The sequence below is a fragment of the Homo sapiens genome, chromosome 6 (genome assembly GCF_000001405.40).
Source record: "Homo sapiens chromosome 6, GRCh38.p14 Primary Assembly".
In the NCBI taxonomy this organism is placed as follows: Eukaryota; Metazoa; Chordata; class Mammalia; order Primates; family Hominidae; genus Homo; species Homo sapiens.
Genome location: NC_000006.12, coordinates 140,461,001 through 141,037,716, shown reverse-complemented (window position 1 = coordinate 141,037,716; position 576,716 = coordinate 140,461,001). Strand labels below are relative to the sequence as shown.

The 576,716-nt window shown below is 34.7% G+C and overlaps 5 long non-coding RNA genes, 1 other non-coding gene and 2 pseudogenes across 11 annotated transcripts, besides 2 other annotated features; 4 read left to right on the top strand and 4 right to left on the bottom strand.

Moving 5' to 3' along the window:
* Nucleotides 57,671-57,965: a silencer, noted in NCBI's record as "tiled region #6593; HepG2 Repressive non-DNase unmatched - State 24:Quies, and K562 Repressive non-DNase unmatched - State 24:Quies". NCBI's record gives its function as "represses a minimal TATA promoter and a strong SV40 promoter by Sharpr-MPRA in HepG2 and K562 cells {active_cell/tissue: HepG2 | K562}" and the evidence as "EXISTENCE:reporter gene assay evidence [ECO:0000049][PMID:27701403]".
* Nucleotides 114,763-115,300, top strand: RPS18P10 (ribosomal protein S18 pseudogene 10; annotated as a pseudogene).
* Nucleotides 139,293-243,935, top strand: LOC102723724 (uncharacterized). The gene is made up of 7 exons (XR_428030.5): nt 139,293-139,529; nt 184,793-184,898; nt 191,413-221,585; nt 229,896-229,998; nt 231,831-231,899; nt 233,305-233,482; nt 243,899-243,935. It is a non-coding gene; the product is annotated as an uncharacterized LOC102723724 (long non-coding RNA).
* On the bottom strand, nt 139,538-171,251 carry LOC124901413 (uncharacterized). The gene is made up of 3 exons (XR_007059792.1): nt 171,183-171,251; nt 169,738-169,989; nt 139,538-158,160 (listed from the first exon to the last, which is right to left on the bottom strand). It is a non-coding gene; the product is annotated as an uncharacterized LOC124901413 (long non-coding RNA).
* Nucleotides 243,936-252,281: 8,346 nt separating the features above from the next.
* On the bottom strand, nt 252,282-499,227 carry LOC105378027 (uncharacterized). 5 transcript variants are annotated; one of them, XR_001744385.2, is made up of 9 exons: nt 498,415-499,227; nt 472,056-472,153; nt 427,362-427,620; nt 366,601-366,736; nt 279,683-279,822; nt 269,804-269,936; nt 254,364-254,513; nt 252,926-253,083; nt 252,316-252,497 (listed from the first exon to the last, which is right to left on the bottom strand). It is a non-coding gene; the product is annotated as an uncharacterized LOC105378027 (long non-coding RNA). The 5 variants fall into 5 exon arrangements; XR_001744387.3 differs by lacking the exon at nt 254,364-254,513 and having other exon boundaries at nt 252,282-252,497; XR_001744388.2 differs by lacking the exon at nt 472,056-472,153.
* On the bottom strand, nt 275,455-276,177 carry RPS3AP24 (RPS3A pseudogene 24; annotated as a pseudogene).
* On the bottom strand, nt 353,834-353,903 carry MIR4465 (microRNA 4465). Its single transcript, NR_039675.1, has one exon. It is a non-coding gene; the product is annotated as a microRNA 4465 (primary transcript).
* Nucleotides 373,759-429,448, top strand: LOC105378026 (uncharacterized). 2 transcript variants are annotated; one of them, XR_001744389.2, is made up of 4 exons: nt 373,759-373,888; nt 378,631-378,738; nt 386,156-386,239; nt 427,038-429,448. It is a non-coding gene; the product is annotated as an uncharacterized LOC105378026 (long non-coding RNA). The 2 variants fall into 2 exon arrangements; XR_943070.3 differs by lacking the exon at nt 378,631-378,738.
* Nucleotides 381,638-381,838: a silencer, noted in NCBI's record as "peak6159 fragment used in MPRA reporter construct". NCBI's record gives its function as "represses an SCP1 promoter by STARR-seq MPRAs in K562 erythroleukemia cells {active_cell/tissue: K562}" and the evidence as "EXISTENCE:reporter gene assay evidence [ECO:0000049][PMID:32103011]".
* LOC124901414 (uncharacterized) lies at nt 435,324-435,582 on the top strand. The gene is made up of 2 exons (XR_007059793.1): nt 435,324-435,388; nt 435,481-435,582. It is a non-coding gene; the product is annotated as an uncharacterized LOC124901414 (long non-coding RNA).
* Nucleotides 499,228-576,716: the final 77,489 nt, after the last annotated feature.

Sequence of the window (576,716 nt, the reverse complement as noted above, 5' to 3'; positions counted from 1 at the left end):
AGAATGACTTTTATCAAAAAGACAGGCAATAACAGGTGCTGGTAATGATATGGAAATATGGGAAACTTCATACACTGTTGGTGGGAATGAAAATTAGTACAGCCTTTATGGAGAACAGTATGGCGGTTCCTCAAAAAGCTGAAATTGAGCTGCCATATGATCCAACAATTTCGCTGTTGGGTATACATCCAAAAAAAGAAAGAAATCAGTATATCAAAGAGATATCTGCACCCCGGCATTTACTGCAACATTATTCACAACAGCTCAGATATGGAATCTACCTGTGTCCATCAATAGACGAATGGATAAAGAAAATGTACATATACAGAATGAAATATTACTCAGACATTAAAAAGAATAAAAGATGTCATTTGTAACAACATGGATGGAACTGGAGTCACTGTGTTAAAATAAACCAGGCACAGAAAGACAAACATCACACATTTTCACCTATATGTAAGGGCTAAAAAAAAAATGAACTAATGGAGATAGAGGGTAGAATGATGGTTACCAGAGCCTGGGAAGGTTAGTGGGAAGGCAGGGTTAAAAAAGGCTAGAAAATGGGTACAAGATACAGTCACACAGGAGGAATAAGATCTAGTGTTCAGTAGCACAATATAGCAACTATAGTTGACAATTGTTTATTGTATATTTCAAAATAAATGAAAGAGTGGGACTGGAATGTTCCTAACACAAATAAACGGTCAATGCTTGAGGTGATGGATATCCCAGTCACCTTGATTTGATCATTACACATTACTTGTATCAAAGTATCACAGGTACCCATATATGTACAACTATTATATATTCATAATAGTAAAAAGAAAAAAACTTAATTAAAAATACCTGTGATCAAAGTCCTATTGTATCTCAAATAATTTATTTGGTAAGAACACAAATTCAAGAGGAAGGAAAGGGCACATAAATTCACATAGAAGAGAAGACGGAGGAAAGAGTACCCAGATTCAATGGAGTTGCTTTAAAAATTTTTATAGATTACTAGAAGATTATGTATATTTCAGAAGCAGTGCTTTCCATTCTCCAAAGTCTCAATTGAAAATGAATAATGGGAAACACAGTTTCTGGAAGCATCACATTTTTTAAGCAGGTACTAGGCAGAGTGCCAGATCTAAGAGATCCATTGCATGTGTACTTCCTCTAGATCAGGGTTTGGAAAACTACGGTTTCTTGGCCAAATTTTGCCCATAGTCTATTTTTGTATGACTCCAAACTAAGAATATTTTTACATTGTTAAAAGTTTATGTAAAACAACAAAATAAGAATACTGTATGACAGAATCAGAGGTAGCCTGCAAAGCCTAAAATCCTTACTATCAAGTTCTTTATAGAGAAATGTTTGCTGACCCCTGATTGAGGTAGTCATTATATAGCAGAGAAATATGCAGTGGCACCTGCCGACAAACAATGTGTATGGTGACATGGTTTTGGGCTTTAGTGTTGGGCCAATTTAACTTCAAACTCCAGCTGAATCACCTTATGGCTATATAAATCTGGGAATGATATTTCACATCCTTTGTAAAATGTAGCTCAGTACATCTTCTTCAAAGGGCCCTGGTGGTTAAATTCAAAGCTAGATATAAAAGACTTAGCTCATTATCACCATTATCACGTACTGTTGGTGCTTTTCTTATCCATAGAGACTGAGCAATTCTGAAACTCGTTGGCATAGGAAGTTATAAGCAGTGGCAGCCAAAGAAGAGAAATTAGTTGAGCAGTGAGATGTGGCAGGATATATATTCTCAACTGTCCAAAACTTGGCTGAACACAATTCAACATACAGTCCTAAAGAAGCTTGTTCAGGCCTATCTGCTGCCGATGCTCTGACTGCATTTGGAAGTCAATGCTCAAAGTTACTCACCTTCATTCTGAGCAGAGGGAGACAGTGAGAAGTTACCATGGCAAAAAGAAATAAAAGTCTGTGCTGTGGCAATGGGTCTTTGCCAGAAGCAATATATAATGTAGTAAATAGTTACGTTGTTTCAAGATTTCAGTATATCAATACAGGGAGTTACGAAAATCAGATTAGAAAATATGAAAAATAGAACTACTGAATAATATACAATAGTAGATTTAACCACAATTATTTCTTGGCAATAGTATTTCCCTTTTTAACTGAACTTTGATTTATTTTTCCAGAAAGGTCATTATTGTGTGGTTATGGAGAAATCAAATTTGTTTTGCTACCAAGAACAAGGTTCTTTCCTCCAAAAAGAAAGCAGAGTATCCTTTAAATGCTGTGACAGCTTTGTTTTGCTTTTGTTTTGATCTTTAGTATTTTTGTGAATATCTGTGACAAAGATATTCACAAAAATACTACATAGTAATATATAGATATAGCAATACAAAGATATTTGTCACAGATATTCACAAAAATACTAGTGAATATATATATTGGTTAATATCATTGTTAATATCTATGTTTCTTTGTTTTATGTTTGGTTTGGTTTTCTTTGCTTTTTTTCTTTTATCATTTTGGACAACAATTGTAGATACCACTAAGAATGAAATATAATGTCCTGAAATTTTTCAAATGATTTTTATAATTTTATCTTTAGTTCCCTTAGTAGATATTTCAAGAAAGAAAGAAGCAAACAAAAACCCCTGTAACACAGTTAATCGAACAGTTTTTCTTCTCACACTGGTTTAGGGAAGGCTAAAATAGATCATGTTCGCTCCTATTTACACATTTGAAGCACATATTTTCCTGGGCCTCACTGACTGACTATACGACTATTCATCCAATTCCTTTAGCTGATAAGGCTTTGCTTTGGGATCTTTTTTGCCACCCCTTATATTTTTTTCTTATATTTATAGCAACATATTGAAATCTATTCCATTTAGATGAATGGTTCCTATTTCATCATGAAATAAATGTATGTTTGTACCATAAAAGGGACAAAAACAGAGAAATAAGGCCCTGAAATAAATGATGCATAACTATGGGAAATTCATCTTTTAAAAAAGATACATTTGCTTTCAATTACATAAACTCTTTTATAAGTAACACAAGTAGATGCAGCTTGAATTTTTCTTAATATTTTAAAATCTAATTTTTATATCACATCATGACTAATACATATTTAATAAGAAAATTGTAAGCATAATTGAACAAGTTTAAAATTATCAAATTGAGTTAGATAAGCTGCCTGACCACATGTATCTATTATTAACTCTTTTAAAAAACAAACAAGAATACATTTAAAAGAGGCATTGTAGTAATATATTTTAAAATATTAGCCATTGTACCAAGCCTTTCAAGAGCTAATATCTTTTTAAAATAAGGGTATTTAAATAATGCTTCCATATTCCTAAATAACATTTAAAATATAAATTATAAAATAATAGTTCAACATTCTAGAAAAATAATGTATTTATGCTATTAATATTTATGCTAGTATTTAAAGCATAACACTATCACAATTTATTCAGGGGTTTATCATAACCTTGCTACAATGTTTTACATAACAAATAAATGCATTCTAATTCATAAACATGGACTAGATTTTTCACACACATTTTGAAAATAAATTGTCAAACCAGTAACATTTAAGTACCATATTCTTTTTTATCTATGTTACAGATTTATTCATTAATCACAATGACTTCATGCTATATCTTAATTGCATTTTGTAAAATATAAATCTAACAGATTCTAATACAACAAGAAATATTGACTTGAAATTTATATCATTGACTAATTATAGCCATAGAGTAGATAATTTTTAGGTTGGCAATGTTCAAACCAGCACAAAAATAAATCTATATCCTTTTATAACTTCAAGACTCAGCCAAAAAGAAATAGATATAAATCCCATAACTTCATTTCAAAGGTCTTGTAATGGTGAATGTTAGAGTAAGCACCTACTAAAATTTATTAAAATTGTCATTATAATCCTCAGAAGTTATTAAAAATTATGTATAAAAATAACAAGAATTATTCTTTTCATATTAAAAGAAAAGGAAGCAAACAAGAAGCATAAGCGAGTAGGTTCTTTGTCAAACACTCATCTTTATGACTGTATGAAAACTTGTCTTTTATTCTCCCAATGACGACAGGTGGTGAACGATAATCATTATGGTAGCCAAGGGCTTTGAAGAATGGGAATGATTTTATCATCATTACAATGATGTATTTTCAACTCATAGAAAGTCTTTCCTTCCTCCTCTCCAACTTATTTTTTCTTTACAGAGTTTCAAAACTTCTATAAGAATACCTTTTATACTCACAAATTTTAGTACTGTGTATTACAACAATTTTTTGGAATCCCTCAAGTGTTACATGGGAAGTCCACAGAATGCCCAAGACAATAAATATATTACTTGCTTTGTTCTGTAGGTAAGGCCCTTCTGTTGGGTGGAAAGGCTGATTTTTAATTACACTTAAGCTGTGGTAATAATTGTGATTCATAAGGATATTACTCAACCTGCTATGGCATTCCATTATCATCATGTCTTTGGTCTACTTGTAGAGATATGTTTTTAAAAATCTTTATATTAATTGTAATAATTTGAGAATTCATGAGTTCACATTTGTAAAGCTATTCTCAGAGACAATATTTTTTGCTCTCCCTAAACTCTGTCACAGTAGAAATCAGCTGGTGCCTGTCCCCCCCATTCCTGACTTTCACTTTCAGAGAAGGGAATGAGGACATAGTGTATTGGCACCCTGAGTTCTTGGCATGTTCTTAATCTGAAAATTTCCAAAAATATATCATTGGCACGTAACATACACTTTAGATGTAATCAATATGAGCTCAGCTAATTGCATTGATTTTTATATTTCAAACAATAATTAGAATTTGCAGTGACCTACTTAGCATGAAATCATATGTTCTGGCTCCACCTTGGGCAAGAGGCAAGATGCTGAACATTTCTGCAATTATTCCTTCATTTATAAAATAAGCATAATAACAACATCTAACTTACGGAAGGGCTGAGAAGATTAAGTGGGGTGATAAATGTCATATGAATATAACACTGCCCAGCACTAAGTACTCAATCAACATTAGCCATTATAATAGACCTAGAAAGAAAGAAAGAAGCTGAAAACAGAAGTTTTGAAAGTCTTTTGACTCCATGATCTCCTACACTTAGTTATTTCTATTCTCTTCCATTTGTGTATTTTACTAAAAATAGCTTTCACTCTATTCTCTAAAGAAGAGAGGATTCAAACCATTCTTAAATAAGTCCGATGCTATGCATCAAACACTCAAATATAGAAATGAGGCATTCTAGCAACAGGAAAGATTCCAAAAAAAAAACTAAAAGTTTTGAACTAGGCACAAAAGGTTGATGTTGCATTTTATAAAAATTATTTTGCTTACTGGATTTATTTATTTATTTAACCAAACATCTGAAGTACTTAAAGCAAAAAATAACAGGCCAGTCATTCTGTATTCGTCCTCTTTAAAATTCCATGTCTTAAATTTTCTTCTGATTTTTCTTTTGTTTTTTCTTCTTCTCCCTTCCTGAATATTTATTGCTGCTGAATATTTATTGTTTTTATTATTTATTTATTTGTTATTTTATTATTTTATAGAGACAGGGTCTTGCTAGTTGCCCTAGCTGGTATCGAGCCCCTGGGCTCAAGCAATCTTTCTGCCTCGGCCTCCCAGAGTGTTAGGATTACAGGCGTGAGCCACCATGCCTGGCCAGGAAGTGTTTCTTGATTTTAAATCTTTCAATCTAACTTCTTTCCACTGGTTTACAAACTATTTAGTAGAAAAATCTCATCTTTTCTGAGCTTCCTTGCGGAAACTAAATACGGATGAATTAGTGAAACAAGTATGTATATACAAGGAATAGAGAAATAGTAGCTAAGAGAAGTATAAAGTAGTACAAGGTAATCTCGTCTCAATTTAGATAGGAATATAAAATACGTTTATGTGTGATATGGTTTGGCTGTGTACCACCCAAATATCATCTTGAATTGTGGTTCCCATAATCCCCATGTGTCATGGGAGGGACCTGGTGGGCGGTAATTGAATCATGGGAGTGGTTACCCCTATGCTTTTCTTTTTCTTTCTTTCTTTCTTTTCTTTTTTTTTTTTTTTTTTGAGACGGAGTCTTGCACTGTTGCCTGCCCAGGCTGGAGTGCACTGGCACGATCTCGGTTCACTGCAACCTCTGCCTCCAGGGTTCAAATGATTCTCCTGCCTCAGCCTCCCAAGTAGCTGGGATTACAGGCACCCGCCACCACCTCCAGCATTGTGTGTGTGTTTTTTTAGTAGAGACAGGGTTTCACTATGTTTGCCAGACTGGTCTCAAACTCCTGACCTCGTGATCCGCCTGCCTTGGCCTCCCAAAGTGCTGGGATTACAGGCATGAGCCACCGCGCCTGGCCTATACTGTTCTTTTGAGGGTGAGTGGCTTCTCGTGAGATACTATGATTTTATAACGGGTTCTTCCCCTTTTGCTCAGCACTTCTCCTTTCAGCTGCCCTGTGAAGAAGACGCCTTTCTTCCCTTTCACCTTCCACCATGATTGTAAGTTTCCTGGGGCCCTCCCAGCCATGCAAAACTGTGAGTCAATTAAACCTCTTTTCTCTATAAATTACCAAGTCTCAGGTATTTCTTCATAGCAGTGTGAAAACGGACTAATACAATGTGCAAAGGTAACAAACAAACCACAGTAGGACAAATGATAACTGGATGCTATGAAAATTAGTATAGGTTGTGGCCTGGAGAGAAGGGATAATTATTTTCAGCTTTGGTGAATATTTTGTAAATATTTGATATTTCTTGTAACTGTTTCATATAAGTTGATTGTTTTTGCTGCAAAATATCAGAACTGCCAACTACCAAATATTGTAGGTAGCTTTAAAAACTACGGATGAGATTTTTACCACCTAATAAAACCTATCTCTGCTTGTAAAACTGTGCCATGTGATTTTGGGTGTGATATAATATATGAAACATGGATCTGTTTTGCTATTTTAGGTACTATTTCTTTAGATTTGACAGTATTCTGCTGTAAGAGAAGAGAAAAAGAGCAGAGAAGCTAGAAAATTATCCAATAGTAAAAATCATGTACTTCCCAAAGATTTTCATAGGATATTTCTTCCTTTAATTTTGGTTTAATTTCTATTTAAATTTTATACAATCTCCTGATTAATATTCTTCATATTATAATATTACTGATGAGGTTAATGCTATTAGAATTTATAATTTATATAATATTATTTCATGAAATACCAGCCCTAGTGAAATACATCTAATTTCTTTTTGTTCTTACCTATTATTTATGCTCCTTCCAAATATTTTTATTCTGAACAAAACTGATGTTAAACACGCTTACTTGATTTTACTTTCTAAATAAGATTCCATTACACTATGTTGAGGAAATTTCTAATTTACAAGAGTATAAATTCTTCTTCCAAGTATTTCAGGAAATAAATTGACTATAATTGATTTTTATAAACAGATAGTCATTTAAAAAAGCACATTATCTTTTAAAAAGTTTATCTCAAAAATTATGAGATGATAACTACTAAAAGGTAATTATTTAGAGCTTACTCTTTTTTTTTGAAATGGAATCTTGCTCTGTCTCCCAGGCTTGAGTGCAGTGGCGCAATCTCAGCTCACAGCAACCTGTAATCCCAGCTACTTTGGAGGCTGAGAAGGAGAATGGCTCAAGTCCAGGAGTCTGAGTCCAGTCTGAGCAACATAGTGAGGGTCCATCTCTAAAATAGTAATAATAATTATTATTAATAATAATAAATAACCTAAAGATCCTGCTGAATGGCCTGTTTCTTATTTCTCTTTTTATTTATTTAATTAAATTTTTTCTTTTTTTTTTTTTTTTTAAGACAGAGTCTTGCCCTGTCGCCCAGGCTGAAGTGCAGTGGCACCATCTCAGTTCACTGCACCCTCTGTCTCCTGGGTTCAAGCAATTCTCCTGCCTCAGCCTCCCAAGTAGGAGGTGGGATTACAGGTGCCCACCAGCACGCCCAGCTAATTTTTTGTATTTTTAGTAGAGATGAGGTTTCACTATGTTTGCCAGGCTGGTCTCAAACTCCTAACCTCGTGATCCACCTGCCTTGGCCTCGCAAAGTGCTGGGATTACAGGTGTGAGCCACTGTGCCTGGCCTCAGTTCTTTCTATAAATGATTCAGTTCTTTATAAATTCTACAAACAAAGCTAATAAGCATTTCTTGTCTGGAGTCTCTATCTTAAATTTTATAAATCTACATTGTTGTACTAATCATAATATATTCATATTATGACACTAATATTATAATGTATTAGTTTTATAATGCTAATATTATAATGGTCAATATATATACTTTATCATAAAATGTATAAAATAAAAATTTATCTCTCTCACTTCTCCCAAATCATTTTTTATAAAAGCCTTTCTTTGCCCCTAAGCTCACAGTTTTTTTTTTTTTTAAAGAAACTGGTCTTTGAAATTGAAGGAATAATTCAGTTTAAACCCTTGAGTAATCTAGACATGAAAATGCAATAATGAGAAACAGAAACATAGAGTCTTGTTAAAACCAAAGCAGGATCCCAAAACCATTGAGTAGTTTTCAAGAATGGGTACTGTAAATAAGAATAGCTTGTAGCAGCCTGCAAAGAAAAAGAACAGCTTATTACAGTTGGCTAGAATATTTAAAGCAATTGCTGGGGGGAAAAAAAAGCAAATTGGGCTGGACAGAAAGCAAGTAGACTCAGACTTGCCAGTAGACATTTTATAGGGCTAGTTTTGACAGGAGACTTGGACTAAATATAATAGTAAGATAATTACATTGACAGAAACAATGGAAAAAAACAGGAGTCATGAAATTGTCAAGAGTGTCAATCTAAAATTCAAAGCGTTCCCTACAATTCATTGAGTGCTTTGAATTTCCTTTCCAACCGAAACACTCATATTTTTGGCATCAGTATTTTTAAATGGTACCCAAGAGATATTCAACACGTAAAATTTTGATTTGTTAGAAATGTTGATACTGAATAACTCAAAGTACAAATGCCTTATTTTGGTATATTAAAATTTCTCCAAATATTTGAAAATTTTAAAATATTCTTGTTTTATTTAATGTAAGAATAGTATAAAATGCTTTATTATATTTACTATAAATTGAACATATTTTTGTTGTCCATTTGCTATTTACCTTTTTTTTTTCCAACTCGGTTGAGTGGTCATGGAGAATCCTGACATTCTACCAAAAATTAATATCCTTTTAAATTAAATAGAAAAATAACTGAATTTGATGAAAACGTTGTTTTTCTTATTTCACTTTTATATCATTTTTCACTTTTATATCATTTGTTCATACATAGCTACTTTTTATGTGACAGATAAAATGAAGGGATCTTTTATGCAAATGTTTTGTTTCCGCAGATTTGCTTTATTTGTGTTTTATCTTCTCTGGCACATTTTCCTCTCACTTTCCAAACGTAGTCTATGCAAAGCACCACAAATGAAGTAGTTGATATTTTCACTGGCATAAAAAGGTATTGCCTTCATGTGGGTAACCAGGGATTGAACATAAAACTACAAAAACGAGCCTCAGAATGTGCAAGAAAAATGCTCTCAGTAGATATCAATAAGAATGGAGAGAGAAAAAAAAGTTACAAAAGAATGTTTACTTTTATGTTTGCAGCACGACAAATCAACATTGCCTGGAAGTTTTCATAAGTGAACTGAATTGGAATCTTTTTTATTTCTCTTGAGCTAAGCTCTACTTTATGGTAGGAACAGATGGAAGACAGCTTTTAAAAGACTGTCTTCTCCTTTGGTGATATCATAAATTTGTTGTTGGTTGTGGCTGTAATTACTGTTGCTGTTTTTATCAGACTTTGTCTATGTTCCGTGTTTGTTGACTCTGTCCCTCCATTACTTTTTTTCCTTCCAGTAATTATTCTTTTTAATAATGTTACTGTTTTAAGAATCTAACCTTAACTCATTTTGGACTAAGAGAGATATTCTACAGTTTTTCCTCTTTCACTTTTACAATAATTGTAATTATTTGTGTGATTATTGTTTAGTTTATTTATATTACACTAGACTCTAGGCTAAGCAAAGGAAAAGATGTTGTCTGTCATCTTCCCTGCAGAGTTCACTTTTTTTCTGGCACAGAGTGGGCATCTGTAAATACCTGTTCAAACAACACAAATATTCACCGAATCTGGGATGTTAATTTGATTTTAGATTTTTTTTGTAAATTTAAAAAAAAGGAACTGGACAAAAAAAAAACAGAACATTTTTTAAATGACAGTCACAGGTTGGGCCTTCCAGGAAGCAGACCCTGAAACAAAATGCAATGTTTAGAATGAATATTAAGGAATAGCCATGACATCAAAACCTATGGAAAGAAAGGGAGGAAGCATGATTGGAAAGAGAGATAAGGTTGCACTACAGAACAGGCCTAAGGGCTTCAGCCAAATTCATGGAGAGCTCTGGAAGTAAGGGATCCCACAGAATGTTCTTACACCGAGAGCAAATAACTAGATCTTTGAATAACCCTTACCTGAAACAGGCATTAGATATAGGCTTCCCCTAGAAGGGCATGACCTTAGGCAACACAGATCTCTGCAGCTGTGGAAATCCCTGAGGAACTCAGAGATGAAGGCTGTCTATTGAGAGCCCTCCCAACAGATGGCACCATAAGTGCTTACCTGGGGATGTGTATGGGGGATGCGTTTGGATCTACCATAGTTCATCCCTTGTATCGCAATCAGATTCATTTTTTCACAGATGTTTGGTGGACAGCTTTTCCTGTAGTTCATGTGGGCCTTTCAGTCTGGGGAAAATCTAGAATGGAAAGATAAATGGAACAAATTATAGCCTCACTTCCTACAGCTGATTTTGGTACAACTAATACTTATTATCTCTCTTCTCCATTATTCATTCTAGAGTCCTTTCATCCTCAGGTAATAGTTCTGTTGGTTTTAGTGGCGTGGATGATCTGTGTGCCAAACATATTCCTGCCTGCCCCATTGTGTAACAGTGCTACAACATTCTTATGATGATCAAAGTCAATTACCACTGCCAAGATGGTTATTCATTAACTTACATTTAATCCCTCAGCAGGAGAAACCCAAAGCTCCCAGGCAATAGCCAAGGTATAAAATTCAATGGGACTTTTTTGTGTTCCCTGGTAGAAGTGTTCCCCCACAGGGAACTAGGAACTTTAATCATGTAGAACATAGAATTATGGAGACAGGGAGAAAATGGTCTACAGGTAAGGCACTGGAATGATGGCAGTAGGCTACTCCTATTTCCAACCCTTAATTCCCAAACCTGTATATTTTACTTATGAGAAAATAACCAAATCAATATCTTTGATTTAGGTATATATTATGTCTTAGAAGACAGTGTCTTATTATTGTAAGGTATGTCCAACAAACTGGTACTCCATCCATGCCTTTGTAGTTTTCATAAGACTATAGCTTCTTGATGTGATAGTGGATATAATATTGTTTTTAATTTACTAACTTGGTTATGTGTGTATGTGTCAGGGGTAATTTCAGAAACTTCAACTTGTTTTTACTCACAAGTCATAAATTAATATGGGGCTTATACTAACTACCAGGTATGCATATTTTGATTATAAATTCTGGAGCTACAGTGACAACTACTGACTGGCTCTGTGGGCACAGCAAACTCACTGTGATCTGGACCTTAGCCAGGACTGCATTTATTGCTTGGCCTCCTAAATTAACGGAGGGAACACAATGAAGCCCTTCATTTCCATGTACCTTTGTCAACTGTGTAACATAGTCAACTGTGTACCATCCTCAGCTCTGTGTTCAACAGTCCTTTAACTGTTTGGATATTTCCCTTTCCCCAGTGTTCAGTCATCTAAGTAAATGGCCATGTTTTGGCAAAGGACTGCAGGTATTATGACCATGTACAAATGGCAGGGTGTTATAGGGTCCTCCCTTTTGGGGACCTGGCCTCTGATGAAATCAATATGTTCCAAGTTCAAAAATTGGCTAATACCCAGACATAAGGCAAGAGATCCTGACTATTTTATTGAGGCAACAGCCATTGGCCTCCTGATCATCCAATCATGATCTATTTATTAGTATATGTTGAGTAGGGTGCTTATTGGCTGTCGATCTAATTTACCCACAGGGATCCCGTATTCTATCAACCATCCTTATAAATGTATCTTCGTAAATACCTGTAGGTCAGTCTCCCCTGGCTGCCACACTAACTTTGCTTCTGTCTATCTTCTAGCTTCTGACAGTTAAGTGTTACCACCTTGCCTTTCTTATTTTATGAGCCTATTATCCCCATTGTAAACTACAAGGCTAGGTCTGTAAGAGTCTCTCTTACCATCAGCATCAACCTACTGAAGGAATTCACCTTAGGCATGATGAAATTCTAGGGGTAGTGCTTCTTCTCACCAGTGTATTTTATGTGATCTCATTATATGATGTACCACTAGGCCTTCACATAGAACATCTGATGGTTCCAGCCTTACAGTATATACCTCTTGCATAATAACTCCTCTGAGTCTTTTAATCCTTTCTTTCATCAATTAACATGACATTGGAAGCAATATGCCTTCATTGAGCATAAATCATCATTTTTACCTATTTATCAGACCTACTAATAATGAGTTTACTTTTTTTCTGGGGTTGAGTTGTTTTTAGGTGATGAATCCTGAATCTCAAAAGAATGAATCTGAATCAGTAAACATGCCCTTTCCAAATTCATGTTTTCTCTCTTTTTCAAATCCTTTTAGAAGGCAGTCCCATATATTCTCCCTCAACTACTGCTGGGGTATACATTTATGTCAAGCAGCTCCTTAGTGGTATGTTCCCTTTCCTTTCTTCTCAGGCCCTGAATATCTCCAGCTGAGTTTTGCTACAATTTAACCCTAAGTATAGATTTAGCAACCAAGAGAGAAAGTGGAGACAGATTCAGAGAGATTCATATACAGATGCATACATAGAGGTCCCCAGTTGTTTTCAAGCAAGGGAAATATATTACATCCTGACTGTCAACTGCCTCTGACTCATCTCGGAATTTCATTATTTTTTCTAGATCTCCAGTTTAGTTTAGCAATATTGGCAACGGCCAACAAGTTCCATTGTTCTTATAATTTCTATTTTCTCCATGTTTTTCAAATATGTGAATTATCTAGTGAGATAGCTATTTTTCCACCATTATATAATCCTAATTAACCATTAAAATTTGAACAAGTGTAGAAATACCTTATGCCAAGGTTAACTGTGTTTGACCCACCACCATAATGAGTTCCTCATTGCCAGCCAAGGGCCTGCTGATCCAGCTCCAAGACAACAACTTTTCACCTGCTTTCTGGGGATACTCCAAACAGAAACTTTCACTGTTTGGAAAACCCAGGAAACAGTCTGGAAGCCAAATTTAGTGTTCAGGATATTTTTGAGGGAGGCCATTATGATCAACATCTTTGCTATGAAAGAAGAAGAAGCAGGATTGAGAAGAGAGAGAAGTTAGTTTGTAATGTGATCTGAAAGCCTCTGTCAACTCCATGAGAAGAACAGAACCTAAAGTGGCCTTCAGGGTGGTCCCGGGTCAAACCCAAGTAACTGGGCCTCCAAACCCACACCTGAATTTGTCACCAGAAGTGAGCTTCCCCAGAAGGCCATGGATGTGGGCAAGGAAGCTTTATGAAGCTGAGACAATTCTTCAAGGTGCTAATAGCCAAAGCCTGACAGCACTCCCAGCAGCTGGGGCAGTAGGCCCTTCTTTACAGATTATCTGGTTAGCAGATCCCTGCATCCACCACAATGACTGAAATTTTATCCTCAGGTATAGAAGTATAATATCCACCAGTTTCTGTGTTACTACATTCCATGTTTTCTTAAATTTTAAAATATTCTGTTTAATAACATGGTTTTACTTTCATTTTAACAAAATTAACAAACTAAGCAAAAATATATAAAGTGAATTCAGCCTCTAAAGACAAATGTCCATTATTACAGTTATGAAAATATAGCTTTGAGAACAAAGTTAATATTCAAAGAGGTTTTGAGTTCTGACAGCAACTTTTACAGTTGTATCTTGTCGGTTTCTTAAGTTTGGTGAAACTCATTTACTTAGATATAAAATGGAAGTAATTTTACTTAAAGCATAGGATTTTAAACACTGTATAAGAAACTTGCTTTCAACCTAGAGCTGAGCACATGCTTTATTCTTTTCATACACACCCCAATGACATACAAGAATATCAAATGTAATGACTACTAAATCATCATTTCTGCCAGGTCTTCTAAGGATCTCTACTCATTTTGCTCTGATCACTACCTAGAACTTCTAGATATGTCACCTGAAAGGAGATGCTCCCTTTCCACAGATGCCATCAGAAGAAGATATGGGTCAGGTTACTCATCTCAATTATTTAAATTTAATAAAGACCAGAACACAAGACAATACTAGCATATATGATATTCTTTACTGTATACTGTGGGACTAAAACAGGGTGTTATGGTCTGAAAGTTTGTCCTTCAAAATTCATATGTTGAAATCCTAACACTCAGTGTTACAGTAGGAGGGCATGAGGCCTTTGGGAGGTAATTAGATCATGAGGGTGGAGCCTTCATGAATGAGATTAGTGCCCTTCTCAAAGAGACCTCAATGAGCCTTCTTACCCTTTTTCTGTCTTGTGAAGATATAACAAGATAGCAGTCTGCAATCTGGAGGACAGCCTTTAGCAGAACTTAACCATACTGACACCCTGATTTCTGACATCTAGCCTTCAGAACTGTGAGAAATAAATTTTTGTTTTTTATAAGCCATCCAGTCTATGGTATTTTGTTATAGCAGCCTAAACTGACTAAAACACATGGAGAGAAACTTAAATACACATGAAAAATGTCACATTTTCTAGATCAAAAGGAGATATCTTTATAAAGTCTAACTTTTTACAATGGGTTTAATTTGTGTAAATATTCTCAATCTGAATCTGGTTCCTCCACTCTGAATTCCTTCTCCACCAACGTACCTCAAATGACTAATTTAACTCCTCTCATCTTCCAGTCTCCACCATCTATTAGAAACCCAACTCTATGCATAGGGTTTGAACTAGCCCTATCTGCTTCCCCTGCATTATGTTTTCCCAAACCTAAGTAATTTAGTCTAGAGCTACAATGCCCTAGATGACATTGATCTTGATTAGCTATGGTGATTGTATTATTAAACCTCACTAAATTTCAAAAGCATGGAAGGATAAGATTTTGGTACCAAAGTCATGTAATGTCATATTAGGTTTTCTTCACTTTCCCCACACTAATCTGAATCTCAATCAAGCCTGTACATTTTCCCATTGTGAATACTCCCTCTATTAGTAATAGTTGTCCAAGATGATTGTTGTTCAAAATATGACTTTATTTTCAGAGACGTGCCAAAATTGAAGGACAAAATATTTTAAAATTTCCTTCTAATTTGGCAAAATCCTTTATCCAATAACAAAGTTAATATTGCTTATAATGATACAGAGCAGAGTTTGTAACTTTTCTTTACACTTATTCCAACTTGAATTTCTTGTGTTTTTTCTTTTTTTTTTTTTAGATAAAGAAAATGCCCAATACTGTCGAGCAGGCATTAAAATGTTTTAAATTTGAGAATTTTATTATTTTGTTTATTTATTTTTGCCAAGGACCTAATTCTTCTAAGGAGAAGAGATGCTGTTTTGCAATTTACAGTTTCTTGCTCGCTTGTGAAAAGAATCCTACAATAGATAAAGAGGGCATATTTTGAGGGGAGAAAGGGTATGACTTTTGTAAGTACAGTAGTTACAGTTCTTACAAATAAAGTGTTGAAGAGAAAAAAGCCGGCTAAGCTGTAATAGCCAAATTATACCAACATACTCAGAGGGGTCTGTTGGTTGAAATATTACTATAAATTGTATGAACATTGCCTATGAAATTATTCCTTTCTGGGATATGCATTATAAAGGTCATTCATAGTTGGATGTCCTAGAAAGCAACTTTTAGTAAGAAATATGATAGATATAATGTAGAATCTAAGTAAGGCTTGAATCTCCTACTATTCAGTTCTGCAATGGATGTGGGCATTTCAAATGGTACATCTCGATGTGCTAAAGCCAGACTTTGACCACAGACCATGGATAAATCAACACCTCCATGAACCAAATCATATGAACCAAAATCGTATCTTCAGTCGCGTTTCTGACTATAAACCACAACCCTCCAATATTTATAAAATACATATATACTTATAAAAATAATCTGTTGTTATAATGATTATTTTTACTATTCTCTGTATATTATTAACTTAGGGAAAGCAGTTTGAATTAGATTAGTTACCATCTAAATAATTATTTAGCTAAAAATAAGAATTTTTGATACGAGATTGAAAATTTTGTAGTTTGGAATAAACTTTATTAAACTACTTCTCAAGTAGTACAACTAGAAGAGAAAACTTTCTAGAAGAACCTGGCTAACCCACATTCTATTGTGTTTCTTTATTAACTCTCAAATTGAATTTATGTGAAATCACTCAGGAGATGGAGAGGAATGTCTGATATTCCTCAGGAAGAAAGTTCCAGCCAGTAAATTATCTGTACTACTCCTTTATTTTTTTTTCCTACTCAAGAACCACTTCCAAAGGAGATGGAGAAATTGAAACAGCATCTTCCCTATTACTTCATCCACATGGTTGGAAAAATATAATTGTTAGAAAACAGAGCTTCTCTATTGCCTGTCCAGTAAAAGTCTTTTTGATCTTAGAACAGATGAATAGTTTTGTTGGGTTTTTAAAAATTATACGATTTTGGCCATTTCTTTTTTTTTTTTTAGGTGGTGGGAGAAAATTTGTGCTGACCCACATGTACACTATTAAATACAGTTTAAAAATATTGTTCAATATAGAAATAAAATTGTTAAAATCCCACAGTATTTTAATGAAAAATATTTTTTATTCTGTTATTTTTAACAAAGTAATATATTTTCTTTTCTGGAGTCCTTTCAAAACTAAAGGAATCCTTACCTGTCTACACTGTTTTGGTCTTTAAACAGAAAGATAAAACGAATAATGCCTTTTTTCCATCTTGATCTTTGACTCTGTAAAAACAAAATTATTTGTGTTGATTCATTCTTTTATGTATTAAACATACAAATTATTTGGAGGTAGGAGAGATTTCACGGAATGAATGTGTAAACAGATTGTTTCTTATGGAAAATAGTCATTGCTGAGGAAGAAGATATGTTTAAAAAGAAGCAATCATATTTAAAAAACTAGTTGCTTAAATACAGTCATGCATCACTTAGTGACAGGGGTACATACTAATAAATGCATCCTTAGGTGATTTATTCAATGTATAAGCATCAATGAGTATAATGACAAAACCTAGATGGTATAGCCTACCATCTAGCCTACTACATACCTAGGCTATTTGGTAGCCTAGGCTATTGCTCCCTGGCTGTAAGCCTGCATAGCATTTTATTGTGCTGAAGACTGTAGGCAACTGTAACACAATGTTAAGTATGCATGTATCTAAACATATAATCTTATTGGACCATGGTCATATATGAAGTTAATCATTGACCAAAACTTTATTATGAGTCACATGACTATATGATTTTTAAACAGAAAACAAAGAAAAGGAAAATAAAATCTTTTTAGCTTCAAGGATACCTCTTAGTATTTTACATAATATTTGAAAATCATCAGAGGGTTAGAGATGGTACCTTAATTTCAAATTATGATGGAAAATATCAAGCTGTCCGCCTCTGGACATATGAAGGAGGTTATGTAGTCTTCATGGAAGTTATGAATAAACTCAGAGAAAAATTGATAAATTCTGTAAAGCAGGAAGCAGTATGCTTCACTCTAGGAAGTATCAGCTGCCATTGGTATCCAGTTTCTGGAATGAGCCTTACCCTCTAAGAATTTAATATATGTTAAACTCAGATCTCAGTAATTTACAAGGAACCATGAGTGAATGGACAAAATTACTCTTTCAGCACAAAATAACAACTTCTTCCCAAATGTATCTATGGATTCAATATAATCTCTGTCTTACTTTAGCAGGCTTAGAGTAGCTAAAACAATCTTGAAAATGAAGAACAAAGTTCTCTGGCTGACTTCTACATCTTAATTTCAAAACTTACTATAAATCTATAGCAATCAAGATAGCTTGATACACATGACAAGTGAGATATAGATCAATGAAACAAGATTGAGAATCCTGATATAAACCTTTACATTTATAGTCCATTCATTTTCAACAGAGATGTCAAGACAACTTATTGGGGAAAAAATAGTATGTTCATAAAATGGTATCAAAGCAACTGGAAAATCATTGCAAAAGGGAGAATTTTAACCCCTAACTTACACCATATAGAAAAGTTAATTCAAAATGGATTATAGACCTACACATAAAACTATGAAAGTTTTAGATAAAACCAGAGAAAATCTTTGTGACTTCCAGTTAGAAAAATATTTCTTAGTGCAGTATCAAAAGCCTAATCCATAAGAGGAAAAGCTGATAAATTGGACTTCACCAAAATTAAAAATACTTGCACATCAAAGGACATCAATAAGAAAATGAAATTATAGGCCATAGAATGATAGCAAATATTGACAAAACATATTATAAAGGACTTGTCCCCAGAATACATAAAATATTCTTCCTAATCAATAATCTGAAGGCAAATAACCCAATTAAAAATAGAAAAAGATTTCAATAGTTATTTCATGAAAGATATATAAAGGGCTAATACATTAAAAGATGCTCAAGTCATAGTAATTAAGGTAATGCAAATTTAAACCACAGTAAGGGCTGGGTGTGGTTGCTAATGCCTGTAATCTCAGCACTTTGGGAGGCTGAGGAGGGCGGATCACTTGAGCCCCAGAGTTTAAGACCAGCCTAGACAACATGGTGTGTCTCTACAAAGAAAAAAAAAACAACTTCAAAAATTAGCCGGGTTGGTGGTGCATGCTTGTAGTCCCAGCTACTCCAGAGGATTACTTGAGCCAGGGAGATCAAGGCTGCGGTAAGCTGAACTGCACTTCAGCCTGGGCGACAGAGCAAGACCTTGTCTCTAAAAAACCAAAAAAGAACAAAAAAGAAACAAACAAAAACCACAGTAAGATTCTACTTCATATCTAGTAGAAAGGCTATAATAAGAAAGACGATTTCAGTGTTAGAGAGGATGTGGAGAAACTAGAACTCAAAGAATACTAGTAGTAATGTAACATGTTACAGATAATTTGGTATACAATTTGGCAATTTCTTAAGCATAAATTTAACGTACAACCTGTAATTCCACTCTGATGTTACAGAAGAAAAATGAAAACATATCCACACAAAGACTTCTACACAAATGTCTATGGTAGCATTATGCATAATAGTTAAAGGTAGAAACATTTTAAATAGCCATCAATTGATGAATGGATAAGCAAATGGATAAACAATAAAATACAATTCTGAAGTGTACTACTGATACGTGCTACGGCATAGAAAAATCTCAAAAACTTGTTAAGTAAAATACGTTAGATAAAAAAGACATGTTGTATGATTCCACTTATGTAAAACTTTCAGAAAAGGCAAAGTTACAGACACAGGAAGTAGATTAATGATTTATTGGGCTGGGGTTGCGAACAGGGAGTAACTACAAATAACAATAGTGATCTTTTGGGGTACCCTTAATTTTCTTCTACAAGGTTACCTCACACACATCTTTACATCATTTTTTTGGATTGCTGAGCCTAAAATTTTAGTCCCTTTGCTTCTCTCCTCTGTGCCCCGTTTATGATGAGTAAACAACTTTGGTTCTACCTTCAGCATAGAATCTACTTAAGTTTAATTGGTGTGAGCCACCACCTTCTCTTGTGAATTTCTACAACACCCCTTAACTAGCCTTGCTAATTTGACCCTTGCACCTCTTGCTAGTTATTTCAATACAGCAGCCAGAGAAATGCTTTGAAAATATAAGACAGATGATCTTGGAATAAAAGCTATACCCTTTCATGATCTGCCCCCACCCTGCCACTCTGACTGATCTCTCACTGCTCTCTCTAAATGACTCTACTCCAGCCACTTGACCTCCTTGTTGTGTCTCAAATATTATGAAGCCACTCTCTGTACCTAAGAATCTTACACTGCCAACTTCCTCTGCTGGAAGAAAGCCCTTTTCCCACATAAATATCTGTATCACATCTGGGTAAGGTGGCACATGCCTGTAATCCCAGCACTTTGGGAGGCCGAGGTGGGCAGTTCACCTGAGGTCAGGAGTTGGAGACCTTCCTGGCCAACATGGTGAAACCTCATCTCTACTAAAAATACAAAAATTAGCCTGGAGTGGTAGTACATGCCTGTAGTCCCAGCTACTGGGGAGGCTGAGGCAGGAGAATTGCTTGAACTTGGAAAGCAGAGGTTGCAGTGAGCTGAGATTGCATCACCGCATGCCAGCCTGGGTGACAGAGCAAGACTCTATCTCAAAAAACAAATAAACAAACAAAAAATCTGTATTGCTAACATCTGTATCACTTTACTTCCCTCACCTTTCTCTTCAAATAGCTATATTTTATTCTGTCAATTATAGGTAAACTAGAAAGTGATTTGAAGGTGAAGTTATGGATAAAAATAACAGGAAAAATATAATATTTTAAAAAGGAGTCTAGCACTGTAGCTCATGCCTGCAATCCCAATGCTTTGGGAGGCCAAGGCAGGGAGATGACTTGAGCCCAGGAGTTCAAGACCAGCCTGGGCAACATACAGAGACCCTGTCTTTCCAAAAAAAATACTAAAATTATCCAGGCGTGGTGATACACACCTGTAGTCCCAGCTACTCAGGAGGCTGAGGTGGGAGGATCACTTGAGCCTGGAACATCAAGGCTGCAGTGAGCTGTGATCATGCCACTGGAATCCAGCTTAGGTGACCAAGGGGAACCCTGTCTCAAAAAAAAGAGAAAAATATAGATAGGCATGCACATACATATATGGCGCAAAGGACATGCAGTTCTATAATCACCTTTTAGATATAATTCAAAAGTAATTAAATGGTGATATTTTTCTTTTAACGCAATCAACGCATTAATGTGATGATCTTAAATTGATAACATTAACCAGTTCATTTCTGGTAAGATTTGGAGTATTTTTAAGCCAAAAAATTACAACTGCAAGTCAATATAAAATTAAATGCTTAAAATTAAAAGTTATTTAAAACAATGTTTGATTGTTTCTACATTTTTGGTAGATTATGAGCAGTATTTTCTGATTGGCAATTCATTTTGCTGACTTACTTTGAATATGTCTATATAAACAAAAATTTCAAAGATAAGTAAAGATAGGTAGTTCATTTTTCCTAACTTACTTTGAATGTGTCTATATAAACAAAGGTTTCAAAGATAGCTCCTTAACTATAAGTATACTTTGTAACAGGAAACAGTGACAAAGGGAATGAGATAACAATGCAGACATTCACCCTAATCATGAATGGGTTTAAAAAATTTACTCTTAGCTGCTGCCTTCCAGTCAAAGAATTTTAAGGGTGTCAAGCTCTCATTAAAAGTTATGTTTCTTTCAAAGCCAGGTACAAATTCCTTTTCTATACTGTGATTGTAAAAAGCAAATAAATGCACACATAAACTACAAACCAAAGTAAATATACAGTTTATTCACACTCATACACACACACAAATACACACACACAATTGTGTTTCTTTTAAAATCCAAAACTTCCTATTCGATATAAGGATAACATCTTTCATCAACCAAATATAATTTTCCTGTTCATGAGGATATCTGTAGTAGGAGAAAAGACTGGGGAAGATAAGTTTTCAAAGCAGCAGGTCCTTTGTAGCTGGAAGGCAGATTGAGCAAAATTGATCTGAGCATAAAACTATGCTGAGAGCTATCTTAAGGTCCCAGGATTTGTTTCATTGTTGGGTAAGAGTCTTACAAGAAAGAAGAGAGAAAAGAAGATATTTATTTTCTTGCTTACTGTGCTGATTTTAAGTCATGAGTTTTCCAAGCCAATTTTTAAAATCAGTTTTGCTTAGGTATAATTGACATACAATAAATCATACATTTTTAAAGTCTACTGTTTGGTTTTGACTTATGTATATACATCTGTGAAATCACTTCCATAATGAAGATGATGAACATTTCTAGCTCCTCTCAAAGTTTCCTTGTGCTGCATTGTAATCCATCCTTCCTATTCCTCTCCATGCCCAAGGCATATGCCAGTCTGTATGCTATCACTGATCTTTATATTACCACCAAATATATACCAGTTAGGGTTTTACTTAATGAACATATAAATGGAATAATACACTATATTCTGGCTTATTTGAATCAACATAATTAGGCTGAAATTAATCCATGTTAATGTAGATATTCATTTTTCATTACATTTTATTAGTGAATAGTATTCCATTTCATGAAAAGTCACAATTTGTTCATCCACCTACTTGCCAAGGAAAATTATTTGGTTTTATGTTGACCATTTTTTCATGTGCTTTTTGTATCTGTTTATCTTTTTTGGTCAAGCGTATGTTTAAATCTTTTGTCCATGTTTTACTGTGTTGTTAGTAATTGTTGAATTTACAGCGTTCTTTATATCTTTTGGATACATGTCTTTTGTCAGATATATGTCTTGCAAATATTTCATTTGTCTGTAGTTCATCTTTTTATTCTCTCAACAATGACTTTCAAAAAGCTGAATTCCATTCCTGATAAAGTGTATCCATACTTAAAATGTATTCTGGTGGTGTTGGTGGAGTGTTCGGAAAATTTTAACAAATCAAGTTGTTGATAGTGAGAGGTGAAGCCGGCTGGGGTCCGGGGTTGGGTGGGGACTTGGATAACTTTTCTGTCTAGCTAAAGGTTTGTAAATGCACCAATCAGTGCTCTGTGTCTAGCTAAAGGTTTGTAAACGCACCAATCAGAAATCTGTAAAAACGCATCAATCAGTGCTCTGTGTCTAGCTAAAGGTTTGTAAACGCACCAATCAGAAATCTGTAAAAACGCATCAATCAGCGCTCTGTGTCTAGCTAAAGGTTTGTAAATGCATGATGGGCCAATCAACAGGACGTGGGTGGGGCCAAATAAGGGAGTAAAAGCTGGCCAGCTGAGCCAGGAGCAGCAACCCACTCGGGTCCCCTTCCACGCTGGAAGCTTTGTTCTTTCGCTCTTCACAATAAATCTTGCTGCTGCTCATCTTTGGGTCTGCGCTACCTTTATGAACTGTAACACTCACTGTGAAGGTCTGCGGCTTCACTCCTGAAGTCAGCGAGACCACGAACCCACCAGGAGGAACAAACAACTCTGGACATGCCACTTTTAAGAGCTGTAACACTCACTGAGGAGGTCTGCGGCTTCACTCCTGAAGTCAGCAAGACCACGAACCAACTGGAGGAAGAAACTCCAGACACACCTGAATATCTGAAGGAACAAACTCCGGACACACCATCTTTAAGAACGAACTGTAACACTCACTGCAAGGGTCTGCGGCTTCATTCTTGAAGTCAGCGAGACCAAGAACCCACCGGAAGGAACCAATTTTGGACACATTTTGGCGACCCAGATGGGACACAATAGCATTGTTCAAATCATCTATATGCTTACTTACTTTCTGTCTACTTGTTCTTTCAGTTATTGAGACCAGGATGATGGCATCTCCAACCAATATTATGGATTTGTCTGTTTCTTATTGCAGTTCTACGATTTTTAGTTTTAAGTATATTGGACTTCTCTCATGTGTGTTAAAAATTTAAATTATGCCGTCTAGGCGAATTGACCGCTTTTATTATTATAAAATGACCTTTCTTATCTCTGATAATTTCTTCATTTTGAAACCTAATTTGTCTAATTTTAATATAGCCACTCTAGCTTCCTTTTGATTACTGCTAACATAAAATATCTTTTCCCATTCTTCCACTTATAAGCTATTTGTCTTTATATTTTAAGTGGATATTTCTAGAAGGGAGCATATAGTTAGGATTTTCTTTGTTACACATTCTGACACTCTTTGCCTTTTAATTTGTGTGCATATGCCACCTATATTTAATGTTATTTTATATAATTGAATTTTAAGTCTGTCATTTTGCTGTTTGTTTTCAATTTGTTCAATCTGTATTTGTTCTTTTTTCCTTTTTTCTACTTCTTTTCTGATCTTACTATGATTCCATTTTTCTTCTGTTTCCGATCTATTAGTTGTAACACTTCATTGTTTTATATTAATGGTTATATTGATACAAACTTTAGTTTGTATATTATTGATCTTTAATTTATCACAGTCTATGTTCCGTGGCAGGCATAATATATCTCACAACAGTATAATTCAATTTCCTCTTCTTGGCCTTTGTGCTGTTGTTTTGCATCTTGCTTCAGAATATGTGATAAGCCCTATATAATGTTGTTTTTATTTCTGTCTAAACAGCCAATTATCTTTTAAATATCTCAAATATTAGGGAAAAAGCTTATATATTTATTCATGTAGTTACCAATTCTAGTGGTCTTTTCTGTGTATAGATTCAGATTTTTTCTGGTACCGTTTTTCTTATGCTTGAAGGTCTTCGTTTAATATTTCTTGTAGTACAGATCTGATAGCTATCAATTCTTTAGATTTTCTGTCTGATTAGTGTTTCTTTTACCTTCATTTTGAAAGCTATTATTATTAGGTGATATTAGGTGAATAATTCTTGTTTTGTTTAATCATGTTTGTTTTTTTCTTTTAGCACCTTGCAGATATTGCATCACTGAAATCTGACTTTTATTCTCTCTGATGACAAATCAGCTGTCATCTTTATCTTTGCTTCTCTGTGTATATAAAGTGTCTTTGCTGTTCTTAAGATTTTTTTCAAGATGACTAGTTTATAATTTGAATGTTATGACTATGATATGACTTTGCGTATTTTTCATGTTTCTTGTGATTAAAATTTATTGAATTTCTTACATGTGTGAGATTGTAGTTTTCATGAAATTTGGAACATTTTTGTCCATTAATTTTTCAAACATTTATTTCTTTCTTCTCTTTCATGGATTCCAAATATGAGTGTACTTGGAGTATACTCCAATTATTACTTGAAGTTGTCCCACAGTTCACTGTTGCTCTGTCAATATTTTAGTCATTTTTTCTTAATGTGTTTCATTTTGAGCAGATTTTATTCCCGTCTCTGTAAGTTGACTACTCTCTATTCAGCAATAATTAATGTTTTGGTAATTCTATAAGTGATTTTTTCAGTCGCAGAAAATGTAATTTTTATCTCTACCTATTTGTGTGAGTTCTGGGGATTTTTCCCCTTTAATTACTTTGAGTGGTTCTCTTTCCCAACTCAGGTAGTTTCTTCATATGCATGAGCTGGCTCATCAGTACTCAGTGGAATACGAAACTAGGACTCATGATCTCTGAAATGCTCTCCCTATGTAGCACTCTATTTTCTGGTTCTCGGGGAACTCTAGCCACCTTAATCTCTGCTTTATCTCAGCTCTGTCTACTTGTCCCAGGGGACTTCAGAGCACTGTCTGTCATCCCCCTCGTTGCTCTAGGGTCTGAAAATTTTATCCAGGCAGTAAGCTGGGACAGTCATAGAGCCTATATATTTTGTTTTATATCTCCCATAGATCATTGTTCTTAGTTGTTTCATAGCCAATGTATTGACAATGGTTGTTTCATGTAATTTCTCTGTTTTCTTAATTCTTTCATGTTGGAAGGTAATTCCAGTCCCTGTTATTTCACGTTGATCTGAAGAGCAGAATTTCTGAATAGATCCCTAGTTTCATTCTTTTCCTATTCAAAATGGAATATTCTCAGAAGAAGTAGGGATATACTACAGAGAATAAAACAGCATTTCTAAACTTATACTATACTATGTACCATTTATTCTTAATTAATAGGCAGCATTAAGATTACCTTGGACCTATTCAATGTCTCAGAAGGCATACATTGAAGTTTTATTTTATATTAACACTAATCTCTGTTTATGTGTGATTAGTCAATAGAGATTGTTGCTTCATAGTATGATTATTTGTTCTCAATTTAAAACATGCTGGCAGGAACTATCATAGCAGTTGATGTCGTTAAACTGACTTGACAAGTTGATTTAAGTCAATGTGTTCCTAATGAGCATGAATTATTTTCCAATTTGTGAGCTATGTTCTAGAGCAACCAAATCAAACTTTCTAGAAACATGATGTAGACATTCAAATTAGAAACAGAGAACAAAAGAAAGGTAATATTATCTTTCTAGAATAGTGAGTATCAGTCAGGTTTGAAAAGCACTAACGAATACATGTGATCATAGGTATTTCAAACATAAGAAAGAAGATCTATAGGATGCTGTATCTTTTGACAATACTCAAATATGGCTACAGAGGCTCCTATTCTCCAAGTTAATTGTGCTTTAGTCAGTTATGTCTTCTTTTAAAATGTGTAGAATACAATATATAAATATAGAAATGGGAGTATGGTAAACAGCTTATATACAGATAGCTTTCATTGCTGTTCTGGAAAAATAAAAACTACAAAGCAACTATTACAACATTACCTTCAAAATTACAATATCAAAAATAATTGGTTTTCCTCTCTGGTCAATAAATTTTATAAAACCACAAGACATTTAAATTTTCTTCAGTCTATTGCACATACAATACCATGTTTATATAACCATGGTATTTTGAGGATAAAAAACAGCCTAAAGATCAAAAAAGAAAAGAAAAGTCTGACTTTTATAATTTCAAATACTCTATTCTATGGCCTGAATATGTCTCCACAAATTCCTATGGTGAAATTTAAACTTCAATATGATGTATTAAGAGGGGAAACTTTTAGGAGATGATAAAGTTATGAGGCTCCACTCTCATGAATGGGATTAGTGACCTTATAAGAGGTTGAAGGAAGCATCCTTTGCCTTTCCACTCTCCGCCCTGTGAAGACACAGCATCAAGGTACCATCTTGAAAGTACAGTGAGCCTTCATCAGACGCCAAATCTTGGATTTGATCTTGAACTTCCCAGCCTCTAGAACTATGAGAAATAATTCCTCTTATATATAAATCACTCAGTCTGTGGTATTTTGTTTTAGCAGTGGGAATGGACTTAGACACCCAGATTCAAATTACTTAATTTTACAGGTCTAAATTTAGTTTCTAGTATAAAACTGGGGCAATGAACAACCTACCTATGGGTTATTGTGAGAAAGCATGTGTAAAAGTACCTAGAACAGCACCTATTAAAAGGTATGTGCTCAATAAAAGTTTATTTTCATTTTTGGCGAGGCACGGTGGTTCAAGCCTGTAATCCCAACACTTTGGGAGGCTGAGGCAGGCAGATCACTTCAGGTCAGGAGTTCAAGACCAGACCAATATGGTGAAAACCCATCTCTACTAAAAATACAAAAATTAGCTGGGCATGGTGGTGGGCACCTGGAATCCCAGCTACTCGGGAGGCTGAGGCAGAATAGCTTGAACCTGAGAGGCAGAGGTTGCAGCAAGCCGAGATCGCACCACTGCTCTCCAGCCTGGATGACAGAGTGAGACTCCACCACAAAAAAAAAAGGTTTATTTTCATTTTCTCTATTTCAAGATCCCACATTATTTAAAGATAATTAAAAGTATGTGTACTTCCAAGGTAAGTTTAAGATATTAGCTATAATACCAATTAAGAATATGTCAAAAGGAGGATAATTTTATCAATAAGGCCATTCTGAAAGTACATTTCTCATTTTAAAAAGTATTAATACAAATAAGATTGAAAATAATACCTTCTAACTTTTCACAACTTACTATATGCTACTCACTTTAAAGATGTTGTATCTAGAATAATTAAAATGCCTAATAGTGTATATTCATATTATCTTATGGATGATAATGTTATTAGAAATCATCTAATCTAAAGTCCTGTTTTCTTTATGGAAGATGATGTCATGATGTTAACTTGATATGGGTTTTCTACTATGATTCATAGAAAATAATTATAATTAATAGAAAATGTTTAAATGTTAAATAATTAATAGAAAATAATTTATAAATTATTTTTGAGTCTCAACAGATTGAAACCTTTTTGAAAGTAATTTCAAATCTACCATGACATCTGGTAAGGTATTCACAAAACTACTGATGAAAAGAAATAAAATTTCAAGCCATTTACTAACTATATTTTCTGTTTCCTTCAAACTTTATTGTACTAATTAAAAATATTAAAAGTAGTTTGAAGTCCATTTAAGTTTGGATTATGCCAAAATGTAAGCTCCATTTAACAAGAACTTTTTAATTGTTTTAATCACTTCTATAATCAAAGCACATAAGAGAGTGCTTGACTCATAATAAATGGTTAGTAAATATTTGTAAATAACAGCAAATGAGTTATTAAATGATACTAGTTTAAAAATTTCAGACACTGTACAATTACAGCAGAGTTATAGTTGAACCTCATGTTACTTTAGCTATATTCTATTTTAAAGGTATCATTTGTTTTCAATAATGGTTAAGAAACTTCAGAATTGACTTTGTACAATTTGACTCCACCTTATCTCTTCCATCAAATCAATTAAAAACAAAAATGATACAAAAGATGAAATGTTCTGGTATGTGTGGGTGTTGAGGAATGAGTAGTGATAATGGTGGGCTTAAGGATTTTGAAAAACACTTAAAAATATACTCTAGGAAAGCTTTTGGTAACTTGGGATATTTATCAGCAATATTTTCAGTTTGTTGTGTTTTCAATGCTAATTTAGTTTCAAGTGATGGAAGCATAACTTCACCAAGCTTAAGAGAAAAAAAATGAAAAAATACAATATAGATATAAGTCAGAAGTATGATATTTAAATAAACTATACAAACTTTAAGAAACTTGGAATCAAATATTTTAGGACTTGCTTTTCCTCGCCTCTTCCTATCAGCAATATTTGCAATTTGTTATATTAATAAGTACTCTTAGTTGCAGGTGACACTATCAGCTGCATCGGTTTTTTCTTTCTAGTTCACTTGGCAAGAATTCTAGATAACTCCAGAACTTTACATTCACAATTTAACTTAATGCAGAGTAGCTCACTGTTTTGAATTTTAAATCTGATAATCCCAAGGAGGGGCTTTCTTTATACCAGGTTGAATTACATATGTGCCTCTCAATTGTAAACCATGACAAGGGTCTAGGATCTGCATAAATGACAGGACATAGACCACCTTTGGTGATGGACCCACTACTCTATCATTCATCAAAGTGAACATGGGATTGGGTGGCATTGAAGAAGCCGATAAGAAATTGGGTTTATGATTATGATACAGATTGAAGTGGGCCAGCTCACAAATAAAAGAATACATTGGAAAACACCACCATGGAAATCTACTACTTTTTGTGTCTAAATTTATTTTTTGTTGTTGTCTACCTGAGGGTACATTGAGTGTTCTGAGCCAATAAATACCAATAAATACCTCTAAGAATTGAGTGTTTGATGGCTTTGTAAAGAAGCTAGAAATTTGAGGGTTTTTTAAACCAATGTTTTTCTTATCATCAAGGCATTTTACTTTTCTATGTGTAAATAATTTGTATTTTCTTAAACTGTGCAACATGATTATTTTCTCACATCATAATCAGAACTCCACCCTTACCCAACAAGAAATTTTTTACTGAAAGTTTGTTAAATTTGGTGTGGAGACAGTTAAAAAAAGAGTCCTGATCTATTTGGCAAGCAAAGGCACAAAGGTACAAAAGCACTTTTTGGCACTTATTCTGTATGTCTAGAATAAAAAGGAAAGTCCTTATTCACTCATTGGCATCACAAGTGGCATCTGTTGAAAGCATATTAATTATCTTTGTTAGCAGTGCCAATGAAAATGCTTATGAATACTAATCAATTCTACCAGCGGAGATACATTAATTCTTAGAAAAATATCATTTTATTATAAATTTGGCATAAAAATATGTCAAGTGTTTGCAGCTTCAGTTGAACCATCTCATCAGTCAAAGACACCAGGAAGCAGGTTAGGAATATTTTAGAAATGACGTGTTTCATATTTTATAAATTTGCTATGCCTCTATGGACAGAAGCATGGAAGAGAAATTATATTTTCTAAGCTTCCAAAACCCCATGTAACTTTCCTAAGAAAACTGGAAACATTATAGACAAAGTGGTACAAGGAACACACTGATGTCTAATATATCATGTGTAACGCAGAAGACGAGGATAGTAAAACTCTAGGGATATGCTTCTATAAACCTTCAGACTCTGTAAGTGAAGCAAATAAACTTTAAGCCCCTAGAGGGTCAGCTGTGGCTTGGCCAGATTAATAAGGGAAGCTCTTGTTTCTCAGAAATATTCAGACCTGCCTCTTCCCTGAGTTATGCCCATGACTTTATAGAGACCCCAGTAGGAAGGCAGAATCCCATGCCATGCCCTGCAGCTGACCCACAGCTCAGCACTTTCCTAAGAGTTTACCCAACTACACAACTAGGCATTTCTCACCTGCACAATATCTCCTTTTTCTACCTTCAGACCCTACTCATGGGCTATTTAGACGGTTTCCTATATGCGGTGGCTTCTTTATGATAATGAAAACTAGTTTAATCCTGCCTATGTTGGGTTCCTTTTAACTAGTGTAGGATGGTGGGGAAAATAATAAGTTTAGACATTAATAGAGAAATGTGTTTTGTATTTAAAGAATATGGATTTTCAAGTCAGTGTGACATTTATTAAAGAGACTTTAATTTCACTTAAATAGTGAGATGTAAATTAAGATAGACATAAATTCTGTGAAAAAAGACAATGAATTGCTGAAATGAACAATAATTACACCAAATCACATTACAAGATCCCAAATGAATGTAATGCTACCTAATATAGGTCAAATACTGTTCAATAATTTAATCAACTGATTGGGAAGTAGAGAGAAACATATGCTGATTACCTTAGCAGGTGAGGAAATGTGGAGGAAACTGTAAATTCTTGGGTAGGTCAGATTATGATACCATCATCCTCTCTTGAAATTAAGGATATGCTTTCATGCATAAAATTAGATTTCTCTAAAGGAAAGAAAAATTTTTGAAAGAAATGACAAGCAAATCTATGGTTGAAGAATAACTGTTGTTTTCTTTTCTCCCATGCCCATGTCTATTGTCTAATGTGTGTCTATGTTCTCTCTGACTGTTCCATATGGAAAAAAAGTATTACATTTTATTTCATAAATTCTACTTGGAAAAAAACCTAAAATAATTAAATATTTAGGAAAACACTGACATGAAAATTGTAAAAGAAGGTACAGTATCTAATGAAAATAAAACCTATGGAATGTAATGTTTGCACTGGGTTATTGTTAGACACATCAAGCTTAAGCCTTTCTTCTTGCTTATTAGGAAATTGGGATCGAATGTTTCTAAAAGGCTCGTCAAGATTACAGTGAGGAAGAGAAAGGACCATGGGTGAAAATAAGCCCATTATACCGATTTTACCTCAGTCTGCCTTTTTTTTTTTTCTCAAAATAGATACTGGGGAGAGGTACTAATCACTAGAAAGCCCTCTGAGAATATGAGCTCTTTGTTTCATAAATAAGACCAGTATGCATTTTCACAGGATTTATAATGCTTTGGTAATTAGACCTACACAATCAGTCTGTTGAAATTGTCTTGTTTTTTTTTTCTATTGCTACTGCACAAATTAATGTTTAAATTGTCTTAAAAGACGAAAACACATGGTCACACATTTTATGGCAGATTAGAAACAGGTTGTAAAATATACTAAAATGCAGTGTATGGCACCTTCTTTTTTTCCTGGGATTCTAGTTGATGACGCAGGTGTTTTACTGGTGGGAAAGTATGGTAACATATTCATTAGTGATATTCTGGTATGTTTAAGAGAATAGGATATTATTTAGATATCAGAAAGAACTTGATTCCTTTCAGTTAATTCTCCTACATTGTGTTGTCTGTCAAGGAGACATAAACACAATTCTCAATAGAGGTAAAAAGACTGGAGAATAGAAGGGACAAGTTGATTATTATAACCACATCCAGCATAAACATTCAATATCTTTTACCACCTAAAATCTTGTCTCCTTCCCAAGGCAAATATGTTTTTCTCTTATTTATGTATAATTCCCACTAGAATGTTGAATATATATTCATGTACACATTTGTATTATTTAATATGTTGACCATAATAAGGATATAAAAAGGAAGAATAAATTCAGGTTCACAAACTGTACCACCTTTTATCAAATAAATAGTTGGCACAATGGCTACACAGGTTGGGAGATTAATCTTAGCAAAATAGAATAATATACCCAAAACAACACTAAATTAATGGGTATCAGTCTTCTTACAGCTAAATCATCTATGGGCTTTCCTTTATCATTTGCTATATATGAAAAGAAGTGCTTAGTGTTTGATTTCTGTTATGACAAAAAGCTGTTAAGCTCCTTTTCCTGAGGAGTAAAGATAAAGTCAAAATTGTAGAAAAGACTATCATCACAGGTTATTCACCATGGATTTTTCCTCCCTTTGTTCAACAGAACTGAAATTGCTTTACTTAACTTTTATGCAAATGTAACTATATGCAATAAAAGAAATTTAAACTCCCGAACATATTAAATCGCTCTAGAATTTTGGATTTTTATAACTCTTAATGAAATCCATAATGATATACAAAAGTATATCCCAAGGGATTTTAAAATTTCTAAATGTTATTGTCACTTAGAAAATCCTACTTTTTAAAAAGACCATGCCTTAATTTTCTGATAGGATACTCTTTTTGAGAAATGTCTACACAATAATAGCATGTACACTAAGGTATGCAAAAGTAAACAAATAAGGGATTATTATATATGTTTCAATAGGAACAACAAATATATTTTTCAAAGGCCAAAATTTCTATTTATAGGCAATTAAAAAGTGGATTTTGCCGGGCGCGGTGGCTCACGCCTGTAATCCCAGCACTTTGGGAGGCCGAGGCGGGTGGATCATGAGGTCAGGAGATCGAGACCATCCTGGCTAACAAGGTGAAACCCCGTCTCTACTAAAAAAATACAAAAAATTAGCCGGGCGCGGTGGCGGGCGCCTGTAGTCCCAGCTACTGGGGAGGCTGAGGCAGGAGAATGGCGTGAACCCGGGAAGCGGAGCTTGCAGTGAGCCGAGATTGCGCCACTGCAGTCCGCAGTCCGGCCTGGGCGACAGAGCGAGACTCCGTCTCAAAAAAAAAAAAAAAAAAAAAAAAAAAAGTGGATTTTAAGTTTGCCCACTAGTTAGTTCCCCTGGTCTTCAAGAGTAAGACTACCTCAATAGAGAGCTCCACTGGGAAGCCACATGCTCTCATCACTAAAATTGTCCAAATAATGAACTGATATATTAATATAATATGCTGAAACAACAAACATTCGAGAAAACAAGAGAAATACTGCTGATTTGAGACAACAAAATTAGAACTTGGATCTTTTCATTAAATAAAACATTTTTTAGATGATGTTTTCAACAAGATTTGTGTAAGAGAGGGCAGTAAGATTGGGTACAAAATCATAGGCTAAATATCTCTTTTGATTCCTTGAGAGAGAGAAGACAGGTGTGATGTGGATTTCATGGATTTTAGATCATTTTCTTTCTTCGACATTGACTCCAATAATTAGTATGTTGTAATGTCCAATGTCTCAAAGATCCCTTTATTTGGAAATAACATGGTTGTTACCTATGAGGACAATCCTAAAGAACCAACTAAAATTTATTAGAAGTAAATTTGGCAAGGTCACTGTTCTCAGGATGTAGGTTTGTTATATAAAAATAAATTGTATTTTTATATACTTGTAACATACTTCCTGATAATAAGGTTTAAAAACAATTTCATTCACAATACATCAAAATAAATGCTTAGAAAAACTTCATTAAAATATATAAATATCTATACAATGAAAATTACCAAATATCACTGAGAGAAAATAAGGTCTAAAAAAATTGATACACCAAAAAATAGATATACCACCGAAAACTAATACAGCTAAAATGTTCTCCCCAAGTTAGTGTACAAATTTAATATCATCCTAATAAAAATCCCACTAAGCTTTTTAAGAATTACAAATAATTTAGAAATTTATGTAGAAATCATAACGTATTTTAACAAGAAAACAAAATCAGATAACATGTACTATCTGTTTTGTTTTTTGTTTTGTTTTTTCAACTTTTAGATTCAGGGAGTACATGTGAAGGTTTGTTGCTGAGGTTTTGGTGTACTACGTGATTATAAGACATTATAAATCCTCACTAATTAAGTCAGCATGGTACTGCCATAAATATAGGCATAGATCAATGAAAAATTTGAAAGAAATGAAATACACCCACACGTATAAGGTAAATTCAGATTTGCCAAAATTGTCAAGGAAATTCAAAGGAAAAAGGATATTTTTCAGTCAATGGTACTAAAAAACTACATGGAAAAAGAAGAAACTTATTCATCTCCATACAGCATATGCAAACATTATTCAAAAATTAAGCACATCTCAGAGACACAGGACACTGAAAAACTAAGATTTAATTGGAAAATTATTGAATGCTCCATACTTGACTAGCATACAATCAAAACTTCAGCATAATTATAGCTAACAGAGTTACAAGACTCAAATTCTCTGAGAGGAGGAATACATAGGGATGACAAGAATTAAGCATGGAGACAAAAATAAGGACACTAGAGGAATTTGAAACCCCTGGTACCTGTGGATACAACAAACATTAAATAGAGCCTAGCTCCTATGCACGTTAATGTAAATCTTCACAATAAAGGCTTAGGCACATCAATTTCTAATACAGATACCGCATTAGTCTTTAAACAAAAAGTTAGAAGACACCAAAATACAAGAAAAAGCAGTTTGGAGAGACAATGAAAAGATTAGAATCTGATTCAGGTATGACACAGATGTTGTAATTACTGAAATTTAAAACAGCTATGATTAACATGTTAAGTGCTCTAAGGGAAAAAAAGTAGGCAACATGAAATACATATGGTTAATGCAAGAATAGAGAAGGGAACTCTAAGAAAAAATCAAAAGAAATACAAGAACTTGAAAAACTATTTAACATAAGTGAAGTGTGCCTTTTACGGGCTCATTAGTAGAGTTGATGTGGCCAAGAAAAGAATCAGTGAACCTGAACATAGGTCAAAAGGAATTTCTCAAACTGAAATGCAAAGAGGAAAAAGAAGGCAAAAGCAGGACAGAACATCTAAGAGCTGTGCGGCAATCTCAAAAGATGTAATATACACATTACATTAGATTACCAGAAAAGTGAGATAGAAGAGAGCAGAAGAAATAATTTAGAGTAACAATGACTGAGAATTTTTCAACATTAATGAAAGATACAAAAATCAGAGAACAGCAAACACTGTAACTACCTCCCCCTAAAGAAAACAAAACAAAACAGAATAAAGAAAAGCAAAATGAATAAACTATAACTAGGTATATCATACTCAAACTGTAGAAAACAAAAACCAAAGGAAGAAGTCATAAAGTGGGAAGGGGCACAATGTTAGTTCCTATAGAAAAACCCAGATAGGAATTTCAGTGAACTCATCAGATACTATGAAAGGCAGTAGTAAATGGAGTGAGAAATATTTAGGTGATTGAAATAAGAAAAAAGCCACCAATTTAGAATTTTATATTCAGCAAAATTATCTGTCAAAAGTGGAGAATAAATACTTTCTCAGACAAACAAAACCAGAGGAATTTCATTAGGAGGAACTGTCCTGCAAGAATCTAAAACAAGTTCTTCAGGTAGAAGGAAAATGATATAGGTAAGATATTTGAATATTATTTATTCTCTCTAAAGGGAGAATTTTATAGAAGAAATAAATGCAGACAAAATGAAGTGTTTTCTTTTTCTCATTTGTAATTGATTTAAAAGACATCTTTTTGTTGAAAGCTATGTTACTAATAATATATTGGATGAATATAACGTATGAGTAAGTGAAATGAATGAGAACAATGCCGCTTTACCCAACAAGGTACATAATATTATTTGAAGGTATACTTAGGTTAGTAGGAAATGTATATTGTAAATTCCATAACAATTATTGAAAACTGTTTAAAAGGTGAAGCATACAAAGAAAGCACATAAAATAGAATCTTATAAAAGCTTAAATTAAGTCAGAAAGGGTAGAAAATAAGGATAAAGGGAGAAGAAACAGAAAATAAATTCAATAAATAGAAAACATGGATCTGATAGATATTATTCAATCTATATTAGTAATCACATTAAATATGAATGGCCTAAAGACATCAATTAAAAGACAGATTGTCAGAATTGATTTCAAAACCCAAACTATATGTTGGCTACAAGAAATGTATTTTAAATATAAAGACAGTTTAAAAAAAGAGATGGCGAAATATATGCTATATTAATGCTACCTAAAGAAAAGCTGAAGTAACTGTATTAATTTCAGACAAGGCAGACTTTGAAACAAAGAAAATTATCAGGGATAAACAGGAATGTAACACAATAATAAAAGTTGCAGTTTTTTAAAAATACATAACAGCTCTAAATATATATGAATTTAACAGTAGTGTCTCAAAATACATGGGCAAAAAAAACTAACAGAATTTCAAGGAAAAATGGACAAATTCTTTGTTATAATTGGAAACTTCAACATCTCTCTGCCAGTAATTTATTCACCAAGCAGACAGAATGTCAGCAAAGATAAAGTTGACGTGAATAACACCATCAATATACTTGACTTAACTGACATTTATAGAATACACCATCCAGCGATAGCAGAATACACATTCTTTAGCTCAAATGGAACATTTACCAAGACAGATCACATTTTTAGCCAGGAAACATACTTTAACAAATTAAAAATAAAAACAAATCATATAAAGTATATTCTCAGACAAAAACAAAATTAAACTAGAAATAAAAAACAGATAGCTGGAAGAAATCTACAATTATGTGTAGATTAATAAACAAGCTGCTACAAAAATTGGCAAAACAAATCTCAAGAGAAGGTTTTAATTAATTGAAAATGAAAATATACTGAAAGCATTGCTAACTAGGAAATTTATAGGATTAAATATACATTAAAAATCTAAAAAATAATTTAATCTTAGAAAAACTAGAGAAAGAAAGATAAAGAAGATAAAACAAAACATGAATCAACAGAAAAAGAAATAAAAAGAAAATAAAGTTGGAGTGGAAATCAAAAGAGAAGTAAGGAGGGGAGAGAGGGAGAGAGACAGAGAGAGAGAGACAGAGAGAGAGAGACAGGAGGTACACATTACCAGTGTTCAATGTCAATTAAAAAAATTAAAAGGCTCATCTGTGCTAATCCTATGAAAAATATAGAGCTACAATGAATAGAGCTATATCCACAAGTTTAATAGCTTATATTAAATGGAACATTTGCCTGAAAGACACAAACTACCAGATGTACACCAGAACCAGAGAGTGAGTCTATCAAATATTTAAGGAAGAAATGCTTTCAATTCTTTACAACCTTCTCCAGAAAATATAGAAATGGTAAACACTTTCAGACACATTCTATGAGGATGGTGTTACCGTAAGAAATGACCAAGTAAAGATATTACAATAAAAGAAAACTGTAAACCAATATCTTTCATCAACTTAGACATAAAAATCATCAACAAAATATTAGCAAATGAAATCTAACAACAGAAAAAAAATTATGCACCAGGATTAAGTGGGACTTTTCCAGATATGTAAGGCGGTTAAACACTCAAAAATAAATTGGTGTATGTACAAGATCTATGTAAAGGAAACTATAAAACTTCAATGAAAGTAGTCAAAGAAGAACTAAAGGGAGAGATATTCCAGGATTATGGATAGAGAGACTCAATATTGTTAAGATGTCAGTTCTTCCCAACTTGACCTATAGATTCAACATGATCCCAATCAGAATCCCAGTAAGTTGTTTTGTGGTTATTGAAAAACTGATTCTACAGCTTGTATGGAGAGGGAAAATACACAGAATAATTAACACAATATTGAAGGAGAAGAACAAAGTCAGAGGAGTGACACTGTCCTACTTATCACTGTCCTAGTGATAAAGACAGTGTGTTATTGGTAAAAACAAACAAACAATAGACAACTTGATGAATAAAACACAACAGGGAGCCCAGAAATGGATCCACACAAATATAATCAACTGAATGATTATATTTACAAAGGAATAAGGACACTACAATGAAAAAAAAATAGTCTTTTCAGCAAACAATGCTTTGAACAACTAGACATCCACCTGAAGAAAATTAAAGTATCTAGACACAGAATTTATACCCTTCTTAGTACCTATCTCAAATGGTAGTTGACTTTAGCAGTACCATCACAGACCTAAATGTAAAATGCAAAACTGTGAAATTCCTAGAAGATAATATACGAGAAAATCAAGATGACTTTGGGGATGTCTATGATTTCTTAAATACAACACCAAAGGCATGATTTATGAAAAAATAAAGGAGCTGAACATCATTAAAATTAAAAACTTCTAAACTTCTGTTCTGCAAAATGCATTGTCAGGAAATGAGAAGATACGACACAGACTAGGATGACATATTTACAACAAACATAACTGATAAAGAACTGTTATCCAAAATATACCAAGAACCATGAAAATTCAACAATAATAATAATTTTAAAAAATTATTTCAAAATGAGCCAACGACCTTAACAGATACCTCACCAAAGAAGATATACAGATGGCAAATAAGCATGTGAAAAGATATTCCAGATCACATATCATCCGGGAAATCCAAGTTAGAGCAATGAGATACCACTACACATCTATTACAATGACCAAAATCTGCAACACTGACAACACCAAATGCTGACAAGGATGTGTAGCAATAGAAACTCTCATTCATTGCTGGTGGGAATACAAAATAGTACAGTCACCTTACCAGACAGTTTGGCAGTTTCTTACAAATCTAAATATACTCTAACCATATGATTCAACAATTGAGCTCATTGCTACTTATCCAAAGTGTTTGAAAAATTATGTTTATACAAAAACCTACACACGGATGTTTATGGCACCTTTTTCACTATTCCAAATTCTCAGAGGCAAACCAGAAATCCTTCAGCATGTGAATAAATAACTAAACTGTGTTACATCCTGACTATGGAATATTATTCAGTGCTAAAAACAAATGAGCTATCAAGTCATGAAAAGACATAGAACAACCTTAAATGAGTATTACTAAGCGAAAGAAACCAATCTGAAAAGGCTACATACTGTAGAATCTTAACTATGTGACATTCTGGAAAAGGCAAAACTATGGAGATGGTAAAAAGATCCATGGTTGTCAGGAGTTAGTGGGGAGGGAAATATAGGTAAAGCACAGTGAATTGTAGGGTGGTGAAACTATTTTGTGGGATACTGTAGTAGTAGATACATGTCGTTATAAATTTGTCCAAACCCATAGAATTTATAACACCAAGAGTAAACACCACTAATGTAAACTGTGGACTTGGGCAGATAATTTGTCAATGTAGATTAATTGATTGTAATAAACCTACCACTCTGTTGAGGGATGTTGACAGTGGACGTGGATGGGGGTGGAGGGTCAGGCCATATGTGTTACTCTTTACTTCTGCTCTTTTTTGCCGTGAATCTAAAACTTCTTTAAAAAAGGTCTATTGAAAATGTAGACATGCACACATATGTTCATATATGTCTGTTTATATGTATATGTAGACATACACATATTTTTTCACAATAGTCATGCTGAGATTTTTATGGGGATAGTCTGGGTGGTGTGGGGAATGGGATAGGATGCATATTGGTTTATTCTTTCTGTAGGCTTGTTTTATTTCTGAATGTTGCCAAGTGGGAACATCTATACTAATCCTCAAATGCTTCTAGCTTAGTTTATTCAGATTGTTATAATAAAAATACCATAAATTGCATCAACAATAAACACTTATTTCTCATAGTTCTGGAGGCTGGGAATTCCAAGATCAGTTTATCAGCAAATGGGTGTCTGGTGAGGACCTGTTCCTTATAGATGGCAACTTTGTGCTGCTTTATCCTCACATCATAGAAGGAGCTAGCTAAATGTGGTCTCCTTTACAAAGCCAATAATGCCATTTGTGAAGGGTTCTACTCTCATGGTCTAATTACCTCTCTCCTCCTAATTCTATTACATTGGAGGATAGGATTTCAACATATGAATTTCCATATGACATGGCAGCTTCTTAGCAAAAATAATATATTTTAATCTAAGATGCAAGACTAGGTTTTAATAGAGAACTTGAAAATTTGGACTAAATAAAAGTGGCTGTTTGAGAAAGAAGCCCACATACTCCATTTTAATGTTTTCAAAATACACTCTCCCAATATTAAAAAGTGCTTATTTAAAAGTAAAATAGATATTGGTACATGTAATATGACTAATTTGTCATTTGCTTTTCAAATCTTAGAACTGAGTGACCTCAGAGCAATGTAATCAAACAGCAATGAACAAATCACTATATTTTAGCTCTACATTTAGTATAATAGTCCCCAACTAGAAATTAATGAAAATCCCATCAACAGTAAAATGAAGAGCTAAAATATTTTGTATTATACATTAATGAGAATGAGCAGTCTAAAACTACACATAACATACAGGCAATTCTTACAATGATAAAGAAAGAGATAAGTCAAATTTAAAGATTATATCTTGTATAATTCCATTTCCAAAAAGTACACAATAAACCTCATTAGATGTTAAGATATTGATTTTCCTTGGGGATTGAGTCTTGACTGGATAGAGTTATGAGGATATTTCTGAGGGTACTGGTAATGTTTTGTTTCTTAACCTAGAAACACTTTACCTGAGTAAGTTCAATTTGTGAGAAATTATCAGCCTATATGGTGCCAATTTCTGCATTTATATTACTGCAGCATACTTATGATATGCCTGGGAATGAACTGAAACTGGCAGAGGGGACAAAAGAAGTGTAGTACAGGGTATGCTTTTGAGCCTTACAGCCTGGATAAGAAAAGGAGTTTAACATATGTGGAAGCATTAACATTTGCAACTGAGAACTATATGATTAAAGGTCAAGTAAGTTTTATAAATGCATTGTCTGTATAGATTAAAGGAATACACCAGTTGAATCTAACATAGGGAGATAAAGAATGTTGGAGAAAATTGGACTTGACATAGACATGAAAGTACTCCTTAGAACAATTCTAATCTCAGCTTAAGGACGTGGCAATTTAAAGGTCTTCATTATAGTTCCTTTGGGTATTAAAAACTATAGAATTAACAATTCGCCTGTAAAACAATTCTTACTTGTAAGATATAATACTTATTACATTTTCAATTGTTATGTAGTGTCTTTTCCATTCTGTAACCTACTGGTTTGCGTAGAACTAATGAAGCCAAGGTTTATTAGTAGTAGAACTATTGACTTTATTTTTACCTCAAAGACTTATTCTGTGTTACCTAGTAACTAAGTTGATTCACCATCCCAATGGCCAACAACAAAAAAATGACTTGAGATAGAATTATGATGTGCTATATATATTTCCTCTAAAATTAATTTGGGCTGAAAGGGAGTAATGTCATTTTCATATATAAACCAAAGTATTTTAAAGCATGTTTCCATATCTTTGTTCTACCTTCCATCTTATATTCTAGTCTATTTAAAACTAAGATTTCTTCTTGCAGGTTTACAATATTATCTGTTCAATTAAATCATTCCTAACAAATATATATGAAAGAATTGGCAATGGTGATATTGTCCACCTTCATTGAATGAGCAAGTCCCAAACTACAGATCAGATCTGTTTTTATGCTTCTGGCTTACCCAAACCAGAGATTATCTGGGCAACTTAATTGTTAATCTTCAGTGACTTCTGTTGGGCTATTGTATCCACCAGAGTTTTTAGTTCTCCATAGCTTTCATTAGTCACCTTGATCATCACTCATCTGTTACTTTGCTCCCCCACTCCAAACTTGGTGTTATACTCAGATTAACATCCTACCCAATTCATCTCCTGATTTACACAGATGCTTATAAAAATAGTCAAAGTCAAAATTAACAAAGCTGCTTCATATCTACACACAAACAAATATATTCTATGTAAGTAGAGAAAATCAGATTTGTATGTAGTGAAATTTCTTGGCTGAATAAACAAATTTAACTAAGCATCAAAGTATGTAGTTAAGAGTAAGCAATAATAATTATAATAAACTACTATTGATGCGTTAATGTTTTATCTTAAAGCTATATGCCAAAAATATGAATTAGAAAAATTGATAACAACATCTGGAGTTCTCCCAGTAACTCCAATATTCATAATTATATGAACCATGTCCTTGATTAACAAAACTTTTTAGTAAGTAAATTGAAACTTTTGAAATTGATACTATTGGAAAATCATGCTAAATGACATCAGAGTTGGTTACTTTTCACAGGCATAATAATGGCAGTGATGGAGGAAAAAAAGAATAAATTTCATCCTTTAAGAAAGATCTACAATTCAAGATGAACAATGTTTTTATAGGAGAAAATTATTATTCAAGATATATTCTGAGCTACACATTTATTCTCATTTTCAAATAAATTAACTTTGAAAAAGCATTAAGGGTTTACCAAGTTTCGTGTACATGACCTAGACCTAAGCCTTGGCAACCTGCTGGGAGACCACTTATATCAGTGCAGGTTATGCACTGCACAACTTCATGCATCCCTATTAGTCTGCTAGGTCTGCTATAACAAAATGCCACAAATTCAGTGTCTTAAACATAGAAATTTATTGTCTCACAATTTTGGAGGCTAGAAGTCCAAAACCAAGGTGTCAGCCGGGTTGGTGTCTTCTAAAGTTTGTGAGGGAGAATCTGTTCCATGCTTCTCTCCTAGATTCTGGAGGTCACTGGCAATCTTTGGCATGCCCTGGCCTCTGCATTACTTTAATCTTTGCCTTCATCTTCACTTGGTGTTCTCCCTGTGTGCAGGTCTGTCTCCAAATGTTTCATTTTTTTAAGGATACCAGTTCTATGAAATTATGGACCTACCTTACGTGAATATGACCTCATCTTAACTAATTACATCAGCGATGACTTATTTTCAAATAAGTCCACATTGTGAGGCACTAGAGGTTAGGATTCTAACATTTAAATTTGGTGGGGGACACAATTTAACCCATAAAGGTCCCCATTCACATAAATCCTATCATATCTATGTGGTATGTACCTCTTTTATTATTATAGCACAATATTAATTGTAATGAGAATCATGAGAAAAATGATATTTTCAATTCACTTTTTTCCTCTCAACTGGAAGAGCCCATGTTCACCATGTTCAGTGGACACCTTCGTATTTGATAGTAGTACTAACTTTCAGAAATATATATCATAGTTTACTCAGAGGCAGCATATCTGGGTTTAAGAACTGCTTCTACCATTTACAAAATATGTGACCTTGGCTAACATCATTTTATATTAGATAAGTTTTATTATGATATAATATAAATGCCATAAAATCCACCCAAATTTTAAGTGTAAAATTTGATGAGATATAGTTGTACATATTCATGTGACCACCATCAAATTATGGCATAAGACACCTCCAACATTCTAAGAAGTAACCTCATGCCCTTTCACAGTCAATTCTCTTTCCTAATGTCCCAGACTCTGACAGCAAATGATCTGCTAGTTTTGCATTTCCTAGACATTTATGTAAATGTAAACATAAAATATCTCATGTTTTCTATATCATTTATTTGTTTTAGTATATTGCTCCTGTTATTAATCCATGTCACTGCATGTATCAGTAGGTAATTATTTTTAATGCTGGGTATTGTTGCTTAACGCAGATATAGCACAATTTAAATATACCACAATTTTCACAAATTGGCGACTATTAAGTTTCTTTCCAGTGTGAAGCTACTATGCATTAAGCAGCCTTAAATATTTGGGGACTTTTTTTTTTGTTTTTATTCCTCTTTAATAAATACCCGACAGTGAAACTACTGGTTATATGACAAATATATTGTAACTGTATAAGAAATTTCCAAAATGTTTTACCAAGTGTTTGTAATATTTTACATTCTCACTGACAGTGCATGAGTTAAAATTACTCTACTTTTTCACCAACACTTGGTATAGTCAGTCTTTCTAATTTTACCCTTTCTAAGAGTATGTGTAACAGTATATCATTATAGTGTCAATTTGTGTTTTCCAGTGATTAATGATATTATATGTCTTTTTATGTGCTCATTGGTTATCAGCATATCTTCTTTAGTAAATTCTCTGTTCAAATTGTTTGTTTATTTTTCAATGAGGTTGTTTGGTTTCCTGTAAATTTACAAGATTTATTTATAGATTCTGTATACATAACTTTTGTCTTACAAGTTTTGCGATAATCTTCTAGACTATGAGTTTGCAGTTTATTTTTAAACAAATATTTTGAAGAAAAAAGTTTTTAATTTTTATGAAGTTGAATTTGTCCATTTTTTCTCTTATGACATGTGTTGGGTCCAATTTAAATCATATTTGCCTACCCACAGTTACTAGATTTCCCACTGTATTTTCTTCTAGAGCTTAATAATTTTATAGCTTTTTATTTTATATTTGGAGTCATGATCTATTTCTAGTTAACTTATGTATGTGTTGTTAGGTATATATTCTAGATAAAGGTTCAATATATATATGTACTTGGATTCCTTTGACTTGATAGTTGACATCTCAGATATACTGAGTCTTCTGATCCATGAACATTGTGTATCAGTCATTTAATTTAAATCTTCATTGATTTCTCTATGTAACATTTTGCAGGTTTCAGTATAGATGTTTATACGTATTTCATTAAATTTATGACTTAGTATTTTACATTTTTGATGCAATTTTGATGCTGTTGTGAATGTTAGTATGCTCTGTCTCTATTTGAAATTGTGTGTTGCTGTTACATAGATTTATTTTTGGGTATGCACCTTCTATTGTGCAATCTTGTTAAATTCACCTATTTTTATTGACATTTTTATAATCTTCCTTGTAATTTTACAGAGTCTGTCATGCCATTTGCAAACAAATAATGATTTATTTTTTCCAATCTATATCTTTTGTATTTCTTTTTCTTGCATTATGGTATTTGTTTGGGTTTCCAGTGTAGTTTGGAATGGAAGTGATGTGAGTTGACCTCCCTACATCCTTCCCAGATTTAGGGGTAAATGATTGAATCTTTCACCATACATATGATGTTAGCACAAGATTTTTTTACAACTTTACTTCATCAGGTTGAGAAAAGTTTCTCCTATTTCGTTTTTATCAAGAATAAGTGCTAAATTTTGTTGAATGCCTTTATTGAGATGATAGTATGGCTTTTCTTTTTTTAATCTACCCTCTGAATATGGTTATTTGATTAATTGTTTTTAGGTAGTAAACTAAACTTGCATTCCTGAAGTAAATTCCACTTCATCATGATGTATCATTCTTTTTATGTATTGCCAGATTCAATTTGTTAATATTGTGTTAGGGGATTTTGCATTTATGTTGAGAAATGGGGTTGGTGTATATTTTTTTCCTGTTAAGTTTTGTCTAGTTGTTGCATCAATGCAATGCTGGCTTCATAAAATGAGTGGTAAGATTCTTTTTTCTTATATTTGCTAGGAAAAGTTCTATAGAATTGATATTATTTCCTTCTTAGACATTAGATAAATTTCTAAAAGAAAGCTACCTGGACTTTGAGTTTTTCCTGTGGAAAGGTTTTTATCTACACATTCCATTTTCTGAATAGACACTGGGCTATTAATTTATCTAGTTGGTCTTCAGGGAGCTTTGATATTTTGTATCTTTCAAATAATCTGACAATTTCATCTATATTACCTAATTTATTAATATAAAATATATATCATTCCTTTATTTTATTATCTGAACTGATATTCCTTATTTCTAGTATTGATAAATTCTGTCTTTTGCCTTATTATCATCAGTTAGACTAAAGTTTTAGAATTTTAATAATATTTTCAAAGAACTAGCTTTGTGTTAATTCATAATCTATATTTTTATAGTTGTTGTTTGTATTGTTAATTTCATGACTTCTTTGCTTATCTTTACTGTATTTCTCCTTTTATTTGTATTTAACATCTTTCTAGTATTTTTTTGGAAGTGAAATGGATTACTTTTTAACTTTTCTAGAATGTTTCCTTGTTCTTAATAAAACACCTTGTGTGATATATTTGCCTTGTTTTTTGTGAAAAGTATGAGAAAAAGAAATAATTAGAATTACATGAACTGTTACATGAAAAAAATTGTATTTCTGACCAAGGAATTTTCACCACTTTTATATGGTGAAAAAAGTGATGCAGCTTCCAAATTTGCCAGATGCCTACATAATTTTTAAGGTGAGAAATATACTATAGTGTACTAGGAAGACAACAGAAATTGGAGTCAGAATGAACTAAGATTAAGTAAGCATGAACTCTAGTGCTTTTTAGCTGTTGGACCTTGAACAAGTAACCTTATCTTTTTGCACTTCAGTTTCTTCATCTGAAAAACAGAAAAAATATTCTGACCTGGTAGGGTGTTTGCGACTATTACGTGAAATAAATTGGGTAAATAAATTGGCATAGAATCTCATCTAAGTACATAATAAACCCAAAATTAATTAGTCCTCCTCTTGTCCCTTAAGATACTGAATTTTCATGCAAAAATATGTTTGTTTCCCTTAAGATTTTCATGTTGCTTTCTTCCATAAGAATCAATACTCCTTAAAGTTTGTCAAAATTAACTGATTTTTATTGTTCCAATGATTTAGAAAGATCTTTAAGGAATATGGGTATAAATGTATTTCATTATTTAAACTTCAAAAATTCATTAACAACCTTGATTATTCTGAAAAGATAGGTATTGTAAAACAGCACAAATACTCAATCTAACTTTATAATTATGTTTATATCTTCCTGAAATTATGGAAGCCATTATAACATATATTAAAATACATATATAAATACTCTACTTAATAATCTTTTTATTTTGTTAATGTAGACTAATGGAATTAACTCAAAACTGCAGTATTCTCTCTTTCTAAAACAGGAACTAATATTATTCTTTAGCATATTAGAAATATAATCAATTCAAGATGAATTAAAGACTTAAATGTTAGACTTAAAGCCACAAAAACTCTAGAAGAAAACCTAGGCAATAGCATTCAGGACATAGGCATGGGCAAGGACTTCATGTCTAAAACACCAAAAGTAATGGCAACAAAAGCCAAAATTGACAAATGGGATCTAATTAAACTAAAGAGTTTCTGCACAGCAAAAGAAACTATCATCAGAGTGAACAGGCAACCTACAGAATGGGAGAACATTTTTGAAATCTACTCATCTGACAAAGGGCTAATATCCAGAGTCAACAAAGAACTCAAACAAATCTACAAGAAAAAAACAAACAACCCCATCAAAAAGTGGGCAAAGATATGAACAGACACTTCTCAAAAGAAGACATTTATGCAACCAACAGACACATGAAAAAATGCTCATCATCACTGGCCATCAGAGAAATGCAAATCAAAACCACAATGAGATACCATCTCACACCAGAATGGAGATAATTAAAAAGTCAGGAAACAACAGGTGCTGGAGAGGATGTGGAGAATTAGAAACACTTTTACACTGTTGGTGGGAATGTAAACTATTTCAACCATTGTGGAAAACAGTGTGGTGATTCCTCAAGGATCTAGAACTAGAAATACCATTTGACCCAGCCATCCCATTACTGGATATATACCCAAAGGAATATAAATCATGCTGCTATAAAGACACATGCACACATATGTTTATTGCGGCACTATTCACAATAGCACAGACTTGGAACCATCCCAAGTGTCCATCAATGATAGACTGGATTAAGAAAATGTGGTACATACACACCGTGGAATACTATGCAGCCATAAAAAAGGATGAGTTCATGTCCTTTGTAGGGACATGGATGAAGCTGGAAACCATCATTCTCAGCGAACTATCACAAGGACAAAAAACCAAACACCGCATATTCTCACTCATAGGTGGGAACTGAACAATGAGAACACTTGGACACAGGAAGAGGAACATCACACACCACGGCTTGTCATGGGGTTGGGGGACCAGGGAGGGATAGCATTAGGAGATATACCTAATGTAAATGACGAGTTAATGGGTGCAGCACACCAACATGGCACATGTATACATATGTAACAAACCTGCACGTTGTGCACATGTACCCTAGAACTTAAAGTATAAAAAGAAAGAAAGAAAGAAAGAAATATAATCATGATAGTGGTTATTTTAGAACTGGGCCGGAGGACATTTAATAAGATTCATGAAAATAAATGTGCTTTTAACAAGGAAAGTCATTGGTCTGTTTCCAAAAATAGGGCAGGATATTTTACTTTCTCATTTTTTTAATTCTAAAAACATTTACTATGTTATTTGTCAGATAGGATACAGCAGAATAAAATGACACAATGTTTTTATTAATATTATTTGCTTTTTAAATTAGTTTCGGGAAACATGCTGCCATAAAAATACTTTTAGCATTCCCAATTATTGACTGTTTTTTTACAGCTTATTTTTCTCATAAAGGAGCTCTGATTGCCTGAAAAAAAGTTGTTTTCCTTATACTATTTAGATAAATACGTTTCATAGGCATTAAAAAATGACAACTATGCTAGTTTGATTGGCATTTTCAAAATCAGCAGTTTCATGCATGTGCTCATATTCCTTGAAATATTTTATTGTGAAATTAAATGCCATTCAAGGCCAGAGACAGCTGCTGAAGGTAGTTTCAATATAGTGTAATCTAAACCTATTGTTTTTCCACAGCTCATTAAAATCTTATAAAGTTGGAAAGCAAATACAATAAAATATTTGTGTGGCTGTTGCCATGGTCAGTAATCTCCTTCCTCTGAGAGCCTTGTCTTTTTGATCTTCTGATTTTGGAAACAATTCCTTCTTTATTTGACAGATTTGCCTTTGATTGACTGCTACTGTTACCATTTGTCAATCTTTCCACATGTTAAGCTTGCTGAGTGTAACTGAGCTGTTTGTATGGAGAACAACAGCTAAGTGATTATTGACTTGAAAACAACTCAAACAGAAGCTTAATTTGCTCAATATATTTTAAGTACTAACATGGCAGCCCTTAGCTGATTATAACTGTTTCACTGTAGATTTTCTCTACTATCTCTAAAGTTAACTGACATTCTCATATACCCCTTCCTCCCTTAGCTGTCTCTTTATCTCTCTGAATTTGATAAAATCCATTCTGGATTCTTACTATAAATTCGTTCTGAATGGTATAGTGATGTTGAAGGGATATCAGACTCAACATGCTACTCACTTGCTTAGTGTTCATAATTAGGGCATTGATCTAATTAAGTCAAATTTCCCAGCTATACATTGATAACAATCATAGCAATAAAATAATATGTATAAAATCACAGTCTATGTGTTGGGTAATGCAAGGTATTGCAAATTAGTTTGCATGTTCAATGTTCATTTCATTGGGATCTTTAACACATATTTTGATTGAAACAGTGGTTTCTGAAGTGTCAGTAAAATTTTACAAACTCATAATTTCACATATAATCATAATTCCCATATTTATAGAATAATAGGACTCAAATCTCCACAGTCACAATTTATAAGGAGGGAAGTTAGATGAAAAAAAAATGTTAAGCTGCTTGTCTTCACATTTTAAAAGGCTTTTCTTTCTTTATAAACAAAATCCAAAAGCGTTCACCCAACTGGAATCTTATCTTTTGATATTTAATTCCAGAGGTCTGGCCTGTTGAAATTAAAGCTGATTTCATTTCCTGTTTTATCTTTTTTCCATATGCCCTACCACTCATCACAAACTACCATCAATATTTATAATAGAATATGAGAGAACCTCTCCTGTCCCCTTATTTCCTTGTTTATGCAACATCTCATTATAAAAGGCTGTAGAGGCTCTGAATAGTTTTGTTATGTTTTTGCCCCATTGCATTGCTTTCTTCCAATGTCACTGCCACAGCAGGCAGTGTCCCTGCCACAGCACTTGTCCTACATAAACAGTAGGACTCACAGCTCTTTTTATTATAACAAATCATAAGCTATGTTTTATCATTCCATTTTGCTACAAATACAATGGTTATATAAAACTATGTAAGCATTCATAGCAGGAAGAAAGGTCAACCAAATTTTCAGAATAGAAATAATGATTTAAAAATAGCTGTTCTTTCCTCCCTTTCTTGCCAGTAGATCTTTCCATTGGCATCTATCTAAGGGTGATTATAACATTTACAAATAGTGCACCACAAGCACATAAGGTGCCTTGAAATGGTAAAGAGGGCAAATCCTTGGTAAGGGATTTCAAGATTTCTTCAACGTCTCTCTTCCACCTCCCTCCTTCAAATTCAAATAGTAATATATTTCTTCCCTTATATACAATCTATCTGACTTGACAAACTTGCTTGTTTTGTTGTCCTGGTTCCTCTTTCTTTAATCTCTGTACCTTTGTCCATGCTATTCCACCTCTCCCTCCAAATTACTTGCATTTATCCTAGGCAATTATCGAACTTTCCTGAGTAAGTAGAGCCTTTCCTGATTAAGAACAGATTTTACTCACATAGTGACTCTGATACATCCTAAAGAATGGCCATTAATATGTATTTAGGTCTTAAGAGATTTCCACAACTATAATAAGGGTTCTGGAAGAGTCCAAGGAGCTGAATCTGAGAAAAGTCTAATGGTAACAAAAACAGCCCATTGGCCTTTGATGTAGGGTTATTAAAATTATGTCAGTGGATTCATACCCTGGAGATAGTTGTTAAAATGTAACTGCTATCTACCCAGTAAATTTAAACTTTGCAAGTCTTTATCTTTCTTTAAACATTTTGCATAATTTAGGCTGAAACTGTTGAACACAGCATAATTGTTTCTCTTTGTGAGCAGGAGAGAAATAGAAATAGCTATATCTTGGGAATAGCTGTATGTGTATGTACATACATATATGTATATCTGTATATATACATATCTATTTGTATATACACACAGGTATATTTACATGTAAATACATATGTGTATTTACATATACCTGTGTGTATATACAAATATATGTGTGTGCATGTGTGTGTATACATATATACACATATATGTACATACATACACACACAGCCATACCCAAGATATACCTATATCTGTCCTTCTGTTTCTAATTATGTTCATATGATTAATCACCTTACCCAGGTGTGCAAGATAGTGGCATAAGTCTGGAAAGTGAAGTACTCATCAGGAAGACACAGGGTATTAAGGTGATGGAAAAGGTGAAGGGGTTCATAAGTAGCGATAATAAAATTGTCATCACTCATTTTATCCAGGTCTGGAACAATTGTGTGTGCAAATTATTTTACATATGAATTTACTACTGAAGACATAATTCTGGCATAATCTGGAATAAAGGTATCACAGATGAACAGTGTATTAAAAGAATCTTAACATAGTTGAGAGAAAAGCCTCCATTTCACATTGTAAATTTATTTGCTGTATAGAGAATTAATGCCTTCATTAACATTAGCAAGACTAAGTTTCTGAAAGAAGATGGTCATTTATCCTTATGTTTGTTTCTTTTTTTAGGAAAGGATAAGCTCTAAGTTTGAATATTGATTTCCAAAAAGCTCAGCTTCTTCAATGTATAACCAGAGAGCACAACAGTCCTATTTCTAAACATAGTATCCAAATACTCCAGCACCAAAGATAATCTTTTTAAAAATAGCACGCATGATTCATGTTTTATACCAGTATTTAACTTAAAATTTTCCATTGTTAATACTGAGCTGGAAACTGGATATATTAAGCTTTTTGAAGAAATGTGGAGTTGGTGGTGGTGGTAAATTTGTTTATTGGCCAATGTTCAAGTCCCGACTTGTATTTACTTTATATGGACAACAATCTTTATGTTAGTTAGATAAGCAAATGTTAAATCTTATCAAGAAGAGAGCTCATTATTTAGAGTATGTTAGAAGAACTCATCCCCACAAAGTAATGCTAGCAATGCTGTAAATTAAATTTGCTATACAAAGTACTATATAAGCCAAATTTAAAAGAGGAAGGAGCAGCTGCTCTTTCCCCAGAGAGGCAACACAATTTGTCTTGTAAACTAGAGCTGGTATTTCTTCATCACATGTATTAAGTGATTCTCTCTTTCATTTTGCTTCCATCATTGACTCTTCTTCCCTCAAGGAACCCTCATCCACTCTGCTCATAACCTTCTGAGTTCACAAATATATCCATGCATCCCTTAACTTAAAATACAGTCACATGCCACTTAACAGCAAGGATACATATAAGAAATGTGTCATTAGGCAACTTCATCACTTTGCAAACATCATACAGTATACTTACACAAACCTACTAGGAGGTACATACAGCTTACTACATACCAAGAATAGATGGTATTGCTTATTTTTATAACATGCGACAAACCTGTACAGCATGTTGCTGTACTGAACACCGCAGGCAATGGAACACAATAGTACATATTTGTGTATCATTTAGATATAATTAATATCTAAACATAGGAAAGATAAAGTAAAAATACAGTATTGTAATCTTCTGGGACCACTGTGGTATATGTGGTTAGTCTTTGACTGCAATGTCCTTCTGCAGTGCATGACTGTATGCCAATTTTCAGAGGTAAAATCTGTCGTCTCCTCCTCTCATCTTCTCAATATTTTATGTCCTAACTCCTCACCTCAAATGTCTTTTAAAAATGACATTTTTTTGCCTAACTTAACTCTTATTTACCAATTTGTATCACTATATCAATTATTGATGTCCATCCCCTATAATACTGAATATGTTTATTTATTTTTTTGTTATTATTCTATTCTTTTGTCACCTTAGTTTTTTCCTATTTAGTTATTTTTCTTGACATTGATTGACAAAAAGTACTAAAGTGAAAACCTGGAAAAAAATAGGAAAACCTGGAAGACTAGTCACTAAAAAGCTAAAAACAAATAAAATTCTAGTAAAAATTACTGATATTTAATGAATTTTATTCCTGATCAATGGAGAGACAAGTGAAATTTACAGCAGAAATCTCTTTCTCTGGCCCTAACAGGCAATTTAGATTATTTCATACAAGGTGAGAGAATCCTACTTGTCTCTATTTCTCAGCCCAATGTTCCCATTGCTAAGCATTATTTTTTTGAATGCTTTAATGGCCTTCAATACCACCACTGTGCTAAGATCTAAATATATATAGTTTTAAAGACTTTTGACTGTTGAATGCAGCAATAGGGGAAACATAAAATACATGTTGGTTACTATGATATGAAAAAACAATAAAAGTTGAAATAAAATGCCTGAGCTATGAGTGAAGCTTCTGTCTCATTTAGGCATATACCAAGCAACTGCAGAATTGGATAGGGTCTATTTTCATAAACGGAAAGACAGTTCCATTTTCTATAAGCAAATGTAACCCAGAAACAAAAATCAAATGCAACCCAGAAACAAAAATCAAATGCTTTCACAGGCTCAGAGAAATAATAAGAAAACGAATCAATGCTGGGGTTGAAGCCCTTTAGTTTCTAATTATTAGATACCCACCGATTTCTGTTTAGCCAAAGGTGCACAGGATTCAATGTTGGGGCTTAACTATCTGTGAAATTAGACAGTAATCTATGGGGAGCTGTAATGCTGAAGGCAAAAGGTCTAAATTATCTGAAAATTATTTAAGTGTGTGTATGTGGATTGGTGATGATGCCATACAAATACATGATTTAAAAGAGACAATCTGGTTGAACTGTATTTAGTTTCCTACAATATTTCTGCCCAATGAAAATATCTAATACGTCTATAAAAATAACTAATTAGGAATTATTCATAAATGTGTTCTAAGATAGTCTAAAGGCAGAACAGAGTAACTAAATAATTATGTGGAGAGAATATCTAATATAGTTCCATGGCATGATTTATCAAACTACTTCTTGCGAAAAGCAGGGGAATCCACAGAGTAGAAGAGAATGAGGAAGAGGTTGCAGGTTCACATTCTGTTGCCTTTAAATAAAACAAATACTCAAATAAGGTATAAAAGGGATCTCTTCCTATATCAGTAATAAAATAAGAAAATTGGCAAAAATATTACGGAGTTTAAAGCTTGTATTAGAATTGTATTAAAAATAATGAGCTTTAAGGAGGTTAGTGGACAATTTAAAACAAATATTTGTAGTGAAATCTCAAGGTATGTTCCCAGGTATGTGGAGAATAGAAAAACTTATCAGGTTATTTGTGGACATGATGACCTATAAGGAATAGCGAGCCTAGCAAGAAACAAAGCTGGGTCTGCTGATGGAGAAGCTGCCTATTCATTACTAAGGTTTCCTCCTTTTTTTTTCAGAGAAAATTTATTTCATAATTAAAAACAGATGTAAACTAATTTCAAAAGTACAACAAGGCAATCTATTGATTTAGGCAGCAGCTTATAATATAAAAGACAACAGAGCAATCTATTGATTTAGGCAACAACTTATAGCAGAAAGAGAAATACCCTTAAATCAGGAAGCTTTCATTTTGTTAATTCCAAGCTAATTGATGAACTTTTAGTTGAAAATCCATTTTTAGCTTCAAGATCTTCTTCAAAAAATTGAGGTAATAACACAAACTGTTCAATAAAATTATAAGAAGTCATTGTTGTGAACTGAGCTACTATGCTAGGCATCAGTAGACCAAATCAAAATCAAGTTTCTTAAGCTAAGTGCCATGCAATCAAACTATAACTTTACCATGGCACATGTATACCTACGTAACAAACATGCATGTTCTGCACATGTATCCCAGGACTTAAAGTATTAAAAAAAGAAAGAAAGAAAGAAAGCAGGAAAATCCCCAAAAAGACCTTTTTTTTTTTTTTTTTCCTAAAATCAGGTGATTCCCAACAACCAATCAGAAAGGGCCTACTCAACCTGAACCAACATGAAAAGGAAGTCCCCTCTGCTTTATCCCTTGCGAGGAAAGTCACTGAAGCAAGCTAATGTTAACTAATCCATTTTTTTGGTATTATTCTGTTTCCTTGTTCCTCCTCAACCTACCTTCAAAAACCAACTTTTCTGACATGCCCAACAGACCACATTTTATTTAGGTGGGAAGATGCCTAATTCATGAATTATTAATAATGACAATCAGATGTTTATACTACATTTGTTGACATTTTTTGTTTTTAACTCTACTCAAAGTGTAATTGTAAAAATTACTTGCAAAGGCATCAGGCACAGTTAAGTGGCAGATTAACTTACCTATTTGTTCTTAAAATAAACATTTATTAAGTGTCTCCCTGAGGGAGAAATTATGCCAAGTCCAAGAAAAGCAAAGCCTAATAAAACATAGATGCTCCCTTCAAAGAGTTCATAGAAGAGGAAAGACATATGGGAAAAAAGGGTATGGAATGTCACAGAGACCATGATGAGAGTTATGGCACCCCAAGGGAAGAGTCAATTCTTACATGTAGGGATGAGGACATTACCTGGTATCCAATAATTCTGAGTAATTTATTTATTAGTTCTAGTAGTTTTATGAAGATTCCTTATGAGTTTCTAGGTATCACATATGATATATCAGCTGTGAAAAAGACAGTTTGTTTTTGTCTTTTCAGTCTCTTAATTTCTTCCCCTTGCCCTATAGCGTGGGCTAGAACTTCCAGTACCCTGTTGAATAAAAGTTGAGTGACTATACTTGCCTTCCTCCCAATCTTTGAAGGAAACCATACCATACTTTACCATTAAGTAAGATGTTAGCATTAGTTTTTTGTTTTGTTTTGTTTTGTTTTGTTTTTTATAGATGCCCTTTATCGAATTCAGGGAGTACTCTTTTATTTGTACTTTTCATTAGGAAATGTTGAACTTTGCCAAGTGAATTTTCTGCACCTATTAAAAAGATTGTATGTTTTTGTTCTCCGTCATTCCAGTCATGCAATGAATTATACTACCTGATCCTCTTACTTTATTTTATCTTCTTTTTATATATTGATGAATTCAATTTGCTGATATGTTATGAAAAGTTTCTGCATTTGTATCCATAATAATTATTGTTCTGTACCTTTATTGTAATGCTTCTTTTTTGTTTTGTATCAGAATGATGCAGACCACATAAAATAAATTTTGAAGTTTATTCTATCATCTGCTTTCTGGAAGTGTTTGTGTATGATTGATATTAGTTTTCCTAATGTTTGATAGAATTTACCAGGAAAACCACCAGGGCTTAGAATTTTTTGTGGGACATTTTATAATGACTTATAGTAAAGTCATTTCTTTAACAGATATACAGTTATATAGTTTTCTTCAAAAATTTCTTCTTGTGTCAGTTCCAGTAAGTTGTGTTTTTTGGGGAGTTCATACAACATCATAATTGTTGATTTTGTTGACATGATTTGTTGACATGTTAAAAAAAATCTTGTGTTTATTAATACCTATAATATGTTTTGTAGTAAATCTTTTATTTATGATATTGTTAATTTGTATTCTGTCTCTCTTTTTTCCAAATCAGTGTATCAAGGCACTTTTCTATTTTATTAATCTTTTCATTAAAATAACTTTTAGCTTTGTTCACTTAGACTATTGTTTTTCTGACCTATGTCATTGATTTCTGCTCTTAGATTCATTATTTGTACTTTTATGCTTATGTGAGTTTAATTTGCTTTTTTTCCTCTAGCTTCTTAAGGTGAAAACTTGATAGCTGATAGTAAACATTTCTTTCTCTCTACTAAAAGTCTTTAAGATTATAAATTTTTCTCTAAATATTTCATCAGTATTGCCCCAGTTTTTAAATGTTGCAATTTTATTATCATTCAGTTTAAAATATGCTTTACTTATGCTTGTGATCTCTTTGAGATATATTCATTATTTAAAATTTAGTTTTTAATACATTTTAAAGGCCAAGTTTTATGCTGCAAGAATTATATCTTAATAGATGTTATAAAATGAGGTGTTAAATTTCCAAACAGTGTGGCTTTTTTATTTATCTTACTTTTATCAATTAAATTTAATTGCATCATTGTCGAAGAAGGGATTTCGTGACATTTCACTGCTAAAAGCAGTTACAAAGATGAGAGGACAGAGGGAGCTGCAGTAGGAGCTCAAGAGATCTATGGATGCTCATGCTTCAATCCTCCCATGAGCAGAAACAGGCTAAGTTTTAATAGGTCTTCCATTTATTTAGCCTTGGCTGGTGTTTATGCGTCAAAAGATAAGTCTAAAAAATATTAAATAGCTTGTGTGCTTCCTTTTTAAGTTACAATTATTTAAATTTTAGTTTAACTTAGTTTTGTTTTTAATGATTTGTTTGTTTTGGGATTCAGAGAAGATGACAGGAATAGGAAGGAATGTAGTGCAGACAAGTAGTTTGGAGTTTAATAAAACTAAATTGCACCTATATATTTGACTTCACCTTTAATTTGCTGTGTGATCTTGAGTACAAGGGCCTGTTACAATAAGGTAGGAACTGACTGATGCAGAGATGTCAACTCGCAGGGTGAAATAATTTGTTTAAATTTTATTTAGTGACAGAAGATATAGAAACCTCCGTCAACCGAGACAGCTACAAGAAGAAACATTGTGGCATACTCCCAATCATGGGAGCCTACCAAATTCCCAAAGCCCTCAAGGAGGTACACAGCTCCAGATAATGCCTTCTTAGAATAAGTTTCCACCAGATCTGAGAAATAATATTTACCAAGCTTAGAGAGTTTTCATACTCTCCTGGTTCTTTTTCATTATGCTGGATTTTTCTGCAACTGGCTATGTGCCTGCCTGCTCACCAAGTGAAATCACTGGTACAAAACAATCTCAACACATTCCTGAGTGTTTATTGCTCAAGTGGGGGAATTCAAGGTCAGCCTCCCATGAGTTCTGGTTTCCTGTTCCTTGGCAGAACCAGGTCTCAAGGCTCGCCGTGTCTATTCCTTGACAACCTATTGGAATCTGTCTGAAACCAGTCAAACAAAAGACAGAGCTAGTCACGGTAGTGTGCCAGCATCTATTTTAGACATCAATTCAGAATGCTACACTATCAGTTTGCTTGGACAATGAATCAAGATCCGTTGAGGTTAATGCAAGTCAAAGATACTTCTCCATTATGACAAGCTTGGTGCATATCTGTGCAAGCTCTAGACAGGGCATGAGCTCATGATAACTTGTAGCATGCTCAGTGAATGAAGAATGTGTGACTTTTAGGCATCGAAGAATTCCTAATTTATAAACTCTAGAAAAATCATATTTTTTTTCTGATTAGATTTTCTAAGGGACTCATTGCTTATTTCTTTTTATTTCTCCTTTCCCACAAGTCTTGTCACTAACTCTACATAGTCACAAATTTAGCACTACAAGTACAGATTCTGTATAATTCTGGACCAGAACTTTCCCTTTATGCCAAGCCAAGGTACTATGTTTGGCTTTAATTCATCACTCTGACCTACTTTGTTCTCAGCTTTAAAGAAAGAAAAATTAAATTAGCCCTTGCCATTAGGATAAAAAAGTTGTTTCAGCTTCCCTCCACTAAGGTACTATTTAACCACTGAACTTGTAATACATTAAATGGAACCAGAGTGGCTCTAAGGAATTAAGGCTGTTTCCTAACTTACTTCAAGGCTCATTAAGAGAAGAGTTTCCAAAAAGTGTGTTTCCAGTTTATTTCTAGTTTAAACTTCTCTTATACTACTTGTTTGAATTAATAGGGCTTCACAAATATCTTTTCGGGCATTGGTGAGATACTTAAGAACAATAGCATTTTATATAAATATACTAAACTGAGGTGGTAGTTTGGTCATCACATGGTTTAGCTGCTTCCCTACCCAAGTCTCATCTTGAATTGTAGCTCCCATAATCCCCATGTGTCATGGGAGGGACCCAGTGGGAGGTAATTTAATCATGGAGGCGGTTACCCTCATGCTGTTGTCATGACAATGAGTGAGTTCTCATGAGATCTGATGGTTTTATAAAGGGCTTTCCCCTCTTTTGCTTGGCACGTCTTGCAGCTGCCATGTGAGGAAGGACCTGTTTTCTTCCCCTTCTGTCATGACTCTAAGTTTCCTGAGGCCTCCCCACCATGCTGAATTGTGAGTCAATGAAACCTCTTTCCTTTATAAATTATCCAGTCTTGGGTATGTCTTTAGTAGCAGCATGAGAATGGACTAATGCAGGCCACTTGTGAAAATATTGAATTTAGAGGACAAAAATAAGAAAAAGAGAATGTAGAGATGCAAAGGAAGAAGGAAAAGTTGGTAATAAGATTAATTATAAATTTCTGGGTATGTTTATATTTATTGAATTTCTTTTACATGTTAGGCTTCATTCTGGGTGTTTGAAGATACATCACTAAATAAAACCAATTAAAATCTTGGCATTCATGTAATTGAGAGTATAATTCAGGATATAGAATATAAAAAATAAATAAATAAATGATTTTATACTTTAGGAAGAAAATTTGGAGGGGATAGGAGCGTAGCAATATGTGTGTAGATGTTGTGATTACATATAAAGTGGTCAAGGGAAATGACACTGAAAAGATATCATTCGAGTGAAGATGATGAAAATCTGGGAGTGAGCTATATAATAAGGAGAAAACAAGAAATACTTCACTTTAATAGCAGGCAAAATAGGTGATGACCATTTATATAATATCAGTATTGTGTTTTCAATTAAAAAGCAGCTTATTAAATGAGGAGTATATCTCTAGCTTTCAGCTATGTACTTTTTCAAGTCCTGCAAAAAAAAGAGGCTTAAGATTCTCTCGCTGCTCAAAGGACAAATACTCTTCCATCCACAAATTGAAAACAAGACAATTAGGAAGGGTGACTACATGTAACACATTTCTAATCACTTACTACAATAGAGTTGAATTTATTTAGAAATACTGCAGAACTTGCTGGCAAAAGAAGAGAGGGATTTCAAGAAAGAGTGAAGGAAGAATATGAGAAGCAAAGATAAAGATATAAGGATGAAGAATAAAAAATAATAATGTAGGGATGCAGAAGGAAATAGTTGAAATAAATAAATTGGCTTGATTACAAAAGAAAGTTATTCACTGGAAGTTAGGTGGCTAAAGCAATGCAGGATTAGGAGGGCCCTGATTTCTGAAACAAAATTTCAGTGTCTGAAATTGTTGGAATAAATAATAATTGACATTGCAAGTAGGGTTTGCTTGCCAAGACACTTCCTCTTTTGCCAATTATGATGTCTGGATGTTCTACTATTCGTCATTGTTTGGGTTTAGACATTGTTCCAGAAGTTTCCTATAAACATGCACATATGCAATATGTTAGCAAATGCTAGTTTACTTGATTTAAGAAAATGCTCCACCCTCTCATGTCTTTGCTTAATGTCCTCTCAAATGGAATTGCGGATTCTCTTGTAATTCTTATAATATTACTAGTAGCAGCAGCAGTTGTAATATTCAAACACTCACCTTTCCGGCAAATTTTCTTCCATCCAGAAACATGTTCAAGTATGGCTAATATCAACAATTTCTCTCTCTTGATTTTTTATTCCCCTATAGCACTCTCCCAATTTCTTTACTCTATCAAATCTAAGCCTCTTGAAAGATCTCTGCCTCTACTTTTTTTACTTCCTAATCCCAGTAATCTGGCTTATGCTCCCTCTGCTCCACTAAAAATCATCCTGATGATCACATAAATAACCTCAGAATTGTCAGGTTCAATAAACGTACTTTAGCCCTTTACTTCTTCACCTCACTGATCCATTGGGTTCTGTTTTCCTGTCATCTCTCAGAAAATTCTCTTGTATCTGACTATCATGATTCTCTTTCTATTTCAGAGATCACTGCCTCAGGCTTCACTGTTCTTTCTACGCTAACCTCAGTCTGGACAATGTCTTCCATGACCAGAGCTTCACCTATTATAAATGTGGAATAAATGCCAAAATTTTATCTCTCACACATCTGCATTTTTGTTCGTAATATCCTCATCTCATGAAATATTATTCCTCTATTTTTCTGGCATTGTCTGTAAATACCTTACTAAATTTTATGCTGAAAGACACAGTAGAGTGTTCCTTCTTTGTTGCACATGCATTTCTTGCTAAAACCCCTAAAATAACACTCATCACATGTTTTCACTTTCTTTTGGAGAACAATCCTGGAGCATATTTTCAATTTTTGTATCACAAGCACCTACCATTATTTGGAACACCAGAATGAGGGATAGTGCTCAAGAATATTCATTGCATAGATGAAATTGTGTCATAAGGAACAAACAAAATATTTATATAAATATTGTAAATGACTGTCTATATCTTGGGGAACTTTCCAACAAATACAAAATAAAATCAGATAGAGATAAATCAAGGAGGAATCATCTTGTAAAGTCAGAGCTAGTGATAAGATATCAGAGAAGGGATGTCATGAGGAAATTATGAATACAAAACTAGCAAAACAGTTTAACAGATAGTGGGAGAAATAGAACAAGTATGCTAATTAAATCTCAAGCAAGACAAATAAAACAGAAAAAAATATTAACCCTATGTATAGGAACACAGAGATTAGAAATCATAAGGATAAAGCCCCGCAATCATTTCTAGAACCAATGACTTTAATGGAAATAGAAATTTTTTGTTTTAGATAGGGACTATCATAAACTGACTTACAAAAATTCAAGAGGAAAGTTAAAGAAAACCTTTACTTTAAAAAGAGTTTATTATTTTAGCATGGGCAATGCCGTGTCCACACTTGAGATACAGGAATGATGAAATATAGGAGATACGAGTAAAAAAGATTTCAACATGGTCTAATTTTCAAAAGTCAAAACTTTCAGCCAGGTGCTGTGGCTTATGCCTGTAGTCCTAGCACTTTAGGAGGCTGAGGAGGGTGGATCACGAGGTCAGGAGTTCGAGACCAGCCTGTCCAAAATGGTGAAACCCCATCTCTACCAAAAATACAAAAATTAGCCAGGTGTGGTGGCAGGCACCTGTAATCCCAGCTACTCAGGAGGCTGAGGCAGGAGAATCACGTGAACCTGGGAGGCAGAGGTTGCAGTGAGCTGAGATCTCACCACTGCACTCCAGCCTGGGCAACAGAGCGAGACTCTATCTCAAAAACAAAAAGTCAAACTTTCAAATAAAACCAGGTGGGGAGGCTGGGTGCAACGAGTCACGCCTGTAATCCCAGCACTTTGGGAGGCCAAGGCAGGCAGATCACCTGAGGTTAGGAGTATGAGACCAGCCTGGCCAACATGGTGAAACTCTGTCTCTGCTAAAAATAGAAAAATTAGCCGGGTGTGGTGGTGCACACCTGTAATCTCAGCTACTCAGGTGGCTGAGGCAAGAGAATCTCTTGAACCCGGAAGGCAGAGGGTGTAGTGAGCTGAGATTGTGCCACTGCCCTCCGGCCTGGGCAACAGAGCAAGACTCCATCCCCCACCAAAAAAAAAAAAAAAAAAACAGGTGAAGAGAAAAAAAAATACGAAGTGTAAGGTTTGTAAAAGAGGGCTCATAAACCATGAATGAGATCAGATAGATTTTATTGCAGTTTTCACCTTTTCCACTGGTTATATAGCTAGACAGACTAGTGACTTGGGCAGATTTCAAATCCAGCAATTGAAGACAAGATTTTCAGATCAATATTATTAAATCATTGAACTAAGTTGAGGTAAACTTTACATATATATACTTTAAGTTCTGGGATACATGTGCAGAATGTGCAGGTTTGTTACATAGGTATACCCGTGCCTTGGTGGTTTGCTGCACCCATCAACCTGTCATCTACATTAGGTATTTCTCCTAATGTTATCCCTCCTCCAGCCCCCACCCCACCGACAGGCCCCAGTGTGTGATGTTCCCCTCCCTGTGACCCTGTGTTCTCATTGTTCAACTCCCACTTATGAGTGAGAACATGTAGTGCTCAGTTTTCTGTTCCTGTGTTAGTTGGCTGAGAATGATGTTTCCAGCTTCATCCATGTGTCTGCAAAGGACATGAACTCATCCTTTTTAATGGCTGCATAGTGTTCCATGGTGTATATGTACCATATTTTCTTTATCTAGTCTATCATTGATGGGCATTTGGGTTGGTTCCAAGTCTTTGCTATTGTGAATAGTGCTGCAATAAACATACCTGTGCATATGTCTTTATAGTAGAATGATTTATAATCCTTTAGGTATATACCCAGTAATGGGATTGCTGGGTCATATGGTTTTTCTGGTTCTGGATCCTTGAGGAATCGCCACACTGTCTTCCACAATGGTTGAACTAATTTACACTCCCACCAACAGTGTTAAAGTGTTCCCATTTCTCCACATCCTCTCCAGCATCTGTTGTTTCCTGACTTTTTAATGATCGCCATTCTACTTGGTGTGAGATGGTATCTCATTGTGGTTTTTATTTGCATTTCTGTAATGATCAGTGATGATGAGCTGTTTTTCATATGTTTGTTGGCTGCATAAATGTCTTCTTTTGAGAAATGACTGTTCATATACTTCGCCCACTTTTTGATGGGGTTGTTCATTTTTTTCTTGTAAATTTGTTTAAGTTCCTTGTAGATTCTGGATATTAGCCATTTGTCAGATGGATAGATTGCAGAAATTTTCTCTCATTCTGTAGGTTGCCTGTTCACTCTGATGATAGTTTCTTTTGCTGTGCAGAAACTCTTTAGTTTAATTAGATCTCATTTGTCAATTTTGCCTTTAGTTGCCATTGCTTTTAGTGTTTTAGTCATGAAGTCTTCGCCCATGCCTATGTCCTGAATGGTATTGCCTAGGTTTTCTTCTGGGGTTTTTATGGTTTTAGGTCTTATGTTTAAGTCTTTAATCCGTCTTGAGTTAATTTTTGTATAAGGTGTAAGGAAGGGATCCAGTTTCAGTTTTCAGCATACGGCTAGCCAGTTTTCCCAACACCATTTATTAAATGGGGAATCCTTTCCCCATTGCTTGTTTTTTGTCAGGTTTGTCAAAGATCAGATGGTTCTAGATGTGTGGCGTTATTTCTGAGCCCTCCATTCTGTTCCATTGGCCTATATATCTGTTTTGGTGACTTTAGCCTTGTACTATAGTTTGAAGTCAGGTAGCATGATGCCTCCAGCTTTCTCCTTTTTGCTTAGGATTATCTTGGCTCTATGGGCTTTGTTTTGATTCTATATGAAATTTAAAGTAGTTTTTTCTACTTCTGTGAAAAAAGTCAGTGGTAGCTTGATGGGGACATCATTGAATCTATAAGTTACATTGGGCAGGATTGCCATTTTCACAATATTGATTCTTCCTATCCACGAGGATGGAATGTTTTCCCATTTGTTTGTGTCTTCTCTTATTTCCTTGAGCAGTGATCTGTAGTTCTCCTTGAAGAGGTCCTTCACATCCTTTGTAAGTTGTATTCCTAGGTATTTTATTCTCTTTGCAGCAATTGTGAATGGCAGCTCACTCATGATTTGGCTCTCCGTTTGTCTATTATTGGTGTACAGGAATGTTTGTGATTTTTGCACAGTGATTTTGTATCCTGAGACTTTGTTGAAGTTGCCTGTCAGCTTAAGGATATTTTGGGCTGAGACAATGGGGTTTTCTAAATATACAATTATGTCATCTGCAAACAGAGGCAATTTGATTTTCTCTCTTCCTATTTGAATACCTTTTATTTCTTTCTCTTGCTGTTTGCCCTGGCCAGAACTTCTAATACCATGTTGAATAGGAGTGATGAGAGAGGGCATCCTTGTCTTGTGCCAGTTTTCAAACGGAATGCTTCCAGTTTCACAAGTATCAATAGCTGAATCGATCAAGCAGAAGAAAGGATATCAGAGATTGAAGATTAACTTAATGAAATAAAGTGTGAAGACAAGATTAGAGAAAAAAGAATGAAAATGAATGAACAAAGCCTCCAAGAAATATGGGACTATGTGAAAAGACCAAACCTATGTCTGATTGGTGTACCTGAAACTGAAAGGGAGAACAGAACCAAGTTGGAAAACACTCTTCAGGATGTTATCCAGAATAACTTCCCCAACCTAGCAATACAGGCCAACATTCAAATTTAGGGAATACAGAGAACACCACAAAGAGACTCTTCAAGAAGAGCAACCCCAAAATACATAATTGTCAGATTTTCCAAGGTTGAAATGAAGGAAAAAATATTAAGGGCAGCCAGAGAGAAAAGTTGGGTTACCCACAAAGGCAAGCCCATCAGACTAACAGCGGATCTCTCTGCAGAAACCCTACAAGCCAGAAGACAGTGGGGGCCAATATTCAACATTCTTAAAGAAAAGAATTTTCAACCCAGAATTTCATATCCAGCCAAACTAAGTTTCATAAACGAAGGAGAAATAAAATTCTTTACAGACAAGCAAATTCTGAGAGATTTTGTCACCACCAGGCCTTCCTTAAAAGAGCTCCTGAAGGAAGCAATAAATATGGAAAGGAAAAACTGGTACCAGCCACTGCAAAAACAGCAAATTGTAAAGACCATTGACACTATGAAGAAACTTCATCAACTAACGAGCAAAATAACCAGCTAGCAGCATAATGACAGGTTCAGATTCACACATAACAATATTAATCTTAAATGTAAATGGCCTAAAAGCCCCAATTAAAATACACAGACTGGCAAATCGGATAAAGAGTCAAGACCCATTGGTGTGCTGTCTTCAGGAGACCCATCTCTCATGCAAAGACACATGTAGGTTCAAAATAAAGGGGTGGAGGAATATTTACCAAGCAAATGGAAAGCAAAAAAAAAAAAAAAAAAGGCAGGAGTTGCAATCCTAGTCTCTCATTAAACAGACTTTAAACCAACAAAGATTTAAAAAAAAAAAAACACAAAAGAAGAGCATTACATAGTGGTAAAGGGATCAATGCAACAAGAAGAGCTAACTATCCTAAATATGTATGCGCCCAATACAGGAGCACCCAGATTCATAGAGCAAGTTCTTACAGACCTTCAAAGACACTTAAACTCCCATACAATAATAGTGGGAGACTTTGACACTCCACTGTCAATATTAGACAGATCAACAAGACAGAAAATTAACAAGGATATTAAGGACTTGCACTCAGCTCTGGACCAAGCAGACCTAATAGACATCTATGGAACTCTCCACCCCAAACCAGCAGAATATATTTTCTTCTCAGCACCACATCACACTTATTCTAAAATTGACCACATAATTGGAAGTAAAACACTCCTCAGCAAATGCAAAAGAATGGAAATCGTATCAAACAGTCTCTCAGACAACAGTGCAATCAAAGTATAACTCAGGATTAAGAAACTCTCAAAATCACACAACTGCATAGAAACTGAACAATCTGCTCCTGAATGACTACTGAGTAAGTAACAAAATTAGGGCAGAAATAAATAAGTTCTTTGAAAGCAATGAGAACGAAGACACAATGTACCAGAATCTCTGGGACACAGCTAAAGCAGTGTTTAAAGGGAAATTTATAGCACTAAATACCCACAGAAGAAAGTGGGAAAGATCTAAAATTGACACCCTAACATCACAATTAAAAGAACTAGAGAAGTAAGAGCAAACAAATTCAAAAACTAGCAGAAGACAAGAAATAACTAAAATCAGAGCAGAACTGAAGGAGATAGAGACACGAAAAACCCTTCAAAAAGTCAATGAATCCAGGAGCTGGTTTTTTGAAAAGATTAACAAAATAGACCGCTAGCTGGACTAATAAAGAAGAAAAAAGAAAAGAATCAAATAGTCACAACAAAAAATGATAAAAGGGATATTACCACTGATCCCATAGAAATACAAACTACCATCAGAGAGTACTATGAACACCTCTAAGCAAATAAACTAGAAAATCTAGAAGAAATGAATAAATTCCTTACACATACACCCTCCCAAGACTAAACCAGGAAGAAGTCGAATCCCTGAGTAGACCAATATCAAGTACTGAAATGGATGCAGTAATTAATAGCCTACCTACAAAACAAGCCCAAAACCAGACGGATTCACAGCCGAATTCTACCAGAGGTACAAAGAGGAGCTGGTACCATTCCTTCTGAAACTATTCCAAACAATAGAAAAAGAGAGGTAAACTTTTTCTAAGTATACTTTATGTTTTGTGTTAAATTAACAGAGACATATCTCCTGATGCCAAGAGAAGTTTGTAAGGAGGAAGCACACATGTTCCAACTGCCTCAGGGCTCTTAGAAGGGTGATTTCACAGAAGGAGAGGAGAAACAGAGCATTTTATAAAAAAGAATTGATTGAATGCAGATGTGCTGCCATCCACAGTGCTTGCTTCTTGCCCTAGTCTCCTGGCTCTTGAAGATCAGCATACAGTCTTTGGGCACTTTCCCTAGAATCTTTCTAACCACTCCATACCTTTCCTATTTCTTCTTTCCCTTTCAAGTGATGAAGTTACAAAAGCATTCCTTTCATCTTTGCTTAAACTTTCCCATTTTTCAGCTAATGTTCCCTATGTTTCCTTTGAATGTTAGGCATCTATTTATCCATTTTATTGATTCCATATAAAAGCAACACAGAAATAGCATACAAATACACACACATACATGCATATGTATGCTTCTAAACAACCACACAAAGTTTTTAAACATCCATAAACAAATTACATCCAGACTAAACACCTCCAAAACATACATAATAAACAATACAATACACAGATTTCATGCTTATCTTTCAGAACTTCTTTTTTAGCTGTTTTATGGTATTTTCAATATATATTGTGGTTTTATGTTCATGTGTTAACCTCCGAAAAAAATTCGTCTGTCTACTTTAATCTATCTTTCTCAGAACTCCATTACTTAACTTTTCCTGTTAAAAGTATTGTCCAAATATCGATTGGTATTTAGATTTTATTCTAATCATAACACTAAGGAATGCCAATTTTTAATTTGGATTACACTAATGGTGGGTCCTGATTCAACCAAGCCATCTTATGGCTCTTAGGTGGTATTACTTAATTTGTCTTAGTTCTCATTAGTTTTTTTTTTCCTGTTTTTAAAATTAATGCAGCATGCACTATCTTGAAAAGGAATTCATTTCTCAACAAGATGTACTTTGGTTCCTATTTGGACCATATTGAAGATATATATTACATATAATAAATATTTTGTTCTTTGCTTCATGATAGATATCAAAATAAATAAATTTCATTTTATTTTGCAAGCATTTATACAGTATGCATTATGTGCCAGCCTCTGTCTGAGAGTGACATATATGTACCTATTCAATTAATCTTCCTAATGGCCCCCATGTAAAACACTTCTATTTTAAACATAAAGAACCTGAGACAAAACCTTTGAAGTAACTTGCCCAAGATATTACAACAAATAAATGCTAGAGCTGGTATTGTATCTCTAGGTCAATTTGGCTCCAGAGTACTTACTTGCTCATAAGCTTTCAGCCATGTTGTCTATCCTTAACGTTGTCTGTCAAGAGTTAAATATTTATATTTTATAACTTTCATATTTTCATTTTTTATAAATTTTTAATTTTAAATGATTTTACAGAAACCTTGCAAAAGTAACACATAAATCTCTTGTATACCTTTAACCCATATTCTCCAATTATTAACATACACCATATTTTCTCTTAGAATTTTCTTTTTATGCCTTTTTGGCTCTCTTTCTCTGTCTCTCTTTCCCTCTCCCTCCATCCTTCCCTCCCTCTCCCTCCCTCTCCCCCTCCCCCTTTCTCTCTCTGTCTCTGTGTCTCTCCATCTGTCTCTCTGTCTCTCTCTTTCTCTGTCTCTCTCGCAAGGAGCTGCTCTCCTCTCTCCTTTCTTCTGTTTGGACGTGTGTATGTGTGTCTGTCTTTCTGTCTCTCATTGTCCCTCTGTCTCTCTCTCTCTCTCTGTCTCTCTCTGTGTCTCTCGATCTGTCTCTCTCTCCCTCTATCTCTGTCCATCTATCTCTCTCTCTGTCTCTCTCTCTCTCTCGCAGGGATCTGCTCTCCTCTCCCCTTTCTTCTGTTCTGACGTGTGTGTGTGTCTGTCTGTCTGTCTGTCTCTCTGTCCCTCTGTCTCTCTCTCTCTATCTCTCTCTATGTCTCTCCGTCTGTCTCTCCCTCTCTGTCCATCTCTCTCTCTCTCTCTCTCTCTGTCTCTCTCTCTCTCTCACAAGGAGCTGCTCTCCTCTCTCCTTTCTTCTGAAAAAAAAATTTTCTTTTTGTACAGGGACATTTTATATTTTTCTAAACCATTTGAGAGTAAGCTGCAGATATGATGCCTGTGTATATTTTCTAACAGGATAAATACATACTTATTTAGCTATTATATTTGTATAATAGCTTAATTATAAGTACTCCAATTGTATAATTGATGCAATTTCATGATGTAATTTACAGACCTCAATGCTAATTGTCTCAATAATGTCTTTCACCGGAAAAGTCCATAATATAATCCCAAATCACATGTTGCCTTCAGTTTTAATCTATTTAGTATTTTTAAAATCTGTAACTGTTCTTTAGTCATTTTTCATCCATCTATGATCTTGAAAATTTTAAAGACTACAGGACAGTTATTTTGTAGAATTTCCCCCTATTTATATCTATCTGATGATTCCTTTATATTAAGTTGAGGTTATGCAAGTGATTTTGCTTTGTTCGATTACTAGAAATAACTCTTATTACTTGATTAAGTGAAGTCAGCAGATTTCTGCAGGGTAAGGTTCCCTTGTATTAATGAATATTTGAGGAGACATATTTTGAAATAACATAAATACCCTCTCCCTTATTAAATTCTTACCCACGAATTTACTCCCATTTATTATCCGTATCAGAATCAATTATTCTGACAATATTTTTCAAATGGTGATTTTTTAATTCCATCATTCCTTTTGCATTTAGTAATTGGCATTATACTGTATATAAAGAACTTTCCCTTCTGCCCTAAGCCCTTGTATACTTAGTAACTGACATCACTAAAGACACATAGATTTCGTTTTCATTCAATGGGTTATAATTCATTGTCTTGATCCTTTCGGGCTTCTCTAGACTGAGTAACTGATAAACAACAGAAATTTATTTCCTACAGTTCTGGAGGCTGGAAAGTCCAAGATCAAGGTGCCAGCAAATTTGAGGTCTAGAGGGCACTCACTTTCTAGTTCATAGATGACACCTTCTTCCTGTGTCGTCACATGTTGCAAGAGGTGAGGAGTCTCTCTAGATCCTCTATTATAAGCACGTTAATGCCATTCATGACCTAATCATTTTCCAAAGGCCCACCACTTAATACCATCCCCTTGGGGCTAGTATTTCAAGGTAAATTTGGGTGGTACACAAACACTCAAACCATAGCATCCATTAATTTCATTATCTATTTTAAGGCTTACATTGTCTAAGATCAACCCAATGGAAGCACCTTCAGCCTGGTTCCTTTGTCTTTTCCTCCTGCCCCATCTTCCTTGAACATTTATTTTCTGATAAAAGAAGGTATTTACTTATTTGAAATACATATGTATTTTTTTATTTGAAATACAATTTGCTTAACTTGTTTATGTTATATTTTAGGCCCTTTTGCCCCCAATTTTTAATTTTTATTTATTTTTGTCTATGTCAAATATTAAAGTGGCTCCAAAAGTAAAACTGTACAAAAAAGGTATACTCAGAAAATCATATTGCCCCCTAATTCTTTCCAGTGTATTCCTATTCCAAATCTCATGAGTTTATAACTTCTCTTTCCTATGCTTTTTCTTTCAAAAGTAGGTTGATTCTTTTATATATTTTCTCTTTTTTCTTATATAGAAATAACAGTTTGTCAATATTATTTACACTTAGCTTTTTTTCACTAAAAAATTCTGAGAAATCATTTTATATTTAGTCAAAGAGCTCTTTTATAAAACCTATCCAGTACTTCATTGTGTATGTACCACAATTAACCAGTATCCTATATATTTGCATTTATATTGTTTGCAATATTTTGCAATTACAAAACAGTGCAATGAATAATCTTGTGCAGAAGTATTTTCATACTTCATATTTTCATACTTTACTCATCAGAGTAAATTTCTAGTAGTGGAATTGTTGAGTCAAAGATAAAACATAAACACAACTTTGCTAGATATTTCTGATTTCTACTTCACAAGACCTGTTTGTATTCCCATTTGCATTCCCATTTGTAAAATATGCCTGATTCTCCACAGCTTCACCAACAGAAGATTTTGTCAAGCTTTTTAACTTTTGCCAACTTGATGACATCTAGTTGTGTGTGTGTGTGTGGTGTTTTGTTTGTTTGCTTGTTTGTTTTTTAGATAGGGTCTCTCTCTGTCACTCAGGTTGGAGTGCAGTGGCACAATTATAGCTCCCTGTAGCCTGGACCTCTGGGGGTCCTGCCTCAGGATCCCTGTCTACAGTAATCACATTTGTCTACACTAATTTGTATGGTGTTACCTAACTAAAGTGTTTTATTCTTTGAGTTAGTTTTACCATTGATTTTTTATTCTCCAGTAGCTGGGACTACAGTGAGGTGCCATGCACCCAGATGATTCTTTAATTTTTAAAATTTTTTTATACAGACCTGGTCTCGCTATGTTGCCAAACCTGGTCTCAAATTCCTGAGCTCAAGTGATTCTCCCACCTCAACCTCCCAAAGTGTTGGGATTGCAGGAGTGAGCCACTGCCCTCCAGCACAGAGTAATTTTAATTTGTATTTCTCTCATATGAGTAGAGCTAATATATCTTCTGGCGTTGGAGGATCACTTTTATACTGATTTTCTTACAAATTGTCTATTCATTTTTTCTGTCAGATGTTTAGCCTTTTTACCCTAAAATTTTCCAATTTTCAGAATTTTTTCTCTGCAATATTTTCTCCTTGTCATTTGATTTTTATTGTCTATTTGCTAATTTTTTTGGCCATGGAAAAGTTTTTATTTGAATTTATCAATATTTTCTTTCATTACATCTAGAGTTTGTGTCTAATTTGAATGGAAGTTATCCTCTTAATAGTTCCTAAGTGTACTTTAGAATTTGGGGTACTATTTGGAGACTTTTAGGTAATATTTGACTTCAATATCCAAGAGATGCCTAAATCTGTGCCATATTACAAGTCACAGGCAAATGCCTCCCAATGTGTCTGAAAGATGGCTGAAATATACATATATATATATACCGAAAGAGAGAAATATTAAGATTTTTCTTAGCAAGGTTTGAACCTAAGTTCCAAAGCTGAGGACTCTAGAAAATTGGATTAAACAAGAAAAAGCAGGGCCGGGCGCGGTGGCTCACGCCTGTAATCCCAGCACTTTGGGAGGCCAGGGCGGGTGGATCACGAGGTCAGGAGATCAAGACCATCCTAGCTAACATGGTGATACCCCGTCCCTACTAAAAATACAAAGAAAATAGCCGGGCATGGTGCCCGGTGTCTGTAGTCCTAGCTACTTGGGAGGCTGAGGCAGGAGAATGGCGTGAACCCGGGAGGCAGAGCTTGCAGTGAGCCGAGATTGCGCCACTGCACTCCAGCCTGTTGACAGAGCGAGACTCTGTCTCAAAAAAAAAAAAAAAAGAAAGAAAGAAAAGAAAAAGAAAAAGCACCATCTATTTATCTCAAGCTAGTTATCTCAAAAGAGGTTCCACCAGAATCTATTTGCCATTCTATTCTTCCCCACCTCCATACCACCTCCATTCCTCACACACTTGCATACATACATACATACACAAAAAGTCTACTTCATATCTAGAATCTCACCAATTTGAATCTAAATAAACAAATAAATTAATCTAAGACACCAGGCAATACAAAATTCAATTCAGGAATGAGAGTGAGAGAGAGCATTTCCAGTAATCTTACCATTGTGGTCCTGTGTAGAGCAATGACCACCTGCGTTACTTTGGGCAAATTACTTCAGTCTCCCATACTTCAGTTCCTCCATTTGAGAAGTCCATTACATCCCTTGCATTCACATTAGGTATAATATTTATGCCTATCTCATAGTAAATTATGAGAATTGAATGAATATTTTATAACATTGAAAGTTGCATTTGTCAAAAAGAAGTATTATATCTGTGAGATAAAAATTTTTTTAATCAATTTACATATTATGATGCTATTCCAGAGTTCGAATTTTGGATTTACTTTTAATGAGGCTTATATTTAAAAAGAAAGGAAAGAGAGCTATATGTAATGTTATCACGAAGACTATGTAAATGATTTTTTCAGAAACAAAGTTTGACAATTTTCACATCCCATTTGACATTTTTCTGTTATGATTTAAAAGCTTAAAAATGCATTAAGTCTCAAGCATGACTTCCAATTCTTATTTTAAAATATAGACTGTCAATTGAAAAGTTTATAAATTTTGTGTGTCTCCTATATTCTTTTTTCATTTTTAATAGAAATTTGAACAACTGTCTTAAAAATACAGAATGTCTTTTACCTCTATCAGTGAAAAAATCCTCAATGACAACGCTCACACAGAGAAAATATCTTGCGGAAAATTACAACATTAGAATTTTTCTGACTCTAAAGCAAATAGGTCTAGATGCTGTTGAGGATCTTCTTTATTCTTTAAAAACGATGACTTCTTATTTTTAAACTTTTCATTCTGAAGAGGAGAGAATAATATTAGCATAGGTTTGTTTTAGCATAGAATTATACTGAACAGGGGAAAGTTTAAAGCATTCCCCTTGAGAAGTGGAACAAGACAAGGATCTCCACTTTTACCACTTCTATTCAACATAGTACTGGAAGTCCTAACCAGAGCAATCAGACAAGAAAGCATCCAAAACAGTGAAGAGGAAGTCAAACTGTCTCTGTTTGCTGATGTTATAATCCAATTTTCTAGAGTCCTCAGGTTTGGAACTTAGGCTCAAACCTTGCTAACCCTAGAAAACCCTAAAGACTAATCCAAAAAGCTCCTAGAACAGGTAAATGAATTCAGCAAAGTTTTAGGACACAAAATTAATGCGCACAAGTCAGTAGCTCTGCTATACACCAATAGCAGCCAAGCTGAGAATCAAAACAAGAACTCAATCCCTTTCACAATAGCTGCAAAAATGAAAAATAAAATAAAATACTTAGGAATATATCTAACCAAGGACGTGAAAGACCTCTGCAAGGAAAACTAAAAAACATTGCTGAAAAAAAATCATAGATGACACAAAAAATAGAAACACATCCCATGCTCATGGATGGGTAGAATCAATATTGTGAAAACGACCATACTGCCAAAAGCAACCTACAAATTCAGTGCAATTCCCATCAAAAGACCACCACCATTCTTCAAAAAACTAGAAAACAATCCTAAAATTCATATGGAACCAAAAAGAGCCCACATAGCCAAAGCAATACTCAGCAAAAGAAACAAATCTGGAGCCATCAAGTTACTCGACTGCAAACTATACTATAAGGCCATATTTACCAAAACAACATGATACTGGTATAAAAATAGGTACATAGACCAATGGAACAGAATAGAGAACCTAGAAATAAAGCCAAATACAGCCAACTGATCATCGACAAAGCCAACAAAAACATAAAGTGGGGAAGGGACACGCTATTCAACAAATAGTTCTGGGACAATTGGCAAGCCACATGTAGAAGAATGATTTTGGATTCTCATCTCTCACATTATACAAAAATCAACTCAAGGTGGATTAAAGACCTAAATCTAAGACCGGAAACCATAAAGATTCCAGAAGATAGTATCGGAAAAATCCTTCTAGACATTGTCTTAGGCAAAGACTTCATGACCAAGAACCCAAAAGCAAATGCAACAAAACAGAAATAAGTAGATGGGACTTAACAAAACTAAAAAGCTTCTGTGCAGCAAAAGAAATAATCAGCAGAGTTAACAGGTAACCCAGAGAGTGGGAGAAAATCTTCACAATCTGTATATCCGACAAAGGACTAATATCCGGAATTTACAAAGAACTGAAACAAATCAGCAAGAAAAAACATTCAATCCCATCGAAAAGTGGGCTGAGTGGGTGTGGTGGCATGCACCTGTAGTCCCAGCTACTAAGGGGACTAAGGCAGGAGAATGGCTTGAACCCTGGAGCAGAGGTTGCAGTGAGCCCAGATTGCGCCACTGCACTCCAGCCTGGGCGACACAGCAAGGCTCTGTTTAAAAAAAAAGAAAGAAAGAAAGAAAATGCTAAGGACATACATAGACAATTCTCAAAAAAAGATAAACAAATGGCCAATGAGCACAGGGAAAAATGCTCAATATTACTAATTATCAGGGAAATGCAAATCAAAACCACAATGTGATGCTACCTCACTCCTGCAAGAATGGCCATCATCAAAAAATCAAAAAATAATAGATGTTGACGTGGATGTGGTGAAAAGGGAATGCTTTTGCACTATTGACGGGAATGCAAACTAGCACAGATGCTATGGAAAACACTGTAAAGAGTCCTTAAAGAACTAAAAGTATATCTACAGTTTGATCCAGCAATCCTGCTACTAGGTATCTACCCAGAGGAAAAGAAGTCATTATACAAAAAAGATACTTGCACACACATGTTTATAGCAACACAATTTGCAATGCCAAAGATATGGAACCAGCCCAAATGTCCATCAATCAATGAGCGGATAAGAAAATGTGTGCATATATATATATGTATTCCATGGATATATATATACCATGGAATACTACTCAGCCATAAGAAGGAAAAAAATAATGACATTCGCAGCAACCTGCATGGAATTGGAGACTATTAGTCTAAGTGAAGTAACTCAGGAACAGAAAATCAAACATCGTATATTCTCGCTCATATGTGGGAGCTAAGCTATGAGGTTGCAAAGGCATAAAAATGATACATTGGACTTTGGGGACTCGAGGGAGAGGGTGGGGGTGGCAAGAGATAAAAGGCTGCACATTGGGTACAGTGTACACTGCTCAGGTGATGGGTGCACCAAAATCTCAGAAATCACCACCAAAGAACTTATGCATGTAACTAAACACCACCTGTTCCCCAAAAACCTAATGAAATAAAAGAATTAAAAATTTAAAAAGCATAGAAAAAATTCTAATGTTTTAGTTTTAGAAAATCCTTGGGTCAAAAAATAATAATAAAATTCTCACTGAAGCTTCACGTCTTGTCTAAGTGTTTTTAACTAAAAGGAATATTTTTGAAAGAAGCAAGTGCATTATGTTTTTCATGCTTTTCCCAGTAGCAGGTACACCTATGACTTTCAGAAATGAGGAAATAATTTACCATAATCTGAAATGACAGAGAAAGAGAGAAAACAGCTCATTTAAATCTGTGTCCATTGAGCCACTTGATAAATGCAACACAGTGCTAAAAGTGGAAGATCAGGCAAAGGTGTCAGAAGGGCAAGAAATAAGTGGTCACTTCATTTATAGGCCAACCCAACTACATGTGATTATATATTTTGTGCATATGAGTATGCACATGCATGCATGTAACATCCTTTATATCATCTCCTCAACTTTATTATCTGTTTATTATAAATAAGGTCTTATTTTTGGCAAGGTCAACAACGGCCTCTAGTTTCTAAATCACATTAAATATTTATTAGCTTTTATCATATTTGATTTGATCACTGTATGGTCCTTAAAACTCCCTCCTACTGCAGCTTTCATGACTTAGTCTCTATTTGTTTTTCCTCTAACCAGCTGGCTTGTCTTTTTCAATCTGTTTTATGGACTCTGTCTGTCCTTTAGATAATTAGTTTCCATCATATCCCTCTATTCATTTTTCTTGACTTTTCTACTCTAAAAATGTTTCCTGGAATAGTTCATCTATTGTCATGGCTTCTACCATCTGTATTTAGGTAAATTTCAAATCTATATTTCTAATGCTGACTTTTACAAAGAGCCTTAGACACTATAAATTTAATTGTCTACCAAACAAATCAACTTACAGTTTTCTTAGCACCCTAATTTTAAACTAATAAAAACTAAACTTATCATCTTTACACCACAATATATTCCTTCTGTATTCTATATTTTCACAAATGGAAACTCTTTTTACTTAACCAAATAAGTATGGAAAAGCTTTTCGTCAAGTCTTTTAATCTTTATACTCTGTTGCTCCTGAAATACAATTGTTCCTGTCTCACTGAAATACGTATTCTTCTCTCCATAGTTATTACCACTGCCTAAAATAGTGTCAATCTCATATGTGATCCACAGCAATATTTATATTACTGGTATCCTAGTAGATAAGGCTGACTCACTCTCACACAACAATACTCATTTTCCTTAAAGGCCCACTTGATCATGTACTTCTCTGGTTGAATTGTTTCAGTGCTTGCAGTGCCTTCTCCTTAACATATATAAAGCCCTCTGTGATCTAGGGCTTTGATTTCAGCTTCAGCTTCATTGATCACCACTGACCTCTCCACAGTGTATATGCCCGTATCTAATTACTATTATCTTTAAGAAACCTACTTGTGACTTTGCCTTTGCTCATGCTGTTCTCTCTTAGTGAATCTCCTGCCCAAGCCCACTGTTACTCTCCACAACTTATCTTAGATAGTCCCACCTTCTGATAGTATTTCTTTCAACATTCCATCTTTCAGAATGAGTAAGGTGTCTTCCAATGTCATCACATGACTTCTAGCCCTAATTGTCCATAATTTAATTGTCAGCTTCTCTGTCAGTCTCTTCCACTGAGATTCTTTAGGGCACAAATTCTATGTATTATCTATGTCTCTTTATAAGCAAGTCCATTGTCTGAAAAAATCCTTGGTGTTTAGTAACTATAAATGAAATGAATAACTGGTATTTTGACTGAATCTGTGAATAAATGCCTGTGATATGTAGAATAATGGCCCTCCAAGATTACTATACCCTGATTTCCAAAGCCAGTTAATATGTTACCTTCTACAGCAAAAGAGACTTTGAAGATGTGATTAAGAGTTTTGAAATGGGAAAATTATCCTGGATTAGCCAGGTAGGCCTAATGTAATCACGGGGTCCCTGTATGACAAAGGCAGGGGAATCAAGAGTCAGAGAGAGATTTGAAAATGCCACCCAGCCAGATTTGATGATGAAGGGAGCAGTCATGAGTCAAGGGATGCAGGTAGCAACTAAAAGCGAGAAAAGGCAAGGGAATAGATTTTTCCCTAGAACCTCCAGAAGGAACTAAGCTCTTCAAAAGCCTTGATTTTAGCCCAGTGAAAGCCATTTCAAAATTCTGACTTCTGGAAGTATAAGATAATAAATGTGTGTTGTCTCAAGTCACTAAATTTGTGGTACAATTGTCCCTTGATATCCATGGGGGATTGATTCCAGGATCCCTGTGGATGCCAAAATCAATAAATGCTTATGTCTTTATGTAAAATGCTTAGCAGTTGCATATAACCTGCTCACATTCTCTGGTATACTTTAAATCTTCTCTAGATTACTGGTAATATCTAATGCCATTTCAATGCTATTTAAATAGTCATTATACTGTATTACTTTTTACATTGTTTTTAAAAACAATTTAAACAATAAAACTTTGGTTTTATTGTTGAATTGTTGTTTTTTTGGTGTTTTTTTTTTTCAAATATTTTTGATCCATAGTTGGTTGAATCTGTGGATGGGAAACCTTCAGATACACAGGGCCCACTGTACTTTGTTATTACAGAAATGGAAAAAGAACACAATGGCTTATATTATCAGTTCCATAGCATATAACAGGAAAAAAATGTACAATAATTTTTTTATTGTCTGATTTAAACAATTTGAGATGAGGCAACCAGCTTATGTTTTGCTGCCATCTTTAAGGCCAAATGGGACAAAATATCTTTTGGGTGGATTTACTATAATTAAAAAATACTATTTTAAAATCAATAAAATCTTAAAATGTTTTAAATGAACCTATTTTATTTTATTTTATTTTATTAACAAGAAAGATGGTTCTCAGAGAAGTTCATTGATTTGTCTAAGGATGCACAATAAATGAGTATGATGGCATCAGAACTCATGATTCACCCCCCAATATTCATTCTTCTGTATCTTCAGCAAACTAGGCTTCATTTTTGACATTGTCCCCACAAAGAAATTTTCTTGTTCGTTTTATTTTTATCTTCTCCAATTGAGGAATTGCTAATAATCAGCTCAAATTAAGAAAATATGGTGAGTTAAGTAGAGTAATCTAGAAACGTATAAAATCCCAAAATAAATGACTGATGCTAAACAATTAAGGAATAATGATATTTATCTTTAATTCTAGGTGATGCTAACACTAAAAATTAGATAACCAACCTGAAAAAGGAAACATACTCTTTTTATTCTGGGTAAGGTTCCCAGATAAAGTACGGGCCACTAAATTAAATATGAATTTCAGATACAAAGTTGGTATATGTATGTCCAAAATTTTGCATGAAACACACTTATACTAAAAATTATTTGTATCTGAAATTCAAATGTAACTGAGTGTTCTGTATTTATATTTGATAAATGTCAATCCTAAATCTGAGGAACATAAGATGTAGCATGTCATTAATATTCAAGACCACAAAATTTCATCCCAGGGCTTCAAATACTCAAAGCTTTAGATCTGAGCTTGAATTTAACACAGGCAAACCAAGCCATTTCCTAAATTGATGTATTATCTAGAGTGTCTAAAATAGGCCCATAAATCTGATTTGCTTAGGTATATGAGGAATGTTCATTAGTAGATACATGTTTATAGAACCCTCTATCCTTTGGATATTTAGGATAAGGATGTGACCCAGGTTTCATAACACCCCTCTTTGAATACTACGGAAATGACCCAATTCTCTTGGCCTACTGACAGGGTAATTATGATATCTTGTCAGGAAAAGATTTTAGACCTGTTTTAAAAAATTGTAAGTGCATTATGAATAATTTCTAATGATAACAGTACTTGATTATAACTATGGCTGAATTAAAGGATCAGTTAGCTTCTAACATATGCACTGAAGCATGCACGAAATGTCCCCACCTTGAGCACAATGCTTTTAGTTATATTTTTCCCCTTCCTTCTCTTGTAAAACATAGAGAATGAAAGGATCTTTCTGACATTTGTCCCTTAACAAATGACATGTTTACTAAGATCTCTCCTCACTTATAGGAGATGAATTTAGAATCCAGTGCGACAATTCCGCCCATACTAGATGTCTTATTCTGCAGCATTCAGAAGCATTTGTTGCTTCCCAACCAGAACAGAGGCAGTTAATGATGTCCATAATGCTCCATCAACATGACTTAAATTCAAAGATGTTTGCATGTGTAATATTCACACTGGAAAAAAAAAGTGATAATTAAGAGTCTGAAGTACAAAAGGGTAATGCACTGTCCTCTTCCTCAGTAGGGAAGTTCATTAGCAGTGGAATCATGTCATTTGCCCATCTGTTCGTAATTGCATTCACCCCAGGAACTAAGTGAAGGAAGTGACATCACATGGTCCTTATATACACAAGTTCGTAAATCACATGTATGTTCTTATCTGCATGGATGACTGGAGGAAAAAAAAAAAAGCAAAACAGTGACAACAAAACCCCACCAGCAACAATAACAACTAATTGAGCCTTTTTCAAGCTTAGCATAGGCAGATGACCTCATTAGTTTTGTACTCTTGACAAGATATTCTATCTCTAGGAAATGTTGCAGAAAAATAAGATGGCACTGCTGCTTGTGTGTGCCGTCAAGGCCATATTGTGGGGGTAATTATCTTTCAACTAGTTGGAGACACACCTCTTGTTTGTATGTCCTAAACATCGGGTGCTTAGCAGCTGCTGTAATATCAATGGGGGAATGAAACAGGCCCTCATTAGATTAGCACTGAGCTTATTGCTGGTGCCAGTCTCATTATTATTGGTGACTAAACTGGCAGATTGTCAGGATGCCTCATGGCGAGATGAGCTTTTGCAGCTCTTTGTTTGTAGTTATTGTAAACAATGAAGTGAAAGCAATCCCTTGGGCATAGTCATGTCTCAGAGGTTTTTCTGTGAGCAGCAATCAGCTTGCAGAGGCAGCATTGGTAAACAACCCCTTATTTTAAGGAATGATATTAATTAAAGCATGGTGTGTGGTTAGGAAAGAGAACTTGTTAATTATTTAATGTCACCTGCTCTGATCAGGCCCACCAGTTGAAAGTCATATATATATATACTTTTGCCTCAAATGTGCTTTGCCTGTCATGAATACCACTGAAAATATAAGCTTCCAAGTGGTGAAAACCTGTTTTTCATTTTAAATAATCTGCAAATGTGAGACATTACATCATAGTCTTAAATGCAAAGCAGATTTTCTTACTTCCCTTGAAAAATGGTATTGAATCCAAAGCCTGTACTCTACTACACTGCAAAATAGTTAGAATTGATTAGGTCACCAGAATAAAATTATCATGTATCTAGAACGTGATTCAAAACCATTTGGCACATAGTGCCATTGTATATTTAAAACATAAAGACTGGAATTGAGATTGTAATGTTCACTTGAGTAAATGAGAAAATTTGTCTAATTAAATGAACTGAAGCTCAAAACAATATCTATAACCTTTTTAAATGATTATATAAGGAATGCTTCACCTTACTTTACCAGTATTAATGTATGCACAAAGGTAGAAGACAAATCCTAAGGAATAAACTTATATCTTGCACATTTAAGTGTTCTTATGCCTTCTGGATAACAGTGACCATGGTATATGAATATTTACCCCAAATTTTAATATCTGCATAGCAAAAGTGGTTTCTGAAGCCTCAACCACCCAATTGGTTTATTGTTGTTACCATTTTCTAAATGTAAGTTAACTCAATAAGGCGGAATATTTTCTCCAGCAAAATAACTATAATTTTCCCAGGGCCAAATCCGATCTTCTTATGTGTGTGAGGACATTATGTGAATTACTGTCTTCTAGTAAGACATAACTTTTCCAGGAGAATATCTCTGTGACAAAAGGAAGCCATTCAAAAGAGGAGGCTGGGATTTCAACCATTTCCCTAGAGAACAGTAATGAATATGGATTATAATTTGCACAATTTGGCTTTGCCCTTAAATAAAAGAGATAATTGGCAGTTCAAATCATGAATCCATAGAGCTTTGATGATGTTGGAACCTTCCTTGATTTTCTCTATATTCTCACTGCAGTCAGCGAATACCATATCTAAACTCATTACTATTCATGATAGAATTATCTTCACAAACTCCCAGAAGCTCATCTACCGCAAGCCAATTCTTCAAGACTAGCTATTTCTTCTTAAGTAATGAAACTCTATGTCTCTCAGGAACATTCGTAGTGCATGGGGGATTTGTTTGAGAGACAAAGCAAAATCTTTTTTTCTTTTGTGTGGGGTGACACAAAATTTACTTTACTTGGGATGTCAACATAAGAACTCAATCTCCACTTAATTTTTTACTAAAATTATTTTAAATTATCAAAATATCTTCAACAATTTTAATTTAAGTTCATTTTTATTTCATTTTGAATTTTAAGTTCCTTTTGTCTCAGTAAAAATAATCATTTTAAAAAATGCATTTTAGGCCCTATGTTAGTATCAAATTTTTACAATTACAGAGATACTTCAGTATATTTTTAAGAGTCAATGTTGTTTGGGGAGGTTGAAAAAAATACGTTAAAAATTCCATGCCTCAGTTCCATGACAGACAATAAATATTTGTTTTAAAGGACTGAGAGAGACCAAGAATAATTTTTTAAATCTATAAAAATGTCACTTGGAAAATTATAAAAGCTTGTAGACCTATGTTAACAAGCAAGAAATGTTCTTTTCATCTAGGAAATTTTTGGTGTCTTTTGAACATACTAATTTTTGGTTACATTTTGGTTGAGTTTTTAGATAGATAAACATATATATTCATGTATAATATTTATGATTTTCTTAAGCAATCTTTCACTAATTAGCAAAAACTACCATTGGGAATATTTGAACACAAATGACTTTTTCTAAATACCACTAATGATGGAGATATATAGATATTCAAACATTAGTATGATTCTATTTTTTCCCCCAATGTTGGAAAATTTGTATTCTTCAAACCTAATGGAGGAAATCATTTGTATAGAATATTCACATGTGTTCTTTCTAAGGATGTATTAATTATTAGGAATAATTTTTTCAGGTTTAGAGTATTTTCCATGAAAATGTAGTAAATACGGTAATGTCAATTTACTAATCACATAAATTCAACATAATTTATATTCATGAGCTAATGTTATTCTCACTTGAACTCACTATTAGAATATGTATTAGTTTGTCACTTCTTTGTGCATGTGTATGCATGTGTGTATATGTGTGTCTGTGTGTGTGTTTTAGAGGGAGAGTTTCCCGAATACTTTAAAATTGCATATTTTGTTAAACGTGCAAGTTATAATTGGTGTATTTACCTCTCTACCTTAATTCCTCCAAACTAGAAGTAAAAAGGATTTTAGCCTCTTGACTATACCCCTTTCAATTCCTAAACAAATGAAAACTAAGTCTACAAATACAGTTTGGCCCCAATCTCTGACCAGAGATGATCTAGAATAAGAGTCAACAATTTTTTTCTGGAAAAGGCCACATAGCAAATATTTGCAGTTTTGAGGGCCATCAGATTTCTCAAAACTACTCAACACAGTGATTGTAGCAGGAAAACAGCCATAAGCAGTGGATAAACAAATTAAGTGTGGTTGTGTTCCAACAAAATTTCATTTGTGGACACTGAAATTTGAATGTAATATAATTTTCATGTCATAAAATAGTATTATTTTTTATTATAAAAAACCATTTAAAATATTTGCCAGTTGCCATGGTCCATGCCTGTAATTCCAGCACCTTAGGAGGCCGAGGACGGAGTATCACTTGAGTCCAGGAGTTCGAGACCAGCCAAGGCAATATCATGATCATGAAACCCTGTTTTTACAAAAAATTAAAAAAATTAACCAGGCATGCTTGTATATGCCTATAGTTTCAGCTACTCTGGAAGCTGAGGTGGGAGGATTGCTTGAGCCAGGGTGGTTGAGACTGCAGTAAGCCATGATCATGCCACTGCACTGTAGTCTGGTTGACAGAGTGTATTAGTTTATTTTCAAACTGCTATAAAGAACTACCTGGGATTGGGTAATTTATGAAGAAAAAAGATTTAATTGACTCACAGATCTGCACGGCTGGGGAAGCCTCAAGAAACTCACAATCATGGCGGAAGATGAAGGGGAAGCAAGACCTTCTTCACATGGCAGCAGGAGAGACAGAGAGAGAGCACAAGGGGGGAGGTGCCACACTTTAAAACCATCAGCTCTTGTGAGAACTCACTATCACAAGAACAGCAAGGGAGAAATCCACTCCCATGAGCCAGTCATTTCCCACCAGGAACCCCCTCCAATAAGTGGGGATTACAATTTGAGATGAGGTTTGGGTGGGGACACACAGCCAAACCATATCACAGAGTCTCAGAAAAAAAAAAATACGAAAAAAAATTTAAAAATAGTCTTAACTCATGAGCCATCCAAAAACAGGTGTTCAGTGAGATTTGGTCCATGGATCAGAGTTTATTACGTAGAGTACCGAAAGGACCTGTATGTAGGGTTGAGGGTAGAGGGTGATTTTGAGCCAAGGGGCCCTACAAGTCTGCAACCTGCAAGTCCCTAAGTCTCATTCAGGTATTTCCAAAATGAGAACTTACTCTGCATGACTTCCAGGCTAGCACTTGTCAGCCTACAGAGCTTGGCAAGATGTTTGGGGGCCAGTAGATCCCAATCGATCTGCTGAGTTTCTACCTTACTCAGACAGGTTCGCCTTATTGGAACTAAGACATGGGCCTAGAAAATAATTACCAGCTCAGCTAGTATCCATTGCTGTTTTACCTGATGTACATACTCTGCACTTTGCAAGAGCCTGGATTTACTCCTACACAGCGTTGATCTCAACACAGATTAGAAAAGCTACTTATAGTTGCTTGCCTACCAGCAAGTTGATGACAGACATAGATGTTAATTTCTCATTGTAATATGTATTTGTCCTAATTTAAATCTACAAATACACGCTTCATTGGCCTGCTGATACAGAAGCATAAAATTTTTAGAATTTTTAGGAAGGATATTAGTGATTTTAGGAAATCTTCACCCATAAGTGTCTCATGTTATATTGATCTTTTATTGAATTGATCTATAATTCATATTATATTTTATATATATGAATGTATAATTCATATTATATTGATCTCCTAATGGTCTTATATGAGAATGGGTCCTAGACTTATGCACTTTTGGATCAAACATTACTAAATATTACTTCTCCTACTTGTTGGCTATATGACCATGGATATAATATTTTATTTAAAAATTATTTTTCCTCCACAGTAAAGTATAGATATTAAATGTCTCTACATTATAGGAGTATTGTATTCAATGTGATAACATATGTGGTTAGCTATACGTGTTTCTATTCATTTTCTATGTTTGCATTTTTAAGCATATTTAGTGGCTTAACACAATGCACATTTATCATGTCACAGTTTTTACCATTCAAAAGTCAGGCATGGCTTATCTGGGCTTAACTATCCTCTATTTTAGAATGTCACTAGGTGCAATCTAGGTGTCAGCAGAAGCCTCATTAGATGTTGATGGAGTAAAGGTCCACTTCCAAGCCCCATCAGTTTGTTGGCAAAATCCATTTACTTGTGGCTGCAGAACTGAAGGTTTTAGTTTCTTAAGTAGAGGCTACTCAGCTCTGAGAACTTGCTTACAGTCCCTTGCCATGTGGCTTCTCCAACATGACCACTTACATAACAGCTTACTTCTTCAGAGAAGTTTCTGACTTCAGGAAGGGTCAGTACCTTAAGGGGCTTTTACCAGATTATTTGCTCTAAGCTTTTGGGTACAGAATAATTCCTCCATGTCATTTTAAAACTGCAGACTTGTGTTCTGCTCCGACTTATTCTAATTCAGTCAGTCTAGGATAGGAGCGAGACGTGTCCATTTTTAACAAGCCCTTTAGGTTTTCTGATGAAAGTTGTCCAAAAATCATATTTTGAAAAACCAGGAATCTGTCAAGTAAAATAAGACTGCTTGAATTATATCCAGGGGTTTGGTCATTTTTGTTATCAAGAAGAATGTGTAACATGAAGTTTGTGTCCATAAATATGCATAGCATAATGAATTCATGATTATCAGAAGATATAGAAATGTATAACTAATGTTAATATTTCTTAATCATAAGCAATATATGACAATTTATACAAAAATCTATTATACTATCTGTCTAAAATGATTAAGAGAAATGACACAAATGGGAAACGGGGTAAAGAATATTGAAAAAGGGAAACTGGGATGCATCCAATAGAATATAATTAAAAATGTATTTCTTGTGCTGTGTAAACTGTTAATAAATTGCCTATGGTCTTACTATAAAGGAGCTTAATATTTAATCAGAGGAAATTAGAGTGTATTTAAAATCACTACTAAGAAACCAAGCAAATAACTGTGTAGTAAGGAAACTATTAGCACTAAATTAAAGATGCATAAACATATTACTAAATATGGAAGTACATTCTGCATCTGATTATTCAGAGACATATTCATAGTTATTATTATATGCTCTGTGACCTGAGTTACATAAATGGCTATGATCCAGTTAGAGTCGATTTTATAATTAAGCAAGCAGTCTGATATATTTTAAAGCAGTCAAACTTTAGAAAGATATAAATGCATTTTAAAATTGAACTGTATATTTTTGTCACCCATGTGATGAAATACTTAATATCTTCTTCAGGACACTCATATGTAATATGGTGGTAATATGCACTGTGGCTTTTGTGAGAAACAGTTGAGATAATTGTGTATTTATGGCTCATAAAAAGCATATAATAAATATTGGCCTCTTTACCCATTTTTCTCTTCCTTGAGCATTGCTTAGGAAGAAAAAGTAATCCTGCCATACTCTCACATGTGATTTCCTTACCCAGAATAGAAATATTCTAGCTTTGCTTCTATTTCTTTTTATTATTTAGTTATTTTATAAAATGCAGAGGTTTTTCATGGATATTTCCATTCATGAGAACAATGTGATTCTTGCATATGTGACATTCCAATAATTTCAAATATGGCACTTAGAATTTCAGTTAATAGAGCATATTTTATACAAGATCAGAACCCTAGATCTGTATAGAGTTTCATTAATTCAAACTGAATCTGGGAATAATTGAGCATGGGGATACCAGAGATACCTTTTATCTTGGTTAGGACTATGCACATAATGGACAGATTAAACTCTTGTCTCTGCAGTATTTGTGCTTCAAGATTGTCACAATTAATTTTTTCTTAAAAATTTAGAAATTATTGGACCTGACTCCTAAGGATTGTCTCTCTTTTTAGCCAGATGATATATGATTTGGGGTCACTTAATCAACAGGGTATCAGTTGACTGCTAGCCCCACTTAGATCTTGAGTCCCCAAGTCTTGTGTCCTTGCCTTATTCCAAAATATTCTTGAAACTGAGTTTCTACCACATACCTTCGATTCATTGAAATGAGATCCACATATCCTGTGGCACTTCTCCAGTTTCTGGACCTTTTGTTGTGCATCCTCTTCTTCTCAGTGCCAGAGTTTCTGACTTCACTCCCATTCTCCAAATGGCCTCTCGTTACTTCAGTCCAGTATCTAAGCCCTATTGTCAGATTTCACTAATGTTCATCTTTCTTCTACTTTGATTTCCAAGGATTGCTAATCCCTCACATTCTTAGATAGAAAGTCTGATCCTTGGTTTGAAACACTTGCTTATGATACTTGATTCTAACAAGGCTTAATCTTAAGGAAAGAATTCTGTTTTGTACCTTTCTTTATATCCTTTTATCCATATCACATCCTTAGTTGTGACGAAAAGGTCTCTAGGGTTCTCTTCTTGGCTTTTCTAAACAGGCTTGATCAAATTTACTTTAATGTGACCAAACCTATCATTCTAAAAGGCAAATACACTATCCCAGATAGACAGCCATAACTCCATTTTGTGTACTTCCTAGGGAATAAAGTATCTGCGAACAACATATAACAAAAAGTATAAGAATAAACTGTAAAACAAAACAAGACTCAATGCATACATTCACACTTTTGTTATTCTTCCAATAATTGCATAATATTTCACACTCCTAAATAGGAAATTTATCTGAAATGTAACATATTGCTGGGAGAAATATATACGAGAAACACATCTATTATGGTCACATTAATATCTGCAGCCTGAAATCATTGGAAATGTTTATATAGAAACATGCAAAATCTTAGTTTCTTCTAAGACTGCCTTTTGCCTTTATTCATCTACTCTCACACAGCGACAATGTAAACTTCTTTTTGTCATTTTTGTTTTATTCACCCCAAATATGCCATTAATGTTGCGCCTAAATGATGGTACTTCATGATATATTTATTTGGTACAGTTTCTTGCACTTTAAAATTTAATTTAAGCCATAATGCTGACATATTTGGCATTCTATATTTAATAACTGGAATCTTGGGAGCTGTGAAAAATTAATCTGTCTCAGAAGTTAAGAATAACCATGATTGAAACTATGTCCTTCTGTTCCCAGCAGTATCATGACCTGACAAAACATTTCACATTATAAGGTACATTTGATAATTTCTTTTCACTGGTTCAATGAAGATGAATAGTAAAGGATGTTTATTGAAGTTAGACATGATTTTGAATCACTATTCCTTCTTTATTAATTGAATAGTTTTAGTTAACTGATAGATGAAGAATTAACCTGTTACATATGTAAGACTCAATTCCTCATCTATAAATTACAGGTATAAAAATAAAAAAAAATAGGCCGGGTGCAGTGGCTCACGCCTGCAGTCCCAACACTTTGGGAGGCCGAGGTGGGTGGATCACCTGAAGTCAGGAGCTCGAGACCAGCCTGGTCAACAGGGTGAAACCCCGTCTCTCCTAAAAATACAAAAATCAGCTGGGCGTGGCAGCGGGTGCCTGTAATCTCAGCTACTCAGGAGGCTGAGGCAGGAAAATTGCTAGAACCCGGGAGGCAGAGGTTGCAGTGAGCCAAGATCACGCCATTGCACTCCAGCCCGGGCTACAACAGCGAGACTCCATCTCAAAAAATAATAATAATAAATAAATAAATAAACAAAAACCCTTATAGGGTAATTGGGTAAAACACTTATCCATAGAAACTTTATTCATAAAAGCTCCAAACTGGAGACAACTCAAAATGACTATCTGTGAATTTAAGACAAAACCAAACCGAATTGTAGTATATCCTCACATTTAGGACACTACTCAGAAATAGAATCAAATAACTGTTGATACAGGCTACAACATGGATGAATATCAGAATAATGATCTAGAATTGAAGTTAGACCCCCAAAAGAGTACTTACTGCATAATTCTATTTACTTAAAATTCCATGAAATACAAACAAATCTGTATTGACAGAAAACAGATCAATACTTGCAGAAAGAATCTAGGAAAGAGATGCAAGAAAGAATTACACAATGACAGCAGAAACTTGTGGTGAGATGAATTTGCTCAATATCTTGATTATAGTAACTGTTTCAGGGTATAAACAAATGTCACAATTTATTAAATTGTATGATTTAAATCGGTGTGGCTTATTGCATGTCACTTCAATAAGATTGTTAAAAATGATAAGAGGGAATTTCTCTCTTTTTCTGTTCTCTGAAGCATTTTGTGTACAATTCAGAAGAAATATCTTAAAGGTCTAGTAATGCTAACCTGAAACACATCTATCTTGTTCAGAAATCTTAGAGGTAAGGAGAAGAAGGAAGTGGGCATTTGGATTAGCAATTCATTTATTTTCAGGGATGTTGATTTATTATTCTATTTCAGCATTGGTTCAATTTTGTGTGCAATATTTTTATAGATAAATACTAATTTCCTATGTGTTAAAATTATTGCCTTATATTTTTCAAACAGATGGACTAATATTTTAAGTAATATATTTTTGAAAAAATTACTTATGTAATATTACTTAGAAGACAGCTTTAACTCTGAGTCATTCTTTTATGGAAAGCATGGGACATCTTTCTTCCTTTCTTTTGGAGTTATGCGTCAAAAGGAAATAAAATATACAGAATTCAGTTGAGTGCTCTGTAAATGTAAAGAAAAAAATGTTTTTCCTTGGTTTGAAGGAGAATTAAGCCTACAGTATTTCAGATCTTAGTCTTAATAAGGACTGTCGTGGGTGGAAGAACTATTATAAGAAAGCTGTAGCGGAACAGCTCAAGTTAATATATATACTCTAAGGAGAAGAAATCTCTAGGGTTATGATTTTTGTGTTGTACAAGTATTCTAGAAAATTTCAAGAGCTGAATTGAGTTATAATTGATTTTACTCTGTTTACTACATTCTTTCTTTCTCCTGGTAAAAGCTTAATGAATACAATCCATGATACAAAAAAAGAGAGAAAAAAAATCTTGTGATCAAAAGGTCATCCCAGCTAATCAAAAGATAAAACACTCTACTTTAAATAGATGTACTTCTGAACTTGGAAATAAGATAAATCTGGCATATAACATGTTAGGACATACCAAGTAATAAGAATTGACATATACACTACAAAAATATAGAGTACATTTCTCTTCAGTGAACATTTGAGCAAATGTAAATTTCGATTAACATGCTTCAAATAAATTTATTTACTTTATCTACTGGTACTTAGAGAAACATTACACAATGAATCACCTTGACATTAAAGCTGATCTACAGTATGATCCTACCCTACAATTTTAACTTTATTCCTTACTCCTTTCCAACCAATGCTCCAGCCAAACTGTAAATATTTCACAAATGTATTGTGCTTTCCTACTTCTGAACTTTTTCTTATCATATTCTTTACTTTGTTGTCTTTTCTCACATTAACACTCTGAAATCTTTCTTTCAACATTCAGATAACATACCATCTCCTTTATTTTATCACTTTAGACTAAAAACTTTTATCATGTTTTTCATAGCATTTATCATATTCTTCCTAGTATTACGATCACTATGGACTAAGTTTGTCTCTCAATTAGAAAGTAAGCTGGTTGGGATAATGGCTTTCAATGCTATTTCTGTTCCCTATTTGCTGTCACAATACCTTCTCTTGATCAAAATACAGATTAAATATGTATGGAACTGGAATTAATACCTATGAACTTGTGTAAGATAATGTATGCAAGCTGTAAAATGCCTCTTAAGATTTAGTTGATATAATCAGCAATGTAATTGTATGTTGTATAATAGGATTACAATTATATACTTATATATATATGTGTGTATATGTATTTATATCAAATATATACCTTAATCCCTCAGTTTTTGTGGGAGATTGATTTTAGGACTCCTTGTAGGTACCCAGATTCTCAGATGCTGAAGTCCCTGATATGAAAATGGTATGATATTTGCATATAACCTGTGGACAATCTCATGTATACTTTAAGTCTTCTATAGATTACATGTAACTAATACAATGCTAATGCTATGTTTAGTTGTTGAATCCACAGATGCAGAACTCATGAATACAGAAGATCAACTATATATATGTGTGTGTTTGTGTGTGTGTGTGTGTGTCTATACATATATATATGAGATACGTAATTATCTAAGAAAGCATGTTAAAATATGGTAGGAGGCAGTGTAAACATTGTAGGCGAGACTTGAAGTCCTGTAGTAATGCCATCAAAGTTTGAATCTTCTGTAAATATAGCATATATCACACAGAATCCTACATTTTTGATGTGATCTACTGATCCCCAGGTTGTCTCATTTCTTAGAGATTTTTCTTCCTTTCTTTTTCTTTTGCTGTAGCTCACTATCAACTGGTGCCACAACACTCCTCCTTTAGATTTTTATTAGTTACAACATAATAGTAAATGATACTCCTAATAATTCAGTTTATCATTTTCTGGAATTCCTCTTTTCTAGTGAGCTCTTCCCACACCCTACCTCAAACACTCATGCTATAATCATATCTGAGACAGGTACTCAAAGCTAGAATCCAACTAACCTCCTAGAAGACTTCTGGAATTTCTAGATTTTCAGATTACATTTTCTGGTACCCTGACCTGAACAATAATTTAATTCCACTGGGAAGGCAACTTCAAAGTTACACAAGCACAGTAGTGTATCAGTCCATTCTCATGCTGATATAAAGACAACTGAGACTGGGTAATTTATAAAGAAAAGTAGTTTAATTGATTCACAATTCTGCATGTCTGGGGAGGCCTCAGGAGACTTATAATCTTGGCAGAAGGTGAAGAGACATGGCTTACGTGATAGCAGGTAAGAGGGAGTGAGCAAGAGCCCTATAAAACCATCAAATCTTGTGAGACTTATTGTTATGAGAACAGCAAGGGGGAAAATGCCCCAATGATCCAATCACTTCCCACCTGCTCCCTCCCTTGAAAAGTGGGGATTATGAAAATTACATTGTAGATGAGATTTGGATGGAGACACAAACTATAAAATTATGCACCTGGCCCCTGCCAAATCTCATGTCCTCACATTTTGAAACAAAATCATGCATTCCCAACACTCCCCTAAAGTCTTAACTCATTTCAGCATTAACTCAAAAGTCTGACATCCAAAGTCTCATCTGAGACAAGACAAGTCCCTTCTGGCTATGAGCCTGTAAAATCAAAAGCAAGTTAGTTACTTCCAAGATATAACAGAGGTATAGGTATCAGTTAAATACACCCATTCCAAATAAGAGAGATTGACCAAAACAAAGAGGATTCAGGCCCCATGCAAGTCCAAAATCCAGTGGGGCAGTCAAATCTTAAAGCTCCAAAATGATCTCCTTTGACTCTATGTCTCACATCCACATCACAATGATGTAAGAAGTGGTTTCTTATGGTCTTGGGCAGCTCCACCCCTGTGACTTTACAGGATACAGCCTTCCTCCTGCTGCTTTCACAGGCTAATGTTGAGTGTCTGTAGCTTTTCTAGGGACACAGTTCGAGCTGTTGGTGGATCTACAATTCTGCAGTCTGGAAGACGGTGGACCTCTTCTTACAGCTCCATTAAGCAGTGCCCCACTGGGAACTCTTGGTGGGAGCTCTGACCCCACATATCCCTTCTGCACTGCCCTAGCAGATGTATTCAATGAGGGCTCCGCCCCAGCAGCAGAATTTTGCCTGGACATCCAGGCATTTCCATTCAACCTCTGAAATCTAGGCTGAGCTTTCCAAACCTCAATTCTTGACTTCTGGGCACCCACAGGCCCAACACTATGTGTAAGCCACCAAGGCTTGGGGCCTGCACCCCCTGAAGCAATGTTTAGATAAAAAATAAAATAAAAATACTTTTTATTATAAATAGTTTTTCTAAAATTATTTATCTTTATTTGAGCAAAGTCAGTTATGATGTTGATTCAATCAAGACTTTTTACGTAGTTTTTCTCCTGACAGTGGTGTAAAAAACGAAAATGTAAAATGCACTTGCACTTAAAGTACATAAAATTGGAGGGCTGGACACAGTGTTTCATGTCTGTAATCCTGGTATTTTGGGAGTCCAAGAGAGAGGGATCACTTTAGCCCAGGATTTCAAGACCAGCCAGAGCAACACAGTGAGATCCCATATCTACAAAAAATTAAAAAATAGCTGAGCCTGGTGGTGCACAACTATAGTCCCAAATACTTGGGAGGGTGAGGTAGTAGGATCACTTGAGCCCAGAAGGTCAAGGCTGCAATGAGCCATGATTGTTCTGCTCGCACCCTAGCCTGAGCAACATAGAGACCCTGCCTCAAAGTATAAAATAAAATAAAGTACATAAAATTGGAAATATTTTACTAAAAATATAAACAATATAAAAATTAAAAATCAACATAGCTTTTAACGTAGTATTTTTCTAATACATTTTAAATTATTAATTTATTTAGTAAAACAAAGTTCCTTCATCCTGCCTTTTCCATACACTGACCAATTATTCTGCAGTATCTTACAAGAAAAATTCCAAGGTCTTGCCTGTACTTAACTATATCCTATTCATCTTCCTTTGCCCATTCTCTCGTAACTTTTCTCTATTATGGTTTTCAAATCTACCCTACAACTGAAACTGTCAGAGTCACCAATGAGCTCCATGTAGCGCAATACAATGGCTCTTCCTTGGTCTTTATATTATTCACTATGTTGATGACATTTGAAATATTGACCACATCTCACTCTTTGATCTATTTTTCTCTTGACTTCCAGGACGCCCTACTATCTTGTTTTGCTGTAAGCTTTTTGCTGGTCCCTTTTGTTGGAAAAACAAATTTTAAGTTACACTGCTAACTCTAGATGTGGAAATATTTTATATATTAATATAATTCATTTCTTAATTATATTTTATTTCTAGCATATCAACAACTGGTTCATAAGGTTTTACACACACATAAGAAATCTACACAGATTTTTTAAAAGGTTCATTAAGTTCATTAAGAATAAGTGTTTACCCTTTTATCTTAATACATATAAAAGTAATAAACTGAATTGATGAGAATATTTGTTATGTACACTCATTAATGTTTATTGAGAACTTGTAATGTCTTAATTGAAATTATACAAAATGGATTTATATCACTGGGATTTAAAATGCCTTAAACACACTAATGAGATTATTTTATTTTTCAGGATTTTAGGAAATGCATCATAATTTGTTTACCATAAATGACACCAGGTAATATTTTCTCTATACTTTGCTAATCAGTTGATTAGAATTGATTGCATAAAACAGCTTGCTTTACTATAAAAACTTTAGCATTTTATTGGAAAAGGATAATTTAATTTGCTTATTTAAGACTCTCCTATGAGACTTATACCTACTCATAGATGAAAAGGCATATATTCTGAAATAAGATGATTCTGGATTCAAATATGAGTTCCACCGCTGATTAATTAAGGGTCTTTGACAAATTTCTAAATTTTACAAAACTTTTATCTGAAGCAAAGAGGGCTGTAACACCTATTATACAATACTGTTATGAGCATAAAACCTAGCAGAATGAAAAGAGCACAGTCCTTGACTTGTGGTGATCAACTACATGAGAAAAGAACATGGAAACACTCACACAATACACACAGTGCAATCCCCTACTTTAATATACATGGATAGGACTGAAGGATCTAAAATATTCAATAGATGATATAACTTACCCAGTATTTTCTTTAAACCTCTTCTAGAATAGAATGAGAAAGGAAATGAAAAGAAAAATTGTCTTAATTCATGATCTATGATATTTTTTCTGCAGGAAATAAACTGATTTATCAATTTCAGTTTAAATGCCTATTTTTTCCATGTATGTGTAAAGTTTTTTTTGACACAATTCTGAAGCAAAATAAAATACAAATGGAGTGGATTGTGTGTTGCATGTGTTTGTGAGGAGCAGAAAGAGACAGATAAATAAACACCTATCTTTGGAAATTCAGGACATATATACATTTTAGCCACATGTATTCTAAAATAGAATGATTTTGTCAATAGATTTCTTTTAATATTTAGTTCTTCTGGATTCCCATTTCCCATTATTTTCAAATATCTTTTAACTAAACTATTTTCTTCTATCTGATATCATTTGATTATAATGTCTGTAACTACTACTGATAGTATTGATATGGAGTTATATCATTATAAGGCCTCTAGACATTAACCTCATAGCATGCTGAGTAAAATTAACTTATGATTGTCTTTCTTTCCTTTTTATCTGTCAATTGAGTTTCTTTATGAGATTTTTTTATGGTGAATATTTCTGTTCTCATTTGTAGAAACAGAATCAATACAGAGTCACGGTGAAAAACTATATACCTTGGGTACCACAGTCTGAAGAACAAGTAATTTTTCTGGCATTATTGAGTATTCCAGACAGTTCAAATAACCACATCATTGAAATGTGACTGTCTTTTAAAAAAATGTAAATGTGTAATGGCTTATATTTGTTCTGCTGCTATGACAGATTACCACACATTTAGTGACTTAAGACAATCGACATTCATTTTTCTCATAGCTCTGTAGGTCAGAAGTTGAGATGCGTTCAGCTAGTTTCTCTGTTTTGGGTCTCACAAGGCCAAAATCAGTGTCAGCTGGGCGGGGCTCTTACCTAAAGGCTCTGGGAGAGTCTGCTTCCAAGCTCCTTAGGTTGTTGGCAGTATTCATTTTCTTGGAGTTGCAGGGCTGAGGTCCTGCTGTCCACCAGGAGCCTTTGTCAGCAAATTAATGCCACTTGTGTTCTTCATCATGCTGTCCCTGCATCTTCAAACCAGCAAGTCTTTCTCGTGGTTTGAATCTCTCTGAATTCTAATGCCGTTCCTCTCTTATAACAGCCAGGGAATGTTCTCTCCTTTTTAGGGCTTATGTGGTTATATGGTGCCCACAGAGCAATCCAGGATAATCTCCCTATTTAAGGTTCATAAACTTAATTATATTTGCACATCCCTTTTGTCATATAACCTAATATATTCACAGATTCAAGGGATCATGGTGAGGACAGTTGGGGGAAGGCATTCAGTTTACCACATGACTTGTTAAACATCCTTCAAAATTGACAGAAGTGTCCATATATTCCTGATATTTTAAATAATGTTCCATAAAAGACATATATATTTAATGACAAAATGTATTTTAATGAAAGTGAATAAATGGTGTAGTGAATGAGCCTAGACCATTCTCCAGCATCATTCTTTTTGTCAAGTTTTGTTATTTCTTCTTGATCTTTAAATGCCAAAACAAAAGTAAAAAGCATTGAACACGAAACATATAGGAACCTTTCTTAGTTCCTATCATGAGAGACATAAGAACTGAATGCAAGTCAAAAACAACATCCCCATATATTTAGATTCTCATAGCACATTTGACTCAAAAAATATATGGTTCTCAAGAATTAGAGGAGTATGTAAGCTATTTAATTCAAATTTGGAGATTTATGTGTCATTTTCCTGGAAATGTCAAATTTTTCTAAAATTTTCTACATGATGAGTTAGAGTTATTAAGGTAATTTATTTCTGATTGATTACAAGGTAAGATGTTAATGTATGCTACTGCAGAGTGTGAAATTATTTCCTTAAACTTTAAATTACAAATGTTGCTGTGCATTTGTAATTCTGTATCAGTGCTTTTTCTTTGTTCTCATCCTTCATGTCTGTTTTTCAGTTATGACTCTTCATTGCTGGCTATTGTTAGAATGCATGCTTCTAGCAAAAAGCCAGCTACCTCTACTTTTCTAAGTTGTTTCATCTGCTGTAATTATAAACTCAATCCTGAAAAAGAAAAGGAAGTATGAGGTCGATGTTTTAAATGTAAGTCAGTAAAATTCATAAACTAAGGACTCTTCTAAAAGTCAAGGTCTTTGTGCCAGACATTTCAGTTCTGAGTTCATTGGTGTGTTAAAAGCTGAGGCTTCTGGAGTATTTATAATATGGAGAATTCTTTCAGTATAATTTTCACTAAAACTTCAGCAGAGAAAGCTTATGATAACTCATTTTCATTTCATATTTCTGTTATTTCAAAAACTGAATACCAACATTACTACATGATGAAAAATATTGTCTATTTCCCATAATTTTTAGCATTATTCAAAAATACCGATAGGTTCTATGCGCCAAATATTCTGTTTTCTGTTAATATTTTGGCAGCAGTACCAAGTTTGACACTAGAACATTTTAACTTGGAATCATAATTGTGTTTATGTATTCATGGGCTTAAAATTATGCAGAATACTTTAGATAAACCATATCTTAGCACAATTTCATTAAATTTTGTTCTAAAAGCATAATTCACATGATTTTCTCTAAATTACTAGCAGGAACCACTTTCCTTGTCTACTCTTTGTTATATATATAAACTTCTTCATGAACCTGTACTCAATTACTTTTTAAATCTTTGCTGAATGTAAATTATATAAAATGCATGAAAACATGTGTCTTTTTTTCCAAAAAGCTGCAGGCAGTGTCTGAAACAGACTGAATTCACTGAGTTTAATAAAAGACATGAAAAAAATAGTGCAACAATTCTATCCATGATGCCAATTTACTGTTTCTAACAAGCTTTTTTTTTTGTAATGTTATATGAATATCAAGTGAGTCTTGCTTTATTTAAATAAAATTAGGAGAAGACAAATGAATATATAACATCTTTGAAAAAAAATGAAATACTTATTAGAAGACCAAATAGAAGACCGTGATTCAGCAAAATAAACATAATTCTAAGTATACACACATAATTCTAGGTGCACATACTCACGTGTGCAAGAAGTGTTAAATTTTCTTTCTTTCTCTCTCTCTCTTATTTCTTTCGAGACAGGGTCTCACTCTATCCCCAGGTATGAGCAGCTCACTTCAACCTCAAGCTCCGGGGTTCAAGGGATCCTCCTGTCTCAGCCTTCCAAGTAGCTGGGACTATAACTTGTGTTAGCATGCTTGGCTTATTTTTAATTTTTTTGTAGAGACAGGGTCTCTCTTTGTTGTCCAGGCTAGTTTGAACCCCTGGCCTCAAGTAATCTTCCCTACTCTACCTCCCAAAGTGTTGAGATTACAGGAGTAAGCCACTGTGCCTGGCCCGTTATATTTCAAAAATAGTATTCAACTTGAATTAAAGACTCTATTTTCCCATTAGTTTGGCAGGAATGTCCCACACTACCCAAGAGTTTGATGTACTGAGTGGGCAAGTCTCCAAATCAAAGGAGGGCATTCCAGGAGGCTTTGTCTTTGGCCCAGGTGGGTAACTGCAAATAGGCATGTTAACCTAACTCAGATTGGCCCAGGAAGGCAGGAAAGGCTTAGCCTTTGTAATCTTTTCCCTGATTGGAAGTCTTGGTGCCCAAGAGCCTGTCTTCCTATTTGATAGTGTTATCTAATCATTCTCGTCCGAAATCTTGTCTCCAATTCCAGTGATCAGGAAGGGAATGGAGCATGGATCACAGTCTTTATTTAATTTGAAACCAAAACTTCCTTGCTGGTTTTGTGGAAATCTCAATTACTGCTTTAAAACCCCAACACCAAAGTCACTAATCTACCTGTATGTCTTTTCCTTAGCCAACTCTGCCCCATAAATCTCACGTATCTAAAACAAAAGCCAGAAGGGGGGGTTGTCCTCTGGAAACTTCTACTTTCAACTAACTTAATGGGGAGGGGGGTGGTTAAATATCAAGAAAAAAACACAAATTAATTGCTTGGAATATTATCGTGACACAATTTTTTGATTTGGCTCTTTACATGTAGCCTGTATAAGTTTAGTTTCTATGATTTATGTATTTATATTTCGTTCTCTCTGAAAGGAATTATGAAAGCATACATTGTTTCTAAAAGATATTCTTACAGTAAAACATAGTCTGGAAAGCTTTCACATTTTCAAATGTGCAAACTAATAAAGAAGCACACAGGAGAATTTAAATTATGAGAGTAAAATTGAATCTAAAATTTGAACACCAATCATAATTTTTGTTACATTACCTTTTTCTTTTACTAAAATAGAAACAATAATTCAAATAAAAGTTTTACCAAATGAAATAGAAATGTAATACAGGGGATAAAGAGATAAAGACTACTATGAGGGAACAAAAAGCATTGTGTTTCTGTCTGGCTCTTACATAACACAGAACCAAAAGAAAAGTTCACAAACCAGAAGCTTATGAATAAACATTTTTCATAATCTAATTCTAATTATATTACTCACTCTTTGGATATCTCTGATTAGAGATAAGATTTCTCAGTGTCAAACTCAGCTTTCCTCAGTGTCAAATTATAACCTCATCCTGGAAAATGAGCATTCCCGTCTCACACTCCTAGAACTTGAGATAACTAGTTGTCCCTTTCTCTGTGGTAGTAATAAATGAGCATACTAAACATGTTTATTCTGTTAGAAATGATAGCAAAAATGATGTGCAGCTTTCATTCAAAATATTATTTCTTCTGTAGTATATAGAAAAAAGTGTAAAATCACAAATGTTATTATGGGGTCCAAATTGTACCTTCAATTTTACTCCCCAAAATCCCCAGTTACTTCCTTATAAGCTTTTTATGCTTTGTAACAAAGCAACTTGCTTCATTCTTAAAAACAAAGTTTTGTTCTAAAATATTTAATACCATACATAATACTCATGTATTCTTCTAATAATCATAATCATTTTCATCGTCATCATACACCAGTGGACCTACCAGCAAGCTCGTGAAATGTAATTTCAAAGACTTGTGTGTCCCTTTCTTCAGTGGTAGCCATCTGCCTTGCTGTGATGAGTAACAACTATCTCAGTTGTCGTGTTTGTTATCCCTTTGCATTCTCTTTCTTGTATTAATTGTGAAGAATAAAACATACATATAACAATATAAAGCATAAATGCAAATTTTATCAATGTTGGAAAGGAAGCATTCATGTACCCCAATTAGAGTCCAGTGTGCTCTTGCCTGATAGCATTCTCCTCCCCAGCTCCCAGAGACAACCATTATAAAGGCAATTTGGGGGCTACACCAGGTAAGGGTGTGCAGTAGGAGCAAACCTCCAACGAACATATGGTTCAGATTTTGAGACTGACGATCCCATATGGCAAAAAGAGGAGTTTATTACTCATAGTGAGGCTTTCCTGGGAGAGCAGAGGAGGCTCTCAAACAGGTCTGCAAAGTTAGAGAGAGAAAGGACAAGTGACTGCTTTGTCTTTTACTGTAGTTAGGTGATGGGGCTAGGATGAGGGTCCTCACACTGTACAGAGCTTCAGCCTTGTGTGGTTGGAACTTCCCTGGCACTAAGGGAGTGAGCACGTGAACTTTATTATAGGCTTGCTCAGATACAGGGCAAGATGGAAAGACAGAGAGGCGGGAGTTTCAATGCTGTCAGCAATCAAACCTGAAAAATGGAATCGGGCTTTATTACAAAGGTTTGTGTTATCATTATTTTCTTGTATCTCTTTATAGTTTTATTAAATGATTATCCTCTGTTAAAAATTAAGTGTGCACATTTATGTAGATTGGCTTCTTTTGCTCAATGTTATCATTGAAAAATATATTAGACATCTTGCCTGTTTTTCATTTTAGTGACTGTATGTTAATGTATATTTGAATATGCCATGCTTTTTCACTTTTTTCAGTTTTGACTCTTTCAAACAATGCAGCCATTTAAAAATATTGTAAATTTTATCCTCTACACAAATACATGATTTTTTTTCTGTGTGTATATATATACATACAGGGTGGACATACATATATATGTAGAGACTACATATATAGCTTTCTTTTTGTGTGTTGTTTAATAAATCCTTACTATGTGTTCATTAACATTTGGTCTTATTTTAATGTGTATATTATATTAGGGTTCTTTAGAGGGGCAAAACTAATAGGACAGATGTATATATGAAAGGGAATTTATTAAGGAGTATTCATTCACATGATCACAAAGTGAAGTCCCACAATAAGCTGTCTGCAAGTTGTGAAGCAAGAAAGCCAGCTCGAGTCCCAAAACCTCAAAAGTAGGGAAGGAAGCTGACAGCGCAGCCTTCAGTCTGTGGTTGAAGGCCTGAGAGCCCCTGGCAAATCACTGGTGTATGTCCAAGGGTCCAGAAGCTGAAGAACTTGGAGTTCCATATTCAGGGTCAGGAAGCATCCAGCACAAGAGAAAGATGATGATCGGAAGACTCGGCAAGTCGGCTTTAACCTAGCCGCACTGGCGGTTGATTCGAGGGTGCCCACCCACACTGAGGGTGGGTCTGCCTCTCCCAGTCCACTGACTCCAATATTTATCTCCTTTGGCAACACCCTCACAGACACACCCAGCAACAATACTTTGCATCCTTCAATCCAATCAGGTCGACACTTAATATTAACCATCACATATACCACTGATTGCTTTGTCTTTTACATTTGAATCTGTACTTCATCTGTGATTTTGTGTGTGATGTATAGTAAAGGACTTGGTCTTTTTTTTTTCCAATATGTAGCCATTTTTTTTCCACATTAGTAGCCATTTTCTTCCCAGCAACATTTATTGAAAGCAGTGTCTTTCTCCCCATTCATATTCAGTCTCATTTTGTGTTCTTATATCTTTTTATATTCTATTCCATTCATGTATTTGTCTATTCCTGTACCTGTATAAACCATCTTAATTATTATAGATATTTAGTAAATATTGGCACCCACTAGAGTAAACTTTTTCCATTTTCTTCTCCTTTGAGTCTGTCAGCAGTTCTTGGAGGTTTACATTTCTTAACTTTTAAAGCAGCTTTATAAGAATGACCATCACATATACCTATTTGTTAGAATTTTAACTGGATTTATATTGACTCTACAAAGGCCTTGGAGAGAATTCACGTACATAAACACACACACACACACAAAACTGTTTCTTCAATACACACACACACACACACACACACACACATATATATATATATGCATTATGGTCTAAATGTTTTTGTTACCTCAAAATTCATATGTTGAAATTCTAATCCCCAAGGTGATGGTAGTAGAATGTAGGGCTTTGGGGCAGTGATTAGACTATGAGGCCAGAATACTCCTGAGTGAGATTAACGTTTTTAATGAAAGAAGACCCAGAGAGGCCCTCATCCCTACCACCATAAGAGGACATGTGAGCAAAGTCACCATGTATGAGAAACTAGGCCCTCAGCAGACACTGAATCCACTGGTGCCTTGAGCTTGGACTTCTTAGCCTCCAGATCTGTTAAGAAGTAAATTTCTGCCAGGTGCAGTGGCTCTCGCCTGTAATCCCAGCACTTTGGGAGGTTGAGGTGGGGGGATCACCTGAGGTCAGGAATTTGAGACCAGCCTGGCCAACATGGTGAAACCCCATCTCTACTAAAAATACACACACACACACACACACACACACAAATTAGCCAGGCATGGTGGTGCACATCTGTAATCCAAGCTACTCAGGAGGCTGAGGGAGGAGAATTGCTTGGACCCAGGAGGTGGAGGTTGCACTGAGCCGAGATGGCACCCACTGCACTCCAGCCTGGGTGACAGAGCCAGACCCCATCTCGTGAAAAACAAACAAACAAAAAAGAAGTACATTTCTGTTGTTTACAAGCCAGCTAGTTTATGGTGTTTTGTTAGACAAACTACCTTTATTTTCATCTTTTATTCCCTATATGTATTGTTGTTGATTTATTAGAATGTCTAATATTCTCGGTATAATACTGAACAAGCATAGTTTGTCTGTCTTCTGCTCAGCTCAGCTCATGATATCTGTCCATATCATTGTGTATATCACTAAGTAATAGGCATCTTTGTTTTGTTTCTGTTTTAAGAATTTATCAATTGGGATAAATTAGTAACACTACTAATTGTTGCTTCTAACATTCTATAACCTTTCTGATTTTTTATGTTTTTCAGTTCCCACGGTATTTTTCTTAATTTTTCCATTATTGTAGCAAACTTGTTCTCTTTTTAGGTCCTTCAGCTTGTGCTTTATCTAGTTTGAGGTTATGTTATTAAGAGTATATGAGCCAGGAACAGTGGCTAATGGCTGTAATCCCAGCACTTTGGGAGGCCAAGCTGGGAGGATCACTTGACCCCAGGAGTTCATGACCAAGTCTGGCAAAATAGCAAGACTCCATCTCTACAAAAAGTCAAAAAATTAGCCAGGCGCGATTGCACACGCCTGTAGTTCCAGCTACTTGGGAGGATAAGGTGGGAGGATCACTTGAGGCTGGGAGGTCAAAACTGCAGTCAACCGTGGTCATGCCACTGACTTCAATCTGGGCAACAGAGCAAGAGCCCATCTGAAAACAAAAAAGGAGTTTATAAGTCTATATTTCTCCCTGATAGACTGCAAAAAATCTTATTACAAAGGGTTTTTTTAATCAATAATGATTTGTGATTTTAAGTATAATTACAATCGGTTTATTTAGATTAGTATTTACTTACATATCTTCCTCCATCATCTACTTTAATGTTATTGCTAATCTTATATTTTATAGTGTCTCTTGCTGAAATAATATCATTGGCATTTGTTCTGCTTTCTTTTGCCTTTTAATTGGATTAGTTAATAACTTCATATTTGTTGAACTTATTGATAATCTTTGAATTTAAGTTTCAAAAATTAGTCTGCTTTTTCTATTTGCTTCTGTACTCTTTTTTCCTTTTACTCTTTTTTGTTGTAATATTTTGAATTAAGTGTATACTATTTAATCATTCCTCTTCTTTTCTATCAGTTATATACTCTATTTTAGTTATTTTATTGGTTAGCCTAGAACTTATAACTTCTGACATCAAGTGATAAAAAAGCTATTGCTCAGTCACCGTACCAAAGAAGGCATATGGGGTAAATAAGCACGTGAAGATACTCAACATCATTGTCATTAGAAAATTTAAAATTAAAACAATGAGATATCACTACCTACCTATTAGAATGGCCAAAATTCAAAACACTCAAAAGACCAAATGCTGCTGAAGATGTGAAGCAACAGGATATCTCCTTCATTGCTAGTGGGATTGAAAAATGGCACAGCTACTTTGGAAAACAGTTTGCAGTTTCTTACAAAACTAAACATACTTTTATTATATAATCAAGCAATCGTTCTCCTCAGTATTAACCCAAATGAATTGCATATTATGTCTTCACAAAAATTCGCACATAACAGGGAATAGCAGTTTCATTCATAATTGTCAAAATTTGAAGCCATCAGGATATCTTTCAACAGGTGAGTGAATAAAAAAAAGTGGCACACCAATGCAATGGAATATAGTTTAGCACTAAAAAGAAATCAGTTAATAAGCTATAAAGTCAAGAAGATACATGGAGAAACTTCTAATGCATATTTTTAAATAGAAGAAGCCAATCTGAAAAGTACCTGCTGTATAACTCCAACTTTGTGACATTCTGGAGAAGGCAAAATTTTAGAGACCTGTGGTTGCCAGGGATTTGCAGGAAGGGACAGAGGAAAACATTAGCAGAGTACAGGTAAATTTTAGGGTAGTGAAACTATCCCCTATACTACTGTAACCATAGACACATGACATTGTATGTTTATCAAAACCCCTCGAACTGTACAACACAAAGAGTGAAACTCTCATGCAAACTATGACCTTTAGTTAATATAATGGATCAACATTTGTTCATTGATTATACAAATGCCTGCTAATTAGAGATATTAATAATTAGGAAAATTGTGGAGAAGGTGTAAGGAGAACTCCGTACTTTCTATTCAATTTTTCTGTAAATTTAAAACTGCTCTAAAAATAAAATCTATTAATCAAAACCAAATAAAAGCTACTGTGAAGCAATAACTTTCTTCCAGAATAGTAAGGACCTTAGCACACGTCTACCCTATGACAACCCTTACAGAATTTTAAAGTCAACTATATTGAGGTAGAATTTACATGCAATACATGTTTCCATTTTACATGTACACTTCAATGAATTTTGCCCCATGTATATGTCCATGTAACCACCAAAAGAGTAAAGATATCAAAAACTTCCTTCACCCTATATGTTTTCTTGTTCCTCTTCCCAGTAAATCCTCACCTTCCACTCCTAATTCCAGGTAATTGCTGATCTGTTTCTCAGATTAGATTTCTGCAGATTAGATTTAAAAAAAAAAAAAAAGCTTTACATAAAAGTAGTTACCCAGAACATACTCTATAGGATCTGTCTTCTGCTCAGCTCAATGTTCATGATATCTATCCATACCATTGTGTATATCACTGATTTATTCCTTTTTATTTCTGGGTATTCCATCATACAGATATACCATAATTTGCTTATACATTCACCTGTGTTGTCATTTGGTTTGTTAGAAGTTTTGGGCCATTTTGAACATAGCTGCTGTGAACATTTATTCAGAAGTCCTTGTAGAACACAAGTTTTCATTTATTTTGGAAAAGCAGCTATGAATAGAATTCTTGAGTTATATGATTATTGGGTTTTTAATACTCATCTTTATTAATTTCATCCTCAATGGGCACACAAAGTGTTCTGAATCAGAAAAACATCTCTTATTAATTTCTTCACAGTGATTAATAAGTATATTGTCCTTCCTTGCCTTTCTATAGGCTTATCCCTGAGGCAACACAATAAGAGCCCATGGAAATTTTTCCTACACAAATGGCTAGATGCTTCATAGGTATGGAATAAGAATAAAATGACTTTTCTCTGTTTACACGGGAGAAGTTATCCCTCTGGTCTCTGCAAAAGTCTTCTCATTACTGCAATGCTTTAGTATGTAAATGCAATCTCTCTTAGGGCCAGATAGACCAAAACATCTTAACTTTTAAGAACTAGAAATGTGTTCAATGTCTGAAGCCAAATTCCTTCTTGAAATACAAATATCTAGGAAGATTACTTACCAGTCTCTGTGGTGTGCTAACAGTTAAGCTAGGGGCCTATCCCTGGATGTAAACATTTGACTTTAAGGAAGATATGTCTTTATCTTTTTGAATCAGACAAATTATCTCTGTCATAAGGGGAACAAATAAATCTAATCCTTACAGTATGTAAAAAATGTTTCTAGGGGAAGTCAAAGCAAACTATCTTAACTTTCTACCATGTAAGTTTCTGTTTCTATGTTTCGGGAGGCTAGGTTTCTTTTCAGAAACACCAAGAAATCCAAGTAAGTTTTATGTACGAGAAATTATATGTAAGTTTAACTTTACAAGAAACGGTTAAACTGTTTTCAAAGTACCATTTTATATTCCCATGAACTGTGTATGAGAGTTCTAGTTGCTTTATATCCTCACTGATATTTGGTTCCTTCCGTCTTTTAAAATTTAGTTATGTAATGGATAGGTAGTGATATCTCATTATGTTTGTGATGATTTTCTGCCCAGTTGAAAACATTATTTCCCGGTCTTTGGCTTCCATTGTAGCTGTCAAGAAGTTAACTATTGGACTAACTGCTCTTTACAAAATATGTTTTTCTTTCACTATAGCTACATTAAGATTTTTTCTGTGTGTCTGCTATGCAGTGTAGTAGTGTACAATAATTTTTGTCCTATTTCGGATTTGACGGCTTCCTTGAATCTGATGTCCTATTGGTTTTAGAAAATTCTTAGCTACTATTCCTAATATAGTGTCTTTGGTTTCCTCTCTCCTTTCACTCTTACTGTGATTTGTATTAAATTGTATGCCAGTCTTTCTCCCTGTATCTTAAAGATATTATATACTTTCTTCTGTATTTTCATCTATTTTTTCATTTAATATTTCATTTTAGATAATTCTTTCTGTCTGACCTTCCAGGTACCAATTACTTATTTAATTTTGTTTAATCTACTCTTAAATATGTTCATTGTGTTCTAAATTATTTTTCAGTTCTAACATGTCTTAGTTTTTCCAAATCTATTGTCTCCCTTTTCATTATAAAATGTTTACATTGGGCTTTTGTGTGTTTAAAAATAGTAAGCATAGTTGTTCTCAGGCCTCTCTGTAGATATGCTTCTGCAGTCTTTTTATTTTTCAAATTAGTTCTCATTTATCTCCTACCACACCTTGTCTTTGTATTTACAAAGTTATTTGTTGCAGTAATGTCAGATATAGAATTATGTTTTCTTCTACCAGAGAGAATGTTGTGTGTCTCTACTTGGTTCCTGGGTTATAGTGGTTTGAGACACTTCCATGCTAGTGCTACTGTGGCATCCAGAGGATGCAACCCAGATGGTAGTGCTTGCAGGGACATTTTATCTTGCTTACCTTACGTGAGGGCACCCTTTGGGAGTCTCAACCCAAGGCAGAGGATGATTTCCAAAATCTCCATCCCCAGTGGATCCCTAGCCCTAGGAAGCTGTTGAAAGCACTCATTATTTTGCCCCCAAAATAGCAACTTCTTCAGTAAAAAGATGCCCCCCAAATAATAGCCTATCTCTCTGGAATTTCTCTTTGTCCTATATTTCAAACCAAAGAAAATTCACTATTTTGGTATGTCTTAGATGCTAAGGCAATAGCTGTTTAAAACAATAATATCTAGCTTTATAATTATGTGTATCAAGAAGTCTTGTACCAGGTATTGGGTAAGCAATTAACAAATATGAAATTCACCTCAATTCTAGTAAAAATAACATATATATTTTCTTTACATACTACATATTTTTACAAAGATTAAAAATAGCAAGAAAACATACATATTACCTGTCCATCTATATTATCTCTAAATAATATATGAATAACCTTTTTTAAATTATATATATGAAATCATAGCATGAGTACTTCTCTAGACATGTTTTTTCACCCATTCTTTTTTTGAAGTGTATCTATGGTGATATATGTAACCAAAGTTCATTTATTTTCATATATAATATACCATTGTATATATATCAACATATGTTTGTCTATTTCACTATGGATATTCAGATTGTCTTAAGTACACAGTTAAAAATAAAATTATTTTGCCTTACTATATACATGTATTCAACTTTATTATATATTGTCAAATGGTTTTACAGAGTATTTATAATAATTTTTAAAACCACCAGCAATTTATTAAAGTTCCTGCTATTTTGTATCCATGACAACATTTGTATTATTAGTTTATTTTAATTTTTGCCAACCCAGTCCTTTACAATGACATCTCATTATAGGTTTAATTTATATTTTCTTATGAAGAAATAAGATAAAATATATATCTATGTTTCCTCTTTCCCTTTACATATTTGCCAATTGTTTTTTTCTATGTGGTTTCTATATAGTTTTTCTCACTGGCATGAAGGAATTATTTATGTAGTTTGAATAATAATTATTTTCCTGTGCTATATGTTGCAAACATCTTCTGCTAGGGTGTAGCTTGTCTTTTACTTCATAGTTATTTTGATGACTATGTCTTATTTTTGTTATAGTTGAAAAATTCATTAAACTTCTCCTTTGAAGACATGATTTTTGTGCTTTGAGAAATTAATTCCTATCTTAGAGAATAAGAATTTTGTTCTAAAATTCTTCTGGGTTTGATTTTAGGCATAGGTATAATATTTCATTTTTTTCATGTGGATAACTAATATTCAGAGCTTATTTTTTGAGATGTTCCAAATATTTTGACTAATAAACATTATCACATCAGTAATCTATCAGAACTCTGTATGAGGGTGAATAGACAACCTATAGAATGGGAGAAAATATTTGCAAACTATGCATCTGACAAAGATCTAATATCCAGCAATTATGAAGAACTTAAACACATTTATGAGAAAAAAAATTAAACAACCCCCTGAAAAAGTGATCAAAGGACAAGAACAGACATTTTCCTAAAGAAGACATGTATGCAATCAAAAAGCTCAATATCACTGATAATTAGAGTAATGCAAATCAAAATCACAATGACATACCATCTCACACCAGTCAGAATAACTATTAATAAGAAGTCAAAAAATAACAGATCCTGGCGATGTTGGGGAGAAAAGGAAACACTTACGCACTGTTGGTGGGAGTGTAAATTAGTTCAACCATTGTGGAAAGCAGAGTGACAATTCCTCAAAGAGCTAAAAACAGAAATACCATTTAACCCAGCAATACCATTACTGGGTATATACCCAAAGGAATATAAATCATTCTACCATGAAGACACACGCACAAGCATGTTTATTGCAGCACCATTCTCAGTAACAAAGACATGGAATCAGCCTAAATGTCCATCAATGGCAGCTTGAATAATGCAAATGTGGTACGTATACACCATGGAATACTATGCAGCCATTACAAAGAATAAGATCATGTCCTTTACAGAAACATGGATGGAGCTGGACTTCATTTTCCTTAACAAACTAATGCAGGAACAGAAAACCACATGTTCTCACCTCTAAGTGGGAACTAAGTGATGAGAGAATACGGACACATAGAGGGGAACAACACACACTGGGGCCAATCAGAGGTTGGAGGGTGGGAGGAAAGAAAGAATCAGAAAAAAAAGAACTATTAGGTGCTACACTTAGTAACTACTTGATGAAATAATCGGTACAACAAACCCCTGTAACACAAGTTTACCTGTATGACAAAACCGCATATGTACCCCTGAATCTAAAAGTTTTGGTTTTTAATCTCTGTATGGTTAGGTCTGTTTCTCCTCTCTCCATCCTTTTCATTGCTGTATTTGTTTATTGCTGAGACAAAACAGATACTCTTAACTATTAAGATTTTGTAATATATCTTTCCACATAGAAAATGCTCCCCTCCCCAGCCAATCTTATTCTTTTTCAATATGCCTTAACTATTCTTGTAGCTTCTCTCCTCCATTTTGTAATGTGTGTCCTTGTTTGTATAAGTTTTTTGCTTTTTTTATTGGAATCCTGTTGACTCTGTAAAGTAGTTTAGGACAATATATATCTTTATGGGAGAAGACTATCTATGAGCATAGCATTTTCTTTCACATATTTGGAACTTTCTAAATATCTTTCAACATTTTTAAATACTTTTTCATAAAACTTATATTTCATAAAACTTATAAATATTTTTCATAAAACTTTTTCATAAAACTCATAACTATCCCATAATATTATTTCTATCATAAATGAAACTTCCAAAAATAGATGTTCTTGTTGAACAGAAATCCTGGCGACTATTTGTATTGAACTTAGTAATCATATTACATATTATTTGTGAATAATAATAGCGGTTTTGCTTCCTTTCTAACCCTTGAACCTCTTTTTTCTTGTTCTTTATTCCCTTCTTCTTTTTGTACAGATGGGGTCCCACTATGTGCCCAGGCTGGTCTTGAACTCTAGGCCTCAAGTGATCCTCCCACCTCACCCTCCCAAACTGCTAGGATTATAGGCATGAGCCATTATGCCCTGCCTACGCCCCTCTTTTTTCTTTGTGAAAATATAAATGCTAAGACCTCTCATAATACGTAGAATGAATGTTATAAAACTGAACATTAGGGCCGGGCGCATTGGCTCACGCCTGTAATCCCAGCACTTTGGGAGATAGAGACCACCCTGGCTAACATGGTGAAACCCCATCTCTACTAGAAATACAAAAAATTAGCCGGGTGTGGTGGCAGGAGCCTGTAGTCCCAGCTACTCGGGAGGCTGAGGCAGGAGAATGGCATGAACCCGGGAGGTGGAGCTTGCAATGAGCCGAGATTCGGCCACTGCACTCCAGCCTGGGTGACAGAGCAAGACTCCATCTCAAAAAAAAAAAAACAAAAAAACGGAACAATAATGTATTGTTTCTGATTTAACATCAAATAAGTTATTTACTGAGAGATTTTTGTAGCTACTTTTATCTGACGATTGAAGAAGTTCCTTTTGATTCAAAGTTTGTTATGGCTTTCTATCACTAATTGTTTTAATTTTTTCTCATCAATATATTTTGTTCTTTCTAATCTCCTAGTATTATATGTTAAATTTTTTTATTCAGTGACACAGTGGTAAGCCTTTCCACTTCATTAACATTTCACCTAAAATATATTTAAATGGTAATATAACATGATCATAACAGAAATATGTATGCGCGAGTAACAATTATTTCACTAAAATTTGAGTGCAGATATAGATCTTTTTGATGAACCAAAGACAGAAGATGATAACTAAAAAGCAATCAAAATCCAATTAGCCAGAGGCAGAAGTTTGATATATTTTGTTCAATAACATTTAACTAAATTAAAATTCTATCTCTTGAAATAAATATTTTATGAATTACGTTTTCCTTGAAAGTCAAATTTGAATCCTAATGTGGCAAAAGTTTAGGCTTCAATATTATTTGATTTGTTACTGTATGTTACATTCTTTCTTACAATAAATACGCATTAATCTAAATATGATTAATATTCAGTAATCATCCAGAGCTCTTTCATAGCATCTGTAAACATTTTGTGTAATTCAAACCACAGCAGAAGTAGTAAAGACCATCATTAATATACTACCTCTCCTTTCTTGTAAAGGGATTTAAAAAAGAAAGATGAAGAAATTCTAAACTGTGCCCTTAATGAATGCTGAAGAACAACAAATTCACCTTCTTCTTTCAACTAAGAAAAATTAATCATCTCTTGAGAATTATGATACTTATGAGGCACATAAAGAGATCTATATAATGCTCTAAAAAGACACTCAGAAATATCTTTATTCCTCTTGAATTTGAAATTATTGTGACCACCTATCCTTATCTTGTCTTACTTTTCTAGTCCAACCAAAAGAACTTTCTGTGATGATGGAAAGTTTCTGTAATCCATACTGTGCAATATAGCAGACTTCTGGGCTCTTGAAAGTTGGCTAGTGTGCCTGGGGAACTGAAGTTTTTAAATTGAATTTACAACTAAATTTTATTTAAATTTAAATAGCTATATGTGTCCAGTGGCTACCAGAAAGGACCAAATGGCCAGACATATCACTTACATATTTGTTGTTTTTTTATATGTACATTTTCTCTTTCTCACCACTAAAAGTAAAATTTGATGACAGCAGGATCTTTGCCCTTTTTTGCTCACTATTATAACTCAAGTGGTTAGAAAAGTAGTTGGGACGTGGTAATTTTTTGTGTATTTTAATACTCTGAAAACAACAGAAATATGAAAACCTTTTTTTTTCAAATTCAAATATGCTATGTAGTGTACTCTTTAAAGCAAGGGTTAAATAAATGCTAAAAGTTCTAAGATTTTTTTTTAATGGCCCCTTAGGTCAGGTTGCCATAATAAAAATCAAAATTTTCTATCCCAAATGTATCAGTGGTTGTCTCTACTTAACTCGCAGTTAGACTTCTGGGATCAAGAGGTCAGTTTACATGTACAAGAGCCAGCCTTTGGCACATACAGAAAGTGTAAAACAAAACACAAATTTTAAGTCTGGGTTTAACCTGGAATGAATAATTAAGCAGATACTCTAAGCAAAGTATCCATTGAAAGAGATCAGCCAGGCATTACAAACCATATGTGAGCCAACTGAAGGAACTCCAAAATTTGAAGGGTGGATAGAAAACAGTTAATAGGGAGATTTCCCGCAAGTTGTTTAAGAATGAAGGCGTACACTTTGAGTATGCAGTTATTAACGACTGCTGTAAAATATAACACACTGAAATCTAAATTTTGCATAGAACAGCAATCATTTTCTTATTTTTTCAATTTTGGGCTCAGAAATTTGAGTGGGGCTCAGCAAAGATAGTTCATCTCTGATCCACAAAAACATCCCAACTGGGATACTGCAATGACTTGCGTGTCTGGAGTAAACAGAAAGAGCTGAGAGCGAGCAAGGTATCTCTCTCTGTCTCTCTCTCTCCTCCCCCACCCCCCTCCCTCTCTCTGTCTCTCTCCCTCTCTCTTCCCCTTGTTCTATATGACCTTAACATTAGCTAGGGCTTCCTCACAGCACGGAGAACTCAGGTCAGTCAGACCTTGACATGGTTGGTCAATGCACCAAGAGGAATGAGCTGCTCATCCTCTTAAAATCTACAGTCAAAACCGCTATAGCATCATTTTCACTATACTACATTATTTAAAACAGTCAGAGCCTAGCCCCAACTCAAGGGAGGATTCACAGACCTCACCTCTCATTAGAAGAAGCATCAAAATATTTGTGGCTATTTTTATGCCATCACAGATTAAAGCAGCCTTCAGCTATGGATGAATAAATATCTAACCATGAAGGGTACTGAATTATTTTTATCTAAAATGTACATGGAAATAATTGAGTTACACTTATTAGAAATGTCCTTGGCAATGTGCTAGAAATCAACTATTAGTTTTAAAAGTCATATGTTTAGAAGGATTCCATTTTACCGTATTACTTGTTTGTCCACTACCACTGTCTACACTGCCACATCTACAGGCAACTCTTCCTCTGTTTAGTCACTCCGAAGAAATTCACCAAGCTGTCTTTAAGAAATGACTCTATAAAGTTGTCTAATTTATTAGGACATCACAGAATTAGTAAGGCAGAAAACCAATAACGTAATGTTGAGACCTTGAAACTCTCAAGAAACTCTGTTTGGAAATTTTACGATTTTGCCACATAAACTCACCTGCTTTTGCTTGGTCCATATTGCAATGTTAGGAGAGGGGAGTGTAGCTAATAAACACAGTCATAAATTTATGCTATTTGCCTTCTCACAGCATTTTATCACCAAAAGTTATCATACATTATTATAATTTATCTTTTTATATCTGAACAGCAGATGAATGATAAAAATGCACGGAGGGGCAATGAGTTACATTTAAATGCATTATCAGAGTTAAGTCTTATACCCAAAACCCACAAGCTTCATGGCTCAAAACTGATTTTTTTTAACTTTTAATTGCTCTTTGTTACTACAGTGTATGGTGATCAGAATAATGATACTCCAAAGATTTCCACACCCTAATACCTCAAACCTGTAAATATCTTACCTTGCATGAGTGCCACAGCCAATAGAAGGGAGAAAAGGCAAGCGAATGGGTTCTCCACAGAGTCTGCTGATGTCCTGCATATATCAGGATTTCAGCCTGTTAAACCTGACTTTTACCTTCTGATCTCCAAACTGTACAATAAAAAAAAAACTGTGTTCTGTCATTGTATTTGTGACAATTTGTTACAGCAGCAGTAGGAAATAAATCCATGATGAAATGTAGTATATAACCTACAGCATTTTTAAGTTAAGAGCAGAGGCTATTAAAAATGACAATGGGACAACCGCTAGAATTTGAAAATGTCCCTGTCAAATTGGGTTGAATGTGCATCCTATCAGTAAAGCCACTTTATCTTTGTAGGGTATTGGGTTAACTTTCTTGGTGATTGTCCTTCCATATACATAATATTAAATAGCCTCCTAGGAACAAGGAACAAATACAATATTTATGTGGGTCCAGAAACTTCCTGAAAATGTACATGTTCTAAAGCACCCTTGAGCACTTAGAAACTCTGAACTTCCTGATCACCTTTTGCTAAGCGTATTCTACTTGAAGACCATCTCTTGGGAAACTTGGCCATGAGCCAGGAACTCTGACATGATTACTATGCTGAGGCCAAATAAAACTCTATAGTACTGCCCAGAACATATAGTGCATTCTAACCACAAAAGAGAGTTCAGACAAATCTCTACTAAGGGATATTCTACCAAATATCCAAGTATCTGAGCAGTAACCCTGAAAACTGTCAGTCATCAAAAACAAGGAACATCTGAGAAACTATCACAAACAAGACACAGGACACAGGACAACTAATTGTAATGTGGTATGCTGGTTGGGATTTTAGGACAGAAAAAGGACGTTAAGGAAAATTGAGCTGTTCCACAGGTGGCCTCCACACCTCCACTTGTGTTGCTGCCATATCCATAGTGATCCCTGAGAAGTTCCAGCATATTTTGCGAATACTCAACACCAACATCAATGGGCGGTGGAAAACAGCCTTTGCCATCACTGCCATTAAGGGTGTGGGTTGAAGATATGTTCACATGGTGTTGAGGAAAGCAGACATTGACATCACCAAGAGGGCAGGAGAACTCACTGAGGATGAGGTGGAACCTGTGATCACCATTATACAAAATCTACCCCAGTACAAGATCCCAGACTGGTCCTTAAACAGACAGAAGTATATAAAGGATGGAAAATATAGCCAGGTCCTGACCAATGGTCTGGAAAACAAGGTCTGTGAAGATCTGGAGTGACTGAAGAAGATTCAGGCCAATAGAGGGCTGTGCCACTTCTGGGGCCTTCATGTCTGAGGCAAGGACGCCAAGACCACTGGCTGCAGTGGCCCTGCTGTGGGTGTGTCCAAGAAGAAATTGGCATGTGGGCCTTGTCTGTTAATAAATAATTTATATGAAAAAAAACAGGAAAACCAAGGGAATCTAAAAAAGTAATCTAAAATGAACTTTAGTTAATAATGTTGTATCAATATTGGTTCAATAACTATGACAAATGTACTATTTTAATTTCAGTTGTTAATAGGGGAAACTGAGCATAGGATATACTGGAACTCTCTATACTGTCTTTGTAAGAATTCTTTAAATCTAAATTTATTTATTAAATATCTCTGTCATAAGTTCTAGTTAAGAAACTTCAATTTAAAATTTTTGACCACTGAAAATGGAAAGGTGGAACATTGTGCTTGGGGGATATATGTCCAAGATTTCAAAAATTCTGATAGCCAACAGATTTCAAATGATTGTTATTATTTTTCTTACTTATAAAGTGGCACAGTTGATCAAGATGACTTTTATTTACTGTGACTTTCTTACAGACCCCAAATGTTTGAAGACACAACTTCTGAAGACAAAATTTTTACACACACATAGAAAAAAAATTTGGTTTCCTATATATACATCTATACTAACAGAGCATATGCACGCTTGACATTGTATTTAGTTTCTTAAAACAATTATAACTTCACATACTGGGAGATGCATTCCCTAACCTCTAGGAGGAGCTCCTTGCCAGCAATCTCCCTATAAAACACACACACAAACACTCACTCACTCACTTACTTACTCATTCTCTCCAGCCTTCACTCAAAGGTAGATGGTCACAGAGTTAACATGAGTCAAAGCTAAGGAAACAAATCACCTTTTTTACTATGGGAAGAAGCTTCCAGTGAGGGAGTAGATAGGTTCATAGTTGTTAGGTACTCTTCAAAAAGAAGTGGCAAGTTTTGTAAGTTGAACACATGTAAGGGAGCCAGAACCATCTAATTTATGAACGTATGTCTGAGGAGAGGCCACAAAGAGTTTGCAACACAGGTCCTGTTGTAATGCATAGCGTGTATGTGCTTGTGATAGGACAACTTTATATTTCTCTCAGAACGTTTTGATGACAACAGGTAGTTCATCAAATATTTGGAGTCTTAGTCATCTCTATTTTCTTTCCATAACAGTCAAGGCTAATTATTTTCTATCCAGGAACAATTGTAATACAGAATACACCTTTACATTTTAAAAAAAAAGTTAATGTAGGTGTATGAACAGAAAAGGAGTTGTTATTCATCTGTCATTTTTATAAAACTTTCCATAGCCACATTCAACACCTAAGTATAGCATATAGTCTTATTATGCATTAATTTACTTAATATTTTTCAAAATGTAGTATGTTTACATGTAACACATTTATTATTTCTGTTTTAAATGTGAACAAATATTTTCAAAGTTTCTTAGTTTTCATATCTAATACGATCAATGTTCAGAGATATTGCCCACAAAAATAAAAGTATTTTGGTCCTGAATAACAAGAATATAAAGGGATTTGAACCAAATGTTTGAGAAACGCTGTTTGAGAAATACAAGATCTTGGTAACCTGGAGGCTTTAGGGGACAATCTGGAAAGCCTTGGAGCAGAGTCTGAATTGAGTCTGCTGATTGTTTACTCTTCAGAGATCCGAGGGTTAATGGACACCTTGGAGAAAGATTTATATTGGCCCCATAAATGTGTTCCATCTTGGTATGGCCCCAAGGATCTGAGGAGAAGCTGTATATTTGAACTGGGTCTTTTCAATCATCATTCGAAGCCTTACTGTTGATTTTTTTAAAGGTAATATGCAGAAAAGAGTGTTTGGAGTTATCAATTGCTCTATTTTATACACTCATGCAGGTGTGTGAGTGAAAGAGGGAAAAAATGTATGGAAGATTATGTGAAAAAAGAAAAGATTTATATACCTGAGGGTTTTGTTTTGCTTTTTTTTTTTTTTTTGGCACAGACTGCCTGAGAGAAGAGAGGGAAGGAAACGGGTGTGCCCATGAAAAAAACCTAATTTAAATAAAATTGTATTTGTCTACATGTATCTGTATTTATAGACAATTGTATTGGAAAACTGTTAAATCTTACTCTTCCAACTGATGGGGAGTCACTCTTTCAGGGGAAAAGAAAGTTGCAAAGGTGTGTGTATATCATATGATTCTACTTTAATAACAAAGAAAACAGTGGATATAATATATGTAAATATATATGCCTGTATATATATATATATTCATGAACAACAAAAAAGGATTGAAAGTGAGCATTTTAGGCTATTAGCATTGGTTATCTCAATGAGATGAGAAAGAGAAGTAGAGAAAGATAACTATCATGGCTTTTATGCATTTTGCAATACAGATGGTCCCTGACTTACTATGGTTCGACATACAATTGTTTAACTTTATGATGATGTGAAAGCAATACATATTTACTAGAAACCATACTTTGAATGTTGCTCTCTTCTCTGGCTAGCTGCAGGATACAGTCCCAGGATGCCGGGCAGCAGCAGTGAGCTACAGCTCCCAGTCAGCTGCGCAATCACAAGGGTAAACAACTGAAACGACCATTCTGTTTATCACTTCCAGTGCAGTATTCAATAAATTACAAGAGATATTATAAAAGGGATTTTGTGTTAGATGACTTTGCCCACCTGTAGGCTAATGGAAGTGTTCTGGGCACATTTAAGGTAAGCTAGGCTCACCTATGATGTTTTAAAGGTTAAGTGCATTAAATGCATTTTTGACTTAATATTTTCAACATACAACCGGTTTATCTAGATATAACCTCATTGTAAATCAAGGAATATTTGTATGTCATTTCAATTGTTAAGAGAAGTATGTGTTATCATTGTAATGTAGAAAAGATGAAAGTTTTATTAATGATGCTCAATATAGAACAATGTTATGATATAATACATGTTAAAAATAGTTACAAAGAATTTGTATAGTAAGTCCCATTTTTATAAAAAATTAAGGCTATGTTTGTGTATGTATAGCTTTGCAAAACTTTTCCTATTGTTTCAGAATTGTGCCTGAAGCACACAGCTAAGTTCAAAAATTGCTAAGTACCATGTATTCTAAATCCACATAGCCAACAATGAACTGACAATTGGGACCTGACACCTTTATCACTCAATGGTGACAAACCCTGAGGAACAAATAGAAAAGGAAAAATGAAGAAGATTTTCAGTACCAGACTGACCTTTCTCTACACTAAGGGACTGGAGTCATTGATCTGCCTCTGTTGAAAGACAAATACCAAAGCTTTGGATCAATATTGAATTCAAATAATAATTTCTCAGTTATAACAGTCTAGTAACGAAAGGCACCTGAAAAGTATAAAATCAGTCCAAAATGCTAATGATGGAAGTGCTATTCAGCAAGAAAGAAGTATGTGAGTTGTATGTAAGTAGGGATGAGAGTTGGGTTTGTTTAAATTATCTACTTATTGCATTATTGGGGAAAAATATAAAATGTTATGGATCCCAATAATTTGAGATTCCAGCGACATATGTTCAGAAAAAAGACTGGAAGGATACATGCTACTGTGATAATAAGGGTTATATCTGGTTGGTAGAATCATGGAAGGTTCTTATAATTCTTATTTTTGTATGACTATGTTAAATTAGCTACTAGAATAAAAATTTTAATGTAAAAACATTTTTAAACATTTCTGCACACAACGTAAACATCACTTCTAAAAACATACAGTATCTGTTATCAATTTGCTACCTAATGTTATCTAATTCTGAGCTTAATCTTTCCACAGCATTTCTGGAAGTTTGAAAGCAATATAAACATTGACTTCACATGCTAATTATTGGCTTAGCAGAGAGAGGTGTTACTTTTTTATTTTCTAAAAATGTGGTACATAGCTTCTTCATTCTGTGTTCATCTAAGAGACTCACTGGGGACTACTTTGTGCTAAGTCATTAAAAAAGGTTTCTCCCTGCAGTACATAACTGCCATCTATTATCTCCACCTTCTTGGGCTCATCTTGTTAGGACAGAAAAGTATTCAATATTGGAAACACTTTCCTCATGACACCTTGTATTGTCTTCCAGGAAGGATATAATAAATAAGTCAATAGCTTTCTAGCACAAACCACACTATCCACTCTGGTAATCGGTAGTCCGTCACAATGAAGAATTTGTGTCTTTGCTTTAGAGGGCTTGCCAATCCTTTCCCAAGCTGTTTATTGACACAGGCATTTAATTTCTCCTAACGGTAGCATGAATTGAACTTATCTCTTTCACCTCAAAACTTTAAGTTTCTTCATAACCCAGATATACTTTATTGTCTATGAAGTAATATATACAAGCTATAATTACTCTATGTGTTTAAAGTCCAGCTTCTTCTATAACCCACATAAATGATACAACATATTTTTCCATTACAAAAAAGGTGAACTGATAAACATTAACAAAGTAGAGATTAGAACTATTGATTCCTTACTGTATTCTTTTATGACATTTAAAGGAAATGGGAGTGAAAAATAAAAACTCAGGGCCCCGATTCCTTATGCCAAAAGAAAATAATTAAGCTGGAAGCTGAGTCATGCAAGAAACTGCCTTTTCTTTTGTTCCTAGGCAGATAGGTACAAATAAAATGTTAAACATCTCCAAAGGTAGCTACTCTATGTTCACCTAATCTTATCTAAAATGCGTGAGATGAATACATAACTGACTATTCCCCTACCTACTCCTTTTCCCTTGAAATGTGTGGATTACCATATCCTCCCTCTGTAAACTCCCAACTGGTTTTTCTTGCCGGCTCCCTAGACAGAGCAGATTTATCAAGACAGGGGGATTGCAATAGAGAAAGAGTTTAATTCATGCAGAGCTGGCTGTACAGGAGACTAGAATTTTATTATTACTCAAATCAGTTGCCCCGAAAACTCAGGGATGCAGATTTTTAAGGATAATTTGGTGGGGAGGGGGTTGGAAAGTGGTGAGTGCTGATAGGTTGGGTCCAAGATGAACTTCCAGGATGTCAAAGATGTCTTGCACTGAGTCAGTTCCCGGGGTGGAGAAGGGGGTACAACACCAGCTGACCCAGTTTATCCATCTGGGTGGTGCCAGCTGATTCATCAAGTACAGTGTCTACAAAACATCTCAAGCTCTGATCTCAAGTTTTACAATAATGAGTTTATCCCCAGGAACAATTTGGGGACGTTCAGAATCTTGTAGCCTCCAGTTGCATGACTTCTAAACCATAATTTCTCATCTTGTGGCTAATTTGTTACTCCTGAAAAAGGCAGTCTAGTCCCCAGGCAGGAAGGGGGTTCATTTTGGGAAAGGGTTGTTATTGTCTTTGTTTCAAAGTTAAACTATAAACTGTTAGGTTGGTGCAAAGGTAATTGCAGTTTTTGCCAACACTTTCAATGGCAAAATAAGTTCCTCCCACAGTTAGTTTGGCCTACGCCCAGGAATGAACAAGGACAGCTTGGAAGTTAGAATCAACAGGAAGTCAGGTAGGTCAGGTCTCTTTTCCTGTCATAATTTTCTCTTAAAATTTTTGCAAAGATAGTTTCACCTCTTTCCCTCCAGTCCACTTTTCATCTTTAAATATTAAAACCCTGAAGTTCTTCTTTGGAGAAAAGCACAGACCACAGACTGTTTCTGTGATTCTGTGTTCTTTTCTTCCAGGCATATCCTAAACCTTGGCAAGATAAACTTCTAAATTGATAGAGACCTATCTTAGATACTTTCTGGTTTACAATAACTAAGTAATGAACATATGTAGAAAGGAAAATACTGTTTCGTGTACATCAACATGGTTTTGTTTATGTATATTTGTGCATAAAATATATACAATATGTGGGGGCCATGGGCTCTTGGCCCCTTAAAGGTTTTCTGAAAATCACTGACACGAGGCAGATTGATTAATAGGAAAAAAAGGCATACAAATTTATTTAACAAGCACACACAGGAGCCGTCAGAATGAAAACCCAACTTCCCAATGAATTACAGGAACTTATGTATCATCCTGAGGCCAAAGTAAAAAATGCAGACTCAGAGTATGGCCAGAAAAAGGTAAATCAGGTTTAGTGGCAAGACAGGTTGAGAGAGAAAGAGAGAAGCTTGGCTAGCAAAGGTGGCTTTGTTACTCGGATGAAACCTCCCTCAGAGAGACTAGATGGTAAATGTTTCTTTTCAGACTTTAAAAAGTGTGATACTCTCAATCTCTCCTGGGTCTGAGGAAAGGGATAGAAAGGGGAGGGGGTATGGATGGATTAATGGAGATTCTTTATAGATGCACGATTTTCCCACTTAAGACACCTTTGCAAAGCTACTTCTGTCAGGATGACCAAGAGGGAGCCATTTTAAAATATTTCAAAAAAATATATTTTGGTGTAAAATATTTTTATTTCCTTCAAAGATAATGAAAAATATGCTGAATATTCTATGTCAGATAATTTAAAATATCTATTGAAGAATGGTAAATATTATGGTATCACCTGCTCTTGTGTAGACTCTCATCTCTAAAGTAAACTACTGGATAGCCCAATTGGTTCTGTGATTTTTTTTACATCATTTCCTACTCTATCTTCATTAGAAAACAAATATGAAATATGTCTTTTTCATTTTAAAATTGAATGTCGGCCAAAAGCCCTTTTTATTGACTATTCAATAGGTTTCTGTTTGGGAGCAAAAATGTTCTGAGCCATTGTAGCTGTAATGAAAATGTTTGTTATGGTATTGCTTAGTAAAGCATATAACCAAATCATCAGCTAAATATAGCCTCATAAGCTCAGAAATTATCTTAAGTATAACACAAGTGTTTGTCTTTCTGTCGGGGAAGAAGTAGAGTAGCAGTAGGACCACACAAACTAATTATGTTTCCCTTAGTGTTGATTGTAAAGAAGGCAAAGCGTTACTCCTATTTAAATTATTGAAATCTTTGTTTATATTTTACTGTTTCTTCTTCAAATGCCATTAATAATTTGATTGTATTGCCTTTAGTTGTTAATTCTCTAAAATATATGATATGGTTTCACTAAATACAATGTGATAAATTCATCTAAATTTTGTTTTTCATAATGGTTCTGCCCTTTCCTCAGCTCAGAGGGCATGTTTTCTGCAAGATAGGGAATGATGTCATTTTATACAGAGAATAATCTACCACCTGCTGGAAGGAGGAGGCATATTGTGGCAGCTGCATCACTGATTTGAAAAGGCAGCAAAATATAAATGTATAGATGAGTATGTCAGTGTAAAGGGTGGGGACGTATAACATGCTTTCCTCAACAACAGCTGGAAAATTATACTAAGCCTAAAATAGCATCTTTTGGCTTCAAACCAAATGTTTCTATCACTAGTACTACACAGAACAAAAACACTACTCACAAATGAATTCCACATTCTGTTTACAGAAGTAGCATCTTCACTGCTAGGCATATTAGATATTGAGGGAGAAATGCTAAAAAGTGAGGACAAAGATATGGTTTATGACTCCATTTATTTTCAAAAAAGACCTGGAGTCTTTAGACAAACAAGAGAGAAATAATGACTCTTGAACCCTTACTGTTTTCCTCTAAAGACTGACCTGGCATAAAGAAGTATAGATTTTTTTTAAAAGAAATGTGAAAGCTCATATAGAGCTTTACGAAATGCCAGTAATAACTTCAGAAATAATCTGTCTCTAAATAACGAATTTGATCAATTATGAATGAAAAGAAAGCTCTGTGTGTTCATAGAGCATTTAATAAATAGATGAACTTGTATGGCAAATACAATGAAATTACATGAATCTGTAAGTAATTTTTTTCTTTTATAGTTTGTAAACAATGACTAATAGAAATTGTCACCTAGAATCAATTCCAAGGTGTTTTTCTTTTTTTATTTTTTCAGAATAGAGGAAATAACAGCACTAAAGAGCATGCTGTCCTCTTTTGCAATGCATCTGGTAGTAGGGAGGTATCCCTCGGCATTTCCTTTGGGATAGCAGATATTTTATGTCAGCCTCTATTATTTAACTAATAACATTCTAAATGTCACATTTAAAAAGTAACACATATTGAATTTTTATTTAATATGTAGTATTTCTTCCATTGTTTTTCATTGCCTTTGGATATAAAAACTTTCCGTAATGACTACTATAATTGAAGATATTTTCATATGGATAATTGATTTTTACACACTGACTAATTAGATTTATTTTCCTATTGGGGTACGTTGACCATTTAAGCAAAAATTAACAATCATTTAAAGCTGAGTCTACATAGCAGGTAATTACATGATTAATTTTCTATAAATGTTTAAACTTCATATTTTAGGTAGGAAAACATGAAACTTTAGTATACACATTTTTTCTGGTGTTCTCTGAATCAAATAAAAATTTCTCTTGATTTCATACCTACTTTATAGTGTGGCAAAAAGTATAATTAAAAGCAAATGTGGTCTTTGGCTATTAGACATTTTCATATTAATAGTGGAATATTCACTCGCTTAACACCTCTATATTTAATTTTAAGAATTAAGTCTGTAGACATTTCATTTAGAATAATCGTTATTGCCAAATAAGGTATTAGTCATGTTGAAAGTTTTAAAACTTGTCTAAAAATCAAATATCTACACATCTCCTACCATTAAGAAGTGGGTTTTTTGGTTTGTTTGTTTTCCTCCTTGAATCTGATGGACTTGTGACTGCTTTGACCCATAAATGATGATGGAAGTGACACTATGTGACTTCTGAAAGTAAGTTATAAAGAGTGATGCAGCATTCTCCTGGTTCTCTGGGACACCTATTTTTGGTGAAGCCCCCACCATGTAACAATTCTTACTGTTCTGGTACTACCACCCTGAAGAAGTCACATGTAGAAACATCTGCCAACACACCTAGCCAATAACCAGCATCAACTGCCAGCCCTGAGAATAGGCCCAATTGGATGCATAACCAAATCACCCTTTAGATAATTTGATAATAATCAACATCAGACTGAAACTCCATGAAAGAATTCAAGTGAGAACTATTTAGCTGAACTGTTTCAAAATCCCTGACCCAGAAAATTGTGAGCAAAATAAAATTGTTGTCTTAAATTGCTAATATTTGGGTTAAGTTGTTATGTGGCTGTAATAATTGGCACAGTTATTACTTCTTTACTCATTACCTCTGTAGGAAAAAAGGTCTTATTTCTTTAATAAATATTCAGTGAATACTACACTTTACTTTGCGTGGTGCCTTACGATGTAGATACTCTTACTGAAAATTCTTATTTCCTTTATCCTTTAATGATGCTGGAGCCACCAATTGAAAAGTGAAAAAAAGTACTTTTGCCTGACACCAGTGAAGATCTAAGAACAAGAGCCTCTCCGCACATATGCTGCAGGACTGCTGCACCTCTGGCTTGCACTAAATCAAGAGGGAGTTATTTCATTGATTGCCATGAAAGTTGAAAGCACAGCAAAATTGTAGGGCAAATTAATAATAGATTAAAAAGTTCGTTGAATTTAGTGTTCTCCTTTTTTTCTCTTTGCTATTGCTTATAAAGAAGAGTGAATATGCCTCAGTAAGCACTGATTCTTTCTTCTTCCTTGTGTAAATCTACCTTTTGTGACTGCAGGATAGACATTGCATCATTGATGTAGCCTTGGCCTTTGCTTTTCCTCACTTGTCACATGTGAGTCTACTGAGGGTTTTGCACTATGAGGAATACTCTGATTCCCAGATCAATTCAGAGAAGGACACATTTTCACTCTTTGAAATTTGATACCTGTTGACTCCTGTTCTCTAGCAAGTCTTCACAAGTGATTTTGCAGCTAATGAGACCCAGGATTCAGAGCCTCTCGAGAACAGAAGGGTCTAGACTACCGAGATTACCATGTGGCTGTGATCCACAGAACCCACTTTCTTATGTGGGAACCAGTGTGCAAGGTTTATCCTATGCCTAGATTCTCTAACATGATTTTTGATCATTTCTTGTATTTCCTTCACCCAGGACAGAGATTTTGCCCTAAACAAGCCCATTTACGAGGGACTGGTATTCTGCTTATAATTTGTCATCGTCCAAAAATGGAGTCTGACTCTCATCGCTCTCTTCCATGAGTTAAGCCCTCTTTTACCTATTTCTCATGTATTCAGTGTTATGTTTTGTAGTTTTTCGATAGGGTTTTTAGTAGTAGTTTGATTATTAATTTCTGAGTTCCCATATGTGGTTAGAAAGCATGAAATTGATTCTTTGGAACTTATTGAAGATTCTCTTGGAAGCTAGAATATGATGTATTTTAGGGGGTAAATATTATACATATGCTTAAAATAATGTGGATTCTATGATGTATAAAGTTGCATATATCAAGATTGTTAATTACTTTATTCACATCTCATTTTGTTTTCTGTAAATTTAATCTATCAATTTTTAATGACATATTAAAATTTATAGCTTCAATTGTTGATTTATCTATTTCTTCTTTTTTTACTTCTTGTTCTTGCCTATTTCAAGGCTGTATTAAGTTTTTCTTATAATGTCATTGTTATAAGAATCAATCTACTGTTACATTTGCAGTGTGCAAATATAATTTGTATTGATAGTTTTTACTTTAAATTGATTTTACCTCATGTTATTTTGCTATTCTAGTACTTGCCAGTTAATACATACATGGTATAACTTTTCCCATTATTTTATTTTCCATATTCCTGCCTCATTATTTTTAAGTATGCCATACAGAAAATGTATTACTGAGTTTTTTCAGGGAGGGGCTGCCAATTTGCACATATCTGTCTTTTGACTAGCAAGGCTAACCCATTTAACTGCAATCAGCTTGATATTAAGACATAGTTCTCCTAACTTAAAACTATTAGGTCTTTCATTTTTTTCTTGAATTTATCCTTTCCTAATTTCCAGTGGCAGATCAAATTTTTTTCCTGTTGATTTAAAAGGTATTCTGTACTTTAAAAAAAAATTGTGATCTCTACTTATCCTTAATATTCTTATTGTTTTCTAAAACTGAACAATAGCTTATTTTATGACCAGACCAGTGTGTACCTTCACAAAATTTCAAATAACAGTTTATTTTTCTTCATCCTCTTTCATTCTAATCTATATTGATGTAATCTAGGATTTCATTGCCAAATTGGGTGTCTGTGGATTGGGGATGATAATAATGCTGATCTCATAGGGTTGTGGTGAGGTTTAAATATACAACATATATGATAGTGTTCCACCCATCCTTTGCACATAATAAATAATAAATGTTAGTAAAATATCATTATGGATATGTTTATGTATTATTTATTGCATAATTATATGAGAAATCTCACTGTTTAATGCTCTATTTAATAGTCAAACATTCAGATCTTTTCATAAAATTTTCCATGTGTGGTATCATAACTAAAAATATTTTTATTTTACACTTAAATGCTATTCTTTCTGGATACAAAATTTATAATTTACTCCATGCAATATAAAATTGGTAAGTCTATGCTTTCTTGCAGTTATTGTTGCAATTGAGAATTCTGATTTTTAAATCACATTTCCCATTGAAGGTATTCTGTTTTGATCTCTCTAGAAATTTAGAAATTTCTCTTTGTCTTTGATGTTCTTACATTTCACTATGCTGTCTATATGTGTCAACCCTTGCACAATCTTTTCTATTTAGTATGTTATGGGTCTTTACAATTTGAAGATTAATAGGTTTCTTTAATGTTTGGAAATTCTCCATCATTATTTCTTTGAGTATTCTCTACCTTCCATTTCTCCTCTTCTCTTCTTCTTGAACTTTACGTATATATATATATATATATATATATATATATACATATATATAAATACTTAATATTATGTGTGTGTGTGTTTGTGTGTGTATGCAGTAATCATAGCAACTGTATTAACAGAGCAACAAAAGATTTTCAGGGAGTAATGTTTAATCTCTGACAATATTTAGAATTGTCAGTGTATGAGGTTAGTATAATGCAGACCAATTTTAGTCAGTTTTATTGCTGTTTTAAATTTTGTTCCTAAAACACACTCCCTTATTTCCCACAAGCAGAGTAAAACTGTTCTCTTGGTCCTGCCCCTCCACCCTTGGTTTGACACTGCTTAGGACAATATGTTTCTGAAAATCTGTGGTGTAATGTTTAGTTAATTTATCAAGCCTCTTCATTATATGTACAATAGAATTTCATAAATAATATTCACAATAACGTTTGAATTTAAAGTAAAATAGAACCTAGGATTGTTTAAGAATAGTGAATGTAACTTGCAAATAAGTGTTATAATTTCTTGAAATTTTAAAGATAACAGCATCCCTTGTTAAAAAGGAGCTTGTTGATATTGTAAATGCATTTTATTTTTAATAAGCAACAGCTCATTGAAATGAATGAGACCTTTGCACCATTTTACCCAAAGCAATTTTGTGTAATAAGACTAATTCCTTTGAGGTCATCTGTTATGGAATTTAACTTCAGCTCAGTAAATTGTTTCCCCATTTCTTTGAAATGAGAATTTAAAGAAAGTGAACAAATGAAGGGATAATAAGTAAAAAATGTGAGCCTATTGTTAATGATCAGTCATTTTTAAAAAGCAAGAAAAATGTAGTTATATGTTCACATTGAGTCATTTGCAAAAATATACCAAACTCTCTGACTCAATTATTTTAAAGCTATGGCTAATGTTTATTTTTCAACAATACCAATTATAAGAATTACAAGAGAAAACATATTTTTGTAGGAGGTCACAATCTGTGTTTGCAACGTCATCTCTCATTGATGCTGTTACTGCTCCCTGCCTCTAAACTTTCATTCTGTCTACTCCAGATTCCTTGGTACTTCTGAAAGGTGCCATCTGTATCATATCTCTTGGTGTTGATTCATCATTTTCCCTATGATATATTCTTCTCACTCACTATATAGGCCATTCAATTTCTAACCTTTTTTCAAGGCCTAGATGGAATTTTTGAAGCATGTCTCTTAGACATGTTTCAAAAGAGTTCATTATTCTCTCCTCTGTGATGGAAAGAACATTTTTCCTTGCTTTTACAGCACAGCATTGCATAATTAATATATGTAAATTGTATGGCCTAAAAATAAAGGTAAGCTTAACTTTTAATTTTTCTATTGCTCCAAGTTATGGAGTAATCTTCCAGGTATGTGTGGTTTTCCAATGGGTCCACAATAAGACCAAGAAATGAATGTGAAACATAAGAGGTCATCCATGAATAGCTCTGCTGTGCATGATGATGTAATGCTCTCTCCTCCCTGGCCAGGGCAACAGTGCTGATTTTGAGATTTTGATTAAATTAGACCAAATTTCTCTTCTATATGACAGATTTAGATTTCATTAGTTTAGGGTTTTGTTTTGTTTTGTTTTGTCAATGTTCTCAGAGGGTCTGTGTGTCTAAGTGAATGTGTGTGCATATTTGTGTCTGCTTGTATATGGATGGTTGTTATTGTTATTGTCACTGTTGTGTTAGATGCAAATGTTGCTTCTCAGCCAACCAACAGTAATACATAAATTTATCTTCTCACTCCTTACAGAAAATATTGGAAGGAACCAGGACTTAGAGCAGCAACGCACATTTTGGATTAGGCCATACTATTACTGTAGACTAAATAACACAGAGATAGCCTCTCACAAAAAAGGTCTGTTGTCCAAAAGAATGCAAAAGTGATGATATATCCCCCCCTTGAACAAAGCTGAGAGATAATATGAAGAATAACTGTGATATTGATGGCAGCAGTGGCCCACCTGGAGCAGCTGCTGCAAAGACACTGGTTGCAGCAGGGAAGGGGTGGCCAGGGCTCTAGGGAGTCCAGGGGATCTGGGAACAGGCAGGAACCCCACCCCATTTCAAGTTGGCAGGGCAGGAGCCTCACACTCCCAGGCACAGCTGTACCCACTCAGCCATGGCTATGGACCAGGGCAACCCACACTCTTGGGGGCCCAGGAGGGCCCCCCACCCTTTCAGCCTCAGAAGTGCTTGCTCCTGCTGCTTGGCCTCTCCCTGCTCTGATTTTGGAGCAAAGTTGATGCTAAACCCATGCCTGTCATTACCTGGCTGGGTATGTGAGCACTGACAAGCCAGCCCCCTGCCACTTCTCCCCCCTCTAGACTTTGGGCACTGAGCACAGCAGGGAGGCTGAGTGGGGGCTGATGGCAGCTCAGCATGGGCCTGCAGGAGTCCCTCAAAATGAATAGCCTGGGCACCATGGACTACCTGTTGATGGGCATGAGGCAGACAGACTCCTGGGCAGGAAGGGGCAGGTGCCTGATGAAGCCTCACCTTCAAGCCAGGGATGGCCTGAAGCCTGGGGCTTGGGCCATCAGTTTCCAGTGGAGTCCACAGCAGGAGTGAGAACTTATGATGCTTTTTCTGGTCCCGCTCATGGCCACCCATGGACCAACGAGCATGGAGTTCCTCCCCTCTGAGCCCATAAAAACCCCAGACCTAGCCAGACTAACACAGATATAGGGATGACCTGCCTGGAGAAAGGAGTTACCCACTGTGGGTCTCCTTTCCACTGAGAGCTGGCCACTCCTTGGAATGACCTGCCTGCAGAACGGAGCTACCCATTGCGGGTCTCTTCTCCACTGAGAACTGGACAGACGTCAGAATGACCTGCCTGTGGTAGGAAGTTAGTTACTGTGAGTTTCCTCTCTGCTGAGGGCTGAACACTTGTCAGGATGACCTGCCTGAGGAAAGGAGCTACCCACTTTGGGTCTCCTGAGAGCTGTTCTGTCACTCGATGAAGTTCCTCTCCACCTCACTCACCCTCCAGTTGTCTGCATACCTCATTGTTCTTGGATATGGGACAAGAACTTGGGACCTGTGAAATGGCAGGACTGAAAGAGCTGTAACACAAACAGGGGTGAAATATGTCCTTCTTCTACTCAGTTGTTATGGGTGATAAGAAGGAGAAAAGAGCTGCGACCCTTCAGGGATCCCAGACCTAGGGGATCCTCGAGCCAGGGCTGTGACACCCTCTTTGGGACTCTATGGTTACTGTCATCTCCAGGCTTCCCAGTGCCACCGTGGTCCTTGGTGCCTGCACTGGAAGCCACTTGTGGTATGCCTGGCCCAGCCACAGCCTCACATGGAGCCGGCTCCTGTGCTGGTGCCTGGAACTGTCTGCCCTGCGGCAGCTCACACACCTGGCTGAGCACTGGGGTCGGGCCCCGTGGTCACTCACACAGCCCTCACTGCTCTGTGCCTGGCTCGCCCTTGGCAGGCATGGGATTTGGGCTGGTAGTGCTCCTGACCACAATGCCAAGCCAAGTGGGCAGAACAAGCCCAGCAGGCCCGAGCAAAACTCGGGTAAATGTGCCATCAGCCACAGAGGTTTCCAGCTGGAAAAGTGACACCCTACGGATCCTGTGACAATATGGATGACTGAAGAGCACACATACAATAACCTCTTCTTTCCAAAGTACATTAAAGGAAATTGACTCTTAGATTTCAAAGTATTTAAAAGCTCAGGCTTAGAATAAATGAAGAAGAATGGCCATAGAAAATTATCTATATTTTTCTGCTCTTCAGGAGTTCCAAACCAGCCTAGGAAATATAGGGAGACCCCATCTCTACAATAGGTTTTTTTTTTAATCAGCCAGGCATAGTGATACATGTCTGTAGTCCCAGCTGAGTGGAAGGGTCACTAGAGCCTGGAAGGTCTAGGCTGTGGTAGTCGTGATTGTGCCATTGCCCTCCAGCCTGGCAGACAGAGTGAAACTGTTGAGAAAAAAAGAATGGTATTGATACAGCTTATTTTCTGCACTCTAAAGGACAAGTAGGCTTGTCTTTTTGTTTCTTTTGCATGGAAATGATGTTTCACTACTTTAGATTTCCCAAGTATCTTTGTTTACAACAGTTACAAGTGATTGTTAATATTTCTCCTTGTTAACTAATTTCCTATTTGCAGCATTGTCAATCCTATTAAAGATGGCTAATATTTTCCCCTGCTATTTTAAGCAGATGCAACTATTATATATTGCAGTGAAAACAATAATAAACATTAATAACAACGCTGCATTTCTTCAACTCCCACTGTTTAGTTGTCAGGGTAGTTGGCTACAGACCAACAGAACTGACTCAATCTATATCTTAATTGCTGATCGATGAGTTGGATGATGTGTTGGAAGTTCAGGGGAAAAAAACTGTGACCCAAATCTGAAGGTATATCTGCTCAGCACTCCCTGGAGGCTTTCTCATCAGCACTACATATTTTAGGAAATCATAACATTTGAGAAAGGGCCATAGTGGTTGCTTGTCACAGACATGCATGCTAAAGAGACAGCCATACATTGCTTACATGCATTTGTTTCAATGTTTACTATTGAAAAATCTATTCAAATAATTTGTAAAAATTTATATTTATTTGTACCAAAATAAATGCTTTGCATGTAGAATTATATTGAGATTTTTTAAAGTACCAAGATTTTCCTTGTATTCCATTGGCATAATTGAGACAAATCCTCTCTTTCTCTCTTTCAGACTTAGCTGTCTGTATTTTCTTTTTATCCAGAGATAGATTTTCAATAATTCTCTGTGATTTCTCAATTACCCAAACTCCAGCCATGATATTGCCACCCACATATTTTACTCATCTGAAAACTCTACTATCATTTCTATGGAAAATGCCACTGAAATTATATCCCCTCCCTATATGTAGGCTAGAAATAGCAGTTAATATTTTTCCTGTCACTTAGTGAATTATACCCTGCAGATGCATGTTCACTCTCCATGAAGTAAGAAACCTGACTGGATTCAGGAGAAGAAAAAGATTCTTTGTGCCTCTTTCTCAATTTTATTCAACATTCATTTACCTTTATCTCCATTTAGGAGTTTCAAGAAAAAATCAGCACTGTGTTGGCAAGAAAAATAATTAATATTGAATTTTTTAACTGAAAAATACAATGAGTGCCTGAAGCACCAAGGTATCACCATTAACAAATCCAGAAATGTTGGTATCTAGCAGTAATGGAGGAGGAATATTCAGGGACATGGTAACATACATGGATTATTTTGTAAATTGAAACTGTGTCTTCACTTCAGACAAAGATGCCATATGCAGGAATTTTTACATTCCTCCTTAAAAGTTATTGTTTTGTACTTTTTGTGTTTTCTTTTTTAAAGCAAGAGTGTAGGTTAAAAAATAAGTTTAATTTCCTTGGAGACAAAATGTTATATACATAAATTTATTACAACTATAATAATATTAATGTACTTGGATTTCTGTTTATGATTGAAAAATACCAATAGTTAAGATAAAGGCTGAATGTATTCTCGAAGTAGAGGAAAAGATGAATAAATTTAATGTTAAATATTATTTATTTATTTATTTATTTATTTATTTATTTATTTATTTATTTTTTGAGACAGAGTCTCTCTCTGTCACCCAGGCTGGAGTGCAGTGGCACAGTCATAACTCACTGAAGCCTCAAACTCCTGGGTTCAACTGATCCCCCTAACTCAGCCTCCTAAGTATTAACAGATGGGAATGTAAGGGGCTCTATATGTTGCCCAGGCTGGCCTGAATTCCTGGGCTCAAGAGATCCTCCTGCCTTGGCCTACTAAAGTGCTGGATACAGGTGTTAGCTACCACACCCAGCTCTAATTTACTTTTATAATATAGAAAAATCTTGTTCCCCTTTCCTTATTTTTTTATCTAATAACAGTTACACTTTCTTTACTTTTACTTTTTTCTTTTTTTTTTTTTTTGAGACAGAGTCTTGCTCTGTCACCAGGCTAGAGTACAGAGGCGCGATCTCGGCTTACTGCACCCTCTGCCTCCCAGGTTCAAGCGATTCTCCTGCCTCAGCCTCCCAAGTAGCTGGAACTGCAGGTGCGTGCCTCCATGCCCAGGTAATTTTTGTATTTTTAGTAAAGAAGGGGTTTCACCATGTTGGCCAGGATGGTCTCCATGTCGTGACCTCGTGATCTGCCCGCCTTGGCCTCCCAAAGTGTTGGGATCACAGGCATGAGCCACAGCGCCCAACCAGTTATACTTTCAATGGACCGTAAATGGTCATTAATATCCAGAGCACTCATGCAACTAACTGATCTGATGAGATTTCCCTAGAGAATTCTCAATCTCTGATGAGAAATAAGGTCAGAAATAGATTACTTACGATATTGAAAATTGTCATGTTGTCATTTTTTTACATACTATGCCTGCTAATCTTGTATAATACAGTGTGGTAATTTAATGTGATTTTCTCATAATTAGAAATGACATATTATTAAAATAAATATTTTTCCAATTGCCTGCAAGTTAATGTTCTACATCTACATATTTTTGTCAAATGCTAAGCAAAATATGCTCTTTAAAGAATTAATTGTAATAACTTTATTCCCTTCTGAAAAATTCTCTAATAATTAAAAATAAAAGCTTAAACTTTAAAAAAAAACATTGAAATTTAACCTTTCCACAGATTTTACTGTTGTGATTTTCATACAAAACATTTCACCTCAAAAAGATAGTATATTCTCATCTCATTTTTGGGTATATACTATGTAATTCAGATGTTAATTTAAGTTAGTTGACATCGCATAAAAACAATTACCAACTGCGAATCTGGATTTAAAATGCTCTGCCATTAAACAAAAACAACTGAGTACAATTAACATTTTTGTTTATATAAGCTATATCTCTTGACATTATTTTTATGGGATCATATTAAAACAAAAATGCCATTTTTCCTACTTTGTGACTTCTTTATATGTTTTGTCAGTGTATAAATACTAAAAATGTACATAAAAAGAATATTTTATCCTGAGATTTTAAAACTTTCTCTTATTTCTGATAAATATTATATAGTGTGTGTGTGTTTTCACTGTAAGACTAATGTCTACCTTAGAATGACTTAAAAGTTATTGTGATAGAGAACAATGTGAAAAATTTAGAAAATTGTTGTAATTGGAAAGTTTTATCAGTTATTTTTTAAAACCCTTTGATAAATGTTTCACTTATTTGGGATATACTCTTTGAGATATTTTGGTACCTCTATAATGAATGATGTGATTGAAATCCAGTTTGTTTTATGTATGAGAGATGATTTTCTGGAATTTAAATTGCTGTAGCTTTTAACCTATATCTGTTATATTATTATTTTTCATGTGTTTTATTCTTAAACATTTTATTTGAAAGCTCATACATCAAAGAATATTTACTCTATATACATTTCAGAGAATTGTAATGAAATGAAGACACACTTGGTCACCACTTAACTTGAGAACTAGAACATTACCAACCCTCTGTGCTCGCCTTCAATTACGTTCCTTTCCCTCTCACCAGAGATATCAATATTCTGAATTTTATCTTACTCTATCCATTGCTTTTTCTGATGGTTTTATCTCCTAGGTGTCTATTCCTAAACAATATATTACTTAGTGTTACCTGCTTTAACATTTATATAAATGGCCTTATACTACAGGCATTCTTTTGGAAAAAAGATTGTTCAAAACTGTTTCTTTATTCATATATGTTGATATCTGTACATATGATTTATTTATTTCCATTGTGTTTCAGTTTTGTGTTATCACACAATTCATTTATCCAATACAATTCATTTATCCATTTTATAATTGATATACATTTGAGTCACTTTCCATTCCCTCTTTCGTTTTTTGGCTCTGGTTTGTTTGTTCATTTTTTGTTTGTTTTTGTTTTTTGAGACTGAGTCTCGCTCTGTTGCCCAGGCTGGAGTGTAGTGGCGCAATCTCAGCTCACTACAAACTCTGCCTCCCGGGTTCATGCCATTCTCCTGCCTCAGCCTCCTGAATAGCTGGGACTACAGGTGCCTGCCACCATGCCTGGCTAATTTTTTGTGTTTTTAGTGGAGACAGGGTTTCACCATGTTAGCCAGGATGGTCTCAATCTCCTGACCTCGTGATCTGCCCACTTCGGCCTCCCAAAGTGCTGGGATTACAGGTGTCAGCCACCATGCCCAGCCTGTTTTGGTTTCTATTTTCACTTTTTGCCATGAACATTCTTCTAATTTCTCTAAAGAAATAACACAATATGAGACTGACAAGTCATCGGAAGGTATACATTCATTTAACATTAATAAACAATGACATCTATTTTCCAATATGGGTTAACTAATTCATAGTGATATGCAGTAGTTTATAGAAAGTTCTTTCCTTCCCAGTACTTAGTATTGTCAGACTTTTTATTTGTGTAAATCACATAATTTAAATGCCTTTGGTTACTCATGAGAACCATTGACTTTTTGTTAACCCAATATTGTTTTCTCTTTTTTACATAGTATTATTTTCCTTTTATTTTTGCACCAACATTTTATATTCATGCACTCTTCACATTAATTTTTTATTTGCTTTACAAGGGAAAAAATCTTCTTCATGACAGTAATTTCTCTTTTCACTTTCCCACAACATAATTTGATAGAGTTATTCTTAATTTTAACTTAGTGACATTTAACCATATTTACTACATGCAATGGCTTTTGAATTTGCTTTAGAGGAGTTTAATCTATAGGTTTGGCTGAGGTCTCTATCTGAATGATTTATAATATACCTGTATTAATATCTGTTCACATATATAAGAAGTCATGTATGTTAAAAGTATGTCTTAAAAATGGCAAAATTAGTGGGACATTATGGATTGAGAAATAAACTGTATTACTTAATGTCAAATTTGGTGAAGTGAATTAATGTGGTTGATAGGGGCAGGAGGCAGACAAATGCCTAGGTAGATAAGGGTGAAACTCTCGAGTGAAACTCCACCTCCAAGCCAAGGACAGTTTAAAGCCCAAAAGCCAAGCTATAAGTCAAATCCATGGACCTGATTGAGAAAACTTCTTCCCATTTAGCTTGCTTTCCTCTGGTTAATTCTCACCCTTCACCTATTTTACATATAACTACCCTTCCCTAATTGGTTTTCTACACTGTCGTGCCCACCTTTGAGTGGTGCCTTTGTTTTAACCTCTTTTGCATACTCACAAACCAGTCAGCACACACTCCTTCTGAGCCCATAAAAGCCCTGGACTCAGCCACACTGGGAGAGAAACCACCTGACTCTGGGTGGTTGATCACCCTCACGTCCCTTCTCTGCTGAGATGTGTTTTGTTACTTAATAAACTTCTTCTCTGTCCTCCTAACCCTTCAATTGGCAATGTATCCTCATTCTTCTTAGATGTGGGACAAGAACTTGGGAACTGCCGAATATGGGTATGACCTATAACATGGGCAGGCTGGGGTACACCTGGCAAGCCACGGGCTGAGCCAGTGTGCAAGCCAGGCACAGCCAAAGTGGACTGAGTGGATGGGCTATCTCTTGAGGCAGGTAGCGTGGCTGAGTGAGGCCTGGTCAGGGACATCACTGGCCAGAGGTCCCCAACTTGTAAATTGACTGAGAAAAATCCTGTGTCAAAGTTATCCATTTTTTTCCTATTCTGAGTGGTAAAACATAAAACTTTTTTTTAATCAGTAGATATATAATGACATGTGGATTTTAGGATTGAAATTTTTTTTAATAAGGATTATAATTGTTTAGAATTGATAAGAGAAAATATGTTTAGAAATGAAGGAAACCAAAATATTTTACCCAATTGTGTCTCTTTAATGTAAATCTTTTTAGCTAAAGGCAATTAAGAAGCAATAAAGAAAGAAAACACAACCTCTCTCTATCCTATCCCCTTTCTGCTCTAAAGGCAAGATGTAAATTTTACTTTTACTGAAGAGGGTGTAGGGATTTTATTAGCTCAGAAATGGCACCAACCAAGCCAGAGTAATAATGAAGCAAACTTTAGTACCCTCTCATAATTTTCCTTTCTTTGGGAGCTTGAAGCTGTTCTCATCTTTCTCTTTTCTCTGCTATAAAATGTACTGCTGTTTTTTAAAATATTTAAACATAGCTCCTAAACCACTGCTTTGAGAGAGTTACTTTTAGATACACTTTTCTCCAGTGTGATGGGAAGCATGCATATTAATATCCTTCTGCTTGCTTTTCTCTTATTGATCTTTCTTTTGTTTCAGGGAGAGTGTTACAACTATGAACTTGTGTTAATGAAAAATTATATTTCTCTCTTCTAAATGTGGAAAATATTGCTGGAAGAAACAGGCAATGAGTAGCATAAAGTCTGGAAACCCATGAGTTAATAATTACTGTTTTTTTTCCAGCTAGGTCTTCTAATTTCTTCAAGTAATTTTGTATGTGTCATAACTGAAATAGCACCACATCTGCATAGTAACCAGATTGACCCATAGAAGGCTCAGGTAGAAACCTAGAAGACCGTTCACTAACCACAATGACAAGAAGGCAAGATATCTCAAAGCTCGAAAAAGTCTAGAGAATTTTGTTAAAGGTAACATAGAAAAATAATGATAGAAGAAACCAAGGTTCTTTAACTTTTATTTTTATGCCATTTTATTGTGACACTACATATACTGAATTCTTGTCAACCACTAACATTTATAATACAGATCTTACATCTCACAAGAAAACAGAGAGTGAGCAACCTCCTAGAATGAAAAGAGCTTCATGTGCAAGGCTCTTGAACTCCTATAGAAAGAACTGATATAGTTATTACCATAATTAATATATACATTATATCCAGGAAAGCCTTATGAGTAGTCAGGTATTGGGATTAATAAATAAGGCAAGATTGTGTCCTTAGGTGTCATCAAGAACTGCAGGATACTTCTTCAATTCTTAAAATCTGGAAATTACAGTGAATCAGTTATCTGAAGCTCAAGAAGAAGTTAATTCTGCTTTATCTTAGTGGTTACTACTTTTAGTCAGAATTTTAGACGAGAAAACTGTAATTACAAAGAGGGAAGATGTCACAAGATGAAGTCCAAACCTCAAAAGTGCTGTTAATAATGGTTATTCTTTCACTTATAGTATAATCACTCTCAGCAGATATAATCTTGAAAGTAAAATATTAATGTAAAATAATGGTATTAAAATCTTGTCTGAAATTAGTAGAATTATCTCAGTGGCAATGCCAAAGTTCACCTATTTCATGTATATATTATAACTGTATCAACATAATCAATAAAAGTAAGTGGTCACTAACTAGAGTTCTGAAGGAGTTTCAGGACAGAGGATCAGAACTCACTGAAAGAAAATGGGTCTTTGTAAATACTTGAGCACTTTCAATTGTATCAACACAAACTAATAAGGTTAAATTTTTTCTTTACACTCTGATTCTTTGAATAAACTAAATGAATAGCCAAGAAAATTGGGTTAAAATGAAATTTAAAAGACTATTCTAGGTACTTTTCTATTCTATTTTCATTTATACTGAAATATTTCACGTCAGTTAAGAAACTCTGTTCCTACTTACTAATCATTTTCCACAGAAATTATGTGTTCAAAATTAGAGTTTATAATATTTGTAGAATTGCGTGTTTAATATATTTATTTCAATATCCCCAAACTTAAATTTCTTGGTAACTCAGAAGAAAAAAATCCTTAGAAATGGATGATGACTGAAGACAATACTAGAGAAGGATCTACAACTATTCATGAGTAAGCCTCCAAGATCTCTCTGCAAACAGTTAACTAGTTTTTACATTGTATAGAGGGTGTTTGTGTGTGAATGGAAACCGTCTATGAAGTTTCAAGTACTAGATATACTTAGGAGTGAAGGAGTGGAAATAAAGTAAAGCTTGGGTCAGTAAAAACAACAACAAAAACAACCATAGAGATCAGTCAAATTGAATCATGTAAAGTGACTCACTGTATGGAATAACTATGCCAGGGAAGACTAAGGTGAAAATAATGTTGATTTCATGGTGGAAGTCAGAATAAACATTTTAAGCCTAAATTCCTGATAGAGCTGGAATACCTAGAACTATTGAAGGTAACCAAATAATGTGTAAGAAAAATTTTCTGTGACAAATTATTAGATATTTCTAAGAGATTTAAACATAAAACTAAATTAATCTTAAACTGTCAAGTTTAACACCTGAAATCTTCACTTTGCTAACTTTATTAACATTTAGAGATTAGGGAATTCTTTTATAATTTTCCCTTCCTATTTTTTTCTGCCCATACCACTCCTCCTCCTGACTCTGAGACAGCCAAGTGGGAGGGGGGACCTCACAGAAACTCCAGCCAGCCTGCCCACTGGGGTGGAGCCTGGGGAAGTTCAAGCCCTTTGCAGGGAGGAGGAGCCTGGCCCCTCCTCTTCCTGTGTGGAAGCTGGGATTCCAATGGCAGGCAGGAAATCTTGTAGTAGGTGATCGTGGCCTTCCTTGGGATCCCTGTTTCCCCCTTTTATTCCCTTTTCACCCAGTAAAACCCTGCTTTGCTCACTCTTTAAAGCATCTGTGAGCGTAAATTTTTGTGGCCATGGGATGGACAAGAACCACATGTTTACCTGAAGTCCTGTGACATTTTGGTGTGCAGCATGGGAGCTCCAAAAGTGGTGAGTAAAATGAGGGCTCAAAATCTGTCACTGTTGTTTCTAAGTCTTTACATCCTCGGACTTCTGAGGGTGGGGGAACCATGCCCCCACCCCCGTGGCTCCCGGGCCTTTTCATGGCCTTTTCCTTCCTTTTTTGGGACCCATTGCTAAGCAGCAGTTCCTTGCCCTGCTGGGGCTGGGACGCATGGCCCAAGGGTCCCACACAGCTGGCTGGCTGGTTCCCAACCACAAGCCACCGCAGCCTTCCCCTTTCCTGGCCAAAGGGTTTAGCTTTATCGGACAGTAATTAAGCTTTACCTCTGGTGGAGGAACCAGTTGCATAAGAATAAGAGGTTCTTCCCCAGGCATTTTTAAACTTTTTTTTTCTTCCCCTTTTCCCTTTTCTACCCAACAGCAGTTAACCTTTAAAGGTATTTTTTCCCCTTTTAGAAGATGTTTTTACTAAACCAGGCTCCCCCCACAACTATCCAACTATCACTGTTTGTACACTTTGTAAAGTTTTGGTTGTGAAAAAGGATTTGTGGGGCTAGTCTTGGGCTGTGGCCAATCTGGTGTGCTTTGCGTGTCTGTATGGTTTGGTTGCAGCCTCCATCTTGCTTTGCATCCTGGGGGCATGGCCAGTAACTGCTTGGCAATCCCTCTTGTTTGGTAATCCCTCTTGAGGGAATGAGCCTTCTCAGATTAGATATCTGCATGTTTTCCTAGCCCTGTCTCTTATAGGGCCCCACCCAGCGACTGGGTTTTCTTCTGGCTGGCTGTGTAAGTACTATGCGTGATGTTTGTAAAAAGAGCTCTAATAATTTGGCCTAAAGAAAGAAGTGTTTGGATCAAGTATTTTTTTAAGGGAAGTTAAAAGCTGTGGTACCTTTCGGTTCACATGACTTTAATCTTTCAGAAATAAAAACAGCCCTAAAGACTACTGGGAAAATGCAGGTCAGATGGAAGTTTGCTAAGCGTTTTGAGGTTACAAACTGCTTCATGGGTTTTGAGAACTCTGTCTTGCCTGCTTCACAATTGGTAAGGCCTGCAGAAGTATGAAACTAAATGCACCCTTAACTAAGAAGGCAAACGTTGACTCCAGTTAGCACAATTAAAGCAACTTACCAGGATTTACCTTAAAGTTAACAATTGTTAAGGGTTACCATTATAACATGTGATTGAAACTACTGAAAATAGATTTACATGCAAGGTGTGTAAGAACAGTAAAATGTGTTTTTTAGTAAAAGGTTATAAGAAGGGATGGAAATAAAAATCTTTGCCTAGGGTCAAAGGATTGTTTTGAGTTAATTTAGGAAAAAGCTGAAAGTTCAAAGAAGTGGTAGAAGAATTGTGGAAAATAATCTTGCAGAAGAGACTCTCTGTGTGAACATATTGACTAAATTTTAAAAAGGGTATTATATGGTTTTTCTGTAAATTGAGCATTGAAATAAAAGCATAACAAGGTTTTCCTACGGTTCTAATCTGCTCTTTGGCAAAATTTGTAAAGGGTTATAAAAGGTCTTTGTTTCTTTAAAATTTCTGAGTCATGATTTTGGCAAAATAACTTACGATAATCTGGAATTCTATTTTATAATATCAAGTGTTTTAAACCTTAAGTATTTAACAGCCTTCCCAAAATAAAACTTCAGTTTCAAAATTGTCTTCTCTGGCACCTGGCTTTTTGAATGCTTCAGAGGACCCATGAAGTGTTCAGAAAAGGGAGGTTAAATAGGATTATTTAACATGTTTAAGTACATGGAATTGCCAAAATGATGCTCAGTCTTCTTTAGGTTATATCTTGGTGAATAATGCTAATATACATGACAAAATTGTATGGGATTTCTAAAATTCTAATGTCTGAGTATGTGCTATGAATTATAATTAAGGTTTTTATGTTTAAGTTATTGTAAACCACTGAGATAACCAAACTTCTTTGTCAATCATGTTTCTAACTGTAACTACTGTGGATATTTTGCTATTCACAGACAATTGTTGTCATGTCGTAATCCTTTTCAAAAGATGGTTTATAATGAGCTATAGGACACTGAGAGGTGCTCTCAAACATAATTTCTGATTGCACTTGAGACAATCAGGTTTCCGATAACTTTAGAAATTTTAACATTGACATAAAGGAAAATGTATAGGATTCATGAAGAGCTGCAATGTTCATGAATATCCAGTAAAACAAGAGTTAACTAAATGAACTGAACTTAGAAAGCTGAAGCAACCTTTTGAACCATTGCTTGGAATATTTCTGATCCTCGTTTTGTTTTTTCAGAGTCAAGTGAACTTATTTTGAATGGTTTATGGCCTTTAATAATTACATAAGTTATATACTCCTGTGATCAAAATTTGGAGCATGTTTGTTTCTCTCTGCCTGGTTCCTCCAGAATTTAGAACCTATCTGTGAGTACTCTTAACTTATGGCAATATAGCTGTTTGCATCAGTGCAATAAGAATTTATTTTTCTTTTGCAACAGGACACAATTGGAAAAAATGGTTACCAAGGCTTTGACTGGAAGGGTATGCTTCCCTTTAAGGAGTCAAACTCTACCTACAGAGCCAATAAAAGCCCCATGGGAGACTGGCCTCATACCTTCATCTGCACAATCCCTGTACAGAGTTCCTGACCTGTGGTCAGTAAAGAATGTCACTTTCTAACAGGTCTAGAAGCTCCAAGTTTATCTTGTGACCTTAAGAGGAGAGGATCACTCAACGCACAAGTATTTAAGGATACAAACCCATGCTTGGCTTTAAAAGGTTTTATCTGAGATTCCTTGTGGAAAAGAATTCCATGAAAGCCAATATAAAAGGCCTATGTAGAAATGATTATTCTTGCTGCACTTTATGCAGATAAAAAGGCCAAGTATAAAACTAAATGCAAACCACTCAGTCCTATGATGATGTCTTTTATTAACAAACATGAGGACTAGAAAGAGAGAAATCATGTATCAAAATTGATCATACATTATCATTCAATTCTAAACTCACCAGTTGTTTTTCAGTTTTTACCTACATTTTTAGACTAACCCTGCTTGTTCCTGTGAACCAACCAGCAATCTCTGGCTGCAGCTCAGAATGAACAAGAGGATAGGAAATGTGAAAATGAGGATCAATATTCTAGTTCTGAGCAATTATCCTGCAAATCCTTCCAGGTGATGGAATAAATAGGGTGCCGATCACCCAGAGGTTTCCTTTTTGGGAAAGTAAGACCAAGGGAACTAACCAAAGCAAAGCACCATGCCCCCAAATCCTAGCAAGCATAACTATAGCTACCAGTTATCTGGGTTATGTCACAAGGTATCCCTTTGTCTCCCTTGTTGGAGGAGGACTCAGTTCCACAGTTTCAGCTTAGCATTCGGCTTATGATAAGGGGTCCATGCAACTGCCCCAAGACACATTTTTGTCCCAAACTCAATTCTGAGCTTCAGGGCAAAGCCCTAGGAAAGAAAACTGGATCTAAAAGATCCAGAGGCAGATGACAACAGAGGTTACAAGGCACCGTGCAGGTGAGCATGGCTGATTCCTGCCAATTAAGCCAACCCCAAGCTTCCTGTTTCATGGATAAAGGCCACGTTAATATCTATGGCATAAATGAAGTCTAGGGAACTCCAAGGCTACTGACAGTAGGTGGGAAAGAGACATAGATGAGAGCAGATACTTCCTATTCTCTAGGACCTCCCTGCTTCATGAGTGCAAGCCACTTTGGCCCTCATGATGAGACCTGCCAAGGTCACTGGAACTCGGGGATGCAAGGATGGAAGATGGAAAGAGGACACTCTTCTCTCTCTCCCTCACGTACCCTGTGTATCTGCTAGGAAGAGAGGGGAACCAGGGATGCTGCTCCCCTCTTTCTAGATGGGTAGCCATTCATCTTCAGTCTGTACCCCTTTCAAATGCATCCTGAACCGCTAGGACTCCTTTGAATAAAACGCCTTCTTTTTCCTTTCTCCTCCTCAGTTCTCCTTTCACTAATAGGTAATTATGTTTCCATGTTTCCGTACTATGAGACACTCCCCTCAGATGCATTTGCCAAACTGGAAAGAGTTAATTGCCCAAAACTTAACACTGGTTGGCGTAGGATTGAGGTCAGGGGACGGAAACCCAAAAGCCCAAGGCAACAGCAAAAGAGTAAAGTTTTTGTTTGTTTGTTTGTTTGTTTTGTTTTGTTTTACCAGTTGTGCTTTTGGCCTCTCTCTCCCTGTGTAAACTGGTAAAATACCTCAGAATTTTAGAGCTGTCGTTAGCCCTCCCCTTGTTTCGTTTTGATACGTTTTCTAATAACCCAGTTTGTCTGTTCTTGCCTTCAGGCCATCAGACTCCAAGCAGTCATGCAACCAGAGGCTCTGACAATGACCTCTCCTGCTGGGAGCCCTTAAATAGGCCTCTAGGAAAACTCTGACCCATTTCCCCAAAACAGTGCCCCCTGTCAGCAGGAAGCAGTTAAGATCAGTCTTCATCCTTATCCTTAATCTAATGGCAGTTAGATGTACTTCTTTAGAGGGGGAAGTGAGACAGCCAGGTGGGAGGGGGTCCTCAGAGAAACTCCAGGTCCTCGGAGAAACTCTAGCCATCCTACCCACTGAGGTGGAGCCTCGGGAAGTTCACGCCCTTTGCAGCATGGCCTGCCTGGCCCCTCCTCTTCCTTCCCTGGAAACCAGGGATTCCAACAGCAAGTGGGAAATTCTCTAGCAGGGGACTCTGGCCTTGCTGAGGATCCCTGTTTCCCCCACTCTTTTTTCCCCTTTTCGCCCAATAAAACCCTGCTTTGCTCACCCTTTAAACCGTCTGCGAGCCTAAATTTTCATGGCTGTGGAATGGAGAAGAAACCTGTCTTTAGCCGAACTAAGGAAAGTCCTGCAACAGTTTCATGAGTGTTTTCTTCTTGTCATTTAGATCAAACTCATCAATTCCTAGAAGAATCTTGTTCATTCCCTAGTTCAAGCTGCTTCTCATTCGTTGAGTCTCTCTCTAACACATTATCCTATTTGTGCCTGTCATGGTACACTGTACCTAAAATGATTGAATAGTTTCTTTGATAATTTAGTTTCCTGCCATTAGAATATAAGCTTATTAAAGACAAGTTTACTGTTTGTCTTGTTCATTCCTATATCCCCATCACCCACAACACAACCCATTCCCCGTCTTGCATACCACTGCCATTTAGTTTATTTGGTTGACAGTTGCCGTGATCTCTGTATTCAGTTCAGGATATGCATCCTTTGGATTTATAGTGGCATTCTGATCAGGAATATCAGCATCATTCTTTTCTGTGGATTATTCATCTGTGAGGCTCTAAATGGTTTTGTTTATGTGTTTGTTTTTGTTCAAAGGTCAGCTCAATCTTATATTTAATTCTGAAAAATATGACATGACAAATGTTAATTATAATTATTATTCACTTGTGCTTGACAAATACTGCTTTCTAAAGAAAAATTATCATTGTGATACTATTTCTTTAAAACCCCAAAATGTAACCAGTGGACTTCTCTCTAGTATACTATACTAAGACTTCAATACTTCTAAGCTATTGTTTTCGTTTTTTATTACTCAAACTGTTTATATATGGAGACTGCTTATCAGATAAATTCATTCTGGGCTTTTTGCAATTATACTTCAACTAGCATTCTTACCTTAAAAAGCTAATAGTATTGTGTTTTAATAAAATTGAATAAAACTCAAATATACCCAGTTTTCACAATCTTTTTAAAAGAGTCTATTGACAGCAATTTTTAGTTGGAATTTTTATCAGAAATATCCTCCAAACCAAAAGCTTTGGACAAAATATTTAGTTTGATTTATTTGGTCATTATTGTGGCTGTAAATGTTTGTGTTTATGTAAACTGTTTTTGTCTACATGGTATTGAAACATGAATTTTTTTTGTCTCAACTAAAAACAATTGTATTCCAAGATATCTTGAAGTGTCTTCACGTGTGTAAAATAGTACTTCAGCATTACTGTATTTACAATGATATTAATTATAGGTAGATCCATCCTATGTGGTAAAATGAAAAGGACTCTAATATTTCTGGTCTTAAACTGTTATGCAGTTTCAACAATGAAAGTTTATTATTTGGGGCTAATTGTTTTTTAATTCCAGGGCTTAAAATATATGTGATTATTATTAATTACGATTATAAAGACAATTTTATTATTTAACTGTATCTAGGAAAATGAAGGAATTGAAAACAAACTTCAACTTGGCCAAAATTTAGCCTAGAGCTATTGCCTGAAAAATAAGTAGAACCCATAGCAAACAAGCATTGTGTGAATCATGTAGTGTTTTGTTTTGCATTGCCATACCTGTCAATCAGCCTAAACTGTTGATTGTCCATGTAAACACATAACATAATAATGTTAAACATTTTTTTAAAGGCAGTCCAAAATACAGGGCATAGTGTTATTGGTGGAAGTTACTGGTGATGAAGGAGAATGTAAAATTGTTTTAATTCTCTTTACATTTTTCATTGCTCCATTTTAAATACATTTTAATAGACATTCATTATATTTAGAAATTAAATGTTTGGGATATCTAAATAAACATTAGTTCAGTTATTTTTCCCTTTTGTCTTTTACATCTGAAACCTTTTAGGCTTTGACCTAGATTCAGATTCAGTGGCACTAATCACTAATACTTAACAAAAAAACAATTAAAATGTGAAGTATGCTAATGTCTTGCTTCTTTGAATATTCTACCCCTGAGGATTATTTGTTTTTAATTCCCATCACTTTTTAACAGCACTCCTAGGAAACATTTAACAATAGTTTTAAATAAAGGTAATTTTTTGAAAGAATAATAAACTTAGCAAGATAATTTTTATATTCAAGGATATAGTCAAATGCATTTTCTAAAAGACATTTTATTTATTAGGCAAAATTAGAGTTTTACAAGTGACATAATGGTATAGGCTATTATTCTATGACAGTTTAATAAAATATTGGCTAATTTAGGTATATAAAGAAGATTTTGCTTTGTGCATTATAGACTAATTGACTTAAATTATTTTAAAATATTTTCTTACATTTAAATATTTTCCTTTAGGACATGAATCATAAGCATTCAAATTGCCTACTAGAAAATTGTGTAATGTCATAAATAAAGTATAACAGTTAAATTTTTGGTGGACCTATTTTATCTGAATACAGTAAGTTAGTATGATTGTTTCAGATATCTCAGGATAAGTACAAAATCTACATTGTGAATACCCCCAAAGGTACTCACTCAGAAACACAGTTTGTACACTTACAAAGATAACATCCTTCACAAAAGAAAAGAAAGCAGTTTGCATAAATCTTAATAATTTGAAATAAATCATATTATATACAACAGGAATTGAAATGAAATTATATGATTAAGTAAATTACCTTTAGCCTGTGTTCTACTGAGAATACACATAACAACAACAAACTTTAAACTCAGCCCAATTCCTGAAACGTTAATGCAAGCAAGTATAATAAAGGTTTAGCAGAAGAAGTATGCTTTAAACATCAAATGCTCAGTCTCTAAATTCCCATACAAGGTATCTGACTGTCAACTAAAAATTTAGAGGCATATGAAAAGATAAATAACAAATAACACTCTAATGAGTGAAATAAATAATTACAGGATTAATATATGACAAAAATGTTGGAACAATCAGAAGGAGAATGTAATGTAACTGTGATTAACATATTAAAAGCTTTAATAAAAGTGGAATAAAGTATGAAAGACCAGAAAGATACTTTCAGCAATCAATTGACTATAAGAAAGAAGCAAATGAAGATTCTAGAAGTCAAAGCACAGTAACAGGGATGAAGAATGGTTTTGAAGCACTCATTAGTAGATTCAACACAATCAAGAGAAAAGTCAGTAAACCTGAGGATAACCCTAATAGAAATTGCTGAAAATAAAACACAAAGAGTGAAAAGAGAGAAGGAAAAATAAAAAAAGCAAAGAGGAAAAGTTGTAGGACAATATTATATATACTAACATACACATAGTTGACACTCAGAAAGAGAAGAAAGACAGAAAGGGCTGAAAACAATTACACTTTGAGAATTTTGCAAAATCAGTGCCAGACACCAAACGACAGATTCAAGAAGCTCAGGACACCAAGCAGAATAAAAACAAATAAAGCAACAGCAAAAACACAAACAAAAACCTCGCCTAGTTGTGCCATGTTGAAACTGCCAAAGGTCAAAGACAAATAGAACATCTCTTAGGCATTCAGAAAAAGACATATTTCCTACATAAAAGCAGTGTTAAAAATAACAGCAGACTTCTCAAACGTTCCACACAACCAAGAAGACAATGAAGTGTCCTTTTAAACGTGCTAAATGAACACACACGCACACACACACACACACGCTCAGACCTAACTTCTGTGTCCAGCAAAAATGTGTTTTTCAAAAAAGGGGAGAAATAAATATTGTCCTAGACAAACAAAAACTGAGAAAAAAACAGAAATGATGTACTCTATGTTCATAGCACAAGTAAAATTTAAATATTTGACAATGACATCACAAAGATAGGGGAGGGTGATTGAAAAAATTTAGTGTAAGTTCTTTAACCCATACATAAAATAGTGCAATGTTATAGAAACATAGAATCAGATTAATTTAAAATGCATATTAGAAACCCTAATAAATTTACTAAATCTGATTTAAAGTACTGTAAGCCAACAGAGCAAAGCAAGCTAGAATTTCTTAATGCTCAGTTAATCTGTAAAAATGAGAAAAGAAGAAAAAACTAACAATGAACAAAAGGAACAAATAAAAATTACCTACCAGATTAGTATATTTTAATCCAACTATATCAAATTTACTTTAAATACAAATGTTCTAAACACACCAGTTTAAATTAAAACATTGTCAAATGGGATAAAAATGTGAGACGCAAGTATATGCTCTCAGCAGGAAAACCATATTAAGTATAAATGCGTAAAAATATGAAAAGCAAATGGATTAGAAAAGGTACATAATGCACAAAATAATAAAAAATAGAATTATAGCCGGGTGTAGTGGCTTATGCCTGTAATCTCAGCACTTTAGGATGCTGAGACAGGAGGATCACTTGGGCCCAGGAGTTCAAGACCAACCTGGGCAACATAGTGAGACCCAATCTCTACAAAAATTTTTTTAAAAAATAGCTAGATGTGGTGGCACATGTTTGTAGTTCCAGCTATTTAGGAAGCTGAGATGGGAGGATAGCTTGAGCCTGGGAAGTAGGGGCTGCAGTGATCCATGATCACACTACTGCAGGCCCTGTCTCAAAAAAAAAAAAGAAGAAGGAGAAGAAGAAAATTAGAGTGTCTATGTTAATATCAAACAAACATCAAAACAATAAACATTATCAGAGGTAACAAGGAAGATTACTTTATGATAAAAAGGTCAATTCTCCAACGAGACATAACAATCTTAAATTTTTAAAGAGTTTTAAAAATATGAGACAAGAATGGAACTTAAAGATGAAATAGAGAAATTCAAAATTATAGGTAGAAAATGCAATATGTCTATCTCAGTATTTAATAAAGAAGTAGGCTGAAAATTAGGGTATGATGACCTCAAAACACTATTAACCAACATTTCATAATTGATATTTACAAAACACTTCACCCATCAAACACCAAAAAAATCACATTAATTTGAAGCTCACAGGGAACATGCACAGGACAGATAACATTCTAACCTCTAAAACAAACTAAAAATTTTAAAATACAAAAAAATCTGCAAACTATGTTCTCTAATCATAATTGAATAAAATTATAAATCAGTAACAGAAAGATGGGTAGAACACTGCAAAATATTTTGTACTTGAACAACACACTTAACTCATGTTAAGAAGAAGTGTCAAGGTTGTTAAAAATATTTTGAACTAAATGAAAATGTAGCAAAATATGTGAGATGCAGTAAAAGCAGTGTTTAGAGGGAAATTTATATCATTAAATGCATATATTAGAAAAGAAGAAACACTTGAAAATCAATACATATAATACTCTTTTTTAGAAAACTAAAGAAAAAAAGCACCATTCAACCCTAAAGCAAATAGAAAATGAACGTAGTACACATAAACCTAAGAAATTGAACACAGAAAAATAATAGAGAAAATCAATGAAAACAAACATTGTTTTTTTGAAAAGATCAATAAAATTGATAAGCCTGCCAGTTTAGCCAAGAAAAAAGAGAGGATACAATGTCGTGAATAAAACAAGTATCACCTCTGCTGATTACAAAGGGAATACTAAGAACAACACTATGCCCAGACATTTGACAACTTAGGTGAAAAGAAAATTCCTTGAAAGGCACAACTATCAAAACATACTCAAGGATAAATAAATAGCCTGAATAGCTTTATATATGTGCTTTAAATACATTGAATTATTCATTAAAATCCTTCCAAAAGAGAAAACGTAGGTGGTTATATTGGTGAGTTCTACCAAACATGTAATGAAGAAACAATACTAATTCTACATAATCTCTTCTAATATAACAGGCGAGGAGAAAATGCTCCCTCACTCCTTTTACCAGGTCACCATTACCATCTTACCAAAACCAGAAAAAGACATTTCAAAATGAGAAAACTACATACCAATATCTGTAATGACTATAGACAAAACCTTCAATGAAATTTTATTAGACCAAGTCAAAAAATGTGGGCCAGGTGTGAAGGCTCACGCCTGTAATCCTAGAAATTTGAGAAGCTGAGGTGGGTGGATCGCCTGAGGTCAGGATTCCAAGACCAGCCTGGCCAACATGTGAGACCCTGTCTCTACGAAAAATACAAAAATTAGCCGGGCATGATGGCGGGTCCCTGTAATCCCAGCTACTTGGGAGGCTGAGGCGGAAGAATTGCTTGAGCCTGGGAGGTGGAGGTTGCAGTGAGCAGAGATCCCGCCATTGCACTCCAGCCTGGGGGATAGAGTGAGACTCCGTCTCAAAAAATAAAAATAAAAATAAAAATAAAAAAATTAAAAATAAATAATGAACAACTGGGTTCATCTAGGAATACAAGTTTGCTTCAATATTTGGCAATTAGTAATTGTATTCATCATGTTAATAGATGAATGAAGGTAAACCGAATGCTAATCTTAATAGGTGCAGAAAATATTTGACAAAATTTGATATCCATTCATAATAGAAACTATTAATCAAGAAAAGAAAATGATATTAAGCTAATAAAATTTTCAAAAAGCCTATAGCTAGCATAATACTTAATGTTAACATAATGAATGTCCCCCACCCCAAGTTTGAGAACAAAGCAATGTTTTCCTTTCTTACCATTCCTATAAACATTTTACTGGAAGTCCTAGAAAATGCAATAAGGCAAGAAAAAATAAAATACACTTTTCTATGTTACAATGTCAATATAAATGTCTATTATATTCTCATATATTAGCAATGAATAATCAAATTTTCAAATAAAGAATACCTTTTTAGTATAACACCAAAATAGAAAAGTTATCAGTTTAACAAAAAATACAGTATCTGTGTTAACTATGAAACACTAGTTAACAAAATTAAACAGGCAAACAAATTAAGAGATGTAAATTGTTCATTAGTTAGAGGATTGAAAATGTGGTGATGTCAATTCTCCTTAATTTTACTTATGGATTTAATTCTATTCCAATTAACATCCTAGTAATAAAATTGTGAATATAACAACATGACACTAACATTTATGTTAGTTATAATATGTTTATATTAAGGCAGAGCCAAAACAGTATTAAAAAAGAAAAATAAAATTGGAGGTTTGTCATCTCTGATCTTAAGACTTCCTATAAAGCTACAGTAATCAAGACAGTTTGGTACATATCAGCACAAGGATAGACACATTCATTATTAGAAAGAACATAGAGTCCAGAAATAGACTTACACAGATAAAAATGTACTTGTTTTTGATAAAGTTCTAAAGGTAATTCAGTGAAGAACAACAAAAACCTTAAAAACCTTATGTCACATCTTGTACAATATTAATTTCAAATGAAACATAGGTCTAAATGTAAACCTACAAACATTTTAGAAGATAACATAGGGGGAATCTTTATGTCCTTGAGTTCAGCAAAGACATTTTAGATATGAAAGTAAAAGAAGAATCCTTAAAAATGATAAGCCAGATTGTATAAAAATTAAAAACTTTTTCTCTGTGAAAGATACTGTTATGAAAATGAAAAGACAAGCCAAAACCTGGGATGAAATATTTGCAGCCCTTATGCCTGATGAAGGAATTCTCTCTAGAATAGGCTAAAAGAATATAAAAAATTGTTGAACTTACCATTATAAAACAAACAATTCCTATGACATTACTTGCAAGAATCTGAACAGACTCTTCACAAAACAACATATATGGATGGCAAATAAACATAAAGATTCTCCACGTCATTAATCTTCAAGGAAATTGAAATTAAAACCATATTGAAATATTACTGTTCATATATTATAATGTCTAAAACCAAAAGAAAAAAAACCAACCTGAAAATAAGAGCTTTTCAAGGTGCTGAGAAGTGGAACTCTCATATGTTGCCACAAGGGATGGAGAAATGGTATCGCCACGTTGGAATAAAGACTGGTGGTTTTCATAGTTGTTATAAAGTTATACACTTAACCATAGACTTAGTAATTTCACCACAAGTTATTTAACTGATGTGGTTTGGCTGTGTCCCCACCCAAATCTCATCTTGAATTGTAGCTCCCATAATTCCAACATGTTGTGGGAGGGACCTGGTGGGAGATAATTGAATAGAGGGGGTGGTTTCCCCCATACTGTTCTGGTAGTAAATAAGTCTCATGAGATCTGATGGTTTTATAACAGGTTCCCCATTCACTTTGCTCTCATTTTCTCTTGTCTGCTGCCATGTAAGACATGTCTTTTGCCTTCTGTCATGATTGTGAGGCCTCCCCAGCCAAGTGCAACTGTGAGTCCATTAAACCTCTTTTTCTTTATAAATTACCCAGTCTTGGGTATGTTTTTATCAGCAGTGTGAAAATGGACTAATACATTAACCTAGTAAATATGTTCACCCAAAAGTCTGTATGCAATAATTTATAGGAGTTTTATTCATAACTGAAACTGGGAACAACCCAAATGACTTTCAAAAGATGAATGATTAACACACGTAGACACATCCATGCAGTGAAATGTTACTCAGCTATAAAAAATAATTAACATGGATTTACACAACATGGATGCATTTTCAATGCATTTTACCATGAAAGGAACAAGCCCCAATTGTATGATTTCAATTATATGACATTCTGAAAAGGCAAACTATAGAGACAGAAAACAAGTCAGTGATTGCTAAGAATTGAATGCAGGAAGACGAGTTGACTACAAAGAAGCAACACAAGAGCCTTTTGGAGATAATAAAGTTATTCCGTATGATATTGTGGTGGTAGACACATATATCAATGCGTTTGTCAAACATACGGAACTATCCACCCAAAAGAGTGAATTTTACTGTATACAAAGTTTTGAGAAACCCAATTGACCGGAGAAACCTAATACGAAATACAGACTTTGGCCAATATATCTGACTATATTGCTAATGTGTGATATAATCACAGTGAAGCAAGAGGAGAATAAAAAAGCTACCTCAAGTAACTCATAAAATGGTGGTTTTTTTTTACTAGATACCGTAAGACAAAAGGCAAGTATGATTGTATCCAAATACTGTGCCTTTGTGAAAAAAAATAGCCTAAAGGTTATAGATCAGCAATTCTGAACCACTATACTTAACATATTATTGTTGAACAAATGTTTAAATATAATATAGATAATGTGAGCCACATTTTTTTACTGTAGGAGAAAGAGGTTGTAAATAAAGGGGAATGATAGATGTAGTGCTGGGTTGAACTTGGAGATATCAGTATGAACACGTTTATTATAATATATGCATAGATACAGAAATAGGCACAGATATGTGTATATATATGACTTAGTATACATATATACATTTCTTAGTCCAAAACACGGAGAACCTAGAAGCAGGCTCCCCACCAGCAAAGAAAACACCTAGAACCCATATTATAGTTTCTAAATATAATTCTCTAATTAATTGAACCAGGGTTTCTTGGAGAAACTATTGGTGCTAGGGTTGTAGCAGGGAAAGACAAGACAAACCCAAAACAAGTTGCCAAGCCAGGAGGTAAGGTAGAATCTTTAAAATATACTAATTGACAAGAGGAGAGAAAAAGGAGAAAGAGGAGAGAGAAGGGGAAGGAGAAGGAGAACGGGAGGAGGAAGAAAGGGGAGGGAAAAGAGGGAGGAGAAAGGAGGAGGAGCAGGAGGATCACCACCCAGAAGCCAATGGAGGAGGAGGAGGAGGAAGTGGAAGAGGAGGAGGAGAAGGAGGCAGAAGAGCAGGAGGACCACCACACAGAAGTCAACTAGAAAAAGTTCCCACAGATTAACTCAGGAACAATTTGAGCCATAAAGTACATAATGACAGTCTTGGATTATAACTCAAAGAATAAAATTCTCTTGAATCTATAGCGATATAAGAAAATAAGTCAATAAATAAGTCAGGAGAAAGGAGCAACTTTAACTTCCAGAAGAATTCGAATACATGTAGGAGTGAAGGAGTACAAAAATCACCCCAAAAGCATCACAGTAAACAATGCCGCATGCAAGAGACGACTGCTAGAATTAGTGGAAGAAACTTAAGAAACTTTAAGAAGAAATAGGATATTTGCATGTCCTTAAAGCTTCTTCTCTAAAATATTTGCTAATATGGTGACTTCTATGGTTCCTTCAAGAGGTGAGCTTGATTTCCCTGTCTTTGGGTATGGGCTGTGTACTTACTTTCTCACTTCTAATAGAGTACAGCAGGTTTAAAAAAAGCAACTCTACAGTGGAGAGAAGGAACCTAATGGATGCTGCTTTTACCAAGATATCAAGGTTAACATTACCAGTAGTAAGACAGTGATTATCATGTATTCCCTGACACAAAGAAGAAGAAGGGAAGGAGAAGGGCATATCATTTCTATGCTATGCTTCCCCAAAATGCATACCCTACATCTAATATGAGAAAACAGCAGCCAAAAATAAATTGAAGGACATTTAATTACACAACTGCAAGTATTCTTTAAAAAAAAGCCAGGCCATGAAAAACAAAGATGGAGAAAATGTCACAAATTAGAGAAGACAATGAATACTTGCCAACTATACATAATATGATAGCTTAGATTTGATCCTAAACATAAAAATAGGAAACACATAAGTAGAAAAACTGAGAAAATCTGAACAATGTCTGTAGCTTAATTAGTAGCAGTATATCAATGCCAGTATCTTAAGTGTGATTATTGTCCCATGGTTATGAAGATGCTAGTATTAGGGAAAGCTAAGATGGGACCAGGTGATGGATATATGGGACTGTCTTTTCCCCTCTTTGCTATCTTCTCTAGGTCTTTATTTATTACAAAATAAAAAGTTAAAAAAACAGATTTACACTCAAAAGGTTTCATAATCATGCCACAGATAAAAAGTTACATATATTTTCATGGTGCAGAATCATAGAACACATATAATTTATACATTTTGTTGCACTTTTTTTTCAACTTTTCAAAAATTGATTACAATAAGCAAATTACACATGGAAGAAAAAATATAATAAGGAAAGAATATGACATTCAAACATTGGTCATTTTCACAATTTATTTGATTTATCTATTTGATCTTACAACAGTTTGTGAGAAAAATACAATTAAACTTATTTACTGTGTTTTGAAGAAGAAAAATTTATTAGTCTGCCTTTTCAGTACACAATTAATTGTCTGTGTGAGTCCTGGAATATTAAACAGGATTAATGCACTACACTTTCCCACAAATGTTCAGTTTCCCTGCAGTGCAGAGAGAAAGATGTAGCTGTCTGTCCTAAAAATAGATAGATGCAAAGCTGCTAGTGCAAGTGTGTGCAAATTTTGTTTGCTTGGTATGTAGAGTGCAAAAGGTAAGGCAAACAGCGAATATATTTCTGTGGGTTATACGTCAATTTCTGTAGAAGCAGTGGTATATTAGTTTAAAAAAAGCTTATCCTTTTTTTTTTAACAATGTCAAGAAATACAGGTAGACAGGAACGTAACATAGATGTCTATATTTTTAAGTTTAGGGGAATACTTAACTTTTGACAGCTTTAGCATTCATTATATATCAGGTTCTACAGTGTATAGATAAAAAAAGGATTTTATGTGAACAGAGTATATTGTTCCCCATTGTAATAAATTGCATAATTCAAAATTGCTAACTTAATTGAAGTTACTTTTTAAATATATAGTATAAGTGAAATTTGTTTGATCATTTTTTATTCATTCAATAAAAAAATCATTAGTTGTTGGCTCTTTGCAACTGTAAGAGAGACTGAATGTGTTATGGTCAAATTGAAGACACATTTTGATGCATTTGTATATCACAAAGGTGGTTTGAGGACCACCTAGAGATAAACATATCTCAGGTGAAAACATTTATCGAATACCTATACAGTAGCACTTCTTAAATTTCAGTGTGAACAAAAATTACCTTGGGATCTAGTTTAAATGTAGATTTGTATTCAGTAGATCTGTTATGGGCCCTGAGGTTTGGCATCTCTAACAAAATGATGTCAGTGCTGGTGGTCTGTAGGTTGCAATTTGAGTAGCAGGGCTCTAGAATACACATGTTTATAAATGACCCAATCACCTTCCAGATCACCAACAGAAAGATATGCCAGCTTTTCATACAATGACAAGAGAATAGTAATGCATGAAAACAATCGATGACTCCACTAGAGAAGACACTGTATGAGGGGAGGTTTTTTGGTCTGTGTTTTCTCTGCTTTAGTTCTGGTGCTCATAACAGTGTCCAGCACATGATAGACACTCAATATTACTTACTGAGTGAAAGGTCAACTAGTTGAAATGTTTTATTATATGGAGGATGAAAAATAGTTCCTACCCAATATTTTTATACTTTTATGCTTCAGAATTATGAAAGTCAAATAGAAAAGTCAAATATTAACTTGAGTTAACAGGAAGTTAAAAGAAGAGGACAGTATCATTTAGAAATGCAAATTAATTAGCAAACAAATTAGTGTTCTGAGTTTATACAGTTTTAAAACTTTACTTTTTAAAACATAGTAAATTTGTTACACTAACTTTAAAAAATTATTAAATTTTCTTTACTACAAAAAGAAAAATAAAGTGATTCTGTTCATTTGTATTTGAGAAAGAATGTGGGCATATATTCTGCATGTAGACAATTGTTTCTATAACTTCTTATATTAGAGAGTATATTTTTAAAAACGGTGTCTACATCATCAGGTTATTGTAAGGATTAAGCAGAATTACTTATTCAAAATATAAAGTAAAAATGCATGGCACAAAATAAAGGTTCAATAAAGTATTATTATCAATAATTAAGTAAAATAATATAGAATAATTCAGTACATAGCTTAATAGGTGACTGTGCAGGATGATGAGAAAACCAAGGAATTTGGAGAAATAACCTATTATTTTGAGCCCTGGCTTCTTTGCTAGTGGATTTTCTGACCTTAAGCAACTCCGCAGGTAGGTCTGGATATATAAATTAAATAAGAAGGGAGAAGGTTTTATAAGCTCTGCAGTGCTAAACAAATATTAGTCTGTACAGGCCTGGAAAAATAGAGAAGGAATGTTTCTTAATCTTTTAAATTTCATGACATTCATGTCAATCTATGAAGATTTACTGAAAATCATGAGTCCAAATATATTATGCTAAAACCCTTGTGCTCAGGCTTAGCAGGTCCAGAACTTCACCTCAAATAGTCTTAAAGCTAGAAAAATACTACAGAAAATTCACTAACAAATGTGAAATTACATGGAGGGCACATGAAGGAGTGTGGGGTGCACTTATGTGTGTGATTTTATTAAGGTATAAATCTTCTGTTATTTTGCTTGCTAAAGGACAGATGGCTGCCTTAAAATGGAATCTGGATGCAGCATCCACATACTGAATGTCATTATACACAGCAACAGCTGTGTTTAGCATATCCTTCATTTGAATTCTAGTTCAGGGGAAAGACAAAAAAGCATAGGCTGTCTATTATCACCAGGCACTATGTCCAAATAATAAAAACAGATTTTCTAAGGAACTCATATTTAAGGGGAATGTAGTCATAGTTATTGAGAAATCCAAGATTGTGAAAATGACTAATCCTAGACCTGTGGCATAGCCTTTGTTAAATTTTACCCAGGAACTAATAAGTCAATGCCCAGGGAACATAAGGAAGGACATGCAATTTGAAGAGTCTAAAGAAAGCACTAGTATAAAACTGAGAAATAAGTGAAAGCATTTAATCTGTGTGAAATTTTCAGGTCTTTTTCATCATAATGTATACAAATCCAGTTGATGCTTCTGAGGATGACAGTAAAGCTCTGTATTACCTCAACCTGCCGTGGGAAAATACCATACAGTGGATGGTTTAAACAACAGAAGTTTATTTTCAGAAAGTTCCAGAGGCTAGAAGTCTCAGACCAAGGTCTGACAGGCTCCATTTCTGGTGAGGACTCGCTTCATGGCTTGCAGGTGACAGTCTTCTCACTGTCCTCATATTGTGGGCAGCTGGCGGGAGTGCTTGCAAGAGAGAGGAAAAGAGATGGAGAGAAAGAGAGCTCTCCGGTGTCTCTTCTTGTAGTGACGCCAGTCTTAGGAGATCAGAACCCAACCTTAAGACCAAAATGACCTTAATTACCTCAAAAGGCCTTGTGTTCAGATGCAGTCACATTAGGGGTTAGGGCTTCAACAGTTCCATCCATAGCAAATTCCTAAATTAACATTATTACTATATGCATGGCTATACATTTTTATAATTCTGTACTTTTACTTTTGGAATTACCCTGTGGTATGTTGTAAGCAACTTGATGGGAAAGGGTTCTGACGACTGAAAGTAGCAAGCCTGCCTCTAGTTTTAGCTGCCACTTACTAATCTGTATGACCTTAGGCCAGTTACTTTACCTCTCAAAGACTGTTTTTTATTTGCAAAATGAGGCTAATAATATTATACATACTGCAAAGTTTCAGATAGGCACGTACAATAAGCACAGAATAATTAATATCTTCTAAAATAAAATTTCCCTTAAAATAGAGAATTGTTTTTCTTTAGATGACAGCACTTTTAAATTGCTAATTTACCCCAATTTTTTACTAATATTTTGGTTCCTTCTAAACCTTAAAAAATATTTATAAAAAGACATTTAAAATATGGCAATGATAATTGATAAATATTTGTATCAGGAAATAATTCACATAAAAGCAAAATATTAAAAGGTTTTTTATTTGACTTGGCTTAAATGAATCATGAAGGGTGGAAGTGATGGGTGCCACAGATATAAAAAGAATAACAGTGATAAGGCCAGGCTTGGTGGCTCACGCCTGTAATCCCAGCACTTTGGGAGGCCAAGGCGGGCGGATCACGAGGTCAGGAGATCGAGACCATCCTGGCTAACACGATGAAACCCCGTATCTACTAAAAATACAAAAAATTAGCCAGAAGTGGTGGCGGGCACCTGTAGTCCCAGCTACTCAGGAGGCTGAGGCAGGAGAATGGCGTGAACCTGGGAGGCGGAGCTTGCAGTGAGCCAAGATCAGGCCACTGCAATCCAGCCTGGGCGACAGTGTGAGACTCTGCCTCAAAAAAAAAAAAAAATAGTGACAATAACTGACAATTTTATGAAGTAACCTTTATTAATAATTTGATTGATAAATGGGCAAAATAAGACACACAGCTCATAAGCCAAAGAGAACAAGATTATAACTCAGGGGTTGTGGCTCCAGTGACTAGCAATTTTTTTTAATTTTATTATTATTATACTTTAAGTTTTAGGGTACATGTGCACGATGTGCAGGTTAGTTACATATGTATACGTGTACCATGCTGGTGTGCTGCACCCATTAACTCGTCATTTAGCATTAGGTATATCTCCTAATGCTATCCCTCCCCCCTCCCCCCACCCCACAACAGTCCCCAGAGTATGATGTTCCCCTTCCTGTGTCCATGTGTTCTCATTGTTCAATTCCCACCTGTGAGTGAGAACATGCGGTGTTTGGTTTTTTGTCCTTGCGATAGTTTACTGAGAATGATGATTTCCAATTTCATCCATGTCCCTACAAAGGACATGAACTCATCATTTTTTATGGCTGCATAGTATTCCATGGTGTATATGTGCCACATTTTCTTAATCCAGTCTATCATTGTTGGACATTTGGGTTGGTTCCAAGTCTTTGCTATTGTGAATAGTGCCACAATAAACATACGTGTGCATGTGTCTTTATAGCAGCATGATTTATAGTCCTTTGGGTATATACCCAGTAATGGGATGGCTGGGTCAAATGGTATTTCTAGTTCTAGATCCCTGAGGAATCGCCACACTGACTTCCACAAGGGTTGAACTAGTTTACAGTCCCACCAACAGTGTAAAAGTGTTCCTATTTCTCCACATCCTCTCAAGCACCTGTTGTTTCCTGACTTTTTAATGATTGCCATTCCAACTGGTGTGAGAAGGTATCTCATTGTGGTTTTGATTTGCATTTCTCTGATGGCCAGTGATGGTGAGCATTTTTTCATGTGTTTTTTGGCTGCATAAATGTCTTCTTTTGAGAAGTGTCTGTTCATGTCCTTCGCCCACTTTTTGATGGGGTTGTTTGTTTTTTTCTTGCAAATTTGTTTGAGTTCATTGTAGATTCTGGATATTAGCCCTTTGTCAGATGAGCAGGTTGCGAAAATTTTCTCCCATTTTGTAGGTTGCCTGTTCACTCTGATGGTAGTTTCTTTTGCTGTGCAGAAGCTCTTGAGTTTAATTAGATCCCATTTGTCAATTTTGGCTTTTGTTGCCATTGCTTTTGGTGTTTTAGGCATGAAGTCCTTGTCCATGCCTATGTCCTGAATAGTAATGCTTAGGTTTTCTTCTAGGGTTTTTATGGTTTTAGGTCTAATGCTAAAAACTCTCAATAAATTAGGTATTGATGGGACATATCTCAAAATGATAAGAGCTATCTGTGACAAACCCACGGCCAATATCATACTGAATGGGAAAAAACTGGAAGCGTTCCCTTTGAAAACTGGCACAAGACAGGGATGCCCTCTCTCACCACTCCTATTCAACATAGTGTTGGAAGTTCTGGCCAGGGCAATTAGGCAGGAGAAAGAAATAAAGAGTATTCAATTAGGAAAAGAGGAAGTCAAACTGTCCCTGTTTGCAGATGACATGATTGTATATCTAGAAAACCCCATTGTCTCAGCCCAAAATCTCCTTAAGCTGATAAGCAACTTCAGCAAAGTCTCAGGACACAAAATCAATGTACAAAAATCACAAGCATTCTTATACACCAATGACAGACAAACAAAGAGCCAAATCATGAGTGAACACCCATTCACAATTGCTTAAAAGAGAATAAAATACCTAGGAATCCAACTTACAAGGGACGTGAAGGACCTCTTCAAGGAGAACTACAAACCACTGCTCAATGAAATAAAAGAGGATACAAACAAATGGAAGAACATTCCATGCTCATTTGCAGGAAGAATCAATATCGTGAAAATGGCCATACTGCCCAAGGTAATTTATAGATTCAATGCCATCCCCATCAAGCTACCAATGACTTTCTTCACAGAATTGGAGAAAACTAAAGTCAATCCTAAGCCAAAAGAACAAAGGTGGAGGCATCACGCTACCTGACTTCAAACTATACTACAAGGCTACAGTAACCAAAACAGCATGGTACTGGTACAAAAACAGAGATATAGATCAATGGAACAGAACAGAGCCCTCAGAAATAACACTTCATATCTACAACTATCTGATCTTTGACAAACCTGAGAAAAACAAGCAATGGAGAAAGGATTCCCTATTTAATAAATGGTGCTGGGAAAACTGGCTAGCCATATGTAGAAAGCTCAAACTGGATCCCTTCCTTACACCTTATATAAAAATTAATTCAAGATGGATTAAAGACTTAAACATTAGACCTAAAACCATAAAATCCGGTGACTAGCATTAAAGCTGTGTATGATTGGTTATTTGGAAGGGTAAACTGGACACTTCAGCAGAACTTTTACGATATAGAAGTGCTTTGATGAAGATACCAAGGCAGTTCCAGAAATGTGATTATTGTCAGTATATCCAAAAGTGATTCCTTCCGCAGGCCCTTACACGCTCATTAAACACACCAAGCATATTCATGCAAGGACAACACTGAAGTAGTCATTTCAACAAAAATTAACTGTGGAGGGTACCTAAATTCTTATGTGGCTAATGAGCAAATTCTCTTTCTCTCTCTCTCTGTCTGTCTGTCTCATAGTTTTTTGGTGATCTTGAGTATTGCCATTTAGAGAGGATATCATAATGTCTATTCTGGTGCTATTCCTTTCAAATAGGCACCTTTACTCATTTTTACTCTTTAGGGCTCTGTCCCATCTGCTCAGTGGTGTAGACACATGGACTTAATTCCTTTTTCGTTATTGAATACAACTTGCCTCCTCTGGTTGTTTAACATATGTTTACTTTGAACATAATACTCTACATTCTATTCAGTCTTGTTAGTTACAATTAAAATCAAATTATATATTTTGTAGGTTAAAATATGTTATTTTTTCATTGTGAGGGCTCCCTAAGTTTCTCAGCCAAATGTTTATATATAAGCTGTTGAGTTTCTTGCCCATTATCATCCTAGTCAATTATCTAAGGATTTTATTAGTTTCTTGATCAGAAGGAAATACAACATTATTTGAGAGCTATTCAGTTTGTCTAGTGAGGACTGAGTACTGACCAATATATGTTGCCAAGATTGTTACATACTTTCACCTAAAACAAATATGATATTATTTTTAAAACCCCAATACAGTATGAGTTCTATTGAGACATGATCCTAATGTTTTAAAATATGCAAGAGTTTGAGTAACTGGACAAATTACGATCCTGTAATATAGTAATAGCAAAAAGGGTATAATAAACTAATCAAGATGTCCTTTTGAAAATAATTGTGCATAGATGTGCACATTTTCTCTGTTTAATGAAAACACTGATTGAACAGCTAAAAGTTCCATATACTAGCATAAGCCTTGATGTTATAGTAATAAATATGTGGCTTTTGTCCTTGTGAAGCTTTTATTCTAACTGGAGCCACGGATAAGACAATAAAGACTAAGTTTTGATTCTGGTTCAAAAAACATGATCAGCTCAATTACCTATCAGCTACATGGCTTTTCTTGGACTATTCTTATGCTTAGAGAAGTAATGAAGTGGAAAGAAATGCCAAGGCCAGAAAAATGTAGGGAGACAAGTGTGACTTAAGGCCCATATTGAAGGAGATGAAGCTTTTGTGTGTGGAAACTTTCAAACATATGCAAAGAAGACAACGGTAAAATGAAACCCTGTGAAGTAATTACCCAGCTGTAATAATCATCACCACTTTTGTTTTATACATCTATACCCCTATTCACTTTCACCATTATTCTCTATTATTTTGAGGCAAATGCCAAACATAACATAATTGAACTCAAAAATATTTCAATAAGTTTCTCTAAAAGATAGGTACACCTTTAGAAAAAGGTAGTCACAATAAATTTTTCATCCCTAAAAGCTCAACAATAATAATCACCTTAAAGTTATCCAACAGACAATATTCAATTTTTCCTGATTAAATTTTTTTTTTTTTTTTTTTTTTTTGGAGACAGAGTCTCGCTCTGTCGCCCGGGATGGAGTTCAGTGGCATGATCTTGGCTCACTGCAACCTCTGCTTCCTGGGTTCAAGCAATTCTCTGCCTCAGCTTCCCGAGTAGCTGGGATTACAGGCACCCACCACCATGCCCGATTAATTTTTAATATAAGTTGTTTACATTCAGATCCAAACATTGTGTTTAGTAAATATGTCTTTAAATTTCTTTTACTCTGTAACTTCCTATTTTTTTTCTTTCAAAATACTGCTTTGAAGAAATTGTGCCAAAGGTTCTATAGTGGTTTTGTAATGTCTCACTTTCTGTTTTTTTTTGCCATTGGGTCCTCCCAGAACCTGAGGGAAAACAAAAGCAAAAAAAAAAAAAAATGCTTCTGTGTCCCTCTATTTCCTTAACACTGGTAGATAGATCTAGAGGTTATGATCCGATTCAGGGTAGAGGTCTTAGAAAGGGTTTTTTATATGTGGTGGTGTATAAACCCAGCAAGACCCATATGATATCTGTTAGATTGGTGCAACAGTTAATTGCGTGTTTTGCCATTGAAAGTAATGATAAAACCTGCAATTACTGTTGCACCAGCCTAATTGTTTCTATTTTTTGGAGGTTACACTGGTCATTGAGAATACTTGCTGATATCCATTTTTTTCAGTACATGTTTATAACATGGTGATATTTTAGTGTTTTTTTTTCAGTACATGTCTATAAAATGGTGATATTTTAATTTTATCATTTCTCTCTTCTTTTTTTTTTTTTTTTGCAACGGAGTCTTGCTCTGTCGCCCTGGCTGGAGTGCGCGATCTCGGCTGACTGTTACCTCCGCCTCCCGGGTTGAAGCAATTCTCCTGCCTCAGCCTCCCAAGTAGCTGGGACTACAGGCACAGGCTGCCACGCCCAGCTAATACTTTTTTTGTATTTTCGTAGAGACGGGGTTTCACCGTGCTGCCCAGGCTGGTCACGAACTCCTGAGCTCAGGCAACCCGCCCGACTTGGCCTCCCAAAGTGCTAGGATTACAGGCGTGAGCCACCGCGCCCGGCCCATTTCTCTTTTTATTAGTTGAATTGCTTCTATATAAAGAAATCTTCTTGTCTCAATTATTTGGTATCCTGAGGTGCAGTTCATACAGAGAAGTCAGGGAAATGTTTAGTTATTTCCCTGCATTTACCAGTTCTCAGGACAATAAATTTGTTCTGTAGTGTCTTCTAAATATGTCTAAAGAAGTTTTTGTTTGTTTTTATTCCTTAGTATCATTTTTGAATTTACAAATTGTAACCTTCAATCCAATTTAAAATACATTAAATATGCTACAATTTTATCAAAGTCCAAACTATACTATATTTTATAAATGTGAGCCCTTTCAGGTTGATTGAGTCTCTTTGGTGAGATTAAAATAGTTCTTGGTGGCTTCCTCAACTTATGATGTGACATTTTTCCCACTTCCTGCCCCAGAACTGAATTTAGCCATATCTCCAAAGAGCATGAGTCCTTGTGGTGCATAGAGACACAGAGACACAGAGCTTGTTCTATGCTCTTCATGGCTACTAATTTGTTCCATTTTTTTGTTCTCTGTAATTGGCTTTCTTTCTAGTGAGAAAATGTTTCTTTAAGAGAATGTACATCATAGATTCATACTTATATTTATGAATCAAATGTGCTATTTTCATTTTCTACCTAACTTCAGCCATTTTATATTAATTTCTCTTTCATCTTTTGTTAAAAAATCTAGGTTCTTGATGGCTTTACATAACGACTTGGTTTATCTGTTATATACAGTAATTTACCTGCATCCATGGGGGATTGGTTCTGGGACCCCTGAGGATACCAAAATCCCAAGATGCTCAAGTCTCTCATATAAAACCAAGTGGTACAATTGGCCCTCCTCATCTGCAGGTTTTGATCCACAGTTGGTTGCATTTGTGAAAGCCAAACCTATGAACATGGAAGGCTGGTTGTAGACATAATAGTTTCTGAATAACAATACAAACAGTATTACCAAAAATTTGTTTTCTGAACATAGCTGTAGAATATTTTTGCAGTTATTTTTGCTCTTACCTTATGTATCCCTACTAGGTATTACAATTTATTATGTTTTTTGGTCACTTGGAATAATGTCTTTCTGTCTCTTTAAGCCATAAACTTGATGCAAATTTTTCACTTGCTTTCATATATTCTCATGCTGATTTAAATTTGTTTTGTACTTGTGTAAAATATGTACCTGTCTGTAGTATGAAATCTAAAAAATAAGATCAAATGAAGAAAGTCTAGCTGTTAAAAACAACCCCATTAAAAAGAGGGCAAAAGACATGAACAGACACTTTTCAAAAGAAGACATATATGCAGCCAACAAGCATATGAAAAAATGCTCAACACCAGTAATCATTAGAAAAATGAAGTCAAAACCACAATGAGATACCACTTCATACTAGTCAGAATGACTATTACTAGAAAGTCAACAAATAACATGCTGATGAGGCTCCAGAGTAAAGGGAACACTTATACACTGCTGATGGGAATATAAATTCATTCAATCACTGTGGAAAGCAGTTTGGCAATTTCTCAAAAAACTTGAACAACAGTTCAACCCAGCAATCCCAATAATGGGTATATATATATTTTTTTCTTTTTTTTTAATTATACTTTAAGTTCTAGGGTACATGTGCACAACGTGCAGGTTTGTTACATATGTATACATGTGCCATGTTGGTGTGCTGCACCCATTAACTCATCATTTACATTAGGTATTACTCCTAATGCTTTCCCTCCCCCCTCCCCCCACCCCACGACTGGCCTCAGTGTGTGATGTTCCCCTTCCTGTGTCCAGGTGTTCTCATTGTTCGGTTCCCACATATGAGTGAGAACATGCGGTGTTTGGTTTTTTGTCCTTGCGATAGTTTACTGAGAATGGTGGCTTCTAGCATCATCCATGTCCCTACAAAGGACATGAAATCATCCTTTTTTATGGCTGCATGGTATTCCATGGTGTATATGTGCCACATTTTCTTAATCCAGTCTATCATTGTTGGACATTTGGGTTGGTTCCAAGTCTTTGCTATTGTGAATAGTGCTGCGATAAACATACGTGTGCATGTGTCTTTATAGCAGCATGATTTATAATCCTTTGGGTATATACCCAGATATGGGATCTCTGGGTCAAATGGTGTTTCTAGTTCTAGATCCTTGACTAATTACCACACTATCTTCCACAATGGTTGAACTAGTTTACAGTCCCACCAACAGTGTAAAAGTGTTCTTATTTCTCCACATCCTCTCAAGCACCTGTTGTTTCCTGACTTTTTAATGATCGCCATTCTAACTGGTATGAGATGGTATCTCATTGTGGTTTTGATTTGCATTTCTCTAATGGCCAGTAATGATGAGCATTTTTTCATGTGTCTGTTGGCTGCATAAATGTCTTCTTTTGATAAGTGTCTGTTCATATCCTTCACCCAATTTTTGATGGGGTTGTTTGCTTTTTTCTTGTAAATTTGTTTGAGTTCTTTGTAGATTCTGGATATTAGCCCTTTGTCAGATGAATAGATTGCAAAAATTTTCTCCCATTCTGTAGATTGCCTGTTCACTCTGATGGTAGTTTCTTTTGCTGTGCAGAAGCTCTTGAGTTTAATTAGATCCCATTTGTCAATTTTGGCTTTTGTTGCCATTGCTTTTGGTGTTTTAGGCATGAAGTCCTTGCCCATTCCTATGTCCTGAATGGTATTGCCTAGGTTTTCTTTTAGGGTTTTTATGATTTTAGGTCTAACATTTAAGTCTTTAATCCATCTTGAATTAATTTTTGTATAAGGTGTAAGGAAGGGATCCTGTTTCAGCTTTCTACATATGGCTAGCCAATTTTCCCAACACCATTTATTAAATAGGGAATCCTTTACCCCTTGCTTGTTTTGTCAGGTTTGTCAAAGATCAGGTGGTTGTAGATGTGTAGTATTATTTCTGAGGGCTCTGTTCTGTTCCATTGGTCTATATATCTGCTTTGGTACCAGTACCATGCTGTTTTGGTTACTGTAGCCTTGCATTATAGTTTGAAGTCAGGTAGCTTGATGCCTCCAGCTTTGTTCTTTTGGCTTAGGATTGTCTTGGCAATGTGGGCCCTTTTTTGGTTCCATATGAACTTTAAAGTAGGTTTTTCCAATTCTGTGAAGAAAGTCATTGGTAGCTTGATGGGGATGGCATTGAATCTATAAATTACCTTGGGCAGTATGGCCATTTTCACAATATTGATTCTTCCTATCCATGAGCATGGAATGTTCTTCCATTTGTTTGTATCCTCTTTTATTTCGTTGAGGAGTGGTTTGTGGTTCTCCTTGAAGAGGTCCTTCACATCCCTTTTAAGTTGGATTCCTAGGTATTTCATTCTCTGTGAAGCAATTGTGAATGGGAATTCACTCATGATTTGGCTCTCTGTTTGTCTGTTATTGGTGTATAAGAATGCTCGGGACTTTTGCACATTGATTTTGTGTCCTGAGACTTTGCTGAAGTTGCTTATCCGCTTAAGGAGATTTTGGGCTGAGATGATGGGGTTTTCTAAATATACAATCATGTCATCTGCAAACAGGGACAATTTGACTTCCTCTTTTCCTAATTGAATACTCTTTATTTCTTTCTCCTGCCTAATTGCCCTGGCCAGAACTTCCAACACTATGTTGAATAGGAGTGGTGAGAGAGGGCATCCCTGTCTTGTGCCACTTCTTTCAAAGGGAACGCTTCCAGTTTTTTCCCATTCAGTATGATATTGGCTGTGGGTTTGTCATAAATAGTTCTTAGTATTTTGAGATACATCCCATAATACCTAATTTATTGAGTTTTTAGCATGAAGAGTTGCCGAATTTTGTCAAAGGCCTTTTCTGCATCTATTGAGATAATCATGTGGTTTTTGTCTTTGGTTCTGTTTATATGCTGGATTACGTTTACTGATTTGCGTATGTTGAATCAGCCTTGCATCCCAGGGATGAAGCCCACTTGATCATGGTGGATAAGCTTTTTGATGTGCTGCTGGATTCGGTTTGCCAGTATTTTATTGAGGATTTCTGCATCGATGTTCATCAGGGATATTGGTCTAAAATTCTCTTTTTTTGTTGTGTCTCTGCCAGGCTTTGGTATCAGGATGATGCTGGCCTCATCAAATGAGTTAGGGAGGATTCCCTCTTTTTCTATTGATTGGAATAGTTTCAGAAGGAATGGTACCAGCTCCTCCTTGTACCTCTGGTAGCATTCGGCTGTGAATCCGTCTGGTCCTGGAGTTTTTTTGGTTGGTAGGCTATTAATTATTGTCTCAATTTCAGAGCCTGTTATTGGTCTATTCAGGGATTCAACTTCTTCCTGGTTTAGACTTGGTAGGGTGTATATGTTGAGGAATTTATCCATTTCTTCTAGATTTTCTAGTTTATTTGCATAGAGGTGTTTATAGTATTCTCTGATGGTAGTTTGTATTTCTGTGGGGTTGGTGGTGATATCCCCTTTATTATTTTTTATTGTGTGTATTTGATTCTTCTCTCTTTTCTTCTTTATTAGTCTTGCTAGCGGTCTATCAATTTTGTTGATCTTTTCAAAAAACCAGCTCCTGGATTCATTTGATTTTTTGAAGGGTTTTTTGTGTCTCTATCTCCTTCAGTTCTGCTCTGGTCTTAGTTATTTCTTGCCTTCTGCTAGCTTTTGAATGTGTTTGCTCTTGCTTCTCTAGTTCTAAATTGTGGTGTTAGTGTGTCAATTTTAGATCTTTCCTGCTTTCTCTCGTGGGTATTTAGTGCTATAAATTTCCCTCTACACACGGCTTTAAATGTGTCCCAGAGATTCTTGTATGTTGTGGCTTTGTTCTCGTTGGTTTCAAAGAACATCTTTATTTCTGCCTTTATTTCGTTATGTACCCAGTAGTCATTCAGGAGCAGGTTGTTCAGTTTCCATGTAGTTGAGCAGTTTTGAGTGAGTTTCTTAATCCTGAGTTCTAGTTTGACTGCACTGTGGTCTGAGAGACTGTTTGTTGCAATTTCTGCTCTTTTACATTTGCTGAGGAGTGCTTTACTTCCAACTATGTGGTCAATTTTGGAATAAGTGTGACGTGGTGCTGAGAAGAATGTATATTCTGTTGATTTGGGGTGGAGAGTTCTGTGGATGTCTATTAGGACCGCTTGGTGCAGAGCTGAGTTCAATTCCTGGATATCCTTGTTAACTTCTGTCTCATTGATCTGTCTAATGTTGACAGTGGGGTGTTAAAGTCTACCATTATTATTGTGTGGGAGTCTGAATCTCTTTGTAAGTCTCTAAGGACTTGCTTTATGAATCTGGGTGCTCCTGTATTGGGTGCATATATATTTAGGATAGTTATGCTTGTTACCTGTGTGACAAAATAGTATGTAAACCAAACTTCTGTGCTATGCAATTTATCTCTAGACCCAATCTCCGCACGTACCCCTGAAAATAAAATAAAACCTAAAAAAAGTCTAGCTGTTATTCCTGATCTTCATCATCTACTCTCTCTCCTCTACATAGGTAGCAATATCAGTTTATGACTTAGACTTTTATTTAAAAAAATAAGAATATAAAAATGAATTTGTAACCACTCACCATTTATGTAGATAAATAACACCAAACAGTATACATTTTCTTTGCTTGTTTTTTCAGATTATTTTGTATCCTGAAGATTTGATAGTAGTTTACGTAGTTTTTCCTTATTTCATGGTAGAGCTGTGTATTCTTCCATTATGTAAATGAGCCACACTTTATTCAGCCAGTGCCTACTAGTGGATTTTTGGGTTGTCTCCAGTTTTGTCAGTTTAGCTTCTACCCTAAGGGATTGACCACAGTGTAGGTTTATTCCTGAAAGGAAATTTCATTTTGGTTAATATCAATTCATAGGGCCCAGACATCTCAGTAACATGAGGTTTACTTCCATTCACTCACATTTCCTTCTTGCACACAAATGCAATGTAAATCTAGCAAATCTCATTTCAGCTGATTCTTAAATTGTGTTTCTAAATCATCTGTTGACTGTCTTAGAGTGATTTATGGGTTTTAGCTTTCAAGGCACAAGAAACCACTTTAACTTCCCCTTATGTTTTCTTGCAAAGAAAATGATACCACAAAGGTCTTGGTGATGGTTTTCTTTTTTTTCCCTGCCTATTTCTTCATATATATCTATTGTTGTTGTCTGTGAACATTTTGGTTTTATTATTGTAGTTGCTTAGTGTTTTGTGGGAGAATCTGTAGAAACTAAAAACTATCACTATCTCTCCAGAATTCTATATTCTATTATATTATAATATGATAATTATTTTATTATCATATAACATATCTTCTGTGATAAGATATATTATGTCATATAATTATTATATCATCAAAGATTTTATATATACAAAATAAGTATTTTATACAGAAAATACATAATTTTGACCACATCTTAAGGTTAAATATGATTTAAAACATATTCTTCATGTTAGTGTTTTGCCTAGTTTCATCTTATGATTAAGGTCAGCTAACTTTAGTGTCTTCTTTCTTCTCTATAAAATGAGCCATAAAAATGACAAATATATGTTTTCAATGACAAAAATATGTTTTCTAATTATCTGCTTTTCATTCAAAAGTTGCCATAACCAAGTGGGATTATGATACATAATTAAATAAGGCTACTCAGTATATATGGGAAAATTGAAGAACTTCATTATATATTAAACTGTCTTTATGTTTTTTAAAAATACATTACTATTTTTTTTAAAACCAAAGTACTACTTAGGCCATAAATTATACTAGAAATTCTGGCATCTTAAAGTAAATTCAGTCAATCAGAATAAGAATTTATGTTCAGGGTAAGAACTTTTTTTTATTCCCAGGTGATAGCTCCATCATCACATAAATCTTCACATAAATCCATCTCACAGTATGAAATTCAAGTTAATTGACTGAGTGACAAATTGGTTTAGTCTGTAGTTATTAAGTAGTATTTAATAAGTCCCATTGTGTCAGTGACATAGGCTAAACATTCAAAGTGTGTTTTCTGTGTAAGCATTCCTTACCATTTTACTTCCTTTGAAACTCTTTACAAGCATCCTCACATAACTTTTTTTTTTTTAGGTGAAGTTAGCTAGAAGTGTTAGGGAAAGAAACAATATAAAAGCATTATAAAAACTAAATTCATTACCCATGATGACATAAGCAAGACACTTGCAAGTTATCTTAAAATTAAATGCAGTGGACTTTAATTATCTGCAATGTACCAAAATAAATACCCTGAAAAAATGTCAAAAAACAACACCTAGAAATCATGGGTAGAATATAATAAATAACCTTTTAACACACAAGGTAATCCTAGGGGTGAAAAACGAAGAGGGAGCAGAAAATATAATGGGTAATCAGACACTATTGCTAATCTTGGAAACAGAGACCATTTGAGTATTAAGAGGCTTATAGAAAAAGACCAACCAGGCAAGTCAAAGAGCTGTAACTTAGACTCTTGTATAAAATAGCAGTATTCAAAGTGCAATTCCCTTAATTCAATGGTGGAATACAAAAAAAAAGTCCAAAGTAAGAGTAAGACAACAAAGTATTATTACCTATGGTCTGAAATCAGAGTGGGTTAAAAATGATCATATCTCATCTTTTTAGCCAAAAAAGCATATCTTCATGTAAATCTGGGATTTGAATTTATACAATATATGTTCCTAGGAATTTCTAAAACAGTAAATTATTATTATTATTATTATTATTATTATTTTTGAAACAGAGTTTCGCTTTTGTTGCCCAGGCTGGAGTGCAATGGTACGAACTCAGCTCACCACAACCTCCGCCTCCCGGATTCAAGCGATTCTCCTGCCTCAGCCTCCCGAGTAGCTAGGATTACAGGCATGTGCCACCACGCTTGGCTAATTTTGTAGTTTTAGTAGAGATGGGGTTTCTCCATGTTGGTCAGGCTGGTCTCGACTCTGGACCTCAGGTGATCCACCTGCTTCGGCCTCCCAAAGTGATGGGATTACAGGCATGAGCCACCGCGCCTGGCCAGCAGTAAATAAAATTTTAAAACTTCCACATTTAGATAAATCATTGTAAAACTTCAAAACTCACAAAGACAAAAACAACATTTAAATACAGCCAGAAAAGTACTCTTCCCTTAAATTTTTTAGACTGATAGCATGCTTCTAAAACAACAATAATATCCAGAAATGTAAAATTATATCCTGAAAGTGATTACACAGAAATATCTGTCAACATAGAATTCTTATAATAATGTAGAAAATAATTTAAGAAGGTAGACAAAACAAAGACCTTTTCTGGTCAGAAAAACAAAACCAGAGATTTATTACTAAAAAACCCTTATGTAGGGACTTCCAAAGTATGTACTTTGGATGGAGGAAATTAAATCCAGAAGGAAGGTAGAAAGACTGAGATGTAACAGAGTCAATTAACTGAAAAAGGAGTAAGTAAACACATTGGTAAAACTAAACAAAATTTGACTAAATAAAATAAGAATCAAAACTCTCAATTTTGTAGGTGAAAATAGGGTAGGACTAAAACACTGGCTTGTAATAGTATGCAGGTTGCATAAGAGTAAGTTGAAGATTTCTAATGGTTTGGTATTGTTCAAGAGAAAAGACATAGAAATATGGAAACTGTAAAATGCTAAAATACTAAAGATTTGATGTTGGGCTGGGCGCGGTGGCTCACACCTGTAATCCCACCACTTTGGGAGGCCAAGACAGGCGGATCACAAGGTCAGCAGATCGAGACCATCCTGGCTAACATGGTGAAACCCTGTCTGTACCAAAAAATACAAAAAATTAGCTGGGCGTGGCGGTGAGCACCTGTAGTCCCAGCTACTTGGGAGGCTGAGGCATAAGAATGGCGTGAACCCAGGAGGCAGAGCTTGCAGTGAGCTGAGATCACGCCACTGCACTCCAGTCTGGGCGAGAGAGCAAGACTCCGTCTCAAAAAAAAATAAAAATTAAAAAATTAAAATAAAAAAGATTTGTTGTTAACAATCAGAATAATTAAAATGTAATGTGTGATGTCCAAAACACTAGACTGAGAAGAATGATTAATACCAAAAGGAAGAAATAGAATGAAGTAAGGAAAGAGAATGGAAAATGCAGAATAAATAGCAAGAACAAAACAATATATTAACATAAATTCAAATATATTAGTAGTTACAGGAAATGCAAATGAACTTAATTCAGTAAAGTTTTAGATAGAATTACAAAAATCTATCCATATGCTTTTTGCTTGAAAAACATGGATATAAAATTTTAAGCTAAAGAAATGGATTTTAATCAATAAATGAAAATAACATTAAATTTTAAAAGATCAGATAAAGTAGATTACAAGGTAAAACTATTACTAAAGTCATTGCATACATAAAAATATAATTATTTGGGAAAGAACAGCAATTCTAAATTGGTCACCACAAAAATAACAGAGAGTTTTATATATATAAAGCAAAAATTATTTGAAGCTTCAAATTCACCAATATTGTGGGAATTTCCCAATGGCAGGTTGATCGTTACTTTTGTGGATACAGATCCCTTAAATAACATTAGTAATGAGCTTGACTAGAGCATACATGGGATCCCAGATCTAATTTAGAAAGCCATACTCTTCTCAGCACACATGGAATTTTAAAGAAAATACACCACATGGTTGCACGTAAGACATGTTTCAGACTTCAAAGAATAGTTGTCATAAAGAAAGCTTTGTTGACCGGGTGCAGTGCTGACGCCTGTAATCCCAGCACTTTGGGAGGCCCACGCGGGTGGATCACCAGGTCAGGAGTTCAAGACCTGCCTGACCAACAGGGTGAAACCCCGTCTCTACTAAAAACACAAAAATTAGCCAGGCGTGGTGGCGCATGCCTGTAATCCCAGCTACTTAGGAGGCTGAGGCAGGAGAATGGCTTGAACCCGGGAGGCGGAGGTTGCAGTGAATGGAGATCGCGCCATTGCACTCCAGCCTGGGCAACAGAGTGAGACTCCGTCTCAAAACAAGAAAAAAAAAATGCTTTGTCTGACAACAGCATAATTGAGGTAGAAGTAAATATAAATGATACTTAAGGAAAATGTAAAGATATGCTCTTAAGTCATGGAACAAATGAGCACTTATCATGGAAATAAGAAAATATTTAGAAATAAATATTAATGAAAATGATACAGAGTAAACAAGTAGTATCCAGTGGAAATAAATGGTAAATAATATTTATGGAATTGAATATTAAAATTTAAGAAGAAAGAAAAATGAAGTAAATAGCTCATTTTAAAAGTTTGAAAAGAAAGGTTATAGAATAAGCCACAAAACTATTACAACAGGTATTGAAGAGAGCAGAAATTGAATAAAGACAAAGAAAGATACAGCAAAGGTAAAAAAATCCAGCCTTCGAATCATTGGTAAGGCACATAAAGTTGATAAAACTCTGTTGAGACAGATCAAGAAAATAAGAGTGTATAAACGACAGAAACTATTAAAAATAAAAATTAAGAAAAACCTATAAATATAGTAAAAAATTAGAAAGTGAACACTATTAAATACTTTGGGACAATTATTCAGAAAGATGATAAAATGGGCTATTTCCTAGAAAAACATAACTAAGCAAACCTAACTTAAGAAGAATTAACAAACATCTATATAGTAAAAATATATTGAAGAAATTCAATCAGTAGACAAATCTAAACTTAAAAAGAGAAAGAGACAGAAAAAAACATTTTCCTCCAGATAGTTTAGTACATGAATTTCACACAAAAATATTTAACAAAAAGATAGTGCTGATTTATTGTATTTCTGACAAGACAGTAGGAAAAAGATTATAGAATCATCTTACTCATTAAAATAGAATGCAGTGCAAAAATTCTAAACAAAATATAAGTAAGCCAAATCCAGCAAAATATAAGCAAACATAGAAAGCAAAGATTGCTTACCTTTAGAAATATGTATAAGTTTATCACATTGATAAATGAAAGAAAATAAAGCATACAGTTATCTCAAAAGATTCAGAATAATTACACAATGAAATTCAAAACCTATTTTATAATTTAAAAAACAAAAATCATTACAAGATAGCATACATAGGCCGGGCATGGTGGCTCACGCCTGTAATCCCAGCACTTTGGGAGGCCAAGGCAGGTGGATCACTTGAAGTCAGGCATTCGAGACCAGTCTGGCCCACATGCCGAAAACCTGTCTCTACTAAAAATGCAAAAATTAACCAGGCATGGTGTCGTGTGCCTGTAAGACCAAGGCATGAGAATTACTTGAACCTGGGAGGTGGAGGTTGCAGTGAGCCAAGATCGTGCCACTGCACTCCAGCCTGGTTGACAGAGCGAGATTCTATCTCAGAAAAAAACAAACAAACAAAACAAGGTAACATACATAAAAATTTTCTTACTTTGGTAAATGATATAAACAAAGCCTACACTGAACATTTTAATATAGTTAAAATGTCAAAAAGTTTTTTTTCTCTTTTCTCTCTCTCTTTTGTGTGTGTGTGTGTGGTGTGTGTGTGTGTGTGTGTGTGTGTAAGGTGTTTACTCTGTTACCCTGGCTCGAGTTCAGTGGCATGATCACAGCTTATTGCAGCCTCAACCTCCTCGGTGGAAATGATCCTCCCACTTCAGCCTCCTTCCTGAGTGGCTGGGACTACAGGCATGTGCTGCACACTCAGCTAATTAAAAAAAAATGGGGATGGGGTCTCATTATGTTGACATGGCTAGTCTCAAACTCTTGGGCTCAAGTGATCTTCCCATCTTGGCCTCCCGAAGTGCTAGGATCACAGTTGTGAACCAATATGTCCAGCTCTTAAAAAATAAGAATCAGACGAGGATACCCAGTCTCATTAAACCTTGTACTAGATACCTTTGTAAAATCGTAAAATAAGAAAATAAAACAAACACAGGTAAACGATATTTTTAAATTTTATATAAGATATATATCTCCATAGTTTACTATGGATCACATATAGACAATTTATTGTACTTAATAAATGAGGTCAGCAACATTGTTGTTTATGGTCAATGTATAAATGTCAATTCCTTTTCTATAACTCAGCAACAGATGGATAATATATCTAAAACTTTAGAATATACAATAAAAATATACACAAGGTATTCAGAAATGAATTATATAAAATACATGAATGACCTTGATGGTGAAAATTCAATAAACTTTTTAAAGGATTTCAGAGATTAAATAAAATGAAGAGACATATAATGTTCATGGATAAGATAAGCAATATATTAAAGTCATTTATATTTTTGAATATTATTAATATTTTAAATATTATTAAAGTCATATATTTTTCAAGTTGATCTTTAAGTTTAGAAATTTTGCCAATCATTAATTTGACCAGTTATTTCTAACATTTATATGGGAAGATTGTGTACTTGTAATAGGAATATTCTGAAGAGTATAAAAGTCAACAGTATGGATATTAAGAAATCATAAATTTATGCAACCAGGATATTGTACAGTTGGTTCAGGGATACATAATAGATAATGAGATCAGTGGAATTAGATAAAGCCAAAAAAACAGGCATTTCATATATAAAAACATGACTTAAGACAAATGTGAGGAAATAGTGGACTCAAATGAAAGGCCTAAACAATTGGTTGTATATGAAAAAATAAAATAAAATAGCATTCTTGATTTACACAAGGTGTAGGTAAAGGAGAATTTTTTTGTCCTTGAGCAGAGAAAGATTTTTTTTAATTAAAAACTTCTCGACTACTTTAAAAGTTAAAATGCTTGTGCAAAAAAAGAAAAATATTAAAATATGAGTTACAAGGTGGGATAGGATATTTGCAATGTATGCAACTCTCAACAGATGGTATAGATTATATCAGGAATACTTCAAAATCATTAAGAAAACTGTCCACTGTATAAATGGCAAGATAAACAAGTAATATGGAGAAAATTTATAGAAGTAAAGCCTCAATAGTCAAAAAATAAGAAATAGAATTTCACTAATAATCAGAAAAACCCAAATTACAATAACCATGAAGTAATTTTTGTGTCCATGAAATTAACAATATGTAATTGTACCAAAAAGGCTGTGTTATACCATGAGAATGTTAATTGCTACAATCAGGTGGAAAGACAAATTTAGAAACTCTCTAGTGCATTTGAGGATGGTAATATCCCCGCCATTCTTGCTGGATAGCTTGTAGATCTCTTGTATATTGAGATGTAGAAAATGTTCAAAGCAGCAATGTTTGTAAAACAAGAAATTTTAAAAGTTTTAAATGTTGACTCAAGAAAAAATATATTTTAAATCCACAAATATTATATAACAGATAAGTGAATTAACTAGAGTGACCTGTATCAACATGGATACACCTCAAAAACACATCTGAGAGAAAAAGGTGGCCGAGATCGCGCCACTGCACTCCAGCCTGGGCGACAGAGCGAGACTCCGTCTCAAAAAAAAAAAAAAAAATACATTGGTTTCATTCAGAAAGACGGGACAATTTAAATATTTTCTGATTGATAATTGGTTGAGTTTATCTGAAGACCTGGGATCAAAGGAAATGTTCAGGTTAAGATAAAGGATTGTGGAGACCAAGTTTTATTGTGCAGAGGAATCTCTCAGATAGCTGACTTCAGAGAGAGAGCAGGTTGTAAATTGTTTCTTATCAGACCTAAAAGGGTGCCTGGCTCTTAGTTGATTATCTTCTGGATCTAGAAAGAGAGGAAGGAAAACAAGGGGGAAAGGGGATTTTCTATACAATGTGGATTTTTCCCACAAGAGACTTTGCAGGTCAATTTCAAGGTAAGGCAAGGAAATATATTTGGGGGTTAAATATTTTTTGCTTGTCTTATAAAGTTATGCCAGAGTCAGATTGAAAAGTAAGTCATGATATATAGGGTCAAATAAAACCCATCTGATGAGAATTTATGGTTTGTAAGGCATGACTCCCCAGACTCCTTAGAAAGGAATTTGGGCAAGATTAAAAAAAAAAAATCAGAACTTAGTCCTCATACACCATCAACTTGCTGTTACTTAGCTATGATCAGTATTTAGCATTATATCCTTGTTCTTCTCAGGGTTCTTTTTAAAAAATTAGTTGCAGATCTTTGTTAAAAGGAGGCTTATTTTTCAAATTCTTGTATGTTGGGAAAAGAGGCAAGACAAATGTTTCTGAGATCTTAGAATGCATAGAAAATTTTACAAAAATCACAGTCTGTGTGCACTATAGTCTTGTGGTGCAATAGCACATATACAAAGACCTAATTAAAAAGAAAATCAGACCAGGCGCAGTGGCTCACGCCTGTAATCCTAGCACTCTGGGAGGCTGAGGGGTGGATCACTTGAGCCCAGGAGTTCAGGACCAGCCTGGACAACATGGTGAAACCTCCTCTCTACTAAAAATACAAAAATTAGTCTGGCATGGTGGCACTTGCCTGTAATCCCAGCTACTCGGGAGGCTGAGGCAGGAGAATTGCTTGAACCCAGGAGGTGGAGGTTGCAGTGAGCCGAGATTGCATCACTGCACTCTAGCCTGGGTGACAGAGCAAGACTCTCAAAAATAAAGAAAGAAAAGAAGGGAGGGAGGGAGGGAGGGAGCGAGGGACGGCAAGTGCAGCGGCTCATGCATATGTAATCCCAGCACTTTGGGAGGCCAAGACTGGCAGATCACTTGAGCTGAGGAGTTGGAGACCAGCCTGGACACCACAATGAAACCCAGTCTCTGCAAAAAATACAAAAATTTGCTGAGCGTGCTGGTGCATGCCTGTAGTCCTGGCTACTCAGGAGGCTGAGGTGGGAGAATCACTTGACTTGATGTCGAGGCTGCAGTGAGCTGAGATCGCACCACTCCTAGATGATAAGAGTGAGAGCCTGTCTCAAAACAAAGAAAAGAAAGAAAGAACGAAAGAGAAGAAAATACAGGTATTACGGCCTAGGTAAGTACGTACCCGTATGCTAAATTGTTTAGAAGATTATGTCAGATGAGTCACACCTTAGCTTGGTCCTGTGGAGCACGTATCATTATTAGTCATGTCACGTTTTACAGATGAGTAAACTAATGCAGTTATAATTTGTAGATATATGTAATCAACTAAGCAGCCAAACTAGGATTTGAAACCAGCTCCTTGCCTTCTTAGCCCACGTTCTTATCCTCTAACTAGCACCCAGCCACCAGGACTATTTTCCCCTGACCATGAAAGGCAAACAACTTTCCATTCAAAGAATACTTTATAATGACAAATGATGGGGAGTCAGTATCGCCCTAAGGTCTCCAAGCTGCATCAATAGCTATCAGTCACACATCAGATAAATAGATTTCAGAAGTTTTGTGTACAGTATGTTCTTGAATTTGGGCTTAAGCTCAGACTGACATATAGTATTTCATCACTAATGTGATCTCTTTCTTGCAGAGGGAACATTCTTTTTTTAAATTGTATTGCATAACTTGTTTGCTTCCTAGCAAAACAATTTTTGAATTTCTGTATAATTTCTGTTAAATCTATTTTTAAAGTTGAGGCTTAGGTCAAATGCAAATATGAATATAGATTTATCCAGCATGCATAATTTGTAGTCTGCATGGAACTGACTCATCTGTCTTCAGTATCTGGCAGTCACATGACTAGCTCTCCTGCTAAGAGTGACCTATTCATCCTTCAAATAAACATCCACAAGGGGAAGAAAAACAATATGTACAGTTCCAGAGAAGGAACAACATATTGTGCATGAGCTGATGTACTTGAGTCAGTTCTGCCAACAGTCTTTCAAATTAAGAGTTCCTCATTCAGAAAGCAGTCAGAAATGAAAAGAAATTCTAAATGTTAAGCAATCTAAAAACTTAAGATTATATTCTTTTTTTAAAATACAAGTGAATGACCAAATTAGTAAACAAGTTTCTTGAACATCTGCAGGATGATTTTGGCATATACGTGTTTCAAATAAATATAAAGTTCTATATTATATACAGACATATGCTTTTCTGTACTTACCCTAGTTTAATCTGGAAAAAAAATGTACTTCTGTATTATCTGTGTTCTGCTCAACCCAATCTGTAGTTGAGAAGACAGGAGATCTGTAGATGTATGCACAGGGCAAAATGTTTTAGATACTTCATGGTTTTTTCTATGAGAGGAGAAAACATCCCCACTATGTGAATGATTCTGCCAGTAATGTACATCCCCACCATTTAACAGATTTTTAAAATGCATATGTCATTTTCAGTAAAAAGAAATGTATACAGTAATACCAACTGCAGACTAAAATTGACTTTCTGGAAAAGTTTCACACATTTTCAGTATAAACTGATTAAAATCAGAAAGATGAACTAACATTCTGAAATAGTCATCTAGCTTTAAAATGATAAATTATTGACTATTTGCCTTTATATACTTTATATATATATACAATCATTTTAGGAGAGAACTTGAAGAAATGGTTTAAGAACATTAGGGAGTGAAATTGTACTATCTCTATATGTGAAAACCTCATCTATATAATGTGAAATGAGGTCTCATATTTATGTGGGTTTTCATCAATGAACCAAAGAAATATATTACATTACTGATAGAAAAGTGTGAAGAAAATGGTTTGGATGGAAGAACCTTATAGTAATGTTTGGGATTTAAAATATAGGGATTTAACAGTCTGTACACCTTTGAAAAATCATTTCTAAATTTTTATCATTGCAATTGAACACATTTATTTTAAGATTACATTAAACAATTTTTTATAAATGTAAAAAAATAAATTTAAAATGAAATTCCATACTGTTTTAAAGCAAGGTTGCCTCCAAATTCAGATCTCCTTCTGACCCAAGATTTCAGGAATAATATATTTTTTTTTTCCTAACATTCAGTTTTAGAAGTGGCCAGGACAGTTAATAAAAGATGGCATTACGGAATTATTGACATTTTCTTAGGTGTGATGATGGCACTGTACCTTTGGAAAAAGATTGCCCTCATTTTTTAGAAATGGATGCCGAGTGTTTTATGTGTCATGATATCTGCAACTTATTTTTATATTTACATAAAAATGATGCATAGGTTTATTTATAGACAATTATAAGGCAAGTAAACAAGATCTTAATAATTGTTAAATAAAAGTTGAAGGCACCTGGGTACTAATCTACTTTCAGCTTTTTTGTATTTAAAATAATTTTTAAAACAAGAACATGAAGGGAAAAATAAATTCAATTATAGCCTCCGCCTTCTGATGCTCATATTCCTTATTCTCATTTCCACTTAATTTTTCCCATATGAATTATCTACCATTTTTTACCATACGTGTTATCAGTGCTTTTTAACTGGTCTATAGTGATGGACCCAATTTTTTAATTTTTCTTCAGTTTATCGTAGATTGATATTTTTGCAAAATACAATGAGGTGCAATAAAAATGAAATAAAATGGTACGCCAAATTCAAGCTCTTCCTTATCTCTGCTAATGAGAAACTATTAGAATATTCCAAGTGGTAGATGATAGTGTTTTGGACCAGTGTAGTGGTAGCAAAAGTAATAAGAATGGGTGAGATTCTAAATATATTTTGAAGGCAAATCTGGTTGGATTTACTGATGGATTGGCTGTAGCATTTACAAGAAAGAGAAAAAAATGACTCCAAGTTTTTGGGTGTGAACAACCGAAAGGTTGCAGTTGCAATTAATTAAGAAAGACTAAGATAGCAACAGGTTTAGCAGGGAAATGTATGAGCTCAATTATAAACTTACTATGTTTGAGATGCCCTCTAGACACTCAAATGGAAATGTTGATCCTGAAGTTTCATATGTGAGTCTGGAGTTGGAGAGAGGTCTGAGTTAGAGATAGAAATTTGGTAGTGGTCAATCTATAAAAGGTGTTTTAAGCCTTGAGCTTGGGTGACTGATGAGTCAGTAATAATAACTGCAGAACCTATGTATGACTCATAGTTAGTGAACCAGAATCTATTCTAAACATTTTTCTAAGTATATGTTAATTTCATTATTTCACACAATTAAATAAAATTGGTACAGTTACCTCCATTTTATAGATGGAAAACCAAGGCCCAAAATGTTGGCAGGCTGGCTCAGGATTATATGGAGAATATCAAGAGAATAAGTATAAATAGAAAAGAGGATAATTCTGAGTACTGAGTACTAGGGTACATAAAAATTAAAGAGTAGATGTCTAAAAGAAAAAAAAGACAGCTAAGTATAATGACCTGGAAGTTAAGTGAGGAATATTTGTCAGTGTGGAAGAAGTAAATACTTCAGGATGAAAAGAAGAAAGGAAAAAATGGATAACAAATAGTGTAAGAGTGATTTGCTTTAGTGATGTTCCTAAGTATGCAAAAAGGAAACAACAAATGACCTTAAATATTGTAAACTACAAATGCAAATTTAATGTATTTGACTGTTACAAGCAGTTAAATTTTTGACATGGTGTATATACAATTCTCATACTAAAATTATATATATTTAGTAAATTAAGTATTGTTAAATATTGTGCACTTGTGCATGAAGGAAGGAGTAAGAACTAAACTAAATCATATTCTCATATATTTCAAATAGAAAATCTCATATATTTCAAGTTAAATTCTCTAAACTTAATTATAAATTTCTGACAAGCACACTGGATCCGTAAATTTAATGTGCTTAATATTTTTATAAATGAGAGGCATTTAAAATGTCAGAAGCGTTTAAAATATTAAACACTCATATTTATCTAATAATTATGCAACTTGTTCCTAAACACAACATAGTATAATTAATTCTGTATAATTATGTAGTTATTAGGTAAATACGTAATAGACATATGTGTTTGTGTGTTATACTTCATGTTTCCTATTATATATTATCTATTTATGTATTAGGTACTTTAATATATATCTTCCTTTGGTATAGTCATTTATATCAAATTGAGGAAAGTGAAAGTCAAAAGACAAGGCATGGATATGATGACTGCATATGAATAAGATGAATTTCTGCCTCAAAATTGGAAGCTGGATGCTAAATACTTGCAGAAATATTCTCAAGACAGTGCGGAACATGTTGAACTGCTTCTTCAACTTCAGCTTTGTCTGCTGTATTCATGTTGGACAATATCCTGAGCCTTTCATTTACTTCAAAAATCCAGTGTCCCACATTCCATGGGCATCTTCCAAGTATTAACCTTAGCCAATTATTTTATAATCTTTTTCATAATGCTTGATCTGAATAGATGATATTCCCTACTGTAATCCAGCTTGCAAATATTTTCCTTCACTTCTGGATTTTATTCAATTTATTATGGCTTGTTTGGCTTCTGAAGTTTTTCCTCTATTTTTTTTCCTATGTCTGACTTCTCATGACAGATTTAGAGTTGTTTTATTGTGTGAGGACAAGCTTTTTTACATAGAAAAACACAGAAAAAAGGAAGTAGACAGTGAGGAAAGAAGAAAGAATATTGTATAGAAAGAGAATAGCTATACAGTTTAAGGATTATGTTAGCAAAGAGTTTAAAATATAGGTGAATAGGAAAATAAAGTCGTATTTCATCACAAGATAGAGGGATATTCCTTGGAAAAAATCATTTTTCTGTTTCACCAAAGTTTGGTCATTTGGTCTTTAATCTTTGTCCTTCTTCAGAGTCATGTGGCAACACTTCTCTCCCTTCTGCTGTAGCTGATGCTTGTCTAGCCTTCTCTGGGCAGAGGCAAGGTCCTGTTTTCCTCCCTCTATTTTCTTTGTAATTTTTGATCAGGCATGAACTTGTTGCTTTTTTCCTTTTGTGGTGGACCCTTTTGACTGTCAGAAGCTCAGTGTCACAACTCAGTTTTGAAGCATATATATATAAAGAGAGAGAGACTTTTTTTTGAAGCCCTGCTACAGTAGGTGAATACTTGCAGAGGAAAATAGATGCCTAATGGAAAAGATTGATGAATTTCTGCGCAGAAAACATGCAAAATATTAATTTCAAGATATAACTCAGTACTTTAACAAAAATAAGAAGTAGACACTGGGAAATAGGATAATTCAATTTTGCTAATTTCCTTTAGGGAAAAATCAAGCTATTACACTTTTGTTTTACACTTTAATAATTATAGAAATGTTGTTTTCATTTGTATTCCTAAAGTGTTAAGATAGCTATTAATAAAACTAAATTTTACGTCAAAGATAGTGTTAAAAAGGAGACAACAATGTACAAAAATAATACCTTAAAAAGAGAAAGAGAAATGAATTATTTGAAATATACCAATATGCAACAGATGCACATTAGTTAGGATGTGTGGTTAAACTTAAGGCTGTAGATTAGGTTAAAACCAAAGTCCAACAATATGTTTCTTAAAAGAAATGTGCAACTAATTTAAAAAGAGATTTAATAATGAAAAAAACAAACTAAGATAAATTAGGGTAAAGATAAAGTAAAATAAATGATGGCAATTTATTTCTGTAAAATTAAATTTTGAGACATCAATCTCTTTGATAAAAGGAACAACTAATGGAACAATTCATAGTCACAAACTTCTATGCCATTTGTTAACAAAGTACCAAATATATAAAACAAAATCTGTTCAAGTGTATAGAGAATTTGTGAGGGGTACAATTTTTCCATGTTTTAACATTCATAATTGATTATGCAAGTGAAATAAATTGTTCAAAATATAATAATGAAGTTGATGTAAAAATATGTATTTATTCATTCTGAAAACATTTAGTGAGGGCTTACTGTGTGTCAGACATTCTTTCAGATGCCAGAGGATGCTATAGAAAAATGCGTGCCCTCTTGTAATACTTTGTTCAAGTTCTGATCAGAAGGATGAATGATGGAGCCCAAGAAGCCAGGTACAAATTCAAGCTTCTTCCATTCATAAGCTAGGCAGTCCTTACTCAAATTTCTTATCGTATCTATTCTTTAGTTTCCTCATCTGAAATGTAGGTGAGGCTAATTGTATATGCCAACTTGACTGGTTTCAAGACGCTTACATATTTGGTTAGACATTATTTCCGAGTGTGTCAATAAGGGTGTTTCTGGAAGGACTGGGCATTTGAATTGGTGGACTGAGTAAAGCAGCTGGCCATCCCCAGTGTGAGTGGGCATCATCCAACTTGCTGAGGGTTTGAATAGAGCAAAACGGCAAAGGAAGGATGAATTCTCTCTCTCTGCCAGACTGTTTGAGCTGAGACATTGGTCTTTTCCTGCCCTTGAGCTAGAACTTACACCATCAGAACTCCTGGTTCTCAGGCCTTCAGCTCCAAGCTGTAATTTATTCCACGACCTTTCCTGGGTCTCCAGCTTGCAGAGGGTGGACTGTAGGAATTTTCTGCCTCCATAATCACATAAGCCAATTCCTTATAATAAATCTCATTCTAGATATACATATCTGTATATCTCCTGTTTGTTCTTGCTCTCTGGAGAACCCTGACTAATATAGTTATTCTGAGGATCAGTGTTGTTTTGAAAACTGAATATTTCAGTGTGTGTGAAGTACTCAGAACAATGTCTGGCACAGGCAGATCCTGCACAAAGGTGGCTAATATCATTATTACCCCTTCTTTTCACCACACCTCTAGTATTTCTGTAAGTTGCCCGTATACTAGCCCAGCAAATGAACCTTGATATTTCCATAACATGTAATTACCTAATTCATATTGTTGCTACCATTCAACTAGAGATTATTACAAAATAATTTGAAAAACATCTTTATAATTGCTCACTGATTAAAGATTTTAAGATGCTTTTCTTTCAAATATTTTTATTTCTCAGAGCACCTACAATGCTTAGCGTAGGTCTTCATTTTCTGTCACTCATAATTACATTCTAATATTTTCATTATTTTAATATTTATCTATTTTCTCTACCTTGCATTACTGACAGGATTTTTGGCCATGTCTATGTTTTAATTTTCTGCTCCCCACATACAATTTGAACAAAATATTATATTTTAAATTCTTTACAATTTTTCTCTTATTCTACATTTCTCATTTAAACTTAACCAGTTGTCTTTTCACCTAATTCTTATTTCTCTTTAGGGGTCTCTTCTTTTATTTCACAGTCTGGGTATATTTGTATTTTATTTATGATGCTAGTCCATCAATTTTTTTGATTTTTTAATAAAATAACGCACAGAACTACTTATCTTCTTCTGAGTCATTAGGATATTTTTATATATTTTTATTCTATAGTATTTTTCATGCCAACTATTGGTACTTATAAGTTCTCAGGTGAGTTTGCTACACAACTACCTCTTTAAATTGACTTTGTTGGCATGATATTAACTTCCAATGACATAGCTATATGATCAGTTCACATTGAAGGCAAAACCCTGTAATAGACAAAATTACCTTGTCAGATTGACTCTGGTGACAAAAAAAGGCCTTTATTTTCTTCAAACTATTATGAAATTATTTATATTCTATTAGAGGAAGAGGATTTAGGTAATTTAGCAGGCCAAGTGTTTTGCAGGTGCACGGTCACAGTTACAGTGATTTGTAATTTGGGGACCCTAATAGCACTAGAAGCTGAACTGCTCCCTGAATACTCTGCAGTGCAATAAATGGTGCCTATAACAGTGCTGTGAAAAATCAACATACCCAAACTTACAGAGAAAATTAGCAAGTTCACTTGGGGGAAAGATACATGGCCTGAGCAGATTTTTTTCCTCTCTCTTCAAGAGAAATCATTTAATCCATTATTTTGGGAATCAAGACTGATAGTTATCTGAAACTGGATATTTGGAAAAAAAAACAAGGAAAAAAGAAATATTAACCAATTTATGACAAAATAAAATAGAAATATACTAATAGATATTGAGTAGTATTTATACACTAGGTAATTTTCTAATCCCTGCAAAGTAGGATCTATCACCCACAATTTGCAGATGAAGAGAATGAGATAGAAACATGTAAATAAACTGGTCTGAGATAACCATAAAGTAAAAGTCAGGAGTGGTTTTTAAATGCATGCAGTCTGACTCAGGTTCTCTGCTATTAATCTGATAGAAGTCTCTTAGGAAATTTGTCATCCTGGTCAGATAGAAAAAACAGCCCAAGTAAAATAACCAGAATAAGCAGCTCAAACCCAGAGCTTGAGATTCCCATGTCCCATCAGAAATATGTTTTGTCTATTCCTCAAGCTCCATAGTTTGTCTTTAGAAGTACATGCTAGACACTTCTACAGTAAAAGTAGTGAACAAACGCCACTGATGTAAGCTACAAAAGACATTTGCCAATTGTGCATTCTAAAAATTTGAACATATTTGAAATACTTAAAAAATCCTGACAGTATCTTCAGATTTGACCATTCTTGTAAGCATTTTGACACTTAATAAGCAGAGAACCTCTTACAGAGATTCTTCTGGTCCCTTTCCATTCATCGTAAAAGATTTTAATGATTTCTTTATATATTGAAAATCTATTTTTATAAAACTGACCATACTAATAAAATCATGTAACACTTTGTACACTTCTGGCTTTGACCTATAAAAGATAATATTTTTTAAAAATCATATGTAATACTATATTGCTAACCATACATCAGTTTTATTAAAGACAAATAGACATTCCAAAAGGGGTTGCACGTCACATTTTTTGCTCTAGTAAGAAATAAGCTATTTTCTTGTCATTCGCTTGGAATTCCAGTATTGACATTATATGCACTAATGATTTATTTGTAGGAATCTTTTTAATTGAATTGTTGATGTTTCCAAGGTAAAATCATAATATAATTTAATTACAATAATATAAGAGGGCAATTAATTATGTACCCTCTTGTATACCTGATTATGAGAACTGCATTCTGTGTTTCAACCCCTTAAACTGAGAACTGTTATAAAGTCCATAGTGTTAGGATATTTAGAAATAGAAATGTTAATGCAACCAAGAGAGATTAAAGCCTCTTGAGTTCATATGGCATATTAATTTTGGCTTTTCTTCAGCTTTGAATTCCCACTATTTAGTAACTTTGAAATTTCATTTCCTTTTTGGACATTTCTCAGCACCACCATGAGTCTAATATAGTAAAATTGGGCTACCATCCAAGTGACACAAGCCCCATGCACTGGGGAAACGTAGGGATGGTGGATTCTGCTCCAAGACTGAGATAGAATAGCTCTTTATTTTGCAGACCTTTCCTTTATTTTTACTTAACTTTCCTATATTTGACATGAGAGCAACACAATCTCATGAGAGGTGTGAAACTAAAGGAACAGGGCCAAAGAGGCCCATGCAGTCTCTTTTGAGCCAAAGTCCTGTAGATTTACAAGGTCTTCCTGATCTATACTTGATCTAATCCAGTGGTTCTCAAAATATAGTTCCTGAGTATCACTGTCACCCGGCTAGTACAAATTTTCAAGCCCTAGGCTAGACCTGCGAAGAGGGCGTCACAGTCTGTGTTTTAATAAGGCCTTCGGATGAAATCTGATGCATGCTAAAGTTTAAAAACCTGAGTTTTCAAATCACCTTGGCTAAGCTCTACATAGGGGTTTAAGTCTATGCAAGTAGAGCAATACGTAGAGTGATTTTTGTTTTTCTGCATTGTTGCTGAACCGTAAATAATCTATTTGTAAATCTTTGTTAGTAGTAATGAGTTTGAATTTAAAAATTTGGAGGTTAAAAATTATGATCTTTTTTTTTTCTGCCTCTCTTGTATGTACAGGTTAATCCTCATTACTTACAAATTCCCTACTTGTGAAGTTGTCTACTTGGTAAAACTTTTTGTAATACAAAAATCAATTTTGTGGATATAAACAGATAAGTCCGGTGTAGTAAAAAATGTGAATTGTCCAACAAGCACATTTCCAGCTGAGTTCAAAGTGATGTCTTGCCTTCTTTTTTCAGCTCACAAACAATAAACAAGTGTCCTTTTGTGATCTATTTAGTGCCATACTTTAGGCATTTTTTTTTTTGCTTCTTCTTGGTGATTTCACTGCTTAAAATGTCCCCCAAGGATATTGCTAAACTGTGGCCCTTTTTTCTAAACACAGGAAGACAAAAGAATGTGCCTTATGGAGAAAATACATGTGTTAGCTTAACTTCTTTCTAGAATGAGCTACAGGGCTGTAGACATAAGGTCAATGTTTATAAATCAACAATATATATTAAATAAGTTGTCTTTAGACAGAGACATACAAAAAAATAAGGTCATGTATTGCATTAATCAGTTGATAAAAATATTGTAACCAGAGGCTTGAGGGACCATAACCTGTATTTCCCATAGGAACAATGGTTCAATATTGACTGATTCTGTGTTTGCAGCAAATTTATAGAATGTATCAGCCACTAATAATAAAAATCAGTTGTATATAATTTATATTTCTCAATTCTCTGCCAACTTGCCAATATAACAACTCCAACTAGTGCTATAGTATTTTTTTACATTGACCTAATCTTGCACTTCCCAACTCATTTTAAGATTGAGTTAATGTCTGACTTCCAAACCCTTCTAGGACAATTTGTAATGGCTTGTTGAAATCCTGTTTTTCTATAGTGTAGTTGTAAATCATGACAGATTTTAAGTTCACTAAATATTTGACTTCAGCAGCATCCAAATATGTTTCTACTATTTGATAAAGAGGAACATGTTCTAATTCTCATCACTGAGGTACATGGAACAAAGTTAATATACTCTGTTAAAACATGCCTTTCACTAAACTGGAAATTTAGAAACTGAAAATGTTAAGGAAATAGAATGGTGGGAAAGTAGATTTCATGAATTGACTCAAGCATAAGAAAACTTTTCACTGTCCTGTGTTTTAGATGCAGGCCGCTCCCCATCTTCTGGCCATGTTAACACCTTTGGACCTATGGCTGTTTATCTCCATTAGATTACATAAAATGGTATAAAGCACACTATACTACAGTGTTCTATACAAATTACATGCTTTTGGAATGCTTTTTTCTTATTAACTATTAATATACAAATGTATTTTACAGTTTGATCCTTGGAATTTTTTTTCTGGCTTATTTATTTTATTCAGATGTATTCATTTAAAGCATTAGGAAAGATTTTCAAGAGATGGATACAGAGGTGAACAGCACAACTTAAATAGCCAAAATATTTACTCATGTGAAATTATGAATTGTTAATTAACAGAAGCAACTGTCAAAATCATGAAACACTATTTCTACCATTTATTTTTATTGCTAGAGTACAGGAAAAACTCATGTCTGTTAATCATTCAGCTTTAGACAATAACCAAGCTTTCATATACTGTGTTTGATGATGAATCTACTAATGCCAACTTCCTTTTTTTCTTACAAACTTCCTAAAAGAAGCAAAGCAGTTTAGATAGCAAGTCGATTAAATCAATTAAATTAAAAATTGATATTTTTATTTTATTTAAACGTAAACTTTTTTGTGAACTATAAAATGAAATATATTTAATAGTAAAAAGGAGGCATTAAATGGTTTTGGCTATTGTTAAATGACTCGTAGGTTAAATTTCTATCAGAATTTTAGATAACTTACATTTTAATCTCAGAATTTACTTTGGCTTTTATGATTTTATGAGTCAAAGTGCAGATGCCCAGTTTATTTATTGGAATATTTGCTGCATTTGTAATATGAAAGGTCATTAGGAATGACTCAACACCACAAAGCACAGTTAAGATTCTAAAACTGGGAAATGACAACTTATTATTTTTACACCAGCATTAAAGCCAATTCTCTTTTTATTTCATAATAGAAGTAAAATCCAATAATGAAGTCAATAGAAACAATGGTAGTCAGGGTTGATATTTATATTTTTATTCTAATGTGTGTTTTATCAATTAATAACTTTTTCTCTTTCAAACAAGAACTCAAAAAATAAATTCCTAGCCTAAAGAAGTTCAAAGATTTCTGATTTTAATATCATATATTTTATTTGACTCATCAATGTCCATGTAACCTCAGACAAGAAGAATGTGGACAGCATAATAATTGTAAACCATTTGCTACTGCATGATCAGAAACAGACACATAAACAAATTCTGGCCAAACGCATTAACGGAAGTGAGAGGGTTTCTCTAAAATCATCTCTTCATATCTAAATAAGAACCATAGCAAAATTAAGCTCTTCACATCCTCTGAATCAGTTTTGCATTTTATGGACTAGCTGAAATGGCTGTAGCCAAATTGCCACCATCTTTTAAGAAAAGCCAATGTCAAGGCTGGAGCAGGAGAGAAGGGGACCTGCTGTTAATGACAATGCTGAGCCATTGACTCCACCCATGCTGAAGACTGCTCAAAGGCTAGAAGTTGTGCTATTATATATGCAAGATTCTTATTGTCTAGGTATTTAGGTAAGTGTTTGTAAGTTTAATCAAAATCATTCCAATAGTTTTTGTTTGTTTGTTTGTTTGTTTGTTTTTGAGACAGAGTCTCATTGTGTTGCTCAGGCTGGAATCCAGTGGCATGATCTCGGCTCAGTGCAACCTCCGCCTCCTGGGTTCAAGCAGTTCTCCTAGATCAGCATCAGCGTCCCGAGTAGCTGGGATTACAGGCACCCGCCACCATGCCTGGCTAATGTTGGTCAGGCTGGCTCGAACTCCTGACCTCAAGAGATCCACCTGCTTTGGCCTCCCAAAGTGCTCGGATTACAGGCATGAGCTGCCACACCCAGCCTCCAAATACTTTTTTTTTAAATCAAAATAATGATTTCAATGACTGAGATCTGTTATGTATTTCAACATAATCATGTTTCATAAAGATTTAGTCTTCTGAAAGCCAGTGTGAATTGTTTTTTTTTCTACAAGTTTAATCAAAACCAAACAAAATCAACAAACCTCTACCCCCAAATGTGGTACTGTTTCCTAAAAGAATGCATTTCCTTTTTACTTCCATCACCATACATTGGTTAATGACTTCTGCACTTAAAATTCCTAACACACCTCACATAGCTCTTTTGTGCAGTAACACTTTTCTTCTCTCCAAATATGTGGTTCAATGGAAGTTACATTTTTTAAAATTATATTTTCCTCCTCACAACTTATTGGTTCTAAGATTTATACCCTTTCCAATGTGTATAAGACTACTGTGATTTTGGGACATGGGACCAAGTGTAGCATGTCTGATCCTATCTTTGATGGCAAATACTTCTGCTGTGAGATATGGGAGCTGCTGAGTGAAAATCTTTTACTGATAATAAAGCCAGTTGTCAGAGGGAAGCAAAAGTAAGAGAAGAAGAGACTTGAGGTGACTTTAATGAAAACTCCTACCTGCCAAAACTAGGCAAAAATATGACATACATAAATATAAATTTCCACAAGGAAATTTCTTTCCCACCTTTCTATATCTTTCTTACTCTTTATCATCACATTTACTAATAGAGATATTTAATGTTCTTGATACTCAAAGTGCATTTGATATACTATTTCTTACTCATCTCTTCCCTACCCCTGTTTCATATGGGGAGCTCCAGGCAACCTAGTGGGATGGGAATTGGGGACTGAGAGCGAAGAAGTGTAGCAATAGCATTAGCACAGTATTGGGGAAAGAGAGAGGAAACTGACAACATTCCTTCTTCTCACTATTGTTGTAGCTTGAGGAAGGCCTTTGCTTGGGGAGGTGAAAATGAAGGCTCAACTACAAAATGCAATTTAATTAACAAGATGGGAATTTTCCTCAGATAAGAGTGACTGTTAGACTTATTGTGCCAGAATAATGGCATAATAATAATGTTATGAAGACTATCTAAGATTTCTCCCAGAGAAAAGAGGAAGAACATATCATGGTGGATTTCCAGGCCACAGTGAAAAAGAATAGTTTTTTTGAATAGTTGCGTCCTAATGAGTTATGTTCGTTCAATGTAGCAGTTAGAGTGGTATAATATGGGCATGAACACACTACAGTTGTTGGCCCCAAAGATTAATAACAATGGGCATAAAACATGGAATAAGATACATAAATACTTATTTATATTGTCTCAATTTATGACAATAGGAATACTGTAAAAACTGATACAAAGCAAGTAATTCAAATAATGATAATTATAACTTTAAATCAAGAAACAGAACAAATTGCTTAAATTACATGCCAGAAAAGATGGCTAAAAAGGTTTCAGTGTCAATAATTATAACAGGAAATCTTCCTTTAAATCATTTTTACAAGAACAATAATTTTAAGCATCTCAAACACATGCACATTTACATTACCACATACGTGCACCCTCTCATTCTTTGGGCCATCATAAGTAGTATAATATTATGATGCTTTCATTTATTTGTTGCACATACACTCAACTCCTTCTATATTTATGGCCTGTTGCTGGGATCTAGGGAAAAATGCTATACAAATATGCAATGAACTCACTCTCCAGGGGTATATTTCCTACTTTGGAGACAGTTAACTAACAAGGCAGACATGATGCAGTTTGGCTGTATCCTCTAAGAGGTGAAGTTTTAGGACCGCAAGTAGACAGAAGGGGTTGAGGAATGAGGAAGCAGAGCTTCTAGATAAGGGTTTCTGCTAAAAAAAAAAAAAAAATGTGCCGCAGAAACAGATGGAGGTTAGGTAGGAGTACACTAAAAAATAAAAACAAAAGAAGAACAAAGGAATGGAACCCATGTTTTAAGAAGCCTAGAAAGCAGGAATAGTATGAGTACGTTGAAGGGGAAGGAGAAAATAGACGAGAGGCAAGCAGAGGCCAAATCACAGCTGATCTGGTAATGCATGTAAAGGAGTTTAGACTTTAAGAGTAATATCATCAAGAATAGTTTCAAGCTATGGAACTCAAGTGGAAATGACACTAAAATATTTGCTTTATAGAAAGATCTTTTTGAATTTTTGATTCCTAAAAATATGATGGAAATTCCTATGGATTGAAATAACAGATATGCTGAAACCAAAACAAACTGCTGTGTTCTAAATGTGTCCTCCAAACTTCGTATGTTGTAACTTCATTGCATTGTGATAGTATTAAAGGTAGTGCCTTTAGGAGGTGATTAAGTCAGAAGGGCAGAGTCCTCATGAATGAAATTAGAGACCTCATAAAAGAGGCTGAAGGAAGTCTCTTTTGCCCTTCTGACCATTCAGCCATGTGAGGACAAGTATTTGTCCACTTAGGAGGGTACAGCAACAAAGTGTCATTATTGAAAGCGAGAACGGCCTGCACCACACACGAAACTTGCCAGTGCATTGATCTTGGACTTCCCAGCCTCATGAACTGTGAGAAATACATTTCGATTATTTATAAAGTAACCAGGCTATGGTATTTTGTTGTAGCAGCACAGATGGACAAAGACACAAACATATACAAGTTTTTAAAGCATCACTGGGATGATAAGAAATTCACCAATGCCAAAAAAAATATTTTAATTAAAAAAAGATGAAAAGAACCTTTTTAGCTTTGATATGGTTTGGATATTTGTCCCTGCCCAATTCTCATACCGAAGTGTAATCCCCAACATTGGAGGTGGGACCTGGTAGGAGGTGTTTGGATTATGGGAGCCGATCCCTCATGAATGGCTCTGAACATCCCCTTGGTTATAAGGGAGCTCTCATTTTGAGTTCACATGAGATCTGGTCATTTAAATATGTGTGGCATCTCCCCCCATTCTGTCTCTCTCTTGCTCCTGTCTGGCCTTGTGAACTTGCTGGCTCCTCCTTCACCTTCCACTATGATTGTAGGCTTCCTTTGGCCTCCCCAGAAGCCAAGAAGATCCCAGCACCATGTTTCCTGTAAAGCCTGCAGAACCGTGAGCCAATTAAACCTCTTTTCTTTATGTAATACACAGTCTCAGATATTTCTTTATAGCAATGCAAGAACAACCTAATGCAAGCCCCAACAATTTCTGTGGAAAAATGGAAGTTCAACTCTTCCTCTTTGCAGACTGCATACAATATAGCATATGACACACTGTGGGGAAGCATCAAATAAGAGACTTCTTCATAAGATTAGTCCTCAAAAACAGTGATTAAATATATATTAAGCCCCTACTCCTCAGAAGTGACAGCAAAGAAATTTGGCTTTCTCATTTTTGGCATTGGGTACAAGGAACAAAATGATGTGATGATAGATAAGCATTAGCTAGTTATTACAGAAGATTGCATTCTGAATATGTGACTATCTTTAAAAAGTACAATCTGCCACATGTAACAGAGTTAACTGGAACACTGCTTATGTGTTAAGAAAAGTTTTAAGGTGAGAAATTAAGTTCAGGTGGTCTCAGGTAATCAAATGCAAGTTCTCTCCTGAAAAACATTACAAAACTTGGATTATAGGCTACAGGTAAATTATATTGTGATTTTTTTCAGTATTTCTCATTTCATTTTATATTATACCCTTCTATTTTGTATCTTATTAGCCCTTGGATTTATGAATGTGTCTGATGATTCAATGTGATGATTTGTTAAGATAAGGTATGAAATGGAAGAGGAGTATGTTAGGCTGGTACCGATGGATAATTCTGATAAGGTTAGTGATGAAGGCTTACATTCTGCCGAGCCATGTAGTGGTGTGGAAAGGGACACATAAAATCTCCTTTTCCAACAAAATCTCTCAGTGAATTTTACTTGAGCTGATAGTCCAACCTGGCATATGTCTTTCTGTCTTCTCTGACAAACTCAAAATGCAACATTATTTCCAGGAAAATTAAAGACACTAATTTCAAATCACAGTCATTGGATAAATGATGGTACTGATTGTTCTATACAACTATTAGAATCTACAATATAATGTTTGTTGAAAAGTACATCCTGTGAAAAGGATATAAGTTATGTATCAGCAGAAAATATTGTCCAGAAAAGTCACACAAATGGTCAAAACCTAATAATGCCAGCATGTAAAAATACACTGAGATAATTGCTGAGAAAAGATGCTGAAGAAAAATTTGAAAAGATTCTACTTTTAAGGAGTATCATCAAGGCATTGATGATATGTTACAATATATTGAAGAGGTTTTGTGTAATAAACTGAAAAACCAGAACCCTAATATCCAAGTTGATGAATAGATTTCACCAATAAATGGCATTCTGTAGTATTTGTAATATTTGTAAATGATAATAAAATTCACAGTAACATTCCCTGTGCAAAGAGTGGTCTGAAACAAGCAAAGGACTAGATATATTTAATGTATTATCTTTATATCTGAAACAGAAGTTCTATCTTCGATGGGTTGTATTAGCATTTGCACTAGGTACTCCATCAATAGTTGGCTCCTTGAAGATTTTACCTCTTGTATTAAGCCAAAGTCCAAATACTGTCATCAAACAATACTTTGTTCACAAACTGGTGCTAGTGTAAAGAAAGTCATGGAAAGGAAAGAATAAAAGTTCAGAAATACCACAAAAAATGGTCAATTTTATTAAACCCAAACCAGCTTGCTTAAGAATCTTTTAAAAAATGTATAAAAACCTGGGCAAACATCACACACACACACACAGACACACACACACACCTCCTGCTGCAAAAAGGAATTCAGTGGCTTAATGGAGGGAGAAAGTTCCCGATAGGATGTTTCAGCCGAACAAGAATTAGAGAAGCACTGTCAAAAAAAAATGTAGGCCGAATTTTGCTGAGCACTTTAAAGATGAAAAATCGCTGCAGAAACCAACTTAATTGGCAGACATTTTCATCACATGATCCAGTTTAACAAGTCTTTGCAAGGATCTGGATATATATATATTTTTACTTTAAATGCAAGATTTCTGTAGTTAAATAAGAAAAATCACATATTTAGAAATATCAGTTGCATTTAAAAAATCATGTTACAAAAGAGAATCTTGAAATATTTTTACCACTACTTGGGCTTAGACTGAGAAACGACACGAGCAAAGCCCAAACTTTTTTGAAAATCATCTAGAGAACTCCAGAGTAATACTGAACAGTATTTTTCTTCCCTCTCAACTCAAAGTATATAACAGAATAATAAACACTTTCTCTGTAATTTCTTTTCAGCCTGAGACCTTAGCTTTGAAAGAAGAGGAAGAGGCCGGGAGCCATAGTTCATGCCTGTAATCCCAGCAATTTGGGAGGCCAAGACAGGCAGATTGCTTGAGCTCAGGAGTTGGAGACCAGCCTGGGCAACATGGCGAAACCCTGTCTCTATACAAAATACAAAAATTAGCCAGGTATGATGGTGTGCGCCTGTAGTCCTAGCTACTCTGGAGGCTGAGGTGAGAGGATCACTTGAGCCTGAGAAGTTGAGGCTATAGTGAGCCAAGACCGTTTCACTGCACTCCTGTACTCCAGCCTGGATGACAAAGTGAAATCCTATCTCAAAAAAAAAAAAAAAAAAGAGGAATAACTTAATGAGCTGCAGTGTGACCACACAATCAAGATTAGAGTTACTATTCTGTCTCTAGACACCTTCTACATTTCTATAGAAGAAAAAGAATCTCCCTCCAGTCAGAAGGCACTGAATACTTTGATGCAGTTTTTAACTTCTAACATGTGTATGCAACCTTCTACTTGTTTAAAAAGGCATTGGGAGCAACTACAGAAATTGTCTCATTCAGTTTAAAATGAAACTAATGTGTGTTTATTGCAAGTTTGAACCAGCATTGAGCGACTATTTAGCAAAGAAACATAGGCACAGTTTTCATATAAATTTAATTATTTATATTTGATTCCAAAATAACTTTTAGGCATATATAGAGTTATGAAAAAGTTTATGTAACCAACACATGTGCATAACAGTTTGATAACTGATATATTGAATCTAAACATACCACTCAGAAAATATTTTTTCCAAAGATATGTTAAATTATATTTTAGGCCATAATTTTAATCATATGTCTTTGGTTTACAGTTTTAGTAGTTTTATCATTCAACCATATCAACCCATTTCATGTTGTAATAACATCAAATAATATCCAATTAGAATCACCATTTATATATTTTCTTTATGAGTTATACATCTTGAAAAGGAAGGAAAGAAATTAATGGGCAGAAAGGTAAATTAAGCTTAATACCAGATTTTACTCAAGAAAGTTTGGCTGACAGGTCAATTCTGGTTTTAAGAAGGGGAAAAGAAAAAAGAAAACTTTTTCACATACTTTATGGTAATATCCTTATTAGAACTCTGTATAGTAAAACTCTATGTTAAGTCTTTCAGAAAAACTTGAATTGAGTTGAAAAAATAAGTAGGAGGTGAAATTTTTTTTAAAGGAAGAAAAATTTGAGTTGTTTTATATATATATACTATTACCTTAGTAGATGGTAGAGAAAAATATACAAAAAATGATATAAGTTGTCCAACATAAGCAGATCTGCAGAAAATAGATTATTCTCTATTCAAAAAATAAGAGGCAACTATTATTGGACTAATATATCTAAAATTTATTATTCATGCTAATATATTATGCAATGTAGATATAACAATTTTTTTTTGCAGAGGTTCCCTGAGACATGTAAATATTTTCAAGGTTTTCTCCAAGGTAAAAAGTGATTGAGAATGAGTGCTGTAATATATGTAAATGTAAGCATATCACATTAAATGAAAGCAAAATAAATGAAATAACCTTCTTTCAAAAATGAAGTTCAGACTGTTGTAAGTATGAAATATATGGATATACTGTTTTCAAGAGTCAAGCCTAAAATGTAAAGGAACGGAAAATTAAATTTCAAAAGTTAGAAATGTATGTGTAAAGCATAAACTAAGTAGATGATGCTGTTGTAGTTAAATTAATATCAGATTAAAAACCACACAAACAAAATTATGATAAAGTTAAAAAGGATCACTACATGAAGATTTAATGCATATCTAAGTTGAACAGTTCTAAAATTGAATACAGCTGTTCATATAACTTAATTTAATGAAAAATTTGCCAAAATTTTAAGAAAGTGTGGCCAAATCTAAAAATTGAGTGGATGCTTTTAAAAACACATTATAGAAATGGATGAAATTGACAAAAATAATCAGAACGAATACAACAGACATTACCAGCATAATTAACAGGACAGAACTAATGTCACTCACTGAGTAGGAAATACACACGATTGAAGACTATTCAAAAAACATTCTGAAAACTGATAATGTAATGGTTCATAAAGCTAGCAGCAACAAATGACAAGGAATTTTTATGACATATAGAATAAATTATCTGATCACAATATATATTTACTCCCATTCTATATTCCAAAAGATCTATAATTCAATTCCCAGTTCAGGTGGAATTCCACAGTTCCATTTCATTTCCAAGAGAAAAGAGTGCATATTTACCAAATACGTAAACAATGATGTTCATAGAAGATAAATACCTCAGAGCCAAAGAGCTGGAAATAATCTAATATTCATCAACAATAACATTGATCAATAAATTGTGCTACATTCATACAATGTGATACTGTACAGCTACAAGATTGAACTACTGGTACGTGAAACAACATGGATGAATCTCACCAGTGAGATAATAAATGAAAAAAGTTAGATACCAAAGAGTGTATACTGGTGTGGGGAGAGATTGAGGCATGAGATCAACTGGAAAGAGGCTTTAAGGAAACTTACGGGACACTGTAAATCATTTATCTATTGGTCTGAGTGGTAGTTACATGGATTAAAATAGTGGTATGTAGATACATTTAAATTTGTGTCCATCCAGTTGAGCACCTTAGGAATATTATACTGTATTACAAATAAACTCATTAACTAAAGAAGAAATCATAATAAAATTTAGAAAATATTGAGAATTGAATCAAATAAAAATACTAGGTAAAAATGTATAGAATGCAGAAAAGCTCAGAATTAGTGAGCTAAGCAACAACATGAAGAGTTTAGAGGCCAGGCAAGGTGGCTCACTCTTGTAATCCCAGCACATTGGGAGGCCGAGGTGGGTGGATCATGAGGTCAGGAGTTCGCAACCAGCCTGGCCAACACAGTGAAAGTCCATCTCTACTAAAAATACAAAAATTAGCTGGGCGTGGTGGTAGGCGCCTGTAATCCCAGCTACTCGGGAGACTGAGGCAGGAGAATCACTTGAACCCTGGAGGTGGAGGTTGCAGTGAGCTGAGATTGTGCCACTGCACTCCAGCCTGGGCAACAGAGCTAGATGCCATCTCAAAAAAAAAAAAAAAGAAAGAAAAAGAATTTAGAATAACTCAAAGTAGAATGTGATTAAGATAAGAGCAAATAACATAATAGAAAACTACATTAATCATAATATAAAACTATAACATATTAATCATAATAGAACAAATTTACCAAAATCTAATCAAAAAGAAATACAAAACTGAATAGTTCTATAATCATTTAAACAGTGCGATTGGTTATTGAAAATATTTCTAGATATAAGTGTCAGTCCCAGAAAGTTTCTTAGAGAACTTCTTTCAAACCTGGAAGGAAATAAAAATTATAATTTTACACAAATTCTCCCAGGAAAGAGAAGAGAAGGGACACCTTTCAATTCATTTTATTGGACAAACAGAATGGTAATATTAGACAAAGACAGTAAAGGAAAAATATTGATCAATCACTTTTATGAGTATAGATGCAATACCATAAACAAATTAACAAGCTAATTCATCAATGCATTAAAAACAATGCATTTCGATCAAATTGAGTTCATAAAAGGAATTCCAGGTTGGTTTAACATCAGTGAAAAAACATTAATTTATTACATAAAATCATTAAAGTAGGAAATAATATTATCATCACAATATACAGAAAATTTATTCAGCGGAAGTCACTATGTATAATGATTTTTTAAAGTGCTTGGATAACTAAGGCATGAAGAATGTCTTTAAGTTGATAAAGGGTTTCTATAAAATATCTATAGGAAGCACCATTTTTATAGATCTTTTTTTTTCTATCAGATAGCGACAGTGGCATTTTAAATTCTCCCATTATGGTAATTGATTTATCTAGTTCTCCTAGTTAAAAATTCTATCAAGTTTGGCTTTATATATCCTAGGAGAATGTTAATAAGTCCATGAAAATTGAGAATTAAAATTTTTTATCCTTTTGAAATATCCCTTTTAAAAAAATTGAAACTGTCAGCTTTATTTTGGATAATATTTGTTTGTTCTTTTTTTTTACTTTCTTTAATTTCTGTAAAATTCTGTATCTTAGTTTGTGCAGTAATTAGTATGAAATTGGGTTTGATTTTACTTTAAACCAATATGATGATATGTGTATTTTATTTGGAGTTTCAAAATTCATTTACCATTAATATAATAATTATTGTATCTAGCTTATATTTAACATCCTGTCAATGTTTGATTTTTGTTTCATATATTTGCCTGTTTTCCGCTACTTTATCAGCTATTTCTGTAATGACCAGTATTGTTATTATTAGTACCATTATTATTCAGTATTTCTTCTCCATTAGTGTTTTAATTATACTTAGATATACTATAGTTTCAGGGATTATCTTCACTATTACATTATTCATCTTGACATTAAAATCTAATGCAATTAGTACTTTAACTTTTTCCTGGAAAATGCAAGAATGTAAGAATCATTTGACTGAATTAATTCTCCTACCCTTTGTGATATTGTTGCCATGCATTTTATTTCATTACATATTATAAACTTCAGAAGACATGATGATGCAGTCAATAAGTTTTCATATTTATATTTACTTTTACCTTTGCTTCTCATTTATTTCTTGATTCCTGTGTTCCATTATGGAATCTTTTTATTTCTGCCTGAGAAAATCCTTTAGTATTTGTATTAGTCAGGATGCAGTTAGGGAATAGAAAATATATTAGTATTTAAAGAAGGAAAAATTCAGTATACATATTTGTTAACTATGGAAAGGGGTAAAAAAGAATACTGAATGGTTTTAAAGTCACAAATGCAGGAAACAACTACCACTTCTAGAGCTAAGAGAGTGTGAATCAGGAAGGAACTAAGAACTTAGACGAGGTCCCCTGCTAATAGAGATTCAGGTATTTCTGGCAAGGGCAAGAACATGCAGACTGCTAGTGGTAAAGAAACATGCTGAAGTAAGTGCACGTGATAGTGAAGATCTTTCCAGAGACCATGGTCATAGGTGTTGTACAGGAGTAGCCTGCTAGGTGATGAGAAAACATCCTGAATGTTGACCGCAGCTTGTCCATATGAACCACTGGTGTGAGTGCCACCAGGCTTGCCACATGCTTCTGGATTGGCTGTCACGTTGAAAAGCAGCACAGCAGATAGAAGAAGAAAGCTCTTTTCTACTTGTCTCCTTTCACAGTGTCCTTCCAGGAATGTCTTAAACCAGCTAGCAAAGGAAGAATGTCTGTTAGGTTCAGTTCTAGTATCACAAAGAAAGGTAAAGAAGAGTGAATGATGAGATGAGAGGCATTTTTCAGAATGGGCATAATCTACCCCTTCACCTCTTCATCTTCCAGACACATCCTTCATGTAGTGTGAGTTTCCATACAGCAGGCAAACAACTCTATAATTCCATCGAATAAAAAGTTGTTATCCTTTTTGTAAGTGCAAAGTCCTTTTTCTCTCACAAAAATGATGAGGCCCATGGTCCTAATAGCCCATCATTTGCTATATTATTCACTAATCAAATTCAGTCACAATCCCACTGAATATTGTTATCTAAAGACTACATTATAAAATTATCCACCAATATGTTGTATATAAAATAAAAAGAAAAATGGGAAAGAAGAGAATATAATTAATATAATCTAATACATATACATGTAACAAGGAGAAACAGTAAAATTAACTATAGTTCACATTTTAATAACTGGTCATGACTATTATTAATATTTATGACTTTTCTTCTACAAGCTTTGCCATATTCCCTTGCTCTCAGAAAAATACTGCAGCTGGCCAAGATTTTGTTAGGTGGGGTAACCCAAACTGTTATTCTGAAAGGGCTATTTTCAAAAGTCCTACTTTTTTTGTTTGTTTATACTATCATTAATCTTAACTTTTGGATGTGAAAGTACTAAGAGGTATCCCTAGAGACTCCCAGGAGTTCCACATGGATTCCTCTTCGCCTCCATTGTAAAACTGCAAATCTATTTCAGCTTCATAATCATTATCATTATGACTATGATATATAATCATATTCATATAATTATGAATATAATAAATCAGAAGAATAACCACTTTCTGTATTTGTTAAGTCGATGACATAAGGAGCACAAAATGTCCAGGAGGCATTCTCATGTGTCAATTCAATGGAAACAATGTGTATCTGAGTAGTAGCAGTCTTCCTTTAGGAAAAAAAAGAATTCCACACTAGCAGAACTCAAAGTTCTTGATACAAGAACCAAAATTTTCACAAATAGACTATTAGGTATGCTAGTGAGGAGTCTTTCCCACTTCCTCTCCTTAATTCTCAGACCCATGTATTCCGGCAATAAAGGAGACAGGAACATAAAATGGTTTCTGATTGAGTTTAGCATTGTCTTCCAACTGTCACTGTAACTGAGTCCTCAGGAAGCCAATTCTATCTTTCTATTAAGCCAGTGACTTCTCAGGTATGTGCAAATACAAGTAAACTATATGAGCATAAGCCAATTGCTTCACTTCTTTTTCTATAAAATAAATTTCTTGATAAGAAGCAATTTTATGCAGTATATAATGATGGTAGATAGGTAGTCCATAAGTCAACTGGATGGCAGAGCTGGCAGAAGCATTACTGGGAGATAAAGCAAATCTGCGTCTGTATGCAGAATAAGTGCATACCCCAGAGAGGCAGAATCTCTGCTCCCTTTGTGAAGAAGAAGTTCAATGTAATCAACCTGCCATCAGGTGCCTGATGGTACTCCTGGGGTATGGTGTCATAACTGGGTCTCAGCACTGGTTACTACTAGAGACATTTTAGGTACTTAGCATTAGTAGTAGCAAGGTCAGCTTTGGTAAGAGGAAAAACATATTTTTAAACTCATTAGTAGTCTTACTCCTGACAGTATAGACACTTTGTTTATAGTCCCATTGAGCAAATACTGTGGTTGCCTGAGAAAGAAGTTTACTGATATTCACAGTGTCATTGTGTCCACTTGATTACTGAGAGCCTTCTCAACAATGGATGTTCCTTAGTGTTTATTCATATGAGATATAAATATCTTCAAATCTGGGCTCATTCTGAAAGCTCTATCCTCTTCCCTAGATTTCCAATTTTCCAATATTATTCTTTCCAAGTCTCTGACCTTTCAGCCAAACTCTTAACAACTGCCTGTGAATCAGAGCACATTTTTTTCCTGGCCAAATAGAGTGGCCAATGAAAGTAAAATAAAATTGTACCGTTCAAGATTCTGCACACTGGAAGGATTTTCCTTTATGACTCTGCTTCAGAATCACCCCTGGGGAGGGTTGTAATTTCTCAGCCATCTACTTCTGGATGGGATCATATCATGTAGATCCATCTTTTAACTAGGCTCAAGTTTTAATTTCTCATTCAACTAATTGTAAAGAACATGAAGGCTTAGGCAATGGTGAAAGGAGAAGTTAGTGTAGCAGGAGTCAGTATCAAGAAAGTGTGATCTACTTGCTCAATTTACTTGTACCTTTCAGACATGCCTGAGCCTAGTCTCTTATATGTAAATATTTTTAGTTGATAATATATTCCTACTGTGCATGAACAACTTTTTGGCTGTGGGTCAGATAATACCAGTTAGTGATAGGTATCTCAGGCTGAAGGGTCATCTGATACTACCATGGTTAGGACCTCAGTCTCTTCTAAGAGCCAGTAGCAAACATGATGCTCTTTCTCCACTTTACATCGCTATAATTTTCATTTATTTTTCCATACGTTCTCATTCTTTCTCGAAATGTTTCAGCTAGTTTTCTGTATTTTTAAACATTTTAAACATGATCATATAAATTTTGGTGTCTATTACTCAGCTTTGGACATTTAGAATTTGAGGACCATGGATTATCAAAGTACAAATGTTTAAAGGTTATTTTATATATATATATATATATATATATATATATATATATCTTTAGTTTTGTAAATAGAAATGAATAGGAGATAAAGATTATTGAGTTATTAATATTAATGCAGAGACAGTAATTGAGGCCACTGGAAGGAATTAGCTCTCCAAGAAAAAGTAGGTGGAATAAGAAAAGAGAACATAGGATATAATTTTGAGAAATACCCATATTTAATGTTCAGGGAGAAAAGACATTAAGAGAATAACCAAAGGAAGAAAAAAGTAATCAGAAGAACATCTCACCAAAAGTTAGGAAGTAGAATATTTTTTGAAGGAAGAAATATTCAATCAATAATGTTAGACTGGGAAAGAAGTCCCAGAATTGTTCAATAACTTTTGGTGACAGTCTCTGGAGTCTAGCAGTTATAAAGTGTGGGTTTTGAAGCCTACTGATTGGACACAAATACTGACTCTACCACTAATAATTGTGTTATCTAGTTAAGCTGTGTGTATTTCAGTGTCAGTTCTTATGGAGTATTAAATTAAAACATGTAACTAATTAGAACAATGCCTGGTACATGGGAAACCATAACATGTTGTTATTATCATCATCACTTTTGTTACTATTCATTTTATTTTGGCAAAAGTGACACATTGTAGTGATAATGGGCAGCAGATTGAGGAATACATAAAGCATTAGTGGAAACAGAGTAGACTGTATTTTTCATGAACTATTAACATATTTGACTGGGAATGGTAAGACATGAAGTGGTGATGGAGTTAAAATAAGATATTTCTTTTTTTTTGGATAAACTTGAGAATTTTTACTTTCTGAAGGGAAATAATCAGTGGAGGGAAGGTTGAAAATAGAGAAGGGAAGAACAATCTATAGCAAAAAAGTTCCTGAGAACACAGAAAGATACCACAATGCAATAGGTAAAGGGATTTGTTTAGGTATAAGGAGGGAAGCTTCTTTATTGAGTCTACAGATGTGCAAGAAGGTTAGATAGTATGCAGATAGATTATTAATGGCAAATTGGTATTATTAAACATTATTTTATACTTTTTATTCTACTGATCAGTGTATATTTAATTTATTCTTAAATTATATATTTATTTATTTGATCATTTGTTGGTTCTTCAAGTCATTATTTAGCAAATGTTTCCTGAGTACTTAGTATTTGCCCAAGATAATGTTAGCAAATAAGGATATAAAAATCTTGAGAATTATAGTCTGTGAATTAACGGAGAGGCCAAACTAGCTGGAAAGAAGCATATAAAGAGTAAAGTCTGAAATATGTCGAGAGCTGTGAGAGATAAATACAGAGTGTTGTAGAAGCCTAGAATGGATTGGGTGGGTTGGTGAGTGGTTTGAAGCACAGGAGTGGAAAGCAAAGCTCCTTTTCTTGGTTCATAAGCCAAGGAAATGCAAAATGCTTTTAAGTTTGGCAACTGACTCTGATTTTCCAACAGTGTTTTGTGGAAACTTGGGTTAATTTTGGATCTCCACAAGTTGCTGCAGAGGCAAGTAGAAAATTACGTAGCAGAACACAGCCCTCTGACCCATTCAGTTCAAGTCTATTTGGATCTTTTTCATAAATGAGGTCCTGTGTAAGATTTTGGTGTAACAGACATTTCTGCTATTTAAATAAAAACACATTTAACACGTTTGCCTTAATAATTTTTTGAAGGAAAATCTGATGGAGAATCAATAGTTAATAGACTCCACAGATAAATTTTTAAAGATATTTGATGATTATTTCTGGTTTCAAAAAATGCATATGATTATTTCTTATGACACAGGCAATAAAAGCTTATCTTTCTTTACAAAGAATCTGTAAGTTTTAGGAAAACTGAGACATAGAGAACAAGATATGCTCTTTAATATGCTTAGTATGTTGATAATGTTGTCCATTTAAAATAAATTATACATGCATATGAAAAATTTGAGGAAATACAATTCCTGAAACATTTTTAGCGCATGAAATGTTGAGAGTTTTAGCATTCTTTCTAAAAACATTTCTGAGCAAAGAATGCAAAATACAGCTGGAAAATTATTATGCTGAAATGTTGATTGCATGTTTTTAAAAGAGACAAAAATAAAGTAAATGTGCTAACCAGGAAGTAGTGTTAGCAACAATCCCAAGAAGAAAGAATGTGAAATGCAGAAAAGAAGTAGTAATTAGGATTGTGAGTCATTATAATGTTAAAATTGAAAATTGAATCATATTAAAGTTATTAAAGTCAAAACTTATGGTTCCTTAGTAGCATTATCCGAGTCATATTACCCATATGTACTATTTTCTCTTCCTGTTTGGTTTATTTTGCCTCTGGTCTTCAGCCATTAACGCAAAATGAATTAAAATTATATTGTTCTGTTTTTCAAAGATTGCTTTTTTGCTTCTTCATTAAAAAATGAGATTATAAAAATGTCTGTCAGACCATTCACCTTTCAGTTTCTTGACATAAATGTGTTTAAGAACTATATTTTGAAGACTATTTTTTTTCACTCGGTACTTCAGTTTTTTTACTTACATTTACAATGTGCAAAATTTCAGGAATGGCAGGTAAGAGAGATAAGTGACTAAAATAAGATGGATTTGATCACCCTTTCCACATTAAGAAAGACATTGAAATTGCTTCATTTGGGCATGTAAACAGACAAAAAAGCAAACAGGGAAACAACTTTTTTTCATTGTCATCCCTGGACTCCTTTCTGTTTCGGCACAATACATTTTTTTCTTCTTTAATGTTTTTGAGGAGAAGAATCATTATAATCTTAATAGTTCAGTAAATACTTGTTTACTTCCTCAGTTGCTAGACTCTTAGGAGAAAAAGTGATTTTGACAATGCTTAGGAATAAAATAACCGAATACTACTTAAGTGTTTCTGCGGTGCTTTATGGGCTGGCAAATGGTCAGTTACACACACAATGCCACAGCTTTCTTCTGACATAAGCTTTTCATTATTCTCCCTTGCTGTGTGTTGTGTCTCTTCTTTGTTTCTTTCTTTTTTTTTTGAGACGGAGTCTCGCTCTGTCACCCAGACTGGAGTGCAGTGGCTCGATCTCGGCTCACTGCAAGCTCCGCCTCTTGGGTTCACGCCATTCTCCTGCCTCAGCCTCCTGAGTAGGTGGGACTAAAGGCGCCCGCCACCACGCCTGGCTAATTTTTTGTATTTTTAGTAGAGACAGGTTGTCACCGTGTTAGCCAGGATGGTCTCGATCTCCTGACCTCGTGATCCGCCCGCCTCGGCCTCCCAAAGTGCTGGGATTACAGGCGTGAGCCACCGCGCCCGGCCTTGCTGTGTGTCTCATCTAGCATCGTTGGCGGGGCTCACAATAGCGCATCTGATTTTATGCATAGCTTACTATCTTTCAACATGCTGAAGCAGCAGGAGTTGAAAAAAAAAGGAGAGTGTTAATGGAATATAGGAAAAAGAAGGAGGAATCAGCAGAAAGAAAAAGAGAAAGGTACCACCGACGATTCTTTTAGGGCCCCTGGTTCCTTTAATTTTCCTTTTTGTTTCTCAGTGATCTGACATCAAAGACCCAGGCTAGACGTAGGTCTGGCTAAATTTATCTGATGACGTGATCAGTTCCAGCATCCTTTAAGTTTTGTGGAATAAAAAGTAAATAAAAAGATTTGAATCAATCAGATACCTGCTGAAATTAACCAGTCAATTTATTTAAACGGTTCATTGAGCAGTCCGGTGACGTGACAATCACACAGCTAGTGGGAAAATGAAAGAAAAAGAGCGGTCGGCTGGCTAGTTTTTATATATGATGACAATCATTCAACTTGAAGTCTCATTTGTTCTTCCCTTCACAGTTTGCCAGACCTGACTGGTTATTTTCGTAACAGAAAGACATAGACATAGTCTCTGCCAAATCTGCTTCACGATCAAGTTTAGTGAGTCAAGCAAGACTATTCATTGAGCATTCATAAGTGCTATGACAAGGAGCTACAGATTTTAGGAAATATGATTATTCAATAAATTAGACATAGCCACACTCCTCAATCATCATTCCAAAGGAGGATATAAGACAACTGCACATAAATAATTATCAAGAACACTGCAAGGAAGAAATTATAATAGAAGAGAAATTTAGTTGAAATGTTAGTGATCTTATAATCAATTTACAGCTAAATTCAAGAATTCCTCTTAAACTACGTCAGTAATCCTCAAGTGTGTGCATATTTGCAAATCATAAATTTGTAAAGATATTTCTAAATCTAAACATTAAGAGAAGGGGGGATAAAACATTGTGGATATGAAAGATATCCTACCATTGATAAAATATTTGATCTTGTGACACGAACAACACCCACAATACAAAATATACAAGAAATTTTTATTATCCAATAAAATGACAACTGGGTGATGTCAGAAAAAGATAAATTGATATAGAAATATTTGTGGATTGATAACTCAAAAATTCTCAATTGGAAAAATTCTACTATAATACTTGGTTCTTGGAAATGTGGCCATTCAATTAATTAAGCACTGGAAGAATTGCTTTTTGCAAATTATTACTAAGTGATTCATTTTTGCTTCACTTGCCTGCATACCAGGAACATACTACATTCTGGGGTATTCAGTTTTTCTTATACTGAAAGTTTCCTCTCTTTTGATTCTACTTTAAGGTCTCAGTTCTATTCCTAATAAGATGGTAGTGACTACCTCTGTATGTTTACTCATATACCATATTGTATCTAATCTATAGCATACCATATAACTGATGTTATTATGAGGAGTGGAGCCACATCAAGTGATGCTTTAGAAATGTATATGGATTTTTTGGTTGTAAAAGTGTATTGGGAGTAACCGCACACATTTCACTGGGGGATGGCTGGGGTACCAGATGTCCTGCAGTGCATAAGTTCATCATATAACATGAAGAAAAACTTTTCAGCCCCTGCAAGACCTTTTGACCTCTTTTGAACTCCTGTCAGTTATTCATGCAAAGTCGAGTGAGGAGACTCTGTATTATTTGGACCAAGAACCAAATTATCTTTTACTTATAAACAAAATAATTTGTACTGTTTTAATTTAAATTTTCCAGAAAACAACTATAAGGTAAATTTAAAAAAGAGCATACTTTGTTGTTTGAAATTTCACCAAAATAAAATTGCATCATCAATAAGAATGTCACTTTAGTGTTTGAGGGAATAATTCCAAACTGTACTTTTCTGTATTTGTAGTTACTAGGTTTGTATTTATTTTATGTATCACTGTGATCTTCTGACCACTCAACTGTACCTCATATACTTTTATGCTTTTTAAATCTGTAAACGTATCAAGAGATTTTAAAAACTGAAAATGCAGATGGAAACCTGCATTTTATTTCTATTCTCCTTGTTGGGAATGTTTTCTCATAATAGTTCCTAAAAATAACTACTATGGCGTTAATCATTTATAAAATAAGATAATGATCATTTTATATACCCCCTGTACATATTGACTTAATAATGTCTGTAAGACTTAGATTTAAAGCAATGCAAAGAAAGATTCAAATGAAGGCAGTGTGGGCATGGTGGTTCTACATTTTTTTGAGTGGAACTTCATTCATTAAGTATTTTAATTTCATTAACTTTAAGACTTTATGAGAATTAGATACTAGTTATGAAATGTGAATCAGCTGTCGTAGTTTTCAATTTGGAGGCTTTACCATCAACCCATTAAGATCATTGATCCTTTTGTATTCACAGTAAAAAGAGCAGTATCTGACTTAAATTAGCTTTCCCTTTTCTTTGAAAAGTAACAAAAATAAGAGTGTAGTGTTCAAATAAAATTGACCCCATGAAAATCTCATAAGGTTTGTCCGGAAACATTTTTAGCCATTTTCAACAGTATTCAACTGCTCCTTTTACAGGTCCTTTTATATAATAATCAATATATGCATAGAGAATTGGTACCAATTCTCTTATTTCAAGCTAGCAAGAAAAACAGATCAATAAATCATGAACTTTCTTTGCTGCTTCTTTCAACTTTAACAAAACAATTTTTCCAACCACTAAGCCAGTAGCCAATATTGTGATAAAGCTGTTTCTAAGTTCAGAATGTTCTGAGATTGATACAGACCCCAGAGTACACTTATTTATTTCTAAATACTAAAAAAAAAAATTATAACTGGTATTCTTGAACTCCCTCCTAACATCAGGAAATAATGCATTTATTTCATTAACAAATGTAATAATTAGCAGGTGAAAATAAAGTATTTGCATCATTTCTTCTTTTAAAGAGACTGTGATAGTAATAGAAACTTGATTAGCTGCAGCCTATAATCTAGAAAAGTTAGTTGAATTTAATAACCACAATTAATTACTGTAGTTCACCAATATGGTTTATAAATATGGGAAAATATTCCCTGATATAGAGAGTACTACAAATAAATATGTTATAGCTCACTTTCCACAAATGCTTAACTATATTAAGAAAGCCATTTCATTTATCTGACACTAATTTTTTCTAGCCTTCAAAGATGGTATTTGATTAAATGTTCTCTAAATTTCTTTCCCCTTTAATAATCTGTTACAGTCTCTGTTTAGACTGAAATTCAGTTTAGATTATAGGACAATTAGGTTGATTCTTAATCAGTGGATCAAAACTTCCAGATTAAATAAATTGGATATTGTTGTGTCTTTTGGAGGAAGACATACAAAGAATAATCATCAAAAAGTCAAGAGACACACAACTTTAACAGACAGTAAACATAGTACATATGAAAAATGGAAGTCTATGTGACCTCTTCATTGAAACTATAATTGAAAAGTATAACATGCATAATCAATGATAAATTTCTAAGTATGGTGATATGGTTTGGCTATGTGTCTTCACCCAAATCTCATGTCGAATTGTAATCCTCAATATTGGAGGAGGAGGCCTACTGGGAGGTGATTAGATCATGGCAGCAGACATCCCCCTGGCTGTTCTCAAGACAGTGAGTGAGTTCTCACAAGATCTGGTGTTTAGAAGTGTGTAGGACTTCCCTCTTTACTCTCTCTTCCTCCTGCTCCAGCCATGTAGGATGTGCAGGCTTCTCCTTTGCCTTGTGACATGATTGTGAATTTCCTGAGGCCTCCCCAGCCATCCTTCCTGTATATCCTGTGGAACCGTGAGCCAATTAAACCTCTTTCTTTATAAATTACCCAGTCTCAGATAGTTCTTTACAGCAGTTTGAGAATGGACTAATACGTATAGTAAAGGAAGACCTAGAAAAGAAAAACTGCCTTAAAAAGGCCTAGAGATTTTAGAAGACCACAAGACCAATACCTACAAATGATGTGATGTGTTTAAAAGAGCAAACAAAGATCTTGGGTACAATTGTGAAAATACAATATCTTGGTTTATGAAAACAATAGAGCCTGTATTCTCTCTGCTAATGAGATCACTTCTAAAAATGTTTATTTTAGGGTGTCAGAGCTATAAAGGAACTTAGAAAAACTGGAATAGTGGGTAGTCAATGTTATGAGAAATGTAGACATGTTGATGAATTTTAGCTCAATGTCATACCAAAGTTTTAATTTTTTAATATTTTCTTGTAATTAAATATATTACCTTGTGTAATTAATAATAATCTTCAATAAGAGATACAGTAACACTCTGTTAGTAATGCTGAGAAAAAAAAGTTCTCATATAAACAAAAAGGTGAATTAGAGGGCCAATGAAATTCTTCAAAATATGATCTGTAGAAGTGGAGGCTAAAGATGAATGTGTACAGAATCTGGATAATGAAAGTAAAATTGCCCCCTGTATGAGCCTTGTGTACTATAAAACATCCATTTCTTATCCATGATCCTGGCCACTTGGGAACATGGCTGAAGTTAGAAAACAATACTTTCACTGTACTCAGTATAAGTGGCCTGATTTATCACCTCCCCACTTTTCGCACCATAGAACATATTAGCTGAAGTGAGAATGAGTACAGTTCTCTTATTCATTTGTCAAGAGTATCATTCTGTTCATGTTCTGGTGTAGGAAATTAATATCATTAGAGAAGAAGAAAAGGTTCTGTTATTTTCCAATTCTAGTCATCATCCTAGTATTTCCCTGACTCAAAGTAATGTAGCAATTTCAATTACCTACTGGCTAGTATTGAGATGATTTTACTTACAACTCATGGAAATATTTTGTTTTGTTTATTTCCATTTTGGAATTGGAATTCTAGAGGATATTTATCTCCCTGTGTTTCTGCTTGACTACTTTCCTTGTGTAAAAATATCCAAATTATTTGTTTAAGTTCCCCACTGTCAGAAAAGGTTATGTAAATGAATATGTGACCTATATATAGGAAGTAGTCCCTTATGGTTTAATCCCTCTTACAATCACTGACTTAATAAAACAAATCCTTGCAGGAAATGTGATGCTGACCTACCTTTCAAAATAATGTATTAAAAAACAGCCCTGATTGTGTGGCAATAATATGTTGATAAAAATCTACTTGTATCAAAAAATGCAAGCCAATTTTGTGTGCCTGTATATATTTGTTTTGTGGAAATGGCCCAGATTTATTTTTATTTTTCTGATTTTAGTTTTCTTGCTAACTTCACATTAAACAAATAAATTAGTTAAGTGCGAAGTAATATTATTAGAGGAACGGTTTCAAGAATGTCTGTGAAATTGCATTTTAATACCCATTAGACATGGTTCTTCTTCTCTATAAACTTCTCTCCAACATTGAAAATGCAATTCTGCAGCATTAAGCAAAAGGCATATTTGAAATAAAGCTTGATTTTCAATCACTGAGCTAAACCTATTTCAAATAAACACCAGAATTCAATTAAATAGGAGTAAACTCTTCAGCTTGACCCACTACCATTTCAATGCTTCGTATTCTGAAAGTTTTAATAGGGAACACAAGACTTGAGTTGAATCTGATTTGGAGAATCCGAATGATCTGGCTGACCGGAAAAATGATAAGAGATGGGGAGAATGATTGCTCTTTGGGAGATAAAAGTTTTTGAGAAACAAGTTAGTAGAGAAACGCTTTCGAAACGCTGATGCTGACAAATGTGAAGCAGGTTCCCGGTGCGCTGATTACCAATTTGTCTGAGTCCAGTGAAACAGAACACTCACATACAGCACAAGTTATAGGAAGCAGATTTATCACTTACAGATAGGCAATGAGGGACAACAGAAGCCTAGGATGCACCACAAGCCAGTCTCCCATGGCTCAGGAAAGCTACCCAGGGTGGATCAAGTCTCTGCTGTGCATGCCCAATTACACCACAGTGGAGGGACCCTCAATGGCAGCCTGCCCCAAGTCATACACCTCAGGGTCACATTAACCACTGGACTAAATTGTTGAAGAATACCCTGTTCTGGGAAGATGAGGGAGCTGCAAAAGAGCCTATAGTATTCCAGCCACTTCCTCCTTACCTCAGGATTTTACATTCCCAGAACATCCTAGTTATTCTTGAAACCTACAAGCAAAACGGGGAACTGGGTTGGTCCAAGGCCACCCAAAGAACAGTCTTGTAACAAGGAAGCAATCATTCTTGAGAAAGCAGAAAGGCCCCAAATTGGCTTCAGGAAGACCCATGGGTCTTTTTATCAATTTTGTTTGAATACTCCCAGAGGCAGGTGGCATAACACCATTGCAATCCAGAAGGCAAATAATCTATGAATATATGCCCAGTTGTCTCCAGGAAGTAAGAAATTTACCTTGTCTACACCCATGGTTTTATATGCTGCCCATATATTAATAGAGGGAAGAGGGAGAGGGTCCTCAGTAATCAGTAATTGTAAACATTCATGCTTGTTGGAATGGTCTTCCCATGGCCCAGTACTTTCTGCTGCAAAAGAGCACCCTCAGTATGATGGACAAATTGCTAGTCAAATTGAGAAATTTGAGTAAAGTCAGAGAGACTTTGTCAAAAAAAAAATCCCTACTGGCACAGAAGCTCTGTAGAGAAGACATACTCTATATAGAACACAGAATTAAGATTTACCCAGTATGGTATGCCTACAATTACATAAGTTGGAATTTCCTTGGGAAGTGATTTTGGCAAATGTTGAAGAGAAAATCAGCACCTATTTATAGAAACCAGAATTTAAAAAAAAATCCTTTGAGTGGGGTGGTCTTTCTCAAACTTGAAGAGATAACCAAGCCAGATTTGATTAGATAATTTAAAAGTTTATCCATGTGCCCAGCTCTCTGCACAAACACCCTAAAGAAAGTAAATTCTTTGGGAGAGGCAACTGTATAATTTTTAAAGCTTAGGCTAAATATGATGTAGTGCCAAAACTACAGATTTTTTGAGAAGTTTAGATGTCTATCTAAAAAGCATTTTAAAGTAGGTTTGAAAAAAATTCAGGATTATTTTAAGAATGGACATCTCTATGAGAAGGGTTAAGAGGAACATTGAAAACATTGCCCTGCAAGGTTATCCAAGGCATGTATCAATGTCTCAGTGAACAGTCACTTGCTTAGAAGCCTTTGGTAGTGAGGATTTGCATATTAAATTACTGGACACCTACCGGAAAGCAGGAGAAGCATCCAAGATATGCATATTGATTCTGGAAACGCTGAAATAGCAAGTTGAAGAGAGAAGGGGACTATCACTGGGAACATCATATCAGAATTCATCAGAGAAAATGCCAACAGGAGCTGTCTTTTACTTAATATAGTGAGAAAAGTGTGAGCTTCCAATGACAACAGGACCAGGCACAGCTCCTGTGGAGAGCACGCAGAAGATAGGAGCAAATCTTTAGGCCATCCTCTTCTCCTGTTCCAATGGATGGTTACACAAGGATGGGAGTTGGGTGGGGTAAAAAATGCAATGGGAAATATTATCCTACTTTGGGAGGTGAAGGATAATCAGATAATGATTTTCAAAACTGAAGGGAGACAGAGGCAAGTAGAAAATAAGGCAAAGAGAATTACCTAGAATGTTTACTCTTATGTATAGCTTGGTTTTATGACCTGGCTGGTTGTGATTCCCATATATTAATAAGTGGGTTCATGGTCAGGACTTACAGGGCCAGGGCCAGGGTGAAGACTTTTAACATGAAAATTATTTGATTTAACCTCAGAATTTAATGTTACAGAAATTCTCAAAGATTGTATCAAGGTACATTGCTCAGTGTCATAGTACACCTACTACTAGATAGGATTCTTTCAGGGACATATGTCTGGTGTGTAAACTAACATTCTTTCTCTGTTTGCTAGTTGCTCTGAGGTTACTACAGCAGCCCCTGATTTATCTATGTGGACAATATCCACAGAATTTAAGCATTATGGTCCTGTTGCCTTGTGATAATGAAAAAGCATCTAACTCTACATTACTAGATGTCAATTTTGCTACAAAACTTGGATTTTGACAATCACACTTCCACCTTATACACACTTGGGCAAGAAAGTTTCTATTAGAGCCCGGAGAAATACCACCTACAGACAAGATCCTTAGATTTCAGAGATTAAAGATGTTGTAAAGCAGGGACTCCCTATCACCCAGTGGAGCATGAACAAGTTGAAATTACACGCCCTTTCTGAATGAAGAATGTAGCCCATGCATTTGTTAGCTCAGTGGTACTTGTGGTCACAGATAAACCCCACAATACCAGTGTTTTAAAACAGATAAAATTCATTTCTTATTCTTACGAAGTTGAAAATATAGTTATGTGCTTGAGCTGATTCACATCAGATCACAAAAACTGACTAGTTAATTTTCAGTAATTGTGTGAGCCAATTGTTAGTCATAGTCATTATTTTAAAATAAACACATAATTAAATTATATTAAAAACAAATCTAATTAATAATCAAAATCCATCACATCCTAATAATGCTACTAATATCTCTGCTGTAGTGGTTATTAACTTCTATTGTATTTGTATAATAGAAATTTTATGAAATGGCGTGATATGCACATCTCTTCCTAACTCTGTATTCAGTGCTGAGACCTTAGCATGAACACGGTCCAATTTAAAAGTCATCAAAGGCAACCTACTTACTAAATATTTTGTCACATAACATAGGTCTCCATCTTCCCATCCTCCAACATCAATTTCCTTGTAATCTGCACCCCAGTGCCTAGGTCAATATTATCATTTTTAGGTTTTGGCCGGCAATATCACATTCTAACTCATTTCCATATTAGTTAGGATAACAACATCTACAGCAACTCCAAGACATCAGTGAATTAATAAATTTGCACTTTATTTCTGGCTCACATAAATCCACAAATGTTGCTATTCTCCTCCAAATGACTCTTTGCATCCTGAGGCTCAATCTTTGACACCTGATTTCCAAATTTCCCCAGGGATCCATCCTATCTAGCCAGAATGGAAAAAAAAAAAAAAAAAAGCAAAGAGGATCGTGTGGGAAGGATCTATGGACCAGACCTGAGGATAGCACATACCATCTTTCTCTTGTATAGAACTCAGTTTCAGGCCACATGGATGCTGGGAAATAGAGACATCTGTGTGCACAGGTAGAAAATAACATAGTTCTAGTGAGGAGCCAGCATGCCTGTGCACACCCTCAGATGTGTGAACTCAGAGTCACACGTAGTAACTTTCTTACCTATCAACCAATATCTCATCTGATACCACCCAAGCCAACTCAAATAGTCACGACATCAGTTAATGCCATCATTATCTGGTACTTAGGAAATTGAGCTCAGAGAGGTGAAGTGACTTGCAACAGTCAAAATGGAACTGACAGAAGCCATGGTAGAAGCTGTGCTCATAAACATATTTGGTTGAAGTATGTACTCTGCCTCAGCTTACCTCCCTTCTTCCTTATCCAAACATGCTGGAGTAACCTTAGCATATCCCTGGAGTTTAAGGGCTATGCTGAAATAATCGCTGTTCTGTGTCATCTCTGGTTAAATTTCTCCAAGCTGGCTCAGGACTCCCAAAAACCTCTCTTTCAGCAGGTAAAGCTCTCAAGACGTAAGATAGTATGGCAAGAAATTAGTAGGGATAGAAGAAATTATTTAGTTTCATCTTAAATGTTTATAGCATATTGCATCATTAAACTTTTACATGAATTTGTTTGGGATAGTTTTACTAATGGTAAAAATAATATCTTTACATTGAGCTAAATTTGCCTCCATGTAATTCCTATGGATTGTTTCCTAACTGAATTGCAGGGAAGAATAATGTAAGTGTAATTCTTCCAAGTTACAAATTTTTAAATATTTAGAAGTGACCATCTCACCCCAGTTTTCTGTTTTACATGAAATAATTACAGGTCCTTTACCTGTCTATTTTATGGCATCAGTTCTGCAGCCTTTATCTTCCTCAATACCTTTTGAAAATATGGTACCTAGAAGGTAATTTAATTTCCCAGGTGTGCTCTGAGCATTAGATTAGGAATGCTCTCCATTATGGACTATGCATTCTTCTTTATTTCTTTTTCTCCCACTGTGGTTCCTCTGGGAAGGCATTGCTTTTTTTCATCATAGAATTATTATTACTATTTCAACACTGAACTTCCTTTCTCATTATATGTTTGGCCCTGAATACTGTCTCCTCCGTATCCCTATTTCTACAACATCATTCACAGTAATGAGATCTATTGTTACTCATCTGGTTATTAAATCAGCTCCTGTTGTCTATAGGTTTGTATTTTCATCATTAGTTCTGTATCCTAAATACTTCAAGTAAGCAATTCCATTTGCCCACAGTAATCAATATGCATTTAATATTTCATTGGTTTTTACCACTATCAGTTAACCATGATTTTACCAACTAGTACTTCCTTAATTACAAAGTACTAAAAAAGATCTTTTTCTTAATCTTTGGCAACATCAATATCAGCATATTTGATTATGAATAACAATATATTTAAAGATAAAGATGACTTCCTGATTTAATGCTTGATTCAATTTCCTCTCTAGACCCAGGAGGGAGTTATTTAAGAGATCCCAATTAGGAATGATTTGAATTAATTGCAGCAACATAACGTACACACTGCATTGCATTCCCAATTAAGTTAGAAAGAGATGGAAGATATTCTGCTGACAGCATGTCTTTATTGGGCTAATAGTCATTATTTACGTATCATCAATTCTTTATCTAATGTCAAGTATTTTGTTTCTTCAGAACACAAATAAGCATTATTAAGAAAAAACAATACCAATGAATAATAAATTTAGTGAATAAGAATAAGATTGGAAAATGCAGCATAAATTGACGAATCCTCAAGTACCCAAATCTTTACTTCTGTCTGCACATAAAAATTAGATGTCAACACTATGTAGGATTTGGATGACTCCCTGGAGCCCATTCTGACCTCAGATAAAAGCTAAATATATTGAGCCTTAATTGATTTCCATTTGATACTGAAGTTAAAATGTATCATGGAGCATGTGGAGATTCTTACAGTGTTTAGAATATTCATAAAACTAAATTATTCTCAGAGGGAAAAATGCTTTAATAATGACACATTAGAATGGTAAGTATTCTTTTAGTAATAATAATCATTGGCTCTTAATCATAAAATATTAGCTTCAAACTATTACACTATTTTTAAAAGATTGTTTTTATTGTGTTTAATATCGTTTTCCAATTTAATTCTAATTTTCGTTTGATGTTTTTATGTAATATGAACAAACATATGACTTGAATTAACAACATCAATACTTTAAATCTCAGATTTGCTACTTGTTTTTGTGTGACAGTGTATACGTCAGTTTAGCTTGCATGATTCTCATTTTATTCATGTGTAAATTTAAGAATATACCATTTCTTTCACCAAATGTTAGTTGCTGAATAAATGCATAGATGTGTGTGTGTGCACACACATGCATGTGCACAGAGGTGGGGGGAGAGAGAAAAGAAAGGGAGAGATTGTTATTTTGTTTTGGATCAAAATATTTCTCCCACAGGATGTTCTTTGCACAAAGGCAAATCCCTATATGTAAATGGTAGAACACTTGAATAAGATACTGTGGTTTTATGGGAGAATTTTAATCAAATAATTTAATTTGATAATATGTGCCTATTGCACGTATATAGAATTAGACTAATCCCTCCTCCACATGACCCCTCTGATTGAAGTCAATTCCAAATTCTAGCTGATACCTACAAAATGTAACTCAATGGATTTGAAAAAACTCATTTTAAAAGAAATCAATTAATTTTTTTTCAAAAATATATCTAGAGAGCCAAATTATCAGTTTGATCCTCCCATCAATTCACCAGTTGACTGGTTGTGGTTGTCAGTTATGCAGGCCTAGACTTAATTGAAGCTGAATATAGTGTTTTTCTGAAAGCGGAGGAAGCCATCCTGGATCCCAGAAGCTATTATAGTTTCATTACATGTAGTTTTGTGAGGCAAGTACCCAGACTAATGAAGTCTAATTTCCTGCAGATTAAAAAAGAGAAGTGATAAGATATCACTGATGTTAGGTAAAGAAATTCTGAATATAGCACATTTATTCTGTTAAATTACTCATGAACACATGAAAACGTGGTTGCAAGCTAACGGGAGGGCCACTAGTATTTTCTTCCTTTGAGAGCTGTGGGGGTGTGGGAAATTCAAGAGCCCATTCTGTAATCTTAAAGCCTTTCAAGTAAAAACTCTGTGGGTGATCTCATTTCAAGATAAAGTTAAACTAATATCACAGGTCAAAACTTGCCAGCCAAGAAACCTAAAGAAAATATACAATTATCACTACCAGGAATGCACGTAATATTTGTAACCTAGAAAACCACTAAAGAAGAATGCTATTTGTATTGAGCTTAACATTGCATTCATTTTGAACAAATGAACAATATATGGGTATAAGTACCTACATTCTAAAAATATATCACACCTACAAATTTATAGCACTAGGAAATATCAGTAGAAAATCAGCTGTCAGTTTACTAGAAATATCAGGTAATTCAGACTGTCCAATGTTAAAATTAGTCTTAAAAAGCACGTTATTGCTATCATAAACCATTAAAGGTGGTTTATAACCAGGGGAAAAATCCTTTAAAATCCTTCACTACTACAATTCACAAGCCATTGCTACAATTCACAACTCGTTTGTTAGAGTCTTAACCGCCCTCAGCTTTGCCTTGGGCCATTAACTAACAAACCAATCATTAACTGCTAGTAATGACCACTTTCCCAGGGATTATTGCTTAATTCAACTCTTGTGTGGGATCCATTATTTTCTGAGATGTCAAAATAACTATGCATTAAGACATTTTTCTGTAATAAAAGCACCTCCTGAAATAAACAATGTGAATGTCAGAGAATTAAATTGTTCAGTGTACACACTATTTAAAATACATTACTTTAATGAACAATTCTGATGTTTCGAGGGAACATTCTCATTTTTTCGCTCTCCTGAGCATATCTATCATGTAACTTAGATGCAGAATTAATATGTATTTTTCTTCAGTAAAACACACAATGTCAAGACATTTATATTAGTAAACTGTGTTCTATATTCATCTGAGTAAGGCACATTTGATTATTAGCATTCTGCTCCTGAGAAACAAGGCAGGTTTGCTTGTCTGTTGCCATGGAAATAAATTAGGAAGGATAACCTGCCTACTTATCAATTTTTATTAATGCAATCAGCCTACCTGCTTAACCCATAAGTAACAATAGCACATTTAAACTAAGCCAATAAAGCCCTGTAACTCTAGGGGTGCCAGTTAAAGTAAATAGGATAGAAAATTGCTGAAATAAAAAGTCTGAGTTATGTGTCATAGTTATGGGCCCCATTAATATTACAGGATAAAGAATGTTGCCATTGAGAGGGCTCTAATGGTGGAATTACCTTCAACTAACATTTACTGAGAGGAGGAGAGGCAACTGAGACAAGAAGTCAAGAGGTATGTAATAAAACACAATTGCCCTCCTACTGTATTGAAGCGGTTTATAGCTGTATGTGTTAAAATTTGAAACTAAAGGAATCCTAATTCAATGCTAGCCAAATAAACATGAAAAATATAGCATATGTTTGATTGTGATTATTTAACATGCGCTAGAATAAAGTTCACTGTCCTACAATATAAGAAGAACAAAGCTTTCTAAGCCAATCAATATCAAGTTACAAGATCAAAAATAGTTAACTTTTAAAATATAATATACTCATTTTTAAGTACTCCAGACCCATGTTTATTCATCACTGCAGGTCCAACTAAGCTTAGAAATAATTGATGTTTTCTCCCAGTAATTCAGACTGACTTGATCCTCAATGCCTACAAATTACTGAGATTTTACAAAGATTTTGCATTATTGTCAGGGAAATAGCAAATACACATGCATTTATTTTCTGAAGTGGGAGAAAAATTACTTGAGTATCATTATCTAGTTACTAGATTAAGGAAACACTTATCACAACAGAGGCAAAAATCTAATATTTATAAAATAATGTTTAAACTTTAGATGAGGATATAACTTTTAAAAAATGATCACTTAGTCATAAATTTCTATTTTTCATCTTCAACTATATTCAGTTGCTCAGAGTTTACTATTCAGAAAACTGAAATTTAATGACTGATCATTATGACATTCACACAACAGATTAATCATAAATGTGAGAATTAAATCAAGTTACTTATTCTAATTTTGCAAAAACAAAAAAAGTTTCTGTTGTAATTCATAGTTATTTGAGTTATAACATCTCCTGGATAAATAATTTTTTTTTTTGAGACAGAGTCTCACTCTGTCGTCCAGGCTGGAGTGCAGTGGCATGATCTCTGTTCACTGAAACCTCCACCTCTGGGATCAAGGGATTCTCCTGCCTTAGCCTCCTGAGTAGCTGGGAGATAAATAACTTTTTAAAAAGATCATCTTATATTTACACTAATAAAAGCAGGTTATGAAATACAAAATCATCCTTTTTATGGATCCCTATCTATTCAATCTGTGCAAAAAGATGGCTATGATATCTTTAACATTTAAAGGATAATGTGGGTAGACAGTTAACGTTTATTATCCATCAAACCCAAGGTGAATCCTTAAATATACACTGTCCCATTCATCTCTAAGATAAAACAAGTTGGTAAGATACATACATGGTATCAAGTTTATAAATATGAAATTACGTCTTAGAAATGATAAATGACATTCCAAAGTTAACAAATGGTAAATAGCAAAGACACAACTGGAACCACAGTTGATCTTATTAAAAGTGATGCAAAAAAAGCAATTACTTTTGCACCAACCAAATGTTTTGCAGGATATTAGATATGTAAGTCCCATTTCCTAACTACATTCCTAACAAATACACAATAATACTAGTGCCATATATTTTTGAAGATGTAATTTATGAAGAGATTGTGCTTGACAGAGTGGAAGTGATGGGAATTGAAAATATATCATAAACAGGGTCTCTGTTATAAGAAAAATATTAGCATCCAATGTAGATAAATATAAGTGGTTAACTATGGTTATAGGCCTATAAATGAGTCTATCAAAAAGTTATTTTTTCAGTTTCTTTTTACAAACATTTATATTTAGATGCAGATCCCATGCCATGCTATTCATCCATTTAATGTGTGCAATTCAATTTTTTTAGTGTTTTCACAAATATGCACAACTATCTTCAGTCAGTTATTGAATAATTACTTCACCTCAAAAAGAAACCCCACACTCTTTATTCAACATTACCCTAGGTCCTCAAACCTAAGCAAACACTAATATGGATTCTGTCTCATAAATTTGCCTACTCTGGACATTGAATATAAATGGCATCATATAATATGTATTATTTTGTGACTAGCTTCTTCCACTCGGTATAATCTTTTCAAGTGCCATTCATGCTATAACATATATTGTTATTCCATTGCAAGGATATACATATTTTTTACATCCATTGTTCAACTGATAAATATTTATTTGGGTTGTTCCCATCTTTTCACTATTGTGAATAATGTGCTATAAACATCCAAGTACAAGTTTTTGCTTGGACATATGTTTTCACGTCTCCAATGTACATGTCATTCTAATGGGCGGAAAGAGCTATTCCACTGTGGTTTGGATTTGCAGTTCCCTTATGATTAATGACATGAAATACTTGCAAGTGCTTATTGGCTTTCATATATCTTCCACGGGGAAATTTCTATTTTGATCTTTTACCCATTTTTCATGAGATTTTTGACTTTTTTATTTACTTTATTGAGTTGTAATAGTATTTAATATAGATAAAACTTTCAGATCAGATATATGATTTGCAAATATTTTCCCATTCTGCGGGTTGCCTTCTCCCTTTCTTAATAATGTCTGTTGAATGGAATACTATGCAGCCACAAAAAGAATGAGATCATGTCCTTTTCAAGGACATGGATGGCGCTAGAGGCCATTATCCTTAACGAATTAACACAGCAACAGAAAACGAAATACTGCATGTTCTTGCTTATAAATGGGAGCTAAATTATGAGAACACACAGACACATAGAGGGGAACAACGCACACTGGGGACCCTCAGAGGGTAGAGGTTGGGAGGTGGGTGAGGATCAGGAAAAATAAGTAATGGGTACGAGGCTTAATACCTGGGTGATGAAATAATTTGTATAACAAACCTGCATGACACAAGTTTACCTATATAACAAACCTGCACAAGTATCCCTGAACTTAAAATAAAAGCTAAAGGAAAATAATGTCTGTCGAAACACAAGTTTTTTTTTATTTTGATAAAGTTCAATTTATCAATTTATCAAGTTAAATAAAATTTCAATATCAAGTTAAATAAAATTTATCAATTTTATTGGTTTCTCATGGTTTTGTTTCATTTCTAAGAATGCACTGCTAAATCTAAGGTCAGGAAAATTTTCCTCTGCTTTTCTTCTAAGAGTTCCATTGCTTTAACTCTTAACATTTAGGTCACAGATTTATTTTCAGTTAATTTTTGTATACAGTAGGAGGTAAGAGTTTAATTTTATTATTTTGCATGTGACTATTCAGTTTTCTTAGTACAACTTGTCTTTTGTTTGTTTTGTTTGCTTGTTTGTTTTTATTAGAGACAAATTAGTGGTTCGTATCACTTGTTGAAAGACTTTTTCTCCAATGATGGAATTTGGCACTCTTTCAGAAAATCAGTTGACCATAGACACATGGGTTTATTTCTAGAGTTTAAATTCTATTCCTTTGAACTATATGTCTGTCCTCATGACATTACCACACTGTCTTGATTACTGTTGCTGCATAGTAAGTTTTGAAATCAGGAAGCATAAGTCATCCTATTATGTTCTTTTAAAAATTTGTTTATTTTGGGTCCCTTGCAATTTCATACAAATTTTAGAATCAGTTTGTCCATTTCTACCAATCAATCAGTTGGAATTCCGACAGAGATTGAGTTAAAGTTGCAGATCAAATTGAGGAATATTGATATCTTAACAATATTAAGTTTTCTGGTCCATAAACATTGGATTTTTTAAATTCATTTAAGTATTTAATTTTTTGAATAATGCTTTATAATTTTCAGAGTATAGCTGTTCTTCTTTTGTTAACATATATCTGATAAGGAATTAATATCCAAAATATATTAGGAAGTCACATAACTCCATAGCAAGAAAATAAGTAATTTTAAAATGGGCATGTGATTTTTCTTTTCTTGTGAGCTCTTTATCTAATTTTGGTGTCAGGGTAATAGTGAACTCATCGAATGAGCTGGGAAGTATTCCCTTCTATTCAACTTTTTAGAAGAGCCTGCGAAGATTTGGTATTAATTCTTTTTTAAATGTGTGGTGTAATTCAGCAGTGTAGTCAACTAGGCCTGAGCTTTCTTTGTGGGTAGCGTTTTGATTATTAATTAAAAGCCTTCACTTAATGTAGGTTAATTCAGATTATCTATTTCTTCTTGAGTGTTTTAAGCAATTTATTTTAAAATCAATTTAGCAAAGACAGAAGAAATATGCATTCATACTGTCTTTTATAATTATGTAATTGCCTTTACTAGGGTTCTTTGTTTTTTTGTGTGAGTATATGGATCTAAATTCCTGTCTGGGCTAACAGCCTGAGAAAAGTTTTTTTAGTGATTTTTGTAAGGTGTCTATTTTAAAAACAAATTTTCTCAGTTTGTGATTATCGGGTAATATTTCTATTTCACTTTCATTTTTGAAATACAGCTTCAGACTTTTGGTTGACCGTGTCTATGACCACTTTGTATATGATATGCTATTGCACTGCCTTAGGCTTCCCTTGTTTCTAATGAGAAGTCAGTTGATAATTTTATTGGAGTTCTCTTGTAAGGGATGAGTTTTGATTTTGGGCTTTTCTTTTCTTCTCTTGGTACTTTCAAGAGCTTGGCCAGGTGCGGTGACTCATGCTTGTAATCCCAGCACTTTCGGAGGCCTAGGTGGGTGGATCACCTGAGGTTAGGAGTTCAAGACCAGCCTGACAAACATGGAGAAACCCTGTCTCTTCTAAAATTACAAAATTAGCCAGGTGTGGTGGCACATTCCTATAATGCCAGATACTCGGGAGGCTGAAGCAGGAGAACTGCTTGAACCTGGGAGATGGAGGTTGTGGTGAGCCAAGATCACACTATTGCACTCCAGCCTGGGCAACGAGTGGGAAACTCTGTCTCAAAAAAAAAAAAAAAAAAAAAACAAATTTTTTTTTGTCTTTCAGCATTTTTACTGTGATGTGTTTGTGGATCACTTTGCATTTACTCTACTCGGAGTTCGTTGAGCTCCAAGGATCTGTAAATTATTGTTTTTCAATAACTTTGGGAAGTTTTTAACTGAGTTTTAAAATATTTTATGTGTTCTTTTCTTTCTCTTCTCCTTCTAGTACTCCCACTATGCTTATGCTAATGTGATGAATAATGTCCACATTTCCCAGACGCCCTCTGTTCATTTCTTTCTTCATTTTTCTCTTCGTTATTCAGATTGAATAATCTCTATCAGTCTAACTCCAAATTTGCTAATTATTTCTTCTGCCAGTTCAACTCTACTGCTGAGCTGTCTTTCTACATTTTTTCACTCCATTATTATACTTTTCTAGTGCAGAATTTTTACTTCTGTTTCATAATTTCTATTGCTCTATTGATACTTTCTATTTGGTTACATATTGTCATCATATCTTCCTTGAATTCTTTAACTGTGCTTTTCTTTCATTCTTTGAACACATTTATAATGATGTTTTGAAGTCTATTACTGTTAAATCTGACATCTGTTTACGCTCATAGGCAGTTTTTGTTGCCTGCCATTTTTTTTTTTTTTTTTTTGCACATCTCATTATATATTTCTTGTGATCTTTGGAAAGTGAACATTTTACAGAATACATTATAGCAACTCTGAGTAACCTTCTCCCAGGTTTATTTGTATTTGCTCATTGCTTATTTATTTATTACTAGCTGGGTTTTTTTAGTGGCACCTACTCCTCTCCCCACTTAACCCTCTGATGTTATGCTTGTTATGCCTGATCAGGGCAGTTACGGATTGAATTGTGTCCACTCAAAATGTATATGCTCATGCACTGACCTCCAGTGCCTCAGAATGTGACTTTATTTGGAAACAGAGTCATTGCTGATGTAATTTTTAAATTAGAATGAGGTAATAATGGAGTAGAATGGGCTCCTAATCCAGTGTGCCCAATATCCTTATAAAAAGAGAAAATTGGCCGAGCATGTTGGCTCACACCTGTAATCCCAGCATTTTGGAAGGCCGAGGCAGGTGGATCACCTGAGGTCAGGAGCTCGAGACCAGCCTGACCAACATAATGAAACCCCGTCTCTACTAAAAAATACAAAAAAATTAGCCAGACCTGGTGGTGGGCACCAGTAATTCTAGCTACTCGGGAGGCTGAGGCAGGAGAATCTCTTGAACCCAGGAGGTGGAGGTTTCAGTGAGCTGAGATCACGCCATTGCACTGGAGCCTGGGTGACAGAGCAAGATTCTGCCTCAAAAAAAAAAAAAAAAGGAAATCTGGAGACAGACCCACACACCGGGACAAAACCACAGGAAGATAAAGACAGCGATTGTGGTGATGGTTCTACATGACAAGGAAGGTAAAAATGGCCAGCAAACCACCAGAAACTAGATGAGAAGCATAGAATACATTCTCATTCACAAACCTCAAAGGAGACAACATTGCTAACAACTTGATCTTGAACTTTCTAGCCTCCAGAACTGCAAGGCTATAAATTTCTGTTGTTACAGTTTGTGTTACGTTGTTATGGCAGCTCTAGCAAAGTAATATAGGGCATAGCCTTGGTTATCTCATAGTCATTCTGGTATGACAGTGGTTTTGACAGCTCTCTTTGAACTCTTTCCTTGACCTCATTCAGCTGTTCTGTTCCAGTAATTGCCAGTTGATTGCTCTATAGTTTTCAGCAATATTCTGAATCATAAATTGATCCATAGACAAAGCCAATCAAGTTCAGGCTCCTTGGAAAGGATAATTTGTGAGAACACTGTTTGAGATTTTATTTTTTCTCATCCCAAGTGGGCTCCTCCCACTTATTTCTTTTTCTGGTTCTCTCAAAGTATCTGGCATAAAGTTTTGTCTATGTCAAATGAATCCAGTCATCTCTTCCCAATTTCCTTTCACTACAACCTCTCTTGCTTTTGAGAGCACTCTTAGACTTGAATTTCTCCACATTCTATTGCATGTAAAGAGAATTACTTTGAGAGAAGATTAAGAGCTATGTGTTCTATGACATGCTTCTCCCCAGCCTCCAGGCAAAATCTCTGAGCCACATCTCTGGAGTTTGATATGGAGACAGTGGTGTTCTTCACTCTGAGTGACACCTTGCTTTAGTAACTGAGTGTCCCATGGTGGAGAGTAGGGAAAGTAGCCTTAGATCTTCCTGCTAAGTCTTCTGATATGGAATCACTATCTTAGGAACAAAAGCAAGGGCCCCAGGATCTCAGTAGTGCCATGCCCAAGGTAGAGGTTACATCTCATGTTTTAGAATGAATGGAAGAAACCACCATCATTTGGCTAAACTCATAGTCTCAGTAACGTATAGCTGGGTTCAGGATGCAAAGTGTTCATGTCTTGCCTTTCCTAGGAAAATAATACTCTAACAGGAAGCTAGGGGAAGAGGTAGACCTTTATTTTTGGTTGCACCCATTTGCAGTTGATACAGATAGGAGACAGAGAATTACTGGGTAGAAGAGGGTGGTTCCCCAGCACAGGCCCCACTCTCAAGCCTGGATACCTGTAGCCCTAAAATGAGGATAGGCATTCCTGTTTTCAAGCCCAAAAGCTGCCTCTGGCCTGCCATTCCCCCTATCCTCTACCCATATAAACCCCTGACTCCAGGCTCCAGAAGTAGAGAAGGAGATGAGCATATCAACAGAAGAATGGTGTGGCAGAGAGAAGAGAAGGGACATCTGAACACCGAGTGGACTTTGGCTGGGGATGGTCAGAGAGGAGATTGGCTGTTGAGCAGCCAAACTCCAGCGGAAGATCATCTTCCCACTCCATCCCCCTTCCAGCTTCCCATCTAACCTGCTGAGAGTCTCCTCCACCACTCAATAAAACCCCCGTATTCATCCTTCAAGTCCGTGTGACACGATTCTTCTGGGACACTGGACAAGAGCTCAGGATACAGAAAGCTGTCACACCGGCCCTCTGCCCTTTCAAAAAATGGTCCACTGAGCTGGTTAATACTTAAGCCATCCGTGGATGGCAAGGCTAAAAGGGTGAACTTTAACACATGCCCATTTGGGCTTCGGGAGTCACAGGCTGTCACACCTGGATGCTGCCATGGGGCTGAAGCCTAGGGGTGCTCACTCCAGCTCCTACACCTGCCCGTCTGTATGCTCCACCTCCTATAAGGGGTTTGAGCAGCAGCAGCGACCTAACAGACAAGTCACAATCCTGTTGCATGTCCTCGGAGGGGAGTCAGGGAACTCTCCTGTTTCAGAGTGATGTTTCTATTTTGCTTAATATACAAGGATGAGTAGGAAGAAAGTCTCAGTTCAAATACCTCAATTCTCACTGTTCTTACAAAATGCTAGTAGATTTTCTTCCATAAATATCTTGTCTATATGTCCCTCATATCACTTCCTGAGACTTTAAATGATTGTTTTTAAGTAATTTTCACCATTTCTGCTGGAGTGTGGGTTGCTGGAGCTCCTCATTCTGTCATGCTGTAAATGCCTTTTAATATTTTTGAGTGTGTGAAAAAACTAATAATAAAGATTAATATAAGACACCATGGGCTTGTGCTTCATCTTTTAAAGATTTAAAGTCAGCAGTTCTCAAGGAAAATGCTACCCTGGAAAGAAAATATAACCTTAAAGTCTGGCAACTGCTCTGGACTTTTTCCTGAGATTTTCTTTCAAGGTAAGCCCAGTCTGTCTTAATGCACAGTAACCTATGCCTGGTGATTTAAAGCTCTAAAATTGACCTTTTAGCTTCCCATTTCCAAATTGTAATGTAATCTATTTGATACAAAAAAATTAAGTTTTGAATAATTAAGTGGCCCATTTACGATACAATAAAGTATGGATTGTCTTGTTGTTTTATATATTTGTTTGTTTACTTGGAAAAAGTAAAGAAAACCAAAGATAACACATTATTTCCTTGTAAAAATAATTTAATTGGAAAAAGGCTAATAGTTTTGCCAAATTTGGGGTTGGAGAACTCAATGTTTAATCTAATATGCAGTAAATTAGAAGAATGGGAGCTATATCTTTTTTTTTTTTTTATTTTAGGTTTAGTGCTCTACTGGTTTTAAGAAATGAATCATTGAATTTGTTTTATGAAAATTATTACTTAAAAGTTTGAAAATCGGCCGGGCGCGGTGGCTCACGCCTGTAATCCTAGCACTTTGGGAGGCCGAGGCGGGCGGATCACAAGGTCAGGAGATCGAGACCATCCTGGCTAACACGGTGAAACCCCGTCTCTACTAAAAATGCAAAAAAAATTAGCCCGGCGTGGTGGCGGGCGCCTATAGTCCCAGCTACTTCGGAGGCTGAGGCAGGAGAATGGCGTGAACCCGGGAGGCGGAGCTTGCAGTGAGCTGAGATAGCGCCTCTGGACTCCAGCCTGGGCGACAGAGTGAGACTCCGTCTCATAAAAAAAAAAAAAAAAAAGTTTGAAAATGTTAATTGTGTTTTTCTAAAACCTAGTAAACCAGGAACATTTATTTATACTCAAAGGATAAAACATCTATATTGTCATGTGAAATTTAAGCTCAGTTATTCTTATCATTTTAATTGCTCCTGAAAACAATAGTAATTGTTAATTTTGAGGTGCATCGTTTTAGGCTGGAAGACAAAGTAGAAAATAAAGTGCAAAATAGCATCACAGATAAGGCCTAGAATTAATTGGAAAGTACTAGGCAAGGGGCAGCAAGCAAATCAGTGGCAGAAAGCAAATTAGTGTTAATGACTTCTGTCAATATAGTTGATTTTTGGCTCCTACCACATCTGTGAGTGTGACTCATTCCACAATAATTGAATACAATGGCATTCCAACTATGTTTGAAATCTTTGACATTGGCTTAAGGAAGATTTTTCAGGAAAAGAGATTTTAGACTACTATTTTTGATACCAAGAAAAGAGAATGGCTTTTGAAAATATAAGGTCTAGATAATGACATAAAATAATTTATAATAAATATTAATATTATTATGATTTGTTTTAATTATAATTAATAGGTATTGATATATACTATACTAAGCACTATATGTGATAGATATCAGGTGTCAATTATTTTATGATGTATATAGTTTTTTAAATTTTAGTGATAAGAAGATTAAGATCTACCAAGACTAAAGGGCCAAAAGCACACAATAGAGCATTCAAAGGCATGCAGACAGTTCAAAGCTTTCAGTGTGTGTACAATAATTATTTACATGATATTTTAATCTACACTGAAGATACAGGTATGATTTATATCACAAAAAAATATACCAACATTCCATGTGGCATCTGTCAGCCAACGCAGAGGCAATAGAGGAATTTGTGTGTGTGTGTGAGATTAAAAAGGATGTTGAATAATTAGTATTCTAATTTATAACATATCACGCTGTTGTGCTGCTTCTTTTTAAGCCTATTTTTAAAATCATCTCATGATACATTTGACTTTCTCTCTTCATGAACTTAAAGAAATCTCTTTAAGTGATTTATGATAACCTAAGATTGGTTATGAAACACTATTCAATTTTACAGAATAATTAGCTTTCGAATTCTTAGACAAGATATATTCTGAAATATATCCAAATCGCCAGACTTTAAAAGGTAAGAATTATTATTTATATGCTTCTATGTTGATATATAAGATATAGTTTATCATATGTGAGAATCTTACGTAAATTTATTAGGTAATACATTCTGAATGTTCTGAGTACACAAAAGCAAGAGATCAATTAGTAATTTAAAAACAAGATGGTACCCAAGAAAAGTGGACAGCAGAAGCACTTTAAGGAGAATAGTTTTAGTTTTAGTAATGGTAAAAGCATGTGACATCCAAGATGCTAATAAATGCAAGCATAAAATTAAAGCAAACACAATATTAATTCCCTTTTGCTACCTGAAGATGTTGTAAAGTTAAAAATAACTAAATCATAATTAATAGATGTCATTCAATAAGAAACCTGTCAATAACAAAACTCCACAAGAAGAAAACTGCAGAATTTCTAATTTCCTGCAAATATTAGACATTTTAATTTCAGGTTCACTAGCTGAGTTACTAAATTCTAGGTAATCTTAGAAGATGGATGCTTAATAGCACAGACACACACATGCACACATGCATTACAATGTATAATAGCTATTATAATTATTACATATCTCTGTATCTACTTACCTATCCGTATCTATCTCTAATAGACCCTCCATTGAAGGACTGGCAACTAAATACCTGTCTTGCCAGTACTCATTATTTAAGAATGTGTTATGGCAATGTGTCCTGATAGAAAAATCATTATCCTTATTTCAAAAATACAGTATCTTGAATACAGAAACAAATAGGTATCTAGGTAGACGGTACAAACAAATACTCATGTGCATTTAAAACAGCATTTTAGTTTTAAAATATATATATATATATATATATATATATATATATATATATATATATATATATATATATCTTACAGAGTCACCAAATCAGATATGTTGAAAATAAATGATACTATTTTCCAGGTTTCATAGAAAGCCTAGGGATATTTTTCAGAGAAAATGTAAATTTTATCTATTCTAATAGCATTAGCAGTTTTTCTTATTGAGTTCAGAATACCTTATTGAGTATCTCTGAAGTTCCGAATTTAGGTATGCAAGAATTCAATCTTTTTCTACAGATATTGATTTTGTTTACAAAGATCTCCAGGAAGGAGCAGAGTGTTTGAATTTATGTTGCCATACTTGCTTTATCCCTTGCCAGTCAGTTTGCAGACATAGATAACAAGCTGGAGGTTAAAAAGCCTTAAAACAAACCCAGCTGTATAAATGATTATATGCATAATTTTGCATTATTGTTTTTATTTCTTTGATCAAAAATAGATGCAGAGTCTAGTCTTGTAGGAAATGAAAATGAATGGGTGTGGTATCATAGTGATCTGAGTCTCTTTGCTGTGCACACACTTGTATTCTGTGCCTTGATTTTTTGTTGTTGTGCAATGAAATGCTGCTTTTCCTCTCAAAGGTCATTAACAAATCCAATGAATGAGGGCATAGTAATGCATTTAGAGATCAAAAATGGAGCAAGAATTCAAGTATATATTCAGCTTTCTGAAACCCCCTCTGTCTGCTCTATCAACAATCACCAAAAGGAGACTGAACAGGAACTGCCTATCCAATTCCTACACTGAGCACAAAACAAGGTATTGGTGAATGAAATGATTGCTTAGAAAACTGAAAGCACTCCTCTTTGACTGAATACAGCTTGATTTATTCATAGATAATGTTTTAAGATAGGAGTTGTGTTATTATTGATTTGTTGTTATTGACATAACCTACATCAAGTATAACAATTTTCTAAATATTTCAGTGATATGAGAAAGTCTTATTAACTATTTGATTTATAAGAATATTTTAAAAACCATGTAGAACTGCTATAAGATTTTTGCAAAATTATCGTGTCAGAAATGGTACTAAGATTTATCACTTGGCACTGTGTCTTACTGTGTTTCTAATAAGTTGTTTTGTGCACTATTTTTTAAGAATTTTCTGATAATGATTACTTTTGGAGAACTCTGTAAGTGTAAGTTATTATTTGTTATCTCATTTTCTTAGAGGTTTACATATAAATTTGCTATTGTTTGTTTTTTCACACATAGTATAAAAATATAATAGTTGCAGCATGGTACTTAATTTCATTCCATTCACTTCTTAATAAGCTGTATTTGTACTCAAAAGGCATTTTTAGAAATGTGCTCACTAATATAATCTCTCATCTATAATTTCTACCACAAGGCAGCTAAAATTCCCTCTTGAGCAAGATAGATGTGCAAATTTAGTATTTTAATGAGGAAGTTTAAATTTATTTTCAAGAACACTTCACTTAGGCTAGGTTATTTTGAACATGTATAAATACAAGCACTCAATGTTTTAAGTGGGAAACCACTACTTGCTTATAGTGCTGGGATGCAGATAGTCAGGTTGAGTTTAAAAATAACCTTCCCTGAAGATCCTTTGATTAATTTATCCCAGAGCAAGTTTTCTTTACTGACCTTTGCATGAACTTCACTCACTGCTGTATGACCTCTGTTTTGCTTGTGCACAATATCTTTCTGTCCCTGCAGCTGGGCTGGTAAACACCAGGAGGAAGAGCATCCTCTCCTCCAAGACCTAGTCTGAAGTCTTACTCTCTGGAGAAATACCTTGTTTCAGGGATGAGGATGCAATACTTCACCTAACCATTGTACATATGGCAGAATAACTAAAGCCTGTGATCTAACAATTGCTTCATCACTCACTTGCAGAATAGTAATGTGAAAAGATATCTTTCTCTCCCATCAATACTAATATTAGAATACAGTTTTCTATAATCAACAATTAAATATTTATAGAAAGTATGTAAGATGAAGATTAAAAATGTATATAAATATGTAAAACAGTAAAAACATCTTTTATAAGGGAAGTATTATACTACGATTTTTCTGATTTCTGATGTCTTGTCACAAACACAAAAGAAATACATAGAAGTTGACAGATTATACTTAAGTTACAAAGACAGAGTATCCCCAGCTTGTATTGAAAATGATGGTTCATGTATGCCAACTGTCTACATGTATCAAAATAACATTGAATGTACCAATTAATAAAAGAAAAAAGAAAGACGAAACTGGGAGAATATAAAGACAAAATTTCCATATAAAATCTAGTGCTGGGTTACAAAGATATTTTTATTTAAACTATACATGCATTTTTACATATATATACACACACAGAAAGATTTATATATGTAATGTATAAGGATGACATTATTTTATTTCTAAGAGGTGTTCATGCGAATTTAAGATCTTGATTCCCTAGGGACACCGAATCCCAGATGAGCAAAATACAGGAGATATTTATTATAAAAATTACTTTTTGGGGCTAGATGAATTCCCCTTCCAATTAGCACTAGGTCATAAGCTATATTTTAAAATGTAGAGTTCATTGTTTATTTGCATTTGATTTCTCTCTCTAATAAAAAAGGAGAAATAGATACAAGTAAGACCAACTTCTTTTACGGTATCCACAAATCTTTACAACAATTATATATAATATTTGTAAGAATAAAAAATAATATTTTCTACTAGGACAATGTGCATTTCAGAGTCTTCCCCATCATTTCCTACCATGAAAAATTTTAAATGCTTACAAACGTGGAGAGAATAATATGATAAAACATGGCCATGTACTGATAACTTAGCATTAACAATTGCCAAATTTGGGCTAATTTTATTTTATTTATATCCCTCCCACACTCCCTCAAATTATTTTGGAGCCAATTCCATATATAATGTTATTTAATCCATAAATGTTTCAGCATATATCTCACAAATATTTCAAAGCAGCCACCATAATATTGCTTCAATAATAATTCTGCATTTGTTTGAAACAAATAAAAAGTTTAAAAAATCTCAGCAAAGAAATAAAAGTTATAAGAAAATGAACAGACAGAAATTATAGAACTGAAAGAATATAATAACAGAAATAAAGAGGAGAAAAAACCTTTGCTGGCTGAGCTCCATAATAGAGTGTTGGTGACAGAATCACTGAACTTGAGAACTGATCAAAAGATTTCACTCAATTCAAACAACAGAGAGAAAGTATACTTTAAAGAAAAAAATGAACAAAGTCTTATGGACATTGGGAATAATAATAAAATATCTTACATTCATAATATCAAAGTTCTAAAAAAGAAGAGAAAGAATACATGGCTGAAAAATGTGTTAAAAAATAGCTGAAAAACCCCCATATTTGGCAAAAGACATGTACCTACAGATTCAAGAAGCTGAGCAAACTCCAAATACATTATACCCCCCAAAATTTACTCACACAGCATAATTAAACTGCTAAAAACTAAAGAGAAAGATAATATCATATAAGTAACCACAGAGCACATCACCTATCTGGGAATTCTGATTTGTATGATAATAAACTTCTCTTAAAGCATGGAGGCCAGGAATAATTGGTATTTTTTAGGTGTGAAGAAAGAGATCTGTCACCCACGAATTCTATATCTAACAAAAATATCCTTAAGAAATGAAAGAGAAATCAAGGCATTCTCAGACAAGGGTAAAATAATGCCTACTCTTTAAAAAGGGCTACAAAAACTCTCAGCAAATAGAAAAATATAAAAGAGTGAAGCCGAGGATTTAAAAAAATAGAAGGACTATTAAATATGTAACAATAAGGATATATATTCTAGATTATCTTATTTCTCATGAACTTCTTAAGTCATATTTGATGACTGAAGTAAAAAGCATAACACCATCTAATGTGGATCTCAATAAACATAGAGGAAATACTTCAGACAATTACATAAGTGCAAAGAGAAAGAAACCTAAATATAAATAAAATTTAAATACTTAATCAAATAGTCATACTTCAATATGAGTACGTTGTAATAAATTACATACGTATATTGTAATATCCAGAACAACCACTAAGAAAGCTATAAAAAGAGATCTAGTTTAAAGCAGTATAAATAAAATAAGAAAGAATCCAACGGAAAAGCAAAGAAAGAGAAACAGAATAATGATAATCCAGAAAGAACAGCAGACTCCTGGTTCCAAAATGGCAACATAGTAGCAATCTGGCTTCACTTCCCCTTCACAAAAAACCAAAAACAAATATACAGCACAGAGGTTATTGCCAGCAATATCCCAGAACTCAAACAGGAAGATGCAACAGTTCATGGGGCCACAGACAAGTAAAAAAAACTCCAAACAGATGGTAGAAGAATCTGACTTCCATATCCATTATACACCCCTTTCCCCACAATCAGCCCTGCACTAAGTGTGTGGAAAAATTCTCCCCAACTCAGTTTCTATACTAGAAAAAGTGAGATCAAAGTGAAAATAAGTTTCTCTACCATCTTGGGTTCTCTGACGGGAGACCTGTCCCTGCCTCCACCCACAGGAAACATTAAGAGTCCCTAAAGGAGAAAAATTTCTGAGAAAGCCAAAAATAAAGGGGAAGGGAAGGACTACGATTCACAGTCCTGGAAACTGCTCTGTAACTCAGCCAAAGGAGATGCCAAATCAGAGTGGCTGTTCAGCAACTCCACACTAGGGTCTTCTGGGCACAAATTCCTAGGCAGCTGTCCCACATTGCAGGGATATCCCCTCTGAGATCTGTTTATTTGGGATGGGCAGAGCTGTCGTCCATTACTACAGCTGAGGCAAACCTGGGCTTATGAAGTCATCTAGTGCTTAAAAGGGGGCAGAAACTAAGCTGGAAAGAAATTTTAAAATTACAATGAACCTCTAAGCAATCACGTCAAAAAACAAAACAAAACAAAAACAAAAACAAACAAAAAAAACCAGAGAAAACTGGAATAAATAACTAAACTTTCAATGGAAAGACATAGACATACATAGACATACATCTACAAGAAACAACACCAAACCGGGAATCATCACTCCCCAAACAGACAATGCAAGGAATGAGTGATGGATACCAACAACATAGCAATATGTGAGCTCTCTAACCAAAAATTCAAAATAGCAGTTTTAAGAACACTCAGTAATCTCCAAGATAACACAGAAAAGCAAGTCAGATATTTATCAGAGACATTTAACAAAAAGATTGAAATATAAAAAAAGGCATATATTGGAACTGAGAAACATATTTGCTGAACTGAAAAATTCATTAACAACTCGTAACAGTAGACTTGATGAAGCAGAGGAAAGACTCAGTGAGCTCCAAGATCGGCTATTTGAAAATACACAGTCAGAGGAAAAAAGAAAAAGAATGAAATGGAGCAAATATGTACAAGATATAAAAAATTAGCTAGAAAGGTCACTATATAATGATAAAGTGGTCAGTTCAGAAAGAAGATATAGTTATAAATATCTCTGCACCCAACCCTGTATCACTCAAATCTATAAAGCAAACATTAACAAATCTAAAGGGAAATAAATACTGCCATAGCATAACAGCAGAGGACTTCAACACCCCACTCTCAGTAATAAACAGATCATCCAGACATAAATCAACAAATAAATATCTATACACTGGACCAAATAGGGCTAATTGACATTAACAGAAATTTTCCCCCAGTGGTGGCAGAATACACATTATTTTCAGCAGCACATAAATAATTCTCCTGAATAGACCACATCTTGGCCCACGAAACAGTTCTCAACACGTAAAAAAAATTAGAAATCATATCAAGTAACTTTTCTGAATACAATAGAATAAAACATTAAATTAATAACAAGAGGAACCTCAGAAACTACAGACACATGGAAATTAAACAACATGCTCTAAAATGACCAATGAGTTAGTAAAGAAATTATGAAGAAAAATTTAAAATTTCTGAAACAAATGAAAATGAAAAAACAGCATACCAAAATCAATGAGATACAGATAAAGCAGTACTAAGAGGGAAGTTTACAGCAATCAATGCCTATATCAACAAAGTAGAAATACTTTAAATTATGTGATACCTTAAGTAAACTAAAGATATACCTCAAGAACTAGAAAAGCAAGAATAAAGCAAACCCAAAATTACTAGAAGGCAAGAAATAATACAGATCAAATCAGAAATAAATTAAAACTAAAGAACAATTACAAAAGATAAACAAAAAGTTGATTTTTTTGAAAAGTTAAACAAAATCAACAAACTTTTGGCTAAACTAAATAAGAAAACAGGAGAGAAGACTCAAACACATGAAACCAGAAACAGGGCCAGGCGCGGTGGCTCATGCCTGTAATCTCAACACTTTGGGAGGCCGAGACAGGCAGATCACAAGGTCAGAAGATCGAGACCATCCTGGCCAACACAGTGAAACCCTGTCTCTACTAAAAATACAAAAAAAATTAGCTGCATTCGCTTGTAGTTCCAGCTACTTGGGAGGCTGAGGCAGGAGAATCACTTTAACCCAGGAGGCAAAGGTGGCAGTGAGCCGAGATCACGCCACTGCACTCCAGCCTGGCGACAGAGCTAGACTCCATCTCAAAAAAAAAAAAAAAAAAAATTAGAAACAGAAAAGTTGACAAAGCAACTGAGACCATAGAAATACAAAGAATAGAGAATGTTATGAATCACTGTATGCCAACAAATAAGAAAACCTAGCAGAAATGGATAAATGTCTGGACACATACAACCAACCAAGATGGAACCATTAAGAAATTGAAAACCTCAACAAACCACTAACCTGAAATGAGGTCAAAGCTGTAATAAAAGTCTTTCATTCAAGAAAACCCCAGATCTGATGAATCCACTACTGAATTCTCCCAAACTTTTAAAGAGCTAGTACAAATTCTACTTAACTGCATCAAAAAATTGGAAAGGGGGGAATACTTCCAAACCATTCTACAAGATCAGCATTACCCTGACACCCAAACCAGACAAAGAAACAACAAAAAAAGAAAACTACAGGCCAGTATCACTGATAGACATACATGCAAAAATTCTCAACAAAATAATAGCAAACCTAATTCAACAACACTTCAAAAGATTATTCACCACAATCAAGCATTATTCATTTCAGGGATGCAAGTATGGTTCAACATATGCAAATCAATAAACATGATACATCACATTATCAGAACCACAAAAAATATCCTGCGATTATTTCAGTAGATGCTGAAAAAGCCCTTGATAAAATTCAGCATTTCCTTGAGAAAAAAAATTCTCAACTGGATATAGAAAAAACATACATCAAAATAATAAAGGTCATATATAACAAACACACAACCAACATCACACTGAAAGAGAAAAAATTGAAAGACAACTCTCTAAGAAATATGGCCACTTTCATCACTTTTATTCAACATAATACTGGAAGTCCTGGCCAGGGAAATTAGGCAAGAGAAAGAAATAAAAGGCATTTAAATTGGAAAGGAAGAAGTCAAATTCACATTGTCTACAGATGACATAATCTTATATTTAGAAAAACCTAAAGACTCCACCAGAAAACTGTTAGAACTGAAATAAATTCAGCAAAGGTGCAGGATACTAAAATCAATATACAAAAATCAGTAGCATTTATACATGCTAACAATGAAGAATCTATAAAAGAAATCAAGAAGTATATCCCATACCTACAAAGAATATCAAATATCTAGAAATAAATTTAACCACAGAAGTGAAAAATCTATACAAGAAAACCATAATAAACACTGATGAAAAAAATTTGAAACAACCCAGAGAAAACATATTCCATGCTCACGAATTAAAATAATATTGTCAAGATGGGAATACTATCCAAAGCAATTTATAGATTCTATGAATTTCTGTCCAAATACCAGTGATATTCTTCATAGAAATAAAAAAAAATCTTCAAATTTATATGGAACACAAAAGACCCTGGATAGCCAAAGCAATCCTGAGCAAAAAGAACAAAGCTGGAGGCATCACAATGCCTGACTTCAAAATGTACTGCAAAGCTATAGCAACCTAAACAACATGGTACTGGCATAAAAATAGACAAATGGACCAATGGAACAGACTAGAGAACCACAAATAAATCCATGCATTTACAGTCAAATACTTTTCAACAAAGTTGCCAAGAGCATACATTGGTGAAAAAGAGTCTCTTCAATAAGTGGTGTTGTGAAAACTGATATTCACATCTAGAAGAATGAAACTAGATTTCTATCTTTCACCACATATGAAAATCATACTCAAATGGATTAAAGACTTAAATATAAGACCCCAAACTATGAAACAACTAAAATAAAACTTTGGGGAAACTCTTCAGGACAATGGTCTGGAAGGGTTTGTATGTAAGACCTCAAAAGCACAGGCAACCAAAGCATAAATAGACCAATGGGATTATATCAAGTGAAGAAGCATCCACCCAGCAAAAGACACAGCCAACAAAGTGAAGACACAGAATGAAGAGACAATATTTGGCAACTATCTGACGACTACTAACTAGAATATATAAGGAACCCAAACAATAGCAAAAAAACGGATCAAAAAATTGGCAAAGTATCTGAATAGACATTTCTCAAAAGAAGACATAAAAATGGCCAACAGATATGTTAAAAATGTTCAATATTACCAATGCAAATAAAAACCACATCTTACCCAGTTAAAATGGCTTTTATTTAAAATGGAATATCAAGCCTGAGCAACAGAGCCAGACACTGTCTCAAAAACAAAAAACCAACAACAAACAGGCTGGGTGCAGTGGCTCTTGCCTGCAATCCCAGCACTTTGGGAGGCCTAGGTGGATGGATCATGAGGTCAAGAGATCAAGACCATCCTGGCCAACATGGTGAAACCCTATCTCTACTAAAAATACAAAAATTAGCCGAGTATGGTGGCACACGCCTGTAGTCCCAGCTACCCGGTAGGCTGAGGCAGGAGAATCGCTTGAACCCAGGAGGCAGAAGTTGCAGTGAGCCAAGATGGTGCCACTGCACTCCAGCCTGGTGACAGAGCGAGGCGAGACTCCATCTCAAAACAAACAAACCAACAAAACACAGAATAACAGATGCTGGCAAGAATGCAGACAAAAGGGAATCCTTGTACATTGTTGATGGAAATGTAAACTGGTAGAGTCACTATGGAAAACAGTATAGAGGTACTTCCAAAAACTAAAAGTAGAACTACCATATGATTTTGCAACTCCACTCCTGGGTATATATCTAAAATAAAGAAAATCAACATATCAAAGATATATCTGCATTTCCATGTTTACTGAAAAACTTCATAATAACCAAAATATGGAATGAACTAAAGTGCCTATCAGTGGATGAATGAATAAAGAAAATGGAGTATATACACACAATGGAATATTATTTAGCATTATAAAAGAATGAGATACTGTCATTTGCATCAATATGAATGGAAATGGAAGTAATTATGTTAAATGAAATAAGCCAAGCACAAAAATATACATATTACATGTTTTCACTCATATGTGATATCTTAAAAAGTGGATCTCATGAAGAAAGACAGAAAATTAATAGTTACCAGAAGCCAAAGAATGGTAGGGGGAGGGGAGGAGTTGAAGAGAGGCTGTTGATTAATGGGTAAAAATATATAGTTAGATAGAACAAATAAGACCTAGTGTTCTATAGATTAGTAAGGAGATTATAGTTAACGTTACTGTACATTTCAAAATAACTAGAAGAAAATAATTCAAATATTCCTAGCATAAAGAAACGATTAATATTTAAGGTGATGGATATCCTAATTACCCTGATTTGAACTTCATACAGTATATGACTATATAAAATTATCATATGTATCTCCAAAATATGTACATGTATTATATATTGATATGGTTTTACTGTGTCCCCACCCAAAATCTCTTGAGTTGTAATCCCCACGTGTTGGGGACAGGACTTCTTGGGAGATGATTAGATCATGGGGCAGTTCCTCCATGCTGTTCTCATGATAGTGGGTGAGTTCTCACAAGATCTGATGATTTTCTAAGGGGCTTTTCCTCCTTTGTTTGGCACTTCTTCTTGCTGCTGCCATGTGAAGAAAGATGTGTTTGCTTCCCCTTCTGCCATGATTGTAAGTTACCTGAGGCCTGCCCAGCTATGCAGAAGTGTGAGTCAATTAAACCTCTTTCCTTTCTAAATTACCCAGTCTCAGGTATGTCCTTATAGCAGTGTGAGAACTGACTAATATGTATATCAATAGAAAATAATAATAATAAAGAAAAAACAGAAAACAAAAATAGATGATGTAATGTCTAACATATTAATCATTACTTAAAATTTTAATAGTCTAAATACAACAATTGAAAGAGAGATTAACAGAGTGGATTTATTTAAAACCCCAACTATATGCTATATATAAGAATATACTGCAAATTTAATAACATAGGTAGACATAAATTATAAAAGCAAAAAAGACAGATAATGTAAACTTTAAAATGTACCAGTAGCTTATTAATCTCAGATAAAATAGACATCAGCGCAAATAAAATTACTAGAGACAAAAAGGGACATTACATGATAAAAAGATAAGTCCTCAAGGAGAAATAATGATCCTAAATGTGTATGTAACAAACAACAGAATTCATGAAACAAAATACACGAAATATAAACCAATATATATTAAAGAAGAAATAGGCAAATCTGTAATTATACTGAAGAATTTAACATCCCATTCTCAGCATTTGATTAAAAAAAACTAGCCAGAAAATTAGTAAATATATGGAAGAAATGAATAATGCAATGAAACAACAGAATGTAAATCGAACACTTTAGGCAATGGCAGGAAACTATACCTTCTTTCCAAGCACCTATGGAAAATGTACTAAAATACACCATATTCTGAGCCATAAAGCCACCTTAACAAACTAAAAAAAATTGAAATCATATGAAATGTTTCCTGACCATTATAGAGTCAAACTAGAAATTAACTACAGAAATAAAACAAGAAGATCCTCAAACAGTTGGAAATTTAATAACACACTCTTAAGCAATCCATGGGTCAAAGAGGAGGTCACAAAAGAAATTTTTTACAAATACATAGAAATGAATGAAAATATTATATATCGAAGTTTGTGGATCATAGCCAAAGCAATGCTGAGAGGGACATTTATAGCACTAAATATTTACATTTGAAACAAAGAAAAATCTTAAGTAATTTAAGTTTTTTTCCTCAGGATAATAGCAAAAGAAGAGCGAAATAAATCCAAATCAAACAGAAGGAAGAAAACAACAAAGAGCAGAAACAAAACGAAAACAGGAAAAGAATAGAAAAAGTTTAATGAAATCAAGAGTTGATTATTTAAAAACATCAACAAATTTACTAAACCTATATTTTTAATCTTTTCCCTTTGATAACTTTGGTATTAACAAATTAATAAACCTATAGTAAGACTAACAAAAATAAAAAAGAAGACACACATCTCCAAGTTACCATGGAACCCAGTATGCTTGTCACAAACTAGATATAATAAGAGCTACCAAGCATTAAAGTTGGCTATGCACAGCAAAACCCCACCAACACATGAAGTGTTAGATACTAGTCTGGGCACCAGCAATTCCCAAAGGCACAAGGACATCACATGAGCAGGTGACTCATATTCTCATACACCTTACTCCAGTTACGTTGCCTCCTTTCTTGCAACCAACGCCTAAAACCTCAAGGAGAGTTCTTTGTGACCTGTTGACTGAGGATCTGGAACACTGGGCCTGATTTATATATGGTTCTGCACAACCTGCAGTCTCCATTCAGATGTGAATAGAAAAACACAACGGTTCTTATGAGAATTAATCGTAAAAGACAGTGGTTATAGGAAAGTAACATAATCGACAGAAATATGCCATGAACTTGATAGTCCATTTTGCCTGAAAGTAGAGATGGTTAGAGTTACGGCTCTATGCTATTCAGAGAAAGTATCTAATGGTTTGACTGAATAGCCTGAGATTTAGAAGAAACAGCAGAAAATGAGTGACAAGGGGAGGCTAGAGAGGAGCTATGTGCACAGGTATTTTTAAATAGTCAAAGAGGGGAAATATCTGTGTCCTTTTTAAATGGTCAACAAACTACAATATCTAAAAGTAGAATCTTAATTTTCAATCAGAGAAAATAATCTGTTCTGTGGACATTGGCGAGACTCTTTGCTCAGACACCTCTGTTCTTAAAGGTCTCATGACAAAATGGCATGGCAGTTGAAATGAAGGTCACACACGGGCTCAGTAATGTGCATTTTATTTACTGGTCCTTCCACATTTCCCCTAACTCTGAAGCAGGTTGCCTGATAGAATGGTTGGAAAGTATTTTGAAGACTTAGTTATTACAACATCTAGATGACAACACATTGAAAGGCTGGGTAGTATGATCCAAGATATATGCTAAATATTAGAAATTAATATATTTTACTATTTTTTCCTAGAAAAGATGTACAAGTCTGAAACTCAAAAGACAAAAAGAGAATATTTTCAGTCATTATTAACTCTAATAATCCATGAGCAAAACTTTGGCTTTTGTCCCTTCAAATTTGGGCCTTGCCGGTTCATAGAACTTATTCCCAAAAGGGCAATGCTTGCACCAGGGCCACAGCAATGATTCCATTAAACTAAAATTTAAGACTTCACTTAACCAGTTTAAAATTATTATACCAGTGAATCAATAGGTAAAGAAGATGGTTAATCTGATGACTGTATAATTGATTGTGACTGTCAAGTGAAAATTGTATTACTTTTACAGAATTGGGAGACTAGAGCAGTTTGTAGCACAAGGAATATGCATAGCAATGTCTTAAAATTATTATATTCTATGAGAAAAGTTAATAGAAAATGACAACATTTCTTACAGGCAAGGAACTACTAATGTCATAGATCCTTAAGGAATAAAAGTTTTGCATTATTCCATTAGGCAAGTAATCATGAACAGTTCAAATGATTTATATGGAAAAAGAAATAATGGAGTAGGTATAAACTGGAAATTACAAATATCAAATACCGCTCTATGACTCATTACTGAAATGAATCATATTTATTTTTCAATTTTATATTTATGTGTGTGTGTGTGTGTGCCACGTGCACACAGTCAGTCCCCAATTGAGGATGGATAGAGGGCTATTGTGGCTTTTATATTATGAAGGATAACTGTAATAGGTGTGTATGATTTTGCTATTGTCTTCAGTTGGACAAGGAGTGGTATGGAATGCCGAATTGACAAGAAGTGGATGTGGCAGCTGTCTTAGCCCATTTAGTGTTGCTATGAAGGAATACATGAGGCTGGGTAATTTACAAAGAAAAGGTGTATATTTGGCTGATGGTTCTGCAGAATGTACAAGAATCATGCTGCTGGCATCTGCTGAGTTTCTGGTGAGGCCCTCAAGCAGCTTCCACTCATGGTGAAAAGTGAAGGGGAACTGATGTGTGAGAGATCCTACGTTGAGAGAGGAAATAACAGAGAGGGAGGTGTCAGGCTCTTTTTATAAAACAGCATTCGAAGGAACCAAGAGAGCAAGAACTCACTCAGTATTCATCCTAATTTCTGCCACAGCCGCCCAACAATGATTGCAGGCCCTGAGCTAGAAAGAGAGGCATTAGGTTTCCTTACACTCTGCCCAGATTTTCCTTTACAGCACCACTCTCATGGCTAAACATGTGTGGCCTCAGGAGGACTGGTCAGTGACTTTGATCCTTGAACTCCCTATATTAAACCTTGGTTTCCATTTTTTCTCTATTTCTATAATCATTCCTTTGTTCCATAAGACTTACCGTGGTTCAGTCTTCCTAACTGAACCTTGACTATTACAGCCTGATTTTGGAATTTCTCAGTTACTATTGCTCTTGTGGGAGACTCTGACACTTTGGGACAGAGCATGGGTATGTAATTGACTGTATGAGGCATAGCAGTGGCACACTTTTTGGAGACTAAAGAACCCAGTTTCTCTGTATACATTTAAAGTTCGTCCAAAAATTTATTCTTCTTAACTACTTATATCATACTGATGATAAATTTGTTGGGTACAAGCTGTCTGTTTTCTTTGTAGCTAAAACAGAATTGTATATAAAAGTACTCCTCAACTAGGTCATACACACATATTAAGCATATACACACGTATTCATATATACATATATAAATATATAGTTGAATGTTACATTTTGCTAATGCTTTCTTAAGGTGAGAGACTTTTTTATCAAAAATTACTAAAATGTTATTTGTACACTATGTGAATCAACAACCATACTTAAAATATTTCCTCCCATATAAGAGTTAAAACAATGTTATTGGTATAGTTCTTTTTGACTTTACTGTCTTTAAGTTCACATAGTAAATCTTATTAGATGATAGAATTCAAGTATTTATTCAATCTTATATTTAATTTACCAGTAGTTGCTTGAATATAAAAAACTATTTGTCATGCACAAAATAGCAAAAGCAAACTCAATATGATATTATTTTACATCTCTTAGAATGTTAAAGACTAGAAAGTTGAATAATACTCCATGGTAGTAATATCATGGGGATATAGTAAACTTTTTGCATTCCTTGTAGGAAGGCAGGCTTGTGCATTCACTGGAGCAATCTGGCATCGGGTGATCAAATTTGTACCCATTTGTTATGACATTGCAGTTCTTCTTTAGAGTATATATCCCAAAGAAAGTCTTACAGAGCTGTATCGAGGGACAGGTAGGAAGATGCTTGATTATTGCATCATTATTTGTGGTAGTAGAATGTTACAGGCAAACTGGGGGACTATTGCTTGAACTGTAGTAGGTAAAATGCAATAAATCCACACCTAGAGTATTGTTCAGGACCTCGAAGCAACACAGTTACAAGCAACAAGGTTAACGTGCCCAAAAGCGCATGAAGAATGATGGGTCTTAAAGGTATGGTGATGAATGGAGTAAGTAAGAGATATACTTAATAAGACATGTAAGACAATAGAATTTATGTAAATTAAAAATGCATATAAAACAATTCAAAATTTGTTATAGCAATAAAGAAAACCAAATAAGTACACATTAAATGCATTAGAATGTTTCCTCTAAAGGGAGGGGAATAGGAGTAAATGAAAATAAATGTGTGATACAGGAAAGGGATTTTGAAGAGGCCAATAATGTTAATCTGCCATGACCAGAGAAGGGCTATTAAATCAGCCCTATGCAGTTATAGTCTTATAACCCACAGAAATATTAAAAAATATTTTAACAACTGATATAGCACAGCTATCAACCAATTAGAAGGTTAGCCACATGGGCACTTAGATAATCACAAAGAACACTGGCTATCAAAAACCAATATAGTCACAGTAGTGTGTACCAGCTAATACGAGTCATGCCTATAACCATAAAAGAAATTGAAACACCACACCAACTATTGCATCAAAGAAGACAGATGTGTGTTCTAGCAACATGCAAGTAAAAGAACATTTCAACCATAGAGAAAACTTCCAGAAAATAATAAAAGATAAAGTCCATAGATGAGTAAAATTATAGCCCAATTTTCTCAGAATAAATAAAATATTTGAAAATATTATCAAACCAAACATACAAAGATATATGTATAAAATGTAAACACATCAGGACCAAATTAGGTATCCAACGAAGTAACTTTAAATTGATGAGTAAAATTAATTAATGTCATTATTCCATAAACAAATTCTACAAAACATCTAATAATAGATAAACGGAGTATTAAAAACTTAATATGTGCACTTTAAAAATATCAAAAAACTAGGAATGAGAGTACTTCCTTAACTTTAAAATACATTGTATAAAAATAACCAATAGCAAATCCAATATAGGTGGTCCCTGACCTACAATGTTGCTATTTATGACTTTTGGCACATACAATGGTGCACATGCATTATGCATTTAGTGGAAACTATACTTTGGGCACCCATACAACAATTCTATTTTTCAATTTTTAGTACATTATTCGGTAAATACATAAAACATTTAACACTTTATTATAAAATAGGCTTTTCTTTAGATGATTTTGCCCAAGTGTGAGTTAATATAAGTGTTCTGGGCACACTGAAGGTAGGCTAAGCTAAGTTATGATATTTATCAGGTCATGTGTAACAAATGCATTTTTGACTTACAGTATTTTCAACTTATGATAAGTTTATCAGGATATAACCCCATCATAAGATGACGAACATCTGTATATTTAATTGTGAAATGTCGAGAGAATTCCCTTTGTAACTGAGAAAGACAAGGATGCCTTCAATTCACACTTCTATTCGAAACTGTACTAAAAATTTCAAACAGTTAAAGAAGATAAGAAAAATAAACATAAAGCGTAAGTATTTGAATGAAGAGACAAAGTTATGCTATTATAATATTTAAAAACACAAACAGATCTTCATCAGAGTCAAAGACGAAAAAAAAAGTAAATTACAGACCAGTATTACTGATAAACATAGATGCAGAAATCCTCAACAAAATACTGGCAAACCTAATTCAACAATACATTAAAAAGGTCATTCATCAGGATCAAGTGAAATTCATCCCAGTGATGCAAGGAGGATTCAACATATGCAAATCAATAAACACGATACATGACATTAACAGAATCAAGGATAAACATATTTGTTTAGCCCCGTTCATATTCTATGATAGAAATTTTTCTTTTCATTTGATTTTTATTTTTTGTAAAACATTAACATGGTTCAAAAATTTAAAGCCACACTGAAAAAAAAACCAAACTCTGTAGTTACTCTCTTGATTCCTTCAACCTCATTCCCATCCATTGATCTACTGATTTCTAATCTATGCTTCCTATGTTTCTCTTTGCATAATAGTTACGTTTGTATTTTTATATTTCTGCTTTATTCTTACCTAAAAGTTAGAAAACTAGATATACTTTTTGCTTTTTATGAACTCACTCTACTTCAGTTCATGAAGATCTTCCTCATGGTTTCTACATCTGTGTGGTTCCCCACTGAGGAGATGTACTATAGTTTCTGCACAGTGATTTATTTCTTTAGCCAAAATTGGCATGTGCAAGTTTTCTTTCTTTCATAAAATCAAGTTTGATAAACTGCATTTTCCAAAGAAATAATTGACTGTATTTAGTTGTTTAAGCATATTTAAAAGTAAAGAATCTATATTATTATATTTCTCCCATCCTTTCTTTTCTTCTTTTATATTGTGTGTTTCTATCTTTTATTCTTGATTAAATTGGCTTTTTAAAATTTGGGTTTATCGATTGGTATAATCATTTGTGTTTTTCTTGTTTCCTTATTTATGATTTCTTTATACTTATATCATTTTCTTTGTCTTGCTTTTTGAGTTAGACTTGTGGTTCATTTATTATCATTCTTTTATATTTTTACTGATATAAACATGGATATAAATATTACTCTGAACACTGATCAAATGCTTGTGGTAAGAGTGCAAGGAAAAGCTCTACTGGAAACTGTTTATTTTTTCTATTTAAATTAATTCTTAAATTCTCAGTGTTTTCTATCTTTTAGCTATGCTGAAGATGTAGAATGTGTGTTCATTTTGTTCTTGCGGTTCATCTCTACAGTTTTTGAAATACTATGCAGAGAGATTTGCATTTAGGCCATTAGTATGGCTATCTGAAAGTTTAAATATTTTATTTGATCTATGGTGGTTATATGTATTAATTCATTTTGTTAAACTTCGTGGAAGTGTGTATTGATGATATGTACATTTTACTATATGTGTGTTATAATTAAATGTAAATAATTTCCCATAAAAGAAAACTTAAAAAATTAATGCTTTGTATTAGGGTTAGGTCAAGACACTTTTCAGGAGGATCAGGTAAGTGACTTTTGTAATGGTGAGATTAGCTGATCATACCAGAAGCTATAATGGTGATAATGAAGTTTCAGAGAAGGAAGTGGCTATAACGTGAACAGAATTTGGTAATAAAGAATTCTGTCTCACTAGATGTAAACAATGACAAAAACGACAAAAATAATGATTATTCATAATTTTTTATTTCAGGGACTTCATTGATTTAAAGTATTCATGTTGCGGCTAGTTGTGAGCATTGGGGATGTGGATGGGTATGTGAAAAATCGGAAAACAGAGTGAACAATGAGAAAAAATATTGCAATTCAGTGAATGTTATAATTCAATGAATATTGAATATGTATTAAGCAGCTATCATGCTGTAAAGACAGTAAAGAGCTACATATGACCGGGCGTGGTGGCTCACGCCTGTAATCCCAGAACTTTGGGAGGCAGAGGCAGGTGGATCACCTGAGGTCAGGAGTTCAAGACCAGCCTGGCCAACATGGGGAAACCCTGTCTCTACTAAAAATACAAAAAATTAGCTGGGCATGGTGATGGGCGCCTGTGATCCCAGCTACTCTGGAGGCTGAAGCAGGAGAATTGCTTGAACCCGGGAGATGGAGGTTGCAGTGAGCTGAGGTCATGCCATTGCCCTCCAGCCTGGGCAACAAGAGCGAAACTCCGTCTCAAAAAAAAAAGCTACCATATAAGATCATTTTTAGAAAAAATTAAATTTTATACCAAGTAAGTATCTAGGAACAACCAGGCATTATGTATTTTAGTGTGTGCCTTAGAGTTAAGATGTAAGTACTCAGATTGGTCACTGATGCAAAAGATGTTTCATGCTAGATGTGCACACAACATTGAACAGTACACATTTTGTGGCTCTCTTCTTTTGGACCTCTGATGACAAGCTTCATGGTAAGAACATTACCCTCCCCTGGCATCCTGTGTGCTGAGATCCAAAAGCAGTATGATATGGCATAATCCTAGCCTCCAGCTTGATTCTTCCTCTTCAGCATTCATGGTTAGAGAGAACTGTATTTCCTCTGATACAACCAAGGGCTGACTTCCAAGACTCATAACCGTAGCTTTTGGAGGTATTATACCTTTGGCCTTGGATCCTGGCCTGCCATATCTTTAGAGTTCATGAAGTCTTAAAAGTCCAGCTGTCTTTCTAGAAGATTACTTTACAAGAAGTCAGTCTTGAATAATTAACAATTACTACCTTGAAGCAGTGTGCAACCCCTGAAGCAGAAGACATGATACTTACAGTGAGGTGATAATTTTATTTTTAGTTTCAAAAGACCTGGGGAAAGTGGAACAAGTAGTAGAAAAGCAGGAAATAACATGGGAGGGATAGACATAGATATAGATATAGATATAATCTCCCATATATGTATATGTATGTGTGTGTATATATATATATGTATGTGTGTGTATATATATATGTGTGTGTGTGTGTGTGTGTGTGTGTGTGTGTGTGTGTGTGTATATATAATGTATGTGTATATCCCTGACTCTCTGGCAATCAGTTCAGAAATTAAGGAGTAAGCCTGAATCACCAGGACAAGTCATAGTTCTATGGAATAAACAGGTAGCCAAAATAAAGCACAAAATAAAAATTTTGGCAGATGTTCCAAGTTCTCCCTATTTGCAAAAATTAGCAAGAGAGAGAGAGAGAATTAATGACCAAAGGCCCAACTTCCACCTATGGAATAGAAGAAAGAAAGTAATTTAAATATTTTCCTGAGCCAACACAATATATTTTCATTTCTACTTTATATTGTTTTTGTTGTTCTTTTCACATCATTTATTTTATATTGTCATCATTTTGTTAGTTTCCTAGCTTAATATCACTACAGTCCCTTACCTTTTCTCTTACCTTTTTTGCTTTTCTTGAATATATATTCTTTTCCTTTGAATTAAAAAAGACCTTCTCTGTGTCTGTATTTAATTTGTATAATTTCTCCTGAGATAACTTCAGGTGCACAGGCAAAGAGCCAGATGTGCAATTTCTGCAGAGCTCTGCAAATTGTGTGAAAACAGGGAAGGTTAGATTTTTTTAGACTTGCTCTAAAATCATGAGAACACACCAACCAGGAAGTTTAGATTTTAAATAGTAATCCTTTGGGAAATTCCATTCCAGTAGTATTTTAAGAAATTGAAAACAAAACTTTATTTTTTAAAAGGAGATATATTGTGAAAGAGAGAGGTGATTGAGTTATGACTTGACAATTATAAATATTGGAGTTTGATTTATGATATACTATTCTTAATATTCATGTAGAAGGGAAACATTCCAAGATTGAATTAAACCTGTTTCCCATTGTGTTACAAGTCTCTTAATATACATGTTTCTGTCACAATCTGTGTGCATTCTTTGACCTTTACTTCCTGCCTTCCCCCTTGTCTTTTCCCATACAACAGTTTTGCATGGCTTATGGAGTGCTCACCTCATGAACAGGCACACTGAATCTGAACATACTGCTATTTCTGAGTCACTGGGAAAACCATTATTACTTCAAAATGATGCATCATTCATCATGTCACTGATGCCACTGTTAAAGCTTTATTCTTCGATTAAGTTGAATGTCAGAAAATACAAGTCTCCCTGGGAAAGATAACACAAAATGTTTAAATTAGTCTCTCGGAATGTAGTATAAATTCAATTTGGGTCTTTTCTTGAGAACAGAGGTTAATAGATAAAGAGGGGAAGGAAAGGATTATAAAATCACTGGGTGCCTAAGGAATAGGGAAGTATCACTAGAGAAGGAAATAAGAGCACAGAGAAGAGGCCAGAGAGGTCAAAGGTTAATTTCCCCTACTTTTCATTTGGGACAAGGCCACAGAATATAGAAGGAATCAGTCATAATTTTGTTGGGTGCTGATAATATTTTATTTTATTTTATTTTAGCTCCAGGATACATGTGCAGGATGTATAGGTTTGTTACATAGATAAACGTGTGCCAGGGTGGTTTACTGCACCTGTCAACCCATCACCTAGATAGTAAAACCATCAGGCATTAGCTATTATTCCTGATGCTCTCCCATGCTCCTTCTCCACCCCCTGACAAGCCCCAGTGTGTGTTGTTCCCCTTCCTGTGTCCATGTGGTCTCATTGTTCAGCTCCCACTTATAAGTGAGAACATGTCGTGTTTGATTTTCTGTTCTTGCATTAGTTTGCTAAGGATAATGGCTTCCAGTTCCGTACATGTCCCTGCAAAGGACATGGTCTCGTTCCTTTTTATGGTTGCATAGTATTTCATGGAGTATATGTATCACATTTTCTTTACCCAATCTGTCATTGATGGGCATTTGGGTTGATTCCATGTCTTTCCTATTGTGAATAGTGCTGCAATGAGCACACATGTGCATGTATCCTCATAATAGAATGATTTATGTTCCTTTGGGTATATATCCAGTAATGGAATTGCTGGATCGAATGGTATTTCTAGTTCTAGGTATTTGAAGAATCACCATACTGTCTCCCAAAAGGGTTGAACTAATTTACATTCCCACCAACAGTGTAAAAACATTCCTATTTCTCTGCAGCCTTGCCATCATCTGTTGTTTCTCAACTTTGTAACAAATGCCATTGTGACTGGTGTGAGATGGTATCTCATTGTGGTTTTGATTTGCATTTCTCTAATGATCAGTGATGTTGAGTTTTTTTCGATATGTTTGTTGGTTGCATAAATGTCTTCTTTTGAGAAGTATCTGTTCATGTCTTTTGGGAGGCTGATAATTATTAGTCATCATTTTTGGTAACTAATTCTACTCAATGGAGAACATTTCCATATTTTTAATGCCTCTGCCATAGTAATATTACAAAATGAAAATACAGAGCTGACAATCAGAAAGTTTGGTCATTTAAATAAAGACAGAATTTACCATTTTGGAGAGATGTGAATTTGAAGGAATCCCAAATGGGCAGTGGTTTCCTCCCTCCTTCCCTCTTGTTACACTCAATGTACATTGAGCTCGAAAGAGCTATCTTTGTTTATCAGGTCAGCATAGGATCTGTCCTTAATTTTCACATACCTAAAATAGCCAAAGTATACAATCAAAGAGCAGAATGGTGACTGCCAGGGGCAGAAGCAGGAAGGATTTGGAGCTGCTAATCAACAGGCAAAGTTACAGTAATGAGAGATGAGTAAGTTCTAGAGATATGCTGTATAACACTGCCCCTGTAGTTAACAGTGTTGCTTTGTACACTTAAAAGTTTAAGAGAGCATATCTCATGTTGTGTTCTTGCTATAATAAAATACTTTTTTCAAAAAATGAGATAATTCAATGTCCTTAAAATGCCTTTTAAAAGACTAATATTGGCTTGACTAAGTGTGTGTATAGTTACCATAATCCCAATATGTGAGTTAGCGCATAAAACTTCCATGAAAAATTCAACTCATTATACACCATACAATTTTGTCCCTAAAAAGAATCATCTTTGTTCATAGACATCCAAGTTATGTTTCTATACTCTCCCTTTGATTCTACATTAAATAAATATACTCTAAATACTACTTTTTAAAATAAAAGAGACTAATGTATTGGAGGGTTATCCTTGTACATCCTTGAAACTGAAGAAATTTGGACTGAGCAAGGTGGCTCATATGTGTAATCCTAGCACTTTGGGAAGCCGAGGTAGGAGGATTGCTTGAGGCCAGGAGTTCCAGACCAGTCTGGGCAACATAGTGAGAGACTATCTCTACAAAAATAAAAAATATATAAATAAAAATAACCAAGCATGGTGGCACTTATGCCAATTGTATTCCTAGCTACTCAGGAGATTGAGGTGGGAGGATCACTTGAGTCCAGGAGTTCAAGGCTGCAGTGAAGTATTATCATGCGACTGCACTTCAACCTGGGCAACAGAATGAGACTCTGTCTCTAAGAAAGGAAAGAAAAGAAAAGAAATTTGGACAAAATATCCAAAGCTATTCTAAAACTATTGATAAGCATAGACTAATTTCTAGATATGCAGATATTTTCTGGTCTAGAATATGAAACATCAAACTCAATCACCTAATGAGAAAGGATAACTTAAAGAAATAAGGCAGCCTGAACCCTGGATCTAGAGATTCAACTCAGCACTAATGCTACTGACAGTTTTCTATCTATTCTTGAATTTCTTCTCCACGTCACATGTCCCTAAGGTGCCTCAAGATCAGCTACTGTGTAGCATTAATCTTACATTTTAACCTTTCCATGTGAAGAAGTCTGCCATTTAGCTTACATGAGTGTAGATACATGGCAAGTTTTTTAATCACTGAATTTGCACATGGGGACCTATGTCATAGATTCTAAATAGGTTGATTATCTCCATTATAGGTCATATTTGATGACCTTGAGATGTCATATAATTATGGTCAGAATGACTTTGACTTATTTAAAAACTCTCAGTTCTTTTGGAAATATCCCCATTATTCTTAAACTGTAGAATTATAATTTGCTGATTTGACTTGCCTGGGACTTTTTTTCTTGGGAGCCAAAAATCTTTACAAAGGACACCTGTCTCAGGTTTGTCCTAAGCCAATTATAATCTTATCTTGGATTCAATAACTATTAACAAACAAATGTGAGATGACTAGGTAGGTCAAAGTATAATAAATTACTAGTCATGCATAGGTAGTTCATTTCTTTTTTGTTCATGTACTACTCTCTAATCAACAAGGCTTTCAATATTTATTGTAGAATCATATCAAATTGTTAAATAGCTTTTATCATCTCAGGCCTTAATGCTGTTTTTAAAAAGTATTTAAAATTTTATATAATATTAAAATATTTAATGAGTTGCTATAAAATAATGCCATTTGAATCCCCATTCAAAATAATAGTGCCTAGGTTAATATTCAAGTAGGTTTTAATAAACATATTTAATTAGTGGTTAAAATCAACACTCTATAAATACATAGATCCCAGAGTCCTATTTACTTGAAATATTGATAGAAAATAGTAATGACATATGAGCAAGTTAAAAGCATTTTGTTTTGAGTTTTTCCCACTCTTCCCTTCCCTTTCCAAAGACAGAGGAGCCTCACCTTGTGGCCTCCACCACCACAGGCCCATGGGGACAACTGCCAGACTACTGCCCATGTTCCCTTAAGGCCCAAGGGCTTTTCAGTTGGCTTGGAGTGAATGCTGCCTGGCTTGGGATTCACCCTTCAGGGCTGTGAGCTCTGCTCTGGCCCAAGGCAGGTCCAGAAATGCCGTCCAAGAGCCAAGTCCTAGAGGCAGGGACTCCAGGGGCCTACTTGGTACTCTACCTCTCTGTGGCTGAGCTAGTACCTAAGCAGAAAGGCAAAGTCCCCTTTACTTTTCCCTTTGCTTTTCATAAGCAGAAGAAGTCTTGCCCCATAGCTTTCATAGCTGGGAATATGCTGAGTCTCACTTGAAACCAGCAAGTCTCAGAGTCTCAAACAAGGCCCTCAATGTAGTACCTGGGTGTCACTGCTGGGCTCTTCAGTTAGCAGATGCTGAATCCTGCCAGAACTGCATCCTTCCCTTGAAGGCAGTGGGCTCCCTTCTGGCTCAGGGTGTGTCTAGAAATGTTCATTGGGAGCTAGGGACTGGAATGGGGGCCTCATGACTTTGACTTGTGTTATATCCTGCTGTGGCTGAGCTGGTATCCACGACGCAAGACAGAGTCCTTCCCACTCTTCCCTCTCCTCTCCTCAAGTTAAACAAAGGGGTCCCTTTTGGAGCCAGGAGCTGTGCAACCTGGGGTTAGGGGAGGGGTCAAGCCAGCACTCCCTTAGCTGGCTCAACTGATGTCTCAGTAGGTAGTTGGCCCTACTCACCCAGTCCCCTGGCTCTGAGCCCAGTTCAGCACTAGGACTCACCTAGGAATTGCAGTCTGTGTGGCTTAGGCTGCCTTTCAAGATTATTTAGAACCCCGGAGCACTTTAGCCTGCAGTGGCGAGGCTTGTGGAAACTGGAGTTCAGACTACTGGGATGGAAGACTCCCCTCTGGCTAGGGCTGGCTAAAATGCTACCTCTGTGGGTGAGTGTCAGCTGAGTTTGCTCTGGGTTTCCTTTCTGCTCTAACAGGACAGCACTGATTGCTGTGCTCTGTCTCTCCCTAGTGCACAGAAACGCGCCCCTTGCACCATACTGTGGCTGACAGGGGATGGGGAATGGGGGGATGATCATAATTCAAGACTTTTTTCTGCCTCTTCAGTGCTTCTTTCAGCGATATGAAGTTAAAACCAGCTCACCTGATTGAGTGCTCACCTGATTTTGGTTTTTATGAAGGTGCTTTGTGTGTGTGTGTGCGCGCGCATGTGTGTATGTGTGTGTAGATAGTTGTTACGTTGTTGTCCTTGCCCAGGGGGTTGTTGTGGGGAACGACTGGTGGAGCCTTCTATTCTGCCGTCTTGCTCCACTAATAAAGTAGAGCTTTTAACTTGTTTATTGACCATTGGATATCCCCACCAACAATGTTTCTGTTCAACTCCCTTGACATTTTTCCATTTGCTTGGATAATTTTGTCTTAGTTGAAATTTATTGTAAAAGCAGGATATGAATATATTTTCCCATTATGTACCTTGTTTTGCATTTTGAGATTCTTAATTTATGTATTATTAGTTAAAAGAGAAATCAATGTTTTAATTTTTTCTTTATTACTAATTCTTTCTTTGTCCTGTTTATGTGGCAATGCACTTATCCTGTTTGCATGACACATTCTTGGTTCATGCCTCAGCATATTTGTTAATAGCTCCTCCCTTTCTCTGTCAAAACTTGTTCCAGATAGAACGTTGAATTGCATAGTCATACTATGTTTAATACATTTTTACCTTGAGTATAATGATTTTTTCTTATATTATTGTCTAAAAGATGTGTCGTTTTCTCTTTTATATTTATGTAAAAATCCATTTAGAAAAGTTTTTGTTTATGTGATAAGAAAAAGTAAATTTACGTTATTTTCTTCCACGGTTAAACAATTGATACAATATTATTTATTGAAAATATTATCCTTTATCTTTATCCTTATGCCACTTCAATACATTGCCATATGTTTAGTAAATAAACTAATCAGAATATTCTCAAGTCTATTTCTGATCTATCCTGGTCCATTGGTCTTTTTATATATATCCTATATATCCTGAGTCAATGCCATGCTATTTTATTTAATATAGCTTTATGATGAGCTTTCATATCCAGGAAAGCAACATTTTCCACCATGATCTTCTCCTTCAAGAATGAGTTGATTCTTCTTGATTATTTATAGTTTCTTAATAACATTGTGAAATTCTTAAAAAAATGAAATTTTGAGTGGAATTGCATTTAGCTCATTTAAATTTGGGGATATTTGACAGCTTTAAAATTTTGAATCTTTCAATTTTATGTGAACATCCCTTATGTATTAACATTTTAGAATATTTAGTATCTTCAAGATCTGTGGTAACATCCTCTTTTTGTATTACTGACACTGATTTTTTGTACCTTCTCTCATTTCTTGATCACTTTCATCAGACAAAATCATTAAAGAACCACATTTTTACTCTATTGACTCTATTTTACAACCATTTTCTATTTACTAATTTATACGCTTAATTTTATCTTTCCCTTCTTGTATATTTTGGCATTTAATTTTGCGATGTTTTTCTAATTTAAGAAGTTAAGTCATTGAGTTAGCTTTTCTTGTTTTCTTAAATAAGCATTAAAGCCATAAATTTTCCTGTAAGTATAGCTTCTCTATATCTCATAACTTCTGATGTGTAATAATTTATCATGATTAATCTAAACTATTATTATTCCCATTTTGATTTCATTTTGATCTATGGCTTATGTAGAAGTACATTTCTTAATTTCCAAATTATGATTTTTTTAGTTATCTTTTTTGATTTATAGTTTGAGTTATTGTACTCATAAAACATATTGTAATAATTTTACTTTTTATAATTAATTGAGGCTTGCTTTGTGGTGAAGGATACAGTCAATTTTTTAAAAAGTTACACGTGCAATTGAAACTATTGAGCAACTTGCTTTGTGTATATTTACAATGTTTCACGTTTATCAAGTAAGTCAAATTTGCTAATTATATGAAATTTTCTATATTTTTGTTGATTTTTTTGTCTATCAGTCACAGGGAGAAGTTTATTAAAATCTCTCACTATCACCGTATATTTGCCCTTCAGTTTTGTAAATATTTGTTTTATTTCTATTGGAGAATATGTTATAGGCTTATAGACCTTGGGATGTTTACATGTTCTTGGTGAAATTAATATTTTATCATTATCATGTTTCTTTTTATATATATGTCAGCGTATTTGTGTTTGTGTGAGTGTATACTTGTGCACACACTCTAATAGCCATTGTCTTTTAATTTGCACAATAGCTGAGTTGAAATGAATGTAATTATGTACACGTTTGAGTTTAAATCTACCATCTTGCTATTTGCTCTTTATTTGTCCCCCTGCTCTGTTTTTTTTTTTTCCCCCTCGTTCCTTTATCTTTAGGACAATTATGTGTGCATGTGTGTGTATTTAATTTATTCTTTGGGACAGTCATGTGTGCATATGTGTTTGTATGTGTATGTATTTAACTATATTTCCTCCTCTATTATTTTCAGAATTTTTTACTCTTTCATTATAGTGTTAGTGCTTAGCCGAGAGATTACAACATACATTTTAAAATGACCTATGTATACTATTCATGTGTACTTCTGGCTTATTCCTGGGCAATGTAAGCAACTTAGAACAATTTAAATCAAGTCACTTTCTCACAAATCGTATGCCTTTGAACTCCTATATTTAATTTGGTATATACTTTAAAAGAAACAAGCCATAATCATTGCTTATACAGTCAATATTGATTTAGATTTGCTCTTTATTCCTCTGATTTTCCAACAGAGATAATTTTCTTTATGCTTGAATATTTTTTAGTATGCCCTTTAGTATGGCTCTTTAGGGATTAGTTCTTATAACTTTTATTTGTCTAACAAATCTTTAGATACTTTTGGTTTTGCTCATCAAGTTGCTTAGGAATAATTTATGTACAATAATTACATCTCTTTACAGTGTACAACTTTTTGAATTTTGACAGGTATAGGAACTCACAAAAATAGCACTAAAAAATAAGGTAATAGAACTTTTACATCACCCCAAAAAGATTCCTCATAGCTCCTTGTTTCTCTCTGTGTCCCTGGGCCTAAGCTACCACTGATTGGAATTCTTCATGCCATATTAGGCTAGTTTTCATGTTACACAAATTATAGCTTTGTGTTTTTTATTTATCTGGCTCCAGATCCTTCTTCTCCCTCTTATATAATGCATCTACTCAGCAATCACGTCCTTTTTAATATAAAATTTATTTTTCTTTAAGGGGAAAGTTATTTTGGAATTTTTATTAATGTATAATATCATCTTGGCCGGGCGCGGTGGCTCACGCCTGTAATCCCAGCACTTTGGGAGTCTGAGGCAGGTGGATCACGAGGTCAGGAGATCAAGACCATCCTGGCTAACACGGTGAAACCCCATCTCTACTGAAAATACAAAAAATTAGCCAGGCGTGGTGGCGGGCGCCTGTAGTCCCAGCTACTCAGGAGGCTGAGGCAGGAGAATGGCGTGAAACCTGGGAGGCGGAGTACAGTGGCACGATCTCGGCTCACTGCAAGCTCACTGCAATCTTGCAGTGAGCCGAGATTGCACCACTGCAATCCAGCCTGAGGGACAGAGCAAGACTCCGTCTCAAAATCAAATTTGTTTTTGTGTCCTGTTTGATCCACATTGAAGATATTTTCTTTTGTTTCTATGTCTATTTGTTTAATTTGTTGGTTTTATATTTGTTTCTTTAATATTCCTATTAAGTAATTGGTTACTTGCAAATAATAAATGACCAGATTATAAACATTTTATATTGTGTGTCACAGTTATTTACCAGAGATTCACAGTATTGGCAAGATTGATGTGGCATGTATGAAGTCTTTAAGGTTTTCAAAGTGTCTAAGAGGAAATCTATGTTTTAAAAATACAACAAATTTGTATTACATATGCTTTACAAGTAGTATCTAAAAAATGAGTCCTCTGGCCAGAAAACTATTCTTAATATCTAAACCAAAACACTATAGTTTTATAAATCTGTAATAGTATTTCATAAAATTCCAAAAAGATCCAGTATCTCTAAAAAGAAATCTTATTTAAGATTTTCTTTTTTTAATAAAAGGGCAAAAGATAGATGTCATATAAACTTATATGGCAAGACTTACAGATAAAACATTTCATCTCAGAACCCTAGTGAGTACTCTTTCATTCATTCAGCAAGTATTTAAAATCACCTTCTGTTTTTCAGAAACTATTCTGTTAGCAGACAAAAGACACTGCCTTCATGAAACTTATATTCTAATTAGAGGAGATAGATCATAAACATAATTATATGCAAATTACATAATATTTATGAAAGAAATAAGTGCTACAAAAATAAAGCAAGATAAAGAGAATGAAGGGAACTGGCAGAAGAATTGCAATTTACGTAAAATTGTAAGTGGTAAGTCCTCATTGAAAAAGTAATATTTTTGAAGGGAAGGATTTATTTCTACTATAAAATTATAATAGCTAAGAAATCAGATTGGTAGAATATATGTTAGAGGCATTCTATTTTGATGGAAACTGGACCTATGCCTGTAACTTCAGTGGTCCAGATTTCCTTTGAAGTTTTTACATTAAGGAATAAGTACTTAATAATAGCAGCAAGAGACACAATATAAAATATTTATAATATGGTTATTTATTATTTGCAAATAACCATTTACTTTACAGGCATATCAAAGACACAATCAAATATAAAACGAACAAATTAAACAAAGAGACACTAAAACAAAATGACATGTCTTCAATGTGGATCAAACAGGACACAAAAACAAACAACAAAAATGAATGCATTCAGATTTGTGCACACACGTGTGTGGAGTAAGAAGACTACAACTGGTTTTATGACATTAACATGCAGTCAGGAAAACCTCTGATTTAGATTATAGGCTTGAGAGCAAAGGGCGGGAATGGTTTGGTCACTAACTTGCCTGATGATTAACTGACATAATCTTGTTCAACTTTTCTATTTGTGGGCAATTGTATATGTGGCCATTGAATTAAAAAATGAAAGCTTGTGTTGTTTTGGTAAAATATGGAGCAGAAAAAAATTATTTCTACAGGACTACAGTAAAGACTAATATTTTACTTAACATATTTTATGAATACTCACTTTTTGACATTGGCAAGTGTTCATTTCTTACCACATTCTTGAGCAAAATAATATATCCTTTTTTAAAATAAATGAAAATTAACCTTATTTCACATTAACTCAAACTTTGAACCTTTTTATGGCAAATCCCCCATACATAACTACTCCAGCTGACACCTTCTTCATAAGAAATATTCATTGAATTCTGTTTGAATACCATATATCCAGTGAACAAGTGAGTGTCCTCATTATTCATGAATCAGATAGCACCCCAAGTGTACCCAGCATTAAATTGCTTTTGAACCATCTGTAATCTCTAGAAATGTCTCCTTCCAAAATGCATTTTGCAGGAAAACTCAATTTGAATTCTGCATTTACTCTAGCAGCACACAAAAGTCTATAGATAGGCTTGAAGGTCATTTTGACATTGTTCCTTTAAATAAAACTTTTCTATATTTATGGAACAAAACCCAGGAATGTTCTACATGTCACAGGATAAGATGATAGGATGCCAGATTGGTCCTTTTCTGAATAATAATAAAGCAAACCCACCCTTCCTTTAAAAATAGATGCTTGTTCTTTCTAAAACAGAAACAACATACAGCTTTGAAAGAGACAAGCAGAAAGCCATGAAATGAGTCATCAGCTGTGTTAGGTTACAGTGGGTTTATCTATGACTGTGTGTGAAAAACCACTCAGAAGAAGTCAGCAAAAGTGCAGCCAATTGCTGAGAGCTAATCATTCCGGGTTATTTTTGGAGGAACATGGTGTTTGTAGGTAGCATTGACAGTTACCAATTATTGCCTCTACCTGGCAAAATGCATGGGTTTGGAACAGTTATCATGAAGGTGTTCTCAGCAAGAACTATATTTAAACTGCTGACGCCAGTAATTGTGGATAGCTCACCCAATCCTGAATTTGATCTTAAGTGTTTTACAGTATGCAGACAAATACACTTAACTGGGGCTTTCATCGTCCTCAAAGTGTGCCTGATAAACAGCTTGCACCAAAATCCATGTTTTACAATGTTCCTTTAACTGTCTAATTTCTGTTGAGTATCATGGTATTGAAAGGAACTCTTTTACTATGGTTGCTTCAGAAATATTTAGGTGTAAGATCCTATAATCAAATCACTTATAATACTCATATAAAGGCACCCTGGTGCATAATAATATCTATATTTGGTTTTACATGGATAATTTATAGCTATTGAGATGTAATAATAAACTTGCCTTGGGAAATATAACCAGGAAAATGAATGCATTTGTTTTATTTCTGTTGATTACCTTGAAGGTGCACAATATAAAAGAAAACATATTGTTGGTATCTTTGCCTTTATGGGGGAAAAACCTTCCTTGTTTGAGGTTGTTGTGGTGATTATTGCTATTAAGAGCATGTCAAAGAAGATTGGTACTTTTTGTTCAGACTTTCTACTTCCAATTTTCCCAGGGTACAAATAAAATTTAAAGGGAAAGAACTAATAAATTATAGGCACAGCATGACTACAAAGGAAACATATAAGTTCAGAATAAAAAAATAATGAATTAGTTCACATCAGTAGAGTGGAGAGCAAACAATTACTGACTGCACCTCAGTGGCTCTGACTCATTTCCACCCATGCCTACCCTCTAGGATCAGTGAGAGCAGTACTATTTTCCTCTTTTTTAATCTCTTTATTGGCTAAAAATGTACTATATTTTACAATGACTCTCAAGAGTCTTTATTCTAACTTTATAGGATAAAGATTTCCCAGATATATATAATTGTTTATTTTGATGAAAAGTACTTCTATTTCTGTTCATTTGGATTTTAGCTGACAAAACAAAGTAAATTTGGAAAAAATACATGGAACTATAAAGAGGAAGTTTTAAAATAAATTATTTCCATAAAAGGGTGATCTCCATTGCCTAAAGGATTTTAAGTACACCAAAGAAGTTAATAATTACAATAGTTGATTCTGTTGACTATCATAAATGACACTAAAATGTGGAGAACAACTCTGACTAGGTTAACATTATTTGATTGGTTATCTTACCCTTGTTCAATTCTTTTTTTTGCCTATGGTTTTGTAATTTATGAAGTTGAAAAAATAACAATTACGTTAACTTTTTTTTGCTGTTGATTTTGGAATAAGTTAGTTGCATATGTTAAAATGGCTTTCTTGAAGAATGAATGTAGCAGCCTACTGCTGCAATAAAGATGTCCCTGGGAATTGTCATTTTTTCACTGTAAAGATAACACAAGATGTTATCTTGGTTCTAAAGAACACGTAGTTTCTTTAATAGGAACTATTTTAAAGTAACTCATATTCAGCTGCTGGGATTGTATTACATTCCAAATCAAATCTTGCTAATGCTTTCTCATCAGATAGAGTCCTCCTGTCCTTATATTGTTAATGAACGAACATACTGCAGGAGTCTCTGAAGAGCCTATGAATCTTGGTTTGTATAGGGGGGATTTTATACAATAAAGTCTCTTGTCTATTTTAAACAAAAATAAGAATGTGGTCTGCTTAATATAGAAACGAATGTGTAAATTTCTGAGCAGCTGAATTCTGTATCAATTTAGCCATCCACTCATTAAGGAAACAAACTTTTTCATAAGAGTGAATCAAGTATTTTCTCAATTCTTAGTATTATCATTCAGATATGCAATTTTTCTATAATGTATTTTATGACCAAGTTGTCTTTGTCCAAAAAGTCTGAGATAAAAAATAATTTTATATTTTGCATTACTTAAAATACTACCTGATATGGTTTAGATCTATGTCCCCACCCAAATCTCATGTCAAATTGTAATCCCCAATGTTGGATGTGGGGTCTGGTGGAAGGTGATTAGATCATGGCAGTGGTTTCTCATGGTTTAACACTACCCCCCTTGGTGTTGTCCTGGAGAGAGTGAGTTACTGTGAGATCTGGTCATGTAAAAGTATGTAGCACTTTCCTTCCCTCTCTCTTCTTCCTGCTCCATCCATGTAAGACGTGCCTGCTTCCCCTTCACCTTCTGCCATGATTGTAAGTTTTTTGAGACCTCCCAGCCATGCTTCCTGTACAGCCTGCAGACATGTGACCCAGTTAATCCTCTTTTCTTTATAAATTACTCAGTCTCAGGTACTACCTTATAGCAGTATAAGAACGGACTAATACACTACCAATCTACAACTGGATCACTCAAACATTTCTGCCAGCAATGTAAAATGGACAGTCCCACTGACAGTTTCATAACAGTCTGTTTCTTTAAATGTTAAACATGTTAAACAACTTGTTAATTTTTGCAAGTTCAAATGTTAAACAACCAGTTTCATAAAATGTTAAACAAGCTGTATTAGTCTGTTTTCGTGCTGCTGATAAGGACATACCTGAGACTGGCAATCTATAAAAGAAAAACATTTAATGGGATTTACACTTCCACATGGCTGGGGAGGCCACACAATCATGGTGGAAGGCAAGGAGGAGTAAGTCACCTCTTACATGAATGGCAGCAGGCAAAGAGAGAGCTTGTGCAGGGAAACTCTCATTTTTAAAACCATCACATCTCATGAGACTCATTCACTATCACGAGAACAGTGCAGGATAGACCCGCCCCCATGATTCAATCACCTCCCACTGGGTTCCTCCCACAACATATGGGAATTGTGAGAGTTACAATTCAAGATGAGATTTGGGTGGGGACACAGCCAAACCATATGACATACTAATAATACAGCCCAGTAATCACACTCCTGAGTGTTTATCCTAGAAAGATAAAATCTTGTGGATAGGAAAATCTTTATACAATGTACTCAGCAGCTTTCTTTGCAAATCCCAAACTAGAAACCACCCATGTGTCCTTCAGTGAGTGGATATGGATGGATTTAAAGAGGCATGGTACAGTCATACAATGGAAAACTACTCAGCAATATAAGAAACAAATAAATTATTGAGATAAAAACTTGGATCAACTCAAGGACATTATGCTCAGTGAAAAAAATCTCAAAAATTGCATAGTGTTGCATGACTCCACTTATACCATATTCTTCAAATGACGGAAATACAATGATGGAAAATGATCAGATAGAAGTTGCCAAGAGTTAGGAATGGGATAAGGATGTGACATAAAAAGGTAGCAAATGGGAGTTTCTTTGTAGTGATCAAGCAGTCTGACAGTGGTGATTACATGAATTTACCCATACAATAAAATTCCATAGTACTACATTCCTGGACCACACACATACTCTCTCTCTCTCTCACACACACACACACACACACACACACACACACACACACACACACACACAAAGTGTATGTAACAACCTATGAATTCTGAAAAAATCTGTAATTTAGTTAATCATTTTGTACCAATGTTGATGTCCTGGTTTTGAAATGACCCCTGGGTAAGTACAACATCATCATTGTAAAAACATGGGTGTAGGGTCCAGGGACTCTCTGTACTGCTTTTGTCACTTCTTGTGATTCTTAAATTTTTCAACATGAAAATTTAATCTCTATATTACCAAGATGTTATGAAAGTTTGCAATTGCTTATTAAGTTGCAGGCATTAGCTATTTTATACCTGTAAAAGAAGAATTGTTTTATCCCCATTTTATGATTGAAGAACTTAAAACTCACCAATATTTTTTTCATAAAGTCACACACATAGGAGCTGGGCCTATGAACAAACCCTGAATTTTTTTCCCCAAATTTGTACTATTTTTAGTCTTTCCATTCTACTCAATTGTCTCCTATTGTCACTAAATGTTTCTTTCTTTCTTTCTTTCTTTCTTTCCTTTCTTTTCTTTTTTCTTTTTCTTTTTTTTTTTTTTTGAGACGGAGTTTTGCTCTTTTGCCTAGGCTGGAGTGCAATAGCGCAATCTTGGCTCACTGCAACCTCTGCCTCCCGGGTTCAAGCAATTCTCCTGTCTAAGCCTCCTGAGTAGCTGGGAATACAGGTGCCCACCAATACCCCAAGCTAATTTTTGGTGTTTTTAGTGGAGATGGGGTTTCACCATGTTGGCCAGGCTGGTCTCAAACCTCTGACCTCAGGTGATCCACCCGCCTCAGCTGTCACTAAATATTTCTAAGGGTGGTGAAACTCATTTTACCACTTCATATCTAATTGGTTATCTAAGGCTTTCCTTTATTGTCTTCCACGAGAATTCAAATATAACACGTTCAAAGTTCTTTCTCAAATTTGGGAGAGGACTCAAATGCTCCAGACCTATACATCTGTCAGTTATTATCCAGAAGATTAGTAAAATCAAAGATCCCCATCTGAATTTTTTAAAAAGTGCTGCAAATAGTAGATCTGAAAATGAGCCATGGTCTCCTGAAAACAATTCAAGACACTCCCCCAATATCATCAATAATGTTCTTGAAAGCAGATTTTATTGGATGATCAAAATGTTAAGTTTTATGTATCATTCTATAACTTTTTTAAAAATAAAAGTTTTCATTGCTCAAAATCCTTAAAAATAAGTCAAGTACTTCATACATGTTGCAAAACAGTTGATAAATCATATTCTCCTATAGTGGTATTCTAAATATAAGGCATTTCAAAAATACTCACCTTGGCATAGCATAAATAGGGCAGGCAAAACATCTGTGTACCATAAAAAAAATTGAAGAATATAAAAACGATGACAGGATGGGCCATATAGTAAAACATTATGCACAGCATATTTAAACTAAATGCTAATATTGAAAATACAATACTTAATTATTCCATATGAGTATTTTGAGCCTTAAAACTAATGTACCTATAAAGGTGTGCTGGGTTTACATGTGAACATCCCAGTTTTTAATAGAATTTTGCTATTTAAATCTTGATGGACTTGTTAAAAAGAACTGTTAGGAAAATAGCTATGTCTAAGTTAAAAATAAAAACATCTAGTTGTATAAAATCTTTAAACACAAATTTTACTTAATGATGCAACATTAAAAATAAACAAATTTGGCACTTAACTTTAAAAACAGTTTAGTTATTGATGAATGCAAGAGTTTTAGCATGCTCATTATTTAGTTTTTAATCAATCCAAGTGTTTGTTCAAACTCATTAGTAAAGATTATTAAATGTGTTTTCACTACTTTTAATTAATCATTGATTGCTTTTGAGAAATATTTGATTTGGGGAACAGGATAGTTGTCTCATTTGAATTTTGTTACCAGTGGGCTAATCTACCTTTGTTTGTCATGTTATTTTTCCAAGGATAACCCAACACAGATAGTCACTTTCAGATCCCTATTTGTTGCTCATATGCTAGATAATTAAATAACAAAAGACAGGAAAATTTAACCTAGATGTAGAATATGGGCCTTTGCAACACTATATAGAAGGCCTAGAAGTTAATTGAAGTCACCCCTTTAACAATTATTTCATTTAATGAAAAGAAATAGAAACATTTAAAAGAAAGATCACATAATGGGTAAATAACCTAACATGATGTGGTAGAAAGCTAGCATTATATACAAAAGCTATAATGATAAAGAATTAGGTAAAGAAAGAAACCAAATAGATCATCAGTGTCTATTCTCAATGGATTCATGGATGATCTTCCTCCTTCTGCTTTCCTTTTCCTTTCTTTTATCTCTTTTATCAGTCATTTGCATGTATATGTGTGTGCATGTGTGTTGTTTGTTACCACAATACCAGGGGTTTGGTCTAGGTCCTGCTGCTTGCTGCACAGAAAGCCAATCACTGAGAAGACAAATATTGCCAAGGGAGAAGGCTTTAATCGGGTGCCGCAGCAAGGAGATGGGAGTTCAGTCTCAAATTCATCTCTCTGACTGATTAAAACTAGGGTTTTATACAGCAGGGAAGAAATGTAACAATGTTTAAGAAATCAGGAACTAGGGAGGGGCAAGGAGTTATCTGGTATGGTGATCTAGTGAATTTCAGTTCTTCGATACTTTTTTGAGAGAACTGAATATCCTTTCCTGAGGAAGGAACTCAGATAAAGCAAATACAAGTTTGAAGCTTTAACAACAGAAGGGTCAATTTCTATGTTTATCCAAAAACAACTGTCTATGGGACTAATATGGTTACATAATACCTATCAGATATAATTGCTTTATCTGCAAAAAGAAGGCAGTAACACAAACTATCTTACTTTGCTAAGGCTACCATAACAAATATAATATACTGGTGGCTTAAACAGCAGATATTTATTTTCTCACATTTCTGAATGCTGGAAGTCCAAGATCAATGTATTGGCAGATTTGGTTTCTCCTGAGGCCTTTTTCCTTGGCTTGCGGACAGCTTCCCTCTTGCTATGTCCTCACATGGCCTTTTCTTTGTGCACACGCATCCCTGATGTAAGAACACAGGTAAATTTGGATTAGCATCCCACCTTTATGACCTCATTTAACCTTAATTACCTCCTTAATCTCCAGTTTCAGTCACATGAATGGTTAGGGCTACAACATATGAATTTTGAGGGGACACAATTTAGTCCATCACACAAACCTTGAAAGATTTTTTTTTCAGAAGTTTATACTTCTTTTAGCAAGACGCCTCAACAAATAAGCTGGCATGATTTATATTTTTTTCTTGAGGAATTATAATGAAATGGTAAGTTGTAAAATAGATTAGTAGGTTTATCAGTTAGCTCTTGGTGCATAAGAAAACAACCCAATACCTAGTGGCCAGAAACAACTATTTATTTAGCTCATAATTTTATGGTTTGCTATTTGAGCTGGACTCAGCTGTGTAATTCATCAAGTCTCGGCCAGGCTTGGTTGATCTCAGCTAGGCTTGTTCAGGCATATGCAGTGAGCTGATGGATTGACTGGGGCTGGGAGGCTTATCATAGCCTTGTCTGGAATGGCTGGGATCTGTGGGGTCTCTCTCCATGTGGTCTCTCATCTTTCAGCACATGAGTCCAGGCTTGTCCACATGGATGTGAAAGAGTTCCAAGAACCACAAGAGAACAAGCTCCATGTGCACGTTCTTTTCAAGTCACTGCTTGTTTAACATTTGTTAATGTTCTTTTGGTCAAAGCAAGTCTCACAAGTCTCACAAACAACCCAGATTCAAGGGGTGAAGAAATAGAAGCCATGTGATGGAAAAATCTGCAATATCCCAATGTAAATATGTGATGACTGAAAGAGAAAGAATCTGTGGCATTTTAAATAAACTATCACAGAATCCCTGATCAATAGTCTTTAACAGAATGCTTCTGATCATCAATCAGGATGTCTGATCAAACCATGGAGTGCTAAGATCATAGAACTTACATCAATGGAATTATGTTCTGTAGTTATTTGGGATAGATAGGTAAACATACACAGAACAATGTGTTGTTGCTTTAGGTGTATTTTCTGAGGGCTTCTCAAAGAAAAACACTATTTGTCTATCCACTCTCTGGCCTCCTACTTCCTATTACCAGTATAATAGGTACAGAAAGTAGACTGATAATATAATGGTTTTGAGATCATCTTTGTGATAATATTAAAGTGTTGGGAACCTAACCCTAGGAAACCAACACCTGTATACAAAGCTCTACTCATTCAAGAATAAGATTTCTAAGTCTTAACATATGTGGTTTATATTGCCACATTTTTCTTTTTATTCTTTATTCCTTTCATAATAAGTAAGTGTTACATATTGCCTCAGAAGAGATTCAAATTCTGGAATGAAAGAAAAGAGTTACATCTTGATGTTTTACTTTAAAAATGTTTCTTGTGGTTAGTACTCAGAGGATACAGAAATATGTGATCAGTCAGAACAGATTTTTGTCTTCCCCTTGGATTAGAAATGGGTCTCCAAGTTCTGGAAGGTTTCAGTAGAGTTTTCATCTATACTTGGAATCTGAAAACAGAGGACATCTGTGACATAATATCCACTGATGAAGTCTGGAGAATAGACAATGTACCAGAGCATCTCTATGCCCTGTATGTGGGTAGCAGAATAAATTTTAATGTTCAGTATGTAGGCAAATGGGCCAAGGGCACCTCTTCCGAGTTTCAGTATGCTTCGGATGAGGATTACACCCAGCTGGGGCATAGACTTCATCAGGGAAGATTAAAGGACTTATAGAGGCTCTGCAGCTGTTATTGAGGGACAACAAAACACCTACCTTCAGCCATTGAAGCTGATTGCTCAAAGAGGAAAGGACAGATTCTTGCAGATGTAGCTTAAGCAGGTGAAGACTAGGGAGCAGAAGCCCCTACCAGAGCTTTGAACCTAGGAGCATAAATATCCTAGTCCTCATAGTCCTCAATGAGAAGTTTTATAGCTTGAACCATAGACCTTTTTACTAATTTTAACAATAATTTATCAAGGTGAAATTCATATACCGCAAAATTAAACATGAACAATTCAGTGGCATTTAAAGTATGGTATCTAGTTCCAAAACCATCATTTCCATCACTGGAAATTAAAACCATTACCCATCAATCAGTTTCTCTCCATTCCTTCCTGCACTCAGCCCCTGGAAACCACCAATCTGTGTTCTGTCTCTATGGATTCATCAGTTCTGGATATTTCATATACATGAAATCATAAAATGTGTAACTTTTTGTGTCATGCTTTTTTCACTTAACCAATTTTGGAGGTTCATTCATGTTACAGTTTGTACCATATATATCAGTACTTCATTACATTTCATGGCTGAATAATATTCCATTGTATAGGTATATCGAAATTAGATGATCAATTCTTCCATTGGTGGACATTTGGGCTGTTCTACCTTCTGAGTATTGTGAAAAATGCTGCTATGAAAATGGGTGTACATGTACTTGTGTTAGTACCTGTTTTCAATTATTTTGTGGATATACACTAGAGAGAAATTGAGGAATCATGTCATCATAACTCTATGTTTAACTTTTTGAAGAACCACAAAACTCTTTTCCACAGTGGCTGAATTATTTTGCATTTCTACTAGATCTTTCTTATTAAGCAGCTATTTCTAAAGACCTTGAGAATATTATGTTTAATTTATTTTTCTATTCAGAACTGATGCATACTAATTGCACATATTTATGGAGTACAATGTGATGTTTTAATGCAGGTATACATATTATAATGATCAAATTACTATATCCATCACACTGAAAACCAAATAGATAAAGTTGATGATCATAATTATCTCAAATATGACTCATAGAATATGGACGTAAGTTGAACATTTTTAACACTGACACAAGTATCTGTCAATCTGTATCTCTTCATCTGTCATCTATTAATTTGTCATCTATGTATCTATCACTCATCATCCATTTATTGATCTGTCTACAAGCACTATTTATTAGAGGTGAAATAATAAGAAATTTGCTTTACTACATAAAACAAAATAAACATTAATAAAAACCTGTATCACAACATAATACTACTGAGAAAATTCCTAGAACTTGACTAAAAGGTATATTAAGAGGCTGATAAATTTTTGTCAAATCCTCTGACGACAACTGGTAGAAAATGCTCTTTGAATCTGAAAACAATCATTGATTCTTGAAAAACCCCAATTTCATAGAAACACTCCATATAATTTTTCTAAGCATTTTAAGAAATTTAGATTTATGCTGCATCTATAAAAATATCTTTGTTTAGTTCAGACAGGAGATTTTTTAAAAGTACCAACCAGTAGTTACTTAAAAAATAATTTTAGTAAACTACTTTATATTCATAGTCTCACTTACACTGTGAAACTTCAATGAAACAGTGACGAGCATATTTTTTGTAGAGTATACACAAGCTGATAACAAAATTTCTTTCTTCCTTACTCATAATCTTATGTCCTGTTCATTTTTTCCTTTAACTTAGGTGGCAGTAAAAAATGTTTTCCAAATATGGCTATTTACTGAAATAATAGGGTAATTAGTTTGATTAAACTGATGACCAACTCAGGCAAACAAATTCTGTCAACACAATCTGTTTATTAACTTAGGGAATATTCATAAATTAATGCAAATTGTGTCCAAATGCAATAATTTATGTAGATAGATCCCTGGCCAACCATGGAAAGCTAAACAACTTTTCGGAATATGCTTAGAAACCAATTAAAAGATAAATTTGACAAAGAGGAAAGAAAGTCAATCATGGATAAGAATCCGATTCGTGTACATTAATTTCTTTTACGAAAGATGTGCAACTTGATTTGAATCTGAAAACATGACTGACAAGGAAAACAGATGTGGGAAGCAAAATAATAGCCCACCAAAGTTGTCCAATCCTAATCCTCCCACCTGAATCCTGCTAAATGTTATGTCGTGGCAAAGAGACTTTGCTGACGTGATTAGGGTAATGACCTTAACTAACCTGGAGTATCTGGTGGACCCAATCTGATCACTATGAGTCCTTTAGAAGTGGAAGATGGGGCAGGAGAAGACAGTCATATTGATGCCAGGTGAGATGAACTTGACTCATCATTGCTGACCTTAAAGGGGGATGTAGGTCAAGGAATATGGGAAGCTTCTAGAACCTGGAAAAGGCAAGGACACAGAGTGTCCCCTGGAAACTCCAGAAGGAAGTGGAACGTTGCTGACACCTTAGTTTTAGCCCAGTGAAACCTATGTCAAACTCCTGATCTAGAGACTTGTAGAATAATAAGGCACTAACTTTGTAGTAACTTGTTCCAGTAGCAACAGAAAACTAATACTTCAAATAAAACAGCAGTGAGTCAAGAGTGCAAATTCTAAGTTATGCCTTCTTTGTGGCATTATATTCATTATGTAACTACTTTATTTCCATTATAACACTCTAATAAAAGTAACAGCATTCGCACATCCAAGGTTTACCCCTGTAAAAAAATTAACAAAATAAACAAACTAGGGAAACCTATTAATGTAAATAAAGAAAATAAAAACAATCATAAATATAATACATTGCGCAAAATTGCTTTCATGATTAATTTGCTAAAGTTGAAAACATCAATGAAATGGATGATTTTCTAAATAAATATGTGATTTTATATACTACACAGAGAAGTCAGTGAATCAATAACTGACAATAACATTGAGAAACTTATAAAAATGTTTATTAATTTTTACGGAATTATTTTATTTTCTCACAGAAATGAATTAATTGGCATTTTATAAACTGTTCAGGTCATAAGAGATAAGAAGCTACATAAATCATAATATGAAAAAATAGATATGAATCCTATAAATAATTAGCATGGAAATAGAAGCATGAGTTAACAATGATCAGTATACTAATTTTCAAAAAGAAGTATAAAGACAATCAATATAAGCAGACTACTTAAACAATTTATAATATAAGTAAGTTAAATAAATACATTTCATTCTCATACAGTGTGACCAACTTGATTGGATATGCTAGAACACAAATTGGTATTCAAAAATGTTATAAGGAAAATTAACAAAAGATGTTTTATTTTCAAAGTAAATACACTTTAAACAAAATACATTATAATGAATGATGGAATATCAATATGTATTAAAATTATCAACTTGAGGAAGATGTCTGTTATTATCACTATTTGTAAGATTCCTTTTGAAAGTTATGTTTCATGAATTTAGAATAAAACAGAAATAAGAGAGCTACAGTGGAAGAAGACTAAAAGGCCATTATTTTATACAATGTGTATATGCACTAAAATACCAAGGAAATAAATTGAAAAACTTTGGACACAAAGAATAATTCAGTACAATGCCTGATAATAGGAGGTCTATAAATAGGTTTTCTGAGGCAGAAAATAGATTGCTAATATTGCCAAACAGAAAAACACTCAGAAGTCTTATCTATAGGAAAAGGGATGTATCTTTCTTACAATACAACAGAAAAAAATTATATAGAAAGCAATATCATGATGTTTTTTTTTCTTCACATACAGGATTTTTGTTTGTCACTATTAAACATCTGAATTTTAAACAGATTCTTGGACTGGCAGTTCATATCCATAAGCTTTTCAAGAACTACTACCTTCAAGTTTTCCCAGTTCAAACTTTGAATTTTCTAGTGAAGACATCATTGAGAGTATAAATAAATTGGCAAATCTTTTTATGACCTTTTAATGAGTTTTTCAAAGCTGCGTGGGATCCATTTATTAACTGCTTCTTTCAGGAAATCTCTCTGCACCTCTTGGGTGGGAAGCTTCATCATCTTCTTCTGGATTTGGCAGACCTGTTGGTGCTGAGAATAAGAGGTCTTCTGTATCTGATTGTTGTATTTTTTTTTTTTTTTTGTAAAACTAACACAGAATAGACAAATCAAATAGCCATTGGTAGTCTTGACATTGACGTGAACTTCAGGTATGGTCTGCCATTTTTTGACCGTGAAACACATTTTGTCACAAGTAAGATTCATGCCATGGACGTTAAGCAGTTTTTATCCTGAACATCCTCAGTAATTAGCTTGAACTTTCTAAATACAACATCATTCTTCAGATCAGAAAGGCTCACTTCAAAGATAGTACCCTTGAGATCATTAGATAAAATGTAGGTTCCTCGAGTCCTGGTGGCAAGCGTTTTTCTAATATTTCTTATATTGAACGTAGCTAGTGCTTTCATGCCATACCAGTCTTTCTTAGAAAATGGATCAAGCTGTTTCTTCTTGGCTCCCTTTTGCCACCATTTGTAAGGCATTTGTTGTTGCAACCACTGTGCTGCCACTCCTCATGTCATAATTTTTTCAAAATGTTTATTATAAGATTTAATTAATCCATTAAATTCATAGGTTAATTCAGTCCTAATAATTAGCCTGTGGAGACACTCTGGCTACTCAAGAATAAGTTTCTTAACATTTAGCTGTATTCTTGACAGAAGTAACAGAGCGTTATCAAGACATAATGAGAGAGTTTTAATGGAAAATTATAAAATAAACTCCATTTGTTATATTCTTACTGTATTGAAGAGTATAAGTCAAGTCAAGGTATTCTCCCACATGATGACTACCTGTTTTTGGCTAGAAAGCTCCAATATTAAGCCTTCTAATTAAGACTGGATAAATTACATGTTACGCGCTGAATGTGTCACCCCACAATTCATATGTTTAAGCCCTAACTTCCCATGTGATGGTATTGTGAGGTTGGATCTTTGGAGGGTAATTATGTTTAGATGAGGTCATGAGGGTGTTGCCCTTATAAAAATCAATGCCCTTAAAAGAGGAAGAAACACAAGATCTCTCTATCCTCACACATACACTGAGGAAAGCCTGTGTGAGGGCACAGCAAGAAGGCAGCTGAAGTCTGGAAGCACGCTCTCACCAGAGACAACATCTACAGGCATCTGGTTATTGGACTTCACAGCCTCCAGAACTGTGAGAATATATTTCTCTTGTTTAAGCCACACAGTCTGTGGTACTTTGCTATAGCAGTCCAAGCAAACTAAGATATTAAAGACACTACAGGCTGGGCATGGTGGCTCATGCCTGTAATCCCAGCACCTTGGAAGACCGAGGCGGGCGGATCACGAGGTCAGATCGAGACCACAGTGAAACCCTGTCTCTACTAAAAATACAAAAAAAAAAAAAAAAAATTAGCCAGGAGGGGTGGTGGGCGCCTGTAGTACCAGCTACTCGGGAGGCTGAGGCAGGAGAATGGCGTGAACCCAGGAGGCGGAGCTTGCGGTGAGCGGAGATCGTGCCACTGCACTCCAGCCTGGGCGACAGAGCGTGACTCTGTCTCAAAAGAAAAAAAAAAAAAAAAAGAAAGAAAAAAACACTACAGCTTATAAAATCTCATTCTAGATGCTAATTTGGAATACATGCTTCATTCCTGCCCTCTTCCCAGCTCAGAGCCATCTCTGCAGGTTAGATCTTTTAGTTAATCACCTCATCACTTTTTCAAAACTATTTTAAACAATAGAATATAGTAAGAAGCATGACCTCTCTAAGCATGACCTTCCTATTGATACCAGGATTCTTCCTGCCTCTAGCTTTGGTTGTACCATGTTTTATTTCTGACACTGGGTTGTACTACCATGAGATCTAAGATCATTTTGATAGGTCAGTGGAATTTTAGTTTTTCAAAGTTTTTTTTTTTTTTTTTAAACAAGAGGTGAGAAAAGAATGTTTTACCAACAGAAAAAGTATGATAAGCCCAGTTTTCTGTCTGGAAGAGACACAATGTTTCTAAGTTAGTAAGAATTTGGGAGTACATTGCTTCTTTTTACCTTTGAAATCATCAAGCAACATAATGTACTGGGAGTCAGACTACAATTTCTACTAGAAAACATATTTGCATTTTAGCCTGATCTTTCTGCATGCAAAAATGTCATAAGTTTTAAGTAATAGTTTCCCTTTTGTAATTTATCATAACTCTCATTTAATGTGTAAGAAGAACAATCTTACAGTAAATAAAGTAAATATTAACAAAGGTTTATTTTGCAAAGGTTTACTTGTTGAAAAACATTCTTAAACCAGAGTAGCAAATAAGTACCGTCAGGCCAAATCCAGCCCCCATGTATTTTTGTAAAGAAGTTGTATTGGAATACATCACAAATTCATTAATGTGTTGTTTATGGCAGGTTCATGCTACAACAGCACAGTCAACTATTTGCTGCAGAGACCATGTGTCTAGAAAAGTAAAACATAACTACAATCTGATGCTTTGTGGAAAAAAAGTATGTTGACATCAATCTAAATAATATCTGATACTGAATTCAATGATTTTGGAAAACTTAAAATATATGCATTCACATATTTATTTAAAATGAAATACAATAGAGCAGATGAATACTCCATATGTTTGTCAAATGATATTTTGTAAAACAATCTTATGTTTCTACTGTTTCTGGTAAAGAGCAGAGTTGTCATTAAACATGCAACATTGAGAAACTACATCAACAGCCTGTTGCCATTTAAGTAATATATTTCAGACATATATTAGGTGACAAAATAGTTTTATATAATTATCTTTTGTTTCATTTTTGAGGTGATTGGAAAGAAAAAATCCTTTAATGTTCATTTCATCCTCCAAGTATAAATAAAAATATTAATATTTTTAAAACCCTATATTTTTATAATTTGTTTACAGTGTGAATAAATGTATGAGGACAAATATTGGCTTAAAAAGGGTACTGTTGTGTGCACTATTAAAATCAAGTTTCAGTCAGACCTGTATAAAGCAGTTGAATTGTCATAGAAGATTTTAGTTTAGAAGCCCACCATAGTGACAGAGTTATCTTTTTAAATTTATTGTTCTTTTAGTGTATTGCTTGGAATATTTGCATAAAAATAAGTGTTTTATTTCTTGGTTCATCTGCTTCTACAAATGTCATATTCTCATGATTATGATGCCCCAACTAGAAATTATAATGACATTAGAAACTGATTATGACTTCTGAATGAGACAAGCTGGAGGACCAGGCTAAATATACAAGTAATGAAAAGAATGTGTTTTCATGCAAAGTCTTGAGTATTATTAAAGAACAAAGGGAAAGGGAAACAAGGAAATGGGAAGATACAAATAAAAATAATGAGCAATTATATTCTGCTTACCAAAATTCCCCCTGCAGTTTCAATCAATGTCTCTGCTTTTGCTTTCTGTTCTAAAGAATTATGCTACTTCTGCTAAATAAATCCAGCATGATCCAAAGCAGCTGTGACTGTCTTTCTGTGATTAATTAATTAATTCTCACTATTTTTTAGTTTACCGTTTCATTGCATAGGTTTCAAACACCCTACTTCAGCTTTTACTTCTTGTTCAATCTTGCAATGCATAAATGATTTCATGACAGAAATTTGACCCTTGACATTAGACTCCAAAGTTACTAAGGAGTCTCATATTCAAACAAACGCCCCACAAGGAGAGGAAGTATGCATGATGCAATACTTGACTTAGGCAGGTCTCTAAACTTTAGCTCTACTTTCTATAAAATGGGCACAAAAATATCACCTAACCCAAGGAGTTGTTGGAGAATTAAATGAGACAACATATGCCTAAAGTGGATAAGACAATGTGTAGCACGTGGTCAATGCTCAGTAAATGTTAACTAATACAGTCACAAACTTGTAATTTATATGCTTATTCAAACAATGGAACAACCATTACAATTATGGATAACTTCTTGACTTAAACATTAGAAAAAGCTTTATACTTATAATTACATATTTTGTTTATAACCACCAAATAATATTTTATGTTCGTTTAATACCTGCTTTTCTCTGCAAAGCTGATGTTGACTTGCTGTTGGCTATGTTAAGAAATCAGATCTACGTTGGAAAAGAGATGCTTGGCATAGACACCAGAATCCTCACATTGGACCCCCCTGTCATGGCAGTGATGAGGCAAGACCTGCAAAGAAAGCAGACTCAATGAGTGTCCCAGAGGTTCTGTGAAGAGCATTAGTTATTAGTTGATGTTGTATACCAGCTGCCTCCCAGTTAAAAATGGGTGAGCCTCTGAGAGAAAACGTGTTATATAGGTCTCTATTGAAAAGCGTCATTGGAATTAGATTTACTAAAACTAGTTTCACCCTATTTGCATGGCCAAGTTGATTACTCCCACCCAAAAAAAGGTATATTGATAAAATATTTCTGACTGAAACTAGCCTACATTAAATTTGCACCACCTATAACTAGACTACAGGAATGACCCCTTAATTAGTGTATGCCCATCATCAGGGCTGCTACACTCAGTTCCATAGTCCATTATTATCTAAAAATAAAATATAACTAGGCCACCTCCCTCCACATTCAAAATCTGTTGGTGTTTGCACATACAAGCTAAAGCTCAACCTTCATAGCATCCATACAAGCTTCTTGCTCACCTGGACCTTGCCTTCTTCTCCAGCCTCATTTTTCAAGGCTCCCCAACCCTACCCTCACCTGTGCCCCTTGCTAGGAGCTTTTTCCTCTGAGAATCTCAAAGTATGGTACTCTGAGCTGAATTTACTTGGTGTGACTGAGGTTTCATCAGACTTATTTCTGTTTCAAAGCAGACAATGTTTCTCTTTATTACATTCAATAAACATTTATTCAATAAATGCATTTCAGTTTTCTTATTATTCTTAGTCATGAGGTGTTTCCTAATGACTTGCCTAAGACTTTCTTTTAAGAATTCAAATGCTTTTCTGGCAAGCCACCCCTTAAGGAAATGTAGAATTAAATCAAAAGACATTGCACACATTTCTTCATATACTAAAAGATGTTGTAGAGCAATAATATATTGTCTTTTTTTAAACCATTCATAGTGTCTATCATAGAAATTTGCATCTTAATAGATGTTCAATAAACTTTTGAATAGTGATTATGGGTGAAGTATCACTTTGTTTCACTAGACTGATATAAACAAAACTTAGAGACTTAGATTCTCATCTATTAAAATGGATAGTAACTGTTACTTTGTTAGAAAATGTAAAAATTACAAAATAATTGAAAAAATATCCTCATATGCCCTAATATGTCAAGATATTGATTACTATAAGCAAGTAGCAAGTGTGGAAAGCTTGATACATATTTTGATTTATTCTCCTAAGCGTTTGGGCATCCTTGAGCTAGTATTTCTCTAGAGAGCAACAGTAAAGTGGGCAGCTGCTACTCATACTGGATCCATATAACAGCTTTCCCACAACTATGATACAAGTTTCTACATAATTGGATTTTTGGATGAGGTGACAATTACTTCCAAGTTTTCTGTCAGTTATTCTCCAGGGTGTTATTCAAAATATTGTATATAACAACTGGTACAATAAGTGCCAACCAATCAGAGCACACACCCATCCATTCAGAGCAGACAACAGCCATAAACAACCAGTGCAGCAACTTGGCTTGAGCCATTTCTTACTTTGCTGGAATTCTCATTAAAAACAGAAGCCATTTACCTTTCATGCACTAGGGCAGGGCTTCAAAATATACCTCTCTAAACATCAAGAGAAGAAAATTCGTCTTGGACTTTCTTCCCTTATTTTTTTTCTTTAAGCACAATAATCTGTTAAGAGCCGTTATTGTGACAGAAATTAAACTGGGACTGGAAAAATTGCTAGGCATGCTATATTTTAAGCAGGTAAAATTTTAACAGTGCATGTAAAAATGTAGGTTTTTTTTAATAGTACTAGGTTTCCATAGAATATGATCATTTGGCTAGTAAATTTCAGTTAGAGTAAAATAATGCCTTCTTTGGGAAACTTTAGCTTCATGCTACTAATTCTGTAATTTCCCTCATATATCTTCATTTGTTCCTGTAAATCAAGATAATTTCTGTGAACATTTTCAAAGAATTTCAAAAAATACATAGTAACTACTCTAAATATCCCACTACTTCTATTATATTATTGGTCTTCGTGTTTTTGTTATTGACACTGAAAAGTCATGAATAGGGCAAACTCAAGATGAAATTGTGCAGCAGAGGAATGGTATTTCATGACATAAATCAGGCTCCCTTCACTGGCCTGTGCACTTTGACACACTTTCCCTCATTGCCGCCTACATCTGGACAATAGTTCATACACCTGATGTCTCCCTTTCTTCTCTTTTCCATGTACCAATGACATGTATTCATACTTCTTGCAAGGCTCTGCTCACAATCCTTGAGAAGAAAGTCATTCAAAAATTTTAACATGGACAATAATGTATTTTTGTGTCCATGTTCTTCAACATGCTTATATTTTAACATGGATCTTATGGAGACATAGTGAGTATATTATTTTAAAAACCCCCATGGCTATTGAGAATTTCAGAGAGGGTGGCAATCAGTAAGAGAAAGAAATATTGCTATTTGAACATCCATTCACCCCCACAGTATATAAGGCCATGTATGTCTCTTAATTTTTGTTAAAGAGAAATAGACTTCTAGCTTATTATATTTTATAAGCATATGATATTTATTCATTTAAAACTCCTATTAATAGTGAGACAAAACCTCAGGTCAGGAAAAGGTCAGCATATTTTGAATCTTTCCATTGTGTTTTCAAAGGAAACTTCTAAGAATAATTGAAGGAATACAAGCTATGGAAACAGTCTTACTAAATTTAGTTGAATATTTCCAGTTTTATTCATAAAATTCTTTCTCTTTTTTTGGTGAGGTGGTTCAGAATAAGAACTGTGGGACTGGACCCATTAAATTTATTTTATCACTTTTAATGCAAAGATTATTACTGTAATTTACATATCTCAGTAAGAGCCAAAAGCTTCCTGCTGTGGCTTTTTCCACCAATGTGCTACAAATTAACAACCCAGCTACATTAAAGTAAATGAAAAAAAAAGTTAATTCTTTTCAATATAAGGAAAATTATCTGCCCAGGGGACTATATAATTTCCTCAATAAGATTCCCAGAAACAAGAAAACAGAGTTTTTGCATAAACTACAATAATGCTTTACTCCCATGTAAGACAGTAACGTAGATCTTAAGAAAATGTAGTAAAATCTGTATTGATCACCAACAATAAAAGCATTAACTTTGAGGCTGTGAACCATGTCAAAGTTGCAAGAGAAAAAATATGCACCAACAATATTTTCAAATATCACTAAGGCCTTAGTAATATAGAAATTATTATAGTATGACTTTTCTTCCTTATTTCTCATTGGTATCAAAGCACCAACTTCTGGTAAACAACTAGCCCAATACTTCAATAAGGAGCTTCCACAAGGAAACACGATCTCTGGAAGCTGGGTTAAGATGTCACTACCCAAACTAGACCAGTGGAGTAATGAACACATTTTATGCCTTATGTCTTGATGGGAATCACTAGATCCCCCAATGATACTTGTGCCAATATCACTTCCAGGCTTTTCCATGATAACAGAAAAATAACTTCAAGGGTCTGTCAACAGTGAACCAGTCTCCCAATGACCTGTGCTTATTTCAGATACCATTTACATCCTTAATCTTGTTCCTACATCTTCACTAATTTGTCTAAACCCAGTAAAGATTATCCCTCAAATTTTACTTTGCTCTGCTCCCTTTTGAAGCCAAAGTCATTCAGTTAACTTTAGGATATACGATATAATGTAGTCAGTTAACTGATGAGTTGATTATATAAATGAAAGAATGGACAGTATTTGAAAAAACATACCATAATATTTCAACAAATTTTTGTTCCATATTTTCCCTAAGAGCTATTTGTTAGGACATCATATTTAATTTTAACTATTAGTTGATGCTAAATAATGTAAGAACATAATATCTAAAGTTGGGTATAAACTCACAGAAATTCTGTTACTCTACAATTAACATAATAGACTGTCCAAAAATAATATACAAGCTCTCTGAATTGAGGTCATCTATTTTTTAATTAATACCTAATTTTGTTCACATACTGGGCTAGGCCTTAGGAAACAAAAACAAAATATATATTTTCCCTGAAAGATTTCACAGTCACCCTTATAAGAAACCATTTCAGTACCAACACATTCTTTTTATACTGAGAGATATTAACTACATCTTTGTAAAGACATCCTTACAAATATGTGTTATATTACTATTAATAAAACCAAAACAATATAATGAAATCTCAAACAACACTGAAGTGAAATCAGAGAGTGAAATAATCCAACTACCTGTAATCTTCCCTTTTGACATCTTATAGATAAGTATGGGTAATGTTTACCTGCATGTAACCTTTTGTCTTAAATATGCTGAATCACATTATACAAACTTTTCTATAATTTCCTCGGTATCCCATTTTATAGATGGGCAACAATAGATTTAACTTGTATCATTTAAACTATTTCACATGCAAGTCAATGTATTTAAACACATGGAAAAATTCAGTAGAGTTAATTTCCTTTCTCTATTGTGTTTAAAGTTACCCTGGCCATCAAAAAATCATTAATATATCTATCTTTAAAAATATTAATTCCACACCATTTATACTTGATATTTATTATGTATGTAATACAGAATAATTTGACAAATTAATTAAACATGTTTAAAGATAAGAAGATTCATTATCTTGAAATAGATTTTGAGGAATAAGGCGGATATTGTTAAAGGACTTTTATAGATAAAAGGAAACACAGTAAGAATGTGTCTGGTTCTCTACTGATCATAACTGATCATAAAAAGGAATATACACCAAAATGTTGGTGAACGCTTTTTTTTAAAGAGGATAGCATTAAATTTTCTGCATCAGCTTTAAAAGCTTCATTTTATGTCTATAATTGTATTTATTCCAAAGAGGCATGTGTTTGTATGCGTGCATGTGCATGTATATAAATTCACAAATTTCTTCCAAAATTCATATACAGATGCAGTGTACCTACATTATTTAAGACAATCTTGAAGGAGAACAAAGCTGAAGAAATTAAATTACCTAGATATCAATAATTACTATAAAATTTCAGTCTTTATGCTATTGGCACACTGATAAATTATTTGATCAATTGAAAAGAATAGGTAATCCAGAAAAAGACTCACTAATGTATGATTATATAATCCATTCCAAGAGTACTGTAGAATTCGGTGACAGCAAGGGTGGTGGGCTTTTCAATAAATGGTGCTGGGTCAATTAGATAGCCACACGGGAAAAAATTAAAACTTGACCATTTATTTTATGCCATTTACAAAAATTAATTAAAGGTGGAACACAGACCTATGATGAAAGTAAAACAATAAAGTTTCTAGAATAAAACATAGAAAAATATCTTCATAATCTTGGGGTAGGCCAAGATTAATAACTAGGGCACAAAAGCACTAACTTTGTCTCTTTTTTTAAAAAAAAGACTGATAAATTGGATTGCATAATTAAACTTAACACTTCTGTTGAGCAAAACTGACCATTAAAAGAATGAAAAGACAAGCTGCTGACTTGCAGAAAATATTTGCAATATCATATCAAAAAATCATGTATCTAGAAATCAGTAATATAACAATAGGAAACCATATCTTAAAATTAGCAAGGGACATGAAAAGGCACTTATTAGACAATGAAAATATACATATGATTGATAAATATGTATAAAGGTGTTCAACATGATTACTCGTCTGAGAAATGCAAATTAAAGCCATAATGTGGTATCAATAGGTAACCACAACAATGGCTAATCTTAAAAGAATGCATAATTCTGTACTACTCAGGATTATCCAGAGAAATAAAACCAGTAGTATGGTTAGGTAGCAAACTAGATGTAATATAGGATATATCACATATATCCCACAAAGAAATATCCTAGAATCATATATCCACAAAGAGATTTATAACAGTATATTGGCTTTGTGATTATGGAAACTGAGAATTCCCATGATCTTCCATGTCCAACTTGGAGATTCAGCAAACCCAGTGGTATAGTTCGAAGACCTTAGAGCCACAGAGCTGATGGTATAGATTCCAGTTCAAGTCCGAAGGCCTGAGAACCAAGAGCATCAGTGGCAAGTCGGATAGATGTCTCAGCTCAAGCAGTCAGGCAGAGACCTTCTTCCAATTTTTCTTCTACTTAGACTGTCAATGAATGGGATAACACCCACACTGGCGCCATCTGCTTTAGTTAGTTCACCAACCTAAATGCTAATCACTTCCAGAAAAATTCTGAAGACAAATCCAGAAATAATATCTAACCAGATATTTGTACAACTTGTGGCCTACTCAAATTGACACATAAAATTAATCACAACAGTCCACCTCTTGTAAACTTGGCACTCATACACATGCCATTAAACCATACTTAGTCTCTAATGAAAATAATAACAAGGTCAAAATTTCACTTAACATGATACAACTATCCACAATACAATCCAAAACATGCCACCCATTCCCCAGAAGTGGAGGCAAAATCCTTGAGTGATGTTTACTCTTTTCTTTGGCATCATATAATTTAAATACTAATACAAAATTATCAAATACTATGATAAAAAGTCAACACATCTTATGTGATAAGGGAAGAAGAGAGAAAAGAAAAAGATACTTAAGAGTTACACACACACACACAAACCTGGTTACAGTAACTGAGTCATGGGTCATAATTGGTATTACAAATACCTTCTTCTACTACCCATTCTGTGTTCTCTTTGCCTCCAGCTAGCACCTCAGCTGGTAGTGGTTCATTACCTGGTGGCATGAACCACTTTATTGACCACCACCAAACATTTATTCCTGAAGCATCTAAGCCATTAGTATTGAATTCTTGTAGTTTTCTATTTACCTTAATCACAGGGCATGATAATACTAAGAGATGCCTGAAGGGATCTCTTATATTTCAGACCTACTCTTCCTTACCTTCATGGTGGAGCAGTCGTATAATTTCCCCTTTGTAGTCTGGACAGATCACCTTAGCCAGGACAATAATTCCCCTTATTGCCTGTTGATTCAGAATCATGAGGAGCCCAAAGAAGCCAAATATCAGTCTTAACTTCCATTCCAAAGGACTTCTTGTTGTGTTTCTTGGTGGAAGTATTCCTCTCTTTGAGAGTAAGATTGTGAGGCCAACAGAGCATAAACTTGAGATAATAGGAAGCAAAAATTGTGCAAGTGTGTCACTAGGGATAACTGTGAGTGGTGCCACCCCCTTTTCCAACTCCACTCCCAGTACCAATTTCTGTTTCAGTCCATTGGGCTGCTACAACAAAAATACCACAGACCGGGTGGTTTATATAACAGAAATTTATTTCTCACAGTTCTGCAGTCTGGGAAGTCCAAGATCCAGGTGGTGTCATGGTTGAGTTCTGGTGAGGGCCCTCTTCTTGGTTTGCTGATGACCATCTTCTTGTCTCCTCACATAGTGGGGGTGAGGGGGGTGGCGAGAGAGAGAGAGAGAGCAAGCTCTCTTCAATTTCTTCTTATAAGAATACTAATAAATTAGGCCAGGCACGGTGGCTCACGCCTGTAATCCCAGCACTTTGGGAGGCTGAGGCAGACGGATCACAAGGTCAGGAGTTCAAGACCAGCCTGGCCAATATGGTGAAATCCCATCTCTACTAAAAATGCAAAAATTAGTCAGGCGTATTGGTGGACGCCTGTAGTCCCAGCTACTTGGGAAGTTGAGGCAGGAGAATCGCTTGAACCCCGGAGCGGGAGGTTGCAGTGAGCCGAGACCAGGCCACTGCACTCCAGCCTGGGAGACAAAGCGAGACTCTGTCTCAAAAAAAAAAAAACAACACTACAATTACATATAATATTATGTGTTTTTCTGTGTACCTAGTATTAACAGTGAGTTTTGTACTTTCACAGGTGAATATTTACTGCTCATCAATGTTATTTTCTTTCTTATTGAAAGAATATTTTTAGCATTCCTTGTAGGATAAGCTTGGCATTGATGAAATTCCTCAGCTTTTGTTTGTCTAGGGAAGTTATTATTTGTCCTGAATGTTGGAATAATATTGTCTCCATATATAATATTCTAGGGTAAAAGTTATTTTTCTTCAGCACTTTAAATATATCATACCACTCTCTCCTGGCCTGTAAGATTTCCACTGAAAATTCTACTTCCAAACATACTGAAGCTCCATTATATGTATTTGTTTCTTTTCTCTTGCTGTTTTTCCAATCCTTTCTTTATCCTTGACCTCTGGGAGTTTGATTATTAAATGCCTCAAGGTGGTCTTTTTTAGGGTTAAATCTGCTTGATGTTCTACAGCCTTCTTGTACTCGCATATTGACATATTTCTCTAGGTTTGAGACGTTCTCTGTTATTAATCCCTTTGAGTAAACTTACTACTCCTATCTCGTTCTCTACTTCCTCTTTAAGAGCATTAACTCTTAGCCCTTTTAAGGCTATTTTCTGAATCTCATATGTGTGCTTCATTGTTTTCTATTCTTTTGTCTCTTCTGACTGTGTATTTTCAAATAGCCTGTCTTGAAGCTCACTAATTATTTCTTCTGCTTGATCAAGTCTGCTATTAAAGGACTTTGATGCATTATTTAGTATGCCAATTGCATTTTCAGCTCCAGAATTTTGCTTGATTCTTTTTAATTATTTCAAGATCTTTGTTAAAATTATCTGATAGAATCCTGAATTCCTTCTATGTTACCTTGAATTATTTGAGTTCCCTCAACATTGCTATTTTAAATTCCGTCTGAAAGGACACACATCTCTGTTCTCCAAGATTGGTCTCTGGTTCCTTATTTTGTCCATTGGTGAGGTAATGTTTTCTTGAATTGGGTTGATGCTAATAGATGTTCTTCAGTTTCTGGACATAAAGGAGTTAGGTACTTATTGTAGTTTTTGTGGTCTGAGCTTATTTGTAGCCATCTTTCTTGGGGAGGCTTTCCAGATATTTGAAAAGACTTGGATGTTCTGATCTAAGCTGTGTCTTCTTTAGGAGGCACCACAACCCAGTCATCCTGTGGTTCTTGCAGACTCTTAGAAATACTGCCTTGATGGTCTTGAACCAGATCGGGGAGAATTCTCTGGATTACCAGGCAGAAACTCTTGTTCTCTTTCTTACTTTATCCCATACATACAGCGTTTCCCTCACTGTTCTGAGCCACCTAAAACTAGGAGTGGAGTAACACAATCACCCCTGTAATCACCACTTACTATGACCTGAATCCAACACAGTGCTGGGTCTCACCAAGGCCTGCTGTAACCACTCCCTGGCTACTGCCTATGTTCACCCAGTCCCTGTGGCTCTCCAATCAGCAGGAGACAAAGGACAGGCTTGTGTCCTTCCATTCAGAATGGCAAGATCCCTCAAGCCCCAAATGGGTCCAGAAGTGCCAGCCAAGAGACAGGGACTGAAGTAAAAAAAACTTAGAATTTGTATTAGTTTGTCCTCACGCTGCTGATAAAAACATATCCAAAACTGAGTAACTTAAGAGGTTTAATGGACTCACAATTCCACATGGCTGGGGAGGCCTCCCAATCATGGCAGAAGGTGCACGAGGAGCAAAGGCACATATTACATGGTGGCAGGCAACAGAGCCTGTGCAGGGGAACTACCCTTTTCAAAACCATCAGACCTCATGAGACTTATTCACTATCACAAGAACAGCAAGGGAAACACCTGCCTCCATGATTCAATTACCTCCCACTGGGTCCCTATCATGACATGTGGGGATTATGGGAGCTACAATTTGAGATGAGATTTGGGTAGGGACACAGCCAAACCATATCATTCCACTCCTAGCCCCTCCCAAATCTCATGTTCTCACATTTCAAAACCATCATGCCTTCCCAACAGTCCCCAAAGTCTTAACTCATTTCAGCATTAACTCAAAAGTCTGCAGTACAAAGTCTTATCTGAGACAAGGCAAGACCCTTCTGCCCTTGAGCCTATAAAATCAAAAGCAAGTTAGTTACTTCCTAGATACAGGCATTGGGTAAATAAACATGCTTCACATGTTAGAAACTGGCCAAAACAATGGGACTACAGGCCCCATACAAGTCTGAAATCCAGTGGGGCAGTCAAATCTTAAAGCCATGAAATGATCTCCTTTGACTCCATGTTTCACATTCAGGTCATGCTGATGCAAGAGGTGGGTTCCTATGGTCTTCATCAGATCCACCCCTGTGTCTTTTTAGGGTACAGCCCCCCCTCATGGCTGCTTTCTGGACTGACTTTCAGTGTTTGCAGCTTTCCCAGGTGCATAGTGCAAGCTGTTGGTGGATGTACCATTCTAGGGTCTGAAGGATGGTGGCTGTCTTCTCATAGCTCCACTAGGCAGTGCCCCAGTGGGGACTCCGTGCAGATTCTTGCACCTCACATTTTTTTTCTGCACTGCTCTAGCAGAGGTTCTCCATGAGGGCTCTGCCCCTGCAGCACACATCTGCCTGATATCTGGGCATTTCTATACATCCTCTGAAATCTAGGCAGAGCTTCTCAAACCTCAATTCTTGACTGCTATGCACCCATGGGACCAACACCATATGTAAGCCAACAAGGCTTGAGGCTTTCAACTCCTGAAGCAGCAATCTGAACTGAATGTTAGCCCCTTTTAGCCATAGCTGGAATGCAGGGCACCAAGTCCCAAAACTGCACAAAAGAGCAAGGCCATAAGCCTGGCCCAGGGAACCATTTGTTCCTCCTAGGCTTCCAGGCCTGTGATGGGAGGGGCTGCTGTGAAGACCTCGGACATGTCCTGGAAACATTTTCCCCATTGTCTTGGTGATTAACATTTGGTTCCTCATTACTTATGCGAATTCCTGCCACAGGCTTGAATTTCTCCTAAGAAAATCAGTTTGTTTGTTTGTTTGTTTTTACAGAGTCTCACCCTGTCACCCAGGCTGGAGTGCAGTGGTGCGATCTCGGCTCACTGCCACCTCCGTCTCCCAGGTTCAAGCAATTCTCTGCCTCAGCTTCCCGAGTAGCTGAGATTATAGGCACATGACAACACTCCCGGGTAATTTTTTTTGTATTTTTAGTAGAGATGGGGTTTCACCATCTTGACCAGGCTGGTCTTGAACTCCTGACCTCGTGATCCATCTGTCTTGGCCTTCCAAAGTGCTTGGATTACAGGCATGAGCCACTGCACCCAGCCTTTTTTTTTTTTTTTTTTTTTTTTTTTTTGAGACAGAGTCTCACTCTGTCGCCCAGGCTGGATTCAAGCTATTCTCCTCCCTCAGCCTCCCCAGTAGCTGGGACTGCAGGTGCCTGCCACCAGGCCCAGATAATTTTTGTATTTTTAGGAGAGATGGGGTTTCACCATATTGGCCAGGCTGGTCTCAAACTCCTGACCTTGTGATCTGCCTGCCTCAGCCTCCCAAAGTGCTGGGATTACAGGTGTCAGCCTTCGTGCCTGGCCCAGTTTTTCTTTTTTATTGCATTATCAGGCTGCAAATTTTTTGGACTTTTATGCTCTGCTTCCCTTTTAAACATAACTTCCAATTTCAAACCATATATTTGTGAACGAATGAAACTGAATACTTTTAAGAACACACAAGTTACCTCTTGAATGCTTTACTGCTTACAAATATCTGCCACCGGATACCCTAAATCATCCCTTTCAAGTTCAAAGTTCCATAGAAGTTTAGCGCAGGGGCAAAATGCTGCCAGTCTCTTTGCTAAAGCATAGCAAGAATCACCTTTGCTTCAGTTTCCAATAAGTTCCTCATCTCTATCTGAGACTGCCTTAGCCTGGACTTTATTGTCCATATCACTATCAGCATTTTGGTCAAAACCATTCAACAAGTCTCTAGGAAGCTCCAAACTTTCCAATATCTTCCTGTTTTCTGAGCCCTCCAGGTCTCTAGGAAGTTCCAAACCTTCCCACATTTTCCTACCTTCTTTTGACCCCTCCAAACTGTTCCAACCTTTGCCTATTACCCAGTGGCAAAGTCGCTTCCACATTTTGGGGTATGTTTACAGCAGTGCCAATTTACTGTATTAGTCCCTGCTTTCTCACATTGTTAATAAAGACATACCAAAGACTGGGTAATTTATAAAGATAAAGAGGTTTCATGGAGTCACAGCTCCTCATGGCTGGGGAGGTCCCACACTCATGGCAGAAGGTGCAAGAGGAACAAAGTCATGTCTTATATGGTGGCAGACAAGAGAGCATGTGCAGGGGAACTGCTCTTTATAAAACCATCAGATCTCATGAGATTTATTCACTATCACATAAAAAGCAAAGGAAAACCCTGCCCCCATGATTCAGTTACCTCCCACTGGGTCCCGTCCATGACACATGGGGATTATGGGAGCTACAATTCAAGATGAGATTTGGGTGGGGACACAGTCAAACCATGTTAAAAATCTACTTGGTATTAATTTATTGCGGCTGATCTGTGACTCAACCCAAAAGATACAGTCCTTCTCCCTCTTCCCTCCCGTTTTCAAAGGCAGAGGAGCCTCATCCCATAGCCACCACCACTGATAAGTACAGCCATGGGGAGTACTGCCAGACTACTGCTGATGGTCTCTTAAGGCCCAAGGTCTCTTAAGTCAGGTTGTGAATGCATTCTGGCCCAGTATTTACCCTTCAGGGCAGTAGGCTCCTCTCTGGCCCAGGGCAGGTCCAGAAATGTTGTCCAAGAGTCAAGTCCTGGAATCAGGGGCCCCAACAGCCCACTTGGTATCCTATTCCCTGTGGCTGTACTGGTACTTAAGGTGCAAGACAAAGTCCCCTTTACTTTCCCCTCTGCTTTGCTTAAGCAGAAGGAGTTTTGTGCCATAGCCACTGCAGCTGCAGTGTGGCTCAAAATGTGCTGAGTCAGACTTGCTGAGGCCAGCAAGTCACAGAAGCTCGCCAAGGCCCTTGTGATGACTAATATTGAGAGTCAACTTGATTAAAGAATGCAAAGTATTGTTCCTGGGTCTGTGTGTGAGGGTGTTGCCAAAAGATATCAATATTTGAGTCAGTGGACTGGGCAAGGCAGACCCACCCTTGATCAGGGTGGGCACCATCTAATCAGCTGCCAGTGTGGCTAGAATAAAGCTGGCAGATGATGTAAGAGCAAAAGTGCTGAGTCTTTCAGCCTTCACCTTTCTCCCATACTGGATGGTTCCTGCCCTTGAACATCAGACTTCAGATTCTTCAGCTGGACTTTTGGACTTACATCAGTGGTTTGCCAGGGCCTCTCAGTCCTTTGGCCACAGACTGAAGGCTGCACTGTCAGCTTCTCTACTTTTGAGGTTTTAGGACTCGGACTGATCCTCCACTGGCTTCCTTGCTCCTCATCTTGCAGATGGCCTTTTGTGGGACTTTATTTTATGAATGTATGAGTCAATTCTCCTTAATAAACTCCCTTTTGTATGTACATATATCCTATTAGTTATGTACCTCTAGAGAACCCTGACTAATACAGTCCTTGATGTAGTACCTGGTTTTTCAGGATCTAAGGGTTCTTCAGTTAGTAGGTGATAAATGCTGCCAGGACTAGGTTCTTTCCTTCAAGGCAGTGGGTTTCCTTCTGGCCTAGGGTGCTTTAGAAATGTCATCTGGAACTACTCTGACCAGTGCCCTATCTTGCTGTGGCTAAGCTGGTATCCCAGATGCAAGACAAGTCCTCACCCTTCCCTCTCCTCTGCTCAAGCAGAATGAAGGGAAATCTTTTAGAGCCTTGGGCTTTGCAGCCTGGGGTTAGAGGAGAGGTGATGTCAGCACAGCCTTGGCTGCCCAAGCTGGCATCTCAGTATGTCGCATGCCCCCTCATCCACTGTTTCTGGTTCTAGTTCTGCACTAAAACTTGCCTAAAAGTTACAATTATGACCTAGACTGCCTTTAAAGTTTACTTGGAGACTCAGAGTGTGGTAGCCCTTGGTGGTGAGGTTTGCAAGCACTCAAGTTTGGACCACTGGGATCAGTGATTCCCTTCTGTCTAGGGCTGGTTCAAATGCTCCCTCCATGGATGAGCATCAGCTGAGTTTGGTCCAGATTTCCTTTCTGCTCTAACAGGACAGCACTGAGTTCAATGCCTCACGATTGCTGTGTTCTCCCTCCCCAGCACCCAGAGACACTCTGTACACCATGCTGCAGCTGCTGGGATTTGCAGGGTGGGGGGTGCTGTTGATAATTCAAGACTGTTTTTTTATCTCTTCAGTGCCTCTTTCAGTGATATGAAGTTAAAACATGGGACTGACTGGGCACCTGAGTTTTGGTTCTTACGAAAGTGTTTTTTTCTGTGTAGATAGTTGTTAATTTGGTGGACTTGTAGGGGGCATGATCGGTGGAGCTTTTCTAATCTGCCATCTTGCTCTACTTCCAATATTGAGGATTAGAGATTCAACATATGAATTTTGGGGGTACACAAACATTTAGTACCTAGCTATTTCAAGTGTTGATGGAGATGTAAAGCAACGTGGAAATCTTGTACATTGATGGTGAGAGCATACACTGATCAGCACATCACTTTGAAAACCCGTTGGGCAGAAGTTTCTATGATGAAACACATGCCTACCTTATGAACCCTGAAATTAGAAGCCTGGGTACATATATAGAGAAATCAGTGCATGTGTACAACAACAACAACAAAACAAAAACAAAACTATGCACAAAATGTTTATAGTAGCTATATCATAATAGCCTGGACTACAATAATGTAAATATCTACCAATAGTAAAATGGATATATACATGGAGGTATATTTATACAATGGAATTATAAACAGCAAAACAAAAATAACAAAGCAAGTCTATGCATAATAGCATGGATCAATCTAACACACAGTGTTGAATGAAAGAAGCTAAACATAAAATAATACAGTGTGTGATTCCATTTGCATGAAGTTCAAAAGCAGGCAAAACCAATATATGGTAGTAGATAAAACAGCATTTACTTTGGAAGATTACTGATTGAAAGGGCGTATTCTGTAATTTTGCAAAATGTTTTTTATCTTGTAAAAGTTAGTCTAGGTGTCAATCGAATGTTTACTTTACTATATTTAAGTTACTCGTCATAAAATTTTAAAAATCAAGTAATGATTATTTCTCTAATGGGTGAATTTCTTGATTCTTAAAACAATGTACAGCTAATGTTCTAATATATGTTCAAACTACACAAATAATTATTTAAAAGAGATGTCTGTAGTTAACTAACAATAGTTAACAATAATATATTATATAGCTTCAAATAGCTAGGAGGATAGTTAATGTTCCCAACTCAAAGAAATGATAAATTTCTGAGATGAAGGATATGCTCATTATCCTGATTTGATTACCATGTGTTATACATATGAAAACATCACTATGTACCCTATGCATACATAAAATTATTTATTTATCAATTAAAAAATAAAGTGAATTAAAACTGTATTTTGAAAAATGATTTGACCTAGAACCCTGAAGTAGAGGCAAATTTAACTACTTGTAATTAAATTTCTATCTTTCCTGGAAAGACTTAGGCCTTTCTAAAACCAGGAAAATAGATATCATAGGTTCTTTCCATGCATCAAGTGAATCTAGAGGATGCTCTTTGAAAAAAAAATGCATATGCAGTGATAATAATGTTATTGCCAACCAATTTAATTCAGACTGTAATGAATCCCTTTTAAGAATAATGGAGAAAGATTGAATATTCAAAATTAAATGCTCTTTCTTTACCTGTTGCAATTCATCAAACATAATTAAGTTTGAGTTATAGACCATTTATTCCTATAATAAAAATAGGTTATTTTTTGTGAATAACTGAAAAATATGGTAATTATGCACAAAAGCTATGGCATTATCATTGTAAGTGATTAATAATAAATGGATAAGAATGAGTAAATCAATGAATGAATTGATTGATTATTTAGAGACATTTTCATACTCAGTTCTGGATATAGCTCTTCGTCTCATAAAGTAGATCATTAAAAAGCCTGACAAGATACATGTAAAACCCACAAATAAAACGTTATGTCATTATTAAAGCAACAGAAATTTTTTGAATGCTTCATATGTGCCAGCTACTCTTCCAGGTTTTAAGGTTACAGCCAGGAACAAAATAAATTCTCTGCTCTAATGGAGATTTCATGGAACTTATATGTCTTTCAACTTTTTTGAGCTCATTTTTCTGTAATAAAAAAGTGATGAATCTCAAATGAGAAGAGAGAAAATGGAACTGAGCCCTTAGGTTCTGATATAATGCTCTATTAGCCCCTGTCACACATGTGCATTTGCATAAGCCTCAGGTTCAGCCCCACAAACCTGCCTTTGTAAGTCACATTTACTTTAAAGACAGGAAAAAAAAAAGAGAAAGAAGGGTAAATAAAAGGAAAGAGAAGTTTATCTTTAGCACTTTCCCTAGAGACCAGTAGCCCTACAAAGAAAATATTGTTATTACAACATTGATGCAAAATTACACTAAGATTTCAAAGGCCATAATTGCACAGAGAATAGGCCAGGTATTAAGTGCAAGGTTTTATTTCAAGATTCACCTTATGCCTCATCTCATTGGCTTGCTCAATTTTTCAGTCACTGAACCTGCTTTTTACTGTAGATGTTCTCATGAATTATATTGCTATTTGGTGCTATAATTTACCGTATATGCTATATGGGGAATTTTATTATGTTTCTTTTTACCTTTCTAGCCACAATTACATTATCTTCTGCTGGGTTTGTTTGTGCTTACAGGATTGGCCATACACATGAGGTAAAATGAAGCACTATTCACATTAGTTATGATGGTAATAGTGGTGGTAATAGTAAATGTAATAACAGTAGAATAAGTATTATTTGCTGCTGTAGACCAAATGTTTGTGTTCCCCTAAAAATCACACGTTGGAGCCCTAATGTGATTGTGTTTGGGGGTGGGCCCTTTGGGAAGTCTTGAGGGCCGAACTCTCCTAATAGGATTAATGTCCTTATAAGAGGAAGAGCTTTCTCTCTCTTTTTCCACCATGTGAAGATACAGAAACAAGCAGACAAGGTCTGCAAGCCAGGAAGAGGGACCTTACCAGTAAATGAATCTTCTAGCCCCTTCATCTTGGATTTTCCCACCTCCAGAACTATAAGAAATAAATGTCTGTTGTTCACGCCACCATCTGTGATATTTAGTTATGGCAGCCCAACGTGACAAAGACATTTACTAAAGACTTACAATCTGCCAGGCAAACACAAGTTAATGACTTAATTTTTTATTATCTCCTTTAATATTTAAAACAACTTGATGTGGTGGCTATTATTGCCTGTTTATAGATGAAGAAACTGAAACATAGATTAAGTAATTTGCCCAAGCTTACACAGATAGTCCATGGCAGGAAATCTGTCTGACCTCAGGATCTATTATCTTAATCACAACAACATGCTGTTATCTAATAAATTTGTGTAATGTTGCTTTTCAATTAAAATCAGAAGCCACTACAAATAAATGACCTCTGAAATTCAAAGCTATATATCTCAATTTAGCAGCATGTAATCAAGAATAGATATGGTATATTTTAATGCTGAATAAATAACTTCATTTTAGAAAGAAATCAACAACATAAAGAGTGTTATGGCATTAAAATATTTCCTGTGTCACTTTTGAGCTTTTATAAATGTGTGTAGTAAAACAGGCTTGCATTAATTCATTATTTTATTCATTTAACATACATAAATAAGACATGGTCCTTGTATTTAAGAAGTTTAATATTTAAACAGGAGGACAGATCATTTATTAGATGACATATATGTGTTGAGAAAGATAGAGCATTGCAGTGGTGTAGAAGTGTAGATAAAATAACCAAGTCTGAGAGGTCAGAGAATGTCAAGGTAGATGTAATATTTATGTTGACATTGGACAACAAAAAGTATTCTTTTTCAAGTCTGATGGTGTCTTAATTTGAAAACTTGAGTTTGTTAGCTGATAGATGATTAAAAATATTTTTTGCTAAGTCTACACTATATCATTTTTCTTACATAATCCAGAAGGAGGTTACAGCAGTGACATTGGTATAACTGATGTAACAATTATTTAAATATGCAACATGTGTATGTGTATATATATATATATATATATATGATTTCTCAGTGCTTATGCTCAGAAAATGTAAAAAATAGTAAGAGAAATAATGTTGAACATTACCTGAAAAATAAGTAAATTTCATCAACGAATACATGGATGCATTATAACAAAAACATTACAGTAACTATTTTAATAATAGTGTAAAAACATATTATTATAAGCAATTATAATATACTAATGATGCTTTAATCAATTTACACTAATTCTAAGTGTCATGATAATCAGCAGATATTTTAACCCTTTATCCAAATTGGAAAAGAAGTCAGACTATCATTATTCACCCATGATATGATTGTATACCTAGAAAACACTAAAGACTCTTCTAAAGATTCCTATGTTTAATAAATGAGGTCAGTAAAGTCTCGGATTGCAAAATTAATTTTCACCAATAAAAACCAAGCCGAGAATTCGATCAAGAACTCAATCCCTTTTATAACAGTGACAAAAAAAAAATAAAATACCTAGGAATATTTGACCAAGGAAGTGAAAGATCTCTTCAATGAGAATTACAAAATACAGCTGAAAGAAATCATAGATGACACAAACAAATTTCAACATGTCTCATGCTTATGAACTGGAGGAATCAATATTGTGAAAAGGACTGTACTGCCCAAAGCCATCTACAGATTCAATGTAATTCCCGTGAAAATGGCAACATTATTTTTCACAGAATTAGAAGTACTATCATAAAATTCATATGGAACCAAAAAAGAGCCCAAATAACCCAAGCCATTTTCAGTCAAAAGAATAAATCTGGGTGCATCACATTACTTGAATTCAAGTTATACTGTAACAGTATAATCACCAAAACAGCATGGTACTGATATAAAAGTAGGCACATAGACCAATGGAACAAAATAGAGAACACAGAAATAAAGCCAAATACTTAAAACCAACTGGTCTTCGACAAAGCATACAAAAACATAAATTAGGGAAATGACACCTAAATAAATGTTACTACAAAAACTGGCTAGCTTCATGTAAAAGAATGAGACTGGATCTCTGTCTCTCACCTTATGGAAAAATCAACTCAAAGTTGATCAAAGACTTAAATCTAAGACCCAAAACCATGAAATTTCTAGAAGATAAGCTTGCAAAATCTCTTTTGGACATTGGCCTAGGCAAAGAATTCATGGCTAAGACCCCAAAAGCAAATGCAACAGAAATAAAAATAAATAAATCAGACCTGAATAAATTAAAAATCTTCATAGCAAAGTAAATAATCAGTCAATTAAACAGACAACCCACAGAACGGGAGAAAAGATTTGTAAACTATGCATCTGACAAAGGACTAGTATCCAGAATCTACTAGGAACTCAAACAAATCAACAAGAAAAAAACAAATAATCACATCAAAAAGTGGGCAAATAACATGAATAGACATTTGTCAAAAGAAGATACACAACTGTCCAACAAACATGACAAAAATGCTGAACATCACTAATCACCAGGAAAATGCAAATTAAAACCACAATGAGATACCACTTTACTCCTGCAAAGATGGCCATTATCAAAAAGTCAAAAAACAACAGATTTTGGCATGAATATGGTGAAAGGGGAACACTTATACACTGCTGGTTGGAATGTAAATTAGTACAACCTCTACAGAAAATAGTATGGAAATTCCTTAAAGAACTAAAAGTAGATTGATATGGTTTGGCTGTGTCCCCACCCAAATTTCATCTTGAATTTTACCTCCTATAATTCCCTCATATTGTGGGAGGGACCCAGTGGGAGATAATTGAATTATGGGGGTGGTTTCCCCCACACTCTTCTTCCGTAGTAAGTCTCATGAGATCTGATGGATTTATAAGGGAATACCTCTTTTTCTTGGCGCTCATTCTCTTCTCTTGCCTGTTGCCATGTGAGACATGCCTTTTACCTTCTGCTGTGATTGTGAGGCCTCCCCAGCCACGTGGAACTGTGAGTCTATTAAACTTCTTTCTTTTGTAAATTGCCCAGTCTTGGGTATGTCTTCATCAGTAGCATGAAAACAAACAAATACATAGGTCTACCATTCAATCCAGCAATCCCACTACTTAGTATCTACCCAAAGGAAAATAAATTATTATATGAAGAAGACATGTGCTCACATATGTTTATTGCAGCCCAATTCACAATTGCAAAGATATAGAACCAACCTAAGTGTCCATCGACCAATAAGCTGATAAAGAAAATCTGGTATATATGCACCATGGAATACTATTCAGCCATAAAAATAAACAAAATAATGTATTTCACAGCAACTCTGATGGTACTAAAGGCTATTATTCTAAGTGAAGTAACTCAGGAATGGAAAACCAAATGCTCTATGTTCTCACTTATCAGTAGGAGCTAAGCTATGAATTCATAAAGGCATGCCAAGTGATATAATGGACTTTGGAGACTCAGAAAGGAGAGGGTGAGAGGCAAGATGAGGGATAAAAAAGTACATATTGAGTACAACATACACTCTTGGGGTGATGGGGTGGACTAAAATCTCACAATTTACCACTATATAATACATCCATGTAACAAAAAACCATTGAAATAAAAAAATTTGAAAGAAATTTAACCCTTTGAAGCTTATGGTCACAGGAAATTGATCTTTGAAGATTATTCTTAAACTTCTCCATGCTTGGGTAGTCAATGATCTTTTAAAATGATATATATTATTTTGGATGAAGTCATTGTGAGTTAATTTAAGTGCAAAAATAAAAAGAAAAGATAAAATGTAAATATTCTGCCTGGTAGGGAGGCAGTCATTCAGGATTTTATAAATAGATGATAGTAGCTAACAAAACACTTTGGTATTTAGATTTAATTGGCTACATTTTAAAAATTAATTGATAGTTTTGTTTGGAGATGAAAAAGTTTTTAATATGCCAGAAATAGTATCTTTATAGCTGTTTAAATTTATAAAGAAAAATTTTAATTTTTTATAATAATTACTCAAAGTCCATTGTTTCAAAAATCATAGATAACATAAAGTATTTTAATGTCACTTATCTGAAGAATGAGGGCTAATCTATGACACAGTATCAGATAAAATATTGCTGTAAAGACATAATGACAAGGAAAACATCAATTTGAGAATACAAGGCAAAAGATAACAAATATTTCCAGTAGAATACTTTAAACATCACAGCATGCTTTCCATTTTCTCTCTAAACCATAATACTTAATATGGTAAAGTAAGTGCTAGTGTAAGTTATTGATGTAACTGTTTGAACTGCTATATGACTGCATATAATTTGATTACATGCAGTCATATATTTAGTCGGGTCTACCAGACATATTTTTCCTAAGCTATTATCCACTATAGCATATATTGATAAACATTGATAAATCTTGATCCCAACATACATGTTATATATGTAGAACATGAATGTTAAAATTGTCTTCTGAATGTTCATTGTGGATTATTCAGGGTAATACACTGCAGGAATTCTTCTGTGTCACTGTAGGTTAGAGTTGATGCATGAACTATGTTAGACAGCAAGACAGAATTGTTTTCAATGTAATCCTCAGGGAGTCCTTCAGAGAAGGGAAAACAATGATTTTGAAGGTTCATTTCAGTGCCAGCTGGCAGAGATCTTAAGGGTTATTCTATTTTACCCATACTACATAGTTATTTAAATGTCTCCATGTGGAACATGTGAGAGGAGTATGTATTTAGAAACAGTGGAATTTTAAAAATGTGTTTATGATGGCAAAAGAAGAAAAATAGGAGGAAACTGTGTTAAATACCACTTAATTTGGCTGTATTGCATTAGTATTCCTGTTTTACACATTTTTGGTCTGTGTTTATTAAGAGATTGAACATTGGATCTGAGATATTAAGCTCCATATTACCTGGAAGTCAAAGATCTACCTCGGTATCACCTGTCTCTATTTTCTGCCAAATTAAGTATTTATTATATGGGAACAGTATTCTACAAGTCTAGATTCATTTGGTTAGAACAAGTTTGGAGTTGAGTAAAAAGGGGTTAAAAGATAGAAAATTCATTTTAAAATAAGTAATTGACCAAAGTAATCAATTGTCATAAGTGATTTTCTTCAAGAAATTGTCCTATAAAACTGGGATCATTTACACTGAGTCTAGCTGGATAATTCTAAATATACATATTTTTCACCAGAAAAATAAATAAATAAATAAAATTAATACAATCTAAAGGTAGCATTATATAACTTAAGATTTACTTTTGGCCAGTCGCGGTGGCTCACGCCTGTAATCCCAGCACTTTGTGAGGGTGAGGCAGGTGGATCACGAGATCAGGAGATGGAGACTATCCTGGCCAACATGGTGAAACCCTGTCTCTACTAAAAATACAAAAATTAGCCAGGCGTGGTGGCGCGGGCCTGTAGTCCCAGCTACTCAGGAGGCTGAGGCAGGGGAATCGCTTGAACCCAGGAGGCAGAGGTTGCAGTGAGCCGAGATCACGCCACTGCACTCCAGCCTGGGCCGACAGAGCAAGACTCTGTCTCAAAAAAACAAAACAAAACAAAACAAAAAAAGGACTTACTTTTGTTTAAAAATTTTAGGTGTTAAACAACATAAATATTATATAAATATCTTTTTTTTTTTTTGAGACAGAGTCTCACTCTGTCACCAGGCTGGAGTGCAGTGGTACAATCTCGGCTCATTGCAGCCTCCACCTCCTGGGTTCAAGCCATTCTCCTGCCTCAGCCTCCAGAGTAGCTGGGACTACAGGCGCCCGCCACCACACCCAGCTAATTTTTGTATTTTTAGTAGGGACGGGGTTTCACCACGTTGGCCAGGAGGTTCTCAAACTCTTGACCTCGTGATCCACCGGCCTCAGCCTCCCAAAGTGCTGGGATTACAGGCGTGAGCCACCGCGCCGGGCCAAATATCTTATTTTTTTAATGAAGTCTTGAATTTTTTTTTTTTTCTAAACCATGTTTTGGTCATTCACTAGTAGAAGTCACATGAGTATTCTATTGGCAAGGACAACTTCATGGATTAAAAACCTGTGCAGTCTTACAGGGCCCTGTGGTTCTGCTAATGCTCTGATACCATCACTTTGAAATGAATAATAAATAATGAACAAGTAGTTGCACATATCTATTTTGCACTAGAACTTGCAAATTAAGTGCCTGGTCTTGGCTGATGGAGTTGGGTGATGCTAGGCAAACATAATTTATTTCTTTAAAACACTCTTGGTTATATAAAACAGGTCTTGATGGTTAGTGTGCTGAGAAAAATACATCATTGCTCTTTTAAAATACTTTGAAAAGGAAGTAATTCAATAGAGATATTTTGGGAACCATTTCAATAATAATATGCAAACAAATTTCTTTAAGAATATTTTAATGAAACAGGATTAGCACAAGGAACTAAGTATTAGATGTGTGGAAAATTTGCAGAGGTGCCTGAATATAGCAGGACTAGTTTCCTAAGACGTTTCTTTACAGACTATTATCAAATCTATTATAAATGCTTGTGATTAGAAAATGACTTAAATATAGATTATCTACTATCTATCATTTTTCTTTCTAACTCAGTGGCTCTCACACCTTTCTACATGCAGTGGCATGCTCAGCAGTGGTTTTGAATTTAAGTATTCTGGTTTATTAAGCCCAGTGTAAGGCCATAGCAATCACTATTAACAAACACCTGTAGGTAGTCCTAAATGAAGCTCATCCATGCATCATGCTTTAAAAAATACTGATCTAGGTATTATAGGTCTGTCTCCATCCATCTGGGCTCCCATAACAAAGTACCGTAAACTGGGTGCCTTATAAACAAACAAAATTTATTTCTTAATATTCTGAAGGTTGGGAAGTCCAAGATTAAGACAGCCTTTGTGTCTGATATGGGCCCACTTTTCAGATAATAAAGGGCACCTTCTATCTATATCCTCACATGTGGAAAGAACAGGGAGTCTCTCTAGGGCTTCTTTTATAAAGACATTAATCCCATTTATGAAGGCTATGTCCCCATGACCTAATAACCTCCCCAAAGCCCACTCTCTAATACCATCATGGGAATTAGGATTTCAATGTAGGAATTTTGGGGGATACATTCATACCACAACAATATTCAATTGGTTTGAAAGTGAAAGTGCATTTTTCACCCATTAAACAACCCTATCACTAGATTCCTTATTAATGAATTGAATGCTTTAGGTATACAATAAATGTTTTTGAAGAAATAAACAATTTCAGATAGGAGTTATGCTTTTGGTTTTATGGAAAAGTTTCCTCCAATGAGTAGAAGATCAAAATCCCTCAGTAAAAGAGCTGGATAGATAATGTAAAGAGAAAGCTATGGTTAAATCTAAAACAAACATTTAGAGAATTTATACTATCCTCTTTGATGGAATTATATCGTGAGTTATCTTTTAAGACAAGCAGTATGTGGACTGAAATAAGAAAATCACATACTAGTAGCAGTAAGAAAATTAAGTCATACTACTAAGTATTTTTTTCATTCACTAAAAGTAAAGGTGGGTTAATTTAATATGTAACAATGTTATTGAAAAAATGTGTTTAATATTATTTTGTATTTATGAAGAAAGAAGCATTACTCAAAACAACATGAATGTCAAGACTCAGTTGGCTTTTTATATATTAAGTGATTAACAGTTATATTTTATAATCAAATGAATGTATTATAGAACCAGAAAATACTCTCTTGTGTGTGTGCTTTTTTCTTCCTTAGCATCTAATTTTAACCAACTGAATTATTTTAAGTATCATCTTATTCAACATTTGAAATGAAAAATGTGCTTTTTAATGGGGATCTACATTCATCATAAAGATAAAACAAAACGTTCTTGGCAGAGGTTTTCTTCACAGAAGCAGACTATTTTTGTACTGTACACTTAGCAAATTGTAAAAATACAAATTCTAGAAATTGCATCTCAAGAATTTAAAAACAAAAAAGCATGTATTTAAGAACCTATGTTTTGTTCATTATATTGCTTTTAAGTAGCAAAAAATTTCAGCGATGGCATTATTATAATTACTTTTAAAGCCAATAATTTGTGAATATGTATTTTAAGGGGAAGTTGAGAGGACAGTCAACTACAAATACAATCAAATGAAATGAGACCAACATTGTTCACTATTTGCTTATTTGGGAAAAATGAAGACCATGCTTAAGGAACATTATGACCTATATGAGGTAGATCTTCAGATAATGTAATAGAGGAAGATAATATTTGATATTTTTTAAGTTGATATCAATATTATTAATAATATTATCACCTAAAATATAAAATACCATTGGTGACTGATATGATTTGGCTGTGTTCCCACCCAAATCTCATCTTGAGTTGAAGCTCCCATAATCCCCATGTGTTGTGGGAGGGATCTAGTGGCAGGTAATTGAATCATGGGGGCAGGTTTTCTCATGCTGTTCTCATGATAGTGAATAAGTCTCACAAGATCTGATGGTTTTATAAAGATCACACTCTTGCCTGCTGCTATGTAAGACAGGCTTTTTGCTTCTCATTTGCCTTCTGCCATGATTGTTGAGGCCTCCCCAGCCATGTGGAACTGTGAGTCCGTTAAATCTCTTTCTTTTATAAATTACCCAGTCTTGGGTATGTCTTTATTAGCAGTGTGAGAATAGACTAATACAGCAATGATGTAATAGAACTGAGAGTCTATATTGAATTACATTAGTCAGAACTTGTTTGTTCAGTAGCTTGTTTCATTGCATGTAAAAATGTCTTATCTACAATAAGATGATAAACTGGAGAAAACACAGATATTTTAATAAAAAATTATGAACACAGTCAACTGGCAGCAAGTTGAATGCGAATAAAAAATATTTCATATTTATTATTCTGAATAAAAATATTTCATATTTATTATTCTGAATAAAAATAGATTCGAACCAAGTATATTTATGATTATGTTTTTATTCTAGTTATAGATCTAATGACAACATCAAAAACACTACTTCCTTTCCTAGTAAAAGTAGTAACTTGTGTTCCGTGTACATGCAGTGCTACTGCCATAAAAAATAACATACTTAAAAAGTGACTGCTTCATTCTCCAGAGGCCTATCAAAACATTTACCATGCCTGATGAAATAAACATTTTAGCTCTGATTCTTCAGAGCTGAAATAACTTCAATTCTTCCTTCCCTATATGTCACATCGCTACCTACAAGAAAAGAAAACAACAGGAGAACTCAAATGAAACTGTTTTCCTAAAATTTGTTAACACTAAATTCTTCATTGACTCATCTGTGAGGTTCTACTTGTACTCTAATTATCTGTAGCAGATAGGTGATTACGTACTAGCAAGAGATAACAATAAGATTATTTTTCTTACTACAATGATTAACTAAACTTAAAACATTATTTGGATTTCACAAGTTTTGCCATTAATGTCCTTTCTGTCCAGGATCCAGTCAAAGATAACACAACAGTGCTTTGAAAACTGCTTAAGTTTTAAAAATTGTGTTGCATCTTTTCTAGCCTTTTCTCCCATTTTGGTTATCCACTTGTTATTTCTGTTTTAAACTATATTAAACAAGTTCTAAATAGCATCCTTCCGATAAATTGTCACACCTTTGATAGCACTCAGCAAATCGTCCACAATCCGTGTCTCGCACTCTATTTCCGCCTTCAAAACTGTATTTTTTGTATGTTATAACGTACTTCTCTGTAAAAATCATCTCTTTTTAAAAAATGTACTCATCTGAAATTTATTTACAAAGCTATGTTAGCAGACTTTAACCTCTAAACTGAATTCTATTTACCTGTCTCCAATTTAAAAAAAATAAATCTCTTTTGCATGTTCCATCGATGTTTAAATTCAAACAATGTAACAAATTTTCCTCCTCCTAACACTAATCTCTTATTTCTATCAATGGATTAATTTCTCCAGTCATTCAAATTTAAAAACTTAAAGCATTTCTGATTTTAGCCTTTTATCTGCCTCACATATTAGCAAATCTTAAAATTCCATCATGTTCCTTAAAAAAATAAGTTTATTGCAATTTCTTAGATTTCTATTGACCCAAATAACTCATGACATTTTTAGCTTACTTCTACATATTTTAGAAGTCTCCCAACTTGCCTGCCTTTATCAAAATATTCTTCAATAATTCATCTACAATTTCCAGAATACTTATTGACGAATCTTACTGTCCAGGTTACTCCTTCAATTCTAAATATTGAGGATTTTCTCTTACTTATGGGGTAAAATCTGAATATTTAATACTGGCATTTAACTCCCACTTCCACAGGTTCTTACTTCAATTTACTGTACCACTGCTCCCCAGCTGTGTTCATCATTCTACTCTAGCTGGGATATTAATGCATTGAGGGTAAGATCTATGCTTGTTAGACATTGCCTTCTGGAATGGGGAAATTAAGACCTGAGTGAACCTGCTGCACCCCTAAAGGCAACAAAATTAGGCAAAATAATAAAAAGCAAGCATTTCAGAACTGTGGAAATCAATCCAGTTCACAGAATGAATGGAAAGCACCCATTCAAGAACTACTACTAAACCTCAGTCAGAATAGCATGGTCTGTGACATTTTAACTTGGGGATAGACCCATCCTGCCTTACTCCCCACATCAGAGGCATGGTAGGCATAAAAGCTAGCCCACTTACAGCCAAGCTCCCATTTGGAGCTTTGTTGAAAACCCCATTATCAGAGCACAGCCTAGAGTATGACAAGACAAAAGCGTTTCTGAAAAAAATCTTTATTCCCATGGCCTCATAATTATTTAGTTTGGGGTTCAGCTCTGCAAAACAAACAGCCAAAAGCCAATGAATAAAAAGCCTTTCCCCAGGACATTACTGAAAACAATAGTAATTTGTTGGTGACATCACAATAGCCCAAGACAGTGAGTGCAGTTGAGGTAGACAAAAGCCTGACCAAAAATGTAATAGAAACCACCAAGTTGTTTATCTTCTCTACAGTGTTGTCTTTTCCAGAATGTCATATGAATGAAATTGTGCACTCGGTAGCCTTTTCAGATTGACTTCTTTTACTCATTGATATGCATTTAAGATCCATCCATGCTTTTGTGTATCTTGATGATTCTCCTTTTTATTGCTGGATAGCACTCTATAGTATGGGTTGCTACAGTTTGTTTTAATTCATCTGTTAAAAGATATCTTGGGTCCTTCCAGGTTTGGCAATTATGAATAATGCTGCTATAAACACCTATGCATATGTGCAATTTTTGTGTGCACATGTGGTAAGGCTATGCTCATGTGCCTTTTGTAAGAAATTTTGTAAGAAATTACCAAATTCTCTTCAAAATACCTACATTGTTTTGTACCCCACCAGCAATGAATGCTACACATGCCCACATCCTGTTGCTACACATCCTTACTAGCAGTTGGTATTGCCTTTTTAAATTTCATATATTCTAACAGGTATGTAATGCCATCTCATTGTTTTTATTTGTACTTTTCTAATGACAAATGTTGTTGAGCATTTTACCATATGTTTATATGATTTTTCTACATCTTTTTTAAAGTAAGCTGTTTATTTAAATATATTGGTCACTCTTACTTGGGTTATTTAAACAGAATAAGGCCCTTAAATATGTTGACACCTGAATCACTGGAACATTAAATGACCTTGCAAATATGATTAAGTTAAGGCTTTTGAGATGGGAAGATTAACCTGGCTTATCTGAGTGGGCCCAATGTAATCATAAGGGATCGTAATAAAGGAAGGGAGGAAAATCAGAATCAGAGTAGATGTGATGTTGAAAGTAAAGGGTGGAGTCATGCAGGACTATAAGTAGCCTCTAGAAGCTCAAAAAGGGAAGGAAATAGCTTCTCCCCTAGAGCTTCCAGAAGGAATGCATACCTGCTGGCCATTTTTGAACTTGTGATCTCTCAAAATGTAAGATAAATTTTTATTGTTTTAAGTCACTGTCTTAGTTCATTTGTGTTGCTATAAAGAAATACTGGAGGCAGGGTAACTTATAAAGGAAATAGGTTTATTTGGCTCATGGTTCTGCAGGCTTGAGGGGCCTATAAGGGGCATGAGGCTGGCGTCATCTGCTTCCGGTAAGGGCCTCGGGTTGCTTCTACTCATGGTGAAAGGTAAAGGGGAGCCTGTGTGTGAAGAGATCACATGATAAGAGAGGAAGCTATTAACTACTAGAATGGCACCAAGCCATTCAGAGGGATTTGCCCTCAAAACCCAAACACCTGCCATTACACCCTACCTCCAACTTTGAAGATCAAATTTCAACATGGAGTTTGGCAGACAAACATCCAAACTATAGCAGTGACTAAGTTTTTGATAATTTGTTACAACAGAAACAAAAAAACTAGCACAAGTTATCTAATTTATCATTGTAGAGTCTTACAATTTCTTTGTATCTTCACAAGGTAGGATTTTTTTTTCTTAACAGTAGCTTTTTAATTTTAGTAAATGATATGATTTGGATCTGTCACCCAGTTTAAAGCTCATGTCAAATTGTAATTAATCCTCAGTATTGGAGGTGGGGCCTGGTAGGAGATGATTGGATCATGGGGGCAGAGTTCTCTTGAATAGTTTAGTACCATCCCCATTAGTACTGTATAAAGAATGATTTCTCATGAGATCTGGTTATTTAAAAGTGTGCAGCACCTTCCCCCCTCTTTCTTCCTCATGCTCTGGCCATGTAAGACATGCCTGCTTCCTCTTTGCCTTTTACCATGATTGTGAGTTTGTTGAGGCCTTTCCAGAAAGCCAAGCAGGAGCCACTATGCTTCTTCCTGTACAGACTGCAGAAATCTTTTTTCTTTAAAAATTTTCCAGTTTCAGGTATTTCTTTATAGCAATGCAAAAATAGACTAATACAGAAAAGTGCAACTCAAATTGACTATTTTTTTTCAAGGATCTTGACGGTGTATCTAAAAGTTATTTACCAAACCCAACCACATAGGTATTTTTCTTAATTTTTCATTCTAGAACTTTTATATTTTCACATTTCATTTAGTTCTATAATCCATTTTGACATAAAATTTGTGTAACATGTAAGATATAGGCCTAGGTTGATATCTTTGCATATGGAAATTCAATTGTTCCAGCATCATTTAGTGAAAAGACTTTCCTTTTACCTTTGAATTGCTTCCATGCCTTCATCAAAAAAATCAGTTGACTATATTTCTGTGAATCTATCTCTGAGCTCCCTATCTGTGAATCTATCTCTGAGCTCTCTGTTTTGTTCCATTGACCTAAGTGTCTATTTTTGCATCAATATGATACTCTCTTGATTACCATAGATTTGCAGTAAATGGTTGAAATAGGACAATGTGAGTCCTCCAACTTTGTTCTTCTGAAGTATTATGTTGGCTATGCTAAGTACTGTGCCTTTCTATATAACATTGAAAAGTAACTTGTCAATATTGACAAAGTCACTTTCTGGGATTTTGGCAGGTATTGTGTTAAATTTGTGCATCAGTTAGAGAAGAATTGACATTTTCATCATATGGTAATAATTATGAACACAGAGCATCACTCCACTTATTTACATCTTTTATTTGTTTTTTTAGTTTTATGAATAGGGAACTTAGACAATATTTTGTTAAATTTATGCCTAGATACTCCCTTTTTGGAAGTTATTGTAAATAGTTTTTTTTTTAGTTAAAAATGTCAATAGTTTAATACCTTATTGATAATATATAGGGAAATTTTTGAATATGGACTTATATTCCACAAACTTGCTTATTAATCCTGGGAGGCTTTTGTAGAGTATTTGGTGTTGTCTACATAGACAATTATTTCAACTGTATATAAGGCAGTTTCATTTCTTCCTTTCCAACTGTCTAGGTCTACTTTGGCTGTTATAAGAAAATACCACAGTCTGGGTGACTTATGAATAAAGGAAATTTATTTTTCATCAGTTCTGGGAAGTCCAAGATCAAAGACCCATTAGGCTCAGTGTCTGGTGAGGGTTCACATTCTCATAGATAGCCTTCTTCTCACTCTAACATTACATGGTGAAAGAAAAGGGATCTCTCTTGCACCTTTTTTATAAAGGCATGAAGATCTCAATTATGAGGGCTCCATACCCATGACTTAATCACCTCCCAAAGGATTTACCTCTCAAGGTTAATACTATCACCTTGGGAGTGATGACTTCAGCATTAGAATTTGGAGATATGAGGAGACACAAACATTCAGGTCATATCACCAAACTGTATATATTTAATTTCATTTTGTTATTGCACTAGCAAGAACTTCTAGAATGATGTTAAATTGGAATTATAAGGGAGGATGCTCTTGACTTATTCCTGATCTTAGAAGGAAAGTATCTAATCTGTCACTGAAACTGGCCCAATAGTCCCATAGATATGGATAAACATAGAAATTGACCACTGTGGTCTTAAAGCTTGAACCTTGCATTTGTTTTATATTAATTCCTTCCTCAGGAAATGATGTTCAGGCCTCTCACAAAAAGTATTAAAGAACTGAAACTCACCAGATCACCACATTCAGACAATGAAATGCTGGACCCCTATTCATCATGATTGCTTCCTTGACCTCCCTAGTTTCTGCTTTCTTACATATCATTATATTTTTTCCCTGCTACAAAAAACCATAGTTTTAGTAGGTCGGAGAAACGGATTTGAAACTGAGGCCCTATATCCTCAGCTGCAACAACCAATTAAGGCCTTCTTCCTTGGCATTACTCATTGTATTAGTGATTGGCTTTCTGTGCAACAACTGGCAGGACCTTGACCAAACCCCTGTTGTTTTGGTAACATCACCATTAACTATATTGTTAGCTCTAGTATTTTGTAGATGTTCATTATTAATTCAAAGAAGTTCCACTCTATTACTAATTGGCCAAAAATTTTTATCCTAAATGGGTGTTAGATTTTGTCAATGGGTGTTGCTTTTTGTGAGTCAATTGAAGTGGTCATATGTTATTCCTTCAACAGCCTGTAGATATAGTAGATTTTATGTATTAATTGTTTGTATTTTTAAATTTTTTAATTGAGTCAGCTGTGCATACATGAAATAAATCTCACTTGGTTGTGTAATAATTCACAGAATAAATTCCATTTGTATGAGATCAGTTGGAATACCCCATTTCTGGTTTCATTTCTGATACTGGTAATTTGTGTCTTCTTTGTTTTTTTTCTTGGTTAATCTGGCTAGACGCTTACCAATTTTATTGATATCTTCAAAAAAACAGCTTTTGACTTTATTGATTTTCTCTTTTGTTTTCTTCTTGTGAATTGGTTGATTTCAGCTCCAATACTTATTATTTAATGGCTTTTACTTGTTGTACAGTTAGTCTGCTATTCTTCCTCTACATTCCTAAGGTAGAAGCTTAGGCTATTGATTTTAAGTCTTTCTTTTGTTTAATATGTGCATTTAATGCTATGCATTTTCCTCTAAGCATTGATTTTGCTGCATCCTGCAATATTTACTAATATGTATTTTTGTTTAGTTCAAATTATTTTTATTTCTCTTGAAACTTCATTTTGATCTATGTGCTATTTACACGTGTATTTTTTGCTTTCAAATATTTAGGAATTTTCCATCTCTCTTTAGGTTATTAATTTCTACTTGCTTTATGGCCTGAGAACATACTTTGTAGGATTTCAATGTTTTAAATTTGTGAAGGTGTGTTTCATGGGTGGGTCTTCGATAAAGCACCATTTGACTGGTTAAAAGGCATCATTCAGAAGGAACCAATCGAGACAGAGAGTGAGTAAACGGGGAAAGGGATGGAACTTTTCACCGCAGTGGCAGACTCTGGAACTGGCAGTTTGGTTTTCTGGCTTTAAACTGTGCTCAGTTTGAAAGTTGAGTTTCACCAGGGACCCGTCCCTGTCTGCTTAGTAATTTGTCTGTCTCCTGTCGCTATCAGTTTCACAACTTCATATACTTACTAAAATGTATTGATTTGTACACTTGAAAAGAGTGAATTATATGATATGCAAAATATGACTGGGTAAAGTTATTTAAATAAAACAATTGGGAGGAGGAAGAAACTATTCTGTCAACTGAGAATACAAAGATGAATATGGCATACATAATCTCTGCCTTTATTAGCTTGCAATGTAGTAAGTCTAGTGTGTGAAACAGACATGCAGAAACCAGTACTACAAAAAAGTTGAAAAGAGAAAAGAATCTACCAATGAATTCTAGTGGAATTTTTTGTTTGAAACAAGGTTGAGTATTGGGATTGCACATCGTCTTGCTTGAGGAACTGAAAGAAGCTGTATCTTGTTGAACCTATAGTAGCATGTAGCATGCAGGGGGTTGTTAAAGGTGAAAGCCAACTGACAATTTTGAAACAGAAAAGCATCTTTTTTGCAGTGTGTATAATAGATTAATTCATGAGTAAAATGACAATTAACTGAGCTAAGATAATGAAAGGGAGCCGCTTAACTGGAAATAGGAATTCAGTGATATTTAAGATGTACACTTGCCCTGATTTAGCATGAAGTGACTTGATAATTGCCTAAAAGTAAATTCAAGGAATTTTGTCATGTTCAAATATCTAAAGCAGGATGAGTCTAGACAAAAAATTATATTTGCAATAGTGCTTATTTTAAGTTAGGATTTGAGGATAAAAGTTTGTACTAAAAGTGTAAATATGCCATTATACTTTGCAGTTGAGGTCACCATGCTTTCTAAATTACAGTGATGGATGATGTTCCTTAGAAGTAGAGAGTTGTGAATGAATAGTGTATTTTCCACAGAAAAACTTCTACCAATCAACACTTAAGTGTAAGCTACTTGAAGTCGGAGAATTTTGTCTGTTTTGTTTACTTTTGTATCCCTAGCCCAAGACCGTTGCCTGTATACATAACAGGCACAAAATATATATTTGTTGAATAAACGAATGTACACAAAGAAGAAAAGTCTTTTAAGAAAGAACATGTTTGTCACCAAAGGAATCAATTTTGAAGCAATTCTTTCAACTGAGATGATATTACAATATTGAAAATATATTTCTCAGGAATTTGCAACAGAGTTAATCAGAGGCGGTTGTTCCAATTTACTTTGGACCCAAGCACAATGAATTAGATATAAAGAACTAGAAACTTACGTCCCTCTTTAAGAGCAAACCAAAAAGAATTTAAGAGATAACATATCTTCATATCATTTACAGAAACAGAATGACTCTTGTAATTGTAGTGATGAAGTCAAATAATTTGTAAGACTTTGTGAAGTAATGTTTCATGCCCTATGAATAAAGCACTTGGGCAGCAACGGTGTCATTGCCTGAAGGCAACTACCTCATTTCAAATCCAGGGAGCAGGAGTGTGAAGATTTCCTCCATCTAACCTGCCCATGCTTATCACCATGTTTTATTGTTACAATTCTCATGATGATTTATTGAGACTTGCTATGGACCAGGAACTATCTTAATTGCTCTCTGCCATTATCTAACATAATCACAGCAACAATCTGAGTTGTTGTGCAGATGAGGAAATTGAAAATTTAGACACATTAAGTACAACGATATAAACTCCAAGATAGCAGAGCTTTTGTCTACTTTATTCGGGGCTAAATTCCCATTGCTACTTTGTAGGTGCCTGTCATGGGCTTAATTGCATCCCTGCAAAATTCATATGTTGAAGCCCTTTCCCTCAGCACCTCAGAATGCCACTGTACAGGTTGAGCATCTCTAATCTGAAGCTCTGAAACCCAAAATGCTCCAAAATCCAAAACTTTTTGAAGGCTGACATGATGCCACAAGTGGAAAACTCTACACCTCACCTCATGTGATGGGTTTCAGTAAAATGCAGTCAAAACTGTGTTTTCTATGCTAAATTATGTAAAATATTGTATAAAATTACCTTTAGGTTATGTTTATATGGTGTTTATGAAACATACATGAATTTCATATTTAGTATGGTCTCATCCCTTAAGATATCTCATTTTGTGTATAAAAATATTCCAAAATCTGAAATCAGAAATCTGCAACACTTCTAGTCCCAAGCATTTCAATCTGTATTGGGAGATAGGGTCTTTAAAGGGGTGATTAGGATAGAATGAGGCCATTAGGGTGGGCCTTAACCCAATTTGATGATGTTCTTAAAAGAAGAGAAAATTTGGACACACAGAAAGACACACACGTGTGTGTGTGCGCACAGAGAGACAACAGGATGTGCACACACAGACCAAAGACTATGTGAGGGCATAGAGAGATGGCAGCCAAGGAGAGCGGCTCTCAGTAGAAACCAACCTTGCTGGTATCTTAATCTCGAACTTCTGGCCTTGAGAACTGTGAAAAATAAATTTCTCTTTTTTAAGCCACCCAATTGGTGGTACTTCTTTAAGGCAGCCCTAGCAAAACGAGCTAATACAGTGCCCACAATATATTTTGTAAAAAGTAAATATTGTGTTAAAGATCATAAAATCTGAAGTCTAGCATGTCTGCAGTCAGTCTGCAGTCAATTTGTTGCAATCATAACGAGAAACTTGTGGCTTGTAGGAGCTAATCTTTTATACTCCTGTGACAGCCAGATTCTATAAGCAAATTCCAAATTAGATACCTTCAGTTCAAGGTTCTTTTGCCATGGAAATGTTTCCATTTTCAATTTATAAAAGATGAATTTTTCTGTAGTGTAGGTGTTTGAAACAATCTTTTCATGATGTTGAGAATTGATCATGGAGCCTATTTCAAGATACATATTGAAGAAAATGTAGCATTTATCCTTCAGAGCACCCAAGAACTAAAGAATATTCTCTCCAGGTTAGACATAGTGGCTCACACCTGTAATCCCAACACTTTGGGAGGCTGAGGTAGGAGGATCTCTTGAGGCCAGGAGTTCAAGAACAGCCTGGGCAACATAGTCCGAGCTAATTTTTGAATATTTTGTAGAGACAAGGTCGTAACTACTCAGGAGACTGAGGTGGGAGGATTGCTTGAGCCCCGGAATTTGAGGTTACAGTAAGGTATGATCGCACCACTGCACTCCAGCCTAGGTAACAGAGTGAGACCCTGACTGTAAAAAAGAAAAAAAGAATATTCCATCCAACCAAAGAAATCAGCAGGCAAAATAAAGATAAAATTAAACCAAATCCAATATAAATAGGTCCATAGAAAATTAAACAGAAACATTGTATGCAGATATACAGCACCAATACAACTGAAATGTTGAGACACTTTCTGAATAACGGAATTTACATATTTTTAAATATTTAAGAAAATAAAGTATTAGCATCATTTTTATTTCTCCGATTGAATCCAAATGTCAAAGACCAGAAGATTTGGTGAGCCAGATATCATTTTGGACTTTGCAGATATATTTTATGGTTTATTAGCAGATTTACTTGATGTGGGCCACAGAATTACCTTTAATTGTTGAGAGTATGAGTACAGTAGAATAATTCAACTAAAGAACACTGGGAAGAAAATAACTAAGTTTATAGAGGCAGAGGCAGGTGTAGTTGAAGAAGCTACACAGGTAGGCCCAGATGACGGACATATTCAGAATACATGAAATAAAATACCATAAGAAAGAATGCAATGGCATTGTCTGAATTTATTCCTAAACTACAGATGGTCCTCTATTTAGGATGGCTCAATTTAAAAATTTTCAAGTTTACGTTTATTGTGAATGTGATCCCACCATAAATCAAGGAGCTCCTTATGCCTGAAAATGGGGTTACACTTTCTACTGAATGCTTATTGCTTTTGGGCCATTTTAAAGTCAAAAAGTTATAAGTAGAACCCTTCTAACTCAGGGTCTACCTGCTGTGTTGCCAGCATTAAATGCATTTTCTTTATCTTTTCTTTGAGACAGGGTCTCACTTTGTCACCCAGGCTGAAGTCCAGTGGCAGGATCATGGCTCATAGCAGCCTCAACCTTCCCTGCTCAAGCGATCCTCCCACCTCATCCTCCCAAGTAGCAGGGCCCTCAGGTGCGTGCCATCATGTCCATCTATTTTTTAAAATTTTTTGTAGAGAAGGGATCCCTCTGTATTGCCCAGGTTGGTCTCAAACACCTGGGCTCAAGCAATTCTCCTGCCTCTACCTCCCAAAGTGCTGAGGTTACAGGCATGAGCCACTGCACCTGACCTAAATGCATTTCTTTCCATTTATGATATTTTCAATGTAAAAAGAGTGTATCAGGAGGTAGCCCATTGTCAGTCAAGAAGCATCTGTAGTAGATTTGACTTTTTTTCCACATGAAGAACTAAAGCTTAACTCAAATATTCCGTAGGAGAAGGCTGCAGGTCATAGTCAATATTTATTCTCAGTTGTGAACTGCAATCACACTTTCAGTTCTGCATTCATTTCGTCTCAGGGATTTCCTACAGGGAAAGTATTTAATGGTAATTGTGTAGGTCCTTGCAAATCTAAATAACTTCTTTAATATGACAACTGAATAGAACTTAATTAGGTAACAAGGATCTTTTCCTAAAAAATCCATTCTGTTGCTTTAAGAGATTATAATACAATATATTAAAGACATTTATGACCAATAAAATATGTCACTGATGAATCTGTGTCTGTGTGTGTGTATGTGTGCATGTGTGTGTCTCTTAATCTCTGTTAGCAGTCTACCTGTTCTGATGAGCTGGAGCAGTCTTGCGACTCCTATAAATAGACAGCTTGCCAAAACTTTTGATTATATTATTAGCAATTAGATAGATAACAACTGATCAGCATTCACTATTCTAATTGCACTGCATTTGGGTTCTTCAAAGCTCCCTGCAATTTTGTCTTTTGATAGTGAAAAACAAAAAAACACAAACTCTAGTACTTTTATTTTGTATAATTTTGCCAAAATTATGATTTAATAATAATAGAATTTTCAATAGTGAGGCAATTTTCCTATTTTTATCCCAAAGTCACATCAAATGAACCTGAGTCCATGATGAATGTCTACATTAAAGCTATCATTGCTAATAGTATTCCATATCATTTGTCTTTGGTTCCGTGGGACCAAATTACAATCACCACATGACTGTAGCTTATCTTGTGATTAATGATGGTTTTACTAAGTCACTGACAGTGAAGCTTCTGGGAGGAAAATGGTAATATGGTTTGAAATTTTAAATTGCACATTTAAAAAATCATTACCTGGTTTTCAAAGAGATGGTTAATTTGTTCATGATGGGGGGTAAAAATCCAGGCCGTTAGCCACTAAAGAGAAGAATTTCTCAAGTTAATTATTCCAACTTTTAAAGGTTGTAAGGTGCTATAAATAACAAAACATTTCCAGAAGAGGTGCAAACATCTCTTAGAAAAGATGCAAAGTTTTTCAGATAAATAAAAATATAATATGCAAAAAAATACTAAGACTCAAAAAAAAAACAACAGAAAATAAGGTTGGGTGAAATATTGAAGAGTATTCTGTGTGATATATTGTAGATTCAGAAAACTGCTCTGCATCATTTCCCTGAGAGTCATCAGTGCACGTCTAAGTCATTAGTGAAAGAATATTATTAACATCCATTGGACTTTTGATGTTTTCCTCTAAATTACCTCAGCTTCAAAACTAATATGAACTTACATTATTACTTCTGGGTCTAATTGGCATTGGTTCGGTTTAAGCAAAGAGAGATTTTAAAATCCATTTTGCTTTAGGAAAGAGGTGGCCACTATTAGGGAATTTGCTTTTATTGTAACTTTATCTATTTTTCTACATAAAATTCAAAACCTTGTTTTGCAAAAGTAGCTTCAGTTAAGTTCCATAATAATAGACTATTTGCAACTCAAATGTACATAAAATAATCTCAAAACTCTGATTAGTCATAAATGGCTTTTTTGTCCTATAGTTTGGTAAAAATAGAACAGTGAATCTGAAACTTCATTTCTATCCCTTCTACAAGTCAATTGACCATATCTTCTATGATTGAAATGGTCAAAATATGTCCATCTTTCAAAAGCCCATAATCATCCAAGTGACTGCAGCAGTAACAATGCCAGCTTGGATTGTTATTTTATTTCTGTGCTTTTCATGCTAGGTTAGCTGCAGAAAAATATTTTTTTTGGTAGTGTGTTGATTCTCTATGGGTACTTGGGCTGAAATAGTTCATCTAATGCTTGATATGGTATTGTCTCAAATAATGTGAGTATCCAAAAATTGATAATCTCTTGACATTATTATTCTCTATGCAACAGGGTGTATGATGGTGACTTCTGTTTCTAGTAAGAATCATCAAAATGTTGGGGCTGTATTGCTAAATCTGGGCAAGTGATCAATCCTACTTGGGCTCACTCTGTTGTTTAGAAGACTAATTATTGTAGCAATATTAAATGATTTTATTGTGCTAAGAGAGCTTAATGGAGACTGTTAAACATTTATTGGAAACATACTTGCCTCTATGAACCTCTAAAACAAGGATATTACTGCATTTTAACCATTTATTTCTTAGTAATGATGCTGACATTAATTTTTGATGCTTATAAAGCTATTTGATTTTCTTAATTAATATAATCTTTTAATGTACTGTTCCAAATAAATAAGGAAGATGGAGTTAATGATATAGACCATATGAGTGGTGACAAATGACTCATGCCATATTTTTTAAAAAGACCAAGTTAATGAGACATTAGAGGCAATTACTCAAAAAAGTAAAATTATTCAAAAATGTAAAAGAAAGAGAAGAAACTACATTTCTTGAAGAACAGTCTTTGGTATGACTGCATAAGAAGCCTTTTGGACTCACCTCCTAGTGAAGTTAGTGAAAATTATTATTTAATAAAAGCACCAATTAAAATGTCTAGGAATGGTGTTCAGGGCACATAGCCAATGAAGAAGTATCTATTCAAGGACATCTACTAACATTCACTAACAGTCAAGTCTATGGTATTTGAACTTAGATTGCTTCCTCCCTATCCCATCCCAGCTCAGTCAGCCAGAAATTCCACCACAGACTGATGCAGCAAAGAACTCAGGGGCCCCTCTCTCCCACCTCCCAGTAGGAGGACTACCTTCCTAGGACAGTCAGGCTGTCAACATTTCTTATCCTGCCCTACATGTAGCTGAGTCCTAGTTCTGGGTAAGAGGTTGCTCTGGCTCCCTTTTTCTGTCCAGATCCCACGGGTGGAAGGAAGCTCTATCTTGAACTTTGCACTACTGAGAATTCTCAGTCTCTAATGACCATTTCCCAGGCTCATAAGGCAGTGGCTCCATTCCCCAGATGCAAGCTGAGAAGACCTGATGCTACTGCCTCTCTCCCCTGCTACATCTAGCACTTAGTTCCTAGAGCAGGGATGTCACTCAGAGAGATATGCACCATTGTCCCTAACCCCAGCTCCAGAGATATGAACCAATAATTTTACTAAAGCCTGGTGCCTGGTAGAGTGGGTGGTGAGTGTAAGAGGTGGGAAGGGAGAAGAAAGTCATAAAACAAACAGCTTCTGATCTCTTCCAAAAGTAACAAACTCCACTTGCAATAGTATGTGGAGAAATCAAAGCCTAAGTGTGCCTTCTAAAGCAATGGAAGTTGTGGTGAAAGAAGATTGGAAAGTGATTTATGAATTCACTAAAAATAAAGGCTAAATTATTGGCTGCCTCATTTGCCAGAGAACCTTCTTGGGATCAGACTAAATCTCAAATACTAATCACCATAACTATTTTTTGAAAGTTTCTTTATAGAAACTTCATTTGATTGTATTAGAATACAGAGGAGTCTATGTCCCTGGAACACTGAGCCAGCAGTTAGTAGGATGTGGCCAGAGAAAGAGACAGTTAAAGAAAAGAAAACCCTGAAAAAACAATTATCATCCCAAAGTGGCTCTGGGTGCCCAATGACAGTAACATCAAAGGCCTATTATTGAGAGAGTAGAACAGACTTCACTAAAATAATCTAATGAGTTCCTAAACAAACAAGCAAATACAAATAACAAGTGGCAGGTGGGGGAACATGAAGAGGTAGTACTTACAGTTGCTATATCATCTAAAATGTCCACTTTCCAACAAAATTTATGAGATAGCCAAAGAAATAAAGTATGACCCATAAACTGAAAAATGTAAACACAACCGAAACTGCCTGTGAATGACTAGATGTAGTATTTATCATAAAAAGACTTCAAGCAGGCATTATAAACATATTCAATAAATAAAGAAAAATGTGATTAAATAAGTAAAGTATGATGACAATTATTCCTCAAGCAAAGAATATAAAGACATATAAATTATCTTAAAAAGAACAAAATGGATATTCTGCAGTTAAAAACTGTAATAACTGAAATAAAAAATTCACAATAGGGCTTAACTACAGAATTGAACTGGCAGGAATAAGAATTAGTGAACTTGAAAACAAGAAAATAAGAATCATGCAATTTGAAGAAGGAAAATATGAAGAAAACTCAACAAAGATTCAGAAAAAATGGGAGATACTAGTAACACAACAAAATATGCATAATAGGACTAACAGAACTAGAGGAGAGAAAAGAAGAGATCAAAATATTCAAAGTGGTGATAGCTGAAAACTCCAGAAATTTATTACAAAACAATGATCTGCACATCCAAGAATCTCAATAAACTCTACATAAGATAAATACAAACAAATTCACAAATAAAAACATCAAAATAAAACTACTGAAAGCCAAAGACAAGGACAAAATTTTGAAAGCAATAAATGAAAACTGACCTCTCACAAGGGAACCACAATAAAATTATTTAGAGTTTACTTATCAGAAACTATGAAGACTAGAAAGCAATGGGTTAACACGCAAAGTGCCCAAAAGTTAAAAAAAATTTTTTTAAAAACAACCCAAAATACTATATGCAGCAAAACTATATTTCAAAAATGAAGGTAAAAGAAACACTTTCGGCCAGGTGCAGTGGCTCACGCCTGTAATCCCAGCACTTTGGGAGGCCAAAGCGGGTGGATCATGAGGTCAGGAGATTGAGACCATCCTGGCTAACACAATGAAACCCCATCTCTACCCAAAATACAAAAAATTAGCCGGGCGTGGTGGCAGGCCTCTGTAGTCCCAGCTACTGGGGAGGCTGAGGCAGGAGAATGGCGTGAACCCAGGAGGTGGAGCTTGAAGCAAGCCGAGATGGTGCCACTGCACTCCAGCCTGGGGGACAGAGCGAGAGTCTGTCTCAAAAACAAACAAACAAACAAAAAAGAAACACTTTCCCAGATAGATAAAAACAGAGAATTTGATACTAGCTGACCCATCTTAAATATTAAAGAAAATACTTCAGGCCAAAATTAAGTATGAGAGGACTTCAAAATGTTCGTGAAAATGCATATTATGAAAGAAACAGTGCATAGATTTCATTTTTTTCCACAAAATAAACTCGTACTAACTTTTTATAACATATCTGAACAGGATCAAGTTCGAGGAACTAAGAAAAATAAGATATTAGTTTGAAAAAAAGCACCTATCAGAGCAATATATTTTCTGTCAAAATTGAAGCAAGAAAAAAACATCAAATTAATATGAAGCTTGAGTGGAAGAATAATGAAATCCTTGATATTTTACAAAAAGTTTATGAAGACAATGTCTCAAAGAAATCAACAGTTTACAAATGGATAACTTATTTTAAGAAACAACAAGATGACATTGAAGAAAAAGCCCACATAGACAGACATCCACCTTTACTTGGGAGAAAAAACTACGTCTTGTTCTTGCCCTAATTGAAAAGAATCAATGATTAACAGCAGAAATAGCCAACACCTTAAACATCTCAATTGGTTCACATTACACAATTTTCATTAAAAAAATAGAGTTGAGCAAATTTTCCACTTGATGATTACCAAAACCACCCAGATCAGCTTCAGACAAGAGTAGGGCATCAACAGAAATTATAAAAAAGTGACATCAAATTATGAAGCACGTCTTCAAAGAATTGCAACAGAAAGTGAAACGTGGCTTTACCAGTATAATTCTGAAGACAAAACACAAAGTATTCGAAAAAACAAGCAAACAAAAAAAACAACAAATGGAAGTCATGCAGTCAAAGCAAAAGCATACCAGTCAAGAGAAAAGATCATGGCAAGAGTTTTTAGGGATGCTCAAGACGATTTGCTTGTTGAATTCCTGTATGGACAAAGAATGATAACGTCTGCTTATTTTGAGAATGTTCTGAGAAAGTTAGACAAAACTTTAGCAAACAATGTGCGGGAAATCTTCACTAGAGAATTCTTCACAACTACAAATGGTCCAGCTCCTTTCTCTCATCAAAAAAGTCAATTTTGTGAAAGTTTCAATGGGAAATCATTAGGAATGCACCATACATTTCTGATTTGATTTCTTCTGATTTCCTTTTATTTCCTAGTCTTAAAAAAAAATCTGTAAAGGGTATGTAGTTTTCTTCAGTAACATAACATAAAAAAGATGACATTGACATGGTTAAATTCCCAGGACCCTCAGTTCTTTAGGGATGTACTAAATGGCTAGCATCATCACTTACAAAATTGTCTTTCATTTGATGACATTTATGTTGAGAAATAAAGTTTTATATTCTTATCTTTTACTTCTGTCTTTCCAGCAATTTTTTGAAATGCTCTTGTATTTTGAATGCTTGTACAAATAAATAGCACCAGAAAAGGTAATTATGTAATTATAAAAGACAGTATACACTTGTATGTTTATTCTTTATTCTCTTAATTTATTTAAAAAGCAATTAAATAAAACAATAGGATATAATATGTCTTTGTGCCTGTATCATACAGAAATGAGACACATTTGCCAATAATAGCAAAAAGGTGACGAGTAAAAGGAAGTTTTAAATTAAGAATATGACCCCAGATAGTAACTGGAATACACAGAATGAACAAAGAGAACCAGAAATGATAAAAAGAATGTTAATATAACTAAAGTTATATAAAAAGTGTCATTCTTCTTTAAAACATTTTTATTAATTACCCATACTCATTGAATATAAGGTAAAACTTAATTATTGGTTTCATTTGCAATATAGACATTGCTTTGGGAAGAGTAGTGGATAAATTAGCCCAAATTAATGATATTTAAAAGAATTATTCATTTTCTTAAATATTAAATAAGTCATTAAAATATTATTTTAAATGTTGATTAAACAGACTTCTCTTGTTATATTAGAATAGTCACTATAAGTTAAAAGAAAACAGCTTTAAATTGCATTTGTGAAAATCAACAAATTGAAACAAGCCTTTAAACAAGAGATTTTGACTTAACAAAATAGCTAACATCTATTTGGTACTAGGCTTAGTACCACAAATTGAAACAAGCCTTTAAACAAGAGATTTTGACTTAACAAAATAGTTAGCATCTATTGGGTACTGGACTTAGTCCCACAAATTAAAACAAGCCTTTAAACAAGAGATTTTGACTTAACAAAATAGCTAACATCTAGTGGGTACTAGGCATAGTACCTGAGTGATAAAACAATCTGTACAATGAACCCCTGGGACATGACTTTATCTATATAACAAACCTACATATGTACACTCAAACCTAAACGTTTTAAAACAAGATGTACAGAAAGAAAAAAAACTGTCTAACATATAAACCAAGATTATTTTGTGATTATTTCACCTTTCTAAGTCTTACAGATTTTAGCAGACTAATTCTAGTTTGAAGCCTTTCAGATATATATATATCTGAAATATATATAAATATATATATCTGAAATATATATAAATATATATCTGAAATGTATATATGAATATATATATCTGAAATGTATATATGAATATATATCTGAAATGTATATATAAATACATATATCTGAAATGTATATATAAATACATATATCAGAAATGTATACAAATACATATATCTCAAACATATATAAACATACATATATCTCAAATATATATAAACATACATATATCTGAAATATATATACATATATCTGAAATATATATATAAATATACATATATCTGAAATATATATATAAATATACATATAACTGAAATATATATACATATATCTGAAAGATATATAAATATACATATATCTGAAATATATAATATATATCTGAAATATATATAATATATATCTGAAATATATAAATATATATGAATATATGAAATCTATATAAATATATGTATGAAATCTATATAAATATATGTATGAAATCTATATAAATATATGTATATATGAAATCTATATAAATATATGTATATATGAAATCTATATAAATATATGTATATATATGAAATCTATATAAATATATGTATATATATGAAATCTATATAAATATATGTATATATGTGAAATCTATATAAATATATGTATATATGTGAAATATATATAAATATATATCAGGCATATATATACATATAAAAATATAAATATATATTTATACATAAATATATAATTTATATGTATATAAATTTTATTTATATAATTAAAAATTATATAAAATTATAAATTATATAAATATATAATTATAAATTATATAAATTCTATTCATATAATTATATTCATATAAATTCTATTCATATAATTATATTCATATAAATTCTATTCATATAAATTATATTCATATAAATTGTATTCATATAAATTATATTCATAATTTTATTTATATAAATTATATTCATATAATTTTATTTATATAAATTATATTCATATAATTTTATTTATATAAATTATATTCATATAATTTTATTTATATAAATTATATTTATATTTTATATTGATATATAATTTATATAAATTATATTTATATTTTATATTGATATATAATTTATATAAATTATATTTATATTTTATATTGATATATAAATTATATTTATATTTTATATTGATATATAAATATATGTTACATATTATATGTATATATAAATATATATTTATTATATATAAATTTATATATTTATATATTTATAATATATTATATATAATAACTATTATATATATAAATTATTATATATAGATATAATAATTTATATATAAATATAATAATTTATATATAAATATAATTATTTATATATAAATATAATTATATTTATATATAAATAATTATATTTATATATCAGGCATATATATATATTTATATATATTTCAGATATATATATATGCCATAATTAGCATTTACTGATCTCAACATTAAATGAATGATGGCAAGAATTTATCTTTCACATATGCAAATTTGACATTACAAAAGTAATTAAGAAGAGTGAGAAAATTTGGATATTGTCATAGAGTCATTTAGCTCATTGTTTCGCCCCTAAGCAGAGTTATTAAACTATTTCACAAATATGGAAATATATAACATTTTAAATCACATCTAAGAAAAGAGTCCCTGGGAAACACTTTCCAATTTTTAATCCTTTATAACAAAAGAAATAAGTTTAACATGACCTAAATAAGTCTATCACTGAAGTATTTTTAGTTCATATAGAAAAGGTTTCTTGATATTATAATCTATTCATTACACTTCAATACTATTTTCCCAAGAATGAGAGGTCAGAATCTCAAGGTATAGTTTTCATTGTGAAGTATAATTACTGAAATAATTTTATAGTCTGTCTCTCGGAAGTTCAAAGTAGAAAAAGCAGTAAGAGGAGAAACGGAATCTTAAGAAAGACTAGACATTTTTCATTGTCTTTTTAAATCATCAGAGTTGTAATTAGCAGTTACACTAGATCTCATATATGAAACATCTTTTATACTTTGTAGATGCTTGATATGTTTGATGAGGAGGAAGATAATATCTCACTTCCTCATTTTGAAAGCAATGAAGTAAAACGGAGAATGAAGAATAACCATAATTGAGTTAAAATTATCTCCACCAAGATTCTCTTAGGCAGATGTCCTACACAACCTTTATGTTGAAATGTCAATATTCAACTATGGGTCAGTCTTAAAATTTCATTGTTCTTTATTTTGGCATCTAAAAGTCATCTGCAACAGATGTGACTCATAGGAATATAAGGAAACCCGTGTCACAGGAGAGAATGAATATGTCACCCCTAAGTGTGGGATAGTCCATATCTCTTCTCTCTGTATTCCTTTTAAACCTGTTCTTTTCTTCTATTTTTCCTCTCATTCTGACTTTAATATATCTTTTAATCACTGATCTCCTTTTCCTGAATGCTTAACTAAATAAGCTGTATAAGAGGAATGTGTTTGTGTCATATGTCTATGAAATCAAATAGACACTTGAGCCAGCTGCTTTCCTTATGTTAGTCTCAGTCTCTGCCTTTTCATTTAATTAGTGATGTCTTTCCAATAAGATAAGTATTTTAGTGAAATATCATTTATCAATTTTTTTCTTTTATAATTTTTCCTCTCACTGCCCTGTTTAAGAAAGGTACCCCAAGGTCATAAAGATTTTTTTCTGTTTCATCTAGAGTTTTAGAGTGTGTGTGTGTGTGTGTGTGTGCGTGCGTGTGTCTGTGTGTGTGTGTGTGTGTGTGTGCATCTCCACTTTGAGTTAATATGGGGGTATATGATCCTTTAAGCATCAAGGTTCATTATTTCACCATATAGACATATATATCTCCTACTATCATTAGTTGAAAAGACTGACTTCTCTTTATTCAGTTATTTCAGCACCTGCTTTTAAACATCAATCAACCATTCTGGGTTTGATCTGCATTTTCCTGATGACAAGTGACACTGATGTTAAGCATTTTTTCATATACCTGTTGGGCATTTGTACATCTTCTTTGGGGAAATGTCTGTTCAAGTCCCTACCTCATTTTTTAATTGTGTTATTAGTTTTTTCTATTGAATTGTAGAAGTTCTTTATATATTTTGGAGATTAGTCCCTTATAAGATTTATGGTTTGCAAATATATTCTTTTATTCTATATTTTATTGTATAGGTGGTCTTTTCACTCTGTAGATAACATTTCACACCTGTCAGGATGTTCATTATCAAAAATACAAAAAACAAGTGTCATTGAGGATGTAAAAATATTGGAACTCTTGCACACTGTTAGTGGAAATGCAAAAATGGTGCAGCTACTATGGAAAACAGTATAAAGGTTCATTATCACTCTCATGTTCATTATAGTCAAAATGTAGAAACAACATAAATGTCCACCAGCAGATGAAGGGATAAAGAAAATGTGGTATATACATAAAAGGAAATACTACTTAGATGTGAAAAAGGAGATTCTGCAATAGGCAACAACATGGATAAACCTGGAGGACATTATGCTAAGTGACATAAGTCAGTCACATAAAGACAAATACTGCATGATTCCACTTACATAAAGTGTCTAAAATAGTCAAGTTCATAGAATCAAAGAATGGAATGGTAATTTTCAGGGGTTGTGTTAAGGGGGAAGTGGGGAGTTATTATCAATAGGTATAATGCTTCAGTTAGGCAAGATGAATAAGCTCCACAGATCTGCTGTACAATGTTGCGTGTACAGTCAACAAGACACTGTAAACTTAAACATTTGTTAAGAGGGTAACATTTGTTACATCTTATGTTAAGTATTCTTACTACAATAAAATAAAATTTTGGAAAATCAGTTGACCATCGTATGTGGGCATATTACTGAATTCTCTATTCTGATGCATTGATACATTTATCTATCCTCATTTCAAAATCATTGTATTGACTACTGTAACTTGATAATAAATCTTGAAATAATGGGCTGGAATTTCTCCAGCTTTGTATATCTTTTCCAAATTATTCATTTTAACGTTTTTATCTGCTAATCCCACTGTCTCTTCCATTTCTGAGATTTATTTCCTCCTAGTTATTGCTCACATTTTTCTGCTTTATTTCATGTCTAGTTTTTTGTTTGGATACTGAACTTACTGATTTTTACATTGTTCAGTATCTGGATTTAGTTCCCTAACTTCATGAATATTGAGGTTTGTTGGTTGGTTTATTTATTTATTTATGAGACAAAGTTTCATTCTTGTTGCCCAGGCTGGAGTGCAGTGGAGTGATCTTGGTTCACGGCAACCTCCATCTCCCAGGTTCAAGTGATTATCTTGCCTCAGCCTCCCTAGTAGCTGGAATTACAGGCATGCACCCTCACCACGCCTGTCTAATTTTGTATTTTTAGTAGAGATGGGGTTTTACCATGTTGGTCAGGTTGGTCTGGAACTCTTGACCTCAGGTGATGCACCCGCCTTGGCCTCCCAGAGTGCTGAGATTACAGGCATGAGCCGCTGTGCCTGGCCAAGATATATTTAGTCAGGTCATTCAGTTACTTTAATAAGCTTGGTCCTTTAGAGGCTTGTTTCTAATTTTTGTTGTCATGAGTCTAAAGTAGCCATTACTATGGGACTAGTTTAGTCCTGTAACTTCTTTTTTTCTTCCCTTCTGGGTCATTTGTTGGATGTCCTGTGTGTTCCACAAGCTCTCTCCACTTTGTTGCTATCTCCAATATCTCCCAGCTATGTATTATCTCTAATAATGCTTTAGCTTACAGATCTCTAGTAGTTATTTCTTGCTCTTTTTGGGATAGTCTTACTGTGCAAGAGGAGCTTCGATATTTGGCAAAAGAGTCAAGAAGACTTAAATGCAGATTTAAAGAGCTTTTTATCTATATAGCTTCTTATTGAGACACTGGCTTACAAATTCCAGCTGTCACAGCATTCCTAAACCCTAATTTTTTTTTTCTCAGCTCAGTGAAACCATTGTGCTTTGTGTTTGCTTTTCATGTGTAAAGGTTCAGAAAATTTCTCCAGACAGAATATCAGGCATTTCCTCTCCTCTCAAGAGTTACAATCCTTCATTGCCCATGATCTGGTGTGAGAAAATGTTTGTTTATATTTGTTGTTTTGTTTTATTTGTTTTCTACTTGCCTATAGTGGGAAGACAAATATAGTGCCAGCTACCTCATCAAGGCCAGAAGTGAAAATCTCTCCAATTTATTTTACAAGGATAGCATAACACTGCCAAAGCCAAAAAGCAGAGCATAAGAATAAATCAGAGCTCAATTTTACTTATGAATAGGAGGTCAATGATCTTAAATAAATTAGTGTCAAATTGATTCCTGCAACACATTAAAGAATAATGCCCTAGAACCAAACAAAATTTGTTTCAGGGTTTCCATAATGATACAATGTTCTGGAAGCTTAACATCATGTACAGAGGTCAAAGAAGAAAATCCTTTTAGTTATCATAGTAGGACCCAATAAATCCTCAGTGTGCAGCTAGCAAAAATAAAGCTCTAACATAATAAAGCATATCCTTTTCAAATGCAAAGTTAGTATCAAAAAATAATGAACTGAATTATAGAATAATTTGTAATAAATATACAAGGAATATAGAAATGCTTGATATCAATATGAATATTTAATATTTGACCAGCACTCAGAACCAAGGTAGTTTTAGAAATTAAACTGTTTTGAATTTTCCACCAACTGGTATTTTACTAATATTATAAGTATAATTTTCTATATATTTGCCAATCTATTGGACTGTTCTTTCCTTTTGACTGTTTACTACCTGCTACCCCCCATTAAAACTCAAAAGGGAAAGAATATGATTTTTTATTGTTACAAATATAAGCAAGATAGGATTTCAGAAAGCCCAAAGATTGGTTGCACTGAATTGTGAAAATTACATGTTACTCCTTAAGAAAGATTATGTAATTTTCCAACAGGGAGGGTTATGAGTCAAGTTGGCAAATTTTCCCTTGCTGTGGAAAGATGGGAAAGGGTGGCCCCATGATCAATATATGTAGTACAAAGCTTCAAGAAATGTAATATGGCAAGAAAAAGAAACACGTTATATCACTGTAAATAATAATCATTGCCTTTAAGACTATCCATGGAAAATTGTATAAGAAGGAAAAGAAACAAGAAGGTAGAAAGCAATGAAGGGAAGAAGAAAGGAAAGAATGAAAGGAAAGAAGGAAAAATAAAGTAAATCAAGTTTGTGAGGTGATTTGTTTAAAAAAGTGTAAAAGTCTTAAATGCTATCAAAAGCATGCAAAAATAAAAAAACTAGCAGAAATAGGCATTAGATATATAATAGAAAATGTAATATTTTACTAAGAGAGATAAAAGTAAAAATAACGTGTGAAGTACAGAAGAGGCATAGCTTGTTTTATTGTGCTTCACTATATTGTACTTTGCAGATATTATAATTTTATAAATTGAAGGTTTGGGGCAACTGAGCATTAAACAAATCTATTGGTACTACAATAACATATGCTCTTTTTTGTTTCTGTGTGACATTTTATTAGTTATTTCAATATTTCAAATTTTATTATTATTATATCTCTATGGTAATCTATGACCAGTGATATTTGATTGTACCATTGTAACTGTCTTGGGGAGCTAGGAACCTTCCCCATATGATGGTGAATTTATTCAATAAATATCATGCGTGTTCTGAGGGCTCCACCAACCAGCTGTCCCCTCATCTCTTTCCTTCTCAGAACTCATATTCTGAGACACAACGATATTGAAATTGGGTCAATTAATAACCCTACAGTGGCCTCCAAGTGATTAAACAAAAGGAAAGTTTGCATGTTATATTAGTCCGTTTTCTTTTTTTTCTTTCTTTCTTTTTTTATTTTTTTGAGACGGAGTCTCGCTCTGTCACCAGGCTGCAGTGCAGTGGTGCCATATTGGCTCACTGCAACTTCCGCTTCCCGGGTTCAAGTGATTCCCCTGCTTCAGCCTACAGAGTAGCTGGGACTACAGGTGTGTGCCACCACGCCCAGATAATTTTTGTACTTTTAGTAGAGACGGGGTTGCACCATGTTGGCCACGATGGTCCCCATCTCTTGACCGCGTGATCCGTTCGCCTTGGCTTCCCAAAGTGCTGGGATTACAGGTGCGAGCCACCATGCCCAGCCATATTAGTCCATTTTCATACTGCTATAATGAAGAGCCCAAGACTGGGTAATTTAGAAAGGAAAGAGGTTTAATTGACTCACAGTTCAGCATGGCTGGGGAGGCCTGAGGAAACTCATGGTCATGGCAGAAGGCAAAGCAGATGCAAGGCACCTTCTTCACAAGGCAGCCAGAAGAAGTGCCACACAAAAACGGAAGAGCTGCTTAGAAAACCATCAGATCTCATGAGAACTCACTCACTATCAGGAGAACAACATGGGGGAAACCCCCCTCATGATTCAGTTACCTCCCATTGGGTCTCTCCTAAGACATGTCGGTATTATGGGAACTAGAATTCAAGATAAGATTTGGGTGGGGCCACAGCCAAGCCATGTCACATGTCTCTCACTTGAAATCAAAAGCTGGAAATGATTAAATTTAGAGAGGAAGGCATGTTGAAAGGCAAGATAGACTTAAAGCTAGGCCTCTTGTGCCAAACCATTAGCCAAGTTGTAGATGCAAAGGAAATGATCTTGAAGACAATTAGAAGTGCTACTCCAGTGAACACATAAATGATAAGAAAGCAAAACAGTTTTATTGCTGATACAAAGAAAGTTTGAATCATCTGGATAAAAGATCAGAGCAGCCACAACATTCCCCTAAGCCACAGCCTAATTCAGAGCAAGTTTCTAACTCTCTTCACTTCTATTAAGGCTGAGAGAGAAGAGAAAGGTGCCTAAGAAAAGTTTGAAGCTAGCAGAGTTTGGTTCATAAGGTTTAAGGAAAGAAGCCATCCCTGTAACATCAAAGTGCAAGGTGAAGCAGCAGGTGCTGATGTAGAATCTACAGCAGGTGACCTATAAGATCTAGCTAAGACATTGATGAAGGTGGCTACATGAAACACCTGATTTTCCATGTAGCTAAAACAGCCTTCTATTGGAAGAAAATGCCATCTAATCTAGGACTCTTGTAGCTAAAGAGGAGTCGATGCCTGCAAATTTTCAAAGGACAGGCGCTGACTTTCTTTCTAAGGATTAATGCAACTGGTGAATTTAAGTTGAAGATAATGCTTATTTACCTTCTGAAAATCCTAGGGCCTTGAAGAATTATGCTAAATCTACCCTGCCTGTGCTCTATAAATAGAATAACAAAGTCTGGATGACAGCATGTTTTACTGAATATTTTAAACCCACTGTTGAGACTTACTGCTCAGAAAAAATATTCCACTCAAAATATTGCTACTCATTAACAATGCACCTGGTTACCCAAAGCTCTTGTGGAGATATACAAAAGATTACTGTTGTTTTCTTGCCTGCTAACACAATATTCATTCAATAGCCCATGGCTTAAGGAGTAATTTCAAATTTCAAGTTTTATTATTTAAGAAACACATTTCATAAGGATATAGCTGTCATAGATAGTGATTACATTGATGAATCTGGGCAAAGTAAATTGAAAACCTTCTGGAAAGGATTCACTATTCTCAATGCTGTTAAGAACACTCATGGTTCAGGGGAAGATGTCAAAATATCAACATCAACAGGAATTTGGAAGAAATGGATTCCATACCTGAAGGATGACTTTGAGGGGCTTAACACTTCAGTGGAGGAAGTAATTGCAGATGTGGTAGAAATAGCAAAGGAACCAGAATTAGAAACGGAGCCTGAAGGTGTGACTGAACTACTGCAATCTCATGATAAAACTTAAATGGATGAGAAGTTGTTTCTTCTAGATGAGCAAAGAAAGTGGATTCTTGAGATGGATTCTACTTCTGGTGAAGATGTAAACATTGTTGAAATGATAAATAATAAGGATTTAGAATAGCACATAAATTTAGTTGATAAAGCAGCAGAGTTTAAGAGAATTGATTCTAATTTTTGAAGATGTTCTAAATGTAGGCAAATGCTATCAAAGATCATCACATGCTACAGAGAAATATTGTTTTAAAAAGAAGAGTCAATCAATGGGGCAAATTTCACTGTTATCTTGTTTTAAGAAATTTTCACAGCCACCTCAACCTTTAGCAACTACCAGCCTGATCAGCTGGCAGCCATAAACATTGAGGCACACCTCCACCAGAAAAAAGATAGGAGTTACTGAAGGCTTAGATAATTGTTAGTGTTTTAATGCAATCAAGTATTTTTAAAATAAGGCATGTATTTTATTTTATTTTATTTATTTATTTATTTATTTATTTATTTATTTATTTATTTATTTATTTTTTGAGACACAGTCTCACTCTGTTGCCCAGGCTGGAGTGCAATGGCACGATCTCAGTTCACTGCAACCCCTGCCTCTTGGGTTCAAGTGATTCTTCTGTCTCAGCTTCCAGAGTAGCTGGGATTACAGGTTCCTGTCATCATGTCCAGCTAATTTTATTTTATTTTTGTATTTTTGTAGTGACGGGTTTTCACCACGTTGGTCAGGCTGGTCTTGAACTCCTGACCTCAGGTGATCCACCTGCCTCAGCCTCCCAAAGTGCTGGGATTACAGGCTTAAGTCACATGCCCCAAAGCATGTATTTTTTATACATAATGCTATTGCATAGAATAGACTACAGTATGATGCACTTATAGCTTTTATATGCACTGGGAAACCAACAAATTTGTATAACCTGCTTTATTGTGATATCTGCTTTATTGTGGTGGTCTGGATCCAAACCTGTACTATCTCTTCGGTATGCCTGTAGTCTCTCCTCAGTTACCTATAATCAACTATAGCCTAAAAATGAAACTGACCCAATACTCCCATACATACACAGTTTGTTTTTAATAAACAGAGAAATTGACCACTCTCGTCTGAAAGCTTAAAACTCCCATTTGTTTTATCTGAGCTCCTTCCTCAGTAAAGGACCCCTAGGCCTCTCAAAAAGTGTTAAAGAACCAAAACTTCCCAGATTATCCCATCCAATGAGATGCCAGGCCCCTCATTCATCAGGACTGCTTCCTTACCCTTCCTGAATTCCTGTTTTCCCATACATAGTTCTATTTCTCCCCTGCTATATAAATCCCTAATTTTAGTTGGTCAGGGGGATGGACTTGAGACTGATCTCCCATCTCCTCAGCTGCAACACCTGAATAAAGCCTTTTTCCTCGGCAGACTCATCATCTCAGTCATTGACTTTCTATGCGGCAAACGGCAGGACCTATACCAAACCCCAGGTATTTTGATGACAAAAATATTAAATGGAAAATTCCAGAAATAAGCAATTAATAAGTTTTTTTTTTTTTCTGATGTGGAGTCTCACTCTGTTGCCCAGGCTGGAGTGCAGTGGCGCCATCTCAGCTCGCTGCAAGCTCTGCCTCCCAGGTACACGCCATTCTCCTGCCTCAGCCTCCCAAGAAGCTGGGACTACATGTGCCCACCAGCACGCCCTGATAATTTTTTTGTATTTTTAGTAAGACAGGGTTTTACCGTGTTAGCCAGGATGGTCTCAATCTCCTGACCTTGTGATCCGCCTGCCTCGGCCTCACAAAGTACTGGGATTACAGGCGTGAGCCATGGCACACGGCCAGCAATTAATAAGTTTTAAATTGCACATGGTACTGAGAAGTGTGATGACATTTTGTGCCACCTGCTCCATCCCACCTTGAATTGTGACACATCCCTTTGTCCAGTGGATTCACCTGTAGACACTGCCTCCTCATGAGCCACTCAGTAGCTGTCTCACTTATCAGATCAACTGTCCCAGGTATTGAAGTGTTTGTGTTTAAGTAACTCTTATTTTACTTCATTAAGGACCCTGAAGTGCAAAAGTAGTGATTCTGGCAATTCAAATATGTCAAAAAGAAGCCATCAAGTACTTCATTTAAATGAAAAGGTAAAAGTTCTCAATAAGGAAAAAAATCATATGCTGATGTTGCTAAAATTAGCAGTAAGAACAAATCTTCTATCCATGAAATTTTACACAGGATACTGTTTTAGTCATTCTATAGCATTACTAGTTATTGCTTCTAATATCCTACTGTACCTAATTAATAAGTTAAACTTTATTGTGGATATATATGTACAGGAAAAAACATAGTGTATACAGGGTTCAGTTTCAGGCATCTTCTGAGGGTCTTAGAATGTGTCCCTTGTGGATAGTATTCATCAAAGTGAACCCTTACATAAAGCTGTCACTCTTCCAAGATTAAAATATTATTTTAAAATTTAGGAGAACTAAAAACTACTACTCAAGGAAATAAGAGAGGACACAAACAAACGGAAAAACATTCCATGCTGTTGGATAGGAATAATCACTATTGTGAAAATGGCCATACTGCCCAAAGTAATTTATAGATCCAATGTTATTCCCATCAAGCTACCATTGACCTTCTTCATAGAATTAGAAAAACTACTTTAAATTTCATATGGAACCAAAAAAGAGCCTGTATAGCCAAGACAATCCTAAGCAAAAAGAACACAGCTGGAGGCATCATGTTACCTGACTTCAAACTATACTACAAGATTATAGTAATTAAAACAGCATGGTACTGGTACCAAAACAGATATATAGACCAATGGAACAGAAAAGAAGCCTCAGAAATAACACCACACATCTACAACCATCTGATCTTTGACAAAACTGACAAAGGGAATCAGTGGGTAAAGGATTCCCTATTTAATAAATGGTGTTGGGAAAACTGGCTGGCCATATGCAGAAAACTGAAACTGGACCCCTTCCTTACACCTTATACAAAAATTAACTGAAGCTGGATTAGTGATTTAAATGTAAGACCTAAAACCATAAAAACCCTAAAAGAATACCTAGGCAATACCATTCAGGACATAGGCACGGGGAAAGATATCATGACTAAAACACCAAAAGCAATTGCAACAAAAGCCAAAATGGACAAATGGTATGTAAGTAAACTAAAGAGCTTCTGCACAGCATAAGAAACTATCATCAACATGAACAGACCACCTACAGAATGGGAGAAAATTTTCGCCATCTATCCATCTGACAAAGGGCTAATATTCAGAATCTACAAGAAACTTAAACAAATTTACAAGAAAAAAAACAACCCCATCAGAAAGTGGGCAAAGGATATGAACAGACACTTCTCAAAACAAGACATTTATGTGGCCAACAAACATGAAAAAAAAAAAAAAACTCATCCTCACTGGTCATTAGAGAAATGCAAATCAAAACCACAATGGGATACCATCTCATGCCAGTTAGAATGGCAATCATTAAAAAGTCAGGAAACAACAGATGCTGGAGATAAGGTGGAGAAATAGGAACACTTTTACACTGTTCGTGGGAGTATAAATTAGTTCAACCACTGTGGAAGACAGTGTGGCGATTCCTCAAGGATCTAGAACCAGAAATACCATTTGACCCAGCAATCCCATTACTGGGTATATACCCAAAGGATTATAAATCATTCTAGTATAAAGACACATGTACACGTATGTTTATTGCGGCACTATTCACAATAGCAAACCCTTGGAATCAACCCAAATGCCCATCAATGTTAGACTCAATAAAGAAAATGTGGCACATATACACCATGGAATACTATGCAACCATAAGAAAGAATGAGCTTGTGTCCTTTGCAGGGACATGAATGAAGCTGGAAACCACAATTATTAGCAAACTAACACAGGAACAGAAAACCAAACACCACATGTTGTCACTCATAAGTGGGAGTTGAACAATGAGAACACATGGGCACAGGGAGGAGAACATCACACACCAGGGCCTGTTGAAGGGTGGGGGGCAAGGGGAAGGATAGCATTAGGAGAAATACCTAACGTAGATTACAGGTGGATGGGTGCAGCAAAACACCATGGCACATGTATACCTATGTAACAAACCTGCACATTCTGCACATGTATCTGAGAACTTAAAGTATAATAATAAGTAAATAGAATAAAATAAAATTTTTAATCAAAATGCTAATGAAAAATTTTTATAATTTAACAAATTGATTCTAAACTTCATCTGGAATTATGACATAGAAAAGCATTGACAAGAACATTTTGAAACAATTACTAAGTACAGTTTTCCTTAGTAGATAATAGATTGTAGTCTTAAAATACAGTAAATAAAACATTACTGGTGCTAGAATAGACAAAACTGAAAATGGAACAAAAACAAAAGGATAATATACCCAGTACAATGTATACAAGCAGGAAATCATTTTTTAAACTAAGCCATTACTACACACTACATATCAAAATAAATTTCATATAAATGATTTAATTTAAAAAGCTAAATCATAAATCTAGTCAAATGAAATCATGAGACGTATTTGTATAATTTTACCATAACAACTACGTGCACTATTACAGAATATAGGGAGAGCTAGGTTTGACAAGGTGAAAATCTAAAATGGTTATGCCAAAAAAAAAACATTATTTTTTGGAAATGCAAAAGGAAAAGTAAAAACTACACTTGTTATATATTCCACAACTTAATTTTCATACATGAGCAGTATTGGCAATCAATAAGAATTCAAAAATTCAAATAAAAAATGATCTAGGACAAATTAGCAAATCATAAAATTAAAATGTAATTAGATAATAAACATAGTAAAATGTGCAATGTTACTCATCAAAAAATTCATAAAACATTAATGGTTCAGGGCATGGGATTCATAGATGAACACTTATGAGTGTGAGTTCTAGATTTGACAGTTATAAAGATTACATGATATAATATATTGTGGAACTTAATATGCTTCCTTTACACTGTGTGTTTTCACTTAATATTTTTCTTGTATTATGTTCAATTCATATTTATTATTTCATAAAATAATAATATGTCATCTTCACCAATCAAGCTGGAAAATATTTTATGGTAATGATAACATATTGTGTTATTATATAAATATCCATTAAGATTGGATATAGGAAATCAATATTCTCATATATTAAGAATGGCTTGTATTTCTAGATATTTGCTTAAGATATAATAAATTATATCTAAATAGGTCTTAGCTACAAAAAAATTATTGATATTTTATTTATAGTATTAATTCCTGATTCTGACTCCTTTACTTACCAGACTTGTAATGTTAAACATGTTAATATACCTTCCTATGCTACAGTCTCTTCATTTGAGATATGGGAGTAGTAATAATGGTTGTTTATAGGGATGCTTTAATCATTAATTTAGGTTTTCTTTTGAAAGTGGTTATTAAGCAGTTATTATTTTTCTGTTCAGTAATGATTTTTGTTGTGATTTTTATTATTCAAACCCCACCCCAAAACAGTGATTGGTTTTGTTAAAATAATTTAGTGTATATCCAGTCAAATGGAATCATAGTGCATCATTAGAGGAAATGATGCAGAAGAAGGATTTTTAAAGCATTCTCCATGGAAGCCCAATTCCACAGAGGAGTTTCAAGGGGCTGTTGGGGAGTGAGGGTGAGAAGCTACCCTGGTAGGCACACCTCTGCTTTCCCCTGCTTCAACCAGAACAGGCCTAGCTCTATTGTTGTACCTATTCAAGGTCCCCTTCATACTTGTTTGTACAAAGGATTCTTCTAAAATGTAAAACTACTTATTTGGAGCACAAACTGACAGAGAAAAGGTACATAACATATTGTTCAGTTTTAAAGATCAGATTCCAAATTATTATAAAAACTGTTTTCAATATGGAAAATAGACATCATGACAGGCTAATGGATTTAGGGTCATTCTTTTTCCTTTTTGGTCACTGTGTAATCTATGATGAGTATATTATTATATAACTGAGATATAATAACATTTGTATAAAGTAATAAACATTCAATGGAACAAATCAGGAAACTAACTTTATCTTTCTTTTACAATTATCTAGAAAAATATCACCATCAGATATTAATATTTGAATCTGTTTTTATGTTGACTAATGATGGTTAAAGCAAATAAAATAACTTACATTTCCATAGTAAAAACAACAATACACATTGGAATTAATATATATTTTAATGCCACAAACATTATGTTGTAATACTACGTATTTGATTTGTTAAAATAAGCAGAAGCAAACTTCTTAATCTCGCTGAACCTCAGGTTGCTCATCTATAAAATGTAGATAGAATAATTAATTTATGTTATTAGGAGATTAGAGACAATGTAGATAAAAGGCCGAGTTTATAAGAGGCACAAAGAGAGATTAACTTTAACTCAATGTATCATTTCTCCATCTACCTTAAGGAAGACAAACTTTAAAAAACACTCAAATTCTAATACTTAATTGTCTTTAAAAGTTAGAAATGTCTTCATAAGACATTTGTCTTTTAATTTTTGCAAAAATGGCAAAAATAATAAACTCAATACATCATGAATTCATACTTTGTAAAAGGAAAAATTCTTTTAATTCAAAAAAATGTTGGTATAGAGATGCTCAGGAGTACCTATAGTACTGTTGATTTCCATGAATTTTTGTTTTCTGTTCACCTTCTTTTACCATGGAAAGCTGCCTGTGTTACTGAAAGATTGCTGTTTGCATTTCACATAGATTTGTTCTTGTTAATATTTTATTAGTTGCTATTTTTAGTTTTACTAAAAGACTATACCTAACTCTTTTCTCTCCAGGTTTTTGTAAGTGGATTGTGCTGAAAATGGAAGTGCTTGGGAAATCTACTGGTTGTGCATATTTTAAAAACTCTTTGTAAAATAACATGTTGGGTTCAAGATTCCAAGTGGCCTCCAGCCTGGAATACAGCATATTGGCAGGAGCCTCCACACCTGTTTGGCCACTTGCTCTCTCTTACTCTCTGTTTCTCTTTCTCTCTCTCTCTCTATCTTTGTTTTCCTCTTGTTGGCCACCACAACTGTGGTGATATTTACATTTTTACTTTTATTAAATGGCAAATAAATCTGACTTTAAAGATACCTCCTTCCATGATTTTAAACCTGTTATATGTTAAAAAGAAGTTCCATTTGCACAGCAATTCCCAACACCTTTCACCAAGGTAAATTGTGAAATTGTCCAGCAAATATGTGTTTCATTAGTAATAACATTCAACAATTTACCTAGTGCTGACCAGGTGCCAGCCATTCTGCCAACATTTTCTCATATAATTGCTTTTCATTTCTACAACATCCTTATGAATTAAGATTTTGAACACCCACTTTACATTTTAAAAGTTTACAATATTTTAAATATTTTAAAGTTAAAATGATCAAATTAATGAACTAGTCAGTTTTTTGACCTCAATTTCAGAAGAGACATGTTTCTCATTTTCTTTAGTTGTTCAACTTCTGATGATTAAAATTTGTGTTATTGATGATTTTCATACAACTGTTCCCCAAAAAGTTACCTTTTTTATAATTAATTTCAATGATAAGAGGAAAAAAAGATTATCATTCTAAGAGGAATTGAGGATATATTTTAAAATTAAAAAGCTAAAGATTTTTTTTCGACTGAGATTTGGTTTGTTCCTCCAAGGCTCATCTCCTTTCAGCTTCTCTTACCCCCAGACCTTGTCCCAAGACCTGAGATGAGGCAGAGGCTGGTGCCCATCTACACCCTTGATGCATAAAGGTACAGGAGGGGCTGAGTTCAAGAACCATCAAAAAAAAGTTAGATTGTGTTTATATTATTGTATTTTTCTCAACAAATACCCTAGGCCTCATGTTTAGTCTGGGTAATCCACAGTGTTAAAGAGTTAACCAAACAAAAGGAGAGGCAATTAAGTTATGCTTAACTGGTATTTTCTATCCTTCAAACTAGAATAGGATTAGTTACTATAAAATTTAGTGGGTTTTGCAAACATTGCTAAAAATTACATTAGAAAAATCCTTTGATCTCTTGAAAGCAGTGTTCTGTATAAAACTAATGTGATTTGGATATTGTATATGCAAAATTAATTACCGCTTAAAAAAGGCAATTAGCTTATTTAAATATTCTTGCTAACAGTGAAGTGAATTGTTTTAGATAAAAAAGAATAAGATCAACTATATTTGTATTTGTAATAGCTTAAGTCAGTCTACCTAATTGTTAAAAATATGATTGGCTGTTGAGGACAGAACTTGTTGCTTTTGAAGTAGTGGTAGGTATACATTTAAGTTTGTCAGTAATATATTGTGATGGTTAACACTGAGTGTCAACCTGATTGGATTGAAGGATGCAAAGCATTGATCCTGGATGTGTCTGTGAGGGTGTTGCCAAAGGAGATTAACATTTGAGTCAGGGGACTGGGAAAGGCAGACCCACCCTTAATCTGGGTGGGAACCATCTAATCAGCAACCAGTGTGGCTAGAATATAAAGCAGGCAGAAAAATGTAAAAAGACTAGACCGGGCTAGCTTCCCAGCCTACATCTTTGTATATATTATGTATAGGAGGATATATAGATATATATAGAAATATATAGAGAGGAAAAGATATATAGATATATAGATAATATATATTTCTATCCTATTAGTTATGTCCCTCTAAAGAACCCTGACTAATACAGATTTTGGCACCAGGAGTGGTTCTAGAGGAGCAGAATATTAAGGGTGGAGTTCTTTCATTGGTTTGGGAGTTTCTGGAGTTGGCTGCTTAATATGATTAGACCCAAGAATGCTCAAAAAAAGGACTCTACTTCTAATAGTATGGAGAACACTGATAGTCCTTGGCATAAATTGTTTAGAGAGATATGCAAAATAAATGCATTTGACACTCCTGAATCACTGCTCATGAGAGGCAAGGAGTTTAGTGACCCTGTACATAAAACCTTTAACCATATGTGGAGAACCAACGAACATAATGAAGCTGGTTGGTTGCTCCAAATTTCAGTGGACAAAGTGATGAAAGAAAATGATGAACTCAAGGATTCTAACTCCCAGCTTCAGAAGCAGATACTGAGCCTCAAATCTGCTAAGATTGCCCTGAGTGAGAGTATTATCTCCTGTAGAGAAAGAGCTGAAATTGTGGAAAAACAGACAGAAGCTTTTATCATGAAAGTGGCTGACCTGCAACAAAAGAGGCATGCACAGTGTCACCAGATGTCTACTGTTAAAGTGAGGGCATTAACTGGAAAATAATGGGACCCTGCAACTTGGAATGGGGACATGTGGGAGGACCCTGATGAAGCGAGGGATGCTGAGTTTGTCAATGCTGATCAACCTTTTTTGCCAGAATACCTTCCCCATCCCCAGTAGTGGCAACATCCTCTCCCCACTCATGCTGCCATCAGCCTTTCCACCTTTGTCTGAGGAGTTGAACTCTGAAGTTCCTGAGGCAACAGTGATGGCCTCCCCTGAGGCAGTTACCAGGCAAAATAATGTTAATTCTCTTCAGGAGCCACCCCCAACACCCCTGTTTGCACCTAGACCTATAACTAAAGTCCTGGTGGACCCCTAGAGGTGAGATTGAGAGGGTGACCCATGAGGAGGTATGCTACACTTTAAAAAGACTGCTTGAATTTTCTAATTTACATAAACAGAAATCTGGAGAATAGGCATAGGAATGGATATTAAGGGTGTGGAATAATGGTGGAAGGAATCTAGAGTTGGATCAGGCTGAATTTATTGATTTGGGCCCACTAAGTAGGGACTCTGCATTTAATGTTGCACCTCAGGGAATTAAAAAAGGTTCTAATAGTTTATTTCCTTGTTTAGCTGAAATACAGATTAAAAGATGGCCCACTGTGAGTGAGCTGGAAATGCCTGATCTCCTTTGGTTTAATGTAGAGGAAGGGATCCAAAGGCTTAGGGAGATTAAGATGGCAGAGTGGATTAGTCACTTTAGACCTACTCATCCCAGCTGGGAAGGTCCAGAAGATATATCCTTGACAAATGCCTTGTGAAATAGATTTTTGAGAGCAGCACCTGCATCTCTGAAGAGCCCTGTAATTGCTGTAGTCTGTATGTCAGATCTAAAACTGGGAACTGCAGTCACTCAACTACAAATTTTAAATATAACGGGAAAAGTTGGGTCCTGAGGTGGCAGGAGCCAAGTGGCAGCACTCAACTGTCAAACGCAAGATGGTCATAGCTGTCATAACAGACAGCAGAGACAAAGCAGCAATCAGAATAGTCTGACTCGTGTAAAGCTCTAGCATTGGCTAATGAATCACGGTGTTTCTAGAAATGAAATTCATAGGAAGCCTGCTGCATTTCTACTTAATTTATATAAGCAGAAAACTTCTAGGTCAAATGGACAAAAGACTAATTTGAATTAGGAAAACAGAGAATCAGAGCCCCTCAATCAATTTTCAGACTTGAGTCAGTTTACAGACCCAGAACCCCTTGAATGAAGGGGAGCCTGGTTCCTCTTGAGGAACTGACAATGTATGCAAAAAATCTTTCTCCCATCATTCCTCAAGGAGACATTTAGCCTTTTACTAGGGTAACTGTGCATTGGAGAAAGGGAAATGATCAGATACCTCAGGGACTACTAGACACTGGCTCTGAGCTGACGTTGATTACAGGGGACCCAAAACATCATTGTGCTCCTCCAGTTAAAGTAGGGGATTAAGGAGGTCAGGTATTTAATGGAGTTTTAGCTCAGGTCTGATTTACCGTTTGTCCAGTGAGTCCTCGAACTCATCTCGTGGTCATTTCCCCAGTGCCAGAATGCATAATTGGCACAGACATTTTTAGCAGCTGGCAGAACACCCACATTGGCTCCCTGACTGGTAGGGTGCAGGCTATTATGATGGGAAAGGCCAAACGGAAGCAATTAGAGCTGCCTATACCTAGAAAAATAGTAAATCAAAAACAATATCACATCTCTGGAGGGACTGCAGATATTAGTGCCACCATAAAGGACTCGAAAGACACAGGGGTGATGATTCCACCACATCCCCTTCAACTCTCCGTGTGGCCTGTAGAGAAGACATGTTTCTTGGATAATGACAGTGGATTTTCGTAAGCTTAACCAAGTGGTGACTCCAATTGCAGCTGCTGTACCAGATGTGGTTTCATTGCTTGAGCAAATTAACACGTCTCCTCGTACCTGGTATGAAGCCATTGACTCGGCAATTGCCTTTTTCTCCATTCCTGTTCATAAGGCCCACCAGAAGCAATTTGCCTTTAGCTGGCAAGGCCAACAACATACTTTTACTGTCCTACCTCAGGAGTATGTCAATTATCCAGCTTTGTGTCATAATCTTATTTGGAGAGATCTTGATTGCTTTTCACTTCTGTAAGAATATCACACTGGTCCATTATATTGATGACATTATGCTGATTGGATCCAGTGAGCAAGAAGTAGCAAACACACTGAACTTATTGGTGAGACATTTGCATACCAGAGGATGGGAAATAAATCTGACTAAAATTCAGGGAATTTTAGTAAAATATTTTACTTCAATAAAATTTCTAAGGGTCCAGTGATATGGGGCCTGTCGAGATATTCCTTTTAAGGTGAAGGATAAGTTGCTGCATTTGGCCCCTCCTACAACCAAGAAACAAGCACAATGCCTAGTGGGCTTATTTGGATTTTGGAGACAACACATTCCTCATTTGGGTGTGTTACTCTGGCCCATTTATTGAGTGACCCAAAAGGCTGCCAGTTTTGGGTGGGGTCAAGAACAGTAGAAGGCTCTGCAACAGGTCCAGGCTGCAGTGCAAGCTGCTCTGCCACTTGGGCCACAAGACCCAGCAGATCCAATGGTTCTTGAGGTATCAGTGGCAGATAGGGATGCTATTTGGAGCCTTTGACAGGCCCCCATAGGTGAATCACAGCAGAGGCCTCTAGTGTTACGGAGCCAAGGCCATGCCATCTTCTGCAGATAACTACTCTCCTTTTGAGAGACAGCTCTTGGCCTGTTACTGGGCTTTCGTGGAAACTGAATGTTTGACTGTGGGTCATCAAGTAACCATGTGACCTGAACTGCCTATCATGAACTGGGTGCTTTCTGACCCATCTAGCCATAAAGTGGGTCATGCACAGCAGCATTCCATCATCAAATGGAAGCGGTATATATGTGACCGGGCTTGAGCAGGTCCTGAAGGCACAAGTAAGTTACATGAGAAAGTGTCTCAAATGCCCATGGTCTCCACTCCTGCCACCCTGCCTTCTCCCCCACAGCCTGCACTGATGGCCCCATTGGGAGTTCCCAATGATCAGTTGACAGAGGAAGAGAAGAATAGGGCCTAGTTCACAGATGGTTCCGACAGATATGCAGGCACCACCCGAAAGTGGAGAGCTGCAACTTTACAGCCCCTTTCTACAACATCCCTGAAGGACAGCAGTGAAGGGAAATCTTCCCAATAGGCAGAACTTCAAGCCGTGCACCTGGTTGTGCACTTTGCATGTAAGGAGAAATGGCCAGGTGTGTGTTCATATACTGATTCATGGGCTATAGCCAAAGGTTTGGCTGTATAGTCAGGGATTTGGAAGAAGCATGATTGGAAAATTGGTGACAAAGAAATTTGGGGAAGAGATATGTAGATGGACCTCTCTGAGTGGTCAAAAACTGTAATGATATTTGTATCCCATGTGATTGCTCACCAATGGTGACCTCAGCAGAGGACGATTTTAATTATCAAGTGGATAGGGTGATCCGTTCTGTGGACATCACTCAGCCTCTTTCCCCAGACACCCCTGTCATCACCCAATGGGCCCTTGAACAAAGTGGCCATGGTGGCTTGGATAGAGGTTATGCATGGGTTCAGCAACAGGGACTTCCACTCAGCAAGGCTGACCTGGCTATGGCCACTGCTGAGTGCCCAATTTTCCAGCAGCAGAGACCAACACTGAGCCTTTGATATGGCACCATTCCTCGGGGTGGTCAGCCAGCTACCTGCTGACAGTTTGATTATATTGGACCTCTTCCATAATGGATAGGGCAGAGGCTTTTCCTCACTGGAATAGACACTTATCCCAGATATGGGTTTGCCTATCCTGCATGCAATGTTTCTGCCAAGACTACCATCCGTGGACTCACGGAATGCCTTATCCACCGTCATGGTATTCCATACAGCATTTCCTCTGACCAAGGCACTCACTTTATGGCTAAAGAAGTGCAGCAGTGGGCTCATGCTCATGAAATTCACTGGTCTTACCATGTTCTCCATCATCCTGAAGCAGCTGGATTGATAGAATGGCGGAATGTCCTTTTGAATTCACAATTACAATGCTGACTAGGTGACAATACTTTGCAGGGCTGGGGCAAAGTTCTCCAGAATGCTCTGTATGTTCTGAATTGGTGTCCAATATATGGTACTGTTTCTTCCACAGCCAGGATTCACAGGTCCAGGAATCAAGGGGTAGAAGTGGAAGTGGCACCACTCACCATCACCCCTAGTGATCCACTAGCAAAACTTTTGCTTCCTGTTCCTGCCACATTACGTTCTGCTGGCCTAGAGGTCTTCATTTCAGAGGGAGGAATGCTGCCACCAGGAGAAACAATGACAATTCCAATTACATGGAAGTTAAGATTGCCACTGGGACACTTTGGGATCCTCCTACCTACATTTACGTCAACAGGCTAAGAAGGGAGTTACAGTGTTGGCTGGGGTGATTGATCTGGACTATCAAGATGAAATCAGTCTACTACTCCACAATGGAGGCAAGGAAGAGTATGCATGGAATACAGGAAATCCATTAGGACATCTCTTAATATTACTATGCCTTGTGATTAAGGTCAATGGGAAACTACAACAGCCCAATCCATGCAGGACTACAAATGGCCTAGACCCCTCAGGAGTGAAGGTTTGGGTCAGTCCACCAGGAAAAAGCCATGACCTGCTGAGGTGCATGCTGAAGGCAAAGGGAATACAGAATGGGTGGTAGCAGAAGGTAGTCATCAATACCAGCTGCAAACACATGACCAGCTGCAGAAACGAGGACTGTAATTGTCATGAGTATTTCCAGCTTCTTTTGTTAAAAACATGTTTGTGCATCTGTACACTTGTACTAAGAAAATATCATTTTATTTCCTTTTTGCTTTATCATGTGACATAAGACATACTGATTTCATATGAGCATTTATGTATTGTTAACATTACATAATAGTATTTGGGTTGGGGATTGGTGCATTTCCGGTAGTACAAAGGATAGTTGTTTTATGTTAGGCATAATTATGACCTTATTATTGTTTTTAGTGAAGATTATGTATGATCTCAGGAGATGTGCATGGGTTCAAGTTGATAAGGGGTGGACTTGGGATGGTTAATACTGAGTGTCAACTTGATTGGATTGAAGGATGCAAAATATTGATCATGGTTGTGTCTGTGAGGGTGTTGCCAAAGGAGATTAATATTTGAGTCAGTGGGCTGGGAAAGGCAAACCCATCCTTAATCTGGGTGGGCACCATCTAATCAGCTGCCAGTGTGGCTAAAATGTAAAGCAGGCAGAAAAATGTGAATAGAGAGACTGGCCTAGACTTCCAGACTACATCTTTCTTCCATGCTGGATGCTTCCTGCTCTCCAACATTGGACTCCAAGTTCTTCAGCTTTGATACTTGGACTGGTTCTCCTTTCTTCTCATCTTGCAGATGGGCTATTTTGGGACCTTGTGATCGTGTGAGGTAACATTTAATAAACTCCCCTTTGTGTGTGTGTGTATATATGTATATCTCCTATTAGTTCTGTCCCTCTAGAGACAGAACCCTGACTGGTACTTATATCTATGTCCTGAATGCTTGTAATCCATACACAAACTTTATTTTATAGTTTATTTTATTGATTTACTTCATTTGGACTGTGGTTTTTGCAATATGAAAAAGTAAGAGCAGAGTTTGTGATTATCTGTTTAATTTTACCAAAGCATATATATACACACAAGACAAATCAATCAAAGACAAAGCAGATATTGACATGAGTTATAAAGTTTGATTTAACACTTGATTAATTTGGAAATTGCTAAATTCCCCCTTTTTTCTATAATCACTATTATAATTTATCTCTATATATTATTTTTTATAGGTTTACTTGGTGTCAGCTTAAGGGGGAGGGAAATAATGTTGACTATGTCAAATAGTGTGCAAATTTGAAAAATGTTTTGAAATCAAGTTCTTTACTTAAAGCTTTGGAATAATGGGAAAATAACAGATCTATTTTCATAGGAATTAATTGAATCAATTACTTACTGGTATTTTTGAAAATTTCATATAACCAGTGAAAATGTCTTTATATATGCCTGTAAATTTGCATATGCCCTGTGAAGTTTACTGGCCACATTTAATTCTGAGAACTAATTTTAGTAAGTTAATGAAGTCAAGAAAGACAAATTCCTGAGGGAGAAAATTTTAAGATAATAACCTAAATTTTCAAAGGCCAAATAGAGAACAGAAAAGTGTAAGGTGGTGGCAATGAAGAAAGCATTAAGAATTAAACTCAATTTTGGATCTTTCCTGCTTTCTCTTGTGGGCATTTAGTGCTATAAATTTCCCTCTACACACTGCTTTGAATGTGTCCCAGAGATTCTGATATGTTGTGTCTTTGTTCTCGTTGGTTTCAAAGAACATCTTTATTTCTGCCTTCATTTCGTTATGTACCCAGTAGTCATTCAGGAGGAGGTTGTTGAGTTTCCATGTAGTTGAGCGGTTTTGAGTGAGTTTCTTAATCCTGAGTTCTAGTTTGATTGCACTGTGGTCTGAGAGATAGTTTGTTATAATTTCTGTTCTTTTACATTTGCTGAGGAGAGCTTTACTTCCAACTATGTGGTCAATTTTGGAATAGGTGTGGTGTGGTGCTGAAAAAAATGTATATTCTGTTGATTTGGAGTGGAGAGTTCTATAGATGTCTATTAGGTCCACTTGGTGCAGAGCTGAGTTCAACTCCTGGGTATCCTTGTTGACTTTCTGTCTCGTTGATCTGTCTAATGTTGACAGTGGGGTGTTAAAGTCTCCCATTATTAATGTGTGGGAGTCTAAGTCTCTTTGTAGGTCACTCAGGACTTGCTTTATGAATCTGGGTGCTCCTGTATCTGATCTTTGACAAACCTGAGAAAAACAAGCAATGCGGAAAGGATTCCCTATTTAATAAATGGTGCTGGGAAAACTGGCTAGCCATATGTGGAAAGCTGAAACTGGATCCCTTCCTTACACCTTATACAAAAATCAATTCAAGATGGATTAAAGACTTAAATGTGAGACCTAAAACCACAAAAACCCTAGAAGAAAACCTAGGCAATACCATTCAGGACATAGGCATGGGCAAGGACTTCATGTCTAAAACACCAAAAGCAATGGCAACAAAAGCCAAAATTGACAAATGGGATCTAATTAAACTAAAGAGCTTCTGCACAGCAAAAGAAACTACCATCAGAGTGAACAGGCAACCCACAAAATGGGAGAAAATTTTCGCAACCTACTCATCTGACAAAGGGCTAATATCCAGAATCTACAATGAACTCAAACAAATTGACCAGAAAAAAACAAACAACCCCATCAAAAAGTGGGCGAAGGACATGAACAGACACTTCTCAAAAGAAGACATTTATGCAGCCAAAAAACACATGAAAAAATGCTCACCATCACTGGCCATCAGAGAAATGCAAATCAAAACCACAATGAGATATCATCTCACACCAGTTAGAATGGCAATCATTAAAAAGTCAGGAAACAACAGGTGCTGGAGAGGATGTGGAGAAATAGGAACATTTTTACACTGTTGGTGGGACTGTAAACTAGTTCCACCATTGTGGAAGTCAGTGTGGCGATTCCTCAGGGATCTAGAACTAGAAATACCATTTGACCCAGCCATCCCATTACTGGGTATATACCCAAAGGACTATAAATCATGCTGCTATAAAGACACATGCACACGTATGTTTATTGCGGCACTATTCACAATAGCAAAGACTTGGAACCAACCCAAATGTCCAACAATGATAGACTGAATTAAGAAAATGTGGCACATATATACCATGGAATACTATGCAGCCATAAAAAATGATGAGTTCATGTCCTTTGTAGGGACATGGATGAAATTGGAAATCATCATTCTCAGTAAACTATCGCAAGAACAAAAAACCAAACACCGCATATTCTCACTCATAGGTGGGAACTGAACAATGACAACACATGGACACAGGAAGGGGAACATCACACTCTGGGGAGTGTTGTGGGGTGGGGGGAAGGGGGAGGGATAGCACTGGGAGATATACCTAATGCTAGATGACGAGTTAGTGGGTGCAGCACACCAGCATGTCACATGTATACATATATAACTAACCTGCACGTTGTGCACATGTACCCTAAAACTTAAAGTATTAAAAAAAAAAAGAATTAAACTCATCTGGAGGCTGAAAAGAGTAATGCAACAGATTGATTTCTTATTGCTCAGATCTATCCTCTCTCTCGCCTCTCCTGCCAAAGATATACTTTGAAAATAATTTTAAAACAAGACCTTGCTTTTAAGAAGCCATCTGCTAAATGATCCAATCTATACCTCAAGTTCAGCCCTTTGTCAGCAACTAAGTTTGTAAACACCAATTCCATGTTTTCTTTTTCCCACCATTTTTTTTAGGACAAAACAAAAAAACAAAAAGCCAACATCTAGCTAAACTAAAGTAAGCTACATAAGTGACCTCAATTATCTGGACTCCAAGATTAAATTTATTCATATCATCTAAAAGTTGAGTATGTGTCAGAACTGAATAAATGTCTTGCTTTTTCTTTTTTGCTTTTAATGTTTTCATTCAATATTGTCAAATCCTACTCAAATCTTACTTTTCAATCCTTTGCTTCATAAGTGTGGAGCCAACCTGAAGATACAGTGAATACTGTTGTCGTTTTTTTTCTCAAACTATTAAATCAGAGCTAATTTCCTTGAAACAAAAGACCTCAAAGAGCCTGATTGAAATATGTTTGGGAAAGGATGATATGAACTGTGGCCATCCCTTTCCAATGCTAGTTTAAAAAGGTCTTGATTGCAGGCAATACCTGATAGAAATAATATTAATAAGAGTTTTCTTTTTCTTTAACTTTACCACATTTTTATTATTTTACCTTGTTCTTAATTCTGGGATTACTCTTGTATGCCTGTATCACATGCATCTTTATCTGTAGCTTTAGAACATGATGATTTTTACCATGTTTGATAATGCATTACCTCTTATTTCTGTCTGGGAAAAGTGTAGAATGCAATACAATATCAAACTTTACTTTTTGGCAATAGTCAAAATCATAGCCTGATATATCATGATATAGTTTGAGCAGAAATGAATTATTGTGGAAACACAGGTAGTAGATGATAATTAAACCTATGATTTGCTAATTAAATTTTGATGTAAGTAGGGATGGTTGTCCACATTATGACATAAGGCAAAATGTACATAAAAATCCCTTAGAAAAATCTTGGTGCTTTTATTTTTACCCAAGTAATCTTTTCTTTAATCTGTAAGACTACTATGATGGATTACTATGATATCCTTTTAGCTAGAAAGAAATCTAAGTTGGAACGGTATTAAATTTATTATAAGTAAAATAAAAATGAGCATTCTTCTCTGCATTAATTTTTATTGGAAAGTTCATGTTCTATCATTAATACATCTTTACTAAATACAACATTTATTGAGTATTCATAGAGTGAATATTATTCTATCATTTACTCTAAAATTTGATCAGGAATGGTGGCTCACACCTGTAATCCTAGCACTTTGGGAGGCTGAAGTGGGAGGATCTCTTGAGGCCAGGAGTTTGAGACCAGCTTGGGCAATATAGTGAGGCCTCATCTCTACAAAAATAAAATAAAATGAATTAAAATTAAGTAAAATAAAATAAAATTCATGGAGGTTTGTGGTTTTTTACTTCTTTTGGTTGTGATTGTATGCATATATATAAATAAATATACATATAACATTCAAAGACTTTACAGTTTATTGAAAATCAGAGGGATAAAACAGAGGCAATACAACAATGCAGCGTAATTAGAATTATAGAATATAGAGCTTACAAATAACTTAAGGCTCCATCTGGTCATTATCTATAGTAACATTTCCAGAGAACTGAAATCAAAGTAGATGTAACTACACAATGGTAAAACTGTTCCAGTGCATGTCATAGGATAAATACTCCAGAAAACTTTAATGAACAAATGAATTGTTCACTACCTACTTAGCAAATAAATTCAGATCTCCTCTAAGTCTTAAGCTTCATTTTTTTTCCTCAAATGAATATATTTTTTAAATATTTAAGATCCATTCAATTTACTTTGGATTGTGTAACTGTTGGGAAATGACCTAAGTTGATATTTCCTGTGTAAAACAGTAACACTCTCATTTTTATTTGGATCTACCTTGAGCCATAAATAATATTGGAATCTGGAGAAATCCTGAATGACTTAGCATTTTACAACTTTTTTGTTTTTCTCTTAATTGAACTAGAACATGAAAAAGTGCCAAGGAGTGTATATAAAAGAAAGAATTATCACTCTTACGATTTCTGGAGATTGACTTCTTAGTTTTAAGAGAATTTTGAATTTTCTACATTTATTTTGATAATCTTACACCCATATATATGAGCATACCAAAGATTGTTTGTATGACCAATTTATACCCATGTCCCACTGCTTTACTGAAGTCCTGGAGTTTGCATTTGCATTGGCCCCAAGTAAAGGACAAATTACATCATGGCAAGCTGTACAAATAAAGCTTTTACAGCCATTTACATAAGGCATAGTAGGGGGGAAATTGTCACCAAATAGCACATGGTCTTTCAACTCTGAAGAACTCAACAGAACCTGTACTGTAGCAGTCAGTGTCATAATTATTTCACTGGCAGATGTGTTGTATAGATTTAATTTTGAACAAGTAATGATGATACTAAATATATAATAAAGGACTTCATACTCCAAAATTTTTTTGCCTTTTATGAATATGATTGAATTGATTGGATCTTCAAAATAATTCCCTGATAGTTAAAATTTTGAGTTTTTTAAAGGCAAAAATAAAGGCAACGATAACTACTATAATTTAAATAAGGGTCAAAATAAGAATGACAAAAGTGAGAAAGTATTGCTTCATAGTTTTAATTTCATTGGTAATTGTATTTTTTTATAAAAATTATAATCTATGGCATATTAAATTAATGTTGTTAATTTGAATTTTAGTGATTTGGTAGGAAGCTTTAGTATTTTATTTGAAAATGAAATTTAATAGATTTCAGAGCTATAAGTAAAATAAGTTTATATCTTATTTTACATAAAAATTTTATTTTATACAATTATATCAAAACATATATAAGTTTTGTTGGTATGTTTTTAGCTGATATTATAAAAATTGATACTTAGAATTAAAGTGTACTTATCATTAATTATTTTTTAGCTGAAAATGGTCCATAGATTAAGGAAGTTGAAAAAACACTGGGAGAGTCCTCATTATGGTTGCTTTAAATGTAGACCGACATTTGCTCTTTTGTGTTTCCTGCTGTTTCTTTTTTTTTTCATAATTAGTAGCAATAAAATGCCATAAATATTTTTAACAATGTGTATGTTCATTTCAGGGTTAAAAGAGAAAAGTAGAGTAAATAATACTTCCTTCTTTTTTGCAAGAGGTTTAAGGGGACCTATTTAGTGGCACAGGTAGTATCCATAGAAGCGAAATAAGCAAGTTATATGCTATTGAAACTAAAAACAAACCAAACAAGAGATACATGCCCCACTTGTGACGGAAATATGCTTGTGGGAATGCAATCAATGAAAAGCTCTCATGTGTCCCCTGGTCAGACTACTTGAGGTTCCATAGTAAACCTCAAATAGCGTGCCAGGGGACACATGAGAGCTTGGGCTAGACCAGAGCAGGGCTGTCTAAGAAACGAACTTGACAAATTCAACTGTAACATCCTTTGTAGGCAGCACTACCAACCGTGGTACCTCCTGGACATCTCTCCAGCATAAGGAGCAAGGCAAGCCCTCTTTTCTCAAGGCTTTTATTCTCTCAGCCACGCCTTCACCCCCATTCCCTTCCCAACCCCACACACATAGAACAAAACTTAAAAGAACAAAAATTGCATCCTCTTCTAGAAATGGTAAAACTAGAGAATTTTTTCTGGATGCAGTTTGTTAAATTCAACATATTTTGCTAGATAACGATTTTACCTCTTTAATTAACACAGATAAATGATCTATTACTATTGCTTTCTTCTAGGCTTGTGCCATATGTGTAATATTAGACACTATATCTAATAACAATAAAATGTCGGAAGGGTTGCATGTTTGTCTTGCTATTAGAGATTTTGTCTAATATTACATACATATATATGTGTGTATGTAATTATATATAGAGAGAATATATATTTATATAGATAACATATATCTATAGAGATATATAGAGAACATATATCTCTATATCTATAGAGATATGTAGAGAACATATATCTCTATATCGATAGAGATATGTAGAGAACATATATCTCTATATCGATAGAGATATGTAGAGAACATATATCTCTATATCGATAGAGATATGTAGAGAACATATATCTCTATATCGATAGAGATATGTAGAGAACATATATCTCTATATCGATAGAGATATGTAGAGAACATATATCTCTATATCGATAGAGATATGTAGAGAACATATATCTCTATATCGATAGAGATATGTAGAGAACATATATCTCTATATCGATAGAGATATGTAGAGAACATATATCTCTATATCGATAGAGATATGTAGAGAACATATATCTCTATATCGATAGAGATATGTAGAGAACATATATCTCTATATCGATAGAGATATGTAGAGAACATATATCTCTATATCGATAGAGATATGTAGAGAACATATAGCTCTATATCGATAGAGATATGTAGAGAACATATAGCTCTATATCGATAGAGATATGTAGAGAACATATAGCTCTATATCGATAGAGATATGTAGAGAACATATAGCTCTATATCGATAGAGATATGTAGAGAACATATAGCTCTATATCGATAGAGATATGTAGAGAACATATAGCTCTATATCGATAGAGATATGTAGAGAACATATAGCTCTATATCGATAGAGATATGTAGAGAACATATAGCTCTATATCTATAGAGATATGTAGAGAACATATAGCTCTATATCTATAGAGATATGTAGAGAACATATAGCTCTATATCTATAGAGATATGTAGAGAACATATAGCTCTATATCTATAGAGATATGTAGAGAACATATAGCTCTATATCTATAGAGATATGTAGAGAACATATAGCTCTATATCTATAGAGATATGTAGAGAACATATAGCTCTATATCTATAGAGATATGTAGAGAACATATATCTCTATATCTATAGAGATATGTAGAGAACATATATCTCTATATCTATAGAGATATGTAGAGAACATATATCTCTATATCTATAGAGATATGTAGAGAACATATATCTCTATATCTATAGAGATATGTAGAGAACATATATCTCTATATCTATAGAGATATGTAGAGAACATATATCTCTATATCTATAGAGATATGTAGAGAACATATATCTCTATATCTATAGAGATATGTAGAGAACATATATCTCTATATCTATAGAGATATGTAGAGAACATATATCTCTATAGATATAGAGATATGTAGAGAACATATATCTCTATAGATATAGAGATATGTAGAGAACATATATCTCTATAGATATAGAGATATGTAGAGAACATATATCTCTATAGATATAGAGATATGTAGAGAACATATATCTCTATAGATATAGAGTTATGTAGAGAACATATATCTCTATAGATATAGAGATATGTAGAGAACATATATCTCTATAGATATAGAGATATGTAGAGAACATATATCTCTACAGATATAGAGAGATATATAGAGAACATATATCTCTACAGATATAGAGAGATATATAGAGAACATATATCTCTACAGATATAGAGAGATATATAGAGAACATATATCTCTACAGATATAGAGAGATATATAGAGAACATATATCTCTACAGATATAGAGAGATATATAGAGAATATATATCTCTACAGATATAGAGAGATATATAGAGAATATATATCTCTACAGATATAGAGAGATATAGAGAATATATATCTCTACAGATATAGAGATATATATAGAGAATATATATCTCTACAGATATAGAGATATATATAGAGAATATATATCTCTACAGATATAGAGATATATATAGAGAATATATATCTCTATAGATATAGAGATATATATAGAGAATATATATCTCTATAGATATAGAGATATATATAGAGAATATATATCTCTATATCTATAGAGATAGATGTAGAGAATATATATTCTCTATATCTATAGAGATAGATGTAGAGAATATATATTCTCTATATCTATAGAGATAGATGTAGAGAATATATATTCTCTATATCTATAGAGATAGATGTAGAGAATATATATTCTCTATATCTATAGAGATAGATGTAGAGAATATATATTCTCTATATCTATAGAGATAGATGTAGAGAATATATATTCTCTATATCTATAGAGATAGATGTAGAGAATATATATTCTCTATATCTATAGAGATATATAGAGAATATATATTTTCTATATCTATAGAGATATATAGAGAATATATATTCTCTATATCTATAGAGATATATAGAGAATATATATTCTCTATATCTATAGAGATATAGAGAATATATATCTATATAGAGAGATATATGTGTGTAATATTAGACACTATAATAATAATAAAATGTCTGAAGCGTTGTGTGTGTATTATTAGATATTATATCTGTATCTCTATATAGATACACCTATATATACACATATACACACATACACAGACACACACATACACACATATATATATTTTATTTAGATATATATAGAGAGAGAGACAGAGAGAGAAGGTTAAAAATAAATAGAAGTATTAAAATTTTTCAGGAGAAAGATTTAAAGAAATGTAATCCTAGACTAAAAGAGAGTATCATGGCCTCACTGATACTACTATTATTTCAAAATAAGCTAATCTTTTATGTGTAACTATGATGTCTGACTGTTTTATACTGAAGTAATACATCTAATACTGATGACACATATGTGTGTATGACTCTGTCATATTTATCTTTTCAATTTCTGTCTCATTTTATGCCTGACATATGGAGAAGTTGAGAATAGTTAAGTCGCCAATAAAAAATACAAAAAAAAAAAAGAAACATTTTAAAAATAGGGAATGTATGGCTTTGTGACCTAGAAAAAATAAAGCCTTTATAAAAGGACCGTTTGAGGTATGCATGGGACTTTGACAGATAAGTATGAGATGAAGGAATTCCACATAGAAGGAACATGGACAAAATCAGAGATGGCAACGTATAGAATATTCTTTATATTTATAAATTAAACAGTTGAACTACAGAGTAGAAAACTTGACAAAAGGAAATTTAGAGTAGGCTATACTGGATGGCCTTGAGTGTAAGGGAAAGTGCCAGGTATTTAATTTGAGAGCCATATACTTTTATTGAAGGATTTTCTGCAGGAGTAAAATATAGTTTGGTTTACTTTTTTTTTTTTTTTTTTCTTGAGAAAGAGTCTTGCTCTGTAACCAAGGCCAGAGTGCAGTGGCGCAATCTCTGTTCACTGCAACCTTCACCTCCAGGGTTCAAGCGATTCTCCTGCCTCAGCCTCCTGAGTAGCTGGGACTACAGGCGCCCGCCACCACGCCCGGCTACTTTTTGTATTTTTAGTAGAGCCGGGGTTTCACCATGTTGGCCAGGATGGTCTCAAACTCTTGACTTCATGATCCACCTGCCTTGGCCTCCCAAAGAGTTTTTAGACAAAATATCTTGGAGAGATGTGAAGGAGATTGGATGAAAAGATAGAGGTGTAGGAAAATGGGACACTATACATAAAATGAGAAAAATCATGAGAACATAAAGCCATGCAGCGTCAATGAAAATACCAAGGACAAGATGAATGATGAAGAAGTTACAGAGGCAAATGGTATAATTCAGTAACTAGTCCTAAGTATTGAGTGAAAACAAGTTGTTGCAGATGTCTCTGTGTTTCAAGGATGAGCAACTGAAGAAACTGATGAACTGGCATTAATGACACTGGCATTAATTTTTTGAGGTGAGTGAAGTCAAATTTAAAAACTGGCCGGGCACGGTGGCTCACGCCTGTAATCCCAGCACTTTGCGAGACCGAGGTGGGTGGGTCACGAGGTCAGAAGACCGAGACCATCCTGGCTAACACGGTGAAACTCCGTCTCTACTAAAAAGTAGAAAAAATTAGCCGGGCGTCTTGGCGGGCGCCTGTAGTCCCAGCTACTCGGGAGGCTGAGGCAGGAGAATGGCGTGAACCCGGGAGGCGGAGCTTTCAGTGAGCCGAGATCGCGCCACTGCACTCCAGCCTGGGCGACAGAGTGAGACTCCGTCTCAAAAAGGAAAAAAAAAAAAAAAAACAGGGCCGGATGCAGTCGCTCAAGCCTGTAATCCTAGCACTTTGGGAGGCCAAGGCGGGCAGATCACTTAAGGTCAGGAGTTTGAAACCAGCCTCGCCAACATGGTGAAACCCCGTCTCTACTAAAAATACAAAACAATTAGCTGGGTGAGGTGGCGGGCACCTGTAATCCCAGCTACTCAGAAGGCTGAGGCAGGAGTATTGCTTGAACCCAGGAGGCGGAAGTTGCCCTGAGCTGAGATCGTGCCACAGCACTCCAGCCTGGGCGACAGAGCAAGACTCTGTCTAAATAAAAATAAAAATAAACAGGTGAGGACTTTTTTTTGAACATGTGGAGTGTGAAATGTCTATTGGTAAACCATATGGAGCTCTCCAGCAGGAAATTTGATATGAAGGTCTACAGATTAGGCAAACGCTTAGGGTTTGATCAGTATATCAGGAAATCAACTACTTAGGAGTTGATCTTCCCCAAGGGAAAGATTAGAACGAAAAAGTATTGTTTAGCCCAGTGTGTGCTTGTCGCATTTTTATTTGATAAGCGCTGCCTGTAAGGAGAGTCCCACTCTCGTTTCATACTCCTAGCTACTTCCATACTTCATTTATCACACAAACACAGACATGCATACATACACATATGTGTACACACTGCCACCAACCCCCACAAACACATGCATAAACAATTTCACCACCTTATGTTAGTACAATACACAGCATCTTGCGTGCCGTGCCTGAACTTAGGACACATTACCAAAGCCTGCATAGTTAAATGGGGTCAGAATGTCAATCTAAATTAAACTCATAGTTGAGATGATGGACATCATCCCATCTGTCTCAGGCAGTGTTTTGCTTCACCAGAGAGAATCTGACAGCTGTTGTTTAAAAGAAGTCTCACTTCCACTCATTTTCTTATTATGACATTCAATTTCCTTCCTGAGACCTTCTTCCAAGTTCTTGATCCTAACCCTAGAAATTTGCATATAAAGTTCCCCGGGCAGCAACAGTATTGAAACAACTGCATGATTACTCCAGCAATCATTCTTCCACCTTTCAACTCTTAAAGCACCTGCATTTTTGCTCCTCAGGCAGCGCTCTGTTCATACTGCCTTGCAAAAGAGCTGTCTTGGACTAGTCTTATGACTGCTACTAAAATTGTAAACAGTGAGAGGGCATTAACCTTCCTCATGCTTAGCATACAGAAGGAACTTAAAAATAGTACATACTGGATAGTTGAATAAATTGCTAAGTGAAAGAAGAGCTTTATCTGTGAGAATTCTTTTAATTGTTTGACATTGTTAAAATAAACACAATGCCTTAGATATACTCTGAGATCTATCAAGGGTATGCAAAAGTCAAATGGGATTCCGCATTCAAGAAATCTGAACAGGCAAGAGCTTGCCTGTTTCTATGGCAGAATATTGAAAGGGGTATTATTTTCTTTTAATGCTTAAAATAGGTTTTGAAGAATAAATATTTTAAGAATTTATTAAATAGTGAGCAGATTCAATGTAATATTTATAAACTATCTGTTGTCAGGTATAAAGAATAACGATAGCCTGAACACCTACGTGCAGTAGTATTGAGATAAATGTTAAAAAAAAAAAAAAGTCTCACACTGTAGATTCTTGTGTGCCCTTACCAATTTCTTTTCTTCCCAATCTAGTAACCCAAACTTTATTTTCTCCATTTCCTTTTGGTTGCTTTTACTATAAAATTTCAAACTTCTAAGCAAAATGTCACTTTGTTTTGAATTGTAAAGAAATAAATTTTGAACAGATATTCTGCTACAATTTATTTTTTTCATCTTTTATATTCTCAATATTCATTTACATCATTGCATGAATACATATCTATCTTCTAACATGATTTTACTGTAATATATTTTTATTCTAACATTGATGAGTATTTTGATTGTTTTCAAAGTTTTGCTATTGCATAGGCTACTAAGAATATTCTTCCACTTATCTCCTGGTGGACATGCACAGGAGTGGAATTCTTGGATCATAGAGTATTAATATCTTCAAATATTCTATATACAGTCATGTAGTATTCATTGACAAGGATACGTTCTGAGAAATGGGTCATTAGTTGTGGGAACATCATAGAGTTTATCGCACAACCCTAAACGGTATGGCGAATCACACATGAAGACTATATGGTATAGCCTACTGCCCCTAGGCTACAAACTTGTACAGCATGTTACTGTACTCAATACTGTAGGCAACTGTAACCCAATGACAGGTATTAGTGTATCTAAACATAGAAAAAGTACAGCAGGCCAGGTGCGGTGGCTCACGCCTGTAATCCCAGCACTTTGGGAGGCCAAGGCGGGCGGATCACAAGGTCAAGAGATCGAGACCATCCTGGCCAACATGGTAAAACTCCATCTCCACTAAAAATACAAAAATTAGCTGGGCATGGTGGCACGCGCCTGTAGTCCCAGCTACTTGGGAGGCTGAGGCAGGAGAACCACTTGAACCCGGGAGGCGGAGGTTGCAGTAAGCTGAGATTGTGCCACTGCACTCCAGCCTGGCAACAGAGCGAGACTCCATCTCAAACAAACAAACAAACAAAAAACAAGAAACAGTACACTAAAAAGTATGGTATAGAAGATGAAAAATTGTACACATACATAGGGCAGTTACCAAGAAGAAAGCTTACAGGACTGGAAGTTGCTCTGGGTGTTAGTGAGTTAGTAGTAAGTAAATGTGAAGGTATAGGGCATTGTGGTACACTACAGCAGACTTTATAAACACTGTACACTTAAGCTACACTACATTTATTTTAACGTTTCTTTAATAATAAATTTAGCTTACTGTAACTTTTTTACTTTATAAACTTTTTAATTTTTAACACTTTTGACTTTTGTAATAGTTTAAAACACAAACATACAGCTGTACAAACAGTATTTTTTCTTTATATTTTTATAAGATTTTTCATATCTTTCCGTTTTTTGCTTCTACTTTTTAAACTTTCTGGTTAAAAACTAAGACAAAAACACACACATTATCCTAGGCCTATGCAGAGTCAGGGTCATCAATATCACTGTCTTCCACCTTCACTTTTTGTCCCACTGGAAAGTCTTATCATGTAGGGAGCTGCTGTCTCCTATGACAATAATGCTTTCTGAAATATCTCCTGGAGGACCTGCCTGAGGCTGTTTTACAGTTAAGTTTCTTTAAAAAATAACAGGAGTATGCTATAAAATAATGATAAAAATTATAGTATATTAAATAAATAAACCAGTAACATAGTCACTTATCATTTTCAAGTACTATGTACTGTACATAATTGTATGTGCTACACTTTTATTAAATTGGCAGTGCAGTAGGTTTGTTTACAACAGCATCACCACAAATGTAACTAATGCATTGCACCACACTTGAATGGCTACATCACTAGGGGGTGGGAAGTTTTCAGTTTCATTGTAAACTTACAGGACCCCCATCCTATATGCTGCCTGTGGTTGACTGAAACATGGTTATTAGGTGCATGACTCTGAAGTCAAAATTTTTTTAAGTCGTTCACTGATATCCACTTCCAACAGCAGTGCCTCTGTGCTCTCCTTACTCTGTATCCTCACCAACACTTGGTGTTGCCAGACCATTTGTGTTGGCCAGTCTAGTATGCACAAAATGGTATATATCATGTTATGAATTTATGTGTTCCTGGCAACAAATTAAGATTGGACATCTTCTCACATGCTTATTGATTATTTGGTTTTCCTACCATGTGAACTGCCTATATATCCATTTTGTTATTTTTATCAGATGTCTTTTTACATGATTCAGCTCAGTTATTCATTCATTCTGAATACTTACATTGATCGCTTCTGTGTGTTGTATGTATTTTCTCCAGTTTGTAACTTTTGTTTTCATTACCATTAACTGGTTTATTCTTTTTTTGTTTTTTTGAGATGGAGTCTCACTCTGTCTCCCAGGCTGGAGTGCAGTGGCGCGATCTCCGCTCACTGCAAGCTCCGCCTCCCAGCTTCACGCCATTCTCCTGCCTCAGCCTCTGGAGTAGCTGGGACTATAGGCGCCTGTCACCACGCCCGGCTAACTTTTTGTATTTTCAGTAGAGACGGGGTTTCACCGTGTTAGCCAGGATGTTCTCGATCTTCTGAACTCGTGATCCGCCCGCCTCGGCCTCCCAAAGTGCTGGGATTGCAGGCATGAACCACCAAGCCCGGCCAAGTGGTTTACTCTTAATGTACTTGAAGTAATCAGTGATAACAGGCTTAAGGAATTCTTCTCTATGTGAACTTACAAAGGTATTATCTTGCCATCTCATATTGCTTTATTTATTTACTTATTTTGGGCAGGAAGGAATAAAGAACTATGATTTGTTCTTTTTTTACACTCAGAAAAACACCATAAAGTGAGGCACAGAACAAGCCTTCATGAACTTGAACCGCTATATACTTCTGTGTATTTTGTGGCCTAACACGTATTTCCAGGGCTCACTTTATCCCGTATTAACTAAAAAAAGAAAGAAAGAAAGAAAAGAAACAGACAGTAGAAACAGTAATAGTAAAACATAAAGAACTGATATTCAACAGATACAGATGTTAAGATGTGTGCATGCATACAAACATAAATAGATACAAAGATTTGCCTGGACACACTGAGTTGTCTCAAGTTCTCATTTTAGAAGTAAATTAGATGGATAGTTCAAAAGCCAAAGAATCCTTTGGAATGTTAAAATAATTTAGAAATTGTCCATTTAAGGCAGCCACAGAGTCAAGGGACCTACTATAGTCCATTCTAGTCATTATAAAATGATACGTAAACATTTGAGTAAATCTAAGAATACATTTGTACATTTGTCCTTCCAGACTGAAGTCACATCACAACTATGAATGTTTATAATGCAGTTTTTAATGTCTTAAGAGTGGAATGATACTTTTAAAACTGCAGTATGTACAGAATGTCATTGAATTTGACTTTCTAGAGGGAAGACTGTACTGGTGATTACAGAATACCACCAGCCGTTTTACACAAGCCGGACTAGTGCTCAATTAATGCAGTGTTATCAGTGAATATTTGGCAGTTTTTTTGTGCTATCACATTGACGCATAGATGCTTTTAAGACTCCGAAAATAAATGCACATACAGACACAAACATGTTTTTACAGATATTCACAAAAGAATGCCATCTAGATATCAAAACTAAATTGTATTTGAATTTTACCTGTAGTTATTATGATTACGTTTTTGAATAAGCTCAATAAAAACTGGAGCTATCATGCTGGGTGCTGTGGCTCACGCCTGTAATCCCAGCACTTTGAGAGGCCAAGGTAGGCAGATTACCCAGGAATTTGAGACCAACCTAGGCAACATGGTGAAACCCTGTCCCTACAAAAAAAAAAGTACAAAAAATTCGCAGGTGTGGTGATGCACATCTGTAGTTCCAGCTACTAAAGAGGCTGAAGTGGGAGAATCACTTGAGCCCTGGAGGTTGAGGGAGCTGTGATCACACCACTGCACTCCTGCCTGAGTGACAGAGTGAGAACCGATCTCAAAAACAAAAAACAAAGAAACAGACAAAAACTGTAGATATCTATTCTTTGTCACTTTCAGTCTTTTCAGTACCTAAAATAGTACATAACAATTACAATGAAGTTCATCTCTAAAAAATAGAAAGGCTACTTTTTTCTTTTGTCCAAGATATTAGCAAACTCATAGAGGGTACCAAAGTAAAGCACTAACACTTAACTTCAAAAAAATTAAAATAGTATAAAATGTTTATAAGGCTCTTAAATAGGTGATTTTACCCTAACATCATGAAGCTTGTTCTTTCTCTAATTTCCAAACAAATATTTTCAAATATTCATACTTAGGCACTACTCAATTTCTTGGGAGTGTAGGTCAAAGAACTGTATCTCCTTCTTTGTGAACATCTGCCATATTCTCCATTCCTAGACAATTCACCATAAACATGTATCTACTATGCATCAGGAGACACATTTTTTATTTTCTTCATATAGATAACCAATGTATGACAGAATTTCTTGAAAGTCTATTCTTTTCAATTGCTCTTGAGTGAAACTCTGTTATAAATCAAGTGTCAATGTGCAGGTAGGTCTTTCCCTTCACTCAATTTTTCTATCGATATCAATACCCTATTGTGTTATTAAATACAGCTTTATAATAATTGTTGATAACTAGTAAGGTAAATCCCACCCCTCCATCCCCAGGTCTTTCTTCTTTAGGAGGGTTTGGTTGCTGTTCCGTATCAATTTAGAATCATCCCCTTATGTTTCACTCTCTAAAAGGAACAGAGAAAGTGACAGAAAAATAATTATGTGGAGATATTAATTGGAATTCATTTGGATTTATAAATAACTTAGGGTAAAAATGAGAGCTACACTTGTTATCCTATTGTATATTATTTTCACAATGATGCTTTCTACTTGATTGAGGCAGGAGTATATAAATGAAATTGATTTTTGTACTATGACTTATGTCACAGTTTTGAAAATTTTGCTAAATTTCACTGACTACTTGAAATAATACATCAGCCATTTATTTTGGTTTTTCTATATAGATAATTATATCTTTATATAATGACCATATTCTATTTTAGCTTTATTTGTTCTTCTTGCCAAAAGCTGCCTTACACATTGAGTATAATGTTGAAAAGAAAGGCAATATGCAAGTTTGTCTAGCTTCTGAATGCCTTCAATGCATTTATATTACAAATTTATGTGCTACATTCATTTTTTATAGATAACTTTGTAACATTAAGGAATTTTCTATTCCTAAATTGATAATTGGTTTTGTTATGACTAAATGTTGAATTTTCACACATAGTTTCTGTGATTATCACCAACTGACAACACATTAATGAAATTTTTAATGTTAAATATAACTTTGAAGCTTTGAACATAATGTATTATCTTTCATATAATGTTTGCCTTAGGGTAGTTTTCCCTGAGACTGGGTAATTTATAAAGAGACGATACGTAATTGACTCACAGTTTCACAGGAAGCATGACTAGGAGACCTCAGGAAAGTTACAATCATGGAAGAAGGCAGAAAGGAAATAAGCATGTCTTCCTCACTTGGTGGCAGTAGAGAGAGAGAGCAAGGGGGAAGTGCCACACACTATCAAACAACCAAATCTTCTGAGAACTCACTCACTAACATGAGAACAGCAAGAGAGAAGTCTGCCCCCATGATTTAATCACCTACCACCAGGCCCCTCCCCTGATATGTGGGGATTACAATTCTAGGTGGGATTTGTGTGGGGACACAAAGCCAAACCATATTAGTGTTCATAATAACACTGTGATAGCAAGAGAGTTTATACTATATCTTATGTTTTAATATAGGATAGCCCACCTTTTCTTTCCTACACATATTCTATTATGCCAGCATATAATTTTAATATTTGCTATTGAATCCTCTCACTTGTAGTCTAACAGTTTACTATATTTCACAATGTTTGTCATGGTCCATGATATACCTAACTAGTGTACCAAGTGGCTGGCTGGTGTGGCATTGTTGGATACTTTGTTTTATCACAGAGTACACCATATTTTGTCTTTGAGGGTAAGATGTTAGTTACTATTCAATGAAAATAAACAAAACAAAACAGAGCTGAATCATTGGTGTTCTTCCATATGTAAAAGTAAAGTTCTATTCACTAAACATGTCTTTCAGACTCCTAGATGAGGCAACTTAGACCTATTTTGATGCAACTATAAATACTACTACTTCATTGAAAAATGAAAACTCCACAATAAGTTATAAGCTGGGACTATGCTGGGCAAACTGGAACATATGATTGCCCTAATCTGATCCAGCTTATTATGTGTCGAACATTGTTCAAAGCATTTTTCATTTAATTTCTAAGTGTTTTAAGTTTCTTAAAACTTTCCACTTAATTTTCATAACAACCCTGCAAGGTAGGCACTATTATTTACTCTATTTGAGTATGAGAAAATTGAGGAAATTGAGAAATTGAGACATGGAGAATGGGTGTCTAAGTCCATTTGCCCTGCTATATCAAAATATCTGAGACTGAGAAATGTATAACAGGTGTATTTTCTTACTGTTCTGAAGGCTGGCAAGTCCAAGATCAAGGCTCTGATGGGATTAGAGTGTGGTGAAGGCTACTCTGTGCTTCCAAGATGGCAGGCAGCACTTTGCTGCATCCTCCAGAAGGGAGAATCACTTTGTCCTCACCTCCTAAAATAAAATAAAATAATAATAATAATAAAAACAGAAGGGACAAAAAGAGTCAAACTCCCTCTGTCAAGTCCTTTTATAAAAATGCTAATCCTAGTCATGAATGGGGAACCCTCTTGACTCAATCACCTCTTAAAGGGCACACCTCTTGTTGCACTGAGAATTATGTTTCAACATGAATTTTGGAGGAGACAAAAACATTCAAACCACAGCAGAAGGATTCAGTACTTCGCCCAAGGTCTTAGAAATTACAGATGGCAGAACTGGGAAAAATCAACACTAGGCAGTCAGGTTTTGGAGCTTATTCTTTTAGTTCCTACTATCGTCTATATTTTCTTCCTTCTACTTAGTTTGGGTATATTTTGATCTTATTTTTTTGAGATTTCTTTTTTCTAATGTAAGCATTTACTACTATAATTTTCTTAAACTTGAGTAACATACCACTTTTAAAACTTAGAAAAAGTTTCATAAAGCTCAGATAGTGACTATTTTACTAACCCACAGTTGAATGGTACAAACATGAATAATTTTATGATATTCTTATTCTTACTGCTTTTATACAACTTTATCTAAAATGAATGGGCAAAATTAAAGGAATTCAAATAAGTTATGTTAATATAAAAATGAGGAAGTGTTTCTTAAATGAAATAGCTGCTCACAATGAGCATACAGAGCTAAATAAGCTGATTAACTGCAGTGTGCTTTTGCTGAGCACATTATATCTCTATTACATACACCATGTGCCATGTGATGACTCAACTTTATGAACACATTTCTCTGTGTAAAAGTTCCTTTGTTCAACTAGCCACGATATAATTTAATCTTCATTTGGCAGGAACATCATTTATGTTTTAAGTTCCATTGAATTTTTGTTAATTAAATGTGTACCACAAAGCCAAAAACATAAACACAAGAGGCATTGGAATTAAATATATGAGTTTATAATTGCAGAGCTCAATCATCAACAAACCTTGAAAAGATTCAAACTGTACTTTTATATATGTTTTAGTCCATTATTAAGGTGAAGACATTTGAAAAATCATGTCTGTATGATACTAATGTTGCCTTTGGTGTGCTTCATTTCCTACTGAGGGAAATGAATCTTTCAACTTGTGGTTAGAGATTTTCACTTTAAGAAGAACGTAGGCAGTAACCACCTACCTCTTCAGATTCATCAAATTGCATCCCAAACTCACCTTTTCTAGAAATCTAGAATTCTCTGTATGTCTTTATCTGCCAAAGTGTGTGTGGTAGACTGAATAACGGTCCTAAAATATGTGCCTGCCCTAACCCCTGGAACTTGCAAATGTTACCTTCTATTTCAAAAGGAACTTCGCAGATGTGATTTACTTAAGGATCTTGAGATGGTGAGACTATCCAGGATTAACCTGTGGTCCTGGAGTAATCACAACCATCTAGGAAGAGCCAAATTTCAAAAAATGCAGTGTAATGACATGATAGAAGCAGAAATTGGAGGAATGCATTTTAAAGATAGAGAAAGTGGCCACAGGCCAAGGAATTCATATGGCCACTAAAAGCTGAAAAAAAGCAAGAAATTGGATTTTTTTCCCCTAGAGCCTCCAGAAGGATCTAGCCTTACTGAGACCTTGATTTTAACCCTGAGAAATTAATTTTGACTTTCTGATCTCCGGAACTTTAAGAGAAAGAGACTGTATTGTTTTAAGCCACTAAGATTTTGGTTCTTGACTACAATGCCGATAGGAAACAAACACAATATTCTGTTTGGAAATGTCCCCAGTTTTTGCCTAATTAATTACTGAGTCTCCCAGTTGTCTTAGTCTCCCCACATTCTTTCTTCAGGAAAATTATACTGGAAGGCACAGGAAGGAATAAGCCTTCCCATTTAACAGCTTTTTTTAGTTCCAGGGTCATACGTTGACCATGTCACCTACACTGATACTTTTAAAGTTGTCGTTTGAGTTTCTGCCCACCTAGACTATAAGCTCTCTGATGCTAAAGGCATACTTTTATTCCTACCTTTATTTTTCAGCAAATAGAATAGAATATGAAATAGAGTGAACAATAAATATTTAATTGATTTTTGCATACAGGAAAAGACTTGCAAAATATTTTTAGAGCATATGCTATCTTAGAAAAGATGAATCTGGATCATAAAACAATTTATACATACATATCACCAAAAATATTCTGAGTTTTCAATGGGCATTGACCTTTTGAATGCATTGAATGTAGATGATCTATATGACAGACAAGTGAAAAAAGTTCAGGGTGGGTATTCTTGATTTTGCTGACCTATAATTATCCCAAGAGGTAGAAAGAATATTAGAATTGCCAAAGCTAGGTATAAACAATCACTAGAATACATATATATAGGATATTACTACATGAAAAATAATATTCTGAGTCTCATATAATGTCCATTATTTTGTTTATGCTCTGATTTGTTCACACTGATGAAAATAGATCACAAGACTTGGTTACTGAATGATTTCTTTGAAAATGAGTGAGGTTCCTTTTCCTTGAAAATATTTGCTTAGGAATCAGAAAAGCACTATATGTGGAAAACGTAGTTTTTAGAAGGTATTTTATAGCATCAGATTGACTTTATGGTGATTGGCACCTAAAGCTATATCAACCATTCTCTTTGCTTTTTCTTTTGTTGTTCTTGTAGTTAGAATTCTTTCTGTACCTGGAATGGAATTACAGAGCCAAGTGTAATCCCTAAGAATAGTGAATGATTGGAATAATTAAATGTGAACCATATAATATCTCAGCCAGATTTCAGTGCACAAAGCATGCTTTTATTTCTGGGACTGATTTTCATGTTGGTTTTGACAGCCATAGTATCACACTAAAGGGGAACACACAAAGAAGAGGAGCCAATGCATGTCCTGTGACCATGGCTTTGTGGAATCACTTTATCCCAAGGATTGCTATATTCCATGTCAACAAAAATTGTCATGATCTATGGTTTATGTACATATATTAATCAAGTGATAGCATTATAATACAAGTTATGTTCAGTCAGGACTTATAAGCAGAAGTCTTATCTGCCATCTAGCTGCATGAATATTTTTTAAATGTTGGTATTGCTAATGGTTAAAGAAACAAACATTGATTCAATGCGAGGTTTTTTGTATTATCATTATTTCCAGATTTGTAAGCACTGAAGTACTTAAAATATGTGTCCATAATGGCACATTTCTAAAAGCTTCCTGGTTATTTAGATTTGGATTTTTGAGGACCTGGGAAGAGGTACGAAGAGTACCACTTCCCGTTTGCTTCTCTGTGCATTATTAAAGGTGTTTAGAGCTAATATTTACATTGAAATTTCTAATTTTCACATATGCAAATGTACTGTATCTCTATATCCTACCCTAAAATCTATAACAGGAGACACCTATTGAGTTGAATATGTTTCATGGGGTCCTGGTCTCACAACTGTTTTAACTGCAGAACATATAAATCTCCATCCTTGTTTGACCCAGAAGAAGCCATTCTGTACATAAATTAAGTATGATTAGATAAGAAAAATGAGAAGGAAAAACTCCATCCAGAGCTGCAAAAGATACTGTTCTAATCTCTCAAGCCTATAGCCTAATATATATAGCTTCTATGTATAGAACAACTTCATGGTTCTTTGCATGTTCTAAGATGTACAAGAGGAAGAGAAATTTTAACATAAGTCCCCACCCTTTAGATTTTCCTGGAAGCCAGAAGCACAGAAAGATGCATTTGACCAGAATGTGATGGCTTGAGGAGCATAAGGTATGGAGAGTGATTGGTGAAAGAACAGACTCTCTAAAAGTCACCAGGGCCACTTCCCTTGAACCTCCTTTTTCCTATTACAAAGGAGATTACTGGCAAACTGGTATAAAAATTTTGTGAAAATTCTACGTATCTGTCTGCTTATGATTCAAAGGAAAAAGTGGAGGATGCATGTATCTACATCTACAATTGAATAAACTTAAGGGAAAGTGATAGGTCCTTCTGCTCCTCAATGCAGAAGGGTTTTAAAGTTATAGAATAAAAATTTAAGTGAACTAGACTTATTTTTCCCTCTCTGTAATCCTTTATCCACACTCCTTATATCCACTCCATTAAGATTTCAGAATACGGCTTTAAGTTTATTTTTTTTCTTGTTTATTTGTTTTTTAATGGAGGGAAGACACAAAATAGAGAAAAATGGCCTCTAGGCTTTGTGTTCAAAACAGACTACCAAAAACTATAAGGGATTATAGTTTTAAAATTCAGTGTTTTCATATGCAAGAACCAAGTTACTTTGATAATCATGTTTGAATTTATGTGTAAAGATTGTTTACGGCATTCCCCTATTATACCCTAATGTCTGATAGGGTCTGTAGCGATACCTCCTCCATTAGCTCCTGATATTGGTCATCTGCTCGTTCTCTTTTTTCTTGTCAGAGTTGCCAGACATTTGAAAAATTTATTGAATACTTCAAAGAACCAGCTTTGGGTTTCATTCTCTCTCTCTTCTCTCTCATTCTCTCTCTCATTGCATTGATTTCTGCTTCTTTTTCTTTCTTTTGCTTACATTGGGTAAATTTTCATCTTATTTTCCTAATTTCTTGAAATAGAAACTTAGGTTTTTGTTTTGAAATCTTTCCCCCTTTCTGACATAAGCACTGAGTAGTATAAATTACCCTCTATACCCTGATTTAATTAAATTCCACAAATCTTGAGATGTTGCATTTTCATTTCTAGTCACTTTAATGTATTTTCTAGTTCTCCTTAAAAACATTAGAAATTGCTCTTTAATGCATATATTAGTTTGCTAGAGCTGCCATAACAAATACCACAGACTGGGTGGCTTACACAAAAGAAATTGATTTTCTTACAGTTCTGGAGGCTGGAAGTTCAAGATCAAGATCCCTGCAGGCTTAGTTTCCTCTGAGGCCTCTCTCCTTGACTTGCAGATGGCAGCCTTCTTGATTTGCCTCTTTACATGGCCATGCTTCTGTGCATAAGTACCCTTGGTGTCTCTCTAAGCATACCAGTCTCCTCTCTTATAAGGACACCAGTCAGATTGGATTAAGGCATATCCTGAAAGCTTATGACATCTTTATAATGACATCTGTCATTAACTTACAACATCTCTAAAAGCTTTATTGTCATATACAGTCACATATTGAAGTACTAGGGATTCAGACAAATTATGATTTTTGGGGGGACACAATTCAGCCCATAACACAAATTAGTTAGAGTTGTGTTGTTTAATTCCCAGAAAAATATAAATGTTGTTATTCCTTTATATAATTTTATTATTTTTAAATATGTTGTTTTATAAGCCAGTATATAATCTATATTGGTGAATATGGCATGTGAACTTGAGAAGAATATGCATTCTGCTGTTTGGGGAGAAGTATTCTATACATGCCAGTTAGATTTCATTGTTTGATGGTGGTATTCTATATCTTTGCTGATTTTCTGTCTAGTAGTTGCATTAATTATGAAGAGATAAGTTTTGATGTCTTCAATTTTAATTTAAAATTTTTATTTTCCTCCATTCTGTTTTCATCAGTTTTTTTCCTATGTGTTTTAAAGTCTTTTTCTTGTAAATATATATTTAGGATTGTTATACTGGTGACTTTTTATCATAAATTACCATAATTTTATAATTAAGTAATTTTCTATTTTGTTCATGATATTTACGTTGTGCCCTAAAATCCACTTTGCCTGATATTAATATGGTCATTTTAGTTTACTTTTTATTATTATTTTTACAGTATATGTTTTTTTCAGCCTTTTGTTTTTAAGGTCTCATATCACTACATTTAAATTGAGTTTTTTTTGTAGACAGTATAAAGTTGGGTCATTTTTTAAAGATCCATTTTACTAATCTGTTACTTTTAATTAATAAGTATAGACAATTTACATTTAATGCAATTAGCAGGCACATGTATAGTATGTTTGAATTTAGGCCTACTATTTTATTACCTGCTTCCTGTTTGTTTCCTTCATTTTATTTGTTGTTTTCTGTGTTTCACATTTTTTGCCTTCTTATGGGCTGTTTGAACTTTTTTTTTTTTTTTTTTTTTTTGAGATGGAGTCTTGCTCTGTCACCCAGGCTGGAGTGAGTGGTGCGATCTTGGCTCACTGCAACCTCCATTTCCCAGGTTCAAGCAATTCTCTGCCTCACCCTCGAGTAACTGGAATTACAGGTGCCCGCCAACATGCCCGGCTAATTTTTTTTTATTTTTAGTGAGATAGGGTTTCACCATCTTGGCCGGGCTGGACTGGAACTCCTGACCTTGTGATCCACCCACCTCGGCCTCCCAATTGAACATTTTTAAGTATTCCTTTTTTTAACTTGTTATGGTAATTTGACTATAAAATTATGCACAATTTTTTGATAATTCTTTTCCAGCTGAAGGAAGACTACGAGAATTTATCACCAATAAGCGTACTCTAAAAGAATGGCTAAAGGAAGTTTTTTAAACAGAAAAGAAATAAACAGTAAAGAAGATATCTTTGAACATTGGCAATAACAGAGGAACAGAAATAGTAAATACCTGAGTATGCTATTCTTTTCCTTTTAGCTTATTAAAAACATGTTGGATGGTTGAACACAGACATACAAAAAAAGTTATGTATGATATTTTAGCTCTGTTCTTTCTTTAACTCCATAATAACAGACTTCAGTTTGATTATGATTTTATATTATTTGTTTTGATGTGCTTAAATTTTTGCCAGTTGTTTTCTGAATATTTTCCTTATATTCCAGTTTTCTCATTTGGATAATTTACACTTCCACCTGAGGAATAGGTGTATTAGTCCATTCTTGCATTGCTATAAAGAACTACCTGAGACTGGGTAATTTATAAAGAAAAGAGGTTTAATTGACTCACAGTTCTCCAGGCTGAACAGAAAGCATGACTGAGGAAGCCTCAGTAAACTTACAATTATGGCAGAAGGTGAAGAGAAAGCAGACACCTCTTAACATGCTGGAGAAGGAGGAAGAGAGAGAGAAGGGGGAAGTCCTACACTCTTTTATAAACAACCAGATCTCATGAGAATTCACTCACTATTACAAGAACAGAAAGGTTCTTGGTTCATGGTTCAATCAGCTCCTACCAGGCTCCTCCTCCAACATTGGGGATTACAATTCAACATGAAATTTCAGCAGAGACACTGACTCAAATCATATCAGTAAGTTTTCGGTGTTTTTTCATGGAATATATGTTCTCGATAAAGTCTATTTGTGTTTATCTTTAAATGTTTCTATTTTGCTTTTGTTATTGAAGGATTTTTTTCTTGTTATTAAGTAAATAATTGTAGATTTACTATTACTTTGTCTCAAAATTGTGAAGAACTTATGATGATATCTCATGGCTTCTGTTGCTGATGTACAAACTGCAATCAGTATGTCATTCTTTCAAAGTTGTCTTTATTTTTTTTTCTCTCATTGTTTTAAATATCTCTTTGTCTTTGGTGTACTTCCTTTTCATTAAAGTGTGACTAAGTATAAATGTTTTTCTTTTAGGTGTACATTTAGTTTTTTGTGTCTATAAATGTGTCTGGAAAGTACTCAGCAATTAACTCTTCAAATATTGGCTCTTTTCACTGTTTCTTCCTTTGAGGATCCTTATTAAACAAACTGTGGTCTCAGGATATTTGTACCTTTTGTTCTTTCTCTTTGCAATGACCCTCTCCTTGAACATTCTCCTCCTCCTGCAGACACACGCATATACACATATACACCCACCCTCCCTGGACTTTGAATAGTCCTTACACATATGGTCAAATATCTATCACCGCCTATACCAGATTAGCTCTCATTATTGTATGTTCTTTTTGTATCTTTTCCTTCATAGCATGAAAAACTACTATAATTAGATGAATGATATATAATAGTAATAAGAGCTTTTTTGTCTCTTTGACATCTTCCTATCCTCAGTACACAGCACAGCTCCTAGCTCCATAAATACTATTAAGAGAATAATTTAAAATAAGTGGACAAAGAAATGCAATTTGTCACAGCAAGTAGGGGTAGGGTACCAAAATTGACCTCATCAAAATTAGAAGAATTAGATGAATAAATTAAATTTGAAAATCCTTTTTACTACTCAATATATAAAGCACATAACTTCCAAAATGTCTTATAAGCCAAGGTTATTTAAAACCTAATTTTGAGTAGCTTAACAGCAATTGAAACTAGGAATTCAGATGTAAAAGGCCATATTCAGGCCATTGTGTAAAATATTCGAAAAGCCTATATCTTATCATAAATATTCTTTGAATATATCTCTTGAAGAAATAGATACCTGATTTGTAGAGATTTAATAAATAGCAGATATAAATAGTTACTATAAATAATAACACTGATTATCCTGTGTAATCAAACCCTTCACCTGCTGTGATATGCACTGCGTTTATGCAGATCAGCTGTAGGCCTTTCATCCATGAAATTATAGAATGTATAATGTGATGGGCCATGATATATTCAGTGTAATTGCTTATTTATAAAAAGAGCTATCAACAGCCCACTTTAAATAAATTCAGAAATCACCATAGGGCATTTAGAAATGAATATTTTATATGACATTTTAAAAAGATTATGAGAATTTCTTTGAACAGTAAAATTAATGGCTGTTTGGCTGTTTAAACTCATCCAGTGTAGATTCAGGATAATAGCATATAAACTGTAATTACTATATTTGTGTCTTAATTAGGAATAACCCCATCTACCTTACTAGTAATGTGTTTTTAGTCTAAAATATGAATAAAGGGAAAACAAATTAATAAGTTAAATTCCCTCATGGGTCATTTGAATGTAAAGCAGAATTTAATCATAACTCTGTATGCTTTTCTATCTATATATCTATCTGTCATCCATCTATCTATCCACACATCTGTATTTTACTACAATAGCCTTTAAGTATAAGTTTCCCACCGAAAATATAAAATTTTTGAACTTTGAATGTAATATTTAAACATTTAAAGCTTTTAATACACTCAGAAACGATGCATCTTTTGTGTCTTTGATCTTTAGTATAAATGGATTTTACAGTAGTTTAAGATGTATTATAATGTTAGAATTACTCATCAGAACCCCAAATTTCCCAAATTCCCCAAATTCCCAAGAATAGTGATCTTAGTTCAAAATTAGCTAAAGAATATTAAAGTAGTGAATCATTCACAGTAGTGTTTATCACCGTAGAAAGGAAAGGACACAATTAGAATTTGTGAACTACAGGATAATAGAAGTATGTGTTTGTATGACAATAATTCATTAGACACTCACTGATCACTTCAGAGGGCCACAGAGTTTCCTGCATATTCTCCTATATTCTCAGAGCAAAGAATACTTTCCATATATTATTTTGTACTTTTTTTTCCGTGTTGATTTGGAAATCATTAAAATAGTACTGGATTGTCTTTTTACATATTTTTAAGTTTTCTTCTGATTGTAGCACATACCCTCATGCAAAAAATCTTATCAGTCTTAGCAGCAAAACAAATGCTGTGAGGGATACAAAAATACACAGAAAACAGTGTCTGGGGACCACTTTTAGTCAATAGAGCAAATTCTATGTTTAGAGAAACTTGGAAGCTCGCTGTAAAAGTAGTGGAAATCATTTCACTAAAAGTAAGGATAATTATGGCAATATATCAAGTTCATATCATCTGCGTAGGCTAGGAAGGCAAGTTGGAAACAACAAATTCATACTTTTAACTTTGTCATTGTAACACTGATACTGGGGATGAAGCATGAAAATAAAGTGAATATGAACTATAAAGAACATGGAGCTAAAACATTAATTTTGTGAGAATCAAGGAAGAACATTAGCCATGAGATCTACTTACGTGAGACGTGGCATCTATTCACATAAGAAATGTGACTTGTTTTTTATATATATATTTTTTTCTATGAAATACAACAGTAGATAGAATTGCAGGCAGTAATAGTAAGGCTGTAATGTTTAAGCTGATTTATCTAGGAATTCCACAAAAATATAGTGAAGATAAAGCCAACTGAAAGTGAAAACATACATAGAGGTGATACATTTTTAAAAATGGACTTAATTTTTTAGAGCACTTTTAGGCTTAACGGCAAAATTGAGCAGAAGATAAAAGAGATTCTCATATGCCTTCTCCCACACAAGCATAGCCTCCCCCATTGTCAACATTCCCCACCAGAGTAGTACATTTTTCCCCCAATGGAGGAACCTAATTAGCACATTATTATCACCCAGAGTCCATAGTTTACATTACGTTCACTTTCGGTGTTGTAAATTCTATGGCTTTGGGCAAATGTATAATGACATGTATGTATTAGGTTGGTGCAAAAGTAATTGTGGTTTTTGCCATAAAAGTAAGGCAAAAACCACAATTACTTCTACACCAACCTAATATCATTATAGTATCATACAGAGAAGTTTCAATGCTCTAAAACTCATGTGTGTTCTGCCTATTCATCCCTCCCTCCCCTACAAACTCCTGGCAACCACTGATCATTTTAATGCCTCCGTGGTTTTGCCTTTTCCAGAATGTCAGAGTTGAAATCATATGATATATAGCCCTTACAGATTGGCTTCGGATTGAGACAAGGACTTTTGAAACATGTGTAGGCATTAGTTTTTAGACAAAAGTCTAAACCAAGCTTATCCTGATGTCAGTTAATAATAAGACCTCCAGTCCTTTGACTGAATGAAGGCTTAAAGAACATCCAGAACTCTGAAGAAACTGGCAAGTGAGTGCTTAGGCACCCCTGTTCTCTGAGTCCCCTCTGTCCCTATTCACATGCCTTACAGGGGCACTTCATTAATTTGTGGCTGAAAATATATATACATGGGGAAAAGGAAAGGAAAAGAAATATCTTCTCCCCCCAATTGAATCCTGTTTTTATTTCAATTTGACATCTCTTTCCTTTACTTATTTTCATGAGTGCAGTAGCAAAGAAATTAATTTTCCTGTACTACATTCAAGTAGTAAAATATGTGGAAAGGGAGAATTAATTTCAAATCTTTAAAAATGAATTTAAATCACAGAGATTCCATGAATTTTATTTTCTCTATATATGTAATAAAAGTAAATGTTTTCTCATTTTAAGCTATTAATTCATATAAATGCTGTAGAGTTAATTTTATGATGCTACATTTTTATAATCTGTTCCCAAATACTACAAGACTCTTGGAGTTGAGCAAAAAGTAAAAAGATGTATTGTCATATTAAAATCAGGTGGTTATGCATTTACATTGTAAATATCTAGAACATGTTCCTTAGTGTATTTGTATATTTATAAATTATATTTGAATTCACTTTCTAGGAAAGTACTGATGAAAATGATATTAGATGTTTGCTTGAGTAATGGCACATATGATTTTAAATTTTTTGCTTCTTATTTTCTAGGGTATCTTAATGATGACAATCAGATTGGAGATTAATGATGAAGTTTATGTGTTTAAGGCTATTATACTACTTGAAAAAACTGTATAATACACATTACATTTTTAAAAGTTATTATTTTTCCTTCCTGTCAATTAAAGGGAAGTTTTTTTGTGACAGATGAGAGGACAATACATATGAACTTCAAAAAGAAAGTTGAAAAATATTATATGACCAACCAACATGGGAAAGGATTTTTCAGGTCGCAATTGTATCATCATATGGTCACATGCTTTGTTTCCTATTTTAATATGCACTTTAACTTGATGTTTCTATGTGCTAAAGCGAAGCAAATAAATGACTTGTGACATAGGTATAAAATAAAACTTTAACTCCATTTTCAAACACACGTACAAAAAGTGAACTATATTTGACAGCCACTACATGTTTTTCATATAGGAAAAGTAGTGTTGTTTATACCAATTTCTTTTGCCGTATAAAAACTATAATCTGTAGAGAATTAAAAAGTGGCTTTTTTTTAAAGCACAATATTTTCCCCCAAGGCAGATGGGAGAATATTCTAAATGAATTATTAACCCAGAAGAATTTAAGAAAATTTCATTGCACCCAGGAGAGGAAAAAAAAAGAATCCATCCTCCTTCTTGGTGAAGGTGAGTGATGGCCAGCATCCCAACATCCAATATGTGGTCAGAAAATGTCTCTTCTGAATTTGACATAAAGTGTGTGTTCTTGCAGTCAACTACAATGAATAGCCTTTAAAACCCTTTTTCAAGCTTAGTATTCTATAAATTAATGAATACCTACTAGACACTTGTAGGTGCACAATATTAGTAGAAACAGAGAAATCCAACACAATAAAAGAAGAAAAATAAACCCAACAGAGAGAAGTATTACAAAATAAAACTTGTATTATGGAGTGAAAGGAAACAGAAATAATTCAGTAATGGTTTGCACTTATATAAAAGCTAATTACATTTTATGTACATTATATTAAGTACAATTTCATGGATCAGAAGGTTTTTTTTAATAGTAACAAATGTGTTATGGGAGTTTAGATGAAAAGAAAAACTTTGAGTGTAATCAAACACTGGAATAAACCTCTCCAAATATTGGTAGAATGTCCATCACTAGAGGTATTTTTAAAAAGTTCATGTCAGACTAGAATATGACTTCAGGAGGTTTCTACATTTAAACAAAAATTCAACAAAATAATTATTAATAAGCCAATTATTCCAGGGCTATTGAAAATGGTTAAAAATAAACTTATTTTAAAAATAACATTGGAATAATAAAATTTATTCACAGGAGAAAGAAAGCAAAGAAAATCCTATATTTTTTATTGTGTAAAAAGATATATTTGAAATTATTCATAATATATGAAGCCAATCAATACTTATGCAGTTACCAAATGCAACTTAAGCCTTCTAATGAAAGTCTATATCTGTCTTTGGTTTGAGAAAGCTTTAGCTGTACAAATTTGAATGTTGGAATTCATGAAGAGTATTTTTTTCTGCTTTTAATGACAAGACATGAGCTAAACAATGAATTTACTAGTTTCACGGAAGGGCACCAGCAAGAAAATGAAGAAAAGTATCAGTGTAATAATGAATTTTCCAAAACTGTATGTGTGTATAAGAATGGATTCAGAAACATTGTAATTGAAAATTTTGAAAATTATGAGTTAAAGATAAGAGATTAGGCAGAAGAGGGAAGTAAATTTAAATTTGTTTTTTCATTATAAAAACACAAAATATAAAAATAGGTTTTTCAAATCAGTCATTATGTCATCTGATTATAATCACAGCTTGCTATTCTCTGCTCTTTGATATATTATTTTTAAAACTGTGATTTTAATGGATTTGTCTCAATTGAATGATTACGCCATAACTGATACCCTACTTCCAAGACATTTGATTATTTCCAAAGTTTTGTTATTAAAAATGTATTTGTTCTTTTAGATTTCCTGTATGTGAGAATAAATCTTCAGTAAGAATTCCCAGAAGTTAATTAACATGTCAAAGGCGAAAACATTTTTCTCTTGATGTATAAGCTAAAAATATTTTCAAAAGGTTTATGCCAATGTAAAATGCCATGAACAACATCTGAGAGTTTAGCTGCACCCTATCCTAGGCAACATAAAATACCCTGTTTCTCATTAAGTGCTAATTTAATAGATTAAAATTGGAAACTCATTTTGATTTTCAGTGTTTTTAAATTATAAAACCTGATGTGATTAAAATATATTATCATTTGATGTTTATGGGGGGATACTATATCTTTTTACTGATAACTTTTATTTTTCTTGGACTAAGTATCTACTGGTAAGGTGGTAAAATTTGCATTTCTATAATTCAGTTCAATGGAGTAGTAGGAGAACCAGGTTGCACACATTTATTTCTATTCTCTTGTGTATATAAAGTTTTGAGTTATTGGTATTGTTTTTCACCTAGTTGTAATAGGCTGAATACTGGCCACTCAAACATATTTATAAGGTAATATTTACAAATTCTAGGTGTTGGGGTTCTAGGACAAATTTTAGGACCTGGAGTTCCCCAACACCTGGAATTTGTAAATATTACCTTATAAAGAAAAAGGTTTTTTGTAGGTGTGATTAAATTAAGAATCTTGCCATGGAAGATTATCCTGTATTATCAGCTCTAAATCCAGCCCCGCCATTTTTATAACATAGAAGCAGAAGCAAATTTAGACACACACAGAAGGGAAGGCAATATAACCAAAATAATGGGAGGCAAAAACTGGAGTGATGTAGCCACAAGTCAAACAATGCCCACAGCCTGAAGAGACAAGGAAAGGATTTTCCCCTAAAGCTCCAGAGGAAGCACAGACCAGGCAACAGCTTGATTTTGGCTCAGTGAGAATGATTTTGAATTTGTGGCTTCCATAACTGTGAGAGTTTGGTTCTGTGTCCTTGCTATTGTGAATAGTGCTGTAATGATCATATGAGTGCCTGTGTCTTTTTGGTAGAGCAAATTATTTTCCTTTGGGTGGCTACACAGTAATGAGATTATTGGTTCAAATGATAGTTCTGTTTTCAGTTCCTTGAGAAATCTCCAAACTGCTTTCCACAGTGGCTGAATTAATTTACATTTCCACCAAAAGTGTGTAAATATTCTCTTTTCTACACAACCTTGCCTGAACCTAAAATAAAAGCTGAAATCAAAACTAAAATTTGAGAGAATAAATTTTTGTTGTTTTAAACCACCAAGTTTGTAGTATCTATTACAGAAGCCAAAGGGAACTAAAACACTGTGTATTTTCACTGATAAACCTTTGGAAAAATTTAAGTTGGTTTATCAATTATTGTACTAAAATTTGAATGCAGAAGATGTTACATTTATTCCTTTGTATTAGTCATGGTTCTCTAGAGGGACAGGACTAATAGGATAGACATTTATATGAAAGGGAGTTTATTAAGGAGTACTGACCCACAGGATCACAAGGTGAAGTCCCACATTCGGCTGCCTGCAAGTTAAGGCGCAAAGAAGCCAGTCTGAGCTCCAAAACCTCAAAAGTAGGGAAGCCGACAGTGCAGCCTTCAGTCTGTGGCCAAAGGCCCAAGAGCCCCTGGCAAACTACTGATCTAGGTCCAAAAGTTCAAAAGGTGAAGAACTTGGAGTCTAATCTTCGAGGTCAGGAAGCTGCCAGCACAGGAGAAAGATGGAGGCCAGAAGACTTGGCCAGTCCAGTCTTTCCACGTTCTTCCGCCTGCTTTTATCCTAGCTGCACCGGCAGCTGATTAGATTCTGCCCACTCAGATTAAGTGTGGGTTGTCTTCCCCCAGTCCACTGACTCAAATGTTAATCTCCTTTGGCAACACCCTAACAGCCACATCCAGGAACAATACCTTGCATCCTTCAATCCAGTCAAGTTGACACTCAGTATTAACCTTCACATTCTCTAACACAGTTTCCCCCATTCACCTTTTGATGAAGTATTGAGGTTAGTAGGTTGTTGTCATTTGAATGTTAGATCACTTCAAAACTTATGCTGAAATTTAATTCCCATTGTCACAGTATTAAGTGAGCACCCTAAGAAGTGATTAGGCCGTGACGGCTCTATCCTCATGGGTGAGACTGGTGACATTGTAAAATAGCAAGTTCAGCCTTTTCTTGCCTTTCTGTTTCTGCCATGGGTTGACACTGCAAGAAGATCCTCTCCAGATGCTGAACCTCAAACTTGGACTTCCTACCCTCCAGAATTCTGAAACAATAAATTTCTGTTCATTATAAATTACTCAGTCTCAGGTATTCTCTTATGGAAACAAAAATTAACTGAGATACACGTCCTGTCCTAAGGCTCTGGAAAAATCACTAAAGCCTTAAGATCTGAAAGTATACATCAATGAGGCAAGATGAACACAAAATTGCTTATCTTTCATTAATGGGAAAAACCCCCCACAAATATTCATTTCCCAAAGCAACTTTAAAATAAAAAATGTAACACTTAAACATAGATGTGTGAATGCCCTCCTTTTGCATTGAAATTTGATGGGGTTTAACAAGTTCTATATCATGCATCTAAAAATGTTTGTCTCATAAAACTCTAAATTTAAGTAGTAAATACTCATTCTAACAGCTTGTGCACATTTTTATGTCACATTTTTCACATTTTATGTAATCTATTAAATCATCCCACTTGTCATAAAAAGAAAAATGTATATTTTTTTCTATTTCTAGTAACTAGGATAATTTCTAATGAGGACAGAAATTAAAAACCTTATAATCTTCACAAATAAAAATAATGCATTTTTTCATATTCAGATATGTTGTATTTGAGAAATTTCTTTTAAAATATGTGCATAACAAGGACTATTAGAATGAACACTACATATAATGTGTGAGAGCATGAGTATCTAGCTCTGATTTGATACTTTCTCTTTACATTCAAACTGGGCAATCTAAATCTTTTGAAATTTCCACTGGAGATCTATTAAAAACAGATGCCACTTTACTTGCAGGAGTATTATAAAACTCAAATATGTAAAATCATTTGGAAAGTATAATGACTTCTGCAAAAATAAATATTATGTTAGAATACCAATATACTTGTATACATGGATGCTAATTTATCAATTAATTATAAAATGATGACCATATGGCATTAGTGTGAAGTAGCAGATTACAGCACTTTTTAAAAATTGATTTTTTTTATTTGTGTAGCAGTAGTGACACTGTTGTGAGGAAATGTAACCTGCCATTTTCAAACAACTTCCTCAGAATTATGTTGACTGGAATAGTATTCCAAAACTTTTCTTTTTACTATATTACTACAATATCACTGATATAATAGAACACAAACATAAGTTTAATTCTAATAATGAAATATGACTCAAATGCATTTAAAATCATTCTACATAATGAAATCATGTTATGTCAAATGCTTAACTTAATTCAATGGATGAGTCATTTCTAGTTTTCTGGGATCTGATGTGATAACAGACCCTTACACAGCAAACATCACTGGGTAAAAACACCTTTTCCTCTTCCAGGAACAATCTTTGTTTAGATAATATCATGGTGCACTCTCTCACCTTCTTCAGATCTTGACATATTTGTCTAATGCCCAGTGAAGACTTGCCTTTCCCCTTATCTAAATTACTCTATCCCTGACACTGACACCTACCTTCATTGCTTTATTATTTTTCTTGTCACCAGCTAACACACTCAATGCTTTATTTGTTCATCTGCAATGCATTTTGTCTGAGTCTCTTAATAGAATGCAACAGCCACAAAGTCAGACTTTTAAATTTCTTGTTTTATTTTTATTATATCTTAACACCTAATACCTACAATGGTGATGGCACTTAAACAGCTTTGAATAAATGAATTAATTTGCAAATGGATAAATGCCTGACTGAATAAATAAATAAAGAAAGACAGCAGAGAGTTTCTAACTTAATATTAACTTCTTTGGCTAATAAGTATCTAATTGGTAACTCAACTATGCTTAACTCCACATAGGGTGACATAAGAATAAGAGTAATGGAAACATAAGAGTGATAAAAAGAAATACTAAATGATTCTTTATGGGGGTACTTTAACCTCACCCTTTCCTTACATATGCAAGGTGATATAGATATCAGTTTTATAATAAAATAAAGAAATAACTAGAGATATAAGTTGCAATGAAAGTATAATCAAATATAATAAAATATAGTAAATGTAAAAATCTTTTTCATTGTTTTCAATAAAATGCATTGACCTTTTTTAAAAAAATAAATGTATATATTGAAATACTCATTGGAGGTCTAATAATAGAAATATAAATAACCAAATAAACGGAAAAGGACCAATTGGAAAGAACTTTCCAACTGTGTGTGTGTGTGTGTTTGTGTGTGTGTTATTGTCCCAGTTTTAACTTATATTTGTTTGGACAGTATACATTCCGTTTCTATCCCTTTAGTAGTTATCCTAGAAATTGCATCAAACATCATTAGCTTATAAAAATATGATGTTAACCCATATTTTAGCCTCATCTCCAACAGTCCGAGGAACTTACATAAATGTGAATAAAACTTATTTTACTGCCCTTCCAACTTATATCATATTGGTGCCATATACTTTAATTCCATCTATTTTAAGACTTTAGAAAATATTATTTATTAATATTATTGTATACATTCTAAGTTGATTTGGATTTACTCTTATTTTGAGTACCCATTTTTGTTTTTTCTTAAAATATTAGTAAAATAAGTAGTAAGCCTAAAAAATGAATAAATAAGATATTTTTCCTTCTGCATAACAATGTTTTTAGGTTTGGGTATTTTTTGGACTAAAAAACAATCTTCATTTAGCCATCTTCCTTAGTATGTCTTGATGGGTATAGAATTCTGCATAAAAGATAATTTTTTTCATCATATTGATACTATGCTTTGTCTTCTAGTTTCCATTGTTGATATAGAAAAGTCAACCAGCCTTTGTAAAAATCTTTATTTGTTTCTCTCGAGATGCTTTCAAGATATTTCTCTCTACTTTTTTTTTTGTAGTTTGACTGTGATACTTCTAGTTGTATTTTTTCTAATACAGCTTCTAGTTGTATTTTTTCTAATACAGCTTCTAGTTGTATTTTTTCTAATACAGCTTCTAGTTGTATTTTTTCTAATACAGCTTCTAGTTGTATTTTTTCTAATACAGCTTCTAGTTGTATTTTTTCTAATACAGCTTCTAGTTGTATTTTTTCTAATACAGCTTCTAGTTGTATTTTTTCTAATACAGCTTCTAGTTGTATTTTTTCTAATACAGCTTCTAGTTGTATTCCTTCTTAGAAATCTTAGGCATTTTTAGTGTATCAATTGATATCTTTTAAAAATCTGTAACATCCACAGACTTAATTCTTGAAATGCTGCTAATATTTTACTGCTCCATTTTCTCTCTTTCTTCATTTAAATCAACTATGTATGTTTAATTGATTTAATTGACTTAATTAATTTAGATGATTTGATTAATTTAACTTATATGGCAGGTTGATTGTATATGACTCTTCCCTCCATCAAGGAGAGATCAGCAACTTGTCGTCATTGAAATTAGAATTTCTCACTGAGTGTTCTGTTTCTCTTAACTGTACTTCTGTACTTTTCATCCTCTGTGAGCTTCAGAGGCCAAAGGATAATTCTCACTGACCTATTATTTAGCTCCTTATTTCTCTCCTTAGCTATTTCTAATCTTGGGTGACATTGATCCATTGAGTTTATAACTGCTGCTATTTTACTTTTCAATACTAAAATTTCTATTTGGTTCCTTTTGAAATCTGCACTCTGTGTTCCTTAAAATTTTTTTTCAAGATTTTATTTTATTTTGTCAACTATGGGAATGACAATTGTTTTGTATGCCCTGTTTGATACATTCAAGATGTAATTTTTTGAAACAATTTGTTTACATTGTTATATTTTCCACATCTTAACCTCATGGTTTCTTGTTTCCATAAAAGCCTGGTTACTTTTGCTTGTTAGATGTTCATTTATTTTATTTTAAAATATATAGTAGAAGTAAAATAAGGTTAAAAAATTCACTACTCCTTCAAGGAAGACAATTTTTTTGTTTCTTTTAGGGGATAGGAAATACGACCTGTCTCACTTTGATCCATATTGAAGGCTTCGGATTTCCTTCATTCTCCAAGTGATGCAAAACCAAGGTGAGCAGTAAATTCATAGGTGATTTACTTCAGGTATTTCTTTACTTTAAAGGTTTATCCCTTTGGGGATGCAGTTTAAGGCCTGAGCTTAATTTCTTGTATAATTAAAATTATTGTATTTCATAAGTTTATGTTGTAAAGGTTATATTATAAACTTATTTCCTTTATAAATCAATTTCATAACTTTCATAAAGCTTGAGCTTTCCATTCACTGAGGCCAATAGAATTGTATTTCAACTTCACAGTTTTTTCTTACTGATTGGCAAATGCCTTTAAAGTACAAAAAATTTTGGGTGATCTCCTCTTTTCTACGATTTTGGCCTGGAGATTCCTCAATCTCTTCAAGGCTCTTAAGCTGATTTTTTAAATAATTTCACCCAGCTCTTTGAGTTGTCCTCAGTAGGAGGGTTGGCCTCAATCACCTGGCCCATCACTACCAGAAACAGAATCTGTTTTACAGAAAGACCACTTGATCTCAGTATATTCACATCAATGCACTCTGAAATATGTTATAGATAAATTGGCAGATATATGTAGATGTACATATACATATGCACACAGATTGAAGGTATACATAAACAGAATACCCATATGAATAAAACCTTGTATATCTTCTCATATTTTTAATATTTACATGGTTTAAGAAATGTAGAAGTGATTCAGTTCAAACCGTAAACCAATAAGCAAGAAACCAAATGTATATCTAGCAGGTAATTGTATTGATTTATAGCTGCCAAGTATAATATTCTTCTTCATTTGATTTCTTTTACATTTTACCTAAAATGAGTGGTAGATTTCTCTGCAAACTAAAGAAGTTAAATATTTTGACAAATTTCATGTACTTACTGCAAATATTTATTAAGTATCTTTGTAACACCTTCCTTGACCTCAGGCTACTTAAGGCTTTCTGTTTGTGTTCCACAGACCTTTATTTATACTTTTATTTTGACATCTTTCATATTATTTTAATTAGTTATTTGGATATGTGTCTCCTCTTAAAAGAAACATTTTAGACAAATTAAATTTGACAGAGTTTATTTGAGCAAAGAATAATTTGTGAATGGGGCACAATAATTGTCAATGGGGCACAATAATTGTGAATGGGGCACACCAGGAGAGGTTCAGAGAGCACAACCAGCAAGCATGGGTACTCAGCAGTGGCCACACGAGGTCAGCCTTGGTGAACTGAAGTCCATGTTGCTGAGTCCATGCACAACTTCCATCCCTGCCACCATGGCCACTTTGTTCATGGCCCCATTGGGTGATGACAGGGTGGCTGGGGAAATAGGCTGAGTGGTGTCCACAGAACAGGTCATCCTATACACTTAATTAGTAAAATTTTCCTCTGCTGAGGTCCCCATTGGTGAGAAATTACATGGGATACAAATATCTGAGTGGTTTTGGACCACTCAGAGAGGTCCATTTATATACCTTTTCCCCAAATTTCTTTGTCACCAATTTTCTAATCGTGCTTCTTCCAAGTCTTTGGCCATCCAGCCAAACCACTGGCTACGGCCCATGAAACAGTATATAATCACACATCTGACCATTTCTCCTTACATGCAAAGTACACAACCAGGTGCACTGCTCAAAGTTCTGCCCACTGGGAAGATTTCCCTTCACTGCTGTCCTTCAGGGATGTCCTAGAAAGGGGCTGTAGTGCCTCAGCTCTCCACTTTCGGGTGGTACCTGCATATCTTGCAGAACCATCTGTGAATCAGGCCCTATTTTTCTCTTCCTCTGTCATCTAATCATAGGGAATTCCCCATAAGGCCATCGGTGCAGGCTGAGAGAGAGAAGGCAGGGTGGTAGGAGTGGAGACCATGGGCATTTGAGCCACTTCCTCATGTAACTTATTTGTGCCTTCAGGACCTGTTCAAGCCTGGTCGCATATATATACCACTTCCATTTGATGATGGGATGCTGCTGTGCAAGACCCACTTTATAACTAGATGGGTCAGAAAGGACCCAGTTCATAATATGCAGTTCAGGTCACATGGTTACCTGATGACCCATAGTCAAACTTTCCGTTTTCACCAAAGTCCAGTAACAGGCCAAGAGCTGTCTCTCAAAAGGAGAGTAGTTATCTGCAGAAGATGGCAGGTCCTTGCTCCAAAATCCTAGAGGCCTCTGCTCTGATTCACCTATGGGGGCCTACCAAAGGCACCAAACAGCAACCCTATCTGCCACTGACACCTCAAGCATCATTGGATCTGCGGGGTCATATGGCCCAAGTGACAGAGAAGCTTGCATGGCAGCCTGGACCTGTTGTAGAGCCTTCTCCTGTTCTGGACCCCACTCAAAACTGGCAGCTTTTCAAGTAACTTGATAAATAGGCTGGATTAACACACCCAAATGAGGAATGTGTTGTCTCCAAAATCCAAATAGGCCCACTAGATGTTGTGCCTCTTTCTTGGTTGTAGCAGGGGCCAAATGCAGCAACTTATCCTTCATCTTAGAAGGAATATCTCAACAGGCCCCATACCACAGACCCCTAGAAATTTTACTGAGGTCGAAGGTCCCTGAATTTTAGTCAGATTTATTTCCCATCCTCTGGTATGCAAATGTCTCACCAATAAGTTCAGTGTGTTTGCTACTTCTTGCTCACTGGATCCAATCAGCATAATGTCATCAATGTAATGGACCAGTGTGATATCTCGTGGAAGCGAAAAGCAATCAATGTCTCTCAGAATAAGATTATGACACAAACCTGGAGAGTTGATATATCCCTGAGGTAGGACAGTAAAGGTATATTGCTGGCCTTGGCAGCAGAAGGCAAATGGCTTCTGCTGGGCCTTATGGACAGGAATGGAGAAAAAGGCATTTGCCAAGTCAATGGCTGCATACCAGGTACCAGGAGATGTATTAATTTGCTCAAGCAAGGAAACCACGTCTGGTACAGCAGCTGCAATTGGAGTCACCACTTGGTTGAGCTTATGATAATCCACTGTCATTATCCAAGATCCATCTGTCTTCTGCACAGGTCAAATAGGAGAGTTGAATGGGGATGTGGTGGGAAGACCACTCCTGCATCTTTCAAGTCCTTGATGGTGGCACTAATCTCTGCAGTTCCCCCAGGGACACAATATTGTTTTTGATTTACTATTTTTCTAGGTAGAGGCAGCTCTTATGGCTTCCGTTTGGCCTTTCCCACCCTAATAGCCCTCACCCTACCGGTCAGGGTGCTAATGTGGGTTTTCTGCCAGCTGCTAAGTATGTTTACGCCAATTATGCATTCTGGCACTGGGGAAATGACCACAGGATGAGTCCAAGGACCCACTGACCCACTGTAACTTGGACCTGAGCTAAAACTCCATTAATTACCTGACCTCCATAAGCCCTTACTTTAACTGTAGGACCACAATAACGTTTTGGGTACCCTGGAATCAACATCAGCTCAGAGCCAATGTCCAGTGGTCCCCAAAATGTATTATCATTTCCCTTTTTCCAATGCGCAGATTCCCTGGTAAAAGGCCAGAGGTCTCATTGGCAAAGGATGGGAAAAAGTTTTACTGCATAAATTATTGGTTATGTAGTGGGGTCCTTCCTCAAGAGGACCCTGCCTCCTTTCATTTAAGGGGTTCTGGGTCTGTAAATTGGCTCAAGTCTAGAAATTGATTGAGGGGCTGTGATTCTCTGTTTTCATAGTACAAATTAGCCTTTTTTCCATTTGACCTAGAAGTTTTTCTGCTTGTATAAATTAAGTAGGAATGCAGTAGGCTTCCTATCAATTTTACTTCTAGGAACACCATGATTAATTAGCCAATGCTAGAGCTCTACATGAGTCAGACTATTATGATTGCTGCTTTGTATCTGCTGTCCATTACAATAGCTATGCCCACCTTGCCTTTGATGGCTGAGTTCCACCACTTGGCCCCTGCTGCCTCAGGATCCAAATATTCTCATCATATTTAAATTTTGTAGTTGAGTGACTGTGGTTCCCACTGTTAGATCTGACATACAGAGTAGAGCAATTACAGGGCTCTTCAAAGATGCCCTCACAAATCTATTTTACAAGGCATTGGTCAAGGGTATATCTTCTGGACCCTCCCAGCTGGGATGAGTAGGTCTAAAGTGACTAATCCACTTCACCATCCCAATCTCCCTAAGCCTTCTCATCCCTTCCTCTACATTAAACCAAGGGAGATCAGGCATTTCCAGCTCACTCACAGTGGGCCATCTTTTAATCCGTATTTTAGCTAACCAAGCAAATAAACTATTAGAACCTTTTTTTAACTCCCAAGCTGCAACATTAAATACAGAGTCCCTACTTAGTGGGCCCAAATCAATATATTCAGCCTAATCCAACTCTGTGTTCCTTCTACCATTAACTCAACCTTTAATATTCATTCCCATGCCTGTACTCCAGATTTCTGTTTATATATGTTACAGAATTAAAGCAGTTCTTTTTAAGTGTAGTGCGCCTCCTCATGGGTCACACTCTGTACCTGACCTCTAGGGGCCCAGCGGGACTTTAGTCTAGTTATAGGTCTAGAAGCAAACAAGGATGTCAGGGGTGCCACTACTGGTGATGGGGAAGCTGTTCCATCTGGAAAAAAGCTTCATCCATGTCCCTGGCTTCATCAGAGTCCTCTCACACTTCCCCATTCCAAGTTACAGGGTCCCATTCTTTTCCAATCAATGCCCTCACTTTAACAGTAGACACCTGACGAGGCTATGCATGCACTTTCATTGGAGGTCAGCCACTCACATGATAAGACCTTGTGTCTGTTTTTCCACAATTTCAGCTCTTTCACTCTAGGAGATAAGACTCTCACTCAGGGCAATCTTAGCAGATTTGAGACTCAGTATCTGCTTCTGAAGCCAGGAGACAAGATCCCTGAGTTGGTTGTTTTCTTTCATCACTTTGTTCACTGAACTTAGGAGCAATTAACCAGCTTCATTATGTTCCTTGGTTCTCCACATATGGTCAATGGTATTATGTATAGAGTCACTAAACTCCTTGCCTCTTGTGAGCGGTGAATCAGGAGTGTCAATTGCATTTGTTTTGCATAACTCTCTAAACAGTTCATGCCAAGGAATATCAGTGTTCTCCATACTATTAGAAGTAGAGTCCTTAGCATTTTTGGGTCTAATCATATTAAGCACCCAACTCCAGAAACCCCAAAACCAATGAAAGAACTCCATCCTTAATATTCTATTCCTCTCAAGCCACTCCTGGTACCAAAATCTGTATTAGCCAGGGTTCCCTAGAGAGCCAGAACTCATATGATATATCATATATATATGATATATATATGATATATCATATATATATGATATATATAGATATATAATATATATGATATATATGATATATATATGATATATATCATATATATATATATGAGTTATTAAGTATTAACTTACATGATCACAAGGTCCCACAATAGACTGTCTGCAAGTTTGAGCAGCAAGGAGAGCTAGTCCAAATCTCAAAACTGAAGAATTGGAGTCTGATGGAGTCTGATGTTTGAGGGAAAGAAGCATCTAGCATGGGAGAAAGGTGTAGTCTTGGAGGCTAGGCCAGTCTTGCCTTTTCGCATTTTTCTGCCTGGCAACACCCTCACAGATACATCCAGCATCAATACTTTGCATCCTTCAATCCAATCTAGTTCACACTCAGTATTAACCATCACAACATGATTGTGTTTTAAAATGTGAGGACATGAAATTTGGAGGAGCCATGGGCGGAATGAAATGGTTTGGCCCTGTGTCCCCACCCAAATCTCATCTCAAATTGTAATCCCCATGCATCAAGGGAGGGACCATGTGGGAGGGGATAGGATCATGGGGACTGTTTTTCCTACGCTGCTCTTGTGATAGTGAGTGAGTTCTCATGAGATCTGATGGTTTTATACGGGGCACTTTTCTCTTCACCTCCTCTCTTTCCTGGCCCCTTGTGAAGAAGATACTTGCTTCTTCTTCACCTTACACCATGATTGTAAGTTTTCCGAGGCCTCCCAGGCCATGCTAGAACTCTAAGTCAATTAAACCTCCTTGTTTATAAATTACCCAGTCTCAGGTAGTATCTTTATAGCAGTATGAAACAGACTAATACAACATACTAAGTTCAATTGCAGTTTGCTACCTATGGAGACAGCTTTGGACCAAATTTAATGTAATTTAACACTCTGCATCTAGAATATAAGACTCCATGTGTTGGAATTTCTTTTCATTCATGAGTTTCTTTTCATAGCTACCTCAGTGACTTATAGATAGGAGATACTTAGTAAATGATTATGAAATGAAAGCTAGGTGTGATAATAAACATGGAGATAACAGACAGGAATAAAGCATTGTTTCTTGGTAAAAGGACTGCTTAATGTAGCAGAATGATGTGGTTGGATTTGTCCCCACCAAAATGTCACCTGGAATTGTAGCTCCCATAATTTCCATGTGTTGCAGGAGGGACCCAGTGGAAGATAATAGAATCATGGGGGTGGGTCTTTCCTGTGCTGTTCTCATGGTAGTGAATAAGTCTCATAAGATCTGATGGTTTTATAAAGGGGAGTCCCCCTGCACATGCTCTCTTGCCTGCCACCATGTAAGACATGCCTTACTCCTCCTTTACCTTCTGCCATGATTGTGAGGCCTCCCCAGCCATGCTGGACTGTGAATCAATTAAACTTCTTTCCTTTAAAAATTGCCCAGTCTTTGGTATGTCTTTATTAGCAAAATGAGAACAGACTAATAAAGTAAATTGTTACTGGTAGAGTGAGATGCTGCTGTAAAGATACCTGAAAATGTGGAAGCAACTTTGGAATTGTGTAACAGGAAGAGGTTGGAACAATTTGGAGGGCTCAGAAGAAGACGAAAATGTGGGAAAATTTGAAACTTCCTACAGACTTGGAGGGCTCAGAAGACAGAAGATGTGGGAAAGTTTGTAACTTCATAGAGACTTGTTGAATGGTTTCAACCAGAATGCTGATGGTGATATGGACAGTAAAATCTAGTCTAAGTGTGTCTCAGATGGAGACGAAGAACTTGTTGGGTACTGGAGCAAAGTTCACTCTTGCTATGCAGAGACTGGCCACATTTTGCTTCTGCTTTAGAGGTCTGTGGAACTTTGAACTTGAGAGAGATGATTTAGGGTATCTGGTGAAATTTCTTAGCAGCAAGGCTTTCAAGAGGAAGCAGAGCATAAAACTTGGGGAAATTTGCAGCATAACAATGCAATTGAATAGAAAAATCCATTTTCTAGGCAGAAATTCAAGCCAGCTACAGAAATTTGCATAAGTAACAAGAAGCCCATTGTTAGTCACCAAGACAATGGGGAAAATGTCTCCATGGCATGTCAGAAACCATGCCGCAGCCTCTTCCATCACAGACCTGGAAGCCTAGGGGGAAAAATAATTGGTTCCTGGGCTGGGCCCAGGGCCCCCTTGTTGCATGCAGGCTAGGGACTTGGTGTCCTGCATCCCAGCCACTCTAGCCATGCCCAAAAGGGGCCGAGGTACAGCTGGGGCAGTATTTTTGGAAGGTGCAAGCCCCAAGCCTTGGCAGCTTCCATGTGATGTTGAGCCTGCTGGTGCACAGAAGTCAAGAATTGAGGTTTGGGAACCTCCACCTAGATTTCAGAGGAGGTATGGAAACGCCTGGATATCCAGGCAGAAGTTTGCTGCAGGGGTGGTGCCCTCATGGAGAACCTCTGCTAGGGCAGTGTGGAAGGGAAATGTGGGGTGGGAGCCCCCACATAGAGTCCCCACTGGGACACTGCCTAATTGAGCTGTGAAAAGAGGGCCACTGTCCTCCAGACTCCAGAATGGTAGATCCACTGACAGCTTGCACCATGCATCTGGAAAAGCCATTGACAATGACAGCCATGAAAGCAGCTGGGAGGGGGCTGTACCCTGCAAAGCCACAGGAGTGGAGCTTCCCAAGGCCATGGGAACCCACGTCTTGCATCAGTGGGACCTGGATGTGAGACATGGAGTCAAAGGAGATCATTTTGGAACTTTAAGGTTTAATGGCTGCCTTATTGGATTTTGGACTCACATGGAGCCTGTAGCCCCTTTGTTTTGGCCAATTTCTTTCATTTGGAACACGTGTATTTACCCAATGCCTGAACCCCCATTGAACCCAGGAAGTACGATGTGGCTTTGCTTCTCCTTCACCTTCTGCCATGATTGTGAGGCCTCCCCATCCATGCTGAACTGAGACAATTAAACCTCTTTCCTTTATAAATTACTTAGTCTTGGGTATATCATTATTAGCAGCGTGAGAACAGACTAATACACAGAGTAAATAAACATGAACAAAAGATTGTTCAACATATATTTCAAAGCCTCTTTTGCAGCTAAAGCCATGTGACCTAGGTTTTACAAGTCAGGTAACTCACATGTGATTGATTTTCAAGTGAAGTTCTGTGCAGGGCCCCAGTCTACCAATGGGAGGCAATAGAAGCTATGCCGGACATTTCTCCAAAGAGTTGTTTTTGCAGGATGATTGTGAGATTTTCCAGGAATTGGAAAATTAGTTCCCCTTAAGCCAGCCTGTGTGAGTATCTTGGAATATTGTTAATACATGCTTATCTTGGGGAGCATTGGGGAGCTTGTTCTTTTCTAGCCCTTCCATGAGAGCTATCTAGTTTTTTAAGCAATTTTTAAAAATCAAAGTATAACATATTTAAAGGAAAGCACAAATCGTAAGTAAACTACTTGATGTATTTATCAGAAAGTGAACACACCCATGTGCCAATTACACAAATAAAAAAATAGAAAATTATGTGAATCCCAAAGCTCTTTTATGGACCTTCCCATTTACAAATTCTCATCCTCCTCAACGCCAACCACATCCTAATTTCAACCACCACTTGGTTTGCCAGTTTTTGAACTTTATACATAGAGAATGACACAGCAGGTACTATTTTGTGTCTGACCTCTCTAGAATTCAGTTTCTGAGTCATTAGAGGATACTCCTCATTATAAGCACAGGACACTGCACCTAATAGTTCTTACCACTAAGTAAGAGACTCAAACTAGTACATATTCTTCCAAGTTTCAGTGAAATTCAGAGAATATGATAGGTGTCCAGCTTGTTCCAGCAGTAATGTGAGTGACTCTATCATGTACCTTTGAAAACCCAGCAGATCCAATGCAGCAGAAGTGCCTGAGGTTGTGCTGAATGTTGTATGGAGCCTGTTTATGCCCCAGTAAGTGAATTGCAGCAATGTCTGTTGGGTTTTGGCAGAAAGCAGCATTATACTTGTAAGTAGGCTTATATGAACAAAGTAGCCATGGTAGACTGATAACAGGTTGTATTTAGTTTCACATTATAAACTTTTCACTTTGATATCCCAGAATACAGTCACTGCTTGGTCAGTGCAAAATCAACTCTGACCTTCTAACACAAAACCTACTCCAGGAGACACCCTCCTCCTTCACATGATGGGTTGATTACATCGGAACCCTCTATGAGCAGCAATTTGTCTTCATTGAAATAAACACTTATTCTGGATCATAATCTTTCTTCCTGTCCATGGAGTTATTGACAGAAACACAAAGAGTGGTTTCCTTGAATATCTCCTTCACTATAATGATATTCTGTCATGGGATTTCTTACTAATAAGCTAATTTAATCACAAAAGAATAAGGCAATGTAGTCAGTAATGCTCATGGGATTCTCTAGTCTCACTATTTACTCCAGATCCCCAATATAGCCAGCCTTATAGAATGTAAAATGGATTGTTGGTCAGTCATATATATCTTCAGAGATAAGAGATTAAACTAATAATTTAGTGGAGTGGTGTTGTTAATGATGTGGTATGTGCTTTGAACCAGGAACCAATGTGTGCTGCCATTTTTTTTCCCACAAATTGAATATGTGGTTCTCAAAACAAAGAAGTAGAAGAGGAAGTAGCATTTCTCACTATGACACCTAAAAGATATTAAAAATCTTGAATACCATATAAGGTAGTTTGAAGTGTGCCCTGCAGGCAAAGGCAAATAATGATCAAAAGTTAAGATTGAGAGTGACCTGGATTTTTGGGGAAGAGGGGAAAGTTTTGCATGGAGAAGAGTTAGAAAGTGAATGCAATGGTCAGACACAAGCTGCTAATGCCTTGGACTCACACCTGGCATTGGAAGGGGTGAAGAGAGGACAACATCATATAGATTAAATCATCCAGATTTATGACTGATTGAAAATATATTGAAAGAGAAAAAATATTAAGGATAATATTATATTTTTTGATATTGTGTAGGTTCTAGATTTAAGAGCAGCAGGCTTGATGGTAACATTTTTGGGTTTTGTTTCTTCTAGATATGTAGTTCAGGTGTTCGGGAAAAAATTAGAATGCAGTAAAAAGAGCAAACTGCAGTTATGTGCAACATTGTTGCATCTTAGAAACGACGCTGTGGAATGAAAAAATAAGACACACAAGACCACATGTAATATGACACCATAATTACAAACAAAAAACCAAATTGATATTTTATTTAGAATTATCTAAATAGGTTAAAAAAATATTTTCAAGTGTCATGGTAATGATGCATGCAAATGCAAAATCTAGGGTAGTGGTTATTTCCCAATAGGAAAGTAGGAAGGTGGGATTGGAGAAAAGCATGGTAATATTTTATCTTAGGAAGGAGCATGAATTCATGGATATTTGTTTTATTATTATGACTAATAATAATCTATGTCTACCACATAAATATCATATGTTTAAATATTACATAATAATAAAGTACTTTATCAGATTCAAATGACTGTAGGATGGAGACAAAACTTGGAGTTTTTCAGCATTTAGATGACAGTTGTAAATATGCGTGTATAAAAATTTCCTCTAGTGAGAACATGGAGACAAAGAAGCTGAGTACAATATCCCAGAAATACCCACCTGTAATGGGTGAAGAGAGGAATCCATTAGTAAGAAGTCAGGGAGAAAGCTGGAAAACAGGAAGTAAATTGTGTCTTGAAGCAAAGGGAATAGAAATATAAGGGATCATCGACAATGCAAAACGATGTAGAGACATCAAAGTTTGGAAACAAGACATTAGATTTATCAATTAATAAGTATGCTATTTGGCATATTGTCTGCATTACAGTTTGAGGAATGAGGTAATTAATGGGAACAACTCATGTAGGTATTGATAAAGAAGCTCATATTAATAATTGATTTACTATGGCTAGGATTGCCAAAACAGAGTACCACAGACTGGGTAATTTAACAACAGAAATATATCTTTTACATTTTGGGGTACTAGAAGTCCAAGATCAAGGAGTTGGCAGGGGTGGTTTCTTCGGAGGATTGGATTAGGCCCCACTCTAATAGCTTCATTTTAATTTAATCACCTCTTTTAGGGCCCTCCCTCCAAATGTCATCATATTCTAAATTACTGTGGTTTAGGGATTCAACATATGGCTTTTTGAGGGGGGACACAGTTAAGTGCATTAACAAGGATCTTATTTTGGGTATCTCCAGATACGCCAGAAACTTTCAGTCATCTGGTTATTCATTAGTGCCTTCTATCAATTAAAAATTATTTTAACTATTGAACCGAATTCTTGTTCTGATCCCTCATTTATTATAAGTCATACAATTCCTATCACTGTAAAACTTAGATTAATAGGGATTAAAAGACCTCTTAACCGATTTGTAAGAAAGGATTTAATATCCAACGAATCTTACAAAATGACCAACATATCATAATGCTTGAAGAGGGTATATAGTAATTGTTATAATTATCTTTTTCTCCTTTCCCAGACAACCTAGTGATGCCTCTCCAGTATCATGAACATTTCTTAAGTTTGAATGATATTTTTGGTGTATGTTTGTTTTGGGGGTGGAATATGAAATAAAGCATTCTTGACAGGTGCCCTGGAGATATCCAGGATATTGCTCAGCAGGTCGGTACATTGAGGTGAAGGAGAAACTGTACCTCATTATGTAGTAAGTTCAGAGCCTAAAAGCACATCACAATGGAGTAAAATTAACTTCTCATTGTCATGTAAAGCATGGTATAATAACAGTCAAGTAAAACTCTTAATGCAAAGAGTGTATTATATCAGGTTGGCTTGGATTGTATAAAAATCTAATTTCAGTTTCAGAGTCTGGACAGGAAAACAAATGCAATTAGAAATTAATGTTAATCTGCTGGTAATATTCCTATAGGGAAACTGATATAGAAAGACATGTCCAAGACTTGAAAATTGTATAATAATCATGTATGTATTTGAATCCAGAGAGGTTTGATCCTGGGAAGTCTTTTTGCCTAACAGCTTTGACTTTCTGAAGGTCAGAGGTTTGGCCTGACATCATGTATCATGTCCTGGATTCTATATGGTGTCATATACTAGTTGTTGAAATGAGATATGAGAATGCCTGGCCAACAAGTGGGGAGAGGAGAGATATGTGAAGAAGAGGAGCGTTAGCACACGAACAGTCCCCAGGGAGAAACTAGAAACATGGAGTGGTATTTTTAGATACATTACATGTTAACGTTACATTAATTTGTTGTGAAGCCACCCTCAAGGACTTTATTATACAGAGAAGAATAATTTTCCTTCATCTTTCAGTGAAAGTGTTGTTCTAATCTGAGAACTAATGTTGACCAGCTGACAAGGTATTAGAACCTATATTCTCGTCCTCTATTCTTTTCAATCATTCTTCTCTGTTATTTTTTTCTCTCCTCTTCTGTATTATTTTTTAGTGTGATGTTAGGCAATTTACTTAATTCTTCTTCAGCTGTTCTCTTTGTAACCTAATTTTCTTTTATACTATTAAGCACATCCACGTTCTATTATGCATGAAATATATGGAAAAATCAATAAATGAATTAAATATGTTATTCTTGTTTATAAAAATTTCATATTCAAAAAAAGAAAAAAATACAGATTTGGAAGCATCATAAGAGGGTCTTCCAACAAAAAATGCTGAGCAGAAACCAATTTATGTCCAATTTCAAAAGGAATATTTTGATTTGTTGGTTTTCTTTGCATTATTCACATACTGTATCATGTTAATTTCTTGAGGTCTTGCAATGTGCTATACACTGTGGTCTGTAACTTATCTTTAATAAGCAGAAGATCATGTCAGCCCAAATAGTATTCTTTCATTTTATAAAACAGGGACAGAATTTTAAGAAATTTAACTAACTTGGCTAAGTTTGCATGACCAAATTACTCCAACTATTGCAGGAGAAACAGTTTTGGTAACCTATTTCCTACTGCTTTGGTTAGATTTAAGGGCTTTACTTATTTATTTGTTATATGCTAAATTTGTACTAGATCAAATATTTGGGGCCAATTTACATGATTTAAAGTAGATCCTACTTTTTGAGTCTTTTAAAATGATTGAATGACTAGAGAGGAATTGACAGAAACCAACCTAGAGTTTACACCTTTAACTCTCCTGTCCCTCAAAAAAAAAAAATCCTCTCTGTGATGATTACACATTGTGTGCCTGTATCAAAATATCTCTTGTATCCCCAAATATATGCACCTACTATATACTCATAAAAATTTAAATAAATAGGCCGGATGCGGTGGCTCACGTCTGTAATCCTAGCACTTTGGGAGGCCGAGGCAGGCAGATCACAAGGTCAGGAGATCGAGACCATCCTGGCTAACAAGGTGAAAACCCGTCTCTACTAAAAATACAAAAAAATTAGCTGGGCGTGGTGGCGGGCGCCTGTATTCCCAGCTACTCGGGAGGCTGAGGCAGGAGAATGGCGTGAACCCGGGAGGCAGAGCTTACAGTGAGCCGAGATCGCGCCACTGCACTCCAGCCTGGGCGACACAGCGAGACTTCATATCAAAAAAAAAAAAAAAATTTAAATAAATAAAAATCCTCTTTTTCTTTGCCTTTATTATTCATTTGCACAAGGATAAAGAAAAAACAAAAGAAAATCCATATTTTGGAATAAAATTTATATGTTACAATGTGTGTATCTTACAAGACTGAATTTGTACAGGAAATATAAAAATACATAAATAAGTGGTTTTCTATTCCCAGTGCCTAACAAGGCGTTATAGATGCATACTAAATTTTCATTGGATTGAATCCACACTGATAGAAAGTTGAAAGAAGATGATAAGGAGAAGAAAAAGACAAATAATCAATACGGGAAGATACTTGTATACATGATAATAGTTTCTAAGTACTGTAAATACTATGCAGAAAGCTGTTGTGTTAAATGCAAAATGATGCTAATCACACCATCATCATCACTATTGCTTGTTCTCAACTCAGCCAAGCAGCTTTCAAAGGCAAGAACAGCTTTACAGCTCCCGGGAATGAAGTGTGGAGCCAAATCTTCCTAGCGCAATAGTCTAATTACACTGAGCATCTAACACACACCAGAGCATTCTCTACCCTAACCCAGCAGTAGTCTGTAAATTCAGAGAGGGAAAGGAAAGGGTGCAGAGAGTGGGAGCAAAAAATGAAGTACCCTTGATGACTACCTAAGCCTCAGGGCTTTGTTGTTGTTGCTCTAGCATACTGTAGCATTTAGATTGTTCCTTCTTCTCTCCTTATATAGACATGGCACAGTTTCAAAAATAGCCTGTGCTTTTTTAGACCTTTAAAGACATCATCAATCATTGTCTTCTATGGTAATGCTTCAGTTACCCAGGAGGAAAAAAAAATACAGTAGCCATGGAAGTGACATCCTAATGTGCTGAAAATCAAAACTAAAAAAGGGCAGTGTTTGCATATTAGCAATGTAAGCAGTGCAAGAACTGTGATGAACCATTAATAAGCCACTCTCATGCTTTCTAAGTATTCAGGAAATGTGCCGCCTGACAGGCCGGATCTTTATAGGATTAGCTTAATGATTTGTCACTTTCTGCATTGCTTGCTGCCCTTCTGCCTTTTTTATGCTGAACAAAATTGTACGAAGCATTCTGTGTGGCCGAACAAGCCCACTGTTTCTCCATGATAAGCACCCCCATTTTAGACACTTACAGTCCGTCCATGTTTAATGACATTCAGCAAAAAGAAGCTCAAGAGCCGTCACCTTCTATTCAAATCACGTTGGTTTCTTTCTTACTGCCACGGTGGTTTCAAATTGACCACTCCCAAGTGATCACCCAGAATAATGAATACCCAGGGGTGCTGTGCCCTCCACTCCACACCATTTGTATCTCTGGGAAATGAACACATGCTACGTCAGCCTAGAGAGACACACAGGGGCAGCTTGTTTGAATGCAGCTTGTGTCAAACTCCCGTATGTTGGCCAAGGCGTCCAACATGTGTTTGAAAAAATAAAAAGCCATAGCACATACACATATATGATTTTGATCACATTGAGGTGCATATGTGAACTACTTCTGCAGAAAGAAAAGGTATGAATGCCTATTATTGAAATAAGCAATTTTTCTGCAGCTCCTTAGGTGAACAAAACATGTTCAGTTTCTACGTTAAAAGGTTAACTGTGGTTTTGAATAGATAACAAACATGAAATATTAAGAGGATAGGTTCCATCTGTTGATAATTTTATTGATACATTTGAGCATACCATTGATATACTGGCAGTAAATATATACTGTGGCATTATTTTTAATATGAAAGATTTCACACTGCAGTAAGCCTGTAATTAGAGTTTTCAGATTATCATCTGTAACTGCTTTATATATGTTCACCAATTCCCTTGAGACTTTTGAGGTACTACTGCTTGCACCACTGATTTTATGAAGGTTCACAGTCTGTGAATACCATCGAACTTAAACTTACTTTGTATGCCAGGCAAACCCCTAATATATACATCCACAAAATCACATTCGATCTTTACTGCTGAACACACATACGTACACACATTGTTTGTAGCACTTCAGGTTACTTTTTCTATTGTTTTAATATGCTTCAAGGGATTGATAATGGGATAAAGAGCTTTTACTACTTAATCACATATTATGAACCTACTTTGAGTCTGTAATGACTGCTAATGCTTAGTTTGAATATTGTTGTCTGCAATCCATTCTCAATGAACTGCCTATGTTTTAAATAACTGACTTTTGGAATATTATGAGACATTTTTCATGGTAATAACTTTTTGAACTTTAGTGACCGGCTGGAAACTTGTACAATGAAGATTTACTATATTTTAGGCTGTAATGATTTATCTTTAAATTGTAAAATTTGGAGTAAGAAATAATTAACACACATCATATATACATATAAATCAAGATTATTTGACTAGACAAAGTTAACCACTGCTTTATCTATCCCAGTATTCAGGCTATGAACAGGAACAGTTCTCTGCTAAAAACTAAAATACTAAAAGTCTATGCTAAATACTAAAGTACTAAAATTTTTTTTGAATAGCCTTCAAAGAAGCTGGTACTAATTCAAATTGGTGGCTGCTACAAAGGGCTTGTGATCTAAAAATCAAACAGCATTTATAAGACCCCCACAATGAATTTCAAACAATAGAGGCAGATATATAGAAATGGGTATATACATACATATATAAAAGAATGATACATAGATGCATACATATATAAAAGTAGATATAAATATGAAATGTATTTTTTTCCTCAATAATCTCTCTTTCATGAATTTTGGAATAGAAACCAGCATCTGGTGCAAAAACAAAAAAAAATTATCAAGATTCTATGAACACTATTCAGTATTATAATAATGACTACTAAAAGATTCCATCATTTATTATAGAATGCATCCCAATGGTTTCTGCCAAGTTCACAAGTCTTCTATTGAGTCATCAGAAAGTATACTTTAAGGCTAGGTTCACAAATGAACGGAGAAAGGAACAATTTCTTACTAGTGGCCTTACTCTAGGAAAAGGAGACAGTTATTAATACCAACATGAAGCTTGAAAATTGTACTTAAACATTTGTCTAAACAAAACTGTCTCTTGGGAAAGTAACACTTTGCAACTCTCCTGGTATCCTGTCTCCACAGTCCACATTCCACCTTGATCAGCACTGGCCAGTCAAAGGAGAAGATTCAAGTGGAAGACTAAGGTGGAAGGAAAATAAGATAGACATTGAAAAACAAAAACAAAAACCAAAAAAAAACCCCCCAGAGACAGAAGCATGGAAGATAAGAAGGAAGGAAGGAAGGAAGGAAGGAAGGAAGGAAGGAAGGAAGGAAGGAAGGAAGGAAGGAAGGAAGGAAGGAAGGAAAGAAAGAAAGAAAGAAAGAAAGAAAGAGGAAAGAGAGGAAGGAAGGAAGGAGAGAGGAAGAAAGAGAGAAAGGAAGGAAGGAGAGAGGAAGAAAGAAAAAGAAAGAGAGAAAGAAAGAAAGAGAGAAAGAAAGAAAGAGAAAGAAAGAAAGAGAAAAAGAAAGAAAGAAAGAAAGAAAGAAAAAGAAAGAAAGAAAGAAAGAAAGAAAGAAAGAAAGAAAGAAAGAAAGGAAGGAAGGAAAAGAAAATAGTCCACAGGATACATTATTAGATCAGCAACTGAAAAAGAATGTATAAGGGGCCTCAAGTGGTAAAGAATTATAAATCAGCTGCTGCTATTTGTCTCATGAGTCTCTGGCATGAAAACTGGACCTTCATCAAAACAAGGAGTATTCATTTTTTTACAGTATGGGATTACAACTCATCATAGACATACAATTGCTAAATAATGGAAGGTTCCCTGTAGACATACGTTGGTAGGAATACGACTCGTAGAAATGACCAAGGCAGGGAGATGAGGAAAAGGAAAATCAGAGGTCCTGAAATCCCTGTACAAAAGTGTGAATGGATTTAGCAGCAGCCAAATCATGACTCGGATTTGAATTTAGGATAATTTTTAGACAGGTAGATGTTGGTGGGCTTTTCTTTACTGAAATATACTTTTATTTACCTTGACATCAGAGTTATTCTGAAATATGTAAAATTTAAAAAAATGATTAAAGCCCTGGGCATTATGCTAATCTCTCTGTCTCACACACACACACAAATACACTTCATCTTTACTCAACCCCACTTTTCCTCTATTTTTTTTCCTTCCTATTCCTAGGTAGCATTTCTGTAGAAAATGATTAATACTTCTCCACTGAATTTTCTAGTGATGAAAATGAACAGATTTACATTAAGCATATCTATGTCTTTCTAGTGTCTAGTTAGCTGGCAAGACAATTTAATGGTTTACTGGTTTAAATGGAAGAAACACGGGCTTGACTAACTTTTTACTAAATATCATTTTCTGGATAATAGTCATGAGTCAATTTTTTAGTTGTAAATATCTCTGCAAATCAGTTTAAAGCAAAAATAATTTCTTTATAATTAGAGAAAGAAAAAAGGCTACCCCTATTCTTATTCCAATTTTCTGAGTATACTGCTTTTGTGTTTAGGCTCTTTCTCTCAGTGCCAGGCATCTAGAAGCACTTAATAAATGTTTAAGGTGATATATATAGTACTGTGTGAACAGGCCCCACAGAGGTCAAGAAAGTTATGATAATGATTTTCCCAGGGTCAGTTCCTGCACTAAATGTTCATCAGCTGTTAGATTATATTTTGATTTTTTTGATTTACTGCTTAGTTTTTGGTAGATTGTTTTCTGAATTATCTTTAAATCACAGAGAAAATTAGATTTGTTTTCTGGTTTGAAATAGTATCCATCTGTTGTATGAAACAAATTGTATTAATTCACGTCTCTCCTATTCAAAATTAGATTTCCTTTTTACAGATTTTGCCATTAACAAATTAGTTATCTAACAATGCTAAATATCAGCTTGATTCTTAGTTTAAAAGTTTCTATTTTGAAAATGAAATGTGATCACTATGCACACCATTTGGCCAAATATCGTCCCCTTTGTTTTCATTAACATTGAAGAAGGCAAAGTATGCAAGTAGGTATCTTGTATATTACCACATCTAAAGAGAACGTTTTAAACAGTATTTATTGGATCCAGTAAGTACACACACATTCAAAAAATTGGGATTTTTAAAAAATTTGTCATTTTATAAGAAATAGATTAAAAATATAGTTCGAAGAAGACATAGTATGTGAAGCTTAGGAAACAAGCATATTTTACTGTATAGTTTTTAAAAATTTGATTTTATTAAGTTTGTTAAGAAGTTAAATCTAAAAGAATAATTTACCTAATCTGAGATATGTAGATATAAATTATTCAGTGAGGAAAAGACATTGTGGACATTCTAGTTTATTTTACTGAATGCTGGGTAGTGGTCCTTTTACTTTTTTCATGTCTCCAAGTTTTTGGTAAAACCAGAGCTGGTAAAATACACAACATGCACCTATAAGTTCATCTCATTCAACTCTCTGGCAACAGGGACATTTAAGAGATGTTGTTCAATCAAAGCTGACTTGTTTAATATTTTTAACAAATATAAATATTGATTCTTGATATTTCATTTTTACAAAGTGCCGAAAAGCTACAGGAGAGCTCAACAATTCTTCTAAGTTATTGAAGAACATACAAATTTTTCCCAGTATAATTCTATTGTTGAAAAAATTTACATCTTCCAATTTTTATTTTTATAGGCAACCTACACAAAGCATGTGTGCTAATTATTCTTTTTTTTTTTTTTTTTTTTTTTTTTGAGACGGAGTCTCGCTCTGTCGCCCAGGCCGGACTGCGGACTGCAGTGGCGCAATCTCGGCTCACTGCAAGCTCCGCTTCCCGGGTTCACGCCATTCTCCTGCCTCAGCCTCCCGAGTAGCTGGGACTACAGGCGCCCGCCACCGCGCCCGGCTAATTTTTTGTATTTTTAGTAGAGACGGGGTTTCACCTTGTTAGCCAGGATGGTCTCGATCTCCTGACCTCATGATCCACCCGCCTCGGCCTCCCAAAGCTAATTATTCTTAATCACTATCCTTGAGTAATCCACAGATCACATGCTATAGCAATCTTTGTATTTTTTATTCTATATTTACTATATAGAATCTTATATGTACTATATTAAATATCATATTTATACAACACTGAGTTGTATAGTCCTTCAATAGGAAAAACCACTATTAGAAGCACATTTGTTGGGTTTTATCAAAATAAAATTACTGCATTTTAATAAATTCTGAGTCTTCAGTGTCTCCATTACAAGAAATAACTTGATTACAAACTATAACTCAGGATCACTTGTTCTTTTTGTGTTTTTTTATGAATCTAGAATACTAGGAAGAAAAAATTATATAAGGCTGCAGACACAGAATTTTATGATATTACTGTTTACAAGAATTCTTTAATTCTCCTGTACTTTATGGGCATTTTTATGAAAATGAATTATCAAGAATCAACAATTATATTTGTTAAAAAAATTTGGACAAATCAGCAGGGTGCAATGGCTCACGCCTGTAATGCCAGCACTTTGGGAGGCCAAGGCGGACAGATCCCGAGATCAAGAGATCGAGACCACCCGGGCCAACATAGAGAGGGTGAAACCCCATCTCTACTAAAAACACAAAAATTAGCTGGGCATGGTGGCACGTGCCTGTAGTCCCAGCTACTCAGGAGGCTGAGGCAGGAGAATCGCTTGAGCCCAGAAGGCAGAGGTTGCAGTGAGTGGAGATCGAGCCACTACACTCCAGCTCCAGCCTGGACGGCAGAGTGAGACTCCATCTCAAAAAAAAAAAAAAAAACTTAGACAAAAGAACTTCGATTGAACAACATTTCTTAGTTGTCCCTATTGGTATAAGGTGGGATGAACTGCACTTGTATATGTGTAGTGTGTATTTTACTGAGAGTCTGGATGCATAAAAAGAGAAGAAGGACCACTATCCAGAATTCAGTAAAATACTGTTTCAAGTTATGGGATATATTTTGAGTAAAGATGCATCTTCATGTTTTACACTGTCCATTGGAATCTGTGGTATTTGGAAGCTAAATCAGGCATACAAAATTGATTGAGAGTTTATTTTTTCTTCATAACTGAGTACCTGAATTCACATGTATACTCAGTCCCTCTAAGAAGAAATTACTAGTAATTCTACTATCAGTGAATAACACTATACTTCTAATTTGAAGCTTGTTTCCATATGCCTTTTTTTTTTTTTTTTTTTTTTTTTTTTGAGATGGAGTCTCTCTCATTCGCCCAGGCTGGAGTGCAGTGGCGCGATCTCAGCTCACTGCAACCTCTGCCTCCTGGGTTCTAGCAATTCTCCTGCCTCAGCCTCCCAGGTAGCTGGGATTACAGGCGCATGCTGCCATGCCCGGCTAATTTTTTGTATTGTTGTTAGTAGAGACAGGGTTTCACCATGTTGCCCAGGCTGGTCTCAAACTTCTGAGCTCAGGCAATCCACCTGCCTTGGCCTCCCAAAGTGCTGGGATTACAGGTGTGAGCCACCACACTGGGCCCCATAGGCTTTAATCAGTTGAAAAGTTATTCAACTTTCATTTGAAGATTCATTAAACCTTTAGTTCAAAGGTTTCCATCTAAAGAATTTTAAAATTAACTCTACCTATATTTATGCTTGTCAGGTAGCCTGACAACAGTGGATTTGATAATAACCATTGATAATAATTCACCTAATTGAAACTCTAAAGTGATTGAGAATATAAATATACTTGTAACTGAGGTCTCTAAGTGCTTCCACTTAACACAAAATAAAATCAACACTGGTAAGGAGACCGGCTGATTGTTTTTCTGATTTATAATCAGAAGGGAGGTTGTCAATTAGGTAATTTAAACAAGCTATATGAGAAGAGAATCGTGATTTCCATTTAAATTATTCAAAACAAAATTAGCTGGGGTAAACATATTTTAACAAAAACATTCTGCACTTATTATTGTCTTCTGAGCTTGACAGAAGAGTAAAATTTTAGTGTTTAGATTTGTTTATGCTTTGTTTGGGATATTGAGCAATACCAATTGAGCCTCCATGATAACAGCTCAGAGAAAAACTCATTGTTGCATCTTCACAATGAAACAGCTAGAGAAATGGCAGTGCTTAAAGGGAGCATGGAGGTTTGTGCTTAAAAACAATTAGGAGGCCGGGCGCGGTGGCTCACGCCTGTAATCCCAGCACTTTGGGAGGCCGAGGCGGGTGGATCATGAGGTCAGGAGATCGAGACCATCCTGGCTAACAAGTAGAAACCCCGTCTCTACTAAAAATACAAAAATTAGCCGGGCGCGGTGGCGGGCGCCTGTAGTCCCAGCTACTGGGGAGGCTGAGGCAGGAGAATGGCATGAACCCGGGAAGCGGAGCTTGCAGTGAGCCGAGATTGCGCCACTGCAGACCGCAGTCCGGCCTGGGCGACAGAGCGAGACTCCGTCTCAAAAAAAAAAAAAAAAAAAAAAAAAAAACAAACAAAAAAAAACAATTAGGATCATTTATTTATTGAACCAATATGTAGGAATTTTCTTAACAATTTCTATAAATTCAGAAATGTTTGAATTCATCTACTAGGGAACTTTAAAGACATTAATAACTTGCAATATTGGTATTACCACAGTCTCAGTATATATCCATGATATCCCAAAAGTTAGTGTACTATGGTATCATTAGAATTATTTTGGAAAGCCCCAAACCAAGGAGTAGTTTTTGGCCTCCCTGGAATTTTTATTGCTTTGAGAAAGATAGAAGAATGTATACAATTTAGAATCTTATGAGAATCAATCTCTGTCTGCATTCATCTTAGGACAATAGGAGAATTATATCAAGGACTTCTGGAATATCAGGTTATTTTAGTTACTCATTGATTTATAATGTGCCTTTAATAAAACATGTTTTGAATATCATTGAAAAATGGCCTTAGTGAATTGAAGATTCATTAAATTAAACATTAAGTGTATGAATTTTATAATACACTTGTGTGCTCCTGTTTTTTAAATTGCACCATTAACAATAAATTATTTCTATAAAATAATTTTTATTTTCATCATATTTTTAAAATGAAAGATTAGTGAAATCATTTTACATTAGGTTTATGCACATATTAGTATCTGCTTACATGAATCTTTACATAAACACAGCAATACTATATCTAAAGGTGTTCTTAGAACTGCCAGATGTTATATTTATTGAAAGTGATATGCATACCTGCTTCCTCCATTCAATCCATTTTGATTTCATAAAGTGTACTGCATGCACCCTCTGGACAAAGCTTTGCTTTACATATCTTATAATACATAAAATCACTTCTACTCAATGAGTTTACTATTTTATGAGAGTACAGCTAAAAGCCTCCAAAGTAATCATGATAAAATATAAAAAGAGGAAATGCCCAAAACATGTCTAAACAAAATATTAAAATGATTTATTGAGAAGGGGAAAATATTTTCTGTAAAAGTCTCAAGATTTTATCAAAGAAATGGTATTTGATGTGATCTTTGTTTGATTTTGAATATTTTATTGAGGTATCATTTAAAATGTTTACATACAATAAAATGTACAAAATAAGTGTGTAAGCTGAATGATATTTTCTGTATGTATACCTGATATGCTTTGGCTGAGTTCTCCACCAAATCTCACCCCAATAATCCGCACATGTCAAGGGCAGAACCAGGTGGAGATAATTGAATCATGGCGGTGGTTTCCCACATACTGTTCTCATGACAGTGGATAAATCTCACGAGATCTGATGGTTTTATAAAGGGGAGTTCCCCTGCACACACTCTCTTGCCTGCTGCCATGTAAGATGTCCATTTGCTCTTCCTTCATTTTCTGCCATGATTGTGAGACTTCCCCAGCCATGTGGAATTGTGAGTCCATTAAACCTCTTTCCTTTATAAATTACCCAGTCTCAGGTATGTCATTATTAGCAGCATGAGAATGGACTAATACAGTACATTGGTACCAAGTAGTAGGGTGCTGTTGTAAAGATACCTAAACATGTGGAAGCAACTTTGAAACTGGGTAACAGGCAGATGTTAGAACAGTGTGGAGGGCTCAGAAGAAGATAGAAAGATGTGGGAAAGTTTGGGACTTCCTAGAGACTTGTTGAATGGCTTTGACCAAATGCTGCTCATCTCAGATGGAGATGAGAAACTTGTTGAGAAATGGAATAAAGATGACTCTTGCTATGCTTTAGCAAAGAGACTGGCAGCATGTTTCCCCTGCCCTAGAGATCTGTGGAACTTTGAACTTGAGAGAGATGATTTAGGGCATCTGGCAGAAGAAATTTCTAAGCAACAAAGCATTCAAGAAGTGACTTGGGTGCTGTTAAACAAGCATTCAGTTTTATGTATTCACAAAGGTAGGGTTGGAATTGGAACTTATGTTTAAAAGGGAAGCAGAGCACAAAAGTTCAGAAAATTTGCAGCCTGTTGATGCAATAGAAAAGAAAATCCCATTATCTAAGGAGAAATTTAAGCTGGCTGCAGGAACTTGCATAAGTAATGTGGAGCCAAGACAATAGGGAAGATGTCTCCAAGGCATATCAGAGGTCTTCATGGCAGCCCCTCTCTTCATAGGCCTGGAGGCCTAGGAGGAAAAAATGTTATCATGTGCCGGGCCCAGGGCTTTGCTGCTTTTGAAGTCTTGGGACTTAGTGCCCTGCATTCCAGCCATGGCTAAAAGGGGTCAAGATACAGCTCAGGCCATTGCTTCAGAAGATACAAGCCCCAAGCCTTGGCAGCTTCCATGTGGTGTTGGATCTTTGGGTGGACAGAAGTCAAGAAATGACGTTTGGAAACCTCTGCCTAGATTTCAGAAGATGTATGAAAATACCTGGATGTCTAGGCAGAACTCTACTACAGGGGTATAACCCTCATGGAGAACCTCTGCTAGAGCAGAGCAGAAGAGAAATATGGGGTCAGAGCCCTCACACAGAGTCCCCACTGAGGCACTGTCTAGTGGATCTGTGAGAAGAGGGCTACTGTCCTCCAGATGCAAGAATGGTAGATCCACTGACAGCTTCCAACATGCTCCTGGAAAAGCCAAAGACACTCAATGCCAGCCTTTAAAAGCATCCAGGAGTGGGGCTGTACCCTGAAAAGCCACAGGAGCAGAGTTACCCAAGACCATGTGAGCCCACCTCTTGCATCAGCATGATCTGGTTGTGAGACATGGAGTTAAAAGGAGATCATTTTGGAACCTTAAGGTTTAATGACTCTCCCATTGGATTGCAGACTTGCTTGGGGCCTGTAGTCCTTTTGTTCTGGCCATATCACCATTGTATCTGGGAAGTAACTTACTTGCCTTTTTTTTTTTTTTTTGAGATGGAGTCTCGCTCTGTTGCTCAGGCTGAAGTGCAGTGGTGTGATCTTCGCTCACTGCAACCTCCAACTCCCAGGTTCAAGCAATCCTCCTGCTTCAGCCTCTCAAGTAGCAGGGATTACATGTGTGCATCACCATGCCAGCTAATGTTTGTATTTTCAATAGAGACAAGGTTTCACCATTTTGTCCAGGCAGGTCTTGAACTCCTCACCTCAAGTAATCTGCCTGCCTTGGCCTCCCAAAGTGCTGGGATTACAGGTGTGAGCCACTGTGCATGGCCACTAACTCGCTTTTGATTTTACAGGCCCATAGGTAAAAGGGGCATACCTTGTCTCAGATAAAACTTTGGACTGTGGACTTTTGAGTTAATGCTGAAGTGATTTAAGATTTTGGGAGACTGTTGAGAAGGCAATATTGGTTTTGAAATGTGAGGACATGAGATTTGGGAGGGGCCAGGGTGGAATGATAGATTTGACAGTGTCCTCACCCAAATCTCACCTTGAATTGTAATAATCCCCACATGTCAAGAGTGGGGCCAGATGGAGATAATTGAGTCCTAAGGGCAGTTTCCCCATACTGTTCTCATGATAGTAAATAAGTCTCATGAGATCTGATGGTTTTATAAAGGAGTGTGTCCCTTCACACACTCTCTTGCCTGCCACCATGTAAGAGGTCCTTTTGTTCTTTCTTTGTCTTCCACCACGATTGTGAGGCCTCCCAAGTTATATGGAATTGTAAGTCCATTAAACCTCTTTCCTTCATAAATTACCCAGCCTTAGGTATGTATTTAATAGCAGCATGAGATCAGACTACTACATGCCTCTGTTTGACCACCACGCAGATCAAAGTATAAAACATTCTTCACCCTCCAGTGATAATCACTATTTGACTTATATTATAGGTTAGTTTTGCCTAACCTTGAACTTGGCATGAATGAAATTATGCCATACACTATGTACACTTTTGCATCTCCCTTCTTTAACAAGACAAAATATCTTTAAGATTCTTCCATGTTACTGTATGCATAAGTAATTCTGTCTTCTAATTTCTGAATAGTGTTTTATTATATTCTCCAATTTGAGAAAAACTGAGTTGTTTCCATTTTGGGACTATCATGAAAGAGTCTTTTTTTTTTTGAGATGGAGTCTTGCTCTGTCACCCAGGCTAGAGTACAGTGGCGCGATCTCGGCTCACTGCAAGCTCCGCCTCCCAGGTTCATGCCATTCTCCTGCCTCAGCCTCCAGAGCAGCTGGGAGTACAGGCGCCTGCCACCACGCCCGGCTAATTTTTTGTATTTTTAGTAGAGACAAGGTTTCACCGTGTTAGCCAGGATGATCTTGATCTCCTGACCTTGTGATCTGCCTGCCTTGGCCTCCCAAAGTGCTGGGATTACAGGCTTGAGCCACTGCGCCCAGCCTATGAAAGAGTCTTTCATTAACATTCTTGTACAAGTATGTTTGTGGACCTAAGTAATCATTTCTCTTGAGAAGATTCTTAGAAGAATTGTTGAGTCATATGCTAGATATATGCAAACAGTATTCCCATAATGTTTAATCATTTTATACTCCTTTTCAATTAATGAGCATTATGGTGACTCCATATCTTGCCCTCACTTTGCATTTCTGGTCTTTTTAAGTTTTACCTTTAAAATGTTTTTATAATCACATTTCCTTGTGATTTTTATTTGTATTTTCTAGATGACTAATGATGTTGAGTGTCCTTATACACCTTTCAGATACATTCTTTGGTGAAACACTTGTCCAACTATAAATATTCTGTCAAAAATTAGAAGAAATAGAGAAAAAGAGATTATAAAAAGATAGAGACTGATGAGAAAAATGGAGTTAGGGATACAAAACTTTAAAACTTTGTCCATCTCACATACATATACACACAAATAAAGACCCTTTTAAAAGGACAGCACTATTTTCCACATCATAAATTATGAAGAAATGCATAAATATTGTAATAAATTGCCACTTTTTTCCTTGAAAAAGGCCAGAACTTTGCTTGAGGAAGTGGGCATCAAAAAGATTTCAGCTTGTGATTATTATGAATTGGTAGAGGGAGGGTTGTCTGAAATGTGTTGGAAAGTTGTAACACCAGATGGGGATGTGTGGCTCACAGCTCACATACAGTGAACTGAGGTAGCTGGTAGATGTTTGAGATGTGTGTGTATGTGTGTATTCTTTGCATTAGTATGCAGTTCTGTTCAGCTAGGTGCAGTATTTTTCTTTATTCAGGTAGTATCTTTTGCAGAAGAAATTATACATAAGCAAAGGCAAAATTTGTGTTATGCTCAAATTGTTCCCTGTTATATCAAATGTGTTGGAACAAATCCATGTTTCCTGAATAAGTGTTAGAGCAGAACAGACTGCATCCCCTTTTGAACATAATTTCCAAGATTTATGAGTAACAACATAAAATCCTTGGCTAATTGAATTAACAAATGTAAAAACCTTGAATACTTAAATGAAGAGTTGGCAAACATTTCCTCTAAAGGGCAAGATAGTAAATATATAAAGCTTTGCGAGTGATAAGGTCTTCAATGCAATTACTTAATTCTGCAATAGTGGTGCAAAACATCCATAGACAATGTGAAAATGAATGAGTGTGATTGCATTCAATTAAACTGTAGTAGTCCCCCTTATCCACCGGAGATACATTCCAAGACACTCAGTGGATTCCTGAAACTGCAGATAGTACCAAACCTTAAATATAACTATGTGGTTTTTTTTTATTTGATAACCAAGAGGGCTCCTAAATGACTAACAGGTGGGCAATATCTATCACGTGGATTTTCTGGACAAAGGGATGATTCACATCCTGGCAGGATAGAGCAAGATGGCGTGAGATTTCATCATGCAACTCTGAATGATGCAAAACTGAAAACTTATAAATTGTTAATTCCTGAAATTTTCCACTTAATATTTTTGGACTGTGGTTGACTGCATGTAACTGAAACTATGGATAAGTAGACACTACTGTATTTATGAAAGCAGACAAAGTGGGAAGTTTATAAATATTTGCTTCTTACTTTTACATGCCATAGAGAGCTATAACTGGGAGAAATTAATAAACTTGCAGTTTTGCCACTTTAATAAATTATAAAAAGGATGGATGAAGCTGGTGAAAGTCATTGTATATCTATTCTTAAGCTTTTCTAACCTGCTTAAAATGCTTAAGGACAATTTGCATTGTACCCTCCAGACTTTGTGAAATAGAAGTTAAGTTACTTTATTAAAATTTACAATTAATAGTGATTGAGGCTATTCTAGAATGAAGCAATAGTAATGGAAAAATACTAAAAATGTTTATGTAAGGTAATTTTTTTCAAGGAAAAAAAAAGAAGTTTTAACCCAAAATGAAGTCTTAATTATCTAGAATATGAATGAGTACAGTGAAGGACAAAACTTGAATGCTTTTAGCAAGTTGTAGAGGATTTAGGGGAAAGTAGTTTCTCATTTTCCTTGATTTATAATACTTAAGTCTGAAAAAGGCTATGAAATATGTTAAAATTTTGGAAAAATTGCTCCAATTACGGGCTAATTCACAAGATAATTATGTTATAAATTGGAGAGAGAAACTCATGAAACATTTATTGCAAGAAACTGTGTTCATCCAAATCTAGGTTTTGTCTTTTCCCTGTTAAAATAGTAAATTGGTCTTATAAATCTTAACAATGGCTAGTGAAAAGTATTCTTTATACTCTGTGTAACATGCTGGTATCATAGAGATTCCAAAACTCACCAGAATAATTTTCTCTGTTCTGTGGTGACTTTATCAGGTACTTGATTATTACATAACATTTTTAAAATAAAAAATTAAAAACCAAGGTTTCTCACTTGCATTAACATATTTATGTTTATTTTTAAATACTTTGTCACTTTGATTGAATATGTAACTAAGTCATCATTTCCTAGATGTCCATGAGCATATTTCATTATTGCAGTCAAATCTCCTGATATTCTTTTGCTTTTGCCTTTGCAAGAGCAGAACCAACAAATAAATAAATAAATAAATGAAAATTAATGATGTATTTTACCTCTACAGTCCTCTTTGAGCTATTCCAGAAAGCTGCAAAAAATCAAACATTTTTTATTTTACATTATAAAAATAAAAGTGGTAGAAATAATTCGACTTGTTTGGTATGCTCATTTTTGTTCATTATTATGTTGGTGCAAAAGTACCTGTGGCTTTTGCCATAACTTTTAATGGCAAAAACCACAATTACTTAATAGCTCAAGACTATTAAGAGCTGCATGGGAAGAGTTGTTGACCCAAAAAGATGCTCAGACTTTTCAAGATTAAGTTTGTATAGGTAAAATATTTTTAATACAAATATTTCAGATATTTTATGTTTTATAGAAAGGACCTGCCGATTCTTTTATGGTTGCACTGTCCATAATATTCTTACACTCAGGGCTGCTGGGCACGGTGGCTCACACCTGTAATACCAGCACTTTGGGAGGTCGAGGTGGGTAGATCACTTGAGGTCAGGAGTTCAAGACAGCCTAGCCAACATGGTGAAACCCCATCTCTACCAAAAATACAAAAATTATCCAGGTGTGGTGGCACATGCCTGTAATTCCAGCTACTAGGGAGGCTGAGGCAGGAGAATCACTTGAACCTGGGAGACAGAAATTGCAGTGGGCCGAGATCACGCCACTGCACTCCAGCCTGGGTGACAGAATGAGACTCCATTTCAAAAGAAAAAAAAAATGTGATTCACTGTAAAGTTTTACCAAACACTTATAGTATATATTTAATGGAATTGAACAAATAAATAAATGGATTGTAGATGACTGGAAGCAGATTTCTCACTGTTGGTGTAGGAGGCTACAGATAAGCAAGCAGAAGGCTAAAAGGATCCATGTGGTATTGGATTAGAATTGGAAAAAGCATTAGGAATGTAGATTATCTCAGTATAAATAAGGACAAACAGAAATATTTAAGTTATGTGTGTACATGTGAATATACACACACATATTTTCTTGCTCCGTCAACTGAGAGGGCAGAGAAGCAACACCAGTAGCTGTCAACATGCCTCGTGATCAAATCTTGGTTACTAATAACATTCACCAATTAAAAGAACTGAGATCCTTAGATAAATGGCTGACACTTGGACTAGGGCAATAAATATACAACATGGAGCAACTCGTAGTATCTAGAAGTCAGGAAGTCTTACACACACACACACACACACACACACACACATACACACACACACACACAAAAAGATGGGGCTATGTCAAAGAGACATGGAGGTTCCAATTGCCAAAGCTAGAACAATTTGGGCAGAAATAATGTAGTATTGGATTATAACTCAAAGAAGAAATTAAAGAACTGTAAGTCCATACTGATTATATTAGGCAGTTCTCATGTTGCTATAATGAGGTTACCTCAATTATACCTGAGGCTGGGTAATTTATAATGAAAATAGGTTTAATTGACTCATGGTTCTGCAGGCTGTACAAGCATGGTGATGGCATCTGTCCAGCATCTGGGGAGCCTGCAGGGAGCTTTTACTCAGGACAGAAGGTGAAGCAGGAGCAGGTATGTCACATGGCAGGTAAGAGTAGGAGCAATAGAGGAACAGATGGGAAGTGCCACACACTTTTAAACAACCAAATCTCACAAGAAATTATTCACTATCAAGAGGACAGCACCAAGCCAGGAGGTATCCACCCCAATGGCACAAACACCTCCCATAAGGCCCCACCTCCAACACTCGGGATCACATTTCAACATGAGATTTGGGAAAGACAAATATGCAAGGCATGCCACTGATATACATAATTGAACAAATAAATACATGGAGGAGAATAGATAAATCTGTCATGCAGAAAGATCCCAAATAATTTGTGCAGATGCTCTGCCCTCACAAAGGTTGAGGCATAGCTCATAACTTCCCACTCACTATTATTGGTTGCATATAATGACTTCCTCCCATGAATGCAGTATGGAATTAGAGAAGAGTAACTTTGCAATGAAAAAGCATAACAGACACTAACTCATCCAGGTGTTGAACCATTTTTATAGTATGCATTCATGATTTGATGTGATGAGGATGGCATGTTTCCTCTGTGATTTTTCTCACAAAACCCAATAACCCCAGTCTACCCATGACAAAAACATGGGATAAATCACAATCTAGGGAAATCCTACAAAATACTATCCCAATATGCCTCAAAACTCCCACAAAGTCATCAAAAATAGGAAAAGTCTGAGAAACTCTTACACGTAAGAGCATTCTAAGTAGACATGAGGACTAACTGTAATTTTTATATGGGATAGAATTCTGTACGAGCAAAAGAACACTGGATGACAAACCAGGAAATCTAAATAAAGTATGGACTTTATTTAATTCATAATAATGCATCACTATTGGTTCATGAATTATAACAAATGCACCAATCTAAAGTAAGATGTTAATAATAGGAGAAACTGAGTTCAGGGTGTATGGGAACTATCTGTATTATCTTCTCAATTTTGCTATAAATCTAAAATTGTTGCAAAATGAAAAGTCTATTTTAAAAAACTGATAGGACTCAAAAAAGAAATGAACAAATCCTCAATAATAGTTATAGAGTTCAGTGCCCCTTTTTTGCTGATTGATAAAATAGATGGACATAAATTCATCTAGATTAAAGAAGAACTGAACCACTCCATCAATCAGCAGTATTTAATCAACATTTATAGAAGACTCACCACCAACAGCAGAATAGATATTTTCTTCAAGCATCCCTAGAGCATATACCAAGACAGGCCATATTCTGGGGCTTAAAATAATCCTCAAACATTTTAAAATATTTGAAATTATACAGAAGTGTTCGTTGATCACAATGGAATATATTACAGATTTGGATATTAAATAATATATTTCTAAACAATCCCATTGGGTAATATGAAATCTCAAGGGCAATTAAAAATATATTGAACTGACTAAAAATCAAAACTGGGCATAAAATTATTGTCTGAACAGCTAACACAATTTTGAGGGGGGGTAGTTTTTGGCACTAAACACTTATATCAGAAAGAAGGAAAAGCAATAATGTAATCCTACATCACAAGAATCTAGAGTAAGAAGAGCAAAATAAATGCAAAACAAGCAGAAAGAAATAATAAAGATAAAAGCAGAAATAAATGAAACTGAAAACAAAAAATAGATAAAATCAAATTAAAAATCTTGTTGTTTGAACAGATCAATACAATTGACAAATCCATAGCTAAACTGACAAAGAGAAGACACAATTACCAACATGAAAAATAAAAAACCTAGCATCATTACCCAATATTCAGGCATCAAAAGGATAATAAGGGATATATGAACACATCAACACGCACAAATTTGACAACTTAGATGAATTGGACCAGTTCCTTAAAATGCAAAAGCTATAATTTACCCATATGAAAAAAATAAGTGAATAGCCTTATAAGTTATTAAATAAATTGAATTCATAATTTTAAAATGCCCCAAAAGAAATTTCCAGGTCCAGGTGGTTTCAGGAGATAATTGTACCAACTGCTTGACATTTGAACATTTAAAGAAGAATAAAACAAATTCTACAGAATCTATTCTGGAAAATAGAAAAGGAATCATTTCCCAATTCATTTTATGAAGCAAATATAACTCTGAGCCCAAACTATACAAAGGCAGTGCAAAAAGACCAAACTACAGACTAATATCCTTCATGAATACATACACAAAAGTTATTAACTTTATTTTCACTAACAGAAACAGAAATCAAAAAAAAATATATATATATATATATATATATATATACCATGATCAAATGTGGTTTCTTCCAGAAATTAAAACCTATTTCAATATTAGAAAATAAATCAATATAATCTATTATATTAGCAGGAAAATGAATAAATCAATTGACATGGAAAAGAATTTGACAAAATTCACTACTTATTCATGATAAGAATGTTTAGAAAATCAAGAATATTTTAAAAATTATTCTTCAACTTAATAATAACATCTTCAAAATGCCTACAGAAAAGAATTATTTAATGATTAGAGACTGAATGCTTTTTCCCTAAGACTGGAAAGGAACAAAGGATGTGCTCTCATTACCCCTACTGAGCATAGTACCGGATGTTCTATTTAGTTCTATCTTGCAAAAAGGCAATAAAGTAAAATTAAAGGCACAAAAACCTCAAAAACAGAAATAAACTCTATTTTAGGATGACATGACAGTTCACATAGAAAATCCCAAGAAATCTAAAAAAGACAAACGAGAATTACTGGAAATAATAATTAAGTTCAGCAAAGCCTCAGGATACAGCATCAATGCACAAAAAAGTTTCAATATACTAGCAATGAACATGTGGACACCAAAATTAGAAATACAGTATCATTTACCACAGCCAAAAAAGTGAAGCTGGGTGCAGTGGCTCATGCCTGTAATCCCAACAACTCAAGGAGGCTGGGATGGGAGGATCGTTGAGCCCAGGGGCTCCAGACTGCAGTGAGCTGTGATCATGGCATTGTACCCCAGCCAGGGCAAAAGACTGAGACTCCATCTCTAAAAAAAAATAAAGAATAAAAATTTTAAGTGAAATATTCAGGCATAAACCTACATAACTTCTATGCCAAAAGCTACAAAATGTTAATGAGAAAATGAAAGAATATCTAAGTAAATAAATCAAGAGATGCCCGCTGGGTTCCAGGCTTAGAAGACAATGTAATAAAAAGCAAAAATAGTGTGGGACTACATCAAACTAAAAGGCTTCTGCACATTGAGGTGGTATATACATATATACACACACATATATAATGTATATGTGTATATGTATATATAATAAATATAATGTATATATGTATATGTGTATATTATATATAATATATATATGCACATTATATATACATAGATATACAATAGAATATATCCAGCTTTAAAAAAGAGGAAATTCTCAATACTTGATAACCTCGTTGAACCTGGAGGACATTATGGTAAGTGAAATAGGCCAGTCACAGAAGGACATATGCTGCATGATTCCACTTAGTGTATTAGTCTGTTCTCATGCTGCTAATAAAGACATACCTGAGACTGGGTAATTTATAAAGCAAAAGAGGTTTAATGGACTCCCAGTTCCACATGGCTGGGGAGGCCTCACAATCATGGTGGAAGGCAAAGGAGGAATAAGTCATGTTTTACATGGCATCAGGCAGAAGAGCATGTGTAGGGGAACTCTTCCTTTATAAAACCATTAGATCTCGTAAGACTTATTCATGATCACAAGAACAGCACAGAAGAAAGCATGCCCTCATGATTCAATTACCTCCCCTTGGGTCTCTCCCATGATACGTAAGAATTATGGGAGCTACAATTCAAGGTGAGATTTGGGTGGGGACACAGCCAAACCATATCAGTGAGGTTTCTAAAATAATCAAATTTACAGAACCAAAGAGTGGAATGAAGGTTGCCAAGGCCTTGTGGAAGGGGGAAATAGGGAGTTGCTAAATGAAGGGGCAGAAATTTTCAGTTAAGCAAGATGAATAGTTCCTAGAGGTCTGCTGTACAATACTGTGCCTATAGTTAACAATAAGATACTGTACACTAAAAATTTTGTTAAGAGGGTATATCCCACAGTAAGTGTTCCTAGGAAAACAAAATAAAATTTTAAAAAATGTTAATTATCCCCAAATTGGCATACGGATTTAACAAACTTCCATATTTTGTTGTAGTTGCCAATAAGATTATTCAAAAATGTTTAAAAAGCCAAAATAATTAGATTTTCTAAAAACAATTTTCAAATCGTATAAAATGAGAGGAATCTGTCTATCTAGTTTCAAGTTTCATTATGTAGGTACAGTAATCAAACCTGTGTGATCTTGTGTGTATTGATAATTACAGTAATCAGTTCTGGTGGAATAATAGGCACATAGATCAGTGGAATATAAAACAGAACCCAGAAATAGACCCCAAAAAATATATCCAACTGAATTTTGACACAAATCACAAAGCAATTCAATGGAGGTAGGGTAGGCTTGTCAACAAATTATGTTAGAATAATTGGGCATCCATAAGCAAAATAAAATAAAATAAACCTCAATCCAAACCTCATGTCTTATGCAAAAGTTAACTCAAAATGAATCAAAAACTTCAATGTAAAACATAAAAGTAGCATATTTTTAGAAAAAATAACTTCATATCTTATGCAAAAGTTAACTCGACATGAATCAAAAACTTCAATGTAAAACGTAAAAGTAGCACATTTTTAGAAAAAACAATTACAGGAGAAAATCTTTATGATCTATATATGGACAAATGAATATTGATACCAAAAGCACAAATCATAAAAGGAAAAATAATAAATTGGATGTTATTAAACACTTTTGCTCTGAAAAAAGGCACTCTTAAGAGCTAAAAAGACAATCTATGTACTGGGTAGAAAATATCTGCAAGCATATATCCAACAAGGGACTACGATAAAGAATATGTAAACAACTCTTAAAACTCAACAGCAGAAAATAAGCAATCCAACTAGAAACTGGTCAACACAAATGAATGAATATTTTATTGAAGAGGACATACAAATGGCAAAAACTACATAAAATATATTCAGCACCATTATCCATTAGGAAAATGGAAATTAAAAATTAAAAATATAACCATGTATTAGTTTATGCCCACCAGAATTTCTCAAGTGAAATATAATGATAACACCAAATGACTGTGACGATTCAGAGAAACTGCATCACAGTTTAGCAATATCTTAATAAACCACATATTCAACTACCTATGACCCAGCAATTGCACACCTAGTCATTTATCCCAGAGAAATGAAAACATGTTCACACAAAGCCTGTACACAAATATGTTTATAGCAACTCTATTCATAATAATCCCAAAATGAGAATAACTCAGGTTGATTCAACAAGTGAAAAAAAGTTAAACAGACTGTGGTACATTCATGCCATGGAATACTGTTCAGTCATAAAAAGAAATAAACTATAGGTATACGCAATGACTTGGATGCATCTCCAGAGAATTATACTTCGTCAAAAAAAAATTGAAAATTATATATGTATGCTTATTTTTGTATAGCATTCTTGAAATGACAAAATTATAGAAACAGGTAACAGATTAGTGGCCTCTGATGTTAAGCGGGGAATGGACATGGTAGAGAAATGATTATGGCTATAAAAAGGCAACATGAGAGACAATTTGGGTAATGAAAAAGTTACGTGTCTTGACTTTATCAATGTCAAAATTCTGACTGCGATATTGTAATATAGGTTGTCAAGATACTACTATTTAAGAGAAATTGGGAAAAGAATGTGCAGAATTTTTCTGTATTATTTCCTACAATAGCATGTGAATCTACCATTATCTCAAAATTTAAAAACGATTAAAAATAAAGATATCATATGCAAGAAGCAATGATAAAATGATCTGTTGTAAATATTGAATATTGAGATAACTAAACCACTGGGGAATTATGTTTACAGAACACACAATTGATATTACATACTTTAGCAAAGCAGTAATGATCTATGCAACAGAATGAAAAAATAAGATGAAGAAAAAAGATAACAGTGGCAATCAAACTATTTCTTATAATATTTAATAAATGTCAAAGTAATTAAAATCTTACTATTAAAACAATTAAGAAACTAAATCAATCTTTTTTCTTAGTATTAAAGGGCCTTTTACAAATTGTCTTTTGAGGTGGAAAGCAATAGTATGAATTTCTGATCCTCTTCAGCTTCACTTCAGAATGTTTTTTGTTATTAATTTGAGTAAAATTAAATTAAATATTTTATTAAATAGCATTATAGTGTAATTATCATTATTATAAAATCTCTATGTGTATATAAAGCACATTTTAGAATGATGTTAATAAAAATTAAACTAGATTATTGGTAGATGATTTAATTTTGAATTATAGTTATTAATTTATTCATTTATTTATGTATTTGATTTCTCTTTAATAGTTTTATGTAAGCATCATTTGAAATTTAGACACTGGATATTTTCATTAAAATAATATTCAAAATAAATTAAAGGAGGCAATTCTGTTACTTGTTATTTACACTTATTAGATGAATTGAAGTAGAAGGATGATGTTAGCATAGGAATCTTGTCTTTCTCTTTCCTTTCTATCATGAATAGGTTCCATTAAATCAATACAATATCGACAGTCAAAGAAACATATCCCAAATATTAGCATTTTACCATATTTTACCATAATTTTGCTATCCAGGAGACACACCAAGCATGCCACCAAGTCTCACTGAAGTAGATTTTTTCATATACACAAATAAATAAACATAAAGTTACAATCACATTTTAGAGTAATTCATACTTTCAAATTTTCTTTTTCTTTTCTTTTTTCTTTTTTTTTTTGAGACAAGAGTCTTCCTTACACCTTAGGCAAAAATTAATTCAAGATGGATTAAAGACTTACATGTTAGACCTAAAACCATAAAAACCCTAGAAGAAAACCTAGGCAATACCATTCAGGACATAGGCATGGGCAAGGACTTCATGTCTAAAACACAAAAAGCAATGGCAACAAAAGCCAAAATTGACAAATGGGATCTAACTAAACTAAAGAGCTTCTGCACAGCAAAAGAAACTACCATCAGAGTCAACAGGCAACCTACAGAATGGGAGAAAATTTTTGCAAACCTACTCATCTGACAAAGGGCTAATATCCAGAATCTACAATGAACACAAACAAATCTACAAGAAAAAAAACAAACAACCCCATCAAAAAGTGGTCAAAGGGTATGAACAGACACTTCTCAAAAGAAGACATTTATGCAGCCAAAAAACACATGAAAAAATGCTCATCATCACTGGCCATCAGAGAAATGCAAATCAAAACCACAATGAGAAACCATCTCACACCAGTTAGAATGGCAATCATTAAAAAGTCAGGAAACAACAGGTGCTGGAGAGGATGTGGAGAAATAGGAACACTTTGACACTGTTGGTGGGACTGTAAACTAGTTCAATCATTGTGGAAGTCAGTGTGGCAATTCCTCAGGGATCTGGAACTAGAAATACCATTTGACCCAGCCATCCCATTACTGGGTATATACCCAAAGGATTATAAATCATGCTGCTATAAAGACTCGTGCACACATATGTTTACTGCGGCACTATTCACAATAGCAAAGACTTGGAACCAACCCAAATGTCCAACAATGATAGACTGGATTAAGAAAATGTGGCACATATACACTATGGAATACTATGCAGCCATAAAAAACGATGAGTTCGTGTCCTTTGTAGGGACATGGATGAAGCTGGAAACCATCATTCTCAGCAAAGTATTGCAAGGACAAAAAACCACACACCGTGTGTTCTCACTCATAGGTGGGAACTGAACAATGACAACACGTGGACACAGGAAGGGGAACATCACACACCAGGGACTGCTGTGGGGTGGGGGGAGGGGGGAGCGATAGCATTAGGAGATACACCTAATGCTAAATGACGAGTTAATGGGTGCAGCACACCAACATGGCACATGTATACATATGTAAAAAAAACCTGCACGTTGTGCACATGTACCCTAAAACTTAAAGTATAATAATAATAAAATTAAAAAAAAAAAAAAGAGTCTGGCTCTGTTGCCCAGGCTGGAGTGCAATGGCACGATCTCGGCTCACTGCAACATTTGCCTACCCAGTTCAAGCAATTCTCATGGCTCAGGCTCCTGAGTAGCTGGGATTACAGGCATGCATCACCACACCTGGCTAATTTTTGTATTTTTAGTAGAGACGGGGTTTCTACTAAAACCCCAGGCTGGTCTCAAACTGTTGGCCTCAAGTGATCTGCCCACCTCCACTTCCCAAAGTGCTGGGATCATAGGTGGGAGCCACCACCATGCCAGGCCTTCAAATTTTCCTTACAGTGAAAGTTCTTACATTGTGCGTTGGCTTTCATCAGGTTCCCCTGAGATATGCCCCTATAGGGAATAAAATGTTACACAATGAAAAAATATTTTGCATAGAAATTTTCCAATTGAGATAAATATTACTCAATAAATCATATCACATGTTTACCATAAATATATATGGAAGTGATATTTTTTAGGAGGAGGTATTTTCCTAAAATAATAATAATGACAAATATAGAATATTTGATTATTGTTTCTTAGTTCTTTTAGGCAAAACTGTTGGCTCTATCTAGTTCCTAAGTAAATATTTATTTTTAAGTCCAAGGCTTTTAAAAAGATCATCTTTATATTTAAGCTATTAAAACAATATTTAATAGCTTATAAAGGTTATTTATTAACAGGACAGTTACTGTTTCTACTTTATCATTCTTTGCAATTCATCTACCAGTGGTTTAACGTAGGTTCTCATACTACAATTTTGAAAGATTTTAATGAAAATCTATTACTTTGTAAATAAATTTTACTTTTATTATACCTACATAGTGTGGAATTGGTGTTTGTTTATATTTCTTGAAGATTTCAAAGTGTAATTAATATTCCAAATATGGAGATTATAGTATATATAGTACAATGGAGAGGGCAGAAAAATCGGGGGGTTGTAGTACCAATTTATTTGATAATTGTGTTTCCTTGATTACTTTAACTCCTGATGTTTTCATTGCCTTAGTTTTAACAAGGAGATACTATATCCTCCTTACAGTGATATGTGATTTAAGAAACAATGGAAATGCTTGTAAAAACACTTAAATTCAATGTTTGTAGAATAATATATTCAATATTACTTTTCATGATCAAAAGTCTCTGCCACTGGCAACAAGGATATTTTATAAATTAAAAATAATATGATTCTACACATTTTTTCCCTTCATTGTTGGTAATATTGCTGCTTTCAAAGTAGTTTTCCTGTTTAAGACAGGATCAGACATTTGAATATATCAATTTGATATTGATATAACTTCTTTCATGTATAAATAAGTTCAGTATTTCACAGCCAGAAATGCAATTTTTTAATAAAACATAATATTTGCCTGGTTATTTTCCACTTTATTTCCTAATCTATCTAAACTCTGAACAAACTTTAAAAAGCTTGCAGGTGTAGCAACAGGAAGGTGTGATTTTATCATGTTTAGAATTAAATTGTTGTATCAATTAAGAGGAAATGAACAATGAAGTTGAAATGAAACTCATTCTTAATTACCAAATCTTTTAAAATTTACATAAAAGTATACTCATCTAAAGTCATTAGTTCAGTGATCAGTTTCTATATTTTTTGTTTAATTTCACCTGGGAAAGGAGTGAAAGTAAAAATTAGTCTATGCGCAATTCTACAGTTGAGTTCAAAGAAGAAAGAACAGTAAATTATTCATAGTGCGAAAAAAGAGTTTCTGTTAGGAAAAAAAATCATTAAGTTTCTGAATCTCTAGTACCTACATAGTAATAAATAACATTCAACTCCAAGGACAGCTCTTACCTGAGACGTGCCATGGCATCTTTTAGGGTATAGAACATCTGCTGCTTAAGCCATTCATTTAAGGAGAGTGAGGGGATTCTCAATAATACGCTGAATAGACTGATACCATCTCTTGCACACTTAACCATCATTATCAGAAGAAATCCAGTAAAAATTAGCTTTATGTTAGGAGGTAAAAATCACTATGACTCAAAGTCTAACATATTCCACAATAAATATTTTTAAATGGCATTAAAGTTCCTGAAGGAAGAATTTTAAAATTCTGGTATCTACAGATCTATTTGATTATACTGTTTTTTGCTCCTCTGAGCTAATACAGCACTTTTACTTTACCCCGCCTATATTAACAACGAAAATGTAATTGAACTATCTTTACAATTTCAGATTCTCACCTAAGTGCTGAAACGACCTCATAGCACAAAGGGGAGACAGAAATTTTAAAAGGTAATTATGAAACATAAAACAGATGCTAAAATGAATAGATGGGCATAGACCTGTGGGACTGCAAAGCAAAACAAATTATTAAGGGTTTGATGGTCAGTGTTATCTAAACATTGTGTAAACTTTTAAATGTTTATGAATCCCATCTCAGAGGTGTAACTAATATTTGTTTGTGTGTGTGTGTGTGTGTGTGATACACTGAGCAACTGTATACCACCTAGCAAGTGGCATTCTTGCTTAGCGACTTACACTGGCCTGTTTACTCACCCTGCTGTAAAGATCTTCATTGTCCTTTCCGAAGGATGTATTTCTTCCTTACTCTACCCATGGTCAGTATATAACCTTCTGGTAGTTCAAGCTGTCTGCAGCAAAATCCTCTAAGGAAAGATGGCTGTCTAACTCTTTTCTTCAGTCTTTGAGGTATTACACAGCTCTCAGCTCTCTGTGGGCCCTTTATCCGGAAGGCAGTCTTGGCTCCAAAGCAGGCAACATTCTTGTATCTGTGCACTGCAATTCTAGTCTGCCCCTGTAAGTAAAAACACATTTATACTCTTTTTCTTATATGGATAATTCTTCTCCAAAAGTATATAACACCCCAATTGTTCTTTGGTTCACTTTTATTTCTGCTCAATGAGCACAGGAGAGTAACTTAAGATCACAGTCTCATTTGTAACCAAAGAAAGGACCTCTCGTCTCACAAGGTCATGGTAAAGAAAGAACAAGACGATTAAATGGAACTTATTGTAAAATTATATTATAGTCCAAAAGGGAAAATATGGAGTGATTTATTAGTAATCTTCTCACCCAAAGTTTAGAAAAAGCACTTTAGTATTAGTGGCAAATACTTTTATATTAAATATAGCCATGCATATTTTATGGAATGTTGTTATCAGCAGATTAGAAAATACAATATAAAAACATGACAAAGATATCCATTCTAAATTAATGTGGAAGAAAGAAATAAAATGAACTATTTGAATATGACAAGGCAGCCCACAGGGTTTTCTGTGTGACACCTTTAGAAATCTTCACAAGGAAAATCATGGCAAGTTTAAGAGCACTGCAGTGTAAAAAGAAAAAACAAAGACCAGTCACAAAAGAAAATCGAAGTCATATTACACTAACAATAGCTAAATAAAGCTAAGTCCAGTGTTTAAAACTTACAAAGCCATGAGAGAGGCAAGAACTAGCCTCAGTAAAATACAGATGCTGCACGTCTGCTGAAAATTGGATAGAAGCATATTTACTCCACTGTTTTCTGTGGAATGTACTGAAAACAATAAAAGTAACAGAACCTACGTTTTTTAAAATAATGAAACATATAAAAGATTTTCTTAAAAAGGTCAAAATATGAATAACCCTGTTTTGGAATATAAAGTCTCAATATTCTGAAGATGTCAATAAACTATTTTTAACTTCAATGCATTTATCATAAAATTTTAACAAATGTGTCACTCTCTTTGTAAGTGATTCTAGCATTTCATCTGGACAACTAAACAGGTGAGAAAAACAAAAAAAAAATCTAAAAGGGAAGATGATTAAGGCAGACATTACCAGTTGTAAAATAAATTTGCATTATTAAAAATTATATAATATAGGTAAGCACATTTATATATTCCTAGTTAGGAGTATAAATCAAGATATTTCAAAAAGTAGAGTCACCAGATTTTATGGGAACTTACTGTCTACTAAAGATGGCATTCCAGTCAATGGAGAAAATATGAATTAATTGTTATAGTAATAGAAAAACTGAGTAGCCAGAAAACAATATAAATTTTCTTAGAGCAAATATCATTTGAGCTGGATGACTGAATTACATGTATAAAGCAAAACATGATAATGTGAAAACAAGCTAACAGATAAAGTTGCTCCAGAGGTAAATGGACGTATCGCTTTGAACAAAAAGTAAAATCCTGATTTATAAATGTAATTAATGTATCTGTTAAAATTCTTTGTGTTATACACATTAGAAACTTGACTAACCAAAACAAGATAATAATTGGTGATAAATAATTTAATTGAAGGAAAAGCTAAGAAGGCAAGAGGACAACCTAAAAATGTTCAGGGTACATTTACATGACTCAGCTGCAACAGTTTCCAAATTTGATAATTTAAATTTCACAATTTCAGAAGAGAAAATCTAACGACCCAGTCTCAGTGAAGTGCCTTTGAATAAAAAGTTCACTGTGGTGGAAATGGGGTCCTCTGGCTACTGATAGCGTGTCCCATTTGCTGATGTGATATCCCTGGACACATATGTTTGTAAGCCAGGATTAGCCTTGGATTCTAGAACAAGTTTTAAATAAACAGCATCACAATAAATGTAATTGAAAAGTCAAAAAACAAATATAAAAGAAGGGGGGAACATTGTACAACACATATGATAAAGACTACATTTCCACTTTTAAAAGAGAATAATAAAAAATGAATTAAAATGGAAAAAAAAAAAAAAAAAAAGGCCGGCGCAGTGACTCACGCCTGTAATCCCAGCACTTTGGGAGGCCGAGGTGGGTGGATCACCTAAGGTCAGGAATTCGAGACCAGCCTGACCAACATGGTAAACCCCCATCTCTATTAAAAATACAAAATTAGCCAGGCGTGGTGGCACAGGCCTGTAGTCCTAGCTCCTCAGGAGGCTGAGGCAGGAGAACCGCTTGAACCCGGGAGGCAGAGGTTGCAGTGAGCCGAGATCGAGCCACTGCACTCCAGCCTGGGTGACAGAGTGAAACCACGTATCAAAAACAAACAAACAAACAAAAAAACAAAAACAAGCCATGAGAGAATGAATATCGAAATCAGTAAGGGTGGAGATTCTAAAGAGGGCAGCTCAGATACAGACCTCAGCTCTACTCCAGTGTACCTGTGAACTGGAGCAAGTTTCTTTTCCTCTGGCGTGTTTCCTCACCAGAGGAATAGGGATAAAAATGGCACACAACTCATGTTTTTTTTGTAGATTAGATGAATCAATTCAAGCAAAATATTTACTTCAGAATCCAGAATGGAGCAAGCACTCAATAATAGGTTTACTTGTTTTGATAAATATTATTATTAACCCCTTAGGAAGGGACAACTTATTATGTACATAAAAGTTTAGAGGTGGCTGGGCGCGGAGGCTCACGCCTGTAATCCCAGCACTTTGAGAGGCCGAGGTGGGCGGATCACTTGAGGTCAGGAGTTCAAAACCAGCCTGACCAACATAGTGAAACCCCGTCTGTACTAAAAATAGAAAAAAATTAGCCAGGCTTGGTGGTGGGCACCTGTAATCCCAGCTACTCGGGACACTGAGGCAGGAGAATCGCTTGAACCCGGTAGGTGGAGGTTGCAGTGAGTCAAGATTGCGCCATTGCACTCTAGCCTGGGTGACAGAGCAAGGATCCATCTCAAAGAAAAAAGAAATGTTTAGAGGTGAAGAATATATACAGTCAGTAAACTTACGGGGAAAAAAACAAAACAAAACAAAACTTCATTGATATTTAAAGTGATGCAATTTTAAACAATTAGAGAAGTCTCATTCTGCTTATTAGATTGCTAAAAATTAAACAATACCAACTATCGCTGAGAGTTTTCATTTGACCCTAAATCGCTACAAACTTTTTAAAGGCAATTATTATAATAATAACTCCAAAAGTAAGATGCACGCAAAACCGTATCAGTGACAGAGATATGTTGCCTTAGGATCAGAAGCACACCCCACCAGCACCCTGGACTACCTGCTCTTTGCTTTGTCAGTAGGCTTACATTGTGCTTGTCCAAGGCTGCTGTTTTCTGTTTTCTTTTCTTTTTCTTTTTTTTTTTTTTTTTTTTGAGACGAAGTTTCGCTCTTGTTGCCCAGGCTGGAGTGCAATGGTGTGATCTCGGCTCACTGCAACCTCGGCCTCCCAGTTCAAGCAATTCTCCTGCCGAAGCTCCTGGGGCAGGTGGGGGGTGCCTGTGATGGGCTCCTGATCTCCCAGGCGGATCCGAATAAATGTCAAAGTTGGCAAGACCAAACCCTATTATCAAGTGCTATTGAAGCCTAGGTAGTAAATAACGGGCGATATCTGCTTGGCTGCAGGTCTCAGCCTTGAACTTCATTCTAGCTTCACCGAGAAACCTTGAATTTGTAGGGTTTAGGATAGTTCCCATCACTCTTAAATCACTTATTTTCCCTTCCATTTGTCTCAGTGTTTCCTCATACACTACTTAAAACACATTGAAGAGACAAATGGTTAATACCTCAAATTTCCAACTTAATCTATTTCTATACATTCATCTACAAATTGAGTCAAATAAATAAGGGAATTTATATGTACAGAATTTTCCTTCCAATATTGTTATAATCATAGAGAAAAAGAAAACTTTATTTATTATTCCAGGACAGGCTAAATAAATTATGATACATGCTTAAAATGTGATACTATGTATTTATTTAAAAAGCATAATGTAAATTCATATGTACTAATACAAAAAAATGTTCATTACATATTATTAAGAAAAACAGCAAGGTGGATTACAGTAAGGGTAACATGATCATTTACATAAAATATATTTATACTTATCTTGCAAGTTTGCCTCAAGGGCAGCAATTTAACTGCGGCCCGTCAAAACCAGGCAAGGTCTGTTGGGCCTAAGTAAAATAATTGGAAGTCCCGGTTGTGAATTACACGATGCATTTCATACCTAAATGCAATCACAATGTTTTAAAATTTTTAAACTACGATTGTGCTCAAACAAAACAAAATGATTTGCCTCAAACTTACACTGGGAAAATTCTGATACAGACATTCATATTCATTTAACACTTCTAGAAGTGAAAAATTATTCCTAAGAAATTCTTAGGCCGGGCGCGGTGGCTCATGCCTGTAATTCCAGTACTTTGGGAGGCCCAGGCGGGCGGATCACGAGGTCAGGAGATCGAGACCATCCTGGCTAACACGCTGAAACCCCGTCTCTACTAAAAATACAAAAAATTAGCCGGGTGTGGTAGCGGGCGCCTGTAGTCCCAACTACTCCGGAGGCTGAGGCAGGAGAGTGGAATGAACCCGGGAGGCGGAGCTGGCAGTGAGCCGAGATCGCGCCACTCTGCACTCCAGCCTGGGCGACAGAGCGAGACTCCGTCTCAAAAAAAAAAAAAAAAAAAAAAAAAAAAAATTTTAACAGAAATTACTATTTTGGAATGGAGCAAAGATGGTGAAAGGTAACCTTAATTTTACACTACGTACTCTTCTGTGTAGGTTTGCATTTATTTACTGTGGGCATGTATTTCTTTCTTCTGAAAAGGCTAATGTAAACAAATATATATAAGAAGCCAACGAAAAACCTGTCTTAATACTTCAAATATATGCAACATGCATTTTTCATAAAAATAGGAAATAGTTATGTTTTGACACTCCCACTCCAGCAATATCTAACTACATATATTTCAACATATGTTCATCTACTAAGTTTTACTATAATATGCTGAGGTTTTAATTACATATAAAATATTTATAATATGTCATATGACTTTGCACATATTTTTTATACATGATGTTACTTCACCTGAATTTTTCTTCCATCTCGCTTCTTAATATCTGGTAAACATATGTTCATTCTTCTCAAACTTGCATAGGAGATTTTCTTATATTATTCCAAGCTCTCCTCTCCCCCAATAGTGGTGACTCAGTTCCTCTCCTGTACCGTTTACTTATGCTACATACTTTTATCATGTATACATCGCATTGAGTTATTTATCATAATGTTTATTCTCTCTCTTCTATACTCTGAAATTTCCTTGAGATCAGAAATAACACTTTATTTTTCTTAATATCACTAGTGCCATGCAGAATGCCAGAAACAAAATTGGCTCACCATACATTTTTTAACTGACCTGAGAGAAAACATTTCATATTTTTGTCAGTCTGTAAATCATCCCTACAGTATAGAAGAATAGTAATGACTGCTATTTATTGAGGACTTACAACAACATTTCTTATGTATTTGATATGCATTAACTTATATAAGACTTAGAGAAACTCTAAAGATATTATTATGATTACTAAGCTCATTTTTTAGATGAGGAACTTGAGATTTTGAGTCATTAATTTTCTTGGCCAAACTATGATCTAGAACTTAATTATGATATCCTTAGTTTAAGATTTGAACCTAAAATAAAGAGAATCATGCAATTACCTTAAGATTCAAGAAAGCATAAACTAAAAGTAATGCTTTACATTCTATTTCTTCAGGTTTAGCAATCAAGTAGAAACAAAACCCCCAATGAATATAAATGAATTAGCTTATAAATACATATATATGTATATATACACACATATATATACACACATATATGACTATATTATAGTATTTTTTATGATGCTGAGACATATATACACACATGTGTGTATACATATATACATATGTGTATATATATAGACACACACATATATATGTGTGTATTTATATAGACACACACACATATATATGTGTGTATATGTCTCAGCATCATAAAAAATACTATAATATAGTCATTAATTATTGGAACGTGTGTATTAGAAAACATAGCTTGCCCAAGAAGACAGCATAGAAGATAAACAAAGCAAATTACCGATTTTAATACTTTTAACTCTAAAGAGATATAAATCCACAAGGACTAAAGATATCTCAAATTATGCTTTTCAAGAAGGAGCATCACAGGAGCCCCAAAACAGGAAACCTCACATATACAGTTTATAAATATTATTTTTAAAAATATAAACCTATCAAGAATCATAGAAAAATGAAATGTTCTAAAGCAAGAAGAATCAGCCACTGATTTAGTTATAGTATCATCATATCAGAAAAAAGAGGAAAAGACTTAGAAATCAATTTTATTAGAGCATTTAAATTTTATTAATAGAAATATGTAGTTTAACAAAATGGAAATTTGCAAATTAAAAAAATATGTCTGTGGCCATAAACCTGTGTTTAAAAAGCAGGAGAAAAGAAGAAATTATTTCCAATCTCCACCCTAGTATTATTTAATATAAAAATCCTGTGAAATATAATTCCCTTACACTCTGAAAAAGAATATAAAATACTTTCCAGCGTAGAAATTCATATACTTGAACTTGAGTAAGGAATTACAATTCCCTGCTTTAAAGAAGAGTTACAACTTTATCATCTTCTCTGTCTGTATTGATCCCAATTGGATAGTTATTGTCAGTGGTGATGTAAAGGTATAGGTAAAAACTTCATTGCCATTAATTGCTAATTGTAAATATAAAGACACACAGGAAAATTCAGAATGTCACTATGCCTTGTTCTTCCGTACATTTATGTAAGAAGAAAGCACCCCGTGAGAAAGGCACCATTCTCTACTAAATGACCTGCTTGGGGCCTTAAGACTCATGGTCTCCAAGCTGTTTAGTGGCCTGTGTCAAAAAAATTACTTGTTTCAGTCCAATTTCTCTCAATTCAATAACCCCTAAGCCTCTCAAAACAAAGCAAAGTTAAAATGATTTTCAATTGCTTTGGACTAGGATGTGTCAGGCAGTCACCACCATTTCACGAACATCAATAGAAGAAAGCACTCACCCTTAAACCTTTCTCTTTTTCTCATTAATCAAAATTCCAATGAGCTGATTTCTTTTTTAGTCTGCTCTAGAAGAGATTTATGAGAAATGGGATTTTTCTGACTCATGACTTTGAGCTAAGTACTCTGGATATATATTCCAGAGAAAAACAACACAGCTAATCATCCCACTTAACTCTAAATAATATGCCCTTGATTACGAATTGTATTCCAAAAGTCCAGCAATCAAGAAACTTGAGGAAAATGAGAGCATGGCTTTCTGTTCTCGACTCTATTTCTTTGTGAATGGTTTTACTTTCTGTGGTTTATTTAGTCATACATTCTAATATAAGTTCATTGTGTCAGAAAGGTAAAATCACAAGAATTAAGGAAGGAGGATTTCACCTACTCAGCCGCCTGTCGTCATCTGTCAACTTTCTACCCATTCATCACCTAGCCTGTCACACTTGACATAAGCTTCTGAAGGGATGGGCGAAAGGGAGGCAGGAGAGACTGGATAAATGTCTTCATGATCATCTTTAGCAATGTCAGGAGCTCAGCACTCTCAGTATTTTAGACTTGCCTGTGACAGCTTTTCCACTAGCACTGAAGCTGCATTCCAAATTGATATTTGTGGTGGTGTGGATTCTGGGCTAGAGCAGTGCCTTAGGCAAGCCAAATTCTGCAGTTTGATACCAGTAAACAATATGATCTCTCTTTGTGTTTATGTGGATGTGCTGGAGTGGAATGAAGGGAGGATAACTTCAAATGACAGTTGCCACAGGTGATTAATTTTTTTTTTGTCTTTTACACATTTACTCTGCCTACTCTAATTTAAATTGGTGTCCCTAATGATCTTTTCATTTTGCACAAAAGCTGAAGAGATGCTTTCACTCATGAAACAAATAAGCAAGCAGGATGCCATCCATGAAGATGATGCTTCTGACTCACTGTAAAAATAAAAAAATACGTATACTATGAGGTGTTTCCTCTTTATTGACATCTACCTGATCAGCCCATTTGTGACCAACAAATGCAATTATGAGGTGAGACAGCTGATGGAGAAAGAGGTGAGATGCCAGTAAGACGGGATATGGAGAGACGCAACATAAAAGTTTTAGGAGAAAAAGCCAGACCGAGCCCAGAGAGCAGAAAATATGCTCCAGCTCAACGTTGCTAATTGTAATCAGGAAAAAGTAAATTAATCTCACCGTGGCTCAGTGACAAAGGGGATAATAAATGAATGCTACTGCAAAAGGATACCATAAATTATGACAATGCTTATGAAAGTATTTAAAAGTTACAAAGTATTATTCAAGTACTAGTTAAATATTGCTTATAATTATCTCATATCAAAGGGAAGCCAATGGACTGATAATTGAGCTTTTAAACTTTGCCTTGGGAATCAGAGAGAATACAAAATCTCATGTTTTATTAACTTCACTCTGTTTTCTTATGGTCTAATCTTAGTCATCTTTTAGGTTTCCATTTTGGGATATATGTAAACATGAAAGCAGTGGGATTAGTATATATCAAAATATTTAAGCAATGCATATTTAGAGAAGTTGGCAGCACAGAAATGAGCAACTTTTAAGAGTAATTTTAGCCATCTCATGGGAAAATTACAATAATAAAGTAAAACAATGCTAAATAAAGATTTTCAAGGATAATGGCCGCTCAAATCACAATTCATTTTTATGACCTGAATTTACAAGTTTTTTTTAAAACAAAAAACCCTACATTTTTAATTTTATTGCAGAAATATCCTTTAGAATTTATGATTCTAATGGAAAATATCAGGATTTTTCACTTTCTCTTTACTCAGTCAATAGTCAGGGGCTGTACCGTGATTACCTGACATACATTCAAACAAATGTGAGCTCCCACATTGATCTATCACTCTCTGGGGAGAAGAGCTCTCAGAAGCTCTGTTTCTGAATAACAAGGTGAGAGTGAGTCGGTACAAACCTCATTTGAAAGAAAATGTCAGATTTGGAATAGAGAAACAACAGAAATATCACAGCCTTCCTTAGAAGATACACAGGGCTGCATTTCCTAAAGTATGTCCTCTAGACACACTCTATTAGAAAATCTGATGAGCATGTATAGCCAAAGTGTTTACTGCTGCTGACTGCCCAAATCCATTCTTAGAGGAAAAGCATTGAAATGCAGATAACCTTAAGTTGTATCCAAAATATATTTATAATTTGAAACTCAAAGTTGAGCAATGACTTCTTTGTTGTACCTAGACAATACCCTGTCTGCCTTCTGTAGAAATGCATGACATTTATTCAATTGGTGGGAACCCCCAGGGTAAAAAAGAGCTCAGAAAATAAAACACTGATCAATTATTTTTCATTTCCCAAAATATTTTCCTTTTTATACCCCAAAACATCTTACCTGGACCAATATTTTAGCTTATGAACTACCTACCTCCAGCTTCTCCTTAGTCCAAATCATCATCAGGCCATTAATAGTCAGATTTGGATTTTCAAAACCCACCTCTGATCATGACTCTTGTTCTAAAAACTTTTGGAGGTTTTCCAATGCTTACACACGCACACACACACACACACACACACACACAGAGCCTTCACAAGGCACATGATAACATCGCAGCAATGTTTTTATCCTTAGTTCCCATTAATCCTTCATATATAAACTCACACTACAGTCAGACAAAACCACCTATTTTCTTTCTAACACTACCTGGGTTTTTCTTGTCTCTTCACACTGCTTTATTCTTCTGAAATGTTCTTACTCTTCTATCTCTGGCTGGTTGAAATTTTACATATCCTTCAAGTTCTATCTCAAAGATTAAACACTCAGTTTTCTGCCTGAATATCATTTCTCAGTATCCCAAATTTCCTTTAAAATACTCAGGAAAACTCAAAAGCATTTGGTAATCCTCCACAGTGGCTCTCAGTAGTAGAAGCCAAACTAACTAGAATACGGGAAGGATTTTCATCAGTTACAAGACATACAACTCTAAGTGTCATTCCAATTTGGCAAGAAATGCTGGCTTGCTTGCTGTCATTTGAGGAACACCACATTGCAGAGCCTACAGAATGGAAGCATTTGTCTCCACCCTCTTGAAAATCCTCCTTGTTAAGACCTAGATTCTTCAAATTTGTGGGGTTTTTTACATTGCATTTTATTATTTTTTAATAACAAAATCTATTAATCTTTTAATGGCCAAATACTTTAATTGTATTTTATTTTCTTAAATGGATTATCATTTCCAGAAAATTGGGGAGGGGAGGTGGTCAGGAAGAAGGAGAAGGGATGGGTGGTGAGGCAAAGATTCTGCTGTAGTATAATCCAAACAGTGTGGAGTTGGTGGGAGGGCTTCAAGAAACAAGAAGTGGGAACAAATTTTCTGAGGAGGAGCCATATTATGTCAACTCTAGGTCAAGGTTTCAGACAAAAAAGTGATTAGAAATTATATACATATGTGTGTGTGTGTGTGTGTGTGTGTGTGTGTGTAGAATATAAATGCATTAAATTAACATTTAAAAAACAATTGGAAATTTGACCAAGAACTACATCTATGAACCTGCCTCTCAGCTGTAGATCCGAGACAAAAAGTATACCAAATGTTCAAGTGCAGGTGTGTAGTTTGTTTCTTTTAACTGCATGATAAAAATGATTTAGCTCTGTTTTTGGGAATCAAGGACATTGTGTGAAATGAATTTTGTATAACTGTTTTTTGCTTACTATGTAGGTCTGTAATGCACATTATAATACACAATTTATGCTCATGTTTGATGCCATAAGATTTACTACATTTCTGCTGAATTTATCCGATAACCCTCCCCAATTGAATTGAATGGTGAATAGTAGAATAAAGATATGCCACCTATTTTTCCTTCCATCAATTCTAGACAGGATTTTCCCATTTTTAGGACAGGTGAAAAGGAAAATAACTTGAATGGGACCTGTGAAAAGTACTGACTATTCAGAAAATTATGTTGTAAACTTTTTGGATATGTCCAACTCTAACACACAGGTAAATAACTGAGAATTATATAAACATTAATCCTCAAAACAAGCATTTGGTTGGGACACATTAGAAACAAGATACTGTCCTAAAATATACAAGTTGTTATGAATGGCTAAGGTAGTTGCTATCCCATCAAAAAGATATTTTAGAATAAAATGTTCTAAAACAAAGCAATACAGTCATAGCATTCTCAGCAAATTAACAGACAAGCTAGTAGAGATTTCAATGAATACTAGGAAATGTAGCTATTGGTATAATAGTTAATGAGCCTCATATAAAAGAGTATGTAAGTCAGCGATAAAAGGTAAATCATAAGCGGTTTTAAAGGGAGAAAAATAAGTTACAAAAGTATGTGAAAAAAAGCAATCAGTGGATATAAATACTGAGCTATTAATAAAATAATCAATAAAATTATGTACCAAATGTATTCAAAAAAATTTTTCTCTTCTAAAAAAAAAACGGGATACACGTGCAGAACATGCAAGTTTGTTACATAGGTATACATGTGTCATGGTGATTTGCTGCACCTATTGACCCACCCTCTAAGTTCCCTCCCCTCACCCCCACGCCCAGCAGGCCCTGGTATGTGTTGTTCCCCTCTCTGTGTCCATGTGTTGTTCTCATTGTTCAACTCGCACTTATGAGCGAGAACATGCAGTGTTTGGTTTTCTGTCCCTGTGTTAGTTTGCTGAGGATGATGGCTTCCAGCTTCATCCATGTCTCTTCAAAGGACATGATCTCATTCGTTTTTATGGCAGCATAGTATTCCATGGTGCCTATGTACCACATTGTCTTTATCCAGTCTATCATTGATGGGCATTTGGGTTAGGTCATGTCTTTGCTATCGTAAATAGTGCTGCAATAAACATTTGTGTGCATGTGTCTTTGTAGCAGAATGATTTAATTCCTTTGGGTATACAGCCAGTAATGGGATGGCTGGGTCAAATGGTATTTCTGATTATAGATCCTTGAGGAATTGCCATATTGTCTTCCACGTTACCTGACTTCATGCTACCTGACTTCAAACTGTAGTACAAGGCTACACTAACCAAAGCAGCGTGGTACAGACATATAGACCAATGAAGCAAAACAGAGACCTCAGAATGCCACACATCTACAACCATCTGATATTTGACAAAACTGTCAAAAACAAGCAATGGGGAAAGGATCTCCTACTCAGTAAATGGTGCTGGGAAAACTGGCAAGCCATATGCAGAAAATTGAAACTGAACCCTTTTCTTACATCTTATACAAAAATTAACTCAAGATAGATTAAAGACTTAAATATGAAACCTAAAACCATAAAAACCCTAGAGAAAAACCTAAGCAATACCATTCAGGACATAGGCATGGGCAAAGACTTCACGCCAAAAATGCCAAAAGCAACTGCAACAGAAGCCAAAATTGACAAATGGGATCTAATAAAACTAAAGAGCTTTTGCACACGAAAACAAACTATCATCAGAGTGAACAGGCGACCTACAGAATGGGAGAAAATTTTTGCAATCTACCCATCTGACAAAGGTCTAATTTCCAGAATTTATAAGGAACACAAACAGATTTACAAGAAAAAAAAAAACAACCCCATCAAAAAGTAGGCAAAGGATATGAAGAGACACTTATCAAAAGAAGACATTTATACATCCAACAAATGTGAAAAAAAGCTCAACATTACTGATCATCAGAGAAATGTAAATTAAAACCACAGTGAGATAACATCTCACACCAGTCAGAATGGCAATTACTAAAAAGTCAGGAAACAAAAGATGCTGGTGAGGCTGTGGAGAAATAGGAATGCTTTTACACTGTTGATGCGAATGTAAATTAGTTCAACCACTGTGGAAGACAGTATGGCAATTTCTCAGAATTTTAAAAATATGGCATCTGGGGAACTGTTTTGCCATATATACAAAGCTAGTTTAGAGACAAGAGGAAAGGCTAGAAATAAGCAGACATTTTTCTAAATAAAGAAGTGTAAACGCCAATGTTCCTTATGGAATAGTGCCAGTATACCCCTTATTTAATGTTTTTATAAATGATTTAGAGAAAAAGTACATAAGAGAAGCCTGAAGTTTGTGGAAAACTTTTCTGTGTAATGCAAAGCTTTGCTGGATCTAAGTGATCTAAGGAACAGTTTGTAATTTGAGTTATAAATGGCAAATTCATTTTAATCTGGGGCAGTGTACTTTTAAAAATATAATATAATGTATATGTAGAAGATATGAGTCTTGAAAACACCCATTTTCACATAGGTTATGAGCCTTGGAATATTATACTCATATCCTTCAAGACAGCAGGAAGTAGAGATTATTGCTTTCAAATGTAACTATCAAATACCTATCATCATCAAGCAACTTGGAATGGATTAGTATATTTAGTGGAAAACTAAATATACTAATTTTGCATTTACAAAGTGCTAAAGCCTATATAGCACTGTGAATCAGGGTTACAAAGATTATTATTTTCAGTTATCTGGATTTCTCAGTAGCATTTGGCACAGCTTATCATTCTATCTCAGAAATGCTCTGATTACCTGACATCAGAGACATAAAACTCTCTTGGTTTTTCAGCTCACTTTCTGGACTCTATCTCAAAGTCTTCATAGTCACTTTTCCCTCTACTTTGTGGCTTTGGAAAACTGTAAGTTTCTATTACCTGGAACTCCACAGAAGGCCATTTTTGTACTCAACCTGTACCCTCTCCTTAGGTTTCCTTCCACTGCCATAACTTTAAATACCATGAATATGCATATAACTCACATTTTATTCCAGATTTCTCTTCTGAATTCTGGAGCATGTATTGAAGTATCTACTTGGTATCGTCACTTGATGTCTCATAAACATCACAAACATAGCATGCATGAGACCTAACCTTCAATGGCCCCCATCCCAAACATATTTCTTTTCTGCTCTTCCTTATCTGAGCAACAGACTTGACCTCATATCCAGCGCTCATGGCAGAAACCTGGGAAGCATTCTTGAAACAAATCTCTTATCACCCACCTTCATTCCATCCTTGCTTGGGTGAATTTTGATTAAAATGTTCCCTTCTTTCCATTTTATTCCAGGTAACTTGAACTTTTTAAAAAAGCCTTCTAACAGATCTGTCTGGTTCTATTTATATCTCTCTCTAATCCTCTATTTAAACAGAAGGAAAAGTGATATTTTTAAAAGATATAATAAATGTAGCTCTCCTTAAAAATCTAGCGTCCTTAAAATAAATTAATACATCAAGCACTTTCTGCTTATAGTACAGCTTGATCTATTCTATTGTTGCATTTTTATTTTCATTTCCACTGTTTTTTATTGAAAGAATATTGGGTTATTTCTATTTCTGGACAGCATCAAATCCTTTTAAGTTCAAACATGTTATTATTTCTACCTGTTGTCCCATTCTTCTGCTCAGCCTTTCTCCCAGTCTTTCCCTCTCCCAGGACAAACAACCACCTGTCAACATCTACTCACCCATTTCATCTTAGATTCAATTCATTTTTCACTTAGAGACCATTCCTCTGACACCACTACTTGATTTACACCCCTCTGTTACTACTTTGATAGCATTTTTAAAGTTATCTTTCATGCAAATTGTGGGAGTTATACAGATATTTAGTTAATTATGTGTATGGAGACTGTAATAGTCCATTTTTACACTGCTGATAAGGACATATCCGAGACTGGGCAATCTACAAAAGACAGAGGTTTAATTGGACTTACAGTTCCACATAGCTGGGGAGACCTCACAATCATGGTGGAAGGCAAGGCAGAGCAAGTCACATCTTACGTGGATGGTGGCAGGCAAAAAAAAGAGCTTGTGCAGAGAAACTCCCATTTTTTAAAACCATCAGATCTCATCAGACCCATTCACTCTCACAAAAACAGCATGGGAAAGACCTGCCCTCATGATTCAATTATCTCCCACCAAGTCCCTCCCACAACACCTGAGAATTATAGGAGCTACAAGGTGAAATTTGGGTGGGAACACACAGCCAAAACATATCATTATCATTCCATCCCTGTCCTCTCCCAAATCTCATATCTTCACTTTTTAAAACCAATCATTCCTTCCCAAGAGTCCCCCAAAGTGTCAACTCATTTCAACATTAACTCAAATGTCCACAGTCCAAAGTCTCATCTGAGATAAGGCAAATCCTTTCTGCCTTTGAACCTGTAAAGTCAAAAGCAAATTAGTTACTTCCTAGATACAATGGGGGTACAGGCATTGGGTAAATATAGCCATTCCAAAGAGGAGAAATTGGCCAAAACAAAGGGGATACAGGCCCCAGGCAAGTCCAAAATCCAGCGGGGCAGTCAAATTTTAAAGCTCCAAAATTATCTCCTTTGACTGCACGTCTCACATCCAAGTCACACGGATGCAGGAGGTGGGTTCTCATGTTCTTTGGCAGCTCTGCCCTGTGGCTTTGCAGGGTACAGCTTCCCTCCTGGCTGCCATCACAGGCTGGTTTTGAGTGTCTGTGGCTTTTTCAGGTGCACAGTGCAAGCTGTCAGTGGACCTACCATTCTGGGGTCTGGAGGATGGTGGCCCTCTTCTCACAGCTCCACTAGGCAGTGCCCCAGTAGGGACTCTGTGTGGGGGCTCCCACCACACATTTCCCTTCTACACTGCCCTAGCAGAGGTTCTCCATGAGAGCCCTGGCCCTGCAGCAAACATCTGCCTGGGCATCCAGGTGTTTCCATACATCTTCTGAAATCTAGGCAGTGGTTTCCAAACCACAATTCTTGACTTCTGTGCACTCGCAGGCCCAACATCATGTGCAAGCTGCCAAGGCTTGAGGCTTGCACCCTCTGAAGCAACAGCCTGAGCACTACATTGGCCCCTTTCAGCCATGACTGGAGTGGCTGGGATGCAGGGCACCAAGTCTGTAAGCTGCACACAGCACAGGGACCCTGAGCCTGGCCCACGGAACCACGTTTTTCTCCTAGGCCTCCAGGCCTATGATAGGAGGGACTGCCATTAAGACTTCTGACATGCCCTGAAGACATTTTCCCCATTGTCTTGGGGATTAACATTTGGCTCCTGGTTACCTATGCAAATTTCTGCAGCTGGCTTGAATTTCTCCTCAGAAAATGGGATTTTCTTTTCTAATGCATCGTCAGGCTGCAAATTTTCCAAATGTTTATGCTCTGCTTTTCTCATAAAACTGAATGCCTTTAACAACACCCAAGTCACCTTTTGTATGCTTTGCTGCTTAGAAATTTCTTCCGCCAAGCTGAGTGTGGTGGCTCACGCCTGTAATCCCAGCATTTTGGAAGGCCAAGGCAGGTGGATCACCTGAGGTGAGGAGTTCAAGGCCAGCCTGGCCAACATGGTGAAACTTCATCTCTACTGAAAAATACAAAAAATTACCTGGGCATGGTGGCAGGCACCTGTAATCCCACCTACTTAAGAGGCTGAGGAGGAGAATCACTTGAATCTGAAAGGCAGAGGTTGCCGTGAGCCGAGATCACACCACTGCACTCCAGCCTGGGCAACTGAGCAAGACTCAGTCTCAAAAAAAAAAAAAAAAAAAAAGAAAAAGAAAAAGAAATTTCTACCACCAGATACCCTAAATCATCTCTCTAAAGTTCAAAGTTCCACAAGTCTTTAGGGCAGGGGCAAAATGCCACTAGTCTCTTTGCTAAAACATAACAAGAGTCATCTTTGTTCCAGTTCCCAACAAGTTCTTCATCTCTGTCTGAGACCACCTCAGCCTGGACCTTATTATTCATACCACTATCAGCATTTTTGTCAAAGTCATTCAACAAGTCTCTGAGAAGTTCCAAACTTTCCCACATTTTCCTCAACCTCTGTCTGTTACTCAGTTCCAAAGTCACTTCCACATTTTCGGGTATCCTTTTAGCAATGCCCCACTCCCAGTATCAATTTACTGTGTTAGTCTGTTTTCACACTGCTGATAAAGACATACCAGGGACTGGGCAACTTACAGAAGAAAGAGGTTTAATTGGACTTACTGTTCCATGACTGGGGAGGTCTCACACTCATGGCAGAAGGCAAGGAGGAGCAAGTCACATCTTACATGGATGGCAGCAGGCAAAAAAAGAGCTTGTGCAGAGAAACTCCCATTTTTTAGAACCATCAGATCTCATGAGACCCATTTACTTTCATGAGAACAGCATGGGAAAGACCCACCGCCATGATTCAGTTTTCTCCAATCAGGTCCCTCCCAGAACATATGGGAATTACGGGAGCTACAACATGAGATTTGGGTGGGGACACAGAGCCAAACCATTCAGAGACTGACTCACAGCCCTGTGCTATCAAGATAAAGCTCAATGTTCTGTGAAGTAAGAATTCAGTCTATATTTTTACTGTTGATTTCATATGATCTAAGTCAGTTTTTAATGAATGCTTAAGACATTTAAAAATTTCTATGTTATAAATTTTATTTAATGTGTGACCCTAATAAAATGGGCATGAGCTAAGTCAACAACAAATCAGAGAACAGTGCAAAGGAGGCATTCCCTTCATAGATTTATGCTGAATAAATGTAATTACTGCTTCACGCTTGTAAATTTAGGAAACGTCAATTAATTTACTATTTCATACAAAAGGTAAAAATTTCATGAAATGTATTACTTCCAAGAGATTGTAAAGGCTAAAGTATGGATAGGTACAACAACAGATCAGCTTTATTTATGGAAGAAAATCTATAGGTTACTAAGGAAAATAAGAATGTTTCGAGAATCACCTGGGATTTGATTTGATGTAGGTATTTTAATCTTTCAAAACAAATGCATTTTAATTTCAAAATTATATATGTTCATTTTTACCTGACATTCCCAATTCTAATAAATTCAATTTGGCTTGACGCTAATACACTGATGTTTAAAGACATCTTAGCCTGTGACCTAGACTATTCTCCAGTTGTAGCACATCTGTTTCATCAAATCCCATTGTTAGTAACAATTTTTCAAATTTCTGTGGAAAATGGTTTCCTGAAATTTTCTGTCATACCAATTAACAGAAAATGCATAGTTTTTTGTTTAACCTTCTGTCTTACCTATTGACTGTAGGAGCTGTAAGACAAAAATGGTGTATTTCTCACTCATTATTTTATTTCTAACATCTATCTAAAACAGTGCTTGAAACAAAATAGATATTTCTTAACTTAGTAAATACAGTCAAGCAAGAAGAGATGGTTCTAGTCTCTTAAGAGAACAATTTATATAAATATTGCTGTAGTGCAACTCAAATTAGTTAAACATCTCAAGCATATCAAAGAATCATATAATTTATGCTGAATAATAATCATTGACACTATATTTTATAAGCAGAGTAGGATCAGATATAAATTTTACTGTGGAATTTAAATAAATGAAAAAATCAAGTAAAACAACTTGGTACATTTCCCTATTTTCTTCTAAAAGACCAATTAAATTGAAGACCAATTAAATTGAAGACCAATTTATATATCATGATTTCAACTTGCTTTACAAAATCATAGAAAGTTGTTAGTATTTTAGACTATTGCCCAGAGAGATCATTGAGATTGAAGAAATTTTAGTAACAAGTTAAGAAATTGGATCTTTTAAAAGATCCATATTCTACTTTAAATCTAAAACCTAAACTTTTTGTTCAGTCCACAAATGTTCTGGTGTCCTCACAGTTAATCCAAGATTGGAGTGACTTAGGGCCAATAAGATACAAATAGATAAGTTAAAATATAAACACTAACATAGATAGCACAGATATTTGCAGATAGAAGAAATCCAGAAAGCAGAAGTTGAAAGATCTAGATAACAGCAAGGTGAAATCTGATTATTCTCAATCAGAGGTTGTTTGTTCTCTTCCTTGCTTTATAAATCCTGCTGGTGTAAGCTGCATGACTTTTCAGGTAATGACTCCTCCTGTATCCAGGATGAATTGGAAGTGCTGCAAGTAAATTTGCCTTCAGTTTTAGCAGAAGAGAAGCTCCTGGGAGATCCTCATATTAAAATTTGGGTTAGTTTCTTCAGAGTTGGCAAAACAAAACAAAATAAAACCCAACACCCAAAACCTATAACAATAATATGATGAGAAACAAATTAACATTCACAAGAAATCATTTGGAATTAACACACTGCATTGCATTATTTGGTTAAATATCTATATTATTGTAATGGCTGTCACTAAACCTAATTACTGCATGTGGAAAATAACTTCATTGCTGAATCTGTCAAAATAAGCCTGGCATATTACCATATAAAGTCTATCACTACAGCTATTAAACATGAATGTGAGTAACCATTTCAGCAAAGAAATACTAGAGACTAATGATTCATCCTTACTGTAAAATTCAGGAGTGTTATGATATAAATATATTGCAAAACTCAGTTAATATGAATTTCCTGCTTTTTGTGTATACAAAATGACATTTTCAGTACATATGCATACACACATGTACATACACTCATGCATAGTGTGTATTGTGTGTGTTTATTCACATATAGTGTGTTACTTTTTTGATATAGTATATTAGTCATTTTATTAAGTCTCTTTATAAGTCTTGGGTAACAATGAAAGATTTCATGTCAGTGATGTTTGGAGAGCTAACTCTAAGACTATATTAGTTGGGGTGTCTTGATAATTGATTGCTCTTTAACAAAGGAGAATGGTATTTACCTTTAAAAGCTGAAATCATCAAACACAACATTGTTCATTATAAATGAAAGAGTACTACTGGTAGTATTGGTTATGGATGAAAACTGACCAAGTAACAACACATAAATAACACTTGTTAAAGATATACCAACATTTAAAACACATACTAATAAATTATTCCCTTGCAAGATTGTGCATGAAAATATTGATCCTATTTTGGTGACTTAAACTCCACCAAACCTTAGTTTTCTAAAGGTATATTTATGTCCTTGAGTACTATTAATTCTTGAAAGCTATCATTTATTTGCCATATTAAATAACATGTGAAAGTATTCACATTTTTAAAAGTATAACTAATAAGAGTAATTATTATCTCCCTGATAGAGTAAGAATGTAACAATAATATAACTTTCTCTTCTGTAAAGTGTTATCATAAACTGTTACAAAAGAAAAAGTTATATTATTGTTACATTCTTCCTGTTTCAGGAGGATAGTTCCAGGTTGTTCATCTGATTTTCTATTATATAGATTTCAGAATTTTCCCACAAAAAGATTTTATACTTTATGAAATTCAGAATGATCATCAGTTTGAGATTGCCAGGTGGTTGATAAAGGTGTTTCATAACCCCAGTTTTATATCTGTTTTTAGACATTTAATGAGGCATTGCCATTAGCTTATAATTAGATATGATGAATTTCAAAAAATTTTGACATTCATAAATATAAAAAATGTGTTTAAAAATTGAGAAAATATTTTCCTATGGGAAAAATAAACATAAACATATTATAAACATGGCCATTTGGACTAAGGAATTTTGGCCAGAGTAAATTGAAAGGGAAATTTAAAGTTACAAATGTGTTAATATTGTCTAAAACACAGTAGTTTACCTTTCCACATGTCATATGTATTAGGAAGGCAACTATACTTCCTTCCAGTTGCCTACCAGAAAAAAAAAGATGTTCTTTCAACCATACTTAATTGTAGAAATGTTTATGCCCAGCAGAGATATATGAGAGTGTTCATTTACCTAAAAGAATTTTGACATTTTGTGTTATTATTGTTTTTAGGCTTTGGCAGTCAGATCCATGAGAACAGATTTTGTAGTGTAAATTAAAAATTTTGATTGCATGCAAAGTTAACAAGTGTTGTATACATTTTTAATGAATGTTTTATTTTGGAATACTTTAATATTAACATAAAACTATCAAAGACCTTGCAGACTTTTCTTATACCCCACTCCCAATTTTTCCAACTTTTTATATCTTATATTACCATGGTGTATTTGTCATAATAAATGAATCAATATTAATATATAAATGAATATTAATATTAATTGATTTATATAACAAATAATATCCATGATTAAAATTATATAAATATATAATTAACAAATGTTGATATATATAACTAATATAAATAACTACCATTATTATGTTATTATATTATAAGCCACTATTATTGTTACTATTAACTAAACTCCATACTTTAGTTTTTTAGCTCTTTTCTAATGTTTTTTCATTTTTCCAGTATCTTATCTAGAATATAACGTTACATTTATTTATCATGTCTCCTTAGACTTCTTTGAGCTGTGTAATTTCTCAGATTTAATTGTTTTTGGTGATATTGACAGTTTCGAGAAATATTGGTCAGGTATTTTGTAGAATTTTTTTCAAGTGGTATTTGATTGATTTTTTAAAAAATATACTAGGGCTATGGGTTTGACTTGGAAGTCCAAAGATATAAAGTGCTGCTCTCAACACAATATTATCAGTGATAAGTGTAATTGACTGAACTTTATCACTGATGATACCAACACTGATGATACTCGTACCTGATTAAGGTAGTGTTTACCAGATTATTCAATGTATACTTATTTATCTTTATCTCCCATTTCCATGCTGTATTCTATGGGGAAAAATAATATTGATTTCCAATATATCCAATATTCCAAACACAAAGAAATGATAAATGTCTGAGATGATGGATATGCTAATTAACCTGATCTGATCACTATACATTATAGGTATCAAAAATTACAATGTACCCCAGAAATATGTACAATTATGTGTAAATTTAAAATAAAATAAAGAAATAAGTCTATTCCATACTTAAGGGGTGGCAGTTGCATTCCACCTCCTTGAGGGGGTGTATCTATATGAAGTGTTTGGAATTTATAAGAAAAATTTGTATTTTCTTCTCCAGGGATTGATTTATTGAATCACTTATATAAGTACAAATTATGGATAGTTATTTTATATTTTGGAATATAATCCAATACTACATTATTGACTTTATTTATCAAATCGTTCCACCTTAGGCCATTGGGATCTCTTTTACTGGTTCTTGTGTCCCTTATATATATCCCAATTGATATGGTTTGGCTCTGTGTTCCCACCCAAATATCATCTGGAATTATAATCCCCATAATCCCTATGTATTGAGGAAGGGACCTGGTGGGAAGGGATTGGATCATGGGTGTGGTTACCCCCATGCTGTTCTCACGATAGTAAGTTCTCACGAGATCTGATGGTTTTAGGAGTGTTTGACAGTTCCTCCTTCACACTCTTTTTCCTGCTGACTTGTGGAGAAGGTACTTTCTTCTCCTTTGCCTTTTACCATGATTGTAAGTTTCCTGAGGCCTTCCCAGCCATGCAGAAATGTGAGTCAATTAAACCGCCCTTCTTTATAAATTACCCAGTCTCAAGTATTCTTTATAGCGTGTGAAAACAACCAATGCACCAATTGTTTTGATTTTTCAGAATTTCCTTTCTTTCTGGTGTTAGAAGATGCACCCAGCCTTTTCTTGTATATTCCCTAACTCAGACATGAAATTAGCCATTTTTCCAAGAAGTCCTGGTTGCTTTAGTGGAAAATGGTGCCTGATGGGGTGTCCTTTATATGTGACCTGCCCCTTCTCTCTAGCTGCCTATACGATTTTTTATCTCTCATTGACTTTAGGTAATGTGATAACTATACATGTTGAGAAGCGTTGTCTTGTACAGCATCTTGCAGGATTTCTCTGGAAGTCCTGAATTTGCATGTTGACCTCTCTAGTGAGGGTGGGAAAATTTCTATGGACAATATCTTCAACTATGTTTTTCAAGTTGCTTGCTCTCTGTCCATCTCTTTTAGGAATGCTAATTATTCATGGTTTCTGTCTCTTAGCATAATCCCATATTTCTGAGAGGTTTTGTTCATTTTTAAAATTCTTTTTTCTTTAAATTTTTGTCTGCCTACATTGATTTGAAAAAGCAGTCTTTGAGCTCTGTGATTCTTCTTCATCTTGGTCTATTCAGTTATAAATGGTTCCAATTGCACTTCGAAATTCCTATAGTGAAATTTTCATTTCTACAAGTTCAGTTTGGTTCTTTCTTAAAATGGCTATGTCATCTTTCAACTTTTGAACTGTTTTACTGTCTTCCTCGAATTAGATTTCAACCTTTTCCTGTAACTCAAAAAGTTTCCTTGCCATTCTAATTTTGAATTGTATCTGTCATTTCAACCATTTCAGTATGATTAAGAACCACTGCTGGGGAGCTAGTGTGGTTGCATGGAGGTTAGAAAACACTCTGGTTTTTAGAGTTGCCAGTGTTCTTGCACTGGTTATTTGTCATCTGCGTGGGGTTATGTTCCTTTAATCTTTGAAGTTGCTGGCTTGGATGGGACTTTTTCTTTTATATTCTTTGATGCCCTTGAGGATTCAACTATGGTGTAAGTTGGGTTTAGTCAATTGGCTTTGTTTCTGGATGCTATTATGGGCCAAGGCTCAGCTCAGCACTCCTGGCCTGCATACTCTAACCCTGACAGGCTGGGACCTGGCCTGCTTGTTTATTCTCTGGCCACTTGAGGTTAAACACCTGCTGCACTGGAGGGGCTGACATGTTCCCAATTGTTCCCACTGGCAAGAACACTCCAACACGGGCTGCCAGCAGAAGCACTCTGGTGAGGTGGCAGAGGTGGCAGTGGGTTTACATGCATATGCATGCTGGAAAGGATGGGAGAGGAGGTTGTTGCAGGCAAATGCACGCTGCCAGGGAAAGCTGTAGGCAGGTGTGTGCTGGTGGGGGAAGACAGCAAGTGGGTATGCACTTGCAGGGGTCTGTCTATAAAAGTAATCCCATGAGTAGGCAGCTCTGCCAGAGAAAGAGCTATGGCAGTGGCTGCTGGCAAGCTGAGGCTGTGCTGTAAACAGGTTCAGCCAGGGAGGGACCCTGGAAGAAACTGTCAGTCAGCGGCGTGCTCAGATCAGAGTGGCCTCATCCCATGGCCAAGATTGCACTGTTCTATCCAGGTCTAGCAGCTATCAAAGGCTGAAACTGCCTAGAAAAGTATGGTGAGACCTGGGGGATGGGTGCCCATGGCCATGCAGTGCTGCAGCCATTCCTGTGCCAAAACTTCTTGGCTCTGCAATGGCTGGAGTTCTCTCTGACAACTCTCCAGGCAGTTCTCCCTACTACATCAGAAATCCATGGAGATCATGGGGTCTCCCACAGTGAGGATCCCAGAGGTCCATGGTGAGAGTGGGCCACTTCACACCTATAAAACTTACCCCTTCCCTAGGAGCTGTTTGGGGCCAGGAGCAAGTCCTGGTGCTCAGCAACCCCATGCATTGTTCCAGCTTCCTCCTCTTTCAGCCCCAGGGTCTGTGTCCTTCCTCTGTCAACTCTCACTGCCTTCTTTCCAAAGAACTGTTCGAGTGTGCTGGTCTATTTGATGGTCTAGTCTCTCTTGGTGCAAGAAGCTCTTCCTGGTTGAATCTAGTTGGCCATCTTGGCTCTGCCTTCTCATCACTGTTTTGTAGTTTTCCTTGTAGAGGAGTTTTTACCTCTTTGGTTAAATTTATTCTTACATATTTTAAAATACATTTTAGCTATTTTAAATGAGATTGCCTTCTTGATGTCCTTCTCAGCTAGTTCATTATGGGTGTATAGAAACACTACTAATATATATATAAGATTATATCATCTGCAAAATGGGACAGTTGACTTCTTCCTTTCCAATTTTAATGCCTTGTATTTCTCTTTCTCCCTCTCTATTTTTTTGAGACATGATCTTGCTCTGCCACCCAGGCTGGAATGCAGTGGCACACTCTGAAATCTCTGCCTCCCAGGCTCAAGAGATCCTCGCACCTCAGCCTCTCTGGTAGCTGGGACTACAGGTGTGTACCACCATGCCCAGCTAATTTTTTTATTTTTTGTAGAGACAGGTTTTCGTCATGTTGCCCAGGCTGGTCTCGAACTCCTGAGCTCAAGTGATCCACCCACACTGACCTTCCAAAATGTTGGGATTACATGCATGTGCCACAATACCTGGTCTATTCATTTCTCTTGTCGGATTGCTCTGGCTAGAAATTCCAGAACTATGTTGAATAGGAGTAGTATAAGTGAGCCTCCTTGTCTTGTTCTGATTCATACAGGAAAGGCTTTCAGCTTTTCCCCATTCAGTTTGATGTTTGCTATGGGTATGTTATATATGGCTTTTATTATATTGAGATATGTTCCTTTAATCTAGTTTGTTGAGATTTTTTTATAATGAAAAAATGTTGAATTTTATCAAATGATTTTTCTGCATCTATTGAGATGGTCATATGGTTTTTTTCCCTTCATTTTGTTGATGTTATGTATCATGTTGATTGATTTATATATGTTGTACTACCTTGCATCCCTGGAATAAACCCCTCTTGATCATGGTACATTATCTTTTTATTGTGCTCTTGCATTCAGTTTGCTAGTATTTTGTGGAGAATTTTTGCTTCTACGTTCTCGGGGATATTAGCCTGTTGGTTTGTTTTTCTTTTTTTTTTTTTTAATTGCGTCTTTGACTGGTTTTGGTATTAGGATAATGTCTTCCTCATAGAATAAATTAGGAAGAATTCTCTCTTCTTCAGTTTTTTTAATAGTTGGAAATTTGGTGTTAGTTTTTGAAGTCTGATAGAATTTGGCAATGAAGCCATCCAGTCCCGTACTTTTCATTCATAAGAGATTTTTGAAATTAAAACTTTAATATCATTACTTATTATTGGTCTATTTAGGCTTTCTATTTCTTTCTGATTCAATATTGGCCGATTGAATATGTTCATTAATTTATCCACTTGGTTTAAGTTTTCCAGTTACTGTATAGTTGTTTATCTATTGTCTGATCATATTTTGTATTTCTGTGTTATTATTTGTAATGTCTCTTTTCATTTCTGAGTTTATTTCAATCTTATGTATTTTTTTCTTGGATAGTCTAGCTAGAAGTTTATTGATTTTGTTTATCTTTCCAAAATATCAACTTTTTTGTTTTATTAAGTCTTTGTATTTTTTTAGTCTCTGCTTCATTTAGTTTGGTTCTGAACTTCATTATTTCTGTTCTTCTACTAATTTTGTTTTTGGTTTGTTCTTCCTTTGGAGTTTATTGGGTTGCATCATAGATTATTTGGAATCTTTCTACTTTTTTGATGTTGGCATTTATTGCTATAAACTTTCCTGTTAGCACTGCTTTTGCTGTATCCCATAGGTTTGGGTATATTGTATTTTGATTTTCATTTGTTTCAAGAAAAATTTTTATTTCCTTTATAATCTCTTCCTTAACTCAGTGGTTATTCAGGAGCATTGTTGTTTAATTTCCATGTATTTGTTCATTTTCCCAAGTTCCTCTTGTTATTGATTTCTAATTTTATTTCATTGTGGTCTGAGAAGATACTTGATATATTTCAATTTTTAAAAATCCTTTGAAAATGTTCCATGTCCTGATGAGAAGAATGTGTATTCTGCAGCTGCTGGGTGACATGTGTACATGTCTGTTAGGTCCACTTAATCTAATGTTCAGTTAATTTTTTGTCTAGATAATGCATCTAATGCAGAAAGTGGGGTGCTGAAGTCCCCAAATGTTATTGTATTGGAGTCTCTCTCTCTCTTTAGATCTAATAATATTTGCTTTATTTATTTGGATGCTCCAGCATTAGACACATACATGTTTATAATTTTTATGACCTCTTGTTGAATTGATCCCTTTATCATTAGGCAATGTCTTTCATTGTCTCTTTTTACTGTTTTTGACTTAAAGTCTGTTTTATCTGATGTAAATACAGCTATTTCTCCTCACTTTCAGTTTCCATTTTCATATAATATCTTCTTCCCTTCCTATATTTTCAATCTATACATGTCCTTACAGTTGAAATAAGTTTTTGCAGGCAGCATATAGTTGGGTCATTTAAAAAATTCAATAAACTAGACTATATCTTTTATGTGGAAAATTTAAATTTTTTACATCCAAGATTATTATTGATATGTGAGTCCTTAGACCTGTCATTTTATTAATTTCTGATTGTTTTCTGTATCCTGTGTTCCTATCTTTCTCTTACTGCTTATCATTGTGGTATGGTAGTATTTTTGTAATGGTAATATTTGAGTCCTTTTTCTTCCTTATTTGTGTGTTTGCTCTACCAGTGAGTTTTATATTTTATCATAATGGTAGATACTATTCCTTCATTTCCAGGCTGGAGTAAGACTCCCTTAAACATTTCTTTCTTTTTTTGAAATCGAGTTTTGCTCTTGTTGCCCAGGCTGGAGTGCAGTGGTGTGATCTCGGCTCACCGCAACCTCCGCCTCCTGGGTTCAAGCAATTCTCCTGCTCAGCCTCCCCAGTAGCTGGGATTACAGGCATGCGCCACCAGGCCTGGTTAATTTTGTATTTTTAGTAGAGATGGGCTTTCCCCATGTTGGTCAGGCTGGTCTCGAGCTCTCGATGTCAGGTGATCTACCCGCCTCAGCCTCCCAAAATGCTGGGATTACAGGTGTGAGCCACCATGCCTGGCCCCCTTAAACATTTCTTGTAGCGCCAGTCTACTAGTGATGAAATACCTCAGCTTTTGGTTGTGTGGGAAATACTTTATTTCTCCTTCATTTATGAAGGATACCCTTGCTGGATGTAGTTTTGGCTAGCAGAGGTCAGCACTTTGAATATATCATCCCATTTTATCCTACCCTCTGAGGTTTCTTCCCAGAAATCTGCTGTTAGTCTGATGGGGTTCCCTTGTAATTGACTAGATGTTTCTCTCTTGCTGTTTTTCGAATTCTCTCCTTACATACACGGCAATCTCAAGGCTCAGGAAAGTTGTGTGTTGGGTGTGAGGTTTCATCTTCATGTGCCTGACATCACACCACTGCCAATGGACTCTGAAAACAGTCCACCTTGGCTTTATATATCCTGAGCAGAACTTAGATCACTGATCTTAAGCAATAAAGAATATTCTTTCTTCAAAGGAATGAGGACACAGTGCAAGTTGCTCTGAACACCTCATTCTTTCTTTCTTTTTTTTTTTTTCCCCAGTGGCCTGTAATGTTGTTTTTGCCATTTTTTAAAATTTATTATACTTTAAGTTCTGGGATACATGTGCACAACATGCAGGTTTGTTGCGTAGGTATACATGTGCCATGGTGGTTTGCTGCACCCATCAACCCATCATATAGGTTTTAAGCCCCTCATGCGTTAGGAATTTGTCCTAATGCTCTCCCTTCCCATCCCCCCAACCCCCCAACAGGCCCCAGTGTGTGATGCTCCCCTCCCTGTGTCCATGTGTTCTCATTGTTCAACTCCCTCTTATGAGTGAGAAAATGCAGTGTTTGGTTTTCTGTTCCTGTGAACACCTCATTCTTACCTCAGGATATTTCATTCTCAGCCCGTTCTGTGGTTTTTCTAAGAACTGCAAGAGGAAGAGGGAAGATCTGGGTTGGCCAGAGTCATTCAGAGGCCTGCCTTCCTACATATACCAATTATTTATTTTTTTCTTGAATGTCCATATTGAATAGGAGTGGCAAGATGACATACTGCCTTGTTCCTGATTTTAGAGGAAAAGTGTTCAGTGTCTCATTAAGTGTGATGTTGACAGTAGGTGTTTTTCATATAAACCTGTAGAAATTATCTTTGATGTTTGGGTTTTTTGAATTTTTTTTCATGAATAGTTGTTGAACTTTATAAAATACTTTTCCACATATTTAAAATATATCATCTTTTCTCTGGTTCTATGAGAAGTTATGATGATTGATTTACAAATGTTGAACCAGACTTCCTTACATTCCTGAATCCTGATGTATTATATTTTTATATTTTGCTGAAGTGAATCTGCTAATATGTTATAAAGAATTTTTGTATCTATGTTCATGAGAAATATTGGTCTGTAGTTTTGGTAATTTCTTAGATAAATTTGGTGATAAGGTAACACTGTTCTTTCAACTAAAAAGTGTTCTTTCCTCCATTATTTTCTGAAACATATTGTGTAAAATTGATATTATTTCTTCCATACATTATTTGGTTTAGTTCACTGGTAAAACCACTTGGGCCCTTTAACTTAAATTCTCTGATAATTTCAAAGAAAAGCATTTATTTTTAGTTTTTACCAGCCCATGTATGTTGCAAGGAAAAGAACAACGACTTCCAGTCCTTCAGTACTTTTATAGGTCAAAGATGAATCCATAAGCCTGTTTTTCTGTTTTGACCATTTAAATAGTTTTTGTTAATTTTCATGTTCATATATTCTTAGCCCATTCTTACAATATTTTTATATTCTTAGCAGATATGTTTATGGAGTATTTATGGTATACTAAAATTTGACTTGTTGTTTGTACCTTTAAGTAGCTATCCTTATCTATAGTACTATTTGTAATTATCTTCCATTTTATATTTAAGTATTTACAATAATTATATTATGTTATAATCTACATATAATAAAATTCCCTCAGTGTAGGTGTATAGTTATATGAATTTGGATAATTATATATAGACAGTAGATATGCCCTCCACCACAAGTAAGGTATAGAAAACTCCAATCATCCTAAACAATTCCTCTGATGCATTAGAGGTGATTCCTTTCTCTGGTTCTCTGACCTAGATAGCTACTTATAGGCTTTTTGTCACTAGAATTTTACCTTTTCTCTAAAGTCAAATAAATGGATCATTCAGACAAGTAGTCATTTGTGTTTGACTTCTTTCACTTAGCCTAATGTTCTTGACATTTATTCTTTTCTCTCATCATCCTTACCCAATTCATCAACAAATCTTATGGGCGCTACCCTCTAAAACTATTTATTATCTGTCTACTTCTCTTATAATTCATTTCCAGCAGCCTAGTCTTCCTGGAAAACTGTGTAGCTTTCTAACTGATATCTGTGTGTCAAATTTGATTCTGTTCAGTCATACATGTATTATTTATCTCTACTGAAGCCTAGGCTTCAATCCTCCATACAACAGCCAAATTATTTCTTTTTGGAGGTTAACAAGATTATGCTGATCTCCCTGCTTAAAACCCTTCATTCAGTTTCTAGATTACTTGGAATAAGACTGAAATAACTGATCTTATGGTTTCTATTGACTTCTCCAAACATGTGTCATACCATGTGCACTTAAATTCCAGCCGTTGTCAATCCACACTTTTGTCTCTCTAACACCAAGCTCTTTTATTATTCCCTCTGCCATTTGAATGGCTTATTCTTATCCCCATGTCTCAATTGTTCTTCTGCAGATAGTCTGTTTCTGGTTATCTTGAATAAAACAGCACTAGCCAGCCCTTTTAAATTTTACCACTGTATCTTATAATTCTTGTAAAGTACTATGGCAATCTATAAGTAATTTGTTCACTTACTGGTGTATATTTTTATTTTAGCACCTCTAAATACAATGTAAATTCTATATGAGCATGTTGGATCCCTAGTTGCTTGTAGACTGGTTCATAATAGACACTCCTGACAGCTAAAATAAACCCTAGTATTGATTCCCTCAAGTATCCCACTCTCATATTGAATATGGCTAACCTGTGTAGCTAAGAGAGAATTAGACTGTATTTTGGACAAAAATACATGATCTGACCACAATGGAATTAAATTAGAAATCAATACCAGAATGATCCCTGGAATATTTTCACATATTTAGAAACAAAATAACACATTTCTAAATAATGCATACATCAAAGAGATAATCAAAGGAGGAAGCAGAAAGCAATTTAAACTAAATGTAAATGAAAACAAAACACATCAAAAGCAGTAACAAAAAGAGGCAATTTATAGTACTGAAAGCTTAAATTAGAATACAAGGAAGGCACTAAACCCTATGCTTAATATTCAGCACTAACCTTAAGAAACTTGAAAAAGAAATTAAACCAAAAATAAGAAGAATAAAGAAACTAAATAGAGCAGAAATCAATTATATGGACAAGAGGAAAACAATGGAGAAAACGAATAAAACCAAAGATAGTTCTTTGAGAAGATCATTACAATTTATAACATCCCAGTCAGATGAATCAGGAAAAAATAGACGACTCAAATTATCCATGGCAAGAATAAGAGAAGTGGCATCACTACAGATTCTACAAATAGTAAAAAGTTAAAAGCAGACGATCCTGAACAATTTTATGTCAATAAATATAAAAATGTGAATTAAATGAGCAAATTTCTTAATAGAAACAACCATTAAAGCAATTTCAATAAGAAATAGATATTCTGAATATTTAATATCTACTAATTTAATTTGTAGTTTAACATGCTCAATACAACACCCAGTATTTGACAGTTTTACAAGCAAATTCAATCAGTTATTGAAAGAAAAATAATACCAATTCTAATTAAATTCTTCGGGAAATTTGAAGAGGAGGAAATACTTCTAGCCATATTCTGGTGCTAAAAGCAAGAAGTCATATTACAAGAAAAGAAAACTACAGACCAATATCCGCCATGAACATAGATGTAAATATTCTAAAGGCTAGCAAATTAAACTCAACAATAATATAAAGGATAATACATTGTGATCAAGTGGAGAAGAGTTGGTATAATAGTCAAAAAGCAATCATTAATTCCACATATTAACAAATTATTATAAAAACAAAACACATGACAATCTCAAAAAAGAAGAAAAAGCATGTTACAAGATCTAATATCAGCTCTTGTGAAAACTCTCAGGAAATTAGAGAAAGAATAGGAATCCCTCATCCTGATAAAGAGCAGTCATGAACAATGATTGTAAATGACTGAATGCTCTTACCCTAAGATCAGAAACAGAAAAACATGTCTGATTTCACTGTTTCTTTTCAAGATTGAACTTAAAGTTTTAGCCAGTACAATAAGACAAGACAAAAAAATAAAATTCATCCAGATTTTAAGAGAAGAAATAATCCTTATTTGCTGACTACATGTTTACCTATGTGTGTATATATGTATGTATATATACACACATATATGTACACACACATATACACACACACATATACATATATACATATATATATATATATATATACATACAGAAAGAGAGGAAAAAATGCAATGACACCTACCAAACTAAATAATAAGGAAGTTTAGCAAGGTTGCAGGACATAAAAAAGGACAATTTGAAAATGAAATATAAAAATGATACTACTAGATAGCATAAAATATTAAATAGGGGTATATCCTACATGCCACTGAAAACCTTAAATCATTGCTGTTAGAATTTAAAGGAGCATTGGCTAGAAGTCTCAATATTGTTAAGATGACTGTTCTTTCTAAATTGATTTTTGTATGTTTTAAGACATATAAAAGGCAATATTAATCAAAATCCCAGCAGAGTAAGGACTAAACTGTTAACTATTGATACAACATGATGACTCTCAAGATGATTAGAGTGTAAGGAGCCAGAGAAAAAAATACATACAGTATGATTCCATTTACATAAGATTCCAGAATATACAAGCTCATTGATAGTGACAAAAAGAAAATCAGTAATAACCTTGAAATAGAAGCGTATGAATAAGAACTAGTGAGAGGGTTACAAAGAGATTGGAGAAACTTTTAGAGGTTATGGAAACATATTCTTATTTGAGATGATGGTTTCATGGATGTACACATATGTCAAAACCTTTTCACATATACTTTTAAAGTATGTTCGGTATACTCTACATTAAATACATGATGAGTTGTTTAAAAATATCATTAAAAGTAAATATTCCTCTTTACCATTTTTCTCAAACAATATCTTCCCAAAGATAACCATAGTTAATTGTTTGAGTCATATTCTTTCACATATTTTAATGAATTTACATACATATTTTTGTATATGTTTATATTTTACATAAATTACATAATATTTCATATTACTTCACAACTTTAAGAAGAATTAATCACTGGAAAATAGAAGTAAATTTCCATAGCTGGAAATACTTTTGGAATCTTTGTATTATAAAATTTACTGTCAGGCACAATGTCTATAAACAAACCCACACTGAGATTATTCTTCCTGAATTTCAGAAGAATAAATATACAAAAGAGCGTAAAACCTTGGGAGGGCTTTGGGGTGAACAGGAAAAAAGGTTACTTATCCAGGAATGAAAATCAGATGGCTGTCAAGCTTCATTTGTAGTACTGGATGCTCAAAGACAATGAAGCAACAATTTTGAAGCCACATGGGATAAGTATTTTGAACATAAAATTATGAATTCATCCAAACAAGTTTCAAGTGTGTCCTCTTGCTTAGCACCTACCAAGTATCTGGTAACTTTAAAAAGAACATTCTTGGTAGTTGGTTAAAAGAGAAATCAATTTTCAAGTAAGGGTAGATGTATCATGAAGCCACTGAAGCGTCATCAAAGACCTTCACTGCGTGTAAGTTTCATGCCCCGCAAATCTGGATCCATGCCTGATTGCAGCAGGTTAACCAGTAGGAATCAAATTAGGGAAAAAATAAATTGAGACACCTTTTTCAAGAAGGAGAAAAAAGAGAGAGAGGATGGTGGCAGCAGAGGGCCACAGAGGCAAGACTTGTTTAGAAGAGGACTGCAGTAAATATGTTGATAGAAAATGTGGTACAAGGGAGTAAAATGGTGAAAATTTATGGAAAGTGGGAATAATTTATGGGGCAAGGTATCAGAGAGAAAAAAAAGGAGCTGGTTAAAAACTAAGACTGAGGAATCTGTCTTGAACAAACATGAATTTTTCCCCCTCCCCTTAGTACCATCACTCTGGAGGAAACACAGGAAAGACTGCCGACGTTCATTTCCTTGAGGGAGTAGAATTGAGGCTGGTCATGCCCTATGGCTTCATTTTACCTTATGGAATGGGAAGAATGGCATCTGCTAATATAGAGGCATTTTTCTAAAGGCAGATTCCGTGGTGCGTAATTTATTTGTAACATCTTCAGGAATGAACAATTGTGTTGGAGAATCAACATGGCACACATATTGTGATCAGTGCCGAAACAAATAATTCTCTAGACAGCCTATTTTAAAGTCTGTTGATTTTACAGATAAACAGACTGAGATGCTTCTTCACATGCTTGTCTTTCAGTTCCTCATCATTACAATCATAGCAGGAGGGGCCGCCTGAGAGTCAAAAGATTCCAGTTCTTCCCACTGTTTCTCTGGGCCTCAGCCTTTTCCTCCACATAATGCACATACCGGGCTAAGGTCACCCTTGTTTCCACAACATGTAATTGTCTTATTTTCTAATTTGTTTATTGTCTAAACAGAAAAATTGGAGTGTAGAAAAGGAAGACATAATTGTAAACTGAAATAATCAGAACATCTTCAGGAAGATACATGATTTAAGCTGAATTTTAAAGAATTAGTAAAATATTTATAATAAAATCCATTACAATTTATACTGTTTTTTAAGTTAAAATGATTTTTACTAAACATAACACTTTATTCTTCCTGTCATAGCTGTATAATATATTGTAATTGTTATTTTCATTATAAAGGAAGAAAAGAAATAGAAAAAAAAGACACTGCGCTTCAGAATACAGAGGTCTAGTTTATTGCATATATTCCATGTTCCAGTCATTGTAGCCGATGCTGGAGATTTCAACATAAATGAGGTGTGGCTCGTATTCTAAAGAAGCTCACTAATTAAGGCAACGTGAGGAAGAGGTTAGAAAATGAAGACAGTATAATACAGTACCTTAAAAGCCCATCAGAAATTGTAGATATCTTTCTTCTGTTACCCAGCTATTTCAACACAAATAAATCAAGATAAGAAAAAGATTCCTAATGTGCTCTTTGCATCACTATATTATAATGCTTCGTTATTTTATTAGGACAAATATGTATAACACCAAAAAGGTGATAATCTAAAACAAATTGAAGGGATATACTTACATCCTTAGCCAATTATAGTATATTTAATTAACTAGGAAGCTATATCTGAAGTTATTAAGCACAGTTTATGAAGAATCAATAAAAGCCAGTCACACATAATACTATGAAAAAAACTGAAAGATCATTTAGCTCATTATGAGGAATAATATCACAATAGAAATAGAACTGTGACCTCTTTCTTAAATAATTAAATGAAACTTCTTGTAACAAAGAAGTCATTTTGTAATTTAAATGACCATCTTCTAACTAACCCAAATTCTCATTTATATTACTTCTTTGTAGTCTACTTCTGTATTTTAAGCATGTATAATGTGTTGACTTTCATTAATTATGAATAGTTATCAATGTGTGTGCCTGTTTGTTCATACCTTATATAAGAATGTTAGAAATTGAGTTATTCCTCTACACAAATAATAATATACATAAAGTAATTATTTTAAAATAAATTCTAAATGATGAAAACACAATATATTGAACTATTTTTAAAGGCATACATATAAACCCTGGATCACATCGCTTTAATGGAAAAGTGTTCAGAAGCATAACACATATGCTGGTAAAGTTTCCTGGATAAAATTCAACTTATTCCCAGACCCAATAGAGTTTATTCAGTGCTAATTTATGTATACTTATAATTCCCATCTACGCAGTTTTGCAGTACGAGGCTTTGAGTAAATATTTCAACTGATGTCAGTATCATTAGTAGAAAAGTCTTATAACCATCTCAATCAAAAAAGCAAGTGTGCATGATACAAAACTTTCTTTAATATTATATGATCTAATGTAATTTATTTTATAAATTTCATTCTAGAGTATTAGAAACTTTTGTCAGTCAATTAAAGAGTTCTCTGTCTTTACTGAGGGTTTTTTATGAAAATAGAAAGTACAAGGAATGGTCAGGGAGATACATGGCAGAAGATCCTTATCTGTTCACGTTGTTACCATTTGCATCATACATTCTATCATTTGATGCTGGTGGTTAGTTTGTGAAATATTCTTATTTTTAACCCCCAAAGCCTTTCCAATGTGTCTGAATTTCTCCTGTTCTCAGGTGTTTGGAAACATTTGTTGCTATCCAAAGTGCTAATAAATGAAAAACACAGTTTAGATCCTTAAATCAGGATTTTACTTTAGTCAATCAAGAGGTGATTAAGTGCTTCAATGTGTGTTATATCCTCACCTTCCAGTTCCTCCTGACCTGAGTAAGCAAAGCAAAGGAATCCATTAGGGGAAGAGATGGGAGTAAAATTTGGCAGAATGATTTAAACTGATATTATTCCTAGAAATCAATCAATTATTGTTGTGGTCAAATTAAACATACCCAGTCTGAGCTATGATCTCTTAATTGAATGTTTTAAATATTTTGAATGATGTCCATTTCCCATTATCATCTGGAGTTCCAGCAGAAGGTCTAAGCAGTCTGAAGTAGCACATGTATGCTCACAAGGCACTTAGGGGGATATGAAGATATGGATTACGTTCTTTGCACCTTGCGAATCTGGATGTCCCTAGAACTTAAAGGTCTGGAAAAGCCTTATCTGGAACTTAAATCTATTAGAACTAAGGCATTTCTGCTGCTCCTTAACTAGCCCAGAGCAGCAATTCATTTCACTTTCCATGACTCTCAGCACTGCTCCTTAAGATAGCCAATGAACAAATAAAGCATCACTTATAATGGAGCTGGTAATAGGGTTCACTTCATATCAGAGAGGAAATCAAAACTGCAATGATAAACCATCTAGAAAGTAATAAAAATGAGAACCAATTTTGAATTGGGTATCCGGAAACTGGGCTGGAGTCCTGAGCAAGGGAGACCCCTCAAAGACTGTTTGCAAATTGGAGCATCTCTCGAGGCTATAGCTATAGCCTGCCAAAATAGAACTCTAGAGCCTAGGGTCTCCCTCAAATGAAAAGAACAGACAAGTGGAAAGAAAAGTAGAAGAGCAGACAGGAGGGGACAGTATTGAGAACCAAATTTCCCACTGGGACCCGTCTCTAAGGCAGTATGGCTGATGGTTCGTTAAGAAAAAACTATGAAGGAAATGTGAGAGTCTGGGAAGGGAGAGACCGGCACCAATTGCTGCAGTACAGGGACTTTCATTCACACTGAAAAATCCATCCAAATAGGCTTCTAAACGGGCCTTTTCCCTGCTACAAATGAAACAAATCTAGAGAAATCTATAATTTCCAGCACTGCCCTGACTTATACATGTCTTACACCCCAGAGGCATGACTACCATTTGAGTTAGAGGACTTACTTATACTCCAGTTACTCTTTTGCCTGTGAGTTTCAGTCTGCATCAAGTGACACTGGTGTTCACCATGTCTTAGCACATCCATTACCTAAAATTAATGTGTGTTCTCTGAGTGTGCATTCTAGTCATTTGGGAAATTGTTATAACATGTATGACTGCCACACTGATTACATAACTCAGGAGATTCTCAGTCATGTATATTAATTTTGAGAATATACCCTGGGAATTCTGATAGGATGCCCCTACTCTCACCTCTAGGCACAGCCCCACCAGAATAACCATGTAAATCAGCATAATAATGACTGGAAACGCTCACAGGCCTGCAACTGACTTCTTGCTCCTCTAGTTATCACTAGTTATAAGCTATGTATTTTCTGGAACGTTACTTAACTTTTAAATCTCGAGCTCCTCCAGTTATATCCACACTTGGCACTAGTTCATCATGTTAGGTGATCAGATCAGCATGTTAACTAACTGCACAGGTTTTAGTGTGGAAAACAGTAGGTTCCGAGAAGTCAGATAAGACAAGAGGTCCCTGGTTATTTGAAAGGAAGAAATTGGAAGACAAAAAGGAGAGAGGAGACAGCATCAAAGCAGAATTTGCTACTTTATAATTTGGCCTAGAATTAGCCCTTAGAAAAACTGGTGGCTTAGACCACTTAACGGCACTATCAGGCTCTAACCCTATTTCCTAAATATAATACTTCCAGCTCACCTAAATAAATGGAGTTTCGTGACGAGTGCACAGGAAAAGATGACTCAGAAAACTGGTTAAGATTGCCCTTCTCTTTGCTGTTTCCTGTTTTCCTTACAATTGATGTATTTTTGGCAAAGAGTCTTGTTGTAAATTGTCTTGGGCAGTGGTTGCATGATACTGTATTAAGTTGCTAAAAAGAGAATTCTGAGTTAGTGAATGACTAAGCAGTGCTTTCATCCTGAATAATGATAGACCTGCTAGACAGTTGTAACTGGATTTTCCATTTCTTTCCTGACAGCAGCATTGGGCTAAGGGGTTGGAAGTCCTTTAAATAGACAGATGCATAAACCATAAATGCTTTAGTCTTGCTTATTTTCTTTCCAGTGCTAATCTCTACACAACGGTACCATCTCTGGTCAGCTAATTGTTTTTATAGAAAACCTTAGCAGTAGAATTTTTTAGTATTGAATTTTATCTACTTTCTTTTTCATCTTTTTCTTTTCCAAAATGTAAAGATTTTGGTTATGAACAATAAGGGATATATCTAACTTGCTGTTTTGAAACTTTGCTCTATTTAAGATGAGTAGCTTTCTCAAAAGAGAAACACACTGTGTCTCAGTTTGAAATGTAATATTATCATTGACAAGAAAGACTTCAAAATGAGTTCACATCACATAGCAAAGTGAATTTTAAGACAACAGAAAATCTCTTTGCTTCTCTCACGTAAAATAAGTGCTTCTATCTATTGATCTGAGATCTAAAGTGCCCGTTGCCATTCTACCCAAGTACCAAGAAAATACATTTGCAGTAAGTCTAAGAGCTTAATAAAAATGTGTGATTATTATAGTGTAAAATTTCTTCACTCTGTATTACTATTTTGTCTATGTGAATCTTACCTGCTTATAAATTTATATTTGCTAATTAAACTAAATATATCAATAAAAGATATTTTTTCCACAATATTCTTGTGTGTTTCTATTAACAGCTTAAAATGTTTTAAGGATATTTCATCAAGTTCTGCATGCTTGAGGAAAGTATTTTCAGAATTTGTCATAGAGGACTGAATGACAACTCAAAGACAAATGGAGTTTTACTACATAGAGTTAAATCAAATTAGTGACTTTCAGATTGGTGTGGGCTGAGTGGAATTTGAAATATGAAGTTAAAAATCTATAATTAATTACCTTTCTTTTCAAGATATATTTTATTAGTTTCCAAAAATGGCAGTATGGTATTTCAAATACCTCTTTGAACCACAGTAAAATATTCTATAATACATTCTTCACCAAAGTTGATGGCCTCAGTTGTGGCAGCATTTTATGTCTTATTGATACTAATTGAAGATGATGTTTATTTATGATAATATTGTTTGTTTAGTGCTTATTTCTGACACTTTATCAATTTTTTCTACCATCTATATAAAATTTCCAAGTTGGAAAATAAAGAAAGACTAAAATCTCATATGTAATTTGGTCTTCTTGAGTTTCTGTTAATGGGGTTAATTTTGAACGTTGGAGAGCTTGTTTTCTTTGAAAGAAAGTCAATTCAAATCAACTAAATTATTTTTTCACAAAAGTTTAAACACAAAACACGACAAAACAAACTAATAAACACAATCTCTCCATATATTGATTCTTAAGTAGTAAGATTTTGACCTTGTTTAAAATCTCAGGTCTGATAGTAACTAAAGTGTGTTAACTTTGAAAAGTAATTTGATCCTTTTTGAGCTTCCATTTCCTCATCTGTAAAATAGATGCAATAATTTTATCTACATTTAGGATAAGTGTGAATATTAATTGTGAAGTCAAATATGTGACAGAGACTATGGTTTTATCAAACCCATTCCCCTTTCCTCTGAGTAAGAGATAGACCCACGTAAATATAGTCGTCTGATCTTTGACAAAGCAATAAAGGAAATACAATGGAAAAAACAGTCTTTTCAACAAATGATACTCGAACAATTGAACATCCACATGCAAAAATGAATGTAGACACAGACCTTACACCCTTCACAAAAATTAACTCGAAAGACAGCATACACCTAAATGTGAAATGCATTGTTATAAAATTCCTAGAAGATATATAGGAGAAACCCTAGATGACCTTGGGCACCATAACAACTTTTTGGAACACCAAAGCCATGATCCACAAAACAAATTATTGATAAGCTGGACTTCATTAAAAGAGGTCAAAAACTTCTTCTCCGCAAAAGACAATGTTAAAAGAATGAGAGGACAAATCACAGACTGAGAAAAATATTCACAAAAGACACATCTGATAAAGGACTGTTACCCCAAATACACAAAATACCCTTAAAACTCAACAATAACAAAATGAACAACTCAATTAAAAAATGGGCTAAAGAACAGACATCTCACCAAACAAGATATACAGATGGTAAGTAAGGATAAGAAAAGATTTAAACCGCATTATCACTAGAGAATTGCAAATTAAATAACAGTAAGATACACTCTATACTTACTAGAATAGCTAAAATTCAAAATGCTGACAACATCTTTACTCTGTACATGTGGGCTTCTTTTCCCAGCCACCTTTGCAGTACTGTGGTCAGCAATGTGTAAGTGCAGGTGATTATGCCTCTCTCAGTACTGGACTTTAATATTCTCTTGAATAGTCCACTAATATCACTCTTTTTTCATCTGCTGAATGAAAAAGACATTTAGGACCTAAATGACAGAAAGCCCTCAGATAGAATTCGCCTGGGTTCCTGAATGACCTTGTGGGAAACCATATACTGAATAGGAGCATCAACATTAGACTTTGTGTAAAGAAGATATAAACTTTTATTTGAAAGCCAATGAACTCTGGAGATTTGTTTAGCACTGCCAATAACTGCTAGCATTGCTAACTTTTACTTATATAGAATATAAGCTCCCAATTAGACTGTGAGCTCCATGAAAGCAGCAATTTCTTCCATCCGTTGTTTTCACTATCCTGTGACTGAGCACAGTGCCTAGCACATAGTAAGGTATTTAAAATATGAATAAAAATATAAACAATTGAAGAAATACAAAGTGGCCTGGATATATGCATTATAAATTACACCTACTTTAGTTATGTTATTTTATCATGTAGACAATATTTATAATTGAATAATTCATTTTCCTTCAGTTTTCACCATTTTTCTTATTTAGGCTCTTATTCTTCTTGAAGGTAATTACAGCTTCTATCTCGCAGATCTTCTGGTCTCTTGCTCCCACCCATAGAGAATTCAATTGTATTTTTTTGTGGAACATGGCTATTTTGTCAAGGTGAGATTATATTCTAAGACTGTTAATTTTAATGAATTAAATTTTCAAATGAATTATCATTCAAACCAGTTAGCATTTATAAAGTTCTTAGGACCACCCCTGGCATATAAGAAGTGTGATATGGTTTGGCTGTGTGTCCCTACCCAAATCTCATCTCAATTGCAATCCCCACGTGTCAGGGGAGGTGCCTGGTGGGAGGTGACTGGAACATGAGAGTGGGCTTCCCTCTTGCTATTCTCATGACAGTGAGTGAGTTCTCACGGGATCCGGTTGTTTGAAAGTATGTAGCACTTCCCCCTTCATTCCCTCTCTCTCATGCTCCACCATGGTAAGAAATACTTGCTTCCCCTTCACCTTCCTCCATGATTGTAAGTTTCCTGAGGCATACCAGTCATGCTTTCTGTAAAGCCTGCAGAACTGCAAGTCAATTAAACCTCTTTTCTTCACAAATTACCCATCCTCAGGTAGTTCGTTATAGCAATGTGAAAACAGACTAATACAGAACATTGGTACCACGAGAGTGGGGCACTGCTATGAAGATATCTGAAAATGTGGAAGCAATTTTGGAACTGGGTAAGGGGCAGAGGTTGGAACAGCTGGGAGACTTAGAAGAAGACAGGAAGATATAGAAAAGTTTAGAACTTCCTAGAGATTTGTTGAATGGTTTTGACCAAAATGCTGATAGTGATATGGACAACGAAATGCAGACTGAGGTGGTCTCAGATGGAGATGAAGAACTTATTGGAAACTCTTACTATGCTTTAGCAGAGATTGGTGGCATTTTGACCCTGCCCTAGAGATCTGTGGAACTTTGAACTTGAAAGATGATTCAGGGTATATGGCAGAAAAAATTTCTAAGCAGCAAAGCATTCAAGAGGTGACCTGGATTATTCTGACAGTGTTCAGTTTTATGCATTCAAAAAGACATCGTTTGAAAGTTACTACTACATGATTGTTTATAATGTGATATGTATGATATTACATATGTTATATATGTATACATATGATATAGATTGATGATAATACATATTTTATGTATATATATATTTGGCTTTGTGTATATGTGTTAATCTATAATGGTACACACATAATTTTAAAACTAACACATATGGACTAAAAAGTCCCTACTTTAATAGCTAACACAAAATGTGCCCAATAATGCCCTCAAATAGACTCAGAAGGCATTGATTTGGTCAAATGTATTTCCATCCTGGCACCTGCCGTCTAATTAAGCAACTAGTTCTATTAAAATTCAGACTCCCAATTTATTCCTCAGTCCAGGCTTCTTATGTCTGATGTTGCTATTCCATTTACTGAATGAACTTACCTGCTCTGACATAGATCAAAACAAATCCATATATCTATTATGCATGTGAATATTAGAAAGCAAATACTATGATAATGATATTGATGTTACTCATTATGAAACACATGTTATACAGAGAGACAGCTCCATTTTCATTTCCAGCAAATACAGAAGGGAAGGTAAAATGATGTCATCAACACGAAGATTCTTAGCCAGGGTTTCCACAGGGTGGGGATGGAGGTCCTGAAACAAGAGAGAACTCCTACACAATAGACACAGTATCTCTGAGCTAAATGCCTAGTGTAGCTTCTGACTTAACACAGTTTTGTCCGTCCCTCACCCACAAGAGAATATTGTGGGATGGGTATTTTGGAGGAGAAAAACCTCAGCATTTCTTCTACCCATGATGATTTTTCAAGGATACTCATCAACTTTACCTTCTTATGGGAGGAAAGGAGGATCATAAAAGTAGTGAAGAGGAGCGTTTATGTGTACTTTAAATTCACCCAGAAAGATTTGGCTCTGCAGCCAGCCACAAAGAAATTTCCTATTTATTTAAGGTTAAGCTTAAAGAGAAGAAATTAAGAGGTTTTTCTTACTCTAACATATTTGTGTCGTATTATAGTATAGCAACTAGACTTTATCAGTGCCAAACATCACTAAACTGTTGTGACATCACTATTAAGATTGGTCAATTTTATGTCCTGGGGACCTAAAACTTAGACTTCAATAACACTGGCCAAGCAGAGCTAAGGGGTAAAGGAAGTTTGCTGTCATGCAGAAAAAGCACAAATTGCTGAAGTTTGCTGTGACTAGAGAGACAAAATGGAATCATTCTCAGAGATTCAGCAAATCATGGACATTAGATCTATGTCCTGAGGCCAGGTTAAGAGAAAGTGTTTTAACAGAAGCATTCAAAAATATGTAAACTGCAATACCTTTTATTTTTAATTCCCTATTGTTCTCTATGTGTTTGAAAGCTGGACTTGGATTCAGAGAGTGTTATTTATAGCCATGAGTCATCAGGGCCCTGAAACTGTTAACACTTATCCAACAGTGAGGAAGGCACCAGGGAGAATCTGATTTCCAAAAAATAATGACTTATTCTAAAATTCTTTTATAAATATCTTAACAAATAACATGTTATAATAAGTGACATCCTCTTTATTCTTTCTCACCCCCACACACACATTTACATGTCAACTGGATAAAATAATAGTAATGCAATTTTTATCCATTTCTTGTCTTAATATTTACCAGAACATCTAGATGTCATAAATGGCCAACATGAATGTCTATCTGCTTATGAGGCTCCATTAAAGTTGAGTACTAGAAATACAAAGGAGGTCACAACATTTAGCAATACAGCTTCTAGCAGAAAAGAAACAGAGTGATTGAAGGGCATATTCTGTTTTGCTTATGAAGTAATATGATATACTTTACTCCTACCTGATTCTCTTTTCTCTAAATTACATGCTCTTATTTACACCCACCCACATGAACTCTCTACTTAGAAACTATTCTAATGTTACTAAGTTAATATCTTAACTTTTCCTTAGTCTATAAAATGCCATTTCATAATATTTAAGATAACTAAATTAATCCTGATGTGACATGCTGATTAGTTATTTAAAGCCACAGAAAAAAATAAAAGCATAAATAGTAAGGTAATATTAATTATTAATAAAAAATGAGTCCTAATGAACTTCAAGTTTGTATCAGATTATTTTTGATAGCAGGATTACAAGTAGAGTATCAATTATTAAAAACCTATTTGTGTAAGAGTTAGGTATTCAAAAAAGTAACAAAATACATTCATTATTGGGTGGTTATTTACTATTATGTCAATCTGCTTTGTAAAGGGCTGATATGACAATAGCCTTGCTCGTGGCATTTCTCTACTATTAATGATGGACTCATATGGCACAGGTAGGCTGCTATTTCCTCATTCCCAACACTAACAGGATATAGGATATAACAGAACACAGAACAACAGAAATAAAAACTAAGATCCTAGGCAAATGTTTCCATGAAGGTAAAGAATAAAATAAAATTGAAAATATCACTCAATTTTTTTTTCAGTTACAGGAGATAAGTGCTTGCAAGTAATTGCAAAATAAAGAAAACAATATAATGTAACAAATATCACTTGTTGCATTTGCTACCAGAAAGCACAATGAAAAAATGGGATTTTAATTAGAATCAGCTCACTGTATACTCACCACATATACCTTCTCAACTTCATTCACAGATGTTCATTCACTGCATTCAGCTCTTTTTGCTTTTCTATAATTTTTTCTTTTTCATGGCATTTTAATCTCTATATCAACAACAAAAAAATTTTTAAAGTGGTCAGGATACAAATAAGATAAGTGAGCATATTCATTAACAAGAGCATCAATAAATACTTGTTATGTATTGAATGCAGTAATGACAATAAAATAACAAATATTAACTGAGAGTATATTACATGCCAGACATTGTTCTATAATACTTATACACATTAACTCATCAATCCTTACAAAAATCCTATGTAATAGATACAGTTTTTGCTCCTGTTTTACAGATGAGGTAAGAGAGCAATTCACCAAGCTAATAGATATTGAGACCAGGATTTTTGTACAGTCTGACCCCAGGCCCAGCTTTCTTAATCCCTCTGCTATGCTGCCTCCTGATTTCAAAGGGGATTTATTTATAAGCTGATTGTATTTTTACATATACAACAAAATTAAAACTTGTTTTCTTTTTTTACGTTATCTATATAGGTGTATTAAAACATTCATGAATTTTGAGGAAATTATGCTAAGTGAAATAAGCCAGACACAGAAATGCAAATACTGCATGATTCCATTTATATGAAGTATCTAAAATAGTCAAACTCAATGAAGGAGAAAGTAGAATTGTGGTTGCTATGGGCCAGGGGAGGGGAAATCAGGAGTTGCTTTTCAAAGGGTATAAAGTTTCAGTCAAGCAAAATAAAAATGTTATAGAAATCAGCTGTGCAATATTGTGTTTATAGTTAACAATACTGTACTGTATGTATAAAAATTTGTAAAGTGAGTAGATCTCATATGCTTAACACAATAAAAATATTTAAAAAATAATAGGAAAAAAAAAAGCAGTCCAATAAATTGACTAAATTAAGGACAAATACCTTTTTCTTGAGCCTGGTATCTTTTAATTTGCTAAATATCTTTAAGAATCCAATGTAAGGTTTTATTTTGTTTTTAAATGAATGAACAAAAAGAGAAACAACCTGGAAATGAAGCATTATGACATGGAAGAAAATTGATACACATATTTTGTTTTTGTAAATGTCTTAAGTATTGTATAACTTTTGCTCATTTGGGGTACCTAGGTTTTGTTAGTTCAAAATTGAACAAAACAACTAATTTACTAACTAAAACATAACAAAGTTATCAATGCCACCTTTAAATATTTGGATCAGCTACAGAGCATATAGACTCATCCACTTCTGAGAATAGAAAATTGGCATGCCCTCTAGCACCTTCCCAGGTAGTCCTTGGAATTGTCATACCTGGAATCAGAGAGCTCTATTGCATTATCAGTAAGTCAACTCACAACCACAGGATGAGTGGAATTAGTTAGTATGACAGGATTAAGGAAGATAATTAAAGGAAATGCAAAATCAATACAATATGTACAATGTTATATGGAAAAGGTCCGTATGGAACAACTAAGAACCAGTGGAACAGAACATCAACAAACAGGGTGTTGGGCAAAGGAATCAACAGAGAAAACAACCTAGAAACAAAGGTGGAGGTATCAGAATTGTAAACATTATATATCTGATTACAAAAATTCATTTCAGATAGCAAGCATAAACTATTGCTTAATCCCATTGATAGAGTCAACCTTTAACTGTAAGGTCAGAAAGATTTTGACTGTGATTCTCATCATTATTTTGCAGCCCTCATTTGAATATTCAGATGAGTGAGTCACACACACTATGCTGCACAAACCTTCATCAGTTCATTTCTTGTCCATGTTTAAGGCTAATGTATTAGTATCTAAAGAGACCATGTTGAACAATGTGGCAAAAAGTTCTTGTTACAGGTTATTAATAAGTCCCCTTTTAACTCTACCTAAAGGCATAAACACAATATTAATGCTAAGAAAATGATAATGTGATATGATGTATCACTAATATGATAGAAAATTATATTGTAAATTTTTTATATTATCATTAATAGGATTTAATATAATGAGATTTTCATGGAAGACTAAGCAGTGTCCATAATGCCTCTGGGTAAGAGCAGTGTGGTATTTCATGCTTATAAATAACATTGTAGATACATCGCACATGATTCCTGCATAGGAAAGTTTTAGCCTAAAAAGGAATATTTGTTACCTCGTATTACCATTATCAGAAAATATTGAAGGTGCAGGATATTTAGAGGTTTATATATTTCCATTAGGAGTGTTATTAAGCTGTGCTTCAAATTCAAAATCCTCTGTATGTTTGGAGTAGAAACATGTACTATTATCTCACATTTACCTGTGTACAATTTATGAATACATTTACATGTATTTCACAATTGATGCTTTTTGAAATTTTGAATATTGACTCAATTGGTGAATGCCTTTGAATATGATAATAAGCCAAATTGACTTTAGAGGTAAACTTAAAGTATATAATTAACTTAATAAAATAGTCTTAAAAACGAATAGATAATTTACACTAAGAAACATTAGGTCAGGTACAGTGGCTCATGCCTGTAATCCCAGCACTTTGGGAGGGCAAGGTAGGTGGATCTTCTGATCCACCTGCTAGTTCGAGACTAGTTCGAACTAGTCTGAACCACCAGGCTAGTTCGAGACTAGCCTGGCCAACATGGTGAAACCCTGTCTCTAGTAAAAATACAAAAATTAGACGGGTGTGGTGGCACACGCCTGTAATCCCAGCTCCTCAGGGGGCTGAAGCAGGAAAATTGTTTGAATCCGGGAGGTAGAGGTTGCAGTGAGAGATTGTGCCACAGCACTGCAGCCTGGGTAAAAAAGCGAGACTCCATCTCAAAAAAAAAGAAAGAAAGAAAGAAGAAAAGAAAGAAAGAAAGAAAGAAAGAAAGAAAGAAAGAAAGAAAGAAAGAAAGAAAGAAAGAAAGAAAGAAAGAAAGAAAGAAAGATTATACATGAATGTATTTCATATATTTAATTGATAATTAAATGAATTTATTTAATGATGAATTGACACATTCTCTTTAAAGGTAGCTTGATAACGTTTCTTCTTTCAAAGATTATTTTTACTTTATTTCTTTTAAGTCTAGTGATGGCTCTTAGTTTTCCCCTCAATGAAACCACAGGATTTTCCAAGTTACACCTTTATTTTATGTGCAGTCTTTCATTGTCTTCTTCAAAGACAGCAATATATGTAACCAAATAAAAATCCATTAGTTAGTTTTTAGGACAAGTGACATGACTGCTCCTCTGCACTGTCCATTTAGTTGGAGCTGCAGATATACCACAAAACCTCAAAGGAACATAATCCAAGCTTTTAATTTATAAAAAAAGTAGTCTATGTAAATATAGGTTTTGCAGATTCTGAGAGGCCTCTGACAACTTTTCGCAATCATCTTGATTAAGTTATCAAACCCACTGGACTTTCTTAGGAGCACCAGTACATTTCTTCTGGACCTCTTGAGTTCCCTTCTGATTCCTGAATCCTGTCAGGATTGCTTGGTGTACCCAGTTAAAACCTGCTGTGATTGCTACATGGAAAAATAGCCTGGATTTTATGACACCTGTGAAGCATCATACTACTTTCTGCAATTAGTACAGCTGTTGAATTAACTGAAGAATCAATAGAATAACTCATGTGGACTGCTCTGAATTAAAATTTTGTCTCTCACAGGGGTTCTTCTCTACCAGTGGTGCCTGATTATTTAGTATTGAAGAAGTCACTGTGTTTCACAACAGTTTCATATCCTCAAGGGCAAATATAACTGTGGAATGGTAGAGTTGGGAATAAAAGTGAAATGTACTAACATGTGATTCTCTTCGGTAAGGGCATGCAGAGGCTACCAGTGTTTGAAACACAGAAGTCCCTTTTATTAACCTCTGCTCCAGCTTTTCCCTACAGTCAGACAGCTGTAGACAATTGGAATTTTTGATCCTTAAGAAGAAAGACAGAGAATGTGATTATATATCTGTTTTTATCGATCATTGAGAAATACGGCTCCCTACCCCAGATCCACTCTTCCATTTAAGAATCATAGAGTAAACCTGTACAACTTCGTATTTATATGTAATTTAACCCTAACCTGGAGAGGTTAGCCAGTGAGTGCTTAATCCGACAAGGAGTAATATGTTACATGGCAATGGTTATATAGGAAAAAATAATCACACAGAGATATCAGAGATCAATTTGATAGCCACTTTACCAATTAAAATTTAAATTCGTGAATTCCACTGAAAATCCAAAAGGTATTCCAAGTTTGTCATAAAATTGTTTTACCATCAAAAATTTTGTCATTTTGTTAGCACCAACTAATAATGACAATATGAATAATAGGTAAATAATAATGATGATAAATACTAACATTTCTTGAGGAATTAATATAAGGGAGGTACCATGCTAAGCACTGTACCTGCATTATCACATCTCAACTTCTTTTTAACCCATTTTAACTCCTTTTCTGACATGAGAAGATCAAGTCCTAGCGATACAGGTGGATCAAGACTAAGGTGGTATTTGAAGCCAGATGACCTTACTCTAAAATCCTGGACTTTTAACCATTGTACCACACTGTTTCCCAGTTATTTTCTTATACCCATTATATAATTGATCCAGTTATATACATAAAACTTTTTAAATTGTATTTTTTTGTTATTTTCTTTTTCTTCTTTTAAAAACAAACAAACAAGCAAACAAAAAAAGAGAGAATGGGAACTCTTGAGTTGCTTGGCATGGCATGGCATCTTAGCCCTGCTATACAAAAGGACCGTTTACAGTCACAAAATGTGTGGCCTTTCCAGAATTTCTTCCAAGACAAGGGAGTAATTGACAAAATTCCTGTAAATCTTTTGCTCACTGTAATTTATGACCATTTATCTTCTTTGATGTCCATAGCTCCCTTATATCAAGAATATCAGGCCCCAGAACCTTGCATATTTCCATCTCCAATGTCACAAACATTCACTGGAAAATTTCCTCTAAGATCCATTATTTTTAAAATGTTTTTGAGTTTACATTAACTGCCAAGGCAAAGGGGAAATTATTCTACTATTCCTATATTTGAATATTTTAAGAAATTATTTAAAGAAAGGTATATTTTGTTTCTCCAAATCTTTGGCAACCTTATAAATTGACTCTTGGTGAGTTTAATACACAAAAGCCTCATTTATATTACCTTTCTCAGGCTTGAAATATCCACAATTTTTATGAGAAAAGAGATTAAGATTTGAGGGAAAAAGAGATTATATAATTCCCCACAGGAATTTTCCAGATGGCAAGACATATCACAAGAAAATTCTTTTTTAATATGTATGCCTTCATGCTGTTTCTTAAGTAAATAAAGTAATATTTTTGATAACTGAAAAAAAAAATGGTTTTACCCTTTATGTCTGTCTACATTTGGCTACACTGGGTAGTGGCAGAAGCCAGGAAGCTGAGGTCCTTGGCGAAATTGGCCTACTTCATATCTTGCCTGAGCCATGAACCTGAGTCTGACCCTAGCCTCCTCCATTCTACTAACCCTTCACTTTTTCTGAACTATCCTCATGTTTCTTACACTCCTTACTTTCAAATTCCTAGTAACGAATACATTCTCACCTCTTTCCTTTCCCATAAATTACTCTTTCATGTGATTTTAAGTTAACTTTCCTTTTTCTATTTTTTATTGTTAATTTTTTTCTGGAGAAAGTGTTTCTTCTCTGTATCAAAAGAATATTTAAACATCAGCAAGTAAGCTGTGAATGAGTATTCCATATAAGCAGATACCCATATTTGCTTTCTGATAAGTCAAGTCACACATACTCAAAAACACTTACTGAAAAAATTAAGTGATTTTTAAATGAAATGAAAAATGCAGTTTGGGGTGCTAGAAAGGTAGTTCTAAGACTTACTGGTCCATTTAAAAATCCTGAAGAAATGGAATTTGAACTTGATTTTACAATTGGTTAAAAGGAATGGCTCAGCTTTTATTTTTTTGAAAACATTCAGCTGATACCCTCACCTAATTATCTGTTGGTTGTTATGTAGATTTAATGCAATATCATCATTAAAAGAATGTTAAAACATTTTAAACTCAAAGCTTTATATAATTGTGTTGTTTTAAAATTTTTTCAGGTAAAGAAAATAGTTTCTTATTAAGACATGGTTTTTATATGTACAGATTAAAGGTTATTTTCTAGTCATTTCTTCTGTTTATTATGAAAGTTACAAAAATATGCACAAATTGAGAAGAATATGATCAATCTCCATGTGGTCATAATTCAATGTTTACAATTATCAATTAATGGTCAATTTTCTACATATATAGCTCCCTAAGAAAGATTATGAATGAAAGAACAACCATTGGACCATGATTATCTGTATATATTTCAGTATATAATTCTACAAAATTAGGGCCCTTTTTATAAAAATAACATTTAATCATTATCTCATCTAAGATAAATTAACACTAATTACTTTAATGTCACCAGTTATCTAATTAATGTTCAAATTTTCTCAATTGTATCATAATTTTTATTACAGTTTGTTTGATCAGAATTCAAATAAGGTCCATACACAGCAACAGATTGGTATATCTTAGTCTTATTTAATTGCTAAGTTCTCATTTCATCTATTTTTTATTTCAAGATTTTTGCTCTTATTGTTTAAAAAAAACAAGGTTATTGAATCAATTTCTATACTTTTGATTTTATTTATTTCAGATGTATTTAAAAATACTAGGCAAATAAAGCGTATTTTTGGGAAAGAGCTTAGTACAACACCTGTCACATGGTAACTACTCCATAATCCTTAACTACTCTGTATCCTTGATGACCATTCAAAGTATATCCTGCTGCAGTAATTCTAAACCAAAGGCAGATCCACAGCTGACCATCCCTCTCTGGATAGTGGCATTCATGGCAGTCATAGTGGCCGAATTCACATTTTGAATTGTGTCCCTCCAACAGATATATTGAAGTCCTAACCTCTGGTACCTGTGAATGTGACCTTATTTGGCAATAGTGTCTTCACAGATGTACTCAAGTTACACAAAGTTCATACCTATTTAGATTGAGCCTTAGTCCAAGATGACTGGTGGCCTTATAAGAAGAGAAAAGAGAGGAACAGATTGAGACACACAGGGAGAATGCCACATGATGACAGAGGTAGAAATGAGAGTGATGCATTTACCTGTCAAGGGGTGCCAAGCATTGCCAGCAAAACTAGAAGCTAAGAGAGAGAGCCATAGAATAGACTTTCCCTTAGAGCCTTCAGAAAGCATGCCCTGCCAACAACTCAAGTATTGACTTCTGGCCTCCAGAACTGTGAGAGAATAAATATTGTTTAAGCTACCCTGCTTGTAGTAGTTTTTTTCAGCAGCCTTAGGAAACTAATTCATATTCCATCAGCAACCCATCTTGAGTTAGGAAAGAGTAAAGTCTAATATTGAGAAAATAAAAGAAAGATTAATGTTAGAAAGAAGCTCATATGATGTCTTAAAAAGAAATTGGAGAGATTAATGATGACGGGAAGAAATGGACAACAAAGGGAAGATCGGTACGAAGAGAAGGTTTTGTATAGATGCTCTGTTTAACATCAGAGGATACAAAATAAGAGACATTGGGGAAATGGAAGAAACCATAAGACTCTCTTCATTGTCATTGTTACTACTGCACGAAGGCAGTGACCCAATCCCTGAAATTCAATGGGATTCTGAAATTTCTGCCCATAAGTAAAGTTGAAAACTGCATAGAAATATTTTCTATGGTGCAAGAAGGAGAAAATAACAGAGATTTTGGTAAAGTGTTAAGATATTCCTTTATTTTTCTAGTCTGATGAATGAATTAAGAATTGTACTGGCCTAAAAGCAAATGAAATCTTTATTTGTCTCTCATGGAGAAGACTCTGAAGGTGAACAGAACAGGGCTGATATGGGCAACTATAATCATCAGAGAGCCAGCCTACTCTTGTCCTTTTTTCACCTTTCTAACTTGTGGTTATAACTTCGTATCATCTTAAGGACCATAAAGGTTGAAGCATCAGCCATTACATTACAGGTCCAAGCCTAAAGGAGGAAATAAGTGGACCGGTCAAAAAGTACTTTCTGCCTGAGATATCAATTTTAAGTAGTCCTCACAAAGGCTTGCATTTTAAAATACATCTCATTGGCCAACATTAGTCACTTGGTTACATTTAGCTAAGAGCTCATACAATTCGGACAAAAATCATCCAGGATTTTTTGACTGATGTAGTATCATATAGAATAAATTTACTTCTGAAGGTGAATGTTTGTAACTAAGCTGAATTACTCCACATCAGGCTTACAATCCAGCCATCAAGAAAATGTTTAAAGCTTGCCTGGGACCAACCGGGTGAATTTGACTCAGTCAATTCTTTGTTCCAAGTGTTACTTGAAATATCTATACTCGCCTCAGCCGCCATTTTGCATTAGCTAAAATCAGTTTGTTTAGCACTTTTAAAAACACCCTTTTTTCTTCTCTCCACTTTCCCCCATCCCCTCCGCTTTGGATAGGGGACTCTTTTGAAGATTCATTTTTCCTTGTCTAGGACACGGATTCACCGAATTTATAGTAAAAATTCTATAAATATTTGCTTAGTTAATTAATCATTTTAAAGAAAATCTAAATATGCTCACATTCAAACAGGAGCATAGATTATATATTTTTAGTTACAAAAATTGTGATATGAAGATGACAATTACTCCTTATGGTGATATATATATAACTGATGTACTTAGTATCAAATTCTCAAAAATGAAGCTTTCTTTGCTAATTTGACTATAAAACAAAAATGGATTTATTTACCCCACTCTCAGAGCAGCACACTATAAATTATACCTAGGTAGTCCCTTAAGGATTACACACAATCTCCTGACAATATAAATGCCTTATAAGTAAGTAGCAGCTTCCTTCATCAAAGTTCAGAATAATTATAAAAGTGAAAGGAAAATATAAAAGGGAATAGTACTTTACAAACACATTTATGAGACAAAAATGGAGAAAGAGAATTTCTCCCTACTCCTTATAAATTCATCTCAAAGCCTTATACTAATTAATAAATCAAAAGTTTTTATGCTATTATGGTATTTTCTTCACTTCCTTCACTAATTAATCAGTTTAAAAAAGTGTCCATCAAGCTATTATGCTATATTCTTCACTTGTCTAGGAAGTTCTAGTTATAGTCCATTTCCCAAATAGAGATTCCTCATTCTAGAAGCGTCAGCTAACATTATAGCAGAAAGAGGTTTTATTGCTAAACTGTTTGGTTTACTAACACTTTGAATATGAACTAACATTAACATGTTGAATAATAAAAATGAGATATTATATTAACTTAAAAATACTTGAGCTATGTGCTTTGGATAACATATTTTCAAGCTGCTGCTCAAATTTATATAAATAAGATGTAAATTAGGAGTCCATCCAGGCCTAGAGACTTTACCCCTTGAGATCACTATAGACAATGTTTGTGTCATCCCAAAGTTTATATGTTGAAACTTCATCCCCAAGGTGATGGTATTTGAAGAAGTAGTTTTTTTTAGTTAATTAGGTCATAAAGGTGGGAGCCCTCACTGATGAGATTAGTGCTCTTATAATACAGGCCACAGAGAACTCCTTGGCTTCTTCTGCCATGTGAGGTCATAGTAAAAAGATGGTGATCTATGAACCAGGATGCTGGCCCTAACCAGACATGAAATTTGCCTGCACCTTGATCTTGGACTTCCCAGACTCCAGAACTGTGAGAAATAAATTTCTGTTATTCATAAGCTACCAAGTTTATGGCATTTTATTGTATCAGCTAAAATAGGGTAATACAGGCATGGTGGCCAAAGGATTTCTGCTAGTCTTACTTTCAAACATCAGATTGGAGGATTCCTGGTTACTTTATGCTGACTATAAGGGTAACCTAAGTGGACTTCTATGATATTACCATATCTGACGAAATTGAACACCTTATGCGAGGTATTGTCAGAACACATGCAATTCCAAAGCAATAGACTTCATCAAGATTAAATAAATTGTATAGGCCCTTATAAATAGTTTTTTTTAATATATGATTACTAAATGACGGTATGTGTAGTAGAATTAAGTCTGATATTTACTTTCACTGATAGTGAAAGGGGGCATGAGGCCCCCTTTCTAGGCCCTAGCTCTCAGGTGACATTTCTAGACATACCCTGGCCTAGAAGAGAACCTGTTACCTTGAAGGAAAGGACTCAGTCCTGGCAGGACCTATCACCTGCTGACTAAAGAATCGTTGGGCCAGCCAAGCGCGGTGGCTCATGCCTGTAATCCCAGCACTTTGGGAGGCCAAGGCTGGGATCCCTCGTGGATCATGAGGTCAGGAGATTGAGACCATCCTGGCCAATACGGTGAAACCTCTTCTCTACTAAAAATATAAAAAATTAGCCGGGCGTGGTGGCGGGCGCATGTAGTCCCAGCTACTCTGGAGGCTGAGGCAGGAGAATGGCGTGAACCTGGGAGGCGGAGCTTGCAGTGAGCCGAGATGGGGCCACTGCACTCCAGCCTGGGCGACAGAGCAAGACTCTGTCTCAAAAAAAAAAAAAAAAAAAAAAAAAAAGAATCGTTGGGCCCCGAATAAGCAGCAGCAATACCAACGTAATAATGCCATGGCTGAGACTGAGACTTGCTGGCTTCAGATGAAACACGGTACATTCCCAACTCTAGTGACTATGGTGAAAGACACTTGCTTATGAAAAGCAGAGGGAAAAGTAAAGGGGCCTGTGTCTTGCATCTTAGGTACCAACTCGGTCACAGGAGTGTAGAGTACCAAGCAGACGCTTGGGGCTCCCAATTCCAAGCTTTGGCTCTGCAGTGGCATTCCTGGATCTTTCCTGGGTCAAAGGAGAATGCACTACCCTGAAGGGTGAGACCCAGGCTAGGCAACATTCACCAAAAACTGAGTGAAGAGCCTGTAGACCTGAAGGGAACATCAGTAGTACCTGAGCATTACTATCTATGGGCCTGTGATGGTGGTGAAAGCAGAGTGAGGATCCTCTGCCTGTGAAAAGGGGAGAGAAGAATGTGAAGAATTGTATCTTGTGGTTTGAGTGCCTGCCCAGACATATGACAATAGAACAGCAGGTATACTTCTAAGATTTCTGATGCCAGGCCTGATGCCATACCTCTGGACCCACCCACAGCCTGGGGGGACCTCGCCACCCTGAAGGGAAGGACACAGGCATGGCTGGCTTTGTCACCTGCTGATTGTAGAGCCCCAGAGCCTTCAGCGAACATAGGCAGTATCCACATAGTGGTTACCACAGGCCTTGAGCATGACCCAGTGCTGTGCTGGCTTCAGATCCGACCCAGTGCAGTCCTGGTGGTGGTGGCCACAGGGGTGCATGTTTCACCCAAACCGCAGCTCCAGGTAGCTCAGTAAAGAAAGACATAGACTCCATTTGCTTGGGATAAAGTAAGGGAAGAGAACAAGAGTTTCTTCCTGGTAATCCAGAGAATTCTCTCAGCTCTTGTTTGAGACCATCATGGTGGTACCTCTATGTTTCTGCAAGAAACCACAGCATTACTGGGCTTGGGGTGTCCTCTAATGTAGACACAGCTTAGATCACAATACTCATGTTTTTTCAAATACCTGGAAAACTTTCAGAAGAAAGACGAAATAAACATGCCCAGATTGTGAAGACTACAATACCTGACCCTTTAATGCCCAGGCACAGATGAACATCCACAAGCATCAAGATCCTCCAGGAAAATATGACCTCACCAAATGAACTAAATAAGGCACCAGGGCCCAAGCCTGGAGAAACAGAGATAAGTGACTTTTCAGACACACAATTCAAAACTGCTGTTTTGAGGAAACTCAAAAAAATTCAAGATAACACAGAGAAGGAATTCAAAATTCTATCAGACAATTTAACAAAGAGGTTGAAATAATTTAAAAGAATCAAGCAGAAATTTTGGAGTTGAGAAATGCAGTTGATATACTGAAGAATGCATCAGAGTCTTTTAATGATGGAATTAATGGTGCTGAAGATTAGTCAATTTGAAGACAGGCTCTTTAAAAATACACAGTCAGAGCAGATAAAAGAAAATAGAATAAAAAACAATCAAACACACCTACAGGATTAAGAAAATAGCTGCAAAAGAACACACCTAAGAATTATTGGCCTTAAAGAGAAGGTAGAGAAAGAGATAGGGGTAGAAAATTTATTCAAAGGAATAATAACAGAGAACTTCCCAAACCTAGAGAAAGATAACAATATCTAAGTACCAGGTTATAGAACTCCAAGAAGATTTAACCCAAATAAGACTACCTCAAGGCATTTAATATTCAGACTCCCATAGGTCAAGGATAAAGAAAGGAGTATAAAAGCAGAAAGAGAAAAGAAACATACAGTATAGCTCTCATACGTCTGGCAGCAGACTTTTTTGTGGAAAACTTACAGGCCAGGAGAGAGTGGCATGACATATTTAAAGAGTTCAAGGAAAAAATATTTTACCCTAGAATAGTATGTCTGGTGAAAATATCTTTCAAACATGAAGGGGAAATAAAGACTTTCTCAGACAAACAAAAGCTGAGAGATTTCATCAACACCAGATATGTTCTACAAAAAATGCTAAAGGACGTACTTAAATCAGAAAGAAAATGGCATTAATAAGCAATAACAAATTATCTAGAGGTACAAAACTCACTATTAGTAATAAGAACACAGAAAAACAAAGAATACTATAACACTGTTATAATACTGTAACTGTGGTGTGTAACCTACTCTTGTCTTAAGCAGAAATAGTAAATGATAATCTAATCCAAAATAATAACTACAACATTTTGAGACATAGGCAGTACACAAAGATATAAATAGAAACAATAAAAAGTTAAAAAGCAGGGAGACATCAGGCTGGGCACGGTGGCTCATGCCTTCAATCCTAGCACTGTGGGAGATCAAAGTGAGGGCATCACTTGAGGTCAGGAGTTTGAGACCAGCCTGGCCAACATTGGGAACCTCCATCTGTACTCAAAAAAATAAGTAAATAAATAAATAAATAAATAACAATTGAAAAAAAAAGCAAGGCGACAAAATTAAGGTGTAGAGTTATTAGTTTTCTTTTTGCTTGTTAGTTTGCTTATCTATTTATGCAAAGAGTGTTAAATTGTTATCAGCTTAAAATAAACAGTTATAAGACAATTGCAAGCCTTCTGATAATCTCAAATCAAAAATCATACAACAGATACACAAAAAAATAAAGAACAAGAAAGTTAATGATACGACTAAAGAAAATTACTTTCACTAAAAAAAAGACAGGCAGAAAGGAAAGAAGGAAGATAACACTACAAACAACCACAAAACAAATAACCAAGTGGCAGGAGTAAGTCTTTACTTATCAATAACAATGTGGAATGCAAATAGACTAAACTCTGCAATCAAATACATAGAGTGGCTGAATGGATTAAAAAAAAAAGATCCAATAATCTGTTGCCTATAAGAAACACACTTCACCTGTAAAGACACACACGAACTGAAAATAAAGGGATAGAGAAAAGATATTTCATGCCAATGGAAACCAAAAAAGAGCAAGAGTCACAAACATTAGACAAAATAGACTGCAAGGCAAAAACTATCAAGAGTCGAGGAAGGTCACTATATAATGATAAAGGGGTCAGTTCAGCAAGAGGATATAATAATGGTAAGTATATATTCACCCAACACTGAACACCCAGATATATAAATAAAATATTATTAGGACTAAAAAGAGAGACAGACCCCAATACAATAATAGCTGGAGACATGAACATCCCACTTTCAACACTGGATAGATCATCTGGACAGAAAATCAACAAAGAAAGATTGGACTTAATCTGCACTATAGACCAAATGGACCTAATACATATTTATAGAACATATCATTCAACAGCTGCAGAATACACATTCTTTTTCTCAGCACATGGATCATTCTCAAGAATAGACTATGTCTTAGGTCAAGAAACAAGTCTTAAAACATTCAAAAACTGAAATAATATCATATCAACCATCTTCTCTGACCACAATGAATAAAAACCTAGATATCAGTAACAAGAGAAATTTTGAAAACTATACCAATACATCGAAATTAAACAATATGCTCCTGAATGACCCATAGGTCAATGAAGAAATTAAGAAGGAAATTGAAAAATTTCTTAAAACTAATAACAATGGAAGTTTTTTTTTTTTTTTTTTTTTTTTTTTTTGACGGAGTCTTGCTCTCGCTCTGTTGCCCAGGCTGGAGTGCAGTGGCGCAATCTTGGTTCACTGCAAGCTCCTCCTGGGTTCACACCATTCTCCTGCCTCAGCCTCCCAAGTAGCTGGGACTACAGGCACCCGCCACAATGCCTGGCTAATTTTTTTGTATTTTTAGTAGAGACAGGGTTTCACCATGTTAGCCAGGATGGTCTTGATCTCCTGACCTCGTGATCCGCCCATCTCGGCCTCCCAAAGTGCTAGGGTTACAGGCGTGAGCCAGAAAGTTTACAGCTGTAAGTGCCTACATCAAAAAGGAAGAAAAACTTCAAACGAACAACCCAACAATGTAACTTAAAGAATTAGAAAAGCAAGAGCAAACCAAACCCAAAATTAGTCGAAGAAAAGTAATAATAAAAATCAGAAGAGAAATAAATGAATTTGAAATGAAGAAAGCAATGTAAAAGATTAATGAAATAAAAAGTTGTTTTTCTGGAAAGATAAACAAAATTGGCAAGCCTCTATCCAGACTGAGAAAGAGGACCCAAATAAATAAAATAAGAGACCAAAAAAAGATATAATTGATGCCACAGAAATTCAAATGATAACTAATGGCTACTATGAGCAACTATATGCCAATAGATTTGAAAATATAAAATGAAATTGATACATTCCTAGATACATACAACCTACCAAGATTGAACCATGAAGAAATCCAAAGTCTGAACTGACTAATGACAAGTAACAAGATCAAAGTTGTAATAAAAAATGCCCCAGGACACAATGGCTTCACTGCTGAATTCTATCAAACATTTAAAGAACTAATACCAATGCTGCCCAAACTATTCTGAAGAATAGAGGAGGAAGGAATACTTCCAAACTCATTCTATAAGGTCAGTATTACCCTTATGGGAAAATTAGACAAAAAGCAATCCTAAAATTTATATGAAACCACAAAGACCCAGAATAGCCAAAGCTATCCTGAGCAAAAACAAAAACAAAAACAACTGGAGGAATCACATTACCTGATTTTAAATTATGCTACAGAACTGTAGTAACCCAAATGGCATGGTACGGGCATGAAAAAGACACACAGATCAATGAAACAGAATAGAGATTCCAGAGATAAATCTATTCATCTACAGTGAACACATTTTTGACAAAGGTGCCATGAACATATATTGGGGAAAGGATCATCTCTTCAATAAGTAATGTTGGGGAAATTGAATATCCATACGCAGAAGAATGAAGCTAGACCCTTATCTCTCACCATATACAAAAATCAAATCAAAATGGACTGAAGACTTATGTCTGAGACCTCATACTATAAAACTACTAAAGGAAAACATTGGGGAAAGCTTCTAGGACGTTGAACTGGGCAAAGATTTTTTTGAGTAATACCTTACAAGCATAAGCAACCAAAGAAAAGATGGACAAATAGGATTACGTTGATTTAAAAATCTTCAGCACTGCAAAGGAAACAATCAACAAAGTGAAGAGACAACATACAGAATGGAAGAACATATTTGAAAACTACCCATCTGACAAGGGATTAATAACCAGAATACATAATGAACTCAAACGGCACTATAGGAAAACATACAATAATTGAATTAAAAATGGGCAAAAAGCCTGAATACATATTTCTCAAAATAATATAGATAAATGGCAAACAAATATATAGAAAGGTGCTCAACATCATTGATCATCAGAGAAATGCAAATCAAAACTACAATGAGATATCATCTCACCTTATTTAGTATGACTTTTATCCAAAAGTCAGGCAATAACAAATGCTGGCAAGGATATGGAGAGAGGGGAACCCCTGTACACTGTTGGTGGGAATGAAACTTAGTACAACCACTATGGAGAAGAGTTTGGGGTTCCTCAAAAAAAATAAAAATACAGCTACCATACAATGCAGCAATCTCACTCCTAGGTATATACCCAAAAGAAAGGAAATCAGTATATTGAAGAGATACATGCACTCCTATGTTTGTTACAGCACTATTTACAATATGCAAGATTTGGAGGCAATCTAAGTGTCCATCAACTGATGAATGGATAAAGAAAATGTGGTACATATACACAATAAAGTACCATCCAGCCATAAAAATAAGAATGAGATCTTGTCATCTGCAACAACACGGGTGGAACTCAAGGTCATTGGGTTAAGTGAAATAAGCCAGGAACACAAAGAAAATTCACATGGTCTTACTTATTTGCAGGAGCTAAAAATGAAAACAATTGAACTCATGGAGACAGTTAGAGAGCAGAAGGATGGTTACCAGAGGGAATGGGGGAGAAGTGGGAATGGTTAATAGGTACAAAATATAGAAAGAATGAATAAGACCTGCTAGCACAACAGTAGGACTATAGTCAAAAATAATTTAAATGTACATTTTAAAATAACTGAAAGAGTATAATTGGATTGTTTGTAACACAAAGGATAAGTGCTTGAGGTAATGGATACCCCATTTACCCTGATGTGATTAGTACACATTGCATGCCTAGATCCAAATATTGCATGTAACCCACAAATATTTACTCCAACTATATACCCATAAAGAATCAACAGAAAAAAAGAAAAGAAGCAAAGGGAATCTATTGCCATCACATTAACAGTACAAAAAATATTTAAGGAAGTCATTCTGGAACAAGAAAAATAATATCAAATTGAAATATATATTTATAAGAATGAATAAGGAGCACTGGAAATGGCTAACATAAGAATAAAAGTAAATTTTGTTTTCTTTCTTTTTAATAACTTCTCAGGCTACAGAAACAAGTTACACAAACTTGGTGACTCAAAACAACAGAAATTTGTTTTTCACATATCTGGAGATTACAAGTCTGAGATAAAAGTGTTGGCTGAGCCACGCTCTCTCTAAAGTCCCTAGAGGATTATCCTTCCTGGCCTCTTCTGGGTTCTAATAGCTCCTGGCAATCCTTGGTGTTTCTTGGCTTGTATACACATCACTCCAGTCTGTACTTTCATCTTCACATGGAATGTCTCCCATGTGTCTGTGTTCAAATTCCCTTCTTCTTGTAAGGAACCCTTCTATCCTAATCCAATATAAACATAATCTTGATTATATATGCAAAGACCCTATTTCCAAATAAGGTTATATTCACAGGTCTGCATGTTAGCACTTCAACATATCTTTTTAGGAGGACACAGTTTAACCCAAAATTGCCAGCTATCTGCCCCTCCACCATATTCATGTGCTTCTCACATGCAAAATACATTCGCCCCCTCCCAATATCCCCAAAAGTGTTAATCCATTTCAGCATCAACTATAAATCCAAGATGATATCTAAATAGAATTAATTCAAAAAGTGCTGAAATTCATGTTCTGGATCATTGAAATCAGCTACAGGGGAGACCCTGTATACGGTCCACTTTGGGACAAAATTCTTCTCTATCTGTGGATGGGTGAAACCTAGAAAACAGTCTATCCGCTTCAAAAATGCAATGGTGGGACAAGTATAGAATAGACATTCCCATTCCAAAAGTGTTAAATTATAAGAAAATAAAGAGTCACAAACAAGTCTGAAATCCAGAAAAGTACATTCTATTAGATTTCAAGGCCTGAGACTAATCCCTGTAGCTAGATGTTCCTGAGCCAAACAGGAAGGTGGCCCCACCTCCTCATCCTATGAGGCCAAGGGTTCCACCCCCTTAGCCATGAGAGCAAGGGTCCCATCAACCTATCTTTCAGACCAAAAACTGGATAGAAGGGGATGAGTAACTACTAATGGTTACAGAGTTTGTTTTTGGAGTGATAAAATTTTCTGGAACTAGATAATGGTGCCGGTAGTACAACCTTGTAAATCGAATTGTAACACATTAAAACTGGGATTTTCATGGTATGTGAATTATATCTCAAATAAGAAAAGAGCTGGAAAACTCATGCTGCACTATTTTAAGGCTTAGTTTAAAACTACATTAATTAAAACAGTGTGGTATTTGTATAACAATAAACATATAGAGCAATGAAAGAAGAATATTTCTAGAATGACACGCACATATACATGATTGGGTGATTTTTAACAAAGTTGCTAAGGTAATTTAATGGGAAAATATAATAATTTCAACAAATATTGCTAAAATATTTGGATATCCATAATCAATAACAAATAAATAAGAAGTAAATATAAATAATAAGCCTACCTTAATTTTATAATACATTATATAAAAATTTAATTAAAATTGATTCAAGGTCACAGTGAAAATCCTAAAATTATAAAGATTTTAGTAGCAGACATAGAAGAAAATATTTGACAACATTTTAGATAGACAGAAAAAACATGAAAGACAAATTTTGATAATTTTGACTTCATCAAAATTAAAATCTTATCTTTTAAGGACACTGTAAAGGAAATGAAAACAACTGACAACTTGGAAATACCTTCAAAAAAGATGTGTGATCAATGATTTAACAGAAAATATAAAAAGAACTCTTACAACTCAATAGTAAGAAGACAAACAGCATGATAAAAAATGAGTGAAATGTTTTCATTTCAGACACCTCACAAAAGAATAAACACGACTGGCAAATAAGCACACAAGAATGTCCAACATTATTAGTCATTGGGGAAATTTAAATTTAAGCCACAAGAAGACACCAGAAACAAATCTAATAGAATGGCTAAAATTAAACAAACAAAGCACATAAAATGCAAATTGCTGGTAAAGATGGAAAATAATTAGTACACTCATGTCTTGCTGGTGAGTACGCTAAAGGGTGCGACAAGTTTGCAAGTAGTGTTGTGGTTTCTTATAAAGTTAACTGTATACTTCCCATATGACTAAGCTGTCCAACCCAAGAAGATTTATTTTATTTTATTTTTTTTGAGATGGAGCTTTGCTCTTGCTGCCCAGGCTGGAGTGCAATGGCACGATCTTGGCTCACTGCAACCTCCGCCTCCCGTGTTCAAGCAATTCTCCTGCCTCAGCCTCCCCAGTAGCTGGAATTACAGGCATGAACCATCACACCTGGCTAATTTTGTATTTTTAGTAGAGACGGAGGAGTTTCTCCGTGTTGGTCAGGCTGGTCTCGAACGTCCGACCTCAGGTGATCCGCCCACCTCAGCCTCCCAAAGTGCTGGGATTACAGGCATGAGCCGCCGCACCTGGACATCCAAGAAGATTTTTAAAAATTAAAATGCTCACATAAAGACCTATATCCGAATATTTATAAGGTTTATTTTAGAATAGCTAAAAAATAGGAAAATCTAAATGTCCACTGATGAATGAACGGATAAAAAAATTATGGTACATCCATACAATGACATACTGCTCAGCAATAAAACAAAATGATGTACTGATACATGCAACTATATGGATGAATCTCAAAATAATTATGCTTATTAGTGAAAAAAGCCAGACTTAAGTGACCATATATGTAGAATTTTATTTTCATGATATTCTGGCAAAGAGAAAATCACAGGACATAAAACAAAGCAGTGGTTATGAGGCACTGGCATTACAGGGAGGGCTGACAACTGACAGGCTCAGGGGACTACGTTGGAGTGATTAAACTATTGTATATCCTAATTGTAGTGCTGATTGCATTGTGTATAGGTAAAAAGAGTGAATTTTATTCTATTTAAATTATATATCATAAATATGCCATGCATTGGATTGTGTTCCTCCAAAATTTACCTGTTGAAGTCCTAACACCCATACCTCAGAATGTGACCTTATCTGAAGATAGAGTTTTTGCAGAGGTCATTAAGATCAAATGAGGTCTTTAAGGTGGGTCTTAATCCTACATGACTAGGGTTCTTACAATAAGGGGAATTTTGTACACAAAGACATGCATAAAAGGAAGATGCCATAGGGAGAAGATGGCCATTGACAAGCCAAGGACAGAAATCTGGAACAGATCCTTTGTTCAAAGGCCTCAGAAAGATCCACCCTGCCCACACCTTGATTTTGGACTTGTTGCCTTCAGATTGTAAGACAATAAATTTCTGTTAAGTCACTCGTTTGTGGTACTTTGCTACAGAAACCCTAGCAAACTAATATACCTGAACTCTAAAAATACCTTTTTATTTGAAAATTAAAATAATGACCATCATAATAGTCATTGCAATGAAAGCAATGAACTTAATATTGCAGTGTTTGTGTATACACACCATGAAAGAAAAGCTATCTCCTTTATTAGTTTTAATACATTTGAGTAGATTGTCTCTGTAGCATCATAAAAATGTCCTGTAATAAGATGGTCTTCAGGTGTGCCTTTGTTGTTTTGTCCAAATCTCTGCATTTCTGCATTACTTAAATGTTAAGATATTGCTTTAATTGTTACTGCTCTGAATGTATTATGCAAGTATCCAGATGTGTCTCATTTTACATCTTTTTTATAAAGAGATCCACTCTACCACATGCTTAGTGTTCCACAAATATTGCCAAACCCTCCTAAAAGAAAGATTCTGGAAGTGCGTAGGAAGAAGATTGTGATAGCAAGGGTCATGGTTTCCTTTCCCTGTACGTAAGTGCAAATTAGGCTCTTTAGAGAAGCAGTTTCCTAAAGAAATGTTCTCCTCAAACGTACTGTATGTATGAACTTTAAATGAGAAGATGGCATGCCACATTTCTCACTTGGGAATCGGCTATTGCACATGGCGGTGACTCTCAAAAAAAACGTTGATTATTTGATGAGGTAAAATATGTGTTGCACAAATATGGAAGTAAAATCTCATGGTAATTTAAAAAACACTAAATCATACCCAAGTTTTGGTATAGCTATATCACTACAAAAGTCTGTTAGGGTGCACTCAGAGAAAAAAAAAGTTTCTAACTCTTGAATCAGACAAGTTCAAGCGCATCAGTCATGAATCTCCATCTTGGAGCCAGGCCCGGGGAGGAGGTCACTGAATAGCTGAACATAATTATCCATCAACATAACAACCTTTAAATGAATTTCTGCAGGCATGTTAAGGAAGTTTCTTGCATGTCCAGTGCTTATAATCATTATAATTGCACGAGAGGACTTTTTTTTTTACTAATGTAACCCTATTTAATACAATCCTTTACATCACTGTTGCCCTCTGTAATCTCCTTAATGAATGAATATTTAATTATATTACTCCTTTATCAATTTTATATTGAGTACATCTGGAGGTCATGTGCTAGAACCCTTAATGTATAATTTCATTTTTGAAAACATATTAAAATAAATAATTTAAATGAAGCTGATTTTCATATATTCTAATATAATTTCATAAATAATTATAGACAGAAACTTGTATGGCTTAGCAGATTGGTAATGCAATGTAGAGTCTTCTTTTAGCTCACATGTTCAAAACCAACTTCAGATTATAAATCAAGAAAAAGTTATAGAAATTAAACCTCATGTTGTGAGCTAGTTTTATTTGCATGTATCTACTAAAAACATTAAAGTATGAAGAAATGCAAATCTTTTTCAAGTCTTAGAAAAATTTCCCAAAAGGTAGAACTATAATCTGAAATCCCTGGAGAAAGAGAGAGAAGTGGGTAGGAGAAAGAGAGACAGACAGAACAGGTATTTATATATAATGGTAATTCATATCTACTTCCATATAGTAATACTCATGTATTAGTAAACTTGTACACATTTCCCTTGCAGACATTAAAGATATAAAATAGAAATAAAAATCACCTTAGTGGTTTAGAAAAATACATCTTTCTCAATGTTATTTAACATCCCTCCTGGTGGGTCTTTTTTGTACACACCAAATGTGCTTCCCTACAAATTTCTGTAAACCCCAGATGCCACTCCTATTTGTATATAGTATGAATTTGTAGTGGTGACCAGATACTTGTTTTCTTCTTCAGGAACTTTTTAAAAATAAAAGTGAGATATCAATCAAAAGGTATATATTATTCTTCCTTTCATTTTCAGGAAAATCTGCTTCTGAATTACCCTTGGCTATTTAAAGAATGGATGCTCACCATATGCTTACACTGGACCTCTGTATATCTTTCCCTTATGGATAATCTAGAAAAATTAGGAAAAGATCTAAGTTAAAGCATTGGAGCAGCCAAAGTCTACAATCCAGAAATCTGAAGTTAGATTCCCAGAGGTAGGTTTATCACATGAGGGTCACAGAAAACTGTTGAGTGCTAAAATGGTAGCTATATGACGGAGTGAAATAGTGCAAATAATCCTATCAAATGTGGAAAGAAGAAAGGCTAGAAGGAGACAATGTAGAGGGCTTGAATCAATATTAATACCTGGGAATGACAGCAGCAGACGAGCTATTTAGTGTGAAACGATTAAGGTTGACATGGCTCAGTTTGAACAATGTGTTGCACTGGTCATAAAGCTAAGAGACAGATCTGCAAACAATGACAAGCCCTGTGTACAGTAACCACCATCATTATTGACTGAGTGATCAGAAGGTTTAATTGGTGACTGAGGAATCACTAATTGGGCATTAATCTCTCAATCAGTCATGTTTGCTTATAGAAATGACTCTTTGGTAAGTTTCATTTTCTTTCTTTTCTCACACAGCCAGGGAAGCTTTGACTTGTACATTAGAAGACAAGTTTACTTTAGTAGTTGATCTGGCTTTCGAAAGGACAAAGCCACTGATTCCACAATTAGAAAGGAGTAAAATGTCAAGAACCCTGGTAAAGTAATACCTTTCTTTAAACGGACAGTGAGAAATGAACAAGTGAGACTGAACCCTTTACTGAGAGCAAATTTAATTGGCAGGGGTCAGGGAATTTCACAATGATATAGAGTTCCTGAAGGATGCAAAAAAAAAAAAAAAGTATTCTGAAGAGGAGGAAAAAACTGCCTAAAGTAGGTCTGGTGATGTCAATGTCAATCTTCTCCTTCACAATCTTGCCTGGGGCTGGTTCTGCCAGGACTAAAGAGACAATGACATCTGTACGGTATATTCATAGTACTGTAGCATTTTATTGTACACCTTGGTAAAAATAAAGAAATTTTTGGCTTCTTTCTTAAGAAAAAGATGAGGGAGAAACTAAATTATGTGTTTGTTGTTCTAAAATGCATATTGCTCTACATTCAGTAAATGCAAAATAAGTGCTCATTAAGTGAAATCTATACTAAAATTTTTAAACAATTCTCAAAAGTGGAAAAATTAATTTGCTTACAGACCCAGTAGTTGAAGTTCCAATAGTTCTTAAATAGCCTAAAATAGTTTTGCTCTTAATAACAGAGCTCTGGGTTTACGAAATATGTTTATTTGCTAGGGAAAAGTTTTCAATACCTATGTTTCAGGAAGGGTGTATTGGTTTTATATGTATCTTTACATTTTTCTCTTTAGGATATATTTCCAAAACACGATTTATATTGTGAACTGCATCATGTATGAACTGTTTCTAGACTACTTGAAAATGTACCAAAATAAAACATTCTAATCTGTACAAAATCAATGTCTTGAAACTGAATCCATTTCTAAAATATTACACACGTGACTGGTAAACATGATTATGAATATCATCATATTTTCCAGGTTAATCTGAATTAGCTGCAAAGATAATAATAGATTCAACCTTGGAAAACTATGCAGATTCCAGTTTAAAGTGCTGTGCTACTTAACAAAGATGTACAGTTCTTTATATACCATCTATGCTAAAAATCGCAGGTATTGAAAACTTTTTCCCATCAAGTAATATACATTCTAAAATGCATATTGCTGTATGTTCAGTAAGTGCAAAATAAACTCTCATTAGCTGAAATCTATTCCAGTTTTTTAAACTAATTCTTAAATGTGGAAAATGTAAAAAATGTGTTCTATCATCAAATATTATTTTTCATTATGTATTTCAACACATAATTAAGTTAGCTATTGTTTCACTTGTATTGAAAACCTAGAATCTGAAACCAGCGACTTGTATACAGAGTTATTTCTCAGGCTTTTGTGTCTTCGGTGATCCCGGCTTTTAAGTCATTCACTTTCAATTTCTGTAAAGCTGTTCACAAAAGCTTTACTGGGAGTTTGTTTGTTGCTAAGCTTCATCCATGTTACGGTGCATTATTAAAGTTCATTTATTTTGCCTACTATAGAACATGCCAACGTGAGAATGACACACGGTTTATTCATCTAGTTTGCCACAGGGGGTGTTCAAATTATTTCCAGGTGTCTGATGTTATGATATTCTCATGCAGGTCTCTGGTGGTACCATGTTTTAAGAGTTTCTCTTGGGTGCATATCTCAGCGTAGAATTCTGGGATATAGAGCATATATATGCTCAACTTTAGAAGGAAATAGGCAACAGCAACTTTCTTCATAGCTTCTTTCACCAAGTTAAACCTCCACTTTTTCAAGACTAATCAAGTCACTACTAATTAAACCTATTATTCTTTTCACTGTTAGGCACTTTGCTTAACCCAATAATCTCAGAATTGTTAGGGAACACAAAAATACTGTAACATCTGTGACAATGCAGTTTTCCTAATAAAATATTTTTATTTTTTCATGTGCTTTAAACTGTTTGTTTTGTCAAAGCAGAGAGTTTCCTGACTTAGATGTTGTTAGGGACTTGTCTGAAATTGTGACTTCAGAATTAATTCCTGTTCTCACTAGTATCCCGGTTAGTCAAATCAGACACTTTGTATGAGAAAAAGTTTCACTTCATTTTTTTCAAATCAAAAGCACTTGTTAATATGCACTTGAGGAATATAAAAAACAAAAATGCCTTCTAGAACATATGTAGTAAAATAAATTATTAAAATTAGTTCAATAAAATTAAAATGATGTGAACTTAAAATAATTAATTTTAAGTTGGGTAAATTTCATGTAATACCTCATTATTTAATATGGAATAATTTAATGAAGCAAAAAGCAAAAATTATAGACTAAGAATATAAGCACATGATAATATATTAATCTTTCAGAAAATATCTTCATGCATGTGTTCAACTCTGACATTCAGTTTCTGGAAAAAATTAAATAAGAATACCCCCCTTACTTTAATTAGACATAATGATTTTAAAAATTGTATATTTACAGGAAGGAATGGGACATGCTACTATAAAATAATTAATCCAACATTTACCATTAAAATTTCATTTGTTGATAGGAAGTAGAATATATTTCAACACATAATTATAATGAGGTAAGATGATTTTCTATAATTAAATACTTCAAGTAGCATTTGACAAAGTAAGACTTATCTACAATGTCAAATAAAGGCATATCGCACCTAAAATAAATAATTGTTCATCTGCAACTTTTGTACATCATAATTCAAAAAATTTGATGTACTAAATAGACTCTAGTTACTATTTAAAAAGTTAGAGTAAGTAATCTGTGTTATGCTGGAAATTTGTAGATTCTTTTGTTTCCTCCTAATGATGGATTTAAGGAAAAGGAATTGAAAATAACATTTAAAATTGCTTACATTAAATATGTGAATAAAAGCCATTTTAAAAAGTTTATTATTTCTGACAGCTCATTGCGTTACTCTAACTATACTTTTTTTTTTTTTTTTTTTTTTTAATTGAGACAGAGTCTCTCTTCATTGCCCAGGCTAGAGTGCAGTGGTGCGATCTTGGCTCACTTTAACCTCTGCCTCCAGGGTTCAAGTGATTCTCCCACCTCAGCTTCCTGAGTAGCTGGGATCACAGACACATGCCACATGCCCGGATAATTTTTTTTAGTGGAGACAGGGTTTCGCCATGTTGGCCAGGATGGTCTCGAACTCCTGGCCTCAAGTGATCCGCCTGCCTAGGCCTCCCAAAGTGCTGGGATTACAGGCATGAGCCACTGCGCCTAGGCTAACTATACATCTATAGTTAGCAATTCATTTTCAAAAGCAATTCATCCTTTGGAAACAGTAGTTTGGCACAGAGGAGGCCATAAAATCAGATTTGCTATCAATTCTACCACCAATAATCTACCATGTATCTGATTTAAGAACAGTCTACAAGGACAGAAATACATCATTTTTTATTCCCTGCTCCTTTCTTAACAGAAATATGTATAAGACAGGGAAAAACACAAATTTCTGTAGTGGGATTAGGGGATTTTAATGAAGGCAACAAGAGTAATTTGAAATATCTGATGAGATGAATGAGTGATTTTTATTTTTTGTAAATAGCTATTATATTAAGGAAAGGGGCTTAAGGGGTTTAAACAAAAAACAAACAATATCATGCTAAAAAAGAGTAATTGTGGTAAGTGAGGAGCTTTAATTAAGTCTGTTAAAACTGTCTGTACTCACATTCTTGGAAATAATCCCAATTTGAAGACCACTGTTCAATGACTCCACTAGGTGAAAAATCATCTTCTTCCTATCAAAAGTGAGGTAGACATTTAATACTTCCAGTCAAGCCTGAATCAAGACTTTCTACATTTAAAAAGGCAGATGATGGAAAATTACACTAGAAATCAGCTGGAATGGGGGCAGTGTTGCTCACTGGCTCAGGTTGTGTCTACCCAGGATGACCTGATGTTCTGGTTTGCTTTCCCCAGCAGGATGTGGTGCACCTCTTGTCCCAGCATCCTGGCAGTTTTTCTTTACTTTTCTTCTTTTTCTTTCCAGACAAAAGTGTCCAAATTTAGATAATAAATTATATATCACATACTTCTACCTCAATCCTCTCCCATTTATATGACTTTTTGAGAAACTATGGTTCAAGGTTGATCAATAATTATGTAGAAATGCCCAGAGCCACAGAGTTCTTACATAAAGGGAAAATGTTCTCACCCCTAATTCCAATATTATAGAACCTGAGGCTGTGTGCTTTCTGACTGTAGCTTTATCCCCAGGTCCAAAATAATGAGCTATATAAATGACCAACATAGGACTATTTTTCAATGGGGAAAAAGGCAGGGAAACTGGATATTTAATTTGCAAAATTAAAGCTGGTCATTAGCTTCACAAAGAGATTAGCAGTCTGTCGAATTCTTACATTGATGTTTCTTAAGGGAATAAGATGGAGTGAAAATGTCTGAGCTTTTTATTTCTCAATTTAGCATAGAGTATGTGAATGAGTTACATTCATTTTCGTTCAACATTCACTCTGCAATTATTCATTAAGTATTTAAGGCACCCCAAATGCCTGTCTTCAAGGACTTTAAAGTTAAGTAGGGGAGACAGACAAGCAAAGAATGCAATATAAGGTGGTAGGTACTGCAAAAACATAAAGTGGGAAAACAAAGGAAAAACTTCCAGCATGTCAAAATGTATTAGGAAACCCTTTTGATCCTTCCTGACTTTAGACGAGTAAATAGAGCTCTGTATTTTTGGTTCATGAACGTACTTCCTTAATTCTAACAATGTGAATACACAAGTCCCCCTCCCTGACAAATGTCTGAATCTTAAAGCTGAATGTAATTGGCATCTATTTTTGAACTTTTATGAACTATTTGTGGAGAAACGTTTTGCTTCTTGATGCAAAGCCATGGGCAACTGCAATTCACCACAACTTCTCTCCTGCTGCCTGAATTCTTTGAATAAGGCATTGTGTGAAATTCCGACCTCATTAAATCTGCTGTTTAGCTGTGCTCTGTGCAGCCACTGCGAATCTGCTCTGGGTCAACCCTCCTGCTTGTGAAACCATTTAAGGCAAACAAGATGCCTGAACCATGAGGTGTAACATAATACCAAAGTCAGACAGCCACATTCTTTACTGCTTAAGTAAATTTCTACATTCTTTGCTGATCAAACTAAACTCTTTTTCGTTTTTATTTGGTAGAATCATTCAGACAAAATGTTGCTTCCTCCAAATAATAAACTGCACTGGAGGATCACATAGTTAAAGAGCCGAGAAGCTCATTTCACTTAACCATAGTCTACAAAGGCATAAAAATTCAAGTGGAAAGAGTCCCCCTGGTAAAGTGGATCACTTTAATTCTGAAATAGAAATTGCCTGATGACACCACTTGGACAAATTAAGCAAAATATTTTCTATTCTGCACAGAACAGAAGATTCATTCCAGAATAATTTTACTCTGCTCTAAAGCAACCCAAGAAGTCATTAAGTGTGTGTGTGCTCACGTGCATGCATGTGTTAGGTAGATGGGAAAAATGTCTGCCAGAATTGAGACCATATTCTCATTTCACATGATTTGACAGTTCTTATGAGGCAGCAGTGACTGTTTTTCTACCTACCTTGGTGACAGTCTCAAATCAATCAGTGACCTAGATGGAAAAGATTTTATAGCCCATTACCCAAGCCTTCAGTCATCCCACTGGTATTGTGACCGAACTGATTTTCAACTCCAAAAATAGACTCTGCTACTGAAGTTATGAGATTTTCCAGACAGAGACAACAATGTGATCGGCTTGGAGTAGACCTACAGATTTCTTCAAAAGTATTTGTGATATATTTTTATAACTTCAATTATTCACAATGCCTCAAATAAGCACCATTGTTAAGTTTGAAAAGTTATATATGTGATATATTAGCATGACATATTAATACTTAATGTGGAAACACATAACAAATTCATTAAAAAGACTTTTTTAAGCTCTTTGAAGTATGTGAGTTTTTATTATTTTTTAATTTTAATTTGATTTTTCCTATGATATATTTAAATAGCAACAATCTTTAATAGTTGTTTTAACCTTGCTAGAAAGAACATTTGTAGATATTCATAATTTAATTTTTTTAGAATATTGCTTTTTATACTTTTTAAAAACATTTATGGGTACATAGTAGGTATATATTTATGGGGTACATGAGATGTGTTGATAGAGGAATGCAATGTGAAATAAGCACATCATGGAGAATGGAGTATCCATCCCTTCATGAATTTATCCTTCGAGTAACAAACAATCCAATTACCTTCTTTATTTGAAAGTATATAGTTAAGTTATTATTATGGTCACCCTATTGTGCTATCAAATAGTAGGTCTCATTCATTCTTTCTATTTTTTTTGTACCCATTCACTGTTTATATCTTCCCCACCAACCCCTCATTACCCTTCCCAGACTCTGGTAACCATGGTTCTACTCTCTATTTCCATGAATTCAATTGATTTGATTTTTAGATCACACAATTAAGTAAGAATATGATGTCTGTCTTTCTGTGCCTGGCTTATTTCACTTAACAGAAAAATCTCCACTTCCCTCCATGTTGTTGCACATGACTGGATCTCATTCTCTTTATGGCTGATTAGTACTTCATTGAGTATATGTACAACATTTTCTTTATCCATTCATCTGTTGACAGACACTTAGGTAGCTTCCAAAGCTCAGCTATTGTAAACAGCGCTGCAACAAACATAGGAGCGCAAACATTTCTCTGATATACTGATTTATTTTCTTTTCAGTGTACACTTAACATGGATTGCTGGATTATATGGTAGCTCAATTTTCAGTTTTTTTGAGGAAACACCAAACTGTTCTCCATAGTAGTTGTATAATTTACATTCCCACCAAGAGTATACAAGGGTTCCCTTTTCTCTACATCCTTGTCAGCATTTGTTATTGTCTGTCTTTGTGTATAAGCCATTTTAATGGAGATGAGATAATATCTCATTGTAATTTTGATTTACATTTCTGAGATGATCGCTGAGGTTGAACACCTTTATATGTATCTGTTGGCCTTTTGTATGTCTTCTTTTGAGAAATACCTGTTCAAATCTTTTGCCCATTTTTAAATAGGCTTATTACTTTCTTCCTATAGAGTTGTATGAGCTCTTTATATATACTGGCTATTAATCCTTTGTCAGAGGGTAGATAGCAAATATTTTCTCGCATTCTGTGGGTTGTCTCTTCACTTGGTTGATTGTATCCTTTGCTGTGCAGAAGCTTTTACACTTTATGTGATCCTGTTTGTCCATGTTTGCTTTGCTTGCCTGTGCTTGTGTAGTATTGCTCAAGAAGTCTTTGCCCACACCAGTGTCCTGCAGATTTTCCCCAGTGTTTGCAGTAGTTTCATAGTTTGAAGTCTTAGAGTTAAGTCCTAAGTCCATTTTAATTTGATTCTTGTAGATGGTGAGACATAGGAGTCTAATTTAATTCTGCATATGAATATCCAGTTTCCCAGCACCATTTCTTGAAGAGACTGTCTATTCCCCAGTGTATGTTCTTGACAACTTTGTCAAAAATGAGTTCACTATAGGTTGTTTCTGGGTCCTCTATTCTGTTTCATTGGTCTATGTGTCTGTTTTTATGCCCATACCATGCTGTTTTGGTCAGTACAGCTCAGTAGTATAATTTAAAGTCAAGTAATATGATTCCTCCAGTTTTGTTCTTTTTGCTTAGGATAGATTTGACTACTCTTGGTCTTTTGTGGTTCCATATAAATTTTAGAATTGTTTTTTCTACTTCTGGGAAGAATGCCATTGTTATTTTGACAGGGATTGCACTAAATCTGTGGATTGCTTTAGAGAGTATGGTCATTTTAACAATATTGATTCTTCCAATCCATGAACAAGGAATATTTTTTCCATTTTTTGGTGTCCTCTTCAGTTTCCTTCATCAGTGTTTTATGGTTTTCATTATAGAGATCTTTCATTTCTCTGGTTAATTCTTAGGTATTTAATTTTATGTATAGCTATTGTAAATGTGATTACTTTTTAAATGTGTTTTTCAGATTCTTAACTATGGCATAGCAATGCTACTGATTTTTCTATGTTGATTTTGCATCCTGCAACTTTGCTGAATTTGTTTATCAGTTCTAACAGGTGTGTGTGTGTGTGTGTAGTCCATAGGTTTTTACACATACAAGATCATATCATTAGCAAATGAGGATAATTTGACTGCTTCTTTTACAATTTGGATGTCCTTTTTAGCTTTCTCTTGTCTAATTGTTCTAGCTAGGACTTCTAGTATTATGCTGAATAACAATGGTGACAGTTAGCATTTCTGTCATGTTCCAGATCTTAGAGAAAATGCTTTCAGTTTTTTCCATTCAATGTGATACTAGCTGTGGATTTGTGATATGTAGAGTAGAATTAGTATTATTTCTTTAAATGTTCAGCAGAATTCAGCAGTGAAGCCATTGTGTTCTGGGTTTTTCTTTACTGGAAGACTTTTTATTATGACTTTGATCACATTACTTATTGGTATATTCAGGTTGTGAATTTCTCCCTGGTTCTATCTTGGTAGGTTGTATGTACCTAGGAATTCATCCTTTTTTTTCTTGATTTTCCAATTTATTGACACACAGTTGCTCGGAGTAGCCACTAAGGATCCTTTGAATTTCTGTAGCATCTGTTGTAATATCTCCTTTTTCAGTTTTGATTTTATTTATTTGAATCTTTTCACTTCATTTTCTTAGTCTGGATAAAGGTTTGTCAATTCTGTTCATCTTTTCAAAAAATAACTTTTGGTTTCATTGATATTTTGTATTTTTTCCATTTTAATTGCATCTCTTTCTGCTCTGATCTTTATTATTTCTCTTTTCCTACTAATTTTGTGTTTGCTTTGCTTTTGCTTTACTAGTTCTTTAAAATGAATCATTAGATTGCATATTTGAAGTTTTTCGTTTTTTGATGACCACAGTTTTAAGTATATACATCCTTCTGAGTACTGCCTTTGCTATATCCAATAGGTTCTGTTTATGTTGTGTTTCTATTATCATTTAAGAAATTGCTCAATTTTATTCTTAATTTCTTCATTGATCTACTCATTCCTTGTCATTCAGAAGCATATTGTTTAATGTCCATGTATTTTTAAAGTTTCCAAAATTTCTCTTGTTATTATTTTCTAGTGTTATTCCATTGTGGTCAGAGAAGATGCTTGATATTATTTTGGATTTTGAATGTTTAAAACTTGTGTGGTGATTTGTGGTCTATCTTTGAGAATAATCCATGTGCCAAGAAAAATAATGTGTATTTTGTGGCTGCTGGATGAAATGTTCTGTAAATATCTTTTAGATCCATTTGGTCTGTAGTATGGATTAAGTCTAATGTTTCTTTGTTGATTTTCTGTCTGGAAGATCTGTCTAATGTTGAAAGTGGGATGCTGAAGTCTCCAACTATTATTGTATTGGGGCCTATCTCTATATTTAGCTCTAATAATATTTCCTTTACATATCTGGGTGCACCAGTGTTGGGTGCATATATATTTACAATTATTATATCCTCTTGCTGAATATCATTATATAGTGACCTTTGTCTTTTTTTATAGTTTTTGTCTTGAAATCCATTGTTTCTGATATAAATATATGACTCCTGCTCTTTTTTGGTTTCCAGTGGCATGGAATATCTTTTTCCATCCCTTTAGTTTTTTTGTCTATATGTGTCTTTACAGGTAAAGTGTGTTTCTTGTAGGTAACAGATTATTGGATCTTGGTTTCTTTTCATCCTTTCAGCCCATCTATGTCTTTTGATTGGATAATTTAGTTGATTTATATTCAGTGTTATTATTGATAAACAAATACTTACTCCTACCATTTTGTTATATGTTTTCTGGTTGTTTTGTGGTCCTCTCTTCTTTCTTTCCTTCCGTTCTTCCTCTAGTGAAGGTGGTTTTCTCTGGTGATACAATTTAGTTTTTTGCTGTTTATTTTTTGTATCTATTGTATGTTTTATGGTTTGAGGTTACCATTAGGCTTACAGATACTATCTTATAAACCATTATTTTAACCTCCAAACCCAGAATGGGTCCAGAAGTGCTGTCCAGGATTCAGGGGCTAGAGTCAAATACCTGAGTAGCCTACCTGGTGTTCTATTGTATTGTTACTGAGCTGGAACTCAAACCACATGATGCCATCCTTCCCACTCTTCCCTCCCCTTTCCAAAGGCAGAGGAGCCTCACCTTGTAGCCATTGCCATCCTAGGCCACAAACAGTACTGCCAGACTACAACTGGTGTTCCCTTAAGGCCCAGGGACTCTTAAGTTAGCTTGTCATTAATTCTGCCTGGTCTGGGACTCAGCCTTTAGGGCAGTGGGCTCCTCTCTGGCCCCAGGCAGGTCCAGAAATGTCATCCAAAAGTCATGTCCTGAAATCAGAGACCCCCCAACAGCCAGCTTGGTGCTCTACCCCACTTTGATCATGCTGGTAACTAAGGTGCAAGACAAAGTCCCTTTTACTTTTTCCTCTGCTTTTCTCAAGCAGAAAAAAATTGCCCTCTGTCCACACTAGCTGGTTATGTGCTGAGTCTCACCTGAAGCCAGTAAGTCTCAGAGGTTCACCTAAGGCCTTCAGTGTAGTACCTGGGTATCACTGTTGGTTATTCAGGGACCAAAGGCTCTTCAGTTAGCAGGTGATGAATGTTGTCAGAACTGAGTTCTCTCCTTTAAGGAAGTTGGTTCTCTTGTGGCCCAGGGTGTGTCTGTAACTTTCTTTTGGGAGCTAGGGCCTGGGATAGGGGCCTCACGACTCTGACCAGTGCCCTATCCTGCTGTGGCTGGGGTGGTATGCCAGATGAAAGAAAAAGTCATTTCCACTCTTCCCTCTCTTCTCCTCAAGCAGAAGGAAGGGATCTCTTTTGGAGCCAAGAGCTGTGCAGCCTGGGGTTAGGGGAGAGGTGATCCTGCACTCCCCTGGCTGCCCCAGTTGGTGTCTCAGTATGTCACATGTCCCCCAAGTCCACTGTCTGTAGGCCTTATTTAGCACCAGGACTTGCCTAAGAGCTGCAGTCCTTATGGCCCAGACTGCTTTTCAAGTTTACTTGGAGACATAGAGTTTAGTACCCCGCACTGGTAAGGTTTGTGGAAACTCAAGTTTGGACCTCTGGAATTGGCGATTCCCCTCTGGCTATGACTTGTTAAATGTTCTCTCCATGGTAGGCATCAGCTGAGTCTGGTCCGGTTTTCCTTTCTTCTCTAACAGGATAACACTGAGTTCAATGCCTCATACTTGCTATGTTCTCCCTTTCCCAATTCCCAGAGATGCTCTCTACATAGCTGAAGAGGCTCCCTTCAGTGTCTGTTTCAGTCATATAAAATTAAAACCAGGTACTATGTGTGCCCACCTGATTTTTGGTTCTTATGAAGATGTTTTTTCTTAATTTGGTGTCCTTGCAGTGGGGACAATTGGTGGAGCTTTCTATTCTGCCATCTTGCTCTGCCTTCCATATGGGGGTTTTTAAAAAAGCTGAATGTCCCAATATTTTGGAAGGTTTAATAGTATAACTGGAATAACAGATGTGTGCATTTTTGCTTATTTATATTATCACATAAAAGCCATTGCAAATTAGAATGTGTCAAATGAAAAAAAAAGAGTGAATAAATTCAATATGTCCACATACACCAATCTTAATACATTATAACATGTGTCATTAAAAAGTCATAAAATATGTCATTTCACAAGAAATTATAAAATATACAAGATGTTTTAATATGTAAAATGGGAAACAGATGATTAGGAAAATTAACAAAACTTAAAAGATATTTAATTTTATGCCAATTTAGAATGAGGAAATATTTCCTCACATTTTTATTTTTAATAAGTTCTTAGTTTATTTGTATTCTTTATTTTTCTATTGGTAAAATCTAAATTTTAGAACATTATACAAGCTTGAAATCATAGTAAATAGGAAACGAAATAGATGTTACATAAAGAAAAGTTTAAAATATAGTCAACTTGAATTAGGTTTTCTGAGTGATGAAGATAAATCCGTGCAACTTAGAATCCATGAGTTGGTAAAGGTGTTAAGGAACTTGAAGTAACCATAGAAAAAGGAAAAGATACAATATCAATACCTTTATGAATAGATATACATTATTAAGAAAACATTCTGCAAATGTCATTTCTGGAAACTACTGAATGAGATTTGAATGGCATTGTTTTAACTATATGATTTTTTTTTCTACCTTCAAAACATATGTAGGAATTAAGAAGTTTTAAGGAATTGCCTTATCTTTCTTTTTTGTCATTTCAGGAAAATCTGAAGACTAGTCAGCCATTATTTTATTTTAAAAAATGTGGTTGGTTTTCACTACCTTTCTCTTACAATTAAAATCAGATAGACTAATCATACACACAGAAAATATATTCAACAAACATTAATTTAATGTCTATTCTATCTAGGTACTAGCCAGTATCTAGCTAGCACCTATCCCCAGTACTAGCAATAGTAGGCCATTAAAACTCTGTCATTGTCTGCCAGTGGCTCATAATCTAGTTTAGGATTCTTAAAAGAAAATAAGTAATCATCACAAAAGTAAGTAAGTGAGTGCAGCAACACAGTTGCACTTGATACAATGGTTGTAAAGAAGATAAAGGGACCAAGTTTACACAGGAGAAACAGAAAGTAACATATAAAGGAGGTTCCTGAGAAAATGAAATTAGAAACACTTAAAAGGTCGTATGGAAATGTCAAGACTGGTAACTCAGGGAAGGATGAAAGGCAGGTAGTTATTATATTCTATTTTCTTCCAGTGTCAATCCCATAAATACCAACTATCAACTTCAGAATGCCTAAGGTGACGAGACACAAAAATTCAATCCTAACTTCTAGAAAAAACAGAAAGTATCTTTATATTCAGAAAGACAAATAGTAAATGATCTCATTTATATGTGGAACCTAAAAAAATCAAACCGATAGAAAGACAGTATACTGCTGCTTACCAGGGGCTGAGTGAGGGAGTGGGGAATGGCGACATATTGGTAAAAGGGTGCAAACTTTCACTTATAAGATGAAAAATTCTGGAGACAGCATGTAGGGCATGGTGACTAGAGTTAATAATAATGTATTGTATACTTGAAATTTGCTAAGAGAGTAGATCTCAAGTATTATCACCACAGGAAAAAAATGGTAACTATGTAGTGAGGTGATTGATATGTTAATTAGCTTGATTGTGATCATTTCACAACATATGCATATCTCAAAACACCTTCAACATCAAAACACATTGTACAACTTCAGTATAGACAATTTTGATTTGTCAAACAACCTCGATAAACTGGAAAACTTAAAATAAATCACAGATGGTAGGTATCTTCATAAGACGTGTTAAATATGATCCATTGTTAATAACTATACTTCACTTCTGGAATAGATGATAAGAAAATCTAACTAGAAAGATGTTACATTGATTGATAGATACATACATACATAGGAAAATGGATAGATAACTTACATTCAAGCTATCCGTTCAAAAGTTTTAAGCTGCCTCAACAAAATTCACAATGACCATATTTTATTAACAAAGAGACCTAATAAAAGGTTTGGCTTTAGCTTGAAAGTCCTTCTGCCATTGAGTAAGTTTCTTATGCCATATACTTAGCTCTTGCTATGACCCAATTATATATAATTCTTTTAAAATAGGATCATTACAACTGTGCTTATGACAAGCTCAACAACCATTTAAAAATATTCACCAAAGATGTTCATGTGGCTAAGCAGGAACATAGAGTCTGCATCCAATTTTGATAACCACAGAAGAAATGTTAGAATAAAAATATTTTTTGAAAACGTATTTTGGTTTACCCTAGCCTGAACCAAGATTGACACAAACAATGCATTTTTTCAGATATTTCGAGAAAAACAATTAGTTGATTTTTAAGACATTATGCTCAGAAATTGTATGATCTAATACAATACAGGGAATCATTCAAGAGAGAACAATAATTTCATCAGGTTTTTAGCCTCATCAAATGTACCTCAGGAGATGGAAAGGTCTACAGTGAACAAATAGCCTCCCCCACATGGGTTTTGGAGACTCTCCATTACCTCAGCAATGAAAGAATCATTTTGAGAGTTTGAAAAATAAGCACTTGTTGATTTGATAACTTAAGGATTGTCCATTTCAGCACCTAGGCTAATTATATGATAGTATTACTAGGTCAATATGTTAAGGAAATAAGCTGAATGATAAAGAAAACTATTCAACAACTATAGCACATAGAACTTCAAGTAGAGTTAACCATTTCACAAATGTATCCAATTGGATATTAGAGGGCATCCCATGAAAATCACAGGATAAGTGATTCTGTTGACCACTAAAGATTAGTGAATGATGAAGGAATGAATGATGCTTTTATCATTTATTTTATTTTAGAGACAGGATCCTCATACAAAACCAAGTGTCTAACTTATCTCTCAGCAATGTTAAGTTCTATCAATGCAAAACCATCGGCACTTGTAAAAGGTAAAAAGATTCAGGTTTTATCTGTATAGTACTTATCATTTTCAGATTCACTTCATTTCCATTTCTGATTTAATTTTGTAGTTGTTGTGATGAATGGTAGAGCTTAATGTTAACAGCTAAAGATGATGAGCTAAGACTGAAGACACCATAATGTTTGTGAAATCAACACATTTGACTTCCTTGGCTCATGAATGTGTATAAAAATTTTATAAAAGAAAAATAAATGTGTGTTATAATAGAGAGTAAAACTGAGCACCAGGGTAATTTTCTACATTATTAGGTTCAAAGAAGTTTTTGCACAGAATTCGCAGCTCAGTAGTTTTCAAACATTTTGAGCAAAGCAGTTCTCCTTTCAATAAAATACAGTGTAAATAAAAATTGATAGTATAGTGAATATGCTTATGTTACATGATCAAGTTATAATGTTTTTATTTTCTAAATTCATGGAAATTTCAGTTAAAGATATCATATAGAATATATGAATTCATGTCCTTCCCTTCCACAGTACTAACTTCAATGATCAGAAAGTAAATTTTTTAAAGGCTTCAACCTGTAAACCTAAAAATGTAGGGGAAGAGAAGATAAGAACAAATTTTGCAGTTAGAGTTAAGTAAAAAGGCTGATGTAAATTTTTTTTTTGTAAAAAAAAAAAAGTAATGATAGCTGATATTATCAGACCTGTGAAAGCACCATCAAAACTGGAGAAATCAAGATGAAAGTTTCAATCATAAAACCCCTCCAAAAATGCTAAGAAATTGGCAATCCCAGTTACCTATGTATATAAGAATTCGGTTGAGGATCAAAAGTGGTCTGATTACAGCTGTGTAAGAACTTACATGTACTGGTTTTCTATGACATGCCTGCCACAACAATATAACAACTGGGTGATTTAGACAACAAAAATTGATTGTCTCCCAGTTCTAAGGGCTAGAATCCTGAAATCGAGGTGCAGACATGGTTGGTTTCTCTGCAGGTTGTGAGGAAGAATCTTTCTCATGCCTCTCTTCCAGCTTCAGAGGTTTGCTGGCAATCTTAGGCACTCCTTGGCTTGCAGACATATCACCCTGATCTCTGCCTTCACCGTCCCGCAGTGTTCTCCCTGTGTGTCTTCTGTTTTTAAATTTCTTCTTTTTGTAAAGACACCAATAATATTGAATTAGGTGCTACTCCAATGACCTCATTTTAACCTGACTATCTTTGTAAAGATCCTCCAAACAGGATCACATTTTGAGATACCGGGGGTTATAACTTCAACATACAAATTTGGTGGGGACACAATTAAACCTATAGCATCATGAAGTCTATGTTCCCTCCTCATCTTCATACAGATTACAAACTATCTCTTCTCACTTCAGCATCAAAAAGAAGGTTTATACTTTGGATAAAATAATTATGAATGAACCTAATAAACAGTTCTGATTAGCTAAACTTTTGCCTCAGACTTATAGAAATAAAAACTTATATAAAAAGATTTTCATTTTTTGGATGGGAGATGAGTGTACAATAACTGAAAAATCTGAGTAAGACAAGTAAGTTGCGATGGTGACTTGTGTTGCAACTTTTGAATAATTTTCAATGGGAGATCACAAGAATTTTTACTATTAGCACCAAAAGTTAATATTTTGATTGATGTAAATTATTAAAATTTGGCATGGAACATATCTGTGTGTCAATTATGTGTAATTTCAGCTTTTAAGATAGTTACAAATAAATATCCAAAGTAAAATTCAAAGGTAACACTAAAATACCATATCAGTAAAAACAAAGGAATCCACAGGAAAAGATTTAAAAACCCCAAATCTATAAAAACTTAGAGCCATCTTTTATTTCAATTAATATTCTTCATTAATACCTAAGAAATTTTATTCCCCAATACCTTTTTTGTTTGTTTGTTTGTTTGTTTGTTTCACAGACCTATTTGAGAATCTTATAAAAGCTATGGTCCCTCTCTCCAGGAAAATGCAAGTATACCTTTTATCCATAACTATTCAAATTTTCACAAACAGCCTTCACGAAATTGAGGTATAGAAATAATTGAATTTCCTGAAGTTTGAAGTTTTTGAATAAAAATAGAGCTGAATTGGAATCTACAGTCTGCCATTTAAAAGCAGTATGATGGCTTAATCTCTAGGTTTCAGTTTTGCATATGTATAAAATTGGAAAATTATGCCTATAAGTTTTTGCAATGATGAAATTTATGTAAAATGTTGGCAACATATAGTTGCTGTCTCTATATATTTAGGGGAGGGTGTTCTTTTAACCTTAACACTGCGATTAACTCACTATTTTTCTTAGGTTCTATATTTATAATTCATTCATGACTTTTTTTTGTCACCTTCAGCTTGAGACATTCTGTATTTTTGTTGATGCCTCATCCTAAACCTGATAGTAGGTCTAAATATCAAAATGATTAAAATAATATGTTCCTATCCCTTCACGTATGAGGTAATGAAGCTTTGCACCTAGAATTATTGTGTAAATGGAGATTTTCTGGAAAATATCAGAAAATTATTTTAGTCCCAAAGATCTCGAATAAGAATGTATATCGTGTGTGGGAATTGGTATTCTTCCCTTTAGAAACATTGTTTCCCTATCTTTACTTTATGTTTGAATCACTTCTACTGTATCCTACCAGGAATTCATCCAACTTCTCTATTCTTTAAGATAGAAACTTCTCATCTCCAGAAGTAGACCATTCACATAAATACAAATCTAAGCAAATTCAGAGAGACTGAGAGATTTGGGGGGTTAAGCAGTGTGTCATATTGAGAAGCCTGGATGTTAGCAATTAAGATTAAAGCATTAATAACTATCCCAACAGTTATTTATGAAAATTAAATGAGATTGTGTAGATAAAGCAACTACCAAAGACAATGCCTTCACATATATGGTTTTCAAATAAAGTTGCCTTTTATTAAATCCAAATCTCTATTCAAAGCAAAGGCAGTTTTCATGTCAACAGGAAATTCTATTAGAAATATATTTAATCTTTCCCTCAATATTTCATATTAGAGATCTCAAGTACATATTGGGCATCTCATACTCAATTATTTCTTCAACATTCTTCATATCATAGGTCACCTCATCTCTTATAACATAAATTACTTCTCCTAAATATATTTTTTCATCAATGTATTTCTTACCCTAATGTTTTAATTAACTAAAAAAAATTTAGATAATTACCAACCAATACAAATTCTAGAGACTAAATTACTATTGGTACACCTTTGTATTAGTCTATTTTCACACTGCTGACAAAGACATACCTGAGAATGGGTAATTTATAAAGAAAAAGAGGTTTAATGGACTCACAGTTCCACGTGGGTGGGGAGGCCTCACAGTCATGGCAGGAGGCAACGGGCACATCTTACATGGCAGCAGCAAAAAAGAAAAAACTGAGAACCAAGCAAAAGGGTTTTCCCTTATAAAACCATCAGATATCATGAGATTTATTCACTATGATGAGAACAGTATGGAGGAAACCGCCCCCATGGTTCAATTATCTCCCACCAGGTCCCTTCCACAACACATGGGAATTATGGGAGCTACAGTTCAAGATGAGATTTTGGTGGAGACACAGCTAAACCATATCAACCTTATTTGGAAAAATTTTGGCAGCAAAATCATACTTTTGATTTCCATTGAGTTTACTGTTACTTAAAAACAGGCCTTCTTTGAACCTCACTGACAACTGATCAATCATATGCAGAAAAACTACATAACTCACATAAATATAACTTTTCAGAAACATTTAGGGAACTGTGTAATAGAGGTTTTCTTTTAGGAATAATATATTTGCACTTATTTGATCCTCTCTAATTCAGTCTTTCTTCAATAGCAACATGTTTTCCTAAGATAGCAAATAACGGTAATCATTCTGTATCCATATAGTAGAATGGAGCTAACTTAATTTTGTAGGCAATATCAACAAGCAAGCGCAAAATGCTTTACATTAAAAGGCTATCAAAAAGCTTCAACACAGCTGTCGTCCTGAAAGAACTTGTTCAACGCCTTCTGTTGTGAACTGAATTTTTGTGAACCCCCAAAATTCATATGTTGAGCCCAAAGCCTCAGTATGTCTGTATTTGGAGACAAAGCCTCTAAATAATTAAGGTTAAATAGGGTCCCATTACCTTATGGGGCAGGCCCTGATCTGAAAGCGTTAATGTTCTTATAAGAAGAGACACCAGAGCACCAGAGATCCCCTGCTCTCTCCTTCTCTCTCTCTTTTTGTCTTTCTCTATGTATGCCCACACACATACCAAGGAAAAGCACGTGAGCACACCGTGAGAAGACGGCTATCTGCAAGCTAGGAAGAGAGCCCTCACAAGAAGCTAAATACATTTTCACCGTGATCACAGACTTCTAGCCTCCCTAACTGTGAGAAAATAAATTTGTCATTGAAGCTATTCAGCCTGTGATATTTTATTACGGCAGCCCAAGCAAACTAATGCGCCTTCAATACTAATTTATTTTTTATGCCAGAGCTTGAGAATATATGCCTGTGTACCAAATAACTTTTGAGAAAAACACATATAAATTTTGAGTCAACAGATTCCGATTTATATTACAAATCGATTGATATCTGTTACAATAAAAATAACTGGATAAAAATATAAATGTCCAAGGAATAAAACACATTACTGTGTTATATCAAAAAATTAAAGTGTAACCAAAATTTGAGCAATCTTTTGGAAACTGAGATAGAACCTTTTCAAGATATATGGATTTTTAAATTCCATTAAATGTACCTATTCAAAAGGGAACCCAACAAGCAAATTCAGACCCTTATGTCTTAATAGAAATAATGTAAGAATGAGATGAATGAGTTACTGGAGGTTTTGATTTTCTTTTTAACAACGAAAAGAAAATTCATAAGAACATAAAAAATTTATTTATTTATTTTTTTGAGACAGATCCCCGCTCTGTTGCCCAGGCTGGAGTGCAGTGGCACAACCTCAGCTCACAGCAACCTTCACCTCCCAGGTTCAAGTGATTCTTCTGCTTCAGTCTCCTAAGTAGCTGGGATCACAGGCGTGTGCCACCACGCCCAGCTAATTTTTGTATTTTTAGTAGAGAGGGAGTTTTGCCATGTTGGCCAGGCTGGTCTAGAACTCCTGGCCTCATGTGATCCGCCAGCCTCAGCCTCCAAAAGTGCTGGGATTACAGGAGTGAGCCACCATGCCCAGCCAATTTCTTAAATTTTTGAATTTGCTACTGTTCTATTTGAATCAAAAAGAAATTGTACATATTTGACATGCTATATGTTTCTTACCCCAATTTCTTTTAAATGAAATCAAGTGGATCAATGTCCACATTTTCAAATTGCATTAACAGTTGCTGCTATTGATTGAATTGTATCACCCCCTCCCCAACCCCAAAAAAGATATGTTGAAGTCCTAAACTTTAGTACCTCAAAATGTGGTTCTTGGAAATAAGGTCTTTATGGAGCCAATGAAGTTAAAATAACGTTAGGTAGGCCCTAGTCCAATGTAACTGCTGTACTTGTAAGAAAGATAAGTTTAGACAGAGACAGACATACACAGAGGAAAGACAATGAGAAGACACACAGGAAGATGCCATTTGAAAACAGAGGAACATGCTAATGCAGCTGTAAGCCAAGGAATGCTAAGGGTTGCCTGCAACCACCAGAAGCAAGGAAAAGGCAAGAAGGAGTCTACTTAGAGTCTCAGAGGGTATATGGCTCTACCCTACAGATTTCAAACTTGTATTTTCCAGATCTGGGAGATAATTCATATCCATTATCTTCAGACACTTAGTGTGTGTACTTTGTTACTTCAGCCCCAGGGAACTAATAAACTTATATTATAAAATAACATTTGCCAGTGTATAAATTTATAGCATACCTTCCAGCTCTCAAATTAAATCAAATTCTATCAAGAACATAAATTAATCAATGGAAAAATGCATCGATAATTAATAGAAATGTGTGGCATAAAGTAAATAGATTACCTAAAATTATTTTTTGTATTAAGAGAGTATTAATAAATACAGCTCATCTGAAAGCATTTTTAATAAAAACATTTCATACTTTAATAACACGTATTTATGTTATGTTATGTTTAATAACACGTATTATGTTGAACCCATCCACTTTATTTTGGAAGGTAAATATCATTTGATATCAAATTAGAAGCTGACTGAAAATTAAACAGTTCTCTTTTTAAGATAAGCCACAGTAACACGCTTAAACAGGATTTGTGTTGCTACGGTGTGTACAATTCATAACAAAATTTTTTGAACTAAACATTCTTAATGTGTGCTATGTTAAAAGGGTCTACGGATCATTTACAAAAGAATAGAAAGTCTCCTTTCCGAGAGTTCTTTGATCTAGATAATATCAGATTCCCATGTTTTATGTAGAAAATTGTTTGTATGCATATAATACTTCCCTACTAATGTAAACTCTTCAAAATAACCCCAAGGCTATGATGAAAGCTACATAGCTCAAGTTTTTAGAGATATTGGCACTTCTTAATCTTTCATTTTAAAATTGAACCATTTCAACCTTAGAAATTGTCATTCTCACTTATATTTATGAGCAATCAATGGTACCTGAGCATTATAACAAAGTTTCATTTCAACCATAGCAAGAACTACAGAAGAAAGTGGGAGAGACGTTATAGACTATGTCTTATCCACTCCAGCTTGTCAGGTATAAATAAACTCCTGTAAACATGAGCACTATGACAAGAAGAGAAGAATGGTATTAAGTTTCCTTGTTCATTTTTCACTGAAATCATTTTAGTACTGAAGTTCAATTTTGTACCTAACTGTTCTTTATTTCAACATAACATCCACTTGCATTAACACAAAGATATACTATGTGTTTTTATGCTTTTTCACATGTTTCCATAGTAGCAAAAAGACAAATCTTTACATAATAAAGAAAAATAGTGACAATAATTAGCAGTCACCTAGGCTTTATTATGTGCCAGGCACTATTCTAAGCTCCTTACATGTATTAAATCAATTAATCCTCATAATAACCCTGAGAGCATATAAAATACAAAGCTGAGAACCAGCCATACGATCTAACATTGGTGTGCTTCCTTATCTAAGCATATTTCATATTCATTCATGTGCTGACAGAGCAATTCAGAGAAAAGCACAGACACACAGAAAATATATAATTCCTTTATCGGTAAGGAAATCTGCAGCTGGAGATATTGTCTACCATTGCCAAAGAAACACTGCATCAGTGTAGAAATGAAGATTGTAGAAATATCCCAATATACTGAGATGCACTGTGTTGCTTTCTACGTAGACACTGATGATGAAAGAGCGATGTGTTGGAAGTCTGGATACCTGAATTTCGACCTTGATGCTACATCTCTCTAGCTATGTATAAGCATAAAGGAAACATCACAACACTTTGGCTAGACCTTGATTTCCCTACTTTATAAATAAGGATGAAGGCTGAAATTTATTTGATTTCTAAATGCAATAAATTTACCCATTTGATACTTAATGTGTACAAACTGTGATAGATGCTTGGGGTACATAGATGAATGAAATATTTTCATGGTGATCATATTCTTATTTTAAACAATTTTATTAAGTATAATTGATACACCCCTAATGGCACATATTTAATATATACAAAAATTTGATAAGTTTGAGCAAATGCATTGAAAGAGTTTAGAAAACACCACCCTAAAAAATGTCACTCTCGTATATTGATTCTTTTGAGTTAAAGGCACTTAAAAAACAGCAGATGTAAGGAGGACACTGTCATCTCCCCTTTTTTTTTTTTTCTTAAAAACAAGAGATGAGGCAGGGCGCAGTGGCTCAGGCCTGTAATCCCAGCACTTTGGGAGGCCGAGGCGTGCAGATCACGAGGTCAAGAGATTGAGACCATCCTGGCTAACATGGTGAAACCCAGTCTCTACTAAAAATACACACAAAAAAAATTTAGCCGGGTGTGGTGGCGGGTGCCTGTAGTCCCAGCTACTTGGGAGGCTGAGGCAGGAGAACGGCATGAACCCGGGAGGTGGAGCTTGCAGTGAGCTGAGATCGCGCCACTGCGCTCCAGCCTGGGCGACACAGCTAGACTCCATCTCAAAAAAAGAAAAAAGAAAAAAAAGAGAAGACATTCCCATGTAAGAGCTGCCCTCCCTATGCGACCAAGAGGAAAAAAAAAAAAAAAAGGGAAACATCGTCAAGGACAGGAAAATGAGACAGAGAATTCTGTACAAATAGACTTTGTTAAAATAATTTTTATCTTCCTCTAGCCTTCTCATATATTTTAGCTGCTTTTCAACTGTTGTCTATTTTTTCAATCTGTATTAGTCCGTTTCCACACTGCTCAGAAAGACATAGCCAGGATTAGGCAACTTACAAAAGAAAGAGGTTCAATGGACTTACAGCTCCACGTGGCTGGGGAGGCCTCACAATCATGGCGGAAGGTGAGAGGCACATCTCACATGCCAGCAGACAAGAAAAGAGAGCTTGTGCAGGGGAACTCCTCTTTTTAAAACCATCAGATCTCTTGAGACTAATCTACCACCATGAGAACAGCACAGGAAAGACCCACCCCCAAAATTCAATCATCTCCCATGGAGTCCCTCCCACAACACACGGGAACTCAAGATGAGATTTGTGTGGGGATACAGCCAAAGCATATCACAATTCAATATAAAAGAATGTAGGGTTTGCCAGTTCTTTTGTTCTTCATTTCCTTATGAGGGCTCCTGTGTCACATAAAACTTTTATTAAACAAATATGTATTTTTTTCTCCTGTTAATCTGCCATAAGGCAAATTAATCTGTAGGCCCATTCAGAGACCCTAAATGGGTAGAAGCAAAGTTTTGCTTTTCTCATAGGGTACACCCATGAAACCATCACCATGGTCAAGCTATTAGACACATCCATCACCTCCATGTTTCCTTGTGTCCCTTGGTTTTTGTTTGTTTGTTTATTTATTTATGGTAAGAATACTTAACATGAAATCTACTGTCTTAACCAAATTTTAAGTGGATTATTCAATATTGTTTACTATAGGCAATACATTGTACAGCAGATCTTTAAAATTTACTTATCATTCATAACTGAAAGTTTAGACCTGTTGAGCTACAGCTCCCCATTTCCCCTCTTCTCAGACCCTGTCAACCACCATACTACTTTCTGCTTCTATGAGTTTGATTGTTTTAAATACTTTATATAAATGAAATCATGTAGTATTTGTCATTCTGTAACCAGCCCAATCAAGAGAATAAAAAGGCAACCTTTGTAATGGGAAAAATATTTGAAAACCATATGTCTGATAAAAGGTTAGTACCTAAACTATGCAGGAAAATCCTATGACTTAACAGCAAAAACACAAAAAACCTGATTTTTAAAAGGCAAAGAACTTGAAGACACATTTCTCCAAAGAAGACACACAAAAGTCTGATAGATAATGAAAAGATCTTCAACATCACTAATCATCAGGGAAATACAAATCAAAATCACAATGAGAGGTCATTTCACACCTGTAAAATTTTGTATTTTTTTAAAAGAAAAGATGTGTTGGCAAGAATGTGGAGAAATTGAAATCTTTGTAAACTGTTGATATGAATGTAAAATGGTGCAACTATTATAGAAAACAGTATGGAGGATCCCCCCAAATTAAAAATAGATCTACCATTTGATTCAGCTATTCCACCTTTGAGTATATATGCAAAATAATTAAAATCAGGATCTCAAAGAGATACCAGCACATCCATGTTCATTGCAGCATTATTCCCAATAGCCAATATATGAAAGCAACCTAAATGTTTATTGGTAGATGAATGAATAAAGAAAATGTAATAGACACATTAATGAAGCACTATTCTTTACTTTAAAAAAGGAAATCCTACCACATACAAAATCATGGATGAACCCTGAGGACATTATACTAAGCAAAATAAGCCAGTCACACATGGTATTCATATTCTACTTTTCAACTCAGTATTGTAAGTGCTATGATAGAGTGAGGCCAGGTTACTATGAGAAGCAAAAGGGGAACATTTAATGCAGACTAGGTAATTATAACAGTCTTTCTGAAGGGGATGACAATAATTTGAGTCTTGAAATTACTTAGGGCTTAAGTATGTTATACAAAGAAAAATATTTCAGGAAGAAAATCATTACATTATAAGGTAGAGAGAAATGAAAGAGGTGGACTTATGTGTTGAAGAGCCCATATAATCTAGCATAGTTGACATATAGGAAATAACCTGGAAATAAAGAAAACAGAAGCTGAGAAAGCTAGCAGGAGAGAGGTAATAAACAGCATATGTTGTGCCAAATAATTTTGCACATAGATTAGTATTTCCCAACATGTATTCTCTAGAAGTAAACTGGAGCATATATACAATATATTACATTTTTACAGGGAAAATACAAATTAGTATTTTAATGGCTTAAACATTATGAAGTAATTGAACTTATTAAATGTTAACATATTTCCCAAATTTGTTTCCAAACTTATTTGATCCTGAAATTTTTTCATCAATTTTTATTGCAAATTACTATGCAGACAAAAAAATTTACAGATTAAAAATGTATACTTTGATGAATTGTGTAGGCCAAAAAAGTGTGTGTGAGAGAGAGACAGAGAGAGAGAGAGAGAGAACGAACACCACCCTAGAAGCTCCCTTTTTGTTTCTTCATAATTATTATCAAGCCTTACTCCAAAAAGATTACTCCTATTCTATTTCAATTGCCATATAACTTTTTTCTTTTTAGAAAATGTATGTAAATATAATTTTACAATCAACTTATTTGTGGCTTGTTTCCTTTTACTCAAAATATATTTCATTCATGCTGCTGTGGGTAGAGATAGTTAATTCATTTTCATTACTGGAGAGTATTCATTGTATGAATCTATTACAATTGAGACATTCCAGTCTGGCTGCTAGTTTGGAGATATTATAAATAATTCTACAGTTACTATTTTTGCAAAGGTGTTCTGTTGCTTGTATGTACTCAGTTCTGTTGGGTATAAACATTGGAGTCAAAGTTCTGCATTAAGTAACATAAAATACCCAGCATTAGTAAATACTACCAATTATTTTTTCTCAAGTAGTTTTCCAATTTGTACTCCCACCAGGAACATGTTAGAGTTGATATTGCTGCACATATCTGCCAACAAATGATATTGTTTGTGTTTGTTTTTGTTTTGTTTTGTTTTGAGACAGAGTCTCGCTCTGTTGCCCAGGCTGGAGTGCAGTGGTGTGATCTGGGCTCACTACAACCTCCATCTCCCAGATTCAAACAATTCTCCTGCCTCAGCCTCCTAAGTAGCTGGGATTACAGCAGCCTACCACCATGTCCAGCTGATTTTTGTTTTCATTTTTGTTTTTTAAGTGGAGACGGGGATTTCACCATGTCGCCCAGGCTGGTCTCGAACTCCTGACCTCAGATGATCTGCCGCCTTGGCTTCCCAAACTGCTTGGATTACAGTCGTGAGCCACTGCACCTGGCCTTGTGTTTTTTATTAAAACCATTCATGTGTCTTGTTGATGGTATCTCAAAGTGTTTAATTTGTATTTTTCCTAACTAATAATGAGGTTGAGCATCATGTCATATAATTTGGCTATTTGGCTATTTTCTTTTGGAAAATGCATTTTCATATTTTTTATCCATGTTATTATTGAGTTGATGATTTTTGGTTGGTTGGTTGACTGTTTCTTTTTCCTCCCTTGTTATTGATTTGTAGGTGTTGTTTAAGTATTATGAAGACTAGCACTATGTCAGTTACATGAATTATAAGTATTATTGTCATATATGTTGCTTAGCATTACATTCTCTTAATTTTGTCATTTCATAACTAGAAATCTCTGTGTTACTAGAAGGTGAGGTAGGTGTCAAGATGTGTGGGTTTTAGTTTTTATTTTTAATTTTCTTTTTTTGAAACAGGATCTCGCTCTGTCACCCAGGCTAGAGTGCCATGGTACCATCCTAGCTCATTCCAGATTCTACCTGGGATCAAACAATTCTCCTGCCTCAGTCTCCTGAGTAGCTGGGATTAAAGGCACACACCACCATGCCCAGCTAAAGGATATGTCTTTAATACATATATCCAATTAATTTAGCATCATTTGAATAAAACGATTATTTCCTTTCTTCTGTGCAGTACAATTTTTCTGTAAAACAACTGTACATGTATGTGGACTTTGTTTCTAGATGACCCCTTCTCCTCTATTATTATCTTTGTCTCTGTGCCAACACCACCATACTGTTTTAATAACTAAACACCAAGTATATTAAATTTGCATTTATGTAAAAATTTAATAAAACTTAGAGTAAATGATTTCAAAATTAGTAAAAAAATTAGGGACAAATTTATTTGATTTCCTGAAAGAAAATGCAAAATTACATTTTAGAGAATTATTTGAATATAAATAACTAGGTCAAAAAAACAAAAAATTATTTCATCTTCTAATATACCAGAGCATCAAAGTTTTGTCTCTAATGTAAATCTAAGTTACACAAAACAATGCGTTTTCTATGTGAATGCCTCAGTGAGGTGCCATTTTGAGATAAGATCTTGGGCACAAGTTCTCTAAAATAATTTTTGATATCCATAAAAATAAGTCTTTCCACTACTTTTTCAAGATCAGCTTAGCTATGTGTGGTCCCCTGTATTACACATACTGCCTACACAAAGTTTTGCTGGCATCTGATTAAGATGACATTTAATATAGAGAACATTTTGATAAATGTTGACATATTTACAACATCACATAGTCAAATTCATGAAAGCATCTCTCTTCTTTTTATTCTGCTAACATTTTGTGAATTTTTTTGTTGAAGTCTTGTGCATCTTTTTTCAGATTTATAATATTTATTTGATGTATTCAATATCATTTTGTTACAAAACTGTATTTATTTACTATTTTGTTTTTATTATTTTTATTTCAGTAAGTTTTTAGGAAACAGGTGGCATTTGTTTATATGGAAATAAGTTACATAATTCAAATATATTTTTTCTGCCTTTTGTTTTTGGTATATGGAGACCTAATTGCTTTTGTATATTGATCTTTTAGCCAGTGATTTTGCAAAATGAATTAACTAATTCTCATAATGCATGTGCTGGTTTTTTTGGAGGTTATATATCAGAATCATATAATCTGTGAATGAGAAGATGTTTTAATCTTCATACACTTTTCTATTGCCTTATATCACTATATAAGTCTTTAATAAGATGTCTAATAGAAGTGATGATAGGTATTATTGTAATTTTTATTCTCAAAGCAAATTTTCAAAATATCACAATTCAATGTTTGCAATAGAACTATTTTAGATATTTTTATCAAATTAAGAAATTTCCTTCCTATACCTAGTTGGCTAAGAGTTATTATCACGACTGGATATTGAAATTTATTAAATGTTTATACTGAATTTTATTGTGAGAATCACATTATTTTTGTTAGTGTTGTGGGTTATATGCATTGATTAAAACAGCCTCCAGTTACAAAAGTAAATTAAACTTGGTTGTTGTATATATATTTAATATTACCAGTTTTTTTGGTTTATATATAGGGGGCATTTTTCTCCTCTTGTCAATTTTTAATAGCTATAAAAATGTTTTTGTCCATGTTTTCTTCTAAAACTTTTATAGTTTCACATCTTACATTTAATGTCATGGTTACAGTACTTAGAGTTACAGAGTTGGGGTCATCAAGACAGTGGTCTATTGACATAGGACTAGACAAATAAATCAATGGAACAGTAAGGAGTGCAGAAATAGACCCACATGTATATGGTCAATTGAGTTTCAACAAACGTATAAGAGCAATTCACTGGGAAAATAATAGTATGTTTCAACAAATATTCCAGAAATATTGGCAGTTCATGTGCAAAATCTAACTAAATAAAAATTAAAAACTAACAACTGAAAAAAGAGAGAAGATACAAATTACAAATATTAGAAATCAGAAGATATTGCTATATACCCTTTAGATATCAAAAGGATAATAAGGAACTATAAAAAACAACTCTACACACATAAATTTAACAAATTAGCTTAAATTGATTACTTCCTCCAAAACACAACTACCATAACTAACCAAATATAAAACAGATGATTTGAATAGCTTTATAATAATCAAGAAAATTAAAATCATAATTAAATGCTGCCAAAAATGAATCTCTGGGTCCAGATGATTTTAGTAGATAATTCTACTAAAAATGTATATAATTAACACCAATGCAAATCAAACTCTTCCAGAAAATAGGAGACACACTTCTCAATTCATTTTATAAAGGCAATATTATCGTAATATCAAAACGAGATGAATGTATTTTTTTAAATTACAAATAGCCTTCATAAATATAGACAAAAATATTTCATAAAATACAAGCTAATCCAGCAATATATAAAAATAATTATACATCACATCTATGTAGAGTTATTACATAGATACTAGGCTGTCTTAGTCTGTTCAGACTGCTATGACAAAATACCATTGATTGGCTAGCTTGTCAACAACAGAAACTTATATCTTATAGTTCTAGGGACTGGGAAGTCAAGATCATGATAGAATCGTTGTTCTGTTGGGGCTTGTTTCCTGGTTCATAGATGGTGCCTCTCACCGTGTTCTCAGATAGTGGAAAAAGCAAGGCATCTCTCTGTGGCCTCTTTTATAAAGACACTAATACCATGCATAAGAACTCCACCCTCATAACCCAAATGTCTCCACCTCCCAATCATCGTCTTGGGAGTTAGGATTTCAATGTGTAAATTTCAGGATGACACAAATATTCTGACCATAGCAAAGGGTTGTTTAATACTTGAAAATCAATAAATGTAATCCACCACATCAAGAAGCTAAAAAGAAAAACAAAATGTGACCGTATAAGTTGATGCAGATTAAGAGTTTGACAAAATCCAACACTGTTTTTTTATTAAAACTCTCAGCAAGTTCAAAATACACGGGAATTACTTTAACTTAGTAAAGATAACCTACCAAAATTCTGTAGCTAACATCACACTTAATAGTGAAAGACAGAATTTCTGCTTTCATTCATCTTATTTAATATACTTTCAGGGCTGTCCAATCTTTTGGCTTCCTTGGGCCATATTGGATGAAGAATTGTCTTGGGCCACACATAAAATACACTAACACTAACAATAGCAGATGAGCTAAAAAAAAAAAATCACACACAATATCTTATAATGTTTTAAGAAAGTTTACTAATTTGTGTTGGGCCACATTCAAAGCTGTCCTGGACCTCATGTGTCCCGCAGACCAAGGGTTGGACAAGTTTGCTTTTTATAGTACCAGGAGTCTAGTGAGTTCGGAAAGGCAAAAAAAGCAAATAGAAGCATACAGACAAATAGAAAGGAAGAAATAAAACTCTTTCTATTTGCAATGACATGATAGGCCATGTAGAAAAAAACTAAAGAATTTACAAAAACAAAAGTTTGTGAGTTTAACAAGGTAATATAAGATCAACATATAAAAATCAATTATATTTCTATATACTATCCATGAACATACCATGTGGAAATTAAATATATAATACCATTTACAATTGTCCAAAATGTAACAAAACATATGTAAGACTTGTATGCTGAAAGCCACAGAATATTGATGGAATAAATCCAAAAAGATGTAAATAAATGGAGAGACATAAAATATTCATAAATTGGAAAAGCTGATGTAGTAAATATGTCAATATTTCCCAAATTAATATATAGATTTAACCTAATTCTTAACACATTCATAAGTTTTGTTTTTTTTTTTTTTAAGATGGAGTCTCGCTCTGTCACCCAGGCTGGAGTGCAGTGGTGCCATCTCAGCTCACTGCAAGCTTCATCTCCTGGGTTCACACCATTCTCTTGCCTCAGCCTCCCGAGTAGCTGGGACTACAGGCGCCCACCACCACGCCTGGCTAATTTTTTTTTTTTTTTTGTATTTTTAGTAGAGACGGGGTTTCACTATGTTAGCCAGGATGATCTTGATCTCCTGACCTTGTGATCTGCCTGCCTTGGCCTCCCAAAATGCTGGGATTACAGGCATGAGCCACCATGCCCAGCCAGTTTTTTCTTTATAGATATAGACAAGATTATTCTAAAGTTTATATAAAGAAAAAAGGAACTCAAATAGCAAAAACATTTTGAAAAATATGAATATATTGAGAGAAATCAGTTTTCTAAATTCTATATTTATTCTGTAACTACAGTAATCAAGACTATGCAGTACACAAATAAATCCAACTAAATTCTAATAAAGATGAAATACAATTCAATGGAAGAAATGTACCCTTTTAACAAATGGTGCTAGAGAAATTTGGATAACCACAGACCAAAACCAAAACAAAAAAACACACAAGATTCTCAGTTAAACTTTGTCTTAATCCATTCTTAGTCCATTTTGTATTGCTCTAAAAGAATAACTGAAACAGGGTAATTTATCAATAAAAGAGGATTAATTCACTCAGGGTTCTGCAGGCTGAGAAATATGAGGGCATGGCCCTGGTTTCTGACCAGGGCTTTCCATGCAGTGTCACAAACATGGTGGAGAAGATCAAGGGGAAACCAGACACATGCAATAAGGGGAAAACTCGTGGGGTGTCCTGGTTTTGTAACAACTCGCTCTCACAGAAACTAATCCATTCTAGCAAGAATCAGTCTAGTCTTGCAAGAGCAAGAACGCAATTCCCCAAGAACACCACCAAGCCAGTCATGAGAGATCTTCTAACCTTATAACCAAAATACCTCCCACTAGGTCCTAATCTCAACCCCAACACATTGGCCATCAAATTTCAGCATGAATTTTAGTGGGGACAAACAAACTACATCCAAGTCATAGCAAACTTCACACTTTTCACAAAAATTGATTCAACATAGAAAATATATTCAAATATAAAACCTAAAAGTATGATCTTTTTTTGAATAAACAATCGTGTTAAAACTTCCATGCCTGGAAAGAGTTCTTAGACATAACATTACAAGCATAATCTATAAAAGGAAAAATGATAAGTTAGACCTCATCAAAATAAAAACTTTTATTCTGTGAAACACCATCTGAATAGGATAAATAGAAAGCTACAGAGTGGAAGATCATGTTTGTTAAACCACATATATAGCAAAGAACCTGTATCTAGAACTTATAAAGAACTCCCAAAACTTAACAGTAAAAATATAAATAATACAATTAGAAAAGGAAAAAATGAATAAAGGGGTATATCGCTGAAGATGATATATAAATGGCAAATAATCTCATGAAAAGGCGTTCAATATCTTCAGCCAAAAGAGAAACAAAATTAAAATCACAATGAAATCTCACACACATTTATCAGAATGGTTGAAATTAAGAATAGTGATGACATCAGATGCTACTGGTGACAATGTGAAGAAACTGGATTGCCAAAGCACTGCCGGTGGAAATGTTAAAATAAAAAAAAAATGGTACAGCCACTCTAAAAATAGTTCAGCAGTTTGGTATAAAACTAAACATGCAATTACCATATGTCCAAGCAATTGCACTCTTGGATATTTATCCCAGAGAAATAAAAATGTAGTTCACACAAAAACCTATGCATGAATATTCATTGCTGCTTTATTTGTAATAGCTAAAAACTACTGAAACAAGTTCAGATAAATGGTTACACCAACATGTAATATACCATAGATGGAATATTAGTCAGCAATAAAAAGCAATAAGCTGTTTATATACACAACAATTTGGATGGATCTCACAGGTCTTATGCTGAGTGGAAAAAAAAGCCTATATCAAAGGTAACATTTATGATTTCATGTATATAACATTCTTGAAATTACAAACGCATATAGATAGGGAATGCATATTTTAGTGACTGTCAGAGGTTAGTGACTGGGAGGTGGGGGTGGCAAGAGAGGGCTCAGTGTGGTTGTAAAAAAACAGCAGAAGGTCACTTTGTGGTAATGGAATTGTTTGGTATCTTCACTGTGGTGGTGAATACATGAGTCTATACATGTGATAAAACTGTGTGGAACTAATACATTTATATATACATACACAAGTATAAGGAAAACTGGAAAATCTGAACACGATCTGTGGATATGCATGTACTATTACATATAATAATTGTGATATTGTAAAACATTACCTTTGAAAGAAACTAGGTAAAAGGTACTCAGGATCTCTATTATTTCTTACATCTGCATGTGTATCTACAATAATTTCAATAAACATTTTAATATTAAAAATAGTACACATGCCCTTAAAATAAGTATAAATACGGTATATATCAATTAAAGTATCTACAGTCAGCACAGTAAAAAAAAGAATGGTTTTCATGCTGACAGACATGGTTTTGAATCTTTGCACTCCTATTTATTTGATATGCATCCTTGAACATGTTCTTTAAACTATGCTGAAGTTCACTTTTCATATTTAAGTTAAATGTATAATAACACCTAAAATGTTTTACTGTAAAATTCAGAGTTACTAGTTAAAAGTAACATACTTCTGATACCTTAGTAGGTACTCCCAATATTTTAGACATTAACAATTTTTAAAATTTGTAACAACGTATTTTGGTTAATTGTTCAACATTTTAATTGATAAATACTTTTGAAGTAACATTTTATGCCTAGTATAGCCTACAATAACAAATAATAATAATTTATTTTAAATAAATGAAATAAATTAAAGAATTATTTTAATTTTAAATGAAAATAAGTTCCAACAGCATAATGTATATTTAACCTTAAATTCTCACCACTCAACAATTGAAATTCTGATATCCTAAATATTCTACTTCACTAAAATAATAAATACCAGAAATTAGATTGTAATTAGTTAAAATTAAAAAGGGCAGAAACATAACTGAGAAAATATAACTAACCTTTTTAGAAATTGGGTTTTTTTTTTTTTTTTACTTAGCCGCTAATTTATTCAGTTAGTGTATCATTTTTTTGTGTGTGCTAAGTAATTAGCAGGTCACATCAGAAGATAGAAAAAAATGTTTAACAGAAACATCTACTTCTTTTTAATACCTTTGGGATCATTACCTCTGCTATGACCTCAGTGTAATTGTAACAATTTAGATAATCTTTATTTATACTAAAATACATGAAAGATATATGCTAATTTTAAAGCTTAAAAATAGAACAGAAATTAAAGAAGCCTTTTCCTCATGGCTGAAAGTGCATAAAATTAATTTGAGTCCTATGAATTTACTCTAATAATAGTTCAATTTGTGTGACAAATGCTTCTAAGTAATTTATACTAAAACTCTATTCTTATCTACAAATAACAAATTCCACTTACCAAATCTAACATCTTTATTAGCAAAATATACATGTTGCCCCTTATTTGCACATAAGTATACTTGGTGATGTGGGCCTGAAGACATTTAAGAAAAATATCAAGTACTCAAACGAACTATGGTAATAAGTATCATATAAATTGAATGGAAATGAACTAGATAGTGGCAGATCTTGTAGATTAAAATACATTTAAGGAACATTTAAATTTAAAAAGTAAAAGGTAACAGCTAAAATACCAAATTGAGTAGTACTCACTATGCATAAAAAACCCATAAAAAGTACGTTAGTGCTTTTGATTAAATGTACAAATACAAGTTCTATTATTCTTGAATCCACTAAAATAGATTATCAAAGGCACATTCTGAGTGTGAGGACCTCACACAAATGCTCTTGGTGACTTTCCTTTAATGCCAAGAGCCTGTCCTGGAAATCTTCATCCTTAACAAGACACCATGCGCAAAATTTATAATCTGACAGCTCTCCCCTCTTACAATTTATTACTGACATCTTCTCATCCTGTTCTACACAAAACCACTGATGGTTCAAAAAATACCTATAAACTCAGAAGAGAAATTGTCATGAGCCTTAGTTCATAAACTTTAAAGTAGTTTTTATGGCATTCATTCTCTGAACCTGGGATAACCTCACTATGTGTCTTGCCCATAATGTGCTGATCTCATTTTTCCTTATTCACGACCAAGCACACAAAAATAATTTAGTTATTTTTAGTGATTAGATTTAAAGACATGCCAGAATTAAAAAATATATAATTTATTTATTTTGCAAGAGACATCCAGGGCTCCATTCTACCATTGTAGACTCCTGTGTCATTCTCTCATCCCATGGAGCCAGAATTCTAGGCACATTTGGCTTCTCAACATTTGCTAAATATTCTGTATATTTTTATGGTTCTACATCTTTAAATGTACATATCTTGTTTTCTAAAATGCCGTTCTTCAGTCTCAATTTTCTGTCAGGCAAATGTCTCTTTAAACAAAGTCAATACCAATATTATTTCCATTCCACCGCTTCCATCTCTGACCTCATTTCCTTCCACTGACCCAACCAAATGTATCACATTTATATTTTATTCCATGGCACTTTATATTCTCTTGTTGTTGAGGTGATGCTAGCACACTGAGAACCCTGGATCCAGAGTCAGACGCCCTGAGTTTGAGTCATGACTCTCATTGATGAGCTGTGCAACCTTGCGCATATTCCTCAATCTTTACAGGTTTCAGTTTCCTCCTTGTTGAAATGGGCATAAGAGTAATTATGATTGTTGTAAGCATTAAATAAGATAATGCATGTGGAAAACTTAGAAGTGTGCTTAGCACATGCTCAATCATTTTACCTATTATTTACCAAGTTATTTGAAAATATACTTGGCCTGCCCAGGCGCCGTGGCTCACGCCTGTAATCCCAGCACTTAGGGAGGCCGAGGTGGGCGGATCACCTGAGGTCGGGTGTTCAAGACCAGCCTGAGCAACATGGAGAAACCCAGTATCTACTAAAAATTCAAAAATTAGCTGGGCATGGTGGCACATGCCTGTAATCCCAGCTACTCAGGAGGCTGAGGCAGGAGAATCATCGCTTGAACCCAGGATGTGGAGGTTGCCATGAGCCAAGATCACGCCACTGCACTCCAGTCTGGGCAACAAGAGAGAAACTCTGTCTCAGAAAAAGAAAAAAGAAAAGAAAAGAAAATATACTTGACTAATAACTAAGAATAAAATATTATTTTCTAATAACTTCTAGAAAGAAGGGATTTTTAAAATCATCTTTCTGTCATCAATGATTATTGCCTAGATAACAACAGTAAAACCTCAACAAAGGGTGATTTTAATTGCTCAATTGCTCTATGTATAAGAAAAGCAGAAGCTCCTCTTGATATTTTAAGTATAGGTCAATTAATTATAGTGAACAGGATCTTCATAAATTCAGTGGAACAGCCAAAGGAAGCTGAAGTTGGGGAAGACATCTCAATTTTCAGATCCACAATTACAGATCTGACGCATATGGTTCGGAACTTCATTCTGCCGAGAATAAACCCTTTTAGGAATACATCCCTAATGGTGATGGTTGCCTTACAGGATCAAGGTGGGAGGCTCTTAGGGGTATGAATGCCTATGGAAGCATGCATGTCTACCTGTCTCTGTTCTATGTTCCAAAACATATTTGAGTACAAGGCTGGGGAAACCATGGAAGGATTTTGGTGAATTCTGATTGCCTGTTGGTTTAGTCAATTTAAACTGCTAGAGAATGGGTAATTAAAACGACAGACATTTATTTCTCACAGTTCTGGAGACTGGAAAGTTCAAGATCAAGGCACCAGGAAACTCAGCGCCTGGTTGAGGGCCTGCTTTCTTGTTCATAGATGGGATCATTTTTGTTGTTGTTGTTGCTGTTGTTGTTTTGTTTGTTTTTTGTTTTTTTGTTTTTTGGGTTTTGTTTTTTTGTTTTGTTTTGTTTTTTGCTGTATTCTTACAAGGCAGAAGTGGTGAGGGAGCTCTGAAGTCTCTTTCACAAGGGCACTAATCCCATTCATGAGGGCTCCACTTTCATGACCTAATCACCTCCCCAAATCCTCAACTCCTAATAGCATCTTATTGGGGGTTAGTATTTCAGTACAGGTGGTCCTCGACTTAAAATGGTTAGACTTATAATTTTTCAACTTTATAATGGCATGAAAGTGAAACATATTCTGTTTTTCACTTTCAGTACAATATGCAATAAATTACATGAGATACTCAATACTTTATTATAAAATAAATTTTGCATTAGATGATTTTTCCCAACTGTAGGCTAATGTAAGTGTCCTGAGCATATTTAAGCTAAGCCAGCCTAAGCTATGATGTTCAATAGGTTAGGCATAGTAAATGCGTTTTGACTTACCATATTTTCAACTTATGATGGGTTTATCAAGACACAACTCCATCATAAGTCAAAGGAACATCTGTATATGAATTCTGAGGGGGCACAAACATTCAATCAATGACGTGTGTGTGTGTGTGTATCTGTTAGTATGAATTATAAGAGTTTGCCTGTTCAGTGCCTCAGAAATGGTTGAATTTCAATAATCTCATATAATTTGACTAGATAAATAGACACAGTTTAATATTTTATAATTATTGAGTAGGATAATAACCGCTAGGCCCTTACTCTTCTGTTGCCACCACAATGTTTACAATTATGATTAGTCAAATTCAAACCAGCCCATGAGCATTTCTAAATTCTGTGAGAATCCACTGGAATCCAACTTTTTTAAAGTTGATGGCTGTGTCTAAAAGGAAATCACAATTATATGTACACATGAGAGCACCCTGAAGCTACTTTGTTTTCACATCCTCCTTGTTGTGGTCTTAATTTGCTTAGTGTTCTCTTCATTTTAGATTCTTGATACAAGAATTTACTGTCTGTTTGCTCTCCCCTGATTCTTTGTTCCCCATAGGATCACTAGAGCTAACAGCCCAAAGTTCTACCTTTAGATAATTTTCAGGATTCTACTTTGCCTGAGATTGGATCTTACTTCAGATAATTCCATCTATCTGCTTTAAATCTACTGATTACAGTTAGTTCGCCTACTATAAAGTCTGAAGCCAACCAGGATTCTTTTGGCTGGAAGTTTAGTTTTCAACTTCCCTTCCCAGTGGACCTCAAGGATATTGAAACATGCTTATGTTGGGTTTCTTATTTTTATCTCATAGTTTTGTACTGTTTCATGTAATAAAGACAAAATCTATTAGTATTTGAGAATTTTTGCCCCACTTTGTTATGGCAATTCTAGTTGTGAGTGAAGAGAATTAGAAGCATATTAGAAAGTCTAGACTACTTGACATTAAAGGGCACAGTAAGAGCTATAAAAATACACAGTAGAAGGGAAAGACTCATCGGGTGGATTAGTTTAAGAATAGAGAAGGAGAAATAAAAGACTGAATGTCAAGGACAGAAGCTATGGCATACAATATGAGACTGAGATTTAACAGATTTACATGAGATTTAACTTAGAGGTTATATGTATCATGGCATGTAATTCCAATCCACTGATTCAGATATTTCAATAAATAGTTTGATTGATTTTGAAGTTTTTTTCCATGTCATACTTCATTTGAATGGGAAATACTGCTGAGATAGTAGAAATGAGCTCAGCTTTATAGAGTTTACATTAGATTTTTAGCTGACGTACCTTTCAACATTATCAGAACTGGCCAGTAGATCTGACTCTTAATTTTCATGGTTTCTCATTGCTCTGGGAACAGTTTGCTGCCTGCCATTGCTCAAGACTTCCCTGGAAGTCTTGATATGCTATTTTTGTCCTGATATGACCAGAGATATGCTATTTTTAACATTGTCCAAGACTTCCCTGGAGTCTATGTGGCCAGAGATACCTACTTTTAATATCAATGTTTGTCTATTCATATTGCAATTATAAAGTGGTCCTTTTCAACAAACATATTATATAGTATGTTGATCAATAGGCATTTTGAGCATCTTCTCAACTACAAGCAAGCATTTCTATGTATATGTATTATGCACAACAATCATCCACTCATCTAACTCTGTATATTTTTATCTATCTATCTATCTATCTATCTATCTATTTATCTATCCATCTATCAATACAAGTGGTGGTGTTTAGTCCCACTAGAAAAGGAGAGCTACAGAACATGTGAGTCTTTAAAAAAAAAAAGTAAAGTAAAGAAATGCTTTCTACAATACTGTGCTCCTTCATGAGGTAGGATAGAGCTTCTCATATTGGCTGTATACAGTAAGCAAAGCATATTTTTGAAGTAATTCTTAGCAGGATATATATTTCAGACATATATACAAGAAAAATAACTTTAGTTGAGCATATTTTTTATAACTATTAAAGTTTGTTTCATGAAAACAAAGTGAAAACTTTGGTAGCTATCCAAACAAAAATACATTTACATTCGCAGAATTGAAAAGGATCAAAATAACCCTCCCATTATAAATTTGCAGAATCACAGGCTTAGAAAAGTCAAATCATCTTCTCAAGGTCATGAATTCAATTTGGGGGCTAGATACCAGGACTTGCGGACCTTGATTCAGTGACCTTTCACTACACAATATTTTGTCTAAATTAATGGTAGGTATACAGTCAAAAATATTAACATATTAAAACTATTAATATTTTCTGGAATTAATTATATGGTTTAATATCTAGATTTTCTTTTTCAAGTGTAGACTTATGTTTAATTTGATAGTCTTTGGAAAAGGGTTACTTAAACAGCGATCAGAATGATTAATTTCATCAGTATTGTAAGAACATGCTTAATTTAATTAAATTTCTTCATGACTTTGAATGCTTAATCAAAAAGAACCTTCAAAGATAAACTGAAAGCATATTAATTATACCTTAAATCTAAAACAGCAAAATTGGAATTTTTTACAAACTTGGTTTTTTCCCAAAAATATGAAGTCCTTTGAAATTGTAAGTAATCTCTAACAGAAAATTACTGCATAATATGAAATGTGACTTTTTAAGTTGTCATAATAAGCATCTATACCAAAAATAAAGCATTTATATTTGTGAGCCATTAATATGTCTTACAGAAAGACTGAAACCCATGATTTGGGATTTATGCAAATGAATTAGTAGTGCAGACTGTTAATTATAAACATTTTTCCAGACTTTCTTTTGTCACAATTCACAGGACATCAAAGCTTTTATGTAACAAAATAGTTCATATTTGACTTTTTTCAATTAATTATATATATTTCTATTATCTATTATATATGATTCAATATTAAATGACAGAGGCTATTGAGGTCTCACAAAAATGTTTTACTTAAGTATATTAAAGGAAAAGTATAAACTACCAATAAAGAGCTTAAAACTCAAACAAACTGATCTATGACTTGATTTCATAGACTGGAAATCATTAACTTGTTTCTAGTCAGGGCAGATGCCAAGTTAACTTTGTGTTACCTCTGCATATATGGCTCCACTTTTCCTTTTGTATCCCTTACTGCCTTGCTAAGATAATCAGAACAGCTACCCCACCTCTTTCTATTTACTCTGTTTCCACTAAATATTGGAAAACCCCATTCCCTCCTCTGTGGCTTTTAGCTGTCTTAAGCTACAAACGTGCTCAACAAGGATTTGTGGCATACAAAAAGGAGTGGGGGAGAAATTACTTCTAATTCCCAACACTTCCCCCACACCTGACCTACATCTTATCACATTTTTAGCAGTAAATAATATTCAAACAAAATGTTATGGGGAAACAGAAAATCGATGAGGATGAAACAGCTGTTGTTGATATAGATAAGACACGCAAGGCCAGCAATTGGTATCCCTCTCATCCTCAATGGCAGTCTTTGTGCTGCTTCTAGAACTCTATAGAACATGGTTTAAAAATCAATCAAGATAATGAAAACAGAAACCATAGACTGGGAGACAATTATTTGCAAAAGACATATTTGATAAAATAATGTTATCCAAAATATGCAAATAACTCTTAACTCTTTTCCCATTTTGAAAAAAAAAAGTGCAGCTCACTGCCAGCGCTCATTTAATTTTACATAAAAGATGCTCTTTGAGGCTGAAGCAAATCTGACTGATTTTCGATGAGAAAATAAAATATAAAAACTGTTTTTGGAGTTATTTCTAAACAGAACTAACATCAGAATCATCTGAATCACCAGAATCACCTATTTTGGAAAAATCAGATTCATCATATGATTCTTTGGCCAACAACTGTTCAAGAAAGATGTTAACATCATGCATAGGAATGCTACGTTTTCTAGGATTTGCCATTTTCAGCAATCAAGAATTCCTATATTTTGTAAATGGAAATACCACTACTAAAACAGAATGCTATAAATAGAATAGTGTCTTTTCTTTCCAAAGTCGATTCAATATACTAGAACAATGCAAAAATAATAATAAAAGTGAGATAGTTTGTGACAAAGTTATCTCAGGGTAAATGCTGCAGCCACAAGCGCCCCCGGCAAGTATTCTTGGAGCAAATAGGAAAAGGGTTAAAACTCAATAATAAGAAAACAAATAACTGGAGTAAAAAATGAACTAAAGACCTTAATAGACACCTCACTAATAAGAATATAAAGACTGCAAATAAACATATGAAAAGATGCACCATATCATATATCATATGAGAAATGCAAATTACGACTACAATGAGATATCACTATACACCTATTAGAATGGTCAAAATCCAGAATCCCAGCAACATCAAATGCTGATGAGGATGTGGAACAACAAGAACTCTCATTGATTCCTGGTGGGAATACAATATGTTACAGCTACTTTGTAAGATAATTTGGCAGTTTCTCAAAAAATTAAACATACTTTTACTATATGATGCAGTGACTGCGCTCTTTAGTATTTAAGCAAAGGAGTTACAAATTTATCTCCACACCAAAACCTGCACATGGATGTTTATAGCAGCTTTAGCAATTCTTAATTACCAAAAGTTGGAAGCAACCAAGATGTCCTTCTCTAGGTGAGTAAACAAAGAAAGTGTGGTATACCCAGACAATGGAATATTATTTAGTCCTAAAAGAAGGGAGTTATCACACCATAAAAAGATGTGTAAGAAACTTAAATGTATTTTTTTTTTTTGAGACAGAGTGTCACTCTGTAGCCCAAGCTGGAGTGCAGTGGCACAGTCTTGGCTCACTGCAACCTTCACCTCTGGGGCTCAAGCGATTCTCCTGCCTCAGCCTCCCACGTAGCTGGGACTGGAGGCGTGTTACACCACACTGGTTAATTTTTTTGTATTTGTAGTAGAGACAGGGTTTCACATTGCCCTGGGTGGTCTCAAACTCCTGAGCTCAGGCGATCCACCTGCCTTGGCCTCCCAAAGTGCTGGGATTACAGATGTGAGCCACCGCGCCCAGCCACTTAAATGTATTTTCGTAAGTGAAAGAACCCAGTCTGAAATGGCCTCATGCTATAAGATTCCCACTATATGCTATTCTAGAAAAAAAAAAAAAAACTGTGGAGACAGTAAAGAGATCAATGTTTGCCAGGGATTAGGGGAGAAGGAGGGATGAATAGGCAAAGCACAGATTATTTTCAGGACAGTGAAACTATTCTGTATGATACTGTTAATTGTGGATATGTGTCATTATACATTTGTTCAAATCCATAGAATGTACAGCACCAACAGTGAACCTTAATGTAAACTATGGGCTTCGGATAAAAATGATGTGTCATTATAGTGTCATCAGTTGTAACAAATGTACCAATCTGGTAAAGGATGTTGTTAATAGGGAAGGCTATGCTGCCATGGGGACAGGGAGTATATGGGATATCACTCTACTTTCAATTTTGCTCTTAACCTAAAACTCTCTAAAAATAAAAGTAGTCTTTCCCCCAAAAAAATCACTCTGCTATAAAATCTCAAAAATAACGTACAATTACGAGTAATTTTTAAATGCCCTGCTCTCAAGCTACAAAAGGCCAATTAGTAGTATCCTTCTAGAAAAATCAGTCTCATATTTGTTGACAGCTATACACTAAAAGCTAGAAAGGGCAGGCCAGTGGAAGATACTTTGAGAACATTCTTCTAAATTCCTTCTGAGAAGTGCCTCTTCAACCTCCTTTTATATATGGCTGTTTTCTTACTGCATGAGGAAAATAAAATGAGATGTCTTGGATGACAGTTTCAATTCTCCTAACTAGTTAGATGTTCCCTAGACGATGAAGTATCACGTCCTACTGCACCAGAATAAGAAAGCACAGGTTTCCTCTTATTAAAGTCATCCAGCTATCTGTTATTTTCGTTCCTCCCAACCTCAAGAAGGTCATAGCCTTTTCTAGAACTCCATACCCAATGGGTATTAACCAGTAAATGTCAGCACATCGGTGCCCTTCCCTTAATAGCAGTGCCTTCCATCCTAGACATACACACAATTAATATAAGAATAACTTCTTTCTGGATGAAACAGTAGACAATGTCTGGATAGTTAACCCAGAATTATAAGTGAATTAAGTTAGTAATAATTTTGGTGCATTGATTAGTATTCTTCTTGAAAAGACAGCCTTGACTGTTACATCTTTCTGTCCTAGCCAGCCCCTCTCAATTCAGTGGTAATTTGCACTAACTACAGTTTACAACAGGAGTCAGATTCCCAAACCAGTTCTGTGCAACGTAGTCTGACAAGAAAAGAGAAAATAATAACTCTGTGTAGTTATAACTTGGGTTGTTCTTGCACATTCCCACTTCTCAAAAGAGCAATACCTCAGATTTCTTTCATTCCTTTACAAACATCAAACATGTAATCAACTCAACACTGAGATATTGATTTAGGGGCACAGCAACTTCATTTCAGGTGGAGTCAAAAGATCAAACACAGAGATATACTTTCTTGTCTTACAGCATACTTGTTACATTGTGGAAGAATACGGAATAAAGCTATGACCAAGAGAGCTAGCTAAAAGAATCCTATTTGTTTCCATAAGTAAAATTTATTCCATATCAGCAAATATTTCCTAGCCCAGAAAATTCTGAAGGCTACATTTAGAATTTGAATACCTTGTCAGTATTTTGTGTTGAAACATACTTAATGTTCAGAAAGATGGAAATCATTTTTCCAGAGGAATAATGACACATATCTGATAAAATAAATCAACCTTCCCAAATCTGTTTTACTTAAAGTTTGTATACTGTAATTCTCTTAGTTCTCTTCACTTTACAGATAAAACCGACTTCACTGACTTTGTTTCTGGCCCTAACACAGAAACTATCTAAAGATCATAGTGAGTGACAAAATGAGGACCATATAGATTTACAATGCAAGCATGACTCAAATAACTAACAGTAAGAGTGTAGCAATTAATTACCACAATATCAGCCTCTCATATTCTAGCCTAATTAAATAGCAAAATGTTGAAATCCTTGGCTTCACCAACATATATATGTTTATTTCAATGCACTCCATATAATATGTTTTCTTGACTGTATGCTAATATGAAAATATTGCCAATATGGCTTAATGGTGTGAGTGTTCTATTATGACAGTAGATTTCTAAGCCTGTTACATTATGAGTCATGTAATAGGAAATATGTTTATCCACATACTTCAGTATATTAATGAATGTGAACGGCCTACCAGTAAATAATATTATTCAGAATAATATTGAATAGAAAAGGAATCTGATGTTCATAATAGTGCAAATAACCTTACACTTAACATAAACCGTAAGTTACCATAGAATGTATTCACTGTAATAATTACTAATCTCAGTAATATGAAAAGAAATAATAAAAATCTCAATGAAATAAACAATAAAAAATTTCAACTTGTATCTATGTGAATAAATGCCTTGGAGAAATAATATAAATTAACCAGACGTGTGGAATATGCAATTTATTAAGTATACATTGCTGAATTTCTTTCATGTGCCTAACACATTCCTTATTGCAATAAGGCTCAAAAGATATGTTAGTCACGGTCATTTACTAGATGAATTTGTAAGAAAAAAATAAGCACATTAGGTGATCATTAGTAAATTATTTCTAAATGTTAGTAAAACATATATTCTACTTATATTCATACTGGATATATGAATGTAATATCCTGCTAACCAAAACAAAATGTTAGGAATTAAGACAGCTTATTAAAAGAGTGATTCATTACAATGATAATTTTATTTCTATTCCATGGTACAGTGTTTTTCCTTTTTAGAAAAAAAAGTCAGAAACTAATTTATAAATTTTTTTACCAACAAGTTTTCTATAATTTTCTTAACTCTTCACTTTTATATATGTGTCAAGATGGAAACATTTTGTACAATATTACTTGAAAATAGCATAGGACAGAAAAGAAGAAAATATGAAAAACACACGGAATATAATGAAAGCAATTTCACCTCAGTGAAATTTCTAGGGGTCTAGTGGTGTGGAGCATGTTGAGTTATTCAAGAAACAGGATAAGTTGTTACATATCCAAATCCTATAACGAAAACAGAACCAGAATGCCTAATGGACCTCTTCAGATTTCGGAGGCCATATTCCTCATTTGGATATGTTACTGCAGCACATACACCAAGTGACCTGAAAAGCAGTTGAAGTTGAGTGGTGCCCAGCACAATAGAAGACTCTGCAGCAGGTCCAGGCTGCAGGGCAAGCTGTTCTGCACTTGGACACATGATCCAGCTGATCCAATAGTGTTTGAAGTGTTAGAAAAGGATGCTGTTTCCTCCCTTGGGTTTTGGGAGCAACGTTCTGCCATCCTCTGCAGATAACTATTCTCCTTTTGAGAAAACAGCTCTTGGCCTGTAATTGGGCCTTAGAAACTGAACAATTAACTGTGGGCCACCAAATTAACATGTGACCTGAACCCCTATCATGAACTGGGTTTTATCTAACCCCCAAGCCGTGAAGTTAGGAGTGCACAGCACATCAAATGGAAATGGAACATGCATGATGAAGCCCAAGCAGGCCCTGAATACCCAAGTAAGTTACATGAAGAAGTGGACCAAATGTCCATGACACCCATTGCTGCCACACTGTCTTCTCTCTTCTATCCTTCACATATTGGCTTATGGAGATTTCCTGTGATCAACAGAGGAAGAGAAGACTCACGCCTACATTACATGATATGCAGGCATCACCCCAAAGTGGGCAGCTACAACATTACAGCTCCTTTCTGGGACATCCCCGAATGACAGTGATGAAGGGAGATCTTTCCAGTGGGCAGAACTTTGTATGGGGCATCTGATTGTTCACTTTGCTTATGTTGATTAATCTTGTGTGTCAAGTTGACCTTGCCACAGGGTGCCCAGATATTTGGTTAAACATTATTCTGGACATGTCTATGAGGGTGTTTCTGGGTGATATTAACATTTGAATGGATAGACTCAGTAAACTAAATTGCCCTCCCCAATATGGGTGAGCCTCATCCAGTCCATGGAAAACCTGAATTGAACAAAAAGGGTGAGTAAGGGAGAATTCACTTTCTTTATCTGACCGTCTTCTAACTGGGATTCTGGTCTTCTGCCTTTGGATGACAGATCTGGACTGCAATTACATCACTGCTATCTTGGGTCTCCAGCTTGCTGACTACAGATTGTGAGACTTCTCAGCCGAGACTTCTCAGCTTCTATAATAGTGTAAGCAAATTCCTTATAATACACACACACGTGCACAAACACACACATATACATATATATCTCCTATTGATTCTGTTTCTCTGAAGAACACTGAATGATACATTTTACTTTCACAAAAACAAAGCTCAGGGTTATATTTAGGTAATTGAATCTGAAAATTTATACTTCCTTTCTTTCATCTTCTAATCTATTATTTCTAATTCAAGGAGATCACAGATGTAGAGGCACTCATTATTTCTGAAATCTTGAGCAAAGGTTTTCCTGACTTGCTAGGCATGGTGGCTCATGCCTATAATCCTAGCACCTTGGGAGGCTGAGGAGAGCCATTTGCTTGAGCCCAGGAGTTCCAGACCAGCATGGCCAACATAGTGAAATCCCATCTCTACAAAAAATACAAAAAAAAAAAAAAAAATAGTTGAGTGTGGAGGCTCACACCTGTAGTCCCAGCTACTCAGGAGGCTTAGGTGGAAGGATCGCTTGAGCCCAGGAGGCAGAGGTTGCAGTGAGCCGTAATCACACCACTGCATTCCAGCCTGGATGACAGAGCCGGATCCCATCTCAAACAAACCAACCAACCAACCAACGAAAAAAAAAAAAAAAAGATTTGCCCGAATTGCTTACGTTATACCCATGATATGTTTATTGTATCAACCAATTGCCTTTCCTGTAAAGACTGAAAAGTGCACTGAATATCTTCTTATGTGATTTTCTGTGCAATATTTTGACCAAAATGCCCATCATGGATAAGGATACTCAATTTCAGGTGTCTGTATTTAGAATATACAATTATCATGCAATATATTTTAAAATATATATGACCTCTCAAAAATGCCCAGAGTTTAATTGTCATAGTGTTAGAAGCTCTATTCTTTTATCTGCATTGATTCTATTTTATTTATATTGAAGAACAGTTTGTATAGTTTGCAATGAACGTATTTTCAGGGTACACATCAATGAATTTTAATAAATGTGTAATCTATGCAACCAATGCCTAAATCAGGGTATAGTACACTTCACTACAACAGAAAATGATCTCGTTCTTTTTCTAGTTGCACCCACTGCAGACAATTCTTATTTCCACCACTAAAGACTGGTTTTGCCTATTTTTAAACATTACAGTAGTTAAATTATTCATATATACAATTTTCATAATGTTTAACATATTTCATTATTCCAAATTGTTTAAAAATTAGCATGTTTTAAATTTTGTTCTATTCTTTTGTGCATCTGTAATTTATTATTTATTTGATTTTTCTTGATAAATATTAGTCTATAGTTAGAATATATCATGTGTGTTTATTTATTCTCCTATTGATGGACATTTGCTTTGTTTCCAGTCTTTAGTTAATATGAAGAAAGCCACTATACACATTCTTGCACAAATCTTTTGTTTTATTTATCTTGGATAAAAACATAGAAATTAAATCCCTTGATCAGATATACATACATACACACACACACACACACACACACACACATATCTAGCCCTCTATCTATCTGACAATACGTTTTTCAAAATGATTCTACTATATTCCAGTTGCTTTGCATTCTCAACAACATTTATTATTGTCATAGTTTCTAATTCTGAGCATCATAGTGGCTGCAAAAATTTATTTCATCTCATTATAATTTTCATTCCCTTCATGACTAATGATGATGAGCAATATTTTATGAGCTTTTTGTTCACTCATGAATTTTTTTCTTTTGAGAAGGGTCTATTTAACTTTTTGTTTTAAATTTTAAAATTGTTTATCTTTTTTAGTATTGAATTCTATGCATAATTTTTAATATTCTGGAAGTAAGTGACTTGTTAAATAGTCCTCCAGACTATGGGTTGCATTTTCATATTCTTAATGATGTTTTGTGTTGAGAATGTTGAGAAGTAATTAATTTTGATTATATCTTAATATGTGTTTATTTTATACCATCTCTAAGGAAAATAGCTTATATAAAGTTTTCTTCTAGTTTAAACTTTTGGCTTTCACCTTAAGTCTGTGATACATCTCAGGTTAAATCTGGGCATAGCCTGAGGTACGGACTAAAGTTAATTTTTCCCATACATTTACAAAGTTGTTCCAGTGTCATTTATGAAAAAGACTCATGGTTGATCATTGAATTGCTTTTATGCCTATGTTAAGAATTCACAGACTGGAATTTTGCTTCTAGCAAAGATTGAGTAACAGGGCTGTCATAATGCTCATACTCAAAATAACTGAAATAAAATAGACAAAATATATGAAATCATGGCTTACTGATATTTGACACTAGGTAGCAACGTGATCTCTGAGAGAAGAGGAAAGTGAGGTAAGTCCTAGAAGTGCTCCAGCTTAGTATCTGCATAAAGTTTCCAGAACACTGCCTAGGGCAGTGGAGCTGAGATGCAGTGCACAGGACTTGAGTTGAGAAAATGAGAGTAGTGAAGCTGACACAGGTAGAATTTGCGGGGAACAGCACTAGGAAAGAGAGAGTTAACTAGGGAAAAAGAGTTCTGAAAACCAATAAATGGTATCCCAAGTCAGCAGATAGATTCTAATCAGTAAACGCATATAAGAAAAATAGCAGAGGCCAGAGAAAAAGCGCTCAAATAAAATGGAGAGAAAAATCCTCAAAGATTATACGAAGTCAGGAATTGTTTGTGCTCCAACAAACCAAAGTAGAAAATCTGGTGAGTCATAGGGCATTGGAAAAAGTACTTAACGAGTGTTGCCTCAGTTGAGAAGTAAAATAAAGGCAGTTGTGATCACTTATAACAATTTTTTTTCTTTTTTTCTTTTTTGAGACGGAGTCTTATTCTGTTGCCCAGGCTAGAGTGCAGTGGCACGATCTAGGCTCACAGCAACTTCTGCCTCCTGAGTTCAAGAATTCTCCTGCCTCAGCCTCCCAGGTAGCTGAGACTGCAGGTCCCTGCCACCACGCCTGGCTAATTTTTTTTTCTTTTATTTTTAGTAGACATGGGGTTTTACCATGTTAGCCAGGATGGTCTCGATCTCCTGACCTCACGATCCAACTGCCTCGGCCTCCCAAAGTGCTGGGATTACAGGCGTGAGCCACCGTGCCCAGCCCACTTATAACAAATTTGAAAGCAAGATTAGAGAGAAAAAAATTATACTCAGGTGAAAAATAGTGCTTCAGAATATAATTCAAGTATATTTATAGAAATACAAAAATATTCAGCACCCGGCTGGGTGTGGTGGCTCACACCTGTAATCCCAGCACTTTGGGAGGCCGAGGTGGATCACCTGAGGTCAGGAGTTCGAGACCAGCCTACCCAACATGGCGAAAACCCATCTCTACTAAAAATACAAAAAAATTAGCCAGGGATGGTGACAGGTGTCTGTAATCCCAGCTACTCAAGAGGCTGAGGCAGGAGAATTGCTTGAACCTGGGAGGCGGAGGTTGCCTTGAGCCAAGATCACGCCACTGCACTCCAGCCTGGGAGACAAGAGCAAAACTCCGTCTCAAAATAAATAAATAAATAAATAAATAAATAAATAAATAAATAAATAAATCGGCAGCCAAAAATACAAAATTTAAATGTCTGACATCCTATTATGATTACTAAGTATACAAAGTAGCAGAAAAATATGACACATAATGAGAAGAAATTTCAGTCAATAGAAACACAATCAGAAATGACTCAAGTAATAGAATTAGAAGGCAGACTGTTATAAAATAGTAGCTAATTCTATCTTTCAAGTGTTAGCTAATAGTAGCTAATTCTATTACTCAAGCAAACTGTTAATAAAATAGTAATGTTAACTATATTGCATTCAAAAAGATAGAAGACAAAATTGAGTATTTAAAGTAAAGAGTTGCAATATTAAAGTTGAACATTTAAATACAATTTCTAGAGCTAAACAATACAATTTGGAGTTAAAAAATATATTACTTAAGATTAACAGTAGATTAAATGTTGAAGGAAAAAATCAGTGAACTAGAAAGCTAGCAATGTAAACTGTCTAAAATAAAATACAAACAGTAAAAAAGAATTTTAAAATTGAAAAGAGCACTGTGAGTGGCAAAACAACTTCAAGGGACTCACTACATGTATACTTAGAGTCTCTGAGGGACAGGGAGCATTATAAAATATATATAAAGGAATATTGGGTATATTTTCCACATTTCATAAAAACAATAAACTCGTCTATCCAACATGTTCTGTGAACTCTAAGTGCAAAAAGCGCATATAAGTTTATTGTTTAAAATCAAAGATAAGGAGAACATCTTAAAAGCATCCAGAGGGGGGAAATGTCATATACAGGCAGGGAAGCAAATATAACTGCAGATTGCTCATCCAAAGCAATACAAGATAGAAGGCAATGAAGCAACATTTTTAAAGTACTAAAAGAAAAAAACTGACAACCCAAAATTCTATATCCAGCCAAAAGGTTTTCAAAACCTTTCTATTGTCAAAAATAAAGACAATATAAAGACACCTTCACATATACAAAAGTTGAAAGAATTCATCACTAGCAGACCTTCACTACAATAAATATTTTTTAAAATTCTACAGGAAGATAGTGATTTCAGATGGGAGCCTATATCTACAGAGAAAAGCAGCAAAAATGTAAACATGTGATTAAATATAACACACTTTCTTATATATTAAATCATGAGAGTTGTTTAAAGCAAAAAATGGCAATACACTATAGGATTTACATAGTGTATGTATGACAATAACAGCATAAAGGCTAGGAGGGGAGAAATGAAAGTATACTATTATAACATCTTTATACTAAATGTGAAGTGATATAATATTACTTGCAGAAAGACTATGAAAGTGAAACATGTATACCAAAAAAATCTAGAACAATCACTAAAATAACCCAAAAAAGGTATAGATAATAAGCCAATAAAAAAGATAATTTTAAAAAATAGTATTCAATCTAAAAAGAAACAGAAAAAGAGGAACAGTGAAACGATGATATGGGAAAAATATAAATTAAATAGCAAGATCATTGATATAACCCAATCTTGTTAATAACCACATTAAATATGAAGTGTTTAAATACTCCCCAAAAAAGTAACTCAGACTAGAAAATGTGAAAAAATTGATCCAAATGTGTGCTGCCTACACATAACTAATGTCAATGTAAATAAAGCAAAAGTAACAGAAGAGAAAAATATTTACCATGCAAATAATAAAAAAAAAACCTGAAGTGGCTGTGTTAAAATCAGATAGTTGATTTCAGAACAAAGAATATTGGATGGGGTAAAGAGGGCTATTTCATAATACTAAAGGAATCAATTCATTAAGAGGACAAAATAATTCTATATTTTTTTCACCTAATAAAAGGACTTCAAAATACATAAATCAAAATATTTGCATAACTTTAAGAAGAAATATACAAATAAACAATTCTAATCAAAATTTTCAATGACCTTGTCTCAATAATGGGTTGGAAAGACAGGTAGAAACTCAGTAAGGATACAAAACATTTAAATAGCACTATTAAACAAATAAACCTAAATTGTTTGTGTAGGTCATATCACCCAACAAGGGCAGAATACACATTCTTTACAAGTGCACAAGAAACACTTAAGAAGGTTGATATACTAAGTGTTTTATTTAAAATAAGTCTCATTATATTTTAAAGTAGTTCAGTGATACACCATATATTCTGTGACCAGTGTAATTGAATTAATAACAACTAATTGAACCATGTTAAATCAAGTTTAGCCTAAAGCTGCCTCCTTAAATATTTTAAGTTTGGTCTGAAGGTTTTTCTGCACATTATGAACTATAAAAAGTGGAGGTATAAACAGACTGTAGCCTACACTTGTGCCAACCACTAAGTCTTGGCCAATCATATACAGCCAACTGTTTGAATTGTGTTCAAATAAGGCAAACGATAAGCCTTAACCAATCCAACTGTTCCTGTACCTCACTTCCATTTTCTGTTCGTCACTTTCCTTTTTCTGTCCATAAATGTTCTTTCACCATGTGGCTGTGCTGGAGTCTCTGAGCCTACCCTGGCTCAGAAGGCTGCCTGATTCATGAAGCATTCATTGCTCAGTAAAACTCCTCTGAATTTAATTTGGTAAAAGAATTTTTCTTTTATCAACCATATCAAGACAATCACGAAATATTTGAAAGCCAGATAATCTAATTCTAATAAGCAGTCAATAAAACATGAAATTGAAAGAGAAATTAAAAATAATATGCAGGAAAAGAAATTAAAAACCAAATATATCAAAGTTAGTGAAATGCTACCAAAGAAATATTGAAAGAGTAATTTGTATCACTAACAGCATACATTAGAAATGTAGAAAGGTCTCAAGTCTATTACCTTAGCCTCTACCTTTAAAGAAAGAAAAAATAAAAGAAAACAAAAGTCAGCAGAAGAAAGGAAATAAGATAGGAGCAGGATTAAATGACATAGAAAACAATAACAGTAGTGGTAGCCAATGAAACTAAATTCTGACTTTTGACAAGATTCCCTTTCACTAAAAGTCAATAAATAAATAAATAAAAAGTGATTAACATTTAATCAGACTGACAAGGAAAGAGACAGGAAATGCAAATAACCCATAACTGTAAATGGAATAGTTATATCACTACAGATATTAACAAGTTATTAAGGAAATATTAATTACCTAATATCAATAAATTTGACAATTTGGATGAAAAGGGAAAATTTCTTGAAAGAGATAATTTGTCAAAGTTCATTAAAGAAGAAATAGGTAATCTGAATTGACATATATATCTATAAAAGAAATTGAATGTATAACAGAAACCTTATCAAAAGAAAAAAAAAGATACCAGTCCCATATATTTAACTGTCGAAGTCAACAAACATCTAAGGAAGAAACAATACCAATTTTACATAAACTATTTAGAAAAATAGAAGAGGATAGAATACTTCCCTGTAACTTCTATGAGTCAACATTACTCATAACAAGAAACTAAAAGAGAAATATGGACCAATGTCTTTCATGAGCATAAATGAAAAAACTCTAAAAGACTGTTAGCAAATCAAACTCAATATATAAAAAAGATAATATATTGTGACGTACAGTATTTGTCTCCCAGTTAATTTAATATTTTTAAATCAAATTAATGCAATACACCAGTTAAGAGACAAATAATAATTATCTCAAGAGACATCAGAAAAATCAGTTTAGGAAATTTAGCATGCATATATTTCTGTTGCAATTTCTCAGCAAACTAGAAACACAAGTAAAGTTTGTAAACATGATCAAGGGAATCCAGAAAATACAGCTAATAATATATTCAATGCTGAAAAAGAGAATACTGTAATTGAGGATCAGGAGCAAGGCAAAGACATTTGCTGTCATCACCTCTATTTCACATGACATAAGCAGTTCAACAACTAGAAAAGGTTAAGAAGAAAAGAGGTTATAGACATATAGTTAATAAAGGAAAAAATAAATATTGTGTGTTTTAGCTCATGACAAACTGGCAATGTAGAAAATCCTATTAAATTTACACAAAACGACTAGAACTAATAACTGGGCCTTGTAAGTTTATATAATACAAGATTGATATACTAATACATTTTATTTCTATATAATAAGGGCCAAAAATAAGAAATTAAATTGAAAGGCAATGTCATTTATATAAGCATCAAGAATATGATTTAGTAAGGAATAAATTTGACAAGAGGTGTGTAGTAACTGTATACTAAAAACTGCAAATGTGGCTAAGAGAAATAGAAATGATTAAAGGAGAACTAAATAAATGGATACATATACCATTATCATGGAGCAGAAAAATCAATATTTTTATAAGTGGTCCATTCTCTGCAAATTAATCTACAGAATCAATGCAATACAAATCAAAATTTCAGTAGATATTTTTTATAGTAATTGACAGGCTGATTTAAAAATATATAAAAATATGCAAGAAAATAGAATATGTTAAAAAGAAAAAACTTAAAGAACAAGAACAAAATGACAGTACTACATTACCAGATTTCAAGTTTGATTATAATGCAACAGTAAATAAAACTGTGATTTTAGAGTTAGGATACACAAACAGAACAATGAAACTAAGTAATGCCTAATTTTATTATTTACTAAATGCTATGGTAATTCAACAGGAGAAAAGATAACAGTGTCAGAATTATTGGTTAACAATATGCAAAACAAACAAGAATCCAAAAGACCTTTGACCTTCAACTTACATATATATAAAATACTTATCTCGAAATAGATCATAGCCCAAAATTTAAAATCCAAAACTACAAAATTTCCAGGAGAAAACAGAGAAGGAAATTTGTGTAATCCTGGGTTTTGCAATAATTTCTTGTATTAAGAACAAATAAGCACAATTCATGGAAGAAAAATTGATAAATGGGATTTCAACAAAATTAAAGGTGTCTAATCTTTCACAAACACCAACCACTAAGGGAATAAAAAATAACTCACAGACTAGAAGAAAATATTTGAAATTCTCATACCTGATAAAAGACTATCTAAAATATATACAGAACTCACAAAACTCACTAATAAGAAAAAATAACCTAATTAAAAATGGGCAAAAATTTGGGCACTTTACCACAGAAGATACGTGGTTGACAAATAAGAAAATAAAAAGATACTCCACATCAAAGTTTTTTAGGGAAATACAAATGAAAATCACAAGGATATACCACTCTATTATACCAGGGTGTCTAAAATTAAAAAGACTGGCAATATCAAGTGTTGGTTAGGATATCGGTAAACTGGAAACCTCATAAACTATTTTTGAGGAACGTTAAATTGACAGCAACAGAAGAAAGCCATATGCCTAGGCAGATAAAGGAGGTTCCCCAGAGAAACCCCACCTTCAAGCCAAAAATCACACGCAGGCTGAAAGACTGGACTGCTGGTCCCAGATGAAACCCACAACCCAGAGTGAGAACTTCTGTTTCTGTTTGGCTGCCCCTCCCCTATTCTGAGCCCATATAAAGTCCCAGGACTCAGCCACACTGAGGGAACTTTCTTGCCTTTGGGTTGGGGGACCACCACATGTCCCCTCTCTGCTGAAAGCTGTTTCGTCACTCAATAAAATTCCCTGCCTTGCTCACTCTTCCATTGTCAGTGCATCCTCATTCTTCTTGGGCATGGTACAAGAACTCAGGAACCAGTGCACAAGCCAGACTCTGCCCAGTGGGCCGACTGGACAAGGCGCCTCTTGCAGCAGGTAGCATGTCCCGAGTGAGGCCTCTGGCATCACTGGCCAGAGGTCCCCCACTGGCAGAGGGACAAGAGAAAATTCCTGCAACAAAATTTGCATGATCACTTTGGAAAACAGTCTGGCAGTTTTTAAGAAGTCAAATGTAATCTACCATATGTCTCAGTTATGTACTTAAGAGAAGGAAAAGTATTTGTTTATATAAAATGTTGTACTTCGATGCTCATAGAACTTTGTTTTTAAAAATGTCAAATTGAAAAAACTCAAAGAGCTTTCAACAGATTAATGAGTAACACAATTGTGGTGCAACCATGCAATAGAATACTATTCAGAAACAAAAAACGATGAAACTACTGATACATACTCCTACATGGATGATCTTGAAAATAATTTTACTGACAGAAATTAGACAAAAAATATCTACTATATTATTTCATTCAGATAAAACTTCAGAAAATACAAACAAATCTATAGTGACCATAAAGCAGATCTGTGGTTTCTGTGAATGGGGTAAGGAATGAATTGAAGAAATCAGGGACAACAAAATAGTGTGGGAAAACTTTGGAATTTGGGGAATAATTATGTTCATTATCTTGTGGTGGTAATTTTGTGATGATGATTTTAGGAGTAGAAATATATGTCAAAACTCACCAAATTGTATAACTTAAATATGTGCTATTCATTATAACTCAGTTAAATCTCACTAAAGCTATTATTCAAACCCTAGTGGTTTAATACAATATTCATTTATCCTCACAGATACACAATGTTGTGAAGCTCGGCTGATTTAAACCAGGATCACGTGCAGAGGCTTGCACTAACATGCATCTTTCTGAAAGCCTCTAGATAACACTGGGTGGCTCTGCCTGATATGTTTGTCATCTATTTTTGACTGGCAGGTTGACTAGCACAGATTCTTCTCATGATAATGGCAGAAGTGAAAAAGGGCAAACAGAAACATGCAAGGCCTCTTAAATCCTTGACTTGAAAATAGCAGTCACTTTTGACTCTTTCTGTTCATGAAAGCAAATCACACAATCAATTCCAAAGTCAAGGGGAGGAAATATGCTCCAACCATAATGATGTCATAGCAGGGGAATGGCTACAGGGATGGTTGAAGAATTGGGCCAGTAATGCCATCTCACACACACAAGAAATAGGATTTTGTCCAAAAGAACCAATAAATTTTGAAAAGTACTTCAGTACTTCAGAGAAACAGGAAATCACTTTATTCTTTTACCTTAATCACTTTCCACTATATTGTGAGCTCTCATCTTCTAAAACAGTGTCTCAACACTCATCATGAGGCTTCAATGCTAAGTTGATAGTTAAATGTACCTCAAGCTTGACTTTGTCAAATAAATGATAACAAAGTAATGCTTGAGCATATTATTTCAAAATAAGAGTCCATGCTTCTATGAAAAACAAAAAAATTAAAAACACACCCTCCTAACCACCTCAATTAACAATACAATCATCTCAAATTAGCCCTCAGCTATTATTGTTGAAATGCAAAACTGCTCAGACACTGAGATAAGTAAATTCTCAACTACTACAACTTGTTCGGATTGAAATCTCCATGTAGATCATTGTATTATTTTAAAACTGTTTGGAATTAACACATATTCTAAATATCCTTCATACTTCACATTTTCCCCATTTCTCTAAAAAGTGTGTAGGGGAATATTAAGGCAATTTGTGTGTACATAGGTTTGGAAAATGTTAAGAGGTATTACTCATCACCACGGATTGGTGATTCTGCTGACTAACATCACTGCCCACGCAGTGGCCTACTTAGTATAAGAGGAAGTTGGAACTTTTAATATCTCTTGGCTAGATATACACTCTAAAGTATAAACAGGTAATTTTGAAGGGAGCAAGTTACATTTGTTAAACTGAGTTAACAATAGCTGTCTTATCTGCATATAATTATTTCTTTGGGGTGAAACACGTGAGGTTTCAGGAGAATTTCAGGTGAAACAAAACTCGTATTTTTATCTTAATATAAAATATTGCAACAGTCTTCCTCAGAAGTACAGCCATAACATTCAAGCTGAAAGGACAAGAATCTCTCAGGACATTTTCCTTCTGTGACATTTATAATAAGTGTTTGCTTACAGCAAGAGGAGAGAGCAGAAAAACAAAAGATTTAATGACATCATTTTTCACATCGATGTGATTTTCTCTATTAACTGTTCTTTAAAACTGGCTAACTCAAGAATGATTGTTATATACAAAACCTGGTCGGTATGTATTATTTGGAATCTGCTGTCAAAACAATATTTGTTTTTCTGGCCATTAATGCTGCAGAAAAGTGGAGAGGGAAGGTGGAAGGAAAATATGAGAGTTCAGAAAACATTCATTACTCGTTCCACAGGCACAACTCAAAAGAAGCTAAACGTAAAATAATAATAGTTCTAACCTTGCAGACTTAACCGCAGTAGAGATCAGGCTGTGAGCACCCCACATCTACCCTTTTGATCTTATTATTATGTGGCACAGAAGGAGAAGAAGGTCCCACTGCTAGGGAAAAACAGATCATGGATGGAAAGGTAAATGTCAAGGAGGAAATTAGGTTAAAATATAAAATCATAACCAAAGGTAACAACATTGGTTTGCATGGAATGCCAACTAAAAGAAAAAAATTATAGTTGGAAAACAGAATAAGAGTGAAACAGGAGGAAAGAAAATGAAGGGGTTGCAAAGGTCATTTCTCTAGAGCACGCAGAAGTGCTAACTTGCCAGTTCCTTGACTTTTAGTTGAAGGATATTTAGGAAAAAAATGTATTGCACACAAGGATTCACGTTTTTCATGAAAATAAAGTGGGTATTTAAGATGTTTTGTTTGTTTTTTATTCCATCCACTGGACTGTAGCTGTATACTGACTGGCTCATTTTCTGCAAAATAGTTTTCACCCCAATAATTCCATACGGAGATTTTTCACATTGATATTTCTGTACCTATCTATTGTTAAAACAGTGAGGCCTTGGTAGGGAGGTTCTGAATTGAACAAAAGAACACAAATACTCTCCTGATGCAGGACAATGGTGACAACACAAATTAAACCCTTCTAAATCTCCTGCCTCCCAGAAATGCCTGCATTCAAAGAAGTGCTTGTTTGCAGGTCATATTATCTGTTTCTTTGTTTAAGTAATAGCAGTAAATCAGAATACTTCAATTATCAACATGATACAGAGAGGGGGTTTTATTCAATGTGTTTATATTGTTGACCTTGGCATTTACTGATTCATCATTGCTATTCTGACTACTCAAAATGATCCTAATGGTATGTGTAGGATTTTTAAATCAGACAGGCATATATTTTAGGCTAAGAAATTTTCTCTGTGCCAGGAAGAGGAATTAGGATTATTCACCTAGTCAGCCTTTGCCCTATAGGGTCATTATAGAGCCATTTATATAATGTAATGTAAGACCATTTAATGACATGGGAAACATTTTAAAATATATTATTGGTTGGGGGAAAGAAGGATGCTAAAATAAGGAATCAGTTTAATCATATGTTCTCAACAAATCAGCATGAATGTGAACATGCATAGAAAAGAAATAACTAAAATACTCCCCCAGTATATTTATTTTCTAAATATATATGTGTATTTAGTATTTTATTTTCTGGATATTATTAATAGTGGTTTATATTCTTTTATTTGTTATTTTCTGTACTCAACCTGGATGGAATTTGCAAGATAGAAAAGATACTGACATAGAAATTGAACAGCAGACATGTTTAGCTTTTTAGCCATATGTTGGACTCCCATAAAAAAAAATATTATTAAGCAATCCACTCATGTCAAGACTATTACTTGCTCTTAGTGTCAGAAGTAATATCATACTACTCTGGCCACCTTTCCTGCTTCATGCTTTTTTTCTTATTTCGCATATCATACCACACCACAGACATAGTCAGTGGTGAAACTCTCATGACTATCATTATTATCTCATAAGAAAATTACTATTGTTACTGTTGTTGTTAGTATTATACATCTTTTTACTGTGTATCAGGAGTTGGCCCATTTTAGATTATCTGTAGAAAGAGAGCAATACAATTCATTAAGGAAAACATAAGAATTCAAGGAAAAGGGGAAAAATAGTTTTAGAAGAAAACTTGAGTACATCACTTTCATATTTTATGAGTAAAGGAAGCAAATATTTAATAAATTAATAACATAAATATTAAAAATTACATTATCAAATTTATAGATTAAGAAAAATATGCATGTTTCAAAGGGTATGGGAAAAATGAATCATTAATATTTAAATGTAAATAATAGATACACATTTCAAGTCACATTATAGCAAAGAGAGTAATAATTTTAAGTAACCAAACAGAAGCATTGGAAGTGCACACACACACACAAATGAGCTCAGGAAAAAAAATGCAGATATTACAAACACATTTTTAAATGCCCAACATATACTCTACAGAAAAACTTTGAGTGTGGGTAAAGTATTTTATTCCTTTAAATTTTTTTATGAATCAAAAATGATAAGAAAAAATTAACAAATTGAAGATTTGCATTTTGTTTTCAGCATAAGAACAAGTTAACCAATGAATAAAGTAGAAAATAATGAAAAGTTAAAGCATAATTACTAGATCAATACAAAATTTAATTGTTAAAAGAAATAATGTTAGTTTTTCTACTTTCAGTACTAATTGAACAATCAGCAAATTTCAATAATATTAGTAGAAATTTTTAAAAAGATAATTTATATAAATACAATATGTGTATATATGTGAAGACTTCTGAAATCATGTTTAAATAGGTAATTTTATTTTAAAATGACAATTACTGGCTGGGCGAGGTGGCTGACACCTGTAATCCCACCAGTTTGGGAAGCCGAGGAGGGAGAGTTGCTTGAGCCCAGGAGTTGGAGACCAGCTTAGGCAACATAGCGAGACATCATTTCTAAAAAATATTAGCCAAGTGTGGTGGCATGGGCCTATAGTTCCAGCTACTCAGGAGGCTGAGGTGAGAGGGTCCTTTGAGCCCGGGAGGTCAAGGATGCAGTGAACTATGTTCACGTCACTACACTCTAGCTTGAGCAATAGAACAAGACAGTCTCAAAAAAAAAAAAAAAAAAGACAATGACAAAAATTGACATATCAATGAGACAACTTAAATAGGACAGTAAAAATTGTGAACAAAATAGGTAAAAGTGCTAACAGCAACAAGAAACTAAAGAACATCCAAGGATTGGCTTATAGGTCATTTCTTTCTAACTTGTAAAAAAAGAAAACAAAATCATCAGGTTGTAGAAAATACCTTTAAACAAAGAAGAAAAATGTCATCATCTTCAACTAATTTCTTAAGGTAAATATGTTCTTTAGTTTAAAATAAGACAAAGATAATAAGAAAAATATAAGTCATTCTCACTTGTCTATGAAAATAAAGACAAAGTATTTGTAAAACTATTATATTAAAAGATCATTTTTGAATACTGAGGTTCATTCAAAGAATAAAAAGTAAGAAACAAGCAATTCAAATATGCTCACCAAGGCAATATATAAAAATATAAGATTATACAATTATAAGAATAAAATATAATTTTTAAAAGCAGATTTTAAAAGTGAAGTATTAGTTTCAAAGACAGAGGTGACACAAAGCAGATCAGCACTTAATTGATATGATCAAGGAGAACTTTTTGTTTAAAGAACACACAGGAAAATATTACTGCTATTCTTTTTCTTAAAACCAGTATAAAATCTAAAGAGGTCATCTAACACTCCAGGAAGGACACTATAATGACAAAATTAGCAATTTAAGAGGTTAAAGGCAAACAGAAATATAAGAGTAATTAGTGAATAAACGTGCTGTACTTTTAACAAAGTAACTAGATAACATAATTTAAAAAATACAGAACATACATATACAAAATCAGAAATGACAAAGGGAGGTTATTAAAACAAAGCAACAATAGAATTATAAAGGATATTTTGCAAAATTTTAGACACTTTTTTTTTTTTTTTTGAGACAGAGTCTCGCTCTGTCACCCAGGCTGAAGTGTAGTGGCGCCATCTGTGCTCACTGCAGCCTCCACCTCTTGGGTTCAAGTGATTCTCCTGCCTCTGCCTCCCAAGTAGCTGGGATTACAGGCATGTGCCACCATGCCCAGCTAATTTTTTCATTTTTAGTAGAGATGGGGTTTCACCATGTTGGCCAGGCTGGTCTCGAACCTGGTCAGGGGACCTCAGGTGATCTGCCCGCCATGGCCTCCCAAAGTGCTGGGATTACAGGCATGAGCCACTGCACCCGGCCCAGACACATTTTAAGGCTTATACAAAATATTTTATATAAACATTTTAATAACATTTTATTTTATAAAATGTTTTTAATGAAAATATTTAATTAAAATATTTTTCAATTATACTTGACCCCAGGAGAACTGATTGAGCACTTAAAGGAATCAATTTCCTTGGAAGAAACAGAATGTATCAAATAACTACCCATACAAAAGACAAAGGTGAAATAATGCTTTATGTAAATCCTTAAGACCTTCAAAGACCAAGTAATTCTAAGTCATCCCCAACCCCCAACCCCTACCTGCCCCCCACCCCTGCCCTCACACTTTTTTTAAACAATGTAAAATCTGATTGTTGTCACTTTCTGGCATAAAAGGTCTGTAAAGTAACTTCCCACTTGTAAAGTAACATCCCATTGCATGTGAGTAGTACCTGTGAATATAATGAAACATCACTCCCATGACTATGTTATGTTATATAGCAAAAAGGAAATTATCCTGATTTGTCCTGTCTTAATCAAGTGAGGATTTTCAAAGTACAGTGTTTTCTCTGGCTTTTTGGTGAGGGAGGAAACAGAGAAACTTGCTCCTGCTTGCCTGAGAGAGAAGCAGCAGCTATCCATCTGCATTGCCCATGGAAGCCACGTGGCAAGGAATTATGGGCAGTATCTAGAAGCTGACGGTGATCTGGCCAAGAGTTAGCAAGCAAATGGGGACTGTGGTAATACAGCTGCAAGAAGATGATTCTGCCAAGTTGAAAGAGGAAGCTGACTTTTCCCTAGTCCAAGCCTCCAGATGCATCAGACAGATGCTTTGATTTCAGCCATGTGAGATCCTGAGCAGAGAGCCCAGTTAAAATGTGTCAGACTTCAGATTCTCAGAAATTGTGAGACAAATTTGTATTGTTTTAAGGTACTAATATTTTGATAATTTGTTGCACAGCAATAGAAAACTAATACAATGACCAAACATATTAACAAAATGAAACACAGTGATATTCTGAAGTCTCCAAGTGTGAAACCCTGAACATGACAATGCAACAGACATAATCTAAGTAGAATTCCTGCCAAAAATTTTAACCTGAAACTAGCCAGACAAATTCAGATTAAGAGATAAGTCCTAGAACTTATCTGATTTTTGCTAAAAACTCAATGTCATTGACAACAACATCAACGGGGAAAATGCTCTATTATGATGGACACTAGCGCAGCACATCAGTTAAATACAACATACAATCAAAGACTGGGAAAAAGTCCATTGAGATAAATGAGAATATTTAAATATGGGGTCTATTGTAGATAGTGTTTTTACTGCTAAATTTTCTGAGCATAACCATTGTATTAAGGCTATGCAGGAGAATGCTATCACTTAAGCAACATGTAATAAAGTGTTTAGGAATAAGTTAGTATCCCGTCTGTCAAATATCTCTCAAATAGTTGAAAGGAAAAAAGAAAGATGAAACAAAAGTAGTAAAATATTCAAAGATAGTGAATCTAAAAGTATATACAAATGTAGCTTGCCATACTCTTGCAATTTATAATACTCTTTTCTGTGCCTTTGAATTTCAAAATTGCTGAATAAGAAATGATGTTGCTGATAGTGTCAGGTACCTGCATTTTATATAAAAATATTTTCATCATATATCTAGCTCACAGAAGGTTGTTTTTCAATAAGAAATAGTGCTGAATTTAGTATTTTGGTATCTTCAATATAATCATTTAAGTAATTTTCATTTAAAAAGTTAAAGTAATGAAATATATAAATATGTTTATTATGAACCATCGTTGAATTATTGGAATAAATTATTATGGCCATAAGAGATTAATCTGGTGGATTAATTTGCTGTCGTTTTTTCTGCTGCATCTCATTCACAAATAATATTGGCTCCTAATTTTGTTTTTTTCTCCTGATATTATTCTTCATTATTTAAAATCAGAATATGAAAACTAATAGACATTATTAATAAGGTTTCTATTTCTTTTCTGTTTTGTCTGCTGTGTTCACCAATAGATTGTAAGCACATCAAGGAGAATTCTTGAAAGTGGGAAATAGGGTCATGGTAGATACAATTAGTTAAGGTGAGGTCCTCCTGGACTTTCTTCTTTGCACAACTAAGGCCAAGTTCACATATTGTTCTTAAGAATATTATACTGAAAAAAGAATGAGGACAGGTACAAAGGATTAATAATGCAGATTTAAAAACCTATTAAGAGATAAATTTGATAGAACAAGCGAGTGGTTATACTGGCAGAGAAAAGGGGCTGAACTGACACTATTAGGTCTCTCTGTTGACTGGATTGATAAAATGCAGAGAAGTAGTTGAGAGTGGCTCCAAAGTTATTTTCTACGTTTTATTTCAAACACTAAAAATTAATGGTGTGCTTTCACCAGTTATCTTTTGACTAATAGTTTATTTAGCTCCAAATTTATCCTAAATGGCTGATTTATATTTTACTTGGTAGTACATGTAAAAAAAAATCACAATTTCTTTTGAGTTAACACAAAATCCCTGCAAAGTAAACAAAGCTAAAATTATTAGCTCCATTTTACAGATCATGTAGCTGAGAAAAAGAAATTAAGAGATTTTCCAAACGGAGTGCAGGTAGTAAAGAACCAAATTTAAAGATAGGGTCTTAGGTATTTTGAAATTTCATGTCCATTTTTTTCTGCCATGTTGTTATGGGTTGAACACCCATGAATGCCTTATCCCAATCCCAAATAAATATTTTGAAGTTCTAACCACAGTACCTCGGAATGTTACCTTATTTGGACATAGGGTCATTGCAGATACGATTAGTTAAGCTGAGGTCATACTGGAGCAGGGTGAGCAGCTTATATGACTAGTGTCCTTACAGAAGGGAAATTTGTAACACAGACACACCCACTAAGAAAATATCATGTGAAGATGAATGCAGAGATCATGGTGATGTTCCTGCAAGCCAAGGAATGCCAGAGATTACCAGCAAACCACCAGAAGCCAGGGGAGAGGCAAAGAACAGATTCTCCCTCACAGCCATCAAAAGGAACCAGCCCTGCCGTCACCTTATGCTTGGACTTCTAGGCTCCAGAAATATGAGACAATACATTTTTATTGTTTATGCCACTCAGTTTGCATTTGCAGTACTGCATTATGGCAGCCTTAGCAAATTGGTAAATATGTGTTGCTACACTTTGATGTAGAAAATGATAATAACCAAAATTGAATAAGTAACGCATTGTATATATCTTCCTTTCACGTTGCTAAACATTCCTATATGTCGTGGTCATTTTAACCTAATCACACATGGGAATGATTGTTTGTTTGTTTGTTTGTTTTGAGACAGAGTCTCGATCTGTCACCCAGGGTGGAGTGCAGTGGTGCGATCTCGGCTCACTGCAACCTCTGCCTCCCAGGTTCAAGTGATTCTTCTGTCTCAGCCTTCTGAGTAGCTGGGATTACAGGTGTGCATCACCATGCTCAGCTAATTTTTGTATTTTTACTAGAGACAGGTTTTTGCTATGTTGGCCAGGCTGGTCTCAAACTCCTGACCTCAAGTGATCCTCCCACCTCAGCCTCCCAAAGTTCTGGGATTACAGGTGTGAGCTACCACACACAGACACACATAAGAATGATTTAAACATCATAGAAAAGCAATTTAATTAAAATTTTAACTCTTAGATAAATAGAAAAAAATTAAGTTTTCTGAGAGAAAAGCCTTAATTGACGTTGTCTTCTATAACATTTATACTTTCTCCATGACATCTTTTTCAAATGTAATTATTATGTATCACAAATCCCCAAAGCGTCCTTTTACTATGCATGTCTTAAAATTAAAATGTACTAATAATTTTCTTTTGTTATACAAGAACAATTAATATTCTGCAGCATAAGTATGTCATATGCAATTTGGGACATGCTTATATTAGACAATAATTATTTGTTTATCTGAAATTCCAATTTAACCTGAAGTATAATATTTTTTCTGACATGCCTTGACAATCTCAGTTAAATAATCTCTGGCTACAAGAGTTCAAGTGCATAGAACCAGAAAAACTAACAAAGCCGTAATGAATCCTCCAGAAATGCCACTATGTTAGTACCAGATGGTAGAGAGAACTTACTAAATAATATAATTGGCCAAAACAATAAATTTTCATTCCTCAAAAGTTACAGTGATATTAAGTTTGTCTATTTTTATTAATCAACCAATTTCAATAAAGCATATCTATCCAGGGGCTACTGAATACCTTCAGCCGTTACAAGATATACCAACAGAGACAAATTTAGAGCAATGTGTTCAAATCTACCCTGCAGAATGGAATACTCTAATACCTCACAGTAACCAGGAATAATCATCAAAATTATTCATTACTTTATAAATAATAAAAAGGGGCATTTGGTTTTCCTGGGTTAAGCACCTAGTTTTGATTTTAAAGGCATTTTTAGGATATATTAGCTTAATGCAATTTATAAAACAGGATACTCGAATTTCAAACAACATGGTGCGCTGCTTGTTTTTGCCCTTGATAATTCGATTGGATTAGCACACTCTTCCCTCAGATTTTTCAAATAACTAGATCCTTCATGCTTTTCTCCTATCAGTTCAAACAGCACCTTCTCAAAAAAAGCCTTCACTGACTAGTCTCTGTAAAGCAGATGAAGACATACATCATTCATGTAATTTCACACCATTCATGATGTTATTCACACCATTCATGTATCATGTAATTTATTGTACTTTCTTCTTATTTGAGCTTGCATGTTCAACCTATTTTTGGTACATTTCTGATGAATTTTTTGTTTACTTTTTGAAGGTGATGTCTTTTCCTACTAGAATCTAAATTCCAAATGTCCAATGTCAGATCTGTGCAACTCACAATAGTGTTCTCTGAGCTTGGCACTGTCCTTAACTAAATTTTAATGTGTTATAAAATGACAAGATTTCTCCACACCATTTGCATTGGCCCAGAAGCAACAAGCTCAAGGGCTTCAGAGACCACAAACCCTTTCTGGCAGCTCTAGGGCTGAAGTGTCAATATCTTGGTACTCTGAAAATTCATTCCGAGCAATTATTCAGCCAATGAAAGGGGTTTTGGAAGCACTTGGCATAGGCTCTCAAGTCAAATGGACCTAGATTGAAGTTCTTATTTTGCAATAGACAAAATGGCAGATCTGCGCTTCAGGCTCTTCATCAGTGCAGAAGAGTGATAAAAGTCTCATAGCATAGGGGGATTGTAAGGTTTCAATTAAGTAAAACCCGTGCTTCACATTGCAGGTTAGGAGTGTTTTTTTGTAAAGTGATTTATTCCTTATATCCATTTCCAAATATATTTTTTAAAAGAAGCAGAGTGTTGAACTTAACCTCAGTAGCCAATGTTCCAACTAGTAGGGCCTAAAAGAGCCATCAATGAGTATTATTTCTACAGGAAAATATAACATATTCACAGCACAGTATATACAGCCTTTAAACATTTTCAATATACACATATAAAAGTCTACAGAATCTAGATTCTTCTATTTTTAAATGATTCCTGGAAGTTTCTTCAAAATCAACCCTAGTGAAAAGATGAGTAATTATCTGTTATAGTTGAGAAAAAGAAATAGCCTAGAAACTAGAAATCAAAGTTCAGAGTTTTATTTTATAATATACATATATAATTCAGTAGAGCAACTCTGGAACAGGCTGGACATTAGAGTTATTGATGGTAAACCTTCTCCCCATTTTTACCTAGTAAATACTAGGGGTTTTTTTTCTCTAAGTCTGGCTACTGTCCAAGTGATAGTTCTTCTTTAGTAAAATTCTATTCTGTTGCTTAAAGGTTTTGCTATTAATAGCTTATTAGAACATCGATGAAAAACTATTGTTTAAAAAATGACATTCTTTCTGATTAAGTTCATTTTGAATTATTTACATCCATTTTGTTGAACACTCCCCTTCGATCTACACTGCATTGCACTAATGATTTTGCAGCAAACAACATAAATGTTTTCCATATTCTCTCAGCAAATGTAAATGCTAATAGTACATCTATGTGAAAAATGTCAATATAATAAGCTTAGATTAAGTACAGTGCCAAGCATGGTATGGAACAATCATATTTAATTGATGAGTGATATTATTTATTTTTAGTGATTTGAGTATTCAAAAGAAATGAAACATTTACAATACATGTTACAAAAAACATTCAAATAACCAGTCACTGTGCTTCCTTGGGGTAGAGGAATACAATTAACTTAGTTTCTTATTCAGAATGCCAGTAAGTACTGTAAGCAATATTTCATGCCTAAATATTACGATAATATAGATAAACTTCTTCCTTTATGCATCAAAATGTCCTAGAATATTTCCTGCTCTATTTTGCTTTACATTTGCCTCTATATAAAGGATTCATCCTTCAAACAGAAGCCTGTGGTATGAAACCTATGGCTATTTTTCTTACTATGCCTGGATGCTCTGTGGTAGGCAGCATTCTAAGATGAACCCTAATGAGTCATGCCTTTGTACAATTCCCTCCCCCGGAGTGTGGGCAGAGCCAAGAAAATATGCCAGAGGTGTTGGGATACCATTCTCCTAATTAGGTTACGTTCTATTGTGAATATGATGACACAGTTATTCTCAAGATTATCTATCTCAAGTAAGAGATTCTCCTATGGGCTTTGAAGGAGTAAGCTGCCATCTTGTTAAGAGAGGGCTTGTGAAAGGTTCAAATGACAAGGAATGGAGATCTTCAGTAAGAAAACAGCGACCTTAATCTTACAACTGCAAGGAAATGAATTCTGCCAACAACCGTGTGAGCTTGGAAAAGGACTCCCAGCTTCAGAAAGGAATGCATGTCAGTCAACACTTATATTGAATCCTTGCAGTGCCCAAAAGCAGAGTTCTCAGCTGTACTATGCCAACCTCCTAACCCATGGAAACCATGAGATAATAGATTTATGTTGTTATAAGTCACTTATTTTTGCTAATTTGTTACAGGAAATAGAAAACTAATACGTGTTACCTATTTTACAAAAGTCTCTGTACTTTTTCTCACGTCGCTTCCTTAATTGCAATGACTCCATATCCTACCCTTCACTCTGTTTCGCTGACTCCTGTTTATCAACTGGATTCACATCATGTGACACTTATTTAGGAGACTTCTGACACCTCTACAACAAAATAAATGAAGTTTCATTCCTCCCCTTTTGTATAGCAATTGTATATACCTTCTTACATTTTATTTTAATGAGTTTCCATATATGACTCTTAAGAGCAAGAATTGTGTCTTACTCTTACCTCCTCACATCTCTAAGTAAATAAAATACATTGTGTTTTCATAATTTATTGGAATGGTCCCTAAATTCCAAGTGCCATGTGGTCCTTAAACTCCCACCTGCATCAGAGTAATGCCAATTCTGAACATATTCTAGATCTACTGTTTTCAGATTTGGATGAATAGGTGACAGGGTTTGGATCTTTGTCCTCACCCACCCCACATGGAATTGTAATCCCCAGTGTTGGAGATGGGGCCTAGTGGGAGGTGATTGGGTCGTGGGGGTGGATTCTTCATGAATGGTGTAGCACCATCACCTTGGTGCTGTTATCATGACAGTGAGTGTGAGTTCTCATGAGATCTGGTTGTTTAAAAGTGTGTAGCACCTCCCCCATCTCTCTTTCTTGCTCCTGTTCCAGCCATGTAAGACGTGTTCTAGAAATAGTGATACCTTAAGGTGAAGTGATGTGTGAGATAATCACATGCCCATTTTCAATAAATTTTGATATGTGCCACAACCCCACCTCCATCTGAGAATTATTGCCTATTGAACAACTATTGTCAATGAATGATTTTAAATTTTCCAGGTATTTTGGGGTATAAAACAAATTGGAAAACAACCACTATGAATTAATGGAGCTAATTTCCGTGTATGGCTCATGGAAATCCATCACATTACTTCGGTTATGAGCTAAGGTCACAGCCACTGGCAAATTTCTTCATCAGAAGAGAATTGCTAGCAAATTAATGAATTAGAGAAATGTTCATGTTCTTAATGCCTAGAAGTACATTAAAAAGTGCTTATCTTTCAACATATTTTATACTTTATGCCAAGAGCATGTTAAAACAACTCTCTCACAGACATAAGACTGGATGGGTAAACAAATTTAGCAATCTGAAATAAAATCAAAATAATTTTATAATCATGCTTTATATTAAAAAATTACAGCAAATCTCTAAATTGTAACCATAAATTTTTATGAACATGTACAATTGTTACTCTAGTATAGGTTACTTCCTTTATCTCACAGAACTAGCTTCAGATCTAGTGACTATTAAGTTGTCACTTTTTATATTTAAGACCATGAAATATGTTAAAGAGACATCTAACTTGATTAATAACTTCACTTCTCTCTTTGATGCTTTTTTATTTACTATATTTTGAGCTTTAGCTCTGTTATCATATTGTAGTTAGGACATTTAAAGAAAATATGTGTCTCTGAAAATATTCTTATGATACAGGATATTTAAATGTCTAACTCCTTCTACCCTGATATTTACATCACATAAAACGTCCTCACACTAGATACTAATTAAGGACCGTTATTGATTTTTCAGAGAGCAATTATTGATAGTCATGAGTGAGTATAAAATGAACTATCTTTGATGTTATGATGATTGCATTGGTCAGCATAAAGAACTGTAGCCCTTTATTCAACAGAACGGGGCCTCATAACATACTCATTTAATTTGGCAGATTATAATATGCTTTTCTATTAATGCTGGCTAGATTTCAACCAAATGACTATGTAGATGTAAAAGACTTAATATCCTATTAGCAACCCTATGATTCATCTAGTCCCCCAGTCTTGTTTCTAATCATAGCTTCTAATATTATATGTAATATTGGAATGTGCCTATAAAAATTTAACAAATTGAAACTTGAATGGTTGAAATATATACTAGTTAAAAGCTCTCTGTTGATCCTAATTTATTTTATTGTATTTTCATATACCTATCAAATCCATTTATTATATTTAGCTTAAAAATGTACACACACATTTTATAGTTAGCAAATCTACCAGTGAACAATTATGTTTTCAAGTAAGTACATTATCTTAGGATAAACACAAATTGGCTTGTAAAAAAATACAATCTATTAGCTAAGTGTGGCTTAAAGGGTTACCATACATTTGTATTACCTTTAAGTGATGATACTTACTTCTGAGGAGTTTAAGTATGGTAACCAAGAAGATAGGGGAGTAAAACTAAGCTGTGAATGGTTTCCATTCCTAGCAGAAGTATATCTTTTGAATAGCTCATAAAAAGGCTGGAATATTATATTTAGCATTTGAATAACATGAATCAACATTTTAAATAATGACTGAGACAGTTTTAAAATAAAAACAATCTTGAACATTACACATATCTAAAAAATTCTTACTAATAAATTCAGAGATTTGAAATAAAATTTGAGAATCACAAGTAAAAACTTCCTGCTCACTTTTATCCACCTGTAGTCAAGCTTACTTAAGGTGAAACATAGAAGTGAATACACAAAGAAAAATTAGTATAAGCTTATATTTTGGGCTGAAAGGATAGACTACTCCATTTGACAAAGATAGTGTTAGTATAAAATCATGTGGTTTAAAAACAGAATCTGCAATTACTTCTTCCCTCCAACATCCGAAAATTAAAATGGTTTATTATAAATGAGTCTAATTAATTTAGATTATTCTATGGTTATATTATTGATACCTATAGAAAAATACTCTTATGATGAAAGCACATCATAAGTCATAAAATAGTTATTTATGAAATTACTGATTTGCTTTCCATAAAATTTAACATAACTATTACAGATTCTATGCTGACTTCTCAGGCACAAATTTTGTTGAAATATTTATGGGGTTCACACTATGAAATACAAAATCTTTGTGTATATATATGGCCTTGAAATTAGAATAATTACAAGAGGGAAATCTAGAAGCTGCTTTTATTTTTTTTTTGTTTGTTTGTTTGGTGTTTTTTTTTTAAAAAGACTTCTGAAAGTGCCAAGCAATATCGTTGAATTTATTTGAGGAAAATAATAAATACGTTGTTATTGTGTATGAGTGGGTACACTAGTACTTAGGAGGGTCCACAGTTAGAAATGAAGGTGACCCTCTGGTTAAATAGCATGGGTAGATTTTGATTTATGTAGATTGTCGCTGGTAGAAAATAAGCCCTGCTCATAAATCTTGGAAAGTAGGGTAGAAGGGGTTAAGACAGTATTTAATATTTGTATGCCTTTTAATGGTTGTATGAATGTCTTTTCAATTGAATCTAAGTAGTTTAATCATAAAGGTTGTATAAGGAAATTAAATATGTCTTTAAAGTAAGAACTGTAAACACCTACATAATTAATATATGATTTTCAGTACTTATTAAGGTGAAAAATGTTATACTAAATGAATACATTTTAAAAATTACAATGAATAGCTTATTTCCCTTAGCCAGAATTATTGTTTAAAGGGTGTATGCTCTTCAATACAATGTCCCTCATGGCCAATTTAAAATATTCCACAGAATTAATTTCCATTGTATTAGTGATTTTCAGTGACTCCAAGGAACTTCAATGTTTAAACAAGTGCATTGTTCATATACAGGAAGAATTATTTTCAGAATTCAAGTAACCCAAATTATTCTTGACACCCACGTTTTATCAAATGGAGTTTCTATCTTCTTACAGTGACAATACTGGGTAATTAAAATATATTGATCAAATCATTAACCAATTGATAACAAGTGCTATCCTAATTGCCTATTGTGAAAGAGATTTTAAAATTTAGTTTTTTCTTTTATTTCATAAATTTTACTTATTTTATAAAGTTTTTATGGAGCCAAATAAAATATACCATTTAAAAATTACATTATTTAAGTCATTTTTTTGGAGGTGTTAAATATAAAGTTGTTCTGTAAGTATACAAAATTATTGCAGAGCAACAGAGAAATTAGCTTGGATATATGAGAAATAATAGACAAAACTAAAGAATAAAAGTTAATTTTAAAGTATGATAGATGGAAAATATAATGCAATGATCATCATTCTTTGTGGATCAAGTTTTGTGGCTGGAGAGATGCAAGGATGCCTTTCTAACTGAACTATTTACCACTTCTGCCATTTTCCAGAAGATGTTCCCCCAAAAATTAAACTCTGATTTGACTTCAGATAGACAGATGGGTAGATAGATAGATAGATAGATAGATAGATAGATAGATAGATAGATAAATAGACAGACAGATAGATTATAGATAGATTATAGATAGATAGATAGATGATAGATAGATAGACTATATATATAGTCTTTTAAAATATTTTCTTATATCTCTTTGTATTTCATCTTTTTTATTTTTCTCTTTCTGAGTATGTTTTAGAAATATGTCCAGGGAAAGATAAGAGTAAACTCATCTCTTAAGTTTCTTTTAGCAAATCATGTGCTTGGCTTATTCCAGTTCTAAAAAACCAAGAATATGCCTTATAACACATGAAGAACACCAAAAACAATTTCCAGCAGGACTTATATGTTTATGAAAATCAGCAGTGAAAACTTTAAAAAGTCAAATGCTCAGTAAGTTTGCGGAATTAGAATTTCTGTGAGTGGTTTGAACATTTCCATTTATTTAAAAGAATAGGCCAGGCACAGTGGCTCATGCCTGTAATCCCAGCACTTTGGGAGGCCAAGGCAGGCGGATCACCTGAGTTCGGGAGTTGGAGACCAGCCTGACCAACATGGAGAAACCCTGTCTCTACTAAAAATACAAAATTAGCCAGGCGTGGTGGCACACGCCTGTAACCCCAGCTACTCAGGAGGCTGAGGTGGGAGAATTGCTTGAACCTGGGAGGTAGAGGTAGCAGTCAACTGAGATTGTGCCATCGCACTCCACCCTGGGCAACAAGAGTGAAACTTCATCTCAAAAAAAAACAAAAACAAAAAAACAAAAAACAAAAACAAAAACAAAAAACAGCATAACTAACTCTCTGGAGAAGACAGTAATGTACAGACAGATTTGAGAAGACCTACCCTAACTAACTAAGCCAATGTTGCTACATGTGTGAACTTATTACAAATGAAACTATAGGGCAACTATGAAGAGTTTTATTTAAATGGCTCCACAATGGTTCAGTCCTGCCATTAGCACTCTCACCTCCAGTCACATATAATTGATTCAAGTGCTCTGTTTTCTGCTAACCTGTCACTCATTAAGATAGTTACTTTGCATTTTGATACTGAATGTATTCCTTTTTGGGAGAGTTAGATACATTCAGATTATTTCTTTATCCTAAAGACAAATTTCTCCATTTTGGATGAAACTGCAGAAAGGAACATCTCTTAAAAAAAAATAGCAATAACTCTTCCTCCCATGTTGAAGCCCCTGATTTCCAACCCATCAAGATATTTTACTTAGGCAACCAGTTGCCTTCTTCCAAGTATCTGGCATATTATATAACTAAACCACTGGAAAAAGGTCAGAAGTTGTCTCTCTTATAATAAATTTATGACAATATAATTCACAAATTCAATTTAACATTTTGGATGCTGCTAAGATAATGACATGAAAAGAACTTAAATACATATAGTCATTCTTTTTTTTCTTGAATCCTCATGAAAACATATAAACATTGAAAAATGGCAAAAAAAAACCCTAAATTTAAAGTGTTATCAAAGCGTGAAATAAGTTTATAGTAATTTACTTTTTTATGACTTTAATCTAGATTCTAGATGTAATATGATTTATCTTGAATAATCACAAAGTACTAAAGGTTTCCTTTTAATAGTAACACTTTTGGTAACAGTCAGTATGCAGTTAGATTATACCATGGTTAATAGTCATCACCAAATCTCAGGAACTCAATACAAGAGAAGCTAATTTCTTGTTTACAGAAAGTTTACTGTGGGTCTGGTCTGCTCTATAGGACTGTTGTCCTCTATATCCTCAGGAAACCAGTGATGGAGTCAACTTATGCTAAGAAATCTCCAACATTTTACACTTGTACTATCTAAACCATATGATCTCCTTATTAGGTGAAACAGGGGAATGAGCACTTTCACCTTAGGATAATGTACTCAATGAAACTATATTTTTAAAATAAGAACATTTTTTTCCCTGGAAAATAGCAATATATGTTACCCATTAAAACTATACCTGCATTGCAAGAAATATTTATACAAATTATTCAGGCAAAAGAAAATCCCAGAAGAAAATTTCAATCCACATACAAAATTAAGTGAGTTAAAAAGGTAAATATTGGGATGTATATAAAAGATATTTTTCAGCCTTTTAAAATTAAATTAGAATTAATTATTTAATGCAAACTATAATAACAAGTTGTGAAGTAACATATAATTGATTCCAGTACTCTATTTTCGTATATAGAATTTAAATTTATAGAAACAGCAATTTACATATATAGAAACAATAAAACATAATATGAGGAGAAAATGATACTATACTATTATGTATCTTATACTATAAGTAAATATATGTAATATTTGAAGATAGTGATAATTTTAAAATGCTCTTTGTAAACCGTAGAATAATCATTACAAACTAAGATAGGCATAATTAATAATGCAATACAAACAAGAAACTGAAAATTTAAAACATTCAGTAAATCCAAAAAAAGCAAAGAAAGAAGAAAATATAACTAAATAAGCAGACATAAAGATATTAGATTTAATTCTGAAAATGTCAACCTTACAATTATATTAAATATAAACGGTCTAAATACCGCAAATGATAGGCAGACATTGTCATAAACATAAAAATGTTTAAGGCAGACATAAAAATGCATGACCCAACTCTAAACTGCCTGAAACAATCATAATTTAAATATCATGATATAAGGTATTAAAGTGAAAATAATTTAAAAGATATAATAAAAAAATAAAACTAGAGTGGCTATACTAATGTCAGACAAACAGTATTTTGGAAACTGTAATATTTTCAGGGAGGAGAAAAAGGGAAATTTCATAATAATGTTTTCTTGATTTTTTTTAATCAAGAAAACTTAAACCAAATCAGCATGCTTTTTTAAACACATGTATTTAAAAATACATGCAAAGAAAACTGATAGAAATCAAAGGATAAGTAGACAAATACATAATTATAGTTAAGATTTTAATATACCTCTCTCAGGAACTAATAAAGCACACAGAATAAAATTAATGTAGAAAAGAAACACCTAGAAAGCACTATCAAAGGGCAGACTTAATTGACATTTATATGGCATCCACCCTCAAATAGCAAAATACACATCCTTTTCCTTGTGAATGTAATATTTACCCAAACCAGTCATTTTCTGGTCATAAATCAAATTCCAATAAATTTAAATAATTTGAATAATAGAAAGTATGTTTTTGGTTGCAACAAAAGTAAATTAGAAAGTATTAGTAAAAATAGACATTTTATTGGCCTCAAAATTTTACTTTCCCCAAAATTGGCAAGTGGAGAAGACCTGTGGTTACTGCCCCAGCCCAACTCCAGCACTACCCTCATAGAACAGAAACATCATTCTGAAAAAAACAGGCCTCTGTCCCTGCCCCAAGCAGTGGTGGAGTGTTGCAGAGATACTTGTTTTTCTTTTTGCAATGGGAGAAGCTAGCTATAAGAACAGAGAGATCCATAATTTTCCCTAAGGGGACTGACTTTATTTGGTAATTAAAGTGGGCTAGTTTAAGCCTATCAGTATTGTCAAAATAAAATGGAGACTTTGGTGGTGAGCAATTAAGAGGATGCAACAAACGAACATGCAACAGCACGTAGGAAGCACCATGATAGAAGCAAGCAAATTGGATAGACCAACTAGAAGTTTCAGAGAACCAAAAAATGTAGCTGTTAAAAGAGTTCTCCTGGGATTAGAGCAAGTTTCAGAGATGGGCCTCTAAGACTATCTCAGCAGAGGGGCAGTAGTTTAATTGGATTATACAGTGAGACAACTTATGCACAAAGACTTGACAAAACAATTGAGTAATTAGTTAGCAAGTAGTGGAGGCTCACAGCTATATGTAATACTAATAGAGGCATACCACCGAGTAGTTTAACAGGGATACCAGGTAAGACACTGTCAAAAAAAGCCTGTCATTTATAAGGCATTAGGGCCAGGGTTACTGAGTGCATGCCCAAAGTTGTACCCTCTGAAAGGTGATACTAGAAGCTAAAAACTTCAGAGGAAATAGACATAACTGAGCTAATCCAGAAAACTCACTAAACAAATAAACAGGCAAACAATAATAACAACAAGCCCCACAGGAATCAATATAGAGCTGCTGCAATATACTATCTAGAATGTCCAACTTTCGACAAATTACAAGATATCTAAAGAAAAAAAAATTGACTCGTACACATAGGACTAAAAGCAAGCATCAGAAATTGCCTGTATTAAGGTCCAGATTTTGGACTTAACAGGTAAATAAATCAAAGCAGCTATTACAAACATTTGAAAGACTGAAAGAAACCACATTTAAAGAATCAAAAGAAGGACTGATGACAGTATCTTATCAAATAGAGACACTGATAAAAATTGAAACTTTCAAAAATAATGAAATGGAATTTCTGGAGTTGAAAAGTGCAATAACCAAAATAAGAAATGCATTAGAGTGGCTCAGCAGTATATTAGAACTTGCAGATAAAAGAAATATGAAACTCCAAACTAGATACATACATAAAAATTATGTAATCTGAAGAACAGAGTGAAAAAAAGAAAGAAAAATGAACTGAGACTCAGAGAAATATGTGGGACAACAGTAAAGGCACAAACATGTAAATAATGAGAGTACCAAAAGAATAAGATAGAAAGAAGTAGAAAAAAAAATCAAAGAAATTACAGTGAGAAATGTCCCAGATTTGTTGACAACATTAATCCATAAACCCAACAAGTTCAGTAAACTCCAATTAGGATAAACAAAAGGAGGTCCATACCCAACATTTTATATTCAAATGTTTAAAGTCAAAAACAAAGACCTTGAAAGCAGTAAGAGACAATTCACTATGTACAAGGAAAACCAGTAAGATTAACAAGTGGCTTATCAGAGTCCATGAGTTAAAATGTAATCGTTAAACCAATATACATGTAATATAAGACTGGATTTTTTCAACAGAAACTTGCTATTAAAACCTAATCATATTTTGAAAGATACAAAGGAAAATAAGTTAAAAAAAAAGTTTTAAAATTATCAAATACAACCTAGATGTACATAAAAAAGAAAAAAAAAATCATCATGATTGAGTTTTTTATACCAGGAATACAAACATAGTTCAACATTTAAAAAATTCAGCAATGTAAACTATCACATTTATCAGAAGAAAAGAGAAAAAGAATAAGGTTATCTCATTTAAGAAAAACCACCAGAACTCCAGAACTATAAGAACTTTTTCTTTATAAATGACTCAGTCTCAGTTATTCTATTATAACAACAGTAAATAGACTAAGACATCCACTTTTCTAATTGCCATACTCTGAGTTTAAATTCCTATAAGAATTTGATTCAACAAGCTCATATTTTTAATAAAATGTTTGTGAATTAAAAAAAAACTTCTCCATCAAAATTAAATAGATTACTATAGAGCTTCTTTATACATTCTAAATCTACAGGAATAAAACATAATATGCAACTATCCTCCCAAATATTATAATTATAACACCCATTTTAACAGCATATTTCAGGGTTAGTGTTTAGTAATCAGTAACTGTTATGATTATTCAAAAACTTTTTCTTATTCAAATAAGGGAATTGATTGATATCGAAGGAAAAGATAAAATATAGTAAACATTTAGAGGAAATATAGCTGTACACACACTAGATAATCAGTAACCGGACTATGTGAAATTTAATAGAAGACAGTCCCTGAGTTCAGAATAGTATGTGATTTGAAGGTTGTCAGCAATATTTCGTAACAGCCAAGCAGAATTCAGGAATGAATAAAGTGTACACTGAAGAAAACCAATGTAATTTTCCCATTATACACAAACCTATTTAGACCATCACCTAACAGTCTTCTTCTCTGTGACTTAACATAGTTGGGTACAACATGAATAGGGTATCCAGGAGAGCAGTCAAATTGATACAAAGTCTAGATTGAAAGGTTTAGCTAAGGAAGTTTATAGTAATTATTTGGTCCCCAGTGACATTTCCAAGGATGGTGGTAGCAGACTTTGAGTGAGATTTTGAAGGACGGTGATAACAGGCTTCAAGGAAATGCAGGAATATTATTGTTCATATGCTGATGACCATTTCTGTTGATAAAAGAGCAAGGGAAAAAAGTCTAAGGGTATGGCAGGAAGAACTTAGATTAGATGATGCAGAATGAAGATTACTCATGAAATGCCATTTTCTGGGATATCAAGATAATGCATATTATGATATCTAAAACTGATTATGGTAATGCTGCCATGAAACAAAGGAAGAAAATTAACAATTTTCTGAGGTCATTTCAAGTTCTGAAGAAAATATATGAGTGTTCACGTGTGTCTTCATAAATATTCATATTCCATATATATGTAAATATATAGTATACTTACTGAAAACCTTATTTAACATAAAAATTATTCTTCTAAATTTTAATGTAAGGATGTTATATTTAAAAATTAAACTGAATTTCTGATGACAGGGTATTAAGCTCTAAAATATATCTTATGACATTATTGCCCTTATGGCAAAAAAGAAAGAAAATATGCCCTCATTGCTGTTAAGGAAAGTATGTTCATTACCAGTGACTTCCCAGAAGAGAGTAACCATTTCTGATTTTGTTTTTCCTTTCCATTATAGTATCTAGTTAAAATGGTGCAAGTAATATATAAATTTGTTTCTGTTATAATCCTTGTGAATCATTTTAGATCTTTATTACGGTATAATTCTTTCATTTACTTTAAACAGAATGTTTAAATTGTCTTCAGCAGTGTCATTTCCAATAAACTGAAGAACTCCAATTCTAAAAATTTTAAAGAGTCAATTTCACTATTTTAAAAAGCCATACTCTCTGTCCTGCTTTCCCCCACATGGAAGACATGGAAAATCATTAGCAATGTTACTGTTTATTTGCAATCCTACAATTTTTTAGTGCATTCTACTTTACCTCAAAACTGAACCTCAGTTTTCAATCACTGAGTAATACATATGTAGAGAGATTCATTCTGTTGCTAAGGACATAATCCAATCAGTGTAATGATTTTTGAGAAAGAAGTAAGCTAGTTTTGTTTACATCTCACTTCCATAGAGCATAAAATAGCAGAGGACTTTCCGGGTAGATGAACACCCTGGAGGTACTAGAGTGGGATGCAGCAGGCAGGACAGGCTGGGTTCACCGCATAAAGAGAAAAGTCTGTCTTAATTTGTACTTTCCCCTCAGGCTTCAAATCCATTTAAAAAATGGACTGAAGCAATAACAAAAGGGATTTGCACCCCAATAAAATCACCCCTTTGAATGACAGCTTGGCTGCTTAGGGAAAATTTACCATAATTCAACTGATTCTATAATGAGGGAGAAGCAAATGTAAACTCAACTACCTGGACCCAGCCATTGAACTTAGATAATTATTTCCCAATCAAAAAAGAACATCCTGTTTTTCTTTGGCATGCTCTGGTGTCTGTTAGTTTTGCTTTTTATAGCTTTAGTTGAAATTTCATAATCACAGAGTTCAAATACAGAACACATTTGAGTCAGTTCTCTGGAACAATATCATTCCCTTAGAGCTCTCCTTTTTCAAAAGAAACAACAACAACAAAAATTCCCAGGCCTTTATTAGACTCTGTGCTTCCCCTGTTCCTGTGTATAAAACTCTCTGCTCTAAGGATCTATGCTATTAAAGCAAAGCCCGAGGCTAAATTCAACAGGGAAGTGAGTGGAAGGAGCAGGTGAGCTCACCTAGATTACCGGTTTAGCAAGTTTACTGGAGAATTTAAAGGGAAAAAAAAGTAGAAGGAAAAACACTTGGGATTCAGCAAAAGCCAAAATGAGTTAGGACCAAATCTGTTGTGAAGGGATGTGTATTTTTAAAGGAAATGTAGTCCATGTTTCTGACTCACTTACAATGACCTTATCAAAATGTCATGTAATGAAAGTTATTTAGGGTCCAATAATCCTTTTGAGCATCTAAATAGCATTTCAAAACATTTTTTTCTAGTTTGATTACAAATGAACTCAAATTCCAAAAATTCCATCAAGGTCAGTAAAATTCTCAAGAGTCATCATATTGAAACAGAATTTAAATGCTGCAATTTTTTCTTTCTATCCTGAGTCATTAAAATGGTTATGGGATGTTTAATTCAGTTGGAGACTTTGGATTGCATAATTATAGACAATCAAACGAAAATCAAGAAAAAGCTCCTAGGAATAGACTTTTTTAAGTGATTTTGCACATTTATTATTCATTGTAAAAAGCTTACCAAAAAGTCTTCTAACTTTCTTTCTCTACAACATAATAGTAGTTTCCTAATGTTTCCCTGGGAATTAGAAGGAGTTTGGCATAAGATACTCTAATGTTGTACTGAAGTCCTAAAGTTCACACATTTTCATGTTCTAGATCATTTATATTAGTCTGCTGAGAAACACAGAAGGTCAGAGATGGAGGTTATTGTGATAATTTAGTCCAAACCCTGAGCACTGAAATGGGAAATTGCAATTTTCTGCCCAAGGGGACATTAATATTTGGTGGCAGAACTAGTCTGTACTGACTAAAAGATTTCCCAAATACTTCCTAAACTACTGAACGCATAACTTTCTGTAACATGTTCTTTTTTTTTTTTTTTTTTTTTTGGTGAGATGGAGTCTTGCTCTGTCGCCTAGGCTGGAGTGCAGTGGGTGCAGTGACAATTGTGACACTGAAACCTCTGCCTTCCAGGTTCAAATGATTCTCTTACCTCAGCCTCCTGAGTAGCTGGGATTACAGGTGCCTGCCACCATGCCCGGCTTATTTTTGCATTTTTAATGGAGATGGGGTTTCACCATGTTGGTCAGGCTGGTCTCAAACTCCTGACCTCAGATGATCCACCCGCCTCGGCCTCCCAAAGTGCTGGGATTACAGGTGTGAGCCACCATGCCTGGCCTCATTTCTCTTTTTGAGGATTGTAAAAATCTGCTGACAGCATGGCCAATAATCTAGGGTGACTGTCTAGCCCACAACATGACTATGTCTTGCTTAGACTACTATAATTTTCTTACAACAGCTTCTTTGCCTCACTCCTGCTTCTCTGCAGTCTGTTGTCCACTCAGCAGTAAGAGTGACCCTATAGATCTTTTTATTCCCCTGTTTAAAACCACTCATCAACCATTAACTGGTTTTCCAACACATTTTGACTAAAGTCGTCATTCTGACCTGCAATATCTTGTAATGATCTAGATCTTGGTACATTAACTGATACCCTATCACTTTATCACTTGCTGACAGTGCTCTCATCATACTGCTCCTCTTCACGTTCCCAGAGTAACCAATCACATTTGAACTTGTGCTCCTTTTGCATGAAATAATATTCCCTCAGATATCCACATGACCCACTTTCATTCACATCTCTGCTCAATGTCACCTCCCCGGAGAGATGTTTCCTCTTTTTCCTACCTAAAAAACATTTCCTTACTCTCTCTGCCGTTGTTTTGTCTATTTTTTCTTTCTGGAACTCAACACTGTCTGATAGCATATCTACATCTTTTTTACTATTGGTGTATTATCTATCTTAGTTACTAAAATATGAATATATGAAGAAAGAGACATTTTCCCCTAGCACATTGAACAGATTTCTGGGAGAGACTGATGCTCTGATGGTATATGGTTCCAATCTCAAC